A 549,420-nucleotide genomic window follows, 5' to 3' on the forward strand; every position below is an offset into this window, starting at 1 on the left:
TGTGAGCTATTTTTATATTTTATATCACTCAAAACATCATATTTTTTCCTTCAGTTGGAAGAAAAGAGCATTAGAGATACACTGCATCGCTAATGATATGTCCAGGTCTATTTACAGCTCAACGAGACGTGATACATTATTTTTTATTAGACAAGAGGCAAAATTATGTGACATACAGACATCATATATGTGTGTAAAATTGTTGTATGATTGAAACTTGTGTGTGTTTGTGTAGATGTGTTTTATTGATTGAATGTTTTTCATACATATATGATGTTTGTGAAACAAAAAGAAAATGTATCAAAATTCCCCAACACATTGTACCATTTTCGCTTTAATCTCTTAAAGGAATAGTTTGACTTTTTGGGAAGAAAAAAAAGCTAATTTGCTTTCTTGCTGATAGTTAGAGATACCACTATTGTGTCTATGTACAGTAAAGCACATTAGTTCCCCTAAAATCACAAACTGCCATTCAAATTAGTGTTTGAGCACAGAATTAAACAGATAAGATGATTTTTTAAATTTTTTTTGGCTGCATTAGAGGCAGGGTTGGACCAGCCAAATACTTAAAAAAATCGGAAGTAACTGCTAGATTTTTTCATTCACCAGACAGAAAAAAGCAAGGGAAATGTACTGAGTTGCTGGTGGATTTTTGAATCCACAAGCCTCAATGTTAGTTGGACAAAAAGTTAATTTTTAGAGGTGCTGTTATGCAAATTTTTTGGACTCTGGATAGAGCTAGGCTAGCTGTTTCCACTTGCTCCGAGTCTTTATCTTTATCTATATACTTAAAGGAGTATTTTGGCATGCGGGGAAACACACTGTTTTCTCTCTGATGGAAAGCTAAAAGCGAAGATCGATACACTCACGTCTGTACGATTAATATGAAGCTACAGCTAGCAGATGATTAACTCAGCTTAGCGTACAAACTTGTAGCCTGTAGCCTCTCTGTAGCTTGCTGTTTAAAAAAGTGGTTCTTGTTTAAAAACAGAAACAATTTCACTAGTTTGCCATTTAATTGGGGATTATGTGCAGAATTATTTTAAAGCCAGATAGAAGTGTGCTGAGCATTAAAGCCATTTTTTTTAGCGGCCAAACCACAACCACCATCACCACCAAGACTTTGTTTCAAAGACATAAATTGTCAAAGACAAGTCTGTAAATTAGTGCAAGCATTTTGTCATTGTTACAATTCCTGCAAAAATGTACCATTTTACTATCAGCATTTGATCCATTATATCCGATAACATTTCAAAAGTCAAGAAGAGTCGCACCATTAAATTATTTTACTCCCACTCAAGTTAGCATAGCGTTAAACCGTAAATTAGCTATTCAGCTTTTGAAAGTCTGTACTGCAATTGCCCAAAGATGCAAGAGATTTTTTGGCTTCATGGGCCGATTTATACATCGATGCTATTTTTTTTTTTTTTTTACTGTGAGCAGTAACTTGTCTCTGCTAGTGACGGAGTGGTATCGTTCTTTAACTTTTTGCCAGAAAGCGAATCAGCTAAGTAAACTATTCCTTCCATTCAAATCAGCAGCAGTGTATCCCTAACCTCATCCTGGATATTTGTTGCTGCAGTGCTCTTAGTTCAATGTGTTTTCACGTCACAGTATCTGCCTCCTTTTTGAACAGATGTAGTAGCCTTTCAGACTTTCGAAGCCCAGGAGACATGACAGTTGCTGATCATGCTTGACTTACTCCCAAACCCACAACTGCTGCTCAGCCTTCTCCCTTCTGACAACACTGACGAGTCAAAGCGCTTCAGGAACAATGTTTTTAATATTTTCCTTGTTGTTGACGACCACAGACGGAGAGCTGGCTGAGGGAGATAGACGGTTGTTGGGTGGCTCTACAATCACAGGGCTTCCCTCACCGGCTCTCCTCTCCTTGTCGTCACTTACTGTGCAGGATTCGCTCTAATGCATCGTGGTTACCTACCTCAACCCTGTTTTTTGGCCTTTCTCTCAGGTCTTTATGAAGGAAACATACAGAGTACGAACAATAGAGGAATACATACATACATATATATAAATGTATATACATATATATTGCAATTGTCGCCACATGCTGGACAGACTGAAAGGGACACATACAGTAAAACACAAATGGAGGGAGAACTTTTTAGGACCTTTATCTCATGCACTAACTATTAAAATGGTTCATGCTTAGTTTCTAGTGATTGTGAAAGTGTAACTTTGGTTATCATCCAATTTCTTGTTTTCATATCACAAGCTTTTAACTTTATTTTCTCTCACTGGTGTTGACTTGATATCCTCTGTTTAAAGTTTATCCATGAATAAGAAAAGTAAAGTGGTTAGCACAAACAACTCCAACATGCACACAATTTATTGATTTGCATTTCTGGCTCCTAATCTGGAGCATGACACATCGTCACCTCAACTATTCTGCATTCACGTGATATCGTTGAGATTGATTTAATGAACAGTCAAGTGGGAGAAACCGCTGATGTCGGCCTCCTAGATGTAATTCCATGTTTGGAATTTTTGACACCTTGTTTCATTCATTCACCATCTCACCGCTTCCTAACCTCCCTCTTGTGTCAGCGAACAAACTAAGCGAGACATGTAACTTGTTTGAAAAAACACTCGGCCTTGCTCTGCTTTGGGCTTCTTGCACCTCCAACTTATATTCAGAGCAACGGCAAGCCATTGCTTCGACTCCTTCAGGGCTTCATAGGCTCCTGCAGTGTTGTTGTCACTTATTCTGACAATTTTTCATGCTCCATTCACCGGAGCTCGCTGGCTCGCTATATGTGGGAAGTTTTCCTCTGCTGCCTCATTGGCTTGACAAGTTAACATTGCGTTGCATTTTGCAAAATCAGCAAACACCTTTACCTCTATCCATGGTTTATACATCCGTACTATTGAATCCAAAATGTCCCATTGCATTTTCACGCAGATAGTTTAGTGTATTCAGCCCAGCATGCGTTTTTTCAGCTAGCTTTTTCCATTTCGCATAAGGCAGCCGAGCATGCAATGCAAAGATGGACAGGGCATTTTGATATCGGTTTATTCAGCTAATTTTAAAGGAGCTACACACTACTTGTATGTAGTCAGCTATTTCGGGGGTGTGCCCTCCCCCTTGTTAACTTGCCATCCATCTCCATCTTCCAGGTCCAGACACAGATGACGTTTTGCCTGGACCTAGAACCATAACTGATAAATTATTGAGAATTATCAAATTTTGACGAAGCATCATGTTAAGTGCCGCAGTATTTGTAGCTTTGGACTAGCGACCAGGAAACTCGTAGAAAAATGTTATGCCCTAAATCATCTCGCTCATTTTTTCAGATATTGCGTGAATGCAGCATAAGTGTATATTTTGGTTATTTTGGCTGGATACAGCATCACATCTTCTTGACCTCCACGACATTCCACAAGAGTTGTTTGTGTCTCCACAGCAGAGAATCACCTCCCATCTTTGTTTGTTTTGCAAACCTGCATTTTACATTGTAGCGACCATCTTGCATTCTGTAATGTTATGCCTTATAAATTTATTTGTTTGCTGATTTTCTCCTTGCATCCATTTGTTGTATTTAATTGTATGCTGTGGTGTCAGTGTCATGTCACAAGTGTTGCAAAAACAATAACGGTACATGTCAAAACAGCATAACAAATACTTGAGACGAAATGTCTGCTGCTTGTATATTTATTAACTGCCAATGTGATATTTACTCTCCAGGGCTGCTGCAGCCTTAATCAGTGTATTTACTTCTGTTGAGAGTAATTTCACTGGGGAAACAAGTGGTGTAGTTATCTTCCTTCCTTCCTTCCTTCCTCTGTCCCTTGGTGTAATTTAGGGTTAATCTCCTCCAGCAGGAAATTGCCCACATCTCACCAGTGGATGTGTCAGGTTTTAGTGCCATACTGTTTAACCTGATTCACTGGGAATGTGGTGCAGTGACGATCATGTTTACGTGATTAGACTTTAATAGGTCAGGTTGTTGTTTTGCTTTATAATATCAGAACTTGTGTGATTTAACTGAGCCCTCAAAGCTGTCCTCGCTGACTGACTGGCGCTGTAACTCTGTTGCATTTAGTGGGAAAAAAGGGAGCCTTTTGTCTTATATATTTTGCAGCCTTGGGAAGTGCTATATCACCAAACTCTGCTCCTGTCAGTTAGCCAGTCTCCTTTTTTCTTCATTCAAGAATCCCAACGTTTGGACAGGGAGAGTGTGTGCTCAGGGACTCTCTGATCCTCTTGTTATATGTGCATCAGCAGGCCGCACTTGGCCTTCTGGATTTCCTCTTTAAATTCTACTTAGTGCCCAGTTCAGACATATTTGCTGTAAGGGATGCCTTCTTTGTTGGTCATTTACATACATAGGAGAGTGTGAGCAGTATGTTGACTATTTAACATTTGTCCCCAGTTTGTCCCCAGCTCTGCTGGAAACATGAAGGGACGGCTTCTCAGAAAATAGTTCAACTGCCTCCTCAGTGTCCTGGAGGGTGATGGAAACGAGGATTACACATTAAAATGAAGTTAATACTTAAGTGGAAAAATAACCTTTGACACCTTCAGGGAAATCTCATTCACAAGGAGAGTTTAGGGTTTTTTATCCTCAGTGAAGGATTACTCTTATTAGTGATCTATGGTTATGTGTCTTGCTAAGGAAATCTCATAACTAAATGCCGGCTGTAGTTCCAGATTTTATGTGGATATTCATCCTATAGCTGAAACAGTTATTTAATGAACTGGTGAGTCAATTGGCAGTTAAATTGATTAAGCGTTTAAGTGATTTTTCAAGCACAAAAATAAACTAGGCTAGTTAAAACCTCTAAATTGAGAGCATTTGCAGATTTTTTTTATCATATGTGATGATAAACTGAATATTGTGGATGCAGGATAGACAAAATAAATGTTTTAGGGCCTTTTCACACCTGCAAGCCTGAACCAAGCAGTATTCTTCAGGGCTGAAAGACGGAGCCAACATAAAAGTGCAGTTCCTCTAATGGCCACTTTAGTAAAGTGAGTAAATCCCAATAAAACGCCCGACTTTCAAGCAGGAATAAACATGTTTACAGCCTGGAAGTCCACAAACCAATAGGTGACATCATGTAGCTACTTCCATTAATTTCATTCTGTGGTCCGAACAGAGGGTCATGTTTTTGTAACATTTGATCCAGCTGGTTTTGGTTTCACACTGCAATTAAGCGAGTGAGCTTTACATGACAAACCACCTACATCTTGTCGTCATCACCTATGTGAGCTGCTCTTCAGTCCTTTCGTATCCCCTTTCTCTCTTCCTTTTTGGAAAATAATTGAAAATTGTCTATTTTTTATGAGTTTTTCCTCTGCTCCGCTCACTAACACCTGTCTGCTCTGAGCACAGACACCTTCATTCTCTCTTACATTCAACCCCACACACACTACACATTAGTCGCTTCACTGCTCCTGTCATAAAGAATACCAATGGCATGCCAAAACTTACTGTAATTGCTCCAAAAGTCTGAACTAGTGTTAAAAATGTTCATCAAAGGCCTTTTTCCATGACAAAGACAATTAAAAGATAAAAGCGGACCTTGATAATAAAAACTATGACAAAATGTTTTATTTTCTTTGGTCTGAACCATCCAAAAAATGCTTTCACACCAGAAAAGAATCATCGAACCATGATTCAGTTTGATTCAAACCATTTTGTCTGACTTTTTGGCTCAGACTAAACTGAAAAGTGTGGATGTCTGGACCAGGTGAGAAGTGTGAAAAGACCCTGAAAGAAGTTATCTTGTGCTTCAGGAAATTGTGATTCTTCTGACATTTTAAAGACCAAACTAATAATCAATTAACTGAGAAAACAGCCGACTAAATTTATCTAAGAAATGTTAGGAATCATTACTTGCAGCTGTAAATCCTTCATAATTTTTCTCAGGTTTTTGCAAAGAAGGCGTCCTGGACTGGACTGGGCATGTGCAGGATTTGTTGTGCAACGCCAGTATATGGCGTTAACTGTAACGACTTTGTGTCTGTGCAGTTCTCTGTCTTATGCATTAACTGAACACAGGTAACCACATCAAGTCAGGACACCATTAATTAAACTGATATGTCCCACTGTATATTGTCTATTAAGTACAATGCTGTAACTCAATGGTTGATTTTGCCGGGGTGTTTTGAGTAACCTGAAATATTCTCATTCTGGTTTCTCGAAAAATCCAAAGACTGATGCAACCAGCCTCTGCTTGAAATGTTCTTTGCATTATGTGGTATTGATCGTTGTGGCACCACATGATCATCCGATATGATTGTGAATTGATTACATTTCCGATGCATTTATCTCTCTGGTGTTCTGCTCTGAGACCCCGATGACTGTACATGTCAAATAATGCTGAGTTTAAAGATTTTCCAAGATTTATACTCTTGTCAAATGGTGATTTAATGTAAATGTACTTTAATGTTTGAGATCAGTATTATATTTTATATACCCCTGTCAAGAAAGCAGATTGAATCCAATGTGTTTAACGGTAGTAGGCAGAGAGAAACCTACAGTAGATCTGCATGAGAACGAAAAGCTAATGTGTTATTTAAGCTGAAATGAAAAGTGTTAGTTAATCATTATTGGACTTGTGATGGTAGCACTGTGATATTTAGCCAAATAATGGCAGAATAATGTTGTGATCTCAATATGGTGACTATTGATGGTCCCGTCTCACATTGTCGGTCAATCTGTCTTGATGGTGTCTATTGATGAGAATAGGTCAAGTGACCTTTTTCCACTGACAAATCTGAACCTGTCTTGCCCTCGCTGATGCCTGATGATCACAACATCCTCATCCTGTTCCCACCATTCATCCTCACATGAGTGACTCGGGGGTGAGGTTCTGTCAGCGCTGTTACCCATTAAGAGTGACAAGTTGTCTTCATTTTCCTTCACAAACCATCTTTGCTTGAGGAGAATGTTTGTTGTGTATCGATGTTGTCAACACAGTCTTCAGCCGCTCGGTCGTCTGTAATTTGGCCACTGAAATAAGAAAAGAGTAGAATCTACTGCGCAGGTGATCGACCCCTCACACCTGTCCTGTGAGGTTCGAGTCAAACGTAAAAGTCGATAACAGCATGTCAGTAAAAACGTCATGGTTTAAGCCTGCTAACAGAGACGTGCATTGTGAAATCTTCTGTGTAGTGCACCACGTTTATGTTTCACAGTCTGAGCTTCGATCCTGCAGTGCTGCAGGAAAAAGATTATTTACTCTACTCTTAAAGGCAAAATTATGCTGACATACTGTTGCTGTATGAAAACATGTAGGTGTAAGAACATTTTATCTGCTCTTGCCTGTTGTTGCTGGTTTGCATCAAGAATTTTACACATATGCATAAAATTGAATTACTGGTATGAGAATAGTTTTCATTGTTTAAACTGAACGTTGGTTTCTTCATAAAACTGGATCAGAAATGTTTAATTTGAACAAGGTTTTGTGGATTTTTTTTAATCTTCAACTGCAAAACTTAAGACTCACCCAGTAGTAAAGTTTAATGTCCATTACTGAGTTTAAAGCCCCTGGTTTTAAAGCCCAAGTATTACTCTGTAAAATTACATATTTCTGATTAAAAAAGAAACAAAAAAAATAAAGGAAGGAAAAAAAAAACATAATAATAAGAAGCTCTATTCTCTGGCTGGCACCATAGCTTCTGTTTCTATCAGGCCAGGATTCCCAAAATCCTGATTTGTGCAAGGATGTACATGACATCATCTCCAAGCAATGATCGGGCCGGAAATTTAAAAAAAGCAGAAATCTCTTATGTGAAATCACCAAAGCTGCTCTAACTTTGGCAGACATTGGGTGAGAAATATTGTTGTCAAGGTGCTGGCTCTGTTTAAAAAAAAACAAACTTTACTAGCGTTATTAACCAGAACTTCACTCAAGAAAATCAGGCTAAAAATTCACTATCATTTGAAAAATTCACTATCATTTGATAGTGTATATAAATGTCATTTATATACACTATAGTGTATATAAATGATATTTATATACTTAGTCTTTTCTTTTCCAGAATTTTATTTTGAAAGAATCATTCTCTTCCAGTAGAAAATATGACCACAACAAAGGGCAAAAGAACAACTGCCGACCATTTCATTCTCACCTCGATAGAGTTGCTTTTACCAATAACACGGTTCATTAAAAATGATTAAAACTTCTATTTTATCTATGCAGTCTCATTATTTTAAATCATACAGGGTTCAAATGTGGTGCCAACCTTGAAACCAAAAACAATATGCATTACCAGCTGCGTAAACTACTTGTTTAATATCACAAAACAAGCTTAATTCATAGTATTACCTTCGTTTGATCAACTGGTTGACCAGTTGGAATAAAGGGAGTATAAATCTGTACAGCCAACCCATGATCACACATCTGTCCGTCTGCCTGTCTGTCTGTCTGTCTGTCTGTCTGTCTGTCTGTCTTGTGTGTCTGTCTACTGAGGTCACTGCCTCCGTCTGCTCTTACGGTTTCTCCTGCAGTTTAATTCAGGTCGATATGAGATGATTTAATAAGCGTTCTCAGAGCATTGTCAGGGATCACTACTGTATGTTTCCACAAAGTTATGTTTCTACACTCTCTCTAGACCAAGGTGTAAATCTGTATACATATCTACATATACAGTGTGTACTGTATGTGTGTATGTATGTGTGTTAAAAGGCAAAATAGACCATTTTTAGTGGTTTGTATTGTTTTAGGGTTCATTGTGCAAAACTGAAGAAAAAAAAACAATAACAGTGATAATAAACTAGCTCTAGAAATAATAAATGTAGAGACTCTCTCTCTCTCTCTCTCTCTCTCTCTGTGTGTGTGTGTGCGTGTGTGTGTGTGTTTACACACATGCATAATAAGTCATGTTGTGGGGACTTGCCTTCCTTTTTTTAGAAATGTTGTTTATTTATTAATTTTTGGAAATACGAACATGTGTATCAGCATGACAAAAATAAGCATACCAAAACAAATATGTAAACCTGCAAAAAACCTGCATAGACTTGTGCATGCTAATCTGACATTGTGTACAGAACCATACCTTTTTTGAACTTGTTGCACATTTAATTGATGAATCATAAATTAAAAATATGTTTAAGAAAATGAAAAAGAAAAAAAACAGAAGAAAAAGATAAAAGAATGAAAAGCAAAAGGCTGTAATTTTGCGTAGAACTAACTTAACCTTACCTAACTAAAAGAAATCCAGAGCTGGAGTTTCAGCGGTCTCTCGTTAACTTAAATTTATTAATTTTAGGGGAAAGACTTGTGTTAAAATGTAGCCACGGTGTAAAAAGTAAAACGGTTTGGTTCTTTATAAAGTGGGTGAAAAGACTTCAAAAAGGAAATTAAAATGAAATTAACTGACTTTAATTAAGAAAGAAAACATGGTTAACTGAGCGATTAGAATCATTTATTCACTAACAATGTAAAATGTAAATAGTTGAATGAGTAAAATAAACAACTCTAAATAATATTGTGAGAAAACCATGGGATAAACTAAATAACAAACACAGATTATTCTGATTTTGAGCTTCTTTTCTGTGATTGGTTAATGTAGGCATCGATCAGGATACCTGTGGTGATTGGCTGTAATTAAGGAAGAGCAGGTGAGAGGGCGGGGAGACAACCGTGCGCAGAGACACGGAAGTGAAATTAAAGTCGGAAGGAGAGACGAAAACAGAGCAAGAGAAATACTGAGAAACACAACGACAGATAGCCAAGTGAAAGTTTGAGTAACCGGACTGTAGCTGTGGATAATACCGCTCATTTGTTGCTTAGTTTCAGGTGAAAACGTTAAAAGTTGTGCGCTAAACCGAGGCTAACCTCACTGAATCGTTGGAGCAGAGGACGCCATTGCAGACCGGAGGGAGCCGCCGTCCGGTCTCATGTTTTGGACCTCGGACTGTTTCTTCTGGACTGACGCTGAACTGTAAGTTTTGTTTTAGTCTTTACTTGCTCTGCTGGGGAAAACGATACTGTCGGTTACACAACGTCCTAGCTACTGTCAGGCCTTAAACGTTTTTGTGTTTTTTTGTTTTGTTTGTTTGTTTGTTTGTTTTTAAATCGTGTGTGTGTTTTGTGTGGTAAGCTACCACAGTGGAGTTAAGAGTTTAGATAAGTATTGTCAGAGTCAGCTATAGTGGTGATACATATCGACATGTTTATATATAGGTTCATAACAACTCATTTTGCTGATAACAGAAATCAATATATCCACTTTTTCCCCCCATCTTATGTTAGCGATCATCAACTCACCTGTGGTGAAATAAAGATGATGTTATTGTGCTGGAGGTGCTGCTAACAGTGGCTGCAGATGTGAAAATGATTAAGAGCCAGTGTTTAGTTTGTTAGTTCTGGGTTTTTGTAAAAACATGGTGGTGCAACATGGCAGACTCCATGGACGAAGGGTCGCTCCCTGTGTAGATATTAACAGATTATTCTAAGATAACAGAAACACAATGACTGTTGTTTTCAGGTGATTATACACCTAAAAAACCCATACTTGTTATACTTTATTCCATTTCTGCCAAAATATCCCCATAAATGCTGCACACTGAGCCTTTCAAGTTCCTTTAAGGGTTAAGTTCAGTCTCCAGGAAATTAATGTAAGTCAATGTAGTGTAGTCTGACTGTGTGTGTGTGTGTGTGTGTGTGTGTGTGTGTGTACCTGGGACTTGAGCTTGGTGGATAAAGAGGTGTAATTTACAGCACAGAAGTGTTTGCTTGCTTCCTGCGGTCCGCTGAGATGCAGCGGATCAATCTGATGCAGGCTTCTCTTCTCCCTCCTGCTCTACTGTTCAGCACATTAACTCACGGCCTGCTGGACAGACAAAGAGTATTGAGCATGAGGCCCCGAGCTCCTGGTCGATGAAGGTTGGTGCCGGACTTCTAATCACTGCGAATCCTAATGCATGATTGAACTTCGAGACAAAGGGGCAGTCTGATATGGATCAGCCTCTTCGTTCTGGTTTCTTCTCACTTGGGCGAGGCATCTGAGGATAATTCCAGTTTATTTTTGTGGTTTTGGCTGTCGTTCCTAGTGGTAATGATTTTGGAAAATCAACATCACTTCATAGAAGTCCAATGAATGCTAAACAGGAGCAGTCAAAAGATTATACAGGTTTTAAACAAACCTTCAGTTTTGTCAACTTATTAGGAAAAGGAAATGAAGGCTAATGGTGAAATGATTTAACAAAACAATTTACTAAAAAAGTCCATTTAGTAGCTGTTCCTGGAGCGTTGGGTTACATTAAACAGTTTACCCTTAGATGTTCCACAGATGGCAAAATTTCCATTTTGCTGAGCACTTATCATCCATGTTGACCTCAAAGTTGAGTTCTTCATCTTAGTTAATTTATCGTCTTAACTATGAGCATAAATATCCACCATCCATCACAGTTAACTCAGTGATTTCCTAGTTTTATTTGACCTATTGTTCTTACAGTTTAATTAAGTGGTTTACACAATCTATTGGCCTGTATACAACCTGATCGCCTGAATGCTTGTTATTTTTGCACAGGACCTCTGTGCAGATGTGGCCGCATTCACGGATCAGAGATCTCACAATTAACTTGCAAAGTGCTTTGTTATCATAATCAGTAGAAACAATGGTCAGAGCTGTGAATCCTAAGCATCTCTGCAACTCTCGTGACCATGGGTGGATTATGACACAGTAAGCCCATGGGTGCAGATATACAAAAGGCCCCACCACCTCTCCTGCATGCAAGTGAGACAGACATCATGGTGGTTTTGCATTTTTTTGTTGATTTGTGTCTTAATTTTGCATTTTCTTGGTTACTTTGGGTCTCTTTGTAGTCATTTTTCTCTCTTTAGGATAATTTTGTGTCTTCTTGTGGCTCTTTTAGGGCCCTTTGTAGTTGTTTTGCCTGTTTTACTTATTTTTGTGTCTCTTTGCTGTTTCTTAGCATCTCTTTGTGGTCATTTTGAGTCTCTTTCTGATCAGTACGTGTTAATAAGAGTCATTTTTTGCCTGGTGAAGGCTAGGGGCACCTCTGACAACGCCCCAGGGTCTGTGTCTGGTATGCCTCCTTAGTAATCTACCCATAGTAGGCATCCACATCTCCAACCTGGTCTCGCTACCAGGGCGTCAAAATAAGCCACTTTGGCAGGATCCCCTGGCATCCTGATAATGATGCCATTTAGGGTTTGTGTAAGACCACCAGGCTTTTGACAGACTCCAATATAATTACTGCTGTGTCATTATTAGAGGCTCAGGGCAACAGACGCAGTTTAAAGAGCGTGAGTCCATCAGGGTGAACCAAGAATTGGTGTTCAAGACTAACAAACAACAACATTGGCTGCTGCATTTGTGCCACTCGAGACTGGGTGGTTTTTTTGTTTTTTTAGCAACATCTGCAAATTCTTCTTAATCATAACCAAGTAGTTTGTCACCTAAACCTGACCACAACCCCTTATTAACTTTGCCTTTGTGCCACTCATGGTTAGGCCTTTTAGCGACATCCTGAAAACGTCTTAAAATGCAAGAAATGCACTAAAATCTTTCAAATGTCCTAAAATCCTGGAAACATTACACAGTCTTAGAAACGTCCTAAAAGCCTAGAAACAATCTAGCCTGAACATATCTTAAAATCCTAGAAATACCCTAAAATCTTGGCCCCAGAGCAAAGCAAGTTGAGTAAAGGCATCTGCTTATGTGATTTTTTTTTTTTTTTTTTTTTTTTTTTTTAAACAAATGGATGTTGTCATCGTATCACTGGATTTACTGTGTTATTCCCAGCAGACTGAAGTCCTGCTTGCTAAAGTTTTCTATCCTCTCCTGACAGCAACAGTAGCTGCTGTGCAACATTGACCATGAGTGTAAATGCAGAATCTGGTGTATTTGAGTGAGATGAGAGGTGTGTGCAAGTTTGCGGTGGCAGAGAGAATGTGTTTGTGATCATTACAGCGAGTTCCTTCTTTTATTTGTGTTGCTAATAGATAGACAACAGCAGCTCCCCTTTCTTTCCCTCTCATCGACACACACACACACACACACACACACACACACACACACACACACACCAGTCCAGACTGGCCGTGTAAAGCAGTGAAATTCTATCCCCGGCTGGACCGCCTCAACTGGGCCCCGGCTCCTCCTGACCCCATAGCATTTAAAGCGAGTTGAGAAAGGGGACCTCAGTTTCCCAGAGAGAGCCCAGAGGAGGAGAGGGGGGGGGACAGCTGTCTTCTGGCTTCTCACACCGCACGCCTTTTAGCGGCTCAAAGGGAGCAGCCAAGAGGGAGGGAGGCCGGAGGTCACACCAGCCAACTTTCATACCCGCCTACCTCTGATGTTCCCTGTTTTTTTTCTCTTCTTTTTTTACTGTTTCCAGATTTCCCAGCCGTAACACACTTCCCAGGTGACATCCCTCCTCTCACGTCGCAAATAATCAGAACCGTCTTGTCAGCTCCTGTTTCTTTTTTAAGTGCTGTCCTCCCTTTTTGTGTGCATGTGTAAGTGTGTGTGTGTGTGTGTGTGTGTGTGTGTGTGTGTGAGACTCTCAGTGCCTTCAGCAGACTTTTAGGTATGTTTCTGTCTGCAGTCTTAACTTAGCGGGCCTAACGCCACAGTGTAAAATGACTAGGTTTCAGAATCAAAGTCAAGTTAAGCAGAAAAGCAAAATCAACTTTAAATTGTCATTTTGATTGTGTTTCTCATTGCCTCAAACAGTTCGTATATTTGCATCCTATAATTGTCTATTCTTTTCTTTTACATTGTGACACTCTGCCTTACCCACACGGGATTCAGTCGGGTACCTACAGACAGTATTACCATGTCTGGTTTGTTGTTGATGTCTTCTTTAGTCTTCGTTTTTGAAACAGCATGACGCAGTGATTCCATTCAGCTCAGTTTGTTTGGCTGCACTGTAAACCGGTACAAGGAGGCCCTTCTTGTTGCTAACCAAGTAGCCACTCAGGATGCGCTTGTTGCCCCCAGCGGTCGACACAAGCGTCATTTATGCAGCAGTTGTCATTTACTGTTTGTAAACAGTATCACCTGAGAAAGTGAAAGTGAAAATCAACCACAGATTCAGTCGGCTTGCTGCTTCGCCTTGCCATAGTTGCGTCTTTTGTGTTGTGCCTGTATTTGTCATAGCATCCTCTGGGATGTGTCTTTCTTACCGTCTGGTACCTTGTTGCTACCTTTTTATAAATTCCCTATCAACCAACTGCATACTGTGCACAGAAACATCCAAAACGCAGCACAATAACAAAATATAGGGAGAGGGCAGGGTCCATGATGACTGAGAAGGATTGCTTTTGTCTGAGTTGTACATTGTTTTTGAGGAAAATTCTGCATAGCTTTAAATTTTAAAATGCTCTAGTCTTTACCACCACAGGTGTTTCCAGTCAACCAGGTCTGAAATTAAACCTTCATTAAATGATTTTTTTGGCGAGACAGAAACAAGAAAAAAGAGGGAAGGAAAATATGAAAGGTGGACTTCTGCACACAGTGTTTCTGTAAGTTGACTTGTGGATCACATAACAGTCATGTAGCGTGAAAACCACAACAACTTCAAGACTCTCAATAACTAGACAGCCAGTTGTGAGGTGTTAACTTATTTTAAGTTGTTAAATGCTCCACTTTATTCACCAGCTGGTTTCAAACTGTGTCTGTTGTTCGGTGCTGATCCGGTAGTGTACAGTGGGTTTTTTAGAGCTTTTTTGATGCTGATGAGAGTGCGAGACTGAACCAAAAAAGTAAAGTTGTGGGCTGTAAAAACTGAAATGCACTGTAGAGCTGAAGGGAAATGTCTGATGATAATTCTCTGTTGGTTCAGCACTACAAGCCTTTACATTAAATGTCATTTGTTTGATCATATTTTTATATATATTATTGATCATAACCCAGTATCCTTGAATGGCCCATTCAAGTGTAATGTTTTGGAATGAAACATGCTTTAATAATGCAGTACATGTTTAATAAAATGTGCTGTATGTAAATTCTAAAATAGCTCACTTAGCGTATGAACTCTTGCCTGTTGTATAATCCTGTATGCTCATAGTGTTACTCTGTATAAAGGCCTGCCTAGTTCAAAAACAGTATCATTTCTGCTACTTCCCTCTTCCCTGTGCTGTTGCCTGTGGCTCCGGTTTAAGATGGAGTGTCATGTGGTGGAGGGTGACTGATGGAGAATGTGGGCATTAACATGCTGAGGCCACAGGAGACGTGGCACTGAAAGCATTAATGGAGTGACTGTTTCTGAGAAAAGGAGGGCTGATGTGATTGCAATGGGTGCCGGGGGAATCGTTCTGCAGGAGCCGACCATGCAGGCTGTATAGCTGCCCTTATAACACATTTATATGTATTTGAGAGATAAATCGGGTGGCCTTTTCAATGGCAGGGCTCACATGCAGAGATATGCAGTCATCATCTATGACACACGCCCCCCCACGCCTCAAGTTTCTCTTCATTTATCACTCAAACACACATACACGCACACGTTCGCAACTACTCACCGGTTAACACGTACAACGCACCCAGGCGCCCTCAAGAAAGAAAACGGGGGGAGGAGGGAAGAGTGTGGGGGAGGGGGAGCAGCAGAGATATCGCATCCCCTCTGCGCACGACGGCAGTGATGTGTGGAGCAGGACAAAGAAAGGATGGAGGGTGGGACAAAGGGAGCAAGGGATGGAGATGTGGGGAGGCTTTAAGTTAAAGAGAGCATCGACTGATGCTGGAGGTAGCAACGGATGCCAATAGCCGTGGGGGTATAAAATTTAAAAGAGAGGGAAAATGTGGTGTGTGCTGCTTTGAAGTTACAAAAAAAAACCAACCATATTTTGTCATGTCTAGTGGTATCTTTCCATGTGGATTCAAGCATAGCTTGTGATATTTAACTGATATTTTTGCTGAGGTGAATGAAATTGCTGGTAGGATTGAAGGAGTTATTTGGATTTCCCCTGCCATCATTTTTTTAACATTAGAGCACCATAAATTGTGGAATATTCCCTCAAGAAAGTCTGCTGAATTGCAGTCTTAAGGAAAGTGTGCAGAAATGGCTCAGAAAGGCCACAAGAGAGCCCTCAGGCACTTGCTGATTTTACAGTGGGACACCCCTGAACACAGTCAACAGTTTTGATCAAGACTTTTTTTTTTGTAGAAAGTATTTCCTATGACAACTAATCTGTGGTCAGTTGGTTTTAAGTAAAATACCTCAGCAACTATCAAATAAATTTGCATGAAATGTGTTTTAGACATTTACAATTCCCAAAGGATGAATTACAGTAACTTTGGTGATCCCCTGATCTGTCCTCTAGGCACCACGAATGGGTCAAATTACTTGTATTTTGGGTTTATCGCCATATACCAGCAGGAAAATTCCCATCAGCCTCAGCTGTTTTTTTGCATTTAGTGCTAATTGGGAAATGTTAGCATGCTTAATATTGTAGATGAAGAACCGACCAGTTTACACCAATGCGCCTAGACGAGACCGCTACACGTACAGCGCGCAGCAGCAGTAATCCACTGTGCATCCCGACACACAGTGAGGACAGAGGCCGACATACGCATCCACAGTGGGATGGAGGGCTGTTGTCAGAGAATTTCACAGTAAGCAAACAGGCTGTCTTCAGACAGTTTGTAGCTGACTTGGCCAGCTGACTTTGCAACAAGCTGATTGGCTGTTGAAACAGGTGACGTGCCTTACATTCAACCAGCCACTTGCGACTTGACAAGCTGAGTTGAAGGTGACACCATCAGCTGGTTTTAGTCGATCTGAGACAGGCCAGTTAACACCACTGCAACTTTTCTCTGCAACGTTCTCAAGTGGTTTTGTCTTGTAAGAAATCCTTGATCTGAACGGGGCTGTGTTCTATTATTCAGATGTTTTATTGCCTACGGAGCAGCCGAGGTCGGAGGCGTTTTCAGGTTGTCTGTCGGCACATATGTCCGCCCGTCTGTCACATCGCAATATCTCAAGAGCATCTCGACGGAATTTGAGAATTTGTTCAAATTTAACATAAAATTTCACTTGGATTCAAGGATGAACTGATTAGATTTTGGTGTTCAAAGGTCAAAGGTGAAGGTCACCATGACCTAATCTGTCTCATTCTTCTTGTGAAAACGATATCTCAAGAACACTTTGAGGGAATTTCTTCAAATTTTGCACAGATGTTCTAGTGGTCTCAAGAATCCACTGATTCGATTTTAATGGTCAAAGGTCAAGGTAACTGTGACATTGCATCTGTCCCGATGTCATGAACACAATACCTGAAGATGGCTTTGAGAGAGTTTCCTCAAACTTGGCACACACATCCACCAGGAGACAATAATGCACTGATTAGAATCTGATGGTTGAAGGTCAAGGTCACAGTCACCTCATAAAACATGTTTTTTGCCGTAACTCATGACCCTTAGGTGCACACCTTGAAACTTTTCTGATTGTATAGAACCTTTGTATGGGAAGCATCTGCATTTTCACAGACATGGATGTGAATTTTAAGTGTAACTTGACAGGTGCATTGAGGCATACAGCCGCATAACAGTGTATCTAGTATTTCAATGCTCTCAGTGCGGGGTAGAGGAAGAAATATTTAAAAATGGTCAAAAAAAGCATTTCTACATGTATGGCTATATATTGCTAGAGTGACAAAATATGCGATTTAGTTTTGTCATTTGGACCAACTGACGAACAAGGAGAAAGGAACAAATGTTGGATAGTTAGGCAGAGATTCACACTCAGTACAACAGTTTAGATGTCTGGCCCCTTCTCTTCTACTTTGCTTTTTCTTTTTCTCCTGGTACTTTATCTTGCTGCTTGTTGCCCCAGGCTTGTCCCTCTCCATTACCCCCAGCACTCACCTATCTCTAATCCATACTCGGGAGGAAACCCACTGGGGGATTGTGGTCTGCAAACAGGGCTTTGTTCCAACAACAGGGTCAGGGTTTTGTTCCAACTCTTGTATCTGGCCTTGAGGAAGCGTTGTTTCATAGCGAATGACATGAAAAGAAGATGGTTTTCATTGTCTCTTTGATTTACTCAAACATTTTAAGTATTGATTTTTCAGGGTCTAATCACACTGCTTTGTGCCAAGGTCGGCTTCCTGTTTCATTGCCCTGAACAGAGCACAGTTGTTGCTGGCCTAAGGAAACCGCTAATGCAGCAATATTCTTATCCATCAATAAAGGAAACACGGAGGAGTGGACCCCGCCTGCACACCGGCCCCATCCTATGCTGTCTTTCTCCCCCTTTATCTCCCCTCCTCTCTCTATCTGTTTAATCACACAGAGCCATATGGATGCACAGTGTGTTGTATTAATTAGGCCCCAGGGCGTGGCCACACACCGGGGACTGGAGTGACTCGAGCAGTTGCTATGCTGGGAGCAGAAATCTACCTCCCAGCGTAAACTGGGAGGCTGGAGAAACAGTAGGTGGGCTGAGGGTAGGTCACGTGCAGCAAAATACATTTTTTTCTGGTTTTAGCACGGCTATAACGGAGGACCTTGGTTTTCAAAGATCAACAGATCTGGCCTCAGATCAGGTGGTGTTGGCATACTGGTTGTGGTTCGCTGCTGGCAGTGCATCAGAGCAGAAAGTGATGAAAAAAAAAGTCAGCAAACAGATTACACGGGTTGACCAATTAAGCTAAGTTTTAATTTACCCTACAGTTTGATGTTTGCCCAGCAAAATGATTATCATGTTCATCAAAATTAATCCCTGCAAAAATTCTCTGTTTATTGAGTTATTTGTTACCTTTGGCTAAGAGATTGGATCTTTTTATTGATTCTGAGCACTTGTTTTATTTTTGTTTGCTTGTTTTTGTATAGCTTCTGTTTCCTAAATCTAAAATAGACTGTGGTCAGATTGCATTACTCTCTGTTTGAAAGGTTTCTGGTTAAACAGATAAAATAATCAGCAGCACTTTGTTTTATGGGTCCATAGTTTCCTAATAACTTGCTAAAAAGGAACTTGTATTTCAGCGTTATCTCTTGGAAAGACTTACAGACTTCCTTTCCAGGAGTCTTTCTGGAATAATTATTGGAGGAAGTTGAGAAAGCTTTCAATCTGAACACTTTCTATTAATGACCTTTAATTAGTAATGTAACTCCTTTACTAAAGTAATTGCCTTTTAGTGCAAAGTAGGTCGATAAACACAGAAAAACAAAAACACTTTCGTGCAGTTGTTACTTGTAACAGACACTCAAACAAGAGCTTACCAACAAAACAAGGGTCTAATGATGCATTCACAGGGAACCAGACAGAGGGCAAAATAAGAGTAAGAAAGTAAAATTATGTGAGGCCAAAGGATATGGGCAGTGGTAACAATAGATGGCATTGACTTTAAAATTTAAAACATTTAAACTTTTGGCCCTCCTCCACGACAGACTTGACCACAGGATGTTTCGTAGCTCCTTTACAAAAGGTCAAATCGCAGGTGATCTGGACATTATTAAAATAATTGTTCACAGTATAGCATCACCATGGAAACATATCATGCATGTTTCATTTTACCATCCTACCATTCTGTGGACTGTTTGTTTGTTTTCCCATGCCGTCCAAAAGGTGTTGTCCATCTACTATCTACCATCCACCTGACTGAATGAGAATGAAGCATTGGTTAAGGATTATCAATTTTTGATGACTGAGTGCCAGTCTAGGGAGCCAGCACATGATTAATGCAGTTGCGAGTTTTTCACTCAAATCACTAACTATAGTGAAAAGTACCAACATTAATGGTAGTGTGTAATTCCTATGACACTAGTGAGGTGTCCCGTGCAGCTGTTATTCTAATCTTAATAGACGCTTGTTAGGGAGGCAAAGTTTGACCCAGTTGCAGACTACTGAAGAAACAAACCTTTGTGTGAGGATACATTAACTATAGTCCAAGGAAGAGGAGGCTTTTTGCTGTACAGCAGTAATGCTCAACTGTCGGCCTGCTGGCCAAATCTGACTCCTGATAGGGTGTCGGGTGGCCCCCCAACCATTTTCTAATTCACAATGAAAATAAATGATTCACTCTAGGAATTATTTTTATATGTTTAGTATACATAAGGTGTTAGAGTGTATGAAACAGCATCAGAATGGAGCTTGTTTATCTTGTTTAAAAGGAGCCTGTGGAGGATCCCCCGCACCACCCGACAGAGGTCCTAACTAAGCCCCTAATGTCCTAAAACCCTAGAAACATCCTTAAATCTGAGAAACACTCTAAAATCCTAGAAAAGTCCTAAAATCCTACATACATCCTAAAATTCTACTATGTCCTAAAATCCTAGAAGCATGTATGGGGCTGCTGCGACTGGCCCCCCTGTCATTTTGCAAAAGTGGCCCTCAGTCAAAGCAAGCGAAGTATCCCTGCTGTACAGCTTGTGGTGATATTAGGCTACATAAATACAAATTAATTGCCTTACTTGACTGAATGAATTTGCGGTTTAACTGGATCTCTGTCAGTTTTTACAGTAAGTATGATTTTAGCAGTTTTATTCAACTATTGAAAATCAGCATCTGCTTATGGAACTACATACAGTAACTATTCACTTAGGTATATGTCTCAGTACAATTTCTCCATCAATAAGTACTAAATTACATACAGTTTTACCGGGAAACATCACAGAGTAACCATCAGCCTCAAAGTATTCGTTTAACGGCGTATTGCTGTTAAAATTTAACATTGTGATCATGCAAGGAGTTCTGTTTATCATTAACATTCACATTAAGTAAAGCTTCCCCCGAGCGAATGATGTATAAACAAAGTCAGAACATGTGAGCTTTTGTTCTCCATCAGGTTGCACAAAAACACACTGAACTGACATCTAGTTTACCTGACCTGCTTTTAATACTTAATGCATGATCTTCCAAGCGCATGCTCTACAATAATGGTGAAAAACGAAACAGCTCCTTAAGTTAAGAGATTTTGTTTATTTTATTAGTGTATAAAATTGTACTTTGCAGATTGCACAAGCCTGGTTCCCTGAGTCTTGTAAGGGTGAAAGAGTGCTGTCACTGGGAAATAAATCAGATGAGGGTTGTTTGTTAGTGTATATGTGTGAGATTGTGTGTGTGTGTGTGTGTGTGTGTGTGCGCGCGCGCATGCATGCACGCACGCACACGCTTTATACAGAAAACAAGAGAAAGAAAATATGCCTATGTTCAGTTAAGCTTCACCCATCCCTCATCGGGCCGCTGCAGAAAAGGCACAAACAAGACAACAAAGGAATAAAAGTTTGCAGCTATGTGCATGTTGTTAAGAGAGAAAGAAGAAGTTGGCAGCAGTGTCTGGATAGCTGGTCCCGTCTAAAGAAACCGACCCTGCTCCTTGTGTGGAGCGACCTTCTGTATTTGCCCAAACTCTTAAGTGTTCTGAATTCCTGAATCTCACACGTCGCTCCCGCTGAGGGACCACAGACCTGGGTGGGCATCATGTCCAGTTGCTTGGCTGGCGAGGTGGGCCGCCTGAACGAAGGGGCCAACGCAGGGAGCAGTGGGGACTCAATGGGGAGCTGGTGGGGGTGAGGTCAGCTTAAAGGGTCATGGAGAAAGGGCCAGATACGGGTCAGTGTTTGCCCAGCTGTCCCCCGGGCAGTTAAAAAGGAAGTTCCTGGATAGAGATGGTTGGGATGGTGGAGATGGGTGTGACGTTCTTATTCAGGAATTGTGTGTCCAAGCAGGGTTTTTTTTGAAATCCTGTGTATTATAGTTCTTTTTCCTGTTTTTAAAGCCGCAACAACAGATTTTTGGGCCACTTGGAGGCAGCAGAAACTATCCGTAAACACAACACTGACAGATCATCACCTTATCCGTTGATCGTACTGTAGAAGTTGTTAGCTTATTTACATATCAACAAGGGATGTCCCGATCAATTTTTTCTCACTTGATCTCAATCTGCGTCATTTGATATTGAGTACCGAGTTGCAATCTGATACTTGTGTTTACCTGGATAATATAGCAGCATAATGCAAACTTCAAGTACTTTAAAGTTATTAAAATGACAGATCTTGTCTATCGTGCAAAGGAAAAGGTTGATGTGGCCACTTGTAACCAGTGTGACTTTGTGCTCAAGCTCACCCAGGTTTGTCTGGTGTATTCTTGTTTTGACACAAACTTAGGAGTCAACAAGACATCCTAAAGTGTCCTGGAGGTCTTCAGCATAGTTAGATTCTCTTTATACCATAAAAGCGGTATTAGTGTTAAAATGAATGCTAAATATTTTTTGCTCACAGCCTTGGATCACTGACACAAATCGATCACTCAACTTCAGTACCAGTACATTTCTCAACGTAACATATTATCTGCTCATGAGATAGGATGTGTTTTAATAGTTTTAACTACCCTAATGTATAAAGTATGCAAAAATATGAATATAGTAATTCTTTAACATTTGGATTTAATATTGCGTCTATAACTTAAAGTTTAAACTCCACTTACAGCTTTCAAATGCAAATGAAGGCTCTGAGTGAGGTCCATAGGATGTGCTTGAAAAAGGTGGACCTTTAGTTTATTTTGTTACATATGCCACACAGTTAAAATTAGCCCCAACTATGATAATATCAGTGTTGTGTTTACTGCTACCTGCGCTGCTCTCAAGTGACCAAAAATACATGAATCCAGATTTAAGTTGAACTCTATTTATCAACATTTTCTGTTGTCTGCAGGGCGTCTTATTCAACCTCTGTCACCTCTGGTTCACCTTGAAGCTGCAGTTCATGCACTGTACTAAGATTAATTGTCAGGATGTGTATCAACAATTTATGGACATTTTAGTTTGTGGTTATAGAATCTGGAGGAGCCAGCGGTTGCTTATTTCTTGGCTCAATATTTGGTCACTTATGTTAACTGCTCTGACGTTCCTCTTCCTCCAAATCTCTGCGGTCACGATAATCCTCTCAAAGTTACCCTTCATTATTCTCCTGCCCTCTCAGGAGTCCAGGGAGAATTCCTTCATCTGCTTTACCAAATCCTGCCAAACAAAAAGATCCTTAATCCTGAATCAAACGTAACCTCTATTATGAGATTTGTTAGATTTTAATTTTTTATATCATGGTTTAAACTAAAATTTGAAGAGTGCGTTAAATGGAATTGAGCAAGCACTGAACGTGCTCCATAAATAACTCTAAATTTTTGTCTTTCAAATCTAATTAAGCCTCTATTATTGAAGCAAGGTGAAAAATCAGAACTCACATTTTATAATCCTCTCAAGTCAGCTCCTAAAGAAAAAAAGGCAAACAGGGATTTTTCGTGTACACAACATCTTTGATCGAAGCTTGAGGACCACAAACATACACATATGAAGCTGCTGAGCTTGTTTTATTGACAACAGAATCATGTAAAAATGAGGACTGGCCTGAGGGTCCACTTTAATCCCGTTGTTGTACTCCAAGATTGGATGATGTGGAATGATTGCATTGCACTCAAATTGCATCATCACCCGCAGGATGAAAGATAGTTGGCCTAATGGATGGACCTACTTCTGTGCTGAAACACAGGACCAATTTCCGAGCGTCATGTGATGGAGAGTCGAGAAGGTAGAGAGATGGGTGGGTCACAGGTGGAGGTCACCATGGTTGCTGGTTTGTCTTATTGAATCAGAGGGCTGTGAGGAGGCGAGGTGAAGGTCAGGGTGGTCACTGCTGCTGCTGCTGCTGCTGCACCAACCCCCATTCACCACCGCCACCACCATGTTCCTCTGGTCCTTCTTAACCATTGACAGCTCACTCAATAACCATTTCTCTCAACGTGACATGAAGTGGGTGGACCCTGCTGGGCCGCTAATCGCACGATCAATAGGTGACCATAAAAAACCAGTGAGTTCACCGGAGGGATCTATTAGTATAAATAGTGTAACACTAACTGAATCAAAGTGCATAATGATATTAAAAGGGCAGAGAGTACAGAAATAACACGCAATATTATCCGCTTATATACTGTATACTTTGCGCTCATTTTTATGATAAACTGGACAAATTTAAAATTGAATTTTTTGTCAGAAGATATTTTCTCTGGCTCCATCTTGTAATGAATCATTGCAACTGACTGGCCTTTGTCCCATCTTTGCAGCCAGTACAGATAGTCTTTACAATGGCCTTTCCTTTGTTGTCTCAGCCTATAGGCACAACGCTATTGGACTGCATGCTTGGTAATGTATGGATGACGAAACACACACACGCACACACACACACACACACACACACACACACACACACACACACACACACACACACACACAGAAAAAAAATTCTCAGTGCACAGGAAAGAAAAGCATTGCCACCTAATGGTCAGCTGGAGTCACTGCAGGAAAAGTTCACCTCAAATAAACACCATAATGTACACATTTTTTTTCATTTTACTTTCATCTTTTAGAATAGGGTATAGTCAAACAATATAAAACAAATTTAAAAAATCAAGGATAATTTAATTTCTCATTTTACAGAGTTGTACAAGATTGAAATCAAAAAGCATGTATGTATGTATATATCCTACTTCAATGTCCTAAGATCTTAAGAGGTGTACTTATAAACACAATTCAGACATTTTGCTACTGATGACATGTTTCAGAGGTTATAAAATTATGCATTACTTCCATTTGGGGTTGTAAAAACCCCAGCTCTAAAACATGGTTATTGTCAGCAGACCTCTTAATATGTAATTTGTGTTGACAGCACTTTGTATGCAGCACTACTCCTCTCAGATCCTAAATCAGTCCACATGGATTTCTGTTGGTGGAATGTAATAATGGGGAGTCAGACCTCTCTGGGGTTTAATTAATCCTCAACATTAGTGAGTGTCATAGATGTGGGTGTGGTTCATGCAGGTGTTAGGGGCAGGGTCAGCACAGATGTCACACTTGGGGGCAGGGTTTTTGGCATTGAATCATTAGCCACTATCAGCTGCACCTGTGTGAGAGCTTTGGAGGCCTTTGAGTTCTAAAGGACACACCAAGAGGGAGACACTGGAGACAAGACACTCTGAAGACAAAAGAGACTGAGAAAGTGTTTGTCAGGCACACCATCATGAACTATCAGTGTATTTACACCTTCAGCGAGTAACAACTGCACCAGAGAGGTGTCTAGAGGAGTAGCCTGGCCTGAGGTAGCTGGTCACAAGAAGCAAGAGTGGTGGCCTAGCAGTGAGTCAACCACACACACAACCCAAAAGTTTCACCTACCCAAAGAAGCCCAGGTCACATTTTTCACATCAAATGCAACACAGCCAGTCACTAAATTACGTATAGCCCATATAATTTATAAACACAAGACATGTCCATATTTGGTGCAACATAATGCTTTTTGCTGATTCATGTATTTAGTTAGGGTGCCTGAACTGATACTGAAAAAACAAAAAAAACTCAAAACAGTCAATGATGCTAAAAAACTGCTTTTTCTTTTCTTTTCTTTTTTTTTTCTTTGCAAAGGCAAATTTAAACTTGAAATTGTTACAGCATAGTTGACAGCTTAAAATATACTTACATTTACGGAATAAATATGGATAAATATTAACAAATTCAACTCTCAAATAAAACAAACCCAACTACAACAACTAAACACTAAATCACAGTTACAGGACTACTTGGGAAGGCTGTGATCACATAACCAAAACCCTTATGGGAGTGAAAAAGGAAGCAGTTCCCCTCATAAGCCAAGTTTAGATGGTGATGGGTAATAAAATATAGAACTTTCCAGCAGGACGTTCCCCAGAGGACCAGTGTTTGAAACTATGTGAACTTTCAGGGAACTTTGAGTCATTTTAAAGGTACATTGTCACCATGTTTCTTTTCCTTAACCTAACCACAGTAAGTTTACTGGCCTAAAACTGACTTATATAACTTAATGTGAAGAGTGTTGAATCTATGTTGGTACTAATATGTTGCATATCATGCAAACCGTTGTGTGAGGATACATCGATCAGTTCTTACATAAACATTCAGCAGTTGCAGAGCAACATTATCATAATTTTGGAGTCACCTGATGAAAATTTAATTCTGACATTCACTCTCTTTTAGTTTTGTGCTTTGGTCTCCACTGACTCCTGATATCTGGCTCTTAAGCTGCTAAATGCTCCAGTACAAGTTTGCAAATATATTCATGAAGGTAGTTGCTTACTGTGTCTGTCTGCTGCAGAGCATGTAGTGTACAGTGCCTTTTTAGGGCTTTTTTGCTGGACCCAACTGCTTACTGCAGCCAAAAAATTATGCTATCAGAAGAAGAAGGTAGAAGGTAGATTTATTAGTCATTTTTTAAAACAAAGTTTAAAAAACAAAATTTCGTTTGTCCTTGATCCCGCTACATCTTTGGAGTTGAAAGATGAGTTGATTCAAAACAGTAGCTGCTATAAGAGCTCCATCCGGTTGCTCAGCATGTTGCTGCTGGTGTTTCATTCAACTCCTACAGAGCATTTTTTGAATTTGCATCAGAGTCTTGTGTCCTTATGGCTCCCAACAAGGTCCGCCCATCCAGTGCTCTACAAACTCTCCAAGGCAGATTGTAATTTATTTTTGACTGTATACATAAAACTGAATTTAATTTAAATGAATTGAATTGGGGTGTGTGGTACTGCAAACATGAGAAACAAGCCATTCTTGACCTAAAACAAGGTTTAAACATATTGCTTATCTTATTTTTACAACAAGTTTTTCTCAGTTTTGGCAGTTTAGTGATGTTGCATGCAACATCTCTCTACAGTGTTAAAATGTGACCTTTCAGTGGCATGTGTGTGTGTGTGTGTGTGTCTGTGTCTGTGTAGTAAACTCTAGTGGAAGGGAGCACGCAGGTCGTCGGGGCAGTGATTGACTGCCTTGCTGAGTATTGCTGACAAGGGTGCAGTTTCTTTACCATGTCAATACAAACAGACCTGTATCTCACTGACTAGATGGACAACACGCGCGCACACACACACACACGCACACACGCACACACGCACAACCTCCAATTGCAACAACCATAAACCCTCTCAGGGCAATCAGTCATCTAGTGCTGCATATTGCTGTGTACAGTAAACCAAGTAGCAATAAGGCTGTCAGAGAGACTCACGCTTTCTCTTCACAGTACATATGTCTTTTCACAACATGTAATACCCCTCCAGCTTCCTCTTCTGTAGTTTACAGCGTCTCACCTGAGATTTGAGGGGATCAGTTCAGACGTATGTGTCCAGAAGCTCCTGCATCCAATCAATATCTGAGGATTTGTCAACAGTCCCTGGAGAATCTGCTCGGCGTCCCCCTGCCCTAATTCTGCATTCGCTGACTTAACCCCCTCTACCTGTAACCTGTAGATGCCTTTTCAGAGCGACAACATGAACTGACCCTGTGTTGTTATCGATTTGGTGCTAATGTGGTTTAGAGCAATACTGTATCATTGGTTTGTGCTGTCACAGCTGAGGTTTTCTGATAGTGGAGTAGCTAAAACTTCAGTATCATGAAGAGATCTAAATTTAGGATTTATCTTTGTGTTACACGATTGCGTTTATTGCATTCATGTGAATCACCAGTTGGTGATATTTTAGATTTAATCCAAATGTGAAGCAAATGAAATAGGAGAAAAGGACACAGTACTGGTGTTATACTTAATAAGCTCAGCCTTTAGCCTCCGACACCTTTACAGGAACTTTGTTGTTCAATGTGATAAACTGAACAGCTGGATGTAGTATGAATATGCACGCACGCACATACAAACAAGCCCTTTCTTCTTTCGTTTCTTTTGTGGTAATGTAGCCCCTGCTACAGAATTGCAGTTTTTATTGTAATTTTCAAGTTATTAATCAGAAATAAATTGATAGGAAACTTAGCCATGTTATTATGTTATCTTAAAATTTGAAGGGGTAAAACAACCCATGGCAGCTGTATGTGGTCTTCTGTTGATGCGCTGCAGTCCAGCATGTCTGGTTTGTGGTATGAATGGCGCTTGATGTGTGCCATATGACGCACAGCGTTAAAAGTACAACAAAAAAACAAACAAACAAAAAAAAAAGCATGAATCAGTTTATTTTTACTGTAAATTAGAAAACATTTGGGCAGCCACCTGGCATAGTATCAGCATGTCAATCATGACATGTTACAATAAAGTCATGAAGAAAACTTTTTTTCAATCATGCCGCCAAGGATAATGGTGACCATATTTATTTATTGATTAATTGGGAACCATGTTTAACAACAGCAGAAGCATAAAACGTCAGTTTCTCCAGTTGTATACTCAGTACCTCCCAAACACATGCAAGTTTGCTGGACAAGGGAACCGGAAGGGCAAACAATACTGACTCATTTAAGACTTAATTCTGCAGCACTCACATATGTCAAAAACATCAACAGCATTGTCTTAGGTAAGAAGCGGGAGCACCCCATGTTGCACAAAAATATTTTGTCAGATCACATTGTATTTAGCAGTACGTGAGACAAAGTACCTGCCATCACACTTGTAGTTCAGAGCAGCATATGAGCACGATGATCACTACAGTTGTTTTACTGGTAGTTGTCCTCCTCTCCAATCTGTCCGCTTTGAACGATTTTGTGCTTTTTTATTCTTTCTGTCTTCAGCAGACAATCTTTTCCTGCACCCAGTAAATCTCTCTCTGTTGAAGATGTTAAGGTTAATAGAAGTGTTGGCCATGACACAACAGGCCGACATCTGAGAACTAGCGTTGACGAAAGCCCTCTGCTGCATTGCCATGTCTCAGCCAAAAGGTTGCACAGGAACAAACCAAACCGACAGCCAAAAAGCACGTATGTTCTGCGCCTGCATGAGAGGAGATTCCCTCCATACCAGCAGATGACAATTGCCTGTAATAGTCAGTCAAAATGGGAAACCGAAAGACCGCCATGACGCTAGTTAGCAGTTAGCACATTAACATCACAACCCAATACTGAAAAAACAAAACATATTTACAGTGAACAACAACACAACCCATCCCAAAACGTTTCTGTTAAGAGCTCAAATGGTTAAAGAACAACTATCTTACTTCATATAACAAGTTTGTTTTGACCTCACTTCCTTTAAATTCTAGTTGTTTGTTTTCTTCCTCCCGTTTCTCTTCTTGTGCGCTTAGCTGAACGGCCAATCAGAGTGATTTCATACACCGCCGGGCTTCTTGGCCTCGGACCCTGTTGGGAAAAAAAGTCCTCCCAAAACTTCCCATGATCGTCAAGGAGGGCCTATGGTGCAGAGTATACCAAGTATACCACAGGAACAGGCGCTCACTGTCGGCTAACCGTCGGACATATGTGGGCGGATGGCCAACCGTCAGCTTGGTGTATCATGGCCTTTACGCACCTGTTCTCTCACACTCTCACGCTCTCTCTGTCACACACACTTGTTTAGCAACACAATCACACAACGCACCCTCAGAGTCAGCTCCTGTGAGTAATAATATGATGACATATAGGCACGACTGTAATTAAGCATACAGTACGTGTGTCATATGTGCATTCAAAAAAGAAGTGATGTGATTTTCAATAATGAGCAAATGAATATATTGAGCTGTGCTACAGAGAGAAATCGTCCCTCCCCTCACATCAGTTACAATCACACTGAAGGTCCACCTTTATTCAAATCACATCATAACTATCTTCAGTAATTTACATACATATACACACCTTGAATAATTCATTATGCATAACACTGGCAGAACTGTTCATATGTAGATGGAAAAAATTCAAAGCTTCCTCACTCGACTCTCCTTGTTAATTCTCCACGCGCATAATTGCATATGCTTCTACAGCGCAGAACAAAGAGTAGCAGGTCCTGCATCCACACTCACATGCCCGACGCAATTTTATATTCCACCCAAAAATGTTGAATGATTAAAGTCGTTCGAGTACAAATAACGTGACAGCAAACTGCACAAGTAATCACTGTGTTCTCATTTAGCGCTGTGTTAAAATGTTTTCGCCATCACATATTTTTAGAAAAGATGAATTCATCTCTGGAGGACTGCGCGTCCCTCAAATCTCACGCTCTCTCGTCCTTTGACCTCATCATCTCAATGTTTGCTCTCCCTTCCCTTCATGTTCTGCTGCCTCTTGTTTCTCTGTGCCTCTCTCTCCTCGTCATCAAATGCAATTATGGAAATACGTAGACCATTTTGGTGAAATTGACTGTATGAGGGAGCTGGGTTTATTGTCCGCTGATTTAGATCGCTGTTCCTGGGGGCTGAGCGCGTTGGTTACCTGCGATATCACACAGTCCTCCAGCCTCCCAGCTTTAATATGAAAAATATGCTGATGTTTGCCACCCCTGTAGTGTTTTTCAAATTAGCATTTCAATAGCTGAAGGTGCCACACATAGTTTCGGGAGAGATAATACCTGTCAAGAACATGGTAATAACGCTGAATGAGGGAGTCTTTCCTCTTCTGGTTTTTCACTCAGGATCTGAATGGAGACACTTAACTGTCAGAGTCGATTTCACAGCTGGAGACACATCCAGGGATTGTCTGCTGCTGCTCAGTATGTACGAGCATTCATAATTACCAAGTCTTCAATTAGTCACTAATGCTCCACGGTCGAGCTGGGCATTGATTTGAATATGCCCGAGGGATGGAAGAAGTGTGAGTGTTTCTCTCCGTGTGCATTTTCTTGCTTTTTTAAGAGCTCCACTGTCTTCTTTTAGGTCGTCTTATCTGAGAAAACATTCTGTCCTAGACAGCTCCATCACTGACTTATTGTGTTTAACACTTTGAAACTTGAGCAAATTGGCTTGATTTTCTTTAAAAAAAAAAAAAAAAACAGCAATGAGCAACAAAAGAATAAATGACCCCAAAATTATTGTTATTATTATTAATAACAATTTAAAATGGAAAAAGAGAAAGTGTTAAAATAAATATAATTCTGTAACTTAATTTAAAAAATAGAAATATAATTTGTCCCTAGCTTTTTAAAAATAACTTTCTAAATCAACTAATTTCTTGTAATTTGTGGAACATTTGTTATCAAGTTGCTCATTGCTTTTCTTTAACAAATTTTTGTAAAAACACTGAACCAATTTGCTCAGGGTTCAAATGTTTAAATACTTGTGATAGGCATCTGAAAGCAAGACTAGACAAATTATGTTGCTCCAGGTTTCAAAGGGTTAAAGAACCCTTGTTTGTTTTGTCTTTGGGAAATGTAAATGCTGCGTCTGATGTTCAGTGGCAATGTGTTGTTGAGTAGAGGAAGTGCTGCCTTTTTGCACCGTGTGCTTGTAGCAAATTGGTTTTGAGTTTGCATCTTCAGTCTGTAGTGTGGTCATGTTTGAGGAATAATATCGCTTGAAGGTTTGTCAGAGTTGGTTAAATATGGTTGCTTTGGTTGAATGTTCAATGAAAGTACTACAAAATATTATGTTTCTGCTACTATGAGTGGCTATGGAAGGGAAAGCAAATGAATTATAATGGCAGTGAACTTAAGTACAACAGGGCTAAGTTGGGGTGTGTCGCCTATCTTTGTATAGAGTCTATGGTATTTATCCTATATTTATTTTCCCTAAAAAGTTTAACTTTGACCATACTATCTGTGCAAAGTTTGCCACAAGAGAAGTGTTTTAACATGCCTTTACTGAAGGGGCAACATCTGTGCATTTCCTTAAAATTTGAGATTCAAACATACCTCAGGCAAGCTAGATTAGGTTCCTTACCTGTGTGAACACATATTGACATATTGGGGAACAGACATTGGCCAAAAAACTGAAACCACTAACACAGAGAGAACTTAGTAGAATAATATTAAAATTTCTGCCAGATAGAATAAAACTTTCTGCAAACTATACTAGATATCTTTAATGAGATATCTAGTATAGTTAAATAATTATGTGACAATGTAAATGCACTCTAACATCATAGCAGATATCACTACAAGTGCTGTGTCAGCCACTGCCAGTTCAGAGCTAACATGCTAAGAAACAGCATAAACAAATAACAAATGAAAATGCCAACCACAATTACCAGTCTGATACATATGAGTTTAAGGGCCACATTGAGGATTTTTTTTTTTTTAATATTTTGAGAAAAAAAGTAGTAGTAGTAGGCAGTCTCCTTGGCAACCACTGTCCCCGGTGTCATGCCACACACAGTCAACAGGTAATGTCACGTTAACGTAACAACATGTTTTTCCTCAATGAATAGAAAAAGTCGTAATTTTATGAGAATACACTTATAATATTACGAGAATTAAGTTGGAATTTTACAAAAAAAAGTTATGATATATCCCCTTTCTTGTAAAATTACGATTTTTTTTCATGTAAAACTAAGAATTTATTCTCATAATGTTACGAGTTTGTTCTCATATTATTACTATTACTTTTTTCCTCAAAATATTATGACTCTTCTCTCATAATATTAGGACTTTTATTCTCTAAATCTACCTTTTTTTCTGGCCCTAATCCTCCATCGTAGATCCATCTAGTAGTTGTCGATTTTGATGAACAACAAACTCGTCATCTTATCTGGGTCTGACTGAGACTCAAACATATATGGCAGAATCTCTACATTGTTTCCTCTAATGCTGACACGGCCATCTTCATACATAGTTTTTTCACCTGTCTTCCGTACCCAGACTCATTTTCACACTTTCATGTCAGCACTGAAAAAAGTGTACGTGAAACCTAGGGCGAGCAGCCATGATGCGGAGAGCACAGACCAGACCCACAATATCCTCATAAAGAAGAAAGAGTAGATGAGTTTCCAGCCCCCTTTCCTTTTATTTGGGACTACCATTTAAATCAAATACTTATCATAACAGAGTACTTTACATACTTTAAAAGTGTTTCCCAACTGGTGGGTCATGGTCCAAAAGTGGGTCACAGGTCCATTCTGAATGGAGCGCAAGTGAATCGTGGACGTGTTAAGACTGTAAAAATCGCACTGTATTTTGAAGTACAGACTTTGTTAAGATGAGAAAATCACTCTTATGAGTGTATGATGCCTTAGCAGAAAACCAGGACTAAACAGCTGGCTTACGGGGAACTATTTCTTGGCAAGGTGCAGTCACTTAGAGCTTCTGTCATCACTGTGAGGTTGCGTGGCAACCAGCAGAGACTCCATTAACCCTGTCAAACACCAAAACCCCTTTTTTCCCCTCAACCAACAAGATAAAAGATGTTAATTAGCGAGCTGCTATTAGTGGGTTTTGTCACGGTTTGACAGAGCCAGGCTAGCTGTTTCCCTGTTCCTAGTCTTTATGCTAAGCCATAGTTAACTAGCAACTTAATTAGTTTCATATTTATTGCACAGATATGAGATTGGTATTTATCTCGTCTAAGCCTAACTCTTAAAATGTCAAACTTTTACCTTAGAGTGGAGAACGATGTGTTTTCAACTTTTCAATCATATCCCCACTTACCATCTCCAAGTGGTATTATTGTTGACGCCACTGTTGTGAAGAATAGCGGGATTGCTTTCCGTTTTCTACAGAGCTCAGCAACAATCCACAGACAAGCACTTGACACTAAACAACGTCATCAACACTCACAATGATGAAGAGAGAAGAAAAAACATGTTCACTGAAAAGGTTAAGTAATTTTGTAATTATTTTAGATGGTTACATTTTATTTGTTTTAAAATGAAATAAACCATTTCTGTTTCTGTAACCTAGCATTACTAGATTTTGACCTTTGCTATGGACTGCGATCTTTGCAGATCACCTACATTAACCTCCGGGGCTATTTTTCTTTTTCTATACAGAATTTCCACAGTTACTTTACTTGTTCCGCCCTCTGCAATTTCCACTACTGCTGTGGACAATAATGACAACTGTAAAAAAACACTGAAAAATGACTCCTTTGCTGTGGATAGCTAGCACTGGACCTGGGAAAACAAACAGCACTTCCTGCTTTTGCTGTGCAATGGTTCACACGCTTCCTTTTGTACCGTAAATCGATCCTTAATTGTTCCTCTACCCAGAGGCAGGCAGAATTGCGTTTTTGATAGCTAGGCTAATGGCAAACCAAATTTAATGCAGTTTTTGTTATTGTTCTATAGCCATTGCATTGTGCAATAATCATTATATTCAGAATTAAATGTTTAAGCACGTTTAATGCATTTTCCATTTCCTGTTGGCAGTTTTTTGGTATATAATGTTTAGGAGACAGGCTTGCTATACATGGCCTTCCAATAGAAAGGGATTTAGCTGTGCACTTCACATGGTCACAACAACTGTAATTGAAAATAAGTGCTTGTGTGAAGAGGAGATGTGAGGAGAGCGCACAGCATTCGAGGAGCAGAAGGAGGCGTGGCAGTTGGGTTATTATTGTCTGCCGAAGGTCTGCTGAAGGTCAGCACATGGCTGAGCAACAGATCTGTTCTCCCTCTTTCTCCTCCTCCATCCCTCCCCTCCCCCACATCGGAGTAATGTCGTTTGGTCTCATGCGGCCCTGCCGACGGGCTGGCTGTCCCCTCCTGACTTCCATCAAATGGCTGAGCTGCTGCCTATGAACAGGACACCGCTCGGATCAATTCACCTTCTGCCCTTCGTCTGAACCACTCAGGCGCTAATCAAAGAAGAGGAGGAGCCTTGTCATCAGGCACAGTACAGAGCCTGGTATATATTTTACTGGCAGCCCCTCAAGTGCCATTCATCAAATAAAAACATTGGAGAGTTTAATTTGACTACTCAGAATATGAAACACAAATATTGCAGTCCCTTTTAATGAGGTGTCAGGGATATTCTTCAATGTATGCTGCTTTAATGGTGCGCCTGGGACCAATTACACTGTCACTGTCAGAGCCCATCATTCACTCATCATTTTTCAGTCACATCAAATTCACGCTTACCCTCGGAGGATCTTGATGAAAACGGCTATCAGTGTCAATTTACAAGCTCATTCTTTTTAAAACAGGATTTTCTTAGCAATAAAACTGCTAAAACATATTATCCTGTTTCAAAGAGTGCAGTGTGTGTATTAAAAAAAAAAAAAAATCTTTAGTCCTGATGGTATCCTCAAGGCCAGCAAAGGTCGCTCTATCAGTCTCTAAGGTAATAAAGGAGGATCTTACAAACTGTGGCCTCTGACAATTGGAAATCCATCATGATTAATTGATGAATAGGGTCCAGGGAATATAACCTGTCTTAGAATCAATTGGCCCAGACCATAGACAGACAGGAATTGACCAAAGTAATTTTGGGCTCGTCGAGTGCTGAGTTGCAAAATCTGTTTAAAATCAATTAGAAAAATTAAAAGCCAACAAAACAAAGGTGAAGAAGCCGGGCAGTTTAAGTATCTTCTTAGTTTCCATAAATGTCTGTAATGGCAGGTCAGTCAGGATCCCCGTTAAGTGATCACGGCACTTGATTACCTGATGATGGACCAATTAATCCATCTACACAGCCAGGAGGAATCGTCTTGAGAAGAGAGGAGAGGATCCATCTGGATCCATCTGAGGTACCCTGCTGATGGATGGACAGATGGCCTGAAAACTGGGGCAAACGAGTAGAGGAGAGAAAATGTGGGAGAAAAAAGAGAGGGGAGAATAGAAAAAAGAACGACACTGGAAGGGAATTAAAAACAAGGAAAGGTTGAGAAGGGAGGAAAAGTCCAAGGTGAAAGTTAAAGCAAGAGGTAGAGAAGGAAAGGAAATAAAAGTCAAAAAAGGTTGGAGGAAGGTAGAAACAACGCAGAAAAGGAAATGGAACACAAAATAGGCGTGACTATAGGCTTTGATAAAATGTGAATGGTCGAGTCATTTAAGAAAAACAAATGGCTTCCTGCACAGTTGTCATTAATGTTGAATTTAGCTAAAGAGGACAAAAGTGTTTTTTTATCAGGCTGTAAACATGTTTATTTCTGCTGTGAAGTTGTAACATAGGTGTCTACAGAGTGATGAAGTTATGAGTCCTAGAACGCGGAAGTCCATTAGCATTTTTGCACTTTCGGTTCCCTCGTCTCAAAGTCTATGCATTTTTTGAATGGATTTTCGGTAAATGCCTTAAATAAGGTCTGTGGTTAACACAGGCTAAAGATATTTAGACCTTTTGTTCTGCTACATAAGATTCATCCGTATAAACCCTATTTTTGAACTTTTAAGGTTTTCTGCATCTTAAAAAAGGCAGTTGCTAACAAGTGGCTTAATCGGACATACAGACTCATTCAACCCACTTGCCGCCGTTACAGCTTTACAGCAACAGTTGCGCTCGAACTTGTAGATGTGTCTGTTTATAGTATTTTTTGATTGTTTCGACACTAACAGGAGAGAGTTTTGTTGAAAATTAAGCGTGCTAAATCAAATCAGAAGTTGAATGATTCGGGGTGGTGACGTTTAAGTTGTGCGACCATGATGTAGTTCGTGTATAGTCTAACAATAGCTTTTTCACTGTGGCGATTTCATTTATGCTTCAAAACACACAAAAGTGGTGTTCATCTGTGAAGATTATCATGCTAAACAAAACGTGTAATTATCATAAACTTGTGTTCGTCACAGAGCTTATTTTTTGCGATAAGCGAAAATCTGGTTCAAAAATCCCATAAGGTTTTTGACAAGGGAACCAGTGCAATGTTCTTCTGGGTCGGCCTACAAAAATATGTCATCCCTTAATAGGGGTTTAAGTCAAGTCAAGTCAACTTTATTTGTACAGCACATTTCATACAATGTAGGCTCATTGTGCTTCATACACAACAAATATGCACAAAATAAAATAAACTAGGGTGTAAATGTATACATAAATACAAATACAGAGAAGAGAAAAGAAAAAAGTAGTAGTAATATTTATAAAGGAATAGATTGTTTAGTCCCCACCAACCTGCCAACATAGTATACCCACCCATACATACAGAGAGAGAGACAGACAGAGAGATGGAAAGAAGGAAAGGCAGACAGCGAGATGAAGGCACTAACTAACCATAGGCCTAAGAGAATAGTAAGGTCATAAATTTGCTTTTTTAAAGACAATATGGTAGTTCTACGTCTTATGTCATGCAGGTGTTTGTTCCAGAGAGTAGGACCATAATAACTAAATGCACCGTCACCAGATTTACTCGAATTTGGAGGGAGCCTCGAGTGGTCATTTGAGGAATTGCTTCTTTTTTCTTTTTTTTTTTTTTCTTGGTGCTTCCGCGTTGGCTTAATTTTTCAGGTTGCCTCTTGTTCTAAGCAATGCCGTTTTATACTTTTGTGCTAGCAATAACCAAGGCCAGAGGCACTATGTTATGATTCTCGTAAACATGATATCTCACCACCTTGAAGTAATTTCTTTAAATTTAGCATAAACATCCACTTGGACTAAAGGATGAATTGACAAGATTTTGTTGGTCATAGGTCGAAGGTCAAAGGTCACTGTGACCTTGTGTGTCTCATTCTTTTGAATGGGATATATCACAAACACTTTGAGGGATTTTTTTCTAATTTGGCACAAACGTCCAGTTGGACTCAAGAATACACAGATGAGATTTTCAGATTGTGCTGATTTTGTAGGTCTGCTTTGTCGTCGGGGGGAAGGTGTGCGAAGCATCCATGTTTTCACAGGCAAGGATGTAAACTGTAAGTGCAACTTGACCGGTGGCTAGAGGCTGTGTGGCGGTACTTCAAGTTGGTTTTTTTATTTGGCCTTTTTTAAAATAAGCAATTTTATTGAGACACAGTGTCTCCTTTTCAAGAGAGACCTGGTTAAGACACAACAGCAATTTGACACAGACAAACAAGACATTTATACAAAGACAAAATAGGCTAAAAAAATCAAACAAACCCTCACAGATGCTCTCTCCAAATTTCTCAATTAAAAGGCCAACTGAATCACTGAAGCACTTGATTTAGCTTTTCTTTATACAAACGGCAGTCTGTGCCCTTTACACAAAGCCTTTTGATCAAAAAGACAAACTTATCTCATCATGTGCGGATCTGCTTCAATGAAAAGAGAGCTGAGACGAAAAAAAAAAGGCTGAGAGGCTAAAGGGCATCGCTGGTGCAAGGGGGGTGAACATGTAGAAGATGGAGCTTCTGTGAGGGGGATAAAAAAAAAAAAAGAGTGTGGAGGTCAGAGAGGTCGGAGGGAATGAGAATAGAGGCTGAGGTGGGTTGAAGCTGATGTCCGCGCTGCATTCAGGTCAGACCTGAGGCTGCAGGGCACTCAATCAGTCCTTATAGTGCGTGGCCGATCCACAGGCACAAGGACAAAATGAAAAGCTTTGAAAGTAATCTCCAAGATAATAGACTCCTGCTCTATCCAGAGGTGGATCAATGCTGGGCTGGACCAGGCAGGCCAGAAGAGAGACATTTTCCTTCTTCATCTGCCAGAGATGGGGCCACTTGCGTCTTAACCTCGTCCATTATCGAGACGAGTGCAGGGCAGCGTGGTCGAAAGGCTTCAATCTCTGTCTCCATGCTATTACTGCCAGTCTGTACGTCATCCTTTCTCTCTACTGCACACCGACTCTCTCTGCCGCACAGCAAAGATAGATGGAAAATGTATAAAAGAGGGTCACCCACTCCCTTACGAGAGTTCATTATCTTACGCACTGAGGGAGGAAGGCACACAGAGAGGTGTTCACTAGGGGATCCCATCCTCGGTGGGGAATTTCTCAAAGCGCTGAAAGAAGGGCAGGAGGGATGCTGGTCCAAAAAATGCAGGTCAAGAGTGTCAGACACAAAACACAACACAGCATTCATAGCAGGCAGACACCTCCACAATGCGGGAGAGGAAAGAGAAGTGTACTTTTTTTGTACCAGCAACTGTTCCAGTGTTATGGAAATGCACGTTTAAAAAGGTGAATTGTAGGTTTTGTGTTGCCAGTGGTGGAGCTTTGTTTTCCTCCCTGACACACACTTAAACTACGCAGGAGCAGAGTTGATCTCCCCCCTGTATGTGTGTGTGTGTGATGAGTGTTACAGCATGGGTATCTGCTAGGAAACTGTGTGTTGGTGAATGTGCACAGACCGCTGTTTGTCCCCTATCGGTATGCTGCCAATTGTCAGACTGGAAGCTGGCTCTTTCAAATCAGCAACAAAGGGCTCTTTCCCAAATGTTCACTCTCTACAGATACACTGCTTTCCTCTTGAATGAAGCAAAGCCAGTAGTGCAAAGACAAAGCGTGAATAAACGGGGCGACACAAAAAAGGATTTATCAACTCATGTAAGCATAGCTATCTCAAGAGGTGTGAAGAAAGAGTGAGATCCAGAGTGGTGGGAGGGGGGGTGTGCGGAAAGAAAGAGCGCCACTGTAAGTAGAGAGGGGAAACGTTCCCATAGCCGCTGTCGTTATTTCTTCCCACCCGGACGGTTATTATGGTTTGGAGAGGAGTTCTGGCTGCGTCCCGTGTGGTCGCTGCTACAGTGTGACCCAGTCCAGATGGCCTCTTCTCTTTCTCCCCTGTGTCTGCAACACACTGCTGGGACTGTGACAGACGCACAGCATAGCTAACGACCCACAGGGAGGATAGAAAGACAGACAGACAAGAGGTGTTTCTGATAGCATTAGAAGAGGAAAAACCTGAATCAGCCCCTACAGAGTATTACAATGTTGCAGTCACTGTAACTAACACAAATTAAGCCAATTCCTGTGAGTTCTGCTCGATCTTGCAATTTTGTCTAATCACCGCTTTACTGCTAATTTGACAATTTAAAACTAGTAAAATGACAGCCTGTTCTCATTCTGAATTCATCAAATACTGCCACTTTGACAGTGCTTTTGGGACAAGATCCTGTTGCCAAAGTCCACCTTTTGCGCCTGCATGAAATGCTGCTGGACGGCCTCAGATGAGAATGTGGCCAAGCAGAACCGGTCGTGATGTTATTATATGCGTCAGAGAGGCACCAGGTAGAAATGCTGCAGGTATCGACGTAATAGATAGAGCGCATCGGTGCCTATAGGGCGAGTGAGAGGGGCCAACTTTAATGCGGTTGTTCAGGTTTGCGTCCTGTCTGAATGTGATGCTTTATTCCACACCTTACCATGTGCCTCCTTCCCCTGATCGTCACCATCTGAGCCACAATGTGCATTCACTGATGGCCTGGCGTTGGTTGCCACATGGTTTTGTTGCCATGAACATAACCACACATAGTATAATCACAGCATGTGCAGAACGATACCAAGACCATAATATGTCGATGCAGAATTCCACTGCAAAACAGCAATATGTGATGAATTGAAGTAACACAACAACTGAAGATGTGTTGCTATTGATTATTGCTATAAAGACAGATTGTTTGAACTACAGACCTTTCTTTGCAAAATCGCACATATTGGCCAAACAGTACCTAGAAAACATAATTGTTTCCATGAATGTCAACTCAAACATTAACATGATGTTACAAAGGTGATGGACCAGTCAGAACTGAGCTCTTTTGCCTCACAGGGTGGAACTCTGAAGGTAGCATTTTTGGAACTTCAAAACTAAAGAGTCAAAACTAAATTACACCCTAGAAATTGAAATCAATCATGCAAAGTGTAGTTTGTGAAGCACAAAACAATCACAATGATGATGTTGATCAAACATACAGTTGAGTGACAAATGTAAGATAATACTTGAATAACTGAGTAGAGAAACAAATGCAAATGCTTCCACATGATGAATTAATGGTTTCGTCAGTGAGAAAATTGGATTCATCCCTCCAGCAGGGCTTAAGAAACTTGTGGAGTCTTGTGCCAAGGAGCTCTAAAGCTGTTTACTACAACACCTTAGGTTGGATTTTCCTTTAATTTGCACCCACAGCTCCTTCAGCTGGTGTACACCTGTCCTCACTGTTGTTTGAGAGAATGCCACCCACATCTTGTCAAGCCTGAAATGATCAAACTGACATGGAGAGCTTCATCATTATGGCCTCTGACCGTCTGACCGTGAACCGTTGCCCACCAGCTGCTCCTCTCCTCACACTCCTCTGAGCTACGCACGTGCATCCATCCACTCTATCTAACCCCTGAACACCTGGGCCCTCCTGCAGACCAGCCCCGGCCCTGCTAGTCCCAGCTCATCTATTATCACTGACAGACAGGCACCACACTTCACTTCTCTGCTGGTAACAAGCTCCAAACAACATGTGGGATCTCCTCAGTCCCTCAGACACCTCTGTGCTTTGTTGCCACCTTTAGAAGCCATGCTTCACCACTGATGTACTTTCTATTTAAACAAAAAGATTTTTCCATTAGCTTTCTCAGCGACTCTTCAATATTTGCTCCCTATTTAGTGTTTTCAGCTAACAAAACGTCCAATCAAATCCATGTCTTCTCTTGGCACAAATAACTAATATACTGAGGTTTCATTCCTAACACATCACACTTTACACATACTATTCTGATCTGTTATATTGAACAATGTGTAATTAATTACAGTTATCTGTAATACATTGTAAAGAGGGTAATTATTAACAATAAAAAAATAATCTTTCATAGAGCAGGATCTCCTCAGGGTTTTTCTCTCCTCTGGATGGATGAGTGAATAAAATATCGAATGTTAACACAGGAGAAGACTGCTCGAATCTTGTTTCCAGATAGAGTGGTGAAGGGATGGCGTATTTTTGTAGGCCAACCAGGAAGTTGTATTGCAGAAATAAGCTCTGTGGCGAACACAAGTTTATGATACTTAAACGTTTTGTTCAGCATGATAACCTTAACAGAACCATCTTTTTTGTGTGTTTTGAAGCGTAAATGAAATCGCCAGGAGCAAAAAGCCAATGTTAGGCTACACACAAACTACACTGCGGTCACACAACTTAAACATCACAACTACAAACACTGTAAAAAGACGTTAAAACACGATTGAAAAATATTATAAACTGATAAATCTACAAGTTTGAGTGCGACTCTGTCAAGCTGTAAAGGTGGACAAGGGAGGTTTAATGAGTTTCTGTGTTCGCTGTGAAGACGTCTAACGTCCCCAACAAACACTGTAGTCCCATTCAGCCACTTGTCAGCAACCGTCTTTTTCAAGACGAGTAAAACCTTAAAAGTTCAAAAATCGGGTTTAAGTGGACCTTAATTTTATGTTGCAGAACAAAACGTGTAAATATCTTTAGCCTGTGTTAACCACAGACCTTATTTATGGCATTTTACCACAACCCGTTCAAATAACCCATAGACTTTAAGACGAGGGAACCGAAAGTGCCTTCTCATTAAAGCCCAAAAGACGATCTTTTCCTAAACCTTAACCATAGTCTTATCACATCTTAATGCAAATTTTGTTTCCTTTCAGTGGTTTGTAATGCATTTAAAAGGCACAAACAAATGATGTAATGCTGCTGATCTCAGATCAGAAAACGCTTCTAAACACAAAATATTTTGTTGTTTGATTGGGACAACTTGTTGGTTGTGACATGCTTTTCAGATGTATGCAGATGTATATGAATCCAGTTGAAGTGTGTTGTGATTTCCACTCTGCATTTGCAGCACTTACAGTCCATGGCAGAGTGGTTTGTAAGCTCCTGACCATACACATCTTCATAACACACAGTGAGCCAGCACTCTGGCAGATAGCGAACTTAAGTTTCCAAACTAAGAGTAACAAAAACATTCAGGGAGCCTATTGGGCTCTGAGGGAGCCAAAAGGCCTATTGGCCTACTATTGCTCTGAAATTAGGTTTGAGCTTCTGCAAAATATAGAGCTTAAATGATAATAAATAATTAATAAAAAGGTGCAAAATAGAGCCACGTTGAGCATTTTTTCAAACAAGTGACACATTGCTAGCCTGTTCACCGATGTATGGAGGAAGTGAAGGCACTGGGAAACACTGAAGCAATTTAATGTCCCCTTGTATAATCATTTGTATCGCCTCCATTTAGGAATCTGTGTAACACTCAAGATTAAAGCATCTGATATTTGATATTTTTTGCTGCAGCAGTCCTGCAGTAGATGATGACTCTGAACAGCAGAGGTAGTTAGTTTCACCATCTCTCAGTAGTGTTTGCTGGCTTAGAGTTCAAAGGGTACAAGGTAGCATGCAATTTTGTAGTGGCTGTTGTTGTCAACAGTAAGAAGATTTATGAATGACATTTTCTTGTATAATATACTTATCAAAATCCATTTTATGTCTTTGTAAATTCAGTATTGCGTGTGGAGCATGTTATCTGTTATTTGATCTCTATCTGTTATTTGTCTTATGTATTTAGTATGGATAGACGCATTTTGTTTATTTTGTAAGTAGCTTCCAACTTCAGCTCAAGTAGCCTACTTTCTAGTGATTCTACAGGGCAGTGTTGTGAATGGTTTTCTGTTCTCTCCTCATTGAGGGGTCATTGTTGTATTTATGCCATATTTTGCTGAAATAGTGCTCGTTTCCTTTTCATGTGAACAATACCTGTTTCTTTTGTAAATTGTAAGCCTTTTCCAGAAGTGAAAGCCAAACTTTCTTTGACCTGTATTCTTTTGTGCATTTGTTTTTTGCGTGATTCATACAGGCTTCATTTACAATAATAATAATGTATCAATGACAATGTGAAAACAATGTGACAGTGTGAAAGGGGTCGCTCAGAGACTTATCGCCTGAATCTTTAGCTCCCCTCGGCTTTATGGAGCGTTATAGAGTTTCAACTCATTGTTGAGCTGTCCAGCCGCAACTTAAATGTTTTTGTTTACTCTCATGGTGTAGCAATGTAGCATTTTTTTTCCGGCCACAGCTGTTACCAGTGAAAAGGCTCTAAAAGCCAACTGTTTACTACCTGCTTAGCACCAGTTTTCGTCGGTCATTTCATGTTTTACATTTGGGATTTTTGTATTATAAAGGCCTATCTGCGGTTGTGCATTGCAAATTAGCTTAGGCTATAAATGCTGCAGTATGTTTTATGTTTTGCTTTCTGTTGTTATTGCCCTCTGAGTATCCTGGTTCTGCTTTTGCTTTGCTTTTCAAAACACTTTATAAAGTACAATATAAATAGAGTTATTAGTATTTATTCATTCATTATCATAGCTTTCGTCCATGCTATGTCCTTGTACCTATAAAAAATTAAATTGAAATATTGATGTTCTATCAATATTGCCAAAATATTGCTTTACAGTTCTTTTATCTGACATGAATTCTCACTTCTTTGGCTGGGGAATGTGTGAGGATACTATTTGATATATAGCTAGTTGAGTTCTTGTCAACTCTGATGTAGAAATACCTTTTTTTTGTCTACATAGTGCCATTATTGTGCTGCTTCTGCTCTGTTCATGTATTTGTGCTGTAAACATTACAAGATATGACTGCTGAATGGACCTCATGCCGTCAAGCTAAAGCAGAAGACAGTAAAGAAAAACAAATCTGTCACATAAGCTTTAATTGGGTAATTAGGAAAGCGAGATGAGACACTGCTGGGAGGGGAATTGCCTATTAGCCGGTGATTTTCTCGAGCATGACTATTACTTATAGAATGTAAAGACTTTATGCTACAGTGACCAGTTAATTACATCTATTACCCGAGACTGGGTGGCGAGTTCACACCTGGAGAAATACACACACTCAGAAGAATATACGATCACGTTTGCGCTCATGTGAGCACATACATACAGGGGTAGACGTTGTACATGTGTTTACACCAGGAAGTGGCTGTTCCCAGTCGTTTCTTATTTTCCAGAGCTGCAGCCATTTTTCGAGTAGAATGATTGATTCCATAAGCTGACAGAGAAAATGTTGAATGTTTAAAGAAACAAAGACATTTCCTCCTCTGAGAACATCACCACTCATAGGTCATGCCAGTTCTGACCTTTAAAGTCGTGCATGGTAACCTTTAAAAGCCATCATGTTTTAATGTGAATCTGGGCTCTTAACTGAACAGCTGGCTGGATGTGTAGAGTCATTCAGTGCAACCGCTTTTTCCCACCACAGCTCCGTGTTTGAGTTCTGCTGGGAGAGATTTCTCTTCTTGAGTGACGGATCTTATATGAACTCTCATTTGTCATTTCATGGGTGTCGGTGTGATGGGGCGAGTGGTGGGAATATACTGCCAAACAGTGACATCTACTGGCCAATTGAAATAGTTTGTTCTCATTTTGTTAGTACCCACTGATTTTTGGGAGTCACCAATGTTTTCTTATTTTTGCTTTTCTCTCACGAGAAAAATAAGAGATAAGAGAACATTTTACGAGTGGTCCAGAGCACTCATACCAAGATGAGAGAAAAACATCTCATTTGCACAGGCCACAAGTTGTTGTCCAGCACTTGGAAAAATCAGTTTTACATTTGAGGAACATTTTAGAAATGCATTCATACCATTTAATCAACTTTAGATCAGGTTTTAGAGTAATTATAATGACTGGATTATTGAATTTCATGGCTATAGGGATACTACTGATCAGTCCATTGATCCAAATTGCTGTAATTTCAGTTGCTGTGTATCCCTCTGCTGACCAGAGCTGAACTGTCATTAAATGCATTTACTCAAGTACTGTACTTAAGTACAAATCTGAGGTTACTTGATTATCTTAATCTCATGCCACTTTCCACTTCTTCTCCACCACTCTTCACATTACACTGTTGTACTTATTCCTTAACAACTATTATTAGATCACTACTTTACATATTAAGATTTGTTTCGCTCAAACTAAAAAGCTAAAAATATTCAAGTGCAGTTGTACAATTAGTCCGTTAATTAGAAAATTTAGTGGTATCTATTTCTTTCATGTAAGTCATTTTTAATGCAAAAACAAAACAAAAAGTTGCTACTTTTTCTTTAAAAAAAAAAAGATAAATAAATCATTTTGATTTATTAAATGTATTTAAACCTTTTTGCATGTGTACTTTTACTTTTAATACATACATGCATTTTCCTGAAATCACATTTACTTTGTTAAAGTTTATTTAAGAGTAGGCTTACATCAGTTTCACTACTACAGAAGTTCTTCCTCTTCTTCCAGCCTTTTTTGGTGTCATCTCCTCAGTCTTTGTCATGTGCCAGAGTCTTTGCACACGGCACAAAACTGGCCTGTATATAGTGTTTAGGGGGAGTTACCTGTGCTAACAGGTGACTTAAGATAAAGTGGGATTCATTATTGAGCACACCTGAGTAAGAGCAAATTTTGATGGTCAAGAGCATTTGGTGCATCTGGAGTGGACTTCTCTTATATTTTCTCTTACCAGAAAATTAAGAGAAAATATAAGAGACATTTAAGAAAATGTGGCTACATGAGGCCCAATGTGTCAAATGTATGTGTCCAAAATAATAGATCAAAATGTGCCACTTTGTTTGACTTTTACAAGATCTTCACCAGAATTGTTTTTCTGTCTTTTTACTTTTAGCCACATTGAAGAAAATCAACTGATAAGCAAACCTGACAGCTTCACAGTGGAAATAACATGGGAACATTTTCAGATGGTTTTCATGTGTTGATATCAAACCCAGGCTGCCACTAGAGAGCAGTAGTGCCATTTGTGACCTTGATGGCGACGAGTTTACGCTTAGCAAAGCATGGAATTATGTAAATTATATGTAAACAAATTGTAAATTCACTTACATAAGCTGGGATGTAGATTACAACCATACAGACAGAACAAGGAAAGAAATACAGCAAGAGGGAGAGCTCATTTTTGGCTCTCTTGGGCAAAGAAGCTGCCTGTACATGGCTGCACCAAGTAATCAAATGTGTGCATACCTTATTATCATTTGTTAATGAATACCTGAAGTACACGTGATCTGAAGTTGCAGATGTAGATAGACATGGGTCTGTGTGTGTTTTTGTTGGCACATTTGTGCCTGATGGCTTTCCCAGCTTCAGTGTTTCCTGCCTGCAGAAATGGCTGCACAGAGTGGCGTTGAACTTGTGAGTGAATTTTGGATTGTGTAAATTGTAAGCAAAGAGACATGGATGAATTCATTTCTATTATCTGTGCACATCATCCAAAGATCAATCCTCGTTACACACTGATGATTATCTAAACATCAGCGAGTCTGTTTCAATCATCGTGTAAAAATTAAAAACAGAACAAACTGAACAGATTAAAAAATTGAAGCATTTAGTTTGGAATAAAAATCACAGCTAATAAATAAGCTGCTTGTTATTCAGAAGATAAGTAATGTCTGAAGAGGCGCAGTGACTAAATGATGCGTGTGTTTCGTATCATGTTCTTCTCTCGAGTAAGTGACTTACAGTTGGAGGATAGATCATGTAAAAGAGTTTGGAAAAGGAGACAGGAATGAGGCTACATCCTCTCCTGTTGGAGCTTTATACTTTTCTTCTACATGCCAAACTACAGTATACAATCGATAGTAATAAATGTTTGACGCATGATAGTGAAACATATTTAAGTTTAAAGGTTTTGTCTGCAGGAACAACATGCTCTCATATTGCCTTCATAAAACCACAGACATGACATATATAAAATGATAAAACCGCTCACTTCCTAACAGATCAGCTTTTGTTAGAACAATTTGTTTTTGTTTTTTTTGTCTGAATTCAAAAAACACCCGCTTTCTCCGTCCAGTAGCCAAGATTGTGTCTCAGATTGCAAACAGATGTTGATTCAAAGGGAGACTGAACAATAGATTTCAAAATCTCTTCAGCCTGATGTTTTTACATAAGAGATTATCACTGTGCTATATGTAACACTTTTCTTTCATGTATGCTCACGCAGATCAGCATGCCAATTTTATAGCCTACAATTTTCCAAAATAACCCTAATTCAAAGCAGGTTTCACACAGTAATTACGCATAGAAAATTGTGTGACATTTTATCAGGGAAGAAATATGTCCTCACTTCCACAGATGAAAGCCGAGCACCAGACTTAACTATTACCAGCTCTGAAACATTTCAGGCTACTTTTGGGAAACTGGATCACCTCAGATTTAGTTCATGTTTGTGTTGTAAGAGTGAATAATAATCATGGGCCGACAGGGAGTATCAGTTTTCCACTGTGACTGCTGCTGGTTTCATAAGTAGTGAGTGTGATGAGGGAGGGAGCTCCTAGACAGTGATGTCATACTTTTTAGAAAAACTTGCACCAGAGTTGATTGCACAATCTCTTTCCCACTGAGGTCGCCGGGAGCTTGTGTGTGGCACTGGCAACTTATTCTGCTGTATTTCACCGGTGAAAAGAAAATTAGAAAAGAGAGATCAAATATGTTTCATTTAGTTCTCCTGGACAACTATGAGATCTGTGTAATACCAAACTGAGACTAGGGTTTATTTTTCCCGTCTCTCATTTTTTTTCTTCTGAGCAATAACATGCACAAAATCTCACTTAAGTCTCCTGTTGAGTATAAAAGAGATCTCATCAAGCTCTGATGTAATTCTCAGAGTTTCTCAACTTTTGTGCCTCTTTTTTTGGATCAGGCAGAGAAATCAGAGAGCTCTCCCAATTAACTATTCTCATCATAATCATGTTTAATTGATGACTTAAATAAATGTTTTAATCATCTGATATCTTGTCATCCAGACACATTTGTGATTATGTATAACTATACACAGAATGGTGGAAAGTTCACGATTGCACACTGCATATACATGTTGCTTTTATATTAATTATAAATTCTTCAAATAATTTTTTAAACCACTTCATAAAATACATATTTAAGACTTGGTAAAGTCTATTACTTTTATTTTTATTGAGTAAAAGCAGCAACAATTTATGACAAAAACATTGATTTATGTGAACAATTTTAAGGCAAGTTATTTTCACCTGAAACTGTGTATGTAAGATTTAGTGAGATAATTGTGCAGCCCTGTTGGTCAAATTAACACTTCATTTGTGGCTGTGCAGTTTATTTGAAAAATGATATTACAATACATACTTAAAACAGTATTTTCCAGAAATGGACATGAGATGGCAAATATCTCATAATGGTCTAAAACAATCTTAACTTCTTGAGATCTGCAGAAACTCTGTCGCCACTTGATTGTTAATTTTTAGGATTTGATTATTATTGAAAAAAAGGGGCGGGTTTGAAACAAGGCAAGACAAGGTGACAAAAACAGAACACAAAGAACATGAATAGGCTTAATTACATTAATATGTGAAAATATACATTACATTATATCATGTTTAAGTAAGGTTATGATATTTTTGCCTATATTTGAATAAGCATTATTTACTTCATTTAAATAATGAAGTACACAAAGATTATATATCATCCAGGCATGAACATATTTGATTTTCTCATCATTGTCCTGTTCCTCTTCAGCACATCCAGTTACAGCTAACAAGGGAGTTTTGGGGCCAATGGGGTGCAACCAAACAGACTTCTGTTTTTGTTTTTTTTTTTTTTTTTTTTTTGTTTTTTTTTTTTCAGATCAATGCAGAAAGCAGAAAAGGTCAGATTTTACTTGAGTAACAATAAATCTGTACTTATATTTCAAAAGACGTGTCAGTTAAGGAACAAAGTGAGCCAGACAGTGATGGACAAAGCTGAACAAATCGATCAGGCACAGAGTTTTGTGAGTCAAGCTTTTAGTAATTTCTAGACAGTTTTTCTTGCCTGGATCTCACAAGATCTTTCTGCCTCTGAGTGAGTCATCTGATCAGGGAATAGTTCCTTAAGCAATACATCTCCCTCTTCTCCTGTTCAGCAGAATAAAGCCAGGTTTTTAAACGACTCATGAACACATATGTTCTTGTGCGTTTCTTCCAGCTGTTGAGTTTCCTGTCTTTTATCGTGGGACCAAAAGCACGAAAAACTGATTATATTAACATCAGTGTTTCATGATCTGGATCAAAGTCTGTAATCCTTCCTATTGTTATTCCATGTGAATTTTATCCGCTGTGAATAAATAAGTGTTCTTGAACATTTGTCATTATTCATGTCCAAGATATTTCAAGAGGATTGTGCATTAAGCATTATGCAACAACTGAGAACAATGAAGAGAGAAGGAAATTATATTAAAGGAATAAGTTTGATGTTCTGTATTTTTGTTAATCAACAAATCGAGTAAAATGACCAAATCCGACAGCTTTTCTGTCAATGCTTTTTTACTTCCCAGGCTGTCTGTTGCTCTCAGGCCATGAATAACTGTTGTAAATGTAAATAAGAATGGTAGTCAAGAGTAGGTGAAAAGTGATTGGTTGAGGACTGTTTTTAGGCATGTTTCTTTCTTTTGTTCAACCATAAATACAATTATGTATCAAATTAAACTAGTCAAGGCGCATGCCACAGTGCGCTGTTCTAGATGTGTCCCTGACAACGAAACATTGTTTACACAGTTTTTGCTCTTCTCAAAAGGAGAATTAGGGTCACATCGCAAAAAAAACTTAGAATTTGTAAATAAAGTCATAACATTACAAAAGTATAGCCTGCATTTTAAGAAAAAAAGTTGTGAAATTATAGTAAATTCTAGTTATAATTTTACAAAAATTTTACCAGAAAAAAAATCAGGAGAATAAAGTTGTATTTCTTAAAGTATAAAGTCATAATATTCAGAGAATAACATAAATTTGGAAAAAAAAGTTGCAATGTTAAGCGAATTAAGTTTTAATTTTACAAGAATAAAGTCATAATATTCCATTTTTTTTTTAGAAAAAAAATATAAATTTACAAGAAAAAAAGTTACAGATTTAGGCCCGGAAAGTCAGGTAATATACATCATAATAAATGTCATCCAAGTTCACTTATTGTATCAGATGTGGTGGATATCGTGACTTTATTTTTCAAATTTGAATATTTTTTCCCCCAATATTGTCCTAATTCTCCTTTGTCCTTTTGAAATACAAAAGAGAGAAACTGATCCATTTTTGAATATCAATCCTATTGACCATACAATCGATCTTCAAAATGGTAAAATGTAGTATCTGTAATGGGCCTATAGATATTTTGGTATTGAGCCGCCCTCCTGTAGTGCACATACAAATGGCCAAGTACAATCTGTAGTTCTAGCAACAGCCCCAGAGCCAGGATTTAAGCTGAGAGGTGAGCTGGGAGATCTGGCGCTGGTAAAATGGAGGGATGTTAAACACAAAACTCCTCCTGTCTTGTAGGCGTTACAGGTCACTTTATGCCAAAACAACCCGACACAAAAACTGATTCTTCCCCTTGGCTGTCACTCTGATGAGCTCTCACTGGTCACAGAGTGTCAGAATAATCACTAATGCAGTTTTTGCAATCTTTTTAACTTGTAGCAGAATGAGATGCCTCAGCTTCTGTCCGTCTCTAGGCTTGTTGGCTTATCACAACTTGAGGGTAGTCTATATAAGGGTGCGGTGAATTACATGGATGAGGAATTATGAGGAATCAAAGCTCAAAGAGTGGTTGTAGTTGACTTCAAGATTTCTTTAACAAGAGATAAAACAGAGATGGGGACAGCTTTAGTCACAGATCTAAATGAATGTCAGTTACACACAGATCGTATTTGAAACAGAAATCTTCATATGACATTATGCAGCCGTTTCTATCTAGTGAGTGGGTTACTGACAGACTCCTTTTTCCATCCAATTATTGTTATACAACGACTTGTTCTTGACAGTGATATATCTGTTATTCCATATTGGAGTAAAATTATGATTATAAAGGAGTTTTCAATATAGAAGGACTTGCTGGTGAAAGCTGCAGGTGGAGCTTTTGAATCGTGAAATCACACTTGAGTAGAAATTATATACCTCCTAAATTCTTAAAAACGTGCATTATTTGGGATATTATACCAAATGTTACTGTAGCTTAAAAGAGATTTCAACCAGTTCATTTTTAAGGTTCCATTAATGAAATCAAAATCAATGGCTTTTAGGCCTCCATCTTTATATTCTTTGGTCATCTCTGCTCTTTTGATGTAGTGAACTCTCTTTCTCCAAATATGATCAAAGTTAACCTGGTTGGTGTTTCTGATAGCTCTATTCGAAATAGCAAGCAAGTATGCCGGATAGATACACCTCAAAAGACTTTCCATTTTAGTCAGAAATATTTGACCCAATAAGCTGATGTCTCTTAGTAACCACACATTAAGTCTAGACTGATAATCATCAGTTACCTTCCACATATTTTTACCTACAGTTTCATCTGAATCTTTGGATATTTATGTGCCCAAATATTTGACAGTGGATTTTATAGGGATGTTATATGCCTGTGTTAGACTGGTTTTATGAATTGGCATCAGCTCACACTTGATGCTATCGAGAAAACGTCACTGGTGCGCAGAATCTTGGGGACTTCAGTCAGGTGCTTCATAAAGATGGTCGTATCATCTGATAACTGACTGATGATTATAGACTTCTCAAGTACCTCTAACGGAGCAATGTCTGAATTTTTAATAAGTAGACAGCATTTCAGTGGCTATTATAAAGAGAAAAGGAGAGATAGGACAGCCTTGTTCGACTCCATGTTTTATAGTGAATTGTGGTGAAGTGCAACTTGGTAAAAAAACAGAACTATTTGTATTTTCATAAAAAGATTCTATAATATTTTGAAATTTATCCCCAAAACATAAATGTCTCAAGCTTCTAAAAAATCAATGGGTGATCGATTGAGTCAAATGCTTTATATTAGTCAAGAAGTTAAAAAACGCGATTTTATGCAATTGTTTTTTTAATCTACTGGCATATACCAGGGTTACAATTTTGTAGTCAGTATATAATGATGTTATTGGTCTGAGATTTTCTATAATTTTAGCTTCCTTACCAGGCTCTGGGATCAAAGTTATTATGCCTTTTTTCATAGTGTGAGGGAATGTCAAATTGTCAGTAGCTTCCTTTAACATAAGAGAAAATGGACTTTTTAACAAGTCCCCAAAATGTTTATAAAAGTTGGCTTTTCACATCACATCACAACCTGGTGATTTATCCAAAGTTAGACTCTCTGCTGCTTTATTTAGCTCATCAGAAGTAATATCGGCATCACATAATTCTGGCAAACGCCTTGTCTATATGGGGAATAAGAGCTGTGATCAGTGAGAGGAGCTGCTGACATACAACAGTCAGAAATATGGCGTAACATTTGAAAAGAAATTAGCCAGAAGTCTATGCTGGATTTGATTGTGTTGTTTGGTTTGAACCAGGAATATTGTTTGATATCTGGATGTCTAAGACGCCATGGATTTAACAGATTGTGGGTGCTACAAAGACCAGATAGGACAGGATTATAGGAGCTGTTTTGAGATTTTGGAGGATTTCTATCAAGACAGTCATCAATAACCATATTGAAATCCCCTCCTATAATAATGGTAGTTGTTGGATAAATACGCTGAAGGGATTCAATGGCATTAGAGACATCCAAAATCAACTGTTTGTTTTGAGTTATGTTATTAAAGCCATGAATATTGTCAAAAATGCAGAATTGCTTTCAATTTCCAGGACACAGATTAGCCAGTGACCATTATTACTAATTCTAGAGGTAGTCGATTTACCAGGAAAGTTACAGAACAGAATAGCCAAGCCTGCTGATCTAGTGGAACCATGGTCAAAGACAATTTTGTCGCTTTATCCAGGATTTTTCCTCTAGTTTTGAGCTTTTTTCACCCTTACAAAATAAAAATATCGATTTTCTTTTGGCTTGGCTCAGCTCAGCTCTGGGCGTCGCCTTAACTGTAATGCTATGGCTGACGTGGTGTGGGCCCTAATGTAGTTTGTTTTAATTGTTAACTCAGTTTTACTGGTCATTTAGTGTGTAGCCTGTGGAGTTAACTCCTTTAGGTTGTGTTTACTTCTTTTTTTTTTGTTTCTGTATTTTCATGTGGTTCCTGGTTTATTTTGTATTAAGTAGTCTGTTTTGAGTAGTTTCCTTTTTTTGTTTCTTCTTTTTGCTGCGTATGTGTGCTGTTTAGTTTTGATTATTTTGAGCAGTTTGCCATTTTCATTAGTTTCATTAGATCAGGTATTTGATTTATGAAGTATTGTGTTCAGCCTTTTGCTTAATCTCTGTGGCTGTCATTCTTTTTGAAGTAAGGAAGGTTGATTTATCATTGACTTTGGGTAATTGTACATTTGTTGGTTCTGTTCTTTTTCTTTTGTTTGAGCTGAGTGTACCCCACCAACCCTGTTTTCTTCTCCCCCTTTTAGTTGCTGAGTGCCACAGTGGTGGTCCTGGTGTCCCGGGTGGTGGATTCCCCTTCCTGTGTGCTGTGTGTCCCCCTGATCTTGGTTTTCCTCCCTCACAGAAGTGTGCATGTGTGTGCAAGTGTCATGAGTGGCTGGGGTGACCTTATTTTCTTTGGGATCCCTCACACCCCTTTCCCACACATCTCCCCTGCTGGTGAGCCTCAGCATTTTTAAGTTCCTCCCCTTCCCTAATCCCACGTGCATGTTGATTTTTGTTTGGTTTTTTTTAACTGTTTTTAAATAACGTTTTGTAATAAAATTTGTTGCATTTGTTTGTTTACCCAAAACCATGCCTCCTGCCTCTCTCTTAATTGTAATTTTGGTACTGTCAAATTGAATATTTCCTGGGGTGAAATTCCCCATGGTGGCATTGTTGGTCATCAACCTTTTACAAAATTTCTCACCCTCATTTTTGTTCTCCTGTCACCACAACCTGGCAAGCAAAGACGTGTGTTTCATTTTTCATTTTTTTTTCATTTTTTTTGTCTTTTCAGTGGCCTTTCACGTTTAGTTTCAAGGCAAAGCAGCAGTTGGTTTCTTGTGGAGGAAGCCCTGGGAGGATCTGTCTTCTGTGTACTTTCACTTCGCTGCCCCAACATTACTGTGAAGTCTCCATTCTTCACCCGATCAGGCATTTTTCTTTCCACCTCGAGTGAGAGGGGCGTAAGGAGATCAAATTTCGTTCCAGTACGGAACGTGAGGACCCAACCTAGATCATATCCATGTTACAAGAGCTTTATGGTTGTCATCAGGCCAGTGTGAAGGCCTCTGGTAGGGTTACGATGAGTGGCAGGAAGGCTTGTCGTATCCCGGGTGGTGTGATGATCGTTGCAGCCGCATGCTCGGAGCACTACTCCCGCACCACTGTTTTGTTTGAGCCTTTGGACTCCTGCCTCCCTGCTGGACTGCTTGCTTCTCCAGCATTGGTTCGAGTGGAAGAGGGCACTGCCTACATTCCGATGGTGAATGTGGGATCCACAGACGTGATGCTCTATCCCCGCACAGGTTACTGTGGTCAGCCTGCCTGCTGGTGTCACTGAGGTGTCACCTGCTGTGGTTACAGAAGCGTCCCAGTCCATGTCTGACCCTGTGCAAAATCAGATAGAGGCTATGAATTTGTTTCCCTTGTCTGCTGAAGAGCAAATTAAGGTGAGGTCTCTTCTCACGAAGTACACCTGTCTTTTCAGCCCATGATTGTGACCTGGATTGCACCAACTTGGTTGCCCACGAGATTCCTCTCTTGGTCGATGTTCCTGTCCGGCAGCGCTACAGTGTATTCCTCCGTATGACTGTGAGGTGCAAATTTTCTTGGGGATCCCTCACACCTGTTCCTGACACATCGCTCCCACTGGTAAGCCTCAGCACTGTTAAGTTCCTCCCTTTCCCTAATCCTGTGTGCGTGTTGTTGTTTTGTTATTTTTAGTGTTTTTTATCGACATTTTCCTTTTCCAAAATTTTTACCTCTTGGACAATGTTCCTTTCTGGCAGCGTTACAGGCACGTTCCTCCGTCCGACAATGAGGTTGTGAAAGAGCATATTAACCAAATGCTTGAGTCACAGGTAATCAGAGAAAGTAGCAACCCAAAGATGGCAGCCTCCACGTGTGTTGACTACAGGCAGTTAAACAACGAGACTAGAAAAGATGCGTCTCCTCTTCCTCACATTTAGGAGTCCCCTGATGCACTGACAGATGCCTGGTGGTCTTCCACCATGGACCTAGTCAGCGGTTATAACCAGGTCCCAGTCACTGAGGCAGATTGGTCCAAAACTGTGTTTTGTACTCTGACTTTTCGAATGGAGTCGCACACCCTTTGGACTTTGTAATGCAGCACCTTTCAGAGATTGATGCAAAGGATTTTTTGGTGACCAGCAGTGCCAATCTTTGCTCCTGTATGTTGATGACATTGTGGTCTTCTCCTCCACAGTTGAACAACATCTGGAGAGGTTCGAGGTGCTGCTGGGGTGACTGCAGCAGGAAGGTCTAAAAGCAAAACTTGCCAAGTGTTTCTTCTTCCAACAAGAAGTGTGCTACTTGGGGCATGTGTTTCTGACAGAGGTGTCTCCACCGACCCCAGCAAGGTAGAGGTGGAAGCCAACTGGCAGCCAACCACTACCGTCTCTGAACTGCGGTCATTCCTCAGCTTTGCCAGTTACTGCTGTCGGTTCGTGGAGGGTTTCGCCAAGTTGGCTGCCTCTCTTCACAAGCTGGTTGCGGAGCAACCAAACAATGCTGGGCAGCCCAGCTTATGTCCTTTGACTTTGAGATCAAGAACCATTCAGGGAAAAGCAATAAAAACGCTGATTTTCTATTCCACCAGCATCCAGCTGGAGCACCGGACTTTGAATCTCTGCTCCCCAGCACATCACTCCCAAAACCCTTACAGCAGGCCTTGGAGGTGCAAGAGGTTGAAGCAACACATGCCACTGTCATAGCCCTGCCTCAGCAGACCCCTTCTGACCTAAGCACCCTTCAGCAAGCCGACCCTGTCATTCATGAGATCTTGATGTTCTGGCAGCAGAAGTGTCGTCCCAACCCGGAGGAGCGCAAGCTGCTGTCTTGGCCTGCATTGGCATTGCTCTGTCAGTGGGAGAGCTTGGTGAAGTGGGGTTCTATATCGCCAGGTCTTTCGCCCTGACAGTGCTGAGTCAGTGTTTCAGGTGCTTCGACCTGCTGCTTTAAGGGAAGATGTGCTCACTGAGGTCCACCAGAGGCATGGACATTAAGGTGTTGAAAGAACCTTGGAGCTACTCAGGAAGCGATGTTACTGGACTGGAATGGCCTCTGATGTGATGTACTGGTGTCAGGCCTGTCACAGTCACCAGGTTGCCAAGGACACCCAACCCGCTGCTCGTAGCTTCATGGGGCATCTGCTGGTTTTGTGGCCAAAGACCCTCGCCATGGACTACATGGACTACCCACTCACAATGGGATCGATCATTGCTTTTAACTTAAATACTGTGAGAAAAATCACTGTGCAATAACCTCTAAGCTCATATGAATCTTTTCATTGTTTTTCAATACCTTGTGTAAATCTCCACATCGTTACATTTGTTACATTGTTACTGACTTCTGTATAGAAGCCCTGAGGCAAGTGAGTATTTTTTTCTGGTGATCCATTTTCTAAGTTCATGAGTGAAATAGAGTGGCAAAAAAAAGTGAGATTTTTTTTTTTTTTTGCGAGAATTTTTTTTTTTATTCACTCGGTTCCACACAAAAAATAAGATCACGCGAAAACATTTTTTTCTCCAGGTGTGGAACCTGGTGAAAAAAAATTTTTCAGGAGGCAAATAAGGCTCATTTTTTAAAGTGTTTGTTTTTTTAATACTCATTTTGACCACAGGAGGCTGAAGCGCACCACCACCATGTCCTAAATTGGACCAAGAGCATCCATGTTTTTCCAGGGGACTTTTCTCTCCTGTCTGCACTCTAAACACAACATGTATCTCTTATATGTCACATCTTTCTCTTAGCCATGAATGTGTCATACTTGGCGCTAATCTGCTGTTAGTGCTATGGGTCCTTCCTGCACTGTTGCTTTGTCTTAAGTTTAAACATCACCTGAAACAGAAATGCAACAAAGTCAGACAGAAAAATAAACAAAGCTACAACATCACTTTATTTGTAGAGCAGTTTTTTCAGCTTACAAAAGAAACGTGTGCTATGATTAGATTTACTTAATTTACACTCACGTTTGTTTTGCAGACATGAAATTGAGATGTAATTTAACAGCTTTTCTATAAGATTGCACTTAAGTAAATTTAGGGTTTAAATAATGTGGAGACAAAAGTTTTTTTGAGGTGGAATTTTCTGTTTTTTTCTCCCTTAGTCATATATCCTCCAGACCCTCAGTGCTGGGGTCTCCAGAGGTATTCAAACAACAGCCCAAGAGGAAAATGGACGACCTCTTGGAGCACATATCATCCGTCTTCCAGGTCAGCCCCACATGTTTCTAATCTAGCCCTTAATTCTGCATGTCTTCATGCTTTACTGAGCTGGAGCGGGCCAGAAAACATTAAGGAGGTGCTGTAACCTTTACATGTGCTCTCCATAATGCGTCAGCAGAAAAACATATGCCCTTCTGCTTATAGCCAGGTTAACATGCAGTTGCTTTACAGCCGTGATAGTGAAAATAAGTTTGCACTTTGGTCATTTTGTTGGCAATGATAATGGGTTTGATCTAATATTCACTCTGTCCTGCTCTTGTCTGTGACCAATAAACTTTAAGTTGATCTTCAGGGATTTGTTTAACAGTGCTGTTTATTTTCTGCATAATTGGCAAATTAGTTATGTGTTAAAAGCAGGTGAATCTTACACAGAAGTGTGTCATTAGTGGAGATGTCATGTTCGTTTAATTATGTTTTATTGTCTTTATCCTCTCTTGCCCAAGTAACTTTATACAGTTAGACCCTTGCAAGTGAACATAGGGGATTTGATTTAGCAACTGAAGATATTTTCCTTAGGGGCTAAAAGAGTCATTTGGGCACAAATGCAACTGTTAATAAATCATAATGTTGCTACATTTACAACATCTGGGTGTGTAACTAAACAATTGCCAAATCCACATCAGTGTTGCATTAGCAGCTTGTTTTTGCTGATCTCCAGTGGCCAAAGTAAGTTACTTGTTGTTTTCTCTTTTAGATGATATTTGCCTTTATTGATGGTACAGCTTTAGAGAAACAGGAATGTTTGGACAGAGAGGGGCATGACATGGTGCATGGGGTCAGAATTAAATTTGCACATTCTACCAGGTAAGCTAGCGGTTGCCCTGAGATGGTGTATTTTTGAGATGAAATTAATTTTCGTGAGAAATTTATTTTTTGAATTAACTTCGTTTACCTTTCTTTTGGAGTTTATCGGGATGATGGACGTGATTGAAGGAATGGCTAGTATTATATTTATTTAGTCATTCAACCTGAATTTAAAAGTAGAGCCTGTGATTCTCATCCAATACCTTTTTTGTCAAATTCTGTGAATATGTGCACTGAAAATAATCTGGTGTTCATACACAGCCCTGGCTCTGTAAATGTGAAGCAATTGATCACTATTGTAGCCAAAGCAGCAGGGAGTGTTTGTACTTGTGCATGGGACAGGGGAAAGGCTGTAGATACGAAGAAAGGCAATTTAAGTAAGAGGAACAGCTTCCCAAAGAGCATTTGTGTTTGTCCAGAATCAATCGGAGATCCCTTGAAATTAAAACCTCTTTTCTGTGAAAGACCTTGACGTGATACCGTAGCAAAAACGAGGATACCAAAAGAAAAAGTATATGTCGTATTATGTTTTGCTGTCCAACTTGGTTGGACAGCAAAAGTTGCCCCAGAGAAGCTGTCTGTGCTTTTACTTTTACTTGTACCAACTGCTTACATTAATCGGCAATGCACACAGTAGAAAATAAATATGTTTAATGTATTGTAGAAGTGTTGCACAGGCAAGGTGATAAATTCAGATCCCGGCAGCCTGCAGGTGAGCAAATGTACATAAAAAAACCCTTTTCAACCACAATGTCGTTTAACATTTTAATCATCGGATGTCAAAGAACAGTGTGTCAACCTTTAGCCTGTTTGTCTTGCAGACTTCCTCTGTCTACTCATATTTAAAATAAGCACCTCTGTCCCCGACTTAAAGTGGCCCATCTTTAATCTCCAGTTACATTCCCTCCATTAAGATACAGACACACCAATTTTATTTTATTGGCTGTGAGTGTGAGTAACACGGTCCAGTCTAATGATAAGGTGTTGAAGTCACAACCAAACATTTGCAATAGGTTACGTTCTAAAACTTAAGTGTAGTTCTGATTCAGAGCAGTTGGTAGATTAAAGACAAATTTGACATTATGTTCAAAACAAGAATTATAAGAAAACACAATGTTCTGTTATCAAGTGAAAATACTGTACTCTACAAGTTAAAGGATGTGAAACTTTTTGTAGATTTAATTTATCAATAAGTCAGTCAAAGAAGATTAATCAGCAACTATTGTGCTAATGGATTTATCTTTTAAGTTATTCAGTAAGCAAAAATAACACACTTTAACTGATTCCTGCTTCTCCAGTGTGAGGATTTGCTGTTTTTCTGTTTTAATTTTGTTTTTTTGATTGATGGTTGGACAAAACGTGTGGCTTTGGGGAATTACACTGTGAGTTTTCACTTTTCTCTGACATTTTAAAGACTTTTATTTATTTGATTAATACAGAAACTAACTGCTATATTAATTGAGAATGACAATTAGTTGCTCTACATTTTTTCAACCTTATCTTATACTTACATGTACACTCAGAGTTTTTGGTTGCTGTTATTGTTCTTCCTCTCTGGTTGTGATTTGTGAAGTGAACCCTTCCTAATGCAACTTTAATGAAAGAGATGGGAGTGTAAATCCACAGTTGTCACTCTTTGCACATATAACAACATTTAGTTGAAAGTAATATGAGTACAGGGAAAGCAAGTGGGAACATGTTCAGTCTTTGAGTACACAAAAAGCAACACAAAAGAGCATTTTCATAGTAGACAACGCATAGACATGCTGCATCTTTACAACATGAAAAACGTGAGTCAGGACACTGGGTATTACTCGTGCCTATACTTTTGGAGGCAGGGTGCACCTTCGGTTTATAAATGACCATAACCTGAGCTTGAAGGTGATCCTCTTCCAGGCAAAGTTATGTTGAGTGTCCATTCAAATAGTGCTTGTGGGACAGATGTAAAGCTCTGGGTAGCCCTGCACAAACCTCTCCATATTTACAATAAACTACCAAGAAAATAAATACCCAAGATCACATGACACGTCTAGATTGACATCAATGTATTTGAGGGCAAAAAAATGCGGGTTGTGTTCAAGCTCTAAATCTGAATACTGCACAGGCCTCATACTAGCTTTAACTGATCTGTGAATTTTCTACAATTAATATTCTGTGTAATGTTTAGATGGCCACGTGGGTACTGCTGTGACAGAAAAAAAATGTCTGTTGACCTGAAGAGTCGTGGAGCAGAAATACAACGTATTGGTGACGGCTGGTTAAACAAGGAAGACTCTTGTTGCTGAGACAGAGACTGAGATTTGTGAATGTTTCCTGGACAGAGAGGAGACAGAGGTTAGACAGAGAGCACTGGGGTTGGTCCATTTAATGACTCTACCAGTGAAAGTATGCAGAGCAACTTCTGCTACTGTCATTAGGGGCCCGGCATCACATAGAGGGAGAGAGAGACCCCTCTACTTCCTCCACGTTAGTTCAGGGAAATTGTTAAGACATTTAGAAGTCAACACCTTTGACTTTTGGGCAAGCACATGTCTGATGAAAACAGGCCACCTCGATTACCAGGACAGGTTTCCCTCATTCATTGAGGATGAAATTAGTTTGGATCACAGACAGCACCTCTGAGAAAAACCTGATCCCATCACTGGCAGATTGTTGGGAAGGGTTCACTGAGAGTGCTTCATTTCTCTTACTAAATACGCTGCCGGGTGTAAAGCGATCAAATACTGTTAATCTTCAGTGTGGTGAGAGACACTCAGAGTGTGTAAACTAAAGAAATATTTTATACTAACTCAAAGTCCCCTCCCCCCTGCTGAGCTGCTGGGACTTCAAAGGTTTTAAGTTGTTAAACACGTTTTGTAAGAAAGTCCCTTTTTTTGCTTTTCTGTAATTATTTTTTTAATAAGCAAACAATGGTATAAATGAAGAACCTTTTTTAAAGTGTATGTTACACTAAAACCTTCTGCGTCCTTGTCCCACATGACGGTCAGTAAGAGTGGTGCACTTTTGACTTAGTAAGTATACTATGACATATTTTTTGACAGATTATACCTTGACCTTTTTTTCCATGTATTACAATGTTACTTATTACAACACACTATACTGTGAAATTTTTTATGACATAGTGTCGTTTTTTTTGTTACATATGACTTTTTTATGACAAACTATACTATGCCGTTTTATGAGATACTATGACATTTTTTGACACACTATAGTGTAACTTTTGTCGACATACTATACTATCACTTTTATGACATACAACAATATGACATACTATGATTTTTAATGGCATTGTATTATGACTTCTCAACACAGTATACTATGATGTTTTAGACATTATAGTATGACTTTTTTACGACACATAGTATGACCTTTTAACAACATATTCTGTAGTTATACTATACTATGACTTTTCACTACAAATTATACTATGGCCTTTTTAAGACATACTATTCTATGACATTTAATGGCATATTATGTTATGACTTTTTTTATGAAACACTAATGTATAACATTTTAGTATGACGTTTTTTGTGACATAGTCCACTGAAATTTTTTTTATACGGTATGACATTTTTTGACATATCATATTGTGACTTTTGAAATACGATAACTTCTTTGCACATAGTATATAGTATAATATTTATTTTTGACATTTTATAGGTTGAATTATTCTGACAAACTGTTTTCTTACTTTTTGATTACAGACTATACTATAATGGGTTTTTTGTCCAAAATAGCACAAAGAAGTCATGTTATAGTGTGTCGTCCAAAATACCACCAAAATGCCATAGTATAATATGTTGTAAAATGTCAAAATATAGCAAAAAAGAAAAAAAACTAGATGAAAACCAAATAGTATAGCATGTTGAGACACGTCAAAATTGTTGTTTTCTAGGCATTTTTCGTTTAGGGGGATGAGCTTAGTCCGTTGGCACATTGTGAATGCTGTCGTTTCCAGCTGTTTTTTGGATATGTCATATTTTGACATTTTTTGAACATGCTATATCATGGGGTTTTTGGACATTTATGGCACATCCTATGCCATTGCGTGTCTCACCACGCTATTTTATGCAGATTTCAGCTGTTTTGGGGACATGTCATATTTTGACATTTTTTGCCATACTATAGTATTGCTTTTTAGGTCATTTTTTCAACATGCTATATAATGGAGTTTTTGGCAATGTTGCAACATTATATACTATGGCGTGTCTTGGCACACTATTTTTTGCAGTTTGTAGCTCTTTTTGTAACATCTCATTCAAAGACATTTTTCGCCGTAGAATAGTATTACTCTTTGGGTCATTTTTTCAACATGGCATATTATGGTGTTTTTATCAGTTTTTTGCAATATTCTATCCTATGGCATTTTTCAAAACACTATTTTATGCCGTTTTCAGCAGTTTTTGGGACATGTAACATTTTTACTAAATCCTTGCCTTTTCAGTCATGTTTTCAACATGCTGTATCATGGTGTTTTTGGCCTTTTTTGCAACGTTCTATGCTATGGCGTGTTTCCGCATGCTATTTTGAACTGTTTTGTATTTATTGCTTGGTATGGTATTTTGAGCCATTTTTGGGACATGTCATATTTTGACCTTTTTACCATACTACAACCTTGCCTTTTTGGTCATTTTTTCAAGATGGATACCTCAGTGTTTTGGGCCTTTATTATGAAATTTTTATGCTGTGTGTTTCAGCACGCTATTTTAAAATGTTTTGTGGTTTTTTCAGCCATTTTTGGGACGTGTCATATTTTGGCTTTTTTGCCATACTATAGCCTTGCCTTTTCGGTCATTTTTTCAACATGCCATATTTTGGTGTTTCTGCCCTTTTTTGCAACATCCTTTACTATGACGTGTCTCAGCACGCTATTTTAAACTGTTTTTCTGTGTTTTTAGTAATTTTTGGGATTTGTTATATTTTGACTTTTTTGCCATTCTATAGCCTTGCCTTTTCGCTCATTTTTTCAACATGCCATATTTTGGTGTTTCTGGCCTTTTTTGCAACATCCTGTACTATAATGTGTCTCAGCATGCTATTTTAAACTGTTTTGCGGTGTTTCTAGCAATTTTTGGGACGTGTCATATTTTGACTTTTTTGCCATACTATAGCCTTGCCTTTTCGGTCATTTTTTCAACATCCTATATTTTGGTGTTTCTAGCGTTTTTTGCAATATTCTTTGCTATGGCGTGTCTCAGCACGCTATTTTAAACTGTTTTGCAGTGTTTCTAGCAATTTTGGGGATTTGTCATATTTTGACTTTTTTGCCATACTATAGCCTTGCCTTTTCTGTCATTTTTTCAACATGCCATATTTTGGCTTTTGGGGCTTTTTTTGGCAAAATGTTATGCTATAGCATGTTTCAGCGTGGTATTTAAAACTGTTTTGAGGTGTTTGGGGCCTTTATTGCAACTTTTTATGTTATAGCATCTATATAGCGCTATTTTAATCTATTTTGCGGTGTTTTCATCTGCTTTTGGGACATATTTTGACTTTTTTGCCATACTATAGACTTGGTTTTTATGTCATTTTTTTGAACATGCTATATCTTGGTGGTTTGGGCCATTATTGCCACTTCTTTTTCTATAGCTTCTTTCAGTATGCTATTTTAAACTGTTTTGAGGTGTTTTCAGTTGTTTTTGGGACATGTCATATTTTGACTTTTTTGCCAAACTATAGCCTTGCCTTTACGATTATTTTTTTAACACGCTATATCATGGTGTTTTGGGCCATTTTTGCAACATTTTATGGTATAGCGTGGAACAGATGGCGAGCAATAAACATCGTAAATAACAGTTGAAATACAATCATGACAAAAAGGAAAGCGAAGGATAGAGGGAGAGAGAGAGAGAGAGAGAGAGAGAGAGATGCACAGAAATAATGGAAGGAGATGCATGTCATATTACAATAGTGATAGGTGTAAACTTACTAAATGAACTCTATGATAATATTGTGGGTATTGATAAGATTCCCATACGTATATTGATAGTGGAGGCGTGGCTCATAACAAAGGCAGTAGAGGGTTGCATCGAGCACGATCACGGCATCTGCGCAACCAGGACTCACAACACAGGCGTAGCTTCAGGCAGGGCCACAACAGTGGCAAAACCAAGACCACAGTCACTGCGAGCCGGGGGTGTAGTTGCCACAGCACGTGCGAGACCAAGCACGACCAAAGGAAGGATCACAGCACCAGCACAGCTATCACCACGATCAAGCACAGCCAAGGTTGCTGCCAGGATCCGGGAAAACTAGGAGAAAAGGGAGCGGGAATGCTCCAGAGAGGCAACAGAGTTAGCATAATGCAGCAAACAGACATGAGCGTTTTCAGGCGAAGGGAGTAAGTGAAGGAGTGAAGGGAGCTCAGTGTATCAGTTCAACTAAAAGAAACTTATGCTCCAAAAAAGGAAAAGCGCTCAATGAAGAACCTAGGGTCACTAATCAGCAATTTTGACTTGACTATGAGTATTAAGGCCAGAGAGCAATAATAGAGAAGAAACAAAGAGGAGGCAGAGCTGGGGAGGCAGGTCTGAACAGACTAAAAACCACCCCCTTCCAGATTGGGCATGTCATATTTTGACATGGTCATTTTTTCAACATGCTATATGGCTGTTTTTGCAACATTCTATGCTATGGCATAACTCGGCCCACTATTTTATACTGCTATGAGGTGTTTTCAGCTGTTTTTGGGACATGTCATATTTTGACTGTTTTGAGCCTTTTTTGCTATGGTATAACTGCGTATGCTATTTCATACTGTTTTTGACATTTTATGCTATGGCTTGTCTCAGCACGCTAGTTTATACTGTTTTGAGGTGTTTTGGGGCTTCTCGTGGACATGTCATATTTTGACTTTTTTTTGCCTTTCCTTTTCGGTCATTTTTTCAACATATCATGATATTTTGGGTCACTTTTGCAACATTCTATGCTATGGTGTGTCTAGGTATGCTATTTCATGTTGTTTTCAGCTGTATTTCTATTTTTATTTATTATTATTATTTTTGGAGAATTTTCCCTTTATTCATAAGACAGTTATAGAGAGACAGGAAAGGTGGGAGACGGGAGAGAATGACTCACATCAAAGTATTGCTTTTTGAGTCGTTTTTTCAACGTGGCATACTATAGTGTTTTTGGCCGTTTTTTTCCAACATTCTATGCTATGGCGTGTCTCGGCATGCTATTTGCATGCCATTACTATCGTATGCCATTTTTGATTTGGTTTAGTTTTGTTAGAATATTGCAAAAATGGCCCAAAACACCATAATATAGCATGTCGAAACAGACAATGCCATACTTTAGTATGGCAAAAAATGTCAACTGAAAAAATGTCAACTGAAAACCATATAAAACGGAGACAAGCAATAGCATAGAATTTTGCAAAACACCATTGTCGAAAAAACAACCAAAAATGCCATACTATAGTAAGGACAAACAATGGAGGGGTTGTGTCACTCCATCTGTGGTGTCATTCTAAAATGTGACGTTTTTGCGGGTCAGTGAATGCAGTCCATGAAAATAGCACAAAAAAGTCATTGTATAGTGTGTTGTCCAAAATGCCACCATAAGGTCATAGTACAGTATGTCGTCGAAAACAGCAAAAAATAGTCTTACTTTAGTATGTCGTCCAAAACAGCACAAAAGTATCATATTTTAGTCTGTCTCCCAAAACTTAATGACTTTTGTGCAACACAATATTACTATATTAATGACTTTTAGTTCACTGTGACAGCTGCTGTCAGAGGTAATGATGACAGGCTTGATGACAGACATTCCTTCTGCATTAAATAGTGCAGCTTGTTAAAATTATTCCCTGTAAAAAGGAAATTAATAAAAATCCCTTTCATATTTATGTCTCCTTTGATGCAATTCCAAGAAATGTTGCAGAGTGTTTCTCACTTGTATGAAATCTAGCGTGTTGGAAAGCAGGCCGTGTCCTTTCCTGCCCTGGCAACCAAAAGTTTTGTGTTTGTGTGTTCAGTTTCTCACTTCTCTCACTTTCCTATCCTCACATCATTACCGATCACCTCTGTCCTCCTTGTTTAAACAGAGACATAAAGTCTTTTGAGAAGCTAAAAAGTGCCATAAATATGTCCTCTCCAAACGACTCGTAAATATTGTAAAAATATGCTGCTGCTGAAAGCCGCTGTCCTCTCCGGCTGCAAGTAATGAGACTTGAAAGAACCTAACATCTGGAATTAATACGATGTAGGCTGGTGGATAAATACATGATCTAAGATAATATGAGCAATACTGATGAATTTAACCTAGAATTCACAGTCTACCAAATTCACTTCGCCATGTTAATGAAAACCTTTGCCCTCCAGACAAACACATATAAATGCAGCAGTAAAAGCAAGTGTTTTATCATCAGTTCTTCCTCTCCTGTATGGAGAAAAAATGACTGTATTGAGGATTTAGTGTGTGATGTCCCTGGAGCATTGCTTTGGTCCTTCCTTACCTGCCTCCTGATTTTACCTCCTAAACACTGTAATTGGTGGACGGTAAATATGAAGTAAAGGTTGTTCTTGTTGAACTGAATTGTTTTTCTTCTGAGAGCACTATCGTCATTTGTACCCTAACCTGTCCTGGAAACTGAGGGAAGATTGGAAAGACTGAGGTGGTTATAGGTTATAAACTTCCTCTGTTAGGTCTTCTTTGCCTTGTAATTGACAAAATGAGGTCAGCTAATGAATGTGGTGTGGAAAAACAACAAATACTGAAGACTACAGGATCTCTAACAGACATGACGAACACAAGCGTGTTTTTTCAGAATCTGCTGCTCGACATCCTTTCCAAGTCTCTCTCTGACCCTTTCAGTAACTAGGAATATGTACTTTAACACTGTACATAAGTGCAATTTCAAGGTACTTGTACTTTACCTGAATAATTCAATTGTTTGCAACTTCATACTTGTAGACTTATAACTAATAAATTATTATTGAACAAGCTACCCTGCAGTATACAAAGTAATTAAAATAGGCTTCATGTTTAGCAACAACATTAAGTGATGAATGCATGTATGCATTTCTAATTATTATGGGGTAAAACATAAGCCACACTTTGCAATAAGTATTTTTGATTTTGGTACTTGCATATAATTTGATGCCAATATATTTGTGTGCCTACTTAAGAGTTTGAATGTAGCGGTACTGTGAGGTATTGCTATTTTTATTTAAGTCAAATATCTTCCACTACCTGTATTAGTAGACAAAACAGTGTAAACTCAGAGGGTTAAATAAACTTAGGGATTTTGTAACAGTGTCCAACACTATCCCCAAATTCAAATATATTATTGATGGGTTTTTTTGTTTTTTTCATTTATTTTCGGCTGGGCTGCATTAAATAAAACACTCTTCCTAACCCCTTTCAGGAACATCTTGCAGTACACTGTAAACTGTACAAACTGTACGTGAAGTCAGTATTGCTGAGGAGACATCCTGTCTTTCTGTTTCCCAAAGCTTCCTGCCACAGCAGAATCACACTGACCCTCCTATCCACAAATATTTTATGAAATACTTTCAGGCACCATGTGAAATATAGACAACCTGTGGTGCATGTTATATTTTCTCAAAATAGAGCCATTCTGCTGGCAAACATATAAATTTAACACTGTGAATATTAATGTAAACATAAGTATGCACTGCACAACTATGGTAATAAGTCAGACTCATTATGGTCAAATATTTAAAATTAGATGATCGGGGGCATAAAAAAGGGGGAATGTTGACAGCTGAACTTTTGTCTGAGCTTTTCTTCTTTCAAAAAAGTAACGCCTGACAGTTAAATAACAACTGGGACAAACATGCAGTAACAGGTTGCAGCAGTTTGGCACATAATGACTATTATCATTCAAACTAAAATGATCTGACTTTGTGGGAATGTTCGCAAAGGTGATACATTTGTTTGAAGAGGGCAACATTAGTTTGACCAACTTATAACCCACTTATTAAGTTAGTTACACTGACTTTATGCACCCACATTTTACACGATGCTTTTGCAGAATCTCTCACTTGTTTATGTATTCACACTGACGACATCTAACTGTTACAAATAGCAAAACCTCCATTCGTCTCTCTATTGTCACTGAAACACAACGGTAAAGAAACGCACTGCTTGTGCACACTTGCATATTGAGGCTCAGTGAGGGTCTGTGGGTCAGTGGTTGCTTTTGCTAACTCAAGACTATTAAATTCCCTCTATGTGATTGCAGACTGATCAAAGACATGTTTCTGGTCTGTTAACATTACATAATAAGTGTGGATAAACAGTCAGATGCCACACAGGAGATCAATTTATTAACGCCAGCAATTGTTACTTTGCCACCCTGACTGACTTTTTATACGTAGCACTCTTTACCGTCAGGTGTCATGGTTTTACAATTGAAGGTGAAAAACTGTAAGGATAACAGAGTGATCAAAAGACACTGTGGCACACTGCCAAGGGAGGAGGGAGGGGTGCTGGGGGCAGGGAGGTATAAAGGAGACAGTGGAAGAGCGAGCTGAGCCAGAGTGAAGAACGGAGGAGGAGAGAGATGTGAGAGAATATAAGGAAAGAAAAAAGAGAGAAAGAAGGGCATTCTTATAGAGAAAGAACCAGACTCGTGCGCTCAACAAGAAGGTAAGAAAGAGACAGATTATTATATAAATTCAGTTTGCTGAGCAGTTATTTTTAAACTATGCAGGCAGAATATATATATATATATATATGCCTGTTTTGTATATGATTAAAAATGTAATCACCAAATTTTTAAAGTGGTTTCAGATTAAAATAAGGGAAGACTTTGTTTTAATTTCAGAGTCCGTAATTTAAATATTGTCGTCATTTGTAATTGCAGTGATCATGTATGATACATTAGTCTTTGCCTCACATTACTTGCATATCTGCTAATAGCTTTTCTGGTAATTACTGCACTCTAATGTATTGCCTGTAACTCATTAGGGACTTATTTTATCAAAATAATTTATTTCAACTCAAAGGCAAGGGTTTTTTTTTTTTTTTTTAGGAAACAAATTCAAACCTTATGTATGTGCGTGGGTGTTTGACCTGCAGTTTCTCATCAGTGGATGCAGAAATATTTGAGCGGTCCAGTGACAAATGGTGATGGCTAACACAGATGTGTAATCTGAGTGGGGGGCTTTGGCCAAACCATTTTTTTTTTCACCCTAAAGGACAAAGACGATAGAATCTATGCTTAAAGACACATTTTTGTTCTAGGTGTGATCTTTTGCTTTATTCTGTTTTATAAAGTTAAAAAACTTTGTTTAAGTAGATTTTGATAACATGAATTCTATGTGACTCATATCTACAGGTAATTAAAAGGGATGGGTTGTCTTAGATTGAATGCAACATTGAAGTCTGTGTGTGTGTCTTAATTTTCTTACCAGTGAGGCTCTGCTGCTGGACTTTAGCTTCTTTGGAGTTTCTGGTGTGAAACGCACATTAGGCAAGGTGAAAGTTCAAGGGTCAGACGTAGCGGCAGCGTGAGAGAATGTCGGTGAAGCCTCTTCTTCTTCTTCTTCTCATCCTGGGAATCACTGCAGCCACTGTTGTTGCAGCTCAAGGTGGGTCAGTCACCGATGCAATACACCATACAGACATACACACATTCTGAAAAACAGATGGGGACATTTGAAAATGTCAAAACACAGACACACAGTTGTGCAATGCAAAGTTTGAGAATGATTAAAGGTAGGTAGGCTGATAAAAACAGACAATGTACAGACAAAGGAAAATTGAATGTCATTGTGTAATTTAGATGTCTTTCCTACAAACACTGGCCTGCAGCTAAAAGTATCTTCCTGCTGTGGTTTTAAAACCAGGCTGTTTGTGGGCAGCTATGTTTTCTAAATCAGATACCCCCCTGCTGTGTTCTTCCTGTGTGTGGTTTCTCAATCAGTCAAGTGGTCAATGTTTATGTTCAAAACTGACATGAGGGTTTGTGTTAGACAGCAGCAACAACAACAACTCAATCACAGTTTGCAGATTTTTACGAATACACATACTCACCTGCAAGGAGTGTTTTCCTCCTGAAGCATCACTCGAACCTCTAGAGATAATAAATATTGCACTAACTGAGGGGAAACACTTCACCCATAAAATGACGATTTGTAAATTGATTAGTCATGCTGAGTTATCTTTAATTTGTGAAGTAACCTGTTTTTCTAACGTCTCCACGGAAAACAGCGAACATATACTATATACACTATACTACACAAGTTGTGTGATGGTTGGTAAACAGATGTTTTGATACAGTTTTAGCTGTTGTTCAATGTGGTCCCCAATCTATCAATAAATCGATGTTTGTCGTTTTCCGTGGCAGCAAATGAGAAAAAAAAACATTCCTCATGAATTCAAGGTAACATAGCATGATTAACTGAAATGCAAATGGTCTTTTTGGTGGGTGTAGTACTCCTTTAAAGGTTTTCAAAATCAGAACTAAAAGATACAGAAACATTGTACTCAAGATTAACAGGATTTTATACATTTTATGATTTCATTTAATGTTTTAAATACTGCACATCTCACTGACTTTGGAGTCGATGAACTAAAGTACATACACATATGAATGTTTATGTACTTCAATCACATGCAATATAGTAAAAAACAAAAAGATCACAAGTTTTGATTTGTCTCTCACAGGATCGTGGAGAAGAGACAACAAAGACTCTGATGGTAACTTTTAAACCAAAAGTGTAGTCATAACAGCACAGGGCCTTTTATTTCTGGTGGTTCATGTCACGTTCCTAACATGTTTCTGTATTTTGTCCAGACAACTACGAATGGACCACATGGTTCAACGTTGATCACCCAGGGGGTCGCGGAGACTATGAGCAGCTGGAGGCCATTCGCTTCTACTACCGTGCCCGAGTGTGTGAGACTCCCAAGGCAATCGAAGCCAGGACCACTGAATGGGTCCCAGCCCGTGAAACTGGGGAGACGGTCCACGCAGACCCCTCTGTGGGCTTCTGGTGCCTCAATGAGGAGCAGGGCCCTGAACGCAACTGCTCCAACTACGCAGTCCGTTTTCTCTGTCCCAAAGGTTCAGTCTCATAACAGCTTTAATTCATTCAGTCAGCAATAGTTTTTCTCAGAGTAAAGGCAAGACTGTTCAGCCGAGTCTTTTACTTTAAAACTTAACTGATGATATAAGAGAACACCTCATTGCTGATGAGCTTCAAGCGATTATCTGACCATGCCTTGCATTTTTTTTTCCAACAGACAGCGAGAACACTCAAGGTAACTGGGGTCCATGGTCAGACTGGAGCCCATGCCCTGCCCTCTGTGGTCAGGTTGGGGTCCAGCTGCGCTCCAGAAACTGCCAGTCTCGCTCTATACCTTGCAGTGGGCCAAAAGTAGAAGGAAAAGCATGCAATGGACCTGAGTGCCCACAAACAGGTAAACTAGCCCCAATTTGGTGAAATAAAGCCTTCTCCTGCAATTTCAGTCATCAGATCTTGGAGGTCCAGTTTTCACAAAATGACTAACTTTTCTGTATTCTTTTTAGAGTGCTCCCTGCAGTGCGTGATGGGAAAGGTGAATGCTGAGTGTGACGCGTGTGTGTGTAAAGAACACATCTTGCTTGGTTCTGTTCGTGGTGCCGGGGGTCTCACTGCTGAGGGGGCTACCATCCTTCGCTATGGCAAACTCCTTACTCTTACCGACCACAACGGGCATTTCCGCATCCCTGGTATCTGCCCAGATGGCAACACCACCCTGACAGTTAGCCTGCAGGGTCACGCAACCCTTAGTGTTGTTGTGCCCCACAGTGCTGAACGAACTTCTGTCCTCAGCGTTCAGCTGAAAAGAACAGGTAGAGCGAATGTCTACTGATTGCAGTTTGAGCTGCATATTACTGACGAGTTTAAACATGTACAGAAGCTAAAATTGATGTGTAATTTTATCTCCAATTGTGATTTGTCAGAGAAGCTTCATGTGTTGAGCAACCCTGAGAGCAAGGTCCGCAGGGAGGGACAAACTGCTGCCTTCTGCTGCAAAGTGGCAGGAACACCACAACCAGACAAGTACCAATGGTAGGACTTGCAACAGTGAAATCATAGTGCTCAAATGTTATTGAGTCACAAAAATGCATCTGATGTGCAAATACTATGGTATATTCAGTGACTGTACTTCTTTTTTCTGTGTCAAACAACAGGTTTCATAACGACAGTCTCCTCGAGGAGCACTCTGAGAGCACCTTGGTCCTAAAAAATCTGCGTCTTGAGCAAACTGGGGAATACTACTGCAGAGCAAGTGGTCCCTCTGGGGCTATAAAGACCAAACCAGCTACACTCAAAGTCTTAGGTGCGTTCTCAACAAATCAATAAGGCGCATATTGTATTTTTCTTCAGAAAGATTGCAGTATGAACAAACTAAATAAACATTTTGATTCCTACATCTCTTCCACAGGTAGAGATGAGCATTCATGTAATCCAACGCCTGAATCTCACCTCATCCGGCTTCCACATGACTGCTACCAAAACAGCACAGACTCCTACTACTACGATGTGGGCAAGTGCCCTTCAAGTACATGCGCTGGAAAGCTGGACAATGGCATCAGGTGCAAAGACAAAGTGGCTTACTGCTGTGGTGTCAAAAAGATGGAGGAGAGGCAGCTAACATGCCAGGGCTACCAACTGCCCACCATGGTGGTGACGGAGTGCGGCTGCCAGAAATGTGTGGACACCAAGGCTATTGTGCACGGTAGGGCCATTGCTGCAGACAATGGTGAGCCAATGAGGTTTGGCCATGTCTTTATGAATGGTGTCAGAATCAGCCGCACGGGCTACAAAGGTACATTCTCCGTCCAGGTTCCTCCGGACACAGAGAGGCTAGTCCTGACTTTTGTGGACAACATGCATAAGTTTGTCAACACCACAAAGGTACTCCCATTTAACCCCAAAGGAGGGGCTGTTTACCATGAGATCAAACTCCTGAGGAAGAAAGCTCCTGTGACCATCAGCTCTACGGAAATCAACACTCTGGAGCTCGGGGAGGTGGAAGGCCAGGAGTCAATGGTTCAAATCCAGATTCCCCCCTACTCCTTCTACACGGAAAAGGGAGAAGTCTTCACAGGCAATGTTAATGCTAGCGTAACGTTCCTCGACCCCAGAGATGTCTCCACAGCTGCTACAGTTCAAAGTGATCTCAACTTCGTAGGAGATGAAGGAGATACCTTGCCGCTGAGAACCTACGGGATGTTCTCAGTTGACTTTAGAGGTGAGGAAAACAATGAGCCCCTGAACGCAGGTGAAGTGAAGGTCTTCCTGGATTCTGCCCAGGTGAAGATGTCTGAGCACCTCGATACCATGAAGCTGTGGTCACTGAACCCTGACACTGGCCTGTGGGAGGAGGAGGGGAGTCTGCAGATGGAGAAGAAAAAAAGAGGCAAAAGGGAGGAGAGGACCTTCCTGATAGGTAACATGGAGATCAGAGAGAGACGTCTTTTTAACCTGGACGTCCCAGAAAACCGCAGGTGCTATGTAAAAGTGAGGGCCTTCCGCAGTGAACGCTTCATGCCCAGCGAGCAGGTGGAGGGAGTTGTGGTGAGTCTTATAAACATGGAGCCCACAGCTGGCTACTCCACTAACCCACGTGCATGGGGCCGTTTTGACAGTGTCATCACTGGTCCCAATGGCGCCTGTCTTCCCGCCTTCTGTGATGAACAAAAAGCTGATGCCTACTCTGCCTATGTCATGGCCAACCTTGGAGGAGAGGAGCTGGAGGCTGTCTCCTCTGCTCCCAAACTCAATCCCAACCTCATTGGAGTGCCCCAGCCTTACCTGGATAAGCTGAACTACAGGCGGACAGACCACGAGGACCCAAGAGTAAAGAAGACTGCATTCAGCATCAATGTGGCAAAACCAAGCCCCAACACAGCTGAGGAAAGCAACGGACCAGTGTATGCATTTGAGAACTTGAAAGATTGTGAGGAGGCCCCGTTCAGTGCGGCACACTTCCGCTTCTCAAGAGTAGAAGGAGATCGCTACGATTACAACACAGTGCCGTTCAATGAAGATGACCCAATGAGCTGGACGGAGGACTACCTGAGCTGGTGGCCCAAGCCGATGGAGTACCGGGCTTGCTACATCAAAGTCAAAATCAACAGCCCACATGAGATCAATGTGAGGTCCCGCAACATGGGTGGCACCCACCCGAAGACTGTAGGCCAGCTGTATGGCCTCCGAGACACTCGCAGCATTCGTGACATGGACCAGGCAACTATTTCAGCTGTGTGCCTGGAGTTCAAGTGCAGTGGGATGCTGTATGATCAGGAGCGTGTAGATCGTACCCTGGTGAAGGTGATTCCACAAGGAAGCTGTAAGAGAGATCAGGTCAACTCTATGCTCCAAGAGTATCTAGTCAACCACCTTCCCCTGGCTGTCAACAATGACACCAATGAGTTCACCATGCTGGCACCTCTAGACCCTCTTGGCCATAACTACGGCATTTACACAGTAACAGACCAGGATCCCCGCACAGCCAAAGAGATTGCACTTGGACGCTGTTTTGACGGCACTTCTGATGGTACATCTCGTGTCATGAAGAGCAACGAGGGCGTAGCACTGACGTTTACCTGTGGAGATCGTGAGGTGACACACCAGAGTGTCTTCCAGTCCCTGCAGACTGCTCAAGGTCAGGCAGTAACAAGCGTGGTGAGAGGAGAAGGCAGGCAGAACCGACGCCGGCAGAGAGCTAATGCACCCCGCAGCAGCCGTAGACGAAGCACCAGAAATCCCACAGGCAAGTCCGCAAAGGCCACAAGCTAAACGACAGCACCAAAGGTCAAGGCTCTTCCTGGAAAACCAAATTAACATCTGCAACAGAGATTGGAGAGGATAGGGTGAACATTATGTTTTGATACAAACATTTCAATATTGACTTTTTGTTCTCACTAAAAAAAACAAAGCTATGCCTATTTCTTGCAGCTACTTCTCAAGGAATATTTGCAGTTATTACATTTTCATCTGTACTGTGGTAAATATTTACTTGAAATTGTAAATAGAATATTTATTACATACCTTAAAAATTAGTCATCAGGGTGCTGGTTTATGCATTTAAGCTGTAAACAAGACGAGAAACACAACTTGTCCTTTTGACCAGCGATTTATTAAATTAGATGCTTATAAAACATTGCAGATGCTGTATCTTCCATATTGTGTGTATCCAATTGTCCATGTAACATTGAAACTGGTCAATTGCTAAAAAAGAAAAGGAGAAATAACGCCCCTTTCAACTAACTGTAGCCCAAATGAAGACATGGTGGGGTGAAGCCCATAAACCCCCGCTCCTCATCACACTTGATACAAGCCTGCAGAAGCAATGATTAGGAGACCAGTAACAGCAAGTTAATCCACTTGCCTGATCCATACTTTATCTGCATTAGAAGAAATCAAATTAGTAAATTACATTTTTGTCATGCACAAAAAATACCTATCAGTACTCTTTGCTCCATAATTTCAAGGATATTCCAGAGATGTATCAAGAGAATGGCTGTGAGGTTTTAAAGTCACATTTATTATACTTGTCTATCCCTTTTACCTTACAGTGAATGTCATGTGCTCTCTGTAAAATTACAACTACTACTTACATGTTGCGTCAGTCTCAATCACCCACAATGCAACCTTTCCAGAGATAGATGAATAATTGTTCTGAATTTTGGCAACCGAAGTTATAGATACTATATACTTTCCTGTGAGATAAACATCCACAGGTAAGTGAGACCTTTAATATATACATGACATTCTGGTTAAAGAATTTGCATAGAACCTTGTTGTTTCTATGTCACTTCACTTGTAACTGCTAATATTGTATCTGACATTTTGACAGGAGCAGCATTTAATAAAAATGAGCCCCGCAAAAATCAGGCAACAGCAATTACAATGTATTTTCCATTGAAGCCAGGTAAACCAACAGATAATACATGTTCAATGTGTGTGTATGTGTGTGTGTGAGTCGAGGCTGAATGAGACAGAAAAGGCAATTCCATATGTATGAACATAAAGAGTTGGTGAGACTGGATGCTCCCTGGTATAGTCCCTCTGGTCATTGAAGCAAAATGAAGGGGGCAACACATAGTTCAGATTTTCCAGGATGGCACTGGACAGCATGAAGGTACAGCTGCATTTCTGAGGGATGAGAGAGGGAAGGGGCAGTGGTGAAGGAGCCAGTGTCACATGAAGTCCTCATAGTCTTGGGCGTAGCCACCATCAAACTCTGCATAGTCAAGGTCATCTCTCATCTGTGCTTTCAATCCACCTCCAGGTACAACCCCCTTCTTCTTCTTCTTTCCTTTGTTTTGCTGTGAAGGAAAATAAAAGTCACTTTAAAATATGGAATTTATGACTACATATTTACAGCTTTTTAATTTGATATGAGAATCAAATGAGAATCAAACATGGTTATTTCTTTGATGGTTAACTGGTAAGTTACATATTAAACTTGGACTAACAAATACACGACTATTAGATTTAGTATAAACACACGAACAAGCAACCAGACTGGGTTAATTTCTACTATGAGCACACATCGGGTGACTGCTTGGTGAACAGCACCCCCTTCTGAATACAGACTGCAGATCAGAATTCATCTGAGAAAAGTCATGCATGCAGTTACTCACTTTTTCTTGTTTCTGTTTTTCACTAAGAAGGACTGACAGGGAATTACTGACTTTCTTCAAGTCATCTACTTCCACTGTGAGAGTGAGAAAGAAGAACAGTTACTGGTTAAGCCTGCTTTGATTGAACTTTAAGGTACTGATATAGTAAATAAGTGTAATAATAAATATTTTTCAGGAAAAAAAAATGTAAAAGATGATGTACTTACATGAAATACAGAGTTCCCGAAACAATGAATCCAAGAAACTTGAATAATGCACAGATTTTTCAAACTGGGATATCTTTTCTTTCAGCAATTTTTCAAACTCTGTGAAGTCTTCTTTGGAGGATGGACACATGGCATCAATGCCAGTGACACTGTTTGAAGTGCTGCTGATACCTGAAAAAATATTCATAAAAAGGACAGTTTTACATATCCATAAAAGGGTATATGAAGTCACAGATGCAAAGCTACACTTACATGTGGACTTATATTGAACCTCCAGTGTGTTATCAGTGTTTATACCAACTCTTAAGGTTGTTAAGCCATGCTGAATTTTGAGGGTGCCAAGATGACAGCAGCACCAAGAAACTGCATTACCGAAACGCCAAACAATATTTGTGGTCGTTTAGAATCACGGTAACCGGAATAAAATTCCAGACGGTTGGTATTACCTTTTCAAATTTTAAATATCATTAAAACTGTGTTTGATAAACTCACGGTAAATACTGTACAGCATCAACCAAAGTTAAGAGCAGCCTCCCATTAGCATGTGCGCTGGCGCACCAGGCAACATAGGTTTGTTTTGTATCAGTAAAAACATGGTGGAAAGTAGTGACAGCGCTCTGGAGATTTTTCAGCATTATTGTTTATAGAGGGAGCGTGCAGCAGACAAACACAGTGATGCTACTCATCCCCTGTCCTCATTTACAGTGACACAGACGGAGAAAGGACGTCATGGACAGGATGCTTTCAGTGTGTGTCTGTACTTTTTTTTCACATTTCAGCAATACTGCAATTTTACTGATCATGATAATTTTGGTCACTTAAACTGTGGTACAAATTTTTTATACCGTTTCATCTTTAGTGTCACCACTGCCTGTCAAAGACATTTTGACTTGTCGAAGCAGGAAAAGCACAGGATATACTAATTATATTAACAGTGGCTCTGTTCTGATTTCGTTAGAAATTAAGCCAGCATGCACAATATCGGGACCCTGAAATAAAAGCTGTAAAATGGAACTCAGTAATCAATAAGTTTATCATTTTACGCCTGTGATCTTCCTATTTGTCAAGTCAAAATATCCTCTGTGAAAAAGGCCCATTATACCATTTGTCCACCAGAGAGCACCAGTAGGCTTCTTGGTCACAACTCTTACAAAAAAAAGTCTGATCATTTTGACATCATTGTCTGATTCTTTTTAAACTCCCAATTATCAGTATCCGATTCAGTCTTAATATGAACAAATTCAAATGTGGAAAGTAAATGTAACCAAGTGAGCAATTAGGCATAGAAATACTTAGCTAAAAAAAAAAAAAATCACCATTTGTATATTTTAGTAAGTCATGCTGTGTTACCTTGAATTTGTGAAGAAAACTTTGCTGTTTTCAGTGAAGACATGAGAGAAAAACCAACATTTGATTTACTGACTGATTGGGGCCACTGTTTAACAACAGCAACACTATATCAAAAGATCCATTTACAAACAAACAACTCATGCAGTACAATTCAAGTACTTTTTGATTAAAGTACTAAGCATATAACTGGATAAATGATACCTGGATTATACTGCATGAGTTGTGCATGATCTTGTGAAAAGATGTTTTGATAGTTTTGCTGTGGTAAACGAAGCTCAAAACGTTTTCTTCACAAATTTAAGGTAACGCGGTATGACCAACCGATATACAAATGGTCATTTTTTTCTGAAGTATTCCTTTAAGCAAACAACACCCAAATTAAACATGACATATTAGAAACTATAATCTCTCTTAAAGGGTATTCAGTAAATGTGCATTTTTTTCTTTTATACAAAAAGGGAAGCATTGTGATTTGTAGAAGACTATTTAATTGTTACTATGAAAAAAGAAAGATTTCTTTTTCCAAGTTTGATTTTTTGTGCCTTACCAAAAGCATCTTTTGCTAGCTCCAAGTCTGCGTCTTCCTGTAATTTCTTCACTCTTATCTTCTCTGCAAGTTGTTCTTCAGGAGTGAGCTCTTCTTGCTGTAACAACAGATGTTATAAAGTTAAAATGAAAACATTATTGGAGATGACAGAGAGGACAACAGTTTGTTAATTATACTGAACTGTTTAAGCCACAAAAAATAAAAACTTACATTTCTCTCCATCTCTCTCTCCTTCAGCTCCTGTTGTTTTTTCTTTAGCCGGTTTTCTTTCTCTTTGATCTTCTCACTCAACTTTTTCTTTTCAGAAACCTTTGTCTCTAAAAATTGAAATAACGGAATAAAATAAATTTGCGGTAACAGCAGACAACTTTGCTACTTACTACCATATAATACAATGTAATATGTTCTTGTGAAAAGGGCAGAAATTAAATAAATACATACCATTTTTTTTCACCTCTGCCTTTTTCTCTTCGTCCTCATCCTCATCATCCCAGTTGTCCTGTGAATAAAAAAGTCAAAGTGGGATGTTACCATTTCATTATGCAGGTTACACAGGCAAACCTCTGTAAAAAGACACGGATAGAGCCAAATGTTAACTTGACAAAAATCATTTTAAAAACAGAAGCATACACCACACTCTGCCATAATAATGCCAGCACTGAATAATGAGGTTGTCACAATTGGCCAAAATTAGGTTCCATTATTCCTTTAAAAAAATATAAATGTATCTTCTGACCATTCGAGTACTATTTTTGTGCACTATGTCCATTAAAGAGAAAACTAATAGAGACATCACGACTTGGGTACAGGGTTCCTATAGCTAATGCAACTCAGAATTAACTTAGACAAACTTTACAAAAACCAAACAGAAGGATATATAGAAACAAACATACACTGAGGTCAATTACTTCGGGTTAAAAACAATTTTGTCCAAATAGTTATTGCAACATAAAAATGACTTCTGTGTCATGTGGCAGAGACGAGGTCTGGAAAATACCTGGCCTTTGTTCTTGGCAATTTTATGTTTCTCACTCTGCGAGCAGGATTCTGCTGCCTTCATTCCCATCGTGCTGACTGCGGAGTTGAATATCAGAACTTTTTAATATAAAATACACAAGCTTTGTTTGCACTGCCTAACATTGGTTTCAACCAAAATGTGAAATCTTGAATAAATAGCCAACTTTATTGAATTTGCACTTTTGTGTGTTGTCCTGGGTACAACAAAGCTTGCAGACACCCGATCGTCTGCTCTGAGCATTACGGATGAAAATAAAATATGAGTGTTGTTGGTTCCAGCATCTGATTTATGTGACATTAATGCGAGAGGCATGCGGAAAATTATTTTAAAAATAAATACACAGACATTGCCAATTATTTTATAAATTCACAAAGAAAGGTCAAAAACAGAAAGTCATAAAATCCTATTGCCCAGGTCTTAGCATTTTTAAGGCTTTTGGGGAAATTATTTAGGACATTTTAATACAAATTAAAGTTTTAAGATTAAGGTCTTGGATTATTGAATCCAAAGCAAAGACTTTTTAATGATCTGTGGGAAACCTGTTTGTTGGTATATTTTTTTCAACATGAACATAAAAATTTTTGACAATTTTCAACCCGCTCCGTGTCATCACGGTGCGTGCAGAAGAACGACACCTGCCCAGAGCTCCCCACCCATTCGCCAGCAAAAGTACGCCGGGCTGACCTCCACTGGCAAATAATAACCACACATTACAAAATCAACACATAAATGCACTATTACAGCTTTTTTACTTCATATGGATAGACCAAGAGAGATTCAAACAGCTTGCCCGTCGTGCTGTGCACTATACAGCAGAAGTTGTTAGACGTCAGTCAACAGGGTCTATTTATTATCACTTGCAACTTATTTTAAAACCTGCAGAAAGAGTCTGACATGCTCCTGTCCAGAATTAATATTTCTTTATCTATTTGTTGTTTTATTTATCAACATTTTTTTTGATGATAATGGTCTTGAATCTACCTCAGATATGTAAAGTGTCCTACCATTTGGCAAATGTTGTCATAGTCTAACAATAAATAAAAGTTTAAACAACAATTAACGTTATTGTTTCTTCCATTTTTCACTCAGGAGCAAAAATCAACTTTACAACTAAAATTAAACTAAAAAAAAAAAAGTAGGATAAGGGCATGGTGAAGACCTTGACATAAGCTATATTCACAGTAGGGTTGCAACACTACGAGGTTTTCATGGTAAGAGAACAGTCTCAGGAAATATAGCGGTTTCATGGTATGACAGTATTACAAATAAATATTACAGAATTGTTATTCTTATTATCAGTCAGAATGACCCTTACAAGAATGACAACAGAGAGGTTAGTTTAGGTTAAACACTTTTGTTATCAAAATAATTAAGACTTGAGACCATTTTTCTTTTTTCTTTCTAATAACGCAGATAAGAAAAAGTACACAGTGTGATGATCATCAACTTTCATATAATGGTATATCTTAAAACTGGTATATCGCTGCAACTCTACCTCACAGAGCCTTCACCCTGCAAAACATCCTTGTCCTTCTTCAGAAGAGTACAAACTTAAATAATGAAAGAGCTAACTGAACTATGATCAAGCTTCAGCAGAAGAAAAACATTCATTTGTCAAGAAAGTAGCCTATTAAAAAAGTACATGTCACAGACAGGGAATAGTATAAAAGTTCCTAAAAATAACAAGAAAACTCCACTGTGTTGCAATGTTCATATGACACAGACTTCTCAAAATCACTAATTTACATAAAAAACTGCAGTTATTGTGGTCCCTGTGTAGGTTACAATTTATCATTATTATGTACTGTTATTGTTATGCAATGAGTATTACATTAAATATCCATTTAATATGTCACTTAGGGGTCGACATTTTACTCAGTGACAGAAAAAGGGCATCTTAAGGGTAAAGGGTTAGAGACAACTGCTGTAGATGACATGAAATCATCAGTTTCTTTAGTTTGGGGCTCCATATGTGACAGAAAACTGAACAATTGAAGAGGCCTCTACCAGCACTTTCCCTGGGTCAATAATCCGAGGTTTCTGGACAGCAACCATGTCAACATTCAGCTCATAACCACCTGTATTTCAGTATCAACTGTGCTCCAGTTTCCTACTACACGCCTGATGAAAAGCTGGAAAGTTCTAGGCCTCGGTCTTGGCTTGAGTTGAGTCATCAACCCAGATGATTTCATGTGATTGTTGCTAAAGTGGGTTAGCAAGCTAACGCCGCCTCATGTTGAACGTAACTCAAGCTGAGCGAATCCAGGACAGGACACAAATGCTAATCACCTATAATCATGTAATGCAACCACCTGACGAGATAACTGTCAACATTAAACACACAATTGACACGGGAGTACTCCAAACCACTTAACTTAACGACGCTATCGTCGAGGTTACACAACATTAAAGCTCTTTTGACTGATGTGGGAGCTAGCGGCTTTGCTAGCTGAGTGGCCCGGTAAAATGTTAGCTTCAAGCTATCCGAAACTAGCCCGGCTAACCAAGAACTGCATCGTTAATAGTCAGCTTCTTGATAAAAACAAATAACATCCGACTACATAATTTACACTGAATCCACAGCCGTCAACTGGCACGCTAATATTTAACGTCACGCCAGTTAAAAACCGATGGCTAGCCTGGTGTTAGCTAGCTAAGTTGGAGTTACTAACTTACAGGCAGCTTAATGGAGCCACATGAGTTAGCCGTCAGCTAGCACGAAGCTAACACGGGAACAGAGGATTGACAGGCAGCCAGAGACCGCGCTGAAGCATGGCTCCACAGCGGGGGCAACACCGCTACAACCGGGCGTTAGCTTGGCGTTAACCGGCCCGGCTATCAGCCCGCCTAACTCCGTCACACGGTGGCTAACTTAAATATAAGTGTTTTGACACGATTATTTACCTTAACCTCTTCATCTTCGTCTTCGCCTTCCCATTTATCCATCGCTGCCGCCTTTTTGATCGGCTCCTCCGGCTCGAATGTCTCAGCGTCTGTAAAAACGACAACATGAAATTCGTTAGGCCAATCCACATCTAACGACCGAGTCTGACAATAAAGTGGATGTTCGGCTCGTTTTACAAAGACTGAGACAAGCGGGTGACGGACAGATAGCTATCCTTCCCAACTTTTAGTTTCTCACCCCAATCCGCCATGTCGGCTGTGTTGGTTGTGTTTGACAGGCTCACAGTGAAGTCGGTGCTGCAGCCCGTTGGCCACGTTCAGAAACAGCTCCCACCTTCCAGACGTCACTGCGCGTGTGAGCTTATCGACTGACCCGACTTCACTGCACTCCTTCAGGCAGACTGACACTGATATGGCACCCGGGGCATTTCTGTTTATTTCATTAAATACCAGACATAAGGAGGAGGATATGGTGTGTGTGTGTGTGTGTGTGTGTGTGTGTGATCATATAGATATTTTTAAGTGCATACCCAAGAAGACCTTTCTTTTTAGTTTGGTGTTTAATTTTTTTTTTTTAACTTTACCTATTTACTGACTATTTATTTATACATTTTAGTCTGTTTTACTAGATGGTATTAGTTTTATTATTATTATTTTTTTTTTTACATTTTTATATATTATTTGTTCCGTTATTCTTCTATTTACCTTTTATCTACTATCTAGAGTATTTCATTTATTAATTTCTTTATTTTACTTATTATTATTATATTTATTACTTTTTTTTAAAAAAAAAAATCTTTTATCAATAGGTTTTATCCTGCCTCTGGTGTAGCCTCACTTATGGTAGGGTTTCCAACCATAACAGAAGATTACTAGGCTGTAAATTCTATATTGTTTGCCAAAGACAGTTCAAGACATGCAAAGTGGAGAGTAAAAATACTTGCAACTTTAGCCTGTTGACTTTGTATACATATACAACATATACATATTTTCTATACGTTCTGGTTGTATTTTAGTGAAGAGACCACTGAGTAATAAATATTTATAATCATTATAACCTTGCTTAAAGAACAGGGTGGCCTAAGACTTTTGCACAGTACTGTATGTTAGTGTATATATAATTTATATATGTGTGTGTGTGTGTATGCATTTAGGGTAGGATTAAATAAGTTTATACTTCTTCCTGCTCATTTTCCAACATGAAAATTGAGCCAAATGTGGAGGGCATTTATTGTCTTTTTGTTATCCATGTTATCAATATTTTTTTTATTTTTTTGTTATCCATATGATTTGTTTTACAAGTTTCAAATAAAGACATCAAACAAACAATGGAATATTGTACTTTTAACTTCACTAGTAAAAGGAAAAAAGATTTTAAAAGGGGTGGGGTGGGGGGCACAGAAACTGTAGATGTGAGTCAGTCAGAGGTAGATTCACTTTTAATAATTTAGGATACTATATTTATCACACCAAAAAGTGTGCACAACAATACAAAACTCACAGCAAAACTAGACTAAAGTTGACCAATATTAATACAATCAGGTCTCATTGAGCATCATGTGCCAGTTATCTAATCAAGATAACTAATTATATATAAATGTAGCAAACATCACAGCTCTTAGTGTGCCAAAATATTATATTATTTCAGAAAAATATATATCTCTTAGCATTAAAACACATTTGCGCGTAATAACTGTATCACAACTGTATTTAAGTGTTTGGGTTGTTTTTCTGGGTATGGCGTCACATCCCTGAGATGGATATATCAGGGACAGTAGGTTTTCTTAGAGGTTTTAAAAAAATAAATAAATAAGCCAAGTGTATGAAAATAATTATGCTGGTGTTGGATCTACTTAATGGATGTTTAAACTGTTGAAATTGTTCTCTTTTTTTGAGAACTCTCCAGTGCTGAATGTTGATATGTATATAAGTGACAGTTGCACAAAACAGAATACGATCTCATTAATTATTCTGTGTAGAAATCCTGAAGTGCTGCTTATTTCAAGGAGGTATGGTATTGCACAGATCATCTTGGATATGCAATTGAGGAGCTTGTGTCCCAGTCCAGCAGGGGTGAGTGGGGTCATGTGCCAGGGCAGATCGGGTCAGGGCAGGGCAGTACCAGCAGCATCAGCAGTCCCAGTATGAGACACAGAGGACTGTGGCTCAGTGCCAGCCCCGGTGACCTGCCTACAGGAACACAGTGAAACCAATCGAATGTAGAGCTGTGCAACATATGATCTGTGTGGGTTAACTGTCTTTGTGTGTTATAACAAAAAACAACGTAAAACAAATGCCAGTGCATTATATTGCACATTCTGGATTTAGTCAGTAGTGATACAGTATTTCTAGTATTAGTTGTACTGTTATGTTTCAGGGCTGTTATGGTTATGGAATAACACAAGGAATAGAAGAACACTCATCTTTGAGTAAACCTGTTTCTGTTTGTTTTCATTCCAAAACATAGCTTCATCGCTTAAAAGGAGACACCCCAGGTCAATAGAGTTGCATTTTTAACTAATAGATACCACAGTGAAACTTCCCCTGATTACTTACTGTAAGATAAATATTTTTGTTTTTACAAGTTTTCTAAAATTGTGTGTTTAAATATGCAATGAGGGATCATCTAATTGAATATGCACTAATTTGCATACATTTTCAGAACAAAAGTGTGAATATTGGATGGAGCTGGGGTCAAAACTCTTAACTTATGTTGTTGTCATATTAGCGTCAACGCTTTTTACAGAGGACATTTTGGATTGCCCTGTTCATCACTGCATAAACAAGAAAATACTGGAAACAACCATTTAAAAAAAAATTTTTTTTCAATGTTTTTAGAAATGAAATTCTATATAAATCAGGCAACGAATGAGGTATGAACAAAGCTCTGTAAAAATCCTACAGAATATAGATCTGAGTAAAATTGGAAAGTTTGATGTACGCAAGTGCAACTTAAGTTGAGATTTTTGGCTCAGAGAATGAGAAAAACTTTTTATTTTTTGAGAATATGGCCTGTAAAGACATGTATTGTAAAATTCAATAAATTTCTAGAGGAAAAACAAGGCATTTGGGAAATAATAAAATAATAATAAATGAAAAAATAAAAAAAAATAATAATAAAATCACCATGAAATTTCCCCAGTTGATTATTTACTGTAAGACAACTATTTTTTTGTATCACAAGTTTTCTGAAATTTTATGTTTAAATATGCAAATGATGCAATATCTACCTAAATATGCAGTTTTTTGCATACAATTCCAGAACAGAAATCTCAACTGAAACACCTCATTGTGTAGGCTTTTTTGGACATTTTTTCCACTTGTTTGTTATATTGTTATTTATTGTATACTAACTTCAGAGACATTATACTAACAATATTATAGCATTACGGAGAAAAAAACTTTACTTAGTGCATTCATGTTTAGCAGCTAAAAATCAAATAAGCTTCTGAAAATGACATTTTACAATTATCAGTGGACAACAAGCAAATTCAGAGCTTCACTGGTTTACCTCTAAAGTCTGCAGACCTGTCCTCCCACGGTGTCAGCACCATAGCCAAAGCTTTCTTCTGAAGATCTGACAGAGCAGCGCGCTGCGCCTCAGTCACCGCAGACGCCTGCTCATAGGAAAACATGCTGATCTTTCTCTGGTCAAACACCACCTTTGAGGAAATGGCAAAACAGACAGACACAAAGATAGAAACAGAGGAGCAGGTTAACAGAGACAAGACAAAAAAGGAGCTGTTAGAATAAATGCACCAACAAGAATATAAGTGTAGAGTTAATTAATAACTCTGAAATCTTCTTAAATCAAAAAGAGCTTATGACGTGAATATTGTTAAATGTTGACTGACAGCAAACTTTTTAGATGGTATGATTGAGATGGCCTCAGGTGTGATTCCTTCTATTTGCTCTTTCACCAAAGCTGACATCGCCATGTCTGGGAGACCAGCTGAAAAAAAAAAAAAAAGCAAAATGTGTTAAAAACACTGAGATTCAGCAATAAGAGAGTGACAGAATACATTAAGAAGTTATCAACAAAAACAGTGCTTTTATTCAACGTTTCAGGCATTTAGCATTTGACTGAGCAACATATTTATAATTTGTGCCAGATATTAAACCAGACCGTACAACAAGTAATTCTGCACAAGCAATCTGATTGGTCCCCAAATTCATTAATGTGCTCAAATCTGCATAACAGCACACCTTCCTCATCACTAAGACTGCTCTGCCGTTTCTGGATCATCATATGGAAATCGTATCAAATCAGGCAGGGGGCAACAGCAACAATACACTTCAGTGATGGTTGCAGACCTCGCCGTAAGCGCCACGGTCCTGACAGTCGTGCTCAAATTACGTTAAAGCACACCGTCTCACATAATACTACTTGAATAACACTATTCAGAATGAATGCTTTTTACTCTGCACAATGTCATTTAGCACAAATTTCTACAGTGCAAGTAGCTACATAATGAACATAGCAAAGTCATAGTAGACTATATTTTGAAAATATTGGAGAATGAGAAAGAAAGAAAGAAAGAAAGAAAGAAAAAGAAAGAAACAATTCCTTTATTAGTCTCCCATGGGGAAATACATTTTTTTCACACTACTGTTATTTCTTAGAAATTGCACACACACAGGCCCAAAATACAAACATGCACAAAGTGGACCCATACACATGCATTAGTGGAGAGAAGTCAAAGCGAGGGGGCTGCAACTGGACAGGCGCTTAATACCTGTCAGAACGCCAATCTCCATGAAGACATCAGTGCCCCAAGAACTTATGGGTCCAAAAGCAAGACTGTGGGCCAGCAGCTTAACGAGAACTTCCAGCTGCTCCTCTGAGCAGGACAGCCGCAGCCGACCCAGCCAGAGCACCGCCTTACTGCCGTCACCAGGGTGAGACAAAGCACACACAGTGGAGGACAGAGGAGACATTACCATGGCTGTATATTGTCAACGGCAGAGGATTTCTCAAAAAAAAGCATTTAAGTTCCAGTGTGTAGGATTTAGGGGGATATATGACAGAAATTGATCATAATATAATAAGTGCTTTCTTCAGTGTAAAATGAAAATAAGAATTTTGGGGTGTTTTTGTTACCTTAGAATGAGATGTTTATATCTACATAGATTACATCTGCATTAATGGAGATCTCAATGTTGTATTGCCATGTTTCTACAGTAGCCAAAAGCGGAAAAACCAAATTCTGGCTGTAGATAAGACTATTCATATTTTCGCGCCAGCCACCGTAGTTAGAGTTCTGTACACAATAAGGCAACATTGGAAAAACAAAGATTTTCTTGAAGCATAAAGCTGATTTGTTCAGTGTTTTTAATTTTTAATTAGTTTTTAAATAATATTTTAATAATCTAGTCCTTTTTTTCAAATAAGGTGAGCATACATAGCAGGGACTGGGAAAACAGCTGTCCGCCACATGCCAAATAGCATGGAAGAAACACAGATTTGTAACATGTTTTTACCGGTTTAAATTACATTGTCCATTTATTTTGGAGAGGAAGGGACCTCTATAGATGATATAGCTCACTGTAAAAACCTCCTGAACATCTGGATCAGAAATAAGGTAAGCACACATTAAATTATCACAGAAAAGGGTGAGCACGAATTAGCAGGTGCTGGGTTAGTGACTCATCTTCAATATGCTAAACAGTGCAGGAGAAACACTGACTTGTAACACTGAACTGCTTTATTCAGTTTTTGTTTTGTTTTGGGGTTGTTGTTTTTTTTTTTTACCGATTTAAATCACCTAGACCTTTTATTATGGAGAAGAGACCTCTGCAGAGAATCCGGCTCCCAATAAAAACCTCTAAACAATGAACACTGAGGGAATTTTAATCAGAAGTTTCAGCTGGTTAAAATCTTCAGTCCTCACTGTTAGATGCTACTAAATTTCCCTGAATCTCGCACACGGCTCCTTTAAAAAGTGCCTGAGAAAGTGTCTGTTTTTATCTGCTCACCTGAACTCGACGGCATTGAAAGAATTCATCTCTATGGCTTTAGCTCCACACACAATGTGTCCCATCGCCACCAGTGTGCTGGAGTCAAGCTGGCTCTGACTCCGCTGCTGCTGCTGCTGCTGCTTCGTGGAGTTTAACACGCCGTTGAACAGTGCAGAGAGCTAGAACCAAAACAGGAGTACAAGTCCAGACAAACTCTTTAACCCTTTGACACCTGGATAGACACCACTTCTCTTGTGCTAAATTAAGATGCATTTTACAAGTATTTAAACCTTTGAAACATGAGTCAATTGGTGTGGTTTATTTAAAAAAAAAAAAAAAGGTTAAAAAGACAATAATCAGCTTGCCAAGAAATGTTACACAAATTGCAAGAAATAAAGTCAAAAGTCAATTTAGAAAATTATTTTTAAAACAGCTAGAGAAAAATGTACAGAAAACTATGTTTATAATAACCATAATTATATATTTAACATTATATTAAAGAATTATTATAATTTTAAGCATTCTTCCACCCTTTTTTCTTTTTCTAATTTACAAAAAAAAAATTCTTGTACTTTTTACTAATTTATTGCAAATTCTTGAGGTAATTTCTTATTAAGTTGCTCATTGCCTTCTTTCCATGTTTTTAAAAACGAAATCCAGTTATTTACTTGAGTTTCAAGGGGTTAAGGATAAACCCAGTTTATTCAGTACACCCAGATACGATTAATGCAGTCTGATAGAAAAGTCCTACTTTCATGAGAATTACATTGTTTCAGTCCTTCATTTACTATTAACTGTTTCCAAATAAATATATGGGATTTTTAAACCTCTGCGGCCAAAGCAGCTACCTGTCTGTTGCTCCAGGTACCGACAGCACCCAGAGCAGCGATGCTCCTTCGCTCAGTCAGACGTAGGCTGCTCAGCTCCTCTACTGACAACTCTACCGCTATTCCACCCAGCTGAGTGATCAGAGACTGGGAGAAGGACGAGACAGGGCCATATATCTTCATACACCCAGTAAAGACAGAGCAGAAACACAGTATTAACGTCTGAGCTCAGGAGGGTAAACGGGCCTGTACAGCCTTGAATTGAACACGTGAGAGGTTATTAAATGTAGGAGGACTAAAGAGGGTATTTCACCTTTTTGACTCTCTGGAGCACCTGGCTGCGCTGGTAGGGTGCAAGGAACGGGTCCTGACCCATCAGCTCCAGACAGTTGGAGAAAGCTGATGTGGACATGCTGGTCAGACTGCTGGAGGTCCAGGCAGAGGGAGCTGTTGTATGCAGAATCTCACAGGTAGGAACCATGGGAGTCGCTGGTAAAGGACACAGACACAGACAACACAGTGTATGACTGTGGGTAAAGCATATCAGCAACTCTGCCCGTAAGAAAAAAAAAATTTTGTTTTGCTTGATTTTTTGGTTTGAAGTATGGTAAATTCATACTTTAAACCTAATAGGAATATGAATATTCAAACCAATGAAGGAAGGTGCTAAGCCAAAATGAAGCAGATATAAAATAAAGAATGGCTTGCACTAGGTAGGGCTCTGATGTCCATTTGTGTATTACACTACTGTGGTGACGTTTCGAGCACAACTGCTCTTCATCAGACTAAAATCATGTGAAAATGCTCTTTTGTGTTTATTATTTACTAGTTTTTATTTTTTGTAAATCTAATATAATTATTTATGCATCAATATTATTATTATTATGATTATGATTGTTATCATCATTATAATAATAATAATAATAATATAATAATAATTATAATTATATAATAATAATAATATAATTATTATTATATTATTATTATTATTATTATTATTATTATTATTATTATTTATTATCTTCCTCTGGTTTGTCTTTATGTGATTTATGACATGAGCTGGGTAAGGGTGTAGAGGGAGGGAATGGAGACTTGGATATGTTTTGTTCTAACTGTTTTGTCCTGACTATTTAATGTCACTTTTAAAAAAATCAATAAAAAGAATCAGAATAATAATAAAAAATCTTATTAAACTAAAAAAAAAATTAAAAACATTTAGGAAATCTGGAACTCTCCCTTTGAATATACTGACCTGCTGAACAATGTACCAAAAAAAAAACCAACACTAAAACACTAAAAAAAAAAACTCTGTTATGTGTTCTGTGATGAAGAGCTGTTGTGCTTGAAATGTCAACACCTTGGTGTAGTAAACAGGTTAACAGTGGAGCCCTGCAGTGTGGGAGTGATTCTTTTTTTTTTTTTTAAATACTTTAAACCTAACCCTGAGAACAACAAAATCAACAATAATTTTGACATGATTGCAATAAATTAAAAGGAATAGTTAAACATTGGACCTGGGCATGAAGCATCCTCACAGTGATGATAAGATGACATGAGACACAAGAAATAACTGCGCCAGGCAAAGAAATAGTTCCACACATGACCCCCTGCAAAACCACCCTGTGCTGTTTTTACACTTTGTTTTTCGCAGAGATTAAACAAATTTTTAACATATTAATGAGTGTGCTTCAAAAGGTGCTGTGGCTGGGTTTAGTAACCTTTAAGCAGAACCAGAATAGCAGTTTGTATCTGTATTCAGTGTTTGTGCCAAGCTAAACTAAATGGCTGATGGCTGTATTGAACGGACAGATATGGAAGTGATATTGATCTTCTTATCTAACACCCAGCAAGAAAGCCAAAATGTCAAACTATTCTTTAAATAACAGCCAGTTGATGACATATGCCATAATTCCCCAAATGTCAAACTATTCCTCTAGAGAGAAGGCTTTGTGTAACTTCAGAGCGTTTAGGAACCAAACTGATGCTCACCGGACATGAAATTCAATTTAAGGAAGCCCAGGAAAAACTGCAGAACAAACTGTTGCTTTTCAAAAAATCTCTTCTTCTCCTTCTCTTCAAAACAGTGCACCCCCACATCCCCACGTTCCCACCGACGCTGGCTCATGAACAGCTTCTCTATTCGTCCCACGGTCATCAACGCCTGCAGAAACACAAACAACACATGTGGAGACACACACACACTGTTGCTTTATGGGAAAACAGGAACTTCACCACCTGATCCTGACACCTGCTGGAGATGCGACACCTGAGGGATTTATTTACAGCCTTGTTGGCCTACCCTTATATGGGATCAAGTAACAATCCCAACGCCTCACTATGGATTTCTGTACATCGAATGAATCTGTCACAGGAATAAGATTTAAATGTCCCTCAATCGCAGGAGCAATGACGATGGAGAATCAAGCAAATTGAAAAAAAAAACTGCAGTAAGCTCACCAGTGAAATCTCCTGCAGTTTGTCGTCAGGCAGGAAGAAGAGAAACCGGTCCACCTGACTGAGTGTCGTCTGGCTCCAGCTGCTGACTGGGCTGTGAGGAAACAAAACATAAGAACACTTCATCACCCAGTTCTGATCTTTCCATGTCTTGCACCTGAACTGTGCACTAACATATCTCACTGTAAAGGCTGCAGAACACACTTTTATACCCCCACTGGATAGACTCTTAATGTGCAACATTTACAACGTAATTTAATCTCAAATTCTTTCTTGGTCAGATTTTTTCCAAAGGCAAACCAGAAAATTTGCTGATCAACTCAGAACTCAGTTCTCACATAAAGCAAAACTAACAAAATAAACCCATCTACTTTTGATGCCTTAATATTTATTGATTAAAGAACATTCTGATTGAAATGCAAATTGAAAAGCTGCATAAGAACTATTAAGGTTTAAAATGACAGCTTCACTGTAATGACCTTCTACTGAAATTGAATAAAAAAAATGTTTTTTTAGATTTATTTTTATCACCGGTGTTTATTTTCATGATTTATGTATTTAAGAGAAAGGTTCTTGTTTGCTATTTTTAGCTTCTTAATTGAACATTGGCGGATTTGTTTCCACGAATCCACTGGTCTCCACCAGGGAGTCAGTGACTCCTAGGGTGTGCTCAGAGTTACTAAATAATTAGGACTAAAAATACACATGAACACAAATCCAATATATTATAAGCAATCATAAAAATAGCCAGTTTATTTACAGTACACAACACAGAGTGCTGCATAGATGATCGATGGATCGTTTTGTAAGTGGGACTCAATTTTATACAATATATGTAGTCGGTGGTCCTGCTCTGTCTCTATTTGAGTTAAGGGGTCTTTGGCCTGAAAAACATCAAAGATCCCTTCACCAATCACACACCAGCGATATGTAACGCTGTGGTTACACCGGCTTGTTGTTTGATTCATTGCTCAATAAAAAATAAACACATTTAAAAAATTGGATTTCCTTGCCCCCAGCAGACAAAACCTTCAGTTTTAGGTCACAAAGTTACCCAAAGACATCTTGCAGGATACGAGCCACAATGTCCATCTTGGTGCTGCTGTAGCAGAGTCCCTGCAGGAAATCCAGATTGTCGATGAAGAAGTTGCGGTCAAGCTGAATGAAAACTTCATCCACCACAAACGGAGCCATAATGCCAAGTGAACGAAACTCCTGCTCAGTGAACACCCCTGTGTACATGTCCTGCAGAGAAAGAGCCCACAAAACATGGATCAAATATCAAATAAACTACTGAAAGTGCACTGCTGAAATCTTCCTGTCTTTAAAACTGAAAATCTTGGCTCTCCATTTTCTTCATTTGCCTTTCACTTTTCTAAATTGTGAAAAAGATCAGTATAGCAACACAGTGGAGCTCTACTGACCATCCTCTGCACAATTTTGTCCACCAGCAGCTCCTGTTTTGTTCTCGGCAGCATCTGAAAGGGAAGAGGATGCTCAACGATCATCTTCCTCAGAGTGTCCATCACATCTGTAGGAAACTTCTTAATGGTGCTCACCCTGCAAGCAAACACACAACAAAATGATGAAGAATATTTTTCATTATATAGTCTAGAAATCTAACACGAATTTCTTTTCCAAATGGAGGGATTGACCCTTTTATCTTCATCATCACTATGGAATACTTTATAGACGGCACTTTCTTTTTTAATAGAAACATGACACGTTCACAAGGGGTTTTGATATGTAATTCTTCATAATGAGATGGCCATATTTCAATTGCTTTGAAATATCCACAAATTATGTTTTCACATAAGAGTGCTGTGTTTAATGTCAACCTCTGACTTACGGCATGGACAGGGCAATCTCAGCTCCAAGATCTTTGAGCAGCTCAGAGAAGAACTTAAAATGATACACCTCCTCGATCACACACTTTTTCTGTCCAGAAAAATAGACACATAGACAAATAGTATATAAATAGTAATAGAGTTACTGCGATGTATGCCTCTGCAAAGCAATCAAGTTGCACAAACAGTTTACATTCACTTCTGTAGAAACATGGATGTGTCGCACGCATCTTCAGCGTAACAGCACCTATCTAATCTGCACAGTTTCAAGGTGGACTCCCAAGATTAGTGTTACCAATTCAGTATCTGACCAAACATCTCCCCTTCTCTTCCTGAGTTATGGTGTTCAATAATGACCAGAAAAGTGTACTGGGGCCTTATTAAAATATCACATTCACATCCCTGTTATTAACTGTAGAAAAGAATAAATAAAAACCAATAAAAACTTGAATGTTGAGGCTCATGCACACCTTCCAAAAAATTAGGACAGGTGCATAGGAGGAAAACATCCATACAATGCGAAAAAAGAGAGAATTCATGCACACAGTCCAACACAAAAATCATTTAACCTGATGAAGGTCTGACAACCCAAACATTGTTAAATGAATTAAGTTTTTTTGCAAGTAATTGGACAGTATGCAGGAGTTCTCTTTTTTTCATTATTAACTTTGTAACTTTACCAGTGTGGTGTGAAGGGGACGAGGCTGCTGCCGGAGGAAGGCCAGGATTCTTCTCACTGAGGACGGTGAGGGATCGGCCTTGAAACGTTCCTGTAAGAACTTGCAGCTCACACCCTGACCCACCGTTCCCAGTTTCCTGATTATATAGAGGTGATTGTCAATAGATGCACATAACTGTTGCATATACTGTAAAGCTGCAAAGAACCAACACAGTTAACCCTTTGAAACCTGAGCAAAGTTGCTTGATTTCATTCAAAAATATGGAAAAAAGGCAAAAAGCAATTTAACAAAAATCACCCCAAAATTAGAGGAAAAATAAGTAAAAAGTTAAAAGAAAATTACTAGAAAAATCGGAAGAAAAAGGTAAAACTGATATCAAACAAGGAAATGAATTGGAAAGTGCAAAAAAATTAAAACAATGATAAAAGTAAAATAGAATATACATTCTATCTGTAACATAATTTTAAATATATAATTATAATATATAACTTTAGTTTTCTGGACATTTTCCCCTTTTTTGGATTTTTTTTAAAGATTCTCTCTCCTTCTCTCTTTTTTTTCACCATTTATGAAAATCTTGCATTTTGCATGACATTTCTTTAAAAGGCTTTAAATGCTTTTGAAAGGCATCTGAATGCAGCACAAGAAAACTGATGTTGATCCAGGTTCCAGAGGGTTAAAAGAGACAATTAGAGCAATGGCAGACATTTTGGACAGACAGAGTGAATACAAATTTATCACAAAAATGAAGCATACTTACAGAAAGTCTTGTTCACTTAGGTCTGGGTTAGTATCAAGCACCTCTTGGAAAAGTGCTTTAGCCTGGGGAAGAAGAAGGAGAACGTGTAAAAAACATGCATAGTGTTATCAAAATACTGAAATTCATAGATTTGATACAATAACTTGAAAAATATTGATATTTGATACAATTTTTGACATCAATGGGAAAAATGAACATTTAGGGTATGAAATGTTTTTTGTTTTAAATCAAAGATACATACAAGAAGCTATAACATGACAAAGATAATATATTTTCATTGGTTAGTAGCAGAAAACAGCAGGATTGTAGTAAACATCAACAATAAAGGAGAATGAGAACGCAAAGTGGGTATGATGGAAAATGAGTATTGAAACAGTAATAAATATTAAGAATTAATTTGTATCAATAAATGGATATTTTTGACACTAACATTCTGGTTTATGCAGGCTCTGGGCTGCTTTTTGTCCACAGTTTTCATGGTCACGGACAAGGGCGACCCTTTATGAATTGTGCATGATAGTTTTTGTCTGTTGTTTGTACAAACAGTCACACATCCATTCACAGTGTCAGTGATGATGACGTCTCTGGTTTTGCTTCTCCGCTTAATAATTTAGTTGCTAATCAAGACGCTGTCATAGACACCTTCACATGACAAACAGAGGAAGCATATTTAATCAGAGGAAGCACAAAGAGATCATAACACAGAGTAAAGTCACAGGCTCTGGGTTAAATGATGTCACATATACGCAAACTTTTATGTGCAAAACTTCAGTTTTCACCCACTGATATTACATAACCAGTCTGGTTCGCAAGAAGGCATTGTTTGTTTGTTATTTGTTTATCTACACTGTTTTAGCTGCCCTTATGTGGATAAGGTTAACTGGAGGTCAAAAGATAAAATGACAAAACAGATATTTTTTACAGAATAGTGTAAAATATATTTCTGCTTTAAATGTTACTTTGTGTATGTTTTTGACGTAAACTTTTTATTTTGGTAAATACTGAATGTTTTATTTTAGCATTTGAAGCTTCTCTGTTATTTGACCCCCCGAAAAACAACTTGACAACTGAAAACAACGCTTTGGCTGAAGTGATTACCTCTCTGCATATGCACCCAGTGAAAATGGCTCATGAGCTGAAACACATTTACTGAGATGTATTGAGCTTTGAGGTTTGAGCACCACGACATAAATGATGTGTGTTGATGCACGATGAGCTGTGTGATACCTGCTGTGTATTCCAGGGTTTTGTGAATGCAGCGGTGATGTTGTTCATGAGCACATGAGTCCTGGGATGGATGCTGAGCAGTGGCGTGCACCAGAGCAACGGCTCCACTTCGTCCAACCAAAAGATCACTTCTGGGAAGCCCTGGTCAGAAAAGAAGAGAGATTATGTAAAGTGCTGCAGACAATATTGAAAAAAAAAAAGTCAGATAACTCTAAAAGTCTCATGATCAAATAATAAAACTTCCATAGAAAGTGAGTTAAGTAAGAAGTAAATGAAATTTCAACTGCAAGAGGGTATTGTGTTCTTGGTAATATTACAATGTCTCCTATATGCTGTTCAATTCAACTGAGAATTTTATTGTCATTTATGATGTCAGTTTTGCTTTTTTGTTTTTTCCTTCAACTTCTGCAAAGCCAAATTCAACACAGCTTTGACTGATAATACTTGTAAACTGAGATTTAAAGTCGGTATGTATGGGTGTCCCTACTGTTGGTGTAAGGGTATTTCTAGCAAGCCTCAATAATTTCCCATTTTTTTCATCACCTGACCTGGCATCTCAGGATCATCTCATTAAAGGCAGGCGTGTGAAAATAGCCAATAAGGAAGATGCCAAAGAGGACACAGTGTTTAACTTTATTGTGGTTTCTAAACAAGTTTGAAATAACCACCCAAAGGTACCATGGGATATGACCAACTTTCTTTCTTTTGGTCTTTTTTTGGTAAATCTCAGTTTTATTGTTTGATAAATCTGTTTTCTGCCTCATTTATTTGAACTTTGTTTTTAAAAAGGCTTGTTTTATTTTGGGGTATTTTGATTTTGTTTGAATGTGACAAATCAGTTCAGCATCACACAGCAACTCTTCTAACATCCTGCAGTCAATCAACACCCGAAATACCAAAGATCATCAAATAAAAACAGTGAGTGACCAAAAACAGCAAGTTGGTCATATCCCATTGCATCTGTGGGTGTGTGGGCGGCTACTTCTAGCTTATTTAGAAGCTGCAGTAGTTGGGGTGTGTGTGTGTGTGTGTGTGTTTGTGTGTCTGTTGTACCCATAGCTTAGTGGAGATTGCATTGGCTTGCGGGCTGAGGCATGGTATATACTGGGCCATGGCGGGCAGTGATGAGAGTAGCCTGTCAGAGGTGATGGTCAACAATGTCTCTGTCTTCATTCCCACAATGAGGGAGCCGAGTTCCTGCAGTTTTCCCGGAGCGGTCAGCTGGGGGAAGCAGAGGAAGGTGTGAGGCTCAGGGTACAGAAAGTATCAAAACTGAATTCATTGTGTGAAGTGTTTGCAAGATAACTCACGGAGCTACTTGAAGACATCTTGTCTACAATCATGGATGCCTGCAAAACACAAAAAAATGACAGTAGGTAAATAAATTGGGACTCCCACTCCCGCAGCAGTAGTCCTCTAATGCTAAATGAAATTATGTTTTTCTTACAGTCCCTGCAGGATTTTGCAGGCTGTTTTTGTGATTGTTGTAGCATGACCTGCCAAATTTCACAGTAGCTTTCTAAAAAAAATTGCAGTAAATGCTGCAATAGTTTTAGGTATTTGTTGCGCAGAAATTGAAGTTGTGATGCTTTCTCGGATTCAAAGCGTATCATTATAAGCATTCAGTGTTTCTCACAGAATTATAATCTATTTATGAATGTAAGGAGGGTGGACAGAATAGCATCTGATTGTTGACAATCAGCTGCTGCTGATCAGCGCTGATGGACCGTCTCTCTGTGAGCCACACTCTTCCTCTCTGCCCAGTATGAGCTAACGCAACAGCAGCGGCAACACTAGACAGTTGTGCAGTTAAACGGTCCCAGACAGCCTCACATTGACAGAAAAATGGCTCAACTCTGTGATGCTAATAGTTATTCCTGTCTAGTGTGTGTATGATTCTGTCCCAGGTGCAGCAGTGGTCTCATGATAAACAGAGAAAGAGAACGAGAGGGGCTGAGCAAATCAATACGATGCACACGGCTCTATAGTGAAATTAGATTTTACCCAATGTGAATGGTCAAATTTGTGATTAACTTGCAATAATTGGACAAAATTACAGACTTCACAGGGACTGGCAGGATTTGCATTGACTGTTGCGATCGCAAAGTCAAAAAATCCTGGAGGGAATGTTATTTACACAAAGAGCAGGTAAGTGAGATCAGATCACATGCCAAAGAAATTTTGAGCTGTCCAGCCGTGATCAGATCAGTCAAGACGCATGTTCATAGGTGTAAACTGACTCCAAGATGCTGCCATTACTTGTACCTGCCAAACTATCTGCAGGTTTGAAGAAGTTAGTTATCCTAAGATTTCATTTGACATATAAAAGCAAGACAACAGCTGTGAGGTGAAGGTGAAAGTAAAAGGATCCACTTCAGATGATGGCAGAGGTCGAAGTAAAGCTCATGTCTTTGCCTCATGAGACGTCTCACATCAGGGGTCAGTGTGCTGAAGACCAACTGCCAGCTGTTCTTCAGCAACTACAAGCCCCACCAGCCGCCATTTAAAAAAAACTGCGTACGTTAAATTTTAAATAAATGCAGTTATAGATGATTATTCCCACACTGTGATCTGACAAGTCGATCTTACTTTAAACAATCGTGAAAACCTACTACCTTGAAAAAGGAAAGTAAATATGACTGTGAATCTTAATTTAAATTTACTTTGTATCTAATTGTTAAGTTTACTTGAAATTTAGCCATCTTTACTTAATTTTAGAAGTTGCTGCAACTAAGAAATGACATGTAAAACTATTCTTTGTAAGTGTTAGCAACTTCAGTAAACTAAGTAAGTATGACTTTACTTGATCTTGACAGGAATTTTTGCCAATGATGAAGTTAGGATTCTGCAATTTTTGTTTGGTTAACATGTTTAGTGCCATTTTTAAGTTGCAACAACTTCACAAAATTAAGTAAATATGACAAATTTTTTAGTAAACTTAGATATAAAGTTAACATAAATTAAGATTGATAGTTAAAGTTATTTACATTTTTCAAGGCAATCAGTTTCCTAGATTTTTTAAAAGTAAAATCAACTTGTCAGACTATACAGAGCACATCTTCCTCTGTACATTACAGGTTAAGTATGCTCCTACCTGTGCAGGGCTGAAGGGAACAGAGTTGATGGCAGGGAGGGCAGCAAGCAGCTGTGACGGTCTGACATCCTGCAGGAAAGTCACACCCAGCGAGGGCAGGAGCGGACCAAGATCTCCCAGTCGATCAGGACTGAGTGACGAGGGGACCTTTAATTCTGGACTGTTCAGTATTAAACTGGAAGTCTGGACATGAGGTTCAGAGAAAACATACATAATATAAATATATCTTAAAGGCAAATTTTAAATGAGAGCACACATATAAAAACATTACAGAAACCACATAGTGATTTTTTTTGTTCTTACCAGATGGCTGGGTAGACTGAGTCCCTCACGTGTGCAGTTCATTACGATGTCCCGGATGACACTGAAGACTTGAGTGTCTTTGTACAGAAGGAGGTCCTCTGGGTCTGCCAGGCATGTGAGATTACCCAGCCTAAAATTACAAACACTGTGTTAACAACACACACCTGGGAGAAGACGAGAGTTATTATTCATTTAAATTCATTACTGTCCATAGCACACATGACCGTAATAATGATAATAATATATCAGTAAGATAAAATGAACCTGAAAAGAAAAAAAAAACCAAAGTAAATAAATAAATGTGAGCTCATGTCTAATTAACAGTTTACACCAACAACAGGTTGAATGTGCCTCCATTCATTCGTTCCCCACCTGGTGAAATCCTGAGCTGTCAGGTTTTTGTAGGTGCCAATTAGGCTGTGAGCTATAAACTCCTGCTTTAGAGAAGTGAGGGTGTTTCTCTGCAACACATGCAGGCCGTCCAACAGCTGTGGAGAAACACAACGACAGAAATACAGTAAAGCATATCTGTCTGAATATTAGACATTTTTTAAAATGTGAGAGATATTAGAGAAGTAATAATTCAGCTGTCTTCACAACCCGCAGAATTATGAACTCATGCAAATGAATAGTTTGCAAGGTTGGGAAAATACTGTGTTAAATAAATAGATTGGTACCAATCTCATGTTTGTATATGAAATATGAAGCTACCCCCAAGAGACAGTTAGCTTAGCTAACCCTTTGAAACCTGAGCAAATTGGTTCAGTCTCTTTGAAAACAGAAGGGAACAAGCAACTAAACAAGACATGGCCCAAAAGTTAGTAAAAAAAAAAAAATTAATGTTTAAAAACTACAAGAAAATTACCTGAAAATAAACAAAACAATATAAAATAAATTAAAAATAAATAAACTTTTTTATGAACTGTATTCTATTTTTTTCTGTGACATAATTTTAGATATAAAATAAGTGTAATTATAAATGTAGTTTTTGGGCCATTTTCCCTATTTTTTATATTTTTATTATAATCCTCCCTCCCCTTTTTTTAAACTAATTTTTTGTCACATTTTACTTATTTTTTGCAATTTGTGGGGTATTTATGGCCAAGTTGGTCAATGCCTTTCTCCCCAATCTTTTTGAAAGAATTTAAACCAATTTGCTCAGGTTTTTTTAGGATCAAATAGCTTGTGAAAGGCGTCTGATTGCAGCACAAGAAAACTGATGATGACTCAGGTTTTAAAGGGTTAAGCATAAAGACTGGAAACATGGGGAAACAGCTTGCCTGGCTCTGTCCAACGGAAACTAAATCTGTACACAAGTACCTCTGAAGCCCACAAATGAACACGTTATATTTGTCTTCTTCTTGTCAACATGAGTTTTCTAAGCTTACGAGCTGCCACACTGTGGCTTTATAAAGCAAGTCAGTGCATTTCCCAAAATGTAAAACTAAACCTTTTAAATTCATTGGTGAGGGCTGAAAGGTCAGTGTCCTCTTTATCTCCTGGTCATTTCTAATTCATGTGTTCCTATCTTTACTTATTGAACATCAGTACCAGCATATGACACACACACAGAGAAAGAAGGGGCTGTCTGTGCTTTCCTTTTAACCAGTATGTGACAAGTAGCTCTGCTGAGCCCCGAGGCTAATCGGACTGACTGAGTCCTGGCTTCTCGGGTTTCCCAGCCAGGTGTCAGAGCTCAGAGGGCCGTTACCTGAGCAGATGAGAGGTGTTGGAAGTTGTGGAAGGGCAGGTAGGCGATCAGGTTTCCTGTGTCCCTGATGAGTGACTCATGACCTGCAATGGTGGAGGGGGGCATAACTTTGCTGTACCACAAGCCAAACGCCTGACGTTGTTCCAGAGTCATGTGCTCCAAGTGTCTGTTAATGGTCTCCCTCCTAGAAAAAAATAGTAAAGCATTTAGTTTAAACTTGTGCGATATACTGGAACTTTTTCTTTGTAACAGTTATATATAGGGATGTCCCAATCAAGTTTGTTTTGCCTCTGATCCCAAGCTGAGTCATTTGAAAATGAGTAACTGCGGATACTAAGTCTCAATCGGTTATATTTACCTGGATAATATAGCTGCATGATGCACACTTCAAGCACTTTGAAGTTATTAAAATCAATCCTATGTATATGCTTATTAGGTACATTAATAGCTCTGTGATGCAATACAAGACAAATATGTCTGCATTTAAACAGGTTTCAAGGGTTTTTTAAATTTTGTTTTTACAAAAATAACAAAGTAAAGGTACTGAAAATTACGTTATGGGAAATGGGCTTATAATTCATGTTAAGAGTTAAATGTGAAGATTGATACCACTCTCATGCCACTCTGTTAAAGGACAGGTTTGGTATTTGTCAACCTGAACCCATTTTTTTTAATGTGTCTAAGTGACTGATGAGGAAAATTATTTTTTAAATTGGTGCAATGTAAACACTCGGGGCATGTCCACACTATCAACAGGCCATTATGACCAGTGTTGTGCTAACTGTGACATTACAGCCTGTTTCACCACTGCAGGCTGCAGCACTGTCGCTCAATACTGGACCAGTTTCAAAACTTGTTCCCATTACTCACTTAGACACAAAAATATGGTAAAATAGGGTCTGAGGTGAAAAATTACAAAACTCACTAATTAAAATGTTTCATCTCTTTTAACATATTTACCATCCAGACAGTCATAGTGGCATAATCTAACAATAGACTCATTAATTTCTAGTGTAATAAATAGAAACAGAAGGTTAATGTTTGACTGTGATACTGTGAGATGTGTCTCATAGACGTGTACACTATCTGCTGTCAAAACTTCCCTTCAGACAAAATTAATTTTGACTTGAATTCACTGTTAGACACAGATAGCAAAGACCAAAGCAGAATGAGGGCTTCCCCGCTGTTCTATATTTAATGTATCATTCTTGTTGAATCAAGAGCAAATACTTCCACGCGCACATCACAAACCGGCTCTAGATTAAAATCTAGTCTGTCAACTCGTTTCCTTTACTTTCTATGTATAATGCATGCTCCTGGCACCACGAGGCGCAATGATACATCACTTCTCACAGAGGCCTGACACCATTGCTGTGTTCAGATAGAGGCATAATGTATGTAGGAAATAGAGATTGCATTATTGTGCACCATTGAAATTAATCATGGTGTCCACCATCTACTCTTGGCAAATAAAAAAAACACACACAAATAATATTAAGTAGGATCTATTTGCTGCAGGAATGTAAAGCTCTGACAGGCAGAGCATTAAGAATGTGAAAATGTTTATTCAATAAAGTTGTCCTCAATCTCGGATGTGATCAGGCTATTAGTTAAAACTGAAGTCATTGTTAGATTCTTTATCTCAAACTGGAAATGAGCATCATGTATCCCACAAAAGATGCACATTTAAAAATGCAAAGGCAGGATATAATTAACAAAAGCCTTTTATCAATAAGAAACATTTTAAGCCGGTTTTTAGGAACAGGTTTAGCCACAAAGTTTATTCTTGTGACTACTATGGGTGACATTCAACAGCACATCTATACATGCATTCTTAATTGTCCAATTTGCCACTTGAATTAAATATATATATATATATATATATATATATATATATATATATATACATAATCTCAAACAATTGATCAATTTGAGAATTCTGGCACAACTTCTACTGTCAGGGTGCATAAAGAAGGGAGGCAAACATGGGAACAAAGAAAATACCTGTTTGACTAATGAAGGTCTACTTACCAAAATGTCACATTAAAATCATTACTTTTGCAAGTTAGACAGTATGTGGGAGTTTTCTGCAAGCTGTGTTCAACGACAAGTATTTCACCTTTGAACACTAAGCTAATTGGTGCAACACGGAATTAAGGCAACAAGCTACATGGTAAGAAATTAGTAGATTTAGAAAATTATTTTTATAAAGCTAGGGATAGATTTTTTGGGAAAGAAAGACAAAGGCTATGGAAAAACTATATTTATAATGACCACAATTACATTAAAATTATGTTACAAATGTATTATATTTTTTAAGCTTAAGCTCCAGTGCTTTTCACAAATGTCAAATTTTTGGGTTCATTCTTCTTCATTGCTCATTGTCTTCCTCCCATGTTTTTTTTTTTTTTAAACAAATCTAGCCAATTTGCTTAGTTTTCAAGGAGTTAAGAAACCAAGGAATCAATCCTAATTTTTTACACATCAGAGCAACAGAGAAATAATGCTGCTGTGAGAATAAGTGACACACAAATCATTCATAAATGTGCCCTTTAATAATAAGTATAAGGCTCATTACTAATGAGTATTGGGGCCATTAGAAGTTATGAGGTGACACCACGACTTACACATTGATGTTGTTCTGCAGTGAGGGCAAAGCCTGGATGTCAGCGGGCTGGCTGCAGCGAGCAGGGGAGCCAGCTCTGGGAAGAGACTACCGTCTTTCACCAGGTGGGTCTGGAACAGCACTGACACCATGGTGGACAGGTACTTGTTGGGCAACTGGCAAACAGAGGGAAATGATCAACTAAGGACTAAAGAGGTGTCTACAGTGGTGAAACAGAAAACAAAGAATTCCAGGAGAAGGCTAAATGTGGTCAGTGTAGGTTTCACACGGTTGTGTAACGTCGTGCTTACTCACCTGCAGCGTATCCTTGTTCCTGCTGTAGTACTGAAGGATCAGTCTGACGGTGGTGATGTGAGATGCACTGAGCACTGAGCTCAAGATGCTCAGCGGTATACTGAAGTACGCCTGGTAAACACATGAGCGTAGTAGTGCAAATAAACACGTAAAAAACAAACAAAGACGTAACTGATACATGTTAAGACAAACTTAAGAAGCAGCTCTGCGAAGCTGTCGGCACAGTTGTGCTTCAGGCTAAATGCTACTGTCAGCATGCTCACGATGACAATGCTAGAGTGCTTATTATGCTAAGCAGGTATAACATTTAAATTCCAAGCGACGACCTCCAGGGATGACAATTTAGGCCAACGTGGAAATGCTAAAAACTGCAGTTCCTCATATAGCCACATGAGGCTGGCTCCAAAACAGAGTCAATCCCAATAAACAACCATTTTAAAATTACATAAAAAATAAACATGTTTACAGCCTGGTACAAAAACAAAAAATCTAGTTTCCCCATTCATGACGACTGTACAAGGGTGACTTTTTATATAACTCACTCACATGTTTACAAGTTATTGAGGCTTAAAATTACAATTTAGGGTGGGATGCTTTGAGTGACAGGCTGTCTGCTCATAGTTTCATCAGCTTCTCAGTCAAATCCACCCCTCGCTTCCTCACAGCTCCACCCTCTTGTCCACCTCTGGCTCCATAAAACCAAGATGGCTAACTAACTGGTGATGTCCCAGAAACTGCGTCCGTTATTTTTACAGTCTGTGTATTTAAATTCACAATTTTAGGCTGCTATGTTAGCATGCTAATATTTTAAAATTTGCACTAAACACAAAGTGCATCTGAGTTTGATGGGAATGCAAGTAGTTATGCAGGTATTCAGTCATATGCAAAAGTATTTGGCAAATTTAAAAAATGACTAATGATGCTGCCAGAGGGAAAGTAAGTGGTTCACCAAAGTCATTACAATTTTTATCCTAATGGCGACATGAAAGTTTGTAACAAATTTCACAGCAATCCAACCAGTATTTGTGGAGAAATGTCACTCAAAATCACAAATGTCAAACTTCTGGTTAAACTAGAGGAAAATTTTGGGTATCACCAAATTTGGTAGGATTCACCATCTGGGGACCGTGAATGCCTGCGCCAAGTTTTGAGCTAATACATCTGGCAGATGTTCAGGTATTTTGCAGGATATGTGAAAACTTTGACCTACTGGTGGTGCTGGGTGAATATTCAGAGGAAGAGCAAAGTCATTAGGATTTGTCATCTGGGGAACATGAATGTCTGTACATCATTTCATGAAAATCCACTCAGTTAATGTTCAGATATTTCAGTCTGGACCAAAGAGGTGGTCTGAATTACTGACTGAATATACTATCCTTAGAGCCATGTCGCCAGCATTGTTTAATTTTAGGTGTGGTAAAATTACCTTGATGATGGAGACTTCATCCCTGGTCGCGTCTCTTGCTGTCTGCATCAAGCTGGTTAAGACTCTCTATAGGCAGGAGAGAGACACAGACACACTATTAACAGGGGGATTAATGGTACAACGTAATCTGGGAGTCTGTTTTAACCCATTATTGTAATTGTTAAATCAAGTGTGAGATTACGCTAAGAGGAAGAGATTCATTATGTCCATATCAGTGACAGGAGTGTAACCATACACCAGCTGTAGGCTGCCTGTACACTGGAGGTCAGCTGCTGTACGGGGACATGTGATTTGTTTTTCACAACATTAATCTCAGAGCTATACATACTTACTGATTATATTTATTTTTACATTAGAAAAAATACACAATATAATGCACTGTTATGGATTAATGGTCAAGTGTGTAGGATTTAGAGAGATATTTTGGGAGAAACTGACTATAATATAGTATATAAGTATGTTTTCTTTGGTGTATAATCACCTGAAGATAAGAATCATGTTTTCATTACCTTAGAATGAGTCATTTTTATCAGAGAGTCCTCTTGTACTGAGTCGGCCATGTTATTTCTCTACAGTAGCCCAGAACAGACAAACTGAGCACTGGCTCTAGCCATTTGCCTTTTTGCATTTATGACATCAGGCACCACACGCTTGGCAAATGAAAATAGTTTCAGTTAAGCAACTTCACTGTGAGATGACACTCAATCCTACACACTGGACCTTTAGGTGACATTTTCAGTGCAGGACTTTTGATTGGTAGTTAGATTAACCCTTTTGAAATCTGGGCAAATTGGCTGGATTTCATTCAAAAACACGGAGAGGACACTATGAGCAGCTTAACAACACATGGCCTAAATAATAACAAATTAATAAAATAAGGAGGGGAAAAAAGCAAAGTAAAAAAACAAAAACAAACAAGGTAATGAACCCAAAAAGTGAAGTAAATGAAAAATATATGTATATGTATAATTTTTTTCTGTAACATAATTTTAAATATATAATAATAATAATAATAAATATATTTTCAGGACATTTTCCTTGGTTATTGACAATTTTCTAAAAATTCTGCTGTCTTTCTTTTTTTTCAGGTCATTTTCTTTGTGACGTTATATTTTTATTTTTGGGACATTTCTTGCCAAGTTGGCCAATGCATCCAACCCCCTCCCCAAGAAAAACTCAAAGGGTCAAAGGATTCGGATATTGATAGCAAGATTTTTTTTCAAACACTGACAGCACAATCAAACTACTTACCCCAAAGCACTGCAGCAACACCCTCTTTTTGTCAAAGTCATTTTCCCTCTCGAGATAGCGAACTACAGACGCTAACACACTCAGTCGTATGTTCTCAGTGACATGCAGCGAGATGTTCTGGACCTCCTCCAGGGCCAACAGGATCACTATCGTATTGCTGACTGCCTGCTCCAACACTGAAACCACAGGTGGACTCAGCAGATCCCCAACCCTGGACCTCAGGCTCTCCACCCAGCAGCGCACCATCATGTGCAGGGCCATGTTCTGACTGGCCCCGGGCTCGCAGGCGGAGGTGAAGTCAGCTGAGCAGGTCCAGTTGAACCGACCCACCAGGCTCTTGGCCAGGCAAAAATTAGGCTCTGGGGTTGTGCTGCTGTTGATGGGGGTGGTGGTGAAGTTGGTGTAAGTGGTGCACATGCTGCCCACCCACGCGCTTGACGGCTCCTGGGACAGCAAGAAGAGAAGACCGGCGTCAGGGCAGATGGAGGAGACAAAACCGGTCTGGTCATGCTCCCAGCAGAGAGTCAGGAGTGCTGCGCCCGGAAGAGATATGCTCCAGCTGGAGTACTGGCACTGCTCTACAGGGTTGAACCCAGTCAGGCCTTCGCCTTGTCCCTCATCTTCACCAGGAGGTACACCTGGATCTGAACGGTTGGCACAGTGCTTTACTAACCAGGTGTTGTCCTGGTTGGCCAACAGGTTTTGGAGGACTGTGTCATTGGCGCAGACTTTAGAGATGAAGTTAAGTGGGTCGATCTCAGCGCAGAGCGCTACCTCAGTCATGTCCACGATGATGGGACGGGTCCACTCAAAGTATTTGCACACCTAAAGAACAGAAAGATACAACATCAGAAATCAAATTCTTTATTAGTGAGTTATTCCAAAATAACAATTAATTTGTTTTCTGCAATGATTTACAGTCAATGTAATGATTAATATTTCTACCACTAGGTATTTGTTGTGGATATGTACATGACTGCATAATTGTATGTGTTCCAATACCCATATTACCATACTATTTAGTATGCCAGAAAAGATAAAGTATGTACCAATACAAAGTATGTTAAATGCAGTATGGCAAAAATACCATGATGTTCTACTGCATGTGGTTGGATTTTGAAATATGCAAGCAAGCATGCTGCTCTGTTCAGTGGACGACACAAAGATAGAAATAGCTGACAGTTGGTTGACAGCTTAACAGAAGCCGCAAAAACAGAAGACAGTGGATTCAAGTGACTGATAACCGCTCGAATAGTAATGAGTATTAGCTGTTTAAGTGAAGAAAATAATTGTAAAGATAAGGACTAACAAAAGGGCATAACGATGAAAAATCCAATGATAGAGAAATGTATAAGCTATGTAATTTTACTGTTGTAAATATAATATTGTAGCTCAAATCCACAATTAATGCAGTTCCAAGTAAAAACTACATACATTGTACAGTAATAACAGCACAGCTCTTCGGTTTGACCTTCGTCTCTAATGAGCTCAGCTAATGGCATTTTCTTTTATCTCCATGGTAACGGATATATGAGCAAGAAGGTCAGAGTTTCAGGAGCAATGTTATGAAAAAGTAGTATGTCCCGATTGTGTAGACGTAGTAAATGAGGTGGGTGTACGCTGGGTAGATGGGTAGATTACAGAGGGGGAAGTGGATATACTCTAGCTGATAGGTATAATGAAAACAGCCAGAAAAAGAGGTGGGTATACCCAAATACTTGCGTATTACCCTCCACTATACTACTGGTATGACTTGATTGTGTGCATACTGCATGCAACAGTATATACTTTGTGAGGGCAGCTGCAGTACTTACTAAAAGTAAAAAGAAAAAGTATTTGATTTGGAATACAGATATTATCTAGTTTCCTTGTCCTTCATGTGACCACATTTCTAACCTCTTACCTCTCCTGATTGATCACTGCTGTTAGTCTGACCTCCTGTTTATGTATCTAGAATTACATTACTTGCTTCACTTTTTGCGCATGAGATAGATATATTGCTTTTGCATCTTAACAGCTTATTCTACTTCTTATTGTCAGTGTGTGGAAAAGTTTTATACAAAATTGGGCTTAAATTAACATTTGACATACATGAAAGCTGATAATTGTTTGAATACAAAGATCCATGTTATCCTGGTAGGACACCCACCTGCGGTAACACGGTTATTTCCTCAATGTCTGTGCACACTGCTGTCAGCCATTGGTTCTGAGGGTCTTGTAACAGCTTTTCAAACACAGATGCTTTGCAGCAGACATTCTTCTGAAAAGCAAGCTGATCGTGTTGCCAACAGAGACCGACCACTGAATCGTCCACCTGCCGCTCTCCCCACGTGTGGTAGTCGCACCAGTCTGCGATGTTGAAGACCTGGGTCGGCTCCGGCTCCGGAGGTGGAAAGGCGAGAGAGGAGTCGCAATGACTCTCAAGCCACGCATTTTCTTTATTGAGCAGCAGAGTGTTTAGAAATGTTTTATTGGAACAAACTTCTTTAGTGAAACCAATGTTATCGAGGCGGATGCACTGTGTCAAGACATCGAGGCTGATTTGCATCGCATCATGCCACTCTGAGTAACGACAAGAATCTAATACTAATAAATCCATGTCGGAAAATGGTGACGGAGGGGGCAGGAGTGTACAGTTAGGCAGGAACTGCACATTGCCAGGGCTGGAGAATAAAAGCAGGAAGAATCCGGTGTGTTCACAGATTAGTTTGGTCAGTCTGGGACTGTCCAGGCTCATACAGAACTCCAGCAGCAAGGGGGGCACCAGGACTGAGGGCTGCTCGAGCCACTGCTCATAGACGCAGAACTGACTCACCATGTACATGGGGTCTGCAGAGGAGTTGGCACAGTATCCATAAAGCCAGCTGTTCATCTCATCTGTAAGCAGCTTCTTCATCAATGAAGCATTGTTACACACCTGCGTCACAAACTCCTTGCGTTCGTTATCACTGCACAGTGACACGAGTACAGGGTCTGCCACCTCGTTTCCCGACCAGCTGTTGTAGTTACAAGCGAGCTGTTTGAGGTTGGAGGCTTCTCTGGCTACTCGATGAGGTGCAGGGGTGGAGGTGACGGCAGGAGGAGGCTGTGTGTCCTCAAAGCTACAGTCAGGTGACCTGCTGAGGAGCAGAGACACCAGTGCTCGCATAGCATAACACATGTTGCTCCACACCTGCTCTATCTGGTCAGGTCTGAGGGAGCTGAGCTCCTGGCACAAGGTGAGCACAGTTGCAGAGGATGCTGCTGTTGAGCCTGCGAGGAGGTCGGCACACTGTGTGTCATTGAGCCCGGCCAGGTCGTGACGATCACATTTAAGCAGGATGTCGTGGCTATAATAAGTGTCGTCTGTTGCCTCTGAGGTGCTGCGTTGGAAGGGGCCTCTGGGAGGATTCTGGCACTCTGGTCCTGGATACGTGCACAGAGACTCTTCTGGAGCCAGGAAGATGTCCAGGAGGATGTTGATGATGGAGTTGCTGAAGGACCAACTCACATTGTTGTTTATTCCCCTGAACAAAACGGGCATTTAATAGTTATTGCAGGTTATTTCAGTGACACAAAATATTTACTAAAATGCATAAAGATTAATGTCAAATGAGCTCGGTCCAGCACTGACTTTTGGCACCAGGTGCTTCTGTCTATTTCATCTTCCATTGCTGATATAACCCCCTCTGGTTAGATGGGATGCTCAGGTAACTGCCATATTGACACCCCATAAAACTGCCATACATCATCTTCAACATGACATTCGCTGAATCCTTTAATTGTCAACGGTGTCAATTCGTGTAGTAGTAGTATGCAGCGTGATTTTGCAGGCTCACATTTTTTTAAATCTGGGGCAAGTAAATACGAAAACTGCAATCACTATTCAAATTTCTAAAATGCTTGGTTTGTAGAGGATGTCATTACAATTGTCACAGAAGTGATGATGCTGTCTAACCAGTCAGTGGTCTGTAATGTTTTAACTCCCCCTTTTGGTATCGCTTCAGCTCGCTTAGAACCTGAACAGAGGTGGTACCAAAAAAACTACATGATATCAGGTAAATAGAGTTTTATAGTGCCTTTCAAGGCTTTTGATCACTCCAAGCACTTTTAAATTCATTCACACAAACATTCACATACTGGTGGCTAAGGCCACTGTACAAGGAGCTACCTGCTAGTCCGTTTTAACTATCACATGCACTCACACACCAGCAGCATAGGGAGAAATTTGGTGCTCAGTATTTTGCCCAATGATACTTTGACACACAGACTGGAGAAAGCAGAAATCTAACGACCTGCTACACATCTCGATTCACAGTCGCCCAAATTAAACTTTTACAGTGGAAAGCCAAATAAGAGAGTCGAGGCAAATCGTACAGTACCATGCAGTGAAAATGAACCATTAGAAAGAGCTTCTCGCAGATATGTATTTTAGTTGATAAATCCATCCAAAATTAACAAAATGTAACGTTGAACTTATTCAAGCTGCAGCCTGCATCATAATTTTTTTCAACAGTATAATCTTTACCATTCTTTTTTATATGTCCTAACATGTTTGTTAATTGTTTGTACTGATGATTCAAATTACACAGTTTCATGTTAATCCGAACCATAGAAGAGCTCCAACTGTGAGTCACTGCCTATGGGAAATATTAATGGAACTTGTACTTTCAAAACCAGGGGTGCCAGAAATAGCTTCTCCTACTTTCCATCTGTGTAGCACGAAACCAGCAGCAGCAACATCAAATACATGCACAACAACAAAAAAAAAGTTAAAAAGCTGGGCATACATTGTAGGAATTTGAGCTGCATGACTCCTTTGAGAGTTGGACCATAATTTAGCTTCCTTAGGTGTTTTTTGTCTTGCATTTTACAGGGAAGAGCCAGGACCTGCTAGCCCAATCACCTGCTGACAGGTCAGAAATGTTGAATGGCTCTTGCATAGTTGAAGCCGAGGTATGAGCTGGTTTCCAAAGGTCAGTGCCTTTTTTCTCAATCCATCACTTGTAAAATGTAGCCTTCACCCAGTTTATTGGTGCTGCTAAATTGTGTGTGTGTGTGTGTGAGAGAGAGAGAGAGAGCGCTCTACAGCACTACTACTGGTCAAAAGCACCACTTAGTAGCTTTAATATGAAAGAAAAAAAGGTTTATGTGAATTCCTAAATGACTTACCACATAATGAGCTGCTTGAGATCTCCTGCAGAACAAGAGGGAAAACAATCAATTAGCATAAAGATATTCTGATGAAGCGATATAATACAGAGCAGTTGAGACAATGACATGTCTGTACTCAAATGCTCATACAGATTGAAAATGTTTTACCTTGCTCACAGATCTCTCCTCCGTCTAAGGATGGTACTCTAATTCCAAACTGTAAAGCTATTTTGATGAAGTCCATCGGTATTTGGAGTAACGTTGCCATGAACTTTGAGACATACGTCACAGCTGCATCCACCAGGCTGCTCACAGTGTTCATCAAACTCCCGGAGAGAGGGAGACTTGACGCCACATTTATAAATGTTTGCTGAAAACCGTTCAACGCCGCCAACGTTGATTCACCCATCCTGACGTAGGCCCTCAGGAAGCTGTTTGACTCAGCGTTGCTGCTCAATGGAGCGCAGGTCTGGGATCTCAGAGACGACAAAGACATCAGCAGTGGGTTTACTAACTCCAGAGACACGGTCTTTGTTAGTTCTGCCTCCAGTCCACAGTCCTGTCTCCCAGACAGAATACAAACTAACATTTTGGGAATGTCTTCAACAAATCGCTCTTTCAGAAGTGGTTGAAAAACAGTGTATAAGTTACTTAAAGTATTGAAATATGCCTGTAAGCCCTCTGTTGAAGGGACATCAAAGCTGCGTGTGTTTCCATCTTCACTGGACAAAGAGTGGATTTGATCAATAACTTTCTGGATGTCTTCATCAAGTCTTGCGGCCTCATCAGACTGTCTTTGTATGAATTTGGGTTCTGAATACACCGTCTTCACATCACAAATGATCCCTGTAGATATTAAGAGGAAAAAAGACAGGAAATATCCATTTCTGTCGGCTCACAATGACAATCCTATGAAAGTTTATCTACTCTTTGCTTTTGTGAAAATTAAAGTCGCAGCATATCAAGGATTATATGACATTTTAACCAGGTACTTTCCATGTGCAGACAAAGATAAACAGGTTTTCCATTTCCTTAACAGGCTTAGTAAGAAAAGAGAACCGTGCCTATTCTTCTGGGGGGAAAAATTAACTAACAAGTTGTATTTAAACTGTAGCCTATTATGTATAAGCAATTATGGTTCTTACAACAAGCACTTCATTATCACATATAATCAAGTTTAAAAAGCTAAAAGTATCAGCAGTTTGTCGAATATTGACCACATTAATATTGCCATCTCAGTCAGGGTGTCCACAGGTATCAAACACTTGAATTACAAGCTTTTGATGAACTTCCAAGATATTTTTAAACCAAATTTAAGACATATCATCATTCTTTTTCAGAAATTGCAGGTAATATAAAGGTAAATATATGTGGCCCCACGTCCCCAGTTTTGTGTAGAAATATCGTTATTAGTGTGAATCAGGTTTATCTAAGCTTTGCCAACAGGTAAGAGCAAGTATAAAGTGAAAAGGCAGATTAAGGTTCAGTGGTAGGTGTAAAGATTTGTTAAATCAGATATGTGGACTTGTATGCAGTGAGTCATTTTGGAAAAAAAAAAAAATACAAAAAAGACTTTTGGTGATCAATTTCAAGACTACTGGATGTATTTTCAGCCCAATATTTCAAAAAATAAAATATAATTTAACACATATCGAGATATTTTCAGGTCCTGTAGACACCCTGATCTCACTGGAAAAGTTGTGTATTAACACATTTATTTTTAGACAATACATGCATCATGGCTTTTAAATAAGACTAACCCTAAAAACGTTTTCAAATCATATTTTGTACTTACCAAACAGGATGCACACCAAGCACGCAGCTGGTGTCGACCACATTGTATCAGTCCTTATTCAAAAACAAGCAGGCAGCCTCTCCGGATAAAAATAATTTTAAAAATTCCACTGCTGTTTTATCCTGTTGATGTAGTGGAGATAATCAGCTGAGGCAGCGGATTGAGAACAGGCCTCATATTGGTGAACTGTACGGAGTCGGGATTCAACAAGCTGTCGCACATCCCTCAAACTTCATCTTCGCCCTGCAGACCCGAGGTGCTGCTCCCTCTTACACGCCACTCTGCGCCGAGAGGCTGCGGGCTCCTCACCTCCATGTCGGCCTGAAACTCTACACCTGGTCTGAATGCAGCGTAATTAAGGACACCGGTAAAGGGGAAAAAGTAGGTGCGAAATGAGGGCTGTGAAACGCAGAAGGGATTTCGGCAACAAGCCCGGCCATCGGTGCTGAATTATTAATGGCGTGTGTTGATTAACTCCTGCGTCTGAAACCCGAGGCCTGTCAGAGAAGCCAGAAGACACCAGACTGACTGCTGGACGATTTACAGACATCTGCTGCAAATACTCTGGTGGACGACTTACAACCCCCAGAGGCAACCTGCATGATGTGAGGCGGTTTGTTTAGGGTCAAAGAGCGATATTTACAGACATCATCCAAACAAAACATATTGAAAATTATTTTAACCATTTTGAATAGTATACGTTTATCAGTTTAAATTAAATATTTATAACATAGTGATTTAATTTTAATGGTTTCCTACATATTAAAGCATACTTCACTCACAAAGCGACCTTTTCTATATTTGTTAGACATGCCATGTTACCTTGAAATCCTGAAATAAACTTTGTTTTTTTTACAGTGCCTCCAGGGGAACTGATGAACATATTGATTTATATTTAACAACAGCAAAATTATATCAAAACAGTCGTTTACAAAGTCCCCTAGAACTCACGCAGTATAATTCAAGTGTTATTTATTCAGTAGTATGCTCAGTACTTCTCAAACACAGGTACTTCATCTGAAACCTTAGTATTGGATTCTGTCTTTAAGGAGTAGTATGTTTTCAGCAAAAATGCATGTTTTTTCCCTTTACTAAGTACTGAGAAAACAACTGGATAAACTACACTGCAACAGCTGTGTGAGTTTGTAAATTGATGTTTTGCTATATTTTAGCTGTTAAATGTGGTCCCAAAACCATTTAAAAATAAATATGCATGCCGTTATCCTTAGATGCATGCAAGAAAAGCATTTTTCTTCATGAATTCAAGGTCACACAGTAAGACTGAAGGATTACAAATGGTCACTTTTTAAAGTATTCCTTTAAGGTATTTCAATGGAGGTTTCCTAAATTGTTTCAACGGCTTTATTGGGAAACCCCTTAACTGAAATATTTTAAGTTTTGAGTATAACCAAGTATATAAATTCGGGGCCAACTTGAATGTTTTTCTTCCTTTAATCCCTCAGAATTATAGAGAACCCTATTAAAGTACAATCTATGAATTGTGTATTTTAAATGTATTTTTTTAAGGGAATTAAATCGTTATTAATGACAAAGACTTGTGATGGTTTATCTTTTTGTTGCTGTTTTGTGTCTTTGTGTTGTGTGGTTTCTCTTATGTCTCCTTGTTTTTTTCTCTTTTTCAGTTGTTTGTATCTCTTTGCAGTAATTTTGCCTTATTTTGTTGTTGTTTTGTGTCTCTTGCTGTTCCACTGAATCTATTCTGTGTCTCTTTGTCTTCAATACGTATCATTTGGGCCCCTGGGCCTTTGCAACATAGGCCCCGTTAGTTATCCATGATATCCATTAAATCCTTGGCAAATTAACACAGTATAAACCTTGGTGAAATGAAAAACAGTTAGGCCCATTACAGTTGAAAAGGGCCCAAATGTTGTCAGCCTGCCCCGGGTATTTAAGACCAAGACTGGGAAACATCTCCTTACTTTAAGCACAGAAGAAATTGTACCTTTACACCACAACATTCCTATTTTGTCCCACAAAATGTTCCCAATATTAAGCAACATATCAGACAGTGCAGAGAAATAAAAACAGAGCATGCAAGAGTTTTTTTAACTTTAAAACTTTGTTTCAGAAATTCAATGTAACTGTATATACACTTTACAATAGCATATAGCCTGACGGCTAACAAAGATGTCTTAAAACATTTTTAAATACATCTTCAGCACAAATAGCAATTCTTGCAAGTAAAATGGCTTAATGGATATTGGAAAAAAAAAATCATTAACACGATTGCTCTTTTCTGCAGAAAAAGTGCCATGATTAAAATTTAATTCAGGACTTTCCCACAAAGCAAGCGGTATTCTCTACATGCTAAGTTTAACAGTTCAGTGACATTGCGCTAAACTAAACATACAGATATTTGTAAGAAAAAAAAAAACACTCCATCTGATGTAAAGTTAAATCTTCATTAATACATTTAAAAAGTAGATATGACATGCCTTTTGAAATCAAAAATACAAAAGATTTTCCTTACTTTAAGGATTTTTTAAACATGAAGCTGCATGTATTGTACAACACTCAGTGTACAATAAACTGGTAATGCACATAAAAATGAGCTGGATGACAAGTATCAAATGCCTCCCACCGATCCTCCAGAAACAAGCCGCGACTGATAATTATACATGATCACACTGAGGGGACGAGCACACCCGGGCTACATCACACACTCGCGGTGAGGCTTGCATACTGAATGATGGCAGTCAGGATGGCGAGAGGTCATGGGGGAGGGAAGGGGGCTACCATGGGAGGACCTCAAGACATGTTTCCTTTTCCACACACGTTAGTCTCCTTTTTAACATCTGAGCGGCAGATACCGGCCGCCATCCCTCCTCATCTATTTGTTCTAGCTGACGAGGAGGGATCACGAGGGTTTGGAAACACACCTGAGACTTCACCCCATGTTCAATTTACATTCATAGTCTGGACATGTGTACTCATAACATCACGTCTGAGTAAACACCATTGTGCCCTGTAACAATTTTACTTTAATACAAACTAATTCTAATTTCTGGAGAGCTACTAACTTCTGGTGAACAAAATAAAGGCAAAGACGGGCGGGCGCTGAACGGATGAAAATCATCACTGAGCAGAACCTGCGTTAAGTGGGCAGCAGGGATCGTTTGGGCAGGGCACAGCAGGATTCACCTGGCAAATGTACTCACGTGAGAGGGGAGGAGGGGGTAGTACAACTCAATGGAATCACAGTACACAACACATACAGCACACTGAAAAAAAGAAAAAAAAACTAGGGGAAGGCTGGGTGTCTTCAGTTCACTATCTGCAGAGCTTTGAGGTCTGATTGTCTCTTTCCATCTTAGCGTTTTGGGGGGGCGAGAGTGCAGGAGACGCCGCAGGAGGGGGATTTGTAAGGAGAGGAATTGTATGGCACTGTACAGGCAATCTAGACAAATCCAAACATTAGCTTTAACATAAAATGCACTTTGATTCAAACTTCAACTCATGCCAAATTGTCACAGAGATTCAAGTCTTTGAGGGTTTTGGGGCGATGGCAGACGAGCGTTTGAGCTTTTTGTCTTTACCTCCCAGGTTTGTAGGGATGCCAACGAAAACATCTACCTGTCGACCTACTGTTTGTCTCACTATTAAATAAATAACAAAATGTCAGTTTGGCTTGAGTGTCCAGGCTGATGTCGGGCAGAAACACATTCATATAGTTACCATTCTGAAACACGACGCTTTAAACTGCACTTAACAAAAGCGGAAAAGTATGAAACAGGTCGAGGAGCGTTGAACTGTTAAAACAGTATGTTGCTGGTGCCAGATTTGGCTGGTACAGGGTCTGGCCATGGATTTCTACCATGGGTAGACATCATGACACACTGGCAGAGATGTGCTACATTAGTCATAATGCTACTGATATAGCCATCAAATTACACATTGCAACTAAAAGAAACTTTAGCCAGAATACTTGATTAGGAGTAAAGACAATACTGATTATAGACAAATGACAAATCAAATACTATAATTAAAGAAAGGTTAACACGTATCACTTTGAAAATGAATGCCCTCAAACCTTTACAATGTGTCAGATTTACAGGTAAGGAGATTCTTAATCCTAACATTTAATTAAGGAGCCATGTTGTGTCCACAGTGAAGCCAACACGTTGATTTAAACCTCTATTTGTTAGAAAAAAACTAAACTTAAAGTCCTGGATTAATTCCATTTCATTTGACTATGCAGTGGACTGTCATCATTAATATGCACCCATGTTCTCCTAATAGAAAAAAGGCTTACAATAAAAACTTACACGACCCCTTTTAAAACATCATATCTTACAAACAGAATAAAACATTTTAAAACGCTATCTTTTTTTTTTTTTTTTAAACAATGAAACACCAGTTTTACCAGAAAAAAAAAAACTGCAACCAACAATAGAAACTTGACTCAGCTACGGAGGAATGCATATGATTTTAAAGGCTACAGATTGTAGGTTTGCCAAACACCAAATCAGTGAGTGTGTGTGTGTGTGGCTAGGAGTAAACATACACACATGCACAGATTGATTTACAGGCCAGTCATTCCTGCTGAAAATGGTGTGTAGCCACAGAGTGTGGTTATTTTGTCAGCGTCAACAGCGTGAGCACCAGGGATTGGTTCATGTTCGGGGACTCGGTCGGGATGGAGTTCCTCTTTACCAGGTGGCATTTTTCTATCCACTAAACCAGCACCAAGACTTCAGAATTTAGTGTGGAGGAGAAGTCCGGCTCCACAGCTGGAGAGTCAGTCAAAAAGAGGAGTTCACCTGGGCTTGTTCATAGCGTGTGTAATTTCATCTGTAGATTTAGATATTTAGAAAATTTCGCCCAGATCTTTAAAAATGTTTTTCCTTTAAAGTTCTTTTTAAAAAGCAATGGTGGATTTTAAAACAAAAAAAAGCTAAAATTTAAACAGTAATGGCAATGTTGTAGTTTGTAATCCAAAGAGGGGCTTTTTACACGCATGTTGTTTTCAGTCTTTTCCTATTGTCCCGTTCCGAGACTGTGGTCAAGTTCAATCAGGGGGCAACAAGTCGTGAAGCCGAAACCTTTCCCGAACGTGCGGCCGCACATCCTCGTTCTGACGGGTTCAGCAAGCAGGAGAACCATGAAAGGAGGAGATTGAAGAACAAATTAGATTCACTAAAATGATCAAATATTACTCTGATGAACTGAGGGGTGGGAAAAAAAAAAAACCAATTCGTCCATGCATCATGATGTAGATGTGGACGATTTAAAATCAATTCACAAACGTCCATAATTTTCTAATCCAAAAGTCTGTTACTGACATGAAGTCAGAACGAAAGAAGTGGGACTCAATCGTGAGGGCAGTGCCGCATGCAGATATTCAGCTTGTAATTCGTCTTCACAAAAGGCAGCGGTTGCGAGCATGTTCCAGTTTAATGTCTACATATTTACACTTGCGAGACAAACATGCAAATCCACAAAGTTTTTTTTTGTCTTTTTGTATCATTCTGTGTTGCCTCCTAAAATTCTGAGTCTGTGAATGCAGCACAGGCAAAGTTTCTGTTTTTCAGCAGCATTTTGTGGAGTTTAAGTTGCAGGGTGGTTAATTGATCAGTTGATCTGGTCAGAGCTGATCAGATCCAATCAAAGGATGAGATGAGCAGCTGCTGCAGAAGCAAGTGAATGCAAACTTTTGGACCCAGCACAATGAACGGTTAGTTTTACTTTCACTGTGCCTGACTTTCCTTTGCTCCATCTGTGATAGTATGCACTGCGCACCAAACGTTTGATGCAATGAATGACCAAACGGTAATATAAATAAATTCCAACAGCGCTCCCAGTAAACTGTCCAGTTCCTAAGATGTTTTAATAAGTTTGAAACCAACAGTATGTGAATTGCATACCATTTCCAGTGAAATATTACAGTACACAAAGACTTGACACGACGCTGGCATAAATATTGCAGAAAAGATGAGAGTGAGCAACCGCAGATGGATACAATCTGACTGGTGCTCCCTTATTTAAAGCTTACGTATAGAAAACATTGGGGACCTGGACAAGAGCAACACTGTATGTAAGGAAGTAAATTCATCTGTATATTTAGTTATGGATCAATACAAATATACTGTTTTAAAAATGGCAAATAGTCACAGTCAGAAAAATAAATAATGTATAAAAATTAAAATCTTATGGTTGCCCTCTGGATCATAACTGAATCATAAGGTGCCTGGAGATTCCCACCGGAAATGTAGCTGTTGTAATAAGATCAACAGTGGCTACTGAACATTAGGACAACTCACCATCTCGACCAACTTCTCCAGGAAGGGCACCAGCTTCAGCAGCTCGTTGTCATTCTTGTCCATGAACCAGCTCTCTATGGGAATCCCATTGGACAACTGTGGGAATCAAGAACATGAAAATTGTGATTACATGAGTGATCTCTTTGTATTTTTCACTGACCTCAAATATGCCTCTGCAACGTAACGAGAGAACTGCAATCAAAACTGTGAAATGATTAATGTACTGGGGTTTCCCACCGCATATAATAGTGAACAATTCCACCTTACATGGGAAGAAATTCTTTCACTTTAATGAAATTTAATATTCAAGGAAACAAGCCAGACAGCTTTATCACACAGCAAACACGCATCTAGTGAGTAGGGCAATTGTTTAGTCATCTGATACATAAATCTATTACAAGATGTGTCAGAGTCTGTCTCATTCAGCTCAGCAGCTCAGCAACACCCTACACTCGCTAAAATGTTCAGGGCTTTTCCCAACAAGGAAAAAGTCAGTGTCAGTGTGTGAGAAAAAAAAACACTTTTTACAGTCAGGTATCGGTGTAAAGTTAGTTTGATAATCACTGTGTGGACAGCAGTAAAATCTCTATTTAGTTTGTTATGACCAGCTGTATTTCTTTAGAAGCTCCATTTTGTTCTTTTTTTTTTTTTTTTTAAAGAGCTCTGCCTCATCTTGAGGCCAAAATGTACCTTTTCATGGCAAAACTCTGAACATAAACATGAAGTTGGTGACAAATATTGATTCATGTCAAAATCAAGATGACCCCCCCCAGTGTTATATTTTGTTCAAGTGTTCACCTGATATGCAAAGGCTTGCGGTGAGTTATCGATGATGATGGTCTTTGACAGATCTCTGCCCAAGATGTTGAGGTCCTTGATGTAGTTTCCCTGGACACAAACACAATGCTCTCGAAACAACCTGTGTCTACAGTTACAGTGGGGAATGAAAGGAAAGAGGCAGGAGAGAAAAAAATCAATCAGGGACAAGGTCAGAGTAATCAATAATTCAGAAAAACCACAACACTGACACCTCGACAGCAGCACATGCCAGCGCCGGTGCTACGCACAGCTTTTTTAGCTCAACCAGTGCGCTACATCAGCGTTTCAGTTTAACGTGCAATTATGATCGGCCAACACAAAACACATCGTACCTCACTAGCTGCTTTTTAGGATCCAAGATGTTGAGCAGTTTGTCTGCATACACCTTTTTAGAGGCTGTAAAAAGGATGATCTAAAAAAGGAAGAAAATTAAAAAGTTAATTTTTCCATATCTAATGCATTTACAGGATTAATCAACAGGTGTGAACAGGTTATATTTACCTCATAGATTTGAGACATGCGTTCCAGAAACTCTCTAAAGAACGGCCTCAGGCGCACATACACCTGCACATGACAACAGACCAAAGGTGAGCAAACATGATGATCAACACAGACAATGTTTACTAAAGGTTGACACACATTTATTTAAAATAGTATTTATTTCAGTTTGTCTATTGTGTTGGGAAGGTATTCAACTTTATAACAAGTTTGTCTACCTTTGGAAAGATACCAAATCTGTATATCAAAGTAAGGCGTTTTACAAATGGGACTGTACCCCCCTCTACTGGCAATATGACATAAACTAAAGGAAACATTCCTGAAAGACATGGGGTACCCATAGATTTTCAGGGAAAAAACTTCAAAACTGTTCCACTTTTGTATGAGATGATTGCAAGGAAAAAATGAAGAAATGTACGTGATGGTAAACAAACGTCACACACCGATGCATATTAGTGCTATGTTACGTCGACAGCTATAGAAAATAATTTTGTTGTTACGTTGCATGTTGTGGAAGGTTAATCACAGAAAATTAGAGTAACGATTTTATTATGCAAAACAAAAAAGTTTCAATGATTTTCTACTAATTCCATGACTTTTCCAGGCCTGAAAAAAAGTGATTGTAAAGAGTTTTTCAAGACTGTGGGAACACAAAAGTCAGCACTAACCTGGTAAATGACATCTTGAAAGAGGACAGGGAAGGTAAGTGCTGCATCCTCCAGCTCATTTAAACTGCAGTGAACCAACGTTTCATCCTGATGAACACAACAAAGACAAAACTAGGAAACCCTTTTCGATCTTAGGACATCTTTCAAAAATTCAACAGAAAAAAACAATGACAACAACAAATGATCACTTCATTAATTTCCTGTTTTATAACTGACCAGGTCTAGGACCAGAGAGAATTCAGGCGTGCTGCGTGTCTTCAGTGGCAAGGCTGGCTTACGAGTGAGCTGCTCTTCTGTCAGTGGGGGGACGTGCTTGATGAAGAAATACCTGCAAACCAAAACATCACACAGTTTTAGTCAATTAAAAAAATCTATTTAGACACCATAGTTAAACCAAACCTCACTTTACTGCATTGTTGTGGGTTAGGGCTTCATGCTGGTGGTCTGGTTATTGTTTGCCTTTAAAGCGATAGCTGAATTTTTTTTTTTTAGAGCCACATACAGCCAACAAATTGTCTGGGGTTTTAACAGGTCTAGTAAGTTCCTCCAGAGCTTAAGTGTTTTCATGCTTCACCTCTAGGGCACTGATTATGAAATTATGTCCATCTTTTGTTTTCACTAAAAGCTGGATCGCACCGTTACATAAGACTGTTGATGTTTTTTTGCAGGGCATTTTTAATGATAGTGCTCGCCTCCCCACAAGTAAACAATCCACCAAAAAAGTCCAACCCTGAACCTATTTTCAAGCGCACCGTTGCTGCATTTTGGGCTGAGTGCCGCCCAAGACGACTGTGATCTGTTTAAAAAAAAAAAAACTCAAGCCAGAGTTTTTCTTCCCGCTATAGCAGAAAGATCGTCAGTGATTCAAGACCTTTCTCCAGTGCTGAAACAGTGCTGTGGATATAGTTCTGGCAACATTAGACTAAAAATACACTGTGGTAGTACTCATACAACCCCACATCAAAAAATCTGAACTATCCCTTTAACACTTCCCTGATGAAGGCCTTTTGTTGGCCAAAACATGTTGGCTTTTTATCCTGTTCCTTCATGAACTAGCCTTTATGATAAAGCTTTTTATCAAAAGAAGAGTCCCTTGGTTTAGCTCCCCTTTTTTCTACGATTCTACTATCTCCCTGCCCCTTGTCAATTTCAATATAAGTAAAGTCAATTTCATTTATAAAGCCCATTATCACAAATAACAATTTGCCTCAGAGGGCTTGTTTTCCAAATGTTATCATTCTGGTTTTGTTTTAAATTGTCTTGAATGGGGTCTGGCTATAAGAATACAGATTTTTATGATTGACACTCACGGGTCAAAGACTTCCCAGTCTTCCTCATAGGTTGACTCTGGTGGCACTGCGGCAGGAGGAGAGTCCACATATGCCATATCTGGACTGGAGCCTGGAGCTTGTACCAAAACAAGAACAAGATGTTAAAAAGAACAAGAACACAAACAGTAAGAAATTCTAACCTCAGCTCGAACTCTTAATGTTACAGAACCACACTTTCTCAGCTGTGATATCTACCTGTGAGGGGTGGAAGGTCAGCATCTGCACAGAGCTCTCCCTCCCCTGCTGTGGGAGATACCTCAGGGATGTGGGGAGGTCGTAGAGGTGGCAGCTGTGATACACTAGAGTAGAAGTTAGTGGTGGCACACAGTTCCTGTGTGGATGTGGCTGTGCTGGTTGGTGTCTCCACAGCTTGTTCTATGTCCAGCTGTTTGACGATCTCCTCAGCTTCCATTGCCTGGTCTGGGGAGTCTGAGCCAGAGGAGGCTGTAAAAAAAAACACAAAGAGGAGGCGTTTGAGCTGTGTACTACAGACATAACATGGGTATGGGCATGACGCTAGCAATGACTCAAAAGAAGCTGCCTGAAATCTACTTGCCATTTTTAGCTGGTGAGAAGAAGTTAAAAACAGGGGAGAAGATGGTCCCAAGAAGGGTGGTTCTGGGAGGGCTGCTGGGCACTTCAACAGCCGTTGTCTCCTCCAGACTGCCATTGGGCTTCTCCTTACTCCTGTCATGATTGGTTGCCTCTGCAGAGGAAAAGTAACAGGTCAAATCGAGTTAACAGGGACAAGTGAAAAATAAAGACTTGTGTTTTAATTTCAGTCTCCGCTTACGTCCATTGATGGAGCCTCTCCTGCCAACCCTGGTGATAGTCCTGCGGGGGGTGTTGGTGTTTGGTGTAGAGGTGATCAGGTTGTTGTCCACATCACAGTGGAGTCGTGTCTTCTTGGCTGGACTCTCTTCCTGCACCTTAGGAAGACAATACACAAGGAAGAAAAAAACTGTTGTGAATAAATAGAAACAGAAAAAAATATTAGGTTTTGGGCTATTTCAGATGAAAGTGAAAGAAACATAGTAAGATCTTTGGTCATCAATCAAAAATGGTGATCCTAAATCTCACTGTAGCTCTTTTTACACAGAGATTGCACTTTAAGGCCACGAAAAAATGTCCCTTCTTTGTGCCTTTTTTTTGCATTTGTACACAGAACCAAACAACAGCTCATTATGCCACTCCAGTGTGTGATTTTAGACTGCATGCCAGCATCGTAGAATCAAACAAGACTTGACAGCTTTTGACAATTCACTGAGACATAAAAAAACATCCGCGTCAGCAGCACTATCTAACAATAACAATGTCATAACCTAGCAATAACAATCATTTACCTTCTCTGTTATATAACGGCTGATCTCATCATTGTTCAGAAGGTAAAGAGCCCCTGAACATTAATGTTTTTCCAATATGTGGACATTTATGACAGCTGTTTTTCATTTTTGAATTAGCCCCTAACTGCTGCGAGCTGCTTTTTAAATCTCCTGCGGTGGGTCACACAACACCTCCTCAAAATGTCATTAAAAAGTCACACCGGTCCTGCCGGTTGTCCCGATTATACAGACACTGTTTCGGTACTGTTACTACCTCCTGTGGCGGCGTAAAGGCGAGACAACTTTGTACCCCTATTCAGTGATTGTACCTTATATACAGAACTGTGAGGCAGCATAACAGTGCAATATCTCCATCTTAAAAAGGCAGTATAAAGGGGTTTGTGAGACATTTGCCTTCAAACCAACCAATCTGAACAAGGAATGAAACACTGAGTGATGCAACTTTTTAAGCAGTATTCTCAGTACATCGTAATACTAAAAAGGAGAGAAATATACAGTTTAATGATACAGCCAACGCCTTTTTTGTGTTTCTGCATTTTCAAAACACAAACGAATGGCGTTTTTACTGTTTACATCTTTATTATACCTATGGTGGGATACACAATGAACCTGCAGGATTACAGTGGTCATATACTGTAAAGTGGTTATGAGTATCAATGATCAAAAAAGCAGAATCCAATTAAAATATTCCTTTTTTAAACTCAGCTTCTTAAAGAATAAACTACAGAAAAAATGGAAGCAATATGCTACAAGTGTTAGATTAGGACTTAATGGGGAAATGCAGGAAGGACTATTAAACACCAATATCATGTAAAACCATCAAAAAGCCCCCGGTCTCTTTCTAGAGGAAAAGCCTGTTTTAACCGAGTTGACTTTTCCACTTGTTACTGCCTCCTGTCCCTGCACACCAACTCTGTGAGCCAGAAGCTAAAATTAGAACCGAGTCCGAGTTCTCAGACAAGCTGCTGCATTCCTCCAGACATTTCTTGGGAAACATGACACTCTGCACCATGAAACACTGTATTTAATTCAGCGACCTGGAGAGCACAGTGCTAAATACAGTTTATAAGACAGAGAAGTCCCAGGAAGGCTCAGGTAGCATTGTTAAAGCAAACACACGGACAGGAGGAGGACGAGATTTCAGTGTGCCCAGAAGGGGCACCACACTCGTGTTTGCATTGAATCCAGTTAAGAAGCGGGGCTGTTTAATGTGATCATAGACGTCGTTACCTTAACAGCATTTCCTCTGATGAACTTCTTAATGGTCGAGAATATGCCCCTCCCTCCGCTGGTAGGAGTATCCTCTTCTACTTCTGAATGCCTCCGCTTGGTACGGGATGGGCGGCTTGCCAGACTGGGGTTCGGCTGCTGAGACGCCTTACGCATTCTCAGCCTCATTGTTTTAGCAGTCACATGTAAGGCTGTTTAAAAAAAAATCAGACAAGGACAGATGGCAGAGAGAGGAAATTACTAAAACTTTAACAGTCAAGGAAATACATTTAAGCAAATACTCAAGTGTTAAGGTGGAAAAACAGGTTGTTCTAAGAGTCTCAACTGGATAAGTCTGTGAGGTGTATCTATCTGTAGTTGGGTTATACTGGTGCATTTTCTGCTAACATCTGGATGCATTCAAGATCCCATTTCACTTACATCACAGTGGATCACAGCAGCCGCAGCTGGCTTTACTTCCATTCGTACAGTAAAAAAAACATCACAAAGGATCTTACTATACACACAGACACACTCCTTATTATTAGCCATGTACAAACAAGATCAATGTTTAAGTTGAAACAACAAAATTTGAGACTTGAAAACTCTACACATGGACAAAGATTTCTAAATGTAACTAAAACCCATCTGAAGGAAACACACTCCTTATTTTCTAAAGTTGAAGAATTTAATTGGCCAGAGTTGTCCTCGAGTATGCACGGGAAAAACGTAAAAACTATTCACAGTGAACATGAATTGTCAGTCAAGCATGCCAACCCCCTTACGCTTACGTAACAGCAGCTGGTTGAAAATGTGTCTGGACATATCCACAACCTGTCAGGAACCCTAAACATACAACAGCACCCTCTCAGTACATACTGTAAATCTCCCATACTGTAAATGTCCTTTACTACATCTGCTTTACATTTACTCAGGGGTGTTTCCGTGAACACAGCAGAGGTGTTCGGTGCCGTTGCTCAACTGCACATGCACAAAAACACGGGTTCTTTAGCAGAGCGCTTCTTAAGATTAAAGAAACAGGCAAGCAGGAAAAATGGGACAAACCTGAGAGAGAATTTACTTGTATGTCAGTATGAGAAGGATACACTGCCTGATCTTACAGCATCCAACATAGCAATCAACTAGAAATGTTTTTGACTTGAGGGTGCTATTGAAAAATGTCAGCTACACTAAAACATCTCTCTAGGAAATATTTTACAATACAGCTCAAGCTGAAAATGATAACCCATGTAATATTCAAGATTCTAGGAGATGATTTCACAAAATTAAGGGTGCGTGTGTACTTAAGCCAGTTAAAATGCTGATTAAGCAGTGTACCTCTGAGCTTTGATGTAATCTGAAAATGCCTTGGTTTGCTGCTTTTCTCAAAGATCAGATTGACAGACAAACTTGTAAGTATAAATATGGGCTGCTATCGCATTTCAGCCTTAATTGCTAACTGTTTTTCTATTTCTTTTGCTATGCCATGGCAATAAACCAAGAAAGAAATGATTTCCCCATTCCCAGTCACAGTATTTTGACTTGGCAGGAAGCTGTACAACACAAAATGTTGCCAGTGTTTCCCTTATTGAATCATCCACCTGTTATTTTGGATCAACAGTCTTTTTTTTACTTTTCAAACTACCCAGCAAACACAAATTTCAAACAGTATGTAGTGTTTAACAAAATGTCTTAAGGACTTCTTTTCTTAAGCCATTGTAAGAGAGGACCTCTCTTGATGCCTTTTTGAAAATTATTTAACCCTTAACATAAAAACAAAATATTTTACAATTTGGATATACTCATCCACAGCACTGACATTGTCCTAAATAAATTAATTATGTCTCTATCAGGCAAGATAACTTTACTTTTGCAGGTCAGTGCTGCACTACTCATATTTTACAGATAAGTTTGATTTCCTTTTCCATCTTAATTGATTCTACACCAGCTTGAAAAACAACTGTCTACTGCCCAAAAATCTCTACTTGCTCCTCTTATAGTGTGCATAAAAATAACATGCAGTACCACAATGGTACTTTTGTTTTTCTATGACTGAATTGAGTTTATCTAAACACAGGACGAGAAAAATGTCAGAAACAAAAGCCTAGAAGTAAATATGTTGGTGAACCTTGTGTTTGTTAAATCTGTCACAGGTGCTAATTATAACTACATGGATGTTATGTGTCGCTGAGAAAAAAATATTCCACAGGTTGTCAAAAAAAAATCAGTATTACTGATGGTCTCCTTGTGATCATTGCTCTTGTTTGCTAATGCAACATTTGTATCCCCTTTTAACACTTCCCCCTCATCACAACATAGTTTTTGTACGGATGCATCAACAGTTAAAGCTTTAATTGTTTGGACTCGTGGGAAAATTAATTTCTCCAAAACCTCATGTGTGTAAAAAAAAAAAAAAAAGACATATATTGCAAACTGGCATCCTCTTCGAATCTATGATATTGTAATGTTATTAACTTTAATCTTTTGTCGATGTTGATTTATTTTAAGAGGTCGTTCCTATAAATACTACTACATAATGCCTTTTATCTGCCAATAGGCATATTACTTGTCGTTTCTCTCTCCTTTCCCGGTTGTATACACTGCTAATGTATGTACAACACACGCGGTTTTCCGATTTCTGCTAAATAAAAATCAAAATCAAGTGCCCCTTATCTTTACTGTATGATTAAATCTTGCCACAGCTCGCATAGCAACAACACCATGACTGCTGAACATCCACCTCTCTAGGATACCATCCACTAACCAAGGATCATGCACATAGCTAGGTACGAGCAAGTGAGCGGGAAATAGGAACATGCATGCCACTGAGACTGTATGAGCGAGCTAGCCTACGCTAGCCAGGGAAACACAGCAGAGAAACAAGCAGGGCCTCACTTGATAGACAACCCGTTCCCTCTGCACAATTTACTCCGAGGCTAAGGTTGGCTAACTGGCTAGGATAAATGCTTTGGCCAATAAGTGACAAACGCATGTGCCTTACCTAAACATATATAATTACATTTATTCAGATGGCGCATTTGGTCCAGGTGCAATATTCGTGCTTGTATCAACGTTTGTAAAAGTTGCACTAAATAATCACGACTACAAAGCTTTACAGCTAATACAGCAGCTAGCTCTAATAAGCTAACGCTACCATAACGAGCTACAAGAGGTCGTGTGTCAGCGCGTTAGGGGTTATGGAGGTGTGCAACATTGCTTTCTGTAAGTTAAGTTTATTTAAACACTGTCAGATTGTACAAGTTGTGCCTGTAGGTAAAATTAACGTGACACTGTTAACAAAACTCGGTGACATTAGCATTTCAAGACGAGCCCGACAGGCTAACTTACCTTTGACGACCCAGTGCGGCATCGTAAATTAAACAAAATAATGTTAAAACAATGAGCTGAAGTAGTGAACACTAGTTGGCTAGCTTGTGTTAAGTTTGCCAAATGGGTTTATCCGACTGTCTTTTTGAATTGTAGGCAAGGTTATCCTTCGCGTTATTTGGAAGTGAAACTCGTCAGACATCGTTAATCAAAACAGCTAGCTAACTCAGTAATGACATCCAAATTATCTGTTTATCCCGTCGACGCTATCTTTATCTGACAATGACGTTGATGGGATTTCAGTCATCAGCTGTGGTACACGGACACGTCTTTTTCAACACTAACCGGGAGGAAAATAGGAAAATACTGAGTTAGCCAGCTAATGTAAACCTAGCGTTAGCAAAGCTCAGTTGTGGAATTTGGGCGACGTTAGCATCAAACGAAGCTAACTAGCTAACACTTACGCTAGTTAACATTAACTTATCTTTGTTTTAACGAGACAGCGTAAACACATATACAGTATAAAAATAATATTCCAGTGAATATTTAATTAAATGCAAAGAAGTGAGCCAAAATTAACAAAACGTCGAGTCGACCAGGAATTAGCGAGGTCCGTGCTAGGCCGTGTTTTAGCTGCCCTTAGCTATTAGCACCGCTAGCTTAGCGTTAACCCTACCTAGCCTTCTTGAAAAATTGCTTCGGGCTAACAGATGTGCACAGGCAGGGAAGGAAAATATTTATCCTGTCGTTAGCCAACATTACATAAACCGCAAGCCAAAGAAGACAAATGAACGGACAGGTTTTGTTACGTTGCCGACTTACTTTACAGTGATCCGCAGTGTCCGGCGATAACGACTCAAGACCGATTAACCATCACAACAGAGGCAGTGGTTGTTTTCGTGATCCGATCCGACTTTTTCTGTGTATCTACTCAAGGGCCGTCTCCGAAACGACACATCGTTGTGTTACCAGGCGCCATTTCCCGCCTCTGCTCAGTCTCTCCGAGGCAGATACCCGTATGGGACACAGACACACCCCCTTACCTCTGAAAAACACCAGCCAGTCTGCAGCGAGGACCACTGCTTGTCTTTTTCTTGTCTTTCATGAAGGTGGTGGACTGATCATCTTTGGATGACTAAATATTCATACAAGCCATCGGACATTTATGCATTTTTTGCTTAATACAAAACAGGACACTACAATTAAGAACTAAAGGCATTCAGGTGCAAAACATCAACACATCAGAAAACCGACTAAGGGACTGTTCGTTATTTCGTTAAAAAAAAGGCGGGGGGCTGACACATGTCAAATAAAGTGACTGATGAAATATCACTATTTAAAGCTCAGATATGGTTATGTATTTTCTGACTCATTCGGCCCATATAATCTGTTCAAAGGCTGGCAGAAATGTGAAAATCCAACAATAACTTCTGTTTTTACAGTTTCTGATTTTTTAAAAATTGAACTTGCTTTATTTCAAACATTTAAAAATAATAAAAATAAATCAATGAAAATAAACAAAATACTATGCACATTAAAAAAAAAAACATTCAAAGAGGAGCAGGAAGATGCAAAGAGCAAAATATGTCTACATCAGTACACGATCATAGACCAACCATCTGGCTATGTTAAATGGTGCAAATTTTAAACCAGCTGGTGATTTTTTTCAAGAAAACATGGATTTTTTTTCTTTTAAAATGGCCCAAATTACACCTTTTATCATAGCCAAAAAATGTAAGAACAGAAATGATCTTTGGATTTTCAGTGGTCCTTGAGCACATTATGTGGGACAAACGCCTCTGTCAGAAAAAAACATAATCCAATGTCAGTTTAAAATAGTTACATTTATCAAAATCATTTTATTCCATGTTTCATTTAAAATTTTGTCACAAATAAACTGTACTACCTAACCAACATGCACAAAGAGAGTGTAAAACCACAGCTCTTATCTTTCCAACTCCAGGATTTTGTCTTCAACTTCTCATGTTCAAACATTTAAGGGTAAATTTACAATATCTAACAACTACTTTATGGTGGAGAGAGGGTCATGCATTTTCCCCAAGCCACTCAGAGAGGCTCAAGGACAAATATCTACAGGGAGGGTTAAAAAAAAGAAATAAATAAAATAACCCCCCCACCCCTCCCTTTGATAAATAAAGAACAGTCCCCAAACATTAAAAAGCTGCTGAGTGCTCCATTTCACGTACTACTGATGACAAACTAATAATGTCTACATCTAAAGTAACTCTAAAGCACTATCACAACTGACAAATGACATGAAGCATCACCTTTAATAAAATTAAATTACATTCAATGTGCCTTTCCATGAGAAATAAATTTTCCTGGCTGCACAAACAGAACTGATTTCATGTTCACTGATTTCCCTAAAAGGTCAGGAATTAGGTTTCCTCAGTACAAATGGTAACAGTTCATCAACTACATTATGTACAAGAGACCTCATTAATGGAAGCATTTTTACAGTATGTCAGTTCTAGATGTGCTTGGTTAATCTTTGCACACTGTGGAGATACTAACATCGGTCTAAGTATTGCTTAAGTATCAGTATTTTGCTCAGTTTGATTATTAATAAAATGTTTCAAATGCATGCAATGGCATCATTAAAAAAAACTGAATGAGGAACACTTTAGAGTGTCTGTCACAAAGAAAAGAAATTGATTTAATAGGCCATAAGCAAAGTCCTTGGCATTGGCAATGCATTCCTACTCCTGTAAACGAAAAAAAATGTTCTTCCATGTAAATGTCCCCATATAATGTAGGAAAGGCAGAATGCCAAGTTAGTCTCTTTCATAAACATCTCAAATGAAACGTTTTATATCAAGAAACAACAACCTGAAAAGAAAAAGTAGCAAAAACAAAACACAGTTCTACCTGTGAGTCAACAGGGCTCATTCAGATCACTGTTATGAACTGAGGCAGTTATCAAACAAAACTCGACAGTCAGTTTACAGTACATCATCTCTACTGCCATAACTTAGAACCATTAGCAAAACAACAGCAGCTCAGGACAATGCCATGATGTTTTTCTTTGTTTGTATTATGGTACGTTATTCAGAATTAATTCATTAGTTGCAACGTCTGTTTGTCAAAATAGTCCAGGACATCAAGGATGCACCCAATAAATTCTTAAACATGATGTTCAATCTATTTTCTCAAGAAAAGACCTCGGTTGTAGAGGAAGGTCTAAGTATTTAATGAGTTACGGCTGTTTGAGTTCCTGTTCAAAGAATGTCAATGGCTTGATGTCTTTTCCCATAATCCACAGCCCGGTCTCCCTGCATGTCCCGATCATCGTCATCTGGAAGAAAAGACAGCAACACAAACATTAGAGAATAAATAATAGACAATTCACTTTGAGAAGTGATGTAAGCATACTCCATGATAAGATATTTTTTGCAGAAGGTTCATGAACTATCTTCACAATTTTCCTCTCCATCAGTCTTATCACATCAATGGCTTGATTCCAAACTGTTACAGTGTACACCCATAAAAAAATGGTCACATAGAGTGCAGTTAGGAAGTATCGGGATTTTTGTTTTGGATATAATTCAGCACACTGGATCTGAAACAATAACTCCAAGTTAAAGTGCTGACTTTTAGCTTTTACATCCATCTTTTGTAAACAATGCAGTAGCCACAGCAGTATTCTGCGCAGTTTCCCTGATTTTGCAACTGTGTTTATCTAAAATAAATTTATTGAGATGATACATCCAAGTTTGGGAGGAACATTTCCTACACCAATCTAGTATATAGTGCCCCAGGAAGGATCCCAAAACCCGGAAATGAGTTAACATTTCATTTCCTCCAGTTCCCTCATCTTGAAGTCAAGGAGTTTTTTTTAATGTTTTTTTTTTTTAGATGCCTGAAATAAGGTCTGTGGTTAACACAAGCTTATGAGACTTTCACATTTTGTTTTATGTCACAAAATATGCCAGTTAATACCCTGCTTGGGATCTATGCAGCTTTTATGTGTCTTATACAAGGTGACTGCAACAACAGGCTAAGACAACAGAGCTTTGTAGTGTAGTTTGTTAATGGCCTAACCTTAGCTTTTTACCTCTATCGATTGCATTTAGGCTTCAAAAATCCTTAAAGTGGTGTTCTTTTGTGAAGATTATCTTGCTGACCACAACATGTAAGTATCATAAATCTTTATCTGCCACAGAGCTTATTTTCTGCCATGATCCAAAATCCAATGGAAGAATACCACTGTTTTTTTGTTGAGGGAACCAGGATCACACTAACTTGTTGGTCATTTATACTAACAAGGACAACCTAGATTTTTATTAAAATCAGACTGTTCACAAACGAAACAGTTCAACATAGATGTAACATAAACATGACAAATCACAGTCACAAAACAAAAATAGTATTTGCCAAATGAAGTGTTGCTACAGTGTCTCAAATATTTAAACTTTAATCTAATAAGCAATCAAATATTCATGTCAGGAAACAATAACAAAAAAAAAGGGAAAAAAACATGCATTTCAATGTTTCAAGGAGAACACAGACACATTCACAAACACAGTGAGCTATATTTATCTACTGGTCTAGATGTGGGTCAGATGTTTGGTGGGCACAGACAGGTGGTATAGCTAAAAGGAAGCACAAGCAGGAGAGAAAATACTAAATGGTAACTGAATTACTCTCACAGAACCGTAAGTTCCCCGGTCCCCATACATGGGAGAATAGGATGCTAAGATTGTTACCGTGCTTATACAGTAAACAACGGCTCACACAATTCATCCTGAACTGCTCTCACAGCAGTCCTGCTTTGATCCCGAACATGTTTTGGTCATAATTTGTTAAACATCTGTAGTTTCTGATGAATACAAGGACCAAACTCAGGGTACTGTGAGCTACTCTAACTGGTGGGACAAATGCGGGGGGGGGGGGGGGCGGCGGCAGGATAGGGGTGGAGGGAAGGAGCAAGGGAGGAATGGTGGATACACATCTGGACAGGCAGTCCAGTCCCCCGGCCTGGCTCACCTTGAACGTCTTCCTCCCCACCATCACCATCCTCTTCCTCATTGTAGGCCAGCTCGGCCTGCTTGTCGGCCTCATACTCACCCACGTTCCCATCATCCCCATTGTAGTCCGCCAGCTTAGAGCCGTGTTGCGGATCTACTGGGGACTCGTTCTCATCAAAGAACCGGCCTGCAGGAGGCAGAGAAGGGCCTCATCAGGAAGGGAGGGAAGCGGAGGCAGTTGTAGGAAGACAGGGAGGAGTGGGTGAAATACTGCATAATGAATGCATGAAGTGATTGCATGAAGGAGATGACAAGAGATAAGGAAGATGAGGTGAATGGATACACAGTGGCAGACTGTAATTAGAAGACAAGTGTTTCTGGAGAGTAAAGGAGAGTCAATCATCGACTTGAAAGCAAAGAGCCAAGTGGAAACAAATAGAGTTCTCTTTGCAATGAGGGACTGTTTAAAGTCTGGAGAGCACGAAGCGCTAATTGAGTTACCGGTTTAATCATCTTTGCAATCCAATCAACCCAATACAAAAGCCCTGCTGCAAATCCTATCTTATGTTGAGTTTTTGTTAGTACTGTGACTCCTGTTGATTCAACTCAAGGGTAGTTTTGAAAGAGACAGTTTTTCCTCTTACAAGTATTGCTATTTATTAACTTAGCTTCTTTTGTTGTGTGGTGCCAAGTGTCGAAGATAACAGCTGAAGAGATGTCTGCCTTCTCTCAAATATAATAGAACTAAATGGCGCTCAGCATATATGCTCAAAGCATCAAAAAATACATTTGAAAAACTCACAACCAGTGTCTTTTTTTCTCAAGATAATCCACATACCTTGTTGTGGGCAGTTTCATGTAGGAATTATTTTCTTTCTACCAAAGTGCTGCTGTGATACGGTTGTATCACTGTGCAGAAGGAACCTTGCATCTGCTGCTAGCTCACTAAGCACCACTGAGTTAGCTGATCTTACAGCTTAGCCAAGGAGGGCGACATTAACGTTTACATGATGTACTGTCCCCCTTACGAGCCTCTTGTCCATGATTTTTGGAAAGAGACGTTGCTGTTCAGTTTTTCAAACCTGTTTCTTTGGTGATTTCAGCACCACAAGCTGAGTGCCATCTTGTTCTATTATATTTGAGAGAAGTCAGACATCTCTACAACTTATATCTCCAACACTCAGCAACTCAGAACCAAAAAATCTGGACTATCTAGCACTACAAGAGAAAAGCTTTAATTTTTTGTTCTGGGGTGAACTGTGCCTTTATGGCCATAGATACAGTATGTTTGTTGCTTTATTGAATTGCATTTTAAGTGCTTCTAAAATGTTTAATGCAGCCAAAGCTACAGATGGCTGTTTGGTATGGTCATTTTGACTTAATGTTTAATGTTGGGTCTTGTAAAGAAAAAGGATCTGGCATACTGCTGTTGCTCAACATCAGAATTTATTGCTTATACGAACGGTTTGGTCAAGAGTATTTACTCTGATAGTAAAATATTTTTTACGAAGGTCCAGAGAGAGCAAAATCTTATTATAACCAATAAATTCTGATGTTGAGCAAGAAGCAGCGTTTTTTCAAGACTCAAGTTGGATGTGCAAATGTCTCCCTTCAAACAACTTTTAATGTTGGAAAAGTATAACAATTGTTCTATGTGCCAAAAACTACAGTTTGTATGTGTTAAAATATATAAAGTGTAAAGCCAAAAGCAATTAGTTATTGTATTTTTCTGAATATTGCAGATATGATCCAATCAGGGTGGGAAAATTACATTTTACAATCTTCTAATTAACATTTCTCAATTCCAAATGACTTTAGTTTGTAAAATTGCCAATCAGAAAAACTGATGTTTGTACAATGTACGATGTATAAAAAAAACTAAACTCAAATCGTGTTTTCTGATCTATTATAGCCAGCCAATCTCAATCACAAAGGCATCTGAAGCAGTTTATGTTCCTTCCTATCTGATTTCAGATGGCACTGTTGGTCACGACAGGACTGGGTGGGACTTGAGATTGTCTGAGCCAGGCGGTGTGAGCTGTAAGTGTCTAGTAAACACCACACCCTGCCAAAAACGAGACATCTGGTGGATGTCGGGTGCTAATTTGCCATAATAGAATGCAAGTATAATGCAATCTGAGGCAGATGATGGGAAGAAAAACAACATGAAGACGTGAACTGAATGCAGTCAGTGTTTTAAGCAGCAGAGCTGCAGGGGGTGAGGTGGATGTGTACAAGAGATGAAAGACTAGAACTTATGAAAACAGAGGATGAGGAGGGAGAAAAGGCAGCAGAGCAGAGCAGAAGCCAGGCAGCAGGAACGGATCATCTGGGAGCCAGGTGTGTGTCATTTGTCTCCTCTCCTCTGCAACTGAGCCCTCTCTCTCCTCCCTGATAATGCTCCTGGCCATATTCAGACATGACTTACATTCAACTGACTTTCATGAAAATGTGTCATGTAGAAGTGGGGGTGTAACCAATTAGCAATGGTGAAAATTCACACAGATGGCATCATGACACCAAATTGTATTTTACTCTCAGCGTTAACACACATCACAGAGAGCTAAAGGCAGCGAAAGGCAGAGCTAAAAACAATAGCTGTGACTGTACTGTTTCATGTTTAACATTATTTTTCCCCACTCCTTCAAAATCAATCACATATAAACAAGTTGATAAAAAACACACCTCCAACCACACCCTCGCAAAATTCCAGTATTTCTCTTTTCTAAAGTATCATGTAGGAACTCACTTTGACGGTGGTGTACTGGCTCTGCTGCAACTTGGTCTTTGGCGTGGTGAGGCTGGATGGGGTTGGGCACCTGGGCAGGGTTGGGGGGCAGAGGAATCCCCTTCAAGTGTTCGTTGTCACCCTTGACATTATCAGGAGCTGACAATAGGGAAGAGACTTAGATTCTGTTGTATGTATGAAATGAATAAAATATTTTCAAAGGCCCAAAATGTTCTTTGTTATGCCTTCGCAAACTACCTTCTCACCAGTTACAACTAACGCTCCTGAGATGACATCTACTTTAACACAGCTACTTCACAATCAAGGTCAAACAAGTGTTTTTTAACCACTTATGCATGAATTGCAGTGTGGTAAACCTACATTGTATTCTTTAAAAGGACAGTTCAGATTTTTTAAAGTGGAGTTGTATGAGGTAGTTATTCATAGTCCCATCTAAAAAAAAAAAAAACAATATCAGTTTCAGTGTTTGCTGTATTTAGAATATTTTTACTGCTTTACCTTAATGTCAGACAGAAATTTCCAACTGGAAAATTAAGTCGTTATACTACTCCCTTCAACTCCATTGAGAAAAACAGTGACTTGAAATTGCTGAACACAGGATCTGATAATCTAGCGGTGCCACAAACAGTTATTTTGTTTGTGTTATTGGGTGATTTTGAAAAAAAGGTTAGTTTGGATTCACCAAAGTCACACAGTAACACAGACTAACTACCTGATTGCAGCAGTGGTACACCAGTCAAAATTACGTTTGTTGTCACTGGAGTCTGGTGGCTTTAATACTCTAACTGTGGATACATTCTGCATAACCCCTTCAAAAAATCTGAAATATCCCTTTAATGTAGCACCTGAAGTTTTGACAGCTGTTACACAAGAAAGGAAAAAAAGCGCCTTCACTTGACTAATCAGTCAGTAAAATTAGAAAATAGAATAAAAATAGAAGTAAATCAGTAAAGCTGAGTTTAAGGAGAGAGGTAATTAATTATCACATGCCTAAAGGCTCAAAAGATGGATTTTTGTAATTAAAACCAAATACATTTATGTGGTGAATTATGTACCTCGAAGTTGTCTTTGCTGTTCTCCCAGTTCGTCTGCCTTGATACCTGCCTTGTTGTCTTCTTCGAATACGATTGGTTTGTCTGCCGGTTTAATGATCCCTAGAGGTGCAACCCCTGCTGCTCGGCCCTCCACTCTGTCCTGCTGGAGCCGAGGCTGGTCCAGAGACAGACCCTGGCCCCCAGGGCCATCAGCTGCCCCAACTCCAGGTCCAGCACCAGCTCCCACAACCACATCAGGGGCCTCATCGTGCTTCTGAGTGATGGCTGGTTTCTTCAAGGCTGTAGATATATGGAGCGGCAAAGTCAGAAAGCTTGGAGAGTTCTTTTTTCAGATGTCGCATAAAATGACATACAGGGGAGTGGACCCTGCTTCAGCGCTGTGCACAGCGTGTTATTGTGAGTCAAATCTGTAGTCTGTTGGTTTTTAACCAGTAATTTGATGTTTGTACAGTCTGAAAATACCTTTCACACTCTTGGTTGTTTGTGGTTCCCTAAACAAATTTCAGGGTCAAACTCATAAGACAGCAAATGAGCTCGATGGTCTAATATTATTGTATTTGACCCTGCTCTGCCTATACGCCCTTAAAATGAGTCACTGTAAATATACAGTAAATAAACTTTCTACGTAGTTTTTGTCACTCATTTATTCACTGGGTTTGCCAACCTAACAATTGCTATTTAAGGTTTAAGACCACTGCTTACCAAATTGCACATCGTCGATTTTTCCCACCTCACTGTCTTCAATACCAGGCATGCCAGCATCACTGCCAGGTTTACCCATCTCTTCTGTAACAGAGCAGAAAGAATGTGACTTCAGTAGTGGTTGGGAAGGTTTATTTTACACATTGAAACAGAACACAAATAGAGCGTAATAACCACATCAATTAAATTATTTAAGGATTTATATAACAACTGGTGCATTTTCTTCCAGCAATCACATACTGTGTTAAGTGCATATGTGCATAACTATATAAGTAAGAGCAATCAAGACAGTGTAAGCTTTGGTTAACATGGTCATATCCTCTGTACCTTTTAAATCTGGGCTGTCGTGCCGGTGAGTGGCCACTGTATGGCGCTCTCCAGCCATCTCCACACCGGGTGCTCCCTCTGCATGTCTACCTGCTGCTGCACCCTTCTGGCTGTCGATTACACTCTGAAAAATTATCAAAGGTGAATTAGAAAAAGGAGCATGTGGAACATTGAGAGACAAAGAAACTCTGTTGAATATACAGGGGAGCTTTAACAGGAATAGGGATGCAGAGGGGAATGAACTGAGCTCAGTTGTTACTGTAAGTACACTGTGTTAAAAATCTGAAGAGTAATGAATAAATGCTTTAGTGCTGAATAAATGGAACGTCTACCAGCTGGCAAGGGGTCACAACCTTTCACCATTTACTAAAGAGTCACAAGAATGATCACTGGCTTGTTTGTGGAGATTTTATCGATACTAACCTGTCTTAGCTTTGATGCTTCTTCCTCCAGGGTCTTTTTTGTTTCTTCACACTCCTCTCTCTGCTGTGCAATCTGACGTCCACACTGCAGACTAGTGAACACACATTCTTTGTTAGTCTCACCCTCATAATCTGTGATTTTTTTCCACCATAAAGCTGGTTTGTGAAAGCATGCAGAAGATACATTTTAAGTGAATCATTACTGACATTAGATGAGCCTTATTAAGAGACAAGGAAATAGGAAATTAAGATGATGACATAACCGGATAATGGTGAATATTCCATTAAAAAACCAATAGCTGTCATAATAATGGATAACTTGAGAAGCACAAATTGACATTTTGAGAAGCTCTTCAGACATCCTGTCACAGATCATCGATGCAAGGTTAAGTTTTGCCAAGTGATAATGCAGTTGTTAACACAGGATTTGAACGCACAGACTATATTAACTGTACTGACTTAATTAACTGGATCTGTTTAACTAAAAAAACACCAAAAAGTTTGCTCTGCTGCATCACATTGCCTCTGGTGTGGTGAGGTATTCATCTGAGTCATTTTAAAACAGATTATTACTCAGTTCTATCTAGATTTTACCTGTTGGAGGGCTGCGTAGCTATGCAAGGGGAAAAAAAATAGAACAGCCGCAAAAAAACAACAACAAACAAAACAATGAACTGGTGCAACTTCTGTGGTCAGCATTGCAGCTTCAGTTGATTATGATGGAAGCACCCTGCTGCTGGCATACTGCGGCACATGTATCACGCCTCGTCTATGCCAAAAGTATTTTGGCCATATGAATCACAGTAATTTTAAAGAATTTAACGTACCTCTCATACTCCAGTTTTCTTTCCAAGGTAGTGCTATTTTTCTTCACTTCTCTTAGCTGCTCTTCCTGTTTCATGAACTCCTGCTTCAGCTCCTTTAACTGTTCTGTTGGCAGAAACACACATACACAAACGCAATATTTGAAGGAGGTTTAGTTGTTGTCCAGTGCATGAAATGTAATGTTTCCTGAAGGGGCTTTGTGTCAAATCTATTGAGGGATTTAGTGCTGAAGGGTGCCCTCTGCTGGCCAGACAGGGTTAAAGTCGTACCTTTCAGCCTCTGGATTTCTGTCATTTGGGCTGTGACATCACCCTGCACCTTCATCTGTACAGAAGAGAGAAAAAAGTTCTTTAAACAGACTTCGCTAAGAAAATTACAGACTCTTATCATCTAAATGAGAGCTAGAAACATCTGAAGTCTTCTACACCTTAAATCAGCTCAACAACAGCCTGCTCAGAGTTTTTCTCCTAAGCCACAGAAGACTAAAATGTGAAACAGGTTATTTCAATTGGTAGATAGTGCTTCCATTAACACAAAAGACATGGGTGAACAGGTTTGTCTTGTTATTGTGTATAACTAAGCTTCAGGTGGCACCCACTTTGACATTTTGAGTAGTAACTGCTCAAAGGCAATACACACCTTCTTATCAAACGCAGTATTATGGGATATTAGATGTTAACCACATGCTTTGCTGCCAATCTCCTGCTGAGCAATAATGTTAATGTTAATGATTAGGGGACCAAAATAATAAAGTACCTCACATCAGCTGCCTTTGTAACATGCAAACATTACCAGCACAGAAGTTGGTAGCTTCAAACATATCTGGTTTGATATTTTTCTTCGGCACTTTACTCACAAGGAAACCGAAAACCCTCTTCTCTACACTGTAATGCAATCTGCCACAAGGCTCTATAATAAACAATATTCCTAAGAAACTGAAGGGAGCAAGCAAGCAAATTAAGGAGGAAGGCAAAAGGACATGGACAATTAAGCGATGCCTAAAATTGATCTTTTGAGTATTAAAAATGCATATCAATGTCCACACTTTTATTTCACAATGGTTACAAGTTTTAAAGAAGACAGTATCAAAACAACCATAAACGTCACACAGTCTTGTTAACTTACAAAAATTACTTCTGTCAGAATACTGACACAATTTCTTGCAGAGCTTTGATGGGGTAAATGTCACAGAAAACAAAGCCATAGCCACAGCCCTCATTTAGCCATATTTTGCAAAATAATGATTCTTTGTAACATACTGAGCATATCAGTGGTAAGTGGTTAAATGAATTATGCTGCAGAAGGGCTTTGGGAGATTTCAACGCAAAAAAATCACCACACCTTTGGATGCCCATTGTGATTATTTGAGTTCTTGAATAAGTTATAACCGCCTGAGACAGAAGGCAGTGAAGGAAGATTGGACAGGAAATACAGCATCAATGTCAACTGTTGTAAAGGCTAAAGCTTAATCCTGTCACACCCTCACATGTGGTTAATGACTTGCCCCTGCAGTCTGCTGATACTGGCTGTACAGAAAACAACACGACCAAAAAACTGTATAAAGAACTGTATGCTGCCGTGGTTCAGTGTTGTACCTTATAAGACTGTAAATGCTGTACTGTGTGAAAGCACTTTGAGACTCTACTGTCCCTATTTTCTCTGCATTGCAGGCCTCTCACTGTATGTAGCATGCATCTCTGTTGAAACAGGGTTGGGCTGTTGACAAAAGAGAGGAGTGGAAGAACTGCTATTCAACACCTGCCCTGATCTTGATTATGGAAACGGAGCCGGATAGTGACGTTACTACTAAGAAGCAAGGGTGCTTAGACTCCTCTTAGCTCCTCACATAAAGAATCTATATTCGCCTAAACAACAAAAATATAACCTCATCTTTAGCTAGATCCCTTCCCTCCTCTTCTCACTGAATTGCTGCTATATTGGCCAGGGCGCCCTTGAAAATTAGATTTTGTAATCTCAGTGGAACATACCTGGTTTAGTAAATGTTTAACAATACTAAAAATCTTTGGCTGCATTGTTTAATCTTTTACACAAACAGTGTAACAGTGTCAAACAATTTAGCTGCCAAGAGGGATTTTAGTGTCATAAATGCTGAAGAGACATTTGGAATAAAAACATAAACCAGCAGAACGGGCAACAAAACAGAAGGCTAACTGTTACAAGGCCATTGTTTTGCTATGATTTGATTTGGCCGCAGAAAATAGGATTGGCTCATAAACGCAGTGTATGATGGTGGGCAGGAGAAAAGATTCAGAATGGGAAATCATTTGAAAAACGTCCTTTTTAGGCTGACCAGTGACTCTTGTTTATGTGTCCATCCAGGATTATTTTTATATAAATGGGTGTTAACACTATTGACAGTCTTAACACTGTGAGCACCGGCTGCTTTTAATTTCCATTATTGTTAGTTGAGCACGTAGAACCATAATAATATGCATGTGTGGCCCATTATAAGCAGTGTTGTCTTGCTGGTCACAAAGTAGCCACTCAAGACGATAAGAGGAAGGCTGATGTGTTGTCGTAAGGGACAGCTCTTGTTAGCACATGCTGAGCAATACACCAATTTGTTTGTCCTGGCCTTCCTCATATTCATGCAAAGTTCTTGCAAATATGCAAAAGTAATATACCCCAGGGTTCCTACAGCTTAAGACAAGTTAAATCTAAGACTTTTTAATGCCCCTTTAGAATTAAACTTAAGACGAATTTAACAGTCATGGAAATTTAAAAGAACAAAAAAACATGAACCCACACCAATTCCTTAAGGTTACAAACAATTTTGTCCAAATGTTTGTGTGATAACATAAATGTATTTGGTTGAGTTAAAATGCTGAGTGATCTACTTAAAATGCTAAAACATTTTAAAGTGGAACACATGGAAAACATATAGTATTCTAAAATTACCCATATGGTTTGCCTTTAAGGGACCAAAATGATTGATATGATACATGTGTTGTTGGTTTCTCTATCCTGATATCCATGATGGTAATCCCAGGGGCATTCCCTAAATAATTTAAAAGTTAATTATTACCAATTTTCTTGAACTTTTACGACACAATATCATTAAAAAAAACCCAATTAATAATATTTGATTTTTTAGCATTTTTTTTAGACTTTTGACAGATCAATTTAAGACATATTAATACCAATTAAGGCCTTATTTATAGATTGATTAATTAAATTCCTTTAAAACTTTTTACCCTAAGTATACTAATTATCAATGGGTAGTAACAAATTTGCCTATTCAAAATCTAACCTTTTCAAAATAAGGGTGTGCATCATCTATGACACAGGCATCAAGTCATCTCCTGCTTCTAGGTAAAATTATGTCTAATGTGTGCTAGTTTAGATCTATAGAAGGACTTTGCAAACCAGCAGTGGTTGAAGATGATGCTCCACCAAACAGAATAACCATAAGTTCAACAAATGTATGCCTGTCCAAGAGGAACAAGCATGTCAGGCAGAATGCAAATTACAGGAAAACCTCCCCCACCATCTGTTGTCTAATTGTCTCCCAGGGCAGCTGGACACCCACTAATGTTCAGAGGCTGCTGGGACACAAAACACAGTGAATTGCTGGCTGGGCCACTGCACAGAGCAAGAGGTGGGGAACAGCCTTGTGGAGCATACAGACACGCCAAACTTCAATGCATTATAAGTGGCCTAGGGGCATAGTCACAGTGGAACTCCATTATACCTTTTTCTTCACAAAACCTAAAGGGATGGATATCAAAACAGAGAGCATGAGCTGTGATAAATAAAAAAAAACCAACTATGATGTGGAGCAGGTTCTGAGGTGGGTGAATGAGCTCCCAGTCAAAGACGAGTCCATGTATCATCTGCCACTTGGTACCATAGACTTCTTAAGACAAATCGCCCTCTTCATAATGACTCCATCACTTTTCCTTTTTTAAGTAGATAGCTGAAAGCCTATCTCAGTCCACTGTGAGTTACCAAAGTTTTCATGTGCATGGTCCATCTGATATAAAGTGGGGAGATCACAGCAGTATAATGTAGATATGATGTGATGGTTTTGGTTGTTATATCGTTGCATAATACCATAGGAAAAAGTGTCTTTATCTCAGTGTACCTGACTAGCTAGGTAAAATGAACAAGGAGCCTTCTTTGTCTTCATATCCCTATTACTATTTGCTCATTCAATGGATATGCCACCCACCCCTTTTTTAAATATTGAACGAGAGCATTAACATACCCAAACATATAGACATACCAATGATAAAGAGGTACTGAGTCTAAAAAAAAACAACAAGTAAACTAATATAATAATGTTGTTACTGTCAGCTAAGTTGGCTTAGTCGGAGGACTTTTCCCACTCTGTGAAAACTTTAGTCACTTGTTTCTATGTGCATGCATGTACCCTTTGATCAGTGGTGGAACATAACTTTTACTCAAGTACTGCACCTAAGTACAAATTTGAGGTGCTTGTATTTGAGTATTTTCTTTTTCAAGCCACTTTATACTTATACTCAACTTCATTTCAGAGGGAAGTATTGTAATATTCATCGGACAGTTTTACTCATTTGTTACTTCACACAAATTAAAGATTTTTCCGTAAAAATCATATGGACTGTTTATAAAATATGCTTTGTAAATAATAATAATAAACCAAACTGTTTATACAAGTTCATTTGAAACTATTGGTTGATTAACCAATGAGCCAACTGCCAGAAAATGAATTGTGCCAACTTTTGGTACATACACACACACACACACACACACACACACACAAACACACACACGTCATGTTGTTGTTTTTTTAAATAGAACAGATAGAAAAGACAGTAATATTTGGTCAATCCAATAGAGATGACAAAAGAGTAAGTAGCATGTAAGATAGAAACGATCAAAACCAAAAAAGGACTAAGACAAGGCAAATACTACAAATCAAATCACTACACTGTCCAAGACAAAAAAATAAAAATAAAAATATAAAAACATGCAAATACTTGTGTATAATGATAAAAGTAACAAAAATATTTAAACATAATATAATGGTTGTAGGTCAGAAAATTACCTGCCACATCACAATTTTATCTAACAATGTCAAAATATAGAATTAAACTTAATTCTTTATTTTTCTTCTATATTTCTTTCTGTTTTTCTATATTTTAAGTTGTTTTTGGGGGGGTGCTTTATCGATTTTTCTGCATGAGGTTAATTTACTTTTAGTACTTTAAGCACTAAAAGGAACTGCATATATCTTTCACCACTGCCTTTGATCATCTCTCCAAATGCTAGATATCAGTAAATACAATTTAAAAAAAAACTGGGTTGGGATCAGACATTGCAACTGTACCTTTTCATCATTGCACTTTTTGATGAGCGCCTCCCGGGCCTGCAGCTTGCTCTCCAGGACGCTGTAGTCTCCATCCTTCTGGTCGATCTGCTTCCTGTGCGTGTCCACCTGCACCATCAGCTCCGAGTTCCGCTTCTCCAGCCGACTCCGCGCCGCGTCCGTGCGCTTCACCTGCGACTGCACCTCCACCAGCTCGTCCAACAAGCGGTTGTGCTTGCTGGACATTGCCCAGTAGTTGAAAGACAGTATGGCGATGATCACCATCAAGAAGATGAGGATGAAGGACGGGAGGCGGCCACCCCGTCGGTTTGCACCAAACCCAACCATTTCAAAAACAAAGTGTAACGTTATTTCAGGTTGTTACCGCAACCTACAAAGCTCAGTGAGACAAGTCTCCCGCTGTAAAACACATCCGTCTACGTGACATGCCGTGGATATGCGGCAACCGCTCGGGAAAGCAAACACTACAGTTACACACGCAGACAGTCATGAATGTGCAAGACTTTTCACATTTCTACCGATCTTTTACTCTCCTTCCTCCTTTCGCACACAAGGCATCTTCTCTGCAACTCGTCCAATGTCAGTTGATGAATACGCCCGCAGGGACGTGGCCTAGCTCAGCTGGCAACGTTAAACACAGCAGACGAGAGACTAGACGTGGACAGCTACACGGCACCGTGGCAGTCAGGAGCGCACACACACATCACACAGCTAGCTCTATTAACATTAGCATTCAGCTATTTTCTTCTCATGGTCATCTGACAAGCTCTGCAGGTCTGCATATACTCACGTTTGGAGCTCTTTTAATCATAAAATCGCTGTAAAACAAATACCACTGATGATTTTCGATACCGACCTGACGTAAATGTTAGCTCCTACTGACGCTGTCCAGCTAACCACTTCGCACTAGCTAGCCCCAACGGAAAATGCGCGAGCACAACTCACGACCGTCAGACAGAAAAGTGTCGTCTTTTCTTGCGGAGGACGGATGTAATCCTTGTAAAATAACTAACAAAATCCTAACCAACACTGAGGACTCATGCTTTGTATCGCACTCTCCACCTTTCGCGGACAGCAAACTGCGCTGAGAGAGAAGCTAGCGGCAATCCGTCTGCCCAACTTCCGTTCTCGGAAATGAATTTAAAAATAAAAGCCCAAATTGAGCGTTTATTGGACAAGATTAAATGAGACACGATACAGCAACTCAAGAGTCAGGGGAAGAGAAAAATGCAGAAAAGGAGATTCGAGTGCAAACAAGGGATGAAATATTACAAAAGACAAATTGGATCAAATAACATACAAATAAAATAATGTAAATAATATACACCTTTTTCTTATACAGAAACTGCATGTTCATGATTGATAGTTGCACAGGATAACTGAAATACACACGGTGTGCTGAATATTTATAATAAAATTATAGCCTATAAATGTTATTGCACATTAAGTGGTAAAATTTTGCACAGTAGGAAAATGCATGGCATGTTACACAGTATAAATATAAAATATACGGATGTGTACGTATATTATGTTATGATGATTTGGAAATTTGCTCGGTGTATTTGAGCTTAAGATCTACACTTGTGATGGACGAAAGTCATCGCTCACATGGCTAACAATATTTCTGTATGAAATCATGACAGTGCCCAAAGACCGGAAGCACATGGCTTACTGAAGGGACCTTTACAGTTATAATGACATAAGGGTCCAGATTTTTTATATCAAGCAAGTGTTGCATGTTGGTCTTGGGGGAGAGCCTCAAATGCATTGCTTCATCAGTATCTCAAATCAATATAATTAGGGACTGTTTGTTATCTATGGGGGGGGGGGGGGGGGCAAAACAGGGGAGGCACTTCAAATATTTTTTCAAGAACTGCGGAGGGAGTCATGTTTCTTGATTTGGCTTAGGGGACGCACATTAAACTTCAAATGGTTGTATTTTGTATTTATTTTAAATACCATCAGAACCCCCCAGACTAGTAGGTGGGTGTGAAAGAAAAATCACACCATTTATCATAGTCAAGAACTGTGAAATATGTTTATGATGGTGGAAGGAGGGTCATGCATCTTCCCACAGCCACTCATGAAGGCTCAAGGCAAAACATTAAAACATTTGTAGATCTAAGGACGGTCATGATGAAGACATTAAAATACAAACAAACATGCCACTGTAGATGGAAAAGCAGCATGAGGAAGCAATTTTTGTGGGACTTGTCATCTAAGTTTAAACCTAAGCCTGTCTCCATGCAATTTTATGTAATTTACTCAAAGATTACTTGCAGTCCGATTTCTGGTTTTTGTTAGTTTGTTTGTTTTTTAATGTCTTCATCATGACCGTCCTTAGATCTACAAATGTTTTTGTGGGTGGCCAGAGGGTAATGATTTAAATACTTTTTCATCCTACTGTGACTCATTTTGCCCTAGTAACTTTGATCTATCTGCTGTAAAAAATGCCAGTGCTTCAGTCATAAGCATTACAAATGTATGTAATTCTGCAAGGGGAAAAGTCTGAAGAATCACAACGATCTGAAAGCTGGCTTAGCATTAAGCAGTGGTCAAAAGGAGACTCTTGAACAAGCATATTGCAGGGAATGCACATCCAAAAATATGGTAATATTTATATGTAATAATATCTTTTATACATGCTGGAGCACAAAAGTTAAACTATGGCAAGAATCAGACAGGAGACCAGCACACTGCAGATCACAATCACCTGAGAGATGAATGTGTTTATGTCCATATATGGCTTGCTCTGCTTTGTGATGGCGATTTGACAAAGCCTGACGAAGATCTCTGTTAGTCGAAATGTTGCATAATTAAAATGACTGGAAGCAGCAGTGTGTGGATCTCCTGTCTGATTAGTACACTCTTAGCAACACTGACAAAGAAACATCACTGGATGTTTAACCATTTGAAACCTGAGCAAATAAGCTTGCTTTTTTTCAAAAACATGGAAAGAAGGCAATGAGCAACGAAAGAACAAATGACTCAACAATTAGCAAGATCTTACGAAAAAGTATAAGAAAACCACCTAAAAATTATTTTTTAAAATTAATATGAAAAAAAAATAAACAAACAAGGAAATAACCTGGGGAAAAAAACCTTAAAAATCATAATTATTCTGTCACACAATTTCACATATATCATTATGATAATTATAAATATTATTATTTTTCCCTAGCTTTCTAGAAATAATTTTCTAAATCTACTAATTTCTTGCAATTAGTGGAACACTTCTTACCAAGCTGCGATTTGCCAATTTGCTCAGGGTTCAAAGGTTTCAGTACTTGTTAAAGGCACCTTAAAGCAGGTTTTAAAGGGTTTCAAACATTCCACGTTTTAAACAACACTACAACATCATCACAAACTTGAATTTAAAAAACACATATACTTAGCTTTACCAAATTTATATTTATGGCATGGCTATTGTGTTTTCTAGTGTTTTTTGGCCAGATTTGTATCTGTTTGGGACAGGCATAAGTACAAAATGCTAAATGACACATAAAACATAAACTTTCACTGAAATGAGAACACAAACCACGAGATACAAACTCATATTTTATTGTAACACTGATAAGAATTGTAACACAATGAGGTAAGTTAAATAATCCACATCTGTGATGTTCTTGAACCAGCGGCACCACGAAATATTCACCATCACCCTATCAGTAACAGTTCCACAAAGTCTGCAAACAATGGCTAGTAATGCCCAGTCCATTCAGTTCACAGTTTAATACAAACATATTTCTTCCTGTTTCTTATGAGGACAAGAGGAATACTGATAACACAATCTCCTTTGTCTTTGAGTCACAGATCCAAACTTACCAGCTGTTTGTTTGTTCCTTTTTTCAGAGATGAAACTCAGTAGAAAAGATCCCCTGAGGGAGAAACATTCTTTTGTTTTTCTGATGAGAAAGAAGCCACTACAGACACTGGCAGGCTCAGTCTGAGTTTGCTACCATTTCTGCTGATGACTTGGCACGGTCTCACAGGGCACTAGGAGATACAGTATGAGGCCATTTCAGTCCGCCTGTGCTGCAGTCACACTGTGAAAATAAATGATCCTTCAATGCTAGAAGAGTTATTCATAACTCTACAGACATCTGCTGCACAGCACAGCGTGGCTGCAACACCTGCGCGCTGAAATGCCCTCAGAGTTTTGACCCGAGTCCTTGTTGTGAGAGTGGTCAGAGAATAGTTTCTTTGCACTCAAGGCTTTGTTCAGAGGAGGGGGAGTCCAGTGGGTTGGTGGAGGCGCTGGTTGTTTGTGGGAGGTGTTTTGGACGGCGCATGGAAGGGGACGAACTCAAAGCACCGCAGCTCTGAAGGTGAAGATCCTCGTGGCCACGCTTCCTGGGACTGCCCATGATGCGCTGGGTCATCACCTGTGCAACAAAAAATAGACACGAATGAAAAAGAGAAACATGCTGCTAGTTGTCTGTTTCACACATCAATCTTGTGCTTGAACCATCCATTTTCATCCATAGCAGGTTTGCTTGCTGGTGTGTAAAAGAGTGCCCCAGCGATGACGTTTTTCTGTAGGCTAACCTGGAAGCTAATGTTGCCCTGGCTCCCTTGTCAAAAAGCCTATGGGATTTTTTCATTGTATTTTGGATCATTGCAGAAAAGAAGTTCTGTCCTAAGCTTCTTAGTCAGATCCACTCCTCGTTCCTTTAAAGCCCCAGCCTTTCGCCCAAATATGGTCACTTCTGGCTCTGAAAAAACAATATGGTGACTGCTAAAACGCATAGACTTTAAAACAAGACTCCACAAACGAATGGGTAACGTCACCGTAGCTACATGCATTATTTGTACTGTCTGCAGAGTGAGTCCTTAAGCCCAAGTTAGCATTTCAGCTCTCCCGGTTCCCTCATCTCGAAGCCAAAGGGGTTTTTATAATGGGGTTTTGGTTAGATGTCTTAAACAAGGTCTGTGGTAAACACAAGTTTTAAAGACTTTCAAGTTTTGTTCTATGCTATAAAATATGTCAATAATTACCCTGCTCATGAATTCTGAAGCTTTGTGTGTCTTTAATGTGTCTTTAAAAAGGTGGTTGCTAAAAAGTGGCTAAATTAGAGAACGTTCAGCCAAACACAGCTTTAAAGCCTTGTTGTGGTAGGGATGTGACCATGGGGTTAGCTTTTTTACTTTTGCATGCTTATTTCATTTAGGCTTCAAAAATCCTAAAAGTGGTAATCATTTGTGAAGATTAAGTTGCAGAACAAAATGTGTGAGTATCACCACAGAGATTATCTTCCGCAAATATCCAAAATCCAATGGAAAAATCCCATAGGCTTTTGATGCAGGAACCAGGGCTATGCTTTAACTAATTTTTATTTTGGCATCCAAATAAATGTCCCCCCTGGAGCACTCTATGGCTCTATGGCTCTATGGCTATGGTTGCTCACCAATAAAACCAGAAACCTGCCAACAAACTGCTGGTTTGCAGTAAACTACCACTGGACATTATGCACACATTATCTAATTTGGTTACCTGATCTATGACATTGGCACTAAAAATTGCCTCCTCCATGTGTTTCTCATCTGACTTGATAACACACTTGATGTTGTTGACAACCTGCTGGACTTCAGGAGGTAGACTGCAGCTCGAATGCTCCAGGAACTTTGCCACCAGAACTTTGGTGTCTTTGTACATCTTAAAGTCAGCCAGGGAGTGTGGGCGTTCATGGGCGGAGTGCGTGTGCAGGGCACGGGGTTTAAGGTGGATGTCAACTTTCCTGCCCTCCTTTTGCTGCTTCCTGACACTTATGTGACTGGGTTTAGCTCCGACTACGCCTGTTGTAACATCCGTTGGCTCTGAAGATAAAACAGAGAAGAAAAACACGCAGTCACACATAATTCCTAAAATTAGGGCTAATACCTGTGAAGTTAGCACTAAAGGTAATGTGATATCACAGTTTTGTGTCTGTGACATTATCGTTATATGCTTAGTTTTCAGTTTTTTAGCTTTGTGACAATTCCTCATTTCTTCTATGACACATGGACCCAATGGGGGGTTTAAATGGTTTACGTAAAGATATACTATGCAGGATTTTCCTTTAAAATCAAATAATGTATACATAATACATATGTACTTGCATATAATATAAACATGTATGTGTATGTGATGTAGAGTTTATTTTCATCTTATTTTCAGTGTTCAGGTAGTTTATGGGTGTGTACCCCCACAGCACTCAGGTGAGGTCGGAGCTTTATAAAAAAGTGGCGACAGGGTGCCAGACTGTAAGCAGCAGGTATCCAAGAAACACAGTGCTGTAATAATGCAAATATAGACAAAAAATAAAGACAAAATATATACAAAATATAGACAAAATGCTAAAGGAGAGCAAATCTGGGGTTGGCATTTACTTTTACTGGCAATGTGTTTACAAACTATAATCAACAAACCTGCAAAGTACCTTTAGAGAAAAATGTAGTCCTTCAGTTTATCAAAAAATTAAAATCCCCAAATTTTGAGATGCTACATGGCTTTCACAGGACAGTGACAATAACTAACATTTGTTTCAGTGAAATTTAATGAATTGGCTCTTCCATGCTGCAAGTTTGTCCTGCAGGTCTACTTGTTTTATAAAATAGGATGTGAATGTTGTTAACATAAATTCACAGTTTCTATGATGGTACCTTGCTCTGGTGATGCATGAGTTGAGTCTTCAGCAGGATTGTTTGCAGAGGCGCAGCCACAATTTTCTCCTGTAGAGGGAGACATGAAGCTGAGTATAGATGCAATAAAGCAGGCATGGGCTGTTATTGATAGAGCCTCAACTGCTTACTGACAAGGAGGCTTAGGGCTGCCACTAATGATTAGTTTCAGTATTAATGAATGTTTCATCTATTTCCTTGTTTAATCTATTATTTTCTATAAAATGTCAAATCTCAGAGCCCAAGGTAATGTCTTCAAATGTCTTGTTCAATCAACAGTCAAAACCCAAGTGACAGCTGGTTTGCAATTATACAATGGCGGAAAAACAGCAAATGCTCAAACTGGAGAATGTTACATTAAAATAATAATAAAAAAAAACAGATTGCTCAGATAAGCTCTCAAACAGGGCCCAGGGACCCCCAGGGGTGCTAATATAAGTCCTAGGGGGTCCACTAGAAAAATAGGGAATCGTTAATTTCCATTATTTCATTTACTATAGAAATGAGCCTTTGGTGAGTAAGAATCATAAAGAGTGACACCTCTGATCAGACACTTCATTTCCTCCACAGTAATCTCCTCAACTGCAGTTGATAACTATAAAATCTTGGTCTTAATCATACCTAACAACCAAATTTATGACATTACAAATTTGAATTTTAGCACTCTGGTATTCAGACTTGGTAAACAGTTGATCTTATTTACTTCTATCTTTTGGACTGTTTTAGATTATGAGAATAACATGTATGCATTTTGAAAATGGACATAGTTCCCCCTTCCGCTTTAATATGAGTGTTGCGTGTGACACTCTTGCTGTACTCACTTCCTGTTGTAGTGGAGCAGGAGATGGGATCACTGGTGGAACGGACTATGCGTGCCAGCTTACGGTACCTCCTGGCTGCTCGGAGCACCCGAGGCCTCTCTGAGGGCGAGTAGCCACTTTGCGCTGAGGTAGAGGGGGGTTGCGATGTGGAGGATGGTGACCAAACACTGAAACACAGCCTGGGGCCGCGTGGCCTGCTCGGAGGGGAAGGGGAAGGAGAGGGAGCCATGGGACTGATGGCTGAAGTCCCTCCAGAGGAGGCCACGGAGGTGGGGGAGCAAGGCTGAGGTGGCGGGGGGATGGTGACAGGGAGTGTGAGCTTCCGGCTCATCATTCTTGCCTTAATGAGGGAGTGTGTTGACGCTTTAGGTGGCTCCTCTGGTAAATGTTTGGCTGACGCAAGCTCGTCACATATGTGCATTGCAGCCCTGAGTTCCTCACATGCATGTGTGCTGTCTGTGGAATCCTCCTGGTCCAGATTACTATAGTTTTCTGAGGACCAGTCCGGAGAGCGCTCCAGGGACTCCTGGGTGTGTGAGGACTCACTGTAACCTGTGTCACTGGGGCGAGCGTCAGTGTTACGCTGGCTACGATGGCCACGTGTACAAAGTTCCAGGCTGGTGCAGCTCCCGTCAATGGGGGCAGTGTGGGGTGTGCCGTAGGGAGAGGAGTCGGAGCCTTGGACCTCCAGGGAGCACAAGTCCTCTGAGGAGCAAGTCTGGTCCGGATCAGCCACCTCTGACACCATCAGTGATGCACTGTCCACTGAGGCTGAAAATAGGGCAAACGGTATCATCAGCATGACTACGTCTAGATAAAAAACATTTCAGCAATTCTATGCAAACTTGATTGCAGTCTAAACTGTCTTTACCCTGAGTGCTGAGTCCTGCAGTCGTGTTTCTCTCACACAGACTGGATTCAGTGGCTTGCTGCTCGATACTGGTGGTGACCTGTGAAGAGGAAAATATTAGTGATGAGAAAAGAACGGCACTGTTTGCACAAAACGAAGTGAGCTGGATATTTTGGTTGTAATGCATAAAAGCAGCTGTGTGGCACCTAACCTTCAAAACCACTAGAGGGCTCTATAAGACCACAACACACTGACAGAGCCGCCTCACTTTAATCATGTAGTGTTGAATATGACACTTTAATTAGATTCACTTATGGGCCTTTAAAGCTACAGTGTGTGACATATATATGTTCATCTAACTTCTCATCATGCTGGGTCTCTAGCCTGAAGTCATCAGCTGAGTTTCTTATTCTCGCAAACCATCAGTCGATCACTGCCCGCTCACATTAGCTATTTACAGCAACCGCTGCTTATCTACTGCAGGTGAGAAAATCCTCTGCTGATACCTTTTTGAAGGACACCATGTAGAGAACTATGGATTAACATGTATAATGGAAATAAGGGTTTGAAAGCCTAAGGTGTTAAATGGTGGTGAGAATATAATGGAAGATAAAAGGATTTGCGTGCACATTAGAAAGTTATTTTTAGCTGTGAACAATGAGATGCAGCGAAGGCTCAGCCTGAAAAAAAGCTCTGATCAGCTCAACATGACAGTCCAGGGAGAGTGCCTCAGTAAATCTGAAAAGGCGTATAAATACTCAGATGACACTGACATACAACATTTCAAAAGGGGAACACAGTAGTGATACCATTTTGACATGAATAATAAAAAAAACTAACCAATTAGAGAAGGATATTAGAGCAAAATGAGGGACAGTCAAGCAACACTTCATCCAACTCAACGTAAGTTCTGACATAAATTGGGTAAGCAACGGAGCATTGGTGCGCTGTCATCAAAACCACCACGTCCTGCATTGGTGACGTAGGTCTTGTCTTTGTTGGAGATGCATCAGGATGACATTAGTGTTTATACTATAAAGGATATGTGGTATATGGACCATATGTGGTATTAAACCAGCTTGGCAGGTTGTCTGAGAGATTGAATCGAAAATGTGTCTAGGTGGGCATTTATACCTGTATTTAGTGCTGTCAATTTGTGTTAAGATCATCCAAGATGCATGTTAATAGCAGGTGCAAACAGGGTGACTGCAGCACTCAGGGGAATGAGTAGCCTATATGGGAGAATTTTCTGTTTAAAATTGACAACACTACAGTAATTTCAGTATAAAAACGAAAAAAAAAAACAAAAAAAACATCTGTGAATTACAGAGGGATGTAGTATGCTGTAAAGCCCTCTGAGGCAAATTGCGATTTGTGTTGATGAGCTTGATAAATAAAATTGACTTGACTTGAATTCACAAAATCAGGCACCCATTGATTGTCTGGGGAGCAGCTTCAGGCTTTATATCCTATGAAATCACACATCTGAGATTTACCTTTCCGGTTTCTGGCTTGTAGATAGAGAAGCTTGCATTCGCAAATACTGATTGAACTCTCCAAGGCCATGCAAATAACATATTTGAATTCCTAATTTAGGTGGTTTTCCCCTTTCAAGTATATTTGTGCTCAACCTTGAAATCCCATTTTGAAGGCTATCTTATCAATATTTAAAAGGTTTTAATTTTTAACCAAACTACTTCATTTTTATGCAACTCAGGCTCAATTCCAGCCAGGGTCTTTCCTGCATGCAATACAAAAGTACCAGCATAATTAAAACCACACCAAATATGAGAAAAACAAGCAAACAGACAGCAATGACATAGAAAAGACAAAAAGCAAACCACAACAAAAAACAAAACAATAAATATCAAATTATATGAGATACAAAATCAGAGGATCATCCTCCAAACAGAGTTTGAAATGGATCATTCTTAACTTAATGTCCTTACCAGTTTAATGATGATCATGATTGTTATGATGTTTTTTTCTGTTATGTGTTGTTGTGAATGTAATATTGGTACTCTTTTAAGCTTGTTTGTACAAAGCAAATCCCCCTTGGGGCAATAAAGGTTTCATTCATTAAATTATATTATACTATAGAAATGTGTTTGTGACAGTGACAGCAAAAGGTAAAAAAGTTATAAAACATAATTAATTACAGAGGTGTTATTATGGACATGTACAACTGATGATATTAGAAAACGACAGGGAAATTTGGAGAAAGTGGATAGATGATATAGGGTGAATATTTAAAAGCAGATTATTCCAGTCAGAAGGAGCTTTAAACATAGAAACAGCCTCAGCTGTCCTTTGTGTTTACTTAATGTTTATTAAATAGCTAATGTTAGCATGCTGATGTGGGAAACAGTCACTTATCTTTATTCAACTGAGTGTATCAATAATATGCACAGAATCAATAAACATATTGTCATTGTAAATTGTATCATTTTGTCATCTTATATGTGATGTAAAAGATAATTGTGTGTGCTTTAGCCATCTGTACTCAACTTGGTGTGTGTGGTTGCCATCTGCACTCAGGTGATGTCATCATGTTCAGAGGATGAGAAACAGTGGTGTCAGGAACAGGTTGGTGCATAAAGTGTGTGGGGAGTAGAGATCAGAGGGCGTAACGATAGGAGGGCACCGCCAACAAGGCCCACAAGAGGACGGGGATGTGAACGGCATAAAATCAAATGTAATAAAGACACAGTTCAGTCTGCTCCCTGGAACAGCTCAGTGTGTGTGTGTGTGTGTGTGTGTGTGTGTGTGTGTGTGTGTGTGGGTAATCTTTCAAGACTCACAGTAAATCTGTTTCACGTTGAACTCTAAAGGACTGCAATGTCATAATTGGATAAGTAACCAGTATGGGTGACGATCTAATGTAACTGACCTGAGGAAGGATTTTTACTCCACACTAACATGCTGAGATGTTGAACATTAGACGACCTGCTAAACATTAGCATGTTAGCCTTGTCATTGTGAGCATGCTAAAATTAGCATTTAGCTCAAAGCACCAATGTGCCAACAGCAGTGGTTTCCAACATTTCTCCTCAAGGGACCCTTTTCTATCACTGAGTAATCTGCTGACTGCTGACTATGTGATATATTTTATGTTTCATATTATATTCAAGCCATAATAGTGATGCATAACAGTGGCAGTACAGAGCAGTGGAGATAATGCACAATTAATCCCAACAGTTAACACAATAACTGCAGGACATTTGTGTAAAATTAGCAATCTGGATGAATTTTAAGAATACTAATTCCTGTGGATGTTGCCGAAGAGATAGGTTTCCCTGATACATTTTTTAGTAACTTTTAATACAATTCTTATTCTGTATTTTGTTTTGTCAAACAAATTTAATCATTATTACTCATAAGGCTCCTCAATTTTAAGAAATTCAGTGTTTTCTTCTGCCTAAGGCTTGGCCATTTTTCTACTTGCTCTTGGTTGTTTTAATTGCACAATTTTCCAAAAACAAACCAGGCTGCTCAGCAGAGAGGGAAGGCTCTGTGAATACAGCTTGTGTTGAGGTCTTGCTCTTATCCTGTGAGATTTTTTAAAAGTTTATATCCTAAATAATGATCAGAATTTTAAAAAATAACTATTTCATTTAGTTTTCTTCACAGAAATGAATGAAATCTTGAGATATAGGCTTACTGTAAAAATATTCTAAAGGCGTTAAAATTAAGAAGGCCTCACTATGCCCTGTGAAGCTTACGTGACCCTTTGTGGGGTCAGATCCTCCAGATTGTGAACGAGCAGCCCAGCTGCATGGCTGTAGACTCTTGTGTTATATTATCCTTTTGTTAACGCAGCCTAAAATGTATTTATATGTATGATTACAGAAGGTAAAAGATTGTTCTCTTTAGAAACAAATAGATTAATTTAATGTCCTAGGCCCAGTTGCCCATAAAGAAGGTCTCTGGAGACTCTACTGGATGGGGGTCAGCAAAAAAACATATTTTAGCCATCTGAAAAAAGTTACACAGGAAAAAAAAACATCAATATTGAGAGAAATATTTAGAGCATTTTCACTACTTTACCTTTCTGTCAAAAAGCCAGTTCCAGCAGGAAAGAATGGTTTCAGTTCCCCATCTATGCTCTCGTCAAAGCAACTAGACTCCATTGAGAAAAACAATCATTTTAGCTCAATCAGTTTGTGTTATTGTGTGACTTTGGTCAATCCAAACTAACCTTTTTAAAAACCAAAGTCTCACAATAACACAAACAAACAAACTGATCGAGGCAGCAGTAGACCTGCAGCTCCTGTGTTCAGAAATATTAAATCACTGGTTTTCTCAATGAAGTCTGGCTTTAAATGTAATGATGTAATGGCTCCCTTTTCCAGTTGGAAATCACTATCTGACATTAAGGTAAAGCAGTGAAAATACTCTCAATATAGTGTACACTTACACTGATATTGATTTTTTTAGGTGGACCTTTTTAGGTGGCTCAAATATATTTTGTTGCTGACCCCTCCACAGTAGTAAATTGCTTAGTTTTCCTGTAGCTTTCCAGCCTGTCTCTCCAAACTAGAGGCATGCAGACTGACATCTACTATATGTAATATATGTATATAAAGTACACCATACAACCCCACTTCAAAAAATCGGAACTATCCTTTTAAAGGCAGCACTTGCTTGTATTTCTCACCTGACTGGCAGGAGTCTGCCCCACCACAGACTCATATGGAGGCGGCAGGTCAGTTGGATACAGAGTCCCCGGGCTGTTGATGGGCACCCCGTAGATGGCACTGAAGGGAGAATGAGGAAAGTCCAGGTGCAGGCCTCTGTCAGGGGCATAACAGTAGAGTTTAAACCAAACGGCAAACAAGCAAGACAAAAACAAACAAACAAAAAAAAACCAGAAATATTAATCAGATTTGGAGTGGAGAGTACACTGAGCCAGTCACATAAAGCAGTGCTCAAGAAACTGGCTCAGCAAATCTGTATATCCATCCCATCTGAGTCAAAAATACAGTGTATTGTCCATAAAACATTAAGAAAGAAAGGATGAAAAACATCCTCTTGTCCCCGACATTTAAATCCAGAGAATATATGTGGGTACCGTATTATTCAATGAGGGCCACCACCGTTTCATGTGGTGCCAATTAAGAACAAGCAGCCATGCGTTCAGTCATATCTTTTAATTACAACCCCATTCTCCTCTAAAGTGGCAGAGCATGAAATACAACCTGAGAGTTTCCACCAATCATCCGAGGCATGATGATGTCATGACACATCCCTGGCCCTGAGCAGGGACACCATAAATGCTTCCTCTGCCTTGTTTATATTTATGGCATAATTGACAAACAGATGTGGCTTCCTGCCAAATGGCTACATCGGCAGCATTCTCTTTGGCAAGACTGAGAGAAAATGAAAGGAGTGATGAGGGAAGGGACGACTGATCTTTCACAACAGCTGAGAATCATGAATGTCGCAGCTGCTTAGCGGAGGGAAATGCTCTGAGCTGACCATGAATGATAATACCACATGAGATGGTCACAGTCAGATAGTGAGTAGACACATGCCACTGCTGCTTAATATGATGGATTTGGATTTGTCTTTGGCTGCAAATATTGTTTTTGGCATCTATAATCTGCACTCACCATCTCATAGGATGAACTGGGCTGGTCTACATTAAATTAATTTTAACCTGATAAATTTACTAAACTGACCGTTTCTGTCCACAAGAATGAAAACAAATAAATATTTGAATCTTAACAGCCACTGAATACTTAATATTGAAATTTAAACGCTACTAAATTTATGAATGTATTGAAATATTTTACACTAAAAACGGAATCATCAGATGGAATTGTGATATGAAATTTCTTGATTTGCTAGTTAAAAAACTAAGTTTGATTTTTTTTTTTAATGTTTGCAAATCCAAAAATTAAAGTTTCATAATTAAAAAGAGAGAGATTCAAGTCAAATTTGAATGGTCAAATCTAGAGAGTCAGATCTAAAAATTCAAGTTGAAAAAAATTCATACAGCAATATCACTCAAATTTGATTGGTCAAAACATTCAGGCTCAATTGGCTATCTTGTCTTGGGCCAGATGTTGTTTGATTTTTTTTAACCAGAATTTTTAGATCTAAATTTGATCGCTCGATTTGAGCGACCAAAATCTTTTTCGTGTCTTCTTTTTTAATTTTGAAACTTTAATTTTAGGAACCGAATATGTAAACATTGAAAAAAAATAAGATATTTTAATTTCAAACAGGTGAATTCAGAACAAATGCAAAATTTAAATACTTATTGGTTCTCTTATTTGCTTCCATATGCAAGAAGATGTATTACGCCTCATCCTTTCAACTTCTCCCAAAGTATGTTTTTTGTCTTTTCTGTTTTCATCACGTTTTATATATATGTATATATATATATTTATATATATATCTTTTCAGGTGTCTGTGGAGGGGCAGTTATAGGCTCCAAAAGATTCATCCTGAATCTTAAATATATGTGTACTATTGTATAAAATTTTAAGAAGTTTTTAAGCCTGACTATCAGTTCCCACTCATTCCTCCTGCAGATATGAATGCATATTGAGGAGAGGGCAGCAACTGGCAGAAATCTGGTTGCAGTGCACACTGCAGAACATTTTGAGACAGGTCTCTCGAGCAATTCAACATTGGATTTTTCATTAATTAGTCCTCTAAATCTATTATAATAAAAATGAAGAACATGCAGTGCTTTGATACCCTAATTTGAATTGCTGCGCTCTTGGGGGGGTGCTTTATGTTTCCTTTGGCAGAATAATTATAATATTTACACATTTATCACCACAGCAATCAGATATTTACACTAACTGAAAGTAATCTGTAGTCTCCATATCACTTATTACAACAAATATTATATATTTCTGGACTTCCCTGCACTTTGCATATAATTAATCATAGGGGACAAGCCCCCCTCAATATTTGGAACATGTGCATTTATCTCCCCAAACAAAAAAATTAAAGTAACAGACAACTTTTTGACAGAACTAATTCCATTTTAAATTGATGCAGAAAAGACACAAATTGGTTCATAAAAAATAAAATGTTTCCCACATCCTCAGCTTCGTACATGTCCCCCACAAATTTGAAGCAAAACCAATGCCCTTGAATCATTGGTAGTTGTTTAGCAGTCCACATATGTTTTATAGGATGTCACTAATGCTTCAATGGTGGACAATAAAGCTGTATTGTATTGTTTTCTGTTGTACTGTAATAAGCAGCAACTGCAAAAGTTTTCCACTAAGTAAATGAAATAAAACAGAGTCAAGTGTCATTGAAATTTTAACAGTTTCAGAGTTGGAGGGTTGCCAAAGTATTCTTGGCTGCAAGGCATTTATACATTTTTAAAATGGGATTCTGATTTACAAGCAGACTATTGTGTATAATTACAGTGCCTTATAAACTTTATACTATGTCTGTTAGCAAAATAGCAAATTACAATTTTTATTGTGTATTCCCTAAAAGTATCCACATATCTCAGAAGATACATCAGTACCAGAGTTTGGGGAGCACTGAGCGCTGTGTGTTAGCACTGAGAAGAAATGTGATGCTGATGAGAAGTATTTTGCATCTCACCTCTGTCCATCCATTGAGGGGGTGCAGGTATACTCTGGGGGGTAGTATGGCGGTGGGGGGATGGGAGGAATAAACTCATCAAAGTCCAGTGTTTGGTGGAGGATGGTTCCATGGGGGGTCATACAGTCAGCATTCAGAGCCCGCGCTCTATGCGGCATAAACTGAAACACAGCATAAAAACAACCATTATCAGGCTTTTATTACACTGAGTTCGTAGTTGTTTATTCATTATTTTACACCATTATTCACCCAGCGAGGCATGACTGAGCAAACGTGTCCACAGCACCTCTCCTCATTACGAGCAGTTATTCCCATCTGTGCTTGCTGGTCACAGAACAAGTTTTACTGCAGCGACTGCGACTCAAGTGCCTTGCTCAGTGGTAACTCAACAGAAGCTCCAGAAAGTACTGCTCATTTACTTTCCTCAGACAGACGTCTCTAAGTGGGACAACTTTCCAGTCACAGCCAGCCAGCTTTTCTAATCTCCAGACTGCCACTGCTGCTATTGACTTGGCGAAATTTACTGAGCTAAATAAAAGGTTAACACCTCTTGTGGTAAATGGGAAAACGGGGCCACTCCTGGAAGCTCTGCGAGAGTGGTGGAGATAAGACACAGTGCTTTTGTGCTTTATCTTTGACTTATTCTACTGTTTGATTTGTTTTATTCTATTTTAGCTTTTTTTAAAATCTCCTATTCTATTTCATTTTACTCATTTAAATCCTTTTCATGTGTGTCTTTTTTATGTCCTAGTGTTTCTTTTGTATCTATTTTAAAAGCCTCTCTGTCTTATATAAAGCATTTTGAATTACCTTGATGTGGAAAGTTGCAATACAAATAAACGTGCCCTGCCTTTTCTCTCCGTAAATCAATAATTAGATGACATCTTGTTGAGCCTCTTCAATTTATAGATGTTTTCCTGCTGGTGTGCATGTCCACTTTGGTGTTTTCCTTTAACAAATACTGTAATTTTCTCATTCATACCTCCATGTATGTGTGCTCAGAATATGTAATTACATGTAAAATAAAACAAACAAAAAAGAACAGCCCCCAATGCATTTATATCTACAGGTCCTCAAAAGTCTAGACAGTAAGATGCTTCGAGAACGACGTGTCCACAGCTTTGATCATCTGAAATTAGGCCACTGAAGCAGGGACCGCTGGGAATATTGTCCTTATGTCAACGTGAGAATGACGTTTCAATCTCATTTTTAATTGCTATATGATTCAAACAGCTTCAAATGAATTTATTTTTATCACTTGTCTGTTCTTAAATAGTCACAGATATAAAAGACCTTATTTCTATGGTCCTGTCCCAGGGAGCTTTATCACTGTTTAAACCTACATTAACTTTTTTTTCCCAAGTGGGGGCAGTGGAAACAAGAACAAACAGTACAGCTTTAAAAACACTTTGTAAAGTTGATATTCTAGCAAACAGTTTCACATCCTGCAGACAGCAAGCAGGTTCCATTGATCAAAAAAAAATAGGACTTCCCCCCAGAAGTGAGGTGCTTGTGTCCTATGTGAAACCAAGTGGACTTTGAGGTATTTTAGTGCGACTTTTCACCACATGTCTTTTCCTAACCCTAACCTACTTAACTTTACTTGCCTGAACCTGACATACATAACTATGTAACTGAGGGTTAGGAGGTAGAGCAGGTTGTCCTAATCGGAAGGTTGGCGGTTCAATCCCCAGTTTAAGAAATTTATTTTTGCTATTTGTACATGCACAGGCAGTACGGGTACATAGGAATTACTTTTGTGCAAGCTCCAAGAAGTGAAAAAAAGACAATAGAGATAAAAACTAACAAGAATCAAATAAAGAAGTTTAAACAAAAGAAAGCTACAGTACAATTGAAAAAGAACACTACAAAATACAATAAGTTAAAATAAGTTACAAACTGTAAATTAAAATGCTGTCGCAATTGTTTACATTGCAGTTTTTATTGCACACTGCCCTGAGAAGATGAGGCAGACATGTCCCCTCCCCCTCTTGCGTCTTTTGCCAACAGTCTGACTGTGGCTGGAAGGAAACTGTTATAAAAACGTGCTTTATGTGTTATGATACTGTCCAGTCTGCAGTGTCTGACGTTGTATATGGAGTGTTTCTGTCTGAGCAGAGAGTGCGCTGGATGGTGTGTGTCCCTGAGGATGCTCTTTGCTTTTTTCCTGCAGCGTTTGTTCCTCCATCCAACATGTCAAGGAATCCTTGGGCCAGATAATGAACCCCAAATTGCACCTGATGATTGTTACTCTAGTGTGTAAATGTGTATGAATGGTTAAAAACTGAGTAGCAGGTGACACATTGTATGGTAGTCTCAGCCACCAATGTATGAATGTGTGTGTGAATGGATGAATGTGACTCAGAGTGTGAAAGTGCTTTGAGTGTTCGAATGACTAGAAAAGTGTTATACAAGTGCAGGTCCATTAACCATCTATTACAAACAAAGTTTTTTTCCTAAACGTAATTTAAGTAACTTTACTTGCCTAAATCTAACCTATATAACTTTGCATTAAGTATATAATTTTATTTTAATTACGTCACATGACAACACCATTCGTGGGGCACTAATTGTTAAAAACGATGCAAACCATTGTATGTGATAAAGATAAACTGAGTTATGAAGACCATATATTAACTTTCTTTCTAGCTCTGTTTTGGTCGCCATTGACTTCTGAGGGAAAGTTTTGCCTTTTTAGGTGCGCAATGTACGTTCACCACCTGCTAACTTTGTCTGTCTGCTGTTTGGTGCTGTAGAGCTGGGTGGTAATTCAGTGTAGGTTCATCGCCAAGAACGATTCCCTTACATGCAGTCATTTGACCCATTGTTCACATAAAATGATTGATTACAGCAGCTTTTATTTTACAGTCTGATCTGAATTGTGACTCACATGGAGATGAAACTAATGTGATTTTTGCACTTTGGACTTTCAGTTAAACTTAATTTATTTTACTAGCTATTATATGGATGAAATTATTGCAGATTTCCTGCTGCATCAACCTGTTATCAAACCAGGCTTCACATTCAGCCCGGAGCACAAGTTTTAATATCTAGACTCTTTATAGCACGCACAGAATTTACAGCATCGTTCATAAAATGTGTTAGAGGTTGAATCAAATGGTGCTGCAAAGCTATTTCATATGAGGGGTTGGCAGCGTTGCTCTACCTTTCCAGTTGCTGATGTGTTTGGAGGCATGAAATAACTATTGTTGGTGTGCAACACAAAGGGAGCTTGGCCATGCTAATTTCCCTCATGACTGAAAGCATTTAGCTGTTGGTAATAGTTTCATTGTCCCACATAAAATGACAAAAGAGGGTCACGCTGAGGACGGTGCACCTTTGAAGTGAAAAATCCGGGGAGGTGTTCAGCTGGGTTTTTTTTTTAATACAACACATTTTTGAGATGCAGGACACTGAGAGAAATCCTGTGGCAACTGACCTTCACTGTGTGTTCATGTTCACTTGTACTGACCAAGCAGGAGGATTCGACCAAAAAGTCAAACATTATTCTCCACTATCTTAAAATTGATAAAGGCTGGCACATCATTACTGAGCTAACCTGACGATAGAGATCTTCAGACTAGAAAAATGATTTTGATTTTGGCAGGGTTGCCTCTGAAAAGAACATACAGCCAGCTTTTGTTGTTGTCTGCATTTCCTTTACACTCACCATCTGCAGCACATCAGTCGAGACCATCTGCATACAGCACATGGCGGTGGCGAGAGCACACACGATGGTGGAGATGACGTTAAGGGCACATACGCTGAACAGCAGCTCCTAAAGGAGACGGGGAAGGAGAGGAGGAGACTGTTAGAGGAACAAAAAGAGAGGAGGAAGAGCATGAAAGATAAGACACAAGGGTGAAGGAGAGAAGGTGAGGAGAGGGAGAGAAGACAGATAATATTATGAGCATTAAAAGGTGTGTAATGTGAGAACAAAAAGAGGTACATGTGGAAGAAAAGGAGAAGAGGCAGATTGAACTGAAGGTGACACAAACAGCATTGACGTCACCAGTAAGGTAACCAAGTTTAGAAAATCACAGTGGGTGGACACTGCAGTGAGAAAACACCTCTTCAAACATCTGGTTCAGTGAAAAACCACACAGCACTAAGAGGAATCTAACCTGCACAGTTATAATGTAAAAGGTTTAAGACTGATAAAAAGAATTATGATGTCTGCACATAGAGACAACATAAACAAAATTCAATAAATAACCTCATGAGTGCTCAAGGTTAAGCACCGGCATATACACATTCACACCGGCATTGCAGTGAACAGCAAGGGGACAAACTTGAATCTGTCAGCAAAAATAAATGTGCATGCTGGTGAAATACTAACCCTGAGCACCCTGAATCAGAGAAAAGACTCATGACTGCAATCCCATTAGGCTGCTGTTTGTGCTAAAAAGTAGAAAATAATGATCTTTGAGTGGCTCCATTTTTAAACCATATTGACTTTTGTAAGTCTTAAAAAGAGAAGTTATAATAACTGTACTGTGTGGATTAATTTCTAGAAGAGGAGCACAGGCGAAGTAATACCACCTGCATGATAATTGTAAGCTGTATAGCAAACAGAGCAGTGATATGAAACTTACAGCCCACAGACCATTTCTCGTTCGCTATGAAAATGAATGTATTTACATTTTTGCTTTAAATGTAAATAAGGTGCCAGAGTGCAAAAAGAAGCATCAAAATTGAGTGTATTTATCTTTGACTTATTCTAATTAAGTGCTAGGGGATGCGATCTCATCCTACTCGTCAAATTTTGCCATTAGGGAGGAAGCCCTGGTCGTTGCCAAAATGAAGCCAGGGCAGTCTTTTGCATTTTATCTTTATGCAGAAGGGGTCGGCGGGTAGGTTTAGGCTACAAAACTACTTAATAACGGTGAGGAAAAGATTGCGTTTATCAGCTTTGAGTGGCACAAACACCACAACCGATGTTGTTGTTTGTTGGTCTCAAACACCAATCCCCTGGGACAAAGTCTGGGATTTGTTGGGCCTACACAACTCCCCTCTCACCTACCCTGAGCGGACTTTCTTTAAAAATATGTCCATTGCTCTGACTGTACATAATAACGATGCAAATGGGTTTACATTTGAGCTGGAAAGCTGGTGTGTCCTAAACAGGCACTAAATGTTGCCTGAAGCAGAATATTTGGATGCTCTGGGAGGCTGCAACAGATGGATCCCCCAGAACCCCCAACAGATATTTGGGCTAATTTCCTATATATCAATAAGGGGTGTATATCACAAATTTCATCACAATATGATATTATATCAAATCATTGAACGACATTACTATATATGCTGATATCACAAAGTCAGAAACGGTAATATTTCGATTTGATTAAATTCAGGGGCCTGCAATCAATATGAGATGATATCAGTAATTGTCCTAATTGTCTTTTTCTTGGCTGGTTGCCATTAGCTGCCTAGTTCTTGGCTGCTAGCACTGTTTGAATATTTAGGAAGGAGGTGTGCTTGAACAGAAATGACAGACATGCATTGAAAATATTAAAATAAAGGTTTCTTAATGATGACTATATGAATCAATTTTTTCACTTTGCATCAATTATGTTTTTTCAGTGATTGTTGAATGAATATATTGATTCAGATCTGAGTATTGTTACACTCCTAATATTCATTATTAATGTTGGTTTATTTACTGACATTTTCAAAAGTGGGCCCAGAGGAAAGCAAATTAAATATCTCTAATAATGAACATGTTGAGAGATGAGAGAACAATAGCAGCTTGTATTGCTGCTGCAAAATGAGAAAAACTAAATATTATTTCTACAAGTATAAAATAGCTCTAGATGATCTGCGGCCCTCTCAGATGTTTGAATACAATAACAAACAAAATACTTTTTTGTAAAGCTCACTGGGTTCATGTGTAAAACTCACACTGTCACTGTGGTAATAGTATTATCAGGACTAGACTGTCAAAAGTTGAGAGGGAGGAGGAGAGAAGGCAGAAAAAGAGGTGAATGCATTTATTTAAATACCGGAAACAAGAGGAAGTGAATAAAATTCTCCATCTTATGCATCTACAACTGCAAACTTGTGCACCCACACAAGTGCACAAAAATACAATGATTAAAAAAAACAGTCAACACTGAATACAACTGGCCCACAAATATTGATGTGAATACAACAAAGTCATCACTTCAAGGTAAAGCAGGAGAGTATCAGCACCGGAATTAAAACCTCACTACAGCTTTTTATTCTTTGTGGACACAGGCTCATGAATGAAGCTCCCCAGCTACCACACAAAGTGTTTTCCAGCCTGTCGCACAGATTATTCACCAGATTCAGGAGGCGCATAATTACCAGTGACATTACAAACCCCCCACTTGTATTAGGCTGCTGATAATCTGCAGAGGGGACAGCCGTCTTCCCCACAGAGATCTACCAGGTTTGTTGTCAGGATGTAGGTTCCCTGACTTTTTAATGGAGGCGACTTTTTTCCAACCAGAACCTATTACTCACTTCCACTCCCTTTGAAGTTTGTGATATAAAATGGATCAGCCGCCAGCCCTGCAACTGTTTTTCAAACATGTTTGATATCCAGTAACTAGTTGCCAAAGATCAAGTTGGTGTGAGCTGGATGTTAAAGCAGAGATGATGCCAGTTGGAAGCGGGGAAGTTCATGCTGTGCAGTGCCAATTATAAAATAAAAGCAATACATGTTTACCTTTACGGTTTTGGACCATGTTTTGATTTGATTTCACTTTATTATCAGAATATTTTATGAAATGTGTTGTGCATCCCAAGATGTTGTGCACTGTTTCTTATAAATACACATAAATACAAAGATAATGAACACAACCCTAAACCAAACAACAAACCATACTACAAACACTACATATCAGACATTACAGGAAAGGTTTGCAATGCAAACAAGTTAATTGCTCCCCTTTACATTCAGTGTTTGACCCGAATACGCTATGGTCCACTTAGAACTAAAACTCCAATTTGACTCATTTGTGTGCTGTGAAAAGCTGATTTTTATTACATGCTTTAGAGAAAAGTCTGGAGAACTTGTGGATGCAGCACCAGTATGGCATTTTAAACATGGAAAATCACAGCCAGTCATTAGAGATTGTAATGGCTTTTAGTTAAGTGACAATTATAGGTTTTTTTTATGTTTGGCAGAAGAATGTGATGTAAAACCTCCAAGTGGTGCAGCATTAAAGGTTAATGTGCTGGGCTTTTTTTATATTTCAACCCATTTACTCCAAATCACATGCACTTGACATTACTGCCAGTATTGTAGTATGTGAGAACGGTCTTGGTCTCAAGACCACTTTTTGAAAGTTTTGGTCTCATCTCGGATTCAACCTCATTTTTACTCGGTCTTGTCTCAGTCTCTGACAAAGAGGATATGGAATTGGAAAAAGACCAGTCAAGACTACAACTGTGGAGATATCACTAAATTATCTGTGCAAAAAAAGGAGTGCTGTGTTAAGACGGTTCAGTTGATTTCAGCTCATTAGTGTTTGCTCGATTTGTTGGCTCATAGCAAACAAAGGAAAATCCCCTCACACCAAATTCACTGTTTATACGGCAGTTAAAATGTTGATAAAAGAGGAATCTTTGTTTTCTTTGGGTGATTTTAAGAGAATGAATATCGTTCAGATAAGTTTGAGGAGCTCCTATGAGTTGTAAGTTAAAAATTTTATTGTAAGTGTGTCATGCAGATTCCCCTTGCATTAGTCGTGGTCTTGACTCGTCTCAACCACTCAAAGTGTCTTGTCTCAATCCCAATACACTCTGGACACACACTCAGGTTTAGGTGTTCTTGACTGCAGCACTGATTACTGCTAACCAGAGTATGTTGTAGTGTTTTAGAGTTTTGAATGTGAGTCATGAGGTGTGAAGGCTGCCAATGAGTGAAAGTAAAGATCTGAACTTCTTTTTACAGAATAAATAGCCTATTGTAGTTTGTGTTGTATTGTCTTTTGCTAAAGGCAAATTATGTGAAAACATATTGGAGAAGAGTTAAGCCACTTTATCAATTTTGATGAACAGGCAGCTGCTGGTTTGAGTTCATCTTGAAAATGAACTTGTATAAACTTGAAAAGCACTTCAGAAATCCATCCCAGTAAACATAATGCATGGTACTGTAGATCAATGTGGACCAGACAATCACAACATAACTTTGATCACGACAAAAAAAAGCCATGATGTTCAATAAAAACAGTTCACTGTAATGAATTGCCAAAATGGGTCTCAGGCCTCTGCAAACTGTTTTCCATACCATAGTGGTGAACGGAAAACTTTAATGGAAAACATGGTCAAGTGTGGATGAATTAGGGAGACATTTTGGCAGAAATGGAAGATAATTTAATAGGTATGTTTTCTTTACTGAAAAATCTCCTTAAAATAAGATTTGTGTTTTTGTTACCTTAGAATAAGTTGTTAATATCTACATCCTTGTTGATGGACATTGTTGTGTTTCTACTGCAGCCTAGAACAGACAAATCAAACACTGGCTATAGAAATGGTTGTTTGTATTTTTTGCACAGTGACTGTAGTTGGCATCCCTTCCACAATGAGTGCAATGTGTCAGAAAAGTTATTAAAACTGTTTTATTCTGTTTTTACTGGTTGAAATCACCTAACCCGTTTGTTTGGAAGAGGAAGAGATAAACACTATAAACACTCTAGGAATTCTAACTTTTAAGAGTTTCAGCTGGTTGTAATCTGCAACACACGCCACTAGATGTCACTTAATCCTCCCTAATCTTACACACTCCTCCTTTAAACTAAAATTCCAGTGCGTACTCGTGTGGTCACTTTATCCCGTGAGGCATGTATTCAAGACAACTGTTACTGCCTCCACACATGAGTGGCACCTTGGAAGTGACACCTGCTGCCTCGTCTGACCACAACCTTACAGTGACAGATTGTACAGCACCCTGAGCCTTACAGGGGGCTTAATTGGGTTTTCACATCACTGATACTCAACTGTTGTCTCTTGAACCGTGAACGCCTTGACCAGGCACAAACTACACACATGCCTCCACGAGCTGCTGCTCTCTAACGTATGACAGGCTCAAAGTAGGAAGGAGCAGCACCCTGCCTTTCTCCAGCCAACATGGAGTTTCTGTTGATAGTCTCTGCTGACCTCCGCTGTCTTTGGCATCCCCAAGCAGCTCTTTACAGCATCTGGCAGGAAACCCAGCACTTCCCTCAAGAAGCCCTGCAGCAGTTTCAGGGAGGTCAGTCCAGACTGTTGGCAAAGCCCTTCAGAGATTTTCTAACCTCCAATGACAGGACGCAGCAGATGTTGTAGCTCTGTGATGCCACTTCTCATAAAGTACTAAATGCATTGACTCTGTGGGAAAAGAAAAGCTTTTCTAAGAGTCTTGACCTTCCACATAAGTTCATGTCAGACTTAAAGCTTAAATTGTCCAATCATAGAGCATGCAAAAATTCTCTTTTTTCTTTTCTTGTCATAGCCTAGAGCTGGAGAGATTCTGCTCTGCAGACCAGGTGGATAACACCCCGTCTGTCCTCCTAGATATCCAGCTGGAGAACAACTCATTCCGTGGCTTTCTAATCATAAGAAATCCTCATTTATCCTCTGGATTCTGGCCTGAAAGTTGTTATTGAAGGCTAATACTCCCTCAAAAGTTGAGATCCATCCCTTTTGACTCAGGTACACAGCTTATCAGTCTTACAGGGCTTTGACACACCATCCGGACTCACAAGCAGTACCAAAAAGACAGACTGATGATCCTCACATCACCCAATGTCTCATATTAAAAGCTTTGAATATGCTGCAAAGACCACAGCTGACTGAAATGCAGCAAAGGGCCAAGGCTGGAATTGAACCCGCAGCCGCTGCGGCGATGACACAGCCTCTATACATGGGCGCCCGCTCTATCCACTAAACCAGTTTCCTAAACCAATGCTACAATGCAGCGCCAGTGAAAATAGAAAAATGTTCTGTCAAAATGAAATAATGATTTATTGATTATAGGTCTGGGTCCAGATAAGCAAGAGTCCTGGTCTGGACCCAGGAAGATAGAAAGGAAGGGGGAGGGAGTTGATCCTTGTCCCCCCTCAACTGCCCATGCCAATGGCCTCTTTCCCACTTCCTACCCCACTACCTTCAGCCCGTCTGCTTGAACCACACCCATCTTCAAACTCTGCCTTTACTTTGATCTTCTCATGGTTATGACATTATCGCAGTGACAAAATCTGCTCACAGACATATAAAGGCCTGGAAAAGTACTCAAAATTGCCTCTGTGGAAGTTCTGCTACAATAGGTGTCTCCAGGATCTCATTTTACCATGATGAAATACACACACACACAGATGGACTGACAACCTGAAAACAATACCAGCTGTCACAACATTGTTGCAGCTGGTAAATGCTGAAGAAAGTTGCCAATAAACCAAATCAGAAAGGCTGGTAGTCTGTTTCTGAATCTTGCAGAGAGACACAAAAAAAGATACAAGCAAGATATTCTCACATGATTCATTGTGACTCGGATTAAAGTCTCATTACCTGCTCTGAATACATATTGAAAATATGGCTTTGAATTGCTGTGGATAGCTGCTGTCAATCCATACTTGTGGAAGATGATGAGGCAGAGGAGAAAAACAAGCAGAAAATGACGACTGGGGGAAATAACTGATCCTCGAGGTTGAATTAATAGTAAGATAGTTTTCTCTCACAGATTCAAGAAAATCAATCTCTGATTTAGAAAAAGTAGCACAAACGGAGCCACACACATCACAAAAACTACAGGCAACAGCCAACTAATAGTAAGTCTCTTGGTAAAAGGTTTGTACAGGGTGTATCCCTGCAGGGAGGGAGTGGTGGTTTATTACAGCAAATGTTTTCCCAAGTCGATCTGCAAGCATCCAGAAAAACAAGAAATATTTATGACAGCTTCATCTGAGCTACTTTTTGTTATGATAATGCATCTGCTGTGCAGATGTGAGCCGGTGCATTGCTGTGATTTCCCCTGTGACCACAATGTACATAATGGCATAATAAATTCTGCCAGGCAAAGAAATGTAATAACACGTCTAAAGAAAGTCTTTAACAGGCCTGCTCACCAGATATTTAACCTGCAGAAGATACCTTGCCTCCAGCCAAACAGGTTAGTGAATTACACAGCAAGGTTACACATCCGCCCCCTCACAGGAAATCACAAATTATCTCAATACTCCCTCCCACTGATGATTTACACCCCAAGGCAGTGTAATTTAACAAAAAATAGGATGGAAATGAATTGTGCCTGAAATAAGTGAATGGCACATTTTAGCAGCAACACAGACAATGCTAAATGCTTTTAAAAAAAATATTTTAAACAAAAAGAGCAACAGCTGAGAAATGAGTGAATTTGAAAAGTTAAGGTGGTTTAATACTCAGTCCACCTGCTGTGATAATCCTGTACTTTCAATATGCTATGTAATTTAGTGATGGAGGAACTATATGGCAGCTGCATCATGAGCTCATTAAGATCAGCGACAGCCTTACAGCCACCTGAAATGGCTGAGGACTCGTGGGACCTGGGCGTGACAGCTTCCGCTTAGACATAATTCAACACATCTGACCACTTTGGCACTTAATAAAGGTTTACTGCACCAATTCCCATATCTGCTTTAATGAGCTATGATCAAAATGACAAATGCGCTTGATCTTTCCTCTTTTCATCAGCATGCTTCATCCTGCGAGGTCCTTTATTTGGTTATCAATGTTTTATAATCAATCAGGGTCATAAAATGACTGGATATGATTGTCGTTATCCAATAAAGGCACAGTAGCACATACTGTAGATCATTCCTGCAGACACTCTGAGTCAAGATAATCTACTGAGATCATGCACTCGCAAACTACAGCCAGCCCAGGCCGGATACACACTGCATACTAAGAGGTCTGCCTCTTGGGGAAAGACAAATGCTGTTGCCATTCTCCACTTCCTGCCCAATTAATCTAAGACTGAATGCTTTCAGTGCTTTGTATTTTACGTCGTTTGGCTGCTCATGTAAAATGTAACACAGTGAAAGAGGGAACTTGGAGGCATCACTTTAGACTTGATGATCTTAGCAATTTAAAGACAAAAATTTTGAATGACTACTGACTGTTAATCCTGTTAATGATATAATTCTTGTTAGAGAGGTAACAAGACTTGTCAGGTAGAGTCTGTGAGGCCAGACTGCACATCAGTGCTTTGAGAGAAATGCTAAATGCCAGCATGTTTACAAATACTGCTCTAACATGGTAACATTTGTACTAAAATTTTATTTTTATGTACAATTTTAATACTTCTCTGTATACATACATTGTATGTATGTGTATATATACATACATAAATAGTTAAATATATATATATATATACACTGTGCATTTACTAAAACTGTACACCTATCTGCCGTAAATAGATAGCTAGATAATTTTCTTTGATATATATTATATTTCATCCCTATATTTCAACTCCTGCATTATTGTATGTCTAGAGCTCTATTTGCACCAGACTGGTATTACCAGCAAACCTCATGGGGGCAGCTGTAGCTCAGAAGGTAGAGCGGGTCATCCACTAATTAGAAATTCTGTGGTTCGATTCTCGCCTCATCCGGTCCGCATGTTTAAGTATACTTGGTATACTCCTGTGAGTGTATGTGAATGTTTAACTGAGTATTAAGTGGTCTGAAGACTTGCAACTCCAAGTCCATTTACAGTGTATCAGAAATTATGTCCATGTTTCGAGCAGCGCATTTGCATGATATAAGTGAAGTCTGTCTGTACTGACAATAGCCCCTGGATATGATGTCAAGGCTTTTCATAAGAATAATACAACCGATTTATAGAGGACTAATATTATCAAATTAAATAGGCCTATAATTTGCAGCAGTATTTTTACTTGACAAATTATGGACATGGGTGGCACAGTGGCGTCATGGTTAGCACTGTTGCCTCACAGCAAGAGGTTCCCTGGTTCGAATCAGGGTTGGAACGGGGTTCAGTCTGTGAGCGGGGCCCTTCTGTGCGGAGTTTGCATGTTCTCCCCGTGTCTGTGTGGGTTCTCTCCGGGGTCTCCGGCTTCCTCCCACATTCCAAAGACATGCAGGTCAGGTTGATTGGTAACTCTAAATTGCTCTTAGGTGTGACTGTGAGCGTGAAAGGTTGTCTGTCTATATGTGTCGGCCCTGCGACCTGTCCCCCCTGTACCCCGCCTTCCGCTCAATGACAGCTAGGATTGGCTCCAGCCCCCCCGCAACCCTTGCGAGGACCAGCGGTTACGGAAAATGGATGAATGAATTATGGACATGGCAAATTTGCACGGCATGAAGATCACAGATGACCTCCACAATTATAAAAAATAACTCAAGGGGCCCATGTAACAGTAGTCCCATGTGAATAGGGCTTTAAATTCTCTTCTTTTTACTTGCATGATATTGTTTCCATACATACCGAAAGAGCATTGCTGGACACAGCCTGAGATCTAATATTTCATGTCCATGAATGCTTCTCTATTGTGTATATGACAGTAAATTACTTGTAATTTGCATATGTTAATATCACAGTAGTGGGCCTCCCAGAACAGCAGATGCAGAGGGATACCTAGAGCCTAATATGTAGATGCAGAAGTCCACGGCAAAGTGGCTACATGTGACAACTTGGGTTGAGAACCTGTTGATATTTCGCACACAAAAACACAGGTCAGCCCTACGTTGTTACTAGAAGGAAAGTCAGGGGATCACCAGTGTAAACATTTGGAGACCATCCCAGTACAAAATTTCATGGCAATCCATCCAACAGTTGTTGACATATTTCAGTCTGTACTAATTGACTGACATTCCCAGAGTCATGCCAGTAGCTTGGCTGAAAATAGAGGAGTAATATCTCAAACAGTAATTTCTGCAGATAAAAATCACAGAGAATTTGTTTCCACACATCTAGATTTTCATTTTTGTATTACAGGAAAAACAAATAAATACATGAAATTCAATTTTGCAAATCAGATTTATATAATGTGGTTTGCTGTTTGAATAAAACTGATTTTTTGGAGTTGTCTCTCAGTCTGGCCACACAAGCAAATTTTAAACAGTCACCTGCAATTGTGATATCAGCAATGATGGCAATATGAAACAGGGCTGCATGAATCAACATCCACCATTCCTGATTCTTGGTTTAACAGAAAATAATGTACAGTGATGAAAATTTACTACAATATGAAAAGCAAGAGGATACATCAGCAGTTTTTCTTAAGCTGGAAAACTTGCCACCAATCAGTACACATGGTACACCGTGTCGTTACCATAACTACCAGTATAATTGCGTCATTTGCAAATAACAGTATAAGCAGCTCTGAAGGCTGGATTTTTCAAATTAACCCAATTTACCTGCAGTCTGAGCACAGTCTTACTTGTATATAATGTTTTTTACATATGAAACTTCATCAGATCTTCACTCAACACAAACACATGCTGTCTCCTGCTCACCTTGAGACGGAGGCGTATGGTGTTGCAGTCCCTCAGTGGATTCAGTTTCAGTGTCTCTCCCAGGTTGTTGCAGCTCGAACTCTGCTGCTGCAGCTCACAGCACACACACACTCCATCGCTGTCAAACTTGAGCTGGGGGGGAGGAGGGGAGAACACACATCCACACTCATGCATGCACGCCACATACACAAAAAACATACACACAGACACACAGACACACACACAGACAGATGCACAGATCAGACCTGAGCTTGGTACTCTGCATTGTCAAATTTAGGATACAAGCGAAAAGAGTAAAAAAAATTACACCAAACACACAATGTACTGTGATTGAGCTGCTCACGGTGGATTTGAGTGTACAGCAGAAGAAGAGAGGCTGTGAGACACGAGGAGCTACCCAGGGAGGGATGGAGGTAGGGCATACCTCTGCTATGTGTCCCAGATTGAGAGAAAGCAGGACATGAACCCAACAAGTATGGGTTAATTACATTGGGGAAAGGAGATGAGAAACGTTAGCATTTCAGTCACGACTGGGGGAGGGCCTCTGGGGATCCACATAAAGCAGTGAAGTTGGTCTACCCGGCTGGTCCCACTTTTGTTAGGAGAAAAGCTGCTTGTGAAGTGGAAGTGGTTGGGTTAGTGGGCTGGTCACTGGATGAATCACAAGGGGCTTCTTCAGTCATGAAAAAGACAGGAGACCCTGGCGCTATAAATTCAACTTAAAAAATCAGCTTACCATCTCATTATGAAAATGTGAAGACTGAGTGTTATGTGTCCAACTACTTCTGATCACCAGCTACACTGAGAAAGAGCTTAATACGCTTGTTCTGAATTGTTCCCTCCTGTTTTCCATGTGTTAACACCGCTGTCAGAGATGCCAGTGTGTAGAGAGCATGTTTCTTCTTTCACACTGTTATTCCGCCTCAGTGTTCTTGGCCTATAAGCCGACAGTGGAGGTAGTAACAGCGCCAAAGCAACGTCTGTGCAAGACAGCTGGAAATACAGGACCAGATGGGACGGATGAGTTTTTTTGACAACATGCTGCTAGCTGATTTAAAAAGCAGCTAGCAGCAGGTAGCAACTAACCCAAAGAAGAGGAGCAGCAGCCAAAAATTAGACAAATGGGCAAAACAATAAAATGTGGAAATTCCTTATCTTCCAAGCAAAGGAGAAGTCCAGCCGTCATATAACAGGGACAGTAAATGACTATCATTACCATGTTATGCAATTATAAAGCGCTGCTGATGTGTATGCTATACGTCACATTAGAGGCCGATGCTGTTGTGTTTTTTTTGCTTCTGGGATGCCAGCATGCTGTCTGTAATCACACACTGGAGCGGTATTATGCCTGCCCTGTTTGGTTATTTGAAAATGGAAAGGCAGTGTGAAGTAGGGACTTCGTAGCAGCCCTTGAGTGTGATCTGTGTGTTAAAAGGGCCATTTGCTAGTAACTGTCAAGTCAACTTGTGAATGGTGGAGATGGTTAAGGTTAGGGCAAAAAGGCTAGCCAATCACAGCACAGTAGGTGGGGCATTGCCAAGAAAAGCAGTGTTATCCGTAACAATGTGTTTGGTCCACTCTACCATGGCGTCCTCCTCCCAACACAGACTTTGTTGCTCTTTATACCACATCAACTGACTTCCTCCTTTGCTCTCATGGCTACTGCTACAGCCACTTGAGGTTTTAAACAATAAACATAGATATTGGTGGTAATAAGCTGTTTGTTCAAAGGACCTGTGTGGTCATATTTTGGAGGACAGTCTGTTTTTTTACCTTGTGAAATTGGAGCACGTATTTTCTAATCCACTCAGCTATGTAAAAGAACTTCAAAGTAAGGATTGGTTATGTTTGGGGAAATAATGTGTTTATAGTTCTTCCGAACTGCCACACTCGAGGGGTGACATAAAAAGCTGCTTGTCCATCAAACAAGCACTTCTGATGGAGTATGCTGGCCCTTTAATGTGTCTGTCTGTGCAAAGGCTGCATGAGTCACCATATCTTAGTCTCTGCTGCTTTGATTTTGACCACTCTTTTTTTTCAAACTGTCTCTTTTGAGCCTCTGAACTTTATGGCGGTGCCATACCAAATGGCTGCAGTGCTCTTTCAAAAGTTGTTTATCTGTGTTTTAGCTATTTTCGATTCTGGCAAAGATGGATGTGATAATCACCAGCCATTAGTCACTAACAGACAAATAGTTCAGTTCACTTTTGATGTTGACTCAGCTCTGCAGTCTGCTCAGAGCAGAAGTGTCTGTCAGCCTGCCATGTGTTGACTTATAATTTAAAATACTTCTCTGTTGTTGTAGAAGCTTTTTGTCCATAGGTTTTCAACATATAATAAATGTGTTTTCTTCTATTCCTGGAACACTGGCACTTTCCGATATATCCATTTATATGTGGATATATAGGAAAGTGCCAGAGTTCAAGGAATATAAAAATCATGTTAATGGGACACTCTGAGTCTTAGTAATGTTAAAAAATCTTCTCTTTCTTATCTTTAGGCCTTTTTTCATTACATTTTGGCAAATCTGCAACTTGTAAAGTCAATTCTAAGATACTGGTGGCACTAGAATGAGCTACCATCTATTATGATGGTATGTCTGTGTGTTAATACTGAAGACAAGGGGTGTGACTTTTCTTGCATATTGCAACGTCAGGTCCAGACATTTAAAACAACAAAAGGTTCACTTATCAACCATAACGTTGATCATCTCATTACAACGCAATGTTCTACTGGAAACCTTGGATGTTGGCATTCATCTGGATGCTACTTGACACACACCCAAACACTGCTGCAGATCAAGGACACCCTACAACAACACTCCCCAGTGGCAATGCCCCTCCAGCAGGACAATGTGCCATACCACACTGCAAAAACTATTCAGGAGTTGCCATATTCAAATGACAACGAGTTAAAGGCGCTGATCTGGCCTCTTAGCTTCTTGTCGCTTTCCTCGGGTCAAGCCTTAGTGGTTTTTGCATTGTGTCCTGCTGGGAGGGGTACACTGCCATTGAGGAGAGTCGTTGTCATGAGGGAGTGTGCTTGGTGTGTACTTGTGTTTGAGTGCATGCAGAGCATCAAGTGGCATCCACATGAATGTCAGGGCTAAGATTTTCTAGCAGAACATTGCATTGTAACAAAATGATCAATGTTATTCACTTCACCAGCCAGTGGTTTTAATGGTTTGGCTGATGGGTGCATATTTAGACCGAGTTAGAGAAATATTGAAAACATTTTGAAGCCTCACAAACTGACAGCCAGATACAATGATTTGTTATTCTGGACATCTTTTTTCGCCCACACTTTTCAAGTATGTAGAGTTAATGTCCAGTTGGTCTCACCAGTTGACAGTCCTCCAGAGAGTTGACCAGCTGAGCGTTCTGGCAGGAGAGGATGGAGCCCGCCAGGTTGAGCATCACACACACAGCTGACAGCAGCATGAAGAATGTGATCTGTGACAGAGAGAAAGACGGAGAAAAAAAAAAGACAACATTATGTCAAAATGCTGCTGCTGCTGCCGCTGCTGCTGCTGCTGCTTGCTAACACCGATTCAACACTCACATCTTTCTGATATTGTGTTTGAAAGCAGCGGTGTACTTTGCCAATCACTCGTCACTCGCTGTGATTTCAACAGATCACTAAAGAGGAAATTAGCACCGATGTCAGGAGAAATCAATAACCTGTTTCTCCACAGACCTTCTGAGTCTGACAGCAAGAGAAATCATAATCGCAGAGAAGCTTTTCACGCAATGACATTACAACCAACAAGCTATTTCTGTATTCCACGACACCTGAACAGGCAGTATAAAACACACACGCACACACACAAACACCATCTCAACAGGGCTTATATTTCTCCACGCTACAGCCGATAGAGCTGGCAGTTAAGGTCTAATGTACTTTCACACCAAAGGTCTCCTTGGCCCCTTTTTCCTCGGGGTAAAGGCTTCTTTTTATTTCCTGGCTGACAGCCCCATGGATATCAATCCCGTTAGCAGAAATATGGCTACCATCCCTTGTACTTTAAATTACAGGTCAAGCGTAACAGACAGAGCTTTGAAATTGGCAGCAGACAACCGCCTCTCCCTGTCCAGGGAACTGCAAACCAGGCAGCAGCATTTTCTGACTCCACAACTCTTGGTTTTGTGGAAACACGACGTCTGAATTTCACAAGCTCATAATTGATGAATATAATTAAAAAGCACCATCAAAGCCTATTTTGCTTTTACAAAATGAAAATCCCTGGAACAGTGTTGGTAGAGGACATAAAGGGCACTTGCAGGAGGAGTTTGACGGCTTTAAAGGTTATTGAGAACACACATACACAGATGGAGAGGAGGAGAGGAGGACCAGGGGGCGGGGAAGGGAAGGAAGTGAAGGTGGCATGTAATAAACAGATGGAGCGATAAATTTAAGTGCTTTTCACCATGGCAGAAAATTGAAAGATTGAGAGGCTGATGGGTAAGCTTTATTTATTTTTATTTATTTATTTATCATTTATTTACCGAGGAAGGTCCCACTGAGATACAAGATCTCTTCTTCCAGGGACTCCTGGTCATTGCAGCAGCATGAGCAGTTTAACATAAAAACAATTTCACATGTTAGAACACACAAGGGAAATTGTAAGAAAAGAGAGGCATATAAGCTGTACTATATCCAACACATGTCGTCTAAGTCAAGGATCATGTAAAACAGCAAAATGATTCCTTCAGGGCAGTCTGTGAAAGAGCTTGAGGACCATCTCTTTTGATGGAAATCAGAGTTAAAGAAAATAGTGAAGCAAAATGTAAACAACAAAGTTTAAACAAAAGGACCAAGACAATCATTTAGAGTCCTGGTGCACCGACAGTCTGCCATCAGTCTATGCTGGGCAGTTTGTTTTTGTCATCCGATTCAGTGTGTTGAATCTGTATTGAAGATAACAGAGCCAACTACAATGGGGAAAAACATGTTTTATGAAGAAAGATTAATTTTCATTTATTCATTGTGAGCACTTCAGTAGAAACAGTTTGTAATTGCTTGTGTTGTTGTTCTCTAGTGCTTCTTTTAATATCACATTGTGTTTATAATGCGCTAACTGGCTAACTAGCATCTTGAATCTTCCTTTTTGATAGACGAATAGGTGCAGAACATAAGTGCCGGTTGGCCGCTAGCTGTAGTCTTTGTGTTCAAGTGCAACTTTGTGGTCAAGACAGAGGCAATGTGAGGCAACGCAACAGTGGGCATTCGTCCCCACTAGTTTTTATATGTTGATTTGGTGTGTCAGGGCCTTAAAGGGATAGTTCTGGATTTTTGAAGTGGGGCTGTATGATGCAAAGGCAGTGTACACAAAGTAGCTGGCAGTTGGGGTGCTCCTGATTTGCAGAAACAGATGAAAAATAAAAACTGTGTGAACTGTGCAAACTTATTCATTATTTCTTGGTACTGACTGACCACCTTGTGCATAGTACTATCTGATACTGAGGAATGAGATGATTTTCCCAATATTAAAGCTATTTAATTAAACTTATTGTTAGGTAATAAAGCTGGCAAATGGCATCTCTTTCTTTCTATTTGGAAGAACGTTTTTGCAAAATAGTAGATATTTCTTTGTAAATAGATACATAAATATAAAGCCTCCAGCTTCAGCATAATTATAAAACAACATATTGGAAGCTGACTGAAAGATGAGAAAGATTTACAAACACTTCACATATCAACATTACTGAATCAGATGTTCTGTCAAGTAAATTTAATGTGCATAATTGAATCAGAGGGGCTTCTGGGGAATACGGTGCACCGTCACCTTGACAGAACATTCATTTTATATATGCTGCTGCAAGTCACAGATATGCCTGAGTTTCTGTACACTGAAGTTTCTCTCACAGACTGATGGGATCTGTCTTTTCCTGTGGAAAAGCCTGACAGAGATGGGCCATTTAAATTAACATGAAATATCTCTTCATTCATTAATGGGTGTTTTTGAAGCTCTCTAACTGAGATTTGTGAAAAGCAGAAATATTACTGATGCAAGGCTGTCTTTACACTTTAAAATCATCAGACAAGTTTGTACTGCCAACTTGGATTCATTTCCTTTGATGCAGGATGCAACAAGTAAAGCTGCAATGTGAGTGAGCTGCAATGTGTAAATCAGTTGAAGAGGAATACTTTAACAGCTAGTTTTATAATATCCAGACAGAAACACACTTATCGTTATGTCTAGCCTGGCTGTTATTGATTACCAGGTGTGACAGTAAAAATGTTTTTAGTTCTGCTGTGCAGAAGTGAACAACAAGCAGAAAGCATCCTCATTAATTCAAGTGCAGGAGCGTTTAACTCGAATGGTTCCACAACAATAACTATCACAACGAGGATAAAGTAATGCACAAACCAGCGACAGTAAAAGTGTGCTCTCCGACACACAGGCCATAAGTTGGATTTTAATGAAACCTCTCTGGGTTTCCATTGTTGCCAGCCTAGCCGGTCGGATACAATGCTGTGCCTCAAACAATAACCAGCTGCAATTCCAACTGAGGAGAAAACAATCTCTCTTTATCAAAGCTCCAGTGACTGCTGGAGTGCACTGCCATGATATCGCACCGCTTTTTAAAAGGTTTTTTTTTGTTGTGTGCATTTGCATAATTGTCATAGAAATCTGTGTCAGATCTTTATTGTAATCTGCAGCTTAAAATAAAAAGCACACAACCATGAAACAACAAAGATAATGCCGCCATGCTGATTCACACTGGCTGAATTGTGGTTTCATGGAACAATGGTGGCAAATTCCCACAAGAAATCCTTTTGATATCCAAACAGTCATCTCCAGCTCTGTGTGACCCAAGTGTCACCTGTGTGTCCCCCATGGTTTCTCTCTGCTGAGCTGATTGTCACGCCTAGCCCCACACCGAAGCCTTCTCATTACCATGTAGAATCACACAGCACCATTTAGCAGCTCGTCATTAATTACTGCTGCGCTGCCCTCTGCATGTCAAAGAGGTAAACACACACTCGCGGAAAGCTACGCACACGGTCGCAGTAACAACCGAAGCAGATTTACGCGGCGTGTCATCATCACATCGTTTAGCGCTCACAGCAGAGGACAATACACCACAATATAATCACCATTCATCTCGGTGACACACACTCATAGATTAGGATATAAGACCCAAGGTTCAGGAGTATCACTGTAATTCTCCATAACTGTCACTGAGGTGAGAATCATTTGGCTTCAGTTTGCCTCTTCCGATCATTCATCCAGCTGCGGCAGTTCTTCAGACTGCACAGGAGATGGATGATGTTTTGAACAGACCACATGCAGCATGTAGTGAGAAATTATATTGGAGAGTTATGTTCTGTTGCTCTGGAGGTGTAGTGAGGAAAGCTGCATCTAAAGGGGTATAAAAGTGTGGCTTTGGCTCAGGAGGTAGAGTGGGTTGTCCTCTAATCACATCAGTCAACAGTTCAATCCCTTGTCCACATGTTCAGGTATCCTTGGGCATGATACTGGTGTGTGATGGTATAAGAATTCCCAACTCTTCGAATAGCGCTGCTCTGTCAGTGCTTTTGGCATACGAGTGTGACGCCAAAAGCTATGTTCGGACAGAACCGTTGGCGTTATCATATGCTGGCGGACAGCCGGATGGCAGCAGGCACGTCCACATGCAACGCACAAAGGTGGCGTCACTTGATGTTTGGACGAAATTGGTCACGTGCGCCTGAAAAACTGAAGGACAGCGTCAGGTAATAATGCCGCTGGTAACCACATAATATAAGGAGCACAAGTGCGCTCATAGGGTGGGCAGGTGGATGAGTCCCACAAACAAACAACTTCTGTGCGGGCATTCTGTGTTTCTGTGTTTGCATCCTTTGTGGATGTGTGTTTTTTTCCTACACCTAACCTTTGCCTCATTTACCTAACTATTTGTGACTTTGGTGTCTAATCCCGACCATCGTGACAGTCCGCGCTATTGTGTGAACATAGGGACCGCGCTGCTTCATTTCACCAGACATGCATTTGTTGGCATCAAGGTAATGGCATCCCGGAGCGTAAATAGCTGATATCTAAAATGTCATAGGTTGACGCGGAAGGTCCTGATAGAGTGACACCATGTGACAAGTTCGTTCAAGTTGGGTAGCCTTGGCCACCTAACAGGTGAGTGGGACAAATACTCCAAAAGCACTTTGAGTTGTCAGAAGACTAGAAAGGCACTATACAAGTGCATTTACCTTAATGTTAAAAGTAGTATCACCGTGATAAATTAATTGTCATGCAGCCACCCGTCCTCAGTCGCCTGGCCATGCACACCAGGAATGCATTTCTCTGAGCCATTTAACAACAGTTCTCTTTCTATGCTCCTTACTAATCACATGGAGAGCACTCTCTCTGTTTGCTTGTGTGTCTCTGGCTATGTATCTGTGTCTGTGTGTCTGAGTGTTTGTGTGCATCTTCGTGTGCGTGTCTGTCAGTGTGTGTCTGCTCCTCTCTCCCTCTCACTTTAGAAACACTGAAAAGCACTGGCGAAGCACTGGATGCATATTTTATCATTTATCACGATCAGATCATTCCTATCATATCTAATATTTCATTTATATCATTCATAATAAAGTATTAAGTGTGTTTTCCTGCCAGATTCGCTCACAGCTCATGGAAAAATAGACAAGACGGTGAAATGATCACAGCAGATCATGAGCCTAACGCAGAGCTGTGGGCCGCGCCGTGTCCAGTGTGGATGGTCTGACTACTCAACACAGGCAAACAAGTAAGCAGCGCTCCATGAAAAATCATTGCGCTTCACGGCCGTTCTGCATCCAGGGTGAACCTGCCATTATATATTTCTACAAACCACAAAAACTTACATCTAACTCTCATATCAACGTTTTTAAATAATGTAATATATTAACTGACTTTGTCTTCTGGAGGCGGTGGGGACAGTGAATGGTCTGTCACCTAGGTAAGATGGCTGGCAAGCTGCAAACCACTGATCAATACCAACAAACAACAAAACCAGTTGTGTTTTAGTGGGTCATAGCTGTGTTTCCATTGGCTTTATAGCCCCCAGTCAATGGTGTTTTGTATTGACCCCCATGAAAAGCTACTGTTTTTGACTGAGATATCGCTGCTTTTCCTGTCTATTTGAAGCCCAATTGTGATTTTTGCTACAGTCACCAAGTGTTTTTTTTTTTATTTGCCTTAACCTAACCACAGCTTTGTTAAACAAAAGCAAAAACAAAAACATATAGTTTCAACAATTCAACAGTCAACATTATTTTCTGGTGTATGGTTGATTAAGTAATAATGAATGTGCACAATACAGGATTCAAAATACTTAAAAATCAGCTTTGTAAATATTTTGTTTGACAGCAGTTGCATTCAACACATTTTTCACCTCAAGGGTAATCAGTTTTGGGTAACTCTGAATGTAAACAGAAACTTTGTTTATTTAAAAGAAAAAAGAAAAACTTCACAGGGCCAAAGCTCAACATTTTGGAAAATATGCGTATTCGGCATCTGGCTGAGAATTAAATCTCTATCTGTAAAATATAAGCCTATCAGGTAAATAAATGTTTTACATTTGGGTATTTGTACGGATTTAACAAACATGAGATAACGTTTTAATTAGTGAGCTTTAGAGGCACATTTCGTTACCTTTGGACAGAGCCAGGGGGGCTGTTTCCCCGCTTCCAGTCTCTGTTTAAAGCTAAGTTATGGTTGTAGCCTTATATTTATGTAATGGACAGACATGAGAGTGCTATCAATCTTCTAATCTAACTGCCTGCCAGAATTGCTCTAAATGTTGTATGAAGCTTTGATGGAAAAACAACGTCAGTTCAACAGTTAACACTAAACATCTGCATTTATAGTCCACCTTCAACACACAAGTCCTAATCAAGAGTCTCAGGCAAAAACAGATGCTGGCATGGCTGTAATTCAAACACATCTCGTCCTTCTTTTGTAAAGCTCTCCTCATCTATCTGTGCTGCCACAGAAAACAACAAACCCACGCTCATTCATCACCTTTGTTTATTTGAAGAATCAGAGATAAGATAAGCATCACAGCGGGGAAACTGGACTGAATCACTTACTGAATTACTGAACAGTAATGGGCTTCCATTGTTTCATTATAAGTCAACTAATAAGAAATATAAGACATTTAATAGAAATAAGAACAAAAGAAAGCGTGGTCTCATATATCATCAGCTTACAATTTCAGCAGTATTTTAAGCAAAAATGTATGAATATTTTATGAGGAGTATATGCCCTGAAGCTCATGCATACATATGCACAATACTGCTCTGTAGATAACCAGATGTTATGCACATTTCATGTATACCAACATGCTTAATGTGCAGATTTGGCCATGTGCATTATTAGCTAGTTATTAAACACATGTCAGACAGAAATCTCATAATGTGCAAAGTATATGTGCAATTTTGTTTTCTAGTTCTATTAAGACAGTAAAATTCAGATGTATAAAATACCCTCTACACACGTTTTAGTTCTACAGATTATCTGCTTTGCTTTATGGAGGTAGAGGGTGACATTACAGCACCACTAAAGCAAGAGCACATCTTTCTGACAAACCTTACAGCCTCAAGACTGCATACCCCTCATTTCTAGCAGGAATGACAACCACAAGAAATTGGTTGACTTAATGTTGGTGCCATAACACCTAACTCCTAATATCAGGACCAAAAGAGTGGATTCTTATCTGAATTGAGGATCTATGAATAGAAGTTTTATGCAGTACTAATCAAAAGGTTCTCTAAGACAAACTTGTGATTTGGGGCTGTATCGTTTGTTCGTGCTGCTGTTTGTTATGTGATGTCTGTTATTAATGACTTATATTGTTTTTTTTTAATCCCAAGTGGTGAAGCCAAAGGCAATTTTCATCATGTGGATGACAAAGTTCCTAATTAACTAAACAGAAGAAACTCTTGAGCAGGTTGTTGTTTGACTAGTCAATCAACGGAAAATTAAATAGCAGCTGTTTTAACAATCAACACATTTCTTAAGTCATTTTTGAAGCAGAAATGGCAAACATTCTCTGGACTGAGAACTGAGGATTTGTTGTTTTTCCCTGTTTTCAATCATCGTAAAGCAGATTTGAGTTTTGGTCTAAGATCAAAAAAAAAAAAAAAACATGAATGAAAAATTAAGGCATTTGATATTTTCTGAAATGTTATCCCTCTCGAGTCCAGGTTCGTTTTGGTACATCTTTTCTTCATTTTTTGTCTTTGTTAAGCAGATTTTAACGTGTACTCATGAGACATGCATGGTATCCTTTTTTCAGCATGAACTCAAGTCTGACAATTTTGTCAACAAACAAGAACCAAAAATGCAAGGGAAAATGACACTGGTGCTCCTAAGTATATACAAATCTGTAGTGATAATCACTCACAACATTATTAAAGAAAAAAGTTAGGTAAAAAAAATGTCTATTTTCATGGTAAGCGATTTTATTCAAACTGTATTTGTGTGAAGCACTGAAATATTAATAATTCAAACTTTAAACATACTTTTAAAAGTATTGTTATGATCAGAGTTGTAAGGGTATTGTATATTTCATTTGTACTCAATTTTAGTTTGTTATAATTTTTGTTTTTAGTTTAGTTTAGTTATACTTTAGTTATACTTTCCAAAGTGGGCTTGCTTTTTTAGTTAGTTTTCATTGTTTACATTTTTGTTGTTACTTTAGCTTGTATTTATTTCAGTATTTTTTTTATTTTTAATATTGTTAGATAGGGGATATTTGTTAGCGGCAAGTTTTAAGATTTAAGAAAGAGCTCTCTCACAGACATGTAAAAATCCCAGTTGCAATAAAAACATTTACCAATGCCTCCTCACTCTTAATGTGTTGACAAATTTGACCAAATTCACATTATTTATTTTAGTTTAGTTTTTGTAAGTACAAAAATATCGTTATTCGTTATATCGTTATTTTTTTTCAAGTATTTTTTACTCAATTAAATGAAATGTTTTTTGAAATGTAGTTTTAGTCAGCTATAATAATCATGGTTATTACAAAGATGAGATACCCTATGAAAGACCAAAATCAGCATTTTCAACTTTAATGTAAAAACAAATTATGTTACTATAAGTGAAAAATGCCCAAATGTATTCAAATAATAAATAGACAGACTCCAGAGGTTTGAGAAAATAATCAGCAGATTAATCAATAATGAAAATCATGATTAGCTGCAGCTCTATTCAACTGAATTCCTCCAAGACCAAATCCAATTAGCTTTTTTGTTTATTCTCTGTGCAGACAGGTGCAGCCCTGTGTGGCTAAATAACTGCCTGAGAGAAAAAAAATCTGCTCACCATTGGCCCTCTACAACCACAGCCGGAGATAAAGCTAATAGTGTGTGACAATTAGATATGAGCTTATACTGTAGAGCAGCAAACGGGGACCGCACTTTGGGATACAACAACATATAAATCAGCCTCTTTAAAAAGACTTATAATAATGATGTACATGTGAGCTTTAACCCTGTGGAATGGCACCATGGCAACGTAATTAAAGATTGGGCAGTTTTGATCAGATGGGAATCGTGCAAAAAGAGAATCTGAAACCCTGTTAGCATCTTCCGACTGCAGCACAAATTAGTATTTAGTCTGCAGCAGCACTGCGACACAGCGCTATTTATTTTAAATTATCCCTGAGCCATGAGAGTTGGAGGCAATGTTGTTTTGTTTTTGCTCCTGCTCAGGAGATCACAAACCCTCTGATTTAGTTTCCCTTTGACACTGTATATCAATCTTGAGGCCCTGCAGAGCTCACAAACATCTGTGAGACACTTAAAGGACGAGCCGAGATCATTACTGAATATTGATTAAGAAGAAATAGTGTCACATATTGGCCTTAGGAACTGAAAGTGATCTTACAGAATGGTAAAAAAAAGTTAGAATACACAAAAGCAGGGAGTCAAACCACAATCAATAAAGAAAACAAAGTGTGTCTCCTGGTGCCCCTTCTACTGACTTTGTAAACACACAAGAGAAAGCAGCTGCAACAGCTGGTTCTCATTGGTTCCCACTGTTCCTGGCTCCCTGTGTATTCTTATGTGTGCATATGTGTGTGCACGTTTAGACCACATCACCAGGATTAGCTGTGATAGGAGCTGAGTGACCCCGAGTTCGGTGCTGGTCCAAATAAACAGTGAAGGTGTTGACACTAACTCTCAGCAGCAGAACCCCGGGGACGTCACATTAAACCAGACTTAACAACTCCCACAGTCCTCTAATCCTTCATCACAGGAGAAGACATCACTTTATACTCCCATTCATGTATGTGCTGAGACATACCTGGACACACATATGCAGAAAAGCTAATCTGACAAATCTAAGGGTTTGCCAGAGCAGAAAATCGAATTTATCCAAAATATATGCAGCTAAATAAAAAACAGCATACAAATTTCCATATTATCAGTACTTTATGGCATAGTTTACAGTGCCAATGCTGACTCCTCAATATTAAGTTTGAATATACGTTGGGTGAGAACATAATCACTAGTTCAGACTGTGATGATTCAAAGGGAGGTGACTAGGATGGATGGCAGACACTCAAAGTGCAGGACTATTATAATGATAAACTTAACTTATATAGCACTTTTCAGAAATTAGTTTACAAAGTGCTTTACAAAGACACAACCATAGAAATAAATATAAATAACTAAATAAAGTTGATTTGACTAGTGGATAGTGTGTTACAAGATTGCCTATATTTTGGTAGAAAACAACTGAAATATACTATCAGTAAACATTTTGTTGGCACTTCAATAGTAACATTTTTTCTGTGTTTCCAGGTATGTTAGCAACATTCCCTCTTTATGTTGATCAAAAATATAATTCACTTGGCATTACCTTTCCCTTGCCCAGTCGCCAGAAGAAAATGTTTGCATTTTACATTTTCACAAACTATGAATGTTACATTTGCACATCTCATATGTATCAACATTTCTAAAGTGACGTAAAATATGAGCTGACTTTGTCATTGCGAGTTGAAGGGGGTTGTAAATGTCATGTCACCTAGATGAGACAGCTGCCAAGCAGCAAACTGCTGTTCAGGTCCAACAGACAACAACACCGTTTGTTTTTTTGTGAGTCATTGCTGTGTTTCCATTGGCTTTTTAATGCTCCAAGTGTGGGTGATCATCTTTTTGTGGCACTATCCTGCTGACAGGATAATGCCACAAAAAGCTGGTGTTCTTTCCAGAGACGTCGTTGCTTTTCCTGCTGGGCTTGTTCCCCCCAAATGAGGTATTTTAAACTGAAACATGAACTTTTGTCTCTAAACCTGATGTTAACCATAGCATTGTTGAGATGTAAGTTCCAACATACAGTTCCAGTGTATCTGATACATAAAAACGTGCAAGTGCAACGAATCATTGATATGCAGACACACACAATGCCAATATATTTCCGCAATTGGGGTCATAAGTTTCTCCCAAAACAAATTTGCTCTTTCAAAGTAAACATGCAGTTTCTAGGAGACAGGAAAGAGGCATTTTATGAGCACACTGCTTCTGTAAGACTCAGATACTGAGAAAGGATGTTTCAACAAACGCTAGACCCTGATCAGACAACACCATCTAATTGTTCCAGGTGGTCAAGAAAGATAACCTGATCTGTTTCTATTTCTGCAGTTGTTGACTGTAGGAGTTTAAAAAAACACCTCACCTCTTGACTTTGGAGGCTTTGATGTGCAGTCATGTTGACAGCATGTCAGACTGCATCTCCACATGACGTGATGGATTAGTTCCTGTGGTTACAGACATCATGTGGAAGTTGCAGTCCAACACCTTTTATTGGCAGATGAGCCGTGAAACCAGCATCAAGTGTGCTGAACTGCATCTTACATGTTGGAATGCTTTTTGAATTTAACCTTTTAGCCTTTTTAATAATATGAATTCATGCCTCAAGTGCAGTCCTCTATCTCCAAACATCCACATGAGGAGAGGATAGATAATAGGTAATGAGACGGGCAGGTACTTGGCAGTATAAGGGAAGTAGGGGTGCTCTGTATAAGGAGGCAGAGGAGTTCATCTGTGCCAGTGCTCACACTTATTGATTAAAACAGACCATGAAAGACAGCATCACCCCGAGGGTCAGTGGCTGATTAACCTCCACTTCTCAACATTTTAATCATCCACTGACCTCTAAAGAGCTAAAACAAGGAGGCTCTGCCTCTCCGCTCCCCTCCAGGCTCGTGGTGGGGGGGCTGCTGTAATGAGACAGGCCTATAATGAACCTGGTCCCAGCAGACTCACACACCACACTGAAGTACAGCAGGAACTTTGTAAAAGATGCTGCTCGCTCGAGGCGGTGCCTTGAAAATCAAAGATGACATCTCCATAAGTGAGCAGTGGGATGTAAAACACTGTCAGATATGATACATTACACACATGACATGTGATACGTGAGTAGAAACAACCTGTCAAGACTTTATGTAAAAGTACTTTAAATTTACACTTTTAGGTTCTATATCTATCCAAGTGGTTCAGACTGTTCTCATTCACTGTTCGCACCTACACCTATGTACAATAATGTACTATAATGAGTATAGAATTGGGCAGTAGCTACTTTTTCATACCTTCCTGACATTTAACCGGGGTCTACGGTATGGTACTATATTTATGTAAAAAGTGTATGTGTGTGTGAATGTATGTCATTTTCTAGCCTACACTGCTGTGTGTTTCTAATATGCAATTAACCTACTTGGACATGTCTTGCTGGGCTTAAATTATTATGGAACATATAATGAATAGATAGGAACTAACTACTCTTACTGTCGTGGAAATTGTTCAGTATGAAACTATGTGAATGTCATCATGTATAATAATAGCTGTATGAATGTATGATTCACACATAGTCATGGTTTAGATACTTAGATACTGGTTCTGAGTCCTTCACTGTCTGCATGCGGGCATGTGAGAGGCTCCAGGGTGTCTGGGGGTTGAGATATTGTAAAATCAAGACCTTGCAGATGTTTAGACTCCAATGTTACACACAGCTGTATGATGTGTGAATTACACTTTATTAGGATGAATCATTGTTCTGTTTAAGTCATGTGACACCGTAAAATAATGGTAGGAGGCTGGAAACTACAGCTGTAAGTAGTTTAATGTAATCTTCCAGGAAAATGTGTTACAGTGCAACTTTCGACATTTCAAAACAGGCAAACAAACTTTAAGTACTGCCTGATATTAATTAAAGGGCAAGAGGCTTCCTGAGACCCCCCGTTTTACCCACACAGTTTTGAACATTTTCAAGTTACATTAAAATAGTATATTTTGTCATTTGTGTGTGAACAGTATTGCACTGAGATACAGGTACTCGTGTTGTTTTTCTGTTGTGTTTTTCCCTGCAAATATGTTGAGTCTATATTTGTATGTTTAATAAAGTATAATGGACCAGTAAACATAGCTATTAAAGAACTCTTTTGCTTTTTACTGGAGCCCGAAAGTGGTCATAATGACTGCAGGAGAGCAACGTGACCTGAACTGTGACTATTTGTTCAAACACCTCTAATGCTGCTGCCTGGATCATGCAGCTCTCGCTCCTATGAGCCATCAGATAACAGGGTCTATCTAATTCATATTCTAATTAATATGGAGCCACACTTCCTGCTTCTCAGGGCCTTAGGGGAGGACATCATTCATCTGGCATTATCTCGTGTCGAAAGGTTCCTGTTCACTGAGCCAACCGCTCTCTTTCACACTCTGCCCGGCTTTCTCTCACTCGCTGCTCATCCCTTTGTCCGATCCCTTACCTGTCACTTCCTGTCATTTTACACATAATAAGAGTGTGCAGAAGATAAAAAAAAGAAAGAATCAAAGATGGTAACAATAGGTGTGTGCTTTTATGTGCTGAGAGAAGTGATGTGATATAAATGCAAGGGAGAGGAATCATGAGAAAACGAGGAGACAGCAGGATTCAAAAAGCCTCCCAAATTGCCTCAAGGGAGACATCTTTTAGTCTGTGGGAAACAGCAGAGTGGATCATCAGTGTTTTTTACGGTGTGCAGCAAACCACATCTCATATTATTTCCTTCTATTCATATTCAATTCAGTTCCATCAGTGTCATTGCATGAGAAGAATGAAATGAATTTCACCAGCCTGACTTGATGATGCGCAATAAAATACATACAAAACAAAGTAAAAGGTGCTGTAAGTAACTCTGGAGAGATAGCCGATTGAAGAGTATCTTTCTCAGGCTGTTGAATACTGGCGCTTTGGGATGGGGGTTCAGCCTGACTACCAACCAAAGGCTGTCATTATTTGATGACATGGGAACAAGACTCAACAATTAGCTATCTTTCTCCAAAACTGCACACTGCGCTTTTAAAGGAGAGGTGTACAGCAGATTTAGTGAAGGCACTGTCAGTGATGACATGCATGTAATCATTAACCCCCCAAAACAAGTTATTCAATATGGGTGGTTATATCAACTGGATTTTTAAACTGGTTACGATTATTGGGCGCACATAGGCTCCTGTATGTGTAGTCCAAGTTACAACCACAAAAAATATGTTTTCCTTTATCATTTGGATTTATAATGCACACCTCTACATACTCTCATTGTGTCTTTATATATTCTCAGAGAAGTTAGGAGGGTTTAGGGGTTGGTTTGAAGTTGTGCACTGCAGTGAAACCCAAACAATAATCTACAAGAAATTAGATATTATTAAATATTAGTCTTATTACTAAAAATGTGATGCTTCTAATATGTAGTCTGAAAATGCTAATTGTATAAAACAGATTGGGAATATATACCTATGTATACTAAGCCTCAGTGAAGACATAGAAGATATATGTAAAAAAGAGGTGTGAAAGATGATAATTGCACCAGGGCTGTGCGATATGAAGAAATATATCGTCTGACGTCTATTGTTTCATATTATGCTACATCATTTATTTTATTTTTGTCATCTCATTATGCTTTGCGTACATTTGCTTGGCAGAAGGAGGCATCTACACAATGCACCAAGATAAGCTGGAAACTGATACTGAACTCTACTATAAAAGTACTTTAATTAACTTTAAACTTTAGCTTATTTAATATTATAGCAGTATTTTATTCAACTTGATAAAACTTTAGGGTTGGCAGCAGCTACCGAATTTGTGACTATAGTTCATTTAATATTTTTTTTATTTTAGTAGTTTTCATTCATTTAGAGGAGATTTTATATAATTGAATAATATTTAATATTGTGATATTGATCTAAAGCCATATCGTCTAGCCCTAATTTGCATAGTTAAAATGTTAAAAACATGTACAGTATAAGCACTGTATGTGCTCAGCAAATGACAAGAACACGAATGAAACTGAGCAAAACAAAGCACGGCCCACTGGCTGGAGCAAACTTTCTTAGCCTACGGCTAATCAGTACAATAAATATATGTTTCTAAAAACATCTGAGGTGAGAAATGGGCAACACAGTAACAACGTCTTGATTCATATCTGATCAGAGCTGCCTCGTTTGACAGCAGTTCATGAGCCGTGATTGGATTCTTTCAAATGTCATTAAAAGCACTACAAGGAGGAATAGGAGCATTTTTTTTTCATTGATAATCTGTCTCATGTATTATTGCGTGGATGTTGTAACAGTTATAGTGAATATGACAAAAAGTTATTTCCACAAAAATAACCAGCCGTAGCTTTAAAGGTCCAGTGTGTAGGATTTACAGGCATATATTGGCAGAAATGGAATACAATATGATAAGTATGTTTTCTTCAGTGTATGATTGCTAAAAGTAAGAATCACTGTGTTTATGTCACCTTAGAATGAGCCGTTTATATCTACACAGGGAGCGTGTCCTTGTTTATGGAGTCTGCCATGTTACACCACCATGTTTCTACAGTAACCCAAAATGGTGAAATCAACACTGGCTCAAGATGGGGCCATTTGTGTTTTCGCGGTGCCCACCATGGTGAGCAGCCTTTCTGTGATGAGCAGGGTTATAAAAACATTTTCAGCATGAAACTGCTTTATTCTGTGTTTTTATTGGTTCAAATCACCTGGTCCATTTGTTTTAGCAAGGGAGAGACCTCCCTTGCTAAAACATTGGTAAATTGGTAAAAAAAAAAAAAAAAAAAAAAAAACCTGATCAAAGAGCATAACATGATCTTTACTTGAAAGAGTTTCAGCTGGTTGCAATCTACAATCTTCCCCACTTGATGCCACTAAATCCCACTAAATCTTACACACTGCTCCTTTAAGGTCGGTTGGAATGGTTATATTGAACTTGCAACCGCAGAAACGACACTGTATATTGTAGACCAAAAAGAAAAGGAACAATAAAATAGTACAATAAGTTAGAAATTCCTGCAGCACCTTCTGAATGTCATGCTCATAGTAACAGGGGCAAAAAGCAAACACTAAATTACAGAGGTATTGATGTAATGATGCAGCAAAGTAGCAGCATTGCCTCAGGCTGAGCCACTCAGTTCACACACTACAGTCAAACTGCTAGAAATCACAAAGAAGCTTCTTTAATCACCTGTTTTATCCTTCTTTCGGCTTTTAAGGGTAAAGTTGGTTGGTAAAGACACTCTGACTCTCAACTGAAACCATTCTTGGCAGATTCAACACACAGTATGTGAGAGGAGAGGAGGTGATCTGAGGAGCAGTGGGAGACGCAGAGTGGCAGTGCTAATGCAAACTGACCAGAGGTGACAGGCAAACTGTGACCAGAGCAGGGAGAAAACACTCCTGAAGCACACACACAGACACACACACACATCCTTGCACTCTCTCTTTCAGTTTGCCTGGTGTATAAAGAAATAACACACACTCTTTATTCAGGCTGGCAGCGAGGTGGCTTGAGAGAGGCCACTCTTCAGCAGGAGGACTCAGGGTGAAGTCTCCACATTGGCAGACATCCACCCTGCTGGAGTGTCCCTGAGCAAGACACTTCAGCTCTGTGCAGCACACTAACACAGCTCACATTAGCAGCTGCTGCTTATGGTTAATTTTACAACATTTACTGCTGATCCTGCACTGTGATTGGATGGGAAACACTCTATTAGAGCTTATAATTAAGGAATCCTTGTACCTGACTACTTGAGCAAGGTCTCTTAGCTTTGTTCTGCACTTAATTAACCAAATTCATAGAAACTGTGTTCGCTAATCAGCTTTCACTGCAACAAAGAAACAGCCAAAATGGATTATTTGTCTGCAGACGACAGGAGATTGCATCTGAATTTAGATTTTCTGGTGCTGTTCTGACAACTGATGAATAAATGTGCCTCAAACTTCTGACATTTCTGTCACCGGAAACACAGTTGAATCACAGTTGGAGTTTGATGAACTTGAACACATTCAGATAAACATCCATACTGTGCCAAAATTAACTTTAAAAATTCACTAAGGATGCAGGAAAGATGGGAAAATGATGTTGCTTAGCAACGGGAAAATATTCCTTCTTGGCAGAGGACCAAAGAAAATTTATCAAAACAAACCAAAAGCTTCTGCCTCTGCCTTTGTCCCTGTGCCTACGGACACATCACAGCTGTGCAACTATCTCATGGCATAAATCTTCTTCTTATGTTTTCACTGTTTATTTTTCCTAAACCGTTTAAATTGTGACAGGAGCAGGGATACACGGCCGAACGCCCCAAACAACAATTACACAGTTCTGTGTGAGCTTGCTGGTGAAACTTCAGTGAAATAACAGCTTTATGTGGAGGGAGTTGAGTGCGCGGCCTTTATACGCTGATTAAATTGAAATATGCTTTTATTTCTGCTGGTTATAGGGGTGTCATGATATACTGATATTGATGATAACCATATTTAAAAATGAAATGTTGATATTATACACAATGATAATATCATGTAAACAATCCAGCGCCTCTTAAATAAGTAATATAAATTCATAATAAATTCATTTTTGGTCTTGCTTTGGGTGCTTTCACCAATGCCATCCGGCTGCTGTTTCCCTATCCATTAAGTATAATTTCTCTTTTTTAATGATTTTGTACAGTTTTGGTTATAGACTCTCTCCCCACCTCCATGCACTCATATTTTAAGTGTAGATCATTGCCAAAAAGGACAAAACACAGAATAAACTTAGTGAAGCATTATCTTTTTTTAAAATGTATTTTCTATCTTTTTTTTAATAGACATCATAATAATATAATTATCACAATTCATATGGCCACGATAATCATGCAGTGAAAATCTCGCCAGCCCTAGTTGGTTATAATTAAAATGTCTGGGTTAATGCGCAAAAATACGTCAAATCGGGGCTTTCTTTCTGAAAGAATTATACATCACTTGTGGTGTTGACAAAAGTATCGATGTATCGTTTCTAAATATTTCAAACCTTATTTCCACTCAAAAGAACAAACTACATATACCGCCACGCAGGTGTATGCCTCCGCGCACTAGTCAAGTTGCACTTACAGTTACTTTCATGTAGCCAGCACAGAAGATCTATAGAATCAGCACAGTTTCAGGGTGGGTGCCCAATGTTCTTGAGTTTTTGCCAAAAATATGTATAATGAGGTCACCATGACCTTGACCTTTGACCTTAAACCACCAGATTCTTTTCAGGTCTTTCTTAAGTCCAAGTGGAGGTTTGTGCCAAATTTGAAACTCCCTCAAGGCCATCTTTATATATTACATTCATGAAAAGATGGATGCAAGGCCACAGTGACCTTGACCTTTGAACACTAAACTTCTAATCAATTTATGGTTGATTCCAAGTGAATGTTTGTGTCAAATTTGGAGAACCTCCCTCAAGGTGTTCTTGAGATATCACTGCACAAAAATGGGACAAAGCCAAGGTCAGTGTGACCTTGACCTTTGACCACCCATCAGCTCATCAGTGAATCCAAGTGAATGTTTGTGTCAAATTGAAATAAATTCCCTCCAGGTGTTCTTGAGATATTGTGTTCACAAGAATGTTCTGTACAGATGAATGTACGTATGTACGGACGGACCAACAACCCCCCAAAAAAAATACCTCCAGACTCAGCTATCGCCGGGACGGAGGCATAAAAAAGGCGGCAGATGAAAACGTCAGATCTGTATGGAGCGATGAGGAGACTGTAACATTTAGAAAATGTGTACATGAAATACAGCTGCCACATTCAATCATTTTCAAAAATTTTCCCACTGGCACGTTTTCAATTACATCATCTCAATTTGCATTACATTCTGATGGAAACGCAGCAGGGGACGGCTTCTGTCTCACTGTTATGTTTCTACAGAAGTTCAGTTGAACTGTGAACCTCAAATAAAAGAGGTAAGCTTCTATCTGCAGGTGTGCTGGGATACCAATGAGCTTTTCCTATTTGTGAGCCCAACCCTGAGTACAAAAGATAACATTTCATAATATAGCACCTCAGGCTAGCTCTTATTTCGGGGCTTCTCCTCCTGTTGGTCCCCTGCCTGCTCTGTAAAATAACTCGAAAGAAGAGAAAAGAAAATCTCACCATAAAATCATAAAATCCCAAAGAGAACATGTGAATGGGATTAATCCCGTCCCAGAGCTATTTTTGAGTACTTTCCTTCTGTTTGAAGTCGCGCAATGTTTCCTGCTGATTTGTTCTTTGTACACCGTCTCTCCTCCCCAAAACACCACCTTCCCACTGAGTCTTCCTCAGCTCGTACATTTGCACACGTATGCACTTTGTTTTCATCTCTCTCTCTCTCTCTGTCTGTCTGACACACACACTTCCTGTCTCTCTGTTTTCCTTTAGCAGCTCCTGACAGGTGGTCCTGCGGGGCCCATCTCAGTTGGCAGTAGGCTATATCTCCCACAAAAGCCTCTCCATCTGGGTCAAGTAAGAGAATAACAGGCCTCTAAGGAAGAGTGAGATGCGCACACACACACACACACACACACACACACACACACACACACACACACACACACACACACACACACACACACAAACAAAATGCAAACACAGGGGCCAAACTGAGATTGTGTGTCAGTCATCTGTGCATCATGGAGTGTGTATTGGAGTGCTGGTTTTATGTCTGTGCGAGTTGTGCATTTGTGCTTCTACATGTGCACTTACAGTTGTAATAAAAACCCAGAGCCTGGAGCAACAACGGTCTCTTCACAGCTCTCTAATTACACAGGATGGCAGACGACACCGGCTTGAATTAATAGAGCTGTATTGATGCTCCACGGTGCAAACTGGTGAACAGTATCAGAAAAACTGTCGCTGGACTGTTGCCAATCATTTAATGAATCATTATCATTTAATAAAAAGAAAAAAGTAAGAAGAGGAGAATGTTAGCTCACCTAATAAGTGAATTCTGTACACTTTTGCTCCTGTTGTTCGCGCCCTCAAGGATTTTAAGAGAATAAATAAGAAGGAAATGAGTCGAGCCCATTTCTTCCTCCTGAGTGTTTTTTAATTTTGGTTTAATTAAATTGAAATTAAAAAACAAAATCTTTTTCCGACTGAATTGCCATTTTGTTTCTTCTTTCCTTATTGGTTTTTGCTTTGGGGTGATGGTTTAATTTTGCCCTTGTGTGTCATATGGTAAACACGCTACACACAATATGCAGGAGTTTAAGTGGTCTAAGCCTCGAAGACACTGTGCCAGACCTATAACGCATTCGGCACCTCAGGCAAGCATTCTCTGCGCCCCGGATAACTCTTGCCTTTTAATTTTCTCTTACTCCAGTACTCTCCATATACGTACACTCCACTCCACCATATCCATCAATGCTCTAGCACTAGTTCTTGACAGGTATGATCACTCACTGATGAACACATAAAGGTGAGCTGCATTGTCAGGACTACTGATATCCAGACTACAGACTGAATGTCAGTAGTAGATTCTAGGATCTTTTTTCCCTTTTGTCCAATTTTCTTAAGTAAAAAATTATATATATGTATATATTTTTTAAAGATTAAATTATTATCTGGGCTTTTATGCCTTTAATTGATAGGAAAGGTCAAGCGTGAAATAGGGAGAGAGAGGGGGCGACCTGTAGCAAAGGGCCGAGGCTGGAATCGAACATGCGGCTGTTGCGGAGAGGACATAGCCTCTGTACACGGGGAACCTCAATATGTTGCGTGGTGGAAGGGATAGGGGGCTATGGAGTGGGGGTGGGGGGCTAGTTGGGTTAAATAATCAAATGTAATCAGCAATCAGTTGTCTCTGTTCATCTGTTTATGTTGAAATAAAAAAAGAAATGTATGCTGCAAGGATTTTGTGTTGTCTAGATTATGTTGTCATGATAAAATGACAAAAAAGGGTGACAACAAAAACAATGAAAAACAAGTTTAACTTTAATGGATATTTTTAAAACTATTAGTATACTTCAGAAATTGTTAATTTTTGAACTCCTAAAGGTACTATACAATACAGGAACTACTTGAGTTACTCTTTATAAACAGTAATTGCAGTGAAAGTAAAGCCAACCCCAGATTCACCCCGTGAGTTTATTCACCCTGCTATATTTGCAATTTTTTCTTCTCCCATTTTCCTAGTCAAGTCACTTTTATTTATACAGCACACTTAAAAATAACAGAAGTGCTTATAGTCAGGCACCTGGTCGTTACCTTTTCATAAAGAACGACCTAAACAAAGCAAAATAAGAAGAAATTAAGATCTAATTAAGTCTTAAGTGATAATAGAGAGGGATTACTTCTGTAAGAATCTATCGTTTATTTTTAAATCGTGATTTTTGGGAAAATACTGTATAATATATATCTTTAATTAACGGACATTCATGTGCTGATGTTTCAGTTTTCATTGTGGCTGTGGTAGACAGAACACAGTTAGCATGACAAGCTGTCCCATTAAAACTATATTTCTAAACCAATACGGAAGCATTCAATGTTTCAGTTGTTTTGAAGACTCTAATAATTGCCAAATATGTAGATGCATGATTTTTCCAACACAGGAAAGATAATTTAATCAACTCTACAAAGCATTATTATGTGTCAAGACAAAAGTTAGTGTAATAGCCAAAAGTCCATTGCTTAAATTCATTCTTCATGACATTTGTATATGCAACACCTGGATTTCTAGTATGCACAGGCTCATACAGGGAGCTAATACCACAACTAGGTATGTTTTAAGTGAGTATATCTCAAGTTATTATATATCATTATGTTATACATAGCACCCCTTATTTCGTGAGATGTTTTAGAGTTTCTGTGATATCTCTGCACACTACAACTTGTCAAGGGGATCAGTTTCTTCGGGATTGTTTGTAGCTTCCCTGGACTGCTTACCAGTTCTTCTTTATACATCATGAACAATCAATTCACAGCAGATAAAAACAAACTTCAACTCTAATATTTATTCACACTTAAAGCTTTCATTTTCTCCTGTCAATGATAAAGAGGCAGTCAAAATCGATGTTGCTAATCATAGCCACCCTCCCGGAGAAGCAGCAGCTGGTGTAGGTTGTTATTTTATTTCTGTGTTTACCTTGAGAGATATCCAACACTTTGCAACTAAATGTTCCTCTGAGTCTCGCGAGCTGGAGCTCTTTCATAATAAAGCCTGGTGCTTTCATACACTGACTCAGCCATCCATACTGTACAATCACAACAGACATGCAGGCATGAACCATGCATGCACACATTTATGAGCACAGACATGTGCACACATTTCCGTCAACAGCACACACCGCTACTCTCTCGTCTTCACCTTCTTTTTTTACCTTCTCAACAGAAAACAGAAAACAACAACAGTTGAATCCTTTGCAAATATATTTTGTAGGAATGTGCCAGCATATAAACATTATAGTAGATTTGTTTTTGCCGAAATGTCCACAATTTACAAACTTATTTGAGACTTGAGAGAAGCCACTGGACATGTGACTTTAAAATGTCCATGCTGTGCACCTGCATCTGGGACGTTTCTTGTCAGCTGATAACCCAGCAGCTGATTATTGAGACAATGATTGTGAAGGATGACTGAAGCAGCTGATAGCAGGCTAATGCAAGTGTAACCGCAGAAAAAAAATAACTGTCCAATCATATTTTTAGATATTTAAATGAGCATTGCAATAAAATACCTTAACCAGTGGCAGTAAGAGTAGTGCATCTTTTGTGTTATTTTCTCATTTCTGAAGTCAATAATAGTTGCAAAGAAAGAGGCTCATATTAATGACCACTGCAGGTCATTGTAATTAAGAGCCCTGAAACACCAAGCCGACTTGCTTACTGGTAAATGTCGGGCCATCCGTAAGGGGCTGCCACCCTAATATTGGCGATGTGTCCTGCAGTGTTGACACTATTTGGCCCTTGTTGGCTTTTCATCTTTTTTTGTTTGTTTTTTTCTGGACAATTCAGCATGTGGAATTGGTGGAGGGGCCCTGCAGTGAATGAAATCACTCGTTTGGCAGTTCAGCTCTGGGCATGAGAAGAGAAGATGATTTTTTTTTAACCATTGAGCTTTGTAGCAGAAATGTTTTTTAGTAGGTTGTTATTGTTAGCTGGTGAACAGTAAATATCAAATGTTCTTTCAGCATCATGTTATGTTAATGTGCTAAATAGCATCTTGAATCCGTCTTCAGTTTTGCCTTTCTTAAGGCTACAGACTACTGCCGTCTGCTGATATGGAGAGTCAGAACATATGGGCAAGCTGGCCAAGGGCTGCAGACTTTGCAGTGTGTTGATGTGCAACTTTTTGACTGAGACAGGCGGCAAGAGGCAACACAACAGTCAGCTTTCATTGCCACTAGTTCTTTGATGTTGGTTTGCGGTGTTTGGGCCTTAAAATTGTAAATGTGATATGCACGCTGCTAGTAATAGAGCAGAGATGCATAGTTGTATAATATACTGTCCCATCCCTCACTTCATTTATGTGCTTCCTCCTGACATAAAAGGTCACAAAGTGAAAAGTGGTCCCCCGTACCCAGCTGCCACGTCCTGTGTGATTTTCCAGCAGCTACTGTAAAAGCCAGGCCTGCCAGGGCTGTAAAGCAGTGGCTGTGCCGCAGTATCAACGCACTCAGCTGTGAAATATAGCTGACATGATTGTCTGCAAACCACAATTACGTCTCGAGTCCCCGACAAGTGACCACAGAGCACTAGTTGTTCAGTCAACTGTGGAAAATAAACTGGTGGACCCTGCCTCTAATGCCTCTATTTGCCCAAAACACAATCACTGCAATGTCACACACAGTTCTAACCATTTGCTATAGAAAGAGATTGGCACCAGTGTGACAGGAGGGAGAGGAGAGTGGAGCCTATTTGTGCTGCTTAACAATAGCTGACAGAGCAGCACAAGCATCGTTTTGTCTGTGTGCTTGTGGCATTTTAAAATTTTTGAGTCATATTCTAGACTGAGTCATATAATAATATGCAGAAAAAAATGGTCTTTTTATTCTCTTCTTCATCCGTTTCGGTAAATAAATCCCTCTATGTGAGTGTGTATAACAAACAGGATGTTTTAGGAACTCATGATATGTTTTGGCAGGTAAGTGACACTATGGAAATAAATCTACCCTGTGGCTAGTTGGAGTTGGATTTACCTGCAGTAATGATTCCAGGACACAATATTCTGTCACTGTTGGTTCACCATTTTAATGGTTATTCTCACTCCCACTTTATGCAGTGCTGCAGTCACTGGCCGGAACATGACTGTGCTTTAGATTTAAGTTCCTCCAAAAATACATGTAGTTTAAATGGTAGCAGATTTACCAGTCTACAGTCATTTTTGAAACAATGGTTGCAGACAGAGACAGACAAAAGCAGCCTCTCATTTCTAGCCGACAACAGCATTTTCTCAAGCTGATATTTGCTAATGTCTTTCCATACTCATTCTTGTTTACTTCCTGCTCAGTGAAAAACACAAAGCCACAGTAATCATCATCTTTTCATGATATTCACGCTTCAACATGTGCACAAAATACAAATCCCACTGCAAACTAATTTTCACACATGTGCACAGCCGTACACTCATGCTGCCACCCACTTCTGCATTTATATTTGCATCGTACTATAAACATCACCACAATAAATAATCCGCTGTGGGATCATTACGATCAAAAGACAACCAAACCGCTGAAGAATAAAAGCCTGCTGTTTCTTATTATTGTGCTTCTGTTTCTCATAAGCTATTCATGAATTAAGGATTCAATTCTAGCCTCAGAGGGCATGATAGTGGTGGGTGTATACTCTAAACTGGAGTACATCCCTTGTTTGTTTTCACAAACATCTAAGTAAGAGAGATTTCAAAAATACACCCTGACGTCATGTAGCTTGTGTCTAACTCCTAGGTTTTCAACAGGGGGTTCACAACAACAAAGGAGGTCTCAGAGTAACTACTGGGGGGGGCAAATTTTTGTTTAATAGTTTGATTTAAGCTTTAATTTAGGTTTTGTATAAATCAAACAGTAAAGATGCCTATGCAAAAACAAAAAAACAACAACATTTAATTTACAGTAGACAGCATGTGGGGGATAACTTTAGTAGGCTGAAAGGAAAATTAGCGTCCCCCGGGATCCTACATCAAAGAGTCAAGAGGATCCATTGAATTTTGGACTGTTGCTGTAAACAAACATTTATGATAGTTACACATTTGATTTAGCAAGATAATCTTCACAAACAAATACTTTTATAACTTTTATAACTTTTGAGGCCTAAGTGCAACTGCCAGAAGTAAAAACCCTTTGTTAGGCTATAAATGAACTACACCACATGTTTGAATGCTGGCCACTGCAACAAGGCTGTAAAAATGAAATGCTAACTTATTTACGAGTTGAATCATTCCTGGGGTCCTCTATTCAGGGTAACTGTTACCCATGAATCCTTGTGCAATAATTAGGGCTAGTTAATGTAAAGTCACTGTGAACAAGTTAGCTTGAACTAGTTAGTTCAAATTTATGCACTATTGAAACACACTGGCTGTTCAGTATTATTATTTCAAGTATACAGACATTCTTGTGAGTCACAATTAGGCAGTATGTAATATTTCCTAACTTTTACCGGGCTATGTGTTATATGATGGTATAACTGTGCGGAGCTAACACCTACCCCACCCAAACCCACCCCCCAATAGCAAATGCGCTATTTACTTTCAGCTTTTCAGATTAATAAATATAAAATAGAAACCCACAGAAAAGTTATATTGTCACACCTATTTTCCTTATTAAACAGAGAAATACTACTGCACACTTATCCTACTGTACAACTTATCCCTCCACCACTAGGTGTTGCAGTGTCTCTCAGCTCAGCTGCCTGCTCAATCAGTAGAGACTGGAGAATGAGCTCCTGTGGTGCATGCTGTGCACTGCATACAATGAGATTAATAAAAAAAGAATAGTGCCTGAATTTAAGATGCTATTTAAAACATACCTCGGTATTTCCAAATACCCTGGTAGACCGAAATACTATCATACAGCCAAAGCCCAGTTACAATGGATCATTTTGTAACTTTTTGAAAAAGAGACCGTAACGTAGCCTACTGTCCACCTTAGAAACCACAAGAGAAAGTGCATAAGTGGGTGAGGAACCCTCTGCATGAATGCAGCCATGACACAACTGCTGCTGACTAAGCAACTGCAGGCAAGTGCAAATGAGAGAAGAAAATGTTCGGATAATTAGCCTATCTCAAGTGCATTTCAATTTTAAACAATATTTGTAGTAGGGGGGAGCTGCTCCATCTCAATTTGAGCAAAGGGGTCCTTGACCTGAAAAACATCTAATTCCTATCTGTCTACACCAAGCACTGTGTCCAACAGTTGTAATTTTCTTTCAGTGAGATTTGTGGAAGTCGCAAAAGATTAAATTGACTGTGTGCTTTCACTGAATTAGCCAACAGAAACGGGAGGAAGACATCAAAATGATTTAGGATTAAGGAGGAGTCCAACATTGTCTGTCTGGGGCCAAAAACCAGGGGTCCAAAGCAATAAGTTAAACCACTTACAGCTCAGAAAAAAATACACACAAACCTCTGCTGGAGCCAGCAACAGAGACTGCTAATGGACTATTCACTCCTAATTACAGGATTAATTTGTCCATTTAGGTCTGTATGAAAAATGCTCAACTATTGAAGGGTGAAACTGGGTTGGAAAGAGCCACTGTCTCCGCCTTTACTGGGGTGATGGACAGTCTTTTAATATTTCATTAATTGAATGATAAAAAATGGCACTTACAAACTGTGTTGCTTTGATTTTTCTGTTGTTGTGTTGTCTGAACATAAATCTTTATTCTGCCAGCGTAGATATCTTTTTGCTCGTCGCAATCAGTCAGCGTGCCATCTCTCTCTCTCTCTCTCCTCCTCCCTCTTTCATCAGCTGCAGTAATATTTATGGCCTGTCAGGGTCACAGGCTGTCACAGAGAGCACCTCATAAACCCTTTCACCAGTGTCCTGCCAGCCTTATACTGTAGTTATGTGATGGTAATGGAAAATCTACGGTTATCATGTGCTGTCTGTGATTTGTGTACGTCGTTAGCTAGATATGTAGAGATGCTTGAAGCATGTATCTGTGTCTTGGTTGTTAAAAAAAGAGGAAAGCTGCTGCCCTTTTGACCATGTGGTGGGCATGAGCTGTGTGTGTGTGTGTGTGTGTGTGTGCTTTAAGTAGGCAGCAGCTGAACAGATGCGCCCTGGACTCAGATTTATCCCCGGGAAATCTTTAGCCATCCGCATGTCACTGAAATGGTCCTGTAAATCACACACATGCGGATCTAAGATAAACAGGCACAGGCACACGCACGCACACGCACACGCACGCACACACACACACACACACACACACACACACACACACACACACACACACACACACACACACACACACACACACTTGTTAAATTAAGCTGTAGGAGGGCCAACATGTCCTGGCACGCCTCACACACCACTAATAATTCTCCACAACCGGCCAGTTAGATCCACAGTCTTCCAGCATTTCTGCCACAATTAGTCATTAAGTATCCTTTTCTCTACAGGCTGAATTTTGAATACAATACATTTGTTTCTATACATTTTCATGGAACCTCCCAAACCAATTATAACTTACAAATTATTGTTTTAAGGCTCATTATAAAACACCATACAGCTGGTTGTGCATTTTTCAATGTACCCATACAGTATACCAGTGGTTCCCATCCAGTCTTAACACAGGTAAGGTATTAGTTCAAGGTCCACACATAAGATAAGTTGAAAATAAAGCATATTGCAAGAATAAAGTGCAGTTACTTAAACTTAGTAATAAATAGCACTGCCACCAAAAAAGTGCATCTTAATGCTTCAAAACAGGGGCCAAAAACGCTGCATAGGCACAGCATGTTAATAGGCCAAATAAAACCAAGAACAGGGCAATAAAATAGTTGCAGAAAAGCAGGAAACTGCACTTCAAAATGAAAACTCTGTGCCAGAAATGAACTATAGGCCTACTTCAAAATAAAATTTGTTTTCGACAAACTTGACACACTTTTTAAGTCACGCCTGGTCCATTCTAAATGGACCTGCGACCCACTTTTGGACCCGGACCCACCAGAACCACTGCCTTATATGACAGTTCATGTTACACCTTATAAAAATGCACACACAGTGGTTTGTACGATATCTAACAAATTAATACCAAATGAAATAGTGCTCCTACCGATTAGGCTTGGTTAAGGAAAACAGTCATGGTTAGGTGTTGTCACATTACATACTACATAGATTAGGTTAAGGAAAGTAAAGCTGCACAGGTTAGGTCTAAAGGAAGAAAATCATGGTTGGAAGTTGTTACATAGGGTAAGTTTAAGAAAAGAGTCATGGGTGGTCCTCCTCCTGTTACGTATATAACGTAAAGTTATATACACAACATAACATGATGATATACCTTCAAATAACTTGTAGTTAATTTGGTTTCAAACCGGACATGGACGCCGGTCTTCTGGGGGGAAAGTTTGGTGTTTGTTTCACCTATCCGTCACCCCAACATGCTTCTGTCTGTGGACTTTTCTCTCTTTCTACTTCCTCCTTCTTTTCTCTTGTCAGTGCATTCATTATGTGATTGCAGCCTTCATGATTAGACTGGTTACATTTGAGTTACTGGCTCGTTATTATTTGGGTTGTATTTGAAATCCCAGGCATTACTTTTTTGAGGTATATGTATAAACAATGCATGACAACAACCACATATTTTATCAGTTATGAATTGTTGAAACCATGATGCTTTAAAGAAAGCTGAAGGCGTATTTATTCACATGTTGTGTTATTATGAAAATCAAAACAAGAAGACAAACAATAAACAAACAAACATAATAAACGTAAATGCATGGCAAAAATATTGCATTACAGTTTAGTTTTAAGTAATTTTTCCTTTAGTGGATAAATGACAGGAAACATGTAAACAAATAGGACCCAACACATGATAAAGATTTACTAAAATAATCTGATACCAATAAGAGCCTGCATGACAGGAAACTAATTTCCTACCATACCAGATGTAGCTCAAATTTATATTAAGTACAGTACTTGAGTAAATGTGCTTCGTTGCATTACACCACTGGTTCATGTTTAAGAAAACTCTAAATAAATTATCTTGTTTGTCATTATACATTGATGATCAATACATTCTATATCTTCCCAGGTTTCTCTCTAAAGCTGTGAGTCTCACTGTAACATACAGGCACTATTTTGGGACTCTTCACACTTGAGGCAAAACTGTTTCCCTGTGTGCATAAGTCTTTGCCTGAGGGTTGCCTTGGTGACTATACGAGCTGTAATCTGACAAATGCTGCAGCACATTTCCAAGTTAGAAAATACCCTGTGTTTGCATGTTTAGAGGAAATTTGTTCTTGAAAGTACCACAATCTAACAATTGCTTGAAGGAGACTGGATTGTTATGAGACTGGTGGGGAGTGTACATTTGTGTTACTGATTCTTTAGTGATAACGTGTATGATTGTGCTTTTGTTTGCAAAGTTTTAAACAGTGTTTTAACACTGATTGATAGATTTGCCTAAAAGTTGTTGAACTTACACAGTGATAAATATGCTGTACTGTCACATATCCAACTGTATACTGCAAAATATCCCACAGAATGTAAATCCCTCATACCTTGGACACACTGCATGCGTGAGCTGCATGTGACAACAACTTTGCTGAACTGCTGCATCTTGCACACTTGTGGTGTTCGCACTGACAGCATCTTTGCTGCAACGCTGCTGCAGAGCTGCCTGCTGCTGTGACTGCTGTATTTCCACAATTAAAAGCACAAACTCCATTCATTTATGAAGCCATGCAAGCCACTGTGTTGTCAAGCAACACAGCCCTGCAAGAATTCCCTAAAAAAAGCCTTGTTTTAACAATTGAGGGGATTCTGTTGACAGAAACATTGTCAGAAGGCTTTTATGTGGAAACAGAGACAAAAAATGTTGAGTAAAACACACACTTGTATTTCTACATGTCTGTGACAGGTCTAGACTTTGCAACTATAGTAAAAGGGGGTAAACAGTATGACCATTAAAACTCCATGTTCACGGGCTATTTTTACTGAAAGCGGTGTGCGTCACTCAGAAAAATAGTAAGCCTCCGTTTCTCTAGATGTGGGCAGCTGAGCAGCAGCTGATATGAGCCTGAGCAGCCCTGCTTACCTTGCAGTGTGTTAACATGTGCACCGAAAAAACAAAACCAAAAACCCGACAAGTTCCTAATGCAAGCAATGTGTCCCACAAAAATCTGAGAAAAAATACAGAGGACATGACCTCAAAGTCCTCATCAGTAACTATGTACAATACTGCTTGTGTGTGTTTATGTCTCTAGTAGGAGATGACATTGATAAACGGCGTCAGACACACAGAGGTGGCAGAACATGCTGACAGCCTCTAATCTTTAATGATCAAACATGAACGATTGTTTTCAGTGTCCGAGGCCTGTACCAGCAGGCAGCAGAGGGATGAACATTTCCCTCGGATCAGGCCAGAAACATGCTCCAGGTCCAACCTGTCACTCTGAAATTGACACCACACCGAGGTGATGAAACGTGTGCCCTCTCCAACTTCTGGACTTGTTTCAAACAGCAGTTCTCTGTTCAAGCAGAGCTGGTCATGGCTATTGCAATAATTAAAAGAGTCCACAGTGTTATGGGAGCTGAAAACATGCTTAGCTTGAACCTCCCGTGGGAACGTGCACCATTCTCTCATTTCCACTGAAAAAAAATGAGCAAAAGAGGCCAGCACTGAGTAGAGATTTCCCCAGCAGAGATGAAGCTTTAATATTCTCGGGGCGTACCATATAGGTCGAGCACTCACTGGCATCGAGATAAACCTTTGTAGCTCGGCTGATTAATGCATTATAGCGGAAGGCAAGAGCAGGCATGAACTTGAATTCATTTTCTGACAGTAATGCAAAGCAAAATGAAACACGTCTCAAAGGTTATACAGAGAGTATATTTCCTGTGTTGCAAAAGCTCCAACCAGCTGGTAGTTTGGCTTCCACTTAGAGATACATTTACATAGTCTGTAATATTCCAAAATTACAGCAACCTGATTGAGACAATACTGTAAATAAGAGCAAAAACAACAATAGAGCAGAATGTGTCAGCATGTTAAGATGCTCTAACATGTTCTCTGAAAAAACAAGGCCCTAGAGGAAACATCAGGAGGATTCATCCTCTGCAAACCATGAATGCCTACCAAATTACATGGCAAACCATGCAACAGTTACTGATTTCAGTCTGAAGCAAAGTGGTGGATTGACCAACAGACTGCCATACAGCCACTCCGCTACCCTGGCAAAAATGTGTGCCTCAGATAATTTTTTAAACTAGAAAGTGCGCTCAGTAGAGTGCGGATCTCAGCCAGGTGGCCTCGTTTTGGCTGCCTGAGCTGATCGTGGTAACTCAAGACGTCTCTTTTAATTTCAGCAGGCACACCACAGTGCATTCAGAAGATGCAGTTTAGGAGGATGAATGTTTTTTTAATTAGAAAAACAGCCAGAAATCTTTGATTTATGTCATTCTTATCTGTACTTTGAATGGTATTAACTTTGTCTGTAGGCTATAGCACAACAAAGCCTGCTATCTTATGATAGAAGGACAAATATCAAGGAAAAATGACCAAATCATCAAAATCTGCAATTCTACAAAATCGAGCAGGTAAAACGCTGCACTTCTGAAACTCTCCTGGTGTGGTTTGACACTGTCTGGAGGTGGGATCAACACCAGGTAGCAGCTGGTCCACACATAGGACTTGTACCTCCTGGCTCCCTCACAGTCATGATGGTGGCAAGATCACAAAAATGGTGATTTATTCTTTTTGTATCGTGCTTAAATTTAGTGTATCATAACATAACAGATATGAAATTAATCTGCACATGCTCCAGTTCAAAATGGGATAGAACTTTTCTTATGGATATACATTTTCGAGCCACAATGATATGGCCTGCAACAGACATTAAGACTTAGCCGAGACAGTTTCCAGATAACTTGCAGCCCCTATCGGCTGGTTGAAAAGGAGTGAGGAGTCAGCAGTCGATGACAACATAAATATGCAATAAAACAGGTTTTTAACAATTGTGAATCACAGCAACTACAAGTGGTCTTCAGCATACACTCACTAAATGTTCACACATAATATATTAGGCTGATTGGTCCAGTAACTTGTGAGATTAGATAGACTAATACAAACACACATGCACACACATCGCCAAACGCATGATCCCCTCCAGGCTTACACCTGGTAGAAATGACAATTTGAATGATGAGTAAACCTCAGTAGCAATGTAACAGAAAACAAAAGCAATTTTAATCATTCATTTTTCTATGTCTTATAACAAGAATATATTTATATTGGCCATTGGAACAGCTTTATCAAAAACACCTTCCTGTTTAGAATAAACTCAACAGTCACCATTCATGCAAACGTAGTCAGCGGTGCAGAGAAACACTGTGTGACATTCAGAACATGGTTCAGCTACACCGCCCTGCTCTAACACTAAAGGACAACTTGCACTCACATCCCTGTGGAAACATGAATGTGAAGTAGCCACACATGTTAGTCTCTCACTGCCTGACACCTCACGAGTGCAGTGACCGTTTCACCTCGAGACCGCTGGGCCTCTCCATTATTTAAACCCCCCCCCCCCACTTCAGCCTGGAGAGGTATCAGGTCAGTTCATTATAAACATCACTGTCGTTTTATGAATGAGACAGCTACATGGATATCTACATATAGTATTAGTTCAGCATTTAGGAAATTTGCTGAGAGTTTGATAGATAAATTACGCCCTCAGGTCTGTGCATTAGAGCTACAACAAGTGTTGTTTGAAATCACTATCTAGTATTTAGCATTACAACACTACATTTACCCTCTACCATTTAATTTGATCGTAAAATGTAGGTACTTTATAATGACGATGTTTTAGAATTACAGTTGTGAAACCACCTGATGACAGTTCATCTTTTCAAAATCTCAATTCATTGTATTGCTTACTATATTATAAACTATTGAGTGTTTGTTACACAGCGAGTCCTGTGAAATTGAACAAGAGATTGATTTTAGTTGCAGCTCCAGTCTTGTGATCAACATGAGGTTGCCAGGTAACTATCAGAGACTCCAGGTAGTGAATGAACATGGCTAATGTACCCAAAGAAATTATACCTACTTTAAAAAGACAACTTGTGTTAAAAATAATCTGTTTGCATGTGGATTTAAAAAAATTAGATAAAACATATTACAAGTTTATTTAGACGTGTTGGTTTGTGTATTTTGGGCAGAACCAGGCTAAGCTAAACTAACTGCCTCCTGACTCTATCCATGTTGTCACGTAACTGTTGCCATGAGAGAAAATACACTGTTCAAAAGTGATGCAAGTCAGGATGATTGTCTGGTCAATCCAAACGCCAGAAAAAATGATTGCATTGTACATTTCTGCAAACCAAGGATACGTAATATATTACTTGGTTATGGTTACGAAAAGAACATGTTTTGAATAAAAATAAAATCCACCTGTGGTGGCACATAAGCTGCTAAAAAAGTGGGAATGGGTCAGTAAAAATCATCCATGTTCAACACTGCACTTTGATTTGATTCATATGAAACATGCAAATGTAACAGATTTTTGGTTTTGCAGAAATGTAGCATGCCAACATTTTAATCAACTGTGCCAGTCACATAAGATTAAAAATGGAACTAACTGTACATTAAATACATATATGGAAGTATTAAAAGGCATGCTTTGAATGTACTGTGGCAAACATACTTACACTTCAAACTAGTAACAACAAAGCAACAGCAGTTGCGGCTTCCTGAGACAAATACTCTACACTGCAGACTATCTCCGTCTTGTTCCCCGACAGGGCAAACAAGGACTTAATGCCCTCTAACTCTCTCTGTCTTTCTGTCTCTCTCTAAACACATAATCCATCACAGTCACAAACAGCACAAGACTGCAGGTAGTCTTGTCTTTCTCCTGCCTGCGAGTGATATGGAGTAAATCTGCTGCGGCATTAATGCAGCAGACTTGACTGGATAGAAAACTACAATGTTTATTAGCTTTTTTAGATAAGGTGGCAGGGGAGGATTTCCTTCAAACATGGACACAGTGTGTTTTCTGCTTCTACTGAGCACAATATACCAATATGTCTTTGATGTGAAGTTTACAAGGAAAAGTTTGCAGGTGGACTGAATTTCATATTCAGCACATCTTCTCTCCTAACAGTAGCGTGCCTGTTTTTCCACTCTGAATGCAGTGTTTGGGTGGTTGGAGACTGGATGTTTGAAAGCCAGTGTCATACGCTGACTTGACTGCAATGTGTCAGAACCAAATCCTGTCTCACCTTTTCTATTTATAGCTCACATCTGTCTCTCCGAGGCTACGTTCAGACTGCAGGCAAATCAGCAAATTTGTTTCTCAAATCAGCCTTTTTGTCCCACTATAACCAGTCCACTCAGTCTCTCTGTCCCACTGCACTCCTCAAAGTTTTCCAACATGTTAAGCTTAAAGCTCAGGGATTACTGTCAAAAATATGCAGAAAGTCCTCACACGCACTTAAAGTTCCTCAGAAAAAGTAACTACTAGTGGATCCACGTGAGCACTTTAGCATGTTAGTCAGATTTACATAGGCTGCACCTGGCATAACGCAACATCGTAGGTGTGTTTGACTTATGTCACTGGTTAGCTCGCTGGGTGGAGTATTAATTGAGCTATTCATTAATGTAGATGAAACATTTTATAACTATGCCAAGGTACAGTAATGCTATGTGCTGTTGTGCAGTTGCAAAGTTTCCTAAATACTAGGCCCAGTGTTCCCATCTGGGTGTAACTGGCTTTCTGCACCCCTCCTATTCCCTTTCACTCGGTCTGTGAATGTAAACATTTACGACATATCTTTTCAGAGCGTCAGCTCTGAGAGTGAGAGTGCAGCATCTCCTCTCTGTTAGTCTGCTCTCCTACAGCCACACACGCAGCTGCTGATTATTTCATTGCTTTTGTTACATTTTTACACTGTTTATTGCTTTTGTTTTTTCGGCAATACTTAAAGTGCAATACTTGTGATAAAAAGTACTTAAGTATGAGTATCGATTTTTAAAAGCACTCAAAAAAGTTCAAGAACACACAAATGCGACGTTATTACAGAAATGAGAGTAAATGTAATAAGTTACTTCCATCCCTGCTCTTGAGCAGGCTGTGTAATCTAGGAAATGCCAAGGCATAATTACAGCACTAAAAAGATGAGGCCATCTGGAATGTAAACAATTTCCTCGAGTATAAAATTACAAAGAACAATATCACTAAAATTTGGGGCTATTCCCATCTCAGAATTATGCCAGTTGAATCAGATTTGGCCATTCGATACTAAAATAAAGTTTGAAAGTTTGAATGGGTCAAGTGGGACATTTAGTGTGACAGAGGCATTTAAGTTAACTGTACAAATGGCAGATCGGATATTGCATATTTTTTGCCAACACTAAATATCAAACAAAAGCCAGAGACTGTGTCGGATTAATTTGCTGCAAGCTGAAAATTCACCACTTCTGAGCAGAAGAGAGAAGATAATGTTTTTTCTGAGCCATAGGTGCAGTCTCCTCCTCCTCTGGGATGCTGCATCATGCATGCAGCTGCTTGTAACAAAGAGTAGCATAAAAGTCAAGAGCACTCACTCCACAGCAAATCTGGGGACCAAAATGTCCCCCAGAAGCACACTACACACTACACTGCCCACTGACTAGTGTCCGACTTTCAAAGGGCAGCCCTACTAAAATTACAATGCATTAACTTTCCAACCAACCAAAAATTAACGTTAATTGTTTCCGCCATTTCCAAAAACATCAGCAAACATGTTTTGACTCATGAGCTTTCAGAAAAGTGTGTAAATATCACAAAAGGGCCTTGTTCATATAGACTCTTCTTGTGAACACAGAAAGCAAAACCTCATTTTAAGGAAGCAATAAAGACTGGATGCTTGTCATCACCATATGGTTGCTAGGCAACCAGTGTTGACTCAAGGAAATCACTGCACTGGGCCAAGAAATAGTCTGCACATAACACCTACAATGTGTTGTTTATACATTTACACAAACAAACAAACAAGACATTAATTATTGAGCTTAAGTCGGTCTGGACAGCAGATTTGATTTTTTTACCTTTGGACAGTCAGGCTAGTTGTTTCCCCCCGTTTCCAGTCTTTGTGCTAAGCTAAGCTAACTGGCTGCCTGCTCCAGCTACATACTGAACAGACAGATAGGAGTGTATACATCTTTTCATCTGACCCTGTTTGAAGAAAGTGAATGAATAGATTTTAAAAAGTGATAAACTATTCCATTAAGTGATCTACCTAATTTGCTTGTTTTGTCCAACCAACTGTTTAAAACCAAAAAAATAATATTTTAACAGTGCCATAAAATTAAAATAAAAACCCTATCCACACACCTGAAAAACTAATATACTTTCAAAATAGTTGCAGATTAATCCTCTGTGAACTGACAGAGTATTTTTTCAGCTCTAAATGTAGTTAACATGGTGGAATCCTAAAGTGCCAATTAGCCCCTGGACCATATTTTATCATTACGAGACCTCAAATAAGTCAGCAAAGAAAAGCAAGTCTTTAACAGTGAACGGTTTGGAGAAACTCCAGTTATTATGAATCACGATGCAGAGCACGGCCACCCACAGTTGGCAGATGGGTTGGTGCAGTGTTGCCAGGCCTGAAAGCGTCCAGCCGGTGTATTAGTCACCTGCCATTCAACACTGGGTCGAGGCCAGAAATGGAGAAGCCTGACTGTCAGGACTAAACACCACAAAAACCAGATATTACCTTACAGACCTCTACAGACAGGAGGTAGTGGCCACAGACTCTCTGTCTTCTAGCACACAAAAACTATTCTGGTGAAAATAGTTGTTCTTTTCAAGGAAAAAGAGGTAATAGGATTTTACAGTGCACAACGTTTGACCAATATCTCCTCACACCTCCGATGATGGGATATTTCTTTGATCCACAAGAGCAGAGATGATTCAGATCTCTTTCTCTGGTCTAACATTACACAAAGGTAGAGGCAGGACGAGGGGGAGGGGAGTGTGAATGGAGAGAATGCAGATATATGTGTAGCTGGGAAGCAAGGTGATAAAACTAAAGGGAGCGGGACAAGTGATATAACTATGATGTGGTGAAGCAGCAGAAATGAGATGAGATTATTTATGGCATTAAGAGAGCATGAAATAGAATCGGGCAGGGGCTTATTTGTGCTGCACCCAGATCCTGATCTTTAATGGACAGAGAGACCGAAGGATATGTAGTCAGAAATCATTTTTAGTATCAGATAAACTATAATAACTGTTAGTCTTTTGTAGTTAAAAGGAGGGGGAAAAAGACCAATTTATGTTAGACATATGTATCACAGTCAGGTAAGGGGAGTGTGGGCTACAACATGCACTACATGACAGTCAATTACAGGTTTTCAGGTGCTGTTGTGGTGAAGAAATGACTCCCTGGAAGTGTTAGAAAGGAAACATTTCACCACTTAGATGAAGCATGCTTGCAAGATCAGGGCCTGTATTTACCAAAACTGTTAGTTAGGTTATTTATCAGAAGCAAAATGCATTACATTTATTCCTAGCAAACTGAAGAATAACTAAAGTTACCATAAAATGGTTGTATACCTCTGCAGTCAAGTTGCAAAATCAATTTTTTGTGAGGTCACAGTGACCACCAAATTCTAATCAGTTCATCGGTGAGTCCAAGTGGACGTTTGAAATTTGAGGAAATCTCCTCAAGGCCATCTTTTGTGATCGTGTTTATGAGAATGAGATGCACCGATGCCACAGTGACCTTGACCTTCAACTTTTGACCACCAAATTCTTGTGTGTTCATCACTGTATATGAGCTGAAGAAATTTCCTCAAGTTGTTTTTGAGATATCGTGCTCACAAGAATGGGACGGATGGATGGACAGACAGACAACCCGAAAACCTAGTGCCCCCCCGCCACAGCTGTGACCAGTGCAAAGTCATATAAACTGTTTATGGAGTGCCTTACGGCCTAAAAATGCTCTCAAATTTAAACAATGTCTCTTCCGTGAGTAAAGAATAGATCCTAGATGTCTGCAGTGCAGAAACAGAGCTGAACAGACACCTTCTGAGACATGTTTGATGAATAATACATTAGCAGAAGGAATATGATTCAGAATAGAAATAATAGAATATTATTTGCATTTGATTTGAACATTTGATAAGATGTTATACAGCGTCTTTTTCACTTGTTTTTTTTTTGTCAGAGGTGCAAACAACTAGAGCAGACACTTTCCATGCAGCTTCATTGTCTAAACTGTCAATGTGTTATATTCTCCTTATTACTGATACATGATTTAAAGCAGCACAGTTACTCAAAACTGGAATAGGAAAGAAATTCCTTTATATTTTTACATTAATATAATGAATTTATAAGGGACTTAATGGATTTCTGTTAATTTCACATGCTAATTGCCACCAGATACCTAAAGGACTTTAATATAAAAGGGAACATATGGCAGGCGTAGGGTTAATCCTCATCTCCGATTGACTATTCTTGCTAAGAGCGTGCATGTGATTAATCATGTGATCACTTCGGAGTTGCTCTTACAATTTGCTGTAAATATGATTGAGGAGCTTATTAAATGTGGCATATTACTTACACTCAGTGAAAAAGGTTTTTATGTTTTATTTTTATGTTTTTATGTTCTGTAGAGAATCCTTCAGTGTAATTCGAAGACATTTGATAAATATGGGCTCTAGGCCCGAATTTTTACAGTTCATAAGAACCGCACTTAAGAATGCTAAAGTATTTATAACATAAGTGTATACAAAGGAATAAAATAACAGGACACCTACAAAGTAACCGAGTTGCATATGGATCATAGGTCAAATTTCAATTGTTTTCTTTTGATATTTCCCACTTATTTCTCTGCTGTTTGTTTTATTCATGAGTTGCCGGGGCTTAAACGTGCTTTGATTAGTTAGAGTTGCAGAGTAATTCACAGCCTCCCAGTAGACCGGTCACATGGATGTAGAATATTTAAAATGCCCTAATGTAAAACAAATCCAATTATGTCAAAAGTGTTGTTTTGGAAACAAGAAATAAAAGACAACCAGGTAGAGGACAAACATCAGAGAAATAACATAGATTAAGTACCACACTGGCTATGTTTACATGCACACTAATATTACACTATTATTCTGAAAGGACACGATTCAGATTTTGATGCAGGTCATATAAACAGCATACTGCGTTTAGATATTGTGAATTAGGCTTTTTTACGAATTCAACATTTTCTGATTGAGAAATGTGGGATATGCCGGTGTTATTCAGGTTTTCATAGCATTATTTATACCTAAACAAAACAATACGAATATTTTTTTCCAAATTGGGGTTTTTTACTGCAGTTTGCAATACACAGCCTTTGTCTGTTTAAAACCAGTTCTGTGTGTCGTCATGATGAGATGCACCTTTTAAACATTAAGCAAGACTTGGACATTAACAGTTTTTTGGAAATGCACAAACATCACTGACAATTGAAATAGGAAGCTATTGCATAACAATCAGTGCCAGCTTTTTTCATGTTGTTTTCACCCATGAAAGATGCAAAAAGAGAGGAAAAAGTAATGTGAAATCCTATCAGACGTCCAAATCGAATGCAATTAGTGAGCTAAGGCTATCCTATTCCGAACAAGTAACACAGTTCAGTGATTTTTCTTCTGTGTAAGCAGAGCAGGAAGTGAAAACTGAAAGTCAGTTAAAAAGTGAAAACACTTTTAACTGACTTTGGCCTTGTAGTTTTCAGTTCAGCGGCTGTGAAAACATACAACTCTGGAGCTGTGATCCAGGGATTTTAACACTTACTTTAACATGCCCCAAAGTTGAAGTGAGAGTTACAGTTTCTACAGCTGCTAAATCACAAGTGTGATCAGCAACAAGGTGTAAACTTTTCAGCACTCTGTCACTTTGTGTCAAAAAACTGACAAGACAGCTTGGATTCTATTTATAGGTTGAGAGGATTGCAGGTTGTTTGCTAAAGCGTCTCAGGTAATCACTCACAGCTGCTGATGATGTCTTACGCTTTGTCATGATTTGTATTCTCATGCATGTACTAATCTACACATGGTGATCCTAACAGCACAGAAACAAAGCATCTGTTTCAGTATGTAAGTAAGTGTCTCATACAACGTCACATCTCCCTCTTGGGCATTATTGCTTTGTTCAAAGTCAGATTAGCAGCTGAGTGTGGGCGTTCTGAGGACACTTACCACAAGAGAGAGCGGCCTCTTCCATGAAACCACTCCGATCAGTCCAGAGAGCAGCACCTGGGAGACAAGACCCAAAAACAGAGGCTGTAAGAGGTGACTGATGCTGATAAGGTTGTGAAAACAAAGATATATTAAAGAGAAAGTTCTGCCGAACATAACACCAAGGAAATCACAAAGATAGTAGATTGGATCTGGGACATAACATGATATATGAAAATAATTTTTATGGTACAAAAAAACATGAGCAGTCAGGTGAGACTTCATAGTATAAAACCTCACTATTTACATTTCATCAAGACTTAAAGTTATGCATTATTAAGGGAATATCTGCTTTAAGTACAAGTCGTACGAGGCATTATCACAGTCGATAAGTCAGATTCACCCCTATACAGCACCAACCTCTCATCCAAATATGGTCATTTATGGCTCCAAAAATCTAAGATGACAACAGCTGAAATGCTAAACTCAAAGCTGCAAAACGGGAGTCCACAAGCCAACATGTATCGTCACCGTAGCTCTGTTCATTATTTGGGGATTCTATGGTTTTACCTCCAAATTAAAAGGTTTGCATCATACATCTGATTTATTGGCTTGTTTATAGGCTGTATGATCAACTGATGGTTTCTTGCATGGCCATGATTTTATTGTAGTGCTGTTGCCATGTTCCTAGATCTCCACATTTACTTCAGCAAGTACAATATTATCACTACCTACTTAAATAATGGCCACGAGTATAAAGACTAAGCAAGGTTGTAATAAACAACTATTGTCCTATATTATTCACAGAAGCAACACAAAAACACGCAGCAATTAACATTGCATCTATTTAAAGTCCTTCAGTCAGCTGTCCTCTGACACAAACACAGACTTTCAATATGTGATTCACTTCTTCTGTGGTTTCTCTGGCAAATGCACTCTTATTGGGAAGATCATCTACATGATGGGCTGAGTAATACACAGATCAGGTGGGAGCTGTCGCTCTTGTTTGGCAATTCTGTGCCCATCTGCCGTCAGATTTGTCACCAGTGTTTCTGTGTGGATTTCTTTGTCAACTGCTCATCATACATTCACAGGCTCGCTCTTCCACTGAGTCTTCTCCCTTCAGCTGGGAACAAATGAACAACACCGTCGTGTAGTTTGAAGTGGTTACAGAAAAATGAACGCAGTGGGCTTTTCAGAGGACTGTAATGTGCGTAAGTGTGATGCCACATCTTTTCACAGTTGGTTAGGCTTTTAAAAGCTATTCTAATGCATTCCCAGCTTCTTACAAGTGTGATTCACTCCCCACTCAACTTGATCCACCACAGGAAACTGTGCATGTACTGCTCGACACATATGACTGCTGCCAGCAACTGAAAAGAATAACGAAGACTGCTGAAAGTGGACCGTTAAGTCCCCGCATTTATTTGTTTCCTTCTTTTGAAACTGACAGATGTCATTAGAAAGCTCAGACTAATAATTAAGCCACAGTTTGGATAGTGAACAACCAAGATAACAGAGGTGTATCTAGAGAGTGGCCTGGGGTGGCACAAGCCACTGAAATCTGATTGGCCACCCCAGGTGCCACCCTGTTATGACTGTTATCTGCCCAGTCTGTCTGAACTGCTGACAAGTAAACTGGATTTTCTTTGATAGGTGCAATTCTTAAACCTGACAGATTTTACATAAAAATTAACTGATACAACTGATGAAAAGTTTGTTCACACAGGCTTATTTATCTTCATTTTTAAACACTTCAGTATTTTTTTTTTTTTTTTGCACTTTGTACTTGCTATCATTGCTATTTAACAATTTATTTTATTACTTTAAGTATGGAGGCATCACAGAAAAGCAAAGTAGAGAAAATGAGATATAATGCACAAAAATAAATGAGTGTGACTATTGTGACAGCAGCTGTACAATATACCTGTTTTCTTTGGGCTTTAGAGGGACATATTCCATAAATCTATACATTTTCTAAACAACATAACAATGTGAAAAGTCACAGTGGACTGAAGCCTATTATTCCCAACAGAGCACAAAGTGGGTTTCTTTTGATCATGGCTACAATCGTCCCCTAACCTTAACAAAGGGGTCATTTCAAACTGTGGTGTTTCTCCAACATTAATTACTTATTTAAATCCAAAACATTATCTTTCCCAAACCTGAGCGACAGCGGTGTGTGTAACAGTGGCAGCACAGTGATGAGGGTCCTAGTATTAAACCACAAGCTGTACTGAAAGATGGACAACATGAGAGGTCCTCGAAAGTGAAGCCAAAACATCAACAATTGCCTCCTGGTGGCTGGCTGCAGTAAAGGTCATAAACCCTGCTCCCTCAATGTTAGTGACAGGAACACGGGCCAAACTGAAACTCAAGTACATGTGAAACAAATTTTTCCCCAAAACAGTTTATGTCATTTTAAGCAGTTCTTATCACCCTGATGTTTGTTCTAGTATTTGTTTTTCTGATAATTTTGGTTTTAATTAGTTATTTGATGCTACAAAAAGAGGGTTTGACATCACGACTGGCAGCTGTGTGCTCGCATTCAATGGCGCCGCTCGCAATAAGATAGACGGTGGGAGCTTGAGACGGTAGGTATCACAACCGCGCAAACGCTGGCTGCATATTACATCACCAGTATAGTAGCAGCCATATCAGGGACATTTTGGCTTCATTTTTACAGTGGGGGTTTGTGGAGGCACAACAACAACTTTAGTCTATGCGTGCTGCGGCTGCGGCTCTTTGGTGTGGAGTTTGCATGTTCTGCTTCCTCCCACAGTACAAAGACATGCAAGTCAGGTTTAATGGTGACTTTAAATTGCCCATAGATGTGAATGTGAGTGTGAATGGCTGTCTGTCTCCATGTGTCAGCCCTGTGATAGTCTGGCGACCTGTCCAGGGTGTGTCTCATCTCGCCTAATGTCGGCTGGGATCGGCTCCAGCCCCTCGTGACCCTTAAAAGGATGGCAGTTACAGAAAGTGGAATGGATTTGTGATAATGTTGGGAGGCAGAGATGCATGATGCTCAGGGCATCAGATCTAGAGGGCGTGGACAAACAAGGTATTTTGTTGTTTAATTTGGAGGACTTCTTGCGTTACTACCAGAGTGACTTCATCAGACTGTCTCTCAAGACTTATTGGTTCTCCAGGTTTTTCCATTAGTACTGATTTGCTTTTAGATTTTGTGCTCCATCTACCTGGAACCAGTTACCCTGCAGCCTGATGCATCGGCTAGAATAAAACAATTCAGGCTATCTGGGTCCATCCTGTCGTGAAGTCTGTGATTCCCTCTAATACTTATTACTCCATCCCCTTATTGAGCTGTCCGTTTGATTTAAGCTGTTTGTTTTTTGTAACGATGTCACACTAAATAGCAGATGCTTTTTAAAACGAGATGGCTGATTTAATTAAATTTAGATCTCAAAAAGCAACCTATTGATTTTCTCAGCACGCATCACTCTGGGTGCGGTGTGGCGTTTTTACAGTGCGTGCTACTGTAGGTGTGAATTCGCCAATCATTGAAATGTGTGTGAACAAAGGGTGCCAATAGCCTCCAGCGCTCTATTTCTCCATGGTCTCTCTCTCTGTGCCTTTCACCCTTCTTCACCCTCCATTAAACACCAACATGCTCTCCCATTTCCCCTCATCGTTCTCTCCCTCTCAGCCTTCACTTTTCTTGATATCTGTTCGCTCTCTCTCTATCTCCCAGTTTTGCCATCGTTCCCTTTCCAATTTCTCCCTGTATCACACTCCATCTCTGTATTTCTTGCTCCTGCTCTGCACCCACACAATCACAGTATATTTCTGCACTTACACACTCACTTTAACTACTCTCTATCCAGGCTTCTCATTTCTATTTCCCTCTCCATCGTGTTCCACTCTCTAGTCAATCTTCCACTTCTTCACTCACCTTGATTCTGACAGGATCTGCCGAATGGGATGTCAATATTTCATTTGCGGCACGCACATGCACATGCACTCACACGGATTAGAAATGATGAAGACGCAAATACCACTAAAAGTCAAAACTCATGATAAATGTATCCAAATAACAAGTATTGTCTGTGCAGCCTGATAATCATCCAGCTATTACACATCAAAGCCACAAATGTGCAGTGTTTTGTTCATTTTTTTAACTGAGATTTAAACATTGTAATAGGATAAAATAACTATAAACATTGAATTTAATAAACTTGGAGAAAAAGTGTATAATATACTGTAAGTTCCTGTGTTGTTTTAGAGGTTCGAGATCTCATTCTGCTTTCATGTCAGGTTATTTTTAGGGCTTGGATGATTCAAATTTTTTCCTCACGATTATCATGGCAAAAAGAGACCACAATAATGACATTATCGCGATTTGAAAACTTAGAAAATAAAATAATGCTATCAGGCAAATTTGTCTTTAACGATCCATTGTGTAGGATTTAGGGGAATGTATTGGAAGAGATGAAATGAATAATATGTAAGTTTTCTTTAGTGAATAATCACCTGAAAATAACAAACGCTGTGTTTTTGTTACTTTAGAATTAGACGTTTATATCTACTTAGGGAGCAGGTCCTCGTCTATGGAGATTGCCATGTTGCACCGCCATGTTCCTACAGTAGCCTAGAAAGGACAAACCAAACACTGGCTCCATAATGGGCCATTTGTGTTTGTTACGTTTTTGCGTCAGCCACCATAGTTTAAGGCAAAAAAATTACTGTTAGAGAAACACTGATTTGTAATGTGAAACTGCTTTATTTAGTCTTTTTTATCAGTTTTAATCACCTGTCAGTTCATTTTGCTGAGAAACAATAAACACTGAAAAATTTCAGCTGGTTGCAGTTTGCGATCCTCACTGCTGGATACCACAAAATCCCCATAAATCTAACGTACTGGACATTTAACTTTGTTTATTATGCCTTTTTATCTCTTTTTTGGCGAATGAATTTGACTCAAAATTTGAGAGAGGTGAAGAGAGAGTCTGTGATCTTAACGTGCCATTAAATTACCGTGCTTCATTACTTAAACAATATAATCATATTTGTATACTCAACATGATATCAATATTCATTTTTAAATATCACTGATATCATCCATGCCGGTGTATTGTGACACACATATGGTTTTATTCATAAGATTATTCCTCTGAATTAGTTATTGTGAAATCTCATATTTTTCATCATTCACACAGTTGCAGTCAAATCCACATTCCTGCTTAAAAAGCACCAGAATAAAGCCTGTTGAGTCCAAATGGTGCGATCGTGCTGCTGTCTGGCTCTGTTGCGACAGCCAGAGACAATCTGCAGTTGTTCTAGCCGGTGCGCCAATGTCTGTTGTCTCTTCTTATTACGATTATTTTTACATGTAAGGTCTATTTTTGCCAAATAAGTATTTTTAATTACTTTTCTCTGTTCTTTTTGTTTTGTCACTTCTCCAAAGTCTGTGAAGCAGCAGAGGGAATGCTACAGTTTTCTTTTAGTTAAAATGCACTATTTAGGAAATAAATAGTATATTTAAAAAAAGGAAGATAGCATGTTGCACACTTAATTAGAGCAAGTAAAGAACATCCTCAAAGCCAGAATGTGGCTGCACTTGTATAAACTGCAGCAGGCAGCAGGAGGCTGAGGCTTGTGTGACTCCTGTGTTACTGCAGGTAACATTCACCCTTTCCGTGCACTGCGACAACGAGTCCACAGATGTCCGTAGTGTCACCATTACAAGCCTCTCTCGCTGCTCTGTGCTGTTCCTGGCAGCAGAGAGCAAATGCACCACACTGTGCTCAACCAAGGTTGAACTGAGCTCCTATCAAAATGTAGCCAGTTTCTCATCCAACTATGCAGAGATTTCCATAATTATGTAACTTGAGGTAGCTTGACTCATATTATTACGTTTAGGAATACAGAAGCTCAAAGGGCAGATATTCTCAGATTGACAGAAAGGGAGTGATGCATGGCATCCCTAAAGTTTGTTGCAAATGAGTTCATGTATTTGGTGTTTACGATATTCACTTCCTGGTTGGTGTGATAAAGTGGAGAAAACTACAACGATCGATCAACTCCTACTTTGAATGTGTATAATGATGGATACAATGATGGTCTTTGATTATGACTGGTTGAGCTAACAACCATATTACTGCGCCTGTTAACTGTTGTTTCAAAGCGTCAGATTTTGTTGTGAATTTTGATTTATTAGGTGGGCAAAATGTAGATAGGTTGTTGAAAGAGATGAACAGGATAGAGAGGGAAGATAAAAACGAAGGGAGTCACACTGATGCTATCCAGAGAGAACAGAGATGGTAAGTCAACATCTGTTTGCCGTTGTAGTGAGAAAACTTTGCCAAGAAGGACACAACAAAACGTCCCGCCACCAAGCGTTAACGAAGGCAGACTTTAAGGAAACCAAGCACTCTCGGGCACTGAATCCAAACCATACATTTTAGTAACACCTTACCAATAGACCAAAGATGGCGCCTCTTCATTTCAATGGAGTTGCTCGCCTGGTGAATATCCCCCCCCAAAAATTGTAGCCTTGGGGTTTACTTCCATGTTATATGCAGCCCACTGAATATGTGCAGTAGTGTTTCTCTGATTGGCCCCGCCCAGGAGCTCCTGCCCGGCTATAAGACCTTACACTGTGATGGTGTCAGATTTTTTCATCACTCTTCTCAAATATACAACAACCATAGCTCAAAAATTCACAGTAGAAAGATTCATTGCAGTTTGAGGTGCCCTGTCAGTTTTCCAGACGTTCTTGGAATTTTTCCCAGCAGTACCGCGAGTGACCATTGGGGCCTGATCCAAACACACCCGAGTGTGTTGTCAGCAATGTCTGGTTCACTGTTCAGCTGCACAGAGAACGCAAAACTGAAAAGGGCAAACGTCAACTGAAGCCTGAATCATTCATCAGTCAGGACGTAAATAGTCAGAAATAAGCAACACTTACATTCAGTGAATGTAAAAGTAACAACACAGATGCCGACGAAAGAAACAAGCAGAGACCCTTAGCTGTTCTAAAATCACTGTAAACCACAGCCTCTCATGGCATATTGCTTAAATAAAAAAGTATAACTTCTAAATCATGACTCTCAACACACTGGAAGCATGGAGCAGAGGAGGTGCATTATTTTGTGAGCAAGACTTAAGAATTTTAAACTGTTTAACATGCACTGATGGTTGAATGATCGAAAACTGAATGTAACTGAAATGTGAGGAGGCTCTGTCTCTCATCCTGATCTGTCTTTCCCTCATGCCATCCTTCCTGTCCCTCCGATGTGCAACACATGCCTGTGCGCCCATGTATACATGTGTGAAGGACTGCGTGTGTACCTGTGTGTCTTTGTGCGTCTGTGGTTTGAGGGCAGAATTGATGTGAGAGCAGCAACCATGTGATAGCTTTGCTGGTTGTCAGTCACTGGAGGCTTTTCCCCTTGGATGCTTCCAGAACAGGATTAAAACGAAATACTTAGCAGCATTAGTCACTGAAACCTGAGCAGCACACATCCACTAACATACTGAAAAAATGCTGAAGCATTTTCAATATCTTTTCTGGTCTTCTATCGTAATTTATGAACTGTTTAATAAATCCACAGACCGATTAAAAAGCTCAGTACAAGCAAAGAAAAACAAAAAAACAGAAACGGGAGCAGCAGGGCAACAAATTCTGGAATTAAAAGCCAAATAGTTTTTCTAAGTGATTCTGACCCTGATGATAAGCTATAGGCACTTTCATAAAGTGTTTTGAGCACGGACCACAGAACAGCTTTTAGTCTGTTGCTGTGAGAAGTGTTGGTGCAGTAAAGTATGTGGGGTCAAACGATGCTGCAAACTGTTAATAAAGCATATTTGAATTAAATCTTTACAGTGTAAACAAGTTCAGAGCTGAGGTGAAACGCTGTCTGCGTGTATTAAAGATGAAGTGGAATTTTTAAGTTGCCAAATCATGAAACATGGAAAAATGGGAAGGCAATAAACAAATCTGGAGGAACTGAAGGTTTTGGATCGGGGTTTATTTTTAGGAAACTTTGAACTGACTTTGTAAATATTTCCAAGTACGAGGTTTCATGTTAACAGCCAAAGGCTAAAAAGGGAACAGTGTTAGAAATTTGTTCAGGAACAACAACCAGAGTCTTAATTTCAGAGTTGGATAACATTTAAAGACATCTTATCTTTGATGGCAGTTAGTCAGCAGAGCAGGATGTTCAGATCATTAAGCGTATCAGCTTAAGTGACATGCAGATGGTGGGTGACAACTTAAAAATGACAGAGGATTTGATAAAGTGAGCATGAAAAACAAATTCTTAAAACAGCAACTACTAATGTGAAACTATGAGAATGTTCCTTGTGTGATGAACGCAACACAAGACTTATTCCTAACCCTAACCTTAAAATTCAAACCCAAAAATCAGCTCTTTCTCACATGTTGTCAGTTTGAAAAGCCAAGCCCAGTCCCATTCTCAGGCTGTAAAATATCCCTCTCGACATGTGATATCAACACTGAAGGCACCATTTAACGTCTCTCAACTACTGTAGCTCCAATGTAAAACCATCCACAACAGTATTTGACACTGAGAGCAACAGACATAGTTTAACCCTTTGAAAGCTGGATCAATACTGCATTCAGATGCCTTTCACAAGCATTTAAGACCTTTGACACCTGAGCAAATTGGTTTGATTTCTTTTGAAATAAATGAAAAAAAAAGGCAATGAGCAACTTGGTGAGAAATGTCTTGCAAATTGCAAATAAATAAAAAGTAAAAGATGTAAAGAAAAACAAACTTAACAAGGCAAAGGAGAGAGAGATTTTTTTTACATCTTTTACTTTTTATTTATAAAAAAACTTGATCGGGATATCGCTGGCACGAACCAAACCCTGGTTGCAATGTGTTATAACTGTGCATTAATATTTATTTAATCAATTATTTTATTTTTTTTAAGGTCATTTTCTTGTTTTGTCTTGTTTTTTACTGTTTTTGCATGATCATTTTCAGGAAATTTCCTGTAACTTTGATGAATGTCGTGATAATTTTTGGGCCATTCCTTATAAAGTTGCTCAGTGCCTTTTTCTTATATTCTTAAATGAAACCAGGTTAATTTGCTGGGGTTTCAAAGGGTTAAAGAGCAAGAGAAGCTACATAAGGTGGGAAAAAAGGGAGGTGAATGGGCAAAACAAAGCCAGTTTGTGCCCTGTGTCAAACCTAAAGTCAATGTTGGTTTAAATGTAACCTTATGCAATTCAGTTTACATAATCATAACCTTTTTATCTAAACCTATCCAAACAGTCAACAGCGAGGAGGCCGCCAAGATTAAAGGGAGAGTTGTCATTTTGTACTTTATTTTGTAAAATAAATAAACAGGTGAATAAGTAAATTAAAAACATACAGGAACAGCTTGGATGCATGATACTTCATATCAGCAGATACTCAAACAACTCGGATCGGGATCGGGGGCAAAAAAACTTGATCGGGATATCGCTGGCACGAACCAAACCCTGGTTGCAATGTGTTATAACTGTGCATTACGGATATAGCCCTGCCCATCAGATGTAGCGTGACAAAGCATCACTATATGACAACCTGGGAATGAGAATGGGTTTGCAGGTCTGGTGTGTGTATCTGAGAAGAACATGCACTCAAATGCAGATGCACAAGGACACACACACACACACACGGGGTACTAATAAGTGTAAATGAAACGGAGAGGAAAATCCAGAGCTTTAGCTTTTCACAAGAGTGGATCAGAGGAGCCAGAGTCACAGCCATTAAAGAAGGCATTACTCGCATACTCTGACTGACAGACACAACACCTACGCACACACACACACACACAAACCCAAAGGTGACATGTCATTTGAGTACCCCAACAAAGAAAAACATTTAAAAATACAACAACTTAAATTCCATTTTACAGATCAGTGCCTCTTTGTGAAGTAAGTGTGAAAAGGTTTGAACTCAAACTGCTTTATGACAGTAAAAAAGGCACGTGAGCCCTGCTGGAGCCCTGCGATGAGGCTTTGTAGCTGCCGCACACACACAAACAGCACAAACAACAACACACTGAGCTGTAAAACAAAGCTCTCACTGCCTTGTTCAATCTGTGCTCTAACCCACAGATTTGGAGTTCTGACTGAGAATGAAATTAAGATACAAGGACGAAGATACCGAGGCATTTCCCATGAACTTTGAGAGGAGTCAGTTCAGGTGGCTGAGACACTTATTAAGGCTGCTTACTGGACATCTCTCTTTGAATATGTTGTGGGTGCTATAGACTGAGAGGAAACCCCGGGGCAGATTCAGGACTCACTGGAGTGTTTTTTAAGCTCTCAGCTGACCTGGTGAGCTCTGAGGAAGCCCCCAGGAGCAGCCTCTGGAAGAAAAAGACATCATAGCTTCTCTGCCCTGCCCTGTTTTAAACTGACCTTGAGACTGTTTAGAGAAAGAATAGCAGGTCTGTATTTCTAGTTTTTGAAATTATTCCAAATCAAGTTTTTTTGCCCCTGATCCGAGTCATTTCATATTGAGTATCTGATGATACAGAGTCCCAATACTTGTATTTACCTGGACTTTAAAGTTATTGAAATCAATCTGGTGTGTAGGGCTGGACAATTAACAAAAAGTAATCGAAATCTTTCTTTTCCCAATCTTTTAAAAAGAAAAAAAATCTGTTTATCCTTTCCCCACCGCGGCTGCCAACTCACACACATCTGGTGTGAGTTGGCTCTTAGGACACTGAGTCCTGCAGTCAGGAGAGGTTGGCCCATTATCAGCACAATGTGCTTACATTTACCTGAAGTTTGTTTCGATGGAGCTTTTCATTCTTATATAATGATGGATAGTCTAATAAATAATAATAAATCATATGTTTATTACACTCCAACACACCACGGTCAAATGAAATTGTGTCTGTGAACTATGAGGGCAAAAAACGAACAAAAAAAATAGTTCATTAGTCATAATCGAGGTAAAATGTTCAGTTAATTGTAATATTAATTTGAGGTCAATTCGCCCAGTCCTACCGGTGTATAAGCTTGACAGTTTTATAGCTATGCAATGATACACAAGAAAAAATGTCTGCATCCAAACAAGGTTTTTGGAATTTACTTTTTTTTTTTTTTTTTTTTATAAACTATGGCTCTTATCACAGTTTCATTTAGTGCAGCGTAAAAAACAAACAAAAGTTAACAAAATAAAATAAGCCTGAAGATATTGCTCTTAAATCCACTTGGTCCATTGTAATTTAAGTACAGAACACTATTAATGAGTAATATAATTACAGTTCTACTTAAATTAAAATGTTATAGCTGAACTTAAACATTTCCAGCCAGAACAAATAAAAATTGGTCACAATTCTACTAATTACAGCATCACAGTAAAACTGGTTCACTAAAAGTGAACAAAAATTCTACTGTATACGTACAAACAGTGCTAAACTGACCTGCACTTGTTTAACCCTTTTCTAGTTGCTCAACCACTCCAGGCCCTTTCACACTGCAAGTCACATTTACCCATTCAAACACACATTCATACGCTGATGGAGCAGCCATGAAGAGCAATTTGGGGTTCAGTATCTTGCCCAAGAATACTTCGACATCTGCACTAGAGGATCCGGAGATCAAAGGGCCAACCTTTCAATTAAAAGGACAACTTGCTCTACCTCCTGAGGCCTGGCCGCTGCCCCGGTGAAATCACATGTAACACAACAAAGGTGCAGCCTCAAAACAACACACAAACAGCAAAAGTAGCACCTGTATAAAAAAAAAAACATCTATTGCAGAGCGGCAATATTGCATGGAATTGCATCACGCAGGTGTTTTTTATTTTCAGTTTTTTGGTCACTTGGTGTGTATGCGACTAAAATCAAGTGGAATCACTTCTGATATTGTTCTGCCGTGTCAAGTTAAGTCAAATTACAAGTTGTTTATCTTAATCCCTCTAGCTTCTATCCTTTTGCGAATCAGACAGGGATAAAGAAAAAATATAGCAAATAAATAAAACAGTAGAAGCCAAGAGCATCAGAAGCGACCTCATCTTCCAGAAGTGAGATATCCAATAGATGCTGTTTGTATTAAATAGACCAAAACAGCAAAATAACAATATATAAACCTTTTCTGTCACTATATTTCTTTTCTATTATTGTTTTTATGCTATACTATAAATTATTTTAATTTGTCTTAGTATGTGTTTCTTCTGAAAAATCCATTTCCAAAAGAGTGAATAAACAACCTCCTCCTCCTAATATCCAAAGTGAAGACTTCCATAATAAGCAGACGACGGCGGAGGTGTTTGTGACTCCACACTGTTGATTAGAGAGAAAGACATGCGGGTGCTAAAACTGCTATGGATTCTACCTAAATCACAGTCTTGACCTATTCTTATTCATTTATGCACAGCGCCAATCACAGAAGCCATTACTGAGAGTGAGGGTTTAGAAAGCAGGCCGTTTCTCAAACATCATCATTGCCAAGATGGATGGAGCCAGTGCGGTTGCCCTGGTAACCGCGAACTGGCCATTTGCCAGGATCCATAATGATTTCCCATCAGCTGCTGCACTGAGAGGGGCAGGGACCCTCGACTGCACACCAATCCCCCACATCACACACACAGTGACAGATATGTTACACTCTCATATACAGTAGAAATCCTGTCATACATGGTCAAACTCAACACTGGAGCCAAAATAAGCAAACTGCCCCGACACACACACGCTGATTCACACACATGCTGCACAAACTGCCTCTCAGTCAGCTCCTCTCCCGCTGTTCTATTTCAAGTGAAAGTGAAAGCTTCTTTTATTTCCTTTCACTTTTGCTTGATGTTGGTGGAAGAAGAAAGTCTTTCCACAGAGTCAACCGTCTCTCTCGGAGCTTTTCCTGCTCTGCAAGCCTTTTAGCACGGAGTAATCCGACATAGAGTGCATGTGTAAAAGTGTGTGCGCACAGTAAGTGCATGTGTGTTTCTGCCTACAAGTGCAGGCATGTGTTAAATCTGCAGAATAAGGCTGAGCAGAATATGTCTGCGGAAACTCACCATCCTGGCTTTTAATGAAATGAAGAGCTGCTGATTAAATGGACATCTATGAGGGAACTGTCTTCTAAGAGTTTGTTGCTCTTATAATTTACCTCTTCTTTAGACAGCTTTGTTTTCAGTTTAAAACTTCTTTCCAAAAAAAATGAAGCACTATATTAATGTATGTCTGAAAATCACCTCCAAACATCGACCGGGTTTCAAAAGGGTAGATTTAAAGCTCAGTCGCCTAAAGATATTTTTTTACACTGTAAGTTTCTGTAAACTACAAATATGTTACATTTGCACGTTTCATACATATTAGTTTAATGTTTCTAAGTGATGTCATATATGAGCTGACTTTGTCATCAGGTGGTAAAAGAGGACTGTGGATGGCAGGACAGACCACTGTTCAGAACCAATAAACAACACCAGTTTTTTTTTGGTGACCCTTTGTGATGTTTTAATCACTGTTTGTGACACCAAACATGGATTTTTCTGCAGCATTTTATAGCAGCATTTGTGGCACCGAACCTTGGTGGGTTTTTTGTTTTTGTTTGTTTTTACCAAACTTGCTTGTTTTTGTATTGAGGATGTCTATTTTTGTTTGTTTGGGGGTTTTTTTTTTCATCAAACCCTGTTGTTTTCAGCAGCACAGTGCAGCATTTCCCGTCGGGGTTTGTACACTTTGCCTGAGTGTTTTTAATTACGTCGTTTCCCAATTGCATTTGTGGCACCGCACCTGTGGTACTTGGGCAGTTTTAGCAGCACATTGCTGTGTTTCAAGCTACGTTTGAGCTACTGAATCTTGGTTTGATTCACCAACAGTACCTGCTTTTCTAGCAGCTTTTGTGCCACCACACACATGCGTATTTTAGACCAAACCATGATATTTTCCTAACCATAACCAAGTGGTTTTTGTACCTGAGCCTAGACACACCCTCACCACAGCATTGTTGAAAAACGTTCCAAGTTTCAACATATCCGCTACAAAATCATGCACAAATGTACCATATCTGTCGTTTTCAGAAACATACAATGCGATTATTTTTCTGGCAACTGGAGTGGATTTAAATTAATTCTGTGAGTTGCCTGTGAGTCCACAACTTGTGCAGACTGAAGTATCTCAACAGCTATCACAGATTGCCATAAATCTCTGTATGCACATTTATGTTGCTCAGATGATTAATCCAAAAGACTTCAAGCACCATCACATCACGTCAAAATTCTTGTCTAAATACTTCAGTCCACCAGTCTGTTATTGCATATATACTTGGTGAATTTTGTGCATCTCTCTGATGTGTCTGTTGGGCTCTACTGAGCACTTGGGGGATTTGTGTTATTGCTCTCCCTGCTGAATCCTGCACCGCTGATTAGATTCATTTAGATGAGCACCTAATAAAGTGTATGTCTGACCAAAACTGGAAAAAATGCAATTTGTATTTTTGAATGAATGGCATAGTGTAAGAATTGTTTTGCTTTTAAGTAAAAAGGGCTGTTAAGATCTCCACAGACGTCTGCACTGGCTGAGGATGCATCAAAGTCCACAAATTGAAAATGTGGTAATATTCTGTTATCAAGCACACAGGAGACACATTCACAGGAGGAGAGAAAGAATGGAGCAATAAATGTGGATTAGATACATGAATATAATATGAAAAATCACCTTGTGTTTCACCTTGAGGAACATTTCAATGTGTGTATGCATGTGTGTGTGTGTGTGTGTGTGTGTGTGTGTGTGTGTGTGTGTGTGTGTGTGTGTGTGTGTGTGTGTGTAGATGTAGATGTCTCTAAATGAAAGACAAATGAAGGTGAGCTGTGACATCAGGGGAGCTGAACTCCTAATGCTTGTGTGACAATTTCGGCTTCAAGTAACCTTCAAGAAACCTCAGTACGCGTGTGTGTTTATGCTCAAACATATTGCATAAGTGTGATTCTCAGTGAGCCTGTGAACTACGGTGTAGGGATCATGAGATGTTTGACGCTGCTGTACAGCCCGTCTAACTGAAGCTCATGCTGACAAAGCTAACAGACGTGTGCATTTGGCCTCCTCGTGTTCCCGCTGTTTCAACAACAGCAGCAGTGTTCTTCCCCCGAACATCCGTTTCCTACAATATTCCCTTCTCTCTCCACCCACCCACCTGCTCCTCCTTCCTAACCCCCTCCCCCCATCTTGTATATCATCATTTCGCTTTGGAGCTCAAGCAGCACCTCGCCGCAGTCGTCATGGAAACAGTAGAACAACAGCAGGTTGGCTGCTGCTGCCGCCTGGGGGCGTGGCATCTCAGCCACCCTTTGCTCCTCTGCTCTCACTCACGGAGGCCTGTAGTATCTCTGCTGAATCCATGAATCAAGATGGTAACACATGTGAATCACAACTAAACAATAAAATACCAGAGGAGAGAGAACATACTTTCAGCAGCAGTGGACTGCAGCCTTTGCACCAAGACATGAGCTGGATAAATCTCCAGCACAACTTGACAAGGTTGATTAAAATGAAGATGCATGTATTACATATAAATGTAGCATTTTCGTTTCGCCAATAAACGATGAGTTTACAGTTGAAATGTATGTGCGTATGTGCTGCCTTCTACTCAAGGTGGAGTTATGCAGCCCAAGTGTTTTGGGTTTTTTTTAAGACTATTTGGGGGCTTTTTGCCAGGAGAGCTGCATACTGTGCAGCCCTACATGCAAGTCTTGAGAAACAGATACACTCCTTTTTGATGAATACAGCTGTCTTCAGGTTTGTTTTCTTTTGTTTTATGTGTGTATCAATAAAATGCTAACATGTATGGCGTAGACACTGATGAACACCTGAAGCTGCTGATTTGCTGACATGCTGCTTTTGCTCCACGAGGAATATGATGAGGGGTGAAGCAGGGGTAAAACCTCTGGTATTCTATTCTCATGTGTCCTGCATTCTTCTTTTGCATTTTTTAGATAAACAGTAGGTAACAGTAAATAAGGAGAGAGAGAGAAGTGAAGACATTCAACAAAGGGCTCCGGCTCGACTCGAAGCAGAGGCATTGTGATAACATGGTCTACAAAAGCTTAACGATCATGGGACATTTTTTGAAGAAAACATGAATTTATGTTGCATTAACAATAAGGCAAACCTCTCATGTTTAGGCTGTGCAAAATCAGAAGTTCTCAAGGAAGATATTCCAGTGTCAGCTAAGGATGCATATTCTCTGATATGCCCCTAATGTATTCATCTCCCAGGTACATACATAAGCACACATGTGATTATTGCCACTTGTGTTGCAGCCACTTGTCTATGCATACACACTATTAAGAGCAAGTATATTCTGAGCCCAAGATGATCATGATGCTTTGCTTTGTGAGGTGAGTCGCGCTTCCCTGTCTGGTCAGTCTCTCTGCGTTCTCTCAGCAAAAACCTTCATTTCAGACAAAGTGACTGAAGCGAGAAAGGAGCGCCTGGTGAGGATGGAAAACCCTTGACCTTTTTCTGTGCATCCCAAGCATCGTGAGAACACAGTAGATCTGATTGGTTGTTGTGAGTGAGCTGAGGGGAAGAAAGAGAGAAAAAAGAGAGCGAGAGAGGCTGCTCTGCGACTCTCTGGCTTCTCTTCCTGATTTATATCACCATCAGACTCTCTATATCTCGCACACAGGCCCGTCACACATGCATGAGCACAAACACACGGTTACACATGGACTGCCACTTCTAATCTCACAAGAGCTTCTTTGATGCTGCAACAAATGAATACGGGGTATGAAAAAAAAACAAAAAAAACATCAATGTCTTTCTCTCAATTATCTACATATGTGGATACAGTGAGACTCGACTGGCTGCATCACTGGAATGAAAATCAACGCATGACAGAATCTGCATTACGTTTGGTTGTTAAATCCATACGGTAGAGAAAATGAACTAGAAGACAACAAATGTAGACAGAGAAGGTGTAGAGACCTTACTACAAAATGCCTTTGAATGATAGACAGATGACAATATCTCCCTCCTGATGGTACGATGCACCGTTCAGCTGCAGAAAGACGTTTCTAATCTATACTTCACTTTGAGTGCTAATTGTGAGACTGACAGGTTTAAATTCTCGCTACATTTCTGGTAGCTGCTAAAATATCTCCCGAGGGTCACATAGAGGTGTATGTGCTTTACATGCATGAATATTAGGCTGCTATATTATGCAGGAACTTTTCCTTTTTTACCTATCTTGAAGTCAAGTTGTTGTGACAGTTGCTGTTGGAAATGACCCGACACAGCAGGGGTCACGCAGGCTGTCAGTCACCACTCACTCACCGTGGCAGGTATGTGTGTGTGTGTGTGAGTGTGAGTGCATGGGTAAAAGTGAGAGACAGAACGAAAGACAGGCGCTGACACTGATTCACCTGGATCTGACACTTTGTAACCAAGCTTCAACTTTAAAGTTCTTCTCAAAGTTCTGGATGGGGACTTTTTAGGCCTCAGCGGTCATAATTCAGGTGTAAAAGAGCTGCGTCTCTCAGCAGTGTGCAGCAGTGAGCCAGCCACACATCCATCCTGGATACGACTGCAGTGACACCAACAGCTGAATCAGGCTTTTAGTCCTGTGCTGACAGGATAATCTCGCCCTGCAGCCAACCAGATTTGAAAGGAGAGGAGCGGACAGAGAGAGAGTGTGTGTTGAGTTGTGGTTCGGCGTCTAAAGATTGTATCCTCTCATCAACATCAGCTTGGCTCAGAATCTGACCAGAATATTTTGCTACAGGTTTCAAACTATAGTTGCTGTGCTGAGAGTGGTGCAGTGATGACATTTTCTTTTTTAGGCCAACCCGGAAGTTAAGTCCTAGTTTCCTTAACAAATAGCAAGGATTTTTCCATTAGATTTTAGAATATTGCAGATAATAATAATAATAATAATAATAATAATAATAATAATAATAATAATAATACTTACACATTTTATTCAGCAAGAAAATTTTCACAAATTTACAATGATTATGATTTTTGAAACAATGAATGCAGTCACCAGAAATAAAAGGCTAATGTTATACTATAAACAAACTAAATTACGGTCGCATGACTTAATGTCACCACCACAATGAGGTTTCTGTATTCTCATTTCACCAACTGTTCATAAACATGTTTTTAAGACATGAAAAAGCTTCAAAATTCATGATTGGGTTTAACAGACTGAAAGTCTTTTAAACTTTCATTAACCACAGACCATATCTTAGTCATCTAACCAACATGCATGGGTTAAAGAGTAGGTCTACCAGGTACAAACCCAGGGGCCCACAGTTTCAATGGCCCATGGCCTTCACCTGCAAAATGTTATTCAAATTAACATGCAGAAACCAGGGCAACACTAAAAATGACCATAAAGACATGCAAAGGTACTACAAAGAGACAAAATGACTGGAAAAAGACACGAAACAACTTCAATGAGATGCAAAGGAACTACAAAGACAAACATAATAGCTGCAAAGAGAAACATAACTACTAAATACAGCCCAGAGAGACATAAAATTACCAAACACGAAACACAAAATCACAAAAAGATGCTGATAACTACAAAGAGACACAAAACAATATCAACAAAAAGAGGCAAAGCAAGCACAAAGTCTGTGTGTCTTGCTCCTTTGTAGGAGAGGTGATGGGACCTCCCGCATTATGGTGCCCAGGGGCCCATTGTTTCGTAATCCACCCATGCCAACCAAAAAGTCATTCAGAAAAACCCACTGACTTAAAGGTGAGGACCCAGAAGTGCTACATCATTTCTGGGCTTTAGGATTCATTCCTGCACCACTTGAGAAGTTATGACCCAGCTGCGGCTCTTTGTATATCTATGGTGAAATCTTAGTTTTTTGCAATAATGAAAACAAAAACTTTCTCTCTTAGGATGTTCTCTCAACTTCTTTTTTTCAGATCAAGATAAAGAGGAGGGAGAGATGAAATTAGACCTCACTATTCTTTGTTTTTGCTGACTAATATCCACAAACTTTTAATACTGCTCTGCTTGCTTCTACAACATGACCCATGAGCACATGGAAAAGTGCAGTTTGATTGAGATGATTTGTATATAACAAGAGTTCACTGAACAATTAACATCAGGAGAAGGAAGGAATTTTTTTTCAGTGTGCGGGGGATTTAAAAAAAGGAAACTGACCCACTCAGTTCAAGGGAGTTAAACATTTCACCCAAAAAATGTGTGAATTTTTTACAAAGAAAGGATTAACTAGAAACAGATTTTCACACAATATGCTGTGTTTCTGCTGAAGGACATTTTCTTTTATACACAGTAACATTCCAGGCTGTTTGTGTTGCAAGTTGTATTCTTAAAATGTGACTCTCTACTAAACTTTTTTTTTTATATTAGCAGGTTTGTAAACCTGGGTTTCAATAATCAAAATAAGCACATAAACCCAGATGCTGAGAACATAAATTCAGACAGAAAATGATTGGTCCAAACCCAAACCGTTCTATAGGATCTGAAAGAGTTTTCTGTCTGCTGCAAATAGTTAATCCCCCTAATGAGGCCGTCTCATCAGACACTTCACTGCTATTCACAGAGCTGATGGGAAAGCTTGATGTCTCCTTGGGCACAAAACTCTGCAAGTCATTAGAACAAACTAAGACAAACACTAAACCGTCATTCACAGGGAGGCGGCTGAGCGACACTTTCAAGTCAAGAAGCAATTAACGCTGAGAAAGGCCTCTGTGAATGATTATGGCCACAAGCTTCATTCAGCGCCTTCGAATGACGATGATAGATCTGCCTCAGACACAGAGATGAGCTCTCTCTGACTTGTCTGAAGCTCATTGAACCAGGTTTACTTGCCTGAGTGTCACCAGCCATAATTTGAATAAGAAATTAATTTGGGTGACACATAAAGGGATTCAGATGCTTTTATTTCTGGGCACAATATTCCTACCACAGAGTTAACACATTTAGAAAGTGATGACTGGACTGAGCGGAGGCAGCTGGCCTCCATTGGTTTGTATAACTATGATTAAAGCTATAGGCTCTACTGCCACTGTGGCTGCGCTTTAATCAGTTAATCAGGACTTTATGAGCACACATGTGTGACGTGGTGGTTACACTACATTATAGGGAAATCAAACTTCAAGTCAGGCCCAGTCCCATTTCTTATTTTTATCCCTGCCCCTCGTTGTCAGGCGCCACCTTGCCCTTCAGAACAGAGTTACAAAAGAGTGATTGAAATCTTCCCCAAAGAAATGGGACAACCTTCCAGGAGCCTGATACGCCATCAGCAGTCATCCATGATGGCGTTAACGTGAACAGACACAACAAGTGTTGCCACACATGAATATGCTCTCTTCTGCTGTGGGGGTTTCTCTTCCATAACTTATATCATGATCATCTACTCTTAAGCCCTTTTCACGCCCTTTTCACGTTGCACATGGAAGCAGTGCATGGGCGTCGCCGAATCTTTTTAAAAAAATGTTTTATGGCATGCATGTTAACAAGTTGGAGCATGCACAGTGCCTGCGTGAGCAGCGCTTGTCAGGCACGTCTCAGCTGAATGTCAGCCGCAGCAAATCTAAAGAAACGGTGGCTCACAGATTTTTTCCTGTGTGCCGCATGCAGTTGTCAGCAGAAATAGACAGTGAAAATGGTGTTTTGACAGTTATATTGACTCTATACCACTTTTTAGCGTGGTTTAAAAGTCTCTCTCTGCCACAAAGATGAGGAAATAAAAAGATGTCTTTTTTATTCAAACTTCCCTGCATCTGTTTCAAAATTAAAGTCCTCTGACAACATCTCTGTGGACAGAATTCCATCAGTTGTTGACATATGGCATTTTATTTTGAAATATTTGCAGGACCATGTTGCTGACAATGCAGGAGCTTGCACAACTTGATAAATTAGTTACATTTGTGCTTTTAAATGTGGAAATACAGTACTCATAGCAGTGGGCAGCCCTGCAGAAGCATCGCAGCCACAATACTTTTAATGTCAACATCACGGGTGTCACATTGCATTGCCTCTTCATGCAATGTGAAATGGGCCTTAGTCTGCTGGAGCTGCAGCTGCACTGTTTAAGAAACGTGTTATAGGTACGTGGCAGGAGGCTGGGGACACTAAATGAGTTTCGGTCCTACAAACTTTTCACTCTCATAGTTACTTTGTGTCTAGAGGTTTATTGGTTGGTGCCACCTTTGTATTTGTTTTGGTGAAGCTCTTTGTTGAAAGAAATAAGAAAGGTAGGTTTCTGGTTGTGCTTTGTTTCCAGAGGCAGAGCTTAGTTTGGCCTGGTTTTGTTTTCTTGATTTCTTTGGTTTGGCACAGCCACTTTGTCCCATCCTCCCCCACATTTGGAAAACATTGTGCTAAGAAAATACATTAGTGGGTGTCTTTTGTTGCTTGTGCAGCCATCTTGCTGTTGATTTCTCATAGCACTCAGTTTGAAGTGAGCCTCTGAAAAACCTCCGTTTGGAGGGCCATGTAGTCACAACAGTTTGCCCTATGCCTCTGTAGCATTAAGAATTGGGACACCCTACCTCTCAACGTGAATGTACAAAACAGAGGGGTATGGGATGAGTGGTAGGGGCAAGGGGTGCATTGGGATTGGGCCTTAGAAAACAATACTGCGTGTCACTATCAGGCTCTAACCAATAATTCTGCTTATGCTCTGTCTGATCCCTCTGCTGTTTCATTTTTCCTGTTTATAAAACAGATTTTACGGCTGTTAAAATATTTCCACTGAAGTCTTGTCTCCCCATGCGAGCCTGCCTCTGGGTAATGTTCTCGCTTACATATCAGCTGGCCGCTGTGGCCTGAGGTGAGAGCAGTTCATACGATACGACCTTATACGAGGTTTGAAGAGAGTGGAAGAGACAGGCGGCAGCGCCCACAAGGACTTTACTGTACAACCTCCTCTCCAGGAATAAAGCGAGAGATTTAAAGCTCTACTTTATTTTGAGTATCAAACACTCACCCCCTGTAGACGCAAAACAGGGGCATAAAAATTATATGGTTTCTTCCTTTATGGACAACGTTCTACCTCAGCTTAAATTCATGTGAGTTACTGACAGTGGTGGACAAAGTAACTACAGTAACAGTAACTGTGTGCGCGTGTGGATTGTTTTAGTGTGTCCGTGTGATGTCACGGACAGGCAGGAAAATAGGAAAACAGTAGTTACTTCTCTTTATATAACTCTTACTTATTCAGTCTCTCTGTCAAACTCAGTGGAGACTAAGTTTGATCGATGTGTGAGCGCTGCTTTGAAAGAGATGGTTGGTATTTATTGGCGGTGCGTCATTGTATGTCGCTGGTTAAGGAGGTGAAATTACCACGTTCACCCAGGTGTTGTGTTCCCATCGATGCTGATTGCAGCCGGCCGGAGGCAATAAATACCCGTGACTACTGCAGAGTGATTGTACACTTGGACAATCGGCAATCGGCATTCTGCCATGAAAATGGCAGAAAGTGAAATTGCCTGAATACATGCTGAAGAAAGGGCATCTTGCCCAAAACATAAGGTGGCAAAAGTCAACAACCCTGAAATCACAACATGATTTCACTGTTATTCTGAAGTTAGGGAGGATGTTGGGTCTGGTTTCTAGTTTCTCCCTTAAGTGGGAAATGCCAAACCATAAATTGTGATGATCTTTAGTCTCCACATTAATGTGGAATTACTGTCATCTAATTGAACCCAATTTAGTTTGCTTATTTAAAAAAAACATACACACACTGTACAGCCATGCACTTATTCTAAGATAACCCTGCACACTTTCCAGGAAAAATCTAACAAATGTTTCATATTTCTCCACACAAACTAGAAGCTATTGCTAATGTTGCTGAGTTTTCACTTCCATCTCTGAGTGAGGGGTTTGTGAGATGTTTCCCCAGCTCACTAACAGAATAATTGTGCGACAACGCCCAAGAAAATCATGCATCCCACTAATGAACACACTCAGCTTCATGTGACCACAGTCCACACAGCACATTCATCATTTCATCAAGGCAAGCATAAACAAATGAGCAGCACCGACTCCCAACTCACCAAAGATTACCATTGTGGCCAAGTGCAATTATCACACAGGAACACTAATTACACTTTATATGTGATTACGCAGGGTTATACACACACCTCTAAAGAAAGATTAAAAATAAAACAAAGAGTTCAGCTGAAACCACATGAGTCAACTCACAGTGTAACCTCACTGACTTTAAATTATTTCTATAGCCTATTTAATCTACTGGGATGTTTAGGTGTGAGTTTGTGGTCGTCTCAGTTGTCCTCCGAGAATAACTGGAATCATTTATATTTTACCCTCCTGCTAAGGTCCCAATTTAACAAAGAAATACATTCCTTTAAACATCTGCTACATCATATCGCTTTGAGAACGCCCCGAGGGAAAAAATCCTTCACAAAGCAGTGTGATTTATAGTTTTTACTCAGGGGCAGTTTTTATAGAGATGTAGGAAATAAAAAAAGCATTCTGGCAAACTCTCCATTTGGACCGCTGACGTTTGTTTTAGTTGTAAAACTTCAGCATACAGCCCTTAAACTGATCTGTAATTATTCAGTATATACTGAGTATCAACATAATACTCACTGGGTATAATATGTAAGTACAGGGGATGCTTGAATAAAAAATATTCCTTCTTTCATATACTGAAAGTCCTGCATCTGCGGGCTATTAAATAAAATGGTGCCTTTTTAGTGTAATTAAATTGTAGTGCAGTATGCAGACTGCGAAGTAATGTTACATTTCCACATGGATTGTACTTTTTTCCCTTGTACCCAACGGTAAATACATGGTATTCTGTACTAAATATTACAGCAGAAATATTATAGCATTTGATGACTGTACAGGGGTGAATTTGTGTACAACTCACCCATATACATTTTATCATGGCTTAAAATTACACATAAATAAGGCCAAAGATGCTTGAATAGTGTTGCCAAGTTGGCGACTTTTCAGACCCTTTAAGTGACTTTAGTATAATCCCAAAGCTCTCGTGCCACTCAAATGTATTGTTGAGTTTGTTTTTTTTTATTGAATCTAACTCTGCAAAGTTTTAATGCTGCCATTAATGCCATAAACTTTTGTAACCACTAGTGACTACTTCCATCAAAAAAGCGTTGACAACACTGTGCTTGACTGACAGGCTGTCTGCAAGGGCTCACCATGAGGTCACCATCAGATCCACTCCTTGCTCCTCCACAGCGCCAGCCTTTGCCCAAATATGATCACTTCAAAAAAACAACATAGCAACGGCCAAAATGCCGAACTCAAGTCTTCAAACTTGGAGTCCACAAACCAAAGAGTGACGTCACAGTAGCTACGTACATAATTTTATGCAGTATGATTTCAAACCTGTCTCCTAGAAATATGTATGTTAATAGACTTCTGTATTATGTTCATTTCTCTCAGTAGCGAAACATTACATTCATGTACCACGTAGGCTTCAGAAGATGGTGGTTTCAGTCGGATAAAGAGACACCAAAACTTCGGGTTTGCATCCAGACGCCTGGACTAGGTTGGGGCAATAAAAGCACTTTGGTTAAGGTCAGGAAAAGATAATAATTTCAGGTAAACGTTTCAAAAAAAGGTATTTAAAAAAGTAATGCTGTAGTCATACAAGCGGATACTGTATTGCACAATTGCCTATTCTGGCAGAAAACAACTGATATACTATTTCAGTGAACATTTTGCTGATACCTTCATTATCAAGATTTTTGCAACTTGCCACATAATTAGCAACATTTCCTAATTATGTTAATAGAAAACATAATTTACACTGCATTACATTTCCCTCAAGATGTATCTGCTGTTTCAAATGAGCTGTATATGAATGTTATTTCAGGGCTGAACAGGGCTGAATATTTACAGCTCCTCCTGATGGAAAAGATGATCTGTTTTCCTCTCTGTCCCACATCAGCCACCTTCCACCTTTGAAGGTTTTAGTACATTTAGTAGATTAGTTGTTGTGTTTGTCGGTGACGCAGTACCGCGCTTTGTGTGGAGTCAGCATTGTGTTCTACTGCCGACTCTGTGCAGTTGTGCTTTGTTTGGCCCCCTCAATTTTAATTTCACGGCTGTGTGATTAACTTTCAAGGGCATTTCTGCCCCAATTAATTTCTGTCCCACCACAATGTTGTCTGCAAAACACCTGAATAAAACGTTACTGGATGCATAAGGTAAATGTCAGCTGACGTGCATGCATATTCTCATCAACACCTCCTTGCTAATGGAAAGAAAAAGCAGTTGGCTGCAGCAACACTGATGGTAAAATATTTCCCACCTACAGGAGCTCTGACTGAATCACTGTAGTACAAAGAAGGCATTTTTTTGTACTCCTGCTGCTTTGAATTATGAATGCCATGTTGCTAACTGTCAAGTCAATGCAAAAACGAACCCCTTCACCTTCATAAATATTAATAGGGCTTTTCACCCACACACTAATCACTAGCATATGAAAGTAATTGGTTAACAGTCAAGTATCCTCTACGTTAAGACGTCCTCTTTTCATGAGGTGGTCAAAAGTTTAAGCATATAAAAACTGATGTTAAAATAGAAAGTTTTTCATGATGTGGGTAATTTTCCACAGGGCTTCAAAGGGGGTTCGTATTGTAGACTGATCCATAGGCATCAAATCACCACCCACTCACACAACACAGAGGGAACCGAGCGATGTGCAATGGACCAACACGAAACCTAAAACCCCCTCAATTTATCAAAGTGGCCCCACAAATCAATGTGGATTACTTTGGGAGAAAGCATTCTCATGTGGCAGTGCATTTCCATTACCACACAACAATATTGGCCTTTTGGGAGGCTGTGGTAATTTTGTCTATTGATCAAATCACAGGCAAAGATCATATAACCGTGTCTTAGTTTAGGCAATAACTCAAAAACGGAGAAAAAGCAAAACCATCATCTCTGTGTGGAAAACAACACAGTCTCTTTCTCACTGTCGCTCTCTCTCTCTCTCACACACACACACACACACACACACACACACACACACACACACACACACAGACACACAATCTCTGCACTGCAACCTGAATACACAATCACATCACTGCAGAGGTCAGACCAGACTCAGGTAACATATTGTCAAATAATAAAAGGATTATCCCTGTAATCCAAATGGTGAACACCTCCACCACAGCGGTGGGTGTGACCTTGTCTGATGTCAGCACAGCCGAAAACTTCCAACCATCTGTAAAATTCAGATAAGCCATCCAACTCAAATGTGTACAGTCTGAGATTAAAGGAAAAGTTTGATATTTTGGAAAAATATGCTTATTCACACTCAAAGCAAAGATTTAGATGAGAAGATTGACAGTGTTGTGCGTGAGTGCACTAAAAGAGCGGGTTCACTGAACGGTGAGCTGAAGGTAACAGTTTGCAACTAATGAACGTGAACATCATCTCTCTCACTCTCACAATAATTAACAATGCTCACACACTGTGTTTTACGACACCTGAGGATTTACAGCACCCACACAGTAAAATCTGACAAATTAATCTTACTTAAGATAATATTGAAAACCGACTGCCTTGAAAAAGGTAAGTATATATAACTATAAATTAGGGCTGGACCCAAATATTTGGCCATATGAGTATTTTTTAATTGGGTAGCTATTGCTTTTTTCAGTTAAGGCATTTAGATATTTTTATTTATTTTTTGCAGATGACAAATGCAATTTCAGTGTTTGTGAATGCCTGTCACACACACAGTGACAGGAACGACCATTTTACTCATCAGTTATTAAGGGGTTTATTGACTGAGTCGAGCCATTTCTGTGTCGGTGTTTGCAGCACCAGAACATAAACACATAAGCCCTCCCGCAGCTCACCCCCAGTGGAGCCGTTTCCTGCAGCACAGAGCAGGTGAATTTCAATATCTTCCATAATGAGGATGTTTACCACTTCAGTTGCACAACTAAATTTAACAGACTAATTTAAAACACTGGATACAGATTGTTGAACTTTACAAACTATAAAGTGTCACAACCGCTGTCAAGCAGTCGGAGGCTCACCGGGCGCTCTGTCATGTAACACTGGAGCTCTGTGGCGCACAGTGTCTCTCTCTCACCTGATGTTGAAGCTCTGGGGCGCGAGGTGTTGGCATGGTGTCAGCCAGCTCCCCCCATGGGTTGCTACACATTTAACAGAAGGAAATCACTATTCTACAGGGGAACAGACTTTGACAATATAAATGCATGGCTAGTGCAACTGGTATTTCAGAGAAACTCAGCTTCTGGTACTGCTGAAGCCAGATTATATGAACATTTGAAAGAGACACTTGAAACATTTAAATTGAAGGATCCCACCACGGGAAATGTGTGTGAGCAAATGATGATCACAACATTTTTTTTAAAAATTTGTTTAGTTAAAATGAACCTGAACTAGTTCATTTTTGGAACTCTGAATTTAGTTCAAAATTCTAATTGTTAATGATGAATATGAACTAGCTCATTTTAATTTGCCTGAACTCTTATCTTCCTATTCAATATAAAGCTTCAGCCAGCGGCCCATTAGATTAGCTTAGCACAAAGACTGAAAACAGAGGGAAACAGCTAGCTTCGTCGGAAAGTTATAAAATCCACCTACAAGCACCTCCAGCAGCAGTTTTGATTCTGAACTGTTGCTATTTTAATAGGACTTTAAAGATTTTACTGTTTATTACTGCACGCTCACTTTATCTATTTATTTATTTATTTATTTGCTAACACAGTGTTTTATTTATTATAATGTTATTATTTAATTATCACCAAGAACTGTGTACTAAATGTCATTCTTCTCATGTTTTGCATGGCTGGAATGACAATAAAGAATCCTTGAATCCTCTAAAGCTTGGTAATTAAAACATTGTAGCATTTGTTTAATGAGTAAAAACCACAACATAAAACTGACTATTTATCGAGTTTGATCTCCATCACAACTATCTCATATTCTTGTATGGCATGCTATGTGTGTATTAGTGTTTGTTCTTGGGCATCATGGGGAATCATTGGTCTGCGTTGTTTTGCAGCCATGAAGTCTGTCTTATACAAAGCATGGTTGCTTGCTAATTAATGGTACGCTGAGTAGTGCCAACACATTTGCAATGTGGTTCATCAAGGCTGCATCACCTTCAAGTAAAAGAGTGGACTTTGACAACCCTTTAAAAACCTTAAATTCATCTCCTCTTTTCTTTGTTTCTTACAAATACTGATTTTTCAGCCTCTGCATGTCTGTGAGGGAAAATCCAGCATTAATCATATTAAACCCAAAAGTCATTTTGAGTATGCACTGCTCAAATATTCTTCACCTTGATATTTTATTCCCGAAAAACAAACACCACAGACTGAAATCATGTGGAAGCGCCTCCTCAGTGCTAAACTCAATTAAAACTGGGGAGGGGGTAGCTCTTCTGAAATCACTGCGCAACCTTGGATGAAACACAAGTCAATGCCACATGAAGAGAATCGATGCATCGAGCAGTCGTGTTTGAGACCTGCTGCTCTTCATTTGCACTCCTCAGACTGAGGCTGGCGGACAGAAAAAGACAGCCTTGTTGCTCACTGGAGAGCAGATTTTAAAAAATGTTGCTTGAGAGAAACAGAGAGCTACTGGGAATAAACAAAAAAAAAACAGCTGTGTTGTTTGTGTGGATGCAAACATCAGCTGACCTTGGAAAGTGACACAGCAGGGAGTGTGAGAGTCAGACACACACTGCGAGAGGAGGCTGCTAATAATGGAAGTCCTGTCAACACGTCTTACACTCATCTCACACATTAACACACGTTTACTCTTTTCCAAATTTAAATCAGCTGCACTTTTAATATCTACGATGGATGTGTATCAAAAAGGAGCAGTCTCAACTACATCTCAAATGTAAAAACTGGGGGGGGGTGGGGGGGGGGGTTGCCCTCATGGTTCACTGACAGTTGTGTTGGGCTGTAATAAACATATGATGCCTTATTGTTCATAAATATCCAGCATTATATAATAATTAAAAGCTCCACCTTAAACAAACTTAAGATAAATTTAAGCACATTTTAACTTCTGCTGTGTGCAATTAATCGTTTTGGGTTTTTTTTTTTTTTTGGAAAAAATAAAATCTTTTGAGTAGGCCTACTTCTTCCATGGCTACCATCATTCTCAATTAGAGAAAGGTTGAAAATAAGGCAATGTGCCTGTGGCCCACAGGGCTGTTTATTTTATTCAGACACTTTGGTGCTGTGAGGAGAAGCTCCGCTCTGTTTGTCTGTCTGCCTCACTTTGCTGGATCATCAGCTGTTTGAGCCACAAAAATGAAACAAAGTGAAAACACATACAACTCGGTTGTTAAATACTTAGCTGTAGTCTAGAGTCAAAGTCGTGACTCTGTTTTGCCGTGAGATTTTCCTTGGTGGAGTGAGAGCGTGAAACAGAACCCAGAAGTGGGAGACTCAGGACACACGTGTGAGAGCTGGAAACTTGGGTGGGAAAGGATTAACAGAATTTTTAAATAAGGGAAATAATCGACATGGGCAAGATTACGGTTAGAGGCTCTAGATGTCGGTTTCGAATACTTTCATTAAATGCCCAGCCCTACACAATGATCACACATTATTATGCACATCAAAAACAAACATGGCTGAAAGCAAAATTGCCATTTCGAAGGTTATTTTAAGGTATTTGGCAACTGTTTTGATGTGTAATTTGTGGTTGATTTTATTTTGTTGTACTCATATATTTTATGGAGAATCTGAGCTGTTGCTGTTGTCATACTACAGAAATGAGAGATATTTTTTTTAGTTTATAGTGAATATTTGTAGGCAAAATTATTTATGTTGACATATAAGACTCACTTAGTTTTTGAAATTGATAGTAAAATATTTTTCAGTATTTTGTTATATCGTCAAGAAAATCATTATCACAAAAATATCCTTAAATATAGTGATATTATTTTAGGGTCGTATCATCCAGCCCTACTTTTATGTTCCTAGGGAGGAAAGAGGAAGATTGAACGTGGCTGGCACAAACATCTGTAAACACAGTAAATCTGTATCCACCTTCTAAACGCCTGTGAGACGCAGAGAAGATGTTTAAACACACAACACCATGACAGTAAGATCCCTCGTATTTATCTGCTGGGACTGAACAGAGCTCCAGAGCAGAGATGCACAACTGTTTCAGCTGCAAGTTTTGTTGTGTATGTGTCCTGTTGGAGGAAGCAGAAACACTGCAGAGCTATGCAGACAGACAGAGCCCTACTTAAACACACTTGGGCTCGTCTCCTCTGTGTTCTGCAATTTAAGTGGGGAAGGTGAGATATACAAACTCTGAGCTCTTACATTTCCATCGTATTGTTCAGACTGTAATTATAAGAAACCACGTTGGAGATTAACATTAAGTGTCAACACATCACCGTCACTGACAGCTACATCTGAATAAAATCCAATATTTATATAATTACAATCAATTCAGAAGGAGCTGCGCAGTTTGCATCTGGTTTCTCTTGTTGACAGACAGCCACACAAACGTAACACAGCAGCAGAAACTAATTAAAGCTATTCAAAGGGTGTAAATATTACATAGCAGTGCTGGTAACCATCTTGATACAGTGTGAACACTTCCAAGTTGCAATAATGGGAGCTATTCCTGTTGTCTGCATCCTGCAGATGCTGTAAGTAAGCAGCATTACAATATTAAGTTCTAAATTTTGATAACTGCACGAAAACTCCAAAATAATGCATTTACACTATCCCACAAAGGCTTACTAACAGAACTACACTGACCTTGAAAGTGAAAAAATGGCTTCAAGTTTTTTGACTGTCCAGCTAAATGTGTTTTATAGGTTTAAGCCTAAAACCCATGATCAATGATTTGACCTATGACTGCAAAAAAGTGCACCCTGTCTTTGTATAGAGTGCTGCTGGGATGTTAGCAACCATCTTTTTCAAAACACAAAAGTTTCAAATTGAATGAACGGGATATTTATTGACATATTTTGTCATAGGACAAAACATTAAAGTATCTTAAGCCCGTGTTAACCGCAGACCTTTTTTGAGGTATCAAACCAAAATCCTATTCAAAAAACACATTGATTTCAAGATGAGAAATGGTGTGCTAAAATGCCAACTCATCTTTTTTGTTATAGGACTCATTCCTGCAACACTCTATGCCTTAAAAAGTGTGGTAACTACAATTTTAGCGTCTTATTTTATATCAATATAAGGGAAACTGTTTTCATTTCTTACTGAATTTATTTCTGTTTTAAAAGTAGCAACAGCCAAAAACTTGTCAAGTATTAATTTGTCATAATATTCGCATCATCATGTTTAAACTACATTAAGATTACTTGATATCATTATTATCTGCATAGATCTTGCTGTGGTCTTGTCAAGTCATCACAAATCCCAAATCTCTGTGAACCCAAGGTAGAGCACAGGAACTACATTAACTGCAGTTTGCGTAGGATTTTATTACTGCAACTTTTACATCCTTTTTAAATCTAGAACAGAACAGTACTGAATCAGGATTTTTTGTCAAAAAATAGAAGAGATATGCAAAGGTTTAATTTCAGTCATAACTCACTTTTGAACAAAACTGTAGTCACTGCCGTTCTTTGTAGTCTTTGTAGGGTACAATACAGTTTACACAAATGCAACAAAACTGATTCACACATACATGCAGTTCATTTTCATCCACCTTACAAAAGGTACACATTTGAACCAGTTCAGCCTGAATAAAAAGAGAACAGACACTAAAGTCTAGCTCACTGATTGAAGGGCCAGAGTGGTGCAACACTGCAGACATCAGGGTTCAATCCCCAGCCATGGGGCTTCCAGCCTCATCAAACACAATTACTCCTGTTCACTCTTGAAGTCCGTGTTGCAGCACTAGCGACTTGTTCTGGTTGGTCTGTCTGCTCTCTCTGCTTCTGTCTGCACCCTCCCTGAGACAAAAGTGGTGGGAGTTTGCAGCAACAAAGACTGCAGTGCAGACAGAAGTGATCACTTCAAAGTGAGGCACAAAGATGACAATGCAAAAAAAAAAAAGAGAGAGAGACAACTTTCTGATTTTCTCATTGATGCCTTATCATTGTATTATTGTTTATAGGTGCAAGAAAAGGACTGCATTGCTCCTGAATGGTTCACTGCAGCAGCAACGTGCTTTAATACTCAGAGGTTCAACTTTCTGACAGTGTGACATTTTGATCAGATCCTAACTTGTCATGTTTCAAAGGCCTGCTGCCCCTCTGTGTTTGAAGCCCACAGGTTCTCTGTTGTTTTATGACTCCAGCTGTTCAAAGACGCCGGCTGCGTCATCCCCACATATACAGACTCATCAAATACGCTCTGAGGTCTTCTTTCATGTGTTCAGATCCACCCACTCACCCAGCACGATGCTGATGACGAACCACAGAATGTTTTTATCTAATTATTCCAGTATTATCTGCTAACGACAACTTCAATAGAGTTGGTTCTCAAAGTCGGTCTGTCACACTCCACTTTGGAAGTTGAACATAATTTCATGGCCTTCATGTAAACTGATTCAAGTTTTATCAATTATTAACAATATCAGACACACATTTGCTATTTTACTGAAATAACAGCACAAAACATCATTTAACTTGTATGTTAATCATCAGAGGTGTCGGGGAGTAACTAATTACATGTAACTACTTACAGTAGTTAAATTACAAAGCAAATGTAATTGTAATCAGTTACAGTTAATGAGAAATGTCATTAAATGACAGTTTCTAATCAAAATGTTATAGACTACAAAGGGGTTGCATATGAAAAAAAAAATTTTTAGTAAAAGTTTACATGTTGAATAAAAAATTCATTCTGTTGCTTTACATCTTTTTGCCGTGCAGGAATACCTTTTTCGGCATATTTTTGGATAACGTGGGTCAGCAGAGTGTTTGAGGCAAATTTGAGAACAACATTCATTCAACTTAATTTTTTGTCATTTTCTTCCCGTGGTATCAAAAATGGTATCAAAGTCTAATTTTGGGTATAGGTATCGAGTTAGAATCGTGATAACGCTTGTTAAAATCTACAATGTATACATTCATTGCAAACAGTCGTCCAAAATGACCTCAGTCACTGGCAACCCTGGTGAATGCTGTTTTGTTGTATCTCCACCGTAATGTAACGTGACAACACTAAAATCTTCATTGTTCCAAATTTCGTACTTTCTCTTTTTGCTTCAAATTAAAGAACTACAGAAAGCAGCAGATGTATGAACAACAGGGTCAAAGTTCAAAGTGCAATGGTTTGGCTAAGACATATGACCCACTAGTGTGTATTTTCCATGCATCAATAAGTACAGTCATTTGTGAGAGTAGCTGCAGGATGTGCTCACAATAAAAAGAAAAAGCATGCAATTTGGAGTGCAGCGATTGCTGTCCTGTATGAATATATAGATATATTTTAAGAAAAAAACAATTGCTGGTCTAAAACAGGAGGAAAACCTCAGTCTCAGGCAACAAAGCACGATTCATTCCCTGTGTTATTCACCACCAAATTAACAGCAGCACCACGACTAACTGCACCGGCATTCAGTAAATCTGGATGTAAACCTGCACAGCAGGATGTGAACGCAATTCCTAGAAGGACGTTTTTTTTTTTTTTTTCGTGCAGTGTCTTACTTCTAACAAAATGTCTGATCATGTTGCTGGGGGCAACCAACAAGTCCCTCCCTAACGACGATGGTGAATAAGCTGAATAGGAGGAACATGAGCAGAAAAAAACAGATACAAGACAGGGAACTGGGAGAAACAGAGTGAGTCATGAAGGCAAACAGCAGCTCCAGAGATGGTGCAGAACGCAGACATGGCCTCACACTTATTATCCTGTGCGGTCTAACTGCGGTCCAGGTTCTGCAGAAAGTCCAGGACAAGCCTGTTGCACACAAACACATGTTTAAGCTAGAGTTGTCAAAACACTGTTTTTGTCCTCCAGTGCCGGCTAATGAGAGGGATACAGAGGCATGAGACACGGCCAGACTCATTACTCCACAGAACAGCAGCTGTAATTGACTTCAACCAAAACATTTCACTCTCCCTCCTCGTTCTGCTAATAGAAGTCACTCTTCTGAAGCCTTTGTTGTTCCTTTGCTTTCATATTTCTTGTTCTCTCTCTCTCGCAGCCTGTCTGTCATCTCAGCCATGACAAGCCTCTCAACACTCTGATCCTCATGTGCTACAAACTCTTTCTCTTTCTTACACTTGCTTCTTCTTCCTCTTAAAGCTCGTTTCAGCAGGCGACAAAGAGAAAGACGCTCCCCCACCCCGCCTGACTCCCTCACCCCCCCTCAAATGATACTGAGTGGTAACAAGCCATAGTAACTGTCTCTGGCTGCCATAGTAACCAACCCTGACAAGGTCCTAATCAGAGTCGATACTAAGAATACAGTTTCTATTTTCACGATGCTTGATCGATTCTGTATCAGGATGCTTCTATTTCTATCCTGGATCAAAAGCTTGCAGCGTCATAATGCAACTAGTGATTTTTTTCTCTGATAGGCCTCTTTTCTGCCTTTATTCTGTTGCCGTTTGTCACTGACTGTTATTTTCTGCAGCACTAAAAATGCTCTCTTGCACAACGACTGTCTTCAGTGATTGGAAATGAATCACAAAGACACTGTTTTATTGTCAGATGTTTCCATGACATCTGAATATCCTGGAAGCTGAAAAAGTGTCTGATTTCAGCTACACAACTTCCTTTAAAAAAACTTACAACGCAGTAGAAGAATGTAAAATATTGAATGTGCTTATGGGCAAACAATTTCTCAAAATCACTTCTAAAATACTTTTTTTTTTTTTACAATATTCATCAGAAAACAAAAAGAAAACATTGCTTTAGAAGCGATCTTGTGAATTTGTTTACCCACATTCAATGGGTCTCATTCACAAAACCTGAGCAGAACGATTTTATGTGTAAAGTGTTCACAGCAAAAAATGTATGTGTATTATGGTATTCATCAGTATGTTAGTAGCTCCAAACTTTTCGTGGGCGTTCATGAATCTGGTGGATGTTTTTAGTACCAAGGTGTTTTATGTGCAAATCTACTCAACATTGTGTGCAATGTTTCCATTTTTCTTACAATTTGACTTTAACACTTTGACTTTTTTGTCACCTCACAACAAGAGGGTTCCTGTGTGAACCTTTCTATGTGGAGTCCTCCCCCGTGTCTGTGTGGGTTGTCTCTGGTTTCTCTGGCTTCCTCCCACAGCCCAAAGACATGCAGGTCAGGTTAATTGGTGACTCTAAATTGCTCGTAGGTGTCAGCCAGTGTTGGCTGGGATCAGCTCCAGCTGCCCCTGACCCTGAACCATAAGCGGTTACCCATCAACCCTGTACACAACTAATTTGAAACAGCAAATAAACTTTAAAGGAATGTGTCGCAAATTACTTTTTTAACATGAGGAAATGTTGCTAATTAACATATCTGGCAAGCCGCAAAAATGTTGCTACTGAAAGAATCAGTAAAATGTTCACTGAAAACACATTTCTATTTTTTCCTGCCAAAAGAGGATATCTTGCAATTCAGCATCCACTCGTAGTGACTACAGCATTATTATTATTCTATTAGAATTTTTATTGACATTTAACCAAAATCACAATCTTTGCCCTCCCCCCCACCACAAATCTTACATGGTACATGAATGTAGTGTTTTGTTTGCTGAAAGATTTTTTTTGTCTCTGAACTTTGCTGAAACAACATGATGAACATCCATCGTCTCTGTCCATCTCTCACTTTTTCAGCTGCCGATACCCTCATTCATCACTTCCCGCCTAGATTACTGTAACAGCATCCTCTTCGGTTCCACCTCCAAAGCTTTCAATAAACTCCAATAAATTAAAAACTCTGCCGCCGGACTCCTCACTCAAACCTCTTCCCACAACCACATCACCCCCATCCTCCTGAACCTCCACTGGTTCCCCATCCCTCACCGCATCCAACACAAACTGCTCCTCCTCACCTTCAAAGCCCTCCACAACCTCGCCTCCCCCCGACCAGGCTGCCCTGCTCCTCTCGTACACTCACTCCCGTAATCTCCGCTCTTCGGATGCCAACCTCCTCGCCACCCCTGTCAAGACCAAGTGCCGGACCTGGAGGGACAGAGCCTTCTCTGTTCCTGCCCCCACCCTCTGGAGCTCGCTCCCCTAACCCCTCTGAGACTGCACTGACCTCCACACATTCAAATCCCACCTCAAGACCCACCTTTGCACCTCTGCTTTTAATGTTTGATAATGCTCGTCAGTCTTACGTTTACTAAATTTGTTTTAATTTATTCTTCATGGTTTTACTGACTTTCATTGACTTTGTTTTTGTTACTGTTATGCTTCTTTGAGTGCTGTGAAAATAAAATATATTATAATTATTATTTATTATTATGATTAAGAAAGCAAACTAGTTACATACAAACATGGTTTCTAGGGGACAGAGTTGTGAGCACAGCACTCTGGGATATTTTGTGCTCATTAAGAAAAATTCACCCTATCTTTCTACATCAGTTACTTTTATTATCGTTAATCTGCTGATTATATTCTCTAACTTCAACGTACAAAGAAAGGTGAAAGAATATCATCACAACAATTTCAGAGCAAAATCCGAGCCCGACATTGCTTCTTTAAATTGCTTTTGTTTGACCAACAGAAAAGAAACTCAGTTTAAAGTGATGCAAAACACAGAAAAGTTGCTAATCATCACAATGGTCAAAACAGTTGCTGAGTGATTCTCTGTTTGTCTGCTATATTTTCAGCTCTGAAACACACACATATGCATACGTACTGATTTCATGCAGAGAGCTGCCTGCCGCTGCTCTTCCCTTACTAAGCACAGTTGGGGGTATTGATCAGGGCAAAAAAAAAGCTTATATACAGCATATTTTTAGGTTTTGCACTGCAGTGCTGTGGCAGTGATGGAGGCCTGCGCTGAATAAGGAAGTAATAAGGTTGAAATGGTTTGCTGAGGTGGCTTTTTGTGTTTTCTCAACAAATAAAACTTCTCCCATGTGCCAAGCGCTAAGTCCTGGTTAGGATTCCCTCAGTTTTCAATGTTCAGGAAAGTTTTAACAGAAGCTGAATTATCCGCAGATGTCTCTTCTTTTCCAAAAACAAAAGGACCAGGGGATTAAAACCGATAAAAATACTACATAAAGCAGTTTCAGGTTACAAAAAATGTTTCTTCAATGCTGCTCGGCTCATCAGAGACAGGCCACTAGCCCAGCACCTGCTCATGTGTGCTCACTTTTTTCTTCAGATACAGACATTAGGGGTTTTTAATGGGAGCTGAATTATCCACAACGGTCTCTTCCTCTCCAAAAACAAACAGAACAAATGACTTCTACCAATAGAAAAAAACTATAAAAACACAAACTAAAGCAGTTTCACATTAAATATCTGTGTTTTTCTGACGCTTGCTCGTTGCAGAGGAGGTACGTGAAAACACAAAAATGCGAATGACCTTCACACTGAACCATTGAATGACATGCACACCAGACTTATATATACAACATTTTAGGCTGAAATGGATCCTACATTTCACCTACTAGGGTATTCAGAGGGGGAAAAAAACAACAAAAGAAACACATTTCATATTTCTGTGACGGACGTGTGCACACTCCTGAAACCTGAAAGTGCGCTCCCAAAGGCGCTCACTCTCCTGGAGCCACAGCTGAAACACGGATCCCACAGAGATGTAACCTCCAGGGACAGAAACAGGCAGCCAGTCGGATCAAAAAGAGTGTCGATTATGAGAGGGTGGGTGGGGGATGAGGCATGCTAACCAAGCTGAAGCGATGCCAAAAGAAACACTCTGAGCTGGCAGGGAGGAAGAGAGGAGCTGAAATATCAACCTGAGGGAGGAGCTGACGGCCCGCGGGATGGCTGGCCTCCTTCATGCTGAGCAAACACCCACAGATTCCCCATCATCCCCTGCAGCTCTGGATCGAAATCAGCAGCAATGTCCCTCTTACTTTCTCCTTTTAGCGTATATCGCTTCTTTTACTTTTAGAAAGCAAATTTCTAAAAACCCAAACAGTGAAAAAAGAGAAAAATCAACTCGTGAATTAAGAGAGAAAAAAGAGCAACTCCCACAATCCACTCCAGCCCCAGGACATTTTGAAAATAAATGAGCGTTTAGGACTGTTCCCTTTAGCAAGAAACAGCGAGGAAATCGGATTTTTCTCTCCCACAAATCTGCAATGTCATTTCAGTGCACCACAGCAAAGACAACGCACACAGAAAGATGCAAAACAGAGCTAAGAAGGCACCCGATAAAGGGACACAGATGCATTTTCTTATTACATTATTACATTACATTATTACTCTTATTACATTCATCTTTACAGATGAACCTCAGCTGTGGAGAGGAGGTAACATCCCCTCCTGTCTTTTCCGGAGGCTTTTGCACTTATTAAACTCCCACAGAGGCTCCTCTAAAAAGCAAATGTCAGATCAGTCAGTCCTCTACTCTGCTCTCTGCCTCTCTGTGTGCTTTTCTCTGTCTCTCACACTCATATATACACATGTACATACATGCATATACACGACATCCTTGGAAAACATCCACAGATTAACTGTTTGGCCTGTCGCCCCACAGTCGGTCCCATCTGTATCGATGAAACAACATGACGAGTAGGAAACCATGAGGAAATGCCTCACTCAGGCTATTAACAGTGAAAAATGACTTTAAGATTATGCTGCTGCACTCTCTGCCAGGAGACAACGGCGACTACATTACAGGTGACAAATGCGATCACTGCTAGACAATGAACAATTTTGTGTGTGTTGGTGTGTGTGTGTGTGTGTGTGTGTGTGTGTGTGTGTGTGTGTGTGTGTGTGTGTGTGTGTGTGTGTATTTTCCACTGGTCTGGTGACCTTTTGTACGTTATTAACTGCTGTTGAAGGTTTGAAATCCGACCTGGAGAATATATCCTCTCTGCCCATTTATCCAAACTAGACAGATTTCATCATTGTTATCCATTTCCACCTAGAAACTGGTATATTTTTCTTACATCGAGGTGTTCTCACTGTATTTCAGATGATATAACGACCTTTTCAACCAATCTCTGATTCAATGAAATGTCTCATAAAGGTTTTTTTCTTTGAAGTTTTTGCAAAAATGACACGTGTTATTGGTGTTTGAGACCTCAGTGGTTTAACATATACAATCTAAGTTGCTTGACATGATGTTTTAAAGGATAAAGTGTTTATATTTGTATTTATACCACAATCCAAAAGACCTACAACTGTTTTTCTGCGCATTTTCAATGTGTTCATTTCATTTTTTTTAAGTGGAAATGCCTGAAATTCAAAATAAAAAAAATCAAAATATTGCTATTAAGTTTTTACACATGGCTGAGGTGTAAAAGCTGATATATCGATAAGTGTAAACAAAACAGATAGATGGAGGTAAGATGCAACGAACTATACATGCTCAGGACTTCGCTATCAATATTCTAAGAGCCTGTTCACACCTGGTATTAATGTGTCTCTAGTGATGTGATCACAGGTGCACTTCATACAAGCGTGAACAACCACAAAGACGCACTGTGACTCGATCACTCAAGTAATTCACTAGCTGAGGTCATCTGGGAGGCATTTGACCGCATCTCTTTTGTAGTGTTAACGCTAATGCGTCCTAATGCGTCTCTAACAAGGACTGTGTCAACAGTGCAGGACATGGTGGTTGTTTTGGTGACACCACGCTGTAACTTTCTCAGTCTATGATGAGATGGACAAACTGTTCCGTGTCTGTCCATTTTTTTTTTTTGTTCCTATTGGTGGAGGCATGTTGAATTTTGCACACAGTGATATCTCCAGCTGTTCCAACACAAACAACGTGATTAGCGAGCATGTTAGCGAGCAGCTAACGAGAGTGTGGACGCAATAATTCTGTGCACGGCCCTTTGATCGAATAACGTAGTAACGAAAACTGAACACAAGTGGGCACCTGGAGATGCATGATAGACAGAGGTCTAGGTGTGAACGGCTATTTGTCAGGGCTGCTCACTTGTCCACTGAGTGTCCACTGAGTGTCCACTGAGTATCCACTGAGTGTCCACTGAGTGTCCACTGAGTATCCACTGAGTGTCCACCGTTCCACCGTTACCTTTAGAATTTGAAGATTTTGACAAAGTTAAAGATCAATATGTTAGCATTCAGAAAAGTTTGTTTTAACCCAAGTTAGTTTTGCATCTTGATGGAAAAATGTCTTTAAGCATGGAAACATCGACTATTATTTCATCCTTTTTGAAAACGGATGCTGTCTAGACAGTCACATATTGTTAAGCAAGGTTATCCTGTGTGACTGGATTTCTTTAGTCATTTTTACGAATTTGATTTTATTCTTGTTGAAGCAGAAGTTTTACTTTAGCTCTCTATTTCAATTCTTCTTGTGCTCAGACTAAAAGTTCTTGTGAACAATGTTTATATAAGAGATGAAACCGCTCAGATTTGTCTTTAGGCTCTTGAGTTATCTTTCTCGCTGCCTGATTAACCTCTTAACACGGCTTTCAGCACAGTGGTCGGCTACTTTCTGAGGGAGCAAGAGACAAACAGAGCGAGATAAAAAGGAAAAATATAAAAGAAGTTTCTTCCGCTGCTTTCTGTTACAGCGCTGTTAATCTGCAGCCTGAGTCTACATACACACAAAGAACCACTTTGTTGATCAGCTGTCGAAGGTATACGACCAACTTTTATGTCTACTGCGGCTCCAGCTACACAAATTAACACACACAAGCACACACACACACGCCCCCCAACCTGCTCTTCCCACATGTGTGCGCACATAAAAGCACCATCCAACACAACACAGCTGCTAATCATAGAACAAAGGGAGGCTCCAGTCAGCAGGCTCTCCCATTGATCGGCTATAGAAAGCAGCGGGAAGGGACGACCGTCGGCTTTGTCACACCGGGGGGAAGTTACGCCGCTATTGCAGGTAGCAGATAGAAGTCAAACACATCAACAAAGCACTGTCTGTCTGTCTGTCTGTCTGTCTGTCTGTCTGTGAGTGATGATATCAGACCTTCACACTGATGATGGCCTGTTGCGACATGCTACTGCAAAAGCTTTTCATTTAAAAGAAAACCTCTGTGAGCATCAGGTCAAAGCCAGGAGGAGGAAATAGATGCCTGTCACTTCGCTGAAACTAAAACTCTCCATTCAGTCCAAATAAAAGACAAGTCCGCTTCATAAAGCTTCTCTTTCCTGTCGGATCCGACATGAACATACTCGCAGAATAACTGCAAACACAGGTGTTGTAGAGTCAAGCAAGAAACCTTGGCGTTATCCTGGACTCAGGTTAAAATTTCCACAGTCACATAAAATCAGTAACTTCATCTGCCTGTTATTATTTTAAAAAAACTTACTGGAACAATGTCACAGCAGGACCTTGAAAGGCTCATCCTGCACGCCTTTATTTCCAGTAAATTAGATTATTGCAACAGTCTGTACCTTTCAAAACAAGCTGTTCAGCAGCTTCAACTTATTCAAAATGCCGCTTCTAAAGTCCCAACAAAAACAAGGAAATATGAACATAATACTCCAGTTCTAAAATTCTTACACTGGCTACCTGTCACTCAGAACTGATTTTAAAATCTCACTGATGGTCTATAAATCACACTGTGGCTCAGCTCCCAAATATATCTCTGACATGTTTTTGACATATGAACCTTCTAGGATCCTCGGGATATCTGGGGCCTGCTGACCCGGAGACTCAGAACTAAACATGGTGAAGCAACGTTTTTTTTTTTTTACCATGCAGCACAAACAACCTCCCAGATGATGTTAGACAAGCCCCGACTCTGACCACTTTTAGGTCAAGGCTAAAAACATTATTTTAACACTGCCTACTCCACCCTGTAATGACTGCAAACTTATTCTTAAACTTGAGCTTAAATCAGGGTTACTTTGTGAGCCCCATATGCCTGAGGCTTCTGCAGTGACGCAGGCTCCAGTCCAGCCTTCCACCCCCCCCCTCCCCCACCTTCCCTGTCTCTCTTCAACTGTCCTATGAATAAAGGGAAAATGCCCCCCAAAAAATATTTAAAAATAACAAATTAAACCCAAATACTTGAGTTTAAATCATTTTTAAATAATCTTTTTATCTTGCACCCCTTGTCTTCACTTTTGCTATTTTTAATGATTTTTATTTAATTCTTTTTATCATTTAGTAATTCCTTTTACCTTTTAGACCTTATCTCCTACTCTTTCATTGTAAATCTGTATCCTTGCTCTGTAAAGCACTTTGAATTGCCCTGTCGTATGAAATGTGCTTAAACAAATAAGCTGCCTTGGTTTTCCTCACAGCAACACCCTCATCTTTAGAATAAGTGAACCTCAGGACACACGTTTGGTCGCCTCTTCTCGTCTTCTGTTGTCTCTGCTCAGGTTTTCCTCCCATCCCCGCCAGCTCAGTTCAACCCTGTTGGCCTTTTCTATTCAACAGTCTGCAGGCAGACCTGCTGGCGGCCCGGGTCGAGGCGGTTTGTAAAGAAGTGCAGCATCAAGCATTCTGTCAGCTAGTCCTGGGCTGCAGGTCACATCGACACACCAACATACCACAAAAAAAGAGCCGGCAGGAGGAAAGAAAGGGAGGATTTATGACAGAGATCTGGGATGTGACATACAAATATCATGCATTCAAAACATGAAACAATTTCCCCAAACACATGACCCTGTCCTCCTGTCCCCCTCTCTCTGTCTGTGTCTCCTCCCACATGTATTTGCAGGGTCAGTTCAGGTCTGAAAATGTCCACAAAAAAAAAACGAAAACAGCTTTCATCACACATCAACCGGCTTCACTCTTCAAAGATCAAAATGACGCGTAATGGAGGCTGCTTGTGTTTTATTTGTGCACACGGGTGTGTGCGTGCATGACAGTGTCTGTGAATACAAAAAAGCGGGCAGGCAGAGAAGCAATGTGTGCGCACACATGTGCAAGCACAGATATGTGTTTGATCATTCTAAAATCCCCTCCAGACATGTTTTAAGACATATAAAATCCTCTGCTTGGAATAATAATTTGCGTCTGATGTTTTTTTTTTCCACACAAAAAAACTTCAATTAACTTGCTAAATATTCTCTTACATCTACTGCATTTGCTCAATTGAAAAATACACAATATATATGAATGTGCAAACACTTCTCATTTCCAAATATTAACAACTGGACACAAGACGTCTTCTTTACTTCACTGAAAGGTCGATTCTCAGCGTTTGAACATTCATGTTTTCACACTTGTGTAGGCTGAATGCTGGACCAAGACTTACAGATGTTGCAATACTTTGTTTTGACTTTCCAATATTGATTTTAAAACCTGAGCTTGCATGTTGATTGTTATAGAGTACTGACCCGATGGACTTGTGTTAAAAGGTTTTTCTTACCTCACTCACGTCAAACTGACCAACTGCACAAAGTGTCACTCTTCCTGCCACATTCAAATTATTAAAAGTGATTCATAATTACAGATCTTATGTGCACTTTTACCTCACAGAAAAGAAAACACTATGAAAAACGATTTATGTTATCTTCTTTGTTTTAATTCTGGTTTGTTTTTTGTTTTGCTAGAAACACGTGACCAGCCAAATTTAACCTTATTGTGGGCCAATGTTGGCCCATAGCCCCCTTTGGGCAGCAGGGGCATCCAAACTTCTTTGAATGGGGACCAGATCAGATAATGTAAAAATACCTGGGGGGCAGCTGCTTCTCACGTCATATAGCTTATTAAAATCACATACAAATGACACAAACGCATCTGTTTCACATTTCATTCTCACGGCTACACAATCCAGCATTTTAGGCTGCTCCTCAACAACTCCTCCATGATTGGCTTCCAAACAATTTGAGATGTCTTTAGCAGATGAGCAAGAAAACAGCCCCCTAGAGTCAAGCTCCGCGTATAAAGTCATTCTGAAAAGTGACGCACAAACATCCAAATGAAGTGACAATTACAGAAAGTACAGGGGAGGGTGACTCACAAATCCCCATTTTGTTGGTGTCAGACTATATTTTAGACAACTTGCTGTCTGCGCCGCATTCAATAAGACAAAAAGAAATTACCGCTGAGAAGATCATGGCAACAATCATTTGAGCTGAATTGTGAGAATTATTAAATTTGTGTGACAGTGAGAGACGTTAGATTCTCTTTAGCGTCCAGCTTGTTTTTCTTAAATCCTCGGGAATTCACATTTTTTCTGGACATCATAAAGCTTTCCATCAAGTGTTAAACAAGAGGAATTGTTTTTTTACTATTTGACTGCAGCCTTAGTGTTAACAATATAGAAATCTGCATATTTGGGGGTTTTAGACTATTGTTCAGAAAAAAAAACAAGTTATTTGACAGCAACACCTTGTGCTCTGGAACACTCGATTAACTATTGATCAAGAGAAAAATTGACACAACTTTGATAAGTAAAATAATCATAAGTACTTTTGTCCTCTGTCTCAACTATCACTAGATAAACAGCAGAGCTACACTGTTCACATTACGAAGTCATCCGAGAGGAATGTGCACCAATCTGACTGGACAGCACGCTGCAAAAGTCAGGCCAAGTTCAACTTTTTTCAATGACCATGCATAATTTTTCCCCAGAGCCCTCTGCGTCAGTGCGTCACTGCAGAATTACAACCCCAACATTCATCTTTTTTCTTTGCATTTTACCGATGACTGCTTTGCCAGCCAGGCGTAGTGCAATGCCAGGTTTTCAGCTAACTTGCCTCTTTGCTTCATTAGGTAATATGTAGCGAGGAGAGGGGAAAAAAAAGATGGGATGGCATGTTACAAAGGAACTTGAATCTTTAAACATGACACACGCTGAAGAAGCTCAGATCATCCTGTACCCAGTGTTGAACACAAATCATGAAAACGCCCAGAAATATCAGAGCACAAGTGGAGGAACGAGATGAGGCAGAAAGTCTGGCTGCGTCTCCAGCTTGTAACTGCAAAGCACACCGAGACAGGGAATTAAGTGAAGTTGACAACTTGAAATATTAGAGCCTCTCTCAAACGCTGTGTGTGTGTCTGTGTGTGTGTGTGTGTGTGTGTGTGTGTGTGTGTGTGTGTGTTGAAGTGGGAGCAAGGACAAACTGTTCTTTCCACCATTATGGTGCTTACTGGTAGCACTGGAGTGGGGGCAGGATGCACTGGAGGGTCCTCAGAGTAATGAGTAGCAGCAGGCAGAGTGCCTCCTTACTTATGACGGAAAAGGTGCAGCACAGAAGTGAATTACAACTGCTGGGCGACACGTCGGCACAGACTACATGACATCATCACAGCACATCTGAACAAAAGAGTGATGTCACTGCGGAGATTTTAAAAAACCACCAAGTAGAACTGAAACTGAACAGCAGTGTGATGATTGATGGAATCCATCTAATTAGTTGATCAATATGAGATTTAAGACGGGCCGATCTGGCCGTGAGTGGTCTGGCCTGAGAGCGTGTGTGCTGACCGCACTCTGCATTTAATCTAAACTGACAAGATGAGTAAAGCAGCTGAGGAGCCACGGCCTCTATTGACAGCTGGGAAGTAAAAGGCTGCATCCAAACAACAAACAGCCCAGTGGAGCTTTGTGTCGAGTCCCTGAATAATAGAATAAAGCTTTTGTCACACTGTTTGCAACTGGACGGCCATTAAATCATAAGATGCTGTGAAAACCGTGATGCCATTATATAATATGACAAATATCATCTTGCAAAAATAAGCCTTTTTTTCTTCACTGGGTGTCATATGAGAGGAGGATGAGCTTCTTCTGCAAACTGTGGAGGATCCGTTCACCTAAATATACATTTTAAAAACACCTTTTTTAGAAACCTGTTTCTAGTAATTCAGGTAGTGAAGACATACTGTTGACAGTGTGCTCATCGGATTGTCCTTATATTATAACAGAAGGATATATATATATATACACACTAATATACTATATTAGTAACCAGGATATTGTTTCATGAAAATGTGTAGCTTTTTGATTTTTTTAAAGGTCCAGTGTGTGTGATTTAGGGGATATATTGGCAGAACTGGAATATAATATCAGTATGTTTTCTTAAGTGTATAATCACTTGAAAATAAAAACTGTTGTTCTTTTGTTTCTTTAGAATGAGAAGTCAAATAGGGAACAGGTCCCCTTCTATAGAAATCTCCATGTTGTACCTCCATGTTCCCAGGACGAGCAAACCAAACACTTGCTCTCGATAGGCAGCCCGTCTGTGATGAGAAGCCCGTAAAAATCTCCTGAACAACAAACACTGAAGAAATTCAAACCAGGAGAAGTTTCAGCTGGTTGCAATCCTCGCTGCTAGATGCCACTAAATCCCTGTGAATCCTACACACTGCTCTTTAAATGTCATAGTTCAATGCTGTAAGTACCACAAAGTAAATGGACCTGCACTTGTTTTGCACTTTTCTAGCCTTCCACTTTTAGGCGAGGTCACATTCAGTCATTCACACACACATTCACACACTGGTGGTTGAGGCTACCATACAAGGTACCACATGCAATTTGGTGTTGAGTATATGATCCAGGGCTAATATGTTATGCATACTTTTAAAGCCAAACCACCAATCTTCTGATTAGTGCCCACTTTGGTTGCGCAATATCGAGATATTATATTTTATCCAGATATGAGACTGTATATAGTCTTAGATATAGGAAATTGTTATATCGTGATATGAAATAAATGGTGTTTTTTTTCTGATTTTAGAGGTTGCATTATAGAAAATGAAACTTATCAGACTGTTCTACTTGTTTTAATACTTGCCTTTACCCACTTGGTCATTATGTCTACATTACCAATGATTATCAAAAACAGAATTGTGTTAATATTTCCTCAAAATACCAATAGTAATTCTTACAATGTTGGCACGTTAAAGAGGGAATTTGGTATTAAAGAAACAGAAAACGGTAATTTTCGCGTCTGTTTCTCCATTCTAGCATTTATGAAGTGCTTTGGAGAGGGTTTATCAAAATGTAGCCTAAATATATTGCAAAATAATTTTCTACCCATATAGCCCAGCCCTGTCCACTCTACCACCTAAGCACACACAGCCGCCCACGTGAAACTGCGATGATCAGTGGGCTTGTCACGATAATTACATTATCGACTTACAGTGCGATATATAGACATGAACTCGATTATTCTGCTCCTTATGTTTACATGCGTGCATAAGAGTGTCACCAACATTTTAGACAACAAAATAAACAGCAAGGTTTCCCCAACCACAATAAGAACTGCAGACAGCGGCTCTCCGCTCTCTTATGCAAGTCGGAAGAAAAATAAAACAAAACGCCAAAGAGCGCACGGTATCTTACCTGTAGTCTGCATCTGCAAGTTTGGCGTTGTAGACGCACAGGACTAAAAGGCTTTAGCTTGACAACCCTGGCAACGATCCAAAAAGTTTGTCGTTTGCATTTTTATCCTCCATGAAAAATAAAATACAATCCTCGACTCCGTAAATCCACAAACAAACCGCCCGGCGTCCCCGGATCACTGACATAACCGCGTGTAACCGGAACTTCGCTCAGCTTGTCTATTAGTGGAGAGGCATCACTTGGTTTTGTTTTTGTTGGCCAAAAAAAGTGAAGTGTTAAACAGTATTTATGGACTACTTCGGTAAGGTTAAAAAAGTGCAAATAATGTATGAATAGACTCTAGAAAGGGTATACAATATTTTGAAATGACATACTTGTATTATTATAGTAGCCTATCATTACCAGCAGCAAAATGGTCACAAAATGACAATAGTATAGTTTATTGCAATTATTTCTGAGACATTTTATCATCCAACAAAAGTCGCTATTTTGGCAGGCCTAACAATGATGATTGCCAAATACTTTGACAATTGAATAATCGTTTAAGTTGGGGTTTTTTTTTGTGGGTTTTTTTTTAAGCAGTATAGCCAAACATTTGGTCGTGTCATGATTATTAAATGTGAGAATTTTATGCTTTCCTTTGTCATACATCACCCATCACCCTCATTGTATTTATTATTATATTTTTATTGTATTCATCATATTATATATATAATATAATGACTACTATATATATATGTGTGTGTGTGTGTGTGTGTGTGTGTGTAATAAATGAGGGTGAGGCACAAATCGCAGTGACAAATATCCCAAACACCTACACTAACTGTATGGCTAGATATCCCTGAACAAACAATGAGTGACTGTTTTGGGTGAACTGATCCTTTAATGGTTCCCTGCATCCTAATGAATATTCTACATAAATGAAGCTGTGTTGAATAATAAATGAAATAGCTTTTTATCCACACATGCTGCAAAATTAAATATGTAGATTTGTTTTTGACTATGGTAGCTTCTGTTTAAATCACCATGTGTTAAAACTTGCAGCTACAAGTAATTGTAACTACCTGATTGTGTTTATTCACATGCCATTTATTTTCTTTAAACAGCTCCCTACGTCAAAACACACAGAGTCAATAAGTTTTACAAGACCACAGTAAAAATATTACTGGGTAGCAAATGGACTATTAATTAATTAACTAATTAATGGAAAATGGAATTAATGTGTATTTCAGCTAAATAATACACTGGGTCACACAAACCCAAAGACCGAACATTTAAATGAATATTTGTTGACTATTTGTGCACTGCATTGCATAATTGGGAGTTTATTAGACCGGAAACTATGACTCATAACAATCTTTCTTTTTAAAAAAAAAAGAAAATGCAAAAAACATCTTATAAAAAGCTTCACAGTAATAAGACAGTGAAGTGGAAGTATTGATATTCACTTTGGGGGCAGAGAAAAGACTGACTGAATGTATCGTAACACTTCTCTCTGCTTACTTTGATGTTATAAGTCTGACAACAAAAGCTAAAAAAAAAAGAAAAATCACAAATAGTGCCTCAGTATTCATGACAACTACATCTAAATTTACTTTATTCATTTTACACAGACAGTCTGTTCTTCAAAACGATGGACATTTTCAAGCAACACTGAAGACTACACTATGAGGTATGAAGTATGAGTATGTTTGTGCACATGCATGTGTCTGTGTGTGTTTGTGTCTTAAGACCTGTTGCCAGGATACTAGCGAGGCCTAATAAGCCAGTTAATTAAGGATGATTCACACTCCCTTGCTGTAGAAAAAGCAGAACTAAGCAACTAAACAATCAAATTATACATTTCATCTGCTACCAGAACTGCTGCTCTCTTTTCCTCACTGAGACCACTCAGGACAAAAAGGTGCAACAACATGCAGCATTGCAAAAAAGATTTTCCTGTAACCACAAGATTGCATATTCCCAAATTCAAAGTCTTTCTACTGAAATAATTTCCTATGAAAGGCCTAGTACCACTTAACTTTATTTTCCAGGCTCACCAGTCTCAAGACAGAACAAAACACACAAGTCGATGAGAAAACCTGATTCTGTTTTTTGAATTTAGAGTCAAACTTCAAATCCTCAAAAAAACAGGAGCCCTCACCATGTACTTCCGCACAGTGTATTTGAGCGAAATGCTAACATGCTCACAAATACGGTATGACACAATGGATGAAGCCATTGTGATGTCACCCACTGTTTTGTGGACCCCATTTTTCAAACCTTGAGTTTGGCGTTATTTGGCGGTTGCCATCCTGTTTTTTTGGAAACAGGAGTGACCATGTTTGGACAAGAGGGTGGAGCTGTTGAGGATTGACAGGTGGATCTGACTAAGAACCCAAAGACATCGCTGTGGTAGCAACTTGTCAATCACAAGCTAACCAAGCCCTGAAACAAGCCTTGCTTTATCATCTATTTCACTCTAAATTTGGTTGACAAAACGGACGTCATGCTGTACGCTAGGAGACTTTACCTAACGATTAGGAACATAAACTCATTAAGAAAATGTTTAACGAGGTGATAAATCAAGGAAAAAGAGGGGTCATTATCTGAACTTGTATACAGTCTGACTTATTTATGCAACTGGTGCAGTTGCCCCCTGCTGGCCATTAGAAAGAATGTAGGTTTAAGTCAATTCTGCATACCTTTGTTATTCAACACCAGCAAATAACATCGGTTGTGACATTTTGTGCTATGAAAAGCTGGGTGTTTTTTAGCAACATTCGCAGTCTTTTCCTAACCATAACCCAGTAGTTTTGTTGCCTAAACATAAGGGCCAATTCATTGCTCCTGCATAAGAGTGTCCACAAGGCTAAACGTCATCATCCACCCATGTCTGCAAGGGTTGGTAAGTACCCTATGCCAATGTCCGCGTGCAGCCCATTTTTTGGAACCAGCTGTAGGCACAGCGAGGACGCCGACTGTGCATGCTCCAATCTCTCGTTCCAAACACTGCTGTCAAGCCAGCTGCAGCCGCTTCACCGTGGTGAAGTTAGTTTTAAGTTGGATATTTGACATTCACTCCTGACCTAGCTGCAATGTTGAGTTTCTCTTCAACTCAATGTCGGCATTGGAAGATGGTTTGCTCGTCTCCTAGCCCTCCAGTTTACTGCCAGGGGCACGTACAAAATGTCATGGAAATCCATCCAAAGATTGTTGAAATATTTTGGTCTGGAACAAAGTAGAGACCTGCCTGACCAACAGATCAACACCACCATCCCTATAGTTGACTATAGCAAAAAAATCAAACCGTTGCCAACTTTACTCCAACATGAACCTTTGCCCCCCTTCTACACACATTCAAACACACAAACAAAGACACTGAGAGCCTCCCAATATGCCCCCACATCACAACAGTGCCTTACAAAACACTTCAGAGCCGTCTATTCAAACACAAACACACTCTCCGGCAGATTAGAGCAGAATTTGCTGACGGTTGGTGCTGGAGATGCGGCAAAGAGCTGCCTCACAACAAATACCGAGAATACCGTCTTAAGCCATCTTTGTTATGGAACAGTCTGTAGATTTGGGATGTTTGGAGTGTTACTTTTAGAGCAGCTGTACACAAAATCAACATTCATATTCTTCCACACAACCAGTAGGGCGGGGGAGTGAGAACAGAGGAGCAGTAAATCCTTCTCTGGAGAGGAGAGGAGAGGAGAGGAGGTGTCAAAGTGGTACAGAGAGAAAGAGACTGCAAGCCTCAAAATCTAATGTGAATTTGTAAATGATGCCTGTAGTAACTCCTTCTGATGGATTTACATATTCTCATATTTTGTCTAAAGTGTCTTTATTCTCTGTGACAGGAAATGAGAAAGCAGAAGAGAGGCGGTTTGTGCATCCGTGTATGTGTGTTTGGACACTTGGATCAGTTCCGAGCTTTAATTTGTGGAGATGCGAGGTGAACGATAATTTGTTCTGCATGTCAGCTGCTGACAGCTGCAGGGGCCCTTTGGCTAGCTCGGCCACGTCGCCTCATTTATTGGCCAAACCATGCAGGGGGACGTGATTCACTGCCAACAGGTAAACCTGCTGGTGATGCCGCCGATTGCAGCAGAGCGGAGGCAACGGTATGGCGGTCCTCTGCAGCCTCAGAGCCTGCACCGCTTGCCATTGGAGCTCTGCGTCATCTTTTGTCACCAAAGATGACATCGACAGGAAGTGAGTGCGGCTGGCTGCTTGTATGCAGAGCTGAGTTACATCAGGGGAGTGGGATGATTACAGGCCTGGGGTTGGGTGCGAGGAGAGCAAGATATTGGTAGGATTAGTCTCTGTTGGCCAAGCAAGTGTGTGTGTGTGTGTGTGTGTGTGTGTCTGTGTGTGTGTGTGCTTGAGAGAGAGATATTATGCTGTCAAACACACGACTCTTAACATCAAAGCTGTAAAAGACATTTTTGTCCAGAGTGTGGAAAATCAGGAAGAGGGAGACAGATCCATTGATATGCACTGCACTGAGGAGGGATATATGTGTGTGTGTGTATGTGTGTGTATGTGTGTGTGTGTGTGTGTGTGTGTGTGTGTGTGTGTGTGTGTTAGGGCCCTACAGTGATTGCTCTGTGTAGGAAGTAAAGATTACGCCTTCTCTTGCTGTGACTGTGATGAAATCCCACAATGCCAGTCATCACACAGAGATCCTTAATGACGTCCCACAGTGACCACACACACACCTACACAATATGCAAACACACACACAGACACACACATAAACACACACAGGGTACACAAACACACGCACGAGTGCAGATAGGATTCGTTGCCGCCTTCCTCATTAGCTCAGTTCACCAACATGGCATGAAGCTCAACAGAAAGGCGTCATGGTTCAATGCTAAACTACATTTAAATGCTAACAGAATCACGTTGTTGAGAAGCTGGTTTCCTCCTGGCGACAGGGATGCTCGTCTGCAGGGTATCAGAGGTTCATAGAAACAACTTCACCATAGACACACTGCACTGCACGTTGAGCCACATCTAAGACGATTTTCTGTCACGACAGACTATAAAGTTGTCTGAATCTAAATCTGAATCTGAATCTTAACGGACTCCCTTCACACTGCAGTCACACACGGAGCCAGAAACAAAAAAATAGTCTGCTTCTCTAAAATTAAAATTACTAATTGATATATTAGCTCTACCTTAAAGCTACACAAGATGAGCTTTTGCATGCAAATACACGTGTCTTATTAGACTAAATCACAGAGCAGAGCTGCAAAAAGCATCCCATAACCCCTAACTGAGATGCTGTTGATGAATGTCTCTCAGCTGGTGAGGATTTTGCCTTGAATGTCTATGTGCCAGTATTAAAAAGTTGAAGGTCCAGTGTGTAGGATTTAAGGGGACATATTTGCAGAAATGGAATGTAATAATCATTACAATAATAATCAATAATCATTTCTTATGATTAATGACGATAAGAATAATGTTTTCGTGGCCTTTCGGTGAGTTGTTTATATCTATACAGGGAGTAGGTCCTTGTCCACAGAGTTTGCCATATTGCACTGTTTTTTTTTCATGTAAAACTGCCGTATTCACAGCTTTCACTGGTTTACATCTGTGGGTCCATTTGTTCTGGAGAGGAAAGCCTTCTGCGGATAATTCGGCTCCCAGTAAAAACCTCCTGAACAATGAACACTGAAGGAATTCTAACCTGGAGTTCAAGCTTGACACGAGAGAAGTTTTAGCTGGTTGTAATCTGCAATCACCACCACTCGATGCTGCTAAATCCCCCAAAATCTTACAAACAGGGCCTTTAAGTTTGAGTGCAATCTTGCACCTGACTCAGTTTAAATTATGGTTGTTAACATTATCTTATGTACCATTTTCATGAGAATTCATCTCATGCAACTTCTCCATATCACTAACTGGGGCAGTTTGCATGGATATCCTTTCATTATTAGGTGAAGTTTTATTTTGTAGGCTATTTTGAAGTGTCTATCATTACAAACCTAGAGTACAAACATATGGTTTTATGAAAAACAACAGTTTTATGTGAAGCAGAATTTAACTGAGAGTCTAAATTAAATTTGTCCACAGTTCTGTTCATCACCCTTAGCTGTAGAAGCAGGCAGATTAATGGTCTCCCGAAAGATAAAAAGCTTTGTTTGTTTTGAGATTTAAATGAGATTGAAGATGAAGGTTTTATTGCTCATTATATGAAAATTTAAGCACTACTCTTTTTAGTACAACATCCTTCATCTCTGATGAATTTCCACGAGAAAACTGGAGTTGTGTTTAGAGAGAAAACATTTTTTGTGGCAGGTTTTACCTCTTTGTTTGCAGTGTAAGATTATGTGTAAGTAGTAATGTTTTTGTGTTTTTTTTAAGTCCATGTGGGCTGAGAACTTGTGCACGACACAATGTATAACTAACAAAACAGGCACAGTCAGGGCACAAAGATGCATCAGGTTTAGGCACAAAGATAACAGGGGGGTAAGATTCAGCACAACAAGCCAACAGACCTCAAATCAGCCCGGGGCCGTGATAACGAATGTGCAGTGACCTTTGCTCTCTGACCCCTGTGGTTACTCTCCTGTAACTATACACTCCCACACACACACACACACACACACACGGACACACACACACTAACACATGTCCACTTCCACTCATTTTTCTCTCTCATACGAGAACATCTATTCAATGACACATTACAATCCTGTACGTCTATACTTGTGAGGACCCTCATTATTCTGACATGAACCTTTGGAGATCTGTCTGAAGGTGAGGTCCCACCAACCTGTCATCATTTCCCAAAAATGTCCTCAAATCAGTTCTCACAAAGATGCATATACAACTACACACAAACACAGATGGCCCTGGTGCCACAGACCCTCCCTCACCCCTGCACTCTGCCCCGCTGCTTCTATAATTAATGGAACAGACCTGCTCCGGGTCGCAGGCAGGAAATCAGGGAAGTGAGCATTCATAAATATTTACAGTAACCGACATGAAAATTTCACATGAAGAACACACACACAACATCTCAAACATGTCCTACTGTACACAGAGTAAGGAGTGCTATAGAGTGTTTAAAACACCGTCGTACTTGATTCTCTGTGTGTGTGTGTGTGTGTGTGTGTGTGTGTGTGTGATAATCAGACTCTGAATCCTCACAAATACTGTACTGTGCAAAAGTCTTAGGCCACCATAGATTTGTTGTTAGTTAAGTTGTAATTAGGATAAAGAATACAGAAAACATGTAGAATGCATTAAAACACCAAAAAAGTCACAACAAAATGGCTTCTTCAGACTGAAGTCAATATTAAGTGTGAAACATGGAATCATACAACCATAACAAAAGGGAGATCAAACAATCAATACTGAGCTTTGTCCTGAATGCAACCTGGTGTAAGACCAGAAGATTAGTATTGTAAATCTCACATTGTTTGCCCAAAAGTGTTCAACACATGCTGTAAAAAAGGGAGGTCACACTAAATACTTGCAAGTTAGCCTGTATTCTGGAATATTTGTGTGTATATATATATATACACACACACACACACACACACACACACACATATATATGTATATATATATAAAGTTTGAAGTGGCTGAAGACTTTTGCACAGTACTGCAGTTGCCAAAGATTAGCCTCAAAATTCATTCAAAAAACAGATTTCTTCTTTTCCATGGAAATTACACACCAATTAGTTCAACGTCCCACCTGAGGCTAAAGATCTGGACCTTTCTGAAATGCAAGAATCACTAAATCAAGGTATACCATTCCTGAAATTCTCAGTCTGCAGTGATCATTTTTGGTCTTTATGTTAATAGCCAATAGCCTGTGAGACCAATGTGGAGACATGTGACAAATATCCTGATTTTATAGATGCTAAATTAAACAACAGCAAATTACTAGTGTTTCAATAGCATCATTTTTTTTAGGATGAGGCACCATCTTTTCAACTTTAACTGCTTAATTCATGCCATAAAACATAATTGTGTAGCTAATCGTTGTACTCACAGAGAAACCAGCCCAGAAGGGACACGAGTGCCGGACTCTGGGAGATGTGGTGAGCGCCAGAGCCGCGAAGCTGACGGCCAGGATGAGACTCCCAAGAACCATCTGAGACACCCCTAGAGCCAGCATGATCCTCGTCCGGGTCCGGTACTCCCTGAGCCGGGACAGGCTGCGGGACAGCGACGCGGGGCTGAGGGAGCCCGGGCCGCTGATGCCGCTGCTGCCGCCGCGGGGCAGCGCGTTCACCGGCATTGTCACTGAACGGTACGAGCAGCAAACACAGCAGAGCCAAAAAAGGACAAAAACATCCACAAAGAGCGGAGTGGTTGTGTTTCAGTCTGCAGTGAGCTGGTAAACGGTGTGACTGGAGGTCAGTGTCCGGTGTGGATGATCTCCATCAATTAAGATCCTCGCTCCAATTAGAGATGCGCTGCGGCGTATGGGAGGAGAAAGGTGAGAAAAGAGCGGACTGCACGAGGCACCAGATGTTTACCATAACACACACAGAAAGTGGCAAGATTTTGAAGTCGAAACACAAAAAATAAACCACTGGAGTTTTCTGCTCCAGCAAAGAGTCCATTCCTCAAAAGTCCAAAAGGGCAAAAAGAAGGAAAAAACGCATCATGCTACTGTCAGCCAGCTTTGCACCATTGTCATGCTGTCATGTTCGCCTCTGCAGCCTCTCCAACTACTCAAAAGCGAGCGATGAAGCCGGGATAACACGAAAAAAAAGGTGTACTCCTTGAAAAATAAACAGAGAAAAACGTTTAGATCACGCCGATTTAGGCAGATTTTGGCGTGTAAATATCCGCAGGTCTGTGCAGCGAGCAGCGTTTGCTCTGTGTGAGGCACCAGCCGTGGTTTTCACAGACGACAGCAGATCTAGCAGCCAGGACAGGAGATGCACACTGCGTATTGGAGATGTGCCACTCTGCGCGTCTTCATGGCGGCGGGGCTGCGCGGAGTGTTTTACTACGATGTAGTGGAGGAGGGGAGGAGGGCTCATTACTATCAGGCAACATCAAAAAAAAAAAAAAAAAAAAAAAAACTGCGCGTGATTCGTTACACGCTGCTGGTGATGTCGCGGTGGATGGAAACGTGGATCATCACGAGCATATTAGCCAACCAAGATGTGCGGTTCGTTTTTTGAGTAAAGGGTGCACGTTTTGTGTTGTGTAAAGGATTCAGTCAGAGTGTTACAATTTCATCATGTAACCAGGACTCGGGATATTTCAAGTTCAGGTGCTGCCTTTTTATAAAACAAAGTGAGTGTAGGTTGAGCTCAGCTCCAGCCGCAGCATCCACTGCATTGTCATTGAACACTGGCTCAGTTATCTGCCCTTCACTGCGCAGGCTGCAGGTAACCATGCAGGCAGGTAATGACTGCGACACACCTGCTGAGGATTTTACCTAAAGAGCTCCTTGAAATTAGACTGACTGCACATAGTTAAATAATTAAAGGTGATTAGAAAATGTCCTGACAGTTTCCTCTGTCTTGTGACCAATTTAAAGAAGGTGTGGACATGAGTTGTGAGCTTTTTTCTTTCTCTGAGTTTCATTTCAAGGATATTTCGATTCTTGAAGATATGAATGAATTCAGTATTTTCACAAAAAAAAAAGGAATTTCTCTTTAAAGGGCAGTGTGTGGGATTTAGTGTCATCTAGTGGTGAGAATTGCAAACAAATGGACCAGGTAACTAAAACCAGTAAAAACACACGCTAACCCAGCACCAGCTAATGTGTGCTCACCTTTTTTCTCTAACTTAAGACCCTGATGTTCAGGAGATTTTTTTTTTTACCAGGAGCTGATTTATCTGCAGATGCTTCCTCTTCTGCAAAATAAACAAACCTGGTAATTGAAATAAGTAAAAGCACCGAATAAAGCACTTTCATGTTAATAAAAAAAATGTGTTTTTTAAGAGTAGTTTATGTTCTTGCCGCAGGATGGACTCGAACCTGTGGCCCTTTGCTGCATTTCTCTCCCCCTTTCACTCAGTAACTTCCGTACTATCAAATAAATGCAAATGGCAGAAAAAAATCATCTCAAAATGCAAAAACTTGAATGGTCCTATCTAGAGCCAGTTTTGGTTTGTCCGTCCTGGGCTACTGTAGAAACATGGCGGTGCAACAGCGTGGACTGCGTGAATGAGAACCTGCACCCTATTTAGAAATAAATGGCTCATTCTCAGGAAACAAAACACAGAAATTATTATTTTCAGATAGTTAATGACTTAATAACACAGGACCTTCAGTCTGAGACTCCTCAGTTTATCTTGGACCAAACCCTTTTTAGCTTGAGAGCCACTGGCAGCCTTCATCCTGCAAGGCTTCTTAATCTGTGCAAATGTTTCATCATATCATAACTTATAGTTTTCTAAAAGCATTTTAAATTAACGCTATTTTCTACTTATCTTGAACATATTTCGCTCCCCGTTACTCATCACATGCAGGCCCTATGGACTGAAGGAACACAATGCAAATACTGAAATACATTAAAATCACATCTGAAGGACTTTGTATTTCTGACCTTGTGCGGCACTCATTCAGAGCTCAACTGCACCATCTAGCTGTGAGAGGCGTGAGCCATGGTGCTGTGATGTCCATTAATGAAATTATACACAGCCAAACGTGACCCTCTCAAAGCTAAAATAAAAAGCTATAAAAAGATAATTACTTAATTAGTGAAATGACAAAATTAAACTGCAGTCATTTTGAGAAGTGTCTTTTTTTCAGACGAAAATGGCCCAAAATTCAGACTCAACCTCAAAGATGAGTATTAGGCGTTTTTCTTTGTCTTTTGTAACATCAACATGGCCGCACCTTATTTAACATCAATTTCAAGGCTTTCCCAAGGACCTCCAGGCCCAGTTTGCTTCAGGACCAAACACAGCAGTTTAAGACACAAATCAAGGTTGGTTAAAAAACAGCTATTTTTTATAATGAGAACTAGCAGGCTTTACAGAAACTCACAAACAACAATTAAAAAAGAGAAGAAAGAAAGTATCAAAACTTAATCTGCATCTGCAAAAACATGCAAATTCAAGCACTTTTTCTCACCCATGTCTGTTTTTCAGAACCTTTCAAGGCCTTTATTTTTTCACTGTAAATTAACAATCCTTCAAAGGATTTTAAGTACCCATGGGAACCCCTCTATTAACTAAATAACCCATCTTTGTGTTTTGGGAAACCAAACAAGCAATTTTAAGGGTCTGGCAAATTCTGATGAGCTTTTTTCACTCGTTTATTGATGAAATGAATAATTGTTTAACAATAAAATGTCAGATTAACTGACTGTGAGGTGTGTACTGATCTATGGGGTAGAATAACATCTTTTATAAATCAACTATTCAGTGTCTCCCTGAGCAAGAGCCCAGCCCACTCAATGCAGGGTATTGACTCTAAAATTTTAGATACATGGTTTCAGTGGTGCCAACTGGCCAATTTAACAGAAGGCAGAAATCACAGCTCATTATTCAAACACTGCAGTGCAACAGTACAGTAGGAGACCAGGCTGTTAAAAATATGAAGATGTCTTAAAGAATTTCTTATAACCTTCAGTTCAGACAAACCATTGGACCCTAACATATAAAAAAAGAAAAACAGGATTTCTACAGTTTCAGGCATGTTAGATTTAAGACTGAAGTCTTTTTTCAATGCCCCTCCAAATGAAATTTAAGACCAATTTTACAACAACCAAAAATGAAGAAAAAGAAAACGTGAACCATCAGAAACAATGGTTGGGGACACTGTTGCCACTTAAATTTATTGTGACATAAAACATGATTTCTGTTGGTGACGCTGATGTGAGAGAATTTTCTGTCTTTCAATGAAAAAGAAAATGTTACCAATTAATTAGAAATGTAACAATGCAACACCAGAAAAAAGGATTAATGAAATAATTCTTCCCGTGTTTTTAGCATTTTTAAGATTTTTGAAAGACTAGTTTAAGCCATTGATACTAATTAAGGCCTTATTTTTAGATTACTGAACCAAATGCCATCCTTAAAAAGTTTTAAGGATGTGTGGGGACTCTGGGAAAGAAAGCAGCAATCACAGCCACAGCTTCTTGTTTTAGAACGAGACTAAACACTTTACTTTGTAGAAAAAAACTTCCTTACAGTCACTCTTTACTTACTTTAAAAATGATTTTATTTATTAATACAGTGGTATACTTAAAATTGTGTTGCAGAGGAGAAAAAAAAAGTCAGCCACACGTGAAGAGCTAATATCCAATTAAAGCCGTGTTATATCTAAAAATAAAAATGGTACTGGTGTGCCATACATCATATATTGTCTATTAGTACAAAAATACATTTAAGGGCACACGATACAGCATCCAGTATCACAAATCAGTGAGGGGGACACTTTGAGAGCACACCCTTTTTAAAAGAACATGTTTTAAATGTATTTTAGCCCAAGCACTTTCCTGATCCTTAAAGAGCCATAAAAAGACTTTTTCTTTGTGTGTGTGTGTGTGTGTGTTTGACCATAACATAGCGTGTGAATATACTGGTAGAAAAGATGTGATGTATTATCGTTAGGTTACAAGTTCCAAGGCTCGAAGGTATATCCATAATACAAAGATAACCACGTTCACTTTCTTCCGCTTTTTAAAACATGTTTTCTCTAAGTTTTATACAAAAAAGAAAGACATACAAAAAGTTCATTTACAAACAAAAGAAACAAGGCAATATGCTAGCTTTATTTACAGCCACTTCTTTTCTGTTTTTTTCTTCTTCTTTAAGTAATGCATAGCAGATAAAAGAAGAGCATACCTTTGTTATCCTTTATAAACTGTTATTGTGTGCTAAACCCAAGTTCATTTATACAGTGGGTTCACAAAAATGGCAAAACAAATGACATTATACCATAATTTATCATAACTTATTTTGTTTTTCTCAATGAAAAGTGAATAATCTGCAGATAAGGCATCACTGCTTATTTGTGTGTGAGTGCAAGAGTGCACAGAGAAGAAGAAGAAGAAGAAGAGCGGAAGAGGAGAGAGAGAAGTAGATGTGAGGAAGGAACTGAGGAGGCTACTGGACCTGAGTAAAGAACATGCATAGATCTCCCTCAGGCTGGAAGGAGAGACGTGGTACTCTGTAAGAAATTATGCTACAAGATATCACTGTAGGAAAAAAAGGAAGAAGGAAGAACGTCTCTGAAAAAAGTGTGCTGTTTGGGTTCGTTTCCAGCTCATGTTTTGCTCACTCCTTCGGATACTTGTCACCCTCACCGGTTCGCTTCACGTCTGTCTCAAACCTTCATTAAAATCCCCGCAGTGTGGAAAAAACGTGGAGATACATGTTTGTATACAGTCACCCGAACTGAAAAATAACAAGATGTTGACTTGTAATTTAATTCACGAGTAACATTTTAGTAAATTTCCTCTATTCTACTATATATACTGTATGCATATATAGCATAAATATACCAACACAGATTTTTGAAGCACGTACACTGCCTCAAAAACCATCCAATCATCTATATTCATGTAAATAATTACATTAAACATCGCCTTATATATAGTGTCAATCCTCAGTGGCATGCATCCATGGTTTCATTTCACATCAAAACTTCAAATTGGGGAAAAAGTTTAAAGAACAGCTTGTAACGATCATCGCCTTCATCCATGGTGCAGTAAACAGCACTAACTGGATATCCTTCATACTCCATTATGTTGTGTGTGTGTGTGTGTGTTTGGAGTGCATCTGTCAGTGTGTGTGTGTGTGTGTGTGTGTGTGTGTTTGTGTGTGTCCATCCTCTTCATTCGATCCCCCACGGTTCCACATTCAGTAACATCACACCTGCCGCTCCGTCCTTAAAAGTGGTCGATGAGCACAGACACACAGTTGGCTCCCACCAGGTAGTTTGGGTCTCCAGGGAGAGACTTGTTCTGCCAGCTTTTTGGGTCACCTGCGGAGAGACAGATGGGGAGATAATGAGCAATAACAGCTGCTTTTTTTTAATGTCAAATTCAAGCTCCAAGGCCCTGTCTACACGAAGTGAGATATTCTGAAAAAGGATAATTTCCTCAAAATATTGGCCTCTCACCCAAGTGCAAACTGAGTTTTGGGTCACTAAAACGAAGATTTTTGAAAACACCTCCGGAAACAGTTTATCGGTGTGGATATGTAAAACAAAGTGTTTGGGGAAACAATATCATTTCCTCAATTTGCGCATGTCCATTGTTGCTTTGTGTAATTAGCTTGCACCAGAAACAGCAATAATGTTGGACTGCCATCTGATTCCATTTTTTCAGGCCAAGCAGTGCTGAAAAAAAACATCGTCACCAAATCACAAGTGTCTGCTGCACCCAATCTTACTTGGGTTACCACAGCGTACATGGTTTAAAGTTGGCCGGACATGGACAGATAAATCTGGATCAGGCCTGATCAAACCAGCAGATGTTGGGGACATTTTTGACAAGTGGACTGATATCAATGAGGAGCAGAAGGAAAAGTGTGATCTCTGTCATTCTCATATCGAAGGGGAATCAACTTTGATGAGATCTCCAGTACGTGTTTTGAAACCTGTGACTTTTTGTACGTGTTTTGAATGAGAGAATGAGCGTTTTAATCGCTGCTTTTGTGTTGCTGAACTCCTGCTGTTTTTCCACTCTATGCCCTTTGCATTTTTGCAGAAGTGCAGCGAATGCCTCAAGTTAAAAAAAAGGAAAGAACTTCCCATTATTCAATCAAAAGAATTGAGAGGTGGGCTTTCTGTGATGCTGATGACAACCAGTGTACAGTGTACAGTGTTATGCTTACGGTAGCTCACTTTCGTCGTCACCAGAGCTGAAAACATCTGAACAAACTGTCGCCTCAACTGCTGTCTAACATTTTACCGACCGTAATTAGGCCCGCAAAGATCCCCGTTTCCCTGTGTCCAGTGCCTGAGTGCCCTCTGGCTGTCCATTTTTAATGCAGATTTCAAGGTACAGATTTTTTGAGTTTACTTCACAGCAAAATAGTGGTTCAGATAAAGACAGGTGATTCAGTAGTTGCCTAGCAACAATAAAAAAGGACGCTTTAAACTGCAAAACACGCTCTGTCTGATCAGGGACTTAGCCTGCACGCTAAACTATCTTTGTGAGATTGCTGCAGACAGCTAACACTGGTCAGTATTTATAGATGCTTTGCACTCTAGTGTTGACAGAGATATTTTGTAAAGCAACTGTCACGTGGACAGAATTTGTTTTTTTTTAAAGAAAGGGGCAAAATATCCGTTTTCAAAAGTATCTGTATCTGTGTAGACAGGGCCAAAGGCATTTCATAAGCACTGTACACTTGCTACTACTACTACTACTCTTCACACCACAAATCTATTGTACAACAATCTCATGTACTACTAGCCTCATGTTAAAACAGCACTGAATGCAGCAGAGCATGACTGTTTCTATTGTCTCTGAGCCACATCAAGTTATATCACATGGTTTTGTGGCCAATAAAAGCAAGAAAAAGCAATTTAATATCTTTATTGAACGTCCTCAGCCTCTTGCTGGCTCCAAATTAAACCTCAGTCTCTGCGAGGTCTGAGTGTAATTGCAATTATAAACATACAGGTCTGTGCCAAGAGGAAAGTTCCAGTAATCAATCAGAGTAAGCGGAGCCAGCTTGGCACAGCTCCACTGATATACTATACACACACTGTATTTAAAGCCTCCTCATTGACTGTCAATCTTTAACTGTCAATCTTGTGTAAAGTCTGGGGGACATGGAAGAGAAGAGATAAATGTGACCTGAGGAGCGTCTCCTGTTTCGGGTAGGCAATATAAAAGGCAGAGGGGGAAAACCACACACATAGTCTCTTTTTTTCAATTTCTAAAGGTCAATGTTTTGTCACTCTGGCTTATTAGCAGTGTGTTATACCCTTTTTCCACCAAAATTAGTGTGTGTACACAAAACCTGCAAACAGGAGATATATGCATTTCCCACTGCCAGTTGGCTATAGCTGTGTACACAGCTCTGCAGCAGACGAGTATGCCTTTCAGTGTGTGTATGTGTTTTTTTTTTTTATTGGTGTGTCATGTTCGATGCCAAGGACAGACCGGAAAACAGGTAAACTAACAGTAGAAAGCACTACGGGGGCCAGTGAAAATGTTACAGCGGTTTTTCAAACTTTTGGACTAATTTGGGATCGATGTTCTAGTGCTGCTTGGGCAGAGGCAGTGGGTATTTTCTGGTGACCCATGATTGCATCGCACCTAAAAAGACGCTGAAATTAGCACCCTGGTGTTGTACTTCCACCATTGCTAATGGAAGCATATTGGAGATGAAGCTAATACATTGTGTTGACAACTGCAATGTCATTTGACCAGGGAGTGAAAGTGGACTGCAACCTTTTTTGGTAAATAAAAAAGCCAGATGTTAGCTGGTGGGTTCTTGTGTAGTGTGGGAGGTGCTTATATCATAGGTGTTCAAGTTCTAAAGAAAGTCAATAAAATGAGATATTGCATAATTTGATGTCAGTGTCTCCCATTTCAGTGGTTTCGTTTCATCCTGTTCTACATTACGAGAAGTCAGTTCTTTGACAGAGATCAGCTGTATCACAGCGGCCCTGATTTTAGTCTGTAAGTAAACACAATGATCTGCAGAATACCAGTTTACACAGAGAATCAGCACTAAGATACAAAGAGTCATATTGGAGGAAAAGGGAGAAGCAGGGAAAGTGAGAAGAAAACCAGAAAAGGGACAGGAGGAGGCCAGAGAGTGGCCTTGCTTTACAATAAGAGGATTACGAGGCAGCCCGATAATCCTCCCACAATTCAGCGGACAACGGAGTGAGCTCACATCTCATTCAGCCCTCCAAGTCTCATCCTTAAAATGAGGCTAATTAACAGCTAATCCTGACCACTGCCAAAATTACCACTGTTTTTGAAGACGTGAGATGTGAGAGGGACACTGAAAAGGGAGAGGAGGAATTAAATACTCTATTAGCAGTTTTTTAAAAAATTTTTTAAAACTTTCTTTGCAGGAGCTCAACTTCTTCATGAGTTTAGGTCATTGCATAAATGTTTATTGCTTATCAATTTTACTGCTAAACTTGTGAAGTCCTACACAGAAATCTTGGTGTATTCTTTGAGTCTGATTTACAATTTGACAAACAAACTGTCAGTTTTCAAAGCTTGCTTTTACCATCTTAGATCACTTGCTAAATTAAATCTGTTTTTAACATTTTATACCATTCCTCTACAGATTTGGACACTTTAGTCCATGATTTCATTTTCTGTGGCATTCATTACTGTAATTCCCTCTGTGCGAGAATCTGTCAGTCAGCCCTCTCTCGCCTGCAGCTTGTTCAACACGACCTCGTGGCCCCTCAGATCTGGTGACCAATCATTGCTCTTCATTCCCCGCAACCAGTTAAAAACCAAAGGTGATCAAGTATTATTGATTGCTGGCTCTAATAACTGTCCACTAACAATTAGATCTTCCCCTTCCATGAATATCTTTCAATCCATGTCTTTTCTTTAGCCTTTCAATAATTATGATGACATGACTGATCACACAGCTTTTTATTTTGCATGTATTTTGTTTTGTTGTTTGTGTAATTCTGTTATGAGTTATGGTTTATTTAAGATAGCATATGCTTTTACTAATTTACTTAAATTCTCTTATTTGAGACTGTATTTCATCACAAATTTGTTTTATTGAACCATTTTGTAAGGCGCTTAAGTCAACATTTCTTTGTTTTTAAATTTTCTCTATAAAAAACAGTCTTGACTTGACTAAACAGAAATCTAGACTTCATACAGTACTTTACTTTGACTTTTTTGGGAATGTCTTCATAAGGTGGATAAATCTTTTCTACGGCACTGGTTAACTCACATTTAAAAAAAAAACAGAATTAGAATTAAGTTATCTGGAGTTTTTTTGATGCCATAAGTAAAAAAATTATTAAGGAATTACAATTATCTGAAGGGATTTGCCTAAATCATCTCCTGCAGCCCCTAAGAGATGCGAATGGTTTATTTGTTTAATTATTTTTCCTTCCCTGTTTTTCCAGATCCAATTTAACAGCCAGGATCCTTTTAGTAAACAATCTGAAAAATAAATTAACTTGAAAATTCATTTTCTTGCCACCTGAAAGCTACTTCAAATAACAGGAAAACCTAAGAGGACTGAGGCTAAATTTAGAGAGCTCAATTTCGACATGGTAACAGGATGTCTTTGTGTCACATTATTTTTTAGTTTGCATGATAAAGACAGGCATTATTGGTTATGACAGTGTCCCAATTTCTGCAGAGATCTATAAAAGCTGTTCTTCAGGTCAGGATTTGGGTGGCTATGTGAGAAAAATCACTCTGTGCAGAGCAGCATGCATTATACATCTACCTGATGAAATTAAATTAATATACAGCCAAGTGTCTGATGCATGAATGTTAAATGAAATAAGAGAAATGTGTTAAAATGAGTCAAGAGGAGAAAACCAAGATAAAAATACTGCAATTTCAGCATGTGGAAGCAATGAGGAGAAACTTTGATCTGAGCACCAAATACAGTAAATCAGTGATACAGTGAATGAGAGATTGAGTGGGTGAGTGAACTAGTGTCAATGATGAAAATGAATCAACCAAAGCCATAAATTCTATATTTATATAAAAAAAAAGTTTTTACCCCTAGATTGATTCACAGACATGGTGACCAAAATATGTTATTAAATTTTATTCTGAATTGATTCCCATTGAAGAGAACCAACACTAGGGGTAAAAACTGCAAATAATTAGAATTAAACAGTGACCCACAACCCTCAAATTGTCACACAGCCAGCCCAAACGACCCCAGAAGAACAGAGAGAGCACAGCATACCCGACGAGGAGTCGGAGGATTTTAGAGCAAAAGACCAACCATCAGGGGTCATTGACGCACAGTGAGGTAAGCGCAGCTCCACAGGCTTCAAAAACTTGAGGCCGTGAGGTCCACACATCACCAGAGGGCTGAGCAGAGTCTCTCCTGTGAACACAAACAGAATTCAGGACGATTAAAAATGAACACACAGGAGCAGGTCTTCAGTGCAATTGTTCTCAGACAGTGCTGGCAGGCTTTTTTTCTCTGGGGATATTATGGAAGTCTTGAGCCCATTTTAGACCAACGATTTCAGATGAAATGAGCTGAAACTTGCAACTATTGGCAATGCACCAGCCTGCCACGCTCTGAAAACTTGCCCGTTTACACCAATGCGACTAGACAGGATGGCACATCCACAGCAGTAATCTTCTCTACTTCTGTTCCAACTTCATTTAACAACTCCAAAAGCACAGGCAGTTTTTTTTAAAATGGGCATACAGGACCAGCAGCAGTGGCCGACCGTCCAACACAACATACCATGAGAATGACAAACGTGTTAACAGTTATGGGGATGTAAATGAGATGGACTCTGCGGGGATGGAGACAGTTATCAGAGAACGCCACAACAAGCGAACATGCTTTGACAATTTGTAGCTGACATGACTAGCTTAGACTAACTTCACTACAAGTGGATTGGCTCTTGAAACATGATGTAACATTTTTAAAACTACCTACTGGCAACTTGACAAACTGAGTTGCGGGCGATATTATCAGACAGCTTGGGTCAACGTGAAATGGGCCAGTTCACACCGCTGCAACTTTTCCCAGCAGTGTTCCAAAACAGTTTCGTCTCAAATCTTTGGCCTGAATTAGGCAAAGGCGGCACAATTCCTCTTTAGACCCAGCATATCTCCGCAAAGTGCAGAATTTAACTTTACTGGTTTTATAAAGCACGCAATCATTCAGATGTGACTCAAGAAACCCCCCTCCGAACTTCATCTTCATCTCTCTATCTCTGATAAGTTACCTTTCTCCTTGTCGAGTGGCGGCAGGATGCTGTTGTCTCTGCAGACCTTGAAGTAGATCTCCTGCTCCACACCCTCAGGGATGGCGCCCTGTGGGATAATTATGCTGACACCTGTCTCGATGGAGCTCAGGACGCCGCCGTTACTGTTAAAGATACCTCGAGCTGTTGCAACCACCGTGTGGCCCTCATCTTCATCCTCATCATCGTCCAGGGCGCTGGGGCTGGATGGAAAGACACCTTCACTTTCATACGCTCAAATACAACAGGTTATATTTAATCTGTAGTCGGACTGAGTTTCTTACCTCACGGGGATGGCCTTGGGCACAGCGTTGATGTTGTTGTGCTGGTGTTTGGAACGGTGGTCCATAGTGCGTGTGAAAGTGTCCAGGCCGCTGTCATGGTCTGTGTTCTGGGGCTGCGGGGGGATCTGAGGCTTCACTGGGCTGGAGCTCCGGCCCTGTTCCAAACAAAAGAGGGTAAAGTGTTGAAGTGTAGATAAAAACAGTAGTGGTGAGGCTTATCATTAAGAGCTTTGGAGCTGGAGTTATCCATTTAACAACCAGCAAAAACCAAAAAGTAGAATACCGTAAAGCTTAGTGTGGGCGATAGTTATTTCCTTCAATCACTGAACTCTACCGCTGAATATTTTGGATAAGTGTCTAAAGGAGACGGGCCTTTAATTCCTTTCACATAAAACTCTTGCTCGGCAAAGATGTGACATACTATAAAATTGTTTATTTAAACTAGTATGGATGGGGCGCCCAGTAGCTCAGCTGGTAGAGCGGGTGCCCCATGTACAGAGGCTACGTCCTTGCAGCAGTGGCCGTGGGTTCGATTCTAGCATCGGCCCATTGCTGCATGTCATCCCCTCTCTCTCTCCCCCTTTCACGCTTAAGCTGTCCTACCCAAATAATCCAAATTATCCTGTTACAGCAATTTTCACAAGTTGGATACATTTCTATGAAAACCCTTTTTGATACTTTTGAATGGAGGACCGTTACAGACTAAAGGAACATTGACAAATGTTTAAAAATTGATATTTGTTATGCCCAATCTCAGCGTCTTAGTACTAGCTCAAGTGAGTAGCCGACAACCCAGTGTTCTCTCAGTGGTCTGTACATCAAATAACTTCTATAAAAATGAACTGCTTTGAAGCGTCAATGGCAACTAGACCCAGCATCTAATAGAGATCTGCCTTTATTTATCAAATTTGAGTTGCCACAGACGGCTATTAAAAGGGACTGAGAGTTTCATTGTCAATCCATTTTTATAATAGTTTGATGTTAAATAGCATCTCAGTGAGAATTGAGAAAATGCAATGTAAAATGTGCTTGATATTTGCGTAAATCCAAATGTCACCATCTAGTGATGGCCAGAGGAGGAAAAGAGACAGGGGTCAAACCACTTGGTATCATATCTGAAGGCTACAGTTACATTAAACGCATCATTAAATATGTGAGCTATTTATTTGACTTTTTATTGAAGTCAAATGGAACTCAACAGTATCATTGCTTTTTGGACTCTCTTTAGATTTGCTGCCTTAAGACAACATCTTCTTACCTTTGGAGCAGTATCAGGCTTGTCATTGGGCAGAAGGTTGTGGTTGAATTTCGGGCTGTCGAACATGCGCGCGAAAGGCTTGGCAGACGTGGTGTAGGGCTTGGGTGTGTAGCGGTTGTAGCTGGTTGCTGGTGGAGCCGTTTTTGGAGGATGTTCACTAGTGCCATTAACTGGAGACTTCTCAGGAAAACTCTTATGAGGCAGGAAGTTGGTCTGGACAGTGTCATCACGGCCAGGAGCCTTGACTGTGGAAGAGCAGTGAGGGTCAGTCAAATTATTTCCACACTATGTTTGACATGATGTAACATCTTAGCGTACAAAACAGGCTAAAAAAGACAAAGTTCAGTGTGATATAGTACACAGATACATCTTCACAACATTATCAGATAAAATCCTGACACTTTGAAAGAAGACAGTAAATCTTACCTTCGGGTGCAGGTTTGGGGAGTGTGGCTGGTGGCAGAGAAGGCGTCACCTGGGGAACTGGTTCATATTTTTTCTCCACTGGACTGGGTTTCTCCACTGACTCCGTCCTATATTACAAAACCAAAACCACTAATTTAAGATTCAGAGTAGAAATGACCAGTACATTAATCACCAGAACCATAAAGGATGTTAGAAATCGTTGGGAGAAGATTGGAGATGACACATTATACTGTATATAATCTACGAAGAAAAAGCCAAAGATGTTTGACAAAGACGTGTGTGGGAGTGCGCCTGTGACTGAGAATCACCTGGGGTAGTTGTTAGATGTTTGTGCTTGTGGTTTGTTGGGACCAGCCTGGAGCCTGTCAAAGTAAGACAGCTGTTTCCTGTAGTAGTCCTCGTCCTCATCAGGATCGTAATGGTTGGATCGCACAATGTCATCAGCTACCTTGGTTGACTGAGGCTGCTGTGGCCCTGGAGCTCTGGGTTGGTGGGATGAAATAGTAAAATGGGTGAAACAGAAGGCAGAGATGGTGAGAGCAGAACAAGTGAGAAAGAGTTTACAATGACAAAAATGAAAGTGCTTGAGCAAATTGGTCAATGATGTGAAAATTAAAGTGACTTTACAATTTCATCCCAATATTACTCTGAAAAATCAGGGTGACTAAACGCACAGCAGCGGCGGCAGCAGCAGCAGCAGCACAAGCTTACCTGAAGGTCTTTTCCTGATCCAGGTTGCTCAGAGAATTTGCTTTAGGGATTACTCCACCGGCTTTCAAAGGTAAATCTGCTGCCTAGAGGAGCAAAAGCATTGAACCTTATCAGTAGGAAAAAAAATGCAGATGTTCACTTCCACTGTGCTTATTTCTCAAAAAAAAGTATATGTTAAAGGGTAACTTTGATATAATTCATCCTGGATCCTATTTTCCAGTGTTTTTTGTTTCACAGTTACTAGTTGGGGCATCGCTTTTTGAAATTAGTCTGGTATTGAAAAAACGAACGCTGCAGCCAGCAGTTTGGAAACAGGCTGCAAATTAACCACTTGGGGCATTTGGTACTGTCAATTTAAGTCCACTAAAAGCACTTGTTTTTGCCGCTGACAGGCTCAGACTATTATTGCACGAGTCTGACAACATGATGGAAAGGATCCTACAGAGACACACCTTTTGGTTAAAGGGTAAAATCCTTTCTGTTTAACCAGAAACAGCCCCAAAGTCACTTGAGCCAAACCCATCAGACTCCATTTAAATAAGCAGTATCTACATCATCATAAAGCACAACCTCTGATTTGGTTGAAATAAACCTTTAATTCACTCAGTTAGAGCTGAAAAATGCTGAATCTATACACGCTAAAATGACTATCCAAAAGGAGTATAGTGGCTTTGGCTTTTTAGGGCTGTTTCTGGTTACACAAAAAGGATCTTCCACTTGAACAAAAGGGTCTATCATAGAAGACATAATGTTACGTAGATCCTACTGTTATGCGTGACACTTATTTTGGCAACCTGCTGTGAGTAACAGGAAATGATAGATACCTACAGTAGATTACTGGCTTGAAATTATCAGTGATTCATAAGATTAAAAAACTGACTTTCCTACTCACACTGAGAAAGGGCATATACATTGCAAGATGAACAAAACATATTTTTTGGTCTGGCCCACCCATCCTCAGTACTTGAAATGCAAAACACCCCCCTTTTTTTGCTGTCTGTTTTGATAATTAAGGTAGATGAAAGTGAAGCACACCCCAATATGTTTTGTGTATGTAAGGTGCTATATATATATATATTCATAATTTTATTATTATTATTATTAATTACTATGATGCGTATTGTATCAAGTGCTGTAGTAGGCCTCTCGCTTACAACCCATAACATGGTGTGTCTTTTATCTGGATATGTTGACTGTCGTAGTGGCTGACAATGTTCCTCATGCTTTGTTTCTTGAAAAAAGAAAATAATGAAATCTAAGTGTCAAAAAAAGAGAGATAATGTTGTCTGACACAAAACATAAACTTTCAGTGGACATAAATTGATGATGTCTAATGCCCCAAGTGGTTGCACTGAAGCCTTTTCTTTTTGTTTCTTTACCATTATCAAATATTGTTGTCTCAATTAGTCACTTAGACATAAAAACATCGGAAAATAGGGTCCAGGGACGTATTTACAAAAGCTACCCTTTATGTACACAAGTAATTACTGCAACTGCCTAAGTTGTGAGTGACAGTTTACCTTGTTTCCAGATGAATCCCCTGCATCTCTGGCTCTATCCACGGACACTGAGCGTTTGTTCTCAAACATCTTGACCCTTGTCAGGACTGACTGCGGCCGCATGGCGGGGTCCTCCTGTTGCTCCTCTCTGGCAGGGAAAGGCTTTGGAGCATCCACAGGGGCAGGTGAGGGGGCCTCTGCTTTGGGGGGCGGTGTGGGGCTGGTTTCAGAGTTCACAGGAACAGGGTCATACTGCTGAGGTTTGTAGCTCTTCACTTGCGCTGATGGTCCCTGGTTATAGGCAGGCCGCTGGGCAGCGGGGTCTGGAGAGTGGGCACCTGAGGGATACGTGCTCAGATGAGAATCCTGGTCATAGTGCAGGTCGGGCCCGGGAGCAGGAGGTGGAGGTTCGTCATAACGGACCGGAGCTGGAGCTGGTTTACCGTAGCGAGGCCGTCCATCAAATCCCTGCTGAGGTGGGGGCTCGTCATAGCGGAGAGGCGGGGTGTACTGGGAGTCAGGGCCGTCGCCGTACGGCAAACGGTGATCATAGCCCTGGGAGTTGGCAGTAGAGAGCGGTTGGCTGTAGGGGTTCCACTGTTGCTGGTCGTAGTGAGGCACGCTGTTCTCGTAGGGCGGGTTAGAGTCATAGTTTCGGTACTTTGGTTCTGGGTAACCACCTCCGCTGCTGACTCCGCTGCTGCTGACATCATACCGACTGGGTGGGTGGTCGTAATCTCTGTATGGCTGCTGGTCAGGGTGATATCCCTGCTGAGGGTTGTAGGTCACAGGCTTCATGCTGTGACCGATTCTCCCTGTGTTGTCTGTGCTGTATGGATCCTTCTGAAACATCTACCGAACAAACACACAACAAAGAAGAAGGTTAACAACCGCACTAACAAACTGCACAGACTTAAAATAAAATGTGATATGATAAACTGGGCTGATTTTTTAGCAATTTAAGGATAGATAAATAAGAAAACAAGTCCGTGAAATTAATTGCAGAAGAAGAAACAAGAAGGGAAAGACCTGAAATAGAGAAACTGAGAGGGAGGGGTTACTGATCAGATAATATAATAGATTAAATAGAAATCGCAGCACAGCTAAACACTCTTTGCAGCTTAAGAACATCACATTGCATCACTGCAGCTCCAAATTAAACACTGAAATTAAATTAACAAAGAATAACAAAGTTGTTAAAAATGTGCAGCAAAACAATGGGATGCATTTTGCTTGTTTTTACTGGCAGATTGTGAAAATTTTACATTTAAAATATAATGTAAGCTAGTTATAGAAAGTCTATGGATAATTTGGGGTTTCTTCTCTGCTGCATTCACAAGGGAAAATGTCACCCACTGTCTTGGTGCAATAATAAAGGCAACTTAAACATCCACATCAATATTTAACATTACAAGCACAAAACCATTGTACAAAAAACATATTTTAAAGTATTTTAAGTAACCATTAATCATCCATCCAAATCTGCACAGCATTTCTGTTTAGTTGATATTTGTACTCGGCCATGGCCACATTTCAATAGTGAAATATAAAATGGTTGGAAAATTAATGGCTACTTTTACAAAGAAACCATCCATTCAGTCTGCACTGATAAATGCAGCACAAAGAGATCTACTTCTAGTGGTTAACAGAGAACGAGGCAAACATGTTGCAGCCATGCAAAGAGGGTAAGCAACAGTGAGAGCCGCAGGTTTTCTGCTGCTCCTCTACACGTAGGCATTATCAGCGCAGCCATCACCTCCAAGCCCACTGTTGTTTACCAGCATTTGCTCACACATGCACACACATACACACCCTGGTTTACACAATAACACACACACACACACACACACACACACACACACACACACACACACACAGGCAGACACAGACACACACACATCTCTGTCTCTTCTGGGCAGCACTGTGGTCAGCAGACATGCAGGGCGGAAGGAGAGAGAGAGAAGCGTGGCAGCAGGAGGTAGGTAGGTAGGGCAGGCAGCAGCAGCAGCAGCACAGGAGGTCAGCCGGGTCAAACCGAGCTGAGCTGAGCCGGATCACGGAGCGTCCAGTGACGGTCAGATGGATACCTTTGGTTCTGAACTGGCCAGTCCAGACTGTAGAGGTTCTGGTGTGACGCTCTGAGGGGCTAGCTCAGGGGTGGGCCTCCTAAGTGAGCCAGCCTCTGGGTTGGGGCTTGGCTGGCTGTGAGGAGCTGCAGGAGCCTCGTCAGGGCTCAGACCCCCTACAGTTTTTACAGTAACGTCGACAGCAGGGGGCACTGTCTCAGCCAGGGGCTCAGGCTGCTGGGGGATGCTAGGGACGGCAGCGGCTTCTGCTTTCTGTGAAGTGGTTCAGAAATGTTTAATAACACGTGCTGACACTACGCTGCAGTACTAACAAGTGCTTCTACCTTCGCAGCCCCTCTACAACGGTCTGTTGCTCACTTGTGCCTACAGTTTACATGGAGTCAAACAGCCAATCACCCGCCTCCACATTTAACAGTAGCTGGAGATCAACCAATGTCATGTGAGAGTTAGGAATTAGCAGCAGGACAAGTTTTCATTGTTAGAGTATACTAATTTGATTTTAATTCTACGGTTACAATACAGTAGTTTCTTTTTTTCGCCTTTTACGTTCATTAACACATCATGAGACGACAAACGTTTAGATTTGGGTGTCACAACGGCCAATTGGGTGTTGATAAATACATTTCACAGGTACACTGGATTAACACTGGCATTTCCAACATGCACATAATACTTTCTTGTGTCGTGTGTCGTGTATCGTGTATCGTCACAGTCCCGATCACAGGTAAAACAAAGGTAGGAAGTGCACATAGGTGAGTACTGGTACAGACACTTAGACATCAATCATAAGTTTCTTCTCCCAGTGACATCAGCAACAGTCACACCAATAAGACAGCTTGTGGTAATACAGAGTACAAGAGTAACAGTAAAACTTCTGTAGAAGTTCTTCTCCCTTTCAAAAATAAAAAACACGCTCACAAACATCAATCAACAAACACATATAGGCAAATAGATAAAATAAATAATATCATAAATATAGATATATATATATTATATATAATATTTATATATTGCGATAAATACCTGACCACAGATGTTTTCATTTCGCCACTGATATTGTTTGGTAACAGTAGATAGACAGAATAAAAATAAAAAAGTGCCTTCAATAGCGCCTCCAGAAAACCCTTCTAACGCAAACCACGTCCTCCAGACAACAGGGAAGACGTGCAGCTCTCAGAAACGCTACCTGCTGCGGCACTGGTGCCTTGAATCCAGCCGGGTCGATGCGGTTCAGGGGGTCTGGTTGCACTGTGTGTGGGTAGCTAACGTAGCCAGGGGGCTCCTGGATGACAGGCGGGTCCTCGCGGACAGGTTCAGAGGAGCGGGTGATGGCAGGCTCCGTGGGTGGACCCACGTCGTCATTCAGTGTTTCGTCCAGCTCCTGGTCGGTGTAGGCTCCACCCTCTGTGTCCGTGTCCTCGTAGTCAGACGTGTGGCGGCTGTCAGTGCTGTACATGGAATACTCACTGCCTGGCGCTGACAAGTAAGACAGGCGGTCATCGTGGATGTCCAGGTCATCCTCAGCCGCGCCGTCAGCCTGGGAAACAAAAGGTTGGGTGAGAGATGAAAAGTCATCTCTGCTGTACACTTCAGTAGTTGTGTGTGTGTGTGTGTGTGTGTGTGTGTGTGTGTTTGTGTGTGTATGTGTGTCTTACTTACCTTGCCCTCTGAAACCCACACCAGCTGGTTCTGCTGCTGCTGGATTATCTCTTTCAGTGCTCCAAACCAACCATCATTCATGTTGTTCAAGTTAATGGTCGCTGAATATACAAAGAGGAAAGGGCAGAAAGAGAAGAAAAAAACACATCTCTCCCATCAACTGAGAACATTTTTCAACAAGCACTTTGGTACAACCATGAAATCTAAAGTTCTTTTAGATATACTCTGTAAAGCTTTGTCACTTTTGCTTGATTAGCATCATGTCTGTAAATTACTTAAGCTGGGACTCGGTTCATATTTTCTACGAGTCCAAGAGTAAAATACAAAAGTCACTTAATAGAGTGCAGGTGCTGCTGTTCAAAAAGAGACCAAACTTGCCTCTGGATTTCAGCTTTTGAGCAATGATAAAGTCCCAAACTAGGCCTTGGGGCCTGCACCAGACTAGTTAAGACTTGTAGTTTTAAGCCCAGATTTCTAGAAAACTTGTGGCACCTACCGTCTGGTTAAGAGAAGTGAGGAGTGAGCAGTCAATGACGGTATTAAACAGTCAATAAAACAGGTTTTTCAACATATGTCAATCACCGCAACCATGAGAGATACTTAAACGAACAGCGATACATTTGCAAACAAAATATTAGGCTGACTGGTCCAGCAGTTTAAAACCTAAGCTGTGCACAGAAAAATACTCAAACTAAACAAAACATAAATGTGTAAATACAGGTAAGGCTGACTTTTCTACTAAGACTGAAAAATGACGTATACATTGCAAGATGGAAAAAATGGAAAACACATTTTTTGGAATACGGGACGTATTTGCAGATTCACCCTGTTTGTTGTTTTTTTTTCTCTGTTTTTTTGCTTCATGTTTTAGTAATTACAGTAAATTATATTATGATATGTAATTTATTAAGCGCTGTAGTAGGCCTCTTGTTTACAACCAATAACATGCTTTGTCTGTTATCCAGATATGACTGTGCAAATCACAACAAAGGCAGATACTTAAAATGCAAAATTAAGGAACTGCTCTCTGATCTCAAGTAAATTAAAAACGCAGCTTAGAGATAACTTTTCACATTGTCATGCCCCACGAGCCAGATTCTAAAAAATTAAAGTTGCAGTTTTATCTGTTTCCAAGTACTACACACTGTTATTATAGTAATACAGTGGATACAGGTGTAGAGGTGCGGACTCACCTCATTGTGTGTTTGTCATTTGGACAGAAGATAATGGAGGAAATGATGTGTGTGCTGCAGAGAGCCGAGAAGAATACTCTCTAGGACTTCTCTAATATCTTTATCGCCAACAGATGCTCCTAAAGCATGGTCACACCGCACTACTTGACAGAAAGAGTGCATGCTGAGAAAGGGCCCTGTGGGTGCTCTTGTGTGACGGTCAGTGCTGAACAAGCGTTTGTAAGGAGTCTGACAGAACAGGGCCAGGCACAACAAGTGCAACAAGCGCAGCCTCCGACAATGCGGCACTCAATTGTCAACTGCCTTTGAAATGTGTCTGTGTGTTGCCTGTAAAATCTCTACCATCCCCCCATCTCACCCCCCCTCCCTCCCTCTGAACTCACTGGTGAAGAGGTGGTGGTTGTTCTTCCTTAATTTGAGGGCTCGTTCATAGAGCTTCCTGGCGCTCTTTCTAGACTCAGGGCAGAGGCGGGTCCTCATGTTCTTGACGCCCTGCTTTGTGTCTGGGTTGAGAAACACCACAATAGGATACCACTGAGCGTAGTTCAGACGGTCCACTGCATTAGGCGTGATGTCCAGCACTGCATGTTTGTCCTTAAAACACAGAAAACAAATATTTGAAAAAATGTGTTGTTAGTGTGTTTATTTCCATATCAGGGATCCTTCACATCACAGCAAGTTAGTTTTAAGACTTTTAAGAATTTTTTTAATGTCATGTTTGTAAGACCAATTTTACCATAACCACAACTGAAGAGAAATAAATGTGAACTGGAATCAATTATTTAGAGTTAGGGACAATTTTGCCTAAATGTTTAATTCAATATAAAAAATATTGAAAAACAGTGAAATTATGTTGCCATAAAAGTGCTTTATCAGTTTTTCATTTAACTGAATGTTGTTGATGTATATGAGTGTTGTTGTTGTTTCGTCTATCCTTATTTGCTTGATGTTATTTTTTATTAATTATTTAAAAGAATAGATATTACCAAATATTTTGAGATTCTACAATGCAATGTCAGAAAAATTATTTATAATATACTGCTTCCCGTATCTGAGGATTTTTAAGACTTTTGAAAAACTGATTTAAGACATTTTAATACCAATTAAGACCTTATTTATAGATAAATACATTTAATGCCATTTAAAACTTTTTAAGGATCTGTGGAAAACCTGTATATTGTGAGTGTCTCTCCTGATAAAATTTAAACTAAGGCCATCCCCATCATGATGTTCTCACATATTGTGTTGTGTACACCAGAGCACAGTACAGCAGAGGGCAGCAGTGAGCTGCACATGTCATAACAGCTCACAGCCATCTTTTCATTACCATAACAAATCTGTCAAAAGACATTTATTTGTCTACCTTGTGTTTGTATACAAAAATGTGCGTGTACGTCTAGCTTCTCACCCGATCAATGATCTGTTTGATGGTGTGCAGGCGAATGATGCCGGAGCTTTTCTGGTCAGTTCCTGCATCCCTGGGTTCACTCTCTATGGAAGACAAATGGACACAGTTACTGCATCACATCAACACAAGAGACCAACAATAATAAAACCAGGCTGTGCCCCAATTAGACATCCTTGTAGCGTGCAGTTGTCGACTCCCATAAATAGAGCTATTAAATACAGAATAATATTCTCTGCTCAGGAGAAGACAAGTGTACGTTCATGACAACAGCTCGATAATGAAGACAAAATGAGGACAGCAGCCAATTCATGCAATTATTCATTAGGTATTTTGGGTAGGTTTAGGGGAATTAATTTCAGTATTTAATGAATTTGTGCGTGCTACTGCATGTAACAGTATAAATTATGGTGCATGAAATGTGTTATGTGAGAAACACTGACATTAAATATGCACATACAAGAGCATGAGGGTCATTTTTGGGATTAAGAGAATACAATATCATTGTAAGCCTTGGGGATTAAAGCAAGGATGTGTCAAGGGGTTTATGATTCACATGAAGATAAGCAATGCTTTCCTGCCAAGACACACAAGGTTCAAAAGAGGGCAGTCATCTGACTGGGATGGAGTATAGTAATGACTCAAACACATCACAGGATGAGGCTTAATTTCGAACATTTCTAATTTCTATTAGGAGCTGAAACACTGCTCTTACATATAACTACCCAAAAACATTTCAGGGAGAGCAGATAAATATAGCCATGCAACATGTCAAGAGTTAAGCATATGCAGCAATGTTAAAAATGTAATGTTGGGATTCAGTTAAGTCTGTGTCAATATAGAATTTGAAAAACCAATTTTGATGAAAGGAAGTCTATTCATAGACACTTACAGGCTATATACCATCACTGCATTATGAAAACATTTGAAACACACACATACACACAGACATACACATACACACACACCCACCACTGTCAGCTTTGTATAGTATTTAATACGCTTATGCTTCTGTAGAGTAGTATCACAGCAGTGCTTGAATTGTATTCTGAATTGTAAGCGATTTAAGTCCCCATGAAACCAAAGTGTGTCTTTAGCTTCTGTTCTGTGGTGTATTTCACAATAAAATGCAATATTGAATCGTTGTAAGGTTAACAAGATTTAATCCTTTGCATTTGATTGAACTGTTAAAAAAGTGGGCATGCTTAGAGTTTAGCACACTACTGTTGGCTCCACACATACCTTCCTCATCATTAGCTCAGGAGGAGGATGAGGGAGACAGGAAAGTTTTTTGTCCACTGATATCCAAACTTAAATCTCCTCCTATCTCTCTCCATATTGCTCTATTAGCTACTACAACCCACAAATAGTGAAGTGCTGTTTTATATGCCCGGTGTGACAAGCTTGTCGCCTGTAGTCTCTTTTGATTAGATGAACTTTTGTAAAATGCTCTGAGTGCAAAATGAGGCATCACACATTTGAGCTATTTTACCTGGCTTTACAAAAAGAGAAAGGACAGGGATTTATATGAGAAATACTCAAATACAGATTTTTAGATATTCACACATGGCATATAAAAAGAGATAAATTATTTTTCATTTCATGGGGACTTTAAATGACCTATTCTGATTGAATTTCACATTAATACTCTTTTGATCCAGCACATACATGAATCCGATATCCAAACATTTGGTGACAATACTGCCGTATTCCTGCATGCTCATAGTGGTTTTTTTTTTTTAAGGACATAAACACATAGAAAGATGGTTCATTTTCAGCTCATTGCATAGATGGTTTATGATTTTATCTCATTTAAAGAACACAATACACAGGGTTTTATTATAGGTGGCAATTTTTCCCAAAAAATCTAGTGTTGTAATGTTGTGTTGATTTGCTGCATTTTTAGCATGTGGCATTGTATGGGCAAATATGGAAAAATTAGTCAAAACAAAACAAAACAAAAAAACAACATAAAAATGGGTGTCAACTTTTTTTTTTTTTTTTTTTTTAAACATTTCCATTATATTCTGCATTATTTTATCATTTCCTTAAGGTTTTGGAAAAGCAATAGCACGCATCTCAGTTTTCATGGCATATTAACTGCACAGCTCCACATGCTGCCTTGTTGTTGTCTTTCTACATGATGCCATTAAGAGGGGAATACCACTGAATTTAACTATAAAATAATAACTGTATCTATTACTGAACATTATTCAGATTTACTTATCTTTTCTAAGATCAACATGCAATATCACAAACGCAACAAACAGCTCCTTAGATACTTAGTTTGGGCAGAAATGTGTAGAATAGAAAATAAATAATCCTCAACAGTAAAAATGTACATCAAATTTAATGTAGACATCTTCCTAAGCATGTTTAGATGGGCAAATTGTCCATGCTAATGTAGCAGAGCTTTTAAAATCTTATATATATTTTTATTGATATTATTTTGTTTGTGCAATCTCAGTTAGTGAGTCAAGTGCAACATTAAGTATAGATTTTCTTTCCACAAATAAAACTAAACAAAAACAAAAGAGTAGCTGTGTGCTTGTATGATATTGCATTTCTCCAGTGTCAGGTCTTCTGTGATTGGTTTTATAGTCATGCTGATAACAGCCAATTGTAATGACAAATTTGAATTCCTAAATTGAGTGCTATTCCCCTATATACATTTTTTAAACATCTAAAGGCCAGCTAGCCAGCAAACACCAGTTTACAGTTTATCTGCCATCCACTGAATCAAATAAAAAAAATAAAAGCTGATGAACTAAGTGACATACTTTCCCCTCCTTGTTGTTGCTGTGTTTCTGAAAAGAAAATACAGTCACACAAACATCACTGGAATTACGCAAATAAACATCAAGGAATGGAATCAGTTTTTATGTAAGTGGGTGGTTGCACTGGCATGTGTGGTTGTGCACTTAAAGTAATTAGAAATTCAATACTGAGTGTTAAAATAAAACCACACATTAAAGAAGGTTGCAATTTTATGAAGTAGGAGGCAGCGGTTGAGGACTGAAATGAATAAGAGTGTGCAGCTCTGCTTAGAGTGGAGAAAAGTGAAGATGAACAGATAAAGTAAGAGAAAAGCTAGAAATAAACAGGGGAAATAACAGACACACCAAGACTAACCTGATAAACTGACCAAGTAAAATAAATTGGGAATTTGTAGTAACTGTAGCAGTAGTATTAATATAGAATAAAGTGAAATGCCATCTGTTTTTGAATAAATGAACATCAAGTAAATTATAAGTATTTGCTTGACATTTAACATCCAACAGCAGTGGTCTATTTCTTCAGAAAAAAAGACTATTGAGAAAAAAAATACTACTAAAGTATAATGTTTATATCCAGTCAGGTAGGCGGGGTTATTGTATTGACCTACAGTCTTTCAGTTTATTAAGTTATTTTTCCTCTAATCTGAGATTTTAACATTTTATTGCCAAATCAACAGTTAAGTAGATTTTTTTGCACACTTTTGCTAATATCAATCAGGTTTGCAGCCTCAACAAGCTGTTTTTAACACTGCGTAAATTCTGCCAATCCTTACAGCACAACAGCACAGCACTTACGCACATTTAAAAGCTGAAAATAGAGTCACAGGCAGTGGTGAAGCCTGATGAATATCTCTTTTCACTGGGCAGTCAGAAGACTTAAGTGTTCCTAATCACTAACAAAAGAGTTCCCAAAATGTTTTCAAAAATAATAAGCATTTTGTAATCCCTCTCTGTGATAAAAACCAATCAAATTAGATACAGACAAGCTTAAGACATTCTTAACACATCCCAGACTAAAAAAGGGTTGCTGTTGTTCAGGGTTGTGTAGAGCTACATTTGGACTTTAAAAATGTAGGGAATGTAGTAAATCTGACCCAACAGCGAGTTCAACATTTATTGGATACTGACTGCTATTGTGAGTATTTGGTGGATGCTGAGAAGTTAAAACAGTCCTCAGTTTTAGGTCCTTTTCATATCTCATATTAACATGCGTCTTAGATGATCCGATCACATGTGGACAGCACCGTAGACAAGTGTACACAACCACCAAGATGCTTTGTGACCCAATCACTGAAAACACTTGCTGAGGTAGTCTGGGATGCATTTAACCACATATCATTTGTAGTGTAAATGCGAATGCGTGCTGATGCAGTGCAGGACGTGGTGGTTGTTTCGATGATAGCTCAACAACTTGCCCATTTTATGATGTGTTTGGTGAAGTATTGCGTAATCGTCCATGGAAGGAGATGTATCGAATTCTATCGACAGCAATTTCTCCAGCTGTACTAACACAACCACTAACACGACTAGCAAGTGAGAAGCTAGAAGGAGTGTGGACATAGTAACCGTGTGTGGGGCCCTTTGACCTTAAAGCGTACGTGACATATGCAGTAACACACTCTGAACACGAGTGGTCAGCTAAAGATGGACAGACAGGTGTGGACGGCAATGTGTCTTGGCTGTCCACTTGTGTTCGGATCACTGAAATGCACGTTAAAACCAGGTGTGAACAGGCGCTTGGTGTGTGAAGCGTAAATTAAGAGTGTGGTCTCCTGATAAAGCAAGACATTTAGTAGGACACTTCACAAAACATAAACACTAAAACAGAGGGGGTGCTTTATCACTTACTTGCTAGTTCAAAAATGTCTGGCTCCTCCCTGGCCAGCTTCTCTCTGGCCACGTCCGCTATCGGTCCAAAGAGAACCACAGGCCTAAGGAACCCAGCTGTACAAGAACAAAATCACGTCAAGGAGAGTTACAACAGTTTGTATCATGTAATACATACAAACAAAATACTAAATCAAATCATTCATTTTTTAAACCACATTACAATATATCACAATCAGTATATTACAAATTAATAACTTTGCAATGCTAAGAAGCATAGAAACGTTGGGGCACCCAGTAGCTCAGTTGGTGAAGCAGGCGCCCCATGTACAGAGGCCAAGTCCTCCCTGCAGCGGCTGCAGGTTCGATTCCAACCTCAGCCATTTGCTGCACGTCATCCCCTCTCTCTCCCCCTTTTATACTTATAAAATTCCTATCTAATAATCATAAAAAAAGAAGCATATAAACATTAAGACTACAGACATCAGTTAAGCCAGGCTTAGACTACAACAGTTTAAAACCCTAATCGATTTTGAAATTGGGTTGCATCACACACATAAGGAGAAACATCACAGATATTCTTCTTTCTAATCTGAAAGTTGCACACACATACAAGCAACAATACACTACAAGATTTGAAAATGATGGCGCATCACACACTACAGGATATTATTAAGATTATCATACCAGAGGGAGCCTGAATGCACCACCTCATGTGATCTGACAGGACAGCAGATGTGAACGAAATGGAGATTGATATGGTGCGACAACTTGCTGTAATGTTAGCAATGCTTCAGTGAGAGAAAAAAAAGCAGAAGGCTAAACGGGTTGGGGAGACGCAGTCAAAATGGGTTGTCTATTCTTCAGAGAAAACTGGAAGTGAGATTTTTTTTCAGTTGGAATTTCTGTCAACAGTTGTATGCTAGCCAAAATTAGCATCAAGGGCTAAAAGTTTACTGTTGCTTGGCAACGTCAGCTGCTTTGTAGTCTGAGCAGTGCGTAAAGTTTAAGACTGAATCTGTAAACTTCCCATGTTTATGGATAACCTGAGCCTAACATCCTTACCAAGCAAAGTCTTAGACCGAATTTCTCCTCCGATTGTCAGGAGGGGTGAATCTGGGAAAAATTGTGCAAAAACTCTTGTATCCTGACTCCAACTTTAGCTAGAGATCACAAGGGCCATGAAGGACGTTTTGCTTCTTTTAGTTTCGAGTTTGAAATCTGTCCACTACTTTGTTAGTTCATCCAATGATAAAGTATAAATATGTATGGGAGTTGATTGCTGCTATTGCTTTTGCTGATGCACTCTTACCTTCCCTCAGCACCACCCTCTCATAGGCAGGGAACTTGGTCTGGACTGGCTGGGCAGACAGGTCCTCCCTGCTCTTCCGCAAATTCCTCTTGGAGCTTCGCAAACCTCGGAATCTCCAGAAGTCCGCTCTGTCACCCCCTGGTGTTTTGGGGAGGGTGTACTGCACACTGGATAGCTGCTCAGCTCTGGACAGAGAGGAAGAGCAGGAGTAAGGATGGCTGATAGGACATCAGTCAAAATTGATAGTAAGGCCACTTTAAGGCAATTCAGGTATTTAGATTTCTATGAACTTAATTTGGAGGGAACAGCCATTGTAATACACCAATGTTGTAAGTGTAAGACCATTTTACAGCACTGAGCTGTAAATGGTTGTCAAACCGATGATGGAGTACTTTCCATTAATAACCAACGAAATGCTGACAAAACACTTAAAAGACATTTTATATTTAGGCTAATTGACATGTTTCCTTGAGGGCTTCTACAATAGTATTTATAGCTCAACGTTCACATCACGAAGAGCTAAAATATCACATACAAGCAACAATTTGATACGGAAATGTGTTGCCTTACATCAGTTATTTTCCAAAGACGACGACACAGGTCACATACAGTTTATGTATGACAGATATTGTAGTAAAATGGCATGCCTTAACCATAAAAGTGCCTACGTTTGCATGCACACTAATATTTCCCTATTATAATATATATAATATATAATATAATAATATTTTCCCTATTATTACAAAAATACAATATTGTGAATATGATACGTACGGGTCATATAAACAGCATAGTCTATTTAGATTTTCCAAATTATGCCTTTTTCTAGGGTACAAATGCATGCACAAAAGAAAAGCCCACATTTCTGATGGAGGGAGGAGGACACCCACTTTAAAATATTATTAAAGACGTGAATATCAACAGGTTTTGTGATATGAGCAAATTGCACAACGGCAACCTTTTTAAAGAGGTGGTTAAAGGAAAGGAAGTGGGAGATTGTGTTTGCACGGCTGAAAAAGTCTGCCAACACTTGAAAACTTTGATAAAAATACTGTCAAGATTTAAAGAAGCAAAACGGCACAAGCATCTCCAGCCATTCCAATATTCCATATTCTAACATGATATGTGGCATGTAAGGGCACATTAACCCAAGTATGCACAGGTGTATGTAAACAGTTACATAAGTGCAATATTCATTCACATTATGTGTGTAAAAACCATAATAAGAACATTATCTTTTTTGGAATAATGACCAAAAAAGTGAGCATATAAAGTTGTCATTGTAAAAAACTTTCCAAGTTATCAGATTTTTGATTTTAAATTTATGATAAAGGCCACTTAATTCAGTCTATTCCCTAAAGTCTATTAATTAGATCACTTCATACGGGTCAATACATTTTTACATAAAAACAACACAAACTGTGGTTGGCAGTAAGGTGAGTCAGGCAGTGGGCTTACGAGGGGAGAACTCATTCCTATTGCCTTTGAATAACACTGTTCTTCCTTTGATGTGTGTTTTTAAAAATAATATTATCAGATTGTGAGTGAGATTTTCGGGTTTTATGTTTGGAAAGACTATCCAGGGAGGCAGGTTTTTCTTGGCAGAGAAGCTGAGATATATTTCACAATGCTTAATGTAATGGATAAAAATGCATGCAGCATGTGGAAAGCTATGTCTGCTCTGTCAGCAGGACAGTGAGGAATCTCTGTGTAAACACTGCCGGAGGCTGTTGAAGGCTGTACAGACAGGCGGAGATAAAATGATGCTGTTGGCTGGATCATGAGCTACAGCACATATCCTCAGACACAGGCCTCACAAACCTCACACAGTAATACTTATGAAACCATTTACCTGATGCATGGGGTGTGCCCTATTTTAAAGATATTCATGTTTTTAACACCCTACAACACAAAAAAATAAATAAATAAATAAAGTCACAGAAACACAAATAATAAGCATTAAAAAAATCATGATAAATGTGTTAACCATAGCATTTCAACAAATGAGTAAATGGAAATGTGCTCTCAAATCTTTTCTCACAACTCTCAGATCAACCACAATACTTCTGTTCTTTTGCCTCCACCCTTGCCCGTTCATAAAGTGCCAGGACAAGCTGTACAGGTACTGTACAGGTATAAAAGGTGTGCCCAGACACCTCTCTTACCTGTTCTTGTTGGGGATGATGCCCCTTTCCACTTCCTGATGGTTCTTGCCAATACGGATTGCGAGCCAGGAGCCTAGCTTGCCGTTGTATAGCGTGTCTACTACACGGAACACCTCGCCCTTGTTAAAGCTCAGTCCGTACGGTGACTCTTTTTCATACTCAAAATGTGTGCGAATGTAGAAGGAGTCACCAACGTCTGATTCGACTATCCTCCGGTAAACTAAAGAGAAAAAAAAAGAGAAAATACCAGAGATGATTACAGCACCCTTTTAAATGTGCTGGTTTTGATTCCTGACACAGTACTTTACAGTGCAATCACTCACCATCTTTCTTCTTCTGGGCCAAAATAGTAACTTCTTCCCCTCTTGGGAGATCCAGCAGGAACAGCACAGCCTCCTCCCGGATGATGTTAGCAAAGTCCACATTGTTCACCTACAGATGCAAAACAGGAGACACAGAAGAAATCAACTTACAGGCTTAACTGAAGGACTAGTGTACTACCATACAAAACAGCAGCTTATAAACTCTTAATCCATTGTTGACTCTGTTGAATCACTGTTTTTATTCATGCTCTCTGTTTTACCATAACTGACAAATATGTAAAAGCATGGGATGTGTATTTGATCATTTACCATAATTATATAATTTATACCACTACCACTCATAATAATTATGCTAATACTAATAATAATAACAATACAACAATACATTTTAATTATGGTACTCAAAGGCACTTCTATAAGTCATTGAAGATTATAAGATATAGTACACCAAAATACACTAAAGTACACACAACATTAAAATGCACACATTATTTGCACATTAAAAGATCATATCTAAGTTATCCTTTATATTGTTTATAATACATTATCAGTGTTATTATTTTTTCGCCAGATTCGCTGACAGAAAAAATAGACCAGATGACAAAACTATCGCTGCAGAGCTTTCAGCTCACGGTGCGTCATGTGTGAACAGCCCAACTGGTTAACGGGGGCACCAAAAGCTTAAGGAATTAAGGTACTGGATTTCAGCGTACTTTCATCCCGTTTTTGTACTTTCAACAACATAACTTTTTCTTTGACAACAACCTCTAGCATATGTTCCTCTTATTCTGTGATTTCTCATGGAACAGGAGGAACACAGGGAAAGAAAAACATGTTCCTCAACAGAAGCAGGGCCACGTATTCCCCCCATGACCAAGCAGCCTCCTCCTCATCTCCAGCCGCTGTCCCAAACACAATAACTGCTGTTTATTGACTCTGCTTGAGGGGCAGCGGGGGAACCAGAAACACATGGTCTGAATCACTGAACCTCAGAAAGACACCTTTATCCTTCCCAGAAACAGGAGAGGGCTTGACGTCTTTATCTCCACTAGCACACCATGACCAAAGGGAAACCGTCTAAAGATGGAAAACAATGTCCTGGAAGTCTCTATGGTGTGTTTGTACAGTGGAGAGAACACACACTGGAGTGGGAGGAGGAATGCAAGACAAAGTATATTCATTAAGAGAAGGAGATTCGGTAATGGACAGATTTGTCTATAAGATAAATACAGTCCATAAATGTTTATGTCATGGGGAAGAAAAACTGTCTGGCTCTTCTGCATAGTGCACGATTACATAGCTTCACAGTTAAAGTATTAAACAAAGCAGATGTAATGCTTAGCTGTTGTATAAACATGTCAGAATGGATCCAACACTGACATCAAGAGGGTTTTCATCATCCCATCAACAATGTTACTCTAGTGTTCATTGAAACAAAAAGTCAACTGTTCTGAGGTCAGAGTGCAAGAATGACCTCTATTGTGTCTTCACATTGGAAACAAGGGGAGTTTCAACACGAGGCAGAGCCCAGAATGACTCACAGACTGACAGATGCATTGTAATGTATTCCCAAGACCTCTTTACACAGAAATAAAACTGTGGTGGCCATGGGATCACAAAGTTTCACCACTGATTGTCTTAGTTAGTGTGGGCAGCTACTGCTCATCTATTTTGACGATAACACCAGATGTTCATCCCACTTTCATACATGTGATGTGGAAAACAAGAGTAACAGTTAATACTTTCTAAATACAAACGCCTGAATGAACTCTGAACAGTAAAAAGTACCTTAACATCATCTTACAAGCTACATAATAAGAGGACAACACACTACAATTCAATGACACTGATACTAAATTACTTAAGCTAGATCTACATGTGACTTAGAGTATTAAAGTAATACATACACTATGTTTACTTGCACAAAAAATTAACAAAAAATAATTGAAAAATCTGGTTTGAGAAGAAAATCAGCAATGAAAAGACATATTTTACAGGAAATCCAAAGATCTAGTTATTTCAGCTTCTGTTTTTGGCCAGTCTTTAAGTTATCTATCCCTTGAACCCAATGAACGACTGCCTTAGTGATACTCCTCCTCTTGAAATATTTGTTATATACATGTACACAAAAGTGGTGACGAATATACAGGACATGGTTAACAAATCAGGTTTCTCCAGCAAAAATATGAAAAGTTAGATTCTCCTAATCCCTCACCACTATTTCACAAACTGCATTTCATGTTCACATGTTTCTGCAGAGAGCAAACAGTAGCCATGTTGTTTAAGAGTTAGAGAGCAGCGTACCCTGAGAATCTGGTCTCCCTCCTCCAAGCCTTCCTTGGCTGCAGGACTATCCTCCAAAACACCTGCCACAAAAATTCCCACATCGTTCCCTCCTGCTAACCGCAGACCGACACTCTCTCCCTTCTTGAACTTGACCAGCTTCATACTCGGCCTGCAGGAGAACACAGGTAGACAGATGGAATTAAGCAAAAAGGTCAGCAAATCATGGATTTAAAAACAATCATTCTTAGAGACACACAACACAGCCAGCAGAGAGTGGTGTTCATAACAAATCCAAAAACAGGCTGACCAGAACTAAATTTCAAGTATATGGCAGGTAGGCCCATTTTCATAAGCAAATAATAAAGGAAAAACATATGCACTCGATATTGTACAGGCTCGAAAATACTTTTCTGCAGGACAGATGCGAACCTATACTGGCTCCGCACATGTAGTACCATTTATAATACAATTGAGGGTCAGCTTTTGTCTGGCACTCAATGCATGTATAATTCCTGATTCACACTACATTCCTTTGGTGGCTTTAAGGAATCATAATGTTGTTTGCCAACTGCCATAAAAATGAAGAAGAAGATTAAGTAAATGCATTAGGAAAGAAAATGACGACCTTATGTCAGCAAGAATAGCTCCTGTGTTTGTTGTTTTTGGCTTAATGAGAAAAATGCAAAAAGAAAACATATAATGTGTGACCGCTTCACAAGAATAGGGGTTACAGTGCACCGGTGCGATAGATGAGAAGCATCATCCATAACTGAAGCATGCATAGTCAGCACGCTTGCTATGCATCCAGTCCTTGTGATCACAAATTCTGGTCCACACGCAGACATCCACATAGGAATCTGTGTAGACCCTCACTAAAATGGGCAGATAACGACAAAGCGGACCCTTGCAGACACAGAAGGTATGAAATCGGGCTTAAGGTGCCTTGGAGGAGAGCTTGTAGGGCATTTTACCTGAGGATGCTGTCATCATGAGCGGCGCTGGGCACAGGGGCATCAGAGGGGCTGACAGGCAGGTCCACGTCAGGCTGACCAGGCTGTGCATAAACTGGCTTTGGTTCTGCCACAAATACAAACACAGTAAATGTGTTTAGTAATAATAAGTAGTAGTAATAGTAAATAGTAAGAGTAAAATAATGCGGGTAAAACCAAGGCAACTTGAACACACTCCATGCAGAACAGCATTAGTTTTATCATTTTGCGGAGTGCTGGATAATATTGGAACCAATGGTAAATTAAATATTATGAGTCTTAACATATATCAGATTTGGTGATGAGTTTTTGTTTTGTTATTTTTCTAGGATGGTTACATGTATAGTTAGTATTTCTTTGTGAAGACTAAGAAGGACGTGAAAATACTATTTGCAGTTTACAGCAATGTTTAGATTAGATATCACACAGTAAAAAACAGTTTAGATTGTAGGTGGTTTTATCTGACCCCTGACAAAATGTCTTTTTAAAAAAATGTCCATGTACAGCTCTATAGGAAAGAAAAAAAAAACACTTGTGTAGCTGATTAAACTGCAGCAGCATGCAAACTAAACCTTAGTGAACGTCTCTTTGCTATAAGTCCCAACTGAAACCTCACTGTACTATTGACGTTGGGATGCAGAATATAAAAGGTGGTGAAAGCTGACACAAACATGAGAAACCACACTAATCCCTAGATCTGACGGCTGACAGGTTTCTGTACCAGGCAGTGGAGGTAACTGTTTGTCATCTCTGGAGCTGGCCTGGTCGCTGGCCTGCGACAAGACACCATCATCAGAGACTTTGACTGGAGTGGACATGGCCCCTGGTTTAGATACACGATCCTCATCTCGACTTCGATGGCTGAAATAGACAAAAATAACACAAAAATTCAGTACAAGTTGACTGATAGTGCTGTAAACGATGACAGTTTCCATAAATGCATTCCTGAAGTGACTGAAACATCTTTGCTGATTCCAGTGTGTGTGAGAATGACCTTGTATGTGTTTATATAATTTTGTCCTGAGTTGACATCACAGGAAGATACAGACACTAAAATGAACCCAAAAGGAAATAGCATGAACCATGGATGACGTGATAAGGGCATGTGGACAGAGACTTTAATGAGAACACAACAAGCTATTAAAAGAAGGTTGTGGGACTTTGTCTGAAACACCCTACATATTCATCACTGCATCTAAGTTTAAAGATGTGATCTATGTAATGTGTCAGAACTATATTCCCAACCAGAAACGGATATTAATTTCAGTTGTAACAGACATATTTTATACATTTTGTTTTGAAATTTCCATTTTATACTTTTTTTCAGGAAAAATTCTGTAAACTCCCATTTTATTAACTGTTCCAATAACAGCACACAAACAGAGAAATAAAAATCAGACCAACTGTCACAACATAAACTCTTGAGTAAGGATACTTTTCAGTTCAAGTTCCTGTTTAACCTGGACAAAATAAACAAGGGGAAACTGTGGGAGTGTGTGTGTATGTGTGTGTGTGTGTGTGTGTGTGTGTGTGTGTGTGTGTGCGTGAGTGAGTGAGTGAGAGAGTCGTTTAGGCCGTGTCTAACAGAGTAGAAAGGCCTCTGCTGCTTAAAACAATGGTTGAATTCCAATCTGGTCACATGACTGCCTGCTGGCACAGTACTTGAGCTGCATTCAGAAGCTTTTGTAGAAGAATGTGAAGGTGCAGAATGTGCCACCGGCTCAGACTAGGAAACTTCTCCCATTTTCTTATGTTTGCTCATACACTACGAAAATATACAGTGTAGAGAAACAGTACAGTAAAGTGTAGTCAGCCGTAAATAAAACACAGTAAAGCACAAATGTAAATCCATCCACATGTACATCCATTCAAACGCAATGACTGACCCTCAGGGTTAAACCTGTTAGCTGCGCAGCTGCTGACTTTATTTACAGTATTTCCCCACCACAGCATGGCCTTTTGGAGGGCCGCACAATCAATTGAGTGCTAATCACAATCATGATTTTTGCTTCCCGCAATTAAATGAACATGATCGACTGAAACTATTGACATTTAAAATGCGTGCTCTGCTCATAGAAAACTCTGCTGCAAATCAAATCAAGTGCTTTCTAAACAGCCTCCACTTTTGAAGAGCTGTAATGCCGCTACCTGTGAACCCTGCTGCAGCAGTCCATGATAAACTTTGCTGAATGTTGTTACTGCAGACAGGCAGACAAAAGCCAATCGTTCATGGTCCCATGGTCCTCCATCATCAGTTGATTGGTAGTATTTCGGATTTAGGAGAGAACAAATTTTATGCAAAGAGTGCATGAGACTTGTGTTTGTGCCGCAAAGCAACACAATTAGCTTGTTAAACAACTTGAAAAAACCATCACAATCTGCAGAACAATGGAGACAGAAGAAGGCTAAGAAGAATAACACTGTTGCGGTTATCTCACTGAATCCCTGTCCTTGTCCAGCATCAACTCAGACATCCTTGACGGCAACGCTGAAAAGTGTGTCACAATACTGTTATCTCAGTAAAAAAGTGAAATAAAATAAAAAATAGTGCAGTGGATGCTTATCCATCAAGCTCCAAAAGGAAGATGGACACAACCAATGCACTTGCACTTCAATTGACCAAAGATGTGTGTAAAAAAACAATGTGTTTTTTATTTGGTTGTATTCTGTAACGGCATATTTACTTTAAGTTACCCTATATTTTGTGTACAGTATTGTTATGTTGCTTCTAGAAGATGTTCTGAATTCAGGCGAGGAAGAACACTTTTTTGTTTTTTTAAGAGTTTTTTTTGGCTTTTGCCTTTATTATTTATAGACAGCTTAAGAGTGAAAGGGGGGGAGAGGGGATGACATGCAGCAAAGGGCCGCAGGTCGGACTCAAACCTGTGGCTGCTGCTACAAAAGAATGTAGCAAGCAACATTAAAGTTGTAGTGCTCTGTTGATTTAATCTGGGGTGTAGAGTTTTATTTATATTTATTGATATTTTTTTCAAGGAGATGCACTGTGAGTAAGGACCTGTCTTATTTTGATGCAAAGATTTTAATTTTGGCCACAATCATGCTGCCCTAGCCTTGAATGTGTCCAGCATCTCTCACTACAACTCAGTTTTACACATGAATCTTATCTGTGCAATTTAATATATCAGCAGTTCCAGCATCAGTGAGATGTGTATGGGATTTGTTTGTAGAGAAAGAAGAGTAGATGAAAGCTGCAGCCCGAGGATGAGTAACAGAAATGCAATGGCAGAGAGAGAAAGACAGACTATGTGTTTGTGTCTGTGTGTGTAATGGATGAATGAGAAAGAGAGAGACAAACAAACAGAGCGAGGGACAGAAAAATAGAGAGGGTTGAGAGAGAGTGTTGTGGCCTAAATCTGCTGTTGCTGCTGCAGAGTGGTGCTAAAAAAGGCTTCACACTGACAAACACCATTTGACAGAAGCCTTTGTTCAATCCCCTCGCTTGCATATTCTTACAGTATGGGTACAGGCAAGAGTGAGCAAGGAGTGAGAGACAGAAAAAGTGAAGGCGCAAGGGAGATGTGGTTGCACAGACATTATAAAGAATATGCAAAATATGGTACGGCCACACCAGAGTCTCTACTTTAAATTACAGTCTAGGCCTCTATAATTTCATATCCATCAACAAGCTGGATAACAAAACAGACTTGATAAACTGACAGCTCTTGCAAAACAAAAATGTGCGGCAGAAAAAAACTTCACCCTTGTAAACAAACTCTTTAACATTAAGCATATCATTATCACAAAAAATAAAACAAAAAAAAATTACTCACACAAATGTATCTTTAAGTTGAACCATGATGCTTATTAAGAGGAGTTTTTGTTTAATTCCTTGAAGAGTGCCTATGTGCAAAGTGTACTCATGCCCACTGAGAGACACTTTGCATGAAGGGTGTTTCTGATGCTATGTTGTATTCAAAAACATGCAACAGTGTCATGCCCTAGGGAAAAGAATGCCTCTAAGCCCAACAGCCAATCAGGTTAAGCGAACCATCTGGCTTGGGGCAAAGCACTGTGGGAAGTATGTCAAATTCCTCTTTTCCGCCCTCCTAAACTGGGAGATAGTAAAAACATTGCCTTACATCACCGGGATGTGACAGTCAGACTGTTGTTTCCTCGGTTACTTCTTAACCACGAACATATGAGAAGGAGGTGTAACTCCTCTTTTGACAATTCATGTGTTTACCAGATTGACCAGTCATACAAAATGTTCACAAATAAAATGAGTTAACATTTTGTTTTCTCACTTCTGGACAGACATCAATTTGGTGCACAAAGATAAAAGAGGTATTGGGGAAATAGCAGCAGAAGTTAAACAGAGATAAATGAAAAAAAGCCACACATTGGCCTGTTATCAGAGGGATGCGTTCACTTACATTGGAAGCAATCTGTTCAAGAGTGAACCTGCCCTCATCCTGCATTGAAACAAGTGAGGTTACTCCACATTCTGACACAATGTACTATCTAATGAAATGACAGCACTGGGGGTTAATCTAGTTATATGACATGACTGACAAGCAACTAGTAAGCCAAAAACACTACTGAGGGAGCTAACATCCTGCAGCTTCAAGCTATACATATGGGTCTGTGCAAAACAATTAAAGCAAGATATCTATCATTAAGGCTGCTGGTTTTTCAGCTAAATTTGGGTTTTGTATACCTGTTCCAGTAAGACATTTTACCCTTCAGGGGGAATTTATCATAAACATCATGTTTGGCACCCATATCTCACATAGTCAGACCTTCATCTCATCAACACCATTTCAGTCTGGAGAAAATCGCCTCTTTTTGATTAGAAATGAAACTGAAAATGACTGCCTCCAGCAACTCTGGTTGGTTTTCTTTCTGGACATGGTTTCTGTAGCATAGTTTTTTGGTTTGGAGACTGACAGCGTACTATGTCTGAGACCCAAGGCCAGGGTGGGAACTTACCACCAGACAAACTAGTAAAGTATGAGAGTGGTTTCAGACACAACATTAGGATTAACTATTGAGCTGTTGGTGAATTTGAACATTTATCTGTTAGTGGCTGGTAGATGTTCAAACTTTTGAAAAGTTAATTTCTCAACCTGCCCAAGGCCCATGTAAATATGAGGAGAAAGCGGTTTAGCTAAACAAGACTCAGACAATTCAATCCAGAACAAGTGCTAAAGGGCTGCCAGGATTTGGGCGCCTGATTCATTACCCACCCCTACTGACAGTATCAAACACAGCCATTTACTGTTAGAAGGAACCAGCAACATAGCCTCTGTTTTTTCTCATCGCAGCCAGTGACATAATTAATATGGGTCTGCTCCAAAAGGTGCCAAGCCTGTTTCACTCCCCAGTTCTGGTATATTATCTGGAACCAGGTTTAGTATAATGTTCTTTCCTATTAAGCATACAATACCCAAGCTCCAAACTAACGGAGCGAAACGATAGTAACTTGCATGTCTTCTTCTAGCTCTCCATTGCCATCTATGCATTTGCCAGCTACAAGAAGCTATGCAACCTCTAAACTACGGGGAAAATAACTTACTGGAAGCTCCAACTGGCAGTAAGAAAAGAGGACAAAGAGACATTATTGGCATTTAAATAAATTAAGTGAACAGCACATAATGTGTACAGAGTAAATGCAGAAAATAGCTATGAATTATGATTTAATTATGCATTCATCGAATATGCATTATAAAGTATAGACTTTATTTCAAGCACTAATGTTTAGGTCATTTGCATGAGTAATGAAAACAAGAGCAAATGCTGTGTTGAATATTAATCAAACATAGCTATGCAGGATTTATGTGAGATACTATATAAAGCTGAGACAACCCCCTTCAGTTTGGAGGAGATTCTCTGAACAGAAAACAGTTAAAATATCTAGTACACTTCAAAGCAAGACCTCGGTCCACCAGGAGGAGGTTGATCAAGCCGTCCTCTCCTCACCAGTCTTCTCCCAGAGCAAGGCTTTATTGGAACTCAGTGATGGCTCCAAAGGGAGTTGATGGTTTATGCATGCAATGTCTTTATCTATTGATTTATGCATTAGTGGTGCAAGGTACTTACTCAGCACCTACTAACCCATGAGTGTGAACATGATGTATGAGGTGGGAGTTTAGATGTATGACTGAAGCATGTGCGACAGCTGTGTCCCATCACCAGATTTGCAGCCAGATGTGTACTTGTGTGCATCTTTACTTAGCTTACCTGCCATTGCTGATCTGCCGAGGTGAGTGACGGAGAATGTCCGATGGCTCAGGCCTGTCAGGTGAACGTGATCGACTACCCCTCCCGTGGGATCGATTGGAATGGTCTGATGTCAGTGAATGTATTTCTGAAATGTCTGTGAAATTACAAATTAGATATGAATTAGCATTTAATCAATGATGTGATTCAAGACACAGCTAAAATAACAAAAAAGATCTCATTTTTACATCTTTTTCAGGACTTTAAGAAATTACAGATGTGTCTTCTGTAAAAACAGAGTCTGCTTGTGCAATCAAGTGCCAGATGCATGCATCAGGGTACTGTTTCATGTCTGTTGTCTCACCATCTCTGTCGGAGTTATTGGCTGATGGGATGCTGTCATCAAGGTCAGGAATGTTGAGCAGCGTGGCTCGCTCGTCTCTCTGCACAACCATTTTCAACTTGCCCTTTGACCTTTCAATCAGCTTCTTGGCATCTATTAGTGATAGGTTCTCTGTAACTGTGCCATTGATCTGCCAGAGGAAGAGGAGAGCGTCAGGATGAAAACTGAAAAGACAAGTCACAATTTTTCTGTAGACCCCACAACTGGCTTTTGAAAACTATGAAATCATCACAAGGCAGAGAGGAATTGTGAATTGTTCTCCTTCACGTTAAAAGGAATGCTTATCCAAGACAACGATCATTTGTATATCAGTTATCCTGTGTCATCCTGTGTTACCTTGAATTTTTGAGGACAAACTTTTTCTCGCATGCCTCCACAGTGAACGAAGAATCCGAAAAGAAAGAAAAATCTTGATGAATTAGAGTGAAGGCGGGCGTTTAACAACAGTAAAACTATTACAAAACATCAGTTTACAAACTCTCACACAACTCATGTATAATGAGTATTATACAGTATAATCTGAGTCTAATTTATCCAGTCATATGCTCAGTACTTCCTAAACACATGCATTTTCATGCACAGGCAGCTAGGTTTTAGGGAGAATGCATGTTTTACTGCAAGTACTGAGCATACGACTTTTAAAAGAAACTTGAATTATACTGCATGACTTGTCAGAGTTTGTAAACAGATGTTTTGATATCGATTCATCAAGAATGTTCTCTGTGTTTGGAGTTTTCAATCCCCGTGGAGGCATGAGAGAAAAATGAAGTTGTCTTCTCAAAATTCAAGGTAACATGGGGTGAGTAACTGATATACAAACAGTCATGTTGTAGATGAAGTATTCCTTTAATAACAAAAATGTCTACGAATCTATAAACAAGTTTAAACATGTACATAACTAGGATTATCAATGCTGTCAGAGACAAAGAGCCACAGAAATGATGTGTCATATATACACTGTATACCGAAAAGCTTTATTATCTGTATTTAGATATTTCTTTTCAACGGTCTTTGTCAGGCAAACACATTTCCACTTGAAAATGTCTTTGCCTCTTTTAAGAACAACTGATACTGTAAACTGGATTTTGAATGCATCTCTGTAACATGAGGAGGAGGATTTTTCCCTCCTTTGAGTTTGAGTGGATAAAAATTCTAAGGAATAATGGAATGTGTGGTATTCCTGCTGGTGAGCCTGCATACTAATGAACTGTGACCTCACTCTGCGAGCCACTTTCAGCTGCTTACAGATTACCACAGTAGACTATTGAAGGTTTTCAGCAAAACCTGATACTCTTTTCTCTTTCACCCAACCTCACTAATTCTATTTGTGAAATTATTTAAAGCTAATATTCTTTGTTTATTTCCTCATTGACTTTGTTTCACCCTTTTTTAAAACTATGTCTTACCCCTAGGCTCATTCATGCAAACACTCCTCTCTTTCCTCTCACCTTAAGTACAACATCTCCCTCCTGGATGTTTCCATCTCTGGCAGCAAGGCTCTCAGGAGAGATGTCCTTCACGAAGATGTGGCTGGCCAACCGAAGTCCGTATTCTACTTTCAAAGTAAGTACACATAAAGTCATGTTAACAGGATGCATCAATTTAACTTATCACTTGGTTCACTGCAAATAATATTAAAAGACCTATGAACATTTGAGTTCTGATTTACCTTTACTTTGAGTTCCAGAAAGGCTGAGAAATTACAGAATTTGTCGTATCCACAATATGCATTATCAACTCCTCTGGTGTTTGAACATTGCGTAACTCACCTTCATTTTTGCGGGACTTGACGAGGGTGACCTTGGCAGGCCTGGGTGGAGCAGAGGAGGCTTGTGATCGGCGATCAGAGCGCGGTGAGACGCTCCTCTCCCGCGAGGCACTATGATCCCGCCTGCCGCTGTTGCTACGCTCACGTTCATGGCGCCTGCCAGTGCCCGCACCGCCACTTGCTCCTCCATAGGCACTTTGGCCACCACGACCACTATGGTGCTCATAGCCATCATCCTCATCACTGTCTTCTTCCTCATGCTCCGACATTGTCTCCCTGTCCCCTGGCCGAGAAACAGGGATCTGCACTTTCCTTTTCCGACGAATAGTCTTAGAATAGACAGGAAGTTTTGAGTGTTAGAGACAATTATTGTGGTTTCCCACAGAGGTTACTGTGATTAAAACAATTTCAGGTCTGGTAAATATCTTGAGAGTCAAACTTACTATCTTTGCATTTTTGCCACTCTTTCTGAGCTGCTGCACAGCATACGCATGCTCTACGTTGTCCATAGAGACTGCATTGACCATCACCACTCGATCATTTTCTCTGGAAAAAAAAAAAATCAGTTTGCATGTCTAAATGCCTGCAGCAATCTATATGAATCTATACAATACACACCAAGATGGTAGACATATATTTAGAATAAAATCAAACAGGGAAAATATTAAATAGGAGCTTACTTTATCTAATTCTAAGGTCAAAACTAACAGTGCTCGTACAACCCACAAAGTATTGATGGCAACAGTTAAAGACTTACTGTAGCAGTCCCTCTGCAGGACCTCCTTTCAGCACATCAGATATCACAATCGATGTCTCCCCACTCTGGAAATGAGGGTTGTCTCGCCCACCTGAGATGGCAATACCAAACCCAAAACCTGGGGCCTAACACAGAAATACACACTGACTGATACAGAATATATGGCAGATACATTTAACTTTTACCAGGCCTTGCTGTAAACAAAAACAGGTTCTCTGTAGGCTAGTTATCAGAGAACTGCTCTTTAATTAAAAAAAACACCATGGGCTTTAAAAGACTGGGAAATGTACTGTTGACAGGAACAAAGCTATGCATTTGCAAGTTATTTTGTTACTTTTCCAAATGGTCTCCATGGAGATTTTCAGGACTGCTGTGTTTTTTGCCTTCGTAAAAGCCAGCACCAAGGGAGCAAGCCATGTGATGTAAACGGCTAATCTTACAACCACAACAACACAGGAGAACCGTGAGGCAGAGAACCGCAGGCCACACTGGGTCGCTCCTTCAGCCTCAATAAAGCCGCTACTAATTAGATTACAGCAGGCAGGCCAGTCTAGACAGGTGCTCTGCACAATCCCACTGCACAACAGCATCAACTAACTACAGTTTATTGTCTCAGAGCAAAGTACATTCAGACATTCAGCATACAAGACAACAAATGCATTCGTTTTCAGCTGTCTCACAGGGAATATGGCTGTTTATAGTTTAATAGTTAACCTAATGATGTTGCCAGATGGTGTTATCAATTATAAGCACCGGTGCAATCTATCATAATTACATGTGACTTTACACAGGATAAAGAGCACATGGACCAAAGCCATCATCCACCTCTTTCCCTGGAGCTGTGTTAAGGAGAGGAGTATGTTGCCAACAGGAAGGAAGTGAAATGAAGTAGTAAGGATGTAGATGCTGATTTCTGTCTTCCTTAGCCTTGTTTCCTGCCATCTGGGTTCCTTGACTATTGTTTCAGTACCACACATCCTGCTGCTGCTGCAGCTGGCCCTCTCGGTACAGAGGGAGCAGAGAGATGGCTGGGCATAAAGTGTCAGGGAGGAAAAAGTGAAGAACACACAAGACATACTACAGGATTAGGATGCCAGAGACAGGCAGAGAGGGAAAAAAGATAAAAGAGAAGAGAGGTGAGAGTGGATTAAAGAGTTGTAAACACTTACCCTGTGAAGGGTCACTGTGTGCTGTTCCCATATGACCGTTTCCTCCATCGCTGCACTCTGCAACACAAGAAACAAGAAGGAAGGATCAGTATTTGATAAAGTTTATCCAAATGCAGTCTATTAAAAAAAAATCCTGCAACAAATGCTGTCTTTGTGAAGCTTGTAATGCTCCGTTATTATAGCTTTGGGCCTGTAAGGTTTTGAGACAACTTGGAAATTTTAGTTGTAACTGTAAAGGTATGTAAGGTGGCAAACTCTACTATTACCTCACCCTCACTAGGGACGTGTTTCACATTTTTCAACAGGTATGAACACAGCTCAACAAACAGAACTGAAGACAATAATTGTTGGCTTTATGTTATAGAAGATTTACTTTGTATGTTTTTACACATGGTTTGAATTATTTCTTATTGTATCGCCTTGTTTCAATAAAGAAGTGCAAGACTAACTCAATGAGGGCATGTTTAACCAGTGTGTAAGACACACTTATATAACACACACAAAATGTCATTGAGTCATAAAATTCTGCAAACCAAACACTGTTTATATGCTTTAGATAAGAGCGACAGTCTAAAAACTACATGCACGCTCATATCCTGTTCAGTTCCAGTAGACAGAGTTGTTGTGTGGCTACCAGCAAGGTAAACTCTATTGCTTATTTGCACGACTAAGTCCTGGAGTCCTGAAAGTCCACATGTGAAAAGATTATGAATGACAGCGGCATGAGTAAACAGCCGGCAGAGACTGACTGAGGCTCAGAAGACTGAGTGAGCATTCGTATATTATTCCTGGCTGGGTCATCCGAGAGAGCTGAAGCAAAGAAGGTATTTAGCTGCTCCTCTGACCTGCCACACTGGATTAAACTGATGCTAGGCAGGCATCTTTTGCTTTCACTCATTCTCTAATTCAGTTACATCACACAGGTTTCTCCTTATGCATAATTCATCTTTTAGCACAGGCTTCTTTAATTTTATTTACTCCACATGAAGCACAGAAAACGCTAGAAAATTCCAAATATAACACCATAAGAATTAGGGTTAGGTCAATAGGCTTACATCGTGATTTACTATCACGATACTTTAGTGCTGATTCAATGTGTGTTGCAATGTCTAAGCATTGTGATTCAGTGTAACATAATTCCAATTTTTGTTTTTTAACACTGGACTGTGATTTCAGCAGTATCATATACTGCAGAGAGATGGGGTAGATAGCTAATGTTGTAATGGTCTAGTTTCTATCAATTTTATTCCAGTGAAGCAATTTGTGACCTTGCTGTGTGAAAGGTGCTGAATTTGAGTTGAATATAACAGTCAGAGGACACATTGACATCACAATATTCGTAGATCTCCACAATTAAAGAATTTATTTCCATCTCCTCTTTTGAATAATATCTATCAAGGCATTTTAAAAAATCAATTAAAAAATCATAAAAGAAAAATCCTGGTACTTGGGTGAATCAATTTTTTCCCCACTTTGACAATGTTACTAATATTAGGTCAAACACACACTTAAGTTGGGTCTCAAAGCAGTTTTTTTGAACTCCTAGAGTGCTGTGTGTCCTCAGCTTTAAATTACAGCTTTACACTACTTCCCTCCAGCTGATGAAACATCACTGCTGTCCTGTCTGTCTGTCTGTCTGTCTGCCTGCAGGGAGATGGTACAGCTGTCTGTGGCAGAGTGCTGAGCACAGTCCAATGTGACAGGGGAAGTAAAAGACATAAACACCTTCACACATGGCAGGGTGCTCATTTACTATGACTTCTATTATCAGCTTTTTAAAATAACACACCATGTCATCTGTCCACCCCATCATTGTGATAATTTCAATCCTGCACCCCTTAATCATCACCTAATCCCCAAACCATCTCACCCATCATCTTCAACATCATCATGATCATTACTGTCATCACATTCCCTAAAACTAACTGCACAGTTCACACAGCAGGTTCACACTGCAGTGCTGCCAACTGCATGGGATAAGGACAGCAGCTGATGACAGTGTGTGGTGTTTTTAGAAAACAAAAAAATATATAAAATACTGAAAATGACACAATTAAGCTGGACACGCATGTCCAAGTTAAACTTAACATAGTTTAAAGTTTAATCTTAATACCCAGAGGGAGATGTGGTGACCTACAGTAGTTACAGCTAACATAAATGTAGCAAAACACAATAGGGTCATCTGGCACAAAAAGTTGCACCAGACTCAAATTTTGCTGCAGCACAATGTAATTCAGCAACGTGCTGCGTGGTAGGCCTGCAACTTATAATTTTTCTTCATTGTTTATTAATTTATCGGTTATTTTCTTGATTACCTGATAAGATGTTTGGTCTATACAATGTAAGAGAAAGGTGAAATATGATGATGTTTACTAAAGCCCAAAATTATGTCGTCATTGGTCATGTTTTGTCCACAACCCAAATATATTCAGTTAACTGTCATTAAGGAGTAAAGAAACCAGAAAATATTTATATTTATGAAGATGAAATAAAATAATCATACATTTTTCAAAGAACTGGTGATTAATCTATTGTCAGATTATTTTTTGGTCTGCATGCATGCACATATTTTTCCTAGTGGATTATTTGGTGATGTGATTGCAACATTTTTCCTGTTTTTCTTGTAACTGTCTTGACGCAAGCTAAAATAGTGGCTGCCATGGTAATGTTCCAGAGTTGATGAGTGTCTGGACACCCGATAAGCCTTTAAATGCATCAAGATGTTACTTAACTGGACATCTGGGGTCATATTTCATTGCCTCACTGGTACCTAAAGAACACACAACCACCCATTCAGTCCCCTGGACTGGTCTTAACACAAGGTTTTTTTCTGTCTAAATCCATCATCTTAGTATAGGCCTCTGATCCTGTAGGCAGTAATCTGCTGCACATACTGTAGGTCTCCTATTCTGTGTTGGTGCTTCAATCTTTTCCATTCATTCTGCTCAGTTCAGTTGGCCTGAACCCCGAGAATACACAGTTAACCCTTTGACCCTAATTTCCATGGCAGCTCTGTGTGGATGTTATTTATGTCCATAATTGGCGCAAAGGGTTTGGGTGTTCCCCCTCTCTTTCCCTCCTTCCCCTCCTCCCCCCTCCCTTGTCTGCCCCTACGACTCCCACAGTAACGCCACTATTGTGTGAGGGGACCTGACCCATTTAACCACGGCTCCCCCCGACATTCCCAAACACATCCATTCCTCTAAAGAGTTTTGTGATATATTCATCCACCCGTTCATCCATTCATTCATCCAACAGTCCAGGCAGACAGAGGGGGGCTACACCATGAGAAACAACAGCATGCTGGGGTCATGTGACCAGGCGGTCAGGCAGGCAGGTGGCCTTGTCCTTGAACTGTGGGTTCCACTGATAGGCAGGGAGAGGGAGGAGGAGGAGGAGGAGGAAGAGAGCAAGGCTGTGGGCTGCTTGTACAGCACACACATACAACACCAATGGGCAGGGCTCATAAAATGTAGAATGACATGTTGAATGACATGTTCCTTTTTCTTCTCCTTTCTTTTGTCTCTGTCCTTGTCTCACATACGCACGCATTAATGCTAACCATTACACTACGAGCTAAGGTAATAACAACTTGTAAACATTTCATGTGAGTCATATTTTGCTCCACCAAATCTAAACCCTCTGAAAACAGTGGAGTCCAACTCATGCACACCCCTACACACTGACTGTAAGCCCTGCAAGGGAGGACTTACAGTACGTGAGAGTGTATGAGCCATCAAGGCGTAGACATGCTTTTACCAGTAAGAGGTCATAAGATCAAGTGAGTCACAAGAGAGACCGGAGTCTTACAGATGAATAGAATAGCTTCGATTACATTTCTGCGGAACAGATGAGTGGGGATGTGTTTTGGAAAGAAAAAAAAAAGCGTTATTTTCTGTCAAATATACTGCATATTACAGCATAGCTGTTGTACATACCATTATATCAAAAACCCTTAAAAGTGTTATTTATTTGTTCACACTGTTACTTTATTTAGTTTTAATTAATTAAATGACCATTTTAATCACATATAAAAGTAATTTATATTGTGCAAAGGAGTATGTGCAGTAGGGATAACACAAATGCTTTAAAGCTTTGATTGTTGCCATGGCAATTTATGTCAAAATAAGTATTTGACTGCTCTGTTTCTCTATATGATTACCAACAAAGCTGACTAGGAGAAAGAGGGCTGTTGGTGTCTTGGTTTTTTTTTTAAATCTTGTGTGCATCATTCTGTGCATTCACTTTAAATCCAGATGTTATTGCAGGTCAGTGAATGCAGCTGAGGTGAAATTCATCATGAAGTCTTTCATTCCTCAGCAGCAATGTGAAGAGTTTGAGTCGAGAGGTTGATAATTGTCTGTCGATCTGGTCAATACTGATCTGGACAAGAGGAGAAGCTGCTGCAAAGTGTGTGAGAGTAAGCCTTTAGACGCACCACAATGAGTGGTTAAGTACACTCTGTATTTTGACACTGTGGTACAATTCATAACCGAGGGGCATATTCATTCCAGTAGCGCTCCTAATGAACAGTTCAAGTCCAGAAATATAAAACTGATATGTAGAGGCTGATGTTTTAATCATAGCGGGTCATCTCAAATAGATGAATGTGTGAAATCCTGAATTAAGAAATTGTAATCCAACATAATTCATAACACACTGACATTATTAGTTACTCAGATGAGGACATTTAAGTTTAGTGATAGGCATAGCTTTGTGCTTTTCTAGCTTTGTGATGACAGTTCAAGTTTCAAAATTCACAAAGATGACCCTCAACAGAGTCCAGTGCCAGATATGGCAAAGGAAACTGGCACATCACAAATTTACTGCCAGCATGGTAAATCACCTGAAATCTATAAGTAACTTAGCCATCTTGCAAAGTATGTTTCTCTAGTTATCGTGGCTATGAGACGGTGACCTACATGCTAACAAAGTGGCAAATTTTTGCATTATTTTAGCTGCATTGACTGAAAACTGATATTTAAAAAAAGGGTCCTCCCATTTCTCATTACCTTTACCTAGAAAAGCTGAATCTCTACAGATGAAGACATCTGCAAAGCTCTGTCACAAAAGTGGAGTCTCTCAAAAGAATAATGCAGGCTGCTGTGTTTAGATACTAGGTAAACTGATGACAGCCGAAAAGATTAAGCAGAGAACCAGGCTGCTTAGGATATTTACTCCACTGGGACTACAGCTCAGTCTCTCAGATGAGATTATTACAGTAATTAATCACTGCAATGTGAAGTGATGATTAACAGGCTGGCTGATTGAGTGTGAGGTATGAGCAGGGTAGAAAGCAGACACTAACAGAGCACAAGTGACGCGTTAGCTTAGTGTTACCGAGATGGGACAAGAATACAAACAATTTACTCCAGGCGAGTGAATTTCAGCAGCTAACTCAAATGTGATGTGGTTGAGCAAGTCAACGTGATCTCAACATTTATAAAACACAAAATCACAACGACAAATTTTCTGTGGGGAATAGTTGTAGTTCGGTGTCAAATGGTTTGATTTGGTTATGTCATGTATTTTTGTTACAGGAACATTTAAGATTGTGAAAAAACAAAGATCAGAAGAAAAAGAAAATCTCAGGCCAAAACAAACGACACAAGTGTGCCTCGTTTTCGGAGTAAAGAAATAATAAAAATACTGACAGGAACAAAGGATGTGGTTTATCTCTGAAGTCACAGAGTTGGGCGAAACAATGGTGTGCTTGATGTTGCACAAACTGACGGCAGCCTAGTGTATTTATACATCCATATTAGTCAAGCTTGAGCTCTGGCCAGCAAGGCCCAGGGCTTGGAAACAAAGAGCAGCCACCAATCACACACATGTGTACTTGTTCGTGCACACACATACACACAGCCCAGCCATGATCTAACACTACAGGGCTTCTTTGTTAGAGCTACAGCCAGCCTGGCTTGCCCCTGCCTGGCCCACCATAACACACAGTCCAGAACAGAAGATAACAGCTCACTCAGGCTCTTCAAAGGCAGACTAATCCAGTTCTTCGGGGCATACTGATGAACGGACTGGAAAAATGAGCGATGAAACGGACAATAATAACCTGCTGCAGAAAGCTATGATAAATAGGGTCATGTCAAGTATGCGAGTCTTCACACGTGCCTCTCAGTCCTCAAACATGCTCACATTTACACAACTACATAAACAGAGCAGTACACTGTAAGCAAATCCATTCTGTAACTATGCAAAAAGTCAGCTGATTAGCATCACTAAACTTTTGGGAAATAGGAGGAAAAACAAGCCACAAACATGTGGGTCTGGCTCACATAACCAGGTGGGCGGCATTGAGTACACAATAAAAGCACAAAGAAGTATGCAGTTAAACACATCCCCAACCATCTCTAGTTTTTTTCTCGCCCTAAAGAATTAACTATTGGAAGCTGACTAAGAAACTGGTGACAATGAGTTCATCATGAGAGTAATGTCATAAGTTAAGGAGGTTTGGGGGAAGCATAATACAAGCTCTTTATCAGTGCTTTACCAGTGAAACAGTTGTCCAGGAGCCCATTACTCACCACCTCCCTTCATCTAACTTTCCTTCATCTGAACCACAGGAATGCTTCACACAGTGGGCGTATCAAATACAAAGTCTTAGATGAGTTTTTTGACAAAAACACGCAGGATGAAGACGTGGGAGAAGTGAGGGGAAAAAAGGATGAAAGAAAGGGTGAGGACTGACATGTTTTCCCATTAAGAAAGAACAATTCATTATTCACACCTGCTTATTCTGAGGTTCAGAAGAAGAAATTCTTAGCAATGGGGCAGCAAGTGTCTAAATGACGACATGTGAGGTAAAATCCTGACAAAGCTTTAGGTCAGTGTGCCTGCTTTTCTCTGATAGCCTGAGGCAGGATGTAAGCAAGAGCAGCCACATCACCCACAGGAAAACACTCACTTCCTGTTTGCAGGAAATAGCTTCGGCTTCCAAAAAAATCACTGTGCACACTATTGAAAATTTCCTTCCAGTATGCTCTGAGGTTCTGTATCATTTGGGTTTTTTCTCTATGATTTGACTGTGCCTGAACCGATACTTAAAAAAAACAAAAAAAACAGTAAATGATTGTTGGTGGTCTACCTTAACAGTCCACCTTAAGTGAGCCCGGTCAGGCTCCAATGGAAGGCTAACTCCACTTGCTAACTTCAGGGCTGAACCCGTTTACTTTTATTAGCAAGTGACAAGCAAAACATGGGAACTTCCCTTGGTCCCTAGATGTTACAGCATTTATTTAAGGACAAATAGCTTGAACTGTTAGCACATTGCACAGCTACATTTAGATTAGGGCTCCGTATTGTTTCAAAAATTATGATACCAGTACCTTTAACATGATACTGATACCAATTGAATACTTCATTCTGTACCCATGTGAATGGAGTGGTGTGTATACTGTAAAACTTAAATTAATTGCACAGGCTTTTATTTGCTTTAATCACTATAGAGTGAGAGGTGGAGAGAGATGGATGGATGGATGGAGAGGGGAGAGAGAGAGAGAGAGAGAGAGAGAGATGAGAGAGAGAGAGAGAGAGAGAGAGAGAGAGAGAGAGAGAGAGAGAGTTATGACACTCCTTTAACTGCACCGGAGGATTACGGCACTCGGTATACTGACACAACACCTCTTTTTATCCTCTTAAAACAACCAGCTGGCCACCAATGTTGTTAGACACTGATATTAAAGGGGCCCTATTATAAAATACCCACTTTTTTAGTACATGTGCACAAATATTTGGGTCTCCGGTGTGCCTGCTAACACACAAACTGTTAAATAAGACTACCCAGTAATTCAGTTGTAGGCTGGTCTGCCCTGTAGTGCTGTTCTGAAACAAGCAGTTTAGAAATCACTCCCGATGTGACGTCACTGTGTTCTCATTCAAATACACCAAGGACACACTGTACCCATTTTTTTTCTTCATGGATATCAGATATTTCTGTAAAAAACACACATGCTTAACTTTAACCACAAATACTCATCTGTAAAGGTTAGAAATTTAGCCTTTTATCATGCAAATAAATACAGTTAACATGTCATTATGGTGTTTGTAAAGAGTTCAGAACACTGCAACTAAACCTGAGTAGATGCATTTATGAGGAGAAGAGAAGAGTTGAGATCAACATTTAGACTGCCATCTCACAGAACCACCAGTCTATCCAGCAGCTCTCCCTGTCACTGGGGCAATTGTATCCATGGTATCTCCCTTCTTACCAGACCCAAAGGAAAGAGCAGGACAGCAGTACACTCAAACAACACGTAATTAGAGACGCACGCACATGCTCTTTCTGGAGGGCAAGCACTCAACAGCAAACACATGCAAATGCATCAAAGCCTCTAATGTAAGCTTTACATTCTGTCCTTCAGATTAGTGTACCGTGCTGTCCTGTGAAGCACACATGGAAAAAACACACCAAAAGATCTGCAGTCACCTTCAGCATTAAACAGTAGTAGCCATTCTAAGGGCAGGTTGTGACTTTTCAAGTCTGACAGTTTATTTTTTCTTTACGTGAGGGGTTGGAGATCAGCTTTTTCCTGCTCCAAATTATCATTATTATATCAGCCTTTGAAAATCCACTATAGGTTGACCTCTAGTTGTGACTGTGATGGGAGGAGAGCAGGCTGCAAGTGTGTGCACACACATGGGGTGTGCAGATGAGGGCAAGTAGCCAATAGGCAGATGACGATGATGATGATGGTGATGATGATGATGATGATGATGCAGAGACTCAGTCAGCAATGATGTACTGTTGTGCTGACATGCTCAGATATGCTTGAGTTAATTAGTCTCAAACAGCAGCTCCACTCTGCCACACAGCTCCCTTAAAACCCCTCCACCAGGACTCTCCTTAACATAGCATATAAAATGCACACACACACACACGCACACACACACGCACACACACACACACACCTCTGACTGAAAACTATCTGACAGAGTCACTGCTAGTATAGTGAGGGTAGGAATAAAATACAAAACCTATAATCCAGGCTTTTGGATTAAAACGTTAATCTGAGCCATGCTTCCCTACGAAGTCTACTGCTGCTGTCTCATGAAATCAGAGTGAAATGGATAGAAGGACGGATGGATGGAGAACTGATAACAGTGTGATGTCTAGGGCTGATTCTTTCTGGTTGTTTGGTCGTTTGGTTGGTCTTTACGCTCTTGTCCGTCTAAATTCTCATTGCACACAAGCACTTGTGTTACCTTGATAAGGCCACATGTCCACCAAAGCGCTTTTTTCCCAGCTGAAAACGCTAAGCGCTCTTTTGAAAATGCTCAGCTGGGAGTGGTTGCATCCGGTTGCTATGATACGGAATATCTCTGGAACTAAAAATGCCGGCACAAGGTAGAGTGCTTGCTCTGGCACTTGCTCTGGATAAAAGGAAGAATGAAGCATATAGGGAGAAAGGAAGAAACTGCCAGTCTGTGTGGCAAGCCATCGTCCATTGTTGTTGTTTATCAGCGCATGTCCCCGTCCTTCCTCCACTGTGATTGGATGGCAGAGTAAATCAGTCCTCATTACACTGCTGCTGTTTGTCGTATAGCATAAACATGTGGAACCCCCTTTGCAAATAATACTAAAATACTGTGGCTGATTTAGTTAATCAATCGATAATGTGGAGATTTTTTTCCCCTTTCAACCAATCAATTTTAAGAGGACGGTAGAATTTCAGTCGACCAAGATTTTATTATGCTGCTTACAGCCCCTGAGATGTCAGGGAGAATGTTTCTCACAGCAGGGGTCTTACACACAATGAGAACGGGTACAATGAGCGTTCACACTCAAATTTGTAGTAGTCACGAGTACTTATTGCCTCCAGCTCCAATCACCATTGATTGGAACACAAAACCTGGGTGAACAAGCTATTTTCAGCTTCTTCACTGGTGAGACGCAAAGATGCACCTCCACTATTTACTGTCCATCTCCTTCTAAGCAGCACTAAAACATCGATCCATATTAGTCTTCACCAAGTTTAAGGAGAGATTGAATAAGAAAGAGATATGTGACGAGAAGTAACCACCTTTAAGTTTGCACACACATTTGTCCATGCTGCTTTCTACTGTTTACCCTTCCTCCAGTCCATCTGTGATGTCACTTGGACACACCAAAACAAAATCACACATATAAACATACAAAAGGCACACTCTGTGTATACAGCTCTGCTCTACTGGCGGTGGGAAAGCAGTCTACAATTTTTTTTTTTTTTTTTTTAGCAGGTTTACAAGTGTTTGAAAAACCTGCATGCACGCACTAATTCTGGTGGGAAAAGGGTTTTACTGTTGCAGCTGCCTGCCAGTTTAGCTGTTAATAAGTCTTGTTATGTTTTATCACACCTTTGATAACATACAATTATGGTCACTGATGACTCCTTGCTGAAATCACCAACCATCACCTTCACAACCATCACCTTTGTTACCCAGTTTGCCCATTCATCATCCCACACACCACCAGTTATCTCTGAGGTATACAACTTTGTGGGTCTACATGGTACAAATACTCCCATTTAGACGAAATTAGATTAAGGCAGTTAACGCCTTTGCAAAAATGCGCTCCATCAATCAACTTAATTCAAACCTTGAAGAAATACTGATCCAAATCAGTTCATCAGTTTAGCTATTAAAAATCAAAATTGTGGAAATTGCATTCATGGTTCTTTGTAGTTGTTGATAAGGAGATTAATTAACTTAAAGCACTTACACTATGCTAAATGTTTATAAAACTTGATTAAAAGTAATGCGTGGTTCTGCAGAGTTATACTTCAAACAGGGTTGACAAAGGAGCCCACTGACTAATATATGACAGTTATTACACACTCAACAATTTACTTGATTTTCTTGATGATATGTACTATCCATTTAAAACTTACATATCTAATCACAGGAATCATATGTAAATCATAGAGGTAATGTATGTCTCCTTGAATAAAGCCTCATTGGAGCCACTGGGTCAGGTGCAGGCTCTGATGATTTTCAGTGTAGCTCCACAGAGCTGATGTGCAGCGGGCTGTTCTCTCTCGCTATCCGCTGACCCAGACTCACAGTTGGGCTCGGCTAGCGTCTCATGTGCAGCTTCCCCAGCAGCAAAGTCATTCCAAGCTCTACCACACTGGTTGTTTTCAGCCTAGAGAGACGGGCAGCGTTGAGGTCACAGAGTGGTAACTTCTGGTGGGATTCTGACTTTCCAAGTTCCAACAATCATTTCTGTTGGTTTAGTTCACGCTGTGGGTTTCTCACAAACTTCAAAGATTCACATACCCTCTCAGGCAGTGCTTCTCACTATAGGGATTTGAGGGACCACCCTCACAAGCGCTGTGAGTGTATTTAAGAGCTGGAAGATATTTTGCTTAAAGTAATAGTTTATTTTTTCTCATTTGGGGTGTGTAGATGGTAAAGGTCTGAGGCTGAAACTGACACCCAATAACATAAATCTAATGCATGAATATGTCTGTGCTTACTGTGATTAGTCGTGTTGTTAAACTATGGTTATTTTTCTTATTATAATAATAATAATAATAATCAAATCAAATTCAATAACCTAAAATGGGTCACATTTGGTTGACGTCTTGGTCAACTGGAGAGTTACTGGAGGAGATCACTTAAAGAGTAGAGCCTGATTATCTAACAGCTGCTGTTATCAGCATTTATGGGTTTATCACACTTTTACTTAATTTATGCCAGTTGAGTTCATATGAGTGTGAAAATACTGAGTTGTAAAACAACACATTTGTGATAAACATTTGTTTTCATTGTTTTATTTAGCAGACTGTCTAGACATGTGTGAGTGTGAATTTTGTCAACTTGTTAAAGTAAATTTTGAGAAAAAAATGTTCGTCAAAAAACATTTTTTCCATGACTAAGACGAGATGCTGACAAGCTAAAAATAAATATTTGTTAATAAAAACTGTGATGAAATGTATGTTTTGTTGTCACTGATAAGAGGGGACTATGCTAATGTACTATGATTGGTATGAGCTCTAAGCTTCAACAGATGAGTAAAACTGGCTGAATGACATTTCAACAACTAATACAACCTGTCGCCTTGACTCAAATTTCTGATTCTGGCATTAGCTTTACTGAATTAGCTTAAAGAGGGAAACCAGTTTAAAAGTAATGACTAAAAACTGACTAAAAAGGGATGACTTTTCATCAACTAAAACTGGAATAAAACATTTAGGCATAATTTAAACTAAAGTATGACTAGAACTAAATCTGCCAAACTTAATGAAATGTGCATACTAAACGTACATAAGCAGTGATAAACACAGACACACCCACTACACTTTGTTTTTCTGTCTGTGGAAACTAAGTGTAAGCCAAGACATTAAGAAAGATAACCAGATCCAGCACTGGAACCTTTGGATTCATCCAATCACCGCGCACACAGCTATCAGTATTCCCACCCTACCCCTCCCATCACACACACACACACACACACACACACACACACACACACACACACACACACACACACACACACACACACACACACACACACACACACACACACACACACACACACTGCAGGAATGTGCAGATAAGGAGACAAGGCCCAACTCTCTCTCGCTCTGCCTGTTTCTAATTCCAAACGGTTTCCCTCACCTTTTCCTCTCCTCACACTCTGGATCTTTCTGCCTCAACCTCCCTCTCTGTTTCATCTCGACTCGTTTTCCCTTCTTCAGCCTCACTACTATGAACACAAGGCAAGACAAACAACTGATTTAAACTTGATATTTAAAGGGACTGAGTAAACTTGATATCCGATAACAACAACATGCAAGTATCAGTGACTGTATCAGAGGCTGTGTAAGTGAGTTAAAAAGATCTTGATGCTGTTGCCCCCACGGTTGGCTCCAGAAATTGACTTTTCTTAGCATTTAATTGACAATAAAACAGCAATAACAGCTAGTATCCGCATGGAACTGCCCATGGAAATGCAAACTTTTCATTGCAACATACTATACCAGGTGAACATAACAAGTTGTTAAAAAAACAAAAGACAAGCAGCAGGGTTATATGAGTCCACATAAAAACTGCTCAGAATATAGAAACTTTTAAGTCACTGCTGAACACCCACCTCTTCTTGTTGGCATGTGATTGATCTGAGCATGAAACCTTGATCAACTCCTCCTTTGTGCTGTGATCTGTCATCTGTCATGTTTTTTTTTCTATAGTTCTCTCGTTATACTGTGCCTGTTCAGCACTTTGGCCAACTGCAGTTGTATTAAATGTGCTCTACAAATTAAGTTTGATTTGAATTGAATATGAGTACTCCTGTTGTGGCATGAGTGCTGCGAGGGTAAGGGTTAAGGATAGGTTGTGGGGTTTGTATGTGATGCTCTCCACTTCACATTATTTGCAAGTTTGACAGCGGTGAAACTTAGACTGTTTCCACAATGATATGTTTTCATTTTTAAATTCAGACTATTGCTTTGCTTACAGTTTGATTCCACAATACCTCAGTGTCTGGATCCTCTAAAATGGAGTCCTTTCAAAACACTGCTGACTCCCATTTAGTTTGGAGGAGGAGACTTCTGAAAACAGTGATGCATTTTCTCCTAAATTGGGTCTTATTAGTCACAACTGTTAAGCTGAAACATTATAGCTAAGCATAGATATCTTTTGTGATGTTATTATTCTTGTGAGGGTACACCTTTCATGACTTCCTCTGGCAACAGATAATGCACTTTGCCGGTACAGCTGAAATATGGAGCTAGATTTGCATTACAATGATTCAGAATTTGTTTTCCTTCACCGAGCCCGCCTTACATTCATAATAGATTTAATAATAATAGACTTGATTTATAATGAACTTTACATTTGAAACAAATTCCTACAAATATAATGTTACTTTCAGTACCAGTTCCACTTCATTTTCTGTCCAAGCGCAGAAATCTCTGGTCTTACCTTTAATATACTCTGTGGTATTTTTTCTGTAATTGCGATACTAGCTGCTAAGTAGACACTGCTTCATGTTTACACGAGCGTGCATGCATAGTGTGTTTTTCTGAAATAATGCTAAAACGCTTGTGTATATGGAGATTGTTTTTGTTTTAAGACGGCGTTTTAGATGAAAACATTAGTGTGGATGTGGCCCCACTGTGCCACATGGGTAAGCAAGCACACACACACACATATTTAACAAAGGGGTGATTCAGCGAGGGTTCTTTCAGTCTGCTCATGTTTGTCTACCTCCAGAGTACACACAGGATGACCAAAATGAACTACTACCAGCAAGGACATATGCAGAGAGCCTCGTCTGCAACAATGTAACTAAAAAGACTACACGTGACTATAGTGTTAGAGCAGCATTTAAATGTTCAAACATGAACTTGGAGCAGCAGACAGTTGGAATACTCGACAGAAATAATAACATTATGACTTTCAAATTTCAAGTTGCACAACATCTATCAAGCTACGCAATTCTGAACCACAACTCATAGTCTGTACAATCACATGGTGCCAAGCCCACTCAACAGCATTCCCAAGCCTTCTGAGGACTTTGCTACAATAGGCATGTTGTGGGGCAGAATCTATAGTGAATTAATGAGTTACTGTTGGAGCGGCCATTTTCCCAGCACTTAACTGGCAACATAATTACCATTCCCCCCAGAGATGAGAGATAGGGCCGGGGTGCATGCATTCTTTAACAAGATGCACAAGCACAGAGAGATAATACATGAATGACTTCTAATGACATCTATAAAAAGACCTCCTCAACACCCCTACTAGAGAGGAAGCTTACACCCTGTGATGCACCTAATGAACTAATTACAATGTGCAAAGAACAAATCTGTAATGAAATCTTACCATCCTGTTATTCAGTAGTGTACATACTATAAGTGAGTGAACATCATTATGCTATTTTCAGAAGCCTGGGAACTCAAAGTTAGAAAGGAGAGAACACGTCCTTTACAGTATCTGTAGATACCAAGTAAGAGTTTTGTTATGACTACAGTTGTATAGTGCTAAGTTATTATCAAATAAGCCCACATAAAAAAGGTTAAATAGGACTGACAGCTGAACAGGTCTGTATTAACAAAATACAACCGGCATCATAGCTTTCCTTTGTTGATATCTGTGAAGAAAAAAGTTTTTTCAGTCACAAACAGCAACACAACAGAGAACTGAAGCATCTGCAAATTGGCTCTGAAATAGGGGTGTAACAATGTGTGTATCCATGCTAACCCTTAACAGCCCTCGCTGTTATGCTATTAACTTAACAACTGCTAGCCGCTACCTGTTTATTTTGAGTTTTTACTTCCCTTATCCAAACCTCAAGCAGGAGAAGAGAACTTGGAGAAGTGACAGTGTGGATCTTTAATCAGTAACAGAATCAGTCATGTTTGATTCTCTACGCCGACGTTTCCCAAACTTTTTTAAACGGGACCCTGAGCCACCCAACCCCCACTGTAACATACATACTGTATATGTACACAGATGAAAATTAAAATTTGCTTATATTCATATACAAGGAAAAATGAACAAAACAAAATAAACAAAAAAAAGGTTGCAGGCATTTTAAAGGAATATGTAAGCATGCTGTGATGTGGGGAGAGATCACAACCCGCAGAACTGACTCAGCTGACAGGCAGTTTCGGGTCCTGTTTTGCTGTAAACCAGAAATGTGAGACCTAGATGACACATATATGATATATGTTATGGGCATACCACTAGGCCTGTCGTGATAACTACTTTTGTTTGATTTACAAAATTGATTTTTAATTTCACTCTCTCAGCAAACAATGACCTTTTAATTTTAAGGCATATTCAAACATCAGACTTGGAATATGAAAAAAATATTTAAAATATTCAAAAATACTCTTTAAGCTATTAACAATTTGCAGACAAACGCCCTCACATTGTCTATCTTGCAAAATAAATAAATGTACTGAAACATTTCTGTAACTCGACCTTCATCGTCATTTACTTATTCTGCAAGTTACACAATGTGCAATTTGACTGCAAACTGTATCGTATTCACCCCTCTCTGCCCTGCCCCCATTACACAGCAAAGGCAGAACTCTTCATGAGTTCTTTTTTTCCTCAACAGTAGTTTGTGGGATTTGAGTGGCAGAGTGGATAATTGATCGGTTCATCCGATTAAAGCTGATCAGATCAGATCGATGGATGAGCGAAGCAGCTGCTGCAGAGACAAGTGAAAGCATACCTTGAGACTGTTCACAAAGATTGGTTAAGTTTCACTTTCACTGCACCTGCTGTACTGCTGCTCCGTCTGAGCCCCAAGTACGCTGCGCGCTCCGGGAGTGTGGTGCAATAATAACCGAATGCTATGTATGTATCCAACAGTGCTCCGTATAGATTGGTCCAGCTCCAAAAATATTAATTATAACCATGGCAGCAGATGCTATCATGGCAGGCCACTATATAAATAAATGTGCGGGAAACCCTGGTAGTGTAGATGCTGTATAGCAGATTTAGAAAAAGTAAAAAGCAGAGAATCTGCACATGAATAATAGTTCTTTAACTGAAGACTGCGTGTTTCAACTCTAGCAGCTTAAGCAATCCAACAAGCAGAAAACAGTGGATCTGAGGCTTGCTAAGATGAATCCTTGAATGTAGAAAACACAACACAGGTTGATAAAATGAGTTACATGAATTACTTTTCCATACACTGTTTTACTTTACACCAAAGCAAAAAAAGAAACAAAAATGTGGAGAGATATAAATAGAGAGTAAACTGTTTAACTAACAGAAGCAGGAGATAAGGATGACCCCAGAGTTGTTTGCAGAAAATACAATCAAATGATGTGCTGTTTTGTCTAAGGTGATGGGAGGCGGAGTTCAAAGCGTATGTAGACCAGATTTATATTTAGCAGGAAAACATTTCTATTGTCAGACAAAATGATAGTGAATTGATTAAACAGTAAAAAGAGGCTTCTAAGAGAAAAAAGTCCCTTGACAGAAGTCTGAGATCTGGTAGCGGACAATGTCTCCCACAGGCTGATGACCGTTTCCCAGACAGAAAAGACTGTGCTGTACTCCCAACACTGCCAAAGATAAGCAAATGAACACACAACAGTATGTGTATGAGTGTGTGTGTGTGTGTGTGTGAGTGTGAGTAAATGCATGTAGGGCAAAGAGCCTTGGGATGAATCTGTTCCAGCCTCTTTCTCTCTTCCCTAACCAGCTGAGCCACGGCTGCCACATGCACTCTCTCTTGTCCCTCCTCTCTCTCACTCTCTCTGTCTCAGACACACACAACACCCTGTGTCAAATCCCCTATGCCTGCAGTGGGAATGATAAATCCCTGCAGAGACCTGCCCTGCCCTGACAGAAAGGATGCAGGGCTGGCTTGGAGTGTCCTAGCTTTGATAGGCTGGCTGTTTCATGAGGAACAAGGGACGAACCAAGACTTAGGGTAAAATGACATTTCCATCCATACCAGTCAACAAGTGAGTGAAAGGTGGTGGATCATCCTATTCCAGTAGCTCACATGTTTCTGCAAACAAAAATGTAGGCAGAAGTCATAATGAAAGGCTAATGCCAGTCTGGTGTTCCTGAGGAGGAATCTGCGATTCCATATTTAGACTCTGTCAGGTCAATATCAGATTTAAGACATTGGCAGACCAGTGCACAGTCCATTCCCAGGTGTTTTTTGTTCTGCCTGCTTGTTGGTTCAGTTTTGACTGATATACTTTGCCGATTTTCAACTAGCTTTGCATCAAAACAATGTAGGTAGTATGTGTAGATAAAATGTGGTAAGCTTTCCTCTTTTTAACCAGTGCCCAGATATTTCTCCTCAGCCCCTGTCGAGACTCATCCATGTGATGTAATTTACATCATGGCAGAGCACTGAGCCAAAGCTCTGCTCCTAGCAGGAAGAGGACCCACTGCAGTCGGCCATGGTGCTCTCCACCTCCAGCCGGAGCTCCAGCTGCAGGTCGAAGGTGGCAGCGAAGCAGGATATGAATCTGTTCGCAGCAGGCTGCCAAACTGTCTAATATAGAGATATCAGTATCAAATTGAGACAAATTCATAACTGTAGTCATGAACATAGCAGTCCACTTCCATGTTTTGGTATAGTTGGTGTTTACACCTGATGCATACCTTACAAGAGAGCACATACAACATACACAAGACCAACTTTTCAAGAACACTTAGGCAAGGATCAGTCTACCTGGCCAAGTAAGGTGTGCTGTGTTTGCACTGATCAAACCAACTGGATTTTGGGGTCAAGTGTAGTCAGATCTGGGCCTGGCTCCCTGATATCAAAACCCCTAAACTCTAGAAAAACCCATTTGAAAACTGATTCAGCACTGTAAGATTAAAATATGGCCGACAAACACTTCGATGAAAGCATACATTTCTACCTCAAAAAACTTCCAAACCTTGCTGAGAACTACTAAAATCTGGCACTGAAGTATTATTATTGACTACTGATTATTTGACTACATGGCCCACTTCCTGTGTCCTTTTTTCCAGAAACTGATTATGGTGAAAAGTTGAGAAGAAATAAAAGCAACAATTCAGAACCACACCCATGTTATTCCCCAAAACCTCAGCCAGAAACCAATGACAGCCAAGCAATTGATGCACTCATCCAATAAAGTGTTGGAAAGGCTTGTTTAAATGTTTCAGTCAAGCAGATAGCTATCAATCTATTGCATAGTTTAGTTTGAATAACATCCCCCTTAAAATGTACTGCGCATGGCATTGCCAAACCACAATGAGCAAATGAAAATGTTGTGGATGTTTTGCAAGACTACAGCTAGTTTTTTCCACAAACATCCTTGACCAACACTGGACAAGGAAATGTACTCCACCCTATTTTGCTTTTGCCTTTAAATAAAATAGAAGCTGATGCTAAAGAGCTTTATAACACAAGAAGCCCAAAAGCTATAATGCAGTGATTATAGGAGAGAAGCAGTCTTTTAAGATCTGCCATGTGATTCAGATTATAGCCAGTGCATCCCTCCCTCCCACTCCTTCCTTTCTCCATTTCACCCCTCCAATAACCCCTCCTCATATCACCTCCTCCCTCAGAAGGCATTTTTTGTTTTCCTTCGTTTTCTCTCTCTGCTATCCACCTGCCTCCTGCTGTGTGGATCTGCCCTGAATTTCCCTCCAGGAATGAAAGGATAAGCAGGTCAGATGTCCTTGATAACTGCCGCACTCCAGAGTCTCCTGGCATTGAAACAACACAAAACAGCTGCTTTCTCTCAGAAGGTGATACTTCAGTAACAAGGAGCTACTTTTGATAATCATAGTCCACTTTCTTATCTTTTTCAAAAATTGTTGGAAATGGAAATTAAATCTTGGCATCTGGACATAATCATACTTAAAGGGATAGTTAAGATATTTTTACGTGAAGTTGTATGGGGTACTTTTCCATAGACAGTGTATAACGGTCAGCACACCTGTCCTTTAGAGAAACAGGCTTAAGTCTGACATGGAAAGCAAGTCAGATCAACTGCTGGTAAGAGGTCAGCAAGAAAAAACAGCCACCTAAATAAAGTCCCAATTAAAAAAATCAATATCAGTTTAAGTGTATGCTATATTATACGAAAGCGTATTGCTGTCAACCTAGAACATAAAAATATGGATCAGTATTATGTTGATACGTTTATTGTTATGATATTTTCACGGTATAACACGATACACTTATCACGTTAGAATGGGAAAACTTTCAAGTGTTAGAACAATACAATCATCACATTATAACATAAACATGATAATTTATATTGTTAGAATAATAAATGTATCATGTTATAATGTATGTTACGTTTATTGTTCTTAGAATATCCGTTTATCTCAATATATATATAATAGCTGCTAATAATAGTCAATCATCTGTATGATGTTCTATAATGATGAATGTGACCATGAAGATGGTTTTAAGGTACATGTGATGAATTAGTGGTACAGGCACTATTAATTAGGGGTGTAACGATCCATTGATCTGGACTGATAAACCGACTAAATAAGCAACAATTAAGAAACATCGATGCAAAGTGTACATCGAACCGTATCATCCTCTTTTAGATGCGTTTTTAGTTTGAAATTCTGTGTCACTGTCACACAGCGTCCGGCAGATGGCGAGCAGCCAAGAGAAAGATGATGAGGAGAACGCCGTTTACTTGGGAGTAAATCATCAATGTGGAAATGTTTTGTTTTCGGAGAGACTGAGTTAACAGACGGCGCACGTCATATGTCAACAAAAGCCGTACTGAGGAAACACGACGTACCTGCAGGGCCACTTCACTGACTTTTTGCTAACGTTACGTTAGCTGCTCTGTTTACATTTATTGTTCTAACAATATAAGTTTTCACATTATAACGTGATAAGTGTATTGTTAGAGCAATGAACTTATCATGTTATAATGTGAAAATATCATGTTATAACAATAAACACATTATAATGTCATTTTTATATTCCAGAGTGGCAGCAATACAGCTTGTTTGTCTTATTGTGTGACTTTGCCGTTTGCAAGGATTAATTCCGGTTCACCAAAGTCTCACAATGACATAAACCTACATGTTCTGCAAGCTAAAATTACTGTTTTTCTAAATGGAGTCTGGTGTCTTTGGGCGTGAGCATACATATAGAACTGAAGCCACCTGTCAAAACGGGCTATCTGAAGGAAAGTTAAAGCTGTAAAAATCCTGAATGTCAACGGACATCTACTATATGCAATAAAATGCTTATGGATAAGTATCCCATACAACTCCACTTCAAAAATCATAAATATCCCTTTAAGTTTACTTTGTTTGCATCTTTGGAGTTAAAACTCTGTCATGGTCCATGGATGCATGCCTGAAGATTTGTTTTTGAAAAAAGAAATTACATACTTGTGTTAAGATCCAGAAAGGTCACAGCTTTGGAAAAACTAGCCAAAAATCTTAAGCCCAGCTGAACAAACAAACCCCCAACTCTTGTCTTCATCTTATACACAGAGATAGCAAACACCTGCGGTCCTTTAGGGCTGGGGGACTTTGATTCAAGGGCCTATAATCAAAGAATTGCCTGTTGGTGTAAGCAGGAATAAGCTAGTGTGCCGTATGTAGTATAGGTGTGTTTTACATTTCATATTTTTACACTGAAGCTGGTCGCTTTTGGGGTTTTTGACTCATCCTCCCTCAAACTATTGGGCAGGCTATGCTGTCTACAGTGAGCCAGACTGCACCGATCACCCTTTGCCATGTGCTGTCCTCAAAATGACCTTGATTTTGCCCAAGAGGATTCCCCTTGACATTTTCAACACAGCTTCTCTGTGACATTTAATATCAATAACCCCTCTTCTACTGCCCATTGCACACATGACCATCTTGTATGAGTCACATTTAACATATTGAAATGTAGGCATGTGAAGCCCTTTGGGGAGTGTATCAACAGAGGACTGGATAAATGCCTTATAATCTGATGATGTAAGTCCTTGTCACAGACTCCAGACATTAGCCGTTCCATCCTCTGTTTATCACTTGACACATCAGCCCTGACTCTCCAAAAGGACGGGGAGCCTAAGACACAGAACAAAAACACCACCAAGAGTCTTTTCCTCTCTCTAGCACTTGGTCCTCTAATTACATTTCCCTCCTTCACTGATGTAAATGGGGATGTGTAATCATCAAAGCAAAATAGAGGCTGTTCTTGGCCCGCTGTGCAACTCTAATTAATACAACCTCCTTCATCAAATGCATTTTCCGCTTATTTCAGTCTGTCTTCGCAAAACATGAGTCTAAAGGCTAGAGGGACTGCTGATGCTCTAAATTATGTTTCTTTTTTGTGTTGCATTCACAAAAGTAAACAGGAATGGCTAAAGGCCAAAGACAAAGAAGAATGAGGCCAGCATTTACTGTAGTGAAGAGGAGTTCATTTCAGCTCATCCAGTTTTATATCAGTGAAATGATTGACTTGTTTGAATAGAAATGTAAAAAATAACCACTCAAATTCAGATTTAATTAATTAAATGACACTAACAAAAATTTGATTGGTAAAGATTGCATACAATTATAGTAATCATTGTAACATATGTCAACTATATTATTCTGCCTTTTAATGATGATCAAATTAAACACTTTGTTACTCCACTGCTTAGGTGTCATCCTGTCATCAAATGTCGTTCTACCAGCACAGCCAGACTATCGTCTCTGTGTCTCGCTCTCCCGGCTTTGATAACACTGTCCTTTCCTCTCTCCTTGGTGCCAGAGCAGGAACTCTGGCACCGCAAACTCTGGCACTGTCTTCATAGAAACACATCCTCCTCTAAACAGCAATTAAAGCATAAACTGTTATTTTGTAGAGTAGATCTGTCGTGACATGAAACTAAAGGCATTCTGCTTTCTCTCTGTTCATCCTTTTTGTTTTTGCCACGAGCGTCACAATTCAGTGAATGCTAAATATTTACTGAAACATAATACTAACCAAATGACCCAATGTTGCGAAATAATAGCACCTGTGACTTCTGAGACATGAAGTCAACACACCTATAGATGTTACTCTATTCCTGAAAAACCGCCCCGCAACATTTTATTACCGTTAATCATTAACTGTAGCTTTACGCGGTATGTGACTAATACTGGTGTTATGGCAGATGACAACAGCTCATCGGGTGGGAGAGGAAGAATGAGTGATGAAGCGCAGGAAAGGCTAACATAGTGGAGGGCAAGTCATATCTGTTTCACAGATAACTTATGGTAGGTCGGTCTCACTAGGACCAGCTTTGGATGCCTAATGTGCCTACTGTCTTTGCACTGTTAGCTAATCAGTGCTGTGACCCCTGAATAGGTCTTGTGTCTTTAAAGAGACGCACCTCTACTTCTATTTCTTCTCAATATTAAGATTAATATTAATATTAAGATCTGTTTGTATAAGAAACCCCCCATGAAAACCTCACTGATGCTGTAGGCTAGTTGTTAAATGCTAACAAAATACTTACTTTCATTTGTTTTTCCTTTGAATGCGTGTCTCCTTGTATCATGTTTTATCATCGTGTTTTGCAGGTCTGTGAATGTGGCAGAAGCTGATAAAATTGATTCAATTTCAAAGCGCCTGATGTTCTAATTGTTAATGGTAACCATTCTGGAATCAACATGTTGTAACACGATAACATAACGTAATTGTAATACTAAGTTATGATTCCGCTTGCAGACAGTATTGCCGAGCCCTGACCAATGCGTACACACCGGATGCATAAAAAATTGCATTGCGTCATTCATGTATTTGGTCGCTTGTTTATTTTTGGAGCAATTTCAACTTGCGCCAAGTGGCAAAGTACACATTTTTGTGTCCCTCGCGTCACATTCTTCGTGTCCATTGCGGCGCTCGGCCCGAATCTGTCCGCATCTTTGCATTGACTTTGAACGTAAACGTGGTAGCTTAGAATATTTCAGCTTTTCATAAAAATTCCCTTCATGAAAATTAACACTGCATGAGTTAGACTAGTGAAACAGGTTAGCTTGTGAAGGGGACAAAACTTCCATTTTTTTCTTTAAAAAACATATGAATGCAAAGTTGGCTATAACTGACATAAAGCTTTCCTATCATTAGAAAACACTGACCTTTAATTCATCACCTGAACAATTCTCTGCTGTCCAACAATCACAACCAAGCTGCCAAGACTCTCCATCAAGGCACCACGCAACATGACGTCTTCCACTCCTACGTTCCTGTTTTAATTTTCATCCAACTGATAGTAGTCTGATGTGGTCTCATTTGTAGTGATATTGAAGCCTCTGTTAATCTACTATTATTGCTTTTTAAAAACACTTCACAAAACACAGTGCAGAAAAGCTTTCGTTTTGAAACAGCAACAGAAACTGTGGTCTAAATTACTAAAAATATTGGCTGTGCTGAATCAAAAGATCAAGATCAAGATTACATCAAGATCCTGACATTTTCCAGCACTTCTTTATAGAGCTATCTGTTCAGACTCTTATTATCATGTTTTCCTAAAGGGAAACCACTCACAATGGTTTCACCTTTAATTGAAAGCAAAAAATGCTTAAAAGTTCTGGTCCTACTTGTTGCAACATTTTAACAAAGATTTCAAGAAAATACAGGATGATAGGAAATTGAAGAGGAAATACTGGAATTACAAATGAGCACAGGAAACGCTTTTGGCTCATTACCAAGTGCAAGGATAGTACAGTAGTATGGTTTATGTCAAGGTGTGACCAAGGCCATCGGTTACAGTACAGCATAACGTCACAAGCTGACACGACAGAGCTGGTTTCGTCTAACTGGAACAACCAACCAAACCTGAATATCAACACCTCTGTTAGACAAACACAGCACATTCCTCACTTGTCAAACTGAAAAAAATAAATCCCTTATTAGTAAATGACTATTGAATACTCTAATTTGAAGCTTGAGGCACTTAAAAAATCTATTCACTACAACTTTTTTCTAGTACTAATTGCTAATTTTATTAATAATTATGTGTAAAAAAAAAAAAAAAAAAAAAGTTGAGGAATATAGAGGTCACCTATGGATGAAAACCTACAGTATTTGTAGACTGTTCTGCTGTTAATCAGCACCTGGCCTAACCCAGTTTTTAACTATTTCTGCAGGGATGCTTCATTAATTACTTAAAATCTAAATAGAAATATAGAAATTGTTTAAGGCCTGACAGATATCCCTCTGGCTGTTTCTAACTGATGAACGGACAGCACTTACACACAGCAGGGACAGTGCTGCAGGCACAAAAAAACAGCCTATAGTAAGCTAGTGGTTCTCTAAAGTAGGTTTTGTGGATCTCAACTAGGACTTGAAGTGAGTGAATGAGCGTCCCAAATTTGTGAATGTTCTAAGTTATATAATATAAATAACATTATATCTAGTGTGAGTTCATTTACCTTAAGTCACAAGTTTGTTTGCAAAGATCTTACTTCAGGTAACAGGTGGCTCTTTCTCCCTGATTTTATCATCTCATTAAAATCAGTCTTTTATAAAACATAAACTGCACAAACTTAACATTAAGTACTGTGCAAAAGTCTTGGGCTACCTTGAACCTTGTAAGGTTATAAATCATAATATTTATTTCTCAGTAGTCTCCGTACTACATATACAACCAGAATATCCACTTGCATGTCTTTAACTCACAGACAGTACGAGACTTACAATAATAATTTTGGTATATTTAAACCAGGTTGCATTCAAGACATGTCCAAAGCTTAATAATGATTTTTTTAACTACCTGTTAGGGTTGTACCATGTTTCATGCTAAATACTGACTTCAGTTTGTATCTTAATGAGGAGTGCATATAAATACACACACACACACACACACACACATACATATATTTATATAAATTTGGCTTTCATATGGTAAAATTAATGAAATGTAGTTTGTTTATTGACTTTCATTGCTGTAAAAAAAGGATTAATTTGCAAAAGTTCTCAGAGGCTCATTTAGTTATTAGATCCATGGGGATATGCTGCTACCTTTTTTTAAAAATAAACTGTTAAGTTATGGACTACTAGGTATCAACAGGTAGCTGAGCAAGAGACCTACTATGAACACAGCTGGGTGACTTATCTGAGACTGCTTATCAGCACTAGCAGTCAGCTTAAGTGAGACTATTTTGAACCCAGTACAGTAGAAACAGCATGGCTGGTTGTAGGCTATGTTACTAGGTGTAGATTTCACAATAACCCTTAAAATAAAAACACTCAAACTCTTACTCTCTCTCCAACACACACAAACAAACACCACCGCCATTAGGCATACTATATTACTACTAACAACAAAGTTATATAGCTCAACTCCAGCACCATTTTCCTGTTTAGCTAGAGCTAGCTTTTCAGTTCATCACATTAGCTACACAAGCAAGCAGCATAACGTTGGTACAAAACACTTTATCCGGCCAGGTTACCAACCTTATTTGAAGCTTTGTTGGACATTTTACACTCCTATTCCGCTCCAAAAGTGGCAGGTTAAAAGTTGTTGGTGTCTTTGTGTTGATAATCACTTGCGGTATTTCCCTTCCAGTTGAATTTTCGCCCAGCTGCCGCCACGCCGGGCTACGTTGTTATTTTATTTTATCCAGGACGACGGGAAACATGTCACGAAAAGCCGAGTGGAAAGTCCAAAGTTCATTATCTTATCTTCGCTGCCTGAAACTCTAGCGTTAGTCCAGTCAGGTGCCGAGTCATGGAAGAAACTCGTGTTGGAAAAAATATGAAATAAGACCACCTTGATTTGACGTTTAGTCGCTAACCTCTGGATGAAAAGTTGGGGAGAGTAGGCATCACTCGGACGGTGTGCAGCAATGGCAGGCTGAGTAAACCTCTCCCTGCTCTGAGCAACGGCCGTGTCGTGTCTGGGCGGAGCGGACCATTGTATGTACAGAGGGGTGCAAGACTCTCGAAAAACGGGGGCATTGTCCGCTGACCGGGAAAAGTCTCCCCTAATATGCATTTTATGTTATGCAACACACGATTATGTATCATAAATTTCCAGTCTTCTCTACGCGCTGTTACTTATCTATCTTTATCAGGTTTTAAAAAGTCACCACCCCTGTTATCCCAGGAAAATAAACAGTCCGGGATACAATAAGAAGAAGCGACGCCGCTGTCCCTGCTGATGCTGAATGCTCACTTTCACTATGTGGTGATGGTGAGTGTTGTCTTGGTGTGTTACACAAGGACTAGTAGCCTCAAAATCACAAGGGTGTTGAGAAAAAACAAAGCCTATATTCCGTTAAAAAGGAGCTTAAATACTGCTCGGTAAAATAAGAATAAAAACAGGCTACATAAAGCCTGTCCTCACAACAAAACAGCAGTATATGTGAGCAGAATATTTAAAAAGTTAGTTGCATAAGAAATGACCAAAGCTGTTTTCATTCCCCGTGTTTATGGGAGTCCTTTTGAATACAAAATGAGTCAACAAAGTAAACAGAGAATCCTTTGGGGCTGTACTTTATATGTCAGAGTAGGGGGGTGGCTGCTGTGTGACTCCCCCCCAGAGCCACAAATATTATCCTTTGTGCCTCCCTGAGTGACTGGGGGAAAATTCATGACCCTCCCTCCACCATAAATAACCATATTTCACTGTTTCTAGCAATGATAAATGGTGTGTTGATCATTCAGGAGGTTTTTATTGGGAGCCAAATTATCCACAGCGGACTCTTCCGCTCCAAAACAAACAGAGCAGGCAATTAAAACAGCTATTAACACCAAATGAAGCAGTTTCACGTTAAAATCAGTGAACTTCTGTTGCAGTTTGGCATCTTGGGGACAAGCTGCAAGTCCTCAACATGCTCACCCCTTTTTACTCATGAGTTAATGTGAGCTCATCTTTTTCTGATCCACATGTTCAGGAGGTTTTTTTACTGTGAGCTAAATTATCGGTAGAGGTCTCTTACTTTTCAAAACAAATAGACCGGGTGATTTAAACAGATCAAAAAACGAATAAAGCAGTTTCAGTTTAAAAATACATCTTTTCCCAAAGCACTTTGGCACGTCATGTTAGTCCAACATGTGCCAATGTGAAGTTACCTTTTTAACCCCATAATTTAAGATCCACAAAGGTCTCTTCTTTGAAACAAACGGATCAGGCACTTTCACATTACACACTACAGCCCTTCACATTGCAGTTGGGCTGCAATGTGGGCTGTTCTGGGTAACTGTAGAAACATGGCGGTGTAACATGTCGATCACCGTAAACCAGAGACCCACTCCCTATGTAGAAATAAACCGCTCATTTTAAGGTAACAAAAAGAATAGAATTTAAATTGTCAGATTATACTCTAAATAAAACATATTTATTATATTATATTCCATTTCTGCCAATATATCCCCCTAAATCATACACACTGGTCCTTTTAAGTTGAATGGCCCTTCCCTAAGCCAAGTCAAAAAACATAACTCCCTCCTACGTAATAAAAAATGCCTCCCCCATTTTGCACCACCCCCTCCCCTCTCATAAAAAACGAACAGTCCCTTTTTTAAAAAATGCTTCTCAGCACAGAGAAACTGGCAGTGTTTGTGGTTGATAAGTCACCCCACAGGAAACCACAAAAGCCACTCAGTTGAGTTCTTATGACTTCCTAAACCAAACCCCACCCACAGGATGCAACAATCTCAGCTTGCATTGTTTCACGGTTTACTTCTGTTTCCAGCAAACAATATTAAAAGCCGGCCACAGGAGAAAACACAAAATGCTGAAGCAGCGTGACATTATTAAAGTTTAAATGTACAGCGCTTGAAAGCATACAAACACACAGACACACCCTATCTTTTGCAAACAGACTGAGCAATCACATTCCTGCAATCTAGCTCCTCTAATGATTACTTCCTCTGTATCTTTCTCGCTCAACTGTGGAGGAGGGCTTTGTGGCAGGGTAGGTGGTCTAAGGGGTTAATTCCCGCCAGACGTAATCCTACAAGGATAAAATACCACCAGGCAGGAGTAGCAGACACATCTGAAGGTTGCAAGCAGAGAATGACCTCCAGAAAGGCCAGGTCACACCGAAAAGAGGATGAAAACAGATGAACAACTCCGTAAACCTGCGGCCATACTTTAGCCAGGAAACACACACTCATGTCTAAAGTATGCTTGGAGGGTTCACCAAAATCAAAAACAAAAAAAGCACAAACAAAACAGACGATGTGCCCCAAGAAGGATACATACTAGTATTGATGCAAGTCGCTCGCTCCTTCTGAAGCTCCTCAGACGCCTGTCAGGATCGATCAGTGCGGACAGCAGGATGTTTAACATGATCACTAAATAATTTGCAATCAAGATAACCAAACGAGCTAACGGCTTTTAAAAATTACAACAAACAGAAGCTCTTCCTCTGCTGCTTGCCTCTCGCTCTCATCCACACCTGTGATGGTACCTCAGATGTTCTATCAGATAGGAGCAAGACATTAGTAGCACTCCAATATGATCAAAGCTATCTTTGTCCTCTATGCTCTCTCTCTCTTTCTCTCTCTCTCTCACACACACACACACACACACTGACACACACATACACATACACAAGCGCATGCACACAGCTCTTTCACGCAACGGGCAGCTTCAAAGCTCAGGTGCGCTCATGGAAGAGCAGGCACATGGAAAACAAAGGTGAACATGCAGACCCACATTCGGTTGAAGTGCATCACAAGGTTCATTCAACCCAGCTCCTCTGCAGCAAAAAGGCTAATGTAGAGTGAAACAACATAATGTGCACACCCGAAAAATGTAAAGCTGGCTTTTGATGCGCAAAGAGGCGTTTACGTAAGCAGCACACAATTACATGATGATGAGTAAAAAAGACTGTGAGAGGTTTGATGAGAAACATTTGTTTTGCATTGATGAACAGACGTTGTTTCTCCAGCTTCATCTGTCCTGAGTTAGATGACTGTGAGAGGCTGTGTGATCCCTCCTGTTGACCCAGGGCCGCCCTGCTGCTCCAGCAGAGCCTCTTTGTGTCTATAATGGAAACCTTATGGAGCATTTTGTTTTTGTTGTTTTTTCTTAAAATGACTTTCGTATTTTTATTCATGTAATTTTATATTATTATTTCATTTAGTAAGACGCAGCCCGACTTATTTCTTCCGGCATGCCCAGTTTGGGTCGATGCTCAGCCAGGCCATTTTTGATAACTGCTCAGTGATGGCAGTGTCAGGAGCTGCGAATGGACCAGTTTATTTGGCCCGAGTCTATTTGACCCGACTTATTTCGTCCCTATGTGCCAAATTTGGGCCAATGCTGGGCCAGGTCATTTTGGCCACCTGGACTTGTTTGAGTCTCACCACAATAACTTGGGACTTGCTTGAGACTTGAACCTTAAGACTTGTGACTTACTCATTTTTCACTAACTCCCACCTCTGCCCTCATATAAAGCCTCAGCTGGTAGTGTTTTTTTGAGGGGGGGGGGTTGGAGTCGGTAAATAATAATTAATTATTATTATTATTATTATAAAATAAACAATTAATATCCTATTAACTAGTGATATGGGTGTTTTTTTTCTTAAGATGTAACTCTCACTGATGTCGGGCTTTTACTAATCAGAAAACACTCGTTATTAGGATATTAATTGTTAGTTTTGGTCCTTTCACGGTATTTGTTTACAACAAGAAGTATTGCCAGCAAAATACTTTCTATATCATTTTCACCTGGATTTCATTTTGCAAAAATTTCACTTAAAGAAATTAAATCCGTTCAGTGAAAAAATATTAATAAAAAAGTGTAATCTGCTAATGATGGGTGTCCAAAGTGTCGCATCTCTGCGAAAGAGGCCAATTGTTTGTGACCACCTCAGTATTATATGACAGGATTAACAGGCATCTCTCAAATTCACCCTCTACCTTCCAGGTCAATATTGTTAAGACTTTTGTGCAGACAAAAACAGTAAAAACAAATCAGGTTTCAGGATAGGGTAAGTCCCAGACGTGAGGTCACAGTTCAATTAATTCATCCATGAAATCAGGTAAATATGATATCCTGATTATAGAAGGAAATTCATATCTTTAAAATAAAACTATAGATTAAAAACCACATGAAATTCAAAATAAACTACATAGGGAGACTAAACAACATTCCAACGATGCCATAAAAACAGTCCCAAGCTTTTTACCTACATCCTCCCTCCCCCATATCAGCTTAAATATCAACTGTACAAACACACTCTCACTCTGCAGAGAGGGTGTCACATGACGCACTAAGTGTACACACACTGTATATCCTTATAATAATAACTCTAGTCTCCATCCAATAGGAGAGCCCCTAAACCTGATCTCTCGCTAAACCTGTTGTCTGTTTCTAATTATGCAGTTTTTCTCCTCAATATGTAGTAACAGCACAGGCGATTGATAAATCGCACCCTCCAATTGTACAGTAAATACATCAGTTTCCAAGCACTGTGCAGATGAGCTGTTGAACTTTTCTGTCCTGAACCGAGAACTACAGAGTGATCAACATATTGATGGAAAAAAAGAGGTACTGAAAAAATAAGACCAAGACTCTAAAACCTTGCTAGGAGCAAAATATGGCTGAAATCAGGCTGCAGTGCTTTGAGACAAATGCTAACGTCAACATGTGAGCATGCTCCCAATTAATCAGGTATTATATGCGCCTTAGCATGCTTACATTTGATAATTAGCATTGATCACAATCACACTCATGACTTCACCTGGACTTAAGCTTTTTAACTTAAAAAATGTTTGATACCTTCCCCCAAGCCAGTTTGGGAGGAGACAGAAAAAAATTTTCTAACATGAGATGAGTTAAATACAACAGGACTGGACAGAACCATATGATTTTTATTCTGTTGTGGTAGTTTATAGTGCTATAAGCTATGAAAGTGCAATGTCAGCACTATTATTCTATGAGTAAGTTCGGTCACACTTGTTTTTAACTTTTTTTTTTTAAACAAAGAAAGTACAAAAAATAAAAAGCATTCATGTTTTTTGGAAGTTTAATATATTATTACTCCGTTATTGACATTGCATTTAATGTGGTGAAAATCGCATTAAGACTTGCTGTTGAGACAGTCAAAAACTACAAATCTGAACCTCATGGCAGCCATAGGGGTAAAGTCAGGAATTACCAGAATCAGTGGGATTGATCCTTTAGGAACCATACATAGATGTCTATACAAAGTTTAGATAATTGGGTCTAGCTATCACATCAACCAGTATGGCAGCACCTTTATCTTTCATCCTGTTCTGCAGAATCTACATACACTCTCTGGCATGTTTTTGTGACCTAAAAAGAGAAATGGCATTAGATACGTTGCTGTCAGAAAGCAGAAGATTTCCATACAGTTAAAAGACATTTCTTATTGGATCAGAACAGAGAGGAAATCCAGGAACTCCAAAAGTGTGAAGAATATGGAGAAAAAAGGAGGAATTACATAAAAAAAAACTTTATTATAGTAGCTAAATCATTAAAAAAGCATTATAAAGACCAGGAGTGGTCCAAACATGATGACTTTTTTAGTAATTTAGCCAATATAAAAAAGGCTTTTTAATGTAATTGTAATGTAAATGAGTTTTTCACACTTTTGAAATGCCTGGATTTTCTTCCTGTTTATCCTGTCGGTTCCCATTTTTGTTGGTTTTTGACCTACATTTGATTTTGGTCTACAGAGCAACCAGTCATCTCTTTATTTTCCCAAGATGTTTTTTTATTTTTGGGGTTAAAAAATCCTGCTATTGTCCTTTTGTTTTTCCCATTTAAAAATGAAAAAGAAAAAAATAGCTTATGTGAGAGCAGTGCTGTTATTTGGAGAGACGCTAGATTCACGTGACGAAGCAAAAAGCTTCCGGAGCACTAAATCTACCACGGAGGGTCTTCTGTCACTGATAGTGAACCAGGCTACTTTTAATCTCCTGAAGACATTTACTCCACGAGGCAGCCTGTGATCAACCAACCAAACAAATCTCTCATTTTCCTCTTTCTCTGCCTCTCTCCTGCTCCTTCTCTCCTCCACAGACAAGGATTGCTGAGCCTTTTATAGCCAGAGAATAGAGACTGCCGTGAACCTGGTTGACTCCACTCTGCTTCTCAGCGGTATCTCAAGTAGCTTAACAAGGAATGGCCCGAGTTGCAGAGAGCACCAGAGCAGGTCTGCTTGAAATTCCACCACTTTCCTTCGTCTGTGATTATTTCTCATTATTCCTCCATTCAACCGGCCTGAATACTGAATGCTGAATCTCGATTTTTTTGTGTAGTGAGAGACCCACACCCTTTAACAGTCAATATACTGTGTAAATCTGGGGAGGGCAAACCAGCCATCACGTCATGCTTTCCATCCACGTGACCACCCCATTGTTTGCTACAGAATGAGGCTGTAAATTAAAAATATCGCAAATCCCAAGGTACAATCCACAAGGCACTTAGCTCAATCTAGTGTGTGTGCCTGTGTGTGTATGTGTGTGTGTGTGTTTGTGTGTGTTTTGCCAGTAAATACTTCATGAAAAACAATTCTACCTTTTCCCTTCATTGTTGTGATAGCAAAGCACACAATACAAACGTTACTTGAAGCAACATTTTGTTACTGCCCAGTCGAATTTGTTTATAGAGATAAGTGTAATACAGTGTGTCTGTGCTGAGCCAGTACAGACTGTTCTCCAAACGTTCACACTCTGTGCATAATCATGTTTTTATAATGGTCCACTTTCTCAGACTGATAACAACAACAACAACAACAAAAAGAAATAAAACAATTATCACTGCAAAAGAAAATACTTTTGGAAAAGTGCCATGAAATAAAGAAATACAGGAAATACGTGAGGGGGGATCTGTTGTTGTTGCAGGGAGGTGTAATATAGGTTACACCCAGGCTGCACTTATGTGTGATTTTTATCCTCAAATTGCAGCAAGATGTAATAAGTGACAGGTGGGTGCATGGAAATAACTTTCTGTCATGCTATACAATTCTTCAACCTGCTGGTTTCACCTGCTTACTGCCAAACCTGTCTCCTACAAAATTACATTTGTATGTTGCTGAACTGCTTGCTTAATTACATAATTGTTGAAAAGTAATCACTGCCTAGATTATGTTCAGGTAATGTTTCTGTTAGGTAATGAAGAACTAACTCCAGGTACTACAAAGATGGTGAAAAGAGTCGGTTGGGGAGGGTGGCAGGTGTATAAGGTGAGAGACCTTGACACCAGAACTGGGTTTGTGTCGAGAGTAATGTCTTAGGTTAGGTCACAAAAGTTTAAAGGTAGTAAAAAAAGGTGACAAAAACTTAAAGAAAATAATGAAAAATTATAATGCTGTGGTCACTCACGAGTGGATATTGTACTGTAAGACTGCTTATTTTCATGGAAAACTGAAATATGATGACAGTGAACATTTTGCTGATATACATTCAGTATAGCATGGGATCACCGATTACAGTGGTGGAGCTGTGAGGGTTAAAGTACAAAAAAAGACTGTACCTTTCTTCTCACTTAATCAAATGTTTATAATCATATCTACAGGACAAGAAAAAATTATTAGATTTAGACATTAGATTTTACACTGTTAAGTATTCAAGTTTTGTGACTTTACAGAAACAGCTGAGAGAATTAAAAATACAAACAGATTTAGGAGAGCGCCTGATGCTGTATGACAAAACTACATGCAAACCAACAGTGTTGCAGCATATGATGCACATGTTACTGAAAGTCTCATCTCACAGACACATACAGTATGTATCCTTTCAAAAAACACAATAAAACTGCTATTCAGCTATTCTTTGAGTGCCTATCTTAGGAAACACAACATAGAGGCGCTGCAACACCTCAAGCAGGAAATTCAGCCTTAAGGCCTCACCTGGGACAACTCAGAAAAAAACTCAAACAAGAAAACACTGAAACGGTGGCAGAGACACATTATCAGACATACATTAGCTAGCTGCAAAGAAATATACAACTATTACACTGCAGTGTTACTTCTCACAGGTTTATGCTGCAACTCAGACAGAGTAAGAGAGGGTGTAATAAAAGGAGCAGTCAAACTGTCTGGCAGCACTTATAGTAAATGTCCACCTTAGGCCATAATAACAGAGCAGAAACGCAATCTATATACGCTCGCTGATGAAACCTTAAAGCTTATCTTCTAAATCACCATGACTCACAGCCTCGCTCTGTAATCCATAGTTGTAGACATAAATAGAGATAAAGTGCAGTCAGAAAGGAGGACAGCGAGATGTTTTTCATTGTTTCAGGTCAACTCTAGCACATCAGGCTGGAAATGAAACCGGGAAAATTGGGGTTAAAAGTCGCAATTACCTGAAAATTACTAAACTAATACTGATAACAATAGTAATAACTTAAAGAGGGAAATGACCTGGAAAAGGGGCCTAAAAATATGATAATTCTGCAACATAATTTTAAATATATAATTGTGAAAAGTAGCAATAAATATTGTTTTTCCCCTCGCTTTTTTTTTTTTTTTTTTTTTTTAGTAATTTGTAAATCAACTAATATTTTGTAATCTGTGGAACATTACCAAGTTGCTTATTGCACTAATTTGCTCGGGGTTCAAAGGTCAAAGGTTTAAATGCTTGTGAAAGGCGTCTGAAAGCAGCACAAGAAAAGTGATGTCACTGCAGGTTTCAAAGGGTTAACAGCTGGTTGAAACCCCTCATCCTTAAACTCCAAAGATGTAGAGGGTCAAGGACAAAAGTAGTTTCATTATTTAAATCTGGTTTAATAAATCAATAAATCTACTTTCTTCTTCTACCTTTGTATATTGAATGTATATAGATGATTATTGTCCTAACCTTGGCTGAGTCCTACATTGTTAAAAACAATATGAATGTAAACACTTAGAACTCACCTATTTGACTTAACTGTTTCATTTAAAAGCAGTGTGCTAACAAAACAACTAAAAAAATGGAAAACACATCGCTGTCCTACTACTTTCTAATGGTATGTGTGTAAAAGAGGTCAGATTAAACCAGGGAAGGGATTATACACACACTTACTCTCTCAAGGACCACAATTTTCTGCATGTGCAAGTACTAATATGTCTGTGTCAGGGCCAACATGTGTGAATGCCCGAGCATGGTGTGAATCTAGTGCTTAATAAATAGGCAATAGACACGAGGGCCCCAAAGCTGCCCCTACTTGAAATTGAGAGACAGAATTATGTCTCGGTTAAATCCAACAGCTGCAGCTCAAGTTAAAGTGTCGACAGCAAGCGGCAGGCACTAAAATGCCATTTGACACGTACTGTAAGTGGCATGTAATTGATTTTCAAGGAAGAGTGAAGATTTACAAGTCTAATACAGGCAGCAACTGCAGATTTCAGGCTGCCATGTGCTAGGAACAGAATTAACTTCTGTGGAGATTTATTTCGCAGCTGTCCAGCAGCGCAGCAACATATCTCAACCTAAAACTCAAACCGCACTTCAGCTCCAAGTAGGGTTGGGTACTTTTCATATTTAAATCAATACCAGTTTGGGTACCTTGAATTTGGATCCTGTACCCAACCATTCATTACTTTCTCAGTAATAACAAAAATGTAATTTTTGAACAAGAATGCAGGGGTGATGAAGGAGGCTAAAGGGAAATTCTGCTCCTCTGCTCTTTTCTAATCACACTCAATGCTAATCGTCTGTCTCTTGGGTGTAAATGCATGTCTGTGCATATCTGTGTATGGGTCTCCTTGTCTAGCAGTGACACTAGGCTATTACTAAAATAATCTAGAAAAGAAAACAGCACAGATGCCAAAATAATCGCTGCACACTGGTGCTTCAGTGATAATTTTGGCTTGCTGGGAAGTCAGCGGAGAGCGTCAGCGCTTCCACCTCCTCTCTGAAGTTTAACGCGGTGGTAATACTCAGGGTTCTGACCTAATTTGGTTGGTACCGTTAAAAGTCCAGAGTTCAGTACCAAACCTAAGCTCCAATCAAGTTTTAGTTTAACTGACCTTTTCAGATTGGCTCCTAAAAGTTACACATTGTTCTTTGACTGTTGTTAAGTTTGAGAATAACTGAACACTATTCTAAAAAAAATCTCACCTCTGACAACAACCAGCATCACTTATGAGTGTGGTCACGATTTTTTTTGCGCCTGTAAGCAAACCCAACAGTGATGTCATGGTGTACAAACACACCCTGGAGTACACTTCTGCGTCACTGTGGCAAGATGAAAGGTTAAACCACTGGAGGTCAGAAAAATAAATTATTTAAATGACAAAAGCTATTGTGAGATTGGTTGGATTTTGATAAAGAAAACTATTCAAGATAAATTACGCTAACTAACGAACACTTCGGTCTTCGCTGTTCTTCTCTGATATTAAAAACAAACAGTATTTTGAAAAGGTCCCCATTACAATTCAAGGCTACAGTATATCTAAAAAGGAACAAACAGTGCTTGAGAGTACTTTAGCTATTGCCACTTGTAATCAAAAGAGAAGATACAGTAACGTATTCAAAATAAATAAAGTGCAAAATGGTTTTTTTTTTGCAGCACTGTGTGAAATTCTGGTTGAGATAACTGAAAATGGCCTAGTTGACTTCTTACAGGTCCCATGCTAGATCCCAGAGCTTTAAACACAGCATCATCTCAGACCTCAAAGAAATAGATAAAATAGTATAATATTAAACATATTTCAATATTTTGCAGACTGCTGTATTTAAGGGCAGGAATAAAAAAAAAAAAAGTATAGATGTAAAAATCAGAATAGCAACAAACTAACAGTCCAGAGGTCAGCTGCATCCTCCTCCACAGCACAGTGACGTGCTGAGGGGAACAGAGGAGACGATACAAGAAAGGGAAGAACAGAGAAAGATTACAGAGGATGAAAAAAAGGAGGCAAAATAAAGACAGCAGAAGAGAAGAAGAAAGACGAGGGGGAAAGGGATTACAGAAGGGAGAAAGGGAAAATGAGGAGAATAGAGGTGCTGGTTTGGCAGAAGAATAGCGTAATTTAAAAATGTAGGAGTTGATAAGAAGACAGAAAAAGAGAGCAGGGAGAATGAGGGGGAAAGTGTAGGATAAGGTGAAGGAAAATAAAAGGAAATAAAGGTGAATATGAAAAGACAGAAGATGAGAGAGGGCGGCAAAGAGAGCAGAAGAGAGAATATAAAGCAGGAACGAGCTAAACTGCAGGATATTGTTACACAAAGTTGTTTCAAGTCCAGTGAACTCGGCGTTAGCCTGAATAAAGGACATGCATCTCACCCCCACACCACCCCCCTCCGTCAGTGACTCTTCCCATGGTACTGCCTGTTACTGCTGAATTCCAACAGTACGCAGCTGCTCTCGCTGGGCAAAGGAGTGGAAACAGCAGGCGCTTCCAGGGAAAGAGGCACAGGCAGGTTGAACAGTTCAGACTAAGAGACGTTTGTCAGATAAAAGAGGCTGTAATTATGTAAGAGATCCAATAAATTAACCCTGAAACCAAAAACAGCGGTTAGTTTCTGTGCAGTGAAGGTGCTTTATTGGTTCAGCAGTATTAAGATGAATTGATTTCTGGTATGGAATCATAGAAAGGTCATCTTGGTGAAAACACCCATTTTGCTCTCTTAGTTGAGTTTTTACAGTGTTGAATTTCATACAGCAGAACTGTTTGCGATGAATTTAGTCGACTTCTCAAATAATGTCACTTCAGTGTGAGATTCAGAAGACAGACAAAGTCTATGCAGCTGGATTTGTGTTAGAAATATGTAGATATACACTTGTGATTGATAAGCATTCTGACCTAATACAGGCTTCTTACAGCTTAAATCAAGTTAAATGTAAGACTTTTAATGCCACTCGGAATAAAATTTAAGAGCAAATTTAAAAAAAAAAAAGGGCTGTCAGGTGGTTATTTTTTAAAATTGCCATTCATCTCTGAATTTCAGCAGCTAATCAGTATTAACATTTTTCAAATCACTTTGCATTGCATGACTGTTATTAAGTCCATATTGACAACGAAAAACAATTCTTACCAGATTGCCTTTATTAGGAATTACATGTCTGCAAACAACTGCACAGGCACAAAGCACAAAGCACAAAGTGGGCATGTCTGTAATGGGGAGAACTCATGGGTAGCCATATAACCCATTTTCATTCAGATATCTTGAGGTCAAAGGTCAAGGGACCCCTGTGAAATGACCATGCTGTTTTTCCATCTCCAAAATTTAGCCTAACTTTGGAGCATAATGTAGTCCCACACTTTTGTGAGAAGCATGACACGGTCAATACCACTGGATTCCTTGGGTCTTCTAGTTTCACATTATACCAATATCATTGCTGCACGCTTAAAATGAAGACTGGTACAGACTCTTAAAGACAGGAATGTCGGCCAGCGATTAACAGGGTTAATTTATTATTTTTTTTAAAACGTGTTATATATGGACCTTTATCTCTTTGCGATTTAAGTGTCAACGCTAACAGCTCTAACCAAAATAGAAGGGAAAAAAACATGAATTGACAGATATTACTCAGGAATAGGGAAATTTGGAACAAATATTTGTCGCATAAAACCTGATGTTTTTGTCTCACAACTCACAATGAATGTAGAAAACAACTTGGAAATACCTTGCGTTATTTGGCTGGTTTTCTTGCCAATTTAATTTCGTACTCTGCAAATGAGATTCCACGACCTTGATTCCCATCGTTTGGAAAAACTCTTTGCATAAAGTACAGCAAGCCTTATATGCATTACCTTGTTAGAAAATCTTGGTTAAATAGCATATTTTCACTATATTTGCACTTCCCTGTGTTGTCCAGAGTACAGTGACAGCTAGCTAACAGACTGTAGATCCTCAGGTCTGAGCGTCCCACAGGAAACAAAATATAACCATTGTTGATTCCAGTATCCTGATCTGTGTAACATAAATGTGAGAGGCATTTGGCTCAGGGCTCCTACAGCTAAAGGCAAGTCAGATTGAATACTTTTGAAGTATTTTTTGACGCCAACCAAAATTAAATCTAAGACCAACTTTTTGAAGAAAACAAAAAAAAACTGAACTAAAATTAAACTAAATTAAACTAACTATATTTTATCAATTTTTTTGACATTTGTTTGTTTACATTCTGTATCAGAAGAAGAAAAAACTTTCATAAATTTCCCATACGTGAGTGTTTTAAAGATTTTTGATAGATTGATTTAATACCACTTATTTTTAGATTCATTAATTCAATGGCTTTTAAGACTTTTTAGGGATCTGCAGGAACCTTGTGGTAAAAGAAAAACACACGATAGCAATTATTTGGAGATTCTACTGTGCAAAATTGAAAAAACAAAACAAAAAAAAAATCAACAGGAAGTCTGTATTGCCTTTAAATGAATCCATAGTATTCAACAGACATTATCTTTCTGTGTTACAGCAAAAGAAAGATTTGACCAAGCTTCTCTGGACTCCATTGCAACTTAACCGACCCTGTCCTGACTGCATGACATCACATGCTCCTCCCATGAAAACACAACCCTACAAGAGGAGGTGATGTTATGTTTTTGTGGTAGAGCAGAGGAAGGAGAAGCGGTGGAGGATGGGAACCAGAGCAAGCCAGCCAGAGAGGCGGATGGAGACACTGCAGCTACAGGGGCCGCTTCAAGCCTGGTGGTGATGAGATGCGATGGGACCCGGCCCTGCAGAAGCCCCAGCCAGTGTGTTAGCTGACTAATCCTCTAGCCGTCCAGTGCCAGGATCCAGACTCATCAGCTTTGGTGTTCTCTTGTCAGACTCATTTTTATAACGTCCCACTGGTCAATTCGAACCACTAATGCCCAACACAACGGCCCCTAATGCCAAGTGATTACGGAGTGCTGTTTTAGCACATTTGTCGCCTGAAAAGAAAGAAAGAGCCACAAGGCAGTGGGCCGGCTCCCTGCTCAAAGGACCAGCCTGATGAACTCAGCAGAAAGGGAGCGGACCTAAAAGCCAGTCTAAGCCACCTCTCTCAGTGTGGGCACTGTGGGGCCTGAGCTGGGTCAGGACTGAGCTGGGTGCTGGGCAGGGATTTACAGTGCCCTATTCTGCCGTACATAGACAGTTCCTGTGAGCTCATACGTGAGGAGACACTGAATGTGCACATCATGACCTTTCCTGCATGCCGGGCGGAGAAATGCACTGGTGTGGGTTTGATTTTAAAGTTGGTGTAGAAACAAGGGTGAACGAGGAAATGTCAAGGAGGCAGGAAAATCCAAGATTTTGTTGGTTTGGTTTAGGGCTAGACCCGAAAATTTGGCTATCTGAATATTCATTAATTGGGTAGTTCTTTTTTCAGTTTAGGTATTTGGATATTACTTTTTTCTTGTGTGGGGGATGATATTCTCTACAATTTTTGTGAGAAAAAAGAAAAAAAAATCTTATATTTGTTTTGGTTGCTACACTTGTCACACACGCAGTGACAGGGATTTTACTTTAATTTCACTGTCGGTGTGATCACCACAGGAATGCAAATGCTGGAGCCCTTTCCTACAGCTCGGAGCTGGCAAATTTGAATATCTTCCGTACAAAGGACACTTATCATTTCAGACCCACAAAGAAATGTAACAGACTAAATTAGAACTAAATTAGACAGATTATTGTATTGTGTAACTGTCCATTTTTTTTTAACTTTACAAACTATAAAGTAGGCAGGTTTCCATTAATCCTCAAATAGCGCAAAATGAAACTGTGAATATAATACGTGCCTCAATTTAGAAAAAAACAAAAACATTTTTACGCTCACATGACGTGGTATTTCAGGCAATCCCAAAAGGCCATATTCTGCATTATTTCAATGGAAAATCTTTTTTCACTTTTATAGGTCACTTGATGTACAACAAAGCGTGTCGGTCAGAGCTGACACCCTCGGGCACGATGCAGCAGGCTACAAGAGATGTTATTTCAGTTGAGCGGCTCATCCAAAAGTTTTGAGTCCACAATTCCTCTGTGAAATCATGGACTATCACCTCCCAGAAATCCTTCATATATGGCCGCTTCCACGTATAAGGGGCTTGCCTTTCCATAATTGCATGTGTAACACACCTGCCTTTGATTGGAAATAATGATGGCTAGTGCGGTGGCGTAATAGAAATAACGCTGCTGCTAATGTTTTGAACATCCATTGTCATGCTTCTTGGAATATTATCGTGAGAGGAGACGTCGCATGACATCGCAAGAGAAGTCAGTCACTCTGTCATTTCATGTCTGCGTTTTGTCGACATTTCGAAAAAATGTAATGAAGACCCGCCTTCTGTCACAACTGTTGTCAAGCACTTGGAGGCAAACCAGACTCTCCCTCACCTGATGTTCACCATTACCGATTCTGCTTATCTGTCCGATTCTTTATCCAAAAAGAAAGTGCCAAGTATTTTGTTTTCGTTAAGACGTCATTACATTTGACCTGCTTGTAAGACTAAATCTTACATTCCCTCTGCAGTTCATCTCTTAAATTATCTCTTCATGCTGTTTTTTAATCGTTTATAAAACTGTTTTATTTACTTTGTTGACAATCAAACTTGGCTTTATTCTATTTATAGATTCCTTTATTTTACTTAACGCCTTGGCATATTTTTATTATTTATTTATTTATTACTACTCCATTTATGTGTCTACATGCTACTGTATGTGTACAAAGCAAGCTGTTGAAACAAATAGCCCGTGGCGGGATTAATGAAGTTGAATCTGAACCTGAATCTGATTTCCTCAGTGGTTCCTGATAAGTTTTCTGTGTGGGGAAAAAGGAGGCCCACACTCGTTCTTATCTTATTTTCCTTCCCTGTGCAACAAGCGTGAAAGGGGGAGCTGACGGGCGAATCGAGCTGGCTGTAGCCTGAGAGCTCGCTGTATACGCAATCTGTCTGTCAACACCTAAAATGGATGAAATGAGAGAATATTTGTAACGTACTCATTTTCATTTAGGTTTTCTTATTTGAAGAAAAAACCTGCTAAGCCTGCCTGCGTGGGGCTGTTATTACAAAAGGATATTTACCCTCAGTGACAGACTTGCTGCTTGGTTGGGAAGCAGTGGTGCTTGTGCATAGCATCAAATACATGGTATTCCAATAATTTAAGCCCACTGTGTAGAAAGATATTTAAGCATATTGCTGGTTTTCCTGCCTTTAGTATAATTTTACAGACATTACAAGCAGCACTGTTGCCATCTTTCCGAGATTTAGCTTTTGTATTTGGGATAGAGTTGTCTGTGTTTACTAATAATTTTGGACTGTCTTAGACCATAGGGATGACGTGTGAATTTTAAAAATGACCATAATTTCCCGACTAATATTGAATTATTTAAGGGCAATACTGACATTGGTATTTGACATTTTAAAATAGTCAAATAACAATATTGCCATCAATACTCTCTTTTTCCTTCTTTTTACTCTAAAGTAAACACATAACTTGACCAAAAAGATTGGAAAGGTATTCCTTGACTTTGTTTTTAAAATAGTTGTAACAAGGGTATATAGTGAAAAAACATTTTACAACTGAAACATAAACTTTTCAGTGCTCTCTGGCTGACAAACGGTAATGGTGACATACATACATCTTTGGCATGTCTATACTCCTGCTAATTCTCATTCCATTTATACTGGTACCCATACATGAAATCATGTTCAAACAGCGGATTACATTGAGTTAAAGAAAGTAGCTTTTCCGTACAATCATTACAATACAATCAAGATGTTTTTAATTAGTACTTACTTTTGACTAGTAGCACAAAAATCTAGTTGTTCAAACTAGTATTTCTACCTAGTTTAAAAGGAATTTTAGTTCTATGCACTTAATTACCATAATTATGAATACAAGTTTTAAGTTCACATTGTTTAAGAAATTAAGTTGCTTCAATTAGATTTTCTTCAATAATATTTTCAGCTTTTTAACGTTTTTGTTGTCATTATAGAGATTAGAAGGCAAAACAATGGTATGGCTATATATATATTTTAAAGTTAAGGACTAGAAAGATGTATTCAAATCACCTTTACTTGTATCTGCGGCTACTGTTTAGAAAGATGTGATGTATAAAGTATTACACTGTAATGAAAAACAAGATGTTGAATATCATTTAAATATCCACAGAGAAGACAAAAGCATGATAAAAATGTGAGCTGCAGTTGCTCCATTTGTTGAATAACTCCTTGTTGTTGCTCTATTACCAAACAATGATGGCATCACAAATAAATTCCAACAGGATGCACAGACCATGTGATCTGAACAGCCTGGGTTCAAATTCAGCTGTAATGTCAGATTTATGTCGCACTTTTCACTCAACTTTTTCTTTAGATTTATTGTTAGCCAACAGCCTCTGCTGCACCACCAACAAGCAGCAGAGCTTTGTGTAAAGATGTTATCTGCCTCTGTTTGCCTACAGCTCTTGTATCACCTGGGGCCCCCTCAGATGAACCAGTGCCACTGGCCTAACCATGTGACATGTACAGCAAACAGCATATGGAGGCAACATTGCTGGGACAACACCACCAGGGAACACACAGTAAAAAACACTGCACTACTGTCCTACTATACCAAGAAGTGAGGGCGGTGCAGTCCTGCTGTCAAGTATATTATAGGTGTTATACACGGCTAAGCCGAGCCAAAGTCAACCACACAGGTCAAAGCTGACGAAGCTCAGCTTATTCAGATATGATTACAGGTATCGCAGTAATGTTAAAACCATGCAGAAGCTGGTTTACTGCAGCTGAGTACACACAATAGCTAGCAAGTAGTTGCTGCGAAGGTGGGGATAAATGTATGCAAGATTTTATTGTCAGGTGAAAATAACTTGTTCATTTTCATGTTTGAACTGACTGTAACAAATAAAATGAAATTTGTTTAAAGGGCTATACTTTGCCCATTTTCAACCCATGGCAAGACATATTGACATTTAACATTTTAGATACACATACTAACATTTCTCCAAGTAAAAACTGTATTCTCACACGTCAAAATGGTGATTAAAGATATCCACAACACATTCTTACTAGAAGAAACTGTATTTCATTATATGTACAACTTTAGTTAAATTAGTCAAAATTAAATTGAAGATATCTTAAAATCTGTAAAAAGCATAAGTGGCCATTTTAACATTTAATAGCTAGACTGGATAAATATTACAGATATCGGTAATTCAATTCCTCCTTGTCAAAAACAACATTTGAGTAATCCACAACATAATTCTTCCTTGGACAAATGACATCAATTTTGCCATTCAAGTGTATTAGGCCTGCATTTCAGATATCCACATCATTCAAACTCTCCCATTTCAAGTATTGAGTTACAATCCAATTGTGTCTAGTCATAGTTTTTTACTTCAGACAATTACCATTACGGACATCTACAATTATCATTATGACTAGTTAAAATGCAATTTCAGATATCTACAATTACAGCTATGCCTTGGAACAATGGAATTGCAAATATCCACATGTGTATTGTATGTAATGTAAAACTGGAAGCTGATAATACTGAGATCAAACTGGAAAACCTAGCAGTGTTGATCAAATATGAACCAAGATTTAGTTGCTGCGTTGCCTGTTTCTTGCCTCAAATGTTTTGAGAAACATGTTTTAGCTTCCTGTTTAATTTTAATTCAAAGATCGCTTGTTACCAGCTGGCCACCGTGGTATCAAACAGATGAGATCACATTACGTTCCCCATCAGCAAAAGCATTTATTGTTCTGGTGCGATGCAGTGCATTCTGGTAGTTGTAGGTTTTCTGCCTCTTGAGCAAAAGCGAATGTGGCATTAGTTTTCTCTGGTCATATAGCACTAATATCAAAAGTATTTGCATCTTTTTACAACATAGTTTTATGAAAAGAGCATCTTTCCAGCAGTGAAGTACTTCTTTAAGTATAACTGTTATATGTTATGTGCAGTTGCCTTTAATTTTAGTAGCCTTCATCCTGATTTCCTTAGACGACAGAATCTTAACCTATGAAAACTAAGGCCATATATTATTTTAAACCAATTAGATGAACTGAAGTATTTTGAAACTAAACTTGTTCTAAAAACTTGTTTAAAAAATGAACTGTATAAACAACTTGAACATACAGCTTGACCTTTGAATTGCTATTTTAATATCTTTATTTTCCTAAAACAAAAACAAATAGCCCCTATATGAGCCTATGGACTCGTCGCTGTCAATCCCCTGAATGCAACTAATGGAATATCTTTAATTACATAGTGTATCAGAGACAACATTATGCAGACCACAGCTACAAGGCTGTGATTAGCTCTGTTGTCATGCTGTTAGTCAGTGTGTAATGTGCAAGAGCAGCAGTCCCGCGGGAAGGTCAGACTGTATGACACACTAGGACTCTGCAGGACGACAGCATTTTAGACCAGAATGTATCTGAATCACGGCAGTTCACCCAGGAGTCACTGATAGAAACCTAATAGTTTTACACAACTTTAATCATTAATCTTCACCTACACTTTATTTTTTCATTGTAAATCCTCCCACGTTTAGTGCAATGTATGGTAATCCACTTTAAGGAAAATTATTGCTGCTGATCATATTTAGGTGTCTGAAAAGCACTTGACATGTTGCGTGGTAAGCCTTGTCTCAAATCTACAAAGAGAAGAGAAGACAGATGAAAATAATCCCTTTTGTATTTATATATAGGCGGCCCAACATGGATGAGATTAAATGGATTTCACACTAAAATCCCATCATTGGAAGTTCACAATGAATCACTGAATTGTAGGCATTATATAAAAGCTTTATATGACTGCCAGTGAAAAAAAGGAATCTATACATTATTTTTATGCTAGCTGTTGATTCTTCTGCACCATAAAGAAGGAAATGCTGTTTATATTAAATTAGCAAAATTAATTGCATTAATTGAATATTGTCAATCGACATTTCACTATTCATACTTCTGATTCTTGTGGAGAAATTTGTTTTCGCTTTCATTGGATTCCTTCGAGTTAATAAATCCTACACTTTCTCCATTTCAATTTACCACCATCACCAAATCCCACAAGACGAAAAGGATGACTGCAAGATGATGCAAATCAGTCAGCACCCAAATTACTACCTTAACATCAACACAGTGAATTAAAGTTACAATTCAAACTACAGAGAAACAAAACACTGACCGTTGCCCTTTTGTAATACATGAGTGCAGAGAGTGATCAACAACAAAGAAATACTCCTTTAGTATTGCAATAGATATTTAACATCAAATCACATCTCCTTTCATCTCTCTCGAGAAGACCAAACATTAGACATGACCAGCATGAATTAAACACATAAACATCAACAGACACTATTATAAATCAAGCTGGCAACATAAAACCACTCCAATAACAACCTTCCAAAAAATTCAATTAGCTCTACGCTCTTCACTCACCACACATGCGTGCATATGCCTGCACACGGTCTGACTCCAGCTATGGTTGACCCAGAGGGATGCTTCTGCCTGTGTATGTGTCCCTCTGCATGCACGAGCAGTACGCAAGTGAGCCAATGTGGGGTGATCCTCAGCAGCTCACACTGTGGACTGAGAGCAGAGCCAACCTGGTGTGACATCTATGAAGGCCGTGAGATAATCTACATGACACTGCCACTGATAGGAGCGGAGATATTGATTTAAAAAGCGGCAGCTCTAAAATTAGATTCCTATGTGTTCTGATTGAGCTAGAGGCGTGTACCTCTTTGGTAATATGAGCCTACAGGCAAAGCTGAGAGAGGTGATAAAAGCTTTGATGGAAACCTCGACAACTCCAGCGGTCCTGACGAAAGTCAACCAAACAACGCAGGGGCCCTCTGGCCTGACCTCCTGTCCCCTTCCTCCCTCCATCCTCTTTCGCTGTGATAACAGAGACATTCCTGAGCTCCTTCCCTGCCTCACCGCAGGCCTCTCCCTTAATTCCAGTGGAGTGTGTGGAATGTTGGACTGGAGAGCCGAGCAGCGAGGCGGCTGGAGGCGAACAGACGAGAGGAAATGAACAACATTAATAAACTGAGGTCTGTTATGGCTCCTGGTGCTTCAAGCACCTGGATGCCCACTGCAGGATGGTCGGCACAAACACACTCTGATACACACAGACAAGCAGGGAGAACATCTGCCATACAATGTGCAAATCTGGAGCAAGCCTATCCATATGTAGCTTTGTAGTTGGATTAAATATGTAAGTGAATCAGAGGGCTGGATTACAGGGAATGATGGGATCTTTTAAACATGCAGATCAGACATGATCAGATGGATGTGCTGCTTAGACTCCCGGAAATAAAATGTCAAAGAACAGGCAAGATAGAGAAAAAAGATTGTGCTTTATGACAATGTTTTACATTGAAGTTATGTTTAGGAATGTATTTTCTGTGATATATGATCTTTCTAATGAGGAACAGTAGGAGTCGACCAATATTATTTTTTTAAGGCTTATACAGATAACGATTATTAGTAGTTAATGACACCAATAACTAATATTTGGAACTGATATGCATTTAAAATAAAAACGTAAATCTTTCTGTCAAATATTATAACTATTATAACTTGCTTTAATGCCTTTATCAAATGTTTAATCAAAACTGAAACTTTCAACACCATATACTGCAAGTTCCCAGCAACTGTTTTTATAAAGTCAAGTGGAAATGAAAAAAAAACTCCCATGCTGACACTTTCTTTGCACTTTTTAATTAATTAATTTTATTGCCATTCATTAAAATAAAATGCCGATACAGATAATCGGCAAAATGCCAAATATCTGACCTAACAATCGGCCAGTCACATTGTCACTGAGTCACTGTTAAAGTGTAGCTAAAGCTCTTGTTAACATATTTACATCATCGCGGGCTTGTGTGTATCTGCTTCTTCCCACAAATTACCTCGGCCAAGTCTCACCTAAAGTTTGTATTTGGTCATGAAAATATAATATGAAAATATATATTTGATCAACATCTGAGCCCAATTTTAATATCTCATTTTGCCGCCCCATTGTACCCCTGCGTGCACCGCAATTCACAGAAAGCTAGAATAGTGTCAGCTAACTAAGCTAAATCAAACAGTACCGGAGCTCTAAAATGAACATATGTTTGGCTGACAAAGTTGAGGCCGACTTTACTTTGCGTCTCACCCATCCGCAGTGACAAGTGTCAGGCGACATTTGGTAGCTTTGCGTCACCAGCTGTCGTTGAAAATGACTTGCAACATGTTGGTTTGTCGTTTATCGTGTGAACACAGCATTAGACTACTCTGACGTGCAGCCTAGGCAGCTCTAACTGAAAATCAGCAAAATTAGCAAATTCCAAAGGTGAGAGGTTGGTCCGCTAGAGTTTGGCCAATTCTCCCTCCGACAACTTTACCTGCACTTTAACCGTCACGAACAAATTTCTAATGTTGGAATAAAATCACAAGAGTTTTACCTCAGTTGGTACTCGCTCCCATGATCTTGATCATTTGGTGCATGGTCCAAGCTGTATTAAGTCTTTTTTCCCTCTCATATTGCCGTTCTGACAAAATCAAACATGTTTAATATCATCGTGCATTTTTAGTCTTGGCTTACGCAAATAGTGAAAAATAGCTGCGAAGCATCCTGACTAAACTTGTGGAGAGTAAACATGTAGGCCACTCTGGAGAGGCAGAAGGTGACAGAGTCTCAGTTGTCTTGTAAAAGGAGGAGAAACTGGAAGAGTTGTGGTGTGAACAGGAGATGGTGTTCATTATGGCATGCATCTGATCCACCAACCAGCACTTATTTTAGTGAGAAACAGTTTGCCTCTCATTCTCCTCTCACTAAAGTAGCACAGCCAACCAATGGAGGCTGGTAGCGAGCTGAGGCGACAAAATCCAATTGTTAAATTTGTATGCAGATACAGTTTATCTTTATGGATTAAATTGATGCTGAATTGACAATAATACTGTCGACATATGATGCCTTTCATCTTGTGTTTCTAGGAGTTTGGACAGAATATTTTCCTCCAGAGGCGGGATGGGAAAATTCTCAAAAGGAATCTAGATTTAATCTTGCATATAGTGACCTTGCAAAATCCCCTGTCTTTGCTAAATCTTACAGTGTGTAACTAAAACTCAAATTTTCTTCAGTCTTTTTAAAGTTTTCTAGTGTCTGGTAGGCTGTGTGTGAGAAAGAGAGACAGAGCAGAGGGAAAAACAAAGCTGCTCAGGCCAGGTGAGCAGAGCACATGGTCGAATAAAACGAGAAGATAAACCATGAGAAGATCAAAGGGAAAAAGGAAGAGCGTTTGGCAAACGTTATAATCTCAAAACCAAAAAAAGAAAAGAAGAGGGAACACTCCGTTCTGGGCGTTAGACTCAGAGGCAGAGTAATGGGCTGGAAAAAAAGATGAAGGGCAAAACATATCAGAAAGAGTGATATATGGCACGGCAGCGGAGTCCGACTCTCAGCATAAATCTCCACCACTCCTCCAAGCCTCTGGAAATCAATTCTCTCTATTGGTTGCTGCTTTATTTATGGGTCACCATTAGGGACAAACCATCAGCGGCTATGATGACTGAGTTGCTGTTACAGAGAGGTGGGGCTGGATGGAGGGGTGTCACCAATACATCCAGCATCCTCCATTGAAAGCCACATGAGCAACGACTTTTAAGGTTGCTTAAATTTAAACAACACAGTCTCACTCCCAACATGTCATAAACCGACACTTGGTCTGTGGCCCTATATGTCATAGTGTGGCACTCTACATACTCCACCAGTGTCTGTTTTGGATGCTCAGGGATGGTATGTCAATTTCAGCTCTCACGTGCCACCTATAAAATGACCTGGATGATCGGCCGTGCTTCTGTATTATTGGACCTAAAGAGCAGGTGCACCACAGACTTACGCCAGCCAAGGCGGCTACTTCCAGTTCAACACTCAACTAACTTGAGACTTAAGACTTTCCAAATGTTATCAAACTTTTATCAAATTCTTATTGTGAAATGAGACATTTCACGGGGGGTTGTGACAATCACAAAAATATATCCACAGAAATCTCTTTAGCCATGTAAATCAATGAGATGAACTCTTTTTGGGCTGCAGGGCATTACGTGACAGATGTAATTACATTGTTGGAATATACTACAAAAATTGGCTTTAACACCCAGCGCACTACCAAGGGGCCTTGTCAATTCAGGCTTGTTACATGCACTGTGTCTTTTTTAAAAACAACATCGGTTTTCTCAGGAAATGTACAGTTTCTGCTTGTCAAATGCATACAGTCTCTTTTCAAGTGAACTCTTTTTTAGATTTACTTCCTTAGGTTTAGGCAACAAACGAAAGTGGTTAGGTTTCGAAAAAACTAGGGTTGCACAATATGCAAATTGACAGATATTCCAGTTGTGAAATGAGTTGCAATTTTAGCTGGAATGGTCATTTTTGCATTTCACTTTCTTTTAAAACTTGTGAAAAAATCATGATGTGATTTTTGCTCGCATCTGTACCAAACAAGCATGTTCCCTTACATCTGGAATAGGCACCAAATCTCTGTGCCACTTTCTTTTATAATGGTACGTTGTTAAACAAGTTACCTTTATCAAGAAATTATGCCTCGTGTAATGTGGATGTTGCACTTGGCTGTATTGCAGTTTCTATAATATTGTGACTAGATGTGGAGCCCTAGAAAAAAATGGTTTGGGTTTTGCTAAAACTTTTTGTTTGGCTTATAGTAAGTTTGTTGTTAATGCAAAAAAAGCAGCCTCCCGTGTGAAAGTCCACAGTTTGTTCAACCCATCCTCCTCCACACATGCACGCCCTATGCTGACTTTATTGTTTTTTTATAACAGGACAGTTACTCAGAGCGTCAAAAAATGCTGCAGTCTTTACTGCCGCTAAAAGATGCCTCTGTGTGTCAGCATCTGACGCTGAGGGCCACTCTCGAGCATCATTAATTGACAAGTTGGGAGTAACTAAGGGTTGATATAAACTGCAGTAACCAGGCGGGCTGTTCATCATCAAGCATTGACCACTATTACATCAAAACCTCGTCGTGGTCTAAAAGGTATTGATTTAGTACTGTGGAACTCAAAAACAAGTTATGTTTCTCCTTTTTGCTCTGTGCGTGTGTGTGTGTTTGTGTACCCACTTGCATGTATGTGTGTCTGGCTGCCAGTCTCACTGACAAGAATGCAGCTCCTCACACAGAGAAGAGACAATCAAAAGCGACAACGTCACAGAGCTGTCACGTTCGCTGTGACTGCACCAAAGAGCGGGGGTTTGTAGCGCTGCGACCTCTCCTTTGACCCTTTCCAGCACCCACTCGACACGTCTCCCTCTCTGTCCAGTTTGTGTCCCGCCACGCCACCGCTACCTGCCCACCTGCTTGGCTCCTTGTCCGCCTGTCTGTCTGCCAGCCTGCTTCAGGACTAAGGAGGCCAGCCAGTTTTATTAAAAGAAAACAAGCAGGTGAAATAACCGAGGATGCAGGGATATGAGGACAGTTAATCTGTTGGCAACGTCACTGAGGCTCTGAGGGAGCTTCCACTGAAAATAAGCCAGAAACGTATATTGTCTGAGGGTGCCTGACTGAATAGGACGCCTCTGTGTTGGTCATTGGTGAACACTAGAAAAGAAACATAAAACACCGCCTTTATTCTTTGCAGCCTCACTGAGCTGCCAGCTTAATACGAATGGCACCAGGCAGACTACATTCAGTTTGTTTTAAAGGAGGCAACAGAAAGGCTACACTACAATGGAAAAGCACAGAACAGAAAGGAGTGGAGCAGCTTTCTGGCAGGCTCCAAGAAAAGGCGCTGACCCATGGATGACAAAATCCCTATCACCTGACTGATCAGTCATCCCCCGCTGCTCTCCTCTCTGCCCCCGCTCTAATTCTTAATGAAATATCTCCAGCTAAGACTCGACACCACCTCATAAATATGAGCACACACGCTGGGGAGTTCGTATCTCCCTTTTCTGTTTCATCAACAAGAACAAAACATCAGAACATTTTGTACTCGTTCCTGCAGTCTTCTTCGGCTGCTTACCGCGTAAACATCTCTTAATACTTTCACTTCAAGGGGTCACACTGATGTTTGGCAACATTCAGAATTAAATCAGCTGTTTATTTTAATGCTATTCCAAAGCCGGTAGATGAGCTATGATGTCAAAATTGTTACATTTGCAAATATTGGCCAATTGCACTTTAAGTGAAGATGAATCTGTGCTCATCTCTCTGTTTTCCCTCTCTGATGCTACGCAGATCTGCCACTCCGCTTGGCAGCGAGATCCCCAGTGGGCCTTTCTGGAATGTCGATTTCAGTTAATTACATTTTCTGGCATCTGCTTTGCCCATGAAGTCACAGAGGGAGCCACAATAGTACAGGCATCTGCAGAAGATCTGTCACAAGTTTTACTGTAAGCGAGATACAAATATTCAGCCCACTTTTTAGTATTTTCACTGCACTTGCTTTTAGATTTATTGTTATGCCCCAATAGTTTCTTGTATGTAAAAATCTACTTAGAATTAGGGCTATAGCAGTATACCCATTTTGAGTTATACAGTGGTATGAAGATTAACAGTTATCATGCTATGTATATCTGCTTATCAACGGTTTTGAAAAAGGATGCAACCGGATGGAGGGAAATTTTTCACACATACTTAAATTTCAAGTTTCAACTATACCAACCCCCCAAAAATCTTTTAAAGGTCACTGTAACTGATACTAATAATAGTTTTATGCTGCATACTTTAAAACTGTGATATTTTACCATAACATCCTTACTGTTTGATGGAAATGTCATATTGTTGCAGCCATACTTGGCAGTAAACCTTTTTTTCTGATTCTGAGATAAATATAACATGGTTCATTATTTGAATTCAGATATATATTCACAGCATGTGCTGCTCAAATGGATGTTTAAATGTCCATGAAGAGGAAGAGATCCACCTTCGTTTGACTCATGATTTATGGAAGCTCAGCTGACAAAGAGTCTGCATTCATCTCTGTTACGTCTCTTTACCATCTACCTCTCTCCACATCCGAACATCAGCACACAAGCTGCTTGGAAAGAGCTTCGACGTTAGAGACACGACAGTGTGTAAGAGTGTAAAGACAGGTGTTTAACATATGAAATCTATCCACATTTGCTGAAGAGCAGAAGCATCCTCTCTCATTCAGACAGTTAAAATGGAGACCAGAGCTGAGGAGGTCAGTGGTCCGCTCATCGGCAGCATGTTAAGATGTTTTGTGGTGAAACTCTGCCCTCTGCAGGACAAAAGCTCTCACTGACCTGTTTTTCCACACAGGTTGACTGGAGAGGAGCTTCAGTCCTCTTTTAATCCTTTCAGTGTAGCTAAAGCACTATTAGTGGCCACACAGGTGTACTGCACAGAAATGTCAGAGAGGAAGTGAACAATTCCTGCTTGACAGTCTATTTATGGTAGTTACAAAAAAAAAGGGGGGGGGGGGGCAGAATTAGCAGATACAGAATGGTGTTTTCCAAGTCTGACAGTTTTTTGATTGATTTATGAAGTGAATGTGTTTATAACCCTATTAAGATGCCTAAAAAGCACAACATGTACCGTTATGTTATATATTTCAAAAGAAAGGGCTCTACAATGGTTTGCGATGAACTAGCAACATGGCAAAGGTTTTTGTATTTTTTTTCTGTATTTCATTAAATAATTTCCAAACTTTGCCATCTCATTGTATGGATAGTTCTTGAATTGTAAGTCTACTCAACAAGTCTTGAGCATGCTATCTTGCATGATGAGTATTCATGTTTTATATACATATAAGGAAACACTTGATTTTAAATCCCTATTCAGAATTTATGAGCACAAATGGTTGAAAACACACATAATACAGATGTCAGCAGATGTAATTGTTTATTAATGTACTTGTCAGCTAGGCTATATCTCATCCTGTGGGCATGTGGGGACTGTATGAATAGATAATGAATGAAGATACAGTAAAACACAGTTGTAATGAAATAATATATGTCTTCACAGGAGAAGCCTTAAAGGTAATATGCAGGAACTTCCTGAAAATCACTGTATAGACTCATACCGAAGTAATCCCTCTCAGTCATCACTTATGACCCACTACAAATTTGTGGCTGTGTACTTTTCTGCAGACTCTTCCCTCTGCTGGCATTATCTTCTTTTCTCCTTATTTTTTGGGCTCATGACGTGCATGAATATTAACCCCTACAGTACTCAGATGAGGTCATAGCTTTATAAAAAGGCAATGACCAGCTGCCAGACAGTAAGAAGCATGCATTCAGGAGACAGAGCATCAAGAAAACACAGTAACAGTGAGGCAAAACGCCAAACGAGCTTGAATCTAGGGTCGGCTTTAACTGTCATGTTTGCTGAAAAGCCTATTTACAAACAGACACTGACAATCCTGCATACTATACCCATATTTGTTGATAGCTATTATATATTAATAAATACTTAAAGATGTTGTTATATCACTTAAAACATCAATATAATGTGTAATGTACCATTTAGTTAAGGAGCATATGTACATGCAAAGGGTGAGTCAGCGGCTAGCAGCTAAAGGTGCTAACTCCATAAACAGTGGCAGTGTTAACCGGAGGGGACCTGGAGGGTGGGGCCTGCATTTCAGTGACAACAGCATCCCAATATCACTGATAAATGGTGCATTGAGAGCAGTGCAGAGTGGTGACAATTAACTAGCCATGGGATAAACACACAGGAATCACAAGCACTCACCATGCGGCCGGACTCTTAGCACAAACAACTTCAGAGAAAATTCGACCATAACACACACAGAGGCAGTGACTTAATTCTCTACTTAGACTAGATGCCACTATTTCCTCCACTCTTGACCAGTGATACTGAACTTGTGGCCTCTGGGCCAAAACAGTAATTCACAATAAAAAGAAGTTGATTAATGAATTAATTCTTTTTAGTACGTTTTTGTAAGTTTAAAAAAACAAACTGCATGACAGAGGTCTGGGCTGCTTATTTATGTATCAGAAATTAATGTTTGTTTATTGCCAGACTCTTGGCCTCTAGTCATTTTGAAAAAGATGCACCTGGGTGAAGCAAGTCGACCTTTAATGCTCTGACTAGTTGCAGAGCTCCTTTAAATGTTCACATACTGTATAAAAATGCTAAATTGGGGGTCTTAAAGTGTTGCTATATATTATACTTTAGAAAATGTATTAATTTATTTAATAATTTGAAATAAAATCAATTTAATGTATGCATTTAGGATTAATGCATACATCACTTGTAAGTAAAAACTTGAATAATGTAAAGCAATAATTTAAACAGTTACACGCCTGCTTAAACACGTGTATCATAAATCTGCAGCTACTTCACTGCAAGACGAGACCTTTAACCCCAAAGTCTGCAGAGGTCACTGTGTGTCTCTGTGCTGTGAAAGTCAATCAGCAGAGAATGCTGACTCACTTTCCCTCTCTCTCACTTTCTCTCTCTCTCTCTCCCCCTCTTTCACTCACTCACACACACACACACACACACACACACACACACACACACACACACACAGACACACACACACTCCTACCCTCACATGTACTCATTTAAATACTGTGTAAGACAACAGTTGCCAAATCAAAGTCTGTGAACTCTAAAGGATGTTCAGCCAGGATATCAGAAGTGTCCTGCACAGTTATAGGTAGTTTATTTCCTGTTATCTCTCTATCAGTATTATTAGATTATTCCTCCAAATGAACATTTAGTACAGCTATTGATGACATAAACATAAAAGTACCTGAACTATAATAGCTGGTCAGTTTCTTAAAAATAGGTCTCATCCCTGTTACTCAGCAGCAGCGGCAGCACAGACCATCCCTGCCTTGCTTAATGGACTTGGGCGGAGGGGCCATCAAAACTGTGAGCAGAGTACATCCCTCAGCAGGTAGCATCCTGAAATAGCAACCTTGATCCTAATGGTGCACAGCACTGCCCCTGGCTTCTGACGAATCCATCCTGAGAGCCCCCCTGTCCCCGAGCGAGCAGTCCTCCCGAGGCACGCACACACAAAGACAGACACACACATGCAATGACAGACAGAAAGACACACGCACGTGTCTGCATGCACCCGTCGGCTCTGATTAACCCATTTTCCCTTTTTTCTCTCTTTTTTTATTTTGGTTTCATCATTTGCTTTACGTCTCTCTGTAGACAGACAGCACAAAGCCGGGTCGCAGGTTGGCATCGTGACCTCCCTGGGGGCGTCTCACTTTACAAAGTTTCACATTTCTGGTGGTCAATTTAGTTGAGAGGGAAAATAAAAGTCAAACCTGAAATGAGAGCCCCTGGAGGTGCCTGCATGGAGGGAAAGGTTAGAGAGAGAGCGGTCTTTCTGTACACCTGCAGCACCGAGAGGACCGAGACTGTTGACAGACGGTAACACACACAAGCGATAAGATGAAGTACAGAGGCTGAGGTGACACTTTAGTCTGCACTACCAGGGAGTGAAAAAGACATCAGATGAGTGGGAGGTATCTGTGGAAACATAACTTTTTAACTTTTCCTTCTCTAGCATGTTGGTGTCGCTGTTGCAAAGACAACCGCATCACTTTCCATTTTCCTCAGATCCGAGCAACTACCAATGTCCATAGTTACTTCAATTGTTACACCATCTGCCATTTCCACAACGGGAGCAAGTAAGTCCAGAGAACTTCCCCTGATGCTCTTTTGTAACTGGGGATAGCTACAACAGAAAACAATGGCACTATCCTGCTCATGTTTTGGCTGCACAATGTTTGATGTAATTCCTATGTGCCTTGAACTGAGCCTCCCCGGAGATCAGACCCACTAGCAGACAGAATTGCAAGGGTCAAAGTGAGTTTCATAGGGAACCAATCACAACACTGTCATTATTGTATTGTCATTACATTGTGCAATTAACACTTAGTTCATAATGATTAATCAAGGGTTACAATGTTGAAATCCTATTTATATTAGCACCGGCTGTGCCCTCTACTGGACTCACAAGCATGCATTCACCAACAGAAATATGCATAATGTGACTGTCCAATCAGGACGTGCCACTCTGAATACCCGTGGACCCCACGGTACAGTCTCCTCTATTTCCAACACTTTCTCATCCAAACCTGCCCCATGTTGCCACTTTTGGTCATATTTCAAGATTTATAATCTGCCATACAACCATACACAAAAGATTCTCTAAACATTGAGCTCAAAACGAAAAGTGCTACAACAAAGACTAACACCAACTCTTCGCTAATATTTTTATAATGATATGTTATTTATGTGTATATAGCCTACTAATGAAGAAATAATTGTCTCAGGCGTTTGCAGTTTGACTCCTTTATGGATTATCATTTGCAGCCTGAAGCTTGAGAACAAAGATGCTCTTTTTATATTGTGAAATTAATGCTTGAAAATTTGTTTTTTAAATGATCTGAATGCTAACACTGTCGTCTTCGATCTTTATCCCCTGCAAGTCTGCCAATATTATAATTTGTCAAGTAAACATTCCACTACAAATTACCTGCCATACTTCACCAAACACAGAGGTCATGTGATATTATCAGCCCAATGGGAATCCACATATTGGTGATTTGGAGTCGTATTTAGGTTTTTATGTTTTCTCTGTGCCTCTATTTTACTTCTTTCCTGGTCAAGAATTTCGGAGGCTGCGTTGGTGATTATAATTCAAAGTTGTGGCAGCATTTGAGTGAAGGAAGCTCATGTCTTTACACAGCATGGAGACCCATACGGACGAAAAAAAAGCTCTAATCAGTCAGAAGAGCAAAATCTTGAGAGATGATGACATTGATAATAATATGACATTGTGTAGCAGTTCTGTTTGTTCAACCCATATTTAAAAAAAATATAAATATATTTTTAACAGGAAAAAAATTAGGTTAATACTGAACATCACCACTAGTGCTGTTGTGTATTGTGTGAAGCTACAAATGACTGTGTGCATCATATCTGGGAGATTTTCTGAGTAAATTTGAGTAAAATACAGTCTTGCTTATCACCTGTGAACATGCTGCATGACACACAAAAATGGAGGGGGTAATTTCTGGATCACATGAGGTGTGAACAGGGTTTTTAGACACAAAAGCATGGGAAAATAGGGTCCACTCCACGTTAAAAAATACTGAAGCTTCTCTACTAACATACAATAATAACATGGAGGCTAATAAACGGATGGTAATATTAAATACAAGGATCACAACAAAGCAGAAAACAAGCCCTCTTCTGGAGTAACAATAAAATTAGACTTTTCACCCACAGATTCACTAAAATAAAACAAAATAAATTTAAAAATAAACCTTGACATGACCAAACACTACAGGCTGTTTTTTTTTTATCCATGCCCGCTACACATACAAGCTGCCCATTCACAACACTTTAACCCGTATTTATTATCACCCCAACCTCCCACCCAGGGCAAAGTAATTGTGTTGCCATGGAAACAGAGGAGAGGGCCTAAATTCTGCGCTGCTGAGAATCCATCCCATCTCGTTAGACGAGGCGGCTGCTGCTGCCACGAGGTGCAAGATGAATGCTGAAGTCATAAATTAACCCAATCTTCTCTTTTATAATCCAACACATCATATGCAGGAGCCAACGAGGGTAATGTGCACTACTGACACAACAGGGTTTCCGTCACAGTGCACAAACCACAGCCAAAAAATAAAATAAATAAAATAAAATAAAAACACTCCACACTACAAGGTGTTGTAATTGCTTTTAAGTGTGATAAATTATTCAGAGCCAAACATTTCAGCACTGAGACCTGTGCTAAAAATAGAGCTGAAGCCAGAACAGGGAGCTAAAATTACATCAAAATACCAGAGAAGTCACTAAGGAAACACTGTCAGTCACTGAGGCTGAAACGACTACTTAAAAGAGAATTACATACTACTATGACTTAAAGGGGTAGTCGGGTATTTTTGAAGTGGGGTTGTATGAGGTACCTATCCACAGTTAGTGTATTACATACAGTAGATGACAGTCTGCATGCCCCCGAGTTTGGAGAATAGGCACGAAAGCCAACACACGGTGCACACATCAAGACAGCCGCTCAAGCTGTAACATCGGCGACTTTCTGAACAGCTCCATATAAATCCAGAAAATGCTAGAGTGAAAATCTCTCTGGTAGAGAAGGGGGTGGGGGATTGTGGATGGATAAAAGCATCCAGTGGGGCAGGGCGGACACAAATTGAGGCAAATTGATTGTGTAAAATAGGCATGCACCGTAACAGCTTTCTGTGACTATCCCTTTACTCCTTGTGATATTTCAAACTGAACTGCTGCCAAAAATGCTGAAAATGACCACAGTAGTATCGGTAGTGCTAATCTCACTGACGAACACGTATTTCCTGCGACTACTTTATAATAAAAGTCAACTCATGTTTTACAAGTGAGTTGATTTTAATGTGAAGCTGCAGCATCAAGAAATGTTCAGTTTGCATTAGCAGTAACTATACAGCATATTTCTCAGATGAACTCTGAGACCCAGTTCAGAAAACTGAAAACGTATAAATACTTCAAAACTTTCATCAGTTGGCCATTGGATCAGTTATTTTGTGTTGAATAATTTGTGGTTGGATAGTGACTTAACAGACATTTATTTAAAAGAAAATGTTTGGCATAATTACTTTAAAGCAGCCAGACTCCATTGAGAAAAAGAGTAATTTTAACTCAATGAACGCAAGAGATGTTAGTCTACTGCCGCTTTAATTGGTTAGTTTGTCATTGTTATTGTGTGAAACTGGTGAATCTGAACAAAACCTTAATCCTTAAACGCCAAAGCCACAAAATAACACAAACAAGCTAACTGTGTGAGGCAGGATGGACCAACAACTCCTGTGTTCAGTGATGTTAAATCACTGGAGTCTGGCTTTGAAGAGAGCAACATAATGGCTTCATTTTCCTGCTGGTAATCACTGTCTACGTAATCACTAACATACTGTCTAAAGAAATGTTCCCCATGTAGCCCAACTTCAAAAAATCTGAACTATCCATTAACCCAAAGCTGATACAAGCATCATGAATAGTGAGATGATCAGAAGCATCGGCCTGGAAAAGCAACACAGAGCTACAGTATGTACCACTGTGGGGTCAGCTGGTCTGATTGGATCAATAAAATTAATTCCATCGCTCCATTAAGTAAACACTGCAGGGCGAGTACGGTGATTAATGTTATTTATTCAATATTGACATCTACGTACGTGGGGGTGAGCAAAAATGAGTATTAATATACTGTAAACAAACACGTAAACAAAGAGCACGAGGGCGAGAACAATGGGTCATCTTCAACCAGCTGTAGCACATTAAATCAATACTACAGAGCAGGGACAGGGCGGGGCTGAGCTTGTGGTCATGCGAGCAGAACAACACCGCTAATTTTCTCCTGTCAATCTCCCCATCATTCTGCCCTCTCTTAATTTTCCGTCTTTTCTCATCCCACGTGTGCTCGTGCGTTCCAGTAATTCCCTCGTCTTTGCCCTCCTCTATCCCGCTCTTCTTCTGTCGCTGTTTGAGAAATGCTGACCTGCAGACTCCCCTAATGGGACCAATCAATATCACACAGAGGACAGCAGACCGCTGGACATACTAATATGAAGACACACTTCCTGCAATGTATGCAGCCAGGCATCCCTTCAGCTTCAGATCCCACCCTCACATGCACATACAAACCCTCTAAACCTAAAGTGATTGATTAATTTAATTTAATTTCATGTGAACTGCTCCATATGACCCTGTGTGAAATAAGGCTTCTCACTTCCAGGCTGCTGCTGCTGTGGATGTCATAGATCATTGCTCCATCTATCTATAGAATCAACATTGATCCTGCCTGCCCTTCCTGCCTGACATTACAGATGCATAGTGCCGCGGGATGAGCTAACATGAGGGGCAGGGAGCGTGTCATTATGCCGCGGGGGGGGGGGGGGGGCTGTATGTCTTTAAACAGCTAATGAATCACTGCGATCAAAATCAAAGCCATAGGGAACCTGAAAGCTATAGCCTATAGATTTGCTGCTGGTTAATGGAAAACGCAATTAATGAGCGGCTTCATGGGCTGTTACGGATGGCACGCATGAGCCCGGAGAAGAGATCAATCACTATAAACTGAAAAAGTGCTAGAAACCAACAAAGGAAGAGTGAAATCAGGAATGTCAACCAGGGCTTTTACTTTACATTGCTATACTTTAATTTGGCTTTTTATATTTAGAATTTTTACTATTGATGATAATGATGATGATCATTGTTATTATAGCAGACCAGTGGTCCCCAACTTTTTTCCTTCATTGACTAAGAGATATATTTTGTGGATATTTCATATTATATAAAATGCATAACAAAAGCAGTACAGAACAACTGATAAACTGTTGACCCGAACGATGAATGCAATAACTCACAAATGAGTTTTCCCGATATTTTAATAACTTTTTATACATTTCTCTGTCTCTGAATCATATATTTTCATTTATTTTATTTTTGACAATCACACATACTTAATGGGCTTCTTTATCTGGAAATAAACACTTTTTTTGTAATAAATGCAGTGGAGTGAAAAGTGCAACCCCTCCCTCTGAAATGTATAAGTAGAATTAAATGGAAATATTTAAGTGAAGAATAAGTACTTTAAAATGGTGCTGAAGCACAGTACTTCAGTAAATAAAAGTAGTTACTTCCAGACAACAGTAGCAACACACACAGACACACAGAAAGTTATTATATTAACATAATATTTTGTATGATCTATGGATGTATTGCTGCTTTGTTTGAATAGTGTCTTGTAAGGGGTCTTTGAGTGCTTTGAAAAGCACCTATAAATCAAATTTCTTCTTATTATTATTATTACTAAAACAAGATACCTGACATGACAGCATTTTGTTTTACAAAAACTGTAACCACAAGTAAAAACTCTCACTGTGAAATTAAATTAAGCACAGTGATAAATCTTACTAATGTTTGTTATAAGATAGACGCAGTGGAATTTCAGTATCCAGTGCCGTCATCATTATTTTATTTATGTATTTTCATTACTGTACACATGGTATTTTATATACCTGCCTCCCTGGATAGTATTTCTTTTAAGATGTAGCACACTCCTTTATAATATCAATCAAATCGACTCTATTATAACTAAATAGACAGTATATATGCAATATATAATATCATAATATAATAATACCATCACACACATCATTCTTGCTGTCAGTTCGCTCTTTTTTCCTTCTTAATGTTTTTTTTATTCTAAGCAACACTGTAAGTGATAATTATTAAATCAATGCTGACAACATACATACATATCACATACAACATGCCTTTTGATTTGTGTATTAATAATAAAAGTACAGAGGCAGGCAGAGACGGAGCAGAGCTGTGGTCTCAGTCAGACATTGTCCGCTGACTGCATGAGCAGTTTTCTCTTTATTGCATCATATATCTACAAAAGTTATGTCTACAACCTCACGCTGTGTGTGTGTGTGTGTGTGTGTGTGTGTGTGTGTGTGTGCGTGTGCGTGAAGGACAAATTTAACTTTCAAATTCAGCAGCTTTTGGCTGATGCGTGGTGTTAGTTTCCCACACTGATGGTGATGATGATCCCAGAAGCTTAACTCTACTGTGGATTTCATAATTTGTTCAGAAATAACCACTGTTGCTGCTCTAACACCACATCACGTCCCAGACACACACACACACACACACGCAAAGTCAGGCACAGATCAGGCACACATACGTAACCACAGACAATATTCGATGGCCTGTTTCAGCTTAGGTAAGATAAACGACTTGTATGTGGAATGAAATTTTGTGCCTTGAGAACAAGGGATGTAGAGAGTGAGTTATAGGGTGTCTGCGGAGCCTCCTGTCTATCCAGGGGAAATATATTCATATAATCGGAACATCCTGCACCCTGCTGTCAAACAATTCTCTCATCTCTCATACGGCCGTCCATGTCATAACCTCCACTCCTCCCTCACATTCATCACTCCGTTTGGTAATCTCTCTTTTCTACTCTCTCTGTCAGTCTGCGTTTGACTGTTTGCCACCTTTCGTCTGCAGCCATCAGCCCAGCAGAGACCCTGAGAGGTCTGCCTCACCGTGAGCACGTGATCAAGTGTGTAACACTACACTTGAAAAGTCTGGAAGCTGGGTGCAGAAAATGCAACTTTAAAATAACATTAGCTGCTGTTTTTCTGGAACACATTTTTCTTTTCATATTTGTTATTTTACATAAAGATTTCATGAAGAGAAATCATTTCTATTTGCCCTAAAATGCCAGAGGTCTATTTTTGGTGCTGACTACTTGCCAGTATGCTTGGGTATTTTTTTTCTCTTTTGTTGAATCACCAAGAACATTTCTACGCCTGCTTTCAGCCTAATGAATAAGAAGCATCACTATCAATTTGTTTCCAGTGGACTTTTGCCAGTGGAAACCTCCGTGCTTACACTTACACTAAATAGTATAGATTTTACTGAGGTCAGTTCTTTAAAGAGGCTTTTTATAATGATCTCAATTAGCAGGACATCCAGCTCTGGTCACATAAATATATATATATATATCTGCACTATTGATATGACATTTTTTGTTTCATCTCTGTTAAAGAACGAAGTACTTACTTTAAGACTATTTCCTCTTTTATCCCTTTTCACTCATCTCATCTCCCTTCTGTTAAGGTCTGAGGAATCCATGCACTCAGTCACTTCCATTCAATTTTATTTATATACTTTAATATCAAACTAAAATTTGACCCAGAGGGCTTTGCAGCAAACTACATCCTCTGTCCTTGGACCCTTACAACCTCTCATGCCTATATTTGAGCAGATGTGTTGGGAATAACATGTAATGCATTGTACATTTATTGAGGGGCTTTTTGTTCTGCATGATGTATGTTATGCGCACATCACTCTATATGCATTCCTGCAAATGCATGCATTTACATCTGGGTGTTTCCTTTTTCCCCTGCAGAGTATTCATAGATGTACAGTATATGTGTGTGAGTACATGCATAGAGTACTATTTGTGCTGTGGTGCATGTATATCTGTATTGTAGATAAATAAAAGTCTGTGTGTGCATAATTATGTATGGGTGTTAGACATATGCGTATACTATATTTATTTTTTATAATTTTTATATAATTATTAGAATGACTTTGCATGCTGCAGTAAGTGGGAGTGTTTTGGGGATTGGGTTAGGGAACAGGTAAAACAAACATCCTGCAGTTGTGGGTACAGCACGGTGTATTACAGTCCTTTAGCTCGCTCACATGGTATATTCAAATGGACAGTTATGCATCCACCTGTGTTTACACTAATGCAATACTCAATACACAATTAACTGCAAAAGAAAAAGAAGCAAAGAATGCATTCAGATAAAGACACTAACATTCACTCTCCATTTTCTTTGAAACTGACTGGTAACTTCCATTTACACAGTACAGTATAAATATGGTTAGAAATTAGCATTAAAGATGCATGATCTGTTTATGTGGCAAGGCAGCTCTCGCACTGAGTCTGATTATTACTTTTAGTTTGTCCGAACAGTGTAAAACAGCTTCAGCTGCTTGTTGAAATGCTTTAAAGCTAAAGTAGGCATAACTTTTATAAAAATCACCTTTTTAATCATATAGACTGAAACTGTCATTATATCCTGACAGGAGTATACGAGTAATCCAATCACCCGAAAAAATTCCACATTGTTCATTTTTGCAAACTATGGATATGTTATATATTTACATTATTTTGTAGCAGATAAAAAAAATGAAATATTTTTTTTATTATAATTTAAACAAACATATAAAACCAAAGAATGTCATTTAATAATTGTAAGATTAGAGAAACACAAGATTCCCACAGTAAGCACTTTAGGCTCAAGGCATAAGAACATGTCATGGGAGCAGATAGGTTGTAACTTTATGTTTCTAAGCAACGCTGTGATGAAGGTGTGGATTGGTTTAGGCACAAAAAAATCACTTGGTTATGGACAGGAACAGATCAAGTTTTGGCTTACAAGACCAAACTTTGGTTGCACAAAAGTCACTGGAAAAAAAAAACACCTGAGGACATAAATAATAAAAAAAAAAAACAACCACTGTGGTTGGTTTTGGCCGGTTGCGGTGTCCTGCAGCTTGGCATGTGTCTAGAAACACTGATATATGATGCCAAAATGTCCTTCTAGCAAGTGGGCTGAAATTAGTTTCCTCCTGGTGCTCAATGGCGCCTGATTGGTTGGTCGTTCAGTTCAGTGGATTCTTGCAAACGCCACAATTCCATTAGTTAAGAATTCTTAGTGACATGCCTAAGAAACCCCTTAAAGGCCCCAAAATACATGGTGGTCAAACTTAAATGAAGTTTTTTTTCTGAAAAATTGCCATTAACTGATCCTAACTGTCCCTTGAAAGCTTTTTATGTATTATTGTTCTTATATTGATGGGCTAATAAATTAAAGCCACAGAGCAGCAGGATCTATCTGGAGCTGTGGCATATAGATCTCACCAAAACAGAGTGTACTTTCAGCTCAAGGACTCCGAATATCAGGTCACACTTCACAGCAACACACACACACACACACGCACGCACGCACACACGCACGCATGCACGCGCACGCGCACACACGCACGCACACACACACACACACACACACACACACACACACACACACACACTAACCCAATGTCATTGTTGTAAGGAATCAATCCTCCACAATGAAATACACATTGGCAGCTGCTTTGCATTAAAAGACAAATAGAGGAGCCATCAGTCTGTATTGAATAAATAATAGCTGAAATCCCAGATGAGTTCACCCACTTTAATCATAGATTTCAGATTCTCTTTTCCACACTGTTGGGGTTTTTTTACCACGCAAAAATAGCTGCAAGTGAGAGTAAGAAAACACTGCATTATGAAGTAGATAATTTCTTCCATCTATTATTCATGCTTCAGACTTACACTCATGCACATCTTGTGATGGTCCACAGCAGAGTAAGAGGGGGAGATAATGCATTTGTGTAGCATGCCGCGAGCATGCGATACTGTTGCATATGGAGTGAGAGCTCAGTCAGATGAAATGGATACTGAGGCCTTTTTTTAGTCGGCATCTTCGATATTGTTGACGGTAAAGGAGAGGCGTAAGCATGCTTCAGAGTCACACGCAAACTTTGACCTCAGCTGAATAATGTATGAGATGAAACATGTATATGCACTGCGGTTTATTGTCAGTGTGTAATGTTTTAGCTGGGAGAGAGAAAGAGTGTGAAACGAGGGCTTTTACCTCTGAAGCCGTTCACAGGCTCTCTTGAGGCTGTGTTTGAAGACCACCCTGCTGATGGATGATCTTTAAAGATCAATCTGTGAAGCATCAATCTGACTCTTTCTCCAACTCTGGCTTGTCTACAGGGATGCCTGAAATAATTTCTGTATTCACGGATTAGTGTCTTTTACATCAGTGTCTTTTACGTATTCACGGTTTAGGAAACATAAGGCTTGTACCAGAAAAAATATCAGCTGAAAGGCTGTGAGATAGACATCTGAAATGCCAAAACCACATCTTAGGTAATGCTCATATTACTGGACATATTGCTCAATTTTGATTATTTCATCAGATCAGATCTTTCTGCCTAGGCTATTCACATTCAGGTTAAAAAAAAGAGTGAACGACGCAGTACTGCAAGCTTAATCTCCCGAACAATCGCCATACAGTCCAATTACATCGTCTGCATAAGAAGTAGCTAATAATTGATTCTGTTTGTGAGAATGTATGGCATATTTTTGGAGAAATGGCCCTTCGGAGCTATGGACTTTTGTTTTTCAGGATAACGGATAATTGTCATACAAATGAGCTTTTGGTCCAATAGCGTATCAGCAGCTATAGCTGGTAGCCGTGTGGTGAATGAGCTGTGGGTGCGGGAGGAATCAGGAGTAGTGGGGCCACAATGTGGAGGGTTTCACAGAGGAACAGCACCTCCAAACCTTATGATGTTAAAGGTTACACTCCAGTATATCTATCAGCACCTTGTTACGCTTTCCCAGCTGTCCCAGTCATGAAGGGTCTGGCGGTCGGACTCTATTGGCTGGCAACTGAGGCAACCTATGACACAGCAGCCTTTCAATGGACTGCTCTGACACTGTATAAGATAAGATAAGATAAGATAATCCTTTATTAGTCCCACAGTGGGGAAATTTCCAACATTGCAGCAGCAAAGGCCATTTGATGGCCACTGATCTGCTCCTGTGCAGTGAATTAGGGGTCGGCAGATTATTGGCCTGGCCGATTATTGGGACCGATATTTGGCAATTATCTGTATCAATATTTAATCTGAATGATCGCCGATAAAATCAATTACTAAAAAAGTGCAAAGTGAGAGCACTGGAGGAACTTTTACTTTGTAAAACCTCAGGGTGCTATATTTATTTATTCATTTTTTATTTACATTCTTACTTGACTTTCTTAAAAAAAGTTGCAGGGAACTTGAAAGATTCAGTTTTCATTAAATATTTGCTAAAGGCCTTTAAACAAAGTTTTGTGTTGAAGTTTGTTATATTCCAAATTTTAAATATTTGCAGACAGATTTTCACTTTATACTGTAAATACATATCGTTTCCACATATCAGTTATCACTCTCATTAACTACTGATAATCCGTGTCTGCATCGGCCCTGAAAAAACAATATCGGTTGACCCCTACAGTGAAGTATGACATGGAAAAACTATGTACGTGTCTGGAAAACAAAATGAATTCAGTATGAGCATTCTCAAAGCGGTAGCATGGCCAGTGATTGTATATGTATCGGATTAAGGACCACATATGAAAGTGGCCCACATCTGACTGGGAAAAAACTGTGTCTGCACAACTCAGAAAATCAGATCTGTGTCACATAAGAGCAAAAACATTTGGGCCACATGCACTTGTAATGTAAGCATTGTCTCATTTTTACCTTTGGCAACACAATTAATTGTATCTATTATGAAATGTCATTATGTAATGTACAACAGCTGTGATTACATTCATAACTCCCCTAATCAACAAGGTCTTAACAAGTTATAGGAGGTGATAGTTGGTGACCGTTGATTTCACGGGCCATAATGTTAGCTGTTGTGGTTAATGAGCCTTTTCCACACATTTCCCTTTGTAATGAGTAAGGAAAGCTCAGGTGTTACTATCATGTTAACAAGGGCTCAGCATGCAAAATACCAGGACCCTGAAATTGAAGCAGCTGTTGTTAAGTTCAATAATTACGCATTTGCCTCTCTTACTGTGACATATCAAAATATCATTTGTGGAAAACGTCTATGATTTAATTTATTTATTTAAAAAAAGCTGCTTTGAGCTGCATTTTATGTATGAAAGGTGCTATACAAATAAATATACATAAAATATATGAAAATATATACAATATATAAGAAGATATGCAGATAATAATTAATATTATTATCTGCATATCTGCATTATACCTGACCCAAAAATGTTTTTGTTGAAAAAGAAACACCAAGAAATGGTCTAACTGATGTTTTCTGTCTGTCCATCAATCTCCTCCTGCTCTGTTCAGTACCATGGAAAGAGCAGCGCGAACATACAACAATACAATCTAAAAAAAACAACATTATTAGTGCTATAAATGTACCAAATGAAGTTTTTCCAGATTTCTTTGACAGTTAATGTGTTGAGTCTGTAGTTTTATAGTGACGAGTTATACTCCTGGAATATGTGTTTTCTCAAGATTCATTTGAGGTGTCATTTATGTGGATAGCAGGTTGTGTTTACGCAAAGTGAGTTGGGTCATGTTTGATTGCTGTTAAGTTTAGGTAGAAACTGTTATGCTTGCCTGCTAATCAAGTTTCTTCAGGTCAAAACGGTACGCAACATGACTGCATCCTCACGTGTATAATGCCCTGGATGCATTTGCTCACGGAGGAGCCGCCCTGTCCTCACAGACTGAGACTTTTGCTAAAAAGGTGTTAAACAGAGAGCACACAAAATACAACTAAAGAGGCTAAGGCTTTAGCCCCCTTAGGGCCACTAGTAACACATGCCAACCACAGTCATTATATTTTGAAATATCCAAAACTGTTCTAACTTTGGCAGAAAACTGAGCCTTCACATGGGATCCTTTATGGGAAAAAAATTAGTGAAATAAATGTGTTTTCAGGGTCTTTAATGTTACAATACGCAGACACATTGGAACTGAATTTACAGAAAATATTCACAACGGAGATCACGATATTGGAGTAGATATTTATCTCCTCAAATCAACCAGTCTTATTTTTACCTTAAGTAAGAGGGTTGCTTTAGTTGGACAATGTATCTCCCTTGCGAGCCAAAGTGCACTACGACTGCTACAAGTATTTTTTGGGGGGGATGACATAACCGCAACATCTCATCTCACTTCAGTTCACCATCTGCCTCTACAGCTCCATTGCAACCCACCTCTGCTCTAACTTCGCTCATGTCTGCAAAGGTACGAAAATAAAACTTTGACTCAGGCCAGACGGCTCACTGCCAAGCAGTGCGGAGCAGCAGAGCACTCAAGGTTGCTTTAAAAATCTATGAGATATTTTCACCTCTGTCTCAAAATTAGAAACTGACAGGAAACTTCATGCCAGCAGTCAATCAAACTGACAAACCCAGTCAAACAGATGTGCATGTGTGTGTATGTGTGTTTTGCTGTGTCATCCCTGGCTGTCATCTGTGTGCTGTTACTTCCTCCTACACATCAATAATGAGTTAACTTGTGTGAACTGTTATCATAACGAGTCCCACTCCTGCTTCGACGACAGGCCAGCTGCCGTGGAGGGGAAAAATAATGACTTCTTACACAGGCGCACCAGGCTGCTCTCTAAATTAAGGCAAGCTAAAATACTCAATGAGCAGACACACACACACACACACACACACACAAACTGCAAACTGTCAACATGGAGGGGAAGGACAGGAGCAGAAGAGGAAACATCACACTGTGAACATTTATTAAAGGAGACATCTACAGAGGGTCAAGACATAAAGAAAGTAGTGGGGGGGGACTTTCAGTAGTGATGTGCAGGAAAGAGATTTATCTGTATCTGTGTGTCCACTGTGGTCCCATGCCACAGAAAAACAGCCTTACCAAGCATGCATTAGTAGCAGGTTGGCATGCTTTTACATCATAAACCCGTTGGTTGCTTTCCCAAAAGCCAAATCACTCATAAACACACACACACACACACACACACACACACACTCACACTCACAGGTACGCACACAAGCACACATGCACAAGTACGCATGAGTTGACCGGTGGAGAGAGTGGGCCAAACGCAGTTCTCAGCTCAATGGACAATCCCAGAGTTAGTAAGGGTTTTTAGGTCCAAGCAGCTTACCCAATCATTTATCAGATTAATACTTTTCATGAGAATAAACCAGTCATAGAGAGAGACATATGGAATGTGTTAAACTGTGCTCATCTGAAAATCAAAGAAATATTGCATAACCAAAGGTCAGGCTCTCTCTCTCGCTGTGTGTGTGTGTGTGTGTGTGTGTGTGTGTGTGTGTGTGTGTGTGTGTGTGTGTGTGCGCGCGCGTGAGCGTATTAGTGCCATAGCTTGTGTAAATGTTAAATCTGAATGAAACCATTAAGAGAAAAAAATGTGTTTGGACTTCTCAGACATTTATTCTCCCTTGAAATCACAGTAACTGTAATTAAGTAAATGTAATCACAGCTCATATTTAAGGCAAGATATTATTTCTGCAGGACTACGTAACACAAAAAACAAAAACAAACAAAAAAAAACAACAGGAAGTTTTCAGAAAAGGATTTTTTCCAGCAACCCCCTTTGAGGAAGTACAAGCCCTAATCGGTATTTTTAACCCCTTGAAACCTGAGTAAATTGCCAGCTCTATTAAAAAGTCATAATCATCATTGAGGAAATAATCACAGATTAATCGTCAGTCATTAGTTGCAGCCTCAGCATCCTGCACGCCCTCTATGTGTACATGTTAGGTTAGTGTGATCAAGTTGTGGGTGAGACTTACATTGGAGTCGAGCAGGTCCATGCTGTCCAGGCTCTTGCTGCGGTGAATGCGGCCTTTGATACGACGCAGTGAAGGTTTCCCCTGGCTCATGGGCAACGAGAGGGTGGAGGTGGCAGGCATTGCCATAGCACCAGCACCACCGATAGCACCTGTAGGCCCATCTGAACAGCCGGGAGCACCTGAGGGGGATGTCTCTCCATCTGGCGGGGTCACCCTGCAACAGAGCAGACGCAGAAACAAAGATGATGTCAGAAATGATGCAGGCACCAAACTTCCCCTGTCTGAAGTCACACATGTGCTCTTGCAAAAACCATCTCCATGCTCAAGAAACCAGGTTTCTTTGGAGAAATGAAGCCGTATTTACCAGGTCTCTCTTAATCTTTTACCCAAATCCCTTACTGAAATCATGCTGGTGCAGAAAGTCGAAAATAATCAGGGTATTTAAAGCAGCATCAGTGTTGTTTCAAGCAGCCGCTGGAACAAAGTGAGTAATTTGCTGCCAGATATTTCCCTAAGGAGTTGGTGGAGACCAAAGCTGAGTTAAAGGCCATGTGGTCAGACTTCAAATGCTAATGTTGCTCTGTGTCTGATGGATGTTTTAATAGGTAACTTGTTAAAATGTTTTCCATAACAGTTTCACCAGATGATATTATGTCTAGATTGAAAGACCAAAGTGGCCAAAAAGTATTTAAATAAGTGTATGTAAATGTACTGTGTGTTACCTGAATGCACCAGTTACATTTCATTCAAAGCTTTAATTGATAGAAGGAAGACATTTGAGATGTCTGTGTATGTCCTAAACTCGTGCCTGCCTCTGATGTCGTATCGCTTGTGGGCTCAACAACTTGACGTAACCGCATCCATTAAATACCACATGATTCACAATGACCACGCTTTCTCTGAAGAACAATCCACACTGCCAGCAGGCACTGCTGCGTATCTGAGGGAAAAACATAAAGATGCCTGGAGGATCTAAGTGACATAACTTTCCTCTTGCTGTCTTTACTTTTTAAAGGACATCCTCTCCTGTTGGCTGTACTTGCATTCCAGCATGTGTGAATAATTGGGCTGAATGTCAGCGGGTAGCCTGCAGATGGAGACTAGGTATGAAGCATCCACTTGTCTTCTAATATTAAGCCACAATAAAGCTGCTCTGCTTCATACATGCACGGCTGCAAAGGGAGGGAATTTCCGGGGTTAGTTAGGGTGAATCGCTGAGTAAAAACCACATACTGTAATTCTAACAACATTCAACCTTTAAAAGACAAAAAAAAATGAAATAATAATTAGAAAGTAGAACTGCCACCACACAGTTGTATGCCTCCACTCACCACCATAGATAGGATTGGGATTGTTGAGTTATGGCCAAAAACACGCTGTGTGAGGTCACAATGACCTTTGACCTTCAACCACCATATTCTTCAGCTCTACTCAACTTCAACTTTATTTGTCCCCAAAGGGCAATTGGTTCTGCAGAAAGGCATAAAAAGGACATAGGAAAAATACAAAGGACAACGCAAAAAGACGAGATAACAGGCAATGAGCATAGCAGCCGAAATAACAGTGATCCCTGACTGATGATCCCAGCAGCTACATTACATACAAAAATTAAGTTCTGAGTCAACAATGAAATATAAATGTGTCACTGATAATCATCACCAGTGATAAAAATCATCGGTGCAATTCATACTTCAGTGAGATATATACGATACAAGACCGCAATAATTTTAGCCCACAGTGCAAAGTAAGTGACTACTGACTATGTTTTAACTGTGAATGTAAAGAGACCAAAGTGACACAGTCAGATACACCACAGCAACATTATCAGTTTATTCACGAGTACAAGTGAATGTTTGCATCAAAATTGAAAATATTCCCTCAGGAAGTTCTTGAGATATCACGTTCACAAGTATGAGGCAGAGGACGTCACGGTGAACTTTGACCTTTGACAACAAAAGTCTATCAGTTCATTTTGAGTCCAAGTCAACATTTGTGCCAAATGTTAAGAAAGTCCTTTAAGGTTTTGTTGAAAAATCGCTTTCACAAAAACGGTACAGATGGACAACACAAAAACATAATGCCTCCGGCTACGACTATTACTGGCGTGCAGGCATAAAAACCGAATGGACCAAAGTCAATGTCAAGGAAATGTTTTGAGATGAAGTGTATAATCCTATATACATTTGGTTTAAAAACACAGACACAAACTGTCATATACTGTAAATCAGGCAATAACTGATGTAGTTTTTCAAGTAAAAATGTGCGGACATCAAATAAGAGTATTTTGTGTGTTTTGTCTTTTTTACTTTACTATAAATCAAATATCTGAGTGTTAAGTGTTGGTGCTGGAACATTGTGAATGGAATTTATTTTTAACAAATTACCTACATTTTGAAAGGAAAATTATGAACCCTGACAATAAAGGAAAAATCTGAAGACTAATGAAATTATTTATTAGCTGCAGCCCTGTAACCAGCTAAGCTTTGCGGTGCACACAGACGTGATGAAGCTGCTGAAAGAGAAGATGGACTCGTTTTTGCAAACACTTACAGTTTGTCAGTCTTTCTGCAAGTGGAGAACACCGGATGATAAATTAGGTTCAGCAAATCCTCGGAACAACGTAACAACAATGGCAGATCACCTCAATGTTTACGTTTGGCAGCAGTCGTCGCTCTTTGGCTAAGTCCTTACAATCACACTCAGATATTGGCACCTCGGAGAGGTTAGCAGTAAAATGACGAAATGTTCTTAAAAATAGATGCTCAGAAGTCTACAATGGTACATTCGGTGCTGGCACTGTGTCTGGGCTTGTCTCTTCCCCGTCTACTAATACAGCGACTTGCTATAATAAGCCTGACTAACATCAGAGTGGCTCCTCTCAAAAGCAGGGCTTGCATTTCCAAAAGAGTCATCATTTGGTGACTTTCTTATTATTGGTATGCTGAAGGTCCTCAAAACCTACAGCTTCATATGGTTTCATTCAATAACACCGATGACTCTCGGTTACAGTCAAAGAGTACTTACATGTCCTAATAGTACCTATTATGTAATTAGTACCTTTCAATCTGTGTGACTTATTTTTTATTTTTCTCTTGATCCTTCCCGCAGAGGTTTTTTCGTTGAGCCTTCCTGAGTGTGTGGGGGAAATGCAACAAGCATATAGCACAAAGGCAGTGAGAGTTATTACCAAAACAAACACCTGATTTCTTTAGCAAAATGCAAATCTTCTTTGCAAATTCACACAAGCTGTGTGTGCACGTAAGCAGAATATGGGTGCATGACATCCACCTGTCATACCACACAAAACCAACAACATTTACTAAGCCTACAGCTTCCCCACACACATCGCTTCCAACACAGACACATCACAGCACCAAAAAGCTGGCATTAGCATCATATGCATATAGGCCTAATGACTGTTTTCACAAATAAATGTAGCATTTGCTGGCCAGAATAATATCAGTAACCTGGCACGATAGTCTTTACTAGATTTTAAAAATATATCCTTTGATGATCAAAAGTTGAAAGTTGAAAACATAATCCTTAAGTTAAAAAAAACTTACTTTTTCACTATTTTCATGCATGTAGCAGGCGGCGTAGAATCTAATCTTGTTTTGCAGGATCTTGTGAGTGCAAACAGTTTATTTTTGGTGTCAATGTTAATGAGACATATAGACAAATGAAAATTAAAAAAAAAAATCACTATTTTAAGATGTGGTTATTTTTCCTGACGTGTTTGTCGAAAATGATGGTTCAAGGATCATTGAATATTTGAAAATAAGACAATAATTTCTGTTTTCACAGTTTCTGGCTATGACAAATGTTGTGATTTCAGCTTTTTTTTGTTTTTTTTCTTTAAAGAAAACATGCCTTTCAAACCCGCTGGCTCAGAGGGTATTTAAAATAAATACGAGATACAAGCATTTAAAATTGTATGATTAAAAAAAATCACTAGTCCCTCCCCAAACAAAACAATATTTGACATGTATCCCCCCCTTCATAAGTAACGGACAGTCCCTTACTTTAATCCCAGTGTTGCTTTTACAAGAGGATTCAATTCACACATTCAGCTGCAGCTTATGAAGCTCTGCAGGTTTAAACACTGGACTGTGTCTGAGGGACAGTTTACAACCTGCAGCTCACTCACTGCTAATCCTACACTAATAAATGACATTGCTAAGAGAAACAGGACAACAGAGAGACAAAACAACATAAACGACTTGTCTAAAAGCTTGTATGTATCTTATGAACATTTCTAACAGTTAGTAAAATATAATGCAAAATGTGACAGAATTTGAAGTACACTGCATTACATAACTTGCAAGAATAATTTTCCAGACTAAGGTGACATTTTAAACAATGTGGATCACTCTATTAAGATCACAACAAAGAGTAAGTGATTCAAAATAACTTTGAAAGAAGAAAGTTGTTATTTATACAAGCAGATGCCCGCAGTGCTACATTCCTACTAAAGATGGTAATTTTTCATTTGCTGCCCTTTGACCTTCTCACTTCCCTAACTGTACAAGATGCAATACTTGCAATATAACTCGAGCATGTATGAAAATAGAAATACAGCTCATGGACCTGAAGTTATGATGTAACTTCAGGTCCATGAGCAGAATAAACATCGGGGTAAAAGTAATAAAACTATACAAAACACCAGAAGGGGCAGAAGTATGACTGCTCACTTGCTGCTGGTCTATGCATGATTTATTAACAGTGATGCTGCAGGATTTTAGGCAGATATTGAGCCATGCAAGCCGCTGGATTAGACACAGTCTGGCTGTCTGTGCAGACAGAAGTTAGTTTCACTTTTCACTGCCTCTGGAGAAATATGGAGAAACTCACAACAGGCTTGAGTGCACTCACAATGTGTTCCCAAAGTGACCTCTTCAGTGCAAACACCAGACAAAGCCGTCATGTTACAGCCCAAAAAAGAAGAAATAACAAGAAACATTAAGCATTGACTGCAGTGAGAAGTGAGGTTTATGAATATTACATGAGCCTTCAGCCAAAAATAGAGAATCTCCCTCCTGCCCTGGATTTAAGAGGTCATTAGCAAAGCTTTACAGATTACCTCATCGCAGCAATGTGTAAATTTTAGAGCCTAATTGGAGAAAAATCATCAGTTATATGAATCATTGATTAATGTATTAGCAGATCAGTGTGTTTTCCAGTTATAATATAGTAAGATATTAAGAGCATAATTAAATTAATTGAGACATTTACTAAGAAATAATGATATTTTTTGCAGCAGCACCACTATGGTCTAACATTACATTATGAGAACAGTAAAGATTATGCAAGTTCATTTTTGGCAATTGGAAAAACAGTCTTAATTGAGCATTCATTTAATAGATGCTGAGGAGGTATCAATCATATCACATGAACTTCATTAGCAGCTGCCTAGCTGTGCACATTTTTAAATTCAGGAAAATTGAAAAAGCAAAATAACATGCTATATGTGATAAGATGATAATGTGACATAGTGCTGTGATATTTTAAAATACTACATTATAAATTGAATCACTATGACGCGCTGACAACAATCACTTCTGGGTAGACAACTGGCAAATGATCGAGTGCAGAGACGTGTGAAATCTGAAAACTTGTTTATTTCTGTTGTCTTTTTCAGCCATAACTGTCACTTTTAAATAGTTAAGCTATAATAGTTAGCTTTGCTATCATCTTTGATAAACAAAACCTTCCAGCACAGAAGCTAAACAATGTACTGCGGTGGCCAGGAGCCTCAGTCAAATTTATTTTAGCCACCTAAAAATATCAATATCAGTTTAAGTGTACACTACATTTAGAAATACCTTTCACACAAACTGATTGAAGCAGTGATAGACCAGCAACTTATATGGTCTGCAAAGTAAAATTTAGTTTTTGCCAAAGGAGTCCGGTGGCTTCTGATGGCAAAGTAAAGCCATGAAAGTATTCTCAATACAATTTGCACTTAAACTGGTTTTGAAAGGGCGAGTCTTTTGTAGTTGGCTAATAACTAACCACTTGAAGCAGCGTTTTCTTAGCACAGTTTCATTTTATGAACGTAAACCGCAGAAATGACTGTAAACATGCAGTGTGATTTGGTCCATAGTGAGCTGCCAACGCAAATCAATCTCTTGCAGCATATTCTTCCCGCGAACATTCCTACAAAACCTCATATTGAGGTGTGATTTATTGTGAATATAAAATTACACCCAAACAGATTTGGGATCATCTGTCACCTGCGTACAGAATGGCTGGTTATACTTTGTTAACATTTGAGCACATACTTAAACCAGTGACATTTTTTTGGTAAGCTTGTAGGCACCAGTTTAACCTCAGAGGTATTATGTTATGACAGATCTTCAGTGGAGAGCACTTTGCAGAACGATTGGTTCCACTCAGGGACGACTTCAGGGACAAAAGCAGGTGTGTCTTATCGCCATTCTGACACTTCTAACTAAGCAGGAGCGCTCCCTGTCACACACAGAGAGACACACAGACACAGCAGAGACGTTACCCACCACTGATTTCCTGTCCTCCTCTGCCCAGGTGGCTCTAACTTGATAAGAGCGCCATGCTTTGTTTTTCTTTAACATCACTTCTTGTAACAATGGACTGTGCTCTGACCAAAATGTTAAACCCGGCGCTGACAGGATGCCTTTTGATCCTGGGATTTGCCTTTGTTCATATCTTCCAGTTCATCGAGCAACAGCGGTGCAGCCAAAATAGCTCCACTGACTTTTCCCTCTTTCCATTTATATTCTCAGACCTTTTCAAAGAGGCTTTTACCCTGCCGGCATGTTTTACTTTCCATATAAACTCACTCACTCACTAAAGGGCCACTACTGCGCAGGTGGGGAAAGTCAAAGTTAGAGCGAAAAGACAAAGAAGCAGAAACTGAAGGAGACAGGTGAACAGAGCATGAAGGAGCATGTTGCTGAGAGGCAGAGGTGGAAGACAAGGGTCCGAAAGACAAAAGAAGAAGGACTATGATACAAACGGACAAAGGACAGAGGGACACTGTCAGCGTATGGCTCAGAGGTCGTCCCGACTGCTTCGTAACGCCTGACTGTTCAGCTGGAGGAGATGGCAGCCGATGAACATGCATCATTCTGCTAACGGGCCCCCCTCCGACTTCAGGGGACAAGTGGTGACAAGAGGTGCATGACACATCGTTGCTTTACCCAGATAACCTCACTGACCCTCCCGAACAGAAGGATGAGACAAATGACTAATATGTTGGCCGGCTTATAACATCCTTGAGAAAGAAAAGAAAACAAGGAAGCTCTTTACTAGTTAGAGTCTGTAAGCTCTTTGAAAGCCACCTGGGCAGGCGAGGATACTGCTGCAAATCTGTGGCGAGATCAAGACTCTGATTAGGTCAGACAGGCCTGACAGATGGGCAGACCAGATTAGGCATATAGACATGTATCAAACAAGGCGGGACAACGCTCATGTCCGGTGCTGTCTGACCCCTGTGGAGATGGCTGGTTTCAGAGAGCATGTGTGCATAACAGACTTTAGCACAAATACAAACTTTAGCTCACATTAAAACTCAATGTGTGAACAGAGGTCTGCTGTGCAGACAAGTTGGGCCAAAAGTGGAGAGTATCCTGAGATACTGTATACACCATCCCACCAACCATGGTTTATACACACTACTGATAACTGTCTATTACCACAAAGGGAAAGTCCTATAACACATGTAAACAAACCCTGGTAAAGGTGTCAGTAGTAAAGACCTTAATTTGCTGTTAGTACCGCTTCTTTTATTGCATTAAAATTGATGTTTTGAACTCTTTCTATTACATCACAAGAACTTGAGAAAACAGATGCAACTTTTTCAATCCAATCAAGAAGCTTCCATATTTATCTTATCTTGTTCAAAACATCCATGATTGCTTATTATTATAAAGCGTTAGCCTGGAGGGGATCATGTGTTTGGTCGCGCGTGTGCGTGTAAGTGAGTGTGTGAGTGTGTGAGTGTGTGAGTGTGTGTGTGTGTGTGCGCATATCTGTGTGTCTCCAAATGGTTTGTTTACTTAGAAGTTCATCTGTTTCCCGGGGTGACAAGAGGAGACATGGCATATTTAGACTCTAAATAAAACTAAAGCTGTGCCAATATGACAACATTTTGGATGTGAAGCTGAGGAAAGAGATTTAAAAATTGGCTGCAGGTGTGGTTTTGAACTGGTAAAATTTGATATACTGATCCTGTTTGGGGTTGAGCTTAGTATTAGTCTTTTGCTATTGTCTTATCGGGCAATGATCATTTTGGGGTCACCACCTGGTGGAAATCTGCGCTCTTTTTTTAGATGTTTCTCAGTATTATTCTTCAACACTAGTCCTTTATGCACAGATTAAATGGAAGCTGGAAAACCAGTCTTTAGTCGTATGGTATATTAAATCTTGGTCAGCAATGATATGTAATTTGTACTTGATGAGGCTTAAACTTTTAGTTATTGCAACTTGTCCCAGTGTGGTTTGCAACATTATTTGATTGGTAAGTCGGTTTCAATCTTACTAATATAGAAGACATGAAGAAAAAAGGGATAATCAGAGTACTTCAGTGGACAGACATACATCCACCTATTTCACAGTATCAGCCACTTTCTGAGTTCCAGACAGTCTCTACTACACTGCACTATAATGACATTACATCATATTAAGGAAAATGAAATGCCTCAATTATGTAACATTAGAAAATATTAATGTTGACATACGGATATAAATCTGCCAAGCAGAGGGAAAGAAGGAAGGGAATAAATTGAGATCTCTGTCAGACAAAAGTGGATCCCCTCTGCCGTGTCCTTCTCTATTTGTGTGACGGCAGTGATGGATTCCATCTTGTCAGCCCCCTGTGAGCCATCGTGACAGTCGAGAGTCACCAGAGGCCGAGAACGTGTGACTCACAGATTCTAAAAGTCATTGCTGCTCGCCGTCTGATTCTGACTGGAGACGATGAGTCTCTGATAGGACTCTGTTACCATCACTGCCGCCAACAGGCTCCTCAAACAGCCATTACCAGAGCCTCAGCCAGGCTCAACTTTACATGTATCCAGACCAGCACTGTGCAAGAGCTGCAGACTCGAGGAGGACGCAGCTGCAGAGTCAAAGTCACACTGGCATCAAGCTGCACAGGAAGGTACAGATACGCATCTAATGAACCAAATATGGCTTGATATCATTTTAATGTAATTTAATACAAGTGACAAAACATAACTATACTAATTAAGTTATGGTACCGAAGCCAAACTTGTATAGTTTTAAACCATTTGAGGATTATAAACATTCCTGAATAAAATACAACTTAAATTGAGCAACTGTAATATAATAGATAAGATAATTTATAATAAGTGAAGACGACTAAGGGCCCTGACAAACCAAGCAGATGCTCTGCTGATGGGCCATGTGGGACCGTCATCGAGCATCTGACGCCCTAGTTCTAGTGGTGTATCCTGTACTGTTGGCCCTTATTTGCTTTTTTTGTGGCCGATTCAGCATATTGAATTGGCATCGGAGACGACTGAGCCTGTGGTTGAATAAAATCTCTCTGATTGGCAGTGGAGCGCACAAGAGGCAAACAGAGGTGAGAAAAGCTAAGAAACAACTAAAGTCAAGAGGGCATGAGATTGAAAATAACTTTTTTTAATTTGGAGAAATTCTTTTCTTTAGCCACTAAGCTATAGCAGAAATAGTTTGTAATTGTTTGCCAAAACACAATAAATATAATTTTTTCTTTCAACATTGGTTGGTGTTGTTAATGTGCTAAATGGCTAACTAGCATCTTGAATTCGTGCTGTCTGTGTTGCAGCTTCCCTTTTCCAATGATGAATACAGAATATTGCCACCTGCTGCTATGGAGAGTTATTTCCTCTCACACAGGCGCAGAACGTACTTGTTAGCTGACTGTTGGCTGTGGTCTTTGAGATGTGTTCGACGCAACAGTCAGCCTTCGGTCTTTGCTGTCGGTTTGGTGTGTCTGGGGCATGAAAATCAGCCAACTTTCTATATTGGACAGGTGTGATTACTTCAGTAATCAACAGGTATTAAGGTTCAATAACCCACTCTGATACAGATTGGCATGAGACATTATTGAAATGTCAATTTTCACGTAATATAACTTCTCAATCAGTCACTTTGTTAGCACTTCCAGTTTTCAGGTGATTTGCCACCTTTTCTATCTACAGGTGTCCTATCAATAAATGCCAAAAAAACCTATTGGAGCTTGACTTTTTCGACACGCTGCAAGCAAATCTGTCAGTCTGTCATGGGTGGTCAAAATGTCGTGGTCAAAAAGTCAAATTGCTTCGATTTTTTGGCTAACAGTAAAAAAACAGGAGCATTCGCATACTGATTTGGACATGCGTGGATTACTATGACAACGATCAAAGCTGTGAAGCATTCAGATCAGCCCTTCATTTAAAAAAGAAATTGTACTTTATAGTTATTCAAAGTGTCAAACACAAATACATGACAACAAAAACATACCTTTTACTAATTGGTTGCACTTAACATTGTACTACATATATGTAACAAATGGCAACATAAAACAATATGGCACGAAATAAGCAAGAAGATATCAGTATACAATGCCAACAGTCAAAAAGTACGTAGAGCAACATTTCATCGCCCACTATTCTGACCGTGGATGCTAGCACTACCTGGAATTTGCTCTTATTTTGGAAAGCTACATGAATATGAGCATGTCATACATGTACTGATAGATTGTTAGATCCAAAATGAAGGCCCAGTTTAAAAAATAAACAGGTACAGTGCAAGGCAGATAGCATAAAACTGCATACAGCTTAAAAGTAGGATAAAAATTTAGCAAGAAACAGAAGCCATTCAACAAAGCAAATATAAAGGAAAGGGTTTAATTTTTGTCTCCTGTTATCAGAATTTAAATTAGACCTGAAAAGTTCTCAGTATAGGCCCTAACCCAGACAAACACACAGACACACTCACACTGGCACAGACACCCAAAAATCCACACTCAGCCACACCAACAAACACGTAAACACACACCCACAGGATGCTCTGAGAGCGGGTGGGGGTAAGGGGGTGAGCCACGAGTCAATAAACCCTGTGTAATCTGTTCCCTTTAGTGGCATAAACCATCTGAGAGGAGATTACAACCGTTCTGCCAAAGTAAGAACATGCGAGTTCCTAATGGACAGAAACACTGAATACAAAAACACACACAAACACGTGTGTGCACCTTCGCTTATACTCTGCAAAGAACTGCAGAGAATAAGAGTAGTGTGTCCAAAGACTGTCAGGAAGTCAGGACTCGTGTTTGCGAGTTCAGACTTCATGACTTTAATAAAAAAAGGCTTTTCTGACTTCAGGGAGAACGAGACAGAGAGATACTGAGAGTAGAGGATAAAAAAAAAAAACAGTATTTCTGCATGTTTTTCAGAAAAGTACTGATTATCATGACAGGCTCACCCTGGACTTGGGCTCCTGCTGAGGTAACTAATGCGCGGCATTGTCAGTTTGTGTGAGATTACGCATCATGGCCTCCATGAGTTGAACTAGAAGAGTGGAGGGGGTCGGACAGGAGTTGTTGAATGTGTGTGCTCCTCTGAAGAGCTGGGAGGGAGGACGTGTGGACAGGCAAATCAGAGGGCAGGGGGGCTGCTGCGTGTGTGTGTGTGTGTGTGTGTGTGTTGGGGGGAAAGAAGGGACGCTGACTTTATGCATCATTAAGCAGGTGGACTGAGAGCACCAGGCGGGGCTGTCGCTGTGGACTGTCACTGGAAGCAGAGTAGACATCTGGCACACAATCCAGGACGATACACCCACATGTTAGGATGAGCTGTGACCAGTTGAAATACACGTCATCAGGCTAATTATTATTTATGGATCATCTCTGACTAATTACAGTGCTGAGGTTATAACAGACTGCTTTGTGTTTGAATAATAACAATGTGTTTTATTCAGTGTAATGGAGTCATTTGGTGAAGAGCGTTGTGTTTGGTGTTATTCTGTCTCTTCATCTGAACTCTTAATTTGACTATAACCAGAATAACACAATACTCAGATTAATAAACACCTCAACCAAGTAATCTTTTATATTAAGGTAGGTCGTAATCGGATCAAGCATTCCTCATTAACAGTGTTTCATCTGGCAGTTTACCTGACACATAAGCAGAAATCGGTAACTTATCACCGATAATGTGGAAGATTTTCCGATCTCACGCTACCCGATTGATCGCTGCAGTGTGCACAAACTAATACACTGAATAGCAAAATCCTGGCCTTAAGGTGCATGTTTTCACCTTCAATTTACATGTATTATACTAAAAATAATTATAAATTAAATTGTTGAAATCACTTCCACCTTCATGAGATGGAGCAATAATGACAGAGATGATAAATTCAAGGTGACTTAGTATGAAAACCACTTTCTGAATGAGCTCCCTATATACACAAAGACCAAACAAGACTGTTGGTTTTCCACATTAAGCTAAACACTTAGTGCCTTTGAGACATATCAAAGTGAAAAGTGCCCTTTAAACTGCAGCTTAAAGTCCATGCTAAAGTTACTGCAGATGATCTGCAAGAGTACCTGTGTGGTACTTGTACTAACTATTTCAACCTAATCACCACAGAAAAATTTTGACATTGTACATTTCTGCAAACCACAGATATGTTAACATTTGCAGCTTATTATTATGTTATTGTGCATTGATACTTAATGTTTTAGCCGCAAAAAACACTTGGTTATGGATAGGAAAAGGTCATGTTTTGGCTAAAAATACTTGGCTTTAGGGGGATTATTCCTGCTTGAAAAGCAGCTATATCTCAGTAAAAAACAAACACCTATTGCGGCAATATCCACGCTGGAAAAACAGTGACAAGTTGCTGAAAAACACTCCTGCAAAAAAGGCCCCAGGTCACAAAAAAAAAATCCACATTTGGGGGCTTAAAAGACTCTGAGGAAAGAGCCACAGGTCCCTAAAAGAACAACCCTGTTTGGGGGTAAAAAGCCGCAGGAAAGACAGCAACAGTTCATTTAAAAACGTTTGTTTGTTGTTGTAGGTCTTGAACAGTGGTCTGCAGCTTGGCAGGCGTCTTGCCTCCAGATGACAAAGTTAGCTCATATACTATATCACTTAAGAAACATTGATATGATATGTATAAAACATGCGTATGTAAAATATTCTTGGATTGCTTGGATGTACAATGGAAACATTTCCTCCTGGTGACTGAGCTGGACTAATTACATCATGAGAGCGCCTGGTCAGGATAAGCACTTGACACCTTCTAGCTTTTCTGACCTCACATTAAGACTGGTGCAGTTATCCCATTTATGTATAAAAAGCGCTGATTATCTCTAGACATGCATCATCGCCCAAATATCTTATACATAAAATGCAGCTATATACAAAAACGTGTAGAATTTCAAACACATTTCTCACACTGTGAAGCTTTCATTACACAGTGCAATGAGCTGCTCTTTAAAAATGATGGATGGATGGGAGTAGATTTGTAATCAAGGGGGTCGAGTGTTTTGGAAGATCATAACACCATCTGGCACACAACCTCCCCCTCATCTATAATAAGTGATGTCTCCATTCTGTCTCCTTGTTTAGTTTTAGGAACAACTTACACCATCTCCTTTTGTGTTTTTCTTTGCCATAAAAACATTATCCGAGTGTACTCGTCAGCTCTAAATCATCTTGCTGTAGCTTTTCTAACAGCCAAAGCACATGCTGCTTCTTGGATTTCACCATCAGGATTTATTTCAGCATCATTTCCTCCATCATGACTTCCAACTCAATGGAAATTGCAGAAAGTATACTGGCATTTGGAGCCAATTCAAGAGCTTTTGGGAACAAGCCATATTCAATTTTTGGCTGTATACTAGAGCATGTATTCAACAATCTCATAAATAAAACCATCATCTTATCTTATCATGTAAAATAAGGGAGCAATTTAAAATCAAGTCAACAAAGATGAATGACCAAATTTGCCAACGTATAAAAGCTCTGGATCACTGCTACACACAGTTCAAATAACAAGTTTTGAGAATTTGTGCAATTCACAGTTTTTCAATTCTTTAAATGCCATTTGGAGTTAAAATTTAAGACCAGTTTTACAAAAAAATTAAATACATTTATTTAAAAAAAAAAAAAAAGATTTATGACATTTAATAACAGTTAAGGCCTTATTTTTAGATTAATTAATTCAATGCCTATTAGGACTTTTTAAGGATCTGCAGGAACTCTGTTAAAAGAATGTATGAACTGATCAGTCAGGGATGTTTTTGATGTTTTGATTCTGTGTATGTGCAACAAAGGTCAAAAAGTAAACCTGATGCAGAGCCGTACATTAAAAGAAAAATTGCATATTGATGTTTTATAATGGTGAAAAGAAAAAGTTTCTTGGGCACTGGCCGTTATAAACAAACAAACAAACAAACAAAAAAAGAGGTATAGATGGTTAGATGAACTGAGTCCCATTATTTATCTACTTTAGTCCCACTCCCGTTAGCTCAAAGGTTACCACACCTCCTGATATAAACTTCACTATGAAACAATTCATGTAAACTTGGGTTATTTATCGAGTCTTCACATTTTAAACCTCGTTACATTGTTGAGTATTACCTCAGTCTGGGTGTGTGCATGCAAGCCCACTGATTCTGGGCTCTGACTTCGCCCTGAATAAAGACAGACATGGCATGCGAGTGAATGCACGGGGTGACTCCATGAAACACACACTGCAGGCACACGCTGGCTCAGCTTCCCTTCGTTAAAGTGGCTGTCGGAGGCGATACAGTAATCCTGTTTTAATGGCCGTGCCCCTTCCCCCACCATGATGTGATGGCCCCAGACAAACCGCCGCGCCTCTCTTAAGGGAGAAGTGTCAAAACCAAGTCACCACTGAGTCCTTTGCAACACATTTGACAGCAGTCACGAGCTAAGAGCGGAAAACCAAACCTTTCCCCCCGTGTGAAGACTTCGGATTCAGTCAGGTGTGTTACTACGGGCTCGTTCCTATATTTAGGATGAACTCCGCAGGAACCAGATTGGATGTTCATTACAATAAACCAGTGTTTGTCTTGTCACTGTAAAGTAATGCCAATCTGGAAGGATTATACCTCGAGCTTAATATTATCTATGTGGATTACAAAAGAAGAAGAACTGAATGTGCCCATTGTTAGAATAATGAGAGCCTATAATTAGACTGAAAACTACTCTGCTGTGTAATGTTTTTGGATTTTCCTTTTTTTAAAATTAATGAGGCTTCAGAATGTCAAAGAGCAAAAGGAAGAGATGTACAGTTTATAATAATATGACAACATATCAATCATAACACAGTACATCTGGTATAGCAGCCTCTGCCATGCTGACAAAAGCCAAATAAGGCTATAGACATTGATATCAACATCTTGCTCCCTCATATTAACCAATTTAGATACAAAATTTACAAAATGATTGGTCAATTAATCAGTGAGTTGACTGACATTAAATTATTTATTTTATTTTGTTTTATTTTCTGAGACTTACAATGAATTAATATGTACACTTTTCTTTTTCTAGCTTCTCGAATGTATGGATGTCTTTTTGCTTTTCGCTGTTTTATATCACTGTGGCGGCTGCAACTAACTACTTTAATTATTGACTAATACATCTGATCATTACATCTCGATAATTCAACTTCAACAGCCTTCACGGCAAGTTGTTTTTTTACAGACACTGTCAACTGCTGTTTAGAGCGGCCAAGAATAATCCATTGCCAATAAATGTAATGTAATCCACTGGAAAAATGTCACATTAAATAATTAAATAAAGTTCTAGGGCGTTTATTCTATATATGTTTTTGTTCAAGTTTTAGAAATGTTTTTAACCTGAGCAATGCCATACAATACTGGCAGTGGTCATTTCATATCCATACAGGGTTAGTTGCATATACAGATATTATCTATTTAAGATAACATCTGTATATGTTATACAGACGTTATCTATTTTAGATAACATCTGTATATGGTGGTATCCTGGTGGTATTTAGGTAGTCACCTAAATACCACCAGGATGCAGATTTTCTAATTTTCAAACATTTTTTAACCAAAGAATTATCAAAAGTTTGATTGCTAACGAAAACAATCCTTGGTTGCAGCCCTAAAATGCATTACAAACAATGAGAACGAGAAACTGAAAGCAACAGATTAGGACTGAGCAATATACAGATATCGTAATATGATACTAGATAACGTCTTAGATTTTTAGATTTTTAGATATCATAATGTCATAAGTGTTGTCGTTTCCAGGTTTTAGTGATCCAGTGTGTAGCAATTAGTGGCATCTAGTGCTGAGGTTGCATTACTGAAACTTCTCCCATGAGCAAACTATGTAGGAGAGCTATGGTGCCAAGTTGAAAACACGAATGGCTCTATCTAGAGTCAGTGTTTGGTTTGACCTACCATAAAAACATGGAAGAGGACCTGCTCCATATGCAGATATAAACAGCTTATTCTGAGGCAACCAAGTCACAGCAATTCTTAGTTTCAGGTAATTATAAACTATTGAAATCATAACACCACATTGTATTTCTGCCAATAGAGAACCCTAAAGCCTACACACTGCAGCTTTAAAAGCTGCATTACAGTAATTTTATGCAATTTTATGCATTCACTTGCTGTTCTGTTATTTGAGTTTACCCAATTAGTCATTATATCCACATTTTTATGATAATTTATCAGAAAGCTTGTTATGTAAATATTTTATAAAACACCAACTGTCAACCCTGAATTATCATCAAACTATCAGTACTGAGGTGTTTAGTAAAAAAAAAAAAGAACAAAAATATTATATTTGATTTTCTCCATATCGCCCAGCCCCTGATCTTTACAAACACTCAAAAGTGAAACAAGAGTGTCAGTAAAGAGTAAGTGCGTTTGCTGGATGCAACTGGCTGAAAGAAATGTGTCGGGTAAATGATAATAAACACTGATATGAATCAAACTAAGTGGAAACATTCATATGACAACACAGACACATAAGCAGCCAATGGTGGTAAACCACTTAGCATCACTCGTGCACATGGTGATCTAAATGCAGGCGGCATGAAGCTACTGAATAAGTGATGAGAGTGGAGAAACCAGCCGACATTTTTTTTTTTTTTACTACATTAGCTCACAGAAATAGATCTGAGAAGAGATTCTTGCTGGGAAAATACAAATCACCAAATGTGCACTCGAGAGCTTCAAATGCGCGCTCGCGGGAGGAAAACACGGAGCGCGAGCAGGTGCAAGCGGACAGAATCGGACGGCGCTCAGTTTTGTTTTGTTCTGTTGTTGTGAATACACCTGCTCTGTTTTGTGCGCCTCTCTTCCGACCGCTGCATGTGAAACTCATCCTCAGCAGCGGATCACAACAAACAAGAGTCCACCGAGCAGACAAACACAGTCAGGGGGACAGGATGCACGCACAGAGCACCATGCACGGCTGCACAGAGAGCCACGGGAGCCTCTCCTCCTCCCCGCTGTGTGTGGGTATCACCGGCGTGAATATGAAACAGTTGTTGAAAGACGACGCTAAAGTTGGCTTCCGAGTCAGCAGTTAAGGGGAGAGTTAAGGGATAAGTAACTTCCATTGCTTAGCGATCGATTTTTTTTCACATTTTACTGTTGCTAAAGCGTGTTAGACATGTCTAAAAAACAGCTTTCACATCTGTAACGCCTTTACTCTATTTGTGAAAACACAATAAAGATAGATTTTACATTTTTTTCCACATTTGTCACATAAACCCAGGTGCAGATCTGAACTCTGACAGGTCAAATTTGGATTAGATTATCCCAGAAAGATTAAATATTATTTAAATCACTGTTTAAAAAGTTGTGAAACCTATAGAGAAACCTGGTCCAATGTGCTCTACACGTGAGACACGCAGTGAAATCTCAGTTTTTTTGCATTTTCACAAACAGAAAAAAGGTTTCGAAAATCTGAAATTGTGTTTTAAGTAATATTTAGCCTTTCTGGGATAATCTGGTCCATCTTTAATCCATCTAAATTAAGAGGTCTTCAAGAGAGACCTGGTCCAATAGAGAACCCCAGTAATGAGTCCTAAAACCCAGAAATGACTTTCAGCACCTCCGGTTCCCTCGTCTTAACGTCTTTGGGGTTTTTGAATGGGTTTTTGGTTAGAAGCCTGAATTAAGGTCTGTTGTTAACACAAGCTTAAGAGACTTTCACATTTTGTTCTACGACATAAAATATGTCAGTAAATATCCCCATGACAAAGTTGAAGCTTTTATGTGTCTTACATAAGACGGTTGCTAAGAAATGGCTACATGAGACTACAGAACGTCATTAAGCAACTGCACTGAACTTAGCATTACAGCCTTGTAGCAGTGGGGACCAGCTGTAATGTAGTTCATTTTAGCCTAGCAACAGCCTTTTACTTCTTTCTTTGTTTGTGCTTCAAAAATCCTGTAAGTGGTGTATCTTGTTGAACAAAATCTGTAAGTACCATAAATATTTGTTTACCACAGAGCTTATTCCTGCAATGATCACAAAATCCAATGGAAAAATCCAATTGGCTTTTTGACAAGGGAACCAAGGCGACGTTAGTTTACGAGCTGGCCTACAGAAATACATCATCCTTAGGGCAGTCTAGACAGTCTAGACAGGGGGCAAAAAATAGTGAAATCTACCTTTTTTACATTTTCATGAATCCAATAAAGGTTTCACAAATCTGAATTTGTGTTTCCAATAATATTTAGCCTCTCTGGGATAATCTCATCCAGGTTTGGCCTGTCTGGTTATAGTAGTTTTTGGCAGAGACATGGTCAAATGTGGTCAGTCTGCAAAAAGAGCAGTGAAATCTTCCTTTTTTCTGCATTTTAACAAACAAAATAAAGATTTTACAAATGTGAAAGTGGGTTTCAGACAGTATTATGGCTTTACTTAAAACGTCTAACATGCTTTCACAACACTAAATGGTGCGAAAAGCCAAGAAACGGTCATTAAGGAACGCAAAGTTATTTTTCCCTTAACTCTCCCCTTAACTGCTGAATCTGAAGCTACGAATCGGAAGCGAACTTCAGCGTCGTTGTTGGAGGCAGAGAGAGATGAAGACAGCCGACTTCCGCCAACAGCTGCTTCAACTTCGCACGAGACACGATGTGGGCTAAGGGGATGACAACAGAGCTAAAGGGGCTAATTTTAAAGCACACACGATAACGCACCACCTTTGCCACTCTTTCCACGCACGCACCAACACACGCTCCCATCCACACGCGCACCTCCTCCTCCTCCTCTCTACTCACCACAGCTGTCTCTTAGCGGGGAGGCAGTCTTTGTTGGAGGCTGTCACTCCCATGGCCATCTGCATCACCGTGATGTATTTCTGGTACTTCATTTTGTCCTCCTTTACTACTACTACTTCTACTTCTAGGGATCCGCGCGCCACAAAAGCGGCACAGGTGAGCGTGCATTCAAATGTCTGTTATTGTCCCCTGGCACCCGCGGCATCTTCGGGATCAAAAACGCCATTTCCACGTCTGGAGGACTGATGACAGGGAAAACGTTCCCCGAGGAGCTCAACGAAAGGTACCACGCCGCCGCGACCCATGTCTCTAATCTCATTAGAGCTCAGAATAGATTGGCTAATCCATTCAATTTTAGTCAGGACCGGGTCATTGTTGTGGTTCGCCTCGTGCGCGGCGGACACTTTTTCCCCCCCCTCTCTGTTGTTTGTCTCTGTGGAGTAAAAAGAGTCAAGAGACAAACAGAGTGAGAGACAGGATGCAGCGGCGGTGGCACCCAAACGTCTGCGAGGTAGGAAAGAGAGAGCGCCTGTGTTCAACCAGAGAGAGAGATGGGGGAGTGACAGCGGAGGGGGAGGAGGACAGGAGGAGAGGAGAGGAGAGGAGGAGGAGGAGAGGCAGCGATGTAATGGCTTAAGAGGGGGGACCTACTACTGCTGAGTAATTTCTCTGTATTGTATTGGATGATGTTTTGGATGTTATTTTTCTCAGATTGGTCCATGAGGCACAATTAAAACATCCAATAAGCTGTTAGAAAACACTCAAGGGGTTCAGAGAGGAGCAAAGCAGCAGTTAGTATAAGTCTTTCACAGCAAAATATGGAGCAAAACAACAACTCAATACCAACTCTAAGGTTCACGCACACTTAAAAATTTAGACTGCAAATGGAAATCTGGACTTTGAAGTCTGGAGAACATAAACAAGATGACCTATTACACGGAGTAACTTTTCCATTATCCTCTTGTTTGAACCCTGACTTACTATAAACTGGCAACTTTCCTTTAAAATTTTTAACAATTTTTAATAAAGTGTTAAAAGTTTGCTTAAGTAAAATCAGATATGTGAGCATTTCCAACTATGTTATAATGTCTTTTAGCTGAGTGTTGTAACTGTATGTAATATTGATATCTGTGGGTTGTTTTTTTTTTTTTTTTTTTTTTATTTTATTTCTTGTTCTTTACTGTATGTTGTAATTCCACATAATCTTGTTACAAATATTTTTTTTTTTTTTGGTCTTCTTTTTACCATAATGGTTATTGTATGTAACGCTGATATTTTCACTTGCTCTCTTTTCTTTATTCAAAGCGTAACTAGGGACAGGTGTTGGAAACTAGCAATAGCTATAATCTCTATATGTGAAACACCAGTTACTACAGCCTGTGTGTAACAGGTGGAAGTTGTACTACTTTAATTTGCATTGTGCCTATCAAATAAACTATATAAACAAATAAAGGTATAGTCAGCTGTAGTTGCCAGCATCCCAGTTATTTTAGTGTCACTACCATATTTACAATAGTATATCAAAATTTAATTTATTACAATATTTTGCTGTCAAATTTTAGTAAAGTTTTACAGTTTAATTCAACCCTGCATGTGGTTTCTGTCTCTCCTTAAGGCCTACTTCTGTTGAAATATAAAATACTGTATAATGTAAAATCATAAAGCAGTCTACTGTTTATGTAAACTGTTGTTTTGATTGGAAAAAGCATAAAAATTTATGGCGCTTTACTGTATTTAGCAAATGAGTACATTACTGTAGAATTTGGATGTACTTATCTCTTTTTTACTGTTTGTTTTTTGTATTTTCCATTTATACTGTAGGCTATATGTTTGCGTTTATTATTTGTAACAGATTAAGAGAAGCATTAGCTGTTCAGTTTTAATAATATGGCAACAACATGCATTTTTCTGCACAGTTCATTCACTACTTGTAATTTGGGATGTTGTATGGTTGTATTGGTACACTATGATATCAAAACTGATGGTTATTGTATTGTGTATACCTGCTTTTAGGCGGTATTAAGAAAAAAAACACTATCTCACTGCTGCAACCCTAGTAACTGACTTAAACTTTCATTAATGTAATTCCTGTTTCAGCTTCTACTAATATTCGACTTTATACATTATGTTTGTATATTTTCTTGTAAATAACCTAATTTTTTTAGTTTTTTTTAAAGTGTTATTTAAGTCATTTAATTGTTTTATTAAAGTAAATATATTTTACCAGTTACTGTATATATATATATGTGTGTGTGTGTGTGTGTGTGTGTGTGTGTGTGTGTGTGTGTGTGTGTGTGTGTGTGTGTGTGTGGTGTTGGACTAACTGTATTATCACGATTTCATAGTTATGTTAAACGATTACTATAGGGTTTATTTTGATTGCTAAAATGCTTAATTTTGGAAACTCAAAACCAAAGCTGAATTTCCATCAGGTTGCCTTTTTTTCCCCAAAACTATAGATAAGCAAATGTACACAGTATGATGATGTCAGTTTTCATACAGCAGTATACCTTGAAACTGATATATTACTGTAGCCTTAAATTGTTTCTGTTTATATCTCTAAAAATGACCATCTTCCAATATACACCTTTTTTTGACCTCTCAAACATTTATGTTGACATTAGCCTTAAAAGTCTGACATCGGTTGAACCATGAAGATATTTATTTCACTGTGTGTGTCAAGTATCTTGGCACAATAATTTCCATTGGAATAAATAAATTTATTATTTATCTTACCCAGTGTAAGGACACAAGCTGTATTCATCTCTTAAAACTACTGACCTTGTTGCTTAAATCTCAATCTCCTTAAGTAGCCGCACAGTCCCGCTCTGCAGGTTTGAACGAGGAGGCGAGTCACCATGATCCCATCGGCGGCTCAGTGAAACCGAGCCAAGCAAAGCTCATTAAGAATCTGCTCCAAAAGGACAAAGGTAACAGTAAAAACAATCCAATGATAGTGTTGATTTTATTCATGTATATCATGCTTAATAACTGTGCACTGTATAAATGCATGAAATCTCCGCTGGCTCTCAATAATGAGACTGAACAACAAACGTAGGAATGTTTTTTTAAATTGACTGAGAGATTAGTAAACTATTGTTTTCCTTTGTACCATCTCGTACTGCCAACCCACAGACTACAGCAAAGATCAGGTTACTTTTACTGACCTTTTAGGGGCTGATAGTTTACCGAGTCTCTGAAGATGCTAATCAATTCAGTGATTGATTCGGTGTCAAATTTAAACGCCCAGTAAACATTAGTCTTTTGTGAGTCCTCAAGGACAAGGGGGACATCAGAGGAGTCCATGTGCACGAGATCTACAGTGACCTCCTGTGTGCTGGTATGTTTATGTCTGCACGGCCTCTGTCTAAGAGGCAGCGCAGTGTTTTCTTTAGGACTAGAGTGATTAGGAGATGATGTAACCATAAGGACCGTTCACAGACTTCTTCTGTATAAATCCCTTCAGCACAGCCATTAACCTTTAAACAAGTTGGCAGGGAAGCTTGGGAGTTAGTATCTCACGTTTTTTGACAATGAACGGTGAGACGACACATCACTGTCACTGTATTTACATTTTTTATTCAAACTAATAAACAGAATGAAGGAAGGGAGAGCTGCGGTGTATAAACCACAGTCCTGTTGAGACAGCCCATGCACCGGAAAAAGTCAATCTAAATATAAACTCTATCAGAAATGAGTAACACCACAATAAAATGGCCAAGGAGAAGAGTCAGACAGCCAGCGCGAAGGCAGCGGGCTGCTGCTGGATGGAGCGAGCTGGTGAGCAGCTGGTGGGGAAGGTCAGAATGAAAGTGCTGCTATCAGCACTGCTTGATATTGGCAGCTATGAAAACAACAGAAAATCCACCAAAAAAAATGTCAACACAGCCTCCGACTCCTCCGATGTTTATTTACAGTTCTTGGAGTTGGAAAGAGGATTAAGTTAACACACACACACACAGAGGCACACCAGTGGCCTGAAGGAGACTGAGGATGGTGAGGTCACCACAGCAGTGATATGGTCTGAAGCCAGAAGGACAGTGGAGGCTGTGAATGACGCACAGATCTCAGCAGACTGTCAATATTCTCTCTGTTGTCAGTCCAGGTTTCACAGTGTTCAACTTCACGCATCTGCTTTCGGAGATACTTTGGCAATTTCCAACCAGCTTTCTAACAAACTACAAGGCTCTACTTCCATATATTTGTATTTGCCCACCACCCAACCCGCCACCACGGACACAAAGCGCATAGAAGAGCATCAAGAGACAGACACGACCCTCTCTCTCTCTCTCTCTCTCTCTCTATATATATATATATATATATATATATATATTCTTTTTTTTCAATTCAATTTGCTTTATTGGCATGAATGTTTGTAAAACAATATTGAAAAAACCTCCAATACAATTAAATGATGATATAAATAAATACATCTTTACTGCACTGCCTTTTTCTTGCCACAAATGTTCTTAGGAAACACATTTTAGTGTCATGTTTATCTGTATTAGCAAGCTTGTGAACAGGAAGTGAGCATCATTCTGCTTCCTTCACAGTGAAAACAGAGGCAAAAAAATGAGATCAAACCATGAAACTAAGCAGTGCTGACTAAATATAAACCAAGATTCAGAAAAACATGCCTCAAATATTTTCAGAATCATTATTAGCTTACTAATTCGAGATTGTTTCTTGCCAGTCAACAGACATTGTTTCACATACACAAGCTAACATGACATCATTCGGGAGCGTTTATTGGTCTGGTGCGGCAGAGTGTATTCTGGTAGTTGTGGGTTTTCTAACTCTTGAGCAAAAGTGTCCTTTTTCCTTTTTTTCATTGGTCATGTAGCACCAATTTTTAAAAGTATTTGCGTCATTCTTCTGTGCAGAGAGCCTAGCTTTATAAAAAGGCGCCCAGCAGTGAAATACTTCCTTAATAAAATGACATCAGGAGTCCACATCAACATATTTTTAATCACAAATATAAATGGCTAACATGTTCAAAAGCCAGCTGTCGCACATGTGATATCCCGGTGGGTTATGGAGAAGAATACTGGATTGGTTTAAGAGTGAGATTTCCCTCAGGAGCAGCAACCATCCAAATGTGTTGATCCCCCCCTCACCATAAATTACACTATCCCCTGGCCCCTGGCCACGATTAATCACATGACCAGAGCAGCCAGATTAAATCTGTAGCCTTGGACTGTTCTCCTGTCTCACTCTCTCTCTGCCTCCCTGTCATGCACGAAGCATACAAATAATCAACAAGCACACAGCCTGATCAGCTGAGCACATAACACACACAGATTACAACTATGGCTGTAGAAATTAGTCAGTGTGTGTGTCGTCATCCACCTGTTATCTGTTACTACTTGTACAGTTATTAAAACCAGTCCTGAGCACTTTCTGTACGCTACAGCTCTCCATGTCAGTGCAACCTGCACGCTGCACGCAACCTGTAACCCAACACTCCACTGCAGAGCTTTAATTTCTCAATGCCAGACCTGATTCGCCACGGCAACGCAGGCTTCAGGCTCAGCTAGGGTGGCCCTGAAACAAGATACGCCTTCATATTCAAAAGCAAAATGATGCAAGTTGAACAGGTGTGACAAAAATGCACATTCATACAGAGCTTAAACAATGAATTGACAACTACTCTGACAATCAATAAAATCTTTAAGTCAGTATTCAGGGATGAATTCCAGACAATTGGATGGTAAAACTTCTCAAATAGCGACATGAATTCTGTTTATGAAGCACATTTCATTTAACATGAACTCAAAGTATCAATGAAAACACAGACAGCATAAACAACATATAGAAGAAAACAATATGAGCATGATGCATCAACATCAACACAAACAGAAACCCCTGCGCTATAACGAAAAAACAAATGCGATCATAAGAGTACACGCAGACAGAGACACACGCACACAGCAATTAATCATAAGCCTGGGAGAAAAGAAAAGTTTTAGGGTTGCTTTTAAATGTGGACACAGTCAGCAGGCAGCTTGTCCAGAGAGTGGGTCCACAGTGACTGAGGGCGCCCTCACAGGAACTGGATCTAATTCTGGGTACAGCTAGAAATGTGGATATTTTCTGCTTTTCCTCGTCTTGCGCCATATTAAACTACATATCTCTGGATTTTGGACAGTTACTTAAAGGTCTAGTGTGAAGGATTTACTGGCGTCTAGGAGAGGGGTTGCAGATTGCAACCAACGATAGACACAGGTGTGAACGGTGATGGGTCTCGACAGTCCACTTTGGTAACGTTAATATCAGGTGTAAACAGGGTCTTAGTTTAAGGTGATTATAAACAATGAAAACACAGTGATGACTATTACTATAATAATATTCCATATAATGACCTAAATCCTACACACTGTACCTTAAAAAAATGATTTCAAGATATAAACATAGGAAAGTACGGTGGACATTTTTCATTAATTTTCTGATGTTTTAAAGATTATAAGGTTCATTTATTAATCAAGAATATAAATACTAGATAAACTGATGAAGTAATTGTTAGTTGGTGCCACATTTTCATTTATTGGTATATGATTTACCATGTGGGTAAAACAATGTATTGGCACAAATATTATGATTATTAAGTTGAGTTTATGATTATCAATTCAACCGAGATCACTTCGTTTGATTAAAAAACTTCCATATAATATAATGAATTATATGGTGTTTATAGATTAAATGTGAATCATGCGTGCCTGTTATCAGGCTTGCCTTTAATTTAAACTAACTTGGACGGCATTAAATATTCCCTGTACATGCAAAGTGTTGCTAAAATGGGACACTGAATTAAATAATATAAGCAGTGACAGAATGTCAGTATGAAGAACATCCTTTTTTAATTTGGATTGTAAATGCTGAGCTAAAAATAGATCTTAGATGGCACTGGGTCCATTTCCAAACGATTTGTGATGCATGACTATCTATTAATGGTGTAATAGTAGAGTGGTGTAACGCTGTACTGTAAAGCAGAGCTTTTTATAGGAGGTGTGGTTAATTTTATTCATTTTATTTGTTTATTTAACAGAGTACGAAAAGATAACACAGTTACATGAAGAAGGCAACAGATGCAACATGTAGGGAATCTACCTGAAGCTAATTTTGCAGCGCCTGTCCCTGCATGTAGGATAAGGGAAAATAAGAAGACAAATTGTTGATGCTAAATTGGTGCAGGCCTGCTCTGAAATGTACAATAAAAAAAGAGCTAACGGCAGTATCAGCATGATAAAAAGCCGCCTGTGACGTGTACAGTATGAGAGTTGCCCGCGCGCAGTGATGTGATAAGAAGGCACACGTGGACAGCGAGACATGGAAGCTGCAGAGGATGCATAAAGCATATGAATCCAACCAAGGGTAATGCAATATGCAAATGAGAGAGCAGTTGTTGAAGTGAATGTGCCTGCTGTTGTTCCTACGATATTGCATGCCAAATGCTCGAGACACGACTCAGTGAAAACACATGCGCACGCTATACTGTGAACGCCTGGGCTCCGTCTCAGGTCAACACTACAGAGGAGCATAAAAACAGTTCTCAGTGGCAGCCATGTTGGCTCTAAAGTCCCACCATCTGCTGCTAAGTAACAGGTGGAAACCGACTTTGAAAATACACTCAGCATCACACAGTTTTAGGGTAGAGCCTGAGGGTGGTGAGGTGTTCGAGGTAGAGCGGAAGACAAACAGAGGGAGGGGATGAATGCCTGGAGCCCTGGATACTAACGGACTGCTGTTGCTGCTGCTCGGACAGAGATTTATGGTGCAGCTTCACGGCTGTGGGGGGTGCAGGGAAGGAAAACAAGGACGGTTCCACATGAAGGGGGATTCAGTGTATATGTAAGCAGATATTGTGCCCGACAGTCACAGGGAAAACAGAATTTTCATGGTAAATTTGTGTGTGACTTGTCTGTGTACCAGTATATGTTCATACGCAGTATTACTTGACAGTAAAGTGAAGCTTTGTGCTCCTGCGCCTCCAATCAGCAGGGTTTGACACCATCAGCCTCCTCCACACCTGCCCTCCCACTGTCACCTTTATTAACAGTCTGCCAGGTGGAGACTTTCTCTCCTAAGTGTCCCACTGTAGCCTCGGATTTGCTGAGGTAAGTGATGAGCGGAGGCACAAAGAGCCTGTGGGAGGGAGCGGCTCTCCCTCCTCTTAAAAAGCTCTGTTTACAGGTAACACACAGCAGCAATATACGCAGTTTACAACACCACAATTTTAAGTACCGACGTGTTTGGTGGTCTGCTCTGTTGCTGATGTGATGATACAACATGGCTTCCTTTTAGTCTCCCATCAAATGTTGGACTTTTTTCTCTCTGGAAATACAAATTTGGTGAACAAATCTTGTAAATCGAAGGTTTAAGCATAATGCTTCAGACGGTGAAGTCATCAAAATCACCAAAACAGAAATCTTCAGTTAATACTTTAAACAACTCAATTTTTTATTCCAAGTCCAGCCTGTTTCACTGCCAGGTTGTCAAAATACCAAAATACACCACTTATGCAGTATCCTCAGAGTCCTTATGATAAGCCAACGAACACACTTTGACCCAGGAGACCAACAAAAGCGTTTGTGCCACTCAAAGCATTTTTTTTTTCTTTCTTTCATCTTTTCCTAACCCTAACCAAGACGTTTTGTCTAACCACCAACCTTACAGAGTCACCTAACGTTAACCACAATATTTTCCTAACCATAATCAAGAAGGTTTTATTTGCCTCAACTGAACTGTTGCTCTCTTCTCACCACTGCATTTGTGCCACTTAAAGCTGGGTATTTTTTTTAGTCACATCTGCGACTTTTTTCTTACCATAACCAAACACTTCTGTTGCCTAAGTCTAACCACCAACCCTTCTGCTGACCCTTTCTGCATCAAGATACAATGTAAAGGCTGTAAAAAGGTCATTTTAGTAAAGGCTTTTGCTTACAAAGCAAAACATGCAGAATAAAAGTTGTGAGTAGGGATGTGATTATGTTGACATCTCTCATATTTACATGTTAACAATAAAGGTTACAAAAATGTGACGACACAGTGAAAGGTAACAAAATTCACAATTCAAAGTCTATTAGAGGTTGTAAATCAAACAAATTGTAAACAAATGGACTTGTTTTGACTGGTAGGCCCTTGCAATGGATTTGAACATAAAGTTTGCAAGGATTTATTGCATTGTTAGACTGCCAGAATGAGCATTATGCCTATTTTTTTAAAAGGGGCATTAATTTAGAAAATTACCTAAATGTCAGCATGAATCTTTTAATAATATTAACAGTCTGTTTAAAGTCTGCGTAGTGCTAATGTCCTGCAGATGTAGCAATGGGTAGTGAAGGGTTTAAATATACTTTTGTGTGTGTGTGTGTGTGTGTGTGTGTATTTGGTTCTTTGTCAGACACTATTCAATCACGAGAGACAACTTACTACAATATCTGACTTTTAAAGACAAAGTGCAATAAAAGTCACACTAAAGTCATGAAAGCTCGTTACTTAAAAATCAATATACTGCTCCTGGGAGGAACAGAAGATCCGGACAGTATGAGAAAGAAAGACAAGGAATATAGAAAAAGTAATAGACGAGTTGTGGGATAAGCTCCTCAGTCTTTAGTCCAAACCCCCTTGGATCAACCTTCAAACAGCACTCCTGGGGTGTTAAACATCTGCCGAATGACTCTGCAAAATCAATGCCTGGCAATCCATGGATTCTTGCTACTTAGTGCAGGTTGACAGAGCAAATACTTGCTTTTATAAGTGATTCTGTCAGACAGTGTAGTTAGATTTTTTTAAAATGATTTTTTGGATGTATCAGAGAAACAGTTTGAATTCCACTATCATTGTTTTATTTGCTCTATTTATTTTCTTTAGTGCATAATTATTAATGAATTAACTTAAAGGGGAATTTCACCCCACAAACCAAAAATACTATGTTCCCCCCCTCTTACCTGTAGTGTAGTGTAGTATTTATAACTGTGGACTGAGATGTAAACATTAATGGCGTCTCCTCGGCTGTGTTGTAATTCTAGCTAGCGCAGTAGTGCTCGATGAGCTGACAGCAGATGTGTGCCTCCTTCTGCACAGTGATACAGTTGGTAGGTGTAGTTCGGTAGAAAGAAAAATACATGAAACTGCTCACAAGGTCTTCGGATTATCTTGAGTAACAGGACCAGAATTTCTGGAAAGAGACATTGTTGTTGAGTTTTTCAAATGTATCTTTTGGCGTTTTGAGCATCACAAGCCAAGTGCCATATAATTCCATTATATTTTAGAGACGGCAGACATCTCTCCAACACTCGGCAACCTCACACCTAAACAAAACAGATTGATAAATAGCACTACAAGTATGAGGAAAAACTTGCATTTTTGACTTTGCACTGTGCACTGCCCCTTTAAATCCTCAACATGCAACATGATGTTTTTTTCGTCTTCTAATCATACATGTAATCTACTGTGAATGTGTATGCAGTGCTGTAGGTGGTGCCATGCTGCCCACATGTGTGTGCTGTGAAGGCTGTCGTTGTGCATCTTATCACAGCAATCACAGCAAAGGGTGAAAATAGAATATTATACCATCTGTGTATGCCTACATTTATGTAAACCAGGCACAAAGAGTGCCAATCTGCTGCTGTAAATGTGCTGTATCCTACTGCCTGTTTTTCTGATTGAAAGGATTTTAAATAAAGTCAGAGATAACTTCTTGCCAATAAACTTTTGTTGGAAGTGCTGGTGCTGACAAAAAATATTTAGAAATTAAAGAAAAACATTCAAATTCTAATATTTGTGCAGTAATCATTTATTAAGGCAGGCTTTCCGTCAGAGACCGGGGAATTTATGTGCTTAAAGAAGATATCTGACCAAAAGCTTTGATGTAAAATCAATAAAAATAAAGACAGTTAAAATTAAGATAAATACTACAATACTTTTAGGTTTCTGGTCAAAGTATTACAGTAAGTAAAAGTACAAATACAATGGTGTCCTACAGAAAAAATAGTCATAGAGTAGTAGTTAAGAGTAATGAGGCTTATATGATAACGGTGGTGTTATGGGTACTAACTGTAAGAACCAAAAGCTAAAATAACAGGTTCATAGGAAAAAAAATTGCGGTGCATCTGTGCAAAAGGAAGCTTACGACAGTCAAAACATGAAAGTCTGACTTGTCTGTTGATGCACTAGAGTGCTGCAGAGATGACAGTTAGCGTTGCCCTGGTTCCCTCGACAAAAATCCTATGGGATCTTACCACTGGATTTTGGATTATAGCAGACAATGAGATATGTGACAAACAACAGTTCTTTATACTTTCACTTTTTGTTCAGCAAGATAATCTTCAAATGAACACCACTTTTATGTTTTTTTTATGCTTAAATTGAATCATCATAGGTAAAAAAGCTAATGTTAGGCTATAAAAAACTACACCACGGTCGCATGTTTTCGACAACCACACCAGCAGGATACAAAGCCGCATTTGGCGAAATCACGTTCTGTATTTCCATCTTGCCGCTTGTTAGCATAAAAGCTTCAAAGTTCACAGTGGGGAATTTCTGATGTATTTTATGTTGTCAAATAAACGTAAAAGTCTCTTAAGCTTGTGTGAACCACAGAGCTTATATCAGGCTTCCAACCAAAAAGCCATCGACTTCCAGACGAGGGAACGGGGAGTGCTAAAAATGCTAACTAATTTCCGGGTTTTAGGACTAATTCCTGCACCACTCTAATTGCTGTCTATTAAAAAAATGTGGTCTCACAGTCACAGCCAACTGTACGTGACTATTAAGTCGAGAGACAGCTTTACCATAGCAGGATACATTTTGGGATACTGGCTTTGAAATGGATATGGATATTTGGGCATGATATGACACTTGAGCTCTGTAAGCCTCTGTTCATGTTTGTGTCTTCTGGTCAACGATTAGCTGTATCATCTACTGACTGAACTGCATATACCCTGAACCTCCTTGTGTCAAACTTTGTGTTAACAGTTCAGTGAAACTGTTGTGCAAAGCAAAATAACTAAAAAAAAAAGCTTTGGCTGTATATGTTTTTTGTTATTCTCTTTAGGGTGGACTGAAAAAAACCAACACTGACACAGCATACACAAGTTGTACTTTATATTCTCAAGTAATAACAGTCTGTGGTTCGGCAGCCAATTAACGGTGAGGAGGAAAACCAAACCGCAGAGAGGACAGTCGGCTTGCATGTCACAAATGCAACACGAGAAGAGAGAGATCAAAGAGTCCTGTGAAAGTCCACTGGACAGAGTGTGCAAGCCTCAGCGCCCGTGTGTCTCCACTGTATGTGCGTGCATCTTGGAGTCCTTTATTGCTATAGCTGAACTGCGTGATGCATTTCTTATATAACATAAACTTTAAAACTCACTCCTACACACACAGACGATGGGCTCTGGAGAACAACACACTCCTCAGGGAGCAGTCTTCTCAGCCATGATGTGCAACAAAGCGACACGCAAAACCAAGGTACACAAACAAGCCTGTTACACTGGCAGCCTGGCACTGGGATGTCTGAAGGTAAATACTGATAAATAAATGGAGTGTTTGGAAAACTATGTCTTGCAAGAAAAAATAACAAGTGAAACATGGCTTCCTGTGTCTATGATACAGTCTGCCCTGGGCAGCCAGATTTATCTCAAATACTAGTTTTGTCAAAGTCACACCAGTGGTGTCTAAAATATTATATCTGTATAAACATTTGTTAATTATACCTTTGGCTGCCTCCTCAAATGTCTTAATCTGACCACAAATATATTCAGTTTACTGTCTAAAGGAGTTAAGAAACCAAAAAATATTTACATTCAAGAAGCTGGAATCAGAGAATTTTCACTATTTTCTCTTAAAAAAATAACTCAAACCAATTAATCTATCAGCAAGTTAGTTGCAGACTTTAATAACTATTCGATTAATCACTGCAGCTCTAATCATAGCGTCCTCATTAGGACAGTCAGTGTCATCAGTGAGGATGGGCATGTGAGTGTGAACATTTTGACATTTAAGTCAATTTTAAGTCAGTTTGATATAGTTGTTTCAAATTTACACTTGGATCTTTGATTACACAGACTTTGGTTTTAAAATGCAGGCATCAATTTGTCATTTTCAAATTTCGGTGAGATTATGTGTCTGCTGGGGTTTGTCTTTACCTTCCTTCCTCACCTTCTTGAACATCAAATACTTTCATTAAAGTCGTGCATGTGGTTAAAACCCCATACTGTTCTACTGCATTATGATGCCCAAAAAATGCTTTAATGCGCAAAAATATTGGATACAACATGATAAAGTGTATATAGGAGTGGATGAGTGTGTGGAGTACATACGTGTGTGTGTGTGTGTGTGAGAGAGAGAGAGGTTCTGCTGCACTGAGCAGATTTGCAGGGCCAAGGTCAAGGTCACAGCAGGCTTACTTCCTGCCAGAGGCAGAGGTAACCTGAACCAACAACTGCAACACAAGAGAGCACAGCCTGGGTGTGAAAATAATAAATGCTTGCCCTTGTGCCAGTGTGAATGGAGATCTGTGAAAACATATGCAGGTTTCATGCTCACAAGAGACAATTTATGTTGTGTTTAAAATACCCAAAGATTGAATTTTATTATAGTGAGGGTGATGATTTTTCTTTATCAGTTAAAAGATTCTTCTGTAGATTGTCAATCTTTTTATATACTGATGTGATCAGTGTGTTGACACAGTGCAAAGTGATGCCTTCGTTAAATTATAATTAATCAGGGGCGCCTGGTGGCTCAGTTGGTAGAGCAAGTACCCTATGTACACAGGCTGTGTCCTCGCCACAGCGGCTGTGGGTTCGAGTCCGGCTTGCTGCATGTCATCCCCTCTCTATCCCCCTTTCAAACCACATCTGTCCTATCCAATAAAAGCAACAAAAGCCCCCCAAAATATCTTTAAAAATGTATAATATATATAATATATATATATATATATATATATATATGTATATATATATAAAATCAGTATGCTAATTAGGTCACACAAAAAAACAATTATAATTAAATAATTCATATATGTCAACTTTTTTCCATTTCAACCACACAGAAGTAATCTAGTTTAACAACTTTAAAAAAACGTCCGTCTGTGTGTAAAGTGCTATTCAGAGTGATGCATTGATCATACACAGTAAAATATTCATGTACCTGACATGCAGTGTCGCTGACAAATAGTGCTATGCTGATTTGCATCACAGAAAGAAGTAGTGCTATTAGCGCTGCAGAGCTGCAGCACTCAAAACTAAATAAACCCAGAAAGAAAGGCCAGATTATGAGTTTTAGTAATGCATAGATCAAAACTTAGTAATATTTGTAGGCTTGTAAATGTATTTGTATTTGTAAGTTTGAACTAAAACAAAGTTGTTGCAACAGTTGCTGGTTTTTCACTAACATGGAGGGGGGGGGTTTCTGACCTATACTGCAGCCAGACACCAGGGGGCGATCTAGATGTGTTGGTTTCACTTTGGGGAAGCTGCCATGTTGTCCATCTTTATATACTCTCCATGGTTCTGACTAGTTTTAATAAACATTTGGTGAAGTAAAATTACACAATTAGGTATCATAAAGGATAGAAAGTGTGTGAAATAAGAAATAAAACATTTTCAGTGGTGTTCAGCAGCCCAGAAGTGACTACCATATGGTCTCTCTCAAAATGTCTAGGAAGGTAAATTTGGATTTCAGAAACCATGCTTGCTGGAAGCCTTTTTGATATGATGAGCAGATCTGGTACATGTATTTTAGTCTGATTCAGACAGGGGGACGACAGCTGCCTGATGCGAGTGATGCAACAAAATACAGCAAAGTCGAGGAGTGAAAAAGAATTTAGATTTAGATCTCAAATTGTGAAGAATCTCAACCAAGGAAAAACAACACACAGCTGTAACCAAAGACAGCTCAAACTGATCTCTCCATATTAGTATTTCCACATTTAACCTGGCATTCCCACAAACAACATCCACACATCTACCCACCCATCTCCTCTATAATCCCTAGCTTCACATGCAGGTCAGGTGCAGCCCAAATGTATTTTATCTTCTTCCAGTTTTCTCTAGAGGTTCTTATCTGCTCCCAGAAGAGCTGGAGGGTGTAATCAATTCAGTAAAGGATCGACCCTCAGATGGCCAAACAACGTCACCTTTTCACTCTCACTGTGGAGAAGCATCTGCTCCACAACAAGTTTCCACTGAATGACTGATTTTATCAGACCCAGTGAGACCAACATCCTGCTGAGGAGCATCAGATGACAAACATATCCTCACAAGCTTTCTTAACAAGTCAGATCAGATTTTTTTTTTTTACTAAATAATTGTTAATTGTGTAACATCGATAGCTTTTGGAGTTCACACAGGAGTGGCAGATTCAAATATAATGCAACACTCGCCACATGGGACAGATGGTAGTGTTGAAAAAGATTCCCGTGTTTATGGCTACGTTTACATCAGCATCATCGAAAAACTGAAGATGGCAGTACGATTGCAGGGTTGGTTGTGTGGGGGTTAAAAATACTGTGCACTGACAATAAAACACTAATGTACATCCATTCAGAGGCAACGTTTGTTTAGTTTTCAGGCACTGTTGTGTTATTTAGTGGCCTTTTTTATAATCTCTTCTTAAAAGTCACTTTTATTGCTTGATTTTTTCTTAACTGCTGATTTATTTTTTTAATACTAATTTATGATGTCTATCCTGTTTTATACTGTGTGCATATTTTTTAGATTTATTAATGTTTTTATTGTAAAGCACTTTGTAGCTTTGTTTTAAAAGGTGCAACATAGATAAATTATTATCATTATTAAGCTAAACATTTCAGACCTTTTCGGTCCTAGTCCTAGAAATTATTATATGATTATTATATGATACAACATACTGGCATGTTGATGTGAACAAGTCGGAAATGTGTAATTACGTTAACTGTGATATAACATGAATGCAGCATACGCCCAAACCTAAAAGAAAACTACAGTATTTTGGTGGAGGACAGAAAAGAGACAGTGAATAACTGAGACGTCTGCCAATACAGGTGTCATCCATCACACTGATGGACTTCCTGACAACCACAGCACACAGGACCGAGCTGTCCGAACTCTTTTTCTCACTCATGTATAAGCTCCTTAGATACCTGGAAGTCTCCTCTCAGGGTAGCTGCTGGATAAGACAAGTCAAATTTCCGAGGCACCATTTCTCCTCCTGACAGCATCACTCTCGGCTGCAAACAACCCCAGTACATACCGAAGATTACAGTAAAGCCAGAATAACATCATCCACAAATAGCAAAGATGCCACCGTAACGTCTCTTATCTCCACACGTCAATAGAATCCTCTTGTCAAGAGTCCGCTGCCTATCCTGGATGTCTTTGACTTCGCGCTAAGAAAGCAAACATCGCTGTCATTCTGTGTGAACAGATACAAAATGACTTGAGCAGTATCTCCCACAGGCTGTCTTGGAAAACAGCTTTGTAAATGCTCTCTAAACCCCTTAAACACATGGAGATTAGATTAGAAAATTCCTGAGCATGTAACTGATCCACTCTGCCACAACTAGCACAGAAGATAAACTAAAATCAAACTCCAAAGCTTCAGTTAATTGATTAACTGATCAGTCAATCTACAGGAAAGTAATTGCAGACGATTATAATCATTGTTTATTCATTTAAGTAATTTATCATGCAAAAAAACGTTTCTTAGTTCAATTTAAATTGAATGAATTTCTGCTTTTTCTTTTTACTGCACTGAAAATCTAAAGTTCAGGTGGACAACTTTTTTAGAAGCATTTGCTGAAATTTCCGACACAACCAGATAGCAATCAATACATGAAATGCTCTGGAACAAAGAGGAAAATAATCTACTATCTGTGGCTGTCGCAGGCCTGTAATAAGCCTGTCCAATCATTTCACTTAGGCTGAATGATAGCTTACCTGTCTGTTAGAGAGAGGGCTTTCCTGTTTGCTGCTCCATGGCTGGAGATGTGGGGGTGTGTCCCTGAGGTGAAAGCCTCAATCCATAGTGACGAATCCTGCATACAAGCTGCTATTCCAGCATTGGAAACACCTGCCTTCACTGCAAAGCAACAAAAAAGAAAGATGGACTTAACAAAATGATTGTAATAGCGTCTGACATAAACAAGATAACACACGTGTCAGTATGAGCAAAGCGTTTCAGAGATGGAGACAGAAAGTTTAGTTTAGCCTTCTGCTAACCGGAGCTTAAGGCTCATAGCTGCAGCTTCATGAACACGTTTATGTAGCTGACATTAGCTGGAGCCTGGTGTGTCCTCCGCCTCACTCCCCACTGCTACAGACCACCTCACTGGGAAGAGAGCAGGCAGCAGCTCTGGAGACCGACCCCCAGTCAGCAGCTACAGCAACCCCAATCCAGCCAGTGCAAACTCCAGCTCCAGGGGACTGGACAGCCCCGACTCCCCGCTGTCCTCTCCCCGTCTAACAGGTTGGATCTGGTTCTAAAGGGGTTTGTGCTGGCCAAAATTGAGCTGCTACAGTCACCAACCAAAGGTCTGTCTCCCAACTCCTCACGGGGAAGCAGTTCACAGCAGCGGGGAGTGAGGCGAAGGGATGGTGGTGTGGTAAGCTCACTAAATCGTGTCTCATTTGTGTTCTGTTAAAAATATAGAGAGAGTGGGACAAGAGGGGGCTGTGCACGACTCCACAATAAAAAAAGATTAAATAAATCAGCAAATGGGAAATACTGAGTTGCTGTAAGATGCTTAGGACAGAGAGGTGAGCTAAAGGGTGTATTTTAAAATACTATTTCTGCCTTCTCTAGCTTTAATAATTATGGGTTTGCACTGTTGGTCAGACAAAAAAGCAATTAGAGACACATCACATTGTTCTCTATTGAGACTAGCATGTTTCAATACCACAGATCACTCACACTCGTGTCTGTATGGTAAATATGAAGCTATGGCAAGCAGCTGGTTAGTTTGGGTTATCATAAAGATTAAAAAACAGGGAAAATAACTAACCTAAACTAGCTCTGTTAGAAGTTTAAAAAAATCTGCCTTCAGCACTTCTGATGAATTAACACTTTTTATAAATTTTTTGTTTAATCCTTGCAAAAATGAAAAGATGTGATATTAGTGCTACACATAGCGCTGGACTATTTTTTTGGATGGCCCAGTCTTCGTCGCTTTAGGGATCGACAGATTATCAGAATCGATATTTGGCATTTCGGCGATTATCTGTATCTGTGCTTTATTTTAATGCTCTCCAGTGAAAGTAATCAATGTAAAAGTGTGCATATTACAGGCAGTCTGCAATACCTGCAAACAAAGTGTCAGCATGGGAGGAACTTTTACTTTGTAAAACCTCAGGGAGCCATTTTTATTTTATAATTTGTTATTTAAATTCAATTTAACTTTATAAAAAAGGTTACTGGGAACTTGCTCTATATGTTGTTGAAAGTTTCTGTTATTGATTAAACATTTGCCAAAGGCATTCAAACAAAGTTTTGTGTTCTAGTTTTTTATATTCCAAATTCTAAATTTTGACAGAAATATTTTTTTTTATTTTTATTGTCAGTGCATATGGGTTCCAAATATCAGTTATTGGTTTCATTAAGTACAAATAATCGGTATTGGTATCGGCCCTGAAATAACAATATCAGTCAACCCCTACTTCACTTGTTGCCTGGCAACATTTTCAGTGATAAAAGGACGGCCGTATCCACTCTGCTCATCGGCTGCTGGCTGTTAGCTTCATATTCATCATACACACGAGAGTTGCATCGATTTTCTCATCTAACTCTCACCAAAAACGTAGATACGAATATTTTTCAAAATGTCCAACTAATCCTTTAATCTAAAAATAACCTTGACGTTAATCCATAATGTAAATGGCTGCAGCCCTCCCCTCCGTTATTAGTGAAAGAGTAAAATGTCAACAAAGAGTCGTCCTTACTGGGGGGCTATCAGCCTCTGTATCATCATTAGCATCATCAGGGAAAAAGTTCTGGAGTGACAGGTTACTGCTGACATCATACATGACCTCAGGTAAATCAGCGGGCCGTTTCAGTCAGAGATTTTGACTGTGGAGTGACTCACATTGTATGTTCCTGCCCTACGGAGGCACGCACAGCAACAGTCAGAAGCACTTTAACCAAATGGCGCACTTCTCTGTAAAACTCTAGTCAGCTTTTCGCCCGCTCCAGTTGCCTCTTAGCGGAGATCTACAACAGTAACACAAACTGGCAGATTAGTCTCAACAGTTTAGAATTTGCCACAATAATGATAGCCTCAGCCTTCCTGCTATTCTGCCTTGGCAAGCAAGAGAAAACTCATAAAATAAGCAGCCTTATACAAACCAGAGCATATATTTAAACTGTTCGTCTTGATGTAAGCTTTGGGCATTCCTTTTTCATAACGCGATAAAAGCTTGTCTGCTGCCTCTGAAGCTATGACTGTAAATGATCCTGTTATGGCCTGCTCAATGTTTGAACCAGTTTCACACAAAGGAGAAAGTTTAATTAAATGACATGGCAGAGGCCGATTAGTGAAGAGATAGAGTTGAGGTTTGTCCCTTGTTTCCTGTGACAGAAAACAGAAGTTTGAGAGATACTGCCAAAAAACAAGTTGTGTGTCTGTGAGTGTTGAAAGAAGAGAACGGGCTTGTGTTTAGACAGGATCATCCTGTGAAGAAACGGCTCTCCAGGCCAGAGCGCCTCACAGAAAAAAGCCAGACGTCCATTAATACTCGTTAAGTTGTTCACAACTGCTTTATGTTTACATCGTTTCATGATAAATGTAAAAGCCTGACACTTCAGTCAGTTTGTGTTGAAGTGATGTTGTATGTAATCTTTGTTAACATAAGAAGAACACTTTCTAAACATTAAAGTGGATATTAATCATTAGTGCTGTAATAGTTACAGGCCTCTGGCTGATGTCCAGACACATACAATTATGGGTCGGTCAGAGAAACCACAGTGACTGATTATAACATTTGGATGTAAACAATGATGACATTCTCCTGGGATCCTGGTCACAGGTGGAAAGTAATTTTATTTAAGTACTTGAGTAAATAAATGTACTTTTACATCACATGATAATTTGCTATGCTACTTTGAACTTGTACTTCACTACATAGGAGGATATTGTACATTTTACTCTTATGTTTATTTGACATTTATTCTTATTCATTCCTACTATGCAGTTAAATTTTAAATTAAAAAATGGACATAATAAATATGACCATTATTGTCATATATTAAAATAAACAATATAGCAATGTATAAAATGTAGATTTATTTATTTGTGGAGGCCTGCCACAGATAATAGATCTTCCGCTACATATTTTTGAAACATACACACTGTATGTTAATTCACTGCACTGGGCGCTCAGAGCCTGTTCTAGGCACAGTCGGAGTGGCAAACACCAGTGAAAGTGAAACTTAACTATTCGTCGAGCTGGGTCTGAAAGTTTGCGTTCATTCGCTGCTGAAGCTCCTCCTCTCGTCCAGCAATCTGATCAACTCTGACTGAGAGGAAGGATCAATTATCCAAACTCAAACTTCTCAAACTGCTGCTGAGAAAGTAAAGAACTCATGACAAGTTCTGCCTGTTTTGCGTTCACGTACCCGTAAAAACATCTGAATTTAGAGAGACATCAAATTCCTCCCAACATTATGTCCTGCCTGACAATCCTGTTTCCTTTTGAAAAATTGTCACAGGGTGTCCGGTGGCTCAGCAGATAAAGTAAACCCCATATATGAAGGCAGTGTCCTCGCCACAGCAGCCGCGGGTTTGATTCCAGCTCACGGCCATTTGCTGCATGTCATCCCCTCTCTCTCCCCCTCTCAAGCTACTGATCTTCTGTCCTATCTCTAAATCTTAAATAAAAAAAGGTCACAAACTGATGCTAGATCAGAGACACATTCAATACAAAAAAAAAAACGGTGTGCTAAGAACGGCTTCAGTTTCCAGGTTGAATGGCATGTTTCTCAAATGGTGTGCAATGAGCTTTGAGGTGCTTGCTTTGGCAATGTAAAAGCATGTCTCCCATGCCAATAAATCCCATTTGAATTGAATTCATTCCTGCCATATTTAAAGGCAGTGCACCTGTGTAACACAACGGGGCGTTTAACGCACCACTGTTTGCGTTTAAATAAATGTTTTGCTATGTTTTGTCAGAGCAGCTGGCTGAGGCCTAATACTCTCAAAATGCCATCTGAACTTTAAGTCAAGGACATAAATGCTTCTCCCGCTGCCATCCACGGAGGAAAAAACGTAAAAAGTTGGATGAAATGTCGCTTCATAAACTCAAAGGGCACAGTCAGAGACGACAGTTAGACACAACAGTTCGAGAAGATGATGGGAGGAAAGGGAAAAGAGAAAAGGAAGTCAGGTCATTAATCTTGATGGCTGGTGCTCAGCGGGGTGTTAACCCCGGGGTACGGCCATTTCTTACTGATGCCAAACTCCAAAAGATGACTCATCGTGGACCCAAGCAACTAAGAGGGCAAATAACATTCACACATGGTCTGGCATAGCAGCACGACAGTCCTTGGTGAGACACAAACTTTTCTGCGGTCCGTCGAAACTTTGATTCTGTTGGCAGTTTCTGTCTCGCAGGTGTCCTCTGTTCAGATTCATCTTTCACTCTGTGTGTTGCCCAAACGATACCTCTGTGCAGCCTTGCGGATGTACAAACACGTGCATGCATGTGCACATGAACGTGATGCATGTATGAGTCTACAGTATACCCTGGCCTAAGAGTGAGTGTGTTCCCCTAAAGGTGAGCCCGCGGAGCCTGCGACGTTTCCTCTCATCCTACTGTCAGGCGCTGCTCAGCTGTTTCCCTCCATGGCTTCTTAACGGTCTGGGGAGCAATGTACCCTCCTGTCCCTCCTCAGCACACCAACACACCACGGTGACCCAGCCAGGGTTAAAGGTCAGCGTAGAGCCTACAGCTAGCACCAGACCGGTCACTCTGGAAAACTTTCCTTGTCTCCTCTGCTTCACTTTCACCGAGATGCAAGCGTGAGTTCACAGAGCTGTGAACAAACATTTCAACAAGATATTTTGCATTTTTAGACATTTTCACATTCAATTTGGTTTGAGCTCTTTGTGCGATTAAGGAGGTAAGGAGGGTGAAGATTTGCCAGAGTATCATGATGACCGTCACTTGTTGAGATTTCTTCGGTAAGAGGAATTTTACACAGCGGCTTTGATACAATTTCTTTGATCAATGTGTAATTTTTAAAAGTACCACAGCGAGTGTGTTTGCTATAACTTTTATACTTAAATCATCTCAATGCAGCATTTTGCTTTAACTGGTGTGTTAAGTTCTCTGCTGTATTTTGCAATACTTGTGTTTTAAAGGTTTTCAATGAGGGCAAAATGAGTTTGAATTTTTAAGCAGCTTCATGTTCAAAATCAAAGCGCCTCGCAGAGACTGATGTAAGAGCTTTAGCCTAAATATGTATCACACTTTCTCTGCAGGTCTGACAGACAGAGACAACACCTCTCAGTGGCTAACAGTGTGCAGCAGCTGCCTTCCTACACCTTACTTCCTGTTTAACACAACATAAAGACAGCTGCATTACATTAATTATCACACTATTGTTACCATAGCTTCCTTATTTGGCTGTGTGTAATACAGCTGAAACGTGGATAATAAACCAACAGTGACAAGCTGGAAAGATAAGCAGGTGGATGTGCTTAAGTTTCAACAATGAAAGACTGAGGTTACCTGTAATAGCAAACACAGATTGCCATTAAAGTAAAACAAGAAACATGAATGTATGACGGGTCCCGACTATGTATGTGCTATATGCATGAAATCTTATATCTTTTATGTCATAATATTCAAATAATGTACTGGATATTGTGAATAATTTTGTATAAAAGCAATAGTGTGCCTCTTTTGTTGTTGTTGTTTTTTACTAATTCGGCAAATAAATACCGGCCAAATCAAGAACTTCATCACATTGTGGGAAGATCATATAATGAGTTTAAAATCCATGCTAGCAGCTCTGTGAGACTGCACTTAACACCACTATGCTTTGAGATAAATGCTTACATCTGCATACTTCAATGTTGCATGTGACAATGCTAATATGCTGATGTTAAGCAGGTATCATCTTTACCCTATTCATCATCTGCATTTAACATTTTAGACACGCGTCAACGTCCGGGGCTGAAAAAAATCAGGGCAACACTGACGTGCCAAATACTGCAGTTCCTCTGATGAACTCTTGAGGCCGGCTCCAGAAGCGAACAAATCCCAATGGACACCCATGCTGACATGCCCAACTTTGCAACAGAAATTAGCATGTTTACAGCAGGGTAAAAAATCTGTTTTGGTCTCTATAACTAATTTCAACATTCATGACAACTTAACGGAGGTAAATCTTTTTATACTACCCGCTTACATTTTATAAAAAAGCTTAAAGTTATGCATAATTAAGGGTGTGACCGCTTTGAGTGACAGGCTGTCCACAAGTTGTTGCTACAGTCTGTGAGTCAGATCCAGCCCTCGCTCCTCCACAACTCCGCCCTCTCATCCAAATATGGACACAAATCAAAATTGCTATGGCCGAAATGCCAAACTGGGATTTTCCACCATGATTAACCGCTACAGTGTATGTACTGGGGACGCGTCATCCATCTTTATACACAGTCTATGCCCGCACATCCTGTGTCCCACTCAATTTTGAAACATAACATATTGCCCTTCACCAAAGCCAATATGATTAATCATCTGTACAACATTTGATGGCAACAGTTATTGAAATATTTCAGAATGGACCTGACAGTCATTCAAACTGTCACTAACATGGCTACGAAGTAATACTGTCAAATGCTTCCAATGACCTTATTCACACTGAGATGTTAAAAGGATATTTAGCAAGCATAAACAGTGTGGTGAAATCTCTGTAGATACAGATATATATATCTTCATATCGCCCTGTTTCCAAACCTTCTACAGTCAGATTCTGTTCACATTTGTGCAACTACTGCGAGTTATTTTTTTTTAATTCCTGAGTGCAGCCTCTTACTTAATGTATCTGTGTGAGAATGACACTCCATGTTTTCAGTTTAGCGATGGATACTCCGGGCTGCCGATCCATGTTACCGTTTAGAGACACAAGTGAGTGAAAGAGACACTAGATCAAAGATGAGGCTGAGAATAAAACCCCATCCTGCGGTGGCCTTAATCCTTCAACACCTGCGATTTGAAGCACACTCCTTTGATGTTGTTGGTTCGGTTTGATGGGGAGACACAGAAAGAGCGAGAGATGTGGAGATAATAGACTGCTCATTTAACACATAACTAAAGTGAATGCAAGTTAAGGTGACAGATCGGCACAAATAGCAAATCAGCTCTTCTATAACTCTTCGATGATATAAGTCCAGGGAGGTTTGCTGCTCCATCTCACTGACAAAGTGCTGTATGAGAATGCTGACTGGCCATCTGGCGATGTCTGGAAGCAGTAAATATATAAAACTCAAAGCCAGCAGCAATTCATAAAGACACTAGTTGTCATTGAGATCGTCTGGGAGCGCTGGATCTCTTTGATCCAGAACTGCTGTGGCTCATCCCTCACAAATGTCTCCACAGTCCTAAGAAATAATTAAAAATAGTGTTTTCCTGCTTTTGTGCAATTGTCTCTGTGAAATGTTTAATCGTGCTGCTCATTAGTTGTGCTTTTTAGTGAACAATAAAGATTACATTCATGTAGAGTCCGTTTGAATTCCCCTGTGAATGTAGCCCTCGCTTCACTAAAACCCCTGATTAAAACATACCGCATGTAGCACAACTGCAGAAAATACCAGAGGAGGCCGAGACAAACCGAAAACTTGCTTAACAGGAAGATCCAAGTCACATCACACTTCATTAGTGATAAAAATCAAAACAGACAAATCTATGTGATGACCTGATGGTGATCAGATTTTACTACTATAGCAACACAGCAGAGCTGAAACAAAACCAATTAATCGATACGTCTATTAAAGGTCCAGTTGGTAGGATTTAGTGGGATATATCGGCAAAAATGGAAAATAATATACAAAGTATGTTTTCTTTGGTGTATAATAACCTGAAATAAGAATCATTGTGTTTTCGTTACGTTAGAATGAGACGTTTATATCTTCGTTTCTAGGGATGCACGATATTTGATTTTTTTTGCCAAAATCCAACATGCTGATGTATAACAGTTTATTTGGGCAATAACTGATACCGATAGATATACCAGTCATTTATTTTGCCACAAAATTTTAGTCATCATCAGATCTCTTCTGTAGTGGAATTAGCGTCATATTATGCATACTCGTATTATGACCGCCAACCAGCAGATGGAGACATAAAATACAATGCTTTTCTATGTATGTAATATTCATTTCTTGTGCAAAATAAGAAAAATACTTCAAATTAGGGTGATGCTTTGTACCTGTTCACTTTGTTAATAAATAAAGAAAAAATACTGGTTTGTGATATCGGTAATTCCGATATTTCATTTTAAAGCCAATATCTGCCAATACCTACGACACGCTGATATCACTGTGCATCAATACATCTTTCCACAGTAACACAGAAAAAACAAGCCAAACGTTGGCTTTAGATAGGTCCATTCTGTTTTTGCGCCTGCCACCACAATTGGCAGCCTCTCTGCAAAGAGCAGCGCCAGAAAAAGATTTTTTTTAACACAAAACAGCTTAATTCTGTGTTTTTTACAGGTTTAAATCCCCAGGTCCATTTGTTTTGGAGAGGAGAAACCCTCTGTTGATAATTCAGCTCTAAGTAAAAAAAAAAACAAAAACCTCCTGAATGTCTGCATCTTAAATTATCAGAGAAAAAAAGGTGAGCACACATTAGGTGCTGGGCTAGAGGCCCATCTGCAAAAAGCTGGACAGTGTCGGTGAAACACTGATTTGTTACATGAAACTCCATTATTCAGTGTTTTTACTTGTTTTAATCACCTGGTCCCTTTGTTTTGGAGAGGAAGGGACCTCTGTGGATAATTTCTCCTCATAAAAACATCCCAAACACTGAAGGTATTATAAGCGGGAGAATAGTCAGATGGTTGCAATCTGCAATCCTCACCGCTAAATGCCACCAAATCATCTTAAATATTACACACTGCTCTTTTAAGAAGAAATTAATTCAAAAATGTAAGTGTTAATTAAGTTTTTTAAGCATAAACACCAAAAACATGCTGATTTCAGACTCTCCAATGTGAATACTTGCTGTTTTTTTTTTTCTTCTATGATACTAAACTGAAATACACTGGGGTTACAGATTGTTGTTTGGACAAAACTAGTGAAACAAAACGGCTACTTTGGGCCCTAGGAAAATGTGACGTGCATTGTTCACTATTTTCTGACATTTTACAGACCCAAGGGTCATTTATTCATCTAAAAATGAATTGTCAGATGAATAAACAAAAATGATTGTTAGTTGTATCCCTGAAACATGCTGCCACCAACAACAATAATGCAACAACAATGGCAATACAATAATCTAGGCTACGGCCACACAATGGAACAATATCACAAGGGACAGAGGGGAGATGGATGAGCCCCGGGCAGCCGGCTCTGCCACCGCAGGCCATTTACGCTGTCCAGCAGAGGGGAAGCTGAAAGGACAAAATCAGCACAACAGAAAACAAAGGGGAGGAACAGGACAGATCCTGTCATTTTTACATAATTCAGATTATGTGAATTATTCCTGGACATCAGAGGACACACACACACACACACACACACACACACACACACACACACACACACACACACACAATAGGCTGGAGTCAAAGAAAAGAGCAAGAGACATGTAAAATGTAACAGCTGGAGCATGAATGCACTATGATAATAACATCCCAGGTTACAACACGGACATTTAATTAGGTCTGAAGCAAACAATAACTATCTTTAGGGAATTTTGATGATTTAAAAAAAAAAAGTATAATTGTTTAGTGCATAAAACATCTAGTGACAACAAACAATCCTGAAAATGGAATTACTTCATTTATTATATCATATATCATATGACAAGGACACCATAGATCAAATAATTTTGCTGTCGTTAACTAATCAGTAATTTAACTAGCTGTTTCAGAACTCCATTTAATTAGGGCTGAAAAAATGTATTGATGATGATGTCCAAAATTAGTATCTTTTTATTAGAATATCTTCACGTCTAATGATGTGAGATCTTTGTATTGCTTCTTTCAGTCCACAACCCCAAATCCGAAATTTACAATGCAACTGTATCCCAGAAATTACATTTGTATGTTACTAAAGTACTTTTCGTAATCACATAGTTGAGGCAATGTAATCACTGCCTGAATTATAATCAGAGATCAGTTTCTTTCAGGTAACAAAGCACTACATTCATGTACTGTGTAGGCTTTGGAAAGAGGTCACTGGGGAGGTTAACGACTGTACAAAGTGCAAGATCTCGACACCATAGCTGCAGGTTCACATCCAGAGTCTTGTCTTAGGTTTAGGCAACAAAGACGCCTTGGTAAAGATAAGGGAAATGTCACGATTTCAGTTAAATGTTAAAAAAACAGGTGAAAAAAAAAAAAATAATGCTGTAGTCACTATGTGTGGACACTGTATTGCAAGATTTGGAGAGAATTTGGGGGACAACTGAAATTTGTTTTCTGTGAACATTTTGCTTTACATTTAGTATCAATATTTAGGGAATTATAATTTTATAATTTTAATTTTAATTATCATTATGTTAATGGAAAACGTTATTAAGCATTACATTTCCCTCAAAACCTATTTGTTGTTTTAAATTAAAAGAAGGTATGATGACAAAAAAACAGATAAAAGCCTCAAATCCTCACAACTGAGAAGCTTGATCTTGAGAGTGGCATTTCTGTTGAATGAATGACACAAACCGATCATCAGTATTGTTGTGGATTCATTGTACGTTAATCCACTCATCAATTAATCAACTAGTTGTTTCAGAACTACATTGATTTGATTTTTTTTTAATCCTTAGAGGAGATACCACCTAATGTTTTGGTAATGGAATGATTAACACACGCAGCATATGATAATATTATGCATTTTTTTCGTGCAAGGAAAATAAATAACTAATAGCATTTGAGATGTTCAACAATGAGGTCAATCAACAACAGACAGATGATTCATTTTGCCTCCACTCTCTGTGCATGTTAAACCTGATTGCATGAACCACCACCCAGACCTTCTCCTCAGTGCTTTGTTCAGAGCAGAGCACGTTGGGGGGTTGGGTGTAAGAAACAGGGTGTGGCTTTGTTGTTGTCATGGCAACAGAGTGAACCCCCTCTCAACCAGTTACTGTATGTTGTGAAGGAACTCGGTCTCAATCCAATAACGGTATACGTGCAGGCAAACTGACCAAAATATTACACAGCATGCCTGTGAGCGTGCACCCTAACAGCCTCAGATACATCCTGTACCGTTCCCTTTCGTGACAGAGTGACAGCCTCTCCGGTTTCTCAGAGTTCAAACAAGCATAGCCCATTAGTTATACCTGCAATCCCGCTGTACAGCAATGTCTCCCCTAATAGGCTGCCGCTGTTATAAAACACAAGGTTACATTATGGGCTTCATAAACAGGAGTCAACGGGTTCTCTGTGTGTGCGCCTGTGTGGCAGCAATGAGCGCCTGACCTGCAGACAACCCCACCGAGGACGACAAAAAGAACATAAAGCAGAGGTGCCGATGTCTACAAACCGCCAAAAACTGCTGTCCAATATGTGAGGGGATCGACAAGCCAGAACACAGACTGTGGCAACTGAGATTTGACAACATAACAGCTGAAATTATTTTTTTTTCCTGTAGCAGACTGAATTTAACTCCAACAAACAGTTCTCGTTGCTGAACATTAAATGAAACAGTACCAGATCTAAATATTGCTTGATACTAAAAATAAGGGTAATAATGTATATGGGTGGATATGCACAATCATACTATCCCGCTTCCTTTTTTCCTCTTTTAATTTTTATTATTTTTTTCTATTTATTTTTCTACCTTTATTTCATATTTTTTTCTCACTAAAAAAATATATGCATATTGTACAAATGCTTTAAATATGAGAAACAGCATACGTAATGACATCTTTGTTAACTGCAGCAATAAAGTGTTTAAAAAATAATAATAATTCAGCTATCTTCACCCGGTGTGGATAGAATAAAAGCAATGGCACATGACCACTCTTGTGCAATACCATCAACTGAATGCTGCAGCATTATTCAGTCCTTATCACTCAGGCAGCAGCTAAATATCAATATAACACGGTCATTGCATTAAGAAGATGTGGTCATACACTCTCTGTGGAGACTCAAAGCTATTAGCAGTTGCATTAATGGAAAAAAGCATGATTTTTAAAAAGTCATTACAGCTTGATCAGTGCAGGATTTTACTTAAAATATATTGTTTGAGTGAAATGCCATTATAAAGGACCATGACCTGGTGTTTAACTGTGACAAAATGTTACCATCTGGTGGTGAAATGTGGTACTGCAAAAACACTGCTGCTGGGCGACAGCAATAAATAAATGAGAAGACATTAACAGATGCTTCCTCACGTGACAATAAATGGTTTGATTACAATAAAAAAAGATGTGAATCATTTGCCGTGGCCTTCACTCACCACATCTCAACCCATATGACTATGGCAAATTTTGGACCAACATTTTAAACTACACTCTCCACCATCATCAAAACACTCAATGAGAGTTTGTCTTTTGAACTATGGTTTTCAAAGATATTCCCAAGATGATACCACACGCTTGCCTCTTTTTTATTAATGAGTAAGATGCCAATGTATTGATATTATGTTTCCCTCTAAATATGCCTCCCACCAACTCAACAGTTCTCAGACATTTTCATGCACAAAATTTAAATTTTTTAAAGACTTTTCAAGAACGCATAATAAAAACATGTTTTTCTTACCCCTCTTGCGGGGCCGTTTTTCAAACACATTAGATTCAAATGCTATTCAAATATAATTTGAGCTAGCTGGCAACACATGAGGAAAGAGAGAGGGAACGCCGGGAGAAATTTTTTTTTAAAAAGTAAGTGATGGTTAGAAAAACACTGTCACACACCAACCCATACTAAAGCAGCGTGACGTCGACAGCTACAGAAAATCAATTGCCGTTATGTTACCTTGAAAGGTTACCCACTGAAGATGACAACTTAAGCACATACAACAAAATTCCATGACTTTTCCAGCCTTAAAAAATGTAATTGTGAAATTCAATGACTTTTCCAGGTTTTCCATGACTGTGGGAACCCTGTCTTCATCTACACATCACCAGATCGTTGTCTCAGCTTCCTGTCAGTGCACTCTGCTTCAAGCTGCTTCATCTGCATTTATCGTGTTCACTTTTTGCCTGTTTTCCCGTGCCTAACCCCCTTTTTCTTGTTCCCTGCAGTTCCATCTGCTCTGGCTCTGGTCCCTGTCTCCCGTCCCTTGTCTCATCAGTCCGGTCGCCAGCCTCAGCTCATGCTCCAGCTTCCTCGCTTTTAGCCCTAGTTTCCCAGCTACCAGCCCAAGCATCCACAGGCCTGCATTTCCATTTCCACTGCCTTTATACATTCACTCCCATTACATTCCTGTCTCCTCATCTTTCAGTGTCCATCGTTTGAGTCCACGCTCAATGCATCACTCATAGCAGAGATTAAATCCATATCTTTGAAATGGAAGAATATATATTTCTATAAATGGTGAACAAAAAAGGACCCACAATTAATGTCTGAGGAGCACCTTTTGTAACATCATCAATCTGGAAAATACACAAGACAATATGCAGTCAGGAGGAGCGAAGGAATAATAGATTAAACTGTAGTTACTGAGAAGCATTAACCTTCTCATCTTTCTGTGCCATTATAAAGATCAGATGTAAAGTTTCCAAAATACTGAAAAACATCTAGCAGCCTTACAAAGTTATCACTATTTTATATTAAAGATTAAATGTTTTATCATAGTCTCATGTCACAACAGGTGAAGACGGAAAGGAAAATCTAAAAGAGGATTTTGCTAATCCTATAAAACACTAGGATTACCATGAGTGACCTTTCAGGAGAAAACATACATCACATTATAAATACCTTGGCTTGTGGACACGTAGTTCATTCAGAAACCTCTGTGTGCGTGTGACATTTCAGCGGTAGGAAGGCTCACAATCCTCTGTTTGCTCTCAGTTGGATCCTCTTTGCCGCTCTCCATCCACGTCTGAGAAGGTCATAGTGCAAAAACATATTGAACACCGAATACTTTTCACTCATAATATTCTATGTGGGAATAATTAGGGCGGCACAATTAACTGAAATAAAATCAAAATCACAATATGGCCTAATGCAATATCCAAAACACAGGAGCTGCAGATTTTTGATAAATATAAAATATGTCACAACATACAAACCAAAGATGTAGCAGGATCAAGAACAATTTTTTATTTTTTTACTACTAAATCTACCTTGTGCCTCATGAATAAAGCATCGTAGTGCTACAGCAGTCATTCTTATTTGGTGCAGACCTAAGCAAAAGTCACATTATAATCATTTATATATCTTTTTTCATCTGTCAAAATGATCACATTGATTTTTTTTATTTATTCATGTATTTATTTAGCATAACGTGAAGTCTTGCTAATAATGTAAATACAACAGTAAATACACAGCCACAATCTGTTACTTTGTTTTTTGTGGTTGGAAAACATTTATAAAAATGAACTTTTTATCATATTTGCTGAAAGCGTACACACATAAATAGCCTACAAGAAAAAGATGATCAGTAAAAAATAAAAATGACATTATAATCACTTTTTTTGTGCGCCTCATATTGCAATCGCTATATTTGTCAACATAATCACAATCATTTTTATTTATTCAATTTATTTTCAAATTTGTAGCTGGAAATATTTACAAAAAAATAACTTTTTATCATCTTTGCTGAAATTGTCCCTGAATCCTCCCATAAATACCTACATAAGAAAGATGATCTGTAAAAAAAATAAATAAATTAAAAAAAAAAAAAAAAAAAGATTTGTTATATAACCACGGGCATGTAGCATTACCAAAATGCTCACAGCTAGCAAAACTCATTAATTTCAGCAAGACAGAGGAATATTTTAGCACCCCATGTGGACGAAAAGTTTCACTAACAAACTCAATATTGTCTGTCTATCTCTGCGTTACCTCCCCTCACCACGTTTCTCTTGGAGAAATGATTCAACTGAATGGCCAGTAGTGACATACTTTGATATTTTTACAACTATTTAATCCAGGTACGATCGACATTTAACTTAACAAAGATCAAAACAAGCATCACATAGCTAAATTAGCTTCAACCTCTCCAGTTTGTCTGGCCAGATTAGCAAAACTTCAGCTGTGATCTGGCGGCTGCTGCTTCACGTTTTACTGCAAAAAAGCGCAGTTTTTTCGGTTCGACAGTTTAGACAAACTTCATTGTAGATTCCTCACCCTGTTGTTGGTGGCGCATCCCTCCGCAACGCAGTTTTTAGGCATTTTTGTCTTGTTTGCTAGCGGACAGTGAGGCCCCTTCTTCACGCAAAGTCGTTTGTTTACCCCCTCCGGTGTGGGCGGGACTTAAATGAGCTTCGTCCATAAACAAACCAATCAGAACCGAGAACTCTCTAACGCAGCTGTCAATCACTGCTAACCGCTGTCAAACTGTCTCGAGGCAGCGCTGGTTAAAAATGAAAGAAGATTATGTTATTACACTGACTGTGTCTCACCTCAAATGTTTTCAGAAACATGCGTTAGTGAATTCTTAGGCTGTAAAATGAGAAAGTTAGTCCCGACAGTGCTTTGTTTGTTTCCAACATGGCGGAGAGGTCGTGAACATTTCCGACAGATTTGACAGCACGTAAATGCATCAGAGCCGTTTGGGCGCCAAACAACAGAGCAGCTCTTTGAGCTTTTTGAGACAGAAAGGATTAAGATAGCAGGCTAGTTGGAGGATTAATAGCTTAAAAGCTAGAACAAAATTCAAAAAGAAAACTTTAGCTATGTTTAAGAATAAGTCTGCCTGGTTTTCAAGCAGTGTGTCACAGACATGGCACAACTTTTGGAGTAAGTAGCCTGTTATAATGTAAATGTAATGTAACTGTTGTAATGTTAATGCTAACTGTATTTATTAATTTAACATTAGCTAGTTAGTAGGTCATGAAATGAGCTAATGATATAATTTTAAATGCTGTCAGTGTCTTTATGTTGACTGAAATTGCGCTATAAAGCCAGTACAAAGTAGGCTGTCTTCTTTTTGCTATCTTTGCATTTTTTATTTACACAGAACCGAAAAGGCAGCATTATGCCGCATCATTGTAGGATTTTTAGATAGCGGACCAGCATCACAGAAACAAAAGAGGCAGGATGTATGAGCGTCTGCTTCTAGTGTGTACCATAGGCAGGTTGCTTTTCTTCTTTTTGAAGCAGGCAACTGTAGCTAGGTACTTTTTAAATCCCCTGCAGTGGCTCACACGCGTAACACGCTATCAAAACACCACACCCATCCCACCCATGGTCCTGTCCTGTCAACTGTCTCTTTTACACAGACTTCGTTTCGGCATTGTTACTACCTCTACTGCTGGCTTAAAGGCAAAACTAATCTGTCCCTCCATTCGTCCCTTTTATACAAAACACTGAGGTGGCATAATGACACAATATTCCCGCCTTGAACAAACAATGTGAAAGGGGCTTGTATTACCTTTTAAAGGAGAAATATAATATTAACTACAAACCTAATTTCGGGATCTTTATCTTAGTTCAAACTGGACCTACATTTGCATTAAAACACACTGTGTCACAGCTGCAACTAATCAATGAATTGATTATTCAGTTGACAGAAAATAAATCTGCAACAGTTATGATAATTTATAATCAAAATCAGTTTCAGTGCAAAATGTCACATTCATCCCAAAATGTGAGGATGTGCTGTCTGAACCAGTCTACATAATATTATAGTAAATTTAACATTTTGGGGTTCAGAAGTGTGGACTGGACAAAAGACATTTGATTAAGACACTGGTAGTTTGAGCTGTCTTTTTGGTCATAACATATTTGTCTTGTAGTATCGGAGGGTGGAAGTGTCGCTGGTTGGAAAACAGCTGATTTCCTTTTCAGCGAGGATGCCACATGTCCTGATACTCTGAGGTGAGCACGAGAAACAACTGGAAATCCTCACATTTAACACCTAATAGATTTTTTTCCTAAAATCCCCCACAAGCTATAAATTAATTTCTGTTTTACAGGATATTTGAGAGCAAAGATTATCTTTGGAAGAAGGTGACAGTTTTTCACAGCTTGTTTCTGTCCGCCTGTGAGAAGCGTGAGAGTGTGAAGTCAGTGTGGATCGGTCATTATGTGCTGCCTCCAGCCTCAGTACAGGATGGTGAGGAATAATGTCTAATAAAATACTAATATGTTTATTAACCACTTAATCAGTGGTTCACAAGATAAGTCTGAGGGGCTGCAAGGTGATTGTAAACATAGGAAACAAGGAAAAATATTTCTGTGATGGACAGTTGGATTTTTTTTACCTCTAAAAAAACTATACACAGGGAACCGTCACTCTTTGGTTAAACTTCGTGTATCTACAGATTATCAGCTTGAGATAAAAGGTTGGATATAGTCGATGCTTCAGTCAGAAACACTGTAATGACTGATGTATTTTAAAGCAATCCAGTTGCATGAATTAAACTCATTCAGTGTTTTTCTTATTGTCCTTTAAGAGGTGAGACGTGTTGTTGGGAGGTTTATTTGGGAGTGTGAAGATGAGCAGTCAGAGGCACAGGTATGTTCCCCAGTCGATACAATTTACACAAAAGTAGATCATATAACAAAAAGGCTTTTAGTTTAAATGTCTTTTGTTTTACAGGGTTCCCAAGATGAATGCAGTGAAGTCAGCAGAAGCGAGTATGTTAAATTTCAGCTAAAAATGTTTAGGTTTGAAACTTAATAAATTGCAAAATGGCCAATAAACTAACAATGTTTCTCTTTCGCCAGTTTCGCACCGTCTGAGACAAACTCATCAGAGAGTGAAGCCGCTCTCTGTGCTCATTATCCAGCTTGTAACGTGCTCACAGGTGACACATTTATTATAATTTACTGTATGTTATTTCGGAAAATATCTGTACTTGTTTTTGATAAGAATATACATATAATATATCTGTAATTAAAGTCTAGTGCAATCCATATTTAAGGGATCCTGCAGATCCTTAAAAAGACTTTAAATTGATTTTTTTTTACATCTTTCTTAAAAAAAAGTCAATCAAATCTTTGTATTCTTTGTGCATCGAGCACTCTGATTAGCTGTTAAACATAATAATTTAAAAAATCTAAAGTCTTAAAAATGTTAAAACATAGGAGTTTTATTTACTGTTTTTCTGACCTTGCATTGTGTGAGCTCAAAAAATGGATCATTTAATAAAATAAAATAATTATTAACCAAATGCCTCTTGAATTAACGTCATCAAAAAGTTTTATGCCACAATCATTATTTGGGCAAAATTCTCCCTAAACTTAAGTCCGTGATGCCGGTTCATGTGGGTTTTAATTCAATTTTCGTTACAGTAAAATTGGTCATAACTTTTATTCAGAGTAGCAGTAAAAGTGCTTAAATCTCACCTGCCTTAAGATATAGAAACCCTGTATTTAGGTTATAAGACAATATTTTGGTAGAAGTGTCTGTGTTGTTGAGCATTACCTTTTTTTCCTGTTGACTTGTTCATTTAAGGGTACGTCAGTATGGACAGCCTGCTGAAATATACGGGTGATGTGAGTGATTTCCATCCCGGATGTGTCCGATGCTCCAGCTGTAAAGCCCACTGCTGCCTGCCGCACACGTAAACAAACACACACTGAGAGAAAAGCAGAACAGCAAGTAGCAGTTATGTTATTCACGGTCGCAAGATGTCGATAATGCATTGTCATTTGAGTTATTATATTTGTTTATTATGTTTTCATTGCCTACCAGCATATATACACTGGCATAAAATAAATCAGTGTAACATGACTAACGCTGATCTCATTTTGTAAATTTGTTCACATTGTTTCATTGTATCTGATAATTGTTTTATCCCTCATATTCTACATTTCTTTTGTTTCCCAGTGAAATAAAACATCTTGGAACAAGGCAAATCATACAAATGGGTCCAGATTTGTAATTAAATCATTTGTTATAATCTGTGTTACAGTGTTTAAATTACTGTTCAGTTAAAAGAGTGAGATTTACACCCACAGGAGGAATTATTGTGCTAAAACAACATGCTTTAACTTAGTTTGTAGACATACTTCACTGAATAATTCTTCACTAAGTGTGATAAAAATGGCACATGTTGTTAAATGTCGTCCTAGTGAGCAGCATCGTCCCGCAGTGCTGCTTAGTAACAGACTAGATATAACTCACCGATTAGCAGCCTTATATTTTTCATTGCAGTTACACAAGATGCACAAAAAATCAACGTACAATCTTTGCATTTTGTGCACAACTACTGAGGTGTATCCAGGTCAGAGCTGTTAATAATCTCTTGTTGATTTCCCTCCTCAAACTACTAATCACAGAATGATTGATGACAAGAAATGTGTGATATATTGAATGTGTATTGCACTAAGAAATACCAAAGGAAATAGTATAGTTGTAGTTGTATAATTGTTCACTGTTTTTAATAGATAAACTTGCTTAATGTTTTTGTTTTTTATCCGCAAAAATGTTTTAAACCTTAACATGAAATTTGAAGACATTTTTTTCTGCAATATTTTTAATTCTATTTATTTATTTGTGAAAGTCTAGGGAACATGTATGGCAACAAATATTTTGCCAAAAAATTTGCCAAAGTGAACAGTATAGCAAAAAGATGAAAACATCTTACAAGATTGAAAATCAATTAGAAGAGAAGTAAAATTTAGCCGTAAGATGAAGATGTAATGTTAAAAATATGGGAAAATGAACAAATAGCTTAATGCACAAGCTCAAATATAAATCAATCTCAGTTTTCTGATACAGAGGGGAAAAATTATACAACTTTTGTGTTTTTTCTGCAATAGAGATGCCATCAAAAGAGGGAAACATTGACATTATATTAATATCGCGTTGGTTTTTCTTGAGAAATATCTTAAACACATGGTTAATTAAAATGCTGTTGTCTCGTAGACGCACATGGCTACATTTTCATGTTGGACTGAACCTAGTACGGCTCGATAGTGACTTGAAATTAATTTCAACGTACTGTACAAATAAAAAACCTTTAAAAGTAATATCGAGCAGTATTAAGAGTTATAGTATGCGTACAGTTAGATTTCTCTGCGTGGTAGCGGTCACCCCTACAAAGTGGACTCTTCCGCGGGTGTTTGGCCAATGACGTGCTTTGTTTTGGTGCCGCCCCGCTAACAGGAAGGTGCAGCCTGTCTTATAATAAACCCACGCTGCCTCTCCGCTGCTGTCTGTACTTTGACACCTAGAAGAAGAGAAGAAATCTCTCTTTCTCGGCCTCGGTTCGTCGGTCTGACTCCTCCGGCTCTCAGCTCAGTCTCGTATCTGTCATGGGGGAGGAAAATCTGTCCGTGGTGCTGCGCGCGCAGGGAGACCTCCGGCTGGTAGGAGACCTCAAACATGTGCTATAATGCATGGGACTGTTGCTTACTAACACACTGCAACCACTTTTTGCATTGAAATGCATTTTGTCACTTTCTCAGGAAAATCGCCCCATTCCGGAGCCAGGACCTGATGGTATGATATATTTAACTGGTGAAGCTCTGACGTGTTTCATTTGATTCAAGAAAATATACTTTTGAGCTGCATTTCACTTTTTATAGATCACTTTAACATGCATTGCAAACTGTGAGAATATGTTGTGGACGTTAGGTAAGAAAATGAATTCAGTTTAACCCTTTAAAACCTGAGCATATTGTCCTGATTTCTGTCAAGAACATAAGAAAGAAGGCATTGAGCAACTTTGTAAGTAATGAGCCCCCAAAGATTGCATGAAATTAGTCAAAGTTACAAGCAGAAATAAAGATATATATATATAACAAATATAAATATCAAAAAAGGAAATGATGTGGAAAAAAGCTAAAATGAATAATTAAATGAATATATAATTGTAATAATTTGTTTTCTGGAACATGTACACCGCCTTAAAAATGGAGTCTACATTAACACTTCAATTATCCGTCCATCCCTCCCTCACTTGCTTACCTATTTTATAGCAAGATAAGACTTGTTAATCTCACACGAGGGAAATTCACACGCTACAGCAGCTCAAGAGTCAGACGCAAGAGAAAAAAAATTATATTAATGAAATGAAATAATTTAAAATAAAATCTATAGGTAAAAAACATGATTAGGGGATTTTTTTGGAGTAAAAGCATACATTTAATTTAGGAAATGTAGTGGAGTAAAAGTGAAAATTGATAAAATATAAAAACTCAATAAAGTCCAGATACTCCCAAAAAAATACTAAAGTACTGTAACTAGGTAGTATTACTTTGTTACATTATTTCATTGCAGTGCACAGATGTTTGTGACAGATTTCCTTTAAATTTGGGCCATTTTGCCCTAAAAATTTGTCTGAATAGCCATTTTCTTTTTCATGACAAGGTGACAAAGTGCATTCTCACTCATAAGTCAGCACTGGACTGTCCCCATCTTGTGTGTTGTGTTTTGCACGCAGATGTTTTGCTGCAGATGCACTCTGTAGGAATCTGTGGATCAGATGTTCACTACTGGCAGCACGGCCGCTGTGGGGACTTTGTGCTCAGGGAGCCGATGGTGTTGGGGCACGAGGCTGCAGGGCGAGTGGTGAAGGTTGGCTCCGCAGTCAAGCACCTTAAAGTAGGTGAGTTGGGTGTGTGTGTGTGTGTGTGTGTGTGTGTCTTTGAGTGTCAGAGCTGGGAAACACTAAAGGCATGCATTTAAATATGTGCATTCATTATATGACATACTATACTCACATGCTATAAACTTCACTGTGTATTCTTCAGGTGACAGAGTGGCCATTGAGCCCGGCGTGCCCCGCGAGATGGACGAGTTCTTCAAAAACGGAAAGTACAACTTGTCTCCTACCATCTTCTTCTGCGCCACGCCCCCCGACGATGGAAATTTGAGCCGATACTACAAGCACAGTGCCAGTTTCTGTTACAAGTAAGTTTTTTTTTTTTGAAGGATTGCACGGCTTTGCATCAGAGATTACCCAACAACTGTCTGATCTCTTGTCTGCAAACTGTCTCTCTTGCCCAACCTTAGCATGCATCCTTTCTGTCTTTCTTCTCCTTTTCTCTCTCTGTGTCTTTCTTCAATTATCCAGGTTGCCTGACAATGTGACATTTGAGGAGGGAGCTCTAATCGAACCTCTGTCTGTGGGGATCCACGCCTGTCGCAGGGCCGGTGTGACGCTCGGCAGCACCGTGCTCATCTGTGGTGCAGGTAAAAGTGAACTCCAACAATAAAACAAGTCAGTGCAAGATGCTGCAAACTGCATATCAAGACATGCTGCAAACTTTAGTAAAATGCCCTCATTGTATTACGTTTGTGTAGCATGCCGCTGCAAGTTAGAAATCCGACATAAATCCTTGGGTGCAGTCACAAAAGGCAAAACCATTCTGACTGAGCAAAACTTGAGAGAGTAAAAAACCACTGAGCCTGAACACATCTTGTAAGTGACTTAATATTTAACCTTGTGTTGCGAAAACAAGCTAATGCACATATAAGACACCTGTGTTAAGCATTACCAGGTGAAACGGTTGGTTGCTCTCGAATAGAGTGAAGTTACAGCAAATGTTCAGTGAATGCTCAAAGCACATCATGTCGGGGAAACCTCCAGCTCACCTGGTAGAGTGTGCGCCCCATGAAGGCTGAATCCTTGCAGTGACTCTGGTTCAGATCCATCCTGTGACGCTTTGATGCATGTCTCTCTTCCCTCTGTCCCCTTTCCTGTCCTCCTGTTTCTCAAGCCGGCACAAAAGGCAGTAAGAGAAAAGAAATCATTAAAACACTCTATGTCAAGCTCTAAAAGTCCCGTGTGTAGAATCTACAGTAATAAGTATGTCTTCTTTGGTATAATCACCTGAAAACAAGAGGCCGTTACATTTTCATGAGAACGTCGTCATCCACAGTTTGCCATGTTGCACTGCAATGTTTCTGCAGTGGCCCAGAATGCACAAACCGAACCATTGCGGTTTTTCTTGTAAGTCACCACAGTTAGCAGCCCCTCCACGATGAACTGAAAAATGTAAAACACCGATTTGTACGGTGAAACTGCTTTGTTCAGTTTTTTTACACAGGGTCTGTTTGTTTTGGAGTTGAAGAGATCTCTGCGGATAATTCAGCTCCTGAACATCTGGATCTCAAGTTATGTAAAAAAAAAAATGTTAGCACACATTAGCAGGTGCTGATGAGCCGACCAGCATAGGAGAAACACTGCAAGGTGAACCTGCTTTATGCAGTGTTTTTAACCAGTTAAAATCACTTGGTCTGTTTGTTTTGGAGAAGAAAAGACTTGTGCAGATAATGCGACTTACAGTAAAAACCTGAACAAAGTACACTGACAGAGTTGTAACTGGGAGTTCACTCTTCAGTTTCAGCTGGTTGCAATCTGTTATCCTCACCACTAGATGGCTCCACATACCACACACACTGGCCCTTCAGTCTGTGTTTATTTCCTCTTTTCACACAGGACCTATTGGGTTGGTCTGCTTGCTTGTGGCCAAGTCGATGGGGGCCTCACAGGTCGTCATCACCGGTAACACAAACACACGCACGCGCGCACACACACACACACACACACACACACACACACACACACACACACACACACACACACACAGCTTATGAGATACAACATGCAGTTTCTGTTCGTACTTTCTAGTCAGTGTTTTCTTCTTTCTCTAATCCCCTTTGCTGTGTTCAGATCTGTTCCCGGAGCGTCTGACAAAGGCCAAAGAGTTGGGTGCAGACTTCCAGCTGCTGGTGAAGAGAGGAGACGCACCTCAGCAGCTGGCCAAGAGTGTCGAGGAGAAACTGGGCGATATGCCTCACATTTCTATTGAGTGCACTGGTGTGGAGAGCTGCATCCAAACTGCCATCTACGTATGTGACTCCTCAGTGAAGACTTTTTTTAAGTCTTCACTCAGAGCTGTGAAGTAACTCTGCACAACTATAGACAATAATTCAATCACCCAGGACTGAACTTCTAATTTTGAGGTCCTTGGACTTTAGTGTTTCTGAATCATGCAGCACTAAACTTTACCTCCACTACACCTCAGAGGGGAAAAATTATTTTCTGACATCTTTTTCGCAACTTGTTACTTTATAGATCACAATTTTAATACATGTTGTTAAAAATGAAACTCCCCAGCAGTAAATAAAATAATTTAAATTAGTATCACTTTGACCAGCATCCTACATGTTAATACATCTGTAAAAATATTCTAATATATAATAATGTAACACTCATAGTGGCACTTTTATTTTTAATGCTTCTAGTACATTTTGAATGCAAGACTTTAACTGGTTATTGAGTCATTTTACAGTGTGTTATTGTTTTTTCTGCCCCACTGTTTGTTTTTTATACTCCACCTATGAAGCATAAATGCTGCCAAGGAGCCTCAGTATCTGCAGACTCATAAAATAATCCAAGTAATGATTGATTTTTTTTTTCCCCGTTAGGCAACACGTCCAGGCGGTGTGGTGGCGCTGGTGGGTATCAGCCCCGAAATGGTAACTGTTCCTCTGGTAAATGCTGCTGCAAGAGAAGTCGACATCAGAGGAGTTTTCCGTTACTGTAACACGTAAGAAAATATCCATTAATTTACGTTTTTGTTTTGTAAGCATATGTTTGAAGCACAGCTGGACACAGTTAGACTGATGAAGTACTCAGCAGGTATCACAGAGGTTGGAGTCTCAGCTAAAGTCTTTGTGTTGCAGCTGGCCGATGGCTATAGCCATGTTGGCGTCGGGGAAAGTGAATGTGAAGTCACTCGTGACCCACCGCTTCCCCCTGGAGCAGGCAGCCCAGGCCTTTGAGACCACGCGTCAGGGTATCGGGATAAAGGTCATGTTAAAGTGTGACCAGCACGACCAGAAACCCTGATCTGAACCGCCCGAGAGTGACTCAGCATTACATAAACACAAAGTAGACACACTGACCCCAAGAAAGATAACAAAGCCGGTTCAAAGATACACAATGATGAACACTGCAGGTCAAAGGAACTAACGTCAAATGGTACGAATAATTATTTTAGATGCTGAATTTTGTTCTATTTTAATAGTTTTATAACTTTAGATAATTTGTTCCATGTTAATTAATAATTATTTTACAAATGGTTACTAAGGTACTAATGGTAGTCAAAGATTTTTTTTCTGAAATGAATATAATTAAAAAGGTACAATTTCTTTGTTATACTTTTTAATTTTCACAGAACCAGCAATACCCAGTTTTAGGCATTGGAGGGAACTAGAGACTCAAAATGAAAAAATGTCTTTGTCTTGATTCTGGTCTATAATTTGAATGATAATACACTAACCTTCAAAGTAGACATTTTTTGCAGTTAGTTTACAAGGTGTCAACATACATGCCAAATAAACCTCAAATAAATAAATAAACTCTTCTTCCAAGAGTTCACCTTCTTTTTGCATTGTTTAAGGTCTTTCTGGAGCCGTCTGACTAACTCCATTTATTATTTTATGGGTTTATTAGTGAGCAATTAACAGCACACTCAAAACAAGTGTTTACCGACGTTGTTACTTCTCGACTTTTCCAACACAAGTTATGGAATCAGCACACAGATACTGTGTTTTTCCACAATTCCACATTATATACTAGTAGCATACAGTTAGTACAAAATACTACTTTAATAGTGTACTGTTCTCTCAGTTAGTATACAGTAAATCCTGTACAGTTTTGTACTAATGAGAAATGATGCAATGGATGTACTATCAGACTGTGTTTACATGTGTGGGCAACTCCTCTGATTTTAAATATTCAACACTTAAAAAAAAAAAAAAAAAAAAAAAAAAAAAAAAATATTATATATATATATATATATATATATATATATATATATATATATATATATATATATAATAAAATAGGTATGTCATGTGAAAATGAGACACTAACACCTTTGATTTAGTACAGTAAGTCAAAAAGTATGTGATGAGTCAGTAATTTAACTAACTTAATTAAAAAACAATAGGCTTTATGCAGGAAGTAATATACAAAAAAAACTCATTTTTGTGTGTAACCATTTTTATCTTCATTTTGTTGAAATCTGGAATTCACCAGTTTTCTTAGTTTTGCTTTTCTTTTAGGTAAGAGAATATTTTACGAGTGGTTGAGAGCACTTTTACTAAGAGAAAAAAAACAAAACATTGTTTTCTTCGTCCAAAAATCGATTATCCAGCACAAGGAAACATGTTATGTTCCTTACATCTAAGGAACATACAAAAATGAATGAGCGTCAAAAAATCAAATTCAGATTATTATATGTTTTAGAGTAATTATGGTGATTGGATGATTCAGTTTGTGGGTTTAAGAAATACTATTTGTCTACTGATGCAAATTAAGACTGTAAGGCCTTGGGCAATGCATTTTTTGCTTCTAATTTCATTAAGTCATTATAGGTCCCCTGGTGAAACGGCATTTACAGCATCACAAATGTTTTGCCATTGTTACGTTTGTGATTTTCCCGTCACAGCAGTACTGACACTTTAGAAAATATCATGTTTACTTACGGATTATTTACTAGTACGTTGATTTCTTATTCCAGCTTGTTTTGGTGGCATCTCTCCACTTCTTGGGCATGTGAGTCTTTGCACACAGCACCACACCTGGCCTTAAATAGTGGTTAGGGGGTGTTACCTGTGCTTATCATTCAGCACACCTGGGTAAGAGCAGACTGGGATGGTTAACCCTTTGAAATTAGAGCAAAATTTTCAAAAACAAGGGAGGGCAACCAGCAACTTAACAATGAATGGCCAAAAAAGTTACATGAACATAAAAATAAGCAACAAAAAAAAAAGTATAAAACAAACACAAACAGGCAAAAAAACAAAACAAAACAAGAAAATAATCTCAAGAAGGTGCCAAAAAATTAAAAAAATAAATATTTTTTCTTTGTTCTGTAACATAATTTTAAATATATGATTTAAAGAATTATAAATATAGTTTTCTGGACATTTTTCCCTTGTTTTTTGATAATGTCTACAGGCTTTTATTCACATAATTTCCTTGTCACATTTTACTTTTTTTTTTTTTAGTTTGTGGTACATTTCTTGTCAAGTTGCTCATTATGTTTTTCTCTGTTTTTTTTAAAGAAATCAAACCAATTTTCTTAGGTTTCAGAAGTTTAAAGCACAAGAAAACTGATGTCCAGGTGTGAAAGGGTTAAGAGTGTTGACTTCACTTATTTTTTCTCAGAAAACTTTAAGAAATTTCAGAGAATGTTGCCACATGAGGCCCCAAAAGTCAAGATTTTAATTTACCATAAGTGGTTTCATTTTTTTATGTCCAACTTTTCATTTATTTTTCCTTTTTTTCTGTTCCTGACAGCAATGGGCTTTCATACAAAACAGACCAATCATGAAGGTCCATTTGTTTACAGGAGAAACCCTCTGCATCACATTCATGCAGCAAATCCAACCTTTTTCGATCCAGTTCAACAAAACCAGCCAGGTTCAGCTCAGATTTTATTATCTTGCCACAATGACATGGAACTACTTTACGAGGCATGCACACAGATAATGTTCATATGGTTAAAATTTACTACAATGCATTGTAAAAGCTTTACCTGGCGGTAAGGCTCGTTTCTGTCACAGTGAGTGATTCACAGTTCTCCGTTTCCCTCTCGAGACTGAAAGCCAACATACAGGTGGGAGGATGTTTGCAGTGACTAAACCTGTGTGTTTTGTTTTTTTTTTTTGTTTTTAACATGAGCACAATACTAGACAAGTTTCTCTTTATGTACAGACATTCTAATACTGCTTATGGCAATGGGACAGCTCACACGACACAGTTACATTCACAATCCACTCGTAGTAGAGTTTCAGTCAGGAACACTAAAGATGAACGTACAGTAGAGTAGCACACAAAAGAAACTTCAGTTTTCATACACGTGACTTTGATATCAAAAGCATAATTGATGCATGTTAATAGTTTCACTCGGTTGCTTGTTATTTGAATGTGTGTGAGTGTTTGTACATGAGATTTAGAAAAAACTCCAGAGGTTGTATTGCCGTAAAATGAAGTAAATCAAAAGGATATGGCGTTTCTCCCGTTAACCCCTGCTGCAAGCATTGGTTTGATTCACATGTTCATTATATCAACGGAGCATATTTAAACCCAACATTTCAAACACTTAACTCATTCCCCTTTTTCACTGGAAACTACTTTGACATCCGGCATTTAATTGTGTCTTTGCCATCATCAACAGCGAAATTCAATTAATATTTACAATGCAGCCGTGGCTCCTCCTCCTACCAGACCGCCTTCACTCGCGATATTAGCAAAATATGTATTTACATGAGAAATAAATAAACAGAGAAGAAAATGAAACTATACAAGAAGTATAGTAGAAGTATCATATTGCATTACATGAATATAAAAAAATAAATTGTGACGCATTCACTCGATAAGTCCATCCACACGATCTCACTGAAGTGACACAGAAGCACAGACAGGACAAATAAATAACACACACCCACACACTCATGGACACACACACTGTCTCTTCAGCTGGTCAGATGGAAAAAGCATCTCATGTCAGTAAAATGGCCATTGCATGTTAAGCACAGACAGAGGAGAGATGATGAAGAGTGGAAGTCACCAGCTCAAAGAAAAGAAAAAGAAAAAAAGGAGAAATGAACTGACAGGGAGAGGCGATCCTCCCCCTGGTCACTGGTCAGCTTGGTTTGCTCCGTTAGATAACCAATCACAGCTGATGGCCTGTCCTGTGCAACGGTCCCTGGCCACCGTTTATATGTACATAGGTGTCTCCTGTCCTGTTAGGAGTCTGAACATGGCTGCCGGCATGGTCTTCATGTGAATCTGGCAACAGAAACAAAAAAAAAATCTCAATTAAAAGGCCAAACATTTCAACTCAACGGACACAGTCTCGAAACAATGCATTGAGTGGTGTCGGGCACAAAGTGTGTTAAAATTATGTGCCAGAAACAAAATCAATATAATGATGATAATAATAACAACAATAATAACTACTTATATCGCACCTTTAAAATTAGTTGTTTACAAACTGCTTTGACAAACAAAACAAAGGCAGGAAGTTAAATAAAATAATAAAATAAACATCAACAAACATGCTGAACAGAGAGAGGTCTATAAAGTCAAACCAAAAGGCAAGAACAAAATGCATTTACAAAAGGTCAATAAGGATAAAGCAAATAAAAGGAATAGAATTGATAAAGCGGGGAGATCTCGAATGGTAGCTGAAGTACTAAATTAATACAATCTTAGAAAATATAAGAATAAATGAAATAAAAGACGTTAAAATTATATAAGAAATGATATAAGAAGAAGACACCACATCGGTGGGGATAACACGAAGATAATAAGATAAAAAAAGATGAATTAGAGACAGATGAACAAGTAAATAAATTGAAAAGATATATTATTATTATTATTATTATTATTATTATTAACTGTATTAAGTTAATTAAAAAACAGACTGGTTTTGGGAAAAATAAGTATGGGACGTAAATGGCAAAACTACGTGAGGTACCTTGATTATGTACGTAAAGTTTATAAAGTCACACAGCTATACTGACTATTGGTTTGACACTGACGTGGACAGTAATCTCCTGGTTGAAAATCTGTTTGTTTGACCCGTCTCAACCAGCCTACGTGGACATTTTTTCGCTCAACACTTAATTTTGTCCCCACAACGCCATCATGTGCTCTTAAACTTTGTGTCCATTTCATGTATGTCTATGAGACCAGGCTGAGTGTTTTTTCTTATAGATATCTCATGCTGTAGATGATGGTGTGTGCGTATTCTGGTAGAAATCCCCCTAAACATTTAAAGAGGTAACTTTAAACCTTGAAACTCTAAACCCTGCGCAGAAAAACTGTTTGCAATAGTTCACTATACAGTTTTGTCATCTGAATATGTGATGAGAATGATTATCTCCTTCAATACTCCTTACACAAGAGTGGAAGAAACGGCCCAAAGTGTGGCTTCATTTCACAAATAAAAATGACAATAAAAGAATTTATTTGACACCATGCGAGCAGCGCGTCTGTTACTTCGGGTAAATGTCATTGAAAAAAAATAAATACAAAATATATAATAAAAATATTATAAAATTAACAGGGAGGCTTAGCAAAATATCCTCCCATTTCATCTATACTGTGTTCAGACTCAGATTGTAATTGAAAACCTGTGTTGGTCTTCTTTTTTCCACAAATAAAATTGATTGGGGATCAGTAAGGGAATCAATAACAATATTAAACTGATTAGTAGAATTTATAATGGTACTGGTATCAATGAAATTGAATCCATTTCCATCCCTACTCCATACATGTTAAAGTAAAACCGAAAGCTAAAAACGGCAACAATACCTCTGTGCTTTTTTTGGTTCAACTCTTCTTCTATGTTTTCTATTTGTGTTGATCCGGTTTCTATACAGCAGACTTAAATCATCTGACAATGCAACATGAAAAAAAGTGTAAAATCGATGAACGCCAAACAAGATATACTGACCAACATGCAGCGGGCAGACAGTTAAAAATGGTCAAATTATACGGCAGCGGGGTGAGAGGAACAACCTCAGCTGACATTTTGATTTTCTTGTACATGATGTAGTCCTTCACACGGTGACGAGAGGCGATGTAACAGTCAGCTTGTGTCCCTGCTCGATCTTTGATGTGTGTTTGGTGAGTCTGAGACTTAAAGTCAGGAGGGCGTGAGATTAAAACGAACACGTCATATGAAGTAAGATTACGTCTTTAGCCACTGAGCTCTGTAGCAGAAACAGTTCCTAAATGATTGTGTTATTGTTTGCAAACGCACAGTGAATACTTTTTGTCATTGGTCTGTGTTGTCAATGTACTAACTAGCTTCATGAACCGGCCCAGTCGCTCCTCTGGTTTCCTTTGTTGAATGGCGATTACAGACTACTGCTGCCTGCTGGTATGGAGAGTTATTTCCTCTTTTCCTCTAAAATAGACAACGAACGTACATGCTGGTTGAAGTTAGGATGACGTTTTTAGGGCGTGTTCAGGTGAAACTTGTTGGCCGAGATGCTGGTGACGCAGCAGTCAGCCTTCATCATTATGAGTTCTTTTTTTAAAGATGTTTTTTTTGGGCTTTTATTGCCTTTCACTGACAGGACAGTATCGCTGCGGAGAGGACACAGCCTCTGTACAGAGGGCGGCGCTCTATCCACTGAGCCACCAGGCGCCCCGATTGTTGCGAGTTCCTTGATCTTTAGCGGGTCTCAGCCTGAAGTATATAGTGGTAGTACAAAGTACGGATATGCGCTACATATTTGCATATGTGTGCACTTGTATTTAACTGTGTGTGTGAGTTTGTGTGCATCAGTTTAACCTCGCCGACAGAGTTGGAGAGAGCCTGGACAATCTTCTCATGTGCTGTGGCCACCACACTCTGCCCATTGATCTCGATGATCCTGTGACCCACACGGACTCCACCACGCTCAGCAATGCCTCCTCGCATCAGACTGCAGATCTGACAAAACACACAAAAGCAGAAAATCTTCATGTTATAGGCTTATTTTTGCAAGTACAGAGTAAATACGGAGTAATATGCAAAGTGAATGCTACTGGAAGAGCAAAATGTCTGCAGTGATGCGCTGATGATAAAGTGGAGCTGTGAGGACAGAGTTCACATTTAAAAGACAATGATAAAGTGATAAACTGCACAATGCATCCTTGCTAAAGTTAATGGGATTTTTTTTTTTTTTAGCTGGGATTGTATTTGGTGTATAAATAGTGTTCAAAGCGAAACAGCAGTTTATCACAGCGACACAGTGTTTTCTTCCTTGTGTCCAATACAGAGTAAACAAAATAATGAGCAGATTAATCTAAACTGAGACAGGAATGGAGAAACAACAACATGCTGTACGGTCCAGGTACAAAATACAGCACACGAAACATCATCCATGAGAAAAACACAACAAAGCAGTACATTTTGAGTTTGACAAATTACATCTGTTGTTATTATCACAACTGTCAAAGTAAGCAACGTAAACGCTCCTGGCTGACAGAAAGAAGTCAGAGTGAAACTCACAATGCCGTTCTGGACACTGAAGCCCAGCTGATACTTTAGATCTGGTCTCTTAATGAGGACGGTGGTAACAGGAGGGCAGCTGACGATGTTCATTTTCACCTGAACCTGGTTCTTCAAGCCCTTTAACACAGAGAAACACACACACACACACATACAGAGTGTGTTCAGTCTCACATTGATAGTGTGGTTTGGAACGATGTTGGATTATCATTTGGCGCAGTACCTTAATGATTCCCTGACAGGTGGCGAGTGGCAGCCCCACTAGGCTGGTGTTGTTGATGGACATGATCTGGTCTCCGATGCTGAGCTTGCCAGAACGAGCCGCGGGGCCGCCGTTCATCATGTTGGCTAAGATAACTGTGGGCAGAATGGAGCCCCAGCCGGACTCCACAATTACCACACCGAGGATCTCCCCTTTACTCTTCTCCAGCTGCAGCTGTGGAGAGGAAGACGAGGAGGAAGGTGGAGAGGGAGGAGGACACAATCTGGTGGTCACTTTTATGTTTTTATCACACAGAGGAACTGGACTTTATCTTGGAACGGGACAACTTCAATAGCATTTGGGAAAACTGGAGTTTATATATATATATATATATATATATAGTCAATTACATAAGATTTTATATAAAAGACTGCACATATTAAAGAATCCTTTGGTTCACCACTACACATTCTGAAATATAAATTTTAATATCAGAGAAATTCCTAAAATCTGACAAAAGCAGCAATACATTGTATGTATGTGTGTAATACAGCTGCATAAGAGAAAAAAAAAAACAAGGGGAATAGAGAACATTTTTTTCCTAATTTTATTTATTTTTCATTTATTATGTTTTGGCCTTTTCTTTTTTTTTCTTCCTTATTTGATTCAATTGAAATGACTGACTAAAAATGTATGGGGTTGATGGATAATACCAAGAAATCAGTCCTTATTTTAGGACGTTATTTTATTTTTAAGTTATCTTTTATGTTAAAAAAAAAAAGGTGTAAAATAGAGGATGAAATGTTTAATGGGAGTTTGATTGGTTATTTCAATAAAAACATTAAAAAAAAAAAAAAATTTATAACTTATGACACTAAAATTTTATGAAAATGCAATATTGTCAACCACATAAGTCTGTCTGCATCAGCGTGCGTCTGTTTCTGAACAATTTGCTTTGGTTGTTCAGAGAAGCACCTGATTCACCAACAAATTGCTGGCGAATACGTAAAGAACTCACTTTCATTTAAAACACGATTACTTTTTGATACTTGTCAGAAGACTCAACTTTGTTCACTTTTCCCCTCCATGAATTAAAGCAGAAATCTGTGTATTTAAGCAGCCCTGGAGCTTACAGGGCACGGCCAGGAAACATCATGATGTACAATTTTTTTGTCTTGAGATGTTGCCATACTGTTTATATCAAAGCACCTATCTCTTTTATATCTCTGGTTGCACTCGACCACCGCTGGCAAATTTATCTGCCCTGTACCATTAAGAGCGTTCTAACAAGCTGTATTATTGTGTGGTTTGGTCTCAGGACTACAGACGGCAATGAAGGACAATGATTGGCACAGAGCTACCACAGCCGATGACATTTACACCCCTCGTTGCTAAAGCGAAGCCCAAAACATCATTTTTGACACCTGCCATCCCGCTCATGCTCTGCTCTCGCTTCTCCCACAGAAAAAAAAAAAACTGGAGCATCAAATCACACACCACCCGCCTCAGTGATGTTTCCTCAGACAGTTACATTGCTGAACAGTTAAGGCATCCATATGAAGTGCACATTATTTTTTGTGGATTTTCTGTTTTATATATCGTGGATAATGTTTACTGTTTTGTATAAGTTGGGGGATGTGAGGACTCCACTGAGCACAAGCATTTTTCTGTAATTTTTTATACATAACAACAAACAAACGGTGCAAATCAATGAGTAACACTGCTCATTTATGGCAGTTAGGCCTGGGGATAAAGAAAAAATCAAATAGCAGGATAATTTGGACCAGATACCTCAAAATCAATACTGCGATGATACTGTGGGGATGACTACTGGTGCTTTCACAAAATATTTACACAATGATATTTTTGACAAATAATCATCAGTATAATGAGTAGGTGGGTAAAGGCAAATAATAGAACAGCTAGAATAGTCGGACAAGCTCAAATAATAACATCATGTCACTGTAATGCATATTATTATTATTATTATTATGACATTTACTATATGTACATGTATGGTATAAATGCATGTGTATGTTTATATATATATATATATATATATATATATATATATACAGATGTGTGTGTATACTTGTATGTATGTAAGTGTGTGTGTGTAAATATGTAAGTGTATATATATTTATAGACAAAGTTCATAAATTAATGACCTGATGATTAGCTGAGAAGGGGTAGGAAATAATAAGTTGATACTTCCTCCTACTCCTTTTCAGGCATGTAAGATTCATTTTTTTTGTTGCTTATTAAAATCTATTCACTGAGTTTATGTATATGTTATCATCCATTTCTGTTGTTGCCATTTTGTTTAATTTTCACCTTTTTCTGTTTTAATTGTTTTACGTTTTCAAAACAAATATCTATCAAATGAATGGAATCAAAAACAAACTTTTAAACCAGGAAAAGACAACACTTACGATATGATATCGACCAGCTGTATATTTAATCTATGAATGGATTCTCTCTTGAATTTCCACTAAATTAAAAAAATATTAATACATACATCAATATTGCAATATAAAAGGACAAATCTATTATTTTTACTATCAAAGGGATTCAGCAGCTGAAGAGTATTTTCTTTAGCAACCAAGTCAACCCCATTTCATTTTCACCGATTGTCACAAATTACGCCAAATAAATAAATATCATTCTTATTTCAAATGATTACTGAAGTCGTGTCTTATAATTCAGCTTCAAGGGAAACATCAAGAACACAGCAAAGACAGATGTTCGTATCTTCAATATAGCATACAGACAGATGTGTAGATCAGTATTTAGTACTTGAACACTCACATTAGGCAACACGTTGTAAAGCACAAGATATTTGTTCAGAAAAGTGCTCTATGAGATACATTTATCGTTATGTAACACTACAACAGACATTCATTTCCACAGCGTCTTAATGAACAGTTCTGAATCTTATAATTTATTAACAGGTATCTGCATTTTCACAGATCAAACTATTGAGCACATCTGAACACTGTCTTGATGTAGAAAACATTTTTCTGCTGAGGTTCTTTCAACCAGCAGATGCGACACTCGTACACACGAAGCCTTGAGAAACAAATCTATTCTCATCACAGTTGGTTAGGAAAGGTGAGTGCTTGAGAGAGCCTCGTTTCCCCATCACTAAAAATTACTCATGTGCCTCTAATATAGCAGCTGCATGGTGGAGCCCATGCAGCCTCTCTGCTCATACAGCAGAAACTGTTTCACGGTTTCTAATTCCCCAAAGCCTCCAGTAATGCTTTCAGGGCACAGTGTTAGCTAAAGAGGAAATGCTGAAGCAAAAAAAAAAATCTAGCGTTGACATGCTCTGTGTCGATTTCACTGTACCATCTGCCTCTTAATCTGTCTAATTAGAGCAGCTACTGTATACATGTGTGTTTCTCTAATGGCCCTGCAGCACACATGTAAACTCTCACTGTGTTTACGTTCTTGTTTTTTCCTGCATCGACACAAACCAACAAACATCTGCAAAAAAATCTAGAAAGAAATGTGTTTGTGTACTGCAAGCTGAGTATACACGAACCTCTTTGCAGTTTTCAGAGTTGGAGAAGTGAATAAGGTCGTCATTATACATCTCCTGGGTGTTGATGATGTCGCTGTACTCTTTCTGGCTCAGGTCCTCGGGGTTAATGCCATTGGCTCTAAGGAACTCCTGGTAAGCTACGCTGAAGGCCTGGCCGATGGACTGAGCGATAAGCTGGGCCTGCAGACAGAAAAGGCAGGAATCGTGACCAAAAACGTGTTTGTGATCTCTTTTTGTTAGATCCACGCAAGCTTCACTGAGTTGTATATAAATAACAATACAGAGGGAAGAAGGAGCATCCAGAGGCAGCAAACAACAGTGGCGTTGAGGGTGCCCAGAATATGTTGAGGCATAATTTAAACTGATTCTCACTGTCATCAGATATTTGTTCCCACTGAGAGAGGAGAGAACAGAGAAGAAGAAAGACAGGTGTGTTTTCCTGCTCTAGTTTCAGTGAGGATTGAAGGTTTCTGAAGATAATCGGCAGGAAACAAAATTGTAAAAGAAACTGTGATTCAATACAAAAAAACTATTCATCCCTCTAGTGTGTTTGAGGGAAAAATAAACACACAAATGATTAAGAACCAGTGTGAGGTTCTTCATCTTTAGCAAATCTTTTTTTCATAATAACCGGTAAACAGGGTCTCTAAACGTATCAGATATTTAAATTTAATACATTATATACAACCTTTTCAAAATAATTTTATAATAACTAAACTTAAGACTGATTTTTGGACAAATCATCTTTTTCTTTTTCAAGCATTGCAGGTCAATATAAAATAATGTGGGCTCGTACAGAGGTAGGTTTTAAATAGGAATATGGTTATGAAAGTGAGTTAATCTACATTTTGCCAACAGGTAAGAAAAAATATAAGGTAAAAAAGATAATAGTAGGTTTAGTAGTAGTAGTTTTAAGATTTGTTACATCAGTAATGTCGTCTTCCACACAAAATACCTTTAATCGTTTTAACAAAAAGAAATTGAAAGATGGATAATTAAAATTAAATCAAATGTTTTTGGCATATGAGACCTCAAAAATCAAAATAAAAACTATTAAAAAACTTCTTCGGCCTAATATTTATAAATTTGAATTGAAGACTTTTTAAGGACCTGCAGACACATTATAACATTTAGGAATAAACTAAGAAACTACCAGCTACAAGAAGACTGTACAGAATACACTGCCCAGTAACCTGGGTCACATCTGAACACCATACTGTGATTGCAAATGTGCAAAAATTAGCCAACAAGAGCACAAAACAGACTGTTAAGAGTAATGGATAAATGGTTGATATGTAAAGCAAACAAGACCAAACAAAGCAGAGATATATCATATATATATATATATATATATATATATATATATATACACACATATAGATATATATTAATTACATTAATAAACATTAACGTAATTAAAACATTAACATTGCCAGGATTAGCACGCCTTATATGGAAAAGCTGCTATATCAATATCCACTTTAATGAATTAGCATCCAACTTAAAATCAGTTTTAAGATAAAACGATGCAGGATGTTTCTGAAATATAATTTGTAGACTCATACAGAAATAATCACTCTTAATCATCACATGACACCCTAGAAGGAAATGTATTTTTCTGTAGAGACTCCCTGCCTGAATTTTCTATTTTTGACTTATTTTCTGCGTTCGATCCGTTAATGGGGCTGTACCCCCACAGCACTCAGGTGAGCTCGAGGCTTTATAAAATGCAGCGACCGGGTGCCAGACATCCAAGAGACACAGTGCCAAAAAAATGGAAATATAGCGAGGTGAAACGCAGAAAAAAAGAGTGTATCTGGGGTTGGCTTTTACTTTCACTTTTGATGGGGAGTGTGTTCTCAAACAGTAACCAATAATCCTGCAATGAGTGCCTTTAAATAAACAACATGACTGGCTCATCTGTCAGGGCGGTGGGGATCGAGTACAAAAATAATTGGGAACAGCTGCTATAGAAAAACCCTCCATCCAGACTCAAAGAAATTTGTAACCAAGGAAGATAAAAGTTTTCTAAAAGTGAACTTTGTGAACGGTGTACAGGTAAGAAATGAACACCTGAAGCCATATCTTGGCTGTGAGAGATAAGAAAGATCAAGAGAGAAGACAGAGTTTGCAAGCTGTATTCTCCCTATTTTCCCCTTTAATTGAATTATATACTTGCATATAAATCTCTTGCAGAATTTGCAGACATTAATGGCCCCAAACACTCCAAATCAATACACTGTGAATTAGTTTTTTTTTTGCAGAACAACAAAAAAAAGTAAAAAAAAAAAGACAAACACTGCATGCAGCCAGCGGAGCTACAATAACAGAAACAGTTTATAAGTTGATGGATGAGCAGCTGAATGCTTCTATTATAACTCTGGCTGGCCTTTAAAACCTGGCAGCAAAAATTAGACGAAGAGGGGACAGATTGGAGTCCAGCCTTTATACTGACTGGCACAGACACTCAGTTTGCTGGCTCCTCTGTGTAACATTGTTCATGTTGCCAAGTCTTGCTGAATCTGCTTCAACAAGACAAGCAGCGGCTCAGCAAGTTTAAAAAAACAAACAGCCAGTTTACATCCTTTCATGTTATTAAAGGTCAGGCTAGAATTTCTATATATTATATTATTGAAAAAATTTGTGACCGTGTGGAGCAAACATGAAAACATTAAGTATTCAAGACAAATTGAGGAAAACAATAACAACAAACGATACAGGAGATAACCAGGACAATGATATCCAATGATCAAATAACACTTACAAAGCAAAACAAGTGTCATCTCTGTCCTATCTTTAGATGTTGGAGGATTCATCTTCCCTCTTTCATAATGACAGAACAATAACAGTGTGACTTCCTTTATTGACTGTCATCTGTACGACCTTTCACCTGCTCACAGCCAGAGGGGTTTAAAGCTGTCAGCTTCTCCCGTAAACACATGAACAGCAGAACTGTGAATGTGAAAACGCACGAAGCACTTACATCTTCTGACTCAAAGACGTGGCATATCATCTTGTACTGCTTCTTTGCCTCGGGTGCCCCGGGCGTAGTTTCGATACAGTCCTGGGAGGCTGTGCGCGGCATCCGGCGTCTCGCCATCAGGACCACAATGTTCCCAATATCGGCAATGTAGGATATAGTGCGGAGTGCGTTGTCCATCATGGTTTCCTGTAAACACATCGACCACAATCACATACGTCAAGGCAACATTTTATTGTCCATCCTGTTGTTTTGATGATTCTCTACAGTTAAGCAGAGCTTTTAACTCCTGTAACGTCCTGGAATTTTTTACATCAATACCTAAAAAATATCGATATTCCATACAATTTCTACACCACGGGGACAAATTGACATTAAGGGCATAAAATGTAGATTCTTATTAACCCTTGGAAACCTGATTCGATATCAGTTTTCTTGTGCTGCTTGAAGCATCCACTGTATATTAATTCATATTTGACATTTAAAGAGTTCTATACAACTCTCAAAGCATTAATATCGCAGCTACTATTCACTATGTAAAGATACAGTGGAGTATAGTACAGTGGAGGGTCCCAAACACAGAATTGGTTCACACCTTCTCTGTGTGTGTCGTAATCTCAGCTTCTCTGTTTGACGTTGTAGGGCCGCACGTGCATGTGAGTCCCCGTGTGTGTATTCCACCAGCTAGCTAATGGCCTTGCACTGCATTCATACAGCGGCTTGTGCTGATAATTTTGTCCTGATTATCAGCAGCCAGACGGCATCGTCCCGGAAGCCCAGAGTTAACACTGTTCGCTCTGTTGCAGCTGCTAGCACCGATCGCACTGCTGGCACTATGAGCTGTGTGCAGACAATCCCAACTCAGAATCTGAATCTTAGATATGCTCTGAATGTCACATAGAGCTCTTTTGATAAAAGTTATATATGAAGACATTTTTCATTTAAAGCTGTGAGCCCTGAAATCAAATGAAACCCACTTGGACTCAATGTTTAAAAGCAAAGGAGACATTTAGTAATTTAGTGTCTTCAGTGCCAACTCACAAAAAGCTGATGATGTCATCAATGCAGGTCTTTATGCATTATGCATTGATTTCAAGAGTTAATGGAGACAACAGGGTTTCCAACCATAAATATCGACTTCACTGCAGCAGCAATGCAATATAAATTCCACTAAGTAGTTGATTTTTTTTAATTGTGAAAATGTGGTTCATCATTTTCATGCTGGAGCAACTCAGTAAAATAAACCACTGAAACTACAAAAAAGTAAACTACAGCTGGAGCATGAATTACATTACAGGCATTAAAACAATAAATGTACTTTAAATATGGCTGGAGATACAACACTGGAGCCAATAAATAAACAAAATACATCACAATTACAAATTTAAAATGACAAAGTTATGTGAAACCACACTTCATCAAGGCCATGTTTCTCTTTTTGTTTCTCTTTTCTTTTGATTTGATGTATTTATGTGACTTCAGACCATGATCACATGGTGTAGACACAGACATAACGTACAATAGTAACAAAACAATGGCTGATAGCAAGGCTAAAGTACACGCTAAAGTACAGCAAATACTACTTTAACAAAGGAAGGGCATACTTCAGGGAGGCACCCAGTTTACTGATATCTTTTGGGTTATCTGATTGCAATAATAAAATTTGTTATTTGTTTAAATATAGATAGGCGTTTAAAATAATAATTTGGCAAAACCTTTCTCTACAATTCATTACATTTTTACATTAAAAAATAATATGATAATCATCTACCAAACAATTGTCATTACTGTGGATCCTCTGGTTTCTATTCAGCCTTTTCTATCTTCCAATGACTTTCCAATGACTGATACTACCACAGCTTTGAGAAATGTTTCTAACTGGAAATGGTAATTATCCTGTTTCTGCCAACAGTTGGTTTCCTTTGATCGGTAATGTTTAAAAATGAAAGCGTGGTGTGAAGCAGATTTGTTCCGTTTCTTTGTCAAAGCTTTATGATCCATTTAGGGCAGAGCGTGAGATGAAAGTAGTGATGATAGAAAACATACAGACCTTCTTTTGATTGAATTTAAAACTACTGTATGATCCGATTACAGCCCAATAACACCCCGATGAATTAGATATTGAGTGCATGTTCATCCGAAAATAATGAACAGGTGCACAAAAAAAAAACTCTGTCTGGGTTTAGATATCAGAGTGTTTGTGCTGATGAAAACAAAGTGATTTGAATCATGTAATCATGTTTGTTCATTCAGCCAAATAATTATCTAGTGTTGGATAATGTGGATTTTATTAAGCACTGTCTCTGAACACAATTATGAAATGAAATGCGCTCTGTTATATGTACAGCATTGCTGTTCAGTATTTGTGTGTTTTTTGTCTTTTTCAGTTGTAATCACACTTGCCCAGGGACTACAGTCAAAATATTGCCAAGTTGGCTTGAGCATACTTACGACAGCATATTTACAGAAATGTTTATTAATCCTTTGACCCCTGAGAAAATTGAAAAGTATCTTTTAAACCATGGAAAGAAGATGCCAAAATTAGTAAGAAAATATTTAAAAACTTAAAGAAAATTATCTGAAAATTAGCCACAAAAGTTAAAAAACAAAAAACTAACAAGAAAATCTTTTTCCCCCTTTAACATGTTTTTAAATATATATTTATAGTGATTATTAATTAAGACAAAAAAGTTTGTTGGACATTTTTATATGCTTTTTTACCCATAATTTCCTTTTCTTTTTTTGTTTTAATTTTCAGTTTATTTTCTTGTCACCTTTTCCTGATTTCTTGCCATGTTGCTCCTTGCCTTTTCCCCCATGTTTTCAAATGAAATCAAACTACTTTGCTCGATTCAAAGATTTAAATGCTCGTGAAAGGTGTCTGAATGCAGCCCAAGAAAACTGATATCGATCCAGGTTTCGAAGGGTTAATGTGCACTGCTACTGTAACCCTAAACTGAATAAACGCATGAAAAACCCGGGCCTGCTGTTTACAGACAATTTACACTTTGAAGGTGAATCTGAAGGATTGCTGAGGGGAACTTTAATTTGTTCATGTTTTAGGATAATAAGCTAAATTTAATTTCAGTTTAGTTAACTTCATTTCATTAAGTGTTTCTGGTGGTTTTTATTACAGTAGCCTAATTATTGTTGTTGTTCCAGCCCACCTTTGAAGTTGTTCTTACTATGAATCAATGTCAGACACCTCAGGGAAGCTGCATCGAGCCTTTTAATTGCAGAACGGAGTCTTTTTTACCTCGAATCTCTCTCTCAAGAGTGCCAGGATCAGTGGCAACCAGATGGAGAAGGGAGGACGATATAAACTGCATTGCAGCACGTTAGCTTCTGCCAGGCGGCTGCCCACACACACACACACACACACACACACACACACACACACACACACACACACACACACACACACACACACACACACACACACACACACACACACACACACACACACTCAGATGGCCAGACAGCAGCTCAGACTGAAATACCACAAATGAATCATCTATCACATATACATTTAACAGTGAGTGTAAAGCTCTACTCATGATCCCAAGAACAGAAAAGCTCTCAGAAGCATTTCCACTTCCATCAAAGACGCCTCCTCCTGTGAAGACTTGCACTTCTGCTTCTCACAGCATCTTGTCGTAAAGCTAAAAGCCAAGAAAACTTTTGACAAAGCTTCTGCAAGGGTGGAGGGGAAATCTGTCAGAGAAAATCTGACAGATAAATGTGATTTTTTTATTCATAAAGACCTTCAGAAAGTCAAACTTCAGTCTGAAATTTAACTTTTTTGTATGTCTGTACAAGTTAGGAAACCTAGTTCGTATTGTAACTCCGACAGCCTTTTAACGAATAACTAATTGAATCGTGGCATGATCATGACTTGCATATTCATAATATTGTAAAACTAAGAAGAAATGGGGCCCCAGTAACTCACTTGGGAGAGGAGGCACCCCATGTAAGAAGGCTTTGTCCAGGGCCAACTCTAACCTGTGGCCATTTGCCGCATGACTCCCCCTTCTCTCCCACTTTCACGTTTAATCTGTCCTATCTAACAAAGGCAAAAAGCCAAAAGAATATTTTAAAAAAAAACTATGAAAAACACTCTGACACTAGAAACGAGGAGGGCATACAGTGCTGCGGTCAAACAGCTTGCACAGTACACGCTCTCTAAGTCACCCTCCATGCACAGATGTTCATGCAGCATTTTTTGGCTTTGCAGAGTCTATTCTTATCCTCAGTCAAAGAATTGTGACATCATGAGATTAAACAAATAGCAATCATTTGTGGGGTTTCATAAGAAGCAATTTCTGTCAACAGTTAAGCTGCAGTTATGACAGCTATGACACGACATCTCTCCCCTGATGTGTGCAGCCTTGTATCGCTCAGTGTGTGGCCGAGCAAACGGATCTTACTGCCACGGGTGATAAAGGACACTTTTGACAGAAACGTGGTTTATGTATGCTGGTTACTCACCTGTGAGTCTGCGTTGAGGACTTTGATCCTCTGGGTGGAGATGAACAGGTCGACCTCAGTGAGGGTTTGAGCATCTCCGTCTGCACTCTGCAGCAGAAAATAAATAAATAAAAAAAACAACAAAAAAACAGAAAAGATGGTCAGACTGTCTAATTCGACTTTGATTGTTCAAGATCTTTGTACCAAACTTGACTCCTAACAGTTCTCTTCACAACTGCCTGAATAGTGTCTGTGTTAAAGGTCGGGAAAGTACAAGTTTCAATGTCCAGAATGCATGCATGTACAGTTAAGGATCCAGCTCGGAGAATGCTTGTTAGACGGGCAGGTTGTTTGAGTCTAAAGGTGAGGTGGAAAAGGCAGAAAAAGAAAGCTTTTGGCAGTGGTGTTAGTTTACATCAACTGTCCTGGCAAGAGGACGGCAAGCTGGCACGGAAACTAGAAACAGCTTAACACTAAACCCTTACCAGCTGGCTGTTTTGCCAGTGAGAGCAATGCAGCTTCAACACAGAACAAGCCTGTGCACATTTGCATCTAATCATGGTGCTCTGCAGACTAATAAAATTATACTTGATTTCACTTAATTAAAACTGCCTTGTGCAATAAGGAAAAAAATACTTATAAAAACATATAGCTATGATTAAATATTTCATGAAAGGAGACTATCGCTTGTACCACTCATTAGTGCTTTCATTTTTATCCTTACCAAGTGCACAAGCAAAGATTAAAGATTAAAAGATATAATTCCATTTATGGATGTAACTTCTTTCCCTGTTCTGTTTTCATTGGGTAAGCATTTATGACTGCAGCCATACTCCTGATTTTAAATCTAAAATGTCTAGTGGATTGAATGCATAACAGTCTACAAAGGCTATTGTTACAGAATAAATGAGAAAAAGACTCTTTTATGATGCACCTCCGCCCGTATTATTGATGCAGCGCAGAATGAGAAGTCTAGAAAGAAGCAACTCTGTCAAACTGGGCTGAAAGTTTAAACTTGATGTTTACCACCAAAAGGTCTGATTACAGCTAAACCATTAACTTTACAAAATAATTTAAAAAACAACATACAAAACCAAACAAGATGGGAACTGAAATGTGAGACATTCCACTCTTTAAACAGCGCTGAACTGTTCAGATCTGCTAAGTTTTTCATATCACTAAACCTAAAATGTTTGCAGTCATGTTATTTACAGCGAATCCTCTTCTCTGCTGTATCATAGGTTGAACAGAGTGTGACTTATAGCAAGAGTCATTTTCTGTTTTCGCTGTGTTAAACACACAAAAATTAAGCCTACCCTGAATTACAATCTCCCAAATACATAATTTAACTTTCTTGAGGGCTACAATGTAAGAACAAAATGTGGGAAAAGTATCTGCATGCACTAATTAAAGCTGATTCTTTTGGTGTTTCTGGGTAACATTTTTCTTAGCATGTTAAATACTGAGATCATGTCTGCATTGTTCTGAAGAAAGAAAAAACAGCAATGATTATTTGTAATTTTGATGGTATGGAGGTAAAGGATAAAATAATGCAGAAATTATGTCTATGTACAAGATTTTTGTGTTCTTGACTGCATTTCACCTCAACGGTCATTACACTCTTGAACATAAATTTCTGATTTCATTAAACAATTACACATATTTATGGCGCACTAAGAACTCTTTTCCAAAAGGTATTGTAGCTCTGCATAATATGCAAAAAACTACCACATTTATTTGCATAGGTACTGTGATTGTAATATGACCTGCAATTGTATTGGGAATGGTAATTTTTGCATCAATTGCTGAACAAGCATGTTTTCTTACATCTGCAATATGCTTTGCAGGCCAGCGCATCTCTGTAGCAATACATTTATAATGTTGTGCTGTGACATACTTTTTTCAACAAATTGCAGCTCCTGTGATTTGGATATTGTACTTTACTATATTGAAATTTTAAAAATATCACACACATTGATTTATTGTGCAGCCCTGGAGTATTGCACAGGTTAATACACAGTGCTAAAATGCTCTATTAAGAGAAAAGCTAATACAGTCCGGAGATTCTCCGATAGTGTCCTACTGACATCTCTTCTGCTACCTTTTGTCACAGTGGTTGCATATAAACGTGCTGTTACTAAATTTGGCTCTCAGCAGTTCTCAGTCTTGTGCCTTAAAACACACCTTTAGGCTCATGAAGGACTCTCACTGCCAAAATACGCAGTTGTTCACATAAATCAAAACATGTTGGTCTTAGTTCTGGAAAATTCTAACACAGATTTATTTGACTAAATTAATGAGCACAACAAAAGTGACAAAGACACAGATGGGGCACGGTACACGGACACAGACAGGCACAAATGAAATGAAAAAGAAAAGGTAAGAGTGGAGGGAAAGTGGCCGAAGGGTCTTCCTTTTGCTCTGATTATTACACACCGCCTTTTTCTTGATTTTGGCAGCCTTCTGTACCCTCTGGCAGGCAGGCAGGCAGGCGTTGGGACGGGACAAGGTCAGCGGAAACGGGAGCACAAAAAACAGGAGGAAGAGGAGGAGGAAATAAAGAAGGTAAATAAAAGAAGGTAAGACAGTAAAGCCCCAAACCAAACAGCAGGTGTGCTATCGCTGCTCTCAGAAACAAGAGATAGAGAGAGAGAGAGAGGAAGTGTGCGTGACTGCATACGTGTGTGTGTGTGTGTGTGTGTGTGTGTGTGTGTGTGTTTGTGGAGATAGCGTTCACACAGCCGTGTTGGTTATCAGATACAAATTTAAAACAGCAATTACAGAGGGTAATAATTGCTTTTTCTCTTTTAAACACAGCAAATCAAAAGCATGCAGATATGAACTGACACTGACACTGTTCCTGCAATCTTGGCATCTATATAAAGCTGTTAGAAGAGGGTTTTTTCTTCATATTGTTTAGTTATTATCATCAGTTTTAAAGTTCCAGTGTGTAGGACTTAGAGGGATAAATTGGCAGAAATGGAATATAATAATGATGAGCATATCTTCTTGAGTGTATAATCGCTTACAAATATGAATTGTTGTGGTTTTGTTACCTTAGAATGAGCCATTTATATCTACCGAGGGAACAGGTTCTCGTCCACAGAGTCTGCCATATTTCTACAGTAGCTAAACACTGGCTCTGGAAAGGATAAGTTGCAATTTTGTGTTTTAGCAGCAGAAACTGTATTTAGCAGCCCCTCCACAACAAGCAACGTCAGAAAAACACTGATTTGTCACAAGAAAAGGTTTTATTCAGTGTTTTTACCTGTCTCAGTCACCTAGTCTCTTTGTTTTGGAAAAGAAGAGTCCTCTGCGGATAATTCAGCTCACTGTAAAAACTGAACAATGACCACTAAAGCAATCCTAACCAGGTGTTCACGCATAGCACACAGAGAAATTTGAGCTGCTTGCAATATGCAATCTTCAAGTTAGATGCCAATAAATCCTATGAATTCTACACACTGCTCTTTTCACGATAAAAGTGTCAAATTTGTGGTCAGAACATTTTTCAAAATTAAGACAGATGGTAAGGCCTCTAATTCTAAAATAACTACAGCTAGCAAAGACAAGAAACAGTCTTTATTAAGGTTGTGTGTATGGGCACTGCTCATACCGCCTTCAATGTTCACATCACAGTCTAAACAATATTACCAGGAAAGACATGCTGGAAAACAATCAACGCTCATAGACAGGGGAGGGGATAAAGCCCAGAGCGAGGATTTAAACTGCGCGCTTGGGTTTTGTTCTCTGGGCTGCATAAAAATAAATTAATTAATTAAAACATGACAAGGTCGAGTCACTGTGTTTGGAATTAAACCGCTTAGATCAACATGGAGGCAGTTTTACACAACTAATGTGTTTGATTAGTTCATCAGTGATTCTGGTCTTGGCGGGGGCCGGAACTTACACTGGTAATCTTTTGGAGTACTCTTAGCATTTAATAATCTTTCAAAATCAACTCTTCTCTATAAGGTTCAAGCTGAGTGACTGCCCCTCTCTCCATCTGCCATCGCCCAGAGGAAATTATCTTGACCCTCATTACATTTCAGTGTGCGAGACTGGATGTTTGCCCGAGCTACTGTGCAGAGCTGTAACTGCTAAGACAGTATTAGAAAAAAAGAGCGGAGAAAACAGCCCAAAGGGAAGAGTCTTTTTTTGGGTTTTCGTTTTGTTAAGTTTCCTCCTCCATGATCAGCTCTTTCGCAAGACAGACATCTGAGGCTTTCAGCAGCATCTACTGAGGAGGAGCTGAGCAGGGAGGGGATAGACAGCAGGAAAGAGTGAGTGGTGGGGGATGAAGCTGCATAAATATTACATCAAACAGAGTGAACATCATGCCAAAAAGATATGCATAAATAACCTGTACCTTGCCACAATTTACCTGGCATACTTTTATTTTGCTCAGTTCAGCACTGCATGGTCTATGTGTGTTCCTGTGCTTGCATATACTACATGTGTGCTTGTTCTGGTTGATCTGGAGCAAATATACAAACAGGGCTGCACATTACTGCGTGTGTGGTCGGGTTCGCGTGCGGTCGACTGCGCTGGCTTCAATGTCAGAGATTAAACGTCTTTTTTGCTCTGCAGCTTTTCATTTGTACGTGAGGGACAAATCAAGGAGATAATGGACGGCTTCTTGTTCAATGGACCCGTTCCAAGCAGGGGAAAGCACTAAAAGGTGACAGCTAACTGTTGCCATGGTTTCATCCTGACAAGACTTTTTACAGGGAATGCAACTGTGCATGACAGAGAGTGAGTAAGTGAGAGGGAGAACCACACACAGATTGGGTAGATGTGAAATGATGCTAGTAGACATCCTCACTGTGGTGAAGACGGACTGAAACCAGCCAAGTGAGCCAAAAGACTTAAAGATCCTGCACCGTCACTTTTCCTGACGCCTTTTCTCTGCTCCAGAATTTCTTTTCATTCAGTCTTGATCCTACAGATTAAAGTAATTAAAGAATATTTCACCCCCATATTATCATTTGTATGTCAATTACTTACCCTGTGTGCATTAAATTTGGGAAGAAAACTTTATTTTTCTTGCATGCCTCCACAGTGAACAAAGATTTCAGAAACAGGTAAATTGAAATCATAGGCGTCTGCGTCCAATAATGGTAACAAACCTGTGCTGGTTATGCAGAAGTGTTCACGGTTTTAGAAAAAAATGCAAATGTTTGGGAAGTTCTGAGTATACCACTGGAAACTTAGATTATACTGCACCAGTTGTGTGAGTCTGTAAATGAATTTTTTGATGTAGTTTTGCTATTGTTAAACACAGACCCCTATGACTTCAGTTCATCAAAAATTTTCCCGGTTTTTGGATTCTTGGTTCACTGTGGAAGCATGCCCTGAATTCAACATAGCACAGGGTGAGTATGTGACATACAAAAGATCATTTGATGAAGTATCCCTTTAGGGATTTGGGGTTTAATCTTTGGCAACAAAAAATGTGATTCTAATTGTTGAAGTCAACAGTAACCGATCACAAAAACTTCCTAATGGACTTCAGGCTGTAGACTTAAGACTTATGACTTATGACATATTTATGATTATATTGATGGCATTGTGTCTAACTATTATGGTTAGCTATGAAAAATCAACATAGTTTTGATATGGATTGAAAAGTGTCTGCAGGACCAAATATTGACCAACAGTTGGCACCGACTGTTAAGTCAGATTTATGGTTTTGTCAAACTATTCTTCTTGAAGATATTTTACTTATCTAAATCACTAATTTGATAACTTTGCCTTAGACTATATTTCTACAAGAAAAAGGAAAAAATTCAAAATGTGAGAAGTTTAACTTTCTTGCTTAAATCAAATATTAGAAAAACATGTTAATGTATTTACTCGAATGACAGAATTAATACATGGTATCTGTACCAAAATTATGGTTGGCCTACACAGCCTAGATGCATCATATTCCAACAGGTTTTACATTAACATATTTTTGCATAGTTACATAAAAACTTGCAGGCATCAGCAGCCATTACTAGCCCGCTTCAGACACAATTTGATACACATTAAGTCTCATCTATGATCCTGCACAAGGACCACGAACCCTCAGTCCTAAATAGAGGTGGAACAAATTACACTACACTGAGGCATTTAAAATTATGGGGTGGGGTTGTGTGGTAGGAATATTGAAGTTTTAGGGACAGAGCTTTAATAATATAAGCTGGTCCCTTACATAAGATACAAAACTATATTGTTATTTACTTACCGTAACGCAGTCGAGGGAACCTGCTAAATATGGCTGAAATATTGACTATGTTGACAAAACAGATCTTTGGCAAAGACTAGAGTTCATTGTAATTGACTGCTCTTTCCTTTTTCATTTGCTGAAATAATGCACCTTGAATCTTAATCTGACCGAAAACTTGCTCTAATATTCAAACCCAGGATCCATACAGTCCGCAAGTTTCGGTCTCTCTTTCTCTACTCATTTAATTCCAGATGTATCCCCCTGGACAAACACACATATTACAACACTTACTGTCTAAAAGTAGACTTCTACACAGACAGGTCATTTATTATTTAGAAAAACAGGCAAGCTAGTGTTCACAAAAGAGAGAGAGATAACAAAGACTAGTGTCAAGGAAGCAACTGTGCACCAAAACATCAGTGCTGCATAATGTCATCATGTCACAAAGCAATCTTTAAGAGAGTTAGAACTAACAAGTGTGAGAACTGCTGAAATGTCTATAATTTTGAGTTTCTGTAACGTCGGCCACAAGCACTTTGGCCAGAGTAAATCTGATAAACACAACAATCAGGCTAATCAAGAACAATAGGAGTCAAGTTTCTCTATGCTGCTCTGGTACCATCCACAGTATTCCTCTCAACCTGTGATGAAATATCGTCTTCACAACAACATTAGTGAACAGCAGGGAGCAAGTGGCAACAAGGGAAATATTAGGTTCATATGCCAGCAGTCCCATTATCCAGCCAGCTGTGCAAAACAACGAGCCCTGCGGCCCAATCTGGCCACATTCTTTAGTTGCCCTAAAAGACCACTCATGCCTAATATATGACTATAATGTTCTGCTCCAGAAGCAAGCAGCACTGATGTCCATGTAAATATTAGCAGCAATCTGGACCAGACAAAAAACTAAAAATACCTCATGGTAACTATTTGATGAAATAATAGAAAAATATGCTGAACTAGCAAGGCTTCACTTATTTGCTTGAGTTTGTGGATCTACTTCCACTGCTGACATGTAGAGTAATACCAGAAATGAATTCAGATACTGTATGAAAAATGTGATTAAACATGCAGTATCAGCAATGTAAAGCCCGTGGGCTGCTCCTGTATATTTTGGCAGAGTGTTACCAATGTAGCCTGAACAACAACAAGACGACTGTAACATTATGCAGGCACCCCTGGGAAGAAGGGAGGGAAATGCTGTCATATAAAATGCTTTTTTAGAGTGGGGCGGCAAACCAGCAGCTCTGATCGGATGCTGTCTCCCAGGGTGCGAACAAAGACATCTCAACATCACCTCTGAGAGCCTAGAATACGTTAGAGTGCAAGAGAGAACTTTTTCAGTAACCAAGGAACCTTTTTTAGGTACTCACTCGCCACAATATAAATGTATTTTCTGGTCCCCAAAAAGTATTGACTCCTTAACATCAATGTTTATCACCTCTTTCATTCAAACATGCTGTCATATACATGTCACATGTACAAATGTTGAAATCAATTGGATTAGACATTAAACAAACCCTGTGTAATGTCCAACTGTGTGTGCATAGGGCAGGTAACTGACGAGAGAATTCATGGTGGGCATGTTTCTATCGCGCAAAACCAGAACAAAACAAATATCTAAGGGTGTAGAAGAAGGGTCATTTACAAAAGTGTTTCCCAACCGTTTCAGTCACAGGGACCAGATTTTGTGCTTAGTCATTTCAGTTTCAGGTCCACACATAAGATAAATTACCACATATTCAGTTTTATTTCTCAAAATGTAAACAACACAGGAGCTTAGAACACACTGAAATCAAAGATATTGCAAGAATAAAGTGCAATTATTTAAAACGCAGTAGATAAATTGCGTTGAAAAAAAAAAAGTGCATATTATTGCTTCAAGATCAGAGACATAAAAAACACTGCAAAGGCACAGCATGTTAATAAGCCAAAAAATACCCAAAACAGAGCAACAAAATAGTTAAAAAGCAGAAAACGGCTCTTCAAAATAAAAGCCCTGAGCCAGAAATTCAAAATAAAGAGTGTCTCTCAGGAGTCACCACGACCAACAAATTTGGAACCACTGATTTACACAAGAATAGAGACAAAAAAGTCTAACTGGTGAAATGACGAGATTCGGGAAGCCAAAATCGTCACACAAATTTAAGTAATGGTAAGAGACTTTGTTGTTTATGATCAAATTATGAACCAGCTGCATGCCTGCAGTGTAATCTGCATGATGTCCTGCCTCCTAAATGCTCTAAATGCTCTACACTGACGCCACCCCTCTCCTAAACCAGGCAAAGTATTTCCAGTAGGTGAGAGTATGTTTGACACAGACCTGTTGTGTGCTGTATGTGTGAAAGAGGAACTCTGGATAATGTCTGGACCTGATTCTGTGGACACTGTCCTAAGTTCAAAGTCGTACAACTGTAAATTATAAACCAGCTCTTTAGACTCACAACCACAAAAAAAGTGACTAAAAATATCAAATAGTTGCAGTAATTATGAGAACAAAGGAAAAAACTCAGAAATTAAAAGTCTCTTTGCACATTCCTGTTGGCATGTCCACCTCAAATGAAGATTAGGCAAATTGAACCAATAACAAAACTATGGTGCCGTTAGAAATGCAGTTTCTACACACTAAGAAAAAACAACACATTCATCGTGTTTTGCTTTGATGTTTGAGTTTAGTTTATTAAATTATTAAAAAGGATGCTAAAAACAGAGTGTTTTATGGGTTTTTTTTCTACTTTAAAACATAACCGCCATGAAACAATTAGTGAGTTTTGTTTTTCTTGTTCATTTTCTTTGTTCTCTGAACGCTCCCTCCCTAATTCATTCATCTACACTCCTCTTTCTCGACCGCTTCCTGCTCTCTTGGCTCATTTATTCTGTTTCTGAACTTGCGGGAAAGCCAACAACTTTATTTCTAATGCTAATGAACAAATGTCCAGCCCTCAACATAACACTACTGTGAATGGTGACCAGTGCTTACTTTTTTTTTGCTGTGCTCAGGTTAAAGGAGCTGCAAATTTAGCCTTACAGCCTCCCCAATTAGTTACTGTTCCACCACTGGAGACGGGACTAATTTTACATCTGAAACTTATATACAGGAACTTAATCTAGACCCTGGTACATGCAGGTAAAGTTCTTCAGTTCATTAAACATTACTGTTTCTTGTGGAAAGTTCCTGAAGTTAAAACTGCCTATTACCTTCTCAGGTTAGTTTTGGGGTCTTTTAGGTCAACAGGGGCAGAAATCCTCATTCAAACCTGTGCAACTTCTCCAGAGGAAACAGCATAAATGAAAAATTGTGGCCTCCTGACTGAGGAGAGGTATAGTTATGGATATCTTGCAGGTCAAACGCTAAACGTGTGTGTTTTTGCATGTGTGAGTCAGTGTATTTTCAAGTACCTTGACCCTGCTGACAGCCTCCTGAGCCTGCATCATGCGTATGTTCTTGGAGGGGTTCCTCTCAGACAGCAGCTGAGTGGAGCCCAGGTAGTTAGCAGCAAAGATAATTCCATCAATCAGGTCCTCTGGCTCGCAGGGTCCTGGGACTGGGCCGGGGAAAAGCAGAGAGGGGGGTGATTAATGACGAGACACGAGGAAGGACAAAGTGTGGATAGACTGAAAGGGTCTGGTGTGCAGTGGCAAGAGTATTGTGATCACTGCCATCAATGTGTTGTGCGGAAAAATAGAGCCAAACACTGTTGCTCTGGAGATGGTGATACAGTGATAACAGGCTGGGTGGGACAGGCTGTGAGCTAATGGAGGTGCAGTGCTGGTGGGAGGCTGAGCCGAGATTAATCTGTGTCTGTGATATGCAGATGTGGACTCTCAGACACCCACTCAGGGACACAATGCGCTGTCATGATCTGAAGGAGCAAACAGCCAGCTAAGCCCCTCACATATTATTAGGCCGAGCATCTGCCCAGAGGCAGGGAAAGAGCACTGGAAAAGTTTTATCAGGGCTGTGAAATGAAAGACTGAAGGCAAAGTAATCGCTGGAATGCTTCCATGCAATTACAATATTTTGATTTCATCACCAAACAGGTGTGCAGACAGATTAACTTACCATCGACAAAGCTGGGGAACGATGCAACCTTCTTTGTTGGCTAGAAGACAAAAACAGGAGATGAGAGATAAATGGTTGTGAATTGAGCTGCAATTACCGCCTGTCAAATAGCAGTTACATATTTCCCTCGGCAGCATAGACGATCTTATACAATTCACACAGTTTCAAGGTGGACACCAAAGATTTGTGTTACCATTTCAGTATCTGACCAGTCTCCCTTTCTGTTGCTGAGTGATGGCCAGAAAGGTGTTTTTGCATAACACTATGATGTCACAGTGAAGTTGACCTTTTGGATCATAATGTCAGTACTACATCAATATATCCTGTTAGACGTTTGTGTGAAAATCTGTCCTAGTTAGCATGCAAATTCTTGAGTTATGGCCAAAAAGGGTACAGTGACCTTGACCTTTTAAGCACTGAATTCTAATCAGTTCATTGTTGAGTCCAAGTGGACGTCTTTGCCAAATATGATGAAATTTCCAAAGTGTTCTTGGGATCTTGCTTTCACAAGAATGAAAGGGATACAAGATCACAGAAACCACAACTTTTTTTTAAATTTAAGATATTTTTAGGGCATTTTTGCCTTTAATTGATAGGACAGCAGAAGTGTGAAAGGGGTAGAGAGATAGGGGGTGACATGCAGCAAAGATCCGAGGCCGGAATCGAACCCGCAGCCTCTGCGGTGAGGACACAGCCTCTATACATGGGGCACCAGCTCTATCCACTGAGCCACCAGGTGCCCCAGAAACCATCAAAGTCCAGTCAGTTCATTGGTGAGTTAAGGTAGATGTTTGTGCCAAATTTGAAAAAAAATCCCTGAGGGTGTTCAGGAGATATTGCATTCACAAAAATTAGACAAAAAAGGTCACAGTGACCTTGACCTTCGATCACCAAAATCTTATCAGTTAATCACTGAGTCCAGGTGGATGTTTGCGCAAAATTTGGAGAAATTCTCTTAAGGCCTTCTTGAAATAACACACTCACAAGAATGGGACGGATGGAAAGAAAGAGAGAGAGAGAGGGACAGAGACAGGGAGGAAGGGAGAGATGGGGGCAAACAGCAGTCCTGGTCATGAGCTCCTGCTATTGGCTGAGGTGCTGCAGAGCCTGATGGCTGTGGGGACAAAGGATCTGCTAAACCTTTTAGTCCTGCAGCACAACGAGATGAGCCGTCTGCTGCAGTTGGTTCTCCGCCTGCAAGACTGTTGTGGAGGGGATGACTGATGCTGTCCAGGATGGCCTGCACCTTACTGCATGTGCATCTTTCACCACAGTTCCCAGTGAGTCAAACCTCCTGCCAAGCACTGAGCAGGCCTGTTTCATGAGCTAGTCTAGCCGCCCACTGTTTTTATCTTTCACACTACCTGCTGAGCAGAGTGAAGACGTGCAGGGAAGCTTGCTGATTTATATCAAGTTCAGTCTTAGAAATGACAAGAGGGGAAAATCGTCTAAATATCCCATCTTGTAAAATATTTTGTCTTTTTGTATGAGAAAGGACAAGTAATTGCTTTTTTTGATTCCCCGGTTGCAAAATGGTGATTGGAATTTGTCTTTGACCTTCAACAAACATGCAACTTGAACCTCTTATGATGCAAGACATGATGCTCTCCTGCTATATGAGCGATATGAGGCTTAAAATGTGACATGACATGATGTGAAAGCAGCTTACAAAGTCGCCCAGCTACCACAATAACAATGTTTAGCTCTGGCCTACATTCACACAGTTGCACATATTTACACCTTGACACTTCCACTGCTGCAGAAACTGGGTATGTCTTGCTCAAGGGCACTGAAAAAGTGGAGAGCGCGCTAAGTGTTACTCATCCACTGCACACATCGACATTGCTGTGGGAGGAGGAAGAGAGAGGCTGTGCGGGAGGGAGGAGGAAGCTATAGGCAGAGAGAGGCATGAAATGTGAAGTGATTCATGAGATTTAAACACTCGTCCCAGCGGATCTATTTGATCCTCTAACCTGCTCACTACACATTCAGAAAGTTTATTCCACCCAGGGACAGGGAGGTGTGGGCGGAGCCTGTACAGAAAGCATCCACTGCAGACAACCCCGGTGAAAAATGGCTCTCATAAAACTGCACGCAGAAACGCTGCTCATTTACCAGGATGCTATCACGCTGTAAGCAGAGGACATGAGCTGAGGTTGTAATTACACAATTACTCATTTACTCAGACCATCACACACACACACACACACACACACACAACAAACAATATCCTGAAGTTTGGAGGACCTCGCTCAGATCTAAAGGTTGATGAAGGAAACACTGCGACAGAGCATCTTACCTCTGGTACATTGTTGTTCTCCAGGGGAACGTTGAGGTCGGAGCGCTGCTGTTTTCTGGGTTGCTCTGCGCCATTGCTCACCTGGCAGGTCAACACAGAGGAACAAGTGCAAGTAGAAGAGAATTAGGGGAGGATAAAACTGAACAACAAGAGACTAATTTTGCACAATCTAAGTCAGGCACATGGAAACACTTTCCTTTGTGTTTGTGTTGCTGGTTGGAATTGGCTGCAGAGGGTTAGGTTCGAGGAAAAATGAATGTTTAGATAGGCCTTAAAACAAGGTCAATCCAATAATAAACAACCTAAAAATAAATTAAACCTAAAGCAGGTCAACAGAATATGCAACATAGAAGTGGTGTACGTCATCTGAGATGTAGGTCAGCACTGATTGTCAAGGTTTATTGTCATAAATATGTCATAATATTGTGTTTTGGTTAGGCGCCAATTCACATTTTTAACATTTAGTATGCATAAGGGCTTAGATTATCATGATGGAAGTATGTGATGGTCATTCCCATCGTCAATTATGTCTCATAAATTTTTGGGTTGATAAAATTTGTTACAGAGATATGATGCAAAATGTATATTTGACAACTCAATTAAAATGGCCAAGCCAGTTTTTCCCTCGCTAAAAAATGGACTAACTTTGGAGCGTTTCTGGCCCTCTTCACTACCAGCAAGCATTACATTAATATGATATTGATACCAAAGGATAACCAAGGTTGCCTAGTTCCATATATCACTACCTTTGGGCTAGCTCAAAATAAGAGCACACCAATGCCTCTTAAAGACAGTGTTGTTGTTAGCCAAGATCACTGGCAGTCTTGCAGGTCTCTATAAAATCACCTTAAGGGTAAAGCAGTCCTTTGAGGAACGCAAGCACTCTGGGTTCAAACTGATGTAAGCTGGCAGATGTTTATGTTCTCTTTTCTATCATTCTCTCATCAGATGTATGGATATATACAGTACATCCATATAATCATGTGCAAAGGGAGGATTACATTTATTCTTGTGGTGATCAATCTTGCAGTCCACAACTGCTCATTAACATTCAATCGTACCACTGGCTGAAATGAAATCCTCCCGCCAATAAAACCTCCTCCTTCTTGGTGTAGCAGTGAAAATTCAGCCCATGCTGTGCTGCATCTAAAATTGAAATTAATTACCACAAACATGACATTAGTGGCCTCCTTTGCAAAGAGAGAGCTAAACGTAAAGTCCTGATCAGTATTCATCATGCCGCCCAACTCAGTTGTGCAAACAGCCATTAAATTAATTAGACTCGTGTTGTTGTTGTATGGTGGGATGGATTGCTAAACTGTGATGCTCTACAAAACTGCACCCATGTGCAGAATCCAGAAAAATGCCTTCATCTGTAACAGGAGGTCTAAAAGAGGCTACAAGTAGAACTTTATCATCAATAAATCAGCACCATCTTGATTTTAAGCCATTAACAGAATTAGCATTCACAAGACCACCAGCTGCTGCAAACGTGGACAGGACAGATCTACCAGGATATTTTTGTAATTGAGTGTGTGATATTGCACTCCTGCGACTACTTATCAAATCAGCCTCAACTACATTAATGTGAGATCTCCTATTTTTCCTATATAGTGTCTTCAGCTAAAGGAAAGCATCAGATTCATCCACAACAGTTACTTCCCTGATAAATAAGCTACTACTGTGCAACAATGAAGACTTCTGCAGCAGTAAGTCTTTTCATTATGCTCTACTCAACAGATTATCTCATTGAAATTCAAAACAAAATACCAATAAAAATGAAAAATACTGCAAATGAGAGCATTAGATTTCAAGGCATAATCTTCACTACATTTTACTGCACCCGGCATCTCAATTCATGTCACCTTCAGATAGATTTATTTCATTTTACTGAAGATATGAATTTTTATGAACATATGTCCATCTGGTGAGAATGTTAAGCTTTTAAGGCCAGCCTGCTCTCATCAAAAAAAAAAAAAAAAAAAAACCTGACAAAAACCACACATAGGTCAAGTGAGCAAGGAGCTTATTACAACCCATTTTTACGTTTAATGTAAGGCAGCTCCTCCTAGTAGCCTGAGTAATAACCACAAGAGCGAAAGAGGGAAGTGTGGTGGCCTAGCTTAACAAGCAACTGTGCTTTCGTAAATCCAATCTGACTATCTACAATAAAATAAGACTGCTCTTGTTCGACGTAACTATTTCTACATGAGTTAATGAACCATTTAGTCAATCACACATTCACTCCGCTTTACGCTCTGCTGCTCAGATGATGTGCTGTCTTCCCAGACCGAGAGCCCAGAGCATGCTTTGCTGCTCAGAGAGTGCAGCATTTTGAGTCAATGAACAGTCCAGTTTGTGCTAAGTCCATGTTACGTTGAACAAATACCAAAGATGTTCCTTTAGGGAGGGTGGGGGCAGTGATGGATGAGTCAAACAAACACAGGACTATCACCCAGGAGGCCGCTGTTTGCCTGTTATGCTGGTATGTGCAGCGTGCTACGTTAATGACATATGTTATGTTTAAGTGACAAAAGTACTTATTTGATGTTTTCTTAACTCTTACCAAGTAGTTTTGTTGCCTTAACCTAAGTAGGTAGCAGAGCGGAACTGTTACCATGTCATGACATTGGACATTTTTAAAAAACGTGACCACAGGATTAAATATATCATTTTGTAGCCAGTCATATAAGTTGTCTTGAAATCGATGGAAATTAATCTGTTCTTTCGTTTGGGTATGAGAGAGTGTTGCTTTAGGCACTGCGCATAATAATATTGTAATTACAAGTACACTTATCCTTTTACCTGACTGTCAATGGTCTTTAACAGACTTGGTGATCCATGGTAGTTTTTTTTTTAAAAAAACATACCTATACTAGCACAGTCTTTCAAATTGATGGACAGTTATGGACCCATTTAAGAAAAGTAGTGAGCTGAAGTAATTAAACAAGCACTGGTAGAACTACATACATTATAAATATCAAAATAGTTACTTTTTTGCCATTGATGAGAGCCCTAGAAATGTGCTGGACCCCCTTATGGTAGAGTGAAAAATGTCATTACAGCTTGAAACAAAGTTTAAGAAACTAAAAAGGATCACGTTTGACTGAAAGAGCAGGATATTGTGGGAAATACAGCCTAAGTGCAAAACCTGTAGCACCATTTAAAATGAGATTACATTACTGTGTAATATACTTTACTTTCCTGAAACACATCATACCAGCAGCATGTGTGTGTAGATGACCTCCCTGTGTTCTGTAACTCTTTTATTCTTAATCTCTTGACTCCACACTGTGCTGCAAAGCTTTTATTGAATTCATTGTTGTCCTGGTTCATTCAAAGGTCATGTTGAAGTGCTGTACGGAGAACATTTCATTTGATAACAGCGGACGAGACGACCAAATCATCACAGTGAGTTTGGGAGTCATTTGAATCTGCAGTGTGCTGTACATTCTCCCAGTTTAATCTAGTTGCACTAGCTGACCCAGTTCTGTGCTACAAATGAGCTACATAGTGAATGTAACATGTGCACACTGTGGAGCAGGTGTGTATCAGCATGCTGTCCACAGGAGACTATCACTGCTCTCCTTTTACCATCTGACTTTTAGAAGATGGGGGAGCTCTGCATGTGTTTGAGTCTATCGATGTCACACTAGTGTGTGTGCACTAAGCTGAGGCTGTGAAAGAGAGAGAGATGAGGAGGGGGACATCTCAAGGTAACCTTTTGGAGGGGGAAGGGCTTCAGCTTTTCTCTGGTCAGTGATGAGCAACATGTCATGTAATTCATCCACAGCTTCTAAACACAAAGCTGTTTCAATCACATGGGGTGGCAAGTGTTTCTGCCACAGAGCATCAAAACAGCCTGAATATCCAGTACATTTTCTGCAAAGGCCAAATTAGCATTATTATGTTGATGCTGTTTTTAGTAGGGTCTGTCTTTTTTTCATGTGCCTGTGTCTCTATATATATGTACTTTGTATTCCAAGAATCCAGGATTCACACACATTTTTATGGATACAATTTCAAAACTTTTCCATGGGTTTTTCCATGACCCATAATAAGGCTTTTAGTTTTTCTTGCCAAACTACCTGGTGTTTTAAAAATATATATCAGATTCAAAATCTATTCAAACATAATTTCAGCTAGCAGGAAGAGACAGAAAGCTGCGAGAAAAGGAACAAACTTATGTGATAGTAAACACACAATGAGTTCCATTATTTTTTTTCAAAACTTTCGATGATTTTTACTAATTCTACGACCTCTCCAGGCTTGGAAAACCTGGTTGTGAAATTCTATTTCTTTTCATGGTTTTCCAAGACTTTGAAACTGTGATTTGCTTGCTTTCAGTTAAGATCCATATAGTCTTAAATTTCCTTTTTTTCTTTTTTTTTTTATTCAATACAATTAAGTTACTTTAATTCAGAGCTTGGGCCTTTTTCATACAGGTTAGACATAATACAGTATGAAAAGTATAGTTGTGAATAATGAAAATAATGATGGATGCTGAAATCCATTTTCGTGCTAAAGTTTAAGGGGTTCTGATATTGTGTAAGTGGTTATTGTTATTGATAACACCTTTACTTACAATGATTTCTTCTTCTCTAAAAAATATTCTACTGAGAAAAAGGCCCATTATATTCAAATTCAGCCTTATTTTGAGGGAATGGAGAGCAATGATGAATTCATGAATACAATTCAACTTAAATTTACATATTGCAGGACTGCCATTTTAAAAGGATAGTTCAGATCTTTTGAAATGGGGTTGTATGAAGTACTTCTCCATAATCAGTGTACTATCTAGTAGATAGTGGCTGGCACACCCCTAGAAGCAAACAAGAGTACCTCATTGGAAGCTAAACTATGTACTGCTGTGGACAGGGCAGCAGCAAAATGTATTTTAGCCACCTAAAAAACATTCCACCAAAAAGTATATTTTCATTGCTCCACTCTACAGTCAGACGCTTTCTGATGGGGAACTATAGCTATATAGTTACATTAAGCTCTTAAAAGCCATACTCTTATGGGAAAAACAAACAGCAGTGATTTAACATCGCTGAACACAGGGGCTGCTGGTCTGCCACAGCCTTGAGTAGTTATTTAGTTTGTGTTATTATGTGACTCTGGCATTTTAAAGGGTTAATTCGGGGTCACCAAAGTCAAAAAATAACACAAACTAACTGATCGAGGCAGCAGCAGCCGCCATGTCTAGCCGGCTAAAATTACTGGTTTTGTCAATGGAGTCTGGTGGCTCTGACGAAAGCAAAGATGGGGAACTGAGGACGTTAAACTTCACTGAACGGGCTGTTTTGAGAAAAATCCAAACTATCCCTTTAATTAGGCTATATCACACATTATTAACAAAATCTTAGCAAGAAGTAAATTGTTTCAAGTGGGGTCCATTCATCGACTTTCCGTTTTGTTGTCTGGTTAATGTGCTCTTTGTATGCCAGTGTTCGTATCTTTTTATACTTCATACTTGAGAAATAAGATATAATAGTTTAAAAAGAGCAAGAGTGGTGAGTCTGGCTTAGTCTTATCCAAAGTCGGCCGGGGGGGCTTTTGTGGCCCTCAGACTGATTTTAAAGGGCCTTCGGCTTGTTTCTCAAAATATACTACATGATTAACACATTATTAGTTAATTAAATAACATTGCAGGACAATCATATAGTTTGTAGACATGCACCAAGTTAGGGTGGGCGATATATCGAATGCACTAATAAGCTTCCCGTATTTTATTAAATGCTATTATAAAAGTTGTGTATTCAATTGTATTCTATGAAAGTAGCTACTTGATTAACTTTATTGTAACAGCAGTTCATTCAATAATTTTGTATTTTAGTGATGTACATTTCAAAATATCAAGATATATATTGTGTATACCAATATAGCCTTATAATGTCACACTATTATTTTAAAGCCATATCGCCCTGCCCTACACCAACAAGCAAACGAAGAATTCCCTAGCAACAGATATCTCCTGCAAGGCAGCAGATATGGCCATGGCAACGACGCATGAAGTCAACAGTGGCTGTTACAGCAGAGGGCTGCTGCTTTAATCAGATGAAAAGTTGAATACTTTTTCATTTTAAGATTAAACGTTTGTATCACTTGATTGTGATTTTTTTTAAATTACCCGTATGATGCGAGAAGCAGCTGGCCACCACATATTTTCACATAACCTAATCCGGCCCCCATCCAAAAAAGTCTGGATATCCCTGGTCTAGCGCATCACCTCGGACAGGTAGTTAGCAGCTACCTTGATATTAGTCAAGGGTAAATGACTGACAGCAGGTTGAAAGTAAACATTAGTGGAAATCCATAAGTTAAATTTTTACACTTATTGTTTTTGGACTAAAGTAGCACCTGCTGGATTCAGGCATGTGAAGCCATCTGTCTCAGCTTTAACCTCTCACTAACAGCTCACCTGCTCCGGTTGCCATCTCTGTCTGTCCTCAGGGGAGCGTGCATGTGGCTTGATGCCCCTCTGGAGGTCGGGGTTGTTGTGGTGCATGGAGGGCAGGTTCAGGGACTTGGGCCTGCTGTCATGGCGATGGTGAGCTGGTGGGTAAGGGGCTGCGTCAGGTTTGGGGTGGGGGTAGTCACTAGGTGCGGGGTCCTGCGCCAGCTCCTCTGGGCTTTGGTCAGTGCCGCTGCTAAGACTCCCCATGCTCATACTCATCTTGATTTCTGCAACTATTTGGTCAATGTCCTCCTCCGCCTCCTCCCCCGTCTCGCCCTCTACCACCAGCACCTTACGGCTACGGTACGGAGAGACTCGCACTGAGTTCCCATTGTCCTCTGGGGCATAGTAGTCTCCAGTGAAGGCCCTCCCGTGTCTCTCCTCCTCATCGCCTTCCTCATCCTCCTCCTCATTAGGGCAGTACTCCTCGCTCTCTGCCTCCTCCTCTTCCTCTCGGGGGTGCAGGGTATCTTGCATGGGAGGTTGGTGGTGGAGATGGTGGTGATGGTGGTGGTCCAGGATGGGTTCTGGTCTTCCATTGTATATCTGCTCATCCGGATCTTGCTCCACCACCTCACAGCGAACCTCCCCCTCTCCCTCACCCCACTCCTCCACCCTGTGCCTCTCTCGTCCCGCCCACTGCTCCTGCCTGACCTTACCCTCTTCTCGCCACTCCTCCCTCACCTCTTCCTCCTCTTCTCGCCACTCTTCCCTCACCTCTTCCTCCTCTTCTCTCCACTCCTCCCTCACCTCTTCCTCCTCTTCTCTCCACTCCTCCCTCACTTCTCCCTCCTCTTCTCTCCACTCTTCCCTCACCTCTTCCTCCTCCTCTCTCCACTCTTCCCTCACTGCTCCCTCTCCCTCCTCCTCTTCCACCCATTCTTCCTCTCTCACCTCACCCTCTCCCTCCTCGGCCCATCCTTCCACTGCCTCCTGACATTCATCAGTGTGGGCTCCGCCCGGCTGCATGCTGGTGACGCAGTTCCCCTGACCGTGGCTGTGGTTGCAGTCTCCCTGGCTGCTGCAGTCCATTCCTTCCAGGTAACTGTCGTCCTCTGGGCAGTATCGGATGTAGTAAGTTACACCTTCATCTTCCTCTGCCAGCCCTGCAGGGATTTATGATCACAAACACATGTTTCTCAACACCTGGGGCTTCTTTTGTAAATATAACAATAAGCACAGAGCTACTAAGCATTCACAGGGACTTATGAGGGATAGATAATAATCAGTTCCCATTTTAAACCTGCTCCACATTTGTAAAGAATCCAGTGATTCATTTAGCTTATATTTGTCATTATTATCATTGTCAAACACTGGTCAGACGGTATTGTCATCCCAGTCAGACGCCTAAAACTGTAACGCTGTTGTGAGTAGATGGCCAGATGGAGACAATGAGTATGTTTACATGCACAAAATAGTCAGGTTTTTGCCCTTATTCCAAAAAGACAATATTTCTTCGTTGTTTTGCATTTCTTATGAAAATGAATATTCCACTAAAACTTCAGTTTACACGCAGCCATGCATATTCATATTAAAGTGCCCCATCATGTTAAAGGTGGTGGATAAAGGGGTAAGGCACAGGAGTTTCAAATTTGGGTTTGAGTTTTATGTCACTTGGCATCAGTTTATCATTTGGTCGTGTTAACGTCATTTTATGATGTTGGTAAGATGCTCAGGAAGAATGTCCAGCTGAAGGTCAGCTGATGGTGGAAATGTCGATATAAAACTTTCATTTTTTAAACTATTTTTAAACCATAACAGGACGTTGTGTTTGGACGCTCAAATGACGGCTATGAATGTGTCAGCATTTGCTTTGTACTGATGTTTCAATCGTGTACAGCAACGTAGCACTGGGACACAAAGTTTCCAAGTATATTTTCATGTGGATATTCTCATGCTGCCAGACAAAATATGTGTGAACTTGTGGGGATATTTTTTTTTGCCAAATTGCACCCTTGCTTCAATTCACACACAAAAAAAGCATGATTTCAAGCAACAGTGGCAGTGCCAGCAAATTTTCAAGTATGAATCCCTGAATGAAAAATAACCACTTTCTCTGATGCTGCATCTGACTGTTACTTTGTAGTTTCGTTTTTTTTCTACTTTCCTGTGCATGCATTTATATATTCTGTACAATTAAGTTCTTGCTCAACAGAGACAAAAAGAGAGAGAAAACCAAATGTGTTTTTTTATCCTCCTTAATATTTTAGCAAACAATAATTAGTTCAAAATCACTAATATAAGAATGGAATTGCAAGGATGATGATCATTAAATGTTAATTATCCATATGATTAACATCTTTCTCCTCACCATCATCATAGTCTTCCTCGTCATCGGAGGTGTTGTTAATGTAGTCAGAGCTGGAGTCGTCATCCAGGCTGTCAGCTCCGCCGTGGAAGTCTGCTCGGTCGTGATCGTCTTGGTCATGTTCATGTTCCGGCGTGGAGGGTGTTGCTGGCCGCTGGTCCTCCAGTTCTGCATTTGCTTGGTTGCTGTAGCGCTTCACATCGACCTCTGGATCTACATCCACTTCTGAATGGCTATGAGTCACATCTTGAGACTTGCGAGAAGAGTATTGTGCCTTACAGGAACGGGGAAGGGGTTTCGGATCATGCGGCTCTTTGGGATAGCGGACAGGGCGTTGCCTTGGGGGGAGGGCTTTCAGATCACATGACTCTGTAGGATGAGGGGTCGGGCAGGAGGCGGGGCCTGGAGCAGCCATACTGTTTCCTCCGCTGGTCCCCGGCCTCTTCCTATGAGCCATGGTTGACGGCTTAGAGGCCATGCATTGTTACTGGATTGATTCTATAACACACACAAAGACAGAGAGGCATAATTTTAGAATAACTTCAAACACAGCTGTTAATACACCCATGTAAGTACTTATACAACAAAAACACCACTGCAATTGAAATTAAAAACTTAAAAATGTATTTGGCTAAAGCCGGTAAACTTTGGAGCTTCTAAGACAAGTACAACTGTCTTTTTGTGTGTTTCAGCAGAACAAGAAAATTTATACCACCCCACATCAAAATGGCAGGTCTGCTCACGGTGGATTCCCTTTATCAGCCACACAACAACAGTCCTCCATTTATCTTTTTCTGCACTTTGCATACAGCTGCAACATATTCCCAGTGCCTGACAAACCAATCTATTCCTGTAATTGAGCCCGACAGTCTCTGGTTTACTTTGTCCGCATTCAGAGGAACTCTTTTGTGCTTATTTAGCACAACTTTTGCTTCAAATACAACAACAGTGGGCTCAATATATCACTCAGGCTCAGCTTTAGAACAATAGACACAAAGACCAGAGCTGCTCTAGGCATACTGCCTTCACATAAACCTAATGGGACACTTCCAGAGAAAGAATCAATAGTTAAATCAAGGCCATCTCCACATAGGTGCTGCACATGTGACCTGATAACATACGGCTTGTATTGATTCCAGTAGCTCGCTGGCTGAGAATGGTCAACAGGGGAGACAATAAAGTATCTTCCTTCATATAATGCAGGTGAGGAGACAGCAAAATGTTTCTTGCTGTGTTGAACAAGTAGCCTGGTAATGTGCATGAGACTAAAAACTCAGGTGGACATGTTTGCTCCTGTGTGAACCAAAACATCATGAAGCTGAACTACCTATTTTAGTCTGGTGTGGTTACTATGACGAAACAAATGCCTAATTTTATTATCATACATCCAAAACTGCAATAGTGATACACCAATTGTAGAATTCTGGGTCAATACAGATGTTTAAAATTACAATTTGGCTGATAGGCTAAAGCTGAAATCAATGTTTTTGTTGTTTATTTTGTTTTTGTTTTTATTTATGCCCCCTTTTGCACCAGGGACAGAAAAACATCTTTATTATAAAAATAACTGAACTGTTTTATAGTCCTTTACTACATTACCTCTGAATGAGCACAAAGTCAATCATACACATTTATAAAACAACCTTACCTTACATTAAACACTTTTTTTTTGCTTTAAAAGCCTTTTGCCATTGCATATATTAATCCTCTCTAATATCTACTTTATATTGCTGTGAAAGCGTCAACAAATTTCTCCTTTGAACAACTGTATTTTTTTAAGTTTCTCCCCAAAAAATGTCATTTTACTAGACTACCTCTGAACACATCATGATGACTTTATAATTTAACTTTGCCCAATAATTATTTTTACTAAAGAGAACATGAGCACATCAATGTAACGTAATTAAACACTCAGTCAGCTGTTAGCAGCAGGGGGCCAGGACAGTTTACATTAACTAGGTTTCCTCCAGCTGATGTCAACACAGTTTTGTTGTTCACAATGTGTCATCATCAGAGAAAAAATAGGGTGCATTCCCTGACAACCCCGATAGTGAGTTTACTGCGTCCTTCATCCTAAAGCCATTCTTTGGAAGATCTCCATTTGTCCCAAACCCCATGACAACGGGACACTGTTAAGTCTCTGGCCATGCTTTTTAGCTGAGCAAAAATGACAAAGCAACAATAAATCATGCATCCCTAATAACTAAACAAACAAAAGCATGGCCGGTGTTTTGATAGCTACATAATTCAGCTCGATAAAGAAAGCTGAGAAAATGTTTACTGGTAGATAAAGTTCTAGCATTAGTTATATTAAAATCCAGTCCAACAGCAACAATGACAAGAATATATAGATATAAAGTAGGCTTACTTTGCCAAATACAAAATGGATGTTATTTAAAAAAGGAACCCAAACAACATAAAGCATGTCCTATAAATCATGAATCAATCCTATTAGACATAAAAAATAAAAAGAAAATGAGAAACACAAACATGCAAGCCAGCATCAAAACACACAAACAAACAGATTTCAGGATGAGAGCCACAAGAGCACTTAGCTATTAGTTGCACTACATTTTACCAACCAACTCAAAAAGTTCAGACTATTTTTCTATCTGTCAAGCACACTCTCTGTTCCCTATCATCCATTTTGTTACCATCTCCACTGTTGTGCCATCCAGCCATGAACAACTGCCCTCAGAGGGGTATTGTTGCTGCTTCCCCCCCTTTTGTTCCTTCACCATAATTACATTTTCCATCACCAGAGCTTACACTGGTTAATTAGCTCTGCACAACCTGGCACAAACACACCCCCTCTAAAGCACAAACAATACAGAAACACATGCACACTGCTGGTTGTTCCACAGGTAGTCAAGTCAGGGGACGAAGATTACATGTGCACACAAAGCACATGCACCGGGCTGACTGGCTCTTGATGCTGTATGACACAGACATGTTATGGATAGATAAGGGCACCTCCATGGAGGTTTCTGATCACACAGTATCTGTACTGTAAATGCAAACGGACATACATGCTCTATACACCTAATGAAATACAGCAGCATCTAATGAAGCACTTTATTCATTATTTAAAATATCTTTTTAAGGTTTTTTAACACCAAACTTTTGCCGGTGACTTGGAAATGACTTCAGCTTGTTAATATCTATAGGAAACCATACGTGCACTAACTGTATCTCTTACCTGACGTCCGGAGCTGGGGTGTAGTATTCAATAGCAATGGGATCTGCTCTAACAACAGCCTCATCCTCCCTCCTCCCCTTCCCTCCCATCTCTGTTCGCTCCTCCCATCCCCCCACTAGCTGCTACACAGCATGCACCTCCCTGACTCCACCCTCCTTCTTCCTCCACACGATATCCCAGCATCCTCCTGTAGAGACTCAGCCCCGCCTCGTTCAATTCCCCAGAGCTGAGGGTAAGGATTGGTAACTATGGGTAACTGCATCCCCTGGGGACTGATACCCTTTGACCTCCTCTTTGTTGGCCTCCTAGACTCACAAGCCTTTTCTGTTTTTGTGTGTGTGGTGTTACCCGACTGATTCTGTATTTGTGTGTCATACCAAGGTTTTGATGTTTTTTGTTTTTTTTTTCCTGAGTGCCGTTACAACTGCTGTGGAAATTGAGAGGAAAATCCCCAAAGTCCCCAGCCAGGTGGCTTTTTCTAAATCTGCTTTGTCTGGCATGTATTTCAGATTTGACTGCGTTTATTGAATTTGCATGCATTTGTACATCACAAGACACACAGGGGATCTGTCCAAATCGTTTAGTATCAACAGGAAAGATCTAGAATGAATTATGACATAGTGTACACCTATGATTATAAACACAGGATGTGTCCGCGTCAAGTGGCCAGTTTGGGACATAAACTTTTATGATCATTCAATTTTTTTATCTGTTGTTTTGTTTACCAATTGACCCATAACCCCCACTTTATACTGTATGACCACAAAAGCGTTCCAAAATACTACGACATTTCTTTTGAAATTTTAGGGATTGCTTTTTGCATTTTAGCTCATTGCAGCCTGACAGCCTGACGAAAAACAGCCTTCTGTAAAGAACTGCAGAAAGAGTCAGGCTGCAATATTTGGATTTCAGTTCAGACTACTGACTACGAACTGCGATTTTTTCTTATGCAGACTGTGAATGTATGTAAATATCTACAGTCAACTCGTGTATGCAACTTTTAACGTGACACGATATCAGACGACATTAAGTGATGTTAGGGGACATGAAGCAGCGCAGTTGTCCTTTAGCTCGCCCTTTATCTAATTTCACACAGACCAAACTGAAAACTGTTTGCATACGTTCACGTTTTAGATACATTTTAGGGTCTTCACAGTGAATTTATGACATAAATACCAGATAAATGCAGTATGTGGGTTACTTTTAATCTTTTGAACTTTAACTAACTTTAATCTCAAATGAATTCTGACATTCTTCTGAGGGTTATTTCTTTTTTTCCTCTTTCACCATCCAGCCTTTGCTGTTTATAAATTAAAATTAAAATTAATTTGTTCATTCTTGTTCCATAAATCTTTTTTAATAAGGCTATTATGTGAGAATTGTCAGAACTTTGGTCAAACTCAAACCATACCATGAGTCAACAACCTAAACCTTAGGCCAACAAGATGTAATTTGTTAAGAGGCCATGCTTGTATATTGTTCTGGCTTCTTTTTACAAGATCTCTAAATTGCCAATGTGAGTTAAAAAGACTGTGTTTCCCAGTTAGTCTCCCACGGACAGGTTGTTTCTCTGCCTCCCTCTGCCTACCTAATGTATGCAGGGATATGCTCCAACCCCATGGAAACCTGAAAAGAAATAGAGTGGCTAAAGAAAATGAACCAATGATTGGTGCAAAAAGAAATCAGAATCCAGCTGGCTCCATCACTGTACATTTCTTTCTACATCCCACCAGCATACACACACACACACACACACACACACACACACGCACGCACGCACGCACACACACACACACACACACACACACACAGGCAAAATATCTGTCTCCCACATAAATGCCCTGAAATGTAGGCACTGATTCAAGCTGATACCTTCATCACTAAAAAAGGCTTCAGACACACAAACACAGAAACACACACATACATACACACACACACACACACACACACACTCCAGCAGCACTAAAAGCAGCATACCAGCCAGTCTGCCTGCAGTAACGCAATTGTCAGTTTTGAGCTGCAGCTGGGCACCGCTCATGCAAGGCTGTCTCCACAGACAGACCTATTCATGTCTGACACAAAACACCTCATCTACAGTTTGATAAAGCTTTAAATTACCCTCAGACCCTTGTTTGGCAGACATATGTATTAAAGGTGTGTGTTTGCATGAATCTAGTGTGTGTGCAGAGGTAAAGCAGGGCTGGCGAAAGGACAGAGGGCGAGAGGAGCTGTCCGAAAGCAGCAGATGGCTCAGTCAGAGTGAGGGCCTCGGGAATACTAATGTCTCTCTGCCTTGAATTTTAAGATATGACCTCTGTTCACACCAGTGAATTACTGTCAGGCTTCAGGGAAGAGGAGGCAGGACAGGACACCGCAACGACACAAGATTATTTGCCAAAATGTTTTGTCACTATTCAAGTCTTCTTAAAATGCTGTAAGACTGAAATAAGTATCATGGTTGATTCCATAAGCCTGTGAATGAACAAATCCTCTTAGGATGAGGGAAAGTAATGATCAAAATCGCTGAGGTATTTACCTGAGAGGTCTCCAACATTCAGGTACATGGAGAGGTGAAAACATGACACAGCAATGACCAACAATGCTGTAGACCAACATAGTCAACATCACCAGGGCTCCCTCGTCAAAAAGCCGATGGGATTTTCCATTGGGTTTCAGATTATTGCAGAGAATGAGCTCTGTGGCAAACTAACATTTATGATGCTTACATGTTTTGCTCAGCAAAGTAATTCTCACAAATGAACTACACTTTTATGATTTTCTGAAGCATAAATGCAATCGCCAGAGGTAAAAAGCTAAGGTTATAAACAAACTACACTATAGTCACATGACTTAACATCGCCACAACAGCGAGTCTGTAAAACAGTTTTCGACGCGGTCCGGTGTGATGACGCGGTGCAGTCTGATTTAGCTACTTGTTAGCTACTGTTTTTTCTTTTCTTTTCTTTTTTTAAATTAAGACACTTCAAAATTTACGAGTGGTATATTTTATGTTGTAGAGTAAACGTGAAAGTTTCTTAAGCTTTTGCTAACCACAGACTTTATTTCAGGCATCTAACCAAAAACACATTTAAAAAAAAAACAACCAAACTTCAAGACCAGGGGAGCAGAAGTGCTAAAATGCTAAGTCATTTCTGTGTTTTCATGCTAATTCTTGCAGCGCTTTGCTTACCCTAGATTCAGACATTTTTGTTGAAACAAACAGAATTTTAGTCACTGATAGAAATACATTTATTGTTTCCCACTGTAAAAACAATATTTTGTTTTCTTGCACTATGGAGACATATTTGTGCTTCTTATTTTCGGCACTTGTTCAATGCCTCATTTTTTTGACATATTTGCTGCAGGCACAGCTCTGTACTTACTGCAAAGATCATCATTTAAGCACAAACAGATACTGTATGTGAGCTCTGAGCAGTGAAACAGGAGGAGTAGGAGTGGAGGCAGTGGCTTTTTGCAAAGGTTGAGCATCGTGTTCTCTTCTAGTTCATTTTAATACTGATGCATCTGACAAGCAAAAGGTGACTGCATGTCATACAGCAGTCAACACAGTGGTATACACTGTTATCATCTGCTGAACCACTGGCTTTTCACAGTTACTGACCCATGAGTGTCTCACCCAGTCTGGGTATTACTTTTTTTTAAGATTTGTTTACCCTGCAGTCAATTCTGTTGATCTTTTTGCTTAACTACAAAAGTATTTGCAAAGTCTGCAAAGTATGATTAAATCCTGACTGAGCCATAACACTTTTATGTCATCTCTCTTCTGCTTTGACTTTCTTTTTCATCTTGTTTTCTCATCCAGCCCGATAACACAGATTACTAAGACAGTGATATTCACTTCTTGACATTTATAATAGACAAATGCAGTAAGCAGATTAGAAATGTTCTAAAATTATTTTGGTAAAACAGTTCTTTTTTTTTTAAGACAAAACTGTTATTTTGTTTTGCTCAAAATTTAACTAAAGAAGGTACTGAATTAATGACTTAGTTAAGTATATTTCACAAAAAGTGTTTATTTTTCATTTTGGTGGGTGGTAGACTTACTGCAAAAAACACTTGCCTACTATTAATAGCTGAACTATTGCAAAGTTGAAGTAGCAGAAGTCGGCAGTAAGGCATACCTAACAAAGTACATTTCATGTTCCTTATTTCAATATGTAATTCTGTACTGTACTCTATTTTTGAGCCAGTAATCCACTTTTTACTTCACTGCATCTGCCATAACACCTTTGTTACAATTAGTCTGCTCTAAATGCTGAGACTGAGTTTGGAGCACCTCTACTGCAGATGCAGCAGCTGCCTGGAAGAAGAAGCACCACCTGTGTTTTAACCACGATGCAATAATGACGGGGCAAAACCAAGAACAAGGGGCAGCTTCCAGGGACAATCCCTGACGATCCCTGGTCACACTTTTAATAGCAAAATCTAAAAAAGAAAGCATTTGCATGATGCAGTGCGTGCTGTGCCTCCCGTAAAAACACTGAGATCTCTGCTTTCAAAAACTCCTCCGGATGAAAATGTGGTTAGCAAGCTAATGATAGATAATCTTTTCTATGATGAGGAAGAGTGGGGTAGAGATGAAGAGATGGAGAGTGAGAGTAGGAGATGTTTATATCTCAGTTGTATAGGCTATCCTTATTTATTTGATTAGCCTAACTGCTCTACTTCTTTAAAATCCATTACTTTACAACAGCCTACAAAGTACAAAGTAACTTACTCTGAGTCATTTTATAACCAGGTACTTTTTTACTGAGTAGGCCTCTCAAATGGTAATTTTCACTTTTACTTGAGCATTTTTTATGGGAATAACTGGACTTTTACTTGGTTATAGATTTTCAATACTCTTACCCAGCACCGACCCTTAGCTGTACTATAAAACTTTATCTTGCAGCTGTTATTATTGACCGAAGCAACACTGATGGCCAAAATTCGTCAATATTTTTGCACACTTGGTCACAAATATAAAATGGTTATCTAACTATCAGAAAAACTCTGGGTCTATCTTTTTTAAATCAAAGTAACCAGACATAAACTTCTTTGAGAAGTGACAAGGGGACCATTTAAAAAAAGCAATATTTGTTAGCTCTGCTCTAATAAAACACTTTTAACTTGAGTCTGTAAGGATTTAAGTCATTCTGTTTCATAATATCAAACTGTTCTTTTGTTTAAAACCTAATGGATTTGTCTTTCAAGTATTAAACAAGCACAAACTACATGCAAAATACCGGCTTGACAATACAATTTTACTATGATTTCCAAATCTAGAATGGTAACTGTTCACTTTAAATATATTCTGCAGTATTTTTGTGGGTGCCTGTGCATACTGTGGTCTAAATGATGTCTCTGGGGTTAAGTCTTCTTTCTGCTTGCAGCTCATTTTTCACAATGAAAGGAAAAAAATGAGACCCATCTGCTGAATTTAAAGTGAAAAGCAGACAAAACAAGGATGGAATATGGAGGAGTTCACAGAGTTTGCGGATAGAAAGTGAGAATGGAGAGGGAGAATCGTCTCCATTTCGTTTCTTTTAAAGATGGAGGCCTGGCTACCTGCTGCTTCCCAGCACAGAGGAAATTGCTGTTTCAGTTGAAGCATGCTTTCTGCTTGGTGCTCTCTCTCTCTCTTTTGCACAAACAGACACAAAGACTTGCAGGAAATTATGGACAGGACCTCAGCTTATTGCTTAAAATCTTATTTAAAAAGACTGATAACGCGCACAAATGCCTGCATAAATACGTGCAATGGGATGTAATGGAGGATATTTTCTCGTCTAAACTCAGTTAAATTGCATTTAATAGGTGCGGAATAAATTGACCAATTCTTTAGGGCTGATATAAATAGATGGTAGACGTTATATTAGCATTGAATGGTGTAAGTCACTAAACATATCGGGTCTTCAAAGGCAAGTTTTTACATCAGCTGTGGCTGAAACAACTACTGTTCTGCTAACAAAATGCACTCTGGGAGGGGCCCCAGTCCCTTTCTACTATAACAAAATGATGATGTTGTCAGCAGGCAAGTATCTCATAAATTAGGCCTACTTTTAAAGGTCCAGTGTGCAGGATTTTGGGTTATATAGGGACTCCCACACTGTCATTTATTTGTGGAGGGTCACCACAACTAAATCATCAGGCGCCACAACTAGATTTTTGAAGCTGAATTGCTAATTAGGAGCGCTATTGTAATATACTGTATATATTGTTTGGCTATTTATAGTGCACTTGCGGCAGAGCCATTGCAGCAGAACGCCAGGCGCATTGACAGTGAAACTTTATTGTCAATTATGCAGGGTGTAAAACTTTTCTCTCACTTACAAACATCTGGAAAAAGCTCCTCTCATCCGTAGGTGTGATCTGATTACCTCTGAATGGATGGAAAGATTAATAATCCATCCCCTAGTCACAAAGTGACAAATGCTGCAGATGAAGTTAAAAAGAAGTCATGGAAATTTTGCTGCGCTGCGTTCAGGGACCCATAAAAAATGTGGGGTTTTAGAGCAAGTCCACAGGATGACGTGATTATGTCATAACAATTTAAAAGACCAATTTTCCAGCATTGAAATACATCAAATCAGACTTAATCTTTGGGTCAAATAATGCAGATCACAAAAAAGTAAATAGCACAAAGCAATATATTCAGTTTAGTTTGATTTACTGTATTCATCTTGGAAGAGAAAAATACTACTTTAAATTATGGTAGCGGGGAAGAGAATTAACCAATGTATAAACCCTAGTTGACTGGGGGTCAAATTTTAATCAGTTCAGTACAGTTTAGCTAGGAGACATTAGGTTTGCAGCCATGACAAGCCAAGTAGTCCACAGCCACAATAACAATACGATCTCATTTTTAAAAAAAAACTCCCACCAGTTCTATTGTAAAGTGCAGAAGCAAGCATTAGTCATCATTAATCATCCCACCTTCTCTTTGACTAGTTGCAGTATAACTGTAATATGACCACTTCCTAACGAACCATCTTGAAAGTCTCTTATTCTCTACACTTTCGAATATAATTGTTGTTTTTACATTTTCTCAGAAGACCAGAATAAAGAGTAAGAGTACATTCAAGTATTATGTGAAGAAATCTGAATTTCTGAGATACAAAGTCTGCCAAGCTTAAAATTTTGTGATCCATGAAATGCTCTATGTTGCCCTTCATGAAGCTGCCATCCATCAACTTTATTAGGGTCAGCTTTGATCACATGATCTTGTAAACATTTAACTGTATAACATTAAACTACCCTTACAGCACTTCCACATCGTTAAACATATGTTGATAAATTGTGTAATATCCCAACCATGCTGAGTTATGCGGCTTGTAAATAAAGAATAAAGGCACTATCAGAGAGAGACAGAGCGAGAAAATGAGTTTCCTCTCAGCTGTCTCATTGAGATTCAGCGTTTGTTCTCCTCACAGCCTCCCACTCGCCTCAGGACGACAACAAGAGAGGGAAGCGGGAGACGGGAAGAGAAGGAAAGCAGAGACTTGGTGAGCAGCAGGAAAGGCAAAGGACCACAGAACGCTTCGCTCGCTCCCCCGCCATTCTGCCTGCCAATGTCCATCTCGCCACTTGAAGCACAACACCACAGACACACCCTCCTCCTTCACCCTTGACTGTTACCATGGCGACTCTTTGTTTTTCAGCGCAGTCTCTCAGAGGAGTTCTGTCTCAGCCAATCATCAAATCACCCCTTTAACAGAACAAAAACATGCAAACACACATGATTTAAACTAATAAAGCAATTTTAGGCATCTTTGTAGATTAAGAAATAGCAACACTTTTGGTTCCAGCTGTTTTGAGTAAATTTCCCCCCTAACAACAAATAAAGACAGAATGAATCCACCAGATGGACTTTTTTTTTCTTTTTGTGCGGCCCAGCATCATTTAGCTTCAGGAACACAAGCAACAAGCCTCCACACAGATTCACAGCTGTGTAAAATGGTATCCAAGACGAGACTAAAGAGGAGACCTCCCCCAGAAAAAAGGAAAAAAATTGGCCCTGCCACTGCAAACCAAGTGCTATCAAATCTGGATCTGGACTAAACAGAGATTGAAATGTAAATGTTTCTTCTGCTTTGTTGATGTTTGTGTTTAGCCAAGCAAGCGGCTTGGCTCTGGGGATGGCAATTCAGTCAGTCCACCACTTTGGTTCAGACTGAACTATCTTCACAACTGTTGAGTGGGTTAGTCCTGAATATATTTTATGGAGATTTATGGTAGGAGGACAGATGGCAGCCAAATATCTATGGAGATCCTCTACCACCATGAGGTTGATTTTTGTGATTTAACTGAAATTTCCTGAGAACTCATGGATGGATGGATGGATGGATAAAAAAATTCGACTTGTCGTGTAAAGGCCTTTACCCTAACCGCAAGCGTCAACGCCTCTCTTTTAACACTTCATAGCTGGCTAAATGAAAACTTGGCAAGTCCTTCAAGGCTTTTGCTTCCAGACCAAGGGGCGAAGGTGGCTAATCGAGAACTGACATGTAGGGCCGATCATGAAGCTGCTCCAGCCGCAGCTATTCCTGCAAAACTAAGTGTAGAATGCGTTTTAGCTGGCTGCAGACTTTAAGTTCAACTATAAAAACGACGCAAGGTTTTTTCCTAAGTTGGCCTTTGAGTCATCAAACTTATCACCTAGATAAATAAAGCAATGATAATACTATTTATCAAGTCAGGAGAACAGTACACATTCTGAAAAACTTGTTGCATGTGACCACTAAAGGCAACCAGAGCAAACTTTCAACAAGTTAACTTACAGTGTGAACACATACTCCAGTTTTTGGGCTCTGAGGCTGCCCAGGTGGCACATGGGGCCTAGGTTGGCCTACATTTTAAAGCAGGAACATGAAACACCCTCTAAAGTTTGCCTGGCAACAAGCCCAGCTTGTAGCGAGCTAAACACAGCTAAATGGCCCCAGAGGGAGACAGATACTGGGCCGATTTCACAGGGTTTAATTGAAGCTGTCAACTGGTTTTGGTTACTGATGAGAGGGAATGTTCAAGAGAGCGAGACAGATAAAAACTATCAAGTTATTTTAATATGTTATTGTGTTAACTTGGGGTGAAAACAGTTAAAGCAGCTTGACATCAGGCAACACCCATTTGTTGTTGGGACTGCTACCACTGCACACACACCAGCAGCAGGGAAAACATTTTTGTTTTGGATTTAATGAGAAATCCTCCCACACTACTCTCCCCCAACCAGGCGGAAATCTGACAACAAAATAAATGGGTATTACTCTAATAGCCAAATAAAAAAGGAGGGAGATAATAAAGATTATGGAGATGCTGCTAATTAAAAACTATGGTTGTTTATTCTGTCTGCTGATACAATATGGAGTAAAAGCATGCAGGACAAAAAAAGATCTGCTATTTATTTTGGTTTGAAAGGGGATTAGTCATTTTCTGTGCGCACCCTGACAAAAAACAGATTACGTAAATCTCAGGAAATGAGAAGGGAGATTAAAAAATTATCTGAAAAGCAAAAAAGTCCCTTTTTTAAACAAAACTTTCACAATGGTGACTTAAACATTCAGAATAACTGAAGTTGTCATGATCCAAGTTTTAATTAGGAAAAGATTTATTATTTGTGCAAAGCCTTTGTTTTTATACTTCTTCTATCTTCTAAAACTAATTTGTTACTAATCAGTTTAGGCTGACAATACAAAGTGTGTGAGTTCTTACTTATCGCACTTAAAGACGCCACAGCAGCGTTCATTTACCTTTTATTGGTTACTGACAGGGATTGCAAACTTATTGCTGTGATGAACTAGTCATAGAGTAAGGATGTTAAAAGGCTGACAGTATGAGCTACAGGTCATATTAGGTTATGGTTTCTGCAATAAAATTTGTTAAACACAGTCAAAAAAATCTTGCTTTTGTTGCTCCTGTTGCCCAACAGGCTTTTGCATTACTTAACAATAAGAATACAGATTTTGACAAATGTATCAGCTTTGTAACATTAAAGCTAAACTGTGCAGGATTTTCCTTCAAAACAATGTGTATACAATGTATAAACTCAGAAGTAAACCCTCTCAGTCATCACTTACGACCTGCTGGAAATGTGTGGAGGTGTATTTTGTTGCACAGACTCTGCCTGTATTTTATTTACTCGGGACATTTCTGAGCATGTACCCCCACAGTGCTCAGATGAGGTCAGGGCTTTATGAAAAGGTAGCGACCAGACCGTAAGCAGCAGGCAACGCAGAGGAGAAACACCAAACAAGAGTGAATCTGGGGTAAGCTTTTACTTTCATTTTGGTGGCAAGCGTGTTCACAAACATCCTGCGTATACCTTTAATTTATATTTTTGGCACCTTTTGATACATGGAAAATTTTGTTTTGTAGAAAATATATTCCTCAGAAGTAATATGCCAATATCGGTATTGGTCCAGAAACTATGACATTATGTTGGACTGCACCACAATTATCGCCCAAAATGAATTTTTGTCAACACTGAAATCATGATTATTCATCACGAAAGCGCTGATGTTTCTTTTCCATATTGTGCCTCATTCCTTGCATCACAATAAGACTTAGACAATAAAGTTCCTCTTTACCTGAATTCACTTCATTCTCTTTGGATACATATCCGCAGCTTTAATTTTTAATTTTTTTTTTCTTTTACAACGGTCACGCTATCGTGATGTGCTGCAGCATTGCTGTCATTGATGTCTGAGTCAATGCTGACCAAGGAAAGAGATTTAGTGAGATGATGTAAGTTCTGTTCCTTCTTGGTCTTCATGCATTCTGGTACTTGTGGTGTTTTTTGTTGATTTAGTTAGTTGTTGCTTTAGATAGATAGCCCTTATTGTTCCATAGGGAAATTTGTTTTCATAGTCTGTCACAACATGTAACATATAAGATAAATCACACAGCTGTTAGTTTAGGAAGCACTTAATTTGATTTCAAGCAGCGTTTTCTATGAGCCAAGAACAAATTTCAAATGTCAATATCGCAGTCAATCATGTTCATTTGATTATAGGAACTCAAAATTCTGATCGCAACATATATATTTGATTAATTTTGGAGCCCTAGCATCATGTGGGCACCAGTATATTAATAGTATATTCTAACCCAGTCTTTCTTAAAAATCTTCATATCTTCATATTCTTCTGATAAATGATCAAAATGATCATGATCAGTGGTCCAATGCATCAAATCCCAAAGTTTTATCAAGATCCTGTTTGATATGACAAATGTATGAATAAATAAACTTCATATTCACCATCAGGACTAATTGTGAAACAACTGTAATACTCACGAAAATGATTTGCACTGGTTTCATAACTTTTGCACTTAATCATAGAATTTTGTGGCTCCCACTTAGCAGTATTTTTGATCCCTGACTGAGTAAAACCACATAAAGAAATATATATACTGTATGAATCTCTGCAGACTGCCTTGGAGCAGAATGGACAATAAGACTAACCCAATCTGCTACACTGAGCTCTCATTCCTTCTGTATTGTCACTTAAAGTCAGAAAAGATGAAGGTGAGAATTGCTCCCTGGCCGACACAATGGTCCACCTGATCCCAAGGTCTTTCACAATCCTCCGTCTTACTGACCTCTCTCCAGAGACAGCTCTCTTCTCCAGCCTCTAATCCTCATTCTTTGTCAACTTTTAATCAACAGCAGTTATTTCACTCTCTTAACCCCTGTCAAGTCCTTTCAAACCATAACAACGGCTGGTGCTTGAAACTGCTAAATCAGGTGACTTCTTGTTAATGACTGTCGATAATGGACATTCGACAGCTGCCTCATAATTACATTTACAGACTGGACAATACACCGCAGTATCAACACTATTCTCCAAGAGGCAGCTCGGATATCAGACCACGGCAAAAACAGCATCTACTTTTACTCCCACAAAGCCGTCCACATTGACAGAATCCTGAGGAAAAATGCTAATAATATTCATTGAATGTGGTGATGGTCATTGTATTCAGTGACAGCACAGAACAGAGCAAACAATATTGGGCTGGGAAATATCCTCTTATCTTGTTGAGAAGACAGACAGGCTGAGCGGTAACGCCCCAACCCACTAATGCAGTTTGGTGGCAGGCACATGAAATAACTTCTGGGCTCGGTCAATCACACAACCCCTCAGGGAAACACACAGGAGGAAAATATTCATCAGCTTTCACATCACAAGGAGGGATACACACAGAACTACACACACACACACACACACACACGCTGCAGTGCACACTCAATCAGTCCTGGGCTCCTTTTTCCACATCTATACAGACTTGTTACATACACTTGTGACGTAAATGCCTGGAAAACAACACAAAAAAGTGTTGACTATAATAAACTGTTAATTGAAAACAAAGCATGCTCAGAGCTCATGCTCCTAATGCGTCAATGTTTGCGCCTGAAAACACAACAGGGCTTAATGTTTTGCTCTTCTCTGCTTTGCAGTGATGCGATCCCAACCTGCACACATCTGCACACCCTGAAACGGACCATGAGAGCATACACGCAACTGAGCTTTGTGTGAGTTTTTGTTTGGTTTCAGTATCGCCGCTGGCCAGCTGACAGAGCTGAGGATTAATCACGCAGACAACGCCTGCTCAGAGTGGCATCACTCCTGACGGGAATAAGAGAGGCAGACACAATGAGGCTTCATGTTGATTATCAGTCCTCGTGTTGCATGGACATCTGTGTGTGCATGAATGTGTATGTGGGTGTTTGTATTTGTGTCTCTGACCTTTACCACAGCATGTGCTAATAGTTGACACAGTTAGCTGTACTTTATTGCATGTGTGTGAATGTGGTGTGTGCGTGTGTGAGTGTGTATGTGTGTGGCCCAATCTCCTGAAAAATGTTTGTATGCTTCTGCAAACTTTGGATATGCTATATTTGCTGGTTATTATGTAGTGGATAGCTACAAACTTAATATTTCAATGCTGTGGCTATATTGTAATTAACGGGTGGTCATTTTCAGGTCAAAAATACCTGGTTTTGTCTCTGTAAAAACTGACTGCTTTTTATGGCACTAAAAAACAGACAATTCGCTACCAAAACACCCAATTTGTAGCCTAAAAATACCACTGGATAAACACTGACAGGTGTATTTTGATCCTAAAAAGCTGCTAGAAAAACTCTGATGGGTTGCTACAAAAAAACCCACATTTTGAGCCTAAAAAAGGGAAGGGAAAAACACAAAGAGGTCACTACCAACACCCATGTTGTGAGCAGATGAAGATGCTGAATAAATAATCACAGGTTGCTACAAAAAACCCCTTGGAGCCTACAAAATCACTGGAAAAATATGACAGGTTGCAATAAAAGACCCACGTTTTGAGCCTAGGAAAACTTTAAAACAACCAGTTTTGTTTGTTGGTCACAGTGGCAGTAGTCTGCAGCCTGGCAGAGGTGTGTGTTTGTGTGTTTGTGTGTGTGAAATTGTCACATCAATCCTCCTGAAGCAGTGGCAGGTTCAGGAGGGGGTGTCACACCTCCCAGCATCCTCTATGCTTTACTGAACCCAAGGGAAACACTCTGAGTTGAGCTTGAAGATTGAAATATGCCTACTCCACTCCTCTCCATTCTCACATGCACGCACGCACGCACACGCACACGCACACGCACACACACACACACACAAAACATGCTCTCATGTCCCAATTGCAGCTCTGTATGTTTTCTGAATTCCCCAGCAACTATTCTTTTATACATTCAAATGTCAAAACATGACAATATCTATTCATCTGAGTTGCATAATCTACAAAGAGATTTTTCCTTTTTAAGTGCTTTTACCTCTGAAGGATAGAAAAGCCATCTGTGAGTCTCTTCATATCAACTATAAAGCTATGCTAATGAGGTTTGGGAATCTTTTCAGATGTGGAAGCTTGGAGAAAACAAGAGACAATAACCACAGCAGCAAGTGCAGTTTGACAGAGGAGGCAAGCCTGCTATGTAATAATGTATGATTCAAAGCTATTTTAAGATTACGGATTGCTAAACCTAGATTTCTTTGGGGAAATCTCACTCACATTGCTCAGTGGAAACTGTGCCAAGCAGGAACACAGTCGGTGCCTGGGTTTGGTAATGAGGCTGGCTGCGTTATACCTAGACAAGGTGGAGAATATGTATCTGCTCAGATTTGGCGTTATCTGTGTCTGTGCTATTCGCCCTGGTTTACATAGTAAAAGTTTTGGCAGCACATGCAGGAATCTAAGGTTACATCACAGTCATCTCTACCTAGACACATCTATTTTCTCTTTCTTTTTTTTATCTGTGTAAATCTGCAATCTGTCAAAACAAAAACTGGATAAAACATTAATCAAACAGACAGCAAAGAGCCCTATTTCACGATTAAAACTCACGAATAACCCCTGAAAAGGCACAAAATGTTCAGTTAAATATGGTGACGATTATGATTTAGAACTGTGAATTTGAGCAAAACTTAAACCGGGGACAAAAATTAAAATAGAGCTAAAATGAGGTTCTGAAGTGCAGCCAGGCTGTTTTATTATCAGTGAGTGGGAGGCTTGACTGAAGGTCAAATTATGAGTAGTGTAGAAATAAAGTGTAAGTTTTTTATTTTTCATATTAATTTGATTGTGTTAATATAAAGGGAAAGTTGACAGGGCTGAAAGGCTGCTTATTGTGTGAAAGTACCTGCTGTTCTGTTTTTAATCTCTGTGACAGATGCAAGCGGGTATGTAAACCAATGTCTAGGTCAGGGGTTAGCAACCTTTATAATCAAAAGAGTCATTTTTGCCACCAAAAAAAAAGAAAAAAAGAAAGAATCTGTCCAGAGTCACAAAGCATATTTGAGTCTTATAATGATGCTATCACAGTTTCATAAGTCTAAACTAGCCTATTAACATTAACAAAAGGCCTAAAAAGGACAAAGCTGCTATTCTGCAGTGGGCTATTTATGATTATTTGGTACGTAGACTTTGCAGCATTGGCGGGTAAAGCAAACAAATTTGTCCATAAACTATTAAATACTCTGTTTTCCTGTGAACCTTTTCCGCCTGAGTAAGAAGACAAGCCCCTCAAGCAGACTTTAGAGGAAAAGACGCCAGGTTGTAGATGTATTATGTACATTTCAATTGAATACCCCGCCCCCCCAATTTAGTATATAGGCTTAACAGTATTACAATTAGATAATGTAAAAATAAATGTCATCATACAAGAATAATGAAAATTAAAATGTTAAAATTTAATCATTTCCATATATTGTTTGTCAAAGCCACAGGGAGCCACAGGCAGCCACAGGGAGCCACAGGTCTAGGTTTCAACTAGGGATAACAATTATTTTCATTATCCACTAGTTTGTCTATCATTTTCTCCATTGGCAAATAAATTGTTTACTCCATAAAATTGTTAAAAATTACAAAGTTCTAAAGACTTCAAGGTGATGTCTTCAAATATTTTTTTGTGACCAACAGCCCAAAACCTAAAAATCTTCAGTTTATGTTCACATAAAACCGAAAAAATTAGTAAATCCCTTCAAATGAGAAGATGGAACCAGACTGCTGAAGGATGACTTAAAAGACTAGTCAGTTACCAAAATAGTGCATATGCTGATCGTGCAGATGCTGATTATTTTTCTGTCGATTAACTAATTAATTAATCAACTAATTGTTGCAATTGGTGTTCTGTGTTTATACACAAGAGTGCACAGGAATGCACAATATTATCAGAGAGAAGAAAAGAGGAAAGGCTGCAGGTGTGATACAGGAAATGTTTGGTGGGAAAAAAGTGGGGCAGAAAAAAAATGCTGCTATAATGTGCCAAAAAATTAAAAGTGACTACTGAATTAGCCACTGATGTGTGCGCAAATTAATGAAGAGCAATGTCACCAAATTAAAAGAAATATCATGCATGCCACTAATCTACAGTAATAATTGTGTTCATAAAAATTATAGGTATGATTGTTTAAAATTACAGGGAAAAATATATATAAAAGGAATTGCCAATAAAAAAAGGGAACAAAATATAACGTTACTGAAGGAAAAGAGACTGTACAGATTACAGAGAAATGAATCCTGAAAACAACAGAAACACTAAAAACAACCTAACGGTAGCTTCAGGAAATGAACGCTTGGTCCAACAGTTATAGAGCCAAAACAATCACAAACAAAAAAACACACTATCCATTTGCCTGCAGGTTTTGATAGCTTCTTGGCTGTAGCAATGAGGCGTTAATGCTTTCATATGCTTTCAATGCTCTCAAGTTTATGGATGGGAAGAAACAATATGCAGCAGAAGGTCATGAGTAATTAAACTAAGTGCAACAAAACATTGTTGCCACTTGCTATAACTGGAGAAAACATTCCCTTTTCTAATTCCTCTGTTTTTAAGAACTATATTTCTACTACTGCTATTTCTGCAAACTGTAAACTAAACATCCTTTACAGACCTGGATTCCTTCTTTGCTGCTCTTCATAACAGTGGGACAAAATATCAGTATAGGAATATAGTATATAACTTCCACCTGTAATATGTTATCTATACACTTGTCCCAAATATCAATATTTTTATAAAAACAAGCAGGTGCTCTAAACAGATTTCCTGGCATAGTCGACTCACTAAAATCACCTCTTAATGACTTCTTGTGGTGGCGTTTATCAAATGAACAAGGTTAAAGTGAACAAAGGTTAACTAATTTGCATTTGAAGAAGAAACTGACAGGCAGAAAAGAAAGAAAAAAGCGAACAGCGTTGACATCAGGGCAACACAAATCAGAGGGGCACCGACATCTTTTAAATCAAAATTCTAGGATCCAACGATGCGGGGGTCAACCCACAGCGGGTTGGATTTTATATTGTGTTATTTGCTAGAAATTACTTACAATATAGCCAACAGCAAAAAAATTATTATCAGAAACTTCTAGCTCAAGTTTGCTGTCCGGGTCATAGTTTATAGGTCTGCAATGTTGAATTGGCTCCTTCAACGAGCCTGGTTGTTGTGGGTTTAAAAAACCCTGACCCGCACATCACTGCTGGGCCCTCTTCGGCTTTTACAACACAGACAGGGGCAAACAAGATCAATAAGGACTTGTACTGGTCTTGTAAAAATAAAGTTCATGGTCAACACATCGAACATGCATGGTCATCTGATTTGTCGTCATCCTGATCTTGTCATAGAGAAAAATGGCTAAGGTGCCGTATAAGCCGCATCTTTACGCTCTCAATTCTATTATTGTCAATGGAGATGCATGGCGGGCGCACTCATAAACCACACCCACGCATTGTGATGTGCACGCATTCCCGAGCACCTTTTCAGGGTGAAACAGTCACACTCTGAGATGAAGAGAGCAGCAACATGCACTGCAAGTCATGTGACAAGGAACAACCAATAACAGCTGGCAGATATCTCTCCTTTCTTCAGTTAATATCAGGAGCAGAAATTGATCATTTAAATAAGATAACATGAGCTTTACATCTCCCCCACGGACTATATTTAAGGTCTAAAACACACTCCAAAAACATCTGGTTACGTTTGCCTAACAACCTCAAACGCAACCTGCCTCTGCGCTCATGAAAGTTGGCACAGAGTGGTAACAACAGTAGCAGTCAGTAGCTGACCTCACGTTTACCAGGTGATTAAAAACGTGGCATTTGTACGGCCCCTAACACTGCCACAACTTTAAATCAGCCTACAATGATCACAGTTAGTGCGTGTTAAAGATATACTATGCAGGATATTCTGAAGAAGACAATGTAGAAGAGTGAAGAGTAGCTACCATATTAAACAGAAGCTAATGGGGATCTTAATGAACAAACAATAAACTGAACAATCTGTGATCGCAGCTGTCAAATATGTGAAACAGACATCACAATGCAGTGATTAAATATGTTTTAGATGTATTTGTTCTTCTCCAGTCACAGTGGCATCTTGATGTATCATAGGTGATTGTCTTGCAATATATTAATTATCGCAGAGGGGAAAGTATCGTGATAGTATCATCGTGAGATACTCTGTGTTTCAGACCCCTATTTCTACTATTTGTGTATGCACTAAATTTTTCATTATCCTGACTGAGAGTCTGATGATGGAGGGTGTCATTTTTTGTGGACTGCAAATCCCTCTGACAGACACTTGTGATTTGGGCTGTATACACAAAACTGACTTGAGCTGAAAAGTCTTTTCACTGAAGTGACAGCTTACATAGAAATTGCCATGCATGTCTGCAGTACATTTATAATTTTATCCCAAAGATATAAAAAAATAGCGATTTTCAATGATAATGTAGGATCATGCTTTCACTGATGATGTTTATGTTCCATCAGCGTGTACAAATGGTTCATTGAGAGAACTGTCATGCTTTTATTTATTTGATGAAAGGTCAGATCTGAGGAGAAATAAATCAATGCCAAAGATGGCAGCTTGCAGATACATCGTCCAAGTCATTTCAACGTGATGTGCTGAGTACCAATTTCACTGTCCCTTGGGATGCAGCCAGGGATCATAAGAGACAGCCAGAACAGAGAAGGGGCTGATGGGGCTCAGCAGGTCTGGCTGACCAAACAGAGCCAACAGCAGCAATCATACCATCACAGCAGAAATCTGGATTATTGCAGATCTCATTTGAATCCCCTTACATCACATCACTCTGTATCTGGTCTCTTTACTTTGCTCTAAAACTAAAACCCTGGACATTTCCCCCTTTTCGTCCTCATAGTATTAAGGGGCAGTGTTGTGGCCTTGTGGATAAAAAGGTTGCTCTTTAGCTGGAGTTTTACCTGCTGATGTTTCTCTGAGCACGACACTGAATCATCACAGACCCTGATTCAGTGTTCACTATTTGACCCTACACTCTGACCCTCATTAGGACTTGTCAGTACATCATTGCAGAGCTCAAAATACTCCACTTCCTCTATTTATGATGATTAAATAATTAATTAAATGATTTTTGATTAAATATATTGATGAATTCTCTACGAATTTACTTTAACACATGCTTTGATATAAAGGCCTTTACACAAAAACACATAAATCAGGTGCTTATTTGTGTTGTTATGACTGAGTCAACTGCAATCAAGGTAAAACAGAAAAATTATTGGAGGAAAGACAGGGATTTGACAAATTAAAATACATGCAACTTACTGACTTACAGTTAATTCTTTTTAGTTTTTTATAGCCTGATTTTTACATATTTAAGAATTATTTGCACAATCTTTTTTTTTTCTAGGAAAGCATGATGGTAGCCGATATTAGTATTACAGCATCCAACTCCTAAATCAAATTAATGGTATACTATGTAGGATTGCTGGGTACTGTTGATAAACACTTGGGCTGTACACAGCTGAGAATTATTTAAGTCGCATCAGATTATGGCGATACTACAATTCGTTTTGTTTTTTACGGTTTGAATGGGGCCTAGTGGGACTTTCAGAATGACAGTGGCATTTATGTGATATAGCAAACAAGCTAACAGTACTAACAAAAGATCGCAAATGCACAATAACATTTTTGCCGACAGTGGATATCAAACAAAAGCCAGAGACTGTGGTGAACTGGGTGGCTGTGAGCTCAGAAGTTCACCACTTCTAAGCAGAAGGAAAGTGTCTGCTGCAGCCTCTACTAAAGAGCAGTGTGTCAGTCAAGAGCACTCACTCCGCAGCAAAGTCTGGGGACCAAAACATCCCCAGAAGCACATTGCACAGCACACTGGCTTGCAAAACAAACCAAAAAAACTCAATTTGAAGCTATCTCAGTTGACTGAGGGGTCTCTGACAGACGAGCCCTAGAAAACATGCTCGCCAGCAAAAGTGAAAGTAAAAGCAGATTCACTCTTGTTTTGTGTTTTGTCTTAATATATTTGCTTTTTCTACTCCTGTATCTCTTCGATATGTGCTTCTTATGATCTAGCACCTGGTTGCTTCTTTTTTTTTGGAAATATTGAAATGCAGGCAGAGTGCTGAATCTCTGCAGAAAAATACACTGCCAAACACTTCTAGTGGGTCATCACTGTTATGTGAGAGGGATTACTTCCGTACGTCACCAGACAGTTTTTTTTTTTTTTTTTAGGGAAACTGGGCATTGTATGTCTTTAAGAGTAATTTCCCTTTAAGCAAAAATTTAATTTTTTTTTTTTTCTAAAGGTAATGTCAAATTTTAATTTCCACATCACAGAAAACAGCATAATTTTAAGCAAAGTTGGTTCTAGAAGATTATAGGAGTCATTCAGATTATATCAGTATACACTGGTGCATTTTAGTTGAGCTACAGGGTGCTGCCTTTTGAGCAGGGGAACGAGAGACACTTTACTGGGTGGAAAATATTAAATTTGTTCACATCTTTGTCAGAAGAACTCATACATATATGACAATCTCATATATTTTGTGCTGGTGGGTTGGTAAATTTGACTAATAAGCAATAAGCAGCAGAAATTTCATGCTATTTTATGCTGCAGACACGGGTACACATTCTTATAGGGCTGACACACAAATACTGACTGCTGATTCTTTTAAGTTTCCATATAATTGCAATCCCTCAGGAAAGCAAAAGAAAGGAGAAGAGAGGGAACATACAGATGATTCCTCGCGAAGTTAACAGCATATGTGATGACAGATGTGACCGACTTCATAGCGTGGCATCAAATTCCACCATGACTTAAGGGTTAGTTATCACTACATTCACAGCATGGTATCGCAGAACCAGTGTACACATTAATCGAGCTGCTCTGGCTTTTGATGATTTGTAATAAGTAACAGGAATGCCAGATTCTTTGTCCTTCCCTTCATCTTCAAAGGATTTAATCAGAATAGGTGACGCATAGCAGCTGGCAGACTGAGCACACATCACTGCACAGCACAGGCTGACTCAAACTCCAAATGCAGCCATCCCCCAAAACTAGTCGACCGCTAAAGTTCACTGTGTGAATCCAAACAGCCGTGGATTTTCCATATCAGTGACATGCAGATGGATGGAGACCTATTCTGAGGCTGTTTAACGGACCTACTCAAGTGCGAGTATGGCTCTGAGGCTTATGTCAGTGATCTGGTTCTGGATTCACAGCTTCTTAAAGACCACATCGTGGGTCAAAGTCTGAAAGCCAGAGCAAACAGCCCTGATCTGTCTCTCTTTAATCCCTCTATAGAAAAGGATGTGGTCAAAATCAACAGTAAACATGAAATAAGCACACAAGTGGAGTGGATGTTAGATGCTGGTTGATAATGGATGCTATTCAAGTGACAACACTAACAAAGGCTGTGATGCACTGTTGAGTGTCAGGATAATACAGAGCTCTATTAATTTCTCTCTAGAAGGATGGCTCTGTACTGGGGTGGATGAATATTCTAGCAGAATATTAATAAATGATGACGGGAGGTTCACAACACTTTGGATTGCTCAACTGTTGTTTTTGCATCCTCGTTCTCCAATCCGGTACAGTATGTCCTCAGTCGGGTTGTCCCATGATGCACTCAGTCCTCCTCCATCAGCACACAAACTGCCCGCTTCCTCACGATCTCCTCCCTCGCTATGTCATATCTAAATTCTGGCTCTGTACTTGAGCTGTATTTACAAAGAGCTGAATGATGTAGACATGTATCTATCACAGTATTCCAACGATGTTACCGTTGGCTCGTTCTTAACATATTCACAAATGAGAGAACTGCCATTAGTTACACGGTATGATAACTAGGATTACGAACCGAAATAAGTACTTTTAAGGGAACCATAAAAATACACTACAGAGGACCAATCATAGAGTGCGAACCAGGACACTGCTGTGGTAGTGACCTGTAGTGAACCCTCTCTAACAGCCTTCATAAAATGTAAACGACTGACTTACATAAACAACAATTATTTCAAAAACAATTATAGAAAATACTGCATTTTCTCTTCTTTTCCATATGAAATTACAGATTTTGTTTTTCTGAGGTAGGGTATAAATGCAACATTCACAATATCCCTTGTTGTTAAAAAAAAAACCCTTTCACTTGGGACAGAGTGGCTGGTGTGGACATATATGCTTTTTCTAGAGGGGAAAGCAGAGAGGGCCAGTTTAAAGAACTAAGCTGGCCATTTCCCACTCGTGGATGATAACCTGTGCACTCTCGTTGGCTCTTGTACTCGTTTGGGCGAGCAGGGTTGCAAATGCGCTTGTCAGTGTGATTTGGCCATGTAGCTGTCATTAAGGAGGAACATATGTAGACGGGGCGGACCGGAGCTTCTCACTATGATGCCAGCTCACATGCTGCATCATTACGTAGTTCAAAACCCTCTTGCAATATTTGCAGACTTTTTTTGTCTTTTCTGTTATCTTCTCGCATTTATTATTTTCTGACTTAAGGAAGCTCAAAAAGCGCCACACTCCTGATTTGAAACTGGAGGGTGCATCTTCTCTTTCAATATCGCCTGTTGCGGAGCCTTTGCTTTGTCTTATTTACGTTGTCGAGATGTCTCTAGTCTTGGGCATGACATAGGACGTTTGTACACGTAGTGACGTGGCAGTCAAGCAAGCGAAGTTAAAAGTAGATTACGCCCTCTGCTGTTCAAAAAGAGTATCGTGGTTCATTTTTCATCACACTGATTTTAAGTTGTATATTCTTTTCTATATTATCTTAATAACAGCCCAGTATCACTACTATGAGTAAACACACACGCACACACATTCCACCAAAGATAAAGACAGAAAATGAGCTCTATCTGTGATTTGTAAAAGAGCAGAGGAGCAGAACTGCGTTTCAGTCAACTACATAACCCCTACAGACGGTTCAAAAAATACATTTTTTGTTATTAAGGAGAAAGAAAAGTACCAAAAAAGGTAGTGTTGGGTACTGAACCCAGTAATGGTACCCGAGTGTGTGAACATTACCCAACCCTAATGATAACTGAGCAGGTCCATTCTAGTTGGCTCATTCTGCCGCAAGTCAGTGAGAGGCAAAGTGAACAAACATCACATTGTTGTGGTGTGGTGGTATGCTGTTTCTTTTTCAATCAGCCATTGCAAAACAGGATGATGTGCCAGTTAGCGAAGTGTGATATCAATTAATTGGCTTTGTCCATGATGTGTAAAAATACTAACACAGTGTGAAGTGTGTGAGTTGCTCTATCTGGACCCAAGGTTATTGGCAGTAAGCTCAAAAGCCAGCATTAATAGACAGCGGAGGATGTCTGTTTTGCATTGCTCCATGGGGATGTACAGAAGTAAAAGCATTACAGATATGAGCTTTTATGCAGCCTTAAAAACCAAAAAAGCATCCTTGCCACTGAGCTACATAAAGCTCCACACAACAATGTATCATGACCCTTCCCTTCAATCTTTCTTCCACCCTTTTAGTTCTTATTCCCTCTGCTCATTTCCTCCCTTCTCTGCTTGTTTTTACGCCCCAGTGCCATGACTCAGTGGACAGCCAGGCAAGCTAAGGAGCTCCCTGGGGCCCAGAGGATGCTGTGTCTGTCTGTCCAGTGAGCAGCAACAGGTCTCAGTGTACCAGTACACAGAGACACAACACTGGACAGCGGTCACCCTATCATTATTGCTGTGTGAATTTTCCAAGTCTAAAGTGTCTCTACAATTTGGGAGAACTTGACAACTTCTCATGTGGCACTACAAAAAATTCCTCCTACACTGTTCAGTATACTATAATAACCTGCCAAGGCACAGAAAAGCCAACTCACTGATATCCGTAGGTAGGCAGAGCAGCTCTACTGTTTGCTCCAGGCGATGACCTAAAACACAAAAGGAGAGCAAGCGTCAAACTGAGCATCAAACTGACAACCCACATGAAAGACACAGTTCAGCATGAAGATTGAGCTTTGATCCTTTTCTTCTCCCTGAATGTGCAGAAAGTTCGAGGGGCGATGATGAGAAATGGGATTATTGGGTCGTATTTGGGTCACAAAACAGACGGTGGCAGTTGTCATTCAACTCAGAAATAAGGACCCAAATTGACAATAGAAGTTTTTGCAATTGCATCATGCTAGGGATGACTAAGGGCTGTTCAAATCTTCTGCAAACTTTCCTGACAGATCCACACATTTACTTTTCTCTATACAAAAATGATACAAAAATAGTATGTGATAACACATATTATAAAAACTTTATTGTAGGAAAGTAATTAAGAAATGTTAAATAAATGAACTTGAAATTTATGTCAGATTGGCTGTGCTATTTCTTATTAGAGAGTGCATGTCTATATCTGTTCAACCAAATAAATTACCTGTATTACTATCTGTCCTCAAAACAGGCAGAATTTAAGCCAGATGTGGGCGGGGTTTAAAAGATAAACGGGTGGGACTTAATTGGAAGTTGGTATTTTAAGCCCGAAATTGATGGGGTTGATCAGAAGTTGCTGTGTTTATTATCAGAAAAACCACTTGGAGAACAGCCTCAAAATCGAGCTTAAGATCATTTTTGATCACAGGAATAATGGACTGAACACAGCTACCTGAATTAGGATTTTTGTTCATCATGAGTGCAGATATTGACACATTTTTCTTGGATGATGCTTGTCCTCCTAAAACATTCATTATGTGCACCGGGTACTAGTTTCATCCAATTATTCAGCTAAACCCTATTTCTTATCTAGACCAAGTCTATTAAAGGCTAAGGAAGGCAATATATATATTACATATCAAAACCAATAATAAAATGGCCATACCAGCTTAAATAACTTGTAGGGCTGTCAAATGATTAATTTTTTAATGGCAATTAATCCAAGAATTTTGTTTAATTGCAGTTAATTGTATTTTTTAATTGCATATTTTCAATTCCATTATTTTGCATTACAACACAGTTATCAGGTCAATATAGATATTGTAAAGCAATTCTTACTAGATTGTACCCAGGGGTACCCACACTACTAATTTTCATTCAGAGATCTTGAGGTCAGATGTCAAGGAACCCTTGTAAAATGGCCATACCAGCTTGAACTTCAGGCAGAGTTGAAGTGAGATGTGCTTCAGGACTCTTTAGGCCTCCACTGTTTGACATGGAAATGTGGCTACACGAGAGCGACTGGCCAGCAGCAGGATTTCAGGGCAGGCGCTACAGTAAACCTAGTGAAACTAGCAGCATTACTGGAGCTCGACTGCATTCTCCCCAATTCTGACAGCAGGGCTTCACCATCTGCCACTAAGCCAAGGCCACATGTCAGATCTCATCCTCATGGCCTGAGACCCCTTGTGACAGCCTCGAGTTGCTGTCCCCACTCAGCAGTTGGATCAGATTAACCAGAAAACACACCAGCAGGATACATACTGTTGGTGGCAGTTAGATAGCTCTTTCACAACAGCCAGCAGGGGTTGTGCTGAGTGAAGAGATAGGGTCAAAAGGGGGTAAAAAAAAAAAAAAAAAAGCTAGGTAGGTGATGTAAGATGTGATGAAGATAACAGCAGTGGTAGCTATGTGCCAAATGACAGAATAGCTAAGGTGCCATGATGATTCCTAAATAACACAAAATCTTATCAAGTGATTTCCACTTGGCATTGGATAACCACTGATCATTATGACAGATCAAAATGTCCTTCAAAAACAGCTGACTTTACAGTCAAAAGCATTTCCAGCTTTGCTTGACCAAAATGTAGAGAAGAAAATCTGTCGAAGCCTAATCTACAGGACACATATACATCCACAACAAGAAAGAGAAACAGTGCAGAAGTGGACATAGATGGAAGCAATGTCCTTTTTGAAATCTTTCACAGTAAGGAAAATGTAAGCTTAACCTATTCAGAAATGCATTACAGCTGTAATAATGTTCACAGCAGAGTGCAATTTAATAGCCGCACAGTATCTTTTCATAATTCAGGTAACCGCAGTGCCGGATGCAAGATGCAGGCAGAAAGTGGTGACAGCCAGGGAGGTAACTCCATGGGAGAGAGGGAGGAAATTAGTTTTTCATTTTGCCTCATATTGCACATTTTCCCAACAAATGCAACAATAAAATGCATCGTACTCAGTGTACAAAGATTCTGTGCAATGGTATTGTTCAACGGATAACGCATTGAAAAAAAATGCATATGAAAAATACAGTCTTAGTATTCAAAAGCCCTAAATCCTTGGTGAACACATTGTTATTCTTATGGGGACCATATTTTGGTTGAGTTCCTGCAAAGTGATGCCAGAATTTTGTCCCCAAAAGGTGAGAAATACATAACACACAGAGACTGTGTTCAAAGTAGTTACAATGACAATGTCTCTGCCATCTAACCACCAATCAAGTCCACCATGGCTCCCCTCCTCCTACTTGCATACAGCCCTGAGGCTTGTATTGGTCCCACAGGTCCAACTCACACTGCAGCACACTGCAGCGAAACAGTGTTTGAGACAGAACACTCAGCAGATCACATTTACAACCAACCCAAAGGGAAACAACATTTAGAAAGAGGAGATACTCAAGTAAGGCAATCTAGGAATCTTGATCTATTGTGTAGCCTCATTCTGAGCACCTTTTATCTATTATTAGGTACTGTGAAGCAAACACAGCAGACTGCTTTTGTTTCACTTTTTATCTATTAACCTAAATCCAGATGCATAAAATTCCTCTCTCTTTATCAAAAAAATGCTATTGCTGCCTCTATGTCTGCTTCCCTGAATACCCTTACCAATGTTATACATCATTCCTGACTAATCACAGTATTTAAGTCTTGTTTCACTATACTGTAAACAATTAGCTGTAAACATTCAACCCAGAAACTAGACCAGCAAATCAAAGAGCACGAGCATGCAACTGAATACATAGAAGATATTTTTCACAGATTTTTTATCCTTACTCTTTCTTCATATAGCCTCAAGAAGCTACACAAGCAGTCCTAAAAGATGCTGATAGTAGGCTTGTTGAACATAATCATCTGCAATTAAAAAGGACATCCTTTGATTTTGCAAAGCAAATCAGAGCTGTTTCATTCCATGTAAGACATTTTATTTGTCCCAATTCAGACTCGGCATTAAAATGTACTATATATAGATAACACCATACAGGTTATCAAATATACCAAATAATCAAATGTGCAAACTCTTACACAGGTGACATGTGGCTCACAGTGTCACAAAATAACAGCAGACTTTGATTTCTGCCAGCGGAGTGCCATGGCACGAATACAGAGCACTAGCCTTAGATACAATCTGACAAGAATCGAAAAAAATAAATAAATAAAATAGGACTGGACTTAACAGAAAAAACACATCCTCTGTCTGATGCTGATATTGATCATTCACGCTGTGGCTGGTAAGTTGTCTGAAAAGTTTCTCTGTGCTCACCTTGGTGTGATGTGGAAACCTGAAAGCCTGTAGATCATATACACTTGAATGAACTTCAGAGTGAAGTAGGAGACATCTCGTGTCTGATACTTCTGAGTATTCATAGATTATGGATTTTTAAATGAGGGAGAGCAATGTGGAAAACCGATAACAGACAGATGGACAACACTTCCACTCCCATGGTACAAAATGAAACCAAAACATCCTGCATTTGGGTGCTGCCATCTTGTGCTGGTGGTGTCAATTGGAGCCAAAATCTGCAACTCTTGGTCCCGCCTGGGCACTCGCCTAAATCGGCACTATAGAGACAGAGCACATTAAATCCATCCCCACCTGTGGAGAAAACAATCCATAGCTCTCCATTGACTTTGTACTGCCTTAGGTGCTTCCTTTACACTGGCAAACAGCAGAAGAATGTCTAAAAGCTGCTGTGTGATGGGATGCACCACCAAGAACCTAGAAATATGTTTTTATAAACTGCCAAACTGAAAAAGTGAGCTATTAAATGAAGGGGATTTTTAGAGTGATACCGCTACTCTGTGGTCTTGCTCTAATATATTTTTGCCAGTCCGTGAATGCAGCTGGATGTCATTCATTTGGTGGATAATTGATCTGTTCATACGTTCACAGCTGATCAAATTGATAGATGAGAGGAGGTATTTGCTGGTTTCTGTAAGAGAAAGTCGGTTTTCGGCCAAGCAGAATGAACGGTTTAGTTCTGCTGCTCTTCTCTGCCTCTACTGGGCTATAAATAACCCAACGGAGTACATATTTTTATACCGCTTGACGATGGTGGGGCAAATTAGACTACGGTGGCCTGCCATAGCCTTGGTTATTAATGGGAAAACATGGTGTCAATCATGAGATTACACCCCCTTTTTTATGAGAATAAATAGTTAAAACAAAATTGAGCAGAAACAACAGGGTAAAAGTAACAACATAAAATGGCAAAAATCATAACTGGAAGGAATATCATTTGACATATATTTTGATTATGTAGTTCAGCCCATGTCCCATCCTCTAACATGGAGGGGTGGGGGTTTATAACCTAATACTGCAGCCAGATACCAGAGGACGATCAAGGTGTTTTAGCTTCACTTTTGGGGAACTATCAGGTTATCCATCTTTCTGTACAATCCATGGTAGTAATGTTTGAAAATATATTGTGATGATGACTTCCGTTGTTGAAATGCTTTTTGGTATGAACATGAAACACAGAAGGCCTGCTAATGAAAAAAGTGGAAAAGTCTCAATGCTAACCTACATTTAGCAAATACAGAAACACAACACACTTGTATGCACACCTACATCTCAACTCATCAGAGTCCATCTCCAGCAGGAAATCTATCCGCATTGATGTCCATCCTCCCTCCCTCCTTTCTATGTTGATGCAGGCAAAAGCTTACAGTGCCCTGCTCATTCTAAAACCCTGCATAAGCTGTTCCCTGGTATTTTACACCCCGTCAACATTTTTACAAGGTTGCTCGCTGCCATGCTGTTGTGACCTCCTGTCTCGGAGCAATAACTAAGCTCTCCTTTCTGAATTACAGACCTGAGGCACGTAAAGATGGAACAGAGGATGAAATGAGTGGGCTCTGAGGCAGAGCAGAGATAAACAAGCCGCTGGCTGCTAACAGTCCAGTTAGGATGTCCTGACCTTCAGCTTTACTCTGAGCGCTGTTCAGCAGTCACTGTTAAGGGGAAACATAACAAACAAAAGATTATTCCGGTCATCTTCTTCAAGTTTAGAATATGGTGCATAATAGTGTGTACAACATCATGACAGGGAAGTCATTAAGTACTTATGTGAACACTGACACAAGAACTCATGTGGTTATGTTCAAATTCCCTGTCTTTTAAACCCACCTAAATTAATTCTCTCATTAGTATTGCTCAGCTAGCTTCAACTCATCCCAGACTGAGAGGTCAGCATAGACGACTCCAATTTCAGCAAGTCCGACCAAACCGATGGACTGTTTTTTAGCTTATTGCTGAGGTGTGGAACCTCTATTTCTGACCTTTATAATGCCTCCTGAACCAAATCAGAAGGGACGTGAAACTATTTGATGCAGTGCTTCTCCAATTAGTTGTATGCAGTGTACTACATGTTCAGTGTTGTCTGTTAATGAGTCTAGAGATGCACAGCACACCAGAGAAATTACTGAATCACATACCCCAAACTTGTGCTTTTTCTGTTGGGCTGTTAAAGATATCAGAATTTGCAGACCAGAAAAAGCTTCCTAAATTAGAAAAAGAAAACAATTGAATATCTATATAGCTTAAAGTGCCTCATAAAAATGTGCCATGTTGCAAAAGGCAATTTGGATCTTTCTGCTATTTAGACTAAGCCCCCAACGGCACAACCCCCAATCAACATAGCAGGTTACGCCCACAACCAAAACAAAACGGATTGGAACCTGCTGTCATTCCCAAATTGATTAACAGCTCCTTAAATACAGACTAACATTGTGACATCTTGATTTGCACTGATAATGATTTCATTGTAATGACTTTTATTTTACCTTGTTTTTATGACAATTACTTTGTCAAGGTAATATACTAACTTATTACTGTATATTAATGATTTTTGACTTTATGATCTATGGATGCATTGCTGCTTCTTTTAAACTGTGTCTTATAAGGTGTCCTTGAGTGCTTTTAAAGGTGCCTATAAATAAAATGTGCCCCTCTCATGTGATATTGCCTAATTAAATATCTGTATTTTGCTTTGTTCTCTAATTTTTGTGTGTAAATAAATAAATGCAGCATTTAAAATAAATCGTCAGTATCAAATAAAAAATCAGTTACAATCAAAGTATCCCTCCACTTCCTCATGCAGTGAGGGTTTTTTAAAGCACAGAGCCACTGTGCATGTTTACATGCAGCTCAATAACAAGTCTCTAATAATTACTTGATATTGTCATTCAGGTAAAGACACTCATTAAGACAATCACTGCAGCCACCTAGATACAGACCTATCGGCTCCTGTGCTGATTTTCATTCAACTTACTTACAACAATAAAATAATAGAATAGATTTATACATACATTTGGTGTTCTCCATGAATTAATTAGATAACTAATAAAAAAATGGATGGAAAATAAATTACTTTCTGACAGCGTTCAAGTGTTATCTACTGTGCACTCAGTATTTTAGTACTTTAAATTCCACCCCCGGATCTTTCTTAAAATATATCACCACTGAAGCTGCCCTAGTAATATCGTGATGCATTGTTATATCAGCCATATTTGACGTTGTATCTGTACAGTAGTCCAACAAACAACAGAATGGATCCACAAATAGAAGGCACATCCTCAATATCTGCTTTTTGACAGTGCTAAAGTGCTATAGGATCTTTTCTGCTGATACTGTAACCCATAAGGTGAGTAATAGCAATAGAAAGATGGCCTATATAACAACACTGCAGAGCAAAGAGGAAGATTTGGGCCAGCCATAAAAATGCACCTGCTGAGTCTGGTCTTTGATGTGTTACTGAGGTTCAGGGGTATCACATTTTTTTCTCAACCTTCAGCAGAACACAGAACAGCATGACAGCATAGATAGATGTCTGCACATCAGTCTCTGCTTGACTGGCTCCATCCTCAGAAAACCTTGCCACCTTTCTTCTAGTCAGAGGGTAAATGCTAACGTGGAGTCCGAGGTTCTGAGGTCACCTGTTGTGGAGGCACACCCAGATGTCACAGCAGTTATAACAAATGGAAACTGAAGGCCTTCGCTCTACGACAAATTCACAAGCATGTCAATGTTGCAATGCAACTTACAACAACTACTCCTCATTCAAGTGGAGTCATTAAATGTTTTTTTTTTCAGGTGTTTACTACATTTGAAATTATTTAAAGAACTGGAACCCAATCAAACACAATATGCTAATAAAATAATATGTAATCTTCTATGTGGAGCATAGATTGTATAAATACTTAACTACCATGATGTCACCGACTGGTTTGTGGACTGCCGTTAAGAAGACTCAAGTTCAACATTTCCGCCGTCCCCATCTTGGTTTTTTTTGGAGCAGTGACCATATCTGAATGAGAGGTTGGAGCTGTGGAGGAGCGAGGGGTAGATCTGTCCAATGGGTTCTGATCTGACCCACAGACTATGGCGTTGTCTCACAAATAGCCTGTCACTAAAGCGGCCCTACCCTCAATTTTGCGTAACTTTTGGCCTTAATAAAATGTCAATAAGTAAGCAATAAAAAAATTCACCCCATGGGTGTTGTATAGAGACCAACACCATTTTTTTGTCTCCGGCTGTAAACATGTTTATTTCTGCTGGGATGTTGTGGATTTCAATATGAGAGTCTATGAGGATTTAATCTGTGTCGGAGCCAGCCTCAAGAGGCCATTCAAGGAACTGCAGATTTCGGCACATCCACATTGGCATTTGTGTGGAGTAACTAGTTACAGGACTTAAATTACAAAATAAATGTAATTGTAATCATCAATGTTTACTGAGAAAAAATGTCATTAAAATAGTTACTAATCAAAATGTTGGTGATAATAAAGTGGTAACATGAAAATAAATAGTTTCAGTAAAAAATGTATACGTTGAATAAAACATCCATTCTGTTGCTTAACATGTTTTTGCCATGCAAAATACTCAACTCTTCATGACTTTTTTTCCATATCAAGTTTGGGAGTTTGAACACGGTATCATAGTTAACGAGCCAAGTTAGACACTCTGCAGTTAAATCTCGGGACCAAAACATTCCCCGAAGTACACTGCACACTGACCGACAAAAAGTGACTGCTTGACTTGAAGCATCTTCGTCGACGAAGGGGTCTCCAACTGATGATTCAACTCGTTGACTTTCAGAGGACAGCCCCACTGTTTTCCCCTTCTTGGCCTTTTATTTTTCTATCAGTGTGTTCCCCTCTTTCCCTGCTCCTCTCTGAGCAAGTCTCACATTGTAGATAAAACAACCATCTGGTTGCTCTCCATCAGCTTTATCACACAAATGATAAACAATCATCGATGTTGTCAACCAACAAACATGTCTGACTATAGAAATAATGGCCCACAGGCTGGTACACCAAAGCAATTCAAGATTCAGCCTGATTTACATTCGCCATGCTTGAATAACAACAGCGTGCTACACTGTATATGTAAACACATTTACCTCTGGACCTATAGACAACACTGTTTCTTCAAACAGCAGCAATCTCTCACTGTTCTCACTGTCAAGAAATTCACCAGATGTGAATTTGTCTGCGCATCCCAACAATGACAGCAGCAGGTGAAGCTCTCTGCACATCTAAATGCTAATGTCATGCGGCTCCTCGAACAAATGCGGTAGCTAATGAGCGGGCTTGGTGAATGCATCTTAAGCTCAAGTAATGACATAAGTGACAGCATACCGAGGGAGAGGAGTCCTGTTATGACTCATAACGCAGCAGGAGGGTTGTTAAAATGGTTATATTAAGGTCATGCATAAATACACGAGCACTAACCCACACACACACAGGCATCCCGACAAACTAACAACGCCAACTGTTTGCTGAGGTTAGTTCTTTTGAAATTCAAGGTTTTCTAATAAGATCACATGTAAAATACCTGCATCTTTGCTTTTGTATGCATAAATCTCAGTCTTACAACATAAAAGGGCCAATTCTGGAGGAAGACTGATACTTATCCAAAGTGACAAATGAAGAAATCTACCTTATGCTACATGTGAAATGCATGCAAACATGTGCAAGAACACTCAGACTTAAAGTTTGCAAAATACATGCCGGTAACTCTAAGGAAAACAAACAGCTGAAGCAAAGAAATGCAGTGCATAACACTTACGTGGGGAAACTGCTGAGTACCTCATTGATTAAAATGTCACCAAAATGGCTATGACTCTAAATCAGAAATGAATCTGTAAGAATCAAGGGTAAAGGTGTCACTAAAAAGGACCGAAACCTGTTCCATCTGTTTTGACAGATAATAGAGTAATTTTATGGTGGTAGGTGAGAGTAGCAATGGCTGTTAGGAAACAGAAGGCCTTTGTGAAAGACTACTGCACATGTATCAGTAAATACAATAATGTGCATTTCTATGGGCTTCATGATCATGTGAACAACACCTGGCAAACCTCCTGCAGCATGTACTCTCAGTACTGGCATGTCCTCTCTGTATATGAGATCTATTTTGGTAGATACACTCTGGCTTGGTGCCCTGGACTGCTGCTTGAAGCTTTATGGTTTATATTTTTCATGTTCTTGCACCCTGTTGTCTTGTAACATAGAAGTAGTACCCAAACCCATTATTTAAATATATATTGGGTTTGGGTACTATTTTGGAGCCAGTTCCATACTGATAAGATACTTAAAACACAGTAAGCTCTGAAACTAAACCATCTTTTATTGAATATTCAGTATTTTCTTGCGCTTTTTTTAGTTTTTTAGAGAGGCACTCCAAGTTTTACATGGAAAGATGTGTTTATTTGTCACAAAGTGTATTGCTGGGATTGTAAAAACAGTGCTGGGGTGATGATGGTTTTTTTTGTAGACCAACATTGAAGTTGGTCGCTCTAGTTCCCTTGACCAAGAACAAAAAGCCAATGGGATTTTTTCATTAGATTTTAAATTACTGCAGAAAATAAAAGCTATTTGGCATACTAAAGTTTATGATATATGTTTTTTTCTGCAAGATAATCTTCACAACTAAACATAACTTTTTTATATTTTTGAAGCATATGCAATCGCTATAAACAAACTACACCACTGTTGCATAACTCACCGTCACTACCAGAATGAGGTTGTAGAGCTGTGTTTAGTGTGATGACACTCTGTATTCTTATTAAGCAATCGCCTTTTTTAAGACACAGTAAAGCTTTGAAATTTACCTGTGGGGTATGGATGTATTTTATGTTGTAGAAAAAAAAAACATGAAAATATCTTAGGCTTGTGTCAACCCCAGACCTTATTTCAGACTTCTAAACAAAAGTCCATTCAAAAGCCCATCGACTCCAAGTCTGAGAAAATAGACCAGATGTTGCTTTCACAAAAGAAACTCCAATCTCTGGAAAAAAATCTACAGAGAGAACAGCTGCATATTTAATTTAATATCTGTTGCTATTCATCTCGTTACCAAATTGTAGCAACAGTAAAGGCTATGAACATTAAGTTAATTAGCCTGTCTGGCAAAACTGTACTCTCTCTGCTTTCCCAGCCAACAAAATATCATTACAGATGTCAAATAAACCCCCGAACTGTAGTTATGCTTAACTAAAGTTATCTACGCATGTTCAAAGCTGGACCTAACTAGAGTCAGATGTTTTAAATACTGAGCTAGATCACAGAGAACACAACTGTGAAGGGAAAGCAGACTGATTCAGACAGATCCAGTTAACGAATAATGCTGTTTCAATGCTTCTCTCTCTCTCTCTCCCTCTCTGGGTGAGAGTGCCACCCATGATTAATGCAGCTATGAATGGGTTTCTTTTTCACCAAGCACTGTGGGAGAAGGGTTTCTTTCGTTCTTTCTCTCTCTCACTTTCTTTCTTTCTTAGCCATTTTGCTTTCCTCCCAATGTGACCTGATTTAGTCACGGAGTGTGAAGCTGATTTGGACTCATTTACATGCTAATGCCATAAAGAGAGGTGAAATGATGTGTACGCATCACCTCATTGATTCTAGGGGACACCACCGCACTTGGAAAAAATGATCTGCGGTTTAAACGACAGTATTCACAGACTCATTATTCATAAATTTGAGAAGGGAATAGCATAAAAGAACATGTTCTTCCTGTAGTACCATGAAGTACGGTTCATATTATGTTTAGATGACATCCCCTTGTCCAGTTTCAATATTGCTAACCCTAAACTAACTTTCTATTTCTATTGTGAAGGAGGATGCAAAGTGGCAAAGTAGACAGCTTAAAAGATGTGTTGGTTACATGTATCTTAATAAACATATTTCATATAAATGTCCCTATGTGCAACAGTAGGTCAGTTAAAAACATGTTCTTTGAGCAAAGGTGGTTTATGACTGAAAAAGCTGCTGTATGACTGAGGGGGAGTCAGATAAAACTTGCAGAGACATAATACAAAAACACACAATACAACTTGACAAAGCTGCTGCTCGCCACACAGAGCAGGACAACATGATAATGTACAAATATGCAGGTATGTAATTCAAGGGAATTAACTTTTTTGTTACACCAATATATCTCACTTGTAAAGACATGCTTACATGTTACTGATTTCAAGGCAACTTTCTTTTTTGAAGAATAACTTTGAATTTAATTCTAGGGTTGAATTACGTCAGTCAAATCAGATTTGGTTGTTCAGTATGAATATTTGATGTTTTGTTTTTCCATATAAAGATTTTTTGCGGGGCTTTTATGCCTTTAGTTGATCAGAAATATTAAGCGTGAAAGGGGGAGAGAGGGGGCAACGTGCAGCAAAGGGCCGAGGCCAGAATCGAACCCACGGCCGCTGCAGCGAGGACACAGCCTCTTTACATTGGGCGCCTGCTCTGTCCACTGAGCCACCTGATATACCTTTCATACAAAGTTTTAAAATGAAGAAAGGATCAGTGGGAAGTTCAATGTGTCAGCTGCAAGTTTTGTAATACAGTAAACAATCTAAAAGTTCTAACAGTGGATCAGCAGTGTGCAACAAAACTTTACACCGACGCTAGATGTCAAAAGAGACTGTATTGTATTTACTTGCTATAAGTAAATTTACCACTTCTAAGCAGAAAAGCAAAGTTAATGTTATCTTAGAGCCTCTCCTCCTCTGTGCCGCTACCTGCATCTACACATCAGCCTGTACCAAAGAGCATTATGAAAGTCAAGAGCACTCCCTCCGCTCCAAAATCTCCGCTCTTAAATGTCCCCTAAAGTACACTGCACAGCACAGTGACTCCAAAATATTAACAAAATGACTGCTCGATTTGAAGCAATCTCGACTAAGGGGTCTCCAACTGATGATTCAAATCTCCAACATTTTAGGGGCAGCCCTATAAAATTCCCTCTAATAAAACTGTCACCAGCAGCAGTCAAAAAAAAAGGTCAACTGCATGCCTGGAAGCAATGATGTATTTAAGGTAGCAGTGATGATAATATCATATTTGTTTAGTAGGAGACGAATCAAAAGCGATTTAGTGAACCAGTATGTTTTGAAGACCACGTGCTTGAGACGATGTGGCCTTGACCTACACACTTGACTAAATATGGTATCATTGTGACACTCAGGAAAGTGTAAACGACACATCCTGCTGGCCAGCAACATCTCTGACAAACCTTTTCATGCCTGAACTCATCGCTGCTTGATATTGATTACCTGAAGGTGCAGGTCGTTGATGTGTTGAAGAATGTCAGGGGAGTAAAGACAAGTGTTTGATGAATTCTGAAGACTAACTTCTCAAACTTTAATGGATTTTACAGCAGGACCAGAGAAGCAGGACAAAGACTCGTTACTGACAGTGAGGGGAAAAGATATCGAAAGAAAAGCATTACATTGCAAAGACAGCCTCTGTGGAAGTTATCTTGCAGCACTAACACTAACACAGCTGAGATAATCTTCTCCTTTGTCTTTGAATGGAAAAGTGACTTTACTAACTATTCACCACCCGCACCATCAGTTCAAACAACAAATCAAAGACTCACATTTTGAGAACTGTCACAAATGTCGAAACATTACCTCCTTCACCATGCCTGGCACAGAGCGTGACCCAAATTTCTGCATGTTTCCTTTCCCTGGTAGCGAAGAGCAGTAGAGCAATAGTAGCACGATATACCCCTGAGCCGAAGGTCAACACTTCATCGAGAATAACGCTTGGCCTCTCAAAGACCGATCAAGCCACTTTAGATCGATAGTATCCAGTGGATGAAAGCTATGGGGGACAGCTTTGTTTCTGAATCAAAGCACTCTAGTGCGGGTTTAGAAGAAAGCATAACAGAGGCAGATACACAGATCACACTTTCAAGGAAAAACTGAAATCGAATAAGACAGCGCTGTCAAAACAACTTGAGTAACACTGATATGGCTGTCATATTCATGTGTGTGATACTAGAACGAAGTCAAGAGCCGGACAACAAGGGCTGACCCATCTCCTTTAGGATATTCATGCTTTATTTAGAGACAACTGACTGCAAATATTATACAGTCTGGCTTTTTGTATGGTTATAGTATGGCAATCCTTTAGATGTCACTTAGAGACAAAACTTAAACAATATCTACGTCAGATTGCTCAAGCTTACAAAAATGATTCAATCCAGCATCACATTGATATACTGTGCCATGGTCACTGAATACAAATTTGAATACAAAAGGTTAACTGTAGATGAATGTCAAATTGAAAATACAATGTGAATATATCTTAAGAGCAACATCATCATCTGATATGCAATGGTGAGTCAGTTATCCTTGCAACTCTGACTAAGTTTTAATGGTGCAATCAAGCCCACGTGTGAACCAGAAAACGATGTCATCTTGTGATGAACAGTGAACTGTGATTAGTCTATGAACGCTGAGGAAAGAGTAAAAACAAAACAGCTGCAGGCAAGCTGAAAACCAAAAGATTTAAGTCCTTACAGTGCAAACAGAACAGCCAGCAAAGCTGTGCAGAAGAAGATGATGAATCAAAGTACATATTCTGTAAAAATATTAGGTTACAGTGTTATTTCAAATAACCTTATGAAACAACCAGTAGGGATAGAAACGTTCAGCATATTTTTAATCAGTACAAGTAGAGGTGGAAATGCTTCTGTCAGCTCTAAATTATTTCTCACTATTGACCACTCCAGCTGGCCATTACAACGTTTTTGCCTAGGTTTTATTCTGAATTAAGCCTGATGTGACTAACTGCAACTTAAAGCCACACAGCACTCCAAGAGCACGCACTATACCACTGCCAAAGGCTGCACAATTGTCAAAATTTTACAACAGTAGAAAATGTTAAGATTTTTTTCTATCTGCATCTGAATCCACATAAGAGCCAACAAAGACATGGTGATCAGATTCAGGAGAAGAGTCCTGTATGGGAATATAAGACCTTTGTATAAGAAGTAATTGTACAAAAATTAAAGTGAGTCAGACATGTGAGACTCAATTACAATTAATATATTTAAAAAATCATGTATATTATTCATGTGTATCTGATCTCTATAATATTGTACAGATCACGTGGTACAGCTTGTGAATATGAGCAGCAGAGAGGCTGACTGTAGTGATGATGTCAGATAGTGAATAATGGAACAACTTTAGGACATTATGACAGCAGCCGTAGTGGTCTTACGGGAATAGAGGAGCCTTGTCTGATTCACAGCAATAAACCCTACATTAATATAAAAACAACCTAATGAGTCTGCACACGCTGAAGTGCAAAAAAAAAAAGTTTCCTGATGTCATCATCACCTTAAATCCTGATGCTCCCCTTATTGTCTCCCCTTAAAGTCAACAGAGGAGGTAGTAACAGCGCAGAGTCTACATCTGTTTATAAGGAACAGCCAGCAGCACGGGACCATTTATGGGATGGGTGTGGTGTTTTGACATCATGTTATGTGTGCGACACACCACTGGGAGCTTTAAAAACAAGCTAGAAGCAATTAGCAGCTGACTAAAGAAGAGGAACAGCAGCCAAAAATGTCTGCTAAATGGGGAGATAATTAGATCCAAGAGCTCCTTATCCACGGAGCAGAGGACGAGATAAACCACCATGTGACAGGGACAGTAAATGATTGTTATTGTCATATTATGTCATTGTTATTGTCATACTATGTCATTGTTATTGTTAAGAAAGTGCTGCCAACGTATACGTTATATGTCACACTAGAGGCCAATGTTGTTGTGTTACATGTCTCACCCATCACACCTCTTTGCTCTGGAACGCCAGCATGCTATCTAAAATCACATTCTGGGACTGCATTATGCCTGCATTATTTGGCTCTGTTGAAAAAAAAAAGCAAAGGCGGCATAATGAAGCGTCTTTGTTGCAGCCTTATTGCAAGGTATCCGTGTAAAAAGTGCTTCTGTTTGTAGATACTAACTCTGAAGTCTAAAATAGTGCTGACACAGTCATTCAATTAGATAGGCAACAGTAAATTATTGAACAACAACTGTTGTTTTAATTATGCATCAAGAAAAATGCCACAGATTTCCTGGTCCAAGCATTTCAAAAACAAGGATTTGCTGCTTTGTTTTTTCTTTCCTTTCCACTGTTATGAAACATATAATTATAATAATTATGAATATAGTTTTCTAGACATTTTTTCCTATTACTTTTTCTCCCCTTAAAAAAAAAAAAAATTTCAGGTGATTTTCTTGTTCCTTCTTGCAATACGTGAGACATTTTTGCCAAGTTGCTCATTGCCTACAATAGGTAGGTAAACAAATTAATTTGCTCAGGTTTTAAAGATTAAACAGCTTCTAAAAGGCATCTGAACGCAGCACAAAAAAACAGATGTCAATCCTGGTTTCAAAGGGTTAAGTAAACAGGTAAAAAATTATATTCATATATATTTATTTGCAGTGGATTAACCTATAAGCCCTATAAGGCATAAATTACACATAGCCCACCTCATCTGTCATTCCTCAGCATGTCTCTGTTTGCTAGTTAAACACACAGCATCAGCATGGTTCACAGCCCGTCCTCTACATGCTCCAACAGAATATTTGCTCACTAAATTGCTCACACATTGCTGCTTTTCTACAGCAATACAGTTGTCTGTAACAACACTGCAGCACCACTTACCTCACAAAAGCCTCATCATAAATCATCGTTCAATTGCCTTTTTGGCTTTCTAACGGTTTTATGCAACATGAAAATCAACACCCACCTTGTAGCCCCATCCAGGCTATAGGTTTTTATTATCATAGAATCTTTTGTTTTTGCCAAAGGGCATAATAGTTCCTGGTTACTGTGCCTCTGCCCACATCAATGTTATGAAAGGAGTAGAGAACATAAATGTTTGGTATGTCAGATCCATAGTTTAGAGAGTAAAGCTTTTAAGAAGATATTATAAATTACATAATACTAACTGATTTCCCTGTGGCACTGCCACGGACAATACGAAAGCTGCTAAAGGAATATTTTAGCTTAGGCGAGCCTTGTAACAAGTCCTCTTAGATCAATTTTCTTGTTAGCTAATAATATAATCACACATTTCCAAATAGTTATTATCTTACATAATTTGTGCAGCAGGGCTGGAGGCTACTGCCCTATTCTCTTCCCTCCCCCGGAGTCCAATTTAGTATCCTCTGGCTGCAGCATGAATAAGATCCCAGCAGGCTGCAGGGTGGGCGTTTGTCCTTCAGTGCAGGTGCTACACAGAAAACGATCCCAGGCCACGGAGATGGTGAGACAAAGCAGGGGAGTGAAAGAGAGGGCAGTGCAGAAGAAGTGAGCAGAGAACTCGAGGAAAAGATGGAAAACTTAGTATCTCCATTTTCAACATCACAAGTCAACATGCTGCATGCATCCTCCAAGGCCTTATATGGTTTTGATCATGGCTCTCTTGGGGCCCCTCACTTTCTCTAATAGCCATGCATTACTCTCCTTTACAACGCTGGCCATCACCCTCCTTCACAGCTGCAACACAGCCATTGTCCTCCCTCTCTTTCTGCATGTTCGCCTTCTCCCCACTGTACAAACACACTGATATTTTTCCACATTTCATCAGCTTTCTTCTTGTTGTCACACAGCACTAAATGTCTATATCTAGTCTACCAGAGATGTCCCGATCAAGTGTTTTTTGCCCCCGATCTCAATCCGTGTCATTTGATATTGAGTATTACCAAGTCCTGATCTGGTGCTTGCATTTATCTGGATAATACAGCTGCATAGTGCACACTTCAAGTACTTAAAAGTCATTAAAATCAGTCCGACAGCATTTGATTTTTCAACAAATTAACAAAGTAAACAAGGTAAAATTAGTCTTCTGAAACTGTTCTCAACTTAAGTTTAACATCAGAAAAAAATCATTCACTGGAGTATAAGCATTACAATAAAACCTGATTATCTGCCACAAATTGTGCTCTCCGATTACTACACTCATGTGACGGTGGACGTAAACAAAGGATCGGGCAGGGTGCATGATCAAAATAACTATTCCCAATCAATTATAAAAAGTGTTGATTGGGCCCCGATAACGATCTTTGTATCTGATCGGGACATCCCTAATGTCTACTAAAAATCAATTATAAAGGATGAGATGTGATTGATTGTTGGGTTTTTTGGCTATTTGGTTCGTTATTTCTAATGTTTTTAATCACAGACGTTCTTTTCCTCAATCTCAGCAAACTACTAACCAAATGTATACTTTTTATTTTATTTTACTGGAATAGAATTGCTTTTTCTGTTCTGTAATGTTGATCCTATTATCATGGATTACCGGGGCAACCTGATCGTATCATTTTGAATCATTTGTCATATGACCGAATATTTTAACTATTTTACCAATATAAAGGACACCCTCACACAAAACTAGGACATCTATGCAGCAGAACAACACAAATTCTTTTGAAACTGGTGCTACATGACCCCAGAAAACAGAGAAAAAGGATGCATCGACTCAAGAGGTCGAAAACCTACAACTACCAGAATCCTACGCACCTGACGGAATTTGGACTAGTCCGTGTGTAGTCCGTGTGCGGGCCAACACTGGGCTGAGGCCAAACTTACTTGCCGACCCCTACTTTATGTGTTGGCAGCAGCCAGGTTAGTGGGCAATATGCAAATGTGATACAGCTTATAGTTTGAGCAACAGCCCCAAGGGTCAGCGAAACTCTTCCAAATTATGTAAATTATGTAGTTTGGAGGAGTTTCGCTGGGGGGCAGGAGGGATACCCAGGCACTGGTTAGATGGAAGGACGTTTACCACAGTTCATCTACACATACTACCCACATTGTTTTGATTCAAGGCTGGTTGAAAATTGGCAAAATATCCCTTTAATGAAAGTCTTAAAGACTTTGGCTATACTGTATTACAATAAAACCTACAAGGCTTTCATTGCTGTTATTAACCTAATGCAACTTTAACACGTATTGAATGGTCTATGCCACTGTTCCATCGACTCCAGGGACAATATTGCTGTTGGGTTAGAAACTAACACGACTTCTCCTATAAACATCAAACAGCCCAAAGTAATCACACAAGTGGACGACGGCTACTGAAATGCATTCTGCATGACTGGGTGAAGACAGATGCTAAGGACATAAAATAGCAAAGCAGACATTGCGAGCCTGTTCCCTGCTCTCTCTAAACAATGGACAGCCAGACACAACGCCTGTCAGCAATGCCCTCCCCTGTGGCCGGGACTGGCACAGAGTGGTGCAGCCACTTAAGGATACACAAGTCCTCCACCAAATACCCCCAAAACATTAACATTTAGCTCTCAAACAACTTGTACTTTCAGAAAAGGTAAAGCAATGGACTCAGATGTAGGAGTGTAATGTACCTCACACGGTTTTAAACTTTATCCCTTTAACACCTGGATAGACATCTGTTTTCTTGTGCACAATCATTTTTCACAAGCATTTAAACCTCTGAAACCAAAAGAAAATTGCTGATTTCCTTCATGGAAAAAACATAATGAGCAACTTGGCAAAAAAAGTCCAGCAAACTGCAAATTGCAAATAAAAAAAAAGGTGAGTAAAAGGTGACAAGGAAATGACCAGAAAATTAGCTGTAAGTTTTATAATATTATCTAAAAGAAAATAGTGAAAAATGTCCAGAAAACTATATTTACCATTGTTTTAATTTAAAAATTAACATATACATATAAATGACACTTTTCTTTTCTTCTCTCTTTTGCTTATTTTTATGTAATTTTCTTGTAACCTTTTACTAATTTCTTGCTCAATTTTGGGCCATTTCAAAGCTTACTCATCACCTTCTTCCCATGTTTTTAAAGAAATCAAGTCAGTGAGCTCAGGTTTCCAAGGGTTAATCTTGTGAGCACCAAAGATGGGAGGAACTGAATCATTCAAATGTTAGACAAGTATGGGGTAGTAGGGTGTATATTAAAGAAAATGAGTAGATATCAGGGTTGGAATTAGCCATTTCCACAAAGAGATCTCCTCACATGCCTGAGGTACTGTTTAATAAAATGATGCAGGAAAGGAATTGGACCATTATGGACATCAAAAAAAAATAATGACCTTCCGCATCTCGTGAAACACTACAGGCCTATAGCAATATAACTACAATCGATAATTTTAGGCGTAGACTAGGCTGGGCACGGCTGAATCACCGATAATTGTAGCATTATGTGTGAACAGACGTGGTAACAGCTCCAGCCGTTTAGTTGCAAAAGAGAAGTGAACAGTGTCTGGATTAAATGCCAGACTTTTAAAACAAGAAAGCGTCAAAGCTCACCGCCCTGTTGTTAACACTGATGCTGAGGACAAATCCACAGGCTGAGCAGATCAGCATCCTCCGCTCCTCCGGATGCCTTGGAGGACTACAGCCTCGCTGACAGAGCGGGGTTAATCGATGTTTAACGATGATTTATGTTTATAAAAAAATGTCTTACCTGGAGAATATCATATGCTGATCAAGTCACCTCCGCTTGGGGTTTGTGAGGGATGGTGCTGGCTGGTCGCGCATCACTCGGTGTGTGTTTCACCGACAGAAAGCGTACGGAGCACCGTGCCTGACAGCGGCGCCCCGGAACGAGTATAACGCAGAATGAGCCCACTGCAGTTGTCTGGTCGCTTGCACGAGAGCCAGCTACCCCACCCGATCAGCGCGAGCTCCGTTACTAGACAAAGAGTATCCGTTACTCAGGCGTTACTTTACTCATTAACGTTAAGGGAAATGTAACAGAGACCTGCCGGCAGTATTAAAAGATAAACTACTATTAGACTACATTAAAACAACGCTATTGTAGCCCACATTTTGTTGTTGTTTTGTTTGTTTGTTTGTTTGTTTGCTGTATTTAGTTGACGCTGAAGTACTGTGCAAATGTCTTAGGTCACCTTAAACTTTGTTATTTTAGCATGGCCATGTTCCCCTTATTAAAATACAGCCAGAACATGCAGGAAATATGATTACAATTTTAAAAACGCAAATATTTTAGAATAAAACAACTTCAACAGGGTAAAGATGAAGTGTGTATTGTGAACTCCCTTTCCACTTCGTATGTCTTTAACTCTTTTGGGCAGACAATACTACAGTACTATACTTTTACAATACTAATCTTATTGTATTGATTTTTTGACTTACCTTTTGGTGGTATGATGCTATATTTTACACCAAATATTGACTTAAGTCTGAAGAACAAAACAGTTGTCAATTAATTTTCTGTCAACCAACTCATTGATTAATTAACTAATCATTGCAGCCATACAGTTATTAACTATTAAGTAATTTAATTTGTAACAAAACATATTTTATAAACTCTTCTTGTGACTTTAATGCAAAATCTTAATTTGTAAAGTAACAAAAGTGTTAAGATAAATGTAGTAAAGTAAAAAGTACAATACAAAGTATAAAGTGTCATGAAAAGAAAACACTAAAGTTAAGTACAAGTACCTTAATATTTGTACTAGAGTTCAGTACTTGAGTAAATGGACTTAGTTACATACCACCACTGTAAGCTAACAGTTTAACTACAGCTAATTTTATTTTATTGTGTTAAATGTTTCGATTAAAGTCGATTTTCACTGATGTATTGATTGTACATATAGTGCCAAATCTTAATAAATGTTATCTTCTAGTGTTTTTAATTGTTTTTACTTCAAAATTCAAACGATTTCCCAACCAGAGCAAGCACATTAGGCGACAGGGGTATGGGGAGAAACAGTTATAGTATAATAAGATAATCAGTATTGATAATGAAACTATAACAAATATAGTATAAGGCTAACAGTCGCAGTGGGCGTCAAACAGACCACAACAGCCGGCTCAATCACAAGAAACCTGCTAATGCTAAAGCTAATGCTAATGCTAATGCTGCATTGACATTTACGTGCGTTAGCATTAGCTAAACCATCAGATAACTAGCTTAGGTCGCTAGCTATCGTTAGCTACAGCACAGCCCGTGCACCGGAGCCGCTAACAACAAGCCAAACTTTAACGAATGCCGCAAAAGTTTTTCTTTTGACACTCACCCATATGTTAAAGATACCAGAAAGAGAAAAATATCCCACAGCCAAAAAAAATAACGCATATTATTTTATACAACGCATCCCTACAACCATGTCCAACCCTCCCACACAAGATGACAGCCGGAAGTGACTCTTGTCGATTGCACAACATAAAACGTGTTTTGTTTTGTTTTTTTCTTATTAGTTTTTGGCTTTCTCTTCAATTTTATTTTTAAATTTTATGTAGCGTTCATGGAAAAGAAAATGCAAACATATTTCTCTTTTTTCTCAAATATAGGAAATGTTAGAAAAAATGTTAGGCTACTTTTACAAAGGGTTCAGAGGTCGGATTTCTCAGTCATATGTGTGTCAACTTACTTGATTAGATTTTCTTTTCTTTAACAAACATACATGCACTTTATTAAATTCACTTAAAAATTTAAAGTAAAAAAAGGTGCAAGTTTATTTCCTCATTACATACATCACCTAAAAAATAGAGCATACATTGCGTTTGAAATAAAACAAGGTGTTTTTGTTTTTAGAACTTAAAGAATTTAAAGAGCAAAATCCAGTTTTTCTCTTCCTCCCATTCCTTCATTCGTCTGTCCAGCCCTTCCTCTCTTTCTCAGTTCTTCCCTTATTTTGTAGAAAGTAACTAAAATGCAGTGCTTTGTAAAGGAGTAAAACTATACATTTTATTAAGAAAATGCAGTGTTGTTAAAGTAAAAGTTGACAGTAATAAATAGAAACTCAAGTACAAATACTCAAAAAATACTCCAGAACTGTATCAAAGCATTATTACTTCATTACATTATACCACTGCCCAGAACTGTGCAATTTTGACCTTCATCATTAGACTACTATTGGTAAGTTGAGTCTGGAAACTCAATGTAATCCCCAACACAGCTCCCCACTGAGCCGGAGTCTATCAGTCAGAATAATTGATATCACCTGTGTGGGTGTGCAGGCTCTTTGAAACTTCTTTGAGGAATCTGAATATGTCTTTAAGCCAGCAGTGAGCTTTGTAAAAATATCTGTAGGAATTTTTGAAAGATCACAAAAAAAACATATATTCTTGCTTCAAGTGATATCTGTGCAGCAGGTTTTAAAATATTTAACTTCTGAATATCACATTTTTTCTGTTCATTCCAGCACAAAAGAGGTGAATGAAATTTGTGGTGGTCAGAGACATTTTAAAATGCAATATGATACAGCAATGAGTTTAGTTTTCATTGGACTTCTATCTTCTTTAAAGAAAACTGTTCGCCATGAGGTTGTGCTTTATCCACAGTTACAATGTTTCTGAAAATACATGTAATGGTTTTAATTTTGGAGGTTATTTGTTAATAAATTCATTATCTCTGTTTCAAACTGTATCAGTCACAATGGATTAGCCCAGGGCTTTATTATTTTATCCATGCATAGATTTTTTTTTCATTTGTTGTCATATAAATTAAATTTAGTTAAATCTCAAGAAAGATTCCCTCTCATGTGCCTCAGGTGTGACATGCAGGACGTTACTGCCACTCTGTGGCCATGTCTGAACATTACAGCTGAATGAGGTGCATCACAGATGGACAGGGCTAAAATATGACACATTAAATCCACAAATGCATTAAAGCACCAAACTTAATCCCTTTGTGAGGCAACATTATTTCAACAACAGAGAATTGGTTCTCACTCGACATTTAAAAAAAAAAAAAAGTAATATATAATCTGGCAATCGGGTTGAGAATGCTAAATTAAATTAATAAATTGAGCATGTTTACAGAACTCAACATTTTGTTTTGTCACATGATTTTATCCTGTAACTGTTGTGTTTGTTGTTACACACACATCTTACACATCTTAACAACTGGCCATCTGTTCTCAGATAACTTAATTCGTTAAATAAATGTTTTAATTTTCCCACATCAGAGACAATTTCTGTCCACAGCCCAAACTTGCAAGAAGACAAGAACAAAATTCTGTGAAATTAACACATTGGGTTAAATCTTTTCAGTGGCAATTCAAAGAGTGATCACCCTGAGGTGCAATAAGAGCTGCATACCTTCATTATTAAAAGCAGTAAATTCCAACTCCAAGACAAAAAGTTACTGATTAGATAATTGACCTGGCATAATGCAAATATATGATTTAACACTGAATAGTGATAAAACAACAACAAAATCATTCAGTGATAATTGTCCATGATCATTTTTTTTCAAAACAAACCCCTGTTATTTTACATGCTTTCAGATGGTAGACTGTGTATCATTAACTGTGACAGTCAAGCAGAGTAATTAATTAATTATTTTTTGTTCGTGGGTTGTTGAAAAATGTTCAATTGTTTTGTTCAGTATGATAAACAATTATTTTCCATTTCATTTTTAAAATATTTTTATTGGAAAAAAACAACATTCACACAGAAGCAAAATGATTTTTAAAAAGTTATAGCATGATATGTACCTGTTCTTTTTGTGTAGAAGACTCAGTGGCATGTTTCTGTTAGCCTCTCTGGATAAACTAGTGTCATGGCAGAGCGCACATTAATATGACCCCTCAGTAAGCCACTGAAACAGTGGCTTGATTGACAGCACTGACCTGTGTGTACTCTCTAAGCCTCTTATCACACCCTCACTGAAGCTGCTCTTTTTTTGCAGCTGTGATATTGAACCAGCTCGCTGAGCTTTTAAACACTGGTTTTCTTTTCATCAGAGAACAATCTCTTGTCTCACAGCTTTCGCTCAATAGTTGAAATTCTTCTGCATTTGCATGATTTTTCTTTCAGCACAGTTCACCGCAGGTCACATATTATAGATCTGTTGGTTTTATCTTAGATCTCACACTTTTCAAACCACTTTGGTGACTGAGACTTAATGAAAATTTATGAGGGTAGATTTTAAATGTTGGTGAGATTTATATGTGCGGATATTTGAGTGAAATAGTGTTGCAAGGCACAACTCTGCTGTTGAACTGCTGACATCAATGTAAATTTCCTTCAGATCATATATTACACATATTACACATACTTTATAAGCTTCAGCCCAAACCTCGAGGGGTCTGGGGGACACTCGCCACCAGGGGAATTTATGGCAGCTTAATGCACTATTTTTCAAGCCATTTTAAATAATAGAATGCCAACGAATCTTTACATGATTTGGAAAAAAAATGATAGTTGCCAAAGAAAAAAAAAGTCATCCCGTAGTGCCAAAAATCCTATTTCTTTATTTGATTATCCCTTAACTGTCTTCATCATTCTGAAAACATAACACATCAACCATTTCTTGGTTGCATAAAGGTAAGAATTCATAAATCTCAAAACCTATTTTGTTGTACTTTGCTGGATTAGAGTTCACAGAATGAATGTTTAGCGACACAAATTTGCTACAGTTAAATCCATCCCATAATAATCTCGGCCACAATCAAGGACCCCTAACAATGCCAAGAAATTGTGGTCTTCAGTACCTTTTTTTTTCATTTTCTATAATGTTTATCTTCATAAAGGTCTCGGGGAAGCTGGAGCTGATCCCAGCTGACATTGGGTGTGAGGTGAGGGACACCATGGACAGACCGCCAGATTATCACAGGGCTGACACAGACGGACACGCTCACATTCACACCTTATGGTGGGATTTTTTTTTACCCTTTAAAGGGATTTAAACAAAAGGGTAAAATCTGCATCTTTTGGGGGGTGCAAAGTTTCTTTCTCTCCAATGCAAAAAATAAAAATAAAATCTTCCATTTTTGTTGCAGAATTTCATGACACACTGTGCAGAGAAAACTCTGACTTCTGCACAGTAATGTGACAAACGTGAAGAAAATTCTTGTTTTGACAAGTCTAAAATGATGTCAGAATATGGTTCCAAAGCTATTACAGTGCAGGTTATAATAATAAGGTCAGTCTTCACTCTTAAATTCTCTCGCTGACTATTTTGACGCCCACGCATTGATTTCTCTGAAACCAGAAGTTTCAGAGAAACTGACGGCTTTTTCCATCTTTGTTTTCTTCATATTTTATTTTATTGTTTTGATGGACAAAAGGGAAATTAAGTGGCATTTATATTCTGTATATTCCATTTCTGACACTGAAAAATACGTCTTGCTTGTTTTTAATTTTTGGATTTTTAAATAAAATTCAAATAACCACGTGTTTTTTGTTTTCATGTCTGTTTCTGAAAAGAAAGTTTCAAGAACAAAAAATACACTGACTCACTCCAAATGTCTTCATCTATTCTCCAGATAGCAATAACCAAGAATATGACTGACATAATATTGAGCAATTAGCTGAACAAAGATACATAAAATCAAATGCACTTTCATATTTGTTGGCCCCCCTGTGGTTTAGTTCAGACTTTGACTTGTGCTTTTCTGAGGCCTATAAAACACTGTAACAATACAGCACATTATTCCCAGAACGGCTGTGCACTTGCTCTCAGCTGGGTTACTTTAATGCTTATAACTATAATGGAGCTGATTGCAAAATAATGGCTTTAAAATTACCTGGAATTCGTGAGTGCCCATGAACCTGTCTTTTATTGTTTGAAATAAAACAGCATCCCACACACTGAGCAAATCTTTGTGAAGACATTATGCAACGTCACCAAAAACCCCTCGAGGATTAAAGCAAGCCTCAAGTTGTGTTGATGAATGTGTTGTTTTGAGCTCGGAGAAGACACTGTGACAGGCTAATAAATATTCATCACAAAGATAGTGTGAGGAAAAAGTGAGGGTGAGTAAGAGAGCTGATGCAATGAGAAGCTTGGAACAGGAAAAGCTGTTTCTGTCTTATGTCTGATACACAGAGAGAGCATAATTTTTCAGGAAATGAGTGCGTTCTGTGTGCAGTAGATTAAAAGGATTCACACATGCCATAAAGCACAAGTAGCAAGGCTATATACCCGCAGACTGTCTGCTTTACACAGATGCACAAAAATCTCACAAGATGTCAGAGGTGTGATCATGAGAGAGGCGTCAGACTGAAAGAGCTAGAACAAAGAAGCTAGAACAAAGAGTGAACACAGCAGAGCACTGAACTGCTGCTGAGACGAAGCACAACAACAATCCGACATATGGATGTTTTCTTTCTCTGAAATCACCTTTTAGGTAATGAAAGAGTTAAGGACATACAAAGCATGTTTAGGACTTTCCCTGTAAAAAGTGCGTGGATTATTATTATATTTTATCAACCTGTTCACAACCCAAATATGCATAAAAACACACATACATAAAATATTGTACTAGTGGATGTTTATTCTAAATACACTCATAAAAAATGACAATAAAGGGTTTAAGCTGACCTTTATTTAACAAAAAAAGGAAAGTTTATTTTTCCATGAATGGTTAACTGGCATAATTTAATAAAATGATACTTTAAAATTAGGGCTGTCAAACAATTCATTTTTAAAATCACAAGTAATCACAGAATTTCAGCAGTTAATCGCAATTAATCGCACTGTTTAATCACATGTTTTAAATTCCATTATTTTGCATTTCAAAACAGTTTTGAGGTCCATATTGACAAGGTTAAAGCAATTCTTACCTGTTTGCCTTGATTAGCAATCAAATGACAGCAAAGAAATATTACAGGATGAGCATAAAGTGGGCATGTCTGTAAAGAGGAGACTCATGGGTACCCACAGAACCCATTTTCATTCAGATATCTTGAGGTCAGAGGTCAAGGGACCCCTGTGATATGGTCATGTCGCCAAAATTAAGCCTGACTTCAGAGCATTGTTGTTATTGGAGCAAGCATGACGTGGTTGAATTCCTCAGGTCTTCTAGTTTCTAATGATATCAGTATCATTATGATAACTTTAAAACTCAGCGGGGTGCAGCCTCATAAAGTCAGGAATATCAGACAGCAATTAATGTTTCTTTTTTAAAAAATCGCGATATGTACAGGCCTTAACCACATCACAATCAATGCATTAATGCTGACAGCCCTATTTAAAACGCATTGCATGTGCATTTTGTTTTGTATTCTCCAGAAGACAGTATGTTGAAAAATTCAAAATCTGATATGAATTTTGTGAAAACATAATCAGTAATATGCATCATAAACTTAATGCATCATTACAAAATCAAATTAAAGTATTTCCACTCCAATGGACGGATATCTAAAAAAAAAAAAGCCATGCTTGTTGAAAATGGGCGTGGCTTTACCACAAGCCCACTTTAGGTGATGTAAAACACTGTGATTGGTGTATAGAGATATCATCAACTAAGTCTGTGCATTTGGGTGTCAGATGACAGTAATCATAGATCTAGACGTCTTAGACAAGTTATGTCCATTGGAATGGACGAGGGATCTGAACGGATATTTATAGCAAGAAGAGTTACTCCAATATAAATTAAACAACAACCAAAACAACAGTTTACAAACTCTCACACAACTCATGCAGTATAATCCAAGTCTCATTTATCCGATTAATTCTCAGTACTTCTCAAACACGTTTATTTACTTAAAACGCTATTATTTAAAACACATCACAAAAAGTGTCATGCATGGCTGGGTAACCTGCCTCGGCATGCGCGTGCGCCCTGCTCAGGTAGAGCTCACACGCAGGCGCGTCCTTTGGCACGGTCAGGGCGCGCTACTCATAGACGGAAGTGTTTTATGTTGTAACTTTTAGCGAAAAAAATGTATGTCTTTGGAAAGTACTGAGCACACAACTGGATAGTAGAGATTTCGACTATACTGCTAGAGTTGTGTGAGAGTTTGTAAACGTGTGTTTTATGTAGTCTAGCTGTTGTTAAACAGGGTCCCAGTGAGTTTTATTCATGAAGACTATTCCCCTCTCTGGATTCTCATTCACTGTGGATGCATGCAAGAAAAAAAAGTTTTCTTCACGAATTCAAGATAACATGCGGTGAGTAACTGACAGCCTATTCTAATAGACTAGCCATTTTGCGAGTGAAATATTTAAATGAAAAAATGTGGAAATAACAGGAATAGCTACAGAAGATAGTAGTTGCACTAAATGTGTAAATGGATGTGATAAATATGTGAAGATGTGTTGCAATTGTCTCAGGAGAGCTCTGTGTTTCTAGGTTATAATTATATATATATATATGAGACAACACTGTCAAATCTGACAAGGAAAAGGGAAAGTAAATATATCTAGCTATAAATCTTAGTTTATGTTTCCTTTCCAGTTTACTTGAAATTTAGCTATTTTTACTGAATTTTGTGAAGCTGTTACAACTTAAAAAAAATGAAATTACCTTGTTCTTTTGAAGTGTTAGCTACTCAAATAGCAAGTTAATATGACTTAACTTGATCATCATAAAGAGGATTTTGCCAGTGATGAAGTTAAGAGATTTGGGAGTTCTGTGTTCTTAACATGTGCAAGAAAAGGCAAATATAATTGACTAGTTTGCAACTGGCAGAACATAGATATATAGCACAGTAAACTTTGCTTACCAATGTTGCTAAAAAGTAGAAGGATTAATTTAATGTAAACATGTCATTTTTAAAAAAAAAATTGCAACAACTTATTGTAAATTAAGCAAACATAACCAAATTTTAAGTGAACTTAATTGCATATAAGTATCCTAAATATGAATTACAATTAATAGTTATATTTCATTTCATTTTTCAAGGCAATCGATTTCCTAGATTTTTTAAGAAAAGTAAAATCAACTGTCAGATTTTACATTGACAGCGTCAAATCAACCTTCCAGGTGTATCTCACCATAGTTTAGATGATAGTTTAGATGTTTTGAAAATTCACTCTGTTACTTTTTTCATATTTGCAAAAAGGAGGGTTGATGAATCTCATGTTACACAACAACTAACGTGAGAACAGAGACACAGCATGAAATTCATCACAATGAGAAGGAGAATAATTTCTATCCAGCTGTATAAAAATCAAAATTGTAGGAGTCCGTTGTTTAAAAACCTCTCTGCAAACTCAGCGTTGGAAGTATTAAAATTACGACGAGCTTTGGTACATCTTATATATTTAACAGCCTACAATAATAATGATAATACTGCATGTGAGGGATGGTGCCGGCTATCAGCAGCCGGCTGACTGCCACTGATTGATGTGTAACACTAGAGACCGCCAGTGAGCCATGCTGCGCGCGTGGCTCTGGGCGAACGTGAATGGTGAGTAAATGCGCCTTATCGACTGTATGGGCCTATCGGCTGTGATGGCATGATGGTCATTATGAAAGCACACGGGCAGCTCGTGACACTGACACTAATGAAAAAACCTTAAAGAGGCTCAACACGTGAGCGAGAGGTTGTGGGCTACAACTTCGGCAGGTTGTGCGTAAAAAAGGTATGCGCCGAGATCACACGTGAATCCCATTGATTTATTCCACGTTTAATCACCGGTATAATGATGATGATTGATGATCGGGACTGACTGTTGGAAACATATCCATCTAATTTCTGGCTCAAATACCAGGTTTTTCTCAATACTTGTGTTTCCATCTGCGCTCTCTATGTCACAGAGCAGCGGTAAGCCTCTATACTACACTGTATATGGATTAATATAGCCGGCTGTCTGTCATAATTACCACTATTATCAAAATGGGTGGCTACAACAAGCCTGAAAGCTGTGTTTTATTGCCATGGGCGTTCATTTTTGAGCGATAATGATCTTTGTAACAACACGAATTATGCATAAGAATATCCCAATTTATTTCTGTCACCATGAGCCGCTGATTAATGTGTAGTTTGGGAGTGAAAGTGTGCGCAAAATGTCTCTCTGGAGCCTCAGATGAAATGGTCAACAACACTGAGGGCGCACGGATTCCTCCCCTCAGCTGAGTAG

General features: G+C 39.3%; 11 protein-coding genes across 24 annotated transcripts; 3 read left to right on the top strand and 8 right to left on the bottom strand.

The window, feature by feature from the left end:
• Positions 1 to 69,024: 69,024 nt before the first annotated feature.
• Positions 69,025 to 76,737, top strand: LOC121945283 (cartilage intermediate layer protein, nucleotide pyrophosphohydrolase). 2 transcript variants are annotated; one of them, XM_042489789.1, is made up of 9 exons: positions 69,025 to 69,113; positions 69,881 to 70,057; positions 71,136 to 71,168; positions 71,266 to 71,535; positions 71,715 to 71,891; positions 72,001 to 72,306; positions 72,418 to 72,526; positions 72,649 to 72,797; positions 72,903 to 76,737. In XM_042489789.1, the coding sequence occupies exons 2-9, from the start codon at positions 69,985 to 69,987 to the stop codon at positions 75,260 to 75,262; spliced, it is 3,477 nt and encodes a 1,158-aa protein (XP_042345723.1). In that variant the 5' UTR covers positions 69,025 to 69,113; positions 69,881 to 69,984; the 3' UTR covers positions 75,263 to 76,737. The 2 variants fall into 2 exon arrangements, with proteins under 2 accessions (XP_042345723.1, XP_042346497.1); XM_042490563.1 differs by lacking the exon at positions 71,136 to 71,168.
• eif3jb (eukaryotic translation initiation factor 3, subunit Jb) lies at positions 75,584 to 83,513 on the bottom strand. Its single transcript, XM_042491762.1, has 8 exons — positions 83,376 to 83,513; positions 83,138 to 83,226; positions 79,657 to 79,714; positions 79,426 to 79,532; positions 79,216 to 79,312; positions 77,319 to 77,489; positions 77,113 to 77,186; positions 75,584 to 76,794 (listed from the first exon to the last, which is right to left on the bottom strand). Exons 1-8 carry the CDS (start codon positions 83,386 to 83,388, stop codon positions 76,666 to 76,668), a joined length of 738 nt encoding a protein of 245 aa, XP_042347696.1. The 5' UTR covers positions 83,389 to 83,513; the 3' UTR covers positions 75,584 to 76,665.
• Positions 83,514 to 84,826: 1,313 nt separating this feature from the next.
• On the bottom strand, positions 84,827 to 107,738 carry strc1 (stereocilin 1). Its single transcript, XM_042487626.1, has 25 exons — positions 107,596 to 107,738; positions 106,345 to 106,410; positions 104,919 to 105,029; positions 104,626 to 104,779; positions 101,999 to 102,182; positions 100,660 to 100,775; positions 100,288 to 100,417; positions 99,985 to 100,167; positions 98,201 to 98,239; positions 97,944 to 98,111; positions 96,891 to 97,031; positions 95,664 to 95,725; positions 94,904 to 95,039; positions 94,226 to 94,314; positions 93,801 to 93,936; positions 93,431 to 93,621; positions 92,380 to 92,470; positions 91,912 to 92,083; positions 90,236 to 90,411; positions 89,944 to 90,099; positions 89,114 to 89,274; positions 87,874 to 88,022; positions 86,992 to 87,089; positions 86,649 to 86,799; positions 84,827 to 85,327 (listed from the first exon to the last, which is right to left on the bottom strand). The coding sequence occupies exons 5-25, from the start codon at positions 102,149 to 102,151 to the stop codon at positions 85,221 to 85,223; spliced, it is 2,805 nt and encodes a 934-aa protein (XP_042343560.1). The 5' UTR covers positions 102,152 to 102,182; positions 104,626 to 104,779; positions 104,919 to 105,029; positions 106,345 to 106,410; positions 107,596 to 107,738; the 3' UTR covers positions 84,827 to 85,220.
• A 102-nt stretch (positions 107,739 to 107,840) lies between these two features.
• On the bottom strand, positions 107,841 to 113,317 carry LOC121943996. The gene is made up of 5 exons (XM_042487637.1): positions 112,897 to 113,317; positions 112,747 to 112,771; positions 109,745 to 111,101; positions 108,269 to 108,420; positions 107,841 to 108,039 (listed from the first exon to the last, which is right to left on the bottom strand). The coding sequence occupies exons 1-5, from the start codon at positions 113,315 to 113,317 to the stop codon at positions 107,841 to 107,843; spliced, it is 2,154 nt and encodes a 717-aa protein (XP_042343571.1).
• Positions 113,318 to 117,377: 4,060 nt separating this feature from the next.
• Positions 117,378 to 130,976, bottom strand: ctdspl2b (CTD (carboxy-terminal domain, RNA polymerase II, polypeptide A) small phosphatase like 2b). Its single transcript, XM_042492904.1, has 13 exons — positions 130,822 to 130,976; positions 126,694 to 126,884; positions 124,914 to 125,049; positions 124,677 to 124,826; positions 124,316 to 124,564; positions 124,100 to 124,196; positions 123,006 to 123,117; positions 122,790 to 122,876; positions 122,125 to 122,187; positions 121,956 to 122,035; positions 121,603 to 121,729; positions 120,805 to 120,900; positions 117,378 to 119,618 (listed from the first exon to the last, which is right to left on the bottom strand). The coding sequence occupies exons 2-13, from the start codon at positions 126,859 to 126,861 to the stop codon at positions 119,553 to 119,555; spliced, it is 1,431 nt and encodes a 476-aa protein (XP_042348838.1). The 5' UTR covers positions 126,862 to 126,884; positions 130,822 to 130,976; the 3' UTR covers positions 117,378 to 119,552.
• A 1,168-nt stretch (positions 130,977 to 132,144) lies between these two features.
• golm2 (golgi membrane protein 2) lies at positions 132,145 to 147,508 on the bottom strand. 4 transcript variants are annotated; one of them, XM_042494823.1, is made up of 10 exons: positions 146,400 to 147,508; positions 141,337 to 141,391; positions 141,070 to 141,172; positions 140,244 to 140,334; positions 139,821 to 139,944; positions 139,494 to 139,574; positions 138,792 to 139,070; positions 137,737 to 137,874; positions 135,007 to 135,174; positions 132,145 to 133,315 (listed from the first exon to the last, which is right to left on the bottom strand). In XM_042494823.1, the coding sequence occupies exons 1-10, from the start codon at positions 146,724 to 146,726 to the stop codon at positions 133,239 to 133,241; spliced, it is 1,443 nt and encodes a 480-aa protein (XP_042350757.1). In that variant the 5' UTR covers positions 146,727 to 147,508; the 3' UTR covers positions 132,145 to 133,238. The 4 variants fall into 4 exon arrangements, with proteins under 4 accessions (XP_042350757.1, XP_042349974.1, XP_042352264.1 ...); XM_042494040.1 differs by having other exon boundaries at positions 139,494 to 139,577; XM_042496330.1 differs by lacking the exon at positions 135,007 to 135,174.
• Positions 147,509 to 150,369: 2,861 nt separating this feature from the next.
• fam189a1 (family with sequence similarity 189 member A1) lies at positions 150,370 to 275,873 on the bottom strand. 2 transcript variants are annotated; one of them, XM_042488884.1, is made up of 11 exons: positions 275,620 to 275,873; positions 220,405 to 220,461; positions 180,118 to 180,228; positions 165,982 to 166,089; positions 162,312 to 162,472; positions 159,388 to 159,523; positions 154,752 to 154,830; positions 153,881 to 154,651; positions 153,042 to 153,110; positions 151,894 to 152,216; positions 150,370 to 150,784 (listed from the first exon to the last, which is right to left on the bottom strand). In XM_042488884.1, the coding sequence occupies exons 1-11, from the start codon at positions 275,866 to 275,868 to the stop codon at positions 150,587 to 150,589; spliced, it is 2,262 nt and encodes a 753-aa protein (XP_042344818.1). In that variant the 5' UTR covers positions 275,869 to 275,873; the 3' UTR covers positions 150,370 to 150,586. The 2 variants fall into 2 exon arrangements, with proteins under 2 accessions (XP_042344818.1, XP_042344827.1); XM_042488893.1 differs by lacking the exons at positions 220,405 to 220,461; positions 275,620 to 275,873 and adding an exon at positions 176,777 to 176,908 and having other exon boundaries at positions 180,118 to 180,216.
• Positions 275,874 to 279,747: 3,874 nt separating this feature from the next.
• Positions 279,748 to 346,171, bottom strand: LOC121950953 (tight junction protein ZO-1-like). 9 transcript variants are annotated; one of them, XM_042498257.1, is made up of 30 exons: positions 345,782 to 346,171; positions 319,930 to 319,986; positions 318,761 to 318,885; positions 318,447 to 318,549; positions 318,005 to 318,332; positions 317,684 to 317,787; positions 316,197 to 316,365; positions 315,854 to 315,989; positions 310,374 to 310,513; positions 309,635 to 309,740; positions 308,682 to 308,832; positions 306,378 to 306,486; positions 306,055 to 306,274; positions 303,890 to 304,074; positions 302,599 to 302,694; positions 300,754 to 300,780; positions 297,977 to 298,059; positions 296,952 to 297,162; positions 295,376 to 295,476; positions 294,903 to 295,253; positions 293,717 to 293,968; positions 291,651 to 292,481; positions 290,131 to 290,213; positions 289,728 to 289,901; positions 289,420 to 289,526; positions 288,994 to 289,238; positions 287,736 to 287,890; positions 287,434 to 287,654; positions 286,428 to 286,571; positions 279,748 to 281,532 (listed from the first exon to the last, which is right to left on the bottom strand). In XM_042498257.1, exons 1-30 carry the CDS (start codon positions 345,803 to 345,805, stop codon positions 281,438 to 281,440), a joined length of 5,133 nt encoding a protein of 1,710 aa, XP_042354191.1. In that variant the 5' UTR covers positions 345,806 to 346,171; the 3' UTR covers positions 279,748 to 281,437. The 9 variants fall into 9 exon arrangements, with proteins under 9 accessions (XP_042354191.1, XP_042357289.1, XP_042356508.1 ...); XM_042501355.1 differs by having other exon boundaries at positions 286,488 to 286,571; positions 317,684 to 317,790; XM_042500574.1 differs by having other exon boundaries at positions 286,467 to 286,571; positions 317,684 to 317,790.
• A 97,213-nt stretch (positions 346,172 to 443,384) lies between these two features.
• Positions 443,385 to 446,265, top strand: terb2 (telomere repeat binding bouquet formation protein 2). Its single transcript, XM_042485593.1, has 7 exons — positions 443,385 to 443,490; positions 444,489 to 444,570; positions 444,669 to 444,808; positions 445,149 to 445,210; positions 445,295 to 445,332; positions 445,423 to 445,502; positions 446,153 to 446,265. The coding sequence occupies exons 1-7, from the start codon at positions 443,427 to 443,429 to the stop codon at positions 446,263 to 446,265; spliced, it is 579 nt and encodes a 192-aa protein (XP_042341527.1). The 5' UTR covers positions 443,385 to 443,426.
• Positions 446,266 to 447,829: 1,564 nt separating this feature from the next.
• sord (sorbitol dehydrogenase) lies at positions 447,830 to 453,012 on the top strand. The gene is made up of 9 exons (XM_042489513.1): positions 447,830 to 448,011; positions 448,111 to 448,144; positions 449,088 to 449,252; positions 449,398 to 449,557; positions 449,721 to 449,839; positions 451,089 to 451,154; positions 451,323 to 451,501; positions 452,081 to 452,202; positions 452,339 to 453,012. The coding sequence occupies exons 1-9, from the start codon at positions 447,958 to 447,960 to the stop codon at positions 452,502 to 452,504; spliced, it is 1,065 nt and encodes a 354-aa protein (XP_042345447.1). The 5' UTR covers positions 447,830 to 447,957; the 3' UTR covers positions 452,505 to 453,012.
• A 1,882-nt stretch (positions 453,013 to 454,894) lies between these two features.
• On the bottom strand, positions 454,895 to 539,228 carry apba2b (amyloid beta (A4) precursor protein-binding, family A, member 2b). Its single transcript, XM_042504846.1, has 16 exons — positions 539,101 to 539,228; positions 519,035 to 519,085; positions 492,219 to 492,713; positions 490,757 to 491,013; positions 489,872 to 490,504; positions 483,448 to 483,528; positions 481,149 to 481,188; positions 480,485 to 480,630; positions 473,311 to 473,346; positions 470,896 to 470,982; positions 466,411 to 466,596; positions 463,428 to 463,607; positions 459,902 to 460,114; positions 459,679 to 459,798; positions 458,977 to 459,117; positions 454,895 to 456,458 (listed from the first exon to the last, which is right to left on the bottom strand). The coding sequence occupies exons 3-16, from the start codon at positions 492,691 to 492,693 to the stop codon at positions 456,387 to 456,389; spliced, it is 2,667 nt and encodes an 888-aa protein (XP_042360780.1). The 5' UTR covers positions 492,694 to 492,713; positions 519,035 to 519,085; positions 539,101 to 539,228; the 3' UTR covers positions 454,895 to 456,386.
• Positions 539,229 to 549,420: the final 10,192 nt, after the last annotated feature.

This window comes from Plectropomus leopardus, chromosome 1 (assembly GCF_008729295.1).
Source record: "Plectropomus leopardus isolate mb chromosome 1, YSFRI_Pleo_2.0, whole genome shotgun sequence".
Classification (NCBI taxonomy): Eukaryota; Metazoa; Chordata; class Actinopteri; order Perciformes; family Serranidae; genus Plectropomus; species Plectropomus leopardus.

Excerpts from the sequence above, each read along its gene's own strand:
- LOC121950953 (XM_042497478.1), bottom strand. The coding sequence starts at position 345,805 with ATGTCCAACAAAGCTTCAAATAAG. Across the intron at positions 302,695-303,889 it reads GAGGGTGGTGCTGAGGGAAG|CTGGGTTCCTTAGGCCTGTG; the intron begins GTAAGAGTGCAT and ends GTTCTTGTACAG. Across the intron at positions 287,891-288,993 it reads AGCCTGATACTGCTCCAAAG|GGCCGGAGCTCCAGCCCAGT; the intron begins GTAAGAAGATGT and ends TGTTTGGAACAG.
- LOC121943996 (XM_042487637.1), bottom strand. The coding sequence starts at position 113,317 with ATGTTAGTTTGTATTCTGTCTGGGAGACAGGACTGTGGACTGGAGGCA. Across the intron at positions 111,102-112,746 it reads CTCAAGCAGCTCATTATGTG|GGGAATAAACAACAATGTGA; the intron begins GTAAGTCATTTA and ends CGTTTTGTTCAG. Across the intron at positions 108,040-108,268 it reads GCCAACCAGGACAACACCTG|GAGCCGTCAAGCGCGTGGGT; the intron begins GTTAGTAAAGCA and ends TTGCTGTCCCAG.
- LOC121945283 (XM_042489789.1), top strand. The coding sequence starts at position 69,985 with ATGTCGGTGAAGCCTCTTCTTCTTCTTCTTCTCATCCTGGGAATCACT. Across the intron at positions 71,169-71,265 it reads AGACAACAAAGACTCTGATG|ACAACTACGAATGGACCACA; the intron begins GTAACTTTTAAA and ends TATTTTGTCCAG. Across the intron at positions 71,892-72,000 it reads ACCTGAGTGCCCACAAACAG|AGTGCTCCCTGCAGTGCGTG; the intron begins GTAAACTAGCCC and ends TATTCTTTTTAG.
- eif3jb (XM_042491762.1), bottom strand. Across the intron at positions 79,533-79,656 it reads GGCAGAGGTGAAAAAAAATG|AGACAAAGGTTTCTGAAAAG; the intron begins GTATGTATTTAT and ends TTCAATTTTTAG. Across the intron at positions 77,187-77,318 it reads TCGGGAACTCTGTATTTCAT|TGGAAGTAGATGACTTGAAG; the intron begins GTAAGTACATCA and ends TCACTCTCACAG.
- ctdspl2b (XM_042492904.1), bottom strand. The coding sequence starts at position 126,861 with ATGAGGCTGAGAATGCGTAAGGCGTCTCAGCAGCCGAACCCCAGTCTG. Across the intron at positions 120,901-121,602 it reads CGCAAGCCTTTGCATATCAG|TTGTCCAATGGGATTCCCAT; the intron begins GTGAACACTTGA and ends TGATTCCCACAG. Across the intron at positions 119,619-120,804 it reads TGGAGAAGTTGGTCGAGATG|AACGAGGATGTGCGGCCGCA; the intron begins GTGAGTTGTCCT and ends TGAACCCGTCAG.
- terb2 (XM_042485593.1), top strand. The coding sequence starts at position 443,427 with ATGTTTAAGAATAAGTCTGCCTGGTTTTCAAGCAGTGTGTCACAGACA. Across the intron at positions 444,571-444,668 it reads ACATGTCCTGATACTCTGAG|GATATTTGAGAGCAAAGATT; the intron begins GTGAGCACGAGA and ends TCTGTTTTACAG. Across the intron at positions 445,211-445,294 it reads ATGAGCAGTCAGAGGCACAG|GGTTCCCAAGATGAATGCAG; the intron begins GTATGTTCCCCA and ends TTTGTTTTACAG.
- fam189a1 (XM_042488884.1), bottom strand. The coding sequence starts at position 275,868 with ATGCCGGTGAACGCGCTGCCCCGCGGCGGCAGCAGCGGCATCAGCGGC. Across the intron at positions 159,524-162,311 it reads CCCTCAATGGATGGACAGAG|AGGCCTGCACCTGGACTTTC; the intron begins GTGAGATGCAAA and ends TGCCCCTGACAG. Across the intron at positions 150,785-151,893 it reads GTGCCAATGTCATAGATCAG|GTGATGACCCAGCGCATCAT; the intron begins GTAACCAAATTA and ends TTTGTTGCACAG.
- sord (XM_042489513.1), top strand. The coding sequence starts at position 447,958 with ATGGGGGAGGAAAATCTGTCCGTGGTGCTGCGCGCGCAGGGAGACCTC. Across the intron at positions 449,558-449,720 it reads AGTGCCAGTTTCTGTTACAA|GTTGCCTGACAATGTGACAT; the intron begins GTAAGTTTTTTT and ends TCAATTATCCAG. Across the intron at positions 452,203-452,338 it reads GTTTTCCGTTACTGTAACAC|CTGGCCGATGGCTATAGCCA; the intron begins GTAAGAAAATAT and ends TTTGTGTTGCAG.
- golm2 (XM_042494040.1), bottom strand. The coding sequence starts at position 146,726 with ATGGTTGGGTTTGGTGCAAACCGACGGGGTGGCCGCCTCCCGTCCTTC. Across the intron at positions 141,392-146,399 it reads AAAAGTGCAATGATGAAAAG|ATGAAGGTGCAGGGTGATGT; the intron begins GTACAGTTGCAA and ends TCTTCTGTACAG. Across the intron at positions 139,578-139,820 it reads CGACAGCCCAGATTTAAAAG|AAGAGATGGGTAAACCTGGC; the intron begins GTACAGAGGATA and ends GCTCTGTTACAG.
- apba2b (XM_042504846.1), bottom strand. The coding sequence starts at position 492,693 with ATGGCCTCTAAGCCGTCAACCATGGCTCATAGGAAGAGGCCGGGGACC. Across the intron at positions 490,505-490,756 it reads AGGAGGAGGGAGAGGGAGCA|GGAGAGGGGGAGGTTCGCTG; the intron begins GTGAGGGAAGAG and ends GAGTGGGGTGAG. Across the intron at positions 459,799-459,901 it reads CCTGTCAGGGAATCATTAAG|GGCTTGAAGAACCAGGTTCA; the intron begins GTACTGCGCCAA and ends TCTGTGTTAAAG.
- strc1 (XM_042487626.1), bottom strand. The coding sequence starts at position 102,151 with ATGACTCTGGAACAACGTCAGGCGTTTGGCTTGTGGTACAGCAAAGTT. Across the intron at positions 90,412-91,911 it reads TAAATTGAATTTCATGTCCG|CGACTCCCATGGTTCCTACC; the intron begins GTGAGCATCAGT and ends GTCCTTTACCAG. Across the intron at positions 86,800-86,991 it reads TACCATCTAAAAAGTTTGCT|GTGGTGTTTGACCAGAGAAA; the intron begins GTCAGTCAACAT and ends ATTTCCTCAAAG.